The 576,716-nt window shown below is 41.6% G+C and overlaps 1 protein-coding gene across 1 annotated transcript; it reads left to right on the top strand.

Moving 5' to 3' along the window:
- The first annotated feature begins 145,255 nt into the window (after positions 1-145,255).
- On the top strand, positions 145,256-541,221 carry LOC149451205 (proton-coupled folate transporter-like). Its single transcript, XM_089690900.1, has 7 exons — positions 145,256-145,288; positions 145,386-146,256; positions 225,286-225,383; positions 304,423-304,561; positions 347,735-347,818; positions 390,953-391,109; positions 537,984-541,221. Exons 1-7 carry the CDS (start codon positions 145,256-145,258, stop codon positions 538,036-538,038), a joined length of 1,437 nt encoding a protein of 478 aa, XP_089547026.1. The 3' UTR covers positions 538,039-541,221.
- Positions 541,222-576,716: the final 35,495 nt, after the last annotated feature.

The raw sequence follows: 576,716 nt of genomic DNA, 5'->3' as shown, positions 1-576,716 counted from the left end.
GGTCATTAATTTATCACTGACACCCACACCAGATCGCATGATCGTGATGCGATTGCAATGCAGTGCGGGAAATGCACAGGATTCGCAGAATTTCCCACATCGCATTGGTGTGAACCCATGCAAAAGGTTTTTTTTTTTTTTTTGGTATGTATCTTCCCTGCCAGTATTCAGCTACCCATGCCTTTTGTCCTAACGACTTGTCCCGTGACTTATAGGGATACTAAACACACACGGTTTCATTTACCCTTCTCTTTCTGTATGTGGATGGTGGCACTGTAATTATTTTAAGAAAAATAATGGAAGTACCTTTTTCCTAATCCATATATAGCTGTCACATGACCCAGTTCTTTTCCAGCCCTTCTGCAAGGAAACATAAACAGGAGGAGCCTCTAGTCCTCTGCTGCTGGTCACATGTTCTAAATTGAAAAAAAAAACAGCCTTTGGAATATACAGAAAAATAAATAAGGAATATCAATAAACTGTTTAAAATTGCATACAAATATATATTTGAAATCAAATCTTTATTATTTTATCGAAATAACATGATGTGGGTGGATTTCTGCAAGTCACAGGCTGTGTCACACCCCTTCAGCCTGTCTTAGAATAAGAGGGAAGCGAAGCCTCCATCAATCTACATGTAATATCCCTCCCCCATTGTGGTTAGCTAGATAGTGGGCATCAAGGAGGAGGGAGGGAGTGGGTTGTCATTTACCACTGTGTATACACCCACATGTGTATAGTCACATGGGCTGCTCAGGTGTGATAGGGAGGAAATGCTCAGCATAGGAGCTCACTAAAAACTGAGCATGTGCAGAGTTGCCACTACGGTTGCAAAATCCCTACATGAATTAGGGACAAGAACAGAAGGTGGCGATAGAGAACAGCAAGATCAACCAGGATTTTATTCAGAAAATGAATCCCATAGTGACTGAATGGGTAAGAACAGCATGTAATACAATATTTATCAATAGTTTTTTATGATGTGGTTTTAGTGACACTTTAACCACTTGCCTACTGAACACTTTCACCCCCTTCCTGCCAGGCCAATTTAAAAAACAACAACAATATTTTCTCATTTCTGTCATAAAAAATATCCAAAAAACTCAAATTTCATCATAAATATAGGCCAAAATGTATTCTGCTGTATGTTTTTGGTTACAAAATCCCAATAAGTATGTATTGATTTCTTTGTGTGAAAGTTATAGCATCTACAAACTACGGTAAAGATATTTTGAAATTTACACAGCTTTTACTTTCTGACTGCCTATCACATTTCTTGAGGTGCTAAAATACCAGGATAGTACAAACACCCCCAAATTACACCTTTTTGGAAATTAGACACCCAAAGCTACCTGCTGAGAGGCATATTGAGTCCATGGAAGATTTTTTTTTTTTCCACAAGTTTTTGGAAAATGACAAAAACTATTTTTTTTTTACACAAAGTTGTCACTTAAATGATATATTGCTCACAAAATCCATGGGTATATGGGGAATTACACCCCAAAATACATTCTGCTACTTCTACTGAGTATGGGGATACCACACGTGTGAGACTTTTTGGAAGCCTAGCCACAAATCCAATGACCACTTTGAAAGCCTGAAGGTGCGTAACTTCCTCATTTCACTTCCTCACTACCTATCGCAGTTTCAGAGGCCCTGAAATGCCAGGATAGCACCAAACCTCCAAAATTACCCCTTTTTGTAAAGTAGACACCCCAATGAATTTAAAAAGAGGCATGATGAGTATTTTGTAGATTTCATTTTTTCTCACAAGGTTTTGAAATATAAAAAAAGAAAAGAAAAAATATGTTTTTGCTTTCTTTCTTCATATTTCAAAAACTTGTGGCAACAAACGAGATCTGCAAAATACTCACAATGCTTCTTTTCAAATTCCTTGGAATGTCTACTTTCCAAAAAGGCGTCATTTGGGAGGGGGGTTTGATGCTATCTTGGCATTTCAGGGCCTCCAAAACTGTGATAGGTAGTCAGGAAGTGTAATGAGGAAATAAAGCCGTTTAAAAGCCTGAAGGTGCGTATTGGATTTTGGGGTCCTGTACGTGCCTAGACTGCCAAAAAGTCTCTCATAGAATGTAGTTCCACATATACCCATGGCATGTGTAAGCAATAAATCATTTAAGTGACAATTTTGTGTAAAAAAAAAATTTTTTTTTTGTCATTTTCCAAAAACGTTTGGTAAAAAAATAAATTCTTCTATTGACTCAACATGCCTTTCAGCAAATAGTTTGGGGTGTCTACTTTCCAAAAAGGGGTCATTTTGGGGGGTGGGGGCATTTTATGCCGAGCATTAGAAGTTTATGCTACACATCACTCACTTGAAGACCAAGCCTTTTCTGACACTTTTTGTTCACATGAAAAAAATCTGTATTTTTGCTGGGAAATTACTTTGAACCTCCAAACATTAAATATTTTTTAAAGTAGACACCCTAGTCAATAAAATGGTGGGGTCTGCAATTTTGTATGTCACATAGTACTAGAGCAGCAATTTTTCAAACGCAAATTGTTTTTTAAAAATACACTTTTTTTTCATTTTAATGCACAAAAACACAATATATTGGCCAATTATTTGGTAACTTATAATGGTTAACAATAAAACAGTAACTCAATAAAACAACTTTTTTATTGAAATATTTCTGCCAGAAAAAGTGTGTGGTGTGCCCACTAACAGAATATACCTCCCTGCATCCACCCACTTCTAATGGTGGGCACACATGAAATGTACCAACAAATATAAAATATAAATGCCGCAGCATAGGGGCCATCCACCCACTATCCACCCCAGGCCCCCATGCTTCGGCATATATGCTCTTTTTTAACTGCGGATGAACAATCTCATCCAAGAGCGCTGCCCACACTGACTTGTGTATACTCGGAGAGCAAGTTCCTGTTGCTGTCAGAATAAACAGGTCGGTGGTGCAGCTGAAAGCATTCCTGCAAAGAAAACAGCAATGGTTAACAATAAAACAGTAACAATAAAACAGTAAAAGTGTAACAGTAGAACAGTAACAACAACGACAACAAAAAAAAACTATAACTATTTTCAGTTTTTTTAATTTTTATTTTTTGGAGGTAATTTGTACTTTTTATTTATTTTTTTAAACTTTAACTTTTTTTTTTTTTTTTTTTTGTATTTCAATGGTTTTTATTAATTTTAAACAGTATAAAACAGAGGCAACAGAGGCAACAAAACACGCCCACGCAGGGGCTATCAATTGCACCGATAGAAAATGCATAATAGAGCAGACAACGCTCTAATTCCAATAAGGCAAAACGTATGCCCGCGCAGGGGCTATCAATGGCACATAGGTTACAATAACATCAGTGAAACTCAGATTATCGCACCTAAAGACAGCTGTCCACTGTCACATCAAAACAAACAGAAAAGGAAAGAAGAAAAGCAGAGAAGAAAGAAAGAGAAAAAAGAAAAAAAAAAAAAAAAAAAAAAAAACAAAACAAAAAAAAACACACACCAAAGAGCAAGGGTCCATGAGCGCCAATACAAAACTCCTTCACCTCCCTACACTGGCAGGGGGGAGCGTGGGAAAGGCATATTGCAACCACGGCTCCCATATTGTCAAAAATTTATGTTGAGAGTCGTTGCATATACTCGACATCTGTTCATTGAGCATCATAGTAGTCATACGATCCCGCACCCCCTGAAAAAGTACAAACGGACTCTTCCAGGCCTGGGCAATTGTCCTAGTGGCCGATAAAAACAAATAGGAAGCCAACCGCTGCTGACGAGCCAAGAGGCCCGGTATGGGGCAATGAAGCAAAGCATACCGAGCATCCCGGCGTATGGAGAGATGAAACAAAGTGAAAAGGAGGCCAAACACACGAGACCAAAAACGAACCAACCTCGGGCATGACCACCAGATATGCAGTACATCGCCACGATGGCCACAACCCCGAAAACATCGATCACTACAGGCAGGGTTAGCCTGGGCCAAACGAGCCGGCACCCAATACCAACGAAACAATACCTTATAGGCTGCTTCCAGCGTGGTCGTATTAAACGAACATTTAGCTATGAGTGACCAGGCTTTATGCCAGTCCTCCGGATCCACAGCCACTCCCAGGTCGCGTTCCCACTGAACTACATATGAAAGAGAAGTGTGCGACGAGCATCTGTTCAAGGCTGCGTAAAGAAGGGAGATAAGGCCCGGGGCGCCCGGACGCTGTTGGCAAAGCCGTTCAAAGGCAGATTTCTGATATGGGAAAGCAGAAGTGGCCCTCAGCGAGAGCAGCCAGTGCCGCAATTGAAGGTACCGAAAAAATTCCGCTGGGGGAACATCCCGAGACTCCCGGAGGACATTCCAGGTGGGAAAGGACCGAAAAATCAAAAAGTGTTGCACCTGTGAGAAACCATGAGCCACCCACCAAGAAAATGCCCTCGGGTGATCTAGACCCGGCGGGAAAAGAGGATTATTAACGATTGGAAGCAAGGGCAAGAAAGGCGACATCAGACCACTGGAGTAACGTACCGAGTCCCAGACTCGTAGGCCATGGAGCAACATCGGACTCAGCACCGTAGGGCGCAGGGCAGGGGGAAGCCATAGAAGTGTCGATAGTGCGATAGGGGCACAATTAGGTAGTTCCAGCAGGACCCAGAGAGGTACGTCGGAGGAAGCGTGCAACATAGACAGCGGGGCAATTTGGCTCGCCTGATAATACTTAGTTACATTGGGTACCCCAAGACCACCTTGGAGTCTATGAGCAAAGAGCGTATTTCTAGAAACTCTGGGATGCTTATTGGCCCAGATAAAACGCATAAACTTCGCCTGAAGCAACCGAAGAAAATGAGGGGGAACCCGCACTGGGAGGGTGCGAAAATAATATAACAATTTCGGCAAGATGGTCATTTTCACTGAGTGAACCCGTCCTATCCAAGACAGGTGCGGAAATTGCCAGGAATGCATAAGAGAAGATAAGGAGCTAAGCAAAGGATAATAATTTGCAGCAAAAAGGGATAAACTTTAACTTTTTAAAACAGATTGTAGGGTCACTCCAAATGCGATATCCAGTTTCCTGACTACCTAACATCTTTTGAGACCCTGTGTAATTATGTACCCTGAACTGTGCTGTGCTGTACCATATACTAATTCTCCACTAGTGTGTGGTAGCACGGGAGCAGTCATTGAGGCAGAGACCAAGTTGTCCAGGACAGGAGGAACAAAAAAAGTGGGTGTCACACCTAATTCCATGTCTGCTACAGACATGGTATCTTTTTTGGGGTTTCCTTTGGGTTAGGTTACCAGGAATGGCATCGGGAAAATGCCTCTCATGCAACCGGCTAACTGAATCTGGGTTGGAGGTTTGAGCCATAGCACCTTCAGGATACAAAAGGGCCATGATGATCACTTCCTGGAATTGTAGGAAGGATTCACTATGTCCAGTTGCTTTGTAAAGCACAAAAGCATTATATATAGCAAATTGAATTAAATAAACAGACACTTTTTTGTACCAGCATCTGGCTTTTTGGGAAACTAAGTATGACTTCATCATCAGATCGTTGAAGTCCACCTCTCCCATGTTAAGGTTATAGTTGTGGACACATAGGGGCTTCTCAACAATACTAGCTGCTGTAGTAATTTGGATGGTCGTATCTGCATGAATGGAAGAAAGAATGAAAACATTCCATTTGTTCTTCCACTTCACTGCGAGCAATTCCTAATTTCTCAAGCAGGCTTTGTCCCCCTTTCTAAGACAGGTATTTACAAACCGTTGGGGGAAGCCCTGGCAATTAGGTCTCCCGGTGCCACATATGCCAATTTCAAGATTGTACAAATGTCTAAATAGTGGCACGACTGCATAAAAATGTTCCATGTATAAGTGGTACCACATATGGAAAAATGATGACACCAAGTCTCAAACTATCTTGCCACAGCTCCCCATGTAGTCTGGGCATCCAGGGGGCTCCACGTGACTATCTTTTCCCACATAAATCCGAAACTTATATGTATAGTCTGTTGCCCTCTCACAGGTCTTCTACATCTTCACCCCATATCTGGCATGCTTGCTGGGTAGAAATTGTTTGAATGCAAGGCGGCCAGAAAAATTAATGAGGGACTCATCAATGCAGATGTTTTGCTGGGGAGTATAGACATCTGCAAATTTTTAGTTAAGGTGATTTATGAAGGGACGAATTTTGTGGAGCCGGTCAAATTCAGAGTCACTCCAAGGACGACGGAGTGTATTGTCATTTAAATGCATAAAATGTATTATATTCTCATATCTATGCCTGGCCATGACAGCAGAGAACATGGGCATAAGATGAATTGGTTCTGTGGACCAATACAAGCGCAATTCATGTTTTTTAGTAATGCCCATGTTGAGAGTTAGGCCCAAAAACATTTAAATTTAAAAACTGTAATGGGTTTCCATGTAAATGATCTGGCAAGGTTTGAATTTAGGTTGGCGGCAATAAACTGTCATGCATATAAATTGCTTTGATTCACAATCAATGCATACAGATCTTCCATGAAAAACAGCTCCAAAAAAATCAAGAGGAGTATTTAAATTTGCTGTTTGTACCTGAATTCAGGGTTGGGGAGTGAATGGGGGAAGTATGGGTGCTGCAGAATTTGTGGGCTGCCAATCTGGATTTGCATCCGGAAAGACACTAGGGGCTCTACGGGCCTGTGTGCGAATTCTGGGTGGCTGCGGGACACTACTTGTGCTCACCACCGCACCAGCTTGTACTGCACTTATGGGACTCACCCTGTCACCAAGTGATACTGCAGTGCTGGTATGTACTAGGCCGCTGGTGCTTGCCAGTTCACCAAAAGGTAGAGGGGCACTAGTACTGGCACTCTGCTGCATTTTGGCCACTAAATTTATAGGTACCTAGTGCGACTCATGGGAAAAAGAGCACCTGGCTGTCAGGGACTGCTTGAACCGCTAAAAAAAATTTAACGGCAAGTGCTAACAGAGATCAGGCCTGTTTCTGCGAACACTGCAATTTTGTGTGCAATGTATCAAATGACAGTGACCTACTGACACCGCACTTGCTGGGGGAGAAGGGGGGGGGAGAAACATAGGGGCTAAACACAGGTGCTGGGGCTGATCCCACTAACGCTGCATTTTTGGGGACACTATACTAAACGGAACGTTAGTATAGTTCTGATCTGATCAAAGATATTGATCTTTTCAGACACTATACTAGCAATTGAGGTTTATTGTGAGCGTGTTCCTCGCAATCAAGGGGTTAAATGTGATTACTGGTGTACTGATGGGCAATCTGATGCTATCTGGGAGGGGTGCTAACTGACGCTAATGCTATCTGAAGTTGCCAGCAACACTAATACAGTGATCAGCAAAAAATCTGTACACTGTACTAATGACACTGGTGACAGGGCAGTGAAGGGGTTAACTGAAGGAGGGCGAACAAGGGGTTAAATGTGACCTAGAGTGTTCTAACTGAATTTGTGTAGTGGTTTTACTCACAGTTCTGTTTATTCTTTTGACAGAATGTGCCCAGAGAGAGAAGATTTCTTAATTTCCTGTACCTGTGTAACTGTAAACACAGGTACAGGAAGATCCCTGAGAGGACAGGGATCGATCATCCAACTTGGGCCAGACATCACTGAACTAAATCAGATGATTGATACCTCCGGGATCTAATCACTGCACCCGTGGGTCAGTGGGGGCTCACCCCCCCGGCCTGTGAGAACCACGGGAACGCAAATCACGTGTATATATACGTGATTTTGCACACAGGTGCCCCCGTGTAGCAGTATATCTGTATAGGGTGGGCCTTAAGCGGTTAAATAAGCCTTTGAACCTGTGTCATTAATATGTGTTCAGTTTTAAAGGGATGAGGTGGCAACCCTAATTTGGAGATTTGTGGCCATGTTCGCTGAATGTGCCCATCAATCAACCCCAAGCAAATTTATCCATCACCACTATATTGGGGACTGTCTTGTTGCTGTACTTGAATAACTTAGACATGCTTTCTATACTTCACAAGGAAGTGTTTATTCCACTTCTATTTTATTAGAAAGTTGGTGGAGCTATTCCACTGCCATTTTTTAGGTGTCTCTAAGTGCTGAGGATTGGATCTGAAAGTGAGGCTTGAATAAAGGAAGTGAAGATGGATGAAGTTTGGTTTTCAGAGTGAAACTGAGAATAGCAAGCCTGAATGTGGAGCTGCTGGAGAAAGGAATGTGAGGAGATTGGGGACTGTTCCCAGCTACACGGTCTACTAGTAGGACATTAGCCCAACAAACTGCAAGTTATTTAAAATCTTTTCAAGGACTGGATAGAGCTGCTCAGCATACTGTGTATAGTTCATTGAGATTACAGGAGCTTTCATTCTTAGATATTATAAATTATTTCCTGTGGTGAATGATCATGATGGCTTCTCCTGGCTGGGTCTAATGCGATTATTATTATACAGGATTTATATAGTGCCAACAATTTATGCAGCGCTTTACAAAATGAGGGCAGACAGTACAGTTGCAATACAATTTAAGACAGGAGGAATCAGAGGGCCCTGCTCGTGTTTGGATGTTTCTTCCATCAGTTGCAGTTCCCCATGCCATATCTGAAATAGCGACATAAAATACAATTTAGTCATATACCTATATTAATGTAAAAATATATCGTAGAATATTATTTTCTGAATTTTTACCATGCTTGTCTGGAAACAGTAGGCCCAATGAACGACATGCACTGCACCTTGTATATTTGTGCATACACAGTGCCGCTAATAAAACCAAAGTATTGCAGTTACCGAGTGCTATGTCAATATGCAGGAAGTGAGCTATACCAACTCACTATTACTTTCTCTCTTCACTCCCACATGATCAAAATGTGCACTGCTCAAAAAAATTAAAGGAACACTTTTTAATCAAAGTATAGCATCAACTCAAATAAACTCCTGGGATATTGATCTGGTCAGTTTAGTAGCAGAAGGGGTTTTTAACCACTTTCAGTCCGGACACTTTTACCCCCTTCCTGTCCAGGCCAATTTTCAGCTTTCAGTGCTATCACACTTTTTTAGCTTTTTTTTGAGACAGATAAAGCTTTATTTTGGTGGTATTTATTCACCACTGGGATTTTTATTTTTTTTGCTATGTAAATTAAAAAGTCTAAAAATTTTGAAAAAAAGTGTTTTTCTTATAAAGGTTTGCAAATAAATCGTATTTCATCATAAATCTTGGCCAAAATGTATTCCGTTATATTTTTAGTAAAAGAAACATAACCCAGATTCGTTTATAACCTTTTTATTTTTATAACCTTATTTTTTATTTATTTTTTTTTCCATACTGTCACCCTAGCAGTCCAGTGTCACCATAGTGACACTGTACTACTTGTGGGGGGTAATGAAGATTTTTTTTTTTATATACTGATTGCTTTTATACCCATAAAGGATGTAAAAGAAATCATTTCTCCTTCTCTCTAGCTGCATTCTTGCAGCCATTGAGAACTACTGAGTGAGCTGTGATTGGTCACAGCTTGTCACATGGTACAAGGCTGTTGTGAATAGCCTTGTACCATGTGACCTCTATGATCATTCACAGATTTTACACGTTGTAAGCAATGATGTTAAAAGTGACATCTTTTTTACTACTCTGCATGTGATCACTGATTAGCCAGTCCGATAGTCCGACAATCGGTGTACCACTGTGTCCGGAGGACACAACGGGCACCGGATCGCGGTGCTGCGTGCTCCCAGGGAGCGCGCACAAGCAGGGTGCGGGGAGGCCATTTATAAATGGCCACCAGACCCTGCACTGCCACCTTCCAGCTGTTTATATACAACGGCCGGACTGGAGGTGGTTAATCAGTTTCAGCTGCTTTTATGTTAATGAAATTAACAGGTGCACTAGATGGGCAACAATGAGATGATCCCCAACACAGGAATGGTTTTACAAGTGGAGGCCACTGACATTATTTTTTACTGTTTTTCACTAGCTTTGCATTTGGCTAGGGTCAGTGTCACTACTAGTAGCATGAGGCGATATCTGGACCCTACAGAGGTTGCACAGGCAGTCCAACTCCTCCAGGATAGCACATCAATATGTGCCATTGCCTGAAGGTTTGCTGTGTCTCCCAGCACAGTCTCAAGAGCATAGAGGAGGTTCCAGAAGACAGGCAATTACTCTAGGAGAACTGAACAGGGCCGTAGAAGGTCCTTAACCCATCAGCAGGATCGGTATCTGCTCCTTTGTGCAAGGAGGAACAGGATGAGCACTACCAAAGCCCTACAAAATTCACACCAGCAGGCCACTGGTGTGAATGTCTCTGACCAAACAATCAAAAACAGACTTCATGAGGGTAGCCTGAGGGCCCAATATCCTCTAGTGGGCCCTGTGCTCACTGCCTGGCACCATAGAGCTTGATTGGCATTTTCCATTGAACACCAGAATTGGCACATCCGCCACTGGACCCCCTGTGCTTTTCACAGATTAGAGCAGGTTCACCCTGAGCACATGTTACAGACGTGAAAGGGTCTGGAGAGTCCTTGAAGAATGTTATGCTGCCTCCAACATCGTTCAGCATGACCGTTTTGGTAATGGGTCAGTGATGGTCTGGGGAGGCATTTCCATGGAGGCATGTAAGGGAATTCCCGTGAGACAGCTGGTGAATAGACGTGCGCATGTGCACAGAAATGCACGAACAGGCACATGCACACGCACAATGAAGATTGGCGCCAGATGGACTATTTAAAAGGTGCCTTTGCCTGTGCTAAGTGCTGACTGGTCTTCAGCTCCCCCGTGTCCTGCTTGTTACTGTGTGGTTCCCTTGTTGCTGACCCGGCTTGTTCCTCACCTGACTCTGATAGCTCTCCTGACTGATTCTGGTTCCTGACTTCGGCTCTGCTCCTGACTTCGGCTTTGCTTCTGATTCTGTACCTTGCTGTCCACCTATTGATGATCCTGGCTATTCCTATGACACTAATAATAATAATAAATAATCACCCTAAATCCCAAATTCCTGTATAAGCCCACTTCACCCCTACCCTTAGAGGTGTACAAAATATACAAATAATATGCTCAGTGATAAAATAATAACAATGACCTTTCCTGCAATCTGTGAGTATAACAAAGTCCCGAAGATAAATCAAAAGTCCATAATCAAATACCAGAAATTATTTAAAAAAATCAAGTATCCCTTCAAAAATAAATAAATCAAAAGTGTCCAAAGATTGTGATAATCTCCTCAGCCTCTTGCAGCAACTTGATTTACCTCAAACAAAACAAAAATAAAAAACCACATAGTGCATTATCCTTAATAAATACAAATTATATAAAAAATCATCCAGTGATATTTCACCCAAGTGAAAAAGGTGTAAACAACAAAAACATGTGCCAATACACTATGTATAGTGAAAAACCGTGCAAGTGAATCACTCTTTTTTTGTGCTTATAAACACACGCCACAGAGTCCACTTCTACTAAAGTAAGGAGTGAATACCCTTACCAATATTTAAATCACTTTATGCCTTAGTAACAATCCCCAAGAAGACTGTGTGATGGGATGAGTTATTTTCGGCCAATATCCTCACATTTCACTTCCACCTCATAGTACCATGTGGATCCATCCACACTAGTATTTCAGACCGGTCTCCACCATATCCGCCATCCAGATACCCATGTATGAAACAAATGATAGTGTAATACCGCCACACACTCAAATTCAAAAGCTTTAATGGTACTGCTTACAGTGTTAAAATCTTTCTTATCGCATGACATATATGGAAAAACCTTTTTGCCGTCACCAATCCAGGAGAGTCCGAACCGCTTCTCACAGTCACTATTCCCCTCTCCAAGATGGCCGCCGCTCCACTTCCGGTTCCTCGTTTGCGTCTGACGTCACTTCCCACTGACGCGTTTCGTCATTGGACGTAATCATACAGGGTACGATCGTCAGACTAGGACGCTTTATTTATACTCCTCCTCAAGTGATGGTAATACCGCAATCTCCATCTTTAAAAGGGGCAAAGCTCCACCTCCGACGGAGTCCCACATGCACCTATATACCGGCAAATAACATATTCCAATAGTGCCGATATAAACCTCCATCTTGAGGAGGGGCAATGCCCACATCGTTCCGGATTTGAGCAAACACTTATCAAAAATAACTCTATATAATTCCATACACAGCAACCCCAGAAATGTTAATCCTATATTTATATATATTTATAGGATTAACATTTCTGGGGTTGCTGTGTATGGAATTATATAGAGTTATTTTTGATAAGTGTTTGCTCAAATCCGGAATGATGTGGGCATTGCCCCTCCTCAAGATGGAGGTTTATATCGGCACTATTGGAATATGTTATTTGCCGGTATATAGGTGCATGTGGGACTCCGTCGGAGGTGGAGCTTTGCCCCTTTTAAAGATGGAGATTGCGGTATTACCATCACTTGAGGAGGAGTATAAATAAAGCGTCCTAGTCTGACGATCGTACCCTGTATGATTACGTCCAATGACGAAACGCGTCAGTGGGAAGTGACGTCAGACGCAAACGAGGAACCGGAAGTGGAGCGGCGGCCATCTTGGAGAGGGGAATAGTGACTGTGAGAAGCGGTTCGGACTCTCCTGGATTGGTGACGGCAAAAAGGTTTTTCCATATATGTCATGCGATAAGAAAGATTTTAACACTGTAAGCAGTACCATTAAAGCTTTTGAATTTGAGTGTGTGGCGGTATTACACTATCATTTGTTTCATACATGGGTATCTGGATGGCGGATATGGTGGAGACCGGTCTGAAATACTAGTGTGGATGGATCCACATGGTACTATGAGGTGGAAGTGAAATGTGAGGATATTGGCCGAAAATAACTCATCCCATCACACAGTCTTCTTGGGGATTGTTACTAAGGCATAAAGTGATTTAAATATTGGTAAGGGTATTCCCTCCTTACTTTAGTAGAAGTGGACTCTGTGGCGTGTGTTTATAAGCACAAAAAAAGAGTGATTCACTTGCACGGTTTTTCACTATACATAGTGTATTGGCACATGTTTTTGTTGTTTACACCTTTTTCACTTGGGTGAAATATCACTGGATGATTTTTTATATAATTTGTATTTATTAAGGATAATGCACTATGTGGTTTTTTATTTTTGTTTTGTTTGAGGTAAATCAAGTTGCTGCAAGAGGCTGAGGAGATTATCACAATCTTTGGACACTTTTGATTTATTTATTTTTGAAGGGATACTTGATTTTTTTAAATAATTTCTGGTATTTGATTATGGACTTTTGATTTATCTTCGGGACTTTGTTATACTCACAGATTGGAGGAAAGGGTCATTGTTATTATTTTATCACTGAGCATATTCCTATGACACTGCTCCTGTCTCTTCCTCTCACTACCTGCCTTGCTCTGGTGCACACCTGGCGATCTACAAAACCAGCTCTGCATGTTACCACTGTGCCTGCATCAGAGGATCATCAGCCTTCCAAGGACATCATTTACAAGAGCTGTAAACAACTACTGGCGCTCTTGTTCCCCTGGGTCCTAAACTCCCTCTGTTACAACTCCAGTGGGGTCAGGGCTAGTGACACAAGTGAGGCCGTCCTCATCATTTCAGTCTCCCATCAGGTACGTGACAAGGGATGCACAGACCTCTACAAGCTAGACAATGGCACCCTGACTGCCATTAGGTATTGGGTTGAAATCCTTGTACCCATTGTCAGACCCTACGCTGGTGCACTGAGTCCTGAGTTCCTCCTGGTGCACAACAATACTCAGCCTCATGTTGCAAGAGTATGCAGTTGAAGATGAAACAATTGATACCACTGAATGGCCCCCAAGCTCACCTGTCCTAAATCCAATATAACACCTCTGGGATATCATGTTTCGGTCCATCCAATGCTGCCAGGTTGCACCTCAGACTGTCTAGGAGCTCACTGATGCCCTGGTCCAGACCTGGGAGGAAATACCCCAGGGCACCATCCGGCGTCTCATTAGGAGCATGCCCCAAAGTTGTCAAGCATGTATACAAGCACATGGGGGCCATACAAACTACTGAGTACCATTTTGAGGTGCTGCAATGAAATTTCAGCAAAATGGACTAGCCTGCTGCATCGTTTTTTTACTTTGTATATTGGGGTGTCTTTGAAATCAGTCCTCTGTAGGTTGATAATTTTCATTTCGATGAATCAATGGGGCATCCTTACATTCCTAACACATTACTAAGTCCATATCAGTATAGATATCCAGCATTTTCCCCACTGAGATCTGATGTGTTTTCAAAGTGTTCCTTTAATTTTTTAGAGCAGTGTATTTGCCACGGGGAAAGAGAAGTGTAGGCAGCAGAGCAGCACATAGCGGTTTGCTACTTTTAGTGAATAGCCATCCTAACAATCTATACCATTTGCTCATCTAGACATAGAAAATGGGTAACCTCTCCTGGCTTAGTCTTCTTCTGGTAAGCATGTGTACAGATGCTTATCAGAGGGAGTCAGCCCAATGCATAGATCTGTACCTTGTCAGTCTAGGTGATAATCTAGATCAGTGGTTCTCAACCTTCCTAATGCCGCGACCCTTTAATACAGTTCCTCATGTTGTGGTGACCCCCAACCATAAAATTATTTTCGTTGCTACTTCATAACTGTAATTTTGCAGTGGGAGGAGTAGTGCCACATCATTGGTGTCAGTGGGAGGAGTAGTGCCACATCACTGATTTCAGTGGGAGGAATAATGTCCCATCGTTGGTATCAGTGGGAGGAATAGTGTCCCATCATTGGTATCAGTGGGAGGAATAGTGCCCCATCATTGGTGTCAGTGTGGGAGGAATAGTGCCCCATCATTGGTGTCAGTGGGGGCGGGATAGTGCCCCATCATTGGTGTCAGTGTGGGAGGAATAGTGCCCCATCATTGGTGTCAGTGGGGGCGGGATAGTGCCCCATCATTGATGTCAGTGTCGGGGGGGAATAGTGCCTCATCATTAGTGTCAGTGTGGGGGGGGAATAGTGCCCCATCATTGGTGTCAGTGGGGGGGAATAGTGCCCCATCATTGGTGTCAGTGGGGGGGAATAGTGCCCCATCATTGGTGTCAGTGGGGGGGGAAATAGTGCCCCATCATTGGTGTCAGTGGGGGGGGGAATAGTGCCCCATCATTGGTGTCAGTGGGGGGGAATAGTGCCCCATCATTGGTGTCAGTGGGGGGGGAATAGTGCCCCATCGTTGGTGTCAGTGGGGGGGAGTAGCGCCCTATCGTTGGTGTCGGGGGGGAGGGATAGCGCCCCATCGTTGGTGTCAGTGGGGGGAGGAATAGCGCCCAATCGTTGGTGTCAGGTGTGGGGAAATAGTGCCCCATCGTTGGTGTCAGTGGGAGGAATAGTGCCCCATCATTGGTATTAGTGACACCAATGATGGAGCACTATTCCTCCCACTGACACCAATGAACTTACCTTGCTAACCCCTGCCAGAGCCCGGATTCGCTCCCTCCCTCTCCCATCTACAGCTAGCATACCTGGCTGCAGCTGCACCATCTGCACGGTACAGACACTTACCGGTCAGCTGTCTTCTTTCTCCCGCCGCTCTCCTCTTCACTCGCTCCAGCAGCTCCCTCACTCTATCTTCTTTGATCTTCATGCTGCCGCTCGGCTCCTCCTCCCCAAGCTCCACCTGCTCACCGGTGATTTGCTGCCAGTGTGCCTGAGCTACAGTTCCATCGGCCAATCACCGGCGAGGAGGCGAAGCTGCTGAGTGATCCAGGGGGTGTAACCAAATGACAGTGGTGACATGTGATCCCTCCCACACATCGTGGTACAGGGAAATGTGGGCGTATCTGCATGTGGGCAGACCCGCCTGGAGACGGATAGAGAAGCGGTGTCTCAGTTCCTAAGACCATCGGAAATATGTGTTTTCCGTTAGTCTTAGGCGACCCCTGTGAAAGGGTCGTTTGACCCCCAAAGGGGTCAGGACCCACAGGTTGAGAACCGCTGATCTAGATAATATCTGTACCACATTGTGATGCGGATATTAATACATATGGTGCAGACACCAAGACATTCCTGTGCAAAATCACATTTTGCAAACTCACTGTTTCTGATGCACGTGCTGCAAATCTGTAACACTATGTTGTTCAGTAATGTGTTTTTCAAGGGAACATGGTTCTTTAGCTGCTACACTTCTTTAAACTAGCCATTCACTTTACAATCACTTTACAATCCCATCTCTGTATACTGTTGATACAATTTGCTTTAGCTGTGCCAAAACTATGTACTAACAAATCTAAACAATGCCTTCAATCCATATGGAATCAGGCAGGCCATTGTACTTAGCCCTGGTTCACACATGTGCATTATGAGTTGCCATTTTAGTTTGTGGATTCACATGACAAGTGAAATTATATGTGTTCCTATTTTGGTCAGTCATATAGATGCATCTGATCCACAGTGTGATTTGGTTAAAGGATTCCGTGTGAGTTTTAGAGTGTTTGGTCCAAGTCTAAACATTCATTACAATGGGAACTATCAGATGCGAGAGGAAAAACAAGAGGAATAGCAAACACTGTTTTCGTGGTACAAATAATGAAAACATCTGTCTAAAATTATGCTACCAGCTTAATTTGGCACTACTGTTTACAGCACCAACATTTTAAAATCTTCTCTATTTCATAAGTTATTCAAGCCCATTATACCACTGCTTTACCACTGTTATTATTGGAAATTATTGACTTGGGGTATATTCATTGGTCTAAATAAATCATCCACTTTAGTAACACTTCAAACAGTAATCATTATTAAGGCTGGGGGGCAATGGCACAGTGCAGATAGACCCATAATACGAATTCAGAGTGGAAGAGATGCTTATATGAGCAGCTTTGCCAAGTAAATCATCATCATCAGCAGCAAAAACAAAGAAGCTATTCTCAAAAAAAAATATCTTAGTTAAATTCATTAGTATACACCATTTGGGAATGTATTTCAGGAAAAACCGCTATAATGAGTAACCATGTGTTGCTGCACACTATAGCACAGACTCTTTTCATTAGCACATTTTTGTGCAATTGACAATCAATGGCACTGCAGTGAGCTAAATGTGTGCATGATACAGCACACATTGTGGAACAAAAAAAGGTGTGAAACCTTTCAATCATGCTGCTGATATGTGGGACATTCATTGACTTTGTGATGTAACTAGTTGCTTAGGACTTTTCAAGTCTAGAAGTTGCCTATCTACTAATTCTCCTGAATTAGATAAAAATGTATTTTATCTGGCCTGTTTTCATACATCAGGGAAATCTGTTACATGACTTCACTAGAGTGTTCTAAATATTCCAAGAATATTGTGCACAAAAGCTGATTTTTGGATTATAAAATTTGGAAGCATCCCCGATGACATTTACAACCCCTGCCTTTAATAACTTGGCAGCATACATTTAATACTGAAAACATACTTGGCAGCTTCTGTTTTATGAATGACTGCTATGCTGCACAAGGCATTTAAATAGAATTTATGTGATATAGGTTTAAATTGAAACAATAATTATTTGGAGTCCATTTTATTGTTTTTTTTTAAGTTTAGAACTTTTTAAACTGATGTTTTATATAAATTTGTGCTATATGCAATATTTTTTAACAAGCAAACAATACATGAAAAGGATTAGAAGAGCAATATTGGCTTTCTAAGAGCAAAGCACAGCCATCATTATCTTCTTAAACAAATGATGCCCTTTGATGAAATTTTAGATTCAACTGCTCTACTTTTCTCCATATTTCTTTACTCCAATTTTTGCACATCAGTTTACACAGCAAACTTTGAGCATTCAGTATTTAACCACTTGCTGACCAGCCACTGTATAAAAACGGCGACAGGGCGACACCGCTGCGCAAAATCACATTTTAAAACGTCATTTTGCAAAACAGGTAGGGAGCACGCGACCACCCTACCCGCGCCGCCGATCGCGGCCGCGGGTGTCAATCACCGGGTCCCGGCTGGTCATTACCCGCCGGATCCCGGCGATTGCCAGCAAACACTGACACAGAGCACAGTTGCATTGTTTACAATAAAGCTCTGCTCCCTGTCAGTTCCCAACACACTGTTCCTGAGAGCAGAGTTTAGCTCTCGGGATCAGTGTGTTCCTGTGAAGTCCCCCCCCCGCCCACTAGTAAAACACTCCCTCACACAGTTAACCCTTTGATTGCCTAAAAATGTTAACCTCTTCCCAGGGGCGGACTGACAACTCATGGGGCCCCCAGGGCAATAGGGGATCATGGGGCCCCAGTATCCTTGCTCAAACTCAAAAAAGCCTATGAAAAAGGTACCAGGGGCATCTCATGGGCCCCTACTGACCCCGGGCCCTCGGACAGCACCCGAGTTTCCAAATGGCCAGTTTGCCCCTGCACCTTCCCCCCAGTGCCATTAGTACAGTGTCAATGTTTTTTTTTGCACTGATCACTCTATTGGTGTCACTGGGTATGTCAGTGACCCCAAGTCAGTTCCCCCCCAGTGTAAAAAAATGTCCGCTGCAGTCCCGCCATAAGTCACTGATCACTGTCATAAATCGCTGATCACTGCCATAAGTCGCTGATCGCCACCATTATTAGTATAAAAAAAAATCCCGGTATCTTTCCCGCCATTTGTAGACACTATAACTTTCACGTAAACCAATTAATTTACACGTATTGGGATTTTTTTTAGTAAAGACATGTCGCAGAATACATTTTGGCTGAAGTTTATGATGAAATTTGATTTTTAATTTTTTTTACTGGACATGTTTTATAGCAAAAAGTCCAAAATATTGTTTTTATCTCAAAATTGTCAGCCTTTTTTTTTATAGCGCAAAAAATAAAAAACGCACAGGCAATCAAATACCACCAAAAGAAAGCTCAATTCGTGGGAAAAAAAGGACATAAATTTAATTTGGGTGCAGTGTTGCATGACCGCACATTTGTCAGTTAAAGTAACGCAGCGACGTAACACAAACCTCTTCTGTAATGCTTCCTGACCACCCTATAGCAGAAATACTGCTACAGGGCGGCATGGGTGCGCAAAATCACACATATATATATACATGATTCAAGCTCCTGTAGTTTTCACGCCCCTCCCAGATAGCTTTAGATTGCCCTCAGTACACAAGTCATCACATTTAACCCCTTGACTGCCAGGAAGACACTTATGCACAATAAACCTCCATTGATAGTATAGTGTCTGAACAGATCAATATCTTTGAACAGATCAGCACTATACCAGCGTTCACATTAGTATAGCGTCCCCCAAAAACTCAGCGTTAGCGGGATCAGCCCCGACACCTGCCAGCAACTGCGTTTAGCCCCTATGCTTACCCCCCCCCCCCTTCTCCCCCAGCAAGTGCAGTGTCAGTAGGTCCCTGTCACTTGATACCTTGCACAGAAAACCGCAGTGTTCGCACAATCAGGCCTGATCTTTGTTAGCACTTGCTGGTAAATTTTGATGACTCTCATATGCAGCAGAGTGCCAGTACTAGTCCCGCGCTACCTTCTGGTGAACTGGCGAGCACCAGCGGTCTAGTACATCTTGGTCTTTCACATATCATTTCGATTGTAAGCTCCCAGGATCAGGGCCCTCCTAACCCTCTTGTATTGAACTGTATTGTTGCTGTATTGTCTCCCGTTATACTGTAAAGCGCTGAGCAAACTGTTGGCACCATATAAATCCTGTATAATAATACTAATAATAATACCAGCACTGCAGTATGACTTGATGACGTGGCGAATCCCATAAGTCCAGTACAAGCTGGTGTGGTGGCAAGCACAAGTATTGTCCCGTAGCCACCAAGAGTTTGCACACAGGCCCATAGAGCTCCTAGTATCCTTCCAGATGTGCTTGCAAATCCCAATTGACAGCCCAAAAATTCTGCAGCACCTGTACTTCCCCCATTCACTGCCCGACCCGAAATTCAGGTGGAAATAGCTAATTTAACTACTCCCCTTGATTTTTGGAGCTGTTTTTCATAGAATATTATGCATTGATTGTGGATCAAAGCAATTTATATGCACAATTTATCTCTGCCAACCCAAACCCAAACCTTGCCAGACCAGTCGCATGGAAACTCATTACGGTTTCCGAATTTACTTTTTTTGGGCCTAACCCTCAACATGGGCATTACTAAAAGAAATGAATTGCGGTTGTATTGGTCCGCAGACCCGATTCATCATATGCCCGTGTTCTCTGCTGCCATGGCCAGGCATAGATATGAGAGTATATATATATATAGTTTCGGATTTACAAGATAAAAGATAGACATATGGAGACCCCCCGGATGCCCAGACTACATGGGGAGCAGTGACAAGATAGTTTGGGACTTGGTGTAATCCTTTTTCTATATGGTGTACCACTTTTATTCAAACGTGCCACTATTTAGACATTTGTACAATCTTGGAACTGGCGCATGTGGCAAAGTGTGACCTAATGTGTGCCCACCATTAGAAGTGGGTGGACACAGGGTGGTATATTCTTATGGTGGGCATACCACACACTTTTTCTGGCAGAGATTTCTTCTCTTTTTTTCATTCAGTCCACAGGCTGCATACAAAAAAAAAGAACATAGCATACAGTGGGGATCGAAAGTTTGGGCACCCCAGCTAAAAATTTGTATTAATGTGCATAAAGAAGCCAAGAAAAGATGGAAAAATCTCCAAAAGGCATCAAATTACAGATTAGACATTCTTATAATATGTCAACAAAAGTTAGATTTTATTTCCATCATTTACACTTTCAAAATAACAGAAAACAAAAAAATGGCGTCTGCAAAAGTTTGGGCACCCTGCAGAATTTATAGCATGCACTGCCCCCTTTGCCAAGCTGAGACCTGCCAGTGTCATGGATTGTTCTCAATCATCGTCTGGGAAGACCAGGTGATGTCAATCTCAAAGGTTTTAAATGCCCAGACTCATCTGACCTTGCCCCAACAATCAGCACCATGGGTTCTTCTAAGCAGTTGTCTAGAAAACTGAAACTGAAAATAGTTGACGCTCACAAAGCTGGAGAAGGCTATAAGAAGATAGCAAAGCGTTTTCAGATGTCAATATCCTCTGTTCGGAATGTAATTAAGAAATGGCAGTCATCAGGAACAGTGGAAGTTAAAGCAAGATCTGGAAGACCAAGAAAAATATCAGACAGAACAGCTCGCAGGATTGTGAGAAAAACAATTCAAAACCCACGTTTGACTGCACGATCCCTCCAGAAAGATCTGGCAGACACTGGAGTTGTGGTACACTATTCCACTATAAAGAGATACTTGTACAAATATGGTCTTCATGGAAGAGTCATCAGAAGTAAACCTCTTCTACGTCCTCACCACAAAAATCATCGTTTGAACTTTGCAAATGAACATATAGACAAGCCTGATGCATTTTGGAAACAAGTTCTGTGGACCGATGAGGTTAAAATTGAACTTTTTGGCCGGAATGAGCAAAGGTACGTTTGGAGAAGAAGGGGCACAGAATTTAATGAAATGAACCTCTGTCCAACTGTGAAGCATGGGGTTGGATCAATCATGCTTTGGGGTTGTGTTGCAGCCAGTGGCACAGGGAACATCTCACGAGTAGAAGGAAAAATGGATTCAATAAAATTTCAGCAAATTTTGGATGGTAACTTGATGCCATCTGTGAAAAAGCTGAAGTTAAAGAGAGGATGGCTTCTACAAATGGATAATGATCCTAAACACACCTCGAAATCCACGGGGGATTACATCAAGAGGCGTAAACTTAAGGTTTTGCCATGGCCTTCACAATCTCCTGACCTCAACATCATTGAAAATCTATGGATAGACCTTAAAAGAGCCGTGCGTGACAGACAGCCCAGAAATCTCAAAGAACTGGAAGACTTTTGTAAGGAAGAATGGGCAAAGATACCTCAAACAAGAATTGAAAGACTCTTGGCTGGCTACAAAAAGCGTTTACAAGCTGTGATACTTGCCAAAGGGGGCAGTACAAGATATTAACTCTGCAGGGTGCCCAAACATTTGCAGACGCCATTTTTTTGTTTTCTGTTATGTTGAAAGTGTAAATGATGGAAATAAAATCTAACTTTTGTTGACATATTATAAGAATGTCTAATCTGTAATTTGATGCCTTTTGGAGATTTTTCCATCTTTCCTTGGCTTCTTTATGCACATTAATACAAATTTTTAGCTGGGGTGCCCAAACTTTCGATCCCCACTGTATATACCCAACAAGGACCAGCGACGTACTGGTACATCACTGGACATTGAATAGTTACACCAGGATGATGCCTATAGCTGCAGGCATCATCCTGGTATACTTTTTTTCAGTCGGCGATCGGCTTTCATGTAAAAGCAATCCTAGTGGCTAATTAGCTGCAGGATTGCTTTTACAAGCAGCGGAATATGATGCCCCCCTCCCCCGCTGCCTTCCATGGCCTCCTCGGGCAGTCCCGTGCCATCGGGGGAACCTGAGAATGCAGCCGGAGTTTCTGCCAGCTGACCATAGAGCTGATTGGAGACCAGAGTGGTGCCAATCATCTCTATAGTCTAAGAATTCGGAAGCTATGAGCATTTTATCACTTCAGTTTCGCAAGATATAAACATTTGTAAATTGGGAAAGCATCTGATCACACCGATCTTGGTTTGATTAGATAATGTAAGGGCAGAGGAGATATCCAGAGTCTGATAGACCCCAGATTTCTCAAAAAAGAATATATGACAATGCCCATTGAAGTTATAGGGGATATTTGCATTCCCTGTGATAGCATTAAAAGTGATCAAAAAAAAATGAAAGGTACAGTGTTAAAATAATAAAAAAAATCAAAATAACTTAAAAAAAAACTTGTCCCTCCCATGCACGCACACCTGTGTGCACAAGCGTTGACCCTGTACCGGTATGTAAACAGCGGTTGTACCATACATGTGAGGTATCGCCGTAAACGTCAGATCAAGGGCAGTAATTCTAACACTAGACCTCCTCTGTAAATCTAAAATGGTAGCTTTTAAAGCGTTGCCTATGGATATTAAAAATGTATGCAGTTTGTCGCCATTGCACGGGGCATGCACAGTTTTAAAGCATGTCATGTTTGGTATCTATTTACTCGGCATACCATCATCTTTTATATCTTACCAAATAATTGGCCAATATATTATGTTTTTGTGCATTAAAAGTAAAAAAGTGTATTTTTTTTTAAAAAAAATTCTTTTGAAAAATCGCTGCTCGAGTACCATGTGCCATAAAAGATTGTAGTACCCACCATTTTATTCACTAGGGTGTCTGCTTTAAAAAAATATATAATATTTGGGGGTTTAAATTAATTTCCTTGAAAAAAATACAGATTTTTTTCATGTAAACAAAAAGTGTCAGAAAAGGCTTGATCTTCAGGTGGTTAGGAGTGATGTGTGGCATAAACTTCTAATGCTGGGCATAAAATGCCCCCACCTACCAAAATGACCCCTTTTTGGAAAGTAGACACCCAAAACTATTTGCTGAGAGGCATGTTGAATCAATAGAAGAATTTATTTTTTTACCACAAGTTTTTGGAAAATGACAAACATTTTTTTTTTACACAAAATTGTCAATTAAATGATTTATTGCTCACACATGCCATGGTTATATGTGGAATTACTCCCCAAAATACATTCTGCTACTTCTCCCGAGTATGGGGGTACCACATGTGAGAGACTTTTTGGCAGTCTAGCCAAGTACAGGATCCCAAAATCCAATAAGCACCTTCAGACTTTTCAAGTGCTTTATTTTCTCATTACACTTCCAGACTACCTATCACAGTTTCGGAGGCCCTGAAATTCCAGGATAGCACCTAACCCCCCCAAATGACCACTTTTTGGAAAGTAGATAACCCAAGGAATTTGATAAGAAGCATGGTAAGTATTTTGCAGATCTCATTTGTTGCCACAAGTTTTTGGAAAATAAAGGAAAAAAACAAAAACATATTTTTTCTATTCTTTTTTTATATTTCAAAAACTTGTGAGAAAAAATGAGATCTGCAAAATACTCACCATGTCTCTTTTTAAATTTCGTGGGGTGTCTACTTTCCAGAGAGGGGTCATTTGGGGGGTTTGGCATGTCAGGGCCTTCGAAACTGTGATAGGTATTGAGGAAGTGAAATGAGGAAGTTACGCACCTTCAGGCTTTCAAAGTGGTCATTGGATTTCAGGCTCCAGTATGTGGCTAAACTCCCAAAAAATCTCACACATGTGGTATCCCCATACTCGGTAGAAGTAGTAGAATGTATTTTGGGGTGTAATTCCACATATACCCATTGCTTGTGTGAGAAATAAATCATTTAAATGACAACTTTGTGTAAAACAAAAAAGAAAAAATGTTTTTGTCGTTTCCAGAAACTTGTGGGAAAAAAATAAATCTTACATGGACTCAATATGCCTCTCAGCAGATAGCTTAGGGTGTCTACTTTCCAAAAAGGGGTCATTTGGGGGTGTTTGTACTATCCTGGTATTTTAGCATCTCAAGAAATGTGATGAGCAGTCAGAAGGGAAAAGCTGTGTGAATTCCATTATCTATACCATAGTTTGTACACGCTATAACTTTCACACAAAGCAATAAATATACACTTACTGGGATTTTTTTAACCAAAATCATGTATCAGTTTACATTTTGGCCTAAATTTATGACGAAATTTTAGTTTTTTTGGATAATTTTTATGACCGAAATGAGAAAATATTGTTTTTTTTGTTTTCTTCTAAATTTTTTTGTTTATAGCGCCAAAAATAAAAAGTGCACAGGTGATCAAATACCACTAAAAGAAAGCTCGATTTGTGTGAAAAAAGGACAAAATTTCATATATGTACCGTATTGCGTGACCGCTCAATTGTCCGTTAAACTAGAGCAGCGCTGTATAGCAAAAAAAATGGCGGAAATGGCAGTATCTATACCATAATTTGTAGACGCTATAACTTTCACACAAAGCAATCAATATACACTTATTGAGATTTTTTTTTACCAAAAACATGTAGCAGAATACATTTTGGTCTAAATTTCAAACTAACTTTGAGTTTACTATATATTTTTTATAGCTGAAAGTAAAAAATATTGTTTTTCTTCAAAATTTTTGGTCTTTTTTTGTTTATAGCGTGAAAAATAAAAAGATCACAGGTGATCAAATACCACCAAAAGAAAGCTCTATTTGTGTGAAAAAAAGGACATACATTTTGTTTGGGTGCACTACTGCATGACCGCGCAATTATCAGTTGAATTAGTGCAGCGCCGAGTAGCAAAAAGAAGCCTGGTCAGGAAGGGGGGTAAATCCTCTGAAGGGGAAGTGGTTAAGAGCTATTATTAGTAATATTATTAATAATATAATTATTCATGATTTATACTTCATATTGGCAAGAGTTTGCATAGCGCTTTACAACGTGAGGGCAGTCAGTACACTTACAATATAATCTGACACAGAAGGAATCAAAGGGTCCTGATCATTAGAGCTTACACTCTAAAAGGGAGGGTCAAGTGATACAAGAGGTAATAACTGTGGGGGATGAGCTGACAAAGAAAATAAAAGTACAGTTATTAGATAGGGGCAGGATAGGCTTCTCTGAAGAAAATGGTTTTCAGGAATAATCTAAAAGTGGACAGAGCAGGAAACAGGCAGATTGGGGTAGAGAATTCCACAGGATGAGATCAGCTTGGGAGAAGTCCTGGAGACGAGTATGGGAGGAGGTGGCAAGGGTACTAGAGAGCAGGAGGAAAGATTTAGTTGGTATTTTGAAACTATGTTAGTGATGTAGGTGGGGGCCAAGTTGTGGATGGCTTTGTAAGTTGTTAGTGTTTTGAATTTAATGTGTTGGTTGATTGAAAGCCAGTGGAGGGATTGGCAGAGAAGAGTAGCAGACACTGAACAGTTGGCAAGATGGATGAGTTTGGCAGCAGCATTCATGATGGACTGAAGAGGGAATAGCCTATGTTAAAGGTAAGCCAATGAGGAGAGAGTTGCAATATTCAAGGTGAGAGAAGAACAGGGAGTGAATTAGGAGCTTTGTGGTGCCAGTGGTTAGGAAGCGACGTATTTTAGAGATGTTGTGGAGGTTAAGGCGGCAAGCTTTGGACAGTGATTGGATGCGGGGCCGAAAGAAGAGTTGAGAGCCCAGGATAATACCTAACACCTTGACATGTGGGGATGGGCTGAGAGTTGTATCATCAATCTTGACAGTGAAGTCAGTGGAAGGGGCACGTTGGGGAGGAAATATTATGAGCTCGGTTTTGGATAGTATGAGTTTGAGGCATATATGGCATGTATAACCAAATTTCTTTCTTACAATGAATAAATAGAAGACTGCTATTGAGGAGCCTCATGTGGCCTAAAGCCAAAACAAAGATCACAGGGGGACTATAAATGTTTCACAAGCAGCAGTTTGGACTGAAGTTTGTTAGTTTGAAGTTTTGGTGAACAGTCAAAAAAATGAGGTGTTTGTCAGAGCAGAACTTCTGGATGCAGCGGAAATTTAAACAATTAGTAGTAGTATTGTTACATGTGACCGTTATCTAGCAAACAGGGCTGTTTGTTAGAGTACAATCATGTCCTAACAGCCAGTAATGGCGTGGATGTAAACAAAGGGTCAGGGATAATGATGAAAAAGGAAATCAAATGGCATAGGTCCCCCCTAAATTGATACTGGACCCTTACCTGAGCATGCAGCCTGGTAGATCAGAAAAGGGTGCATGAGTGTTTCCACCCATCTTGAACCATATTAGGCTACATGCCCTTAAAATGGACAAGAGCCTCTTACCCACAACCCTGATTGGGTGGATGTGGACGTCTGCGGGTGGAGGCGTATTGGAATTTGGAAGCCCTCTTTAAAATAGGGAGCACACAGATACCTCCCACATGAGAATGCATAAGGCATACAGAGTACCCCTATTCATTAACAAAAAATAAATAAATAGTAAATAAAGACACAAAATTGTGACCTCTGTAAAAAAAAAACAAAAAAAACAAAAGGACCACAAAGTTAATCAATCTGCAATCATGTTGTAGGTAGAATTATTATGTCTCCCTTACTCATGAGGGCCCCCTTGTTTTTAAGTTGGGGTTCCAATAAGCCCATGCCTACAGACCCCAACAACCACTGGGTCAGGTTTGCGGAGAAGAGGCCTTCTTTGCCAGGGGAAGGTACTCTCTCCACATTAAGGACATGTGGCCTGGTATAGTTTGGGAGGGACACATGCTCACCCCTTCCCTTTTATTACTTGCCAGTCGGTATGCTTGGGTAAGGGACTGGTATGGAATTTTGGGGGACCTTACTTTTGTGTGGAGTCCTCCTTGACATCAATACTAGATCCTCACCAAGGGTAAAGGTCTAGCATGTGTTTTTATGGAGAACCCCAAAATGTTTTTGCTTTTATTTTTTTTTTATGGGGTCCCCCATTAACATCTATGCCAGACCCATTTCTAGGATAAGGGTCTGGTACAGATAAAGGGAAAACACAGCCACTTTGTTCACAAACAGAATGAATCAGCCAGGAGCTGTCAATTACCAGCAATTTAAACCATCTTTTTTTAGTTGGTGAGATTGAATAGAGACACCAGTCAATCCAGTTCAACCTGTGTGGGTGTGTGCATGTGTTATAATATATCTCTACTACCTCTCATAGCCCTGCTTATTGTGTTCGCAAAGATGTCCATCTAAATGTTTTTTAAATTATCTACACTTCCCACTGAAACCATCAGTTGTGGAAGGGAGTTCCACTTCCTTACCACTCCAACTGTAAAGAACCCGCTACTCAGTCTAAGGTTAAACCACTTCTCATCCAAATTTGAGTGGCCATGTGTCTTTTAAGACTGAATAGTATTCTCCCTATGTTAGGAATTCCCATTTGAATATTTGTACATTGCAATCATGTCTCCTCTTAAGTATGTTTTCATAAAGGAAAAGAGCTATTTATCTGTCATTTATGAACCAGTTAAACAGAATTGGTCCCAGGACAGAGCCTTGAGGTACGCCACCTACAACTCCAGACCATTCAGAAGATCCTTTGCCTGCACTCCTGCAACCGGTTTTCTATCTACGTACATTACACTATCATCAATGTCAAAATAATTTGTAAACAAAGTGTTTTTGGGGTACCTTATCAAATGCTTTGTCAAAATATAGCTACAGTACACAACACTGTACACAGGCCTTATTCTATCCAAATTACAGCTCACTTCCTCATAAAATGTTAACAGGTTGGTCTGGCAAGAACATCCGCAAATTCTTAGATTTACTCCCTTTTCATCCTCCCCAATTGTTTACATTACTATTGATGTTGGGCTGATTGGTCTGTAGTTTCTAGGTAATTATCTCAACCCTTTTTTGAACATTGCTGAAAAGCTAACATTGTACCAACCAGCTGGTATCATTTCAATCAGTAAGATTTCGTTAAATAGTAACCACTTCCCACCCAGCCAATAGGAAAATGACGGCTGGAAGAGACTCTCGTCGATCCGGGTGGGCATCATATGACGTCCTTCCAGGATAGCGCCCTGCGCGTGCACGCGGGGCCTCTCTGCGTTGAGATCTGTCACCGGCTGTGTACCTCGGACACAGCCAATGACAGATCTGTGTACTGGCCCATAGCAAAAAATAAAAACCCCAGTGGTTATTAAATACCACCAAAAGTAAGCTCTAGTTGTGTGAACAAAATTATAAAAATTTAGTTTGGGTACAGTGTTGGATGACCGTACAATAGTCATTCAAAGTGTGAGAGCTTTGAAACCTGAAAATCGGCCTGGACAGGAAGGGGGTAAAAGTGCTTGGTATCTATGTGGTTAAGAAGAAGAGTCTAGCCATGACCTTTCTAACTTCTCTGAGAACTCTCGGGAGTAAGTCATATGGTCCCGGTGATTTGTTCACATTAAGTTTCTCAAGTCTTTTTAAAACAGTGGCTTCTGTTAGCCACAAGGTTAAAAACCATCTTATCTAATATACCCTTATTTTCCATAACAAGGCCTCATGCACACAGGCATTTAAAGGAGTTTAGATGCATGGGCATTTGAAGCATAAAAAAAAAACACTGGCAGGGCATCCAAGAGCCATGGGGTTTTGGCAAAAAAAAAACTCTTGATGTGTGCAAACTGTGTGCTGTGTTCCTAACATCACCATCTTGTCTATTATACCCCTCCTTTTCCATAACAAGGCCTCATACACACTGAACATTATTCATGTTGATCTTGTGGGAATCTGGCATTTTTTTTTCTGCCTCTAAACTCCCCTGCATGTTAGGCTATGCTTCCATGAACACATTTAGAGGAGTTTAGAGGCAGGGGCATTTGGAGGCAAAAACAAGAACACTGGCAGGGCATCCAGGAGCCATGGGGTTTGTCTGAAAAAACTCTTTTGTACTCAAACTCTTGCTTGTAAACTTGCGTTAATGCTTGGCGCACTTAGTGCTTATGAGTTAATTCTTTTAATGGCCAGAATAAATTATTATGCTTGAACTTAGCCACTCAGGTTTAACATTATTTTTTATATATTTGTGACCCATTGGAATACACTGGATAATGCCACTAATTAATATGTCCTTAAAGCACTCCCACTTTTCCTCCATGTTTTTTGGTTCCAGAATATCTTCCCATTTAGTGTTATGAAGTATGGAGCAAAGTTTTGTAAAGTTGGTTCTTTTGAAATTTAAAGTGGTTATAAAACCTGTGTGTAGCAGCAGCCCCCACAGCACCTCCAATACTTACCTTAGCCCCATTGTGACCCAGCCAATGGCTCCCACAACTGTCAATCATAGCCAGTAAGCAATGATAGAGAGCGGCAAGGCCGAACCTTGTCTCTGTGTGTGTAAATGGACATACAGAGTAGTGGCTTGGGAACAAGCTGCTTGCTTTGGGGGCACTAGGCAGGAGTGAGGGGCTGGGAATGCTGGAAGACCTGGGGACCTTAGAAGAGGAGGATCGGGGCTGCTCTGTGTAAAACCATTGCACAGAGCCGGTAAGTATGACATGTTTGTTATTTTTTTTTAAAAAGCCTGCCTTTAATATAACTTTATTGTTCTTATCTTACCCTTGTGTTGTCTTTTCCTATGATTTTATGGTGAATGTAATTACCCTGTAATCGAGTTACTTTTAGTCGTCATCTCTCTGCTCTGCCCCTCCAACACTCACTGGAGCGTTGAGCTGTGGAAAGGGCAGTAGCAGCTGGCTTAGGCTCTCAGTGGCTCGGTGAGAGGCTAAGCCAGCTGCCAGTCAGGAATCTGGATGGATCACGACTTTAAAGCCAGGATCTCTTCAAAGCCTGGACCAGAGCTTTGACCCTACTTCTGCTATAACTCTAAGAGACCCTTCCAATTACTGGTATCTTAGACATGGTGATCTCTAGTGCCTCCTACGGTACTTGCACTGCCTATTAATCAAAGTGGTCCATTGGTTCCATCTTGTTGCCAGAAAATGAAACTACAGCAATCTCATCTGGAACACTTGCAGTGAGATATGAATATCAGAAAGGCACAACTGGGCAGTGTTACTCATTATCATTATTTTTTAATGTATTGAAAAATATTTTTAAAAGTCTTTAGCTTCTTTTTTAATACATGATTCTCTGAAATGAAAGTTGCACAGGATTTTAAAGTACAGGAATACGTTTTGTCACATAAAAGATACAGAGAAATAGAGAATAGTGTGTTAGCTGTATAATCAGATCATTTTGCATTTGCAACTAATATTTGTTTAGGTAGATTTGTATATGAACTTCATAACATTAAAACATATAAGGGGTAAATAGAGGTGGCTCTAAAAGATAGATTGCAAAACTATACATGAACTTTAGCATGAAAATGTTAGTCGAGTTAATTATCACAGTAAAAAGATTTTCCAACACACTCAGAATGACTGAAAGTTAGAAGGAGCTTAAAAGCTGTCTTATTTGCAAAGAACAAGGTACAGTGTTACCAAGTAATACAAGTCAATAAAAGCATCAATATCAAGAGCAGGATGAGAACTTGGTTAATACAGTTGAAGGAATTATCATTCAGCCTTTATACCAAGAAACAGCATGAAACCTTCTCTGCTTGCCACTTTTACTTGGCAAGAAAGTAGCTAAACCTGCTACATATTGAACCATTGTCCACTGATCATGCTTAAAGAATCATACAGTACAAACTGTTTGTTAAGCAGATGTTAAGTGTAGGGCATTTTTTTTTTAAATGTTCTTTTTATTAATTTTATATTACGAAAAAATTTATAGCAAACATTACGATTTTTCACACAAAAGTTTATCTATTCCCTCCCCCCCACCTATCCATGTGCCTCCCCCCACCTACTGTATTTACCCCCATATCTCTCACTATTTTCTTTTACTTCTTGTTCCTCTGATACTTTTTCTGTCTATCTTCACCCCTCTCCTCTCCTTTTTCGTCTCTCTTTCACTCCTACAGAAACTCTCAGTCCTTTAATTTTTTTTTTAACAATTTTTTATTGTATTTTTGTAAAAGAAGTGCAAGAATACAATCTTGGTATACAAATCTATCAGCCAACATATGTATAGGTACGAAAACCAGTACAACAATTATAATGGGAAAGAAACCGTGTCAGAAATAAACATAAATTATACAACATAGCAGTAAAAAGAGCCAAACCTCAAAATTGAGCAAATCCCTAGGAATGGAAGCTTGGTTGCAGAAGCCTGAACAAAAATACACCTCTATCCAAGAAGAGATTTGAAGAGAAATACTATGTGGGCTAGATACCTTAGGGAGGAGCTTGCACTCCACTGGTGAACAGGGAGGATGATAACTGTTGGGTGGGGCTAGAAGGTGGGTCAGATACTTGGAGTTTACCCAAAATATTGGTTAGTTGAGCTTTGAGATACCAATCTGTATAATGGAAGGGTTCCATATGAACGGCTAATTCAGCAGGTGTAAAAGGAATGCTTCATGTAGCGCCTCCATCTTGAGATAAAGCGACATGTGGGCTTGATATTTTGAGTGATGGTGTCATGCTTTTCCAAATTAAATAGAATAGTTAGTGCCTGTGTCACCATTTGGAGAGGTGGGGAGTTTGGATGGATCCAAGCTTGTATGAGGAATCTGTGAGATACTAATAAACAAATGTGGATCCACTGGGGAAGATTGTTAGAATGTGCCAAATTTGTAGGGTCTTGTTAGCTGAAAAGACAAAGCATGGGATCTTTGGAAATAGAGATGTTGTATATTTGATTGATGTACCAAAGAACTCGATCCCAGAAAGATGAGACTCGAGCACATTCCAATAAACGCTGAAACAAGGTTGGTCGAGTGTAGTCAGGACATGTTGGGCGGGCGGCGACAGCTGAGTTTGCTGAGAAAGGATAATAGGCTTTGTGGATGGTTTTAAATTGAGTTTCGTGCCATGTTTTGCAGAGAACAAGCGAATAAATTTTTCTGTATCCCGACAGTATTTTGTCCAGAGTTTTATCCGTAGACAGTATGGGGGTTCATGGTTGAAATGGAGTAAGGTGGTATTTTGCAGATTGATGAGAGATTAGATGAGAGTAGATATTTGAAATGGAGTAGAGGTCCTGTCGCAGTAGAATCTCTATGAAGGAGCTTTGAAAGGGATCTTCTTTTGGGGAATAACATGTCTGGAGAAATGTCACCAGCTGATGATGGTAAACAATGTGGGATCCTGGTAAGGATTACTGAGAAGCCAAGACTGAGAAGGGTTGAAAGGATCGCTTGGCATCATCAAAGACTGATATAACATTAGTAAGTCCTTTATGAGACCATTGGGTAAAGACTGCATGTTCACTAGCTGGAGGGAACATAGGGTTTCCAAGAATAGGCAAATAGGAGGATATCCGTAGTGGTAAGCCAAGGAGTCTCTGCATTTCCTTCCAGGCCAATATGGTGTCTCTGATCAGAAGATTCGATCAGAGAGGCCAAGGTAAGGCTTTAAGATTAGAATGCAAAATTACTGAGAGATGTAGCGGAGACACCAGGGCCTCCTCTAAGGAGTAATTAGAGTAATGTGGTTTCATGGTAATTCAATTGAGACTGATGAAGGAGGCAGGACAAATTGTAAAAGCTAATATTCAGCAGGTCTGCACCCCCTTCACTCTTTGGGAGACTCAGCTTTTGTAGTGCAATGTGCATTTTTTTACATTGGCACAGGAAGGCTTGTAGGACCTTATGGATCTTCTGAACATTAGAATGCTTTAGGAGAATAAGGAGTGTTTGTAGAGAATACAGCAATCTCACAACTGAGACCATTTTGTAAAGATGGCATCTCCCAAAGAGTGAAAGGGGAAGAGTCGTCCAAGCTTCCAGTTCCCATACAATTTTGTTAATTAGAGGGGGGTAATTAAGGTAGTAAAGAGACGATGGTTCTCTGCCTATATTAATGCCCAAATAAGTAATTGAGTGTTTAGCTATACTGAAAGGGGAAGATGTGGGCCAGCAAGTTGAGGTAGTATGGTTTAGAGGAAGTACTTCACTCTTATCAAAATTGATTCGTAGGCCTGAACATTTATGGAAGGTTGCAAACAGGTTCTGGAGTAGTATAAAATATATGGGTGGATCTGAGGAAAACAATAATATATCGTCTGCAAAAGAGCCGAGCAAAGAGTATGTACACCAATCGTGACACCACTAACTCCTGATGTCGAATTAAGTAGTCTGGACAAAGGTTCTAGGGCAATGTTAAAGAGAAGGGGGGAGAGCTGGTAACCTTGCCTGGTGCCCTTAGTTAAGGGAATGTCAGTGGACATAAAGTCAGGTGTGACTAATCTAGCTGTGGGCGAAGAGTACATTCATCGTAGAAAGTCTAAAATGGGTCCCAAATACCAAACTTCTGCATCACCATGAAGAGCCAGGCAAAATGAATGTTGTTGAAGGCTTTTTCAGCATCTAAGGATATAAGTGTCAGATCAAGCATTGGGTGGGTATTAGCATCTTCCAGGGCTAAAAGTACTTTGAGGATATTAAGCATTTCTGAGCGATCCCGCACAAAACCGGATTGGGCTCAATGCTTTTATTCATCATTGGTTCATGAGGTGGTTATTATATAAAATAATTCCTATTTATTTTTTAAATATAGAAAAGAACATAATTCTCCTTTTTCTATATTATCTTTCAAACATGCATTTCTATCTTTTATCCATTTTCCTGAAATATTATCTTTTTCTGGAGGGAAAAACTCTGTTCCCTCCAATAGTATTAACAGTGAATTATACTCCCACCCCATATGTTTGTGAATTAAATCCCACACCCTAATTACATTCTGTGTCAGAGTGCTAATATTTTCATCAAACATACAAAACTGTTGTGAAATCCAAATAATCATATCTAATTGTGACCTGCTTAGTGCACTTTCCATTTTTACCCAGTTTTTTCCCCCATAAATGATATATCCAATCTGCTATTCATGAAATTAACACAGAGTAATAAACTCTATTAAAATCCAGTACATTTAACCCCCCTTTTGCTTTCTCATTACACAAAACCTCATACTTAACTCTTTTTTTTTTTATTTGCCCATATATACCTAAGTTTAATTTTTTTTAAGATCTCAAAAAATGTCCACGGTAAGTATATTGGGAGCATATGAAATTTTATACAAAAATGTTGGTACTATCACCATCTTTACCATATTTATACACCCAATCCAGGAAAACGATCCTATTGAAATTTTTTGCAGTTCATCTTTTATCTCATTTATTAATGGAATATAATTTGCCTGATATAAATTCTATAGAGACAAGATTAGCTTTATTCCCAGATAATTGAATTATTTTTCCCTCCATGTAAAAGGAAAATCTTTTTGTAAGGTCTATTTCTCTATGCTTGGAACATTAATATTTAATATCTCTGACTTTTAAGGATTAATTTGTAAATATGATAGCTCATCATAGTATTTTAATATGTTCATTAAATTAGGTAATGTTAATCTAAGATTTACGATATAGAATAACATGTCATCTCCATACGCTGCGACCTTGTGTTCCACATCTCCTATCCAAATTCCTTTTACATCTATGCTATTTCGTTCTGTCGCTAATAATGGTTCCAGAGAGCCAAGCCAGTGATACTAGACTGCCTGAGCCACAAGGAAGGCCGGTGGCCATCTTGGAAATCTGTGTTCACATTCCTGCATACCATAGCTGCATTCCTATGGGCCAGATGTGAGTTTATTTTCTTCAATTGTATGATTCTGCTGCTAATTTAATAAACTTACTGCACTATATAGCACTTTCTTCTCTGGCTCATTTATTTTGAGCCACTAAGGTGGATCCCTTTAAGTGCTTATCATTGGGTGCGTAAGAGTGAAATGGAACCTTCCCTATGACCCGGAGAGTGTGAGTGGAGAAGAGGCTGTGGGCAGATGTTTTTTCCAGATGTACCCTGTTTGACCCCAGATGGATGATGACCAAAAGTGGTCTTGATTACTCAAAAGCGCTATAATTTGGCTCATCACTAGTTCATATGTGTTCCACCACAATCTCCAAATTTCAGATGCCAGTCTGGCCTTGTGACCTGTTTGAATAGGCCGGATAAGCCTGAATACAGTACATGCTTCCCATATATCAGGCTTCAGGCTGTTCTCACTGCACATAGGAGCAATGACTGACTAAAGAATACTCTTTTGAGAGAAATGCCCACCTCATTCCAATCAATTCCATACCTGTTCAAGGACCCTCAAGCTGGCCATATGTGTTGTCCCTACTACTATATAAATGGGTTTAAAAAAGACCAAGAACTCTCAAAGATCAGTTTGAGAAGCACCAGCAGATATTTTGTGAGCAGAGAAATCTGTCTTAATTTTGGATCAGGGCTGGAGGCTTGAGGGTTCCAAAGAGTATTGGGTGGGATGGAGCCCTCAGTCCTGTGTCCAGATTTTCTGGAAATTCTTCAGGTTGTGTGTGTATGTGCACACACTCATCATAAGTCAGATCTGAACATAGCTTAGTGCAATTGCTGCTGTTTGGAGACCAAGCCCTGTCAGTAGAAATGTGAGTTCCTGTTGAAGACTGCAACCCTTGTGAGGGGAGATTCCTTGCCCAAGTACTGGGAAAGTCTGGCCAGCTACAAGGGTCTTGGAGAATAAAAGAGGGTCTGGGAGACAGAGGAAGTTGAGGAGCAGGGGCCGACTGACAACTCATGGGGCCCCTGGGCAATAGGGGATCATGGGGTCCCTGTGTACTTGCCCAAACTCAAAAAAGCCTATGAAAAAGGTACCGGGGGTATCTCATGGGGCCCCCTACTGACCCCGGGCCCTAGGGCAGAGCCCGAGTTTCAAAATGGTCAGTCCGCCCCTGTTGAGGAGGCTAGCGAATCCAGGGGGCTGAAGGGAACCCTGAAGTCTCTGGAGGGAGGAAGCTTGAGGTCCTGGGAAAACCAGAGGCCATGTGGAGCCTGAACAGAAAGGTGCTGTCATCTATCATGAGAGTGCTTGAATAGCCAGTGATCTGAGAAGCCAAATGGAGAAGGGGTACTGCTGTCCAGAGAGCAAAGTGGCTATGTATTTTATGTTAACATTGTTGCTAAGTGAAGTGGATACCCCTGAGTGGTAATTCTGGATGGACCTTTTAATTTTTGTATAATAAATGTAGGCTGCTAGGCCCTTAAATATAGTTCCTGCCTTTTATGGACTCACATAAAACTCATCTACCACTGAGCTAAACGTCCCCATATCACAATGTATAGATTTCTATAGAATCTTCATCCATGCTAAACAGTGTAGATGCATGGGTTCCCCATCTGCTGGCTATTGAATTCTGGCAACTGTTGCTGTTAAAATACCTGAATAGCGTCATAGTGCCTGATTAGCTGCAGTCTCTGGCCATATTTTTTCCACCTGGATCAATCTATTTCTCAATCAAAGTTTGTTGAACCAGGTGGTGTTTTATCCAGTGCTTCTGGATAGGCTGTAATTCCAGCCATTTAGGACCAACTTTGTGAATACATACTGTATATTAGAGTTTGAATCTCTGGACTAAAATGGAGTGCCCACTTTTTGATTATAAAATGTTTGCTTTCCATTATACTTAAAGCTTTTTTTTGGGCAAAGACATCTTGTCCATGTGATACTTTATGGGTTCTGGTTTTCTCCAGAATTCTTCTCAGGCTGTAAATATACTGTGTAATCTGTTGCCAGCTGCCATGTTAAATGTTTCATGACTTCATCAACATGAAACGTCCCTAAATTATCCATCACCAAAGATCAGAAGTATCCCTGTTTGTGTACAAGAGAAAAGGCACGATTTGTCTAAGATCTCTAGAAGCACTCAGAAGGGTAGCTTTACTAAAACTGGTGCACTCAGAATCTGATGCGGCTGTTCATAGTAGCCAATCAGCTTCTAACCTCAGCTTGTGAACCTGATTTTACACTCTCCGGCTTTAGTAAATCAACCCCAGTGCTCCCAGATAAGAAAAGCCTACTAATAACCTAAAGAGCCAGCAAGTCTGTTTTTTTTTCTAACCAATTAAGACTTTCTTATACTGTTAATGGATTTCAGGGCATGTTATTAGGACATTTCATACTCCTGGAGGTATACAGTGGATAAATGTTCCATGTCACAGCAGTCGTTATACCCAGGGGACCCTGGTGAGTTGTCACCTCCACTGTCCCCCACAACCAGTAGTCCAGCCAAATCTCGGCCACGACTAGATGATGACCCAGGCCCTGCATATCAGGCCTTGAATTTTCCACCACACACTCCAAACGCAGCCTTTATTGAAATAGATGCATTCCCTGCATCAGACCAACCGCTGACAGAGATCTGCATGAGAAACATGCTCTCATCATTACGTCAAACCCTGCACATTGATATCTCCACATCGCTCAACCAAATTACTGGTATTATAAAACAGCAAGAATGCAGAATACATCACATTGAAACTAATATGGGAGATATCATAAAGGCACATAACGATTTGATTGACGCTCACGCAGATCACACTTCAGAAATGGAACAAATCAATTTAAAAATAGCCGATCTAGAAGATAGATCGCGCCGTAAAAACATTAAATTTAGAGGGGTACCTGAATCAGTTACCAACGAGACACTACTACCTTACCTACAACAATACATCAGGACCCTCATCCCAACAATCCCCGACCTAGAGCTGGCGATTGATCGGGCCCATAGATTGCCCAAACCTTCATTTCTATCCGCGGCTATCCCGAGAGATGTATTAGCCCGTATACATTTCTACCATATCAAAGAGAGAATCATGACAGTGGCAAGAAACCCACCGCCACTTCCACCATCTCATGCAAATCTTAGGTTATATGCGGATCTGTCAAAAGCCACACTTTACAACAGAAAAAAAATGGTTTCTATTACCAAGGCCCTAAGAAACCACAACATAGCTTACCAATGGGGCTTCCCCACAAAACTAACAGTAAGACAACAAGGCAGAGTTTTCACGATCAAATCTCTTGAAGCTGGCCTAGATCTACTTAAAGTCTGGAACATCATACTCGTAAATGCGCAGGAGACCGCACTACCTCCCGTCCAACATATGGAGGCAACATGACTAACAACGCAGATCAAGATAAGTTGAGGCACACTTATACTTACGCTCTTCCCCAGAGGCTCCAGTTCAACATCGATTCTCTGGCGATCGGCCTAGAACAGATGAAAATCACTCTACACATTTACATTTGGCTTGACCTCATAGACGATCAAGGTTTGTTTAAAACCCCCAGTTTAAAAGTAGCTAATGAAGCTGCATGGTTTACTTGCATTTTGCGCAAGTGTTTTTTTATTATTGTTCTCTATGCCCTTCCCCTCCTTCCAAGGTGGCACCACCAAATACCTACCTTCAACCCAAGACCTACCCACTTGGACTATATATGGAAAACTGACTTTGATTCACTAATCGAATCTACCCTGTATAACAGGGATGCAAATCCTTTTTCTCGCATATGGCCATACAATGGACTACGATTCTCTCAAACAACATACCACTTAGATACACACCTCAAGAAAGGACTATTAAATGATTAAAATCACATCCCTCAATGTACGAGGCCTTAATTCTCCCTTCAAGAGATCGATGCTATCCAAAGAAATCCGGAAATCTCAAGCTGACATCATTTTTATACAAGAAACCCACTTCGCCACAGGGAAAATTCCCAAACTACAGCTGCACCGATTCTCTGAAATATTTTTAGCAACTGATGCTAAAAAGAAGAATGGAGTTCTCACAGCCATTAAAGATACTACCTCACTTCGAGTTATCTCAAGCATAGCCGACCCACATGGTCGTTACCATATCCTAGTGTGCCAATTGAATGACATCATCTATACCCTAGTGAACGTATATGGGCCAAACAACAAACAACTGTCTTTTTTCCGCAAACTCCACAAACTCATAACACAACATAAACAAGGTAGACTTATCATTGGTGGTGACTTCAACGTTATGGGCAATCCGCTTTTAGATTCGTCCTCCAACAAAAAATCCACCAAGCCTGACTTCAATCACTTCTTACATGACCACGATCTGTATGACATCTGGAGATGTCAGCACGGCACTGAGAGAGATTACACCTACTATTCCCCTCCCCATCTCTCATATTCAAGAATAGACAACTTTGTCACCGACAAATGGACATTACAGCACGTGAGATCATCTAACATTGGTACCATAACTTGGTCAGATCACGCTCCAATCAGTATATCCTTAGACGACAATCTACGCTCAGCGATTCCTCCCATCTGGAGATTGAACTCTTCACTTCTGAGAAACCCAGAAAACCAGAAACATATCCTAGAAGCTCACAACCTTTTTTTTGATACGAACTCTACTCCTGATATCTCTATTACTACACTCTGGCTAACGTACAAGGCCTACATGAGAGGTATCCTCATTCAATTAAATTCCCGCACAAATAGAAAGAGATCCCAACAAATTGACCAACTAATGACCTCTATCCACGCGCATGAAGAGATAAACAAAAAGAACCCGAATCCCTCCACATCCGCGGCCCTAACCCTAGATAGAAACAGACTACGGACCATTTTGCTCCATAATTACGATAATAACCTTCAAAAAACAAAAAACAAATTTTACGCTCTAGGAAATAAAGCAAACTCACTCCTTGCTAGAACTGTCAAACAAAAACGACTTAAAACTAAAATCTCTACGATTCATCATCCTAATACTCGCACTCTATTAACAAACCCACAGGATATAGCAAACGCGTTTGCGATATATTACCAGAATCTGTATAATATAAAAGATGACCCAGATACAACCCAACCAACAACTCTCTCCATTAGACACTTTCTACAGAACACAAATCTTCCCCGCATTACTCCAAATCAACTTGAATCTCTTTCCATGCCGATAACACCCTTAGAAATTAAACAAACCATAAATACTCTCCCCCTAAATAAATCACCAGGGAGCGACGGCTTTGTTAATGAATTTTATAAATCACTAGCACCTAATCTCACTACTCACCTATCTGCCTTATATAATTATGTCGCAACAAATGGAGAATTTCCCCCTGACATGTTGCAGTCCATAATCACTACCATGCCAAAACCGGGTAAAGACCCCCAATTAATCCAAAACTATAGACCGATTTCCTTACTCAATACAGATATAAAAATATATGCCAAAATAATTGCCCTAAGACTACTTCCATATCTACCTACATTAATCCACCCAGATCAAGTGGGATTTATACCTGGTAGACAAGCTCCTGACGCTACAAGACGAATTATATCCCTACTACATCACCTCGAGACCGAAAATCAACCATCCCTCCTCCTATCATTAGACGCGGAAAAAGCGTTTGACCGAATCCATTGGCAATTTATGACCCTTACATTACAAAAATTTGGAATAACGGACTGGATGCTCTTAGCGATTTTATCCCTCTACTCCAAACCCACCGCCAGAGTACTGACCAACGGCACACTATCCCAACCTTTCTGTATATCAAACGGTACCAGACAGGGATGCCCTCTATCCCCCATAATCTTTGCCTTACTTATCGAACCATTAGCAACCAATCTCAGAAATGACCCAGACTTTACGGGAATTAAACTTTATCAACGCGAGCACAAACTCAGTCTCTTCGCAGATGATATTATCCTTATGATTACAAACCCCTATAAATCACTCCAATCGATACGTTCACATATTCGTTGTTACGCGGAGGTTTCATATTACAAACTTAATGAACCCAAATCATCCATACTCAACCTACATACACCTGTAGGAACCAGATCTCTAATCTCCAAACATTTTCCCTTTACCTGGGAAACACATAGCATACCCTATCTAGGGATCAAACTCACTGCAACCACTAGCCAACTTTACGCAACTAATTACACACCGATATTAGAAACCATTCCTCAAGAACTTAAAAGCTTACGCACAACCACATTATCGACTCTAGGTAGAGTGGCAACCATAAAAATGTGCATATTACCTAAAATACTATACATTTTTCGGACGCTCCCTATCCCAGTTAATCATACCTTCTTCTCTAAGCTTCAAGCTACGCTAAATAAATTTTTATGGAACTCTAAAAGACCCCGATGCTCTACGAACCTATTACTACGCCCACCCTCCAAAGGGGGGACAGGTCTCCCCCATCTAAAATCATATCATCAAGCGGTCCTATTAGACCAAATCTTCTTCTGGTGGCATCCTACTGACGAGAAGATTTGGACCAAATTAGAAAATTCTTTATGCTGGCCACACACAATAACAGACATACTGTTCATACCAAGAGCAGCCCAACCTAAAAACCTACAAACACACCCCTGTATCCAGGCTTCTTTAAATGCTTGGTTTGACTTTTCAATTCACAACCAAGCAACCAAAAGCAATGTGAAAATTCTTACTCCCATTTCATCCCTGCACTTCCTCACTCCTCACTTAAACATATTACTATGGTGCAGCCTTGGTATACTCCACATCCAAGATATCCACACAAACCTTAAACTGGACTCATTCTCTGCTATTCAAAAGAAATTCCATCTTCCCGACAAAGAACAATATACTTATATGAGAATAGCCCACGCCATCTCCAAAACACGTATACCATTCGAAATAGAAATTCCTGCAACTGCACAACACTTCTTCCAAAGAACACAGTACCCTAAGAAAGGAATTTCAACTTTCTATTCACTTATTGCTGAAATACAATTCACTACATACACTTCTTCTTTAATCAATTGGGAAAAGAATCTATCCCAACCAATAACCCTAAACACTTGGGAAAAAAACTTTCACTATCACATTTAAAGCCTCTAAATGTAGCTCCCATTGGGAAACATACTTGAAAATCCTGCACCAATGGTACTTGACCCCAACTAAATTATCCCTATTCTACCCTCAACACTCACAACTCTGCTGGAGACACTGTGGAGAAAAGGGAACACTCCTTCATATACTTTGGGCATGCAAATCCCTCAAATCTTATTGGAATAAGGTTTTCCAGATTATCTCATCGCTCATGGGAACTTTAGTCCTTCCAAATCCTGCCCTTGCTCTTCTTCACATTGGAATAGACAAGTTCCCTGTCACCGTACGTATTATTATCATCCACATCCTAGCAGCCGCAAAAACTAACATCACCAAACTATGGAGATCCACCACAATCCCTTCTTTGTCACGCCTCATAGCCGATCTTAACCTCCAATGTGAGATGGAAAGAAGAATCGCACTTTATAATTCCTCCTACCACAAATTTAAAACCCAATGGTCACAATGGTTTAATAACCCTAATTGCTCAATAATATGATTACTACTAGTAAAGAGTACAATACTCTCTGTCCAAACCAAATTGGTGCCAACCCTCCCTTCCCTCACCCTATTCCCTTGTTTCTCCACTATCCTTATGTTCTCCCCATTCTTATGTTTCACTAGTTTCCTAAAATGGTTCATGACATATGAAACAAACCTCTCATGTAGCCAACTTATGGAAGTGTAGGTTTCCCGACCACCTGGTGGGGAACCTCCTATTCCCTTTCGTTTTTATTTTTATATACTACTATCCTCAAATGTGAACCATATATGATTGTTTATCAATACCACTTTTGTATGTTGAAACTTCAATAAAAATATTTGAATATAAAGTGGTATTAAAACTAAAATCCAAATGTAATATATTGCAGCTTACCAATCATTAAATGTGGTAGTTGCATTCGTTTTTTCAGCATTTTTTTTTAGTTTTTTTCCCTCTGTTATCACCTGGTGATTCTGCCCGTAATACACTTCCCATATTAGAGTGTCCTTGCAATGGATGCATGAGCACAGGGGGCACCTTAGGACAGCAGCATTGTTAGTCTGGGAGGAGGTAAGTGTTAGATGTACTAACTATAGTGTTAGATGTACTAGCTTAACTCCAGCTAATACTTTATAAAAACTTACAGCAAAGGTTTTTTTTCCTTTTGGATTCAAGGTTTTACATAAATAATTAAGAGCTTAGCATTTTAAGTCCCCCTGTCAGTGTTAAATGGTGTGTCTCATCCCTGAGAGCTTTTCTGTGGAAAAACAACAGACCTACTAGCTGGATGACCAGGTGAAAATAGAAAGAAGAAAGCCTAAAAAGAAAACTAATATAGCCATCATATCTAAAACTCCGTAAGCTGCATATATAATAAACGTTTGCTTTTGGGTTTATTATTGCTTTGACATGCATCACATAACAAATACAAGCAAATGTAAAATACAGTGCAGCGCTAAGACATGGATGATAACCAGTAAATTAAATGCAAATAATATACATGAGTATGAATGTCCCATATAGTATGTACTATAAATAAGTGAAGAGTCTAAGGTATAATACTGTGACTTGATATGCCCAGTGCGGGTACTAATCCTGCATCCAGATGTGAGAGTATGGAAAGATTGCCCACTCACCAGAAGCGCAATCTTAATGCGCATATAGAAGTCGGAGGTCCTATATAGGTACAACCTGGTAATGGGGTGATCCTCTGAAAGGTCCCTCTGTATGGTGGTGGGTAGTGGGTAAGCCGGTTTGGTCTAAGGCTTGCTTCTCAGGCCTAAATTAGACATCTGGAATTCTGGGCTGAGGCGTGGAAGCTCAGTGCAGAGCAATAAAATTATAGGTGCTCATAGTGTAGTATTCAAAGCATTTATTGAGCATAAATATAGGTGATAAAATTGCAGGTTAAAAATATACAGGGTGACTGTAAGTAGCAAAGCAGTTTGGACTGCTGAATACACTGACCAGTGTGGTTAGAATGATGGCCGCCGTTCCTCCTGATCCGGCGGCGTGACGTCAAGGCGTGCAAGGGCTCCTCCTAGACGCATTTTGTGTAATGACACATCTACTGTAGGGGTGATGCCGGATGTCACATTGTTCTATATATAGCCCAAATGCGCGAGCGCCATGTTCACATAGACATGAATGTGACAGACGCGCATAAAACTGCGCATGCGCGAGTGTTCCGATCACCATTTTATAGGTTTGATGGAACAAGTCTGGAGACCCGCCTATTACTGCGCATGCGCGAATATTGCGGTCGCCATTTTATTGAAGATCGGGTCATCTACAGATGTTGATATTAGAATAAATAGTCTGGAGCAAGATGTGATGGGCTAAAATTAAGTGTAACATATAATTACATACTATAAAGGATAAAGCTAAGTACAGCCAATTGCTTAATACTACGAAAGATAGTTAAAGTTATATACAATATGTAAACAATAAAAGTCAATTTATGAGGATACGACGAAATTGCACTAACATTGAAACCTATTATGACTAGGTTAGCATCCTTAGGCAAAGATTTATAGAAAAGGGTTTTACGGCTGATACTATAGATATGGAGATGGATAAAGTAGCAAATATGAATAGGAACAACATGCTTTCTGGCCCACCAACACTTAAAAAGAACATGTTCTGTCCATTTATTACCCCTTTCTCTATCCAATATAAATCTATACGTCAGATAATTAAGAAAAATTGGGATGTGCTTAGAGCAGATCCAATCCTCTCAGATGCTCTGCCAGTGCAACCAGAAATTGTCTTTAGAAAGGTGCAATCATTGCGGAACACTATTGCTCCTAACGTAAAAGATCCCCCCCTCGCCTTGGTTTCTAAACTGCTTGTTTTAGAAAGGTATTGTGGTTCCTTTTGGTTCATTTAGCTGCTTTTATGTGCGCTCGCTAGTCCTTACAATTTTATGTTTCCTATTTTAACTGCTATTTAGCTGAGCTGCTTTCTTACACAACATCATGGATATTTTTGAACTTAGACAAAAAAAAACAACCATTCCTGATGACACTTTCTCTGTTGACAAAGATACTGAGAATGTTAGTGGTATATTTTTACATTTACAAAACATGACTTCATCTGAAATTATGGGACATATCCCTTTTAGATAGATATATTAAGGGCAAGATGGTTCCTAGATCCCTTAGGTGGGATGTCCCCCCGGAAACGGACGATATTAACAATGAACAGGAGTGGTTCCATTTCTTTAACAATATGGGTTTGGATCTCTTAAAGTTTCTTATAATTAGGAAAAAGAAAAAACTAGCACACCCTGACAATGAAATCAATAAGGTCAGAGAACAACACATACCATTTAAAGGCACACCCGAATACACTGCAGAGTCGGGTAGATTGCAAACATGTTTGGAAGGTGTAGAACACAACCAAAAGATTAAAAAACGAAAAAAAATACTCTAGGGATACCAGGTACTACCAGGAAAACTTAGTTTTTTAAATGGCAGATCCCAAAAACGGACTCTGTCCAGGATAAACATTTTACAACCCCCATTGATAATTCCCTTAACCGCACTACTTCCGGTTTCCAAAGAACTGCATCCCGTAAAGGGAACATCACATACCATGAATCTGGATCACCTAGGAGACCCACCCCCAGGGACAAATCATTTGTTTCAGTCCAAAATAGATTTGCATTACAAAACATGGAGGATGAAAACATTGGCTCCAGAGATATGAGATGGCACCCAGTTCGCCCTAAGAAAACTCGACATAACCATAGGAGGAATGGCAATAATAATAATAATAATAATTCCTACCAACCACCCCATAGGCAGGCAAACAATTCCAACTCCATCCAATATCACGATTCACCTAGGAGAACATGGGGACCACCTCGGCACCCCAATTCTAACTATAGAGGACAACCTTATAACCCCCCACACAGAAGGTAATCCTACCAAGATGATTGTTATTACCATAATAATTATAACTATAATACAAATTACTGTACAGATCCACATCAACAATCTCATTTTTTAGGAGGGGGCAATACTCGCAAAAGAAGTGTAAGAATAGAGGATGCAGGGGAGGAAAAAGGATTAATAAACCCAAAAATGAGGAAAACGTAATCGGTTAATCTATATACAACCTGAGTGGTATCCCCCTTACACAACAAGAACTCACAGTCTTGGCCAAAGGCCTTAAATATGCACCCAAGACCAAACTCAATAAATTTCAAACTTACGTGGATATTCATAAATTCGCTAGGAAGTTGTCAATTAAATGACACTTCATGAGTAAATCCACTGGAATTAACAATTTAACTACCAATTCCACTCTTTCAAACTTGCAAAACGCATCTCTATTCAATCCCCCACCACACAAACAATCGTATATCAACGTCTTCAAGGAATTGGTCCTAAAAGAGGTGGAAGCTATCAAAATCAAACATCCATATAACTCTAAAGATCTGGATAAAGGCCTCAAATCCTTGCTCAACAATAAAGACTTGGTGATAAGACCTGCTGATAAGGGGGGAGGAGTAGTAGTTTTAAGCAAAATGGAATATATAAAGGAAGCCCAGAAAACCCTTGGAGACAAGGACACATACACTGTACTAACAAAAAAACCGTTGGTCACATTTAAACGCTCCCTAAAGAACATAATCAAACAGGGATATTATCTCAATGTAATCAACAACAAAGAAAGGGAATATCTCTGTCCCAAAGCACCTAGACTTCCTGTATTCTATCTCCCAAAAATACATAAAGACCCATTACATCCCCCTGGTAGACCCATTATTAGCGGTATCGGTTCCCTGTGCTTGAGAGTTGGGGAATATATAGACTTTTTCCTACAGCCCCTGGTCTCATCTACTCCATCTTATATTAAAGATACTAAACAGGTGCTCAATGAGGTAGGAGCACTTAATTGGAACCCTGAGCTTAAAACTTTTTTGGTCACAGCAGACGTAGCCTCCTTGTACAGTAATATCAATCACAATGATGGCATAACAGCGGCAAATTACTATCTTGACTTGGCCGATAATATCTCTGCCACTCATAAAACATTTATTTTGGACCTACTGAACTTCACGATGCGAAACAACTACTTCTGGTTTAATAATACCTTTTATCTACAGACCAGAGGCGTCGTGATGGGGACCAAGTTTGCTCCCAGCCTGGCCAATCTCTTCATGGCCAGGTGGGAGGAGGACATCATCTATACCAGAGAGTGGCCCGAGCTCATCTTTTACAAGCGGTACATAGATGATGTCCTCATACTATGGCAGGGTGAAGAAGTAGCCCTTATCAACTTTTTTGGAACACTCAATAATAATAACCTCAACATCCAGTTTACTTATGAATATAGAACCAATCAAGTGAACTTTTTAGATGTTACCATAATAAATAAAGGAGGGTACTGCACCACAGAAGCCTATTTCAAACAATCAGACAGAAATGGCTACATCCCCACAGATAGCTGCCAGCACCCACGATGGTTGGCAAGCATACCTAAAAGTCAATTTATGAGGATACAACGAAATTGCACTAACATTGAAACCTATTATAACACGGCTAGCATCCTTAGGCAAAGATTTATAGAAAAGGGTTATACGGCTGAAACTCTAGATATGGAGATGGATAAAGTAGCAAATATGAATAGGAACAACATGCTTTCTGGCCCACCAACACTTAAAAAGAACATGTTCTGTCTATTCATTACCCCTTTCTCCATCCAATATAAATCTATACGTCAGATAATTAAGAAAAATTGGGATGTGCTTAGAGCAGATCCAATCCTCCCACATGCTCTGCCAGTGCAACCAGAAATTGTCTTTAGAAAGGTGCAATCATTGCGGAACACTATTGCTCCTAATGTAACAGATCCCCCCTTCGCCTTGGTTTCTTTACTAATCTTAAAGGATTTTTCCCCTGCAAAAGATGTCAAATCTGCCGACATAGCAACATGTCAAAAAAGAAAACTGAGTCTTTTACCTCAACTACAACGGGAAAGTCCTACGACATATCCACTTTTAGTACTTGCAATACCAGATATGCGGTCTATCTCCTGGAGTGCCCGTGCCGGAAACAGTACATTGGCCGGACCACCAGAAGATTTCGAGACTGTTTCCGTGATCATATATACAATATTAAAAGAGGTTTCTGTGAACACTCACTATCGAAACACTACAGGGACTTTCACCATAGGGACCAATCATCCCTTAAGTTTGTAGGGATAGATGTAGCACAACAACATTGGCATGGCTCTAACAAATGCAGGCAAGTTTCACGTTTAGAAACTAAATGTATTTTCGAAATAAAGACTATGACTCCTGCAGGCCACAATGTTGAATTATATATTAATTGCTTTATCGACAACAGTTAACATTCTTTACTTTGCACTTTATACCCTATATTTATATATATTTTACTCTGATTGACTAATACTATGAATATCACATGTACATACTTTTTACAGTCTATACTGGCGTTTTGTTTTTAACTTAGTTACTTCATACAATATTAACTTATATCTTATTATATATATACATTTTTTATTACAATTATGTGATTATTATAATTTTATTACAATTTATGTGATTATTGTCTTTTTACTTTTATTTTATACATATATATTTGTCTTATCTGTATATTACCAACTTTAAACTGAGTTGAGCATTATCTGAGCGACATATTCATGCTCAATGAATCAAACATAATAACCACTGGGCCCTATTGTTTACATATAGTATATAACTTTAACTATCTTTCGTAGTATTAAGCAATTGGATGTACTTAGCTTTATCCTTTATAGTATGTAATTATATGTTACACTTAATTTTAGCCCATCACATCTTGCTCCAGACTATTTATTCTAATATCAACATCTGTAGATGACCCGATCTCCAATAAAATGGCGACCACAATATTCGCGCATGCGCAGTAATAGGCGGGTCTTCAGACTTGTTCCATCAAACCTATAAAATGACGATCGGAACACTCGCGCATGCGCAGTTTTATGCGCGTCTGTCACATTCATGTCTACATGAACATGGCGCTCACACATGCGCAGTGAGCCGAACTATGACATTTGGCTATATATAGAACAATGTGACGTCCGGCGGCTATGGCATTACCCCTACAGTAGACGTGTCATTACACAAAACGCATTTAGGAGGAGCCCTTGCATGCCTTGACGTCACTCCGCCGGATCAGGAGGCCCGGCGGCCATCATTCTAACCACACTGGTCAGTGTATTCAGCAGTCCAAACTGCTTTGCTACGTACAGTCACCCTGTATATTTTTAATCTGCAATTTTATCACCTATATTTATGCTCAATAAATGCTTTGAATACTACACTTTGAGCACCTATAATTTTATTGCTCTGCACTGAGCTTCCATGCCTCAGCCCAGAATTCCAGATGTCTAATTTAGGCCTGAGAAGCAAGCCTTAGACCAGACCGGCTTACCCACTACCCACCACCATACAGAGGGACCTTCCGAGGATCACCCCATTACCAGGCTGTACCTATATAGGACTTCCGGCTACCCGAGACTTCTATATGCGCATTAAGATTGCGCTTCTGGTGAGTGGGCAATCTTTCCATACTCTCACATCTGGATGCAGGATTAGTACCTGCACTGGGCATATCAAGTCACAGTATTATACCTTGGACTCTTCACTTATTTATAGTACATATTATACGGGACATTCATACTCATGTATATTATTTGCATTTAATTTGCTGGTTATCATCCATGTCTTAGCGCTGCACTGTATTTTACGTTTGCTTGTTTTAGAAAGGTATTGTGGTTCCTTTTGGTGCATTTAGCTGCTTTTATGTGCGCTTGCTAGTCCTTACACTTTTACATAACAAATACAGTTTACACAAAAATAAAAATTAAAGATATTTGATAAAGCAATCTATATACACAAAAGTAAATAATCTTCATCCATTCTCAAAATGACTTCATTTATGAACGGGCACAAATGTGCTAATTATACATAACTATATCCGTTGCCATTTGCTTTCCTCTAGCATCAAAACATTTATCACAGTTCTTTAATGACAACTTGTAAAATTGGAAATTCACTGCTCCAAAAAATTAAAGGAAAAATTTTTATATAGCATCAGGTCAATTAAACTGCTGGGATATTGATCTGGTCAATTAAGTAGCACAGGGAGTTGTTAATCAGTTTCAACTGCTTTGATGTTAATGAAACTAACAGGTGCACTAAATGGACAACAATGAGATGACCACCAACAAAGGAATGGTTTTACAGGTGGAGGCCACTGTCATTTTTTCCCTACTCATCTTTCCTGACTGTTTTTTTTACTAGTTTTGCATTTATCTAGGGTCAATGTCACTACTGGTAGCAAGAGGCAATACCTGAACCCTACAGTGGTTGCACAGGCAGTTCAACTCCTCCAGGATGGCACATCAATACGTGCCATTGCCAGACGGTTTGCTGTGTTTCCCAGCACAGTCTCAAGAGAATGGTGGAGATGCCAGGAAACAGGTAGTTAGTCTAGGAGAGCTGGACAGGGCCGTTGAAGGTCTTTAACCCATCAGCAGGACCGGTATCTGCTCCTTTGTGCAAGGGGGAACAGGATGAGCACTGCCACTGCCCTACAAAATGACCTCCAGCAGGCCTCTGGTGTGAATGTCTCTGACTAAACAATCAGAAGCAGACTACATGAGGGTGGCCTGTGTGCTCGATGTCCTCTAATGGGCCCTGTGCTCACTGTCAGGCACCATAGAGCTCAAAATGCAGCTGGCATTGGTGGGAGGTGGGTCAGTGATGGTCTGGGGAGTCATATCCATGGAGGGATGCACAGACCATTACAGGATAGACCAGGGGTGGGCAAACTTTTTGACTTGAGGGCCGCAATGGGTTCATATATTGGACCCGGGGGCCAGACCAAGAGTAGATGAATGATGTGTATGTGTCATCCATAGTAAGTATAGTAATATTCCCCCATAGTAAGCATAGTAATTAATCCCCCATATAGTAATTCATCCCCCATAGTAATTCATCCCCCATATAGTAATTCATCCCCCATAGTAATTCATCCCCCATAGAAATTCATCCCCCATATAGTAATTCACCCCCCATAGTAATTCATCCCCCATATAGTAATTCATCCCCCATATAGTAATTCATCCCCCATAGTAATTCATCCCCCATATAGTAATTCATCCCCCATATAGTAATTCATCCCCCATAGTAATTCATCCCCCCTATAGTAATTCATCCCCCATAGTAATTCATCCCCCATAGTAATTCATCCCCCATATAGTAATTCATCCCCCATAGTAATTCATCCCCCATAGTAATTCATCCCCCATATAGTAATTAATTCCCCATATAGTAATTCATCCCCCATAGTAATTCATCCCCCATATAGTAATTCATCCCCCATAGTAATTCATCCCCCATATAGTAATTCATCCCCTATAGTAATTCATCCCCCATATAGTAATTCATCCCCCATAGTAATTCATCCCCCATATAGTAATTCATCCCCCATATAGTAATTCGTCCCCCCTATAGTAATTCATCCCCCCTATAGTAATTCATTCCCCATATTAAGTCCCCAAGTCCCCCCTGTGTCAATTCACTTACCTTTGCTCCGCGCGTTCCTCTCGCCGTGTCCCGCGCTGTTCCGGTGTAGTATGAAAATCTGTCTCCTATGAGGATCTGTCCCCCTCGACGTATCTGTGCATGTGCCAGTTTCAGGCATTAGCAGCCGATCGGCTATCTCCGGCACATGCGCAGATACGTCGAGGGGGACAGATCCTCCTAGGAGACAGATTTTCATGTTACACCGGTCTTCAGGGTGGACTGTGAGAGGAGCCTAGCTCCGCGGGCCGGATTAAAAGGTCCGCCGGGCCGTATACGGCCCGCAGGCCGTAGTTTGCCCATTGCTGGGATAGACAGTGGCACCCTGACTGCCATTAGGTATCGGGATGAAATCCTTGGACCCATTGTTAGACTCTATGCTGGTGCAGTGGGTCCTGGGTTCCTCCTGGTGCACGACAATGCCTGGCCTCATGTGGCGAGAGTATGCAGGCAGTTCCTGGAGGATGAAGGAATTTATACCATTGAATGGCCCCCACGCTCGCCTGACCTAAATCTAATAGAACTCCTCTGGGATATCATGTTTCGGCCCACCCACCGCCGCCAGGTTGCACCTCAGACTGTCTAGGAGCTCAGTGATGCCCTAGTCCAGATCTGAGAGGAAATACCCCAGGATACCATCTGTCATGTCATTAGGAGCATGCCCCGATGTTGTCAGACATGCATACAAGCACATGGGGGCCATGCAAACTACTGGGTACCATTTTGAGTTGCTGAAATTAAATTTCAGAAAAATGGACTAGCCTGCTGCATCATTTTTTTACTTTGATTTCCGGGGTGTCTTTTGAATTCAGTCCTCTTTAGGTTGATAATTTTCATTTCCATCAAATAATGGTGCATCCTTGCGTTCCTAACACATTACCCAGTCCATATCAGTATAGATATCCAGCATGATGTTTTTCCCCATTGAGATCTGATGTGTTTTTAAAGTGTTTCTTTAATTTTTTTGAGCAGTGTATATACTGCATCTTAAAATGTATTCTATTTTATTGAATCATTTAAAATGTCTTTAGAAATCCAGTTCATATTGAAAAACAAACAAAATGTATGCTAATGGAGCCATGTCTTATAGTTACTTTGTCAGATTCTTTATAATAACTGACGTGGTGATTAATTTCTTGTGTAAGCAAACAGCCAAACAGGTTAAAGGCTATGTTCACCTTTTCAGGCAGAATGTCACTTTTCATAATAAATAGACTTTTCTAATGTCTGTTCTTCCCAAGCCACCCCAATGTGTTTTTTTTTCTCACCTACTTAATCCATGGCAGCCTTCATTCTGTACCCTCTCTGTTCAAAATTTCAAATGCACCTGAGCCCTCACTTTTGGTAGCATCATGTGACCACCCAGAAAACTTCATATCCCATCATGTGCTGCCTTACTGCAAAATAAAATAGGGTGTGTTCACCTCTCTGGACCACACCTCCCTCATTACTATACCGCCTTTTTTATTTCCACTCACTTTCCTACTTCTTTCTTTAAGGTGGCCATACACTGTACAATCTGGTTGTACAGCCTCCTTTAGATCTTTAATTAACTATGTAGTGCAAGGGCCAGTCTGATTTGATACAAATTGAACAGATTGTTCAGATGGATCCTCTTATTCTATAGTTTTAGTAAATCTAAATGAAATTGTGCAGACGTACAATCATACTGCATAGTGTATGGTCAGCTTTGAACAAATACATGGAAGGGAGGGAGTGGGTGGAGACAGTCAGATGTCATTATTTTTGTTGGAACACCCCAATTTTCCTTTCAGGCCCCATTCACACCTAGCATAGTGGGAGAGCATGCTTTTTGGTATTTTTTTCCTGCAGCACTTAAGCTGCTGCAAAAGTGACTGCAGAGCTCAATCTCAGAAGACTGAGATTGAGGTCTGCAGTTACTTTTTTATTTCGGGTCACAATGCTACGCAATGTCCTTTTTGTCTCTTTCACTCAGTTGTACCTCACGACCCGGCAAATAAATTGGTAACTTCAGTTCCAGAGGTACCGGCTAAGCTAGGTGTCTCATCACACAGCGGACGTGGTTTTCTATGCAAAATATTATCACTTTCACACCTGCATATCATGTAGTGTTTAAATTTTTTTGTCTAACCTGAATGGTAAATGGATACATAGGGAAGATATAATTTAGAGGGGAAAAAAAGGGTGAACTCCTTTTCATCTCTCTCTCTCTCTCTCACTTACTCTCTCTCTCTCTCTCTCGCTCTATCTCCTAGAGCTGCTAAAAAATGCTAACACTGTTTTTCTGTTAACTGTTGTTGACATTCCTTACAGCTACTGCTACATATTAAACTATAAATTGAAGTATATAGCAAATTTCACTTTTTTCTGTTAAAGATTTGTAAGTAAAAGATAAAAATGGTTACTTGCTGTGGTTATATTCCTGTACCTGGACTATTCAAAGCTTTACTAAAAATGGCTATTTCATCAGCTCAGCAGTAGTCTACTAATATTCTTATGAACAAAATGCACTGACATTGGGAGCTTTGCAAACCGTAGCTATATCAATTATTTCTTTATTTTTTTTTATTCGACTACCACTGAGCATTTTACATTCTATAGAACAATAAAGTGTAATAGTTTAAAGGGTTGCTAACCACTTGCTTTATAAGTTGCTAGGAAATTAAAACGCATTGGTAAGCACCAGTTTATGTAACAGATAATTATTTTTACCAAGCTTGTCAGTATTAAAGTGTATGCAAAGCCAAAGCTTTCTTTTTTTAACCAGAAGACTCTGGAAGATTTGACCACCTACATGGGCAGGGCATTTTTTGTTATTCCTCTGCACAATTTTTTTTGCAATCGCGAGATCATGCCACGCTGTACCCAAATGAAATTTATATAATTTCTTCACACAAATAGAGCTTACTTTTTTTTTACTTTTTTTGTGGCATTTGATTACAACTGGATTTTTTTTCATTTTTTTTATTACATAACTGAAAAAAAGACTGAAATATTTTACTTTCTGCTATAAAATATATGCAATAAAAAAAAAATAAAAATACAATTTCTTCACAAATTTAGGACAAAATGCATTCTACTACATGTCTTTTTTGGAAGAAAAAATCCCAGTGAGTGTATATTGATTGGTTTGTGTGAAAGTTATAGCATCTACAAACTATGTTATATGTACTGGAAATTTTATTTATTTTTTATACTAGTAATGGCAGCGAGTAGCAACTTATAGTGAAACTATTTATAGTGCAGAGGGCAATCTGACACTAACTGATGCTTGGTGGGAACTGACTAAGTGACGCTGACATCCCCAGTGAGAGTAATAGAGTGATCAATGCTAGTACTATACACTCACTGTCACTGTATTAATGGCACTGGTTGGGAAGAGGTTAACATCTAGGGGCAATAGAGGGGTTAACTGTGTGACTAACAATGTGTAATGTGTGTGATATGTTGTGGTTCTACTAAGAAATGTTTGGTTTTTTTTTTTATCTGCAAAGCAGAGAGAAAAACAATCACATTGCTGTTCTCCGTTCAAGGCCCTGTATTGTTAGTAAATATAGGGCTATGAACTGTCATTTGCTAAGCTGATCAACAGGTCTCTGCCATAAGTCATTGTCCAGGACCTGCTGATTGGCTTGTACTGCGAACTACAGAACAGAACGATTCAGCATTGTCACATGTACGTGATCTGGTGCAGCAGGGCAGCTCTGCCATGGTAAATCTGCAATAGCTAGTCCGTAAGAGGTTTCTACTTTGAATGAAGTAGAAAATTTTTGTTTTTTTAAAACTACTTTTCCATCTAAAAAATTCTACAAATTCAAAGTCAAACTACGATAAACTTGAAAATAATATCTTGCAGTGATGCAGCACCCACACTGCAAGGGTTATTTGCTCATTAAGTGTAGGGAAGAATAAAACCTAATACCTAATCCTCCACTCCCTTGGCAGGTGGTGCTCCCCCACTCTCTAGTGGTGGATCATTCCATGGCATCATGGCATCCAATGCATGGCAGCCCCACTGCAAGGGATTTATTTTTTAGTGTAAACTTGCCTAAACAAGCATCTTAACCAGTTTAACTCCACCCTGGCTCCCTGTGCAAAATCACATGTGTAAATATACATGATTCTCTCTCTCGTTGTGATCATTGGCCAGGGGCGCGCACAAGTGGTTTCCGAATTTAACATTTTTTTGGGCCTAATCCTCAACATGGGCATTACTAAAAAAATAATTGCGGTTGTGTTGGTCCACAGACCCGATTCATCATATGCCCGTGTTCTCTGCTGCCATGGTCGGGCATAGATATGAGAATATAATTCGATCAATGTATTTCAACGACAATACACTCTGTTGTCCTCGGGGTGACCCTGAATTTGACCGACTCCACAAAATTCAGCCCTTCGTAAATCCTTTTAACCACAAATTTGCAGATGTCTATACTCCCCAGCAAAACATCTGTGTTGATGAGTCCCTCATTAGTTTTTCTGGCTGCCTTGCATTCAATTTCTCCCCAGCAAGCGTGCTAGATATGGTGTCAAGATTTATAAGATCTGTGAGAGGGCAACAGGCTACACATGTAATTTTCGGATTTACGAGGGAAAAGATAGTCACGTAGAGCCCCCAGATGCCCAGACTGGAGAGCAGTGTCGAGATAGTTTTGGACTTGGTGTCACTCTTTTTCCATATGGGGTACCACTTATATGTGGACAATTTTTATTCAAGCTTGCCATTATTTAGACATTTGTACAATCTTGGAATTGGCGCATGTGGCACAGTGTGACCTAATAGCTGGGATTTCCCCCAATGACTTGCAAATACCTGTCTTAGAAAAATGCATGCTTGAAAAATTATGAATTGCTCATTGTGAAGTGGAAAGACAAACGGGATGTTTTCATCCTGTCTTCCATTCATGCAGACACAACCATCCAAATTTCCACGGCAGCTGGTGTTGTTGAGAAGCCCCTTTGTGTCCACGACTATAACCTTCACATGGGAGTGGTGGACATCAATGACCAGATGATGCAGCTGTACTTAGAGAAGCCAGATGCTGGTACAAAAAACTGTCTGTTTATTTATTTCAATTGGCTCTATATAATGATTTTGTGCTTTACAAAACAACTGGACATAGTGGATCCTTCCTAAAATTACAGAAAGAGATCATCACGGCCCTTTTGTATCCAGAAGGTGCTATGGCCCAAACCCCCAACACAGATGCAGTGAACCGGCTGCATGAGAGGCATTTTTCAGATGCCATTCCTGGTACCCTAACCCAAAAAGCACCCCCAAAATAAAGATGTTGTGTCTGTAGCAGACATGGAATTAGGCGTGACACTTGCTTTTTTTTGTCCTTCCTGTCCTGGCCAACCTGGTCTCTGCCTCAAAGACTGCATCTGTCGCTACCATACACTAGTGGACTATTAGTATAGGGTACAGCATGGCACAGTCTAGGGAACATATATGCACAGGGTCTCGAAAAATGTTAGGTAGTCAGGAAACTGGCTATCACATTTTGAGAGACCCTACTGTGACAAATGTGGTGCCCGGCCCCTGCCCTTCTCACCAACTTGTGACAAAGGACCAACCAATCTCACACCATGCTTTCACTTGCATAACCATGCCCCTCTCTGGTGCACCCTGCACAAAGTTTTTCCTGCACACGGGACCACAAACTATGTGCCAGCAGCCTGAGAGCGATTGTCACTGGGTTAAATAATTATGCAATTAATCCTTCAAACTCCAAACTGCCACCAGATAGCTTTGGGACTATCAACCCTTCACAATGTGAAGCAAGAACAAATGTGAACAATAAGCATCTGTAACAAACACTGTCACCACAGACAAGTATATTCAGAGGATTATTACATACAGTAGCACTCTTTAAGAGACAGGGTTTCTTTAGTTTGCATTAAAAGCTTTAGAGATAATTTTAACACTTTTCAAAATAGGGTTTATTAATTAAAAGGTCAAATGGTGCAACTAAAATATTAACAGAAAGATGTTACAAAGAAATAAAGAGAACAATAAATGCAACAGAGAAATACAAGAAAGGAGTTAGGAAGGCAGAATACTTGCAAAGTCCTTGGTTTTAGCATAGTGCAATTGTCCAAGCAAAAACATTGCCTTGGCTCTCAAGTCCGTTAAGATGTTCTTTGGTTGATGTTCAGTGAGAGTTCCCTTACTAGATCCGGTCAGTCCCTTTTCTATGATATCAAAGGGGTGTCGCCCGATAACAACTGACCAATCATCTGGTTTAGGGGATGGGTGCTAGGAGGCCACCAAATTTATGACCAAGTCTCAACTACAGTTTCATACTAATATTAACAACTTCCAATAAGTGCAGGTGGTATTCTAGCAACTGGCAGATTATTATTCAGAATTATATTTTGAACCCAGGGATACCAAACACAGCGTACCTTTGTCACCCAGGAGGGAAGAGAGTGCTTTCTTCCCTTTCCTATGTGCTAACATAGTCATGCATGACCTTGATTTATTCCCTATTCAAATACTGTATATACCTAATATTAATGTGCCCAGTTCCTCTTGTATGAATTGTATGTGGAATTGTTACATGTGGAATAGACGTTTTATGGCACACTCTGCATTCCTAGAGCCTTAATGGCTTTACAGGTCGTGAGTTACAGCTTGACTGAGTTATTATTGTTTTACAATGGGGCAGAGGGAAGTGTTTTCCATGGTTCATGGAAAAAGACATCCTACCAAGACTAATTAGCTGTTTACAGCCCTGGACAGGTCTGGACACTGCATCTATTTGTGTTTTAATTAAGATAAGTTCTTTTTAAGTTTGTTAAAAGTTACAGCTACAAATTCAATAGTTTGCAAATGGGGCGGGATAGGAACACTGTTCATGAGACCTTCACAAGATGTCTGTCACGTACAGATTCCATATCTCTATTGCACACAATCGTTACACCTACCATCTGGTTATAAGTTTAAAAAAAAAAAAAGTTAAAAAAAACATAAAAAAGAAAAAAATTGCAAAGAAACAAAAATAGTTGTCATTTTATTGTTGTCGAGTTACGGATTTATTGTTACTGTTTTATTGTTAACCATTGCTGTTTTCTTTGCAGTGTTTCTGCCAGCTAACCATAGATCTGATTCGAGACCGAAATGGCAACAATCATCTCTATAGTCTAAGAAAGCAGATGCTACAAGCATTTCATCACTTCAGTTTTTCAGGATATAAGCAGCACCATTTTTAAATTAGGAAAGCATCTAATCACACCGATCTTGGCAGAGGAGGTATCTAGAGTCTAATAAACCCCAAATAAAAAAAAAAAGAATACCTGTCAATGTCTATTGCAGTCACAGGGGATATTTACATTCCCTGTAATAACAATAAAAATGATTTTTTAAAAAAGCACCCTCTCCCCCCTGCGCGCGCAACTGCGGGTGCAAGCATTGACCCCTTGTTGATATGTAAACAGTGGTTGCACCATGCATGTGAGGTATTGCCGCAAACGTCAGATCGAGGGAAGTAATTCTAGCACTAGATCCCCTGTGTAAATCAAAAATTGTATTCTGTAAAGGCTTTTAAAGCATCACCTATGGATATTAAAAATGTATGCAGTGTGTCGCCATTGCACGGAGCGTGGGCAGTTTTAAAGCATGTCATGTTTAGTATCTATTTACTCGACATACCATCAGCTTTTATACATTACCAAACAATTGGCTAATATATTCTGTTTTTGTGCATTAAAAGTAAAAAAAAGTGTATTTCTTTAAAAAAAACTTGTGTTTGAAAAATCGCTACGCGAGTACTATGTGACATAAAAAATTGCAGCACCCACCATTTTATTCACTACGGTGTTTGCTTTAAAAATATATAATGTTTGGGGGTTAAAAGTAATTTCCTAGCAAAAAATACAGATTTTTCTCATGTGAACAAAAAGTGTCAGAAAAGGCTTGGACTTCAGGTGATTAGGAAGAGTGAGTGATGTGTGGCATAAACTTCTAATGCTGGGCATAAAATACCCCCTCCCCACAAAATGACTCCTTTTTGGAAAGTAGTCACCCAAACTATTTTCTGAGAGGCATGTTAAATCAATAGAATAATTTTTTTTTTTTACACAAAGTTGTCACCTAAATGATATATTGCACACACATGCCATGGGTATATGTGGAATTACTCCCCAAAATACATTCTGCTACTTCTCCCGAGTATGGGGATACCACATGAGAGACTTTTTGGCAGTATAGAAGCATACAGGACCCCAAAATCCAATAAGCACCTTCAGGCTTTTAAAGGGCTTTATTTCCTCATTACACTTCCTGACTATCACAGTTTCAGAGACCACTTTATTAGGTACACCTGTTCAATTGCTTGGGAACAAATTGCTAATCAGCCTATCACATAGTGGCAACGCAATGTATTTAGACATGTAGACAAGGTGAAGACGAGTTGCTGAAGTTCAAACCGAACATCAGAATGGGGAAGAAAGGGGATTTAGATACCATAGTTTGTAGACTCTATAACTTTCACACAAATTTTTATTTTTAAGGATTTTTAAATTCCTTGAGGTGTTTACTTTCCAAAAAGGGTTTTTTTTTGGGGGGGGGTTGGTGCTATCCTGGCATTTCAGGGCCTCCAAAACTGTCATAAGTAGTGAGGAAGTGAAGTGAGGAATTTATGCACCATCAGGCTTTCAAATGGGTCACTGCATTTCGGGCTCCTGTATGTGGCATAGCAGTGCGGTATCCTGCCACGGTGAAAATTACGGTGATAACCCAGGATTCTCAACCATACAGGTTGAGGGGCTCCAGGCAGTTCTCTTAATGCAGAGGAAACTGGTTTATCAGTTTCCTCTTTGGTTTGTAAAGCCCGTTTTGGGACCTGTGGCCTGAAGATTTCTAAGAGATTTTGGAGGGATGAAATCTCCAATCCTGGGTCCAGGTTTTGAGAGCATCCAGCACACTGATTGCGCAGGTGTATGCAGGCCTTTTTGTAGAGGCTCAAACCATGATTATGGGCTCCACCCCAGCAGACAAGAGGTCAGTGCCCAGGAGTCAGGAGGGCTCCACCTAGGTGAGGTGGAAGCCAGAAGCAGCAAGGGGCTACTAGGGGCTAGCTGTGTGTTAAAGGCCCTTTTGGAAGGCGTCTGTAGGAGAAAGATGTAAAGCGGTATACCTGAGAGAGCCAGAAGGCTGAATATTGTTTGATGGTGGATACCCCTGCGTGGGAAGCATTTTTTTTTTATTGAACTTTTTGTTTAAATAAAATTGGGCTAAAAAGGCCTTTAAAAAAGAAAAGCTCTACCATTTTGATGCGAGTTCCCACAGTGGTTAAGCTCCCAAAACGTCACACACGTGGTATCCTCATACTGTAATTCCAAATATATCCATGGCGTGTGTGAGCAATATACCATTTAAAAAATGACAACTTTGTGTAAAAAAAACAGTTAGGCTTACTGGTAACTGCTTTTTTACGAGTCTTCCAGGACAGCCCCTTGAGATGTAGCCCAATACTTTTAAAGGTGGACCTCCAGGCCTCCCTCCTCAGTTTTACTCAAGAACCACAGGAAGACACTAAAAGACATAACCAATTAAGTAAAAAATATACATTACCGTACATTCTTAGGGTGGGAAATCCCGGCTGTCCTGGAAGACTCGTAGAAAAGGAGTTACTGATAAGTCTACCTCTGGTTTTCTCCAAACTTCTTCTGGGACAACCCCTTGAGACAATAATCAAGAACCTACCCACTAGGGCGGGGCTACTGCCTGGAGTACTTTGCTCCCAAATGCCTGATTCTCAGTAGAAAGGAGATCTAGGCGATAATGCTTCACAAAGGTAGAAAAACTGGACCAAGTGGCCGCCTTACATATCTGTTCTGGCAAGGCACCAGCTCTATCTGCCCAGGATGCTGACAAGGATCTGGTTGAGTGTGCATTAACAAATGGGGGAGGAAGTTCTAATAAACTATACGATTATGTGATAGCCATATTAATCCAACTAGCTGTGGTGAACTTAGAAGCCTTGGAATCCTTCCATGCCCCTGCAAAAAGAACAAAAAAAGAATCCAAATTCATGAATTCTCTGGATCTACTAAGACAGACCAAAAGAATCCTTCTAACATCCAATAAACATGACCCTTATAGGGATAGGCTAACGCGTTCCGGGAGACGAACTCACTTCTTCAGAGCTGAAATGTAGACCTGCTGATCCAACATTTATAACTAAAAAATTGTTAAGAAGATTAAAAAAACACACACCCCTGCACACATTAGGGCCCAATAAAAGACAAGCCAATCAAATCCACCTCCAGCAACACAAACCCCCCCCCAAAAAAAACGTGTTAGCCTATCCCTATAAGGGTTCAGTATTCCATTGGACTGACATTACGGACTACCTGCTCTGTTTTTATTCTCTTTTGGTTTGTGAGTATTTATCTATTATGTTCTTTTAGTAAATACCTGGTGTGCCACACTAATGCACGATGAGAATGCTCCCTTGTTTGCTTTTGTTCACCAGTACCAAAATTTGCACCTCAACGTTTGACATTCAGAATTCCTTCTAGTCTGCATGAAGATTTGAGCGCTAGTTTTGTTTGTACTTATGGATCCAATAAACGTAATCTTTCCTCCTCCCTGCTTACAAGAGTAGAACAGAAGGTCGGCAAGACTATATCCTGAGACATAAGAAAGGAGGAGGAAACCTTGGGGAGAAATCTGTTTTGAGCACAACTCTGTCCTCAAAAACAGCCAAAAAGGGCTCCCTAATGCAAAGCGCCTGCAATTCACTCACCCTACAGGCTGACGTGATTGCTATAAAAAAAACAGTTTTTAAAGTCAAAAACTTAATTGAAGACTTCTCCAGAGTTTCAAAGACACAAAGGACCAAGGCTTTTAGGACCAAAGACAGATCCCAAATTGGACAAGACCTGACCGCTGCCGGCCTGGACTTGGAAAGGGCCCTGAAAAAATTTGTTATAAAAGGATCCTGCTGGAGGGAGATCTGAAGGAAAAAACTGCCAAGGCCTGCACTTTTAAGATGCTGACCGAAAGCCCCTGATCTGCCCCCTCCTGAAAGAAATCCAACACCGCCAGGAAATCCGGAGGGCCCCGCCCCTTACTTAGCATAGATAGCTCTGGTGACTGGTTTATGTCAGCTCACTAAAATCTTTATAACACTGTCAGAAAACCCCTGAGCTTTCGGGAGTTGTTCTTCAGAAACCACACTGCCAACCTCAAGGTTCTGACTTGAGGGTGTAACACAGGACCCTGAGAGATCAGATCTTCCCTCTCTGGCAGGGGGAACGGGGCCCCGGGGCCAGGCTCTATAGTAGATAAAACCAAGGCCTCTTTGGCCAGAATGGTGCTATCAGAATGATATTTGTTTTTTCTAACAGAAATTTCTGCAGGACTGCTGGGATCAGCCTCACTGGAGGAAACGCGTAACAGAGGTTGAACTTACAAGCGCTTGCCAAGGCATCCACCCCCAATGCCTGCTCCTGTGGATTTAGGGAAAAAAATCATCTGACTTTCCTGTTTTCCTGGGAAGCAAAGAGATCGGCCTCTGGCACTTGAGAGTGATGGTCAAGAACACTTTGTGGTTTAGAGACCATTCATCGTTTCTGACTGGACGCTTACTTAGGAAGTCTGCTAGGGAGTTTTGCGTCCCTTTCAGATGAATGGCAGATATCGGTCCAGGACGGATTGCTGTATGCAATTATCTGAAGAGGGGGGCTTTGCGTACCCCCTTGCTTGTTGATATACGCCACTGTTGCCATATTTTCCGACCGGATCTGTAAGTGATGGGCTAATAGATCTGCCTGGAAGGCTCATTGAACTGCTAGAATCTCTCTTTGATTTGAGGATCTCTGAGCCTCCTCCCTGGACCACGGCCGCTGTGTCGCCTAGATGGGCTCCCCAACCAAAACTGCAGGTATCGGTCGTAATGATAAGTGGAGAGGGAGAGTTCCACTCCAGACTCCTGGCCAGATTGACTTCTTTCTGCCACTACCAAAGGAACCTCTTGACCCTGGATGGGATTTGGACTGCCAGATCTAAAATAGACCTGTCCCCCTTCCAAACATTCAGAAGAAAAGCCTGCAGTGGCTGCTGGTGAAATCTTGGCTATGGCATCGCAGGGAACAATAAGTCATGAGACCCACTGCCCTCAAAATCTCCCTTATTGTCGCAGACAGATTTCTCTGTAATTTTACCAGCGTCTGACCTATCCTGAGAAATTTTTCTCGAGGAAGGAAGATTTTTCTCTCCACCGAGGAAATCTCGTACCCTAGATAGGTAACCTTCTGGGAGGGAATTAAGGATGTCTTGTCCCTGTTTATGAGCCACCCTAGGCTCAGAAGGAAATCCTGAGCCACCTGCAGATCCTTTGCCAATTGTTGGGGAGATCTGGCCATGAAGAGGAGATCGTTCAGATAGGGAACAATGGTAATAGACCTCATTCTTAGGAGAGCCATGATGAATAGGAATGTGGAAATGCACATCCCTCAGATCTAGCTTGGCCATAAAACAACCTGGGTACAGAATGTTTTTACAGAGAAGATCGATTCCATCCTGAAGCTCCCAACATGGGAATAACATCCCTTCCCCTGCTCGCTCTGGGAACTTGAATCAGGACCTGCTAGTCCAATAGGTCTCCGATTAGGCCACATAGAGCTTGTGCCTTGTTCCGATCCCTGGGAAGGTTGGTTACCAAGAACCTGGCGGGGGGACAGGAGTCGATCTCTAACCCGTACCCTCTTTCTATCAAGTACAGAATGTATAGGTTCGAGGAGATTGAAGCCCACTGAGGGAGAAAGGTCCCCAGTTTTCCTCCCACTGGGACACTCGAGTCATTGAGGCTTGGAGGAGGATTGAATAAAACCCCCCCCTTTTACCCTATTTTTGTGCTTCGTCCAATGTTTCTTGGGCTGAACATCCTTGATCTACTGGAATTGAGTTTTTGGATGAAAAACGTTCCTGGAGTAAGATTTCTTCTTACTGTCCGGAAACGCTCTCTTTTTATCGGCCGTACACTCCAGGGCCTCCTCGAGACCAGGACCAAAAAGGTTATCGCCTGTAAAGGGCAAGGCACAAAGGTGCAACTTGGACGCTGAGTTCCCTGCCCAGGTCTTTAGCCATAATGCCCACCTGGCTGAATTCACCAGGGCCAAAGTCCTTGCGGCTAGCTTGACTGATTAAGCTGAGGCATCCATCAGGAAACCTATCGCTTTAAACAGTAAAGGCAAGGACTTTAGGATCTGCTGCCTGGAGGTCCCTGCCGCGAGGTGTGTCTGTAGCTGGGTAAGCCAGCATTCGAGATTTCTGGCAACACAGGTGGCCGATAGAGCTGGCTTAATGCTAATGGAGGAGGATTCCCATGCTCTGCACAGCAAAATCTCCCCTCTCTTATCCATGGAATCTTTTGGTGCCCTCATATCCTCAAATGCCAAGCCCATCCTCTTGGAAACTTTGGATAAGGGGGTGTCCAACTTTGGAACTTTGTTCCATAGCTGGGATCCCTCTTCTTTAAAAGGAAATCTCCTTTTTAAATTACTTGAAAAAGGGCTTCTTTTCAGGGTTTTCCCACTCCAGCTTAATGGTATCAACCAGAGAACTATGGACTGGAAAAACCCTAGTCTTTTTTGCATGTAGACCCTGATACAGGAGGTCATGCTTAGACAGACAAACTTCCTCCTCTTCAATCTCTAAGGTTTCATAGATAGCCTTAAGGCGGTCGTCCACATCATCTAGGGCCAATTTGTACCTGAAACCTCTGAAGGCGCTAGGTTCACCGTCATCCTCCACTGAACCCGAACCTGCCTGCGAAGAAGCCAGGGACCTAGGGTCCTCTTCTGGGTCCTCCTCCCTTGCTGATACTGCCGTACCGGCCGACTGGGTCCAAGGTCCCTTCGGTGTCTGCATTTTATCCAGCAGGGATCTAAAGGATTGGAATGTAGCTGTCATGTCATCCTTAATGGAGGTTAGAACCCTATTGCAGGCTCATCCCTAACCAGGCTATCCACATAAGGGTTATTCCCAAGTATAACCCAACTTAACTGCGCAAACTGCACACTTCTACTAGGGGCCTGACTCTGCATCTTGTCCTGGGTTTTAACCTACACAAGCAAGAAAAAACACAACATAGAGGATTGTCAGCCCCCAGTCTCCTCAACCAAACACCACTGTGCTGGGGGAAAATGGGAAGTGTACCCCACTGTCACCTGCACTTAGAGACTGGGGAAAGAAAAACCTGCCCCCCAGGAGTCAGCAAGAGGGACCCAGTCCCCAAGCCTACCTGAGAGGATCCGGTGCTGGAGGAAACAGGATATGCATGCTGAGAGGGGCCAGCTTCCATCATGTCCTAACTAGAGTGGCCCGCATCCTCTGCTGGGCTTCCATGCTGCACCAACTGCCCAAACAGATGCCTGCGCCTTTAATGGAGACTGGAACCAGCGTCTCCCGGTGCCAGCCGATGACGTCACCCCTCTGGACTTCCGGTCACTGGAGAGCACTGTTCTGCCCCTGGAAGTCATGCCTGGCCCTCCTCCCACCCAGGGGTCCCTGCACCACTGTGCTATCCATGTCGGAGAGGGGAGGAGGGCAGCAAGAGCCTGAAACTTGCCAGAAATCCAAGAGGGTCACCTCGCTAGTGGTCTTCTCCTCTGAGGACTGAAGCTCATCTGGAGCACAGCCCCACTCCATTCTCCATGAAGGGATCACGCCAGGAGAGGAGGCAAGTACCAAAATGGGAATTTCACACTATTCTTGGCTGCCCCTTGAGCGTAGAGCCCCACAGGTTCCTCCAACGTGTACCTATCCTTCAGGCAGTAAACAGTAAAAACTGAGGAGGGAGGTCTGAAGGTTATGGGCTTATGTGTTCCCTGTCCTGGAGGGAGCAGCTCTACATCTCAGGGGGCTCTCCTGGAATATGTTTGGAGAAAAAAATTTGTCATGTTCCAAAAACCTGTGGAGAAAAAATAAATCTTCTATGGACTCAACATGCCTCTCAGCAGATAGCGTAGGGTGTCTACTTTCCGAAAAGGGGTCATTTGGGGGTGTTTGTACTTCCCTGGCATTTTAGCACCTTCAGAAATGTAATAGGAAGTCAGAAAGTAAAACCTGTGTAAATTCCAGTATCTGCACCATAGTATGTAGATACTACAACCTTCACACAAACCAGTTATTTGGATTTTTTGTACCAAAGACATGTAGAAAAATACATTTTGGCCTAAATTTATGAAGAAATTTGAGTTTATTGAATATTTTTTATGACAGAAATGAGAAAATATCCTTTTTTAAAAAAATTTTGGTCTTCTTTTTTTTGTTTATAGCGCAAAAAATAAAAACCGCAGAGGTGATCAAATATCACCAAAAGAAAGCTCTATTTGTGTGAAAAAAGGACATAAATGTAATTTATGTACAGCATTGCATGACTGCACAATTGTCCGTTAAGCTAGAGCACTGCTGTATAGCAACAAATGGCGTAAATTACAGTATCTATTCCATAGTTTGTAGACGCTATAACTTTCACACAAAGCAATTAATATACACTTATTGGGATTTTTGTTTACCACAGACATGTAGCAGAATACATTTTGGCCTAAATTTATGACTAACTTTGAGTTTACTATATTTTTTTTTTAACCAAAAGTAAAAAATAATGTTTTTTTTTAAATTTTCAGCCTTTTTTTGTTTGTAGTGCAAAAAACCCAGAGGTGATCAATACCACCAAAAGAAAGCTATATTTGTGTGGAAAAAAAAGGACATACATTTTGTTTGGGTACAGCATTGCATTGATAATTGTGTTAGGCTGCAATCAATTTTTGGTCAGAGTTTGAAACTTTTAGGAGTATATATGAAGCTAAAGGGTTTGATTTCTAAAGCTTATGTATGTACGCAGATGCATCTGTCAGATGTGAACATGTATATTTATTGTGATTTTATCTGTTGCAATAAAGTTTTGCAATATAATATGCCAGTATCCAAACAGAAGCCATCTAATTGGTGGCATGCCTGCAATAGAAATATGGTTTCCTGTAGTGTCTTTGGGTCTGTCTAACCCCTCTTAGCTTAGCTTTCTTTTACCTAGATCTTTGCTTGGTACATTTAATTCCTTATTGAGCAATTGTGGCAATTGTGCTTGTTGAATTACAGTTGTTTTTATGTTTTTTTTATGTTGAGGTATAATGACACTTGCATTACTCACTGCACTGAATGCAGTGAGGTACAAAAGATGCATTGCTTGGATGCTCAATGCACACTAGGACTGTACCATATGCACTGAACATCAGATCTGATTTGATAGGTTCAGGGATCACATTCACTATGCACTCACATACCCATGTGTTCCTGCAATGTAACCTTTCCACAGGGATTCATTCCTGATCTTGTTATTTTCCCTTTAGTAAATCAAGCCAACCAAGTTACATACACCTCCTATTTTTTTCTTTTTGCAGTACTAATATCAACTACTTTCTATTTTTTAGCTAAGATAAAGTAAATGTATTAGATTGGTTTTGTCCTTTTTGAAGCACATTTTCAGAGATCAGAGTAAAATCAACCTGGTAGGAAATTTTACAACAGGGATGTCATCTGTACTCTGAAATTGATCATTCTGCTTGTAATACATTTTTACCCTGGATTCACTCTTATGTGGATTTCAGTGCATTTTCCAGTTTGCAGAAATGCACTACAGTCCATTAAACATGATAATCTATGGATCAAATTGACATCTGTGCATTTTGAGCTGGTGCAGATTTTTGAAAGGGTCAGGGACTTTTTTCCTGCAGCAGATTGCATTTTGTGTGTAGTAGACTTATGTGGAACCTCATCAAAAATGCATGCAAAAGCATGTATATACGTTTTTTGGGGTGTTTCCTGTATGACAACAGACACCTCTCCCTAGCAACATTAAACACATCCCAAAAAATGCAAAATGCATAAAAAAAGCATTAAATACGTGTCAATAATGAGTGTAAAAAAATGCAAAATGCACCAGAAAATACATCAGCCGTAACCTGCATAGGTGTGGACCTAGCCTTAAGGACACATTTGAATGTCCCAGAGAGTTAGTTTCCAAATATACTCTTTTCTTGGGAATACACAAAGTTAAGTAGCCTATAGCAACCAGTAAAGATCCATTATATACTGGTGTATTATTTCTGATTTGGTTGCAGTGTTTTACTGCACTTAGCACATTACCAGGCTTTTACAACATAAAGAGCAAACACATTTTATAAATATATTCGTTTGTAAAGAATTGTTTTAATTAGATTTAGTATACAGTTGTAGGGACTTCTGTATGTACTTATCAGTGTAACTGACAAAGGTCCATGGCCTTTAAGATCACTGTTTTGGGACTTCCCATTATTATATATACTGTATATCCTGTATACCTTAGCTAATTGGGGTCCCTATAAATAGGTACATAAGTCCAGTCTGGGTATGGATTTTAGACATATATTTTGATTTTGCATATGTTCTTAATGTGTCATCCCCCTTAAGGATATTTCCATGTAAGTCTTACTCGCCTTTTGTAGTTCAAAGAAAATAATAAAAACACAAGAACATCAACCAGAGAGAAGGGATCTTAAGTCTGGTCTAAGTACTATTTATATGCATAGGGCCAAGGGTTTTTCCAGTCCTGACATACTGTAGCTAAAAATGATGTGCAGGTAGGCAGTAAGATGAATGCTCGCTAATGGCACCCAAACGCCAATCCTCCACCATCCTATCCACAGATGACACCAAGCTCCACCCTCGATTTGTCCATGTGTGGCGCTACCCCGCCATGTTGTGTGGGATGGCATCATGCACCGACTGATCGCTGACATGCAACAAACATGGCCAACAATGGTGAGAGGTGCTGTGGCAAAGGCCGCAGTGGAAACATCATCTCCCCCAGCAGCCAAATGTAACGGCTGCACTCACCGGATGAACCAACACAGTGGTACAGCCTGTACGTTCTGAGTGCTAGAAGGAAGGGTCCAGACAGCATTGGGTTCAATCCCCACAGACCGCACAAGCATATGGGGGGGGGGGGGGGGGCAGAAAATGGAATCTTACATACTGATTTTGGTACATAATCATAACTATTGGGAAAAGGGAAGGGGAAAAGGAACAAGGCAAAAAAAATACAAAAAGTGACACAACCTATTCAAACAATAGTGTAATATACATAATAAACAGACCTAGACAATATCATATTCATCATGTTCCTATTCAAAACATGTTTGAAAATACAAAGCAAAAATGTGCAAGTATTTACAGTAATTACAGGCACCACAGAGAAAAGTCCCTTTTAGTTTGCATGAGTCTCCTCAAGTGTTCCCTTGGTTATCACTCTGTGTTATCCGATCTTTTAAGGATGTGGCCCTTCTGAATGTGACTTGAGGAATTGGGGGTACAAATTTGCCTATCATGGGGCCTGCAGTCAGTAAATGCATATATTTTTTAATAAAGTTCCTAACTTGGTTATGTTGGTTGGAGATTTCATTATGATTATTGTATGTCCATCCAGTTCCTTCTTAGTAGTGTCCTTGTATAGTAAATAATTTCTACTACTTGTGCTGGCACGTTTGTAAGCTTTTTTAAACAAGACTTAGTGTGCCCTCTCTCTATCAGTCTGTCCCAAAGGGCATCTGCCACTTCCTTAAATGGTTGCTCCTCCAAGCAATTTCTCCTTATTCTCAAATTTTGCCTGTAGGGGATAGATGAAATTAGTGCTTGGGGGTGAAAGCTGGAGGTGTGCTATATGGTGTTGCCAGCTGTAGATTTGTGATATATTCTACTGGCTAGGCTACCATCCTCTTGCACTTGGATAATAACTTCTAAAAAAGTAACCTCCTTTTTGTCATATGTCATGGTAAAAGTGAGATTGAACTCGTTTGTGTTCATTATTTCCACACATTTTCATAATTGATCTTCCAGGCCATCCCACACAAGCAGAATATCATTGATATACTGACTCTGCATACAAATGTGGTTCGTATACATCAATAATTCCTCATATACCAAAAACATTTGCTTTCACACCCCAAGGTAGAGATTGGCAAATGATGGAGCACAACATATCCCCATTGCAACTCCCTGCACCTGGAGGTAGTGGGACCCGTTGAACGTGAACACATTGTGATGGAGGATAAATTCTAATGATAATGATAATAAAATGATAATGAAATGATAACTTAATTGTAAACGCATTCTTGGTGTTTCCTCTGTGCTAAAACCTGGTAAATTACTGCCAGTCCTCTATTGTGAGGGATAGAACTGTACATCTACATCTGTTGTTACAAGGAAAGCCCCCTCAGGTATTTGTAGATTTTCAATAATTTTCAATAAATGTATCATGTCCTGCACATATGAGGGAAGGCTCGCTACATGAGGCCTGAGATGTTCATCAATTAGACGACTCAAATTTTCAGGCAGGGCTCCGTTGCTTGAAATGATTGGTCTCCATTGGGTGTTATCTGCCTTTTTGTGAGTTTTTGGAAGGGAGTAGAAAGTTGGAATTTTTTGGAAACTGGTTCTTATAAATTCCCAGGCAGCTATGGTAATAACGCCATTCAAGAAAGCGGCATTAACCAACTCATAAAATAAATTGATGAATTTGTTGTTCAAATTTGAAGGAATTGGACGATACCAATTTTTATTTTGTAGGAACTTATTGCACATGCTGACATATTGGTCATTATTCATTATGACAATATTACCCCCATTTTAAGATAGTTTAATGACAAGGGAGGTATTTTTAGCCAACTGATCTAGGGCCTATTTTGCATTGTTACTCAAGTTACTATTTCCTTTATAGCTAATTTTTTATTTCTCAAATACCCCACAAACCAACCTCAAAATCGCTGCAATGTGTGAATTTGAGCTTGGAGGGGGGAACAAATCAGATTTTTTCTTTAGAGTGGATGTGTGTTGGGGAGACTCATTTTCATTCACATCAATCTATTGGGGGAGCTGGACAATGTATATACAGTCAATCAAGTCTGTGAAGTAATTTTCCTCCAGTAAAGACATGGGCATATATGTAACAGCAGAGAACATGGGCATATGATGAATCCGGTCTGTGGACCAATAAGACCGCAATTCATTCTGCCCAGGTTGAGTGTTAGGCCCCAAAAAGTTTTCATTCGAATTGACTGGCAAGAGCTGAATTTGAGTGGGCAGCAATGTATTGTTGTGCATATAAATTGTTTTGGCCCACAATCAATTGATACAAATCCTCTGTGAAAAACACAGGGGCTAAACGCTAGTTCTGGCAGCGAACAGTGATGATTCTGCTGATGATTTTTGGGGACGCTATACTAAGGAGGCACTAGTATAGTTCTGTTCATGATAAATATATTGATCTGTACAAATGCTATACTAGTAATGGCGGAGATCAGCAACTTATAGCATGAGTGCGATAGTGTGCGAGCAATCTAATGCTAGCTGACCCTTGCTGGGAGGGATGCTAACTGACCCTGATGTTATCTAATGTTGGTAGTGGCAGTAATACAGTGACCAGTGAAAAAAATCTATATACTGACACTGTACTAATGGCACTGGCTGGGTGATGGGGTGATCAAAGTGTTAAACGTGCATGTGTAAAATGTAGTGCTTTTTACAGTGTGGTGTTCTCTCTTCTCTCCCTGGACCAACGGTGGGGAGGGGGGGGGCGGCAGCAGGGGGTGCTCACGAATGCACGCTCACACCCAGAAATAGAAAGTGGCTAAAGGGTACATCACTTTGCTGCTTGCCCACACATTGCAGGTGGGTGCTCTGCAAGTAGTTATAAAAAAAAATCCTTAAATTTTTTTTTTAAATCTCTATTTTATGTATTTATTTTTTAATGAAAATTGTAACATTGTACTACTCTGGGGGGGGGGGGGGGGTGATCGGAGAGTTTTTGTTTTCTACACTTTGCTTATCAGGAGCAATAAAGATTATTGCTCCTGCAATGCAATGTTTGCTTTGAACTGTCATGAATGGCTTAAATTCATGACAGTTCAAAACACAAATGATCTGTGCTTGGCTACAGCTGATCACATGGTACAGGGGGCTGTACAGTTGCAAGAAAAAGTATGGGAACCCTTTGGGATTATGTGGAGTTTTGCATGAATTGGGCATAAAATGTGCTCTGAACGTCTATCTAAATCACAACAATAGAAGAACACAGTCTGCTGAACATAATACTTCACAAACATTAGATGTTGCCATGGTTTAATTGCACATAACATGTAAACATTCACAGTGCAGGGAGGAAAAAGTATGTGAACCTTTGGATTTAATAACTGGTTGACCCTCCTTTGGCAGCAATAACCTCAACCAAACGTTTCCTGTAGTTGCAGATCAGACCTGCACAACAATCTGGAGTAATTTTGAACCACTCCTCTTCACAAAACTGTTTCAGTGTAGCAATATTCTTGGGATGTCTGGTGTGAATCGCTCTCTTAAGGTCATGCCACAGCATTTCAATCGGGTTGAGGTCAGGATTCTGACTGGGCCACTCCAGAAGGCGTATTCCGTGCTGTTGCAGCCATTGTTTTGTTGAATTACTTGTATGCTTTGGGTCATTGTCCTGTTGCATTACCCATCCTCTGCGGAACTTCAGTTGGTGGACAGATGGTCGTACGTTTTCCTGCAAAATGTCTTGATAAACTCTGGAATTCATTTTTCCATCAATGACAACCATCCGTCCAGGGCCTGAGGCAGCAAAGCAGCCCCAAACCATGATGCTCCCTCCGCCATGTTTTACAGTGGGGATGAGGTTTTGATGTTGGTGTGCTGTGCCTTTTTTTCTCCACACATAGTGTTGTGTGTTCTTCCCAAACAACTCAATCTTGGTTTCATCTGTCCACAGTATATTTTGCCAGTAGTGCTGTGGAACATCCAGATGCTCTTTTGCAAACTTCAAACGTGTTGCAATATTCTTTTTGGACAGCAATGGCTTCCTCCGTGGTGTCCTCCCATGTACTCCATTCTTGTTTAATGTTTTCCTTATTGTAGATGTGTCAACAAAAATGGTAGCATGTGCCAGAGTTTTCTGTAGGTCTTTAGCTGACACTCTGGGATTTTTCTTTACCTCATGCAGCATTCTGCGCTGTGCTCTTGCAGTCATTTTTACAGGACGACCAAGCCTAGGGAGAGTAGCAACAGTGCTAAACTTTCTCCATTTGTAGACAGTCTGTCTTACCATGGACACATGAACATCAAGGCTTTTGGAGATACTTTTGTAACCCTTTCCAGCTTCATGCAAGTCAACAATTCTTGATCGTAGGTCTTCTGAGAGCTCTTTTCTGCGTGCCATGGTTCACATCAGACAGTGCTTCTTGAAACCAGTAAACCCAAAACAGGTGTGTGTTTTTTAAGGGCAGGACAGCTGTCAGCAACACATCCAATATCATCACACTGATTGGAGTCAAGGTTGGCTCACTCCTGGCTCCAATTAGCTCTGGGAGAAGTCATTAAGCTAGGGCCTCACATACTTTTTCCTCCCTGCACTGTGACTTAGATGACGTTCAGAGCACATTTTATGCCCAATTCATGCAAAACTCCACGTAATCCCAAGGGGTTCACATACTTTTTCTTGCAACTGTAATTGGCCCATATACCTTGTGAGAGCAAAATTCAGCAATTCCAATTAAATCCTACTTTTCTGAATGCACCAAAGCTTCCAACTCTGTTATTTTGCTTGGTAGACTTCTGGCATTGGCAAAAAAAACACTTAAAATCATTGTCACATTTTGTACTTGTGTTTTGCATATCTTTTTTTTTGTAATGCAAATAGTACTGTAATTGCCAATTGTTGTTTGTAAAATGGGAAACTCCGCATCTTCTCCCATTCCATTTCTGTGTTATACCCAGAGCTTTTTTTCTGCCAGCCCTCTCCTCTCCAGTCTTGTCCAATAACACAGAAGCCAGTAGAGGAAATTTTCTATAACACTCACTTCCTCCACTGGTTTCTGTATGTTAGTGCCGGCATCCAGGCAAGTTCCCCACATTTGATGAGTGACCCGGGAACAGGTTTAAACACAGCAACAGTCGTCATTTAATTGGGGATTCAGGAGGCAGCTTATTTTCATGCCTGCTGCCTATCAGTTCTATGTAGCAGAGCCAAGTGAAGGGCTCTGAAACTCCTCCTTGGCTCTATGCTACACTGATCTGACAGGCAGAGTTACGTGGTTGAGACTGCAATGGGCTGAGGAAAAAAAAAGCCTGCACTGCCTAATAGAATGGAGTCAACACTGCGCTAATGCAACTACAGATGAGAGCTGACTGACTTGTAAAAATCCCCCAAATTACTAAGGTACACAATATTTTGCTACCTAAAGGACAATTAGTGAAGGGTTTGCATCTACTACTTTAACACATCAGTACCTCTCTAGAGGCACAACACTAATCTATCCCTATGCACTTTATCAGAAGTATTTCCTATGATTTCCCACATTGTTAACATAGCTGCTGGGAGGCCTGCCATTTTATAGTAGGAGGCTGGCACTTAAGAAAGCCTCCATCATTGGCCATTCTAAGCTACTTGACTTAAGTTCAGAGGTCATATAGCATTCTAATTAGTTGGTTGATATGGTGGCAGACAGCAGTATTAGTTCATTGTGATTGCAAACTGTAAATACACTATATTGCCAACATTTATTTTGGGATGTCTGCCTTTACACGCACATGAACTTTAATGGCATGCCAGTCTTAGTCTGTAGGGTTCAATATTGAGTTGGCCCACCTTTTGCAGCTATAACCGCTTCAACTTTTCTGGGAAGGCTGTCCATAAGGTTTAGGAGTGTGTCTATGGGACTGTTTGACCATTCTTCCAGAAGCGCATTTGTGAGGTCAGGCACTGATGTCGGACTAGAAGGCCTGGCTCGCAGTCTCCTATCTACTTCATCCCAAAGGTGTTCTATCAGGTTGAGGTCAGGACTCTGTGCAGGCCAGTCAACTTCCTCCACCCCAAACTCGCTCATCCATGTCTTTATAGACCTAGCTTTGTGCAATGGTGTGCAGTCATGTTATAACAGGAAGGGGCCATCCTCAAACTCTTCCCACAAAGTTAGGAGCATGAAATTGTCCAAAATGTCTTGGTATGCTGATGCCTCAAGAGTTCCCTTCACTGGAACTAATGGGCCACGCCCAACCCTGGAAAAACAACCCCACACCATAATCCCCCATCCACCAAACTTTATACTTGACACAATGCAGTCAGGCAAGTACAGTTCTCCTGGAAACTGCCAAACCCAGACACATCCATTGGATTGCCAGACAGAGAAGCATAATTCGTCACTGCAAAGAACACATCTCCGCTGCTCTAGAGTCCAGTGGTGGCGTACTTTATACCACTGCATCTGACGCTTTGCATTACACTTCGTGATGTAAGGCTTGGATGCAGCTGCTCAGCCATGGAAACCCATGGCGGCTGTTCCCACTTGCTTCCACTTTGTTATAATACTACTAACAGTTGACTGTGGAATATTTAGTAGGAAAGAAATTTAATGGATGAACTTTTCGCACAGGTGACAACCTATAATGGTACCAAGCTTGAATTCACTGAGCTCCTGAGAGTGACCTATTCTTTCACAAATGTTTGTAGAAGCATGCCTAGGTGCTTGATTTTATACACCTGTGGCCAAGGAGGTGATTGGAACACCTGAATCCAATGATTTGGAGGGGTGTCTCAATACTTTTGGCAATATAGTGTAGGTCGGGTTCACTGCAAACCCATTCTTTTCTGTAATTACTATTTCTCACAATACCACTAGCTTCAGGGTGATAACTGTGAATTTCAATGTGGTGTCTAATTAGGAGAGCTGGAAATTGAGCTATTTGAGGTTGTCATAAATTAACTCTGTCATATAAAATAATTATGATAAATTTCAAAAGCTAAATGCCCATTTCATGCAAAACATGCCATATCTAAGTGATATTTATACTTATTATTTTAGGGTGATTGTTATCAAGAGATAAAATTGCAAATTTAGTTAAAATAATTAATCCTCCTTAGTGAGTTGAGATTATAGTCTTCAAACTACATTTATATTATACAAATTTTGTTTTATCCCAATTTTCCTTGGTGTCAAAAGTCAAAGTTCACCTCTAGTTTAAAAGAGCAGTTTTATTTTTTAAGGTTGTGCACAAAAGCTGCATGAAAAAATAATCTGTTTGCAAAAAGTATTAGTCTACTATTAGGGTACTATTAGGATAATATTAACTGAGTTTGTGTGCACAGGAATTATTATTGCAGGCTAATTTTTCCAGTTTTGCCATTGCAAAAATGCTAAATTATTTTTATACACTTGTTTTATGCTAATGCAGAAAGCATTAAGGTATCACATGTATCTGAATATACTTACGAATTCTATAATTGTATTTTACTCTTTTTATGGATTGTTACCACTTTTTTAATGATCTTAAGAATTCATAGTTTCTTAAAGGATAAGTTCAGCTTTCTAAAACAAAAGAATAATAAATGCACATTTTTTGCAGTTAAAAAAATAATGTGCATTTATTATTTTTTTATGAGCCTGTAAAGAATTGCACCCACAATCAGCAGATCATGGGTGCAATCTCAGCCTCCTGCAGACTGTCAATGCATATGTTTGCTCACACCTGATACGGGCAGTCAGTTACACAATGGAAGGAAGATTCAATGGACTACTAGAGCACTCACTACCACGCGCTGGTAGTATATTGAGAACTACAAGCTGTCAGCCACAAACGCTATTGGTACTTTTAGTTCATTAATTCACAGAACTTTGTGAATGAATGATGTGGCCATGTGGGCAGAGCCCCACATGGCTGCATTCTTTTTAAATTGTGACAGAGGGTTCTGGGAGAAGATCCCTGACCCCTTTCACAAGGAGGTGGGGGATCAGAGAGAGGCTGCAAGAGCTGGAACATGTTCCATGTTCCACCCTGAAAATGGGTGGAGCAGGTAACATATTCTTGAAGGTGAGCTTAGCGTTTAACTGAATGAACACATTAATCAAAGCAAAATGCATGACAATAAAAGGTGTTTCCCATTGGAAGGTCATGGTAACACATGTTGCCTTTTATCTATAACAAGCTACCCACTAGGAATGAGATTCGGTTTTGGTGCTACCAAGTTTGAGGCATATCCTGCAGGTTTGAGATTCATAGCCCTGGCAAATTTCCGTGTTGATTCACCTGGGAGAATTTTTTTTAAACCATAATGCACTCCATGAACTATGAACTATATTTAGCAGGCTTAGAAGATCAAAAGAATAGTGTGAACCCAAACCACTTTACATTATATTATTCATATTCACCACATCCCCCTAACGCCCAGAAGATAAAGGTTGGAAATAAAGAATGTTATACCTACTATCCCTAATTAAAACTGTTCTGATGCTGCTCAGTTTTACACTGCTCTATTTTAATTTGTAAAAACCCCAGTCTGTGCTCTTTGTCACTAGTATATTCAGACTAATTAATTGCTCATTAAAATGTTCCTGCTGCTGGATAATTTTCCACTGCTAACTTATTAACAGTCTCTTAATCCTTGAAGTATAACACCTGCCTTCACTATTTGTCTAAAGTACATTTTGGTCTATTACCCCTAACTAAAACTGTCCCAGTACTGGCCAATTTTACACTGCTATATCCTCTGTAGTATCTTAATTCTTCATCCTGCAGGGGAAAAAAATTCCTTCCTGATCCCCCGAGACGCAATCAGATATTTCCTGGAACAACTTTACTTATAAATGTTAGTATCCAGTTATATTAAGTGTATCTCGGAAAGAATCCAGGCCTTTTTTAATCTAATCTACTGAGCTGGCCAGAACCAACTCTTGAGGGAGTCTATTCCACAGTTTCACAGCTCTTACTGTGAAGAAACTATTCCATATTTAACCACATGCCGCCCAGTCACTGTAGAAATACGTTGGCGGGGCGGCACGGCTGGGCAGAACCACGTTTTAAAACGTGTGTTTGCAAAAGAGTTAGGGGGTGCGCGTGAGGCGCGCCACCTCCCTACCTGTCCCGCCGATCACGGCCACGGATGTCAGTCGCTGGGTCACAGCCGGTCGTTACCAGCTGTGTCTGCCGATTAGCGGCAATCACTGACAGAGAGCAGGGCTGCAGTAGCTCGCTTTCTGTCAGTCATCTGTCAGCTCCTGACATGCTGAGCTGGAGAGAAGAGTTTATCTCTCCCGATCAGCGTGTCCCCCGTACAGTACACATCCCCGACCCCTAGAAAAACACTCCCCTTACACAGTTAACCCTTTCAGTAAATAAAAAAGTTAACCCCTTCCTCCCCAGTGCCATTAGTACAGTGTCAGTGTTTTTTTTTTTGCACTGATCACTGTATTGGTGTCACTGGGGATGTCAGTGACCCCAAGTCAGTTCCCCCCCAGTGTCAGAATGTCCACCGCAGTCCCACCATAAGTCGCTGATCGCTGCCATAAGTCGCTGATCGCCACCATATGTCGCTGCTCGCCGCCATTATTAGTATAAAAAAAAATTAAAGATCCCAGTATCTTTACCGCCATTTGTAAACGCTATAACTTTCATGTAAACCAATTAATTTACACATATTGGGTTTTTTTTAGCAAAGACATGTCGCAGAATGCATTTTGGCCGACATTTATGACGAAATTTGATTTTTGCATTTTTTTTACTGGACATGTTTTGTAGCAAAAAGTCCAAAATATTATTACAAACAAATTAGCTTGCGAGCCACTGAGGTATATTTATGAAGGTATAAGTACTAGATTGCTGGTTAATAAGCCCACTCTCTTCTGATGTGCATTTTTAACACATCATCCCCCGGACGAAGCTACGAAAAACCTGTAGCGCAACGCGTTGGGGAGGGGCAGTGACATCATCGCGCAATCTAACAACGATACGGCAAGTACTGAGGGTGTGTTGACACACACCGTTCGTTTGATTCAGCTACAAGTTGCGGGAGTTTTTATATATACAAAGCGCTTTTGTTACTTTTAAAATGTGAGTGCAATAGAGAAGCACAATAAAAGGCTGTTTTACCCCTGGGATAAGGCACCATATCTTTTATTCCTTTTCTTACATGTTATACACGAGGAATACAAAGGCAGTCCTGCAGCCACACAGGTTCTCAACATCACAGCAAAGATCAGATCTTCATATAGAAGGAGAGTATATCCATCAAAGCTGGACATTCATTTTGCACAGTGGGATATAATTGTCGTTTATTCAGAGACCTTTTAACTTTTTGATTATTATTTATTTATTTAAAACATTTTTTTAGCATTTCCTATATATTTTTCATTTATCACTTCTTATCCACTTTTTTATTTTATTTATCAAATTACAAGTTTTTCACTGAGGGAAATTTGCACATTGCACATTGTTATAAGGATTGCACATTTTGTGATGTATTAATAAGATATGAATTATTTTATATAATCAGCTACGTTTAATATTAATTTATTTGTTTTCACAAATTTCAATCATGATACACCATTCATTCTTATATTTTATTTATTTATAAGCACATAGCACTTTTGATTTATTCGTTTTGTGGATATTAGAGCGCGGTTAACATTTAAATTAAGTCCAAAATATTGGGGGTTTTTTTCAAAATTGTCAGCCTTTTTTTTATAGCGCAAAAAATAAAAAACACACATGCGATCAAATACCACCGAAAGAAAGCTCTATTTGTGTGAAAAAAAGGACATAAATTTCATTTATGTACCATATTGCATGACCGCGCAATTGTCCGTTAAACTAGCGCAGCGCTGTATAGCAAAAAAAATGGTGTAAATTGCAGTATCTATACCATAGTTTGTAGACGCTATAACTTTCACACAAAGCAATCAATATACACTTATTGGGATTTTTTTTTTACCAAAAACATGTAGCAGAATACATTTTGGCCTAAATTTATGACTAACTTTGAGTTTACTATATATTTTTTATAGCTGAAAGTAAAAAATATCGTTTTTCTTCAAAATATTTGGTCTTTTTTTGTTTATAGCGTGAAAAATATAAAGTGCACAGGTGATTAAATACCACCAATCAGAGCAGGTCACATGACAGTTGTATACAATGGATGGCTTCATTCATGCCATCCATTGAATACTAGTGTCTAGCTGTGAATGGTCACAGCTAATCACATGCACATGTCATGTGATTAGCTGTGGCCAAATCACAGCTAAGCACAAAAAAAAAACAAAAAAAACCCTGAATGAGAAATTGCTATGAGAAAATTGTGTAAAAAAAGAAAATACTGATCACTTCCCCAAAGTAGTACAATGTTACTATGGTAACATTGTACTACTTTGGTCATAGTGAAATATGAAAAACAAATCTTAAAAAAAAGAAAAAAAGTAATAAAAAATAATAAAAAAAAAATATATATTTTTTTTTTTTCATACTGTCACCAGTCAGTGTCCCTGATCACCGCCATACCAGTTATATGATGATGCTGTACTGCACTGCTAACAATATGTGAAAAAAAATAGTGAAACTAATTTTTTGAATTTTTTCATTTTCCAAAAAATTATGACAAAAAAAAAACACAACTTAAAAAAACTCGCCATGCCTCTTATGAAGTACGTCGGACTGTCTACTTTGCAAAAAGGGGTAATTTGGGGGATATCTGTACTGTTCTGACATTCTTGGACCTCAAGAAATTAGATTGGCTGTCAGTACTTCAGGATTGATCAATATTCAGATATATACCATAGTTTGTGAACTCTATAACTTTCCTACAAACTAAAAAATACATACTAATTTGGGTTATTTTCACCAAAGACATATAGCAGAATACATCTTGGCCTAAATTTATGAAGAACAATTATTTATTTGCAAACTTTTATAACAGAAACAAAGAAAAACGTGTGTTTTTTTTCAAAATTTTGGTCTTTTTTTGTTAATTTGAAAATGATAAAATTTTAGTTTGGGTACAATGTTGTATGACCACGCAATTGTCATTCAAAGTGTGAGAGTGCTGAAACCTGAAAACTGGCCTGGGCAGGAAGGGGGTAAAAGTGCCTGGTATTGAATTGGTTAAACAGTAGTGGCTAAATCTGGTTATTTCCTAAGGCTAATAAGCTATATTAGCCCTAAAATGACCAGAATTTAACAACAAGGTTTTTTTCCCAAATACTTTAATGGGATTCACCTCTAAGTTTGGGTTTGCTGAACTGCGATAAGATTTGCCAAACTCTTGGTGAAGCGAACCCAAACAAATTCAAAATCAATACTGACCACCTCTGTGCTAATTACAAGAGAAGGTCACCTGGTGAAAAACCAATGGCATTTGAAATCTTTACCTTTTTAAAAGCAAATGTTTACAATACCTCTTAAATTACCTTTCCTGTATGCTCTTCATTAGAATATTCAAATTTTGTGAGAATACTATGCTATTTTCATTCAAGTTGACTATGTCTTTCAGTTTAGGCCAGCAGACCATTCACACGAATTCCTTCTTTCAGCCATATTTAATGGGCTATTCGTAGATGTCATTGCTAACTTGGAAATGCAATGAACCTTTTTCAAAGGTTAGCACTTACTTTATTTATTCATGGGACTGATTCATTACTATTTATGAGAACTATGAGATGTGAATTCCATTAGCTTATGTTCTTGGTAGGATATTTAATTCAAATATAAATTGGGAATATATACATCTTGTAGGCACTGCAGAATGTTGTGCATGTTCCATGTGTTCCATGTACTAACATATATGAAAACACCTGACAGGATATGATTGTATAAAAACTTTGGAGTAAAAATGAGCAAATCACATTCTAAATTCCATAATTGTTTTGCTTTTTTAAATGTAATATTAAGCTTATCATTGTAAGGTGTAGATGCAAACTCTCCAATCAGAGTATCTAGTTAGGGAGTGTAACTTCAGCTTTAGAAGCCCCTTTACTTTAAGGCAAGCAGCCTTACCAGCATTAGGTAGCCCCCAGAATTTAAAAGGTATTCAAACCCAAAATAAAATATATATTCTAATGCAGCCTAAAAATCCCTGACCCTTTTGCTGCCAGGCCCTACACTCCATTTTAAACTGAATGGGGAAAGAACAAAAAGAGGGCGCACAGGCCTAGTGCATTACCATAAAAAATGTTTAATAAAAAATAAAGTAGGTGTTGTACTCACAAACGACAATATAGTCAAGGCACATCATAAAAGAACAGCTGGATCAACACCGCGCTGAGTAACAGTCCGCAATAGGGAGTTTAGACATCCAAAAGGCTGACGCGTTTCGAGGACTTGCCTCTTCCTTAGAGCCACTGAGGAAGAGGCAAGTCCTCGAAACGCATCAGCCTTTTGGATGTCTAAACTCCCTATTGCGGACTGTTACTCAGCGCGGTGTTGATCCAGCTGTTCTTTTATGATGTGCCTTGACTATATTGTCGTTTGTGAGTACAACACCTACTTTATTTTTTATTAAACATTTTTTATGGTAATGCACTAGGCCTGTGCGCCCTCTTTTTGTTCTTTCCCCATTCAGTATATTTGGATTCCCCTGGTCCATTTGAGGGCAGCAAGGTGTGCATGTTCCAGGACATTCTTAATGTGGTTGTAGCATTGAGTCCATCCCCAAGCGCAGGAGCATTTGTGTTTGCTGGTTCTTTACTCCATTTTAAACCACAGGTTACCAGATCAGTTTTCCAGTTGTTCACTCTTTTGTCATTTAATTTTGAAAAATACCTCCTAAAGCATACAATTTCTATTGTATTTTTCCAAATATCCAAAAAACATTATTCACCCACACAAACTTTCCACAATTAATACTAAATCTAAAAAACAAAACTGTATTGAGCTAATAAATAACCAATATTTGTGAATTTTAAATCAAAGGTATGCAAGACTGTGTATAGGTAATTTACACTAAAACTCTAAAGGTAGGCTTCACATTTATGCTCTGTGGTAATGCCCATTCCATGGGGCCATGTGTGTTATGATAAAATTAAACCAGAATGCATGTTATCACAACACTGCATGGCAATGCTTTGCAACATACCGTTGTGCATAGTGTTGAATGAATGAGTTTTTTTTTCTCCTGCTGTAAAGATTTTTAAAATTCAAAATCATTGTGAAGCATTGCAACAACAGCAGCACATGCATTATGTTCATCATAATGTACACCACTGGTGTGAATTGGCCCTTAGTGTGTTGGTGTACTGCAGTGCACCAACACAGGTAAAGTAAAGTGCATTACCGTAATGTGCACATGTGTACTCAATAGGTGTAACTTGTGTATGTGCGAGTGTTTGAGGGGGTGTTTAAGTCTAGGTTCACATCTATGCAGTATGGTAACACATGCACATTTTTACTTACATTAACATTTTTTTTTTAGGAAGCCCATTCATTTGAATGGGTTGATCAATACATAGAAATTGCAGCAATATGCAGTGCACCACAGACATGGTAATTATTTACTATGCATTGTGTAGTGTTGCAATTATCATGTGTTAGCGTAGTTTGTTGGAGAACACCAGCAGGAACAATAAAAGTATTTTTGTCTTTCGACAAAGTGTACAATGTCTTACATGCTCCTGCATGACACAGATGGGAACAGTGAATTATTTCCTTCCTTTGCATGTTTGTATTTTCTTTATTATTAATAAATAATATTGTAGCACCCTCCTCGGGTGAGCTAGACCCTGATGGGTAGTGAGGAGCTGATTAGCAGGTGAAATAGTAAGAGGGGTCAAATTCTGTTCAGGACTGAGACTCTTCAGACCAGCCCCTATGGAATTCCCCCCTGCTCTAAAGCTTTTGGAGGAGGGCCTTAAAGGGAGTGGGTGGATCTGAAGAGTGGTTGGCTGCACCTTTGAGAGACCTTAGCCAATCCCCAACAAAATGCAAGGGGCTGGACTCCCTTAAAAGTGATAGAGCCTGCTCAGTAGCAGGAGTGTGGTGGTGGGAGAGGAGTGAGAAGCAGGAAGGATGAGGAAGGCTGCCAGGAGGCCTAGTGGGATGGGGCCTGCCTGCAAGCCTGAAGCTGGAAAGGAGGAAAACTCAGGATTCGCTGGCCCCCTGAAAGAGGACCAGCTGTATGGCAGGAAAGGAGCATCCCAGCTGACTGGCCTGGTAGGGGCAGCCATTCCACAAGCAGTACAAGAGAGAATCTGAGTGAGTACACCTGCACCCCCTGGGCAGATAGGGGAAGGAGCACTTTGGTGGGATACCAGATTAGCCCTCTGGCAGTGACTGTTATCCACTTAAAGGAACAGGAGCTCAGGAATAAAGTCTCCAGATTGCTGGGTGAAGAAGAGTTCATCTAGGGTCTGGGGTAGTACAACTGGAGCTGCTGCCTAGAGACTGTGTCAGAGAAGAGAAGCTGTGAATAGTTCAGGAAGTTGTCCTCATATTTCAGTTCCCTTGGGCATCCTATACACCCCTTATCCCAGCCAAGTTTAATTCCATCAATACAATAACAAAACAAACACTCAAGGATTAATTTATGCCTATGGATGAAAGATTGTATGGAACATGTTAACTAAATGGCTGTGCAGGACTATAGGGGGACCCAAATTCAGCAATCCCTAAGGGGGTAGTGCTACAATGATAAATAAATTGCTGAAGGATGATGAGTTTATATTCTAGTGAGGAATACATCCAAAGTAAGGAATATTAACTTGGCTAGCTGCAAGTGGTTCTATTTTTGTTAACTTTTTTTCAGTTTCAAAAGACAGAAATATAATGAATAAACATACTCAATTGTCACATAGTAAAATAATTATTCAAAAGGCATAATAAAGTGTTAGCTGAAGACTTGGCTAAGTGAACAACAGTTTAGAAATCATAGTACATTACCGAATTGAAAGCACATCGCACATGTGAAAAGACATGTTAGAACCTTGTGCAAAAATATATAACAAGGGGACAGAACCATGGGGACCACACCAGAGAGTAAAAGATTAATGTAGCTGTGGGAGATAAGATTGAACAATATCATCAGAAGAGTTCAGGCATACCTTGGAAACACCAAAGGATGAACAATCCCACAAGTGCCATATCTGATTGAAGGAGTCTACCCTGTTTACTATCTAAGCTGTGAGAGACTCCATTCTCTGTACTGTAGAGATAGTGTTTAAAAATTGCATATGGGACAAAGATGTAATAGATCTCAAATGAGACGGTATCAGTCTTTGAGCAGCAGTTAAAATGTAATTTGCCAGTTATTTTGAAGTTTTGGAGAGGATAAATCACAAAGGCAATGAATGGGATCTAGAAGTAATGTTACACCAAAAACTTGTTCCAATAGCACAGACTCCCAAAAAAGGTTGTATAAGTGGGCATTGCCAAAAAATATCGTACAGCGTACCAGTGGCCCAATTACACCTCCAACAATCTTTAAACACCTGTGGGTTGTAAGCATGTAACACTTCAGGGATTTTGCAGCAGAACATCAAAATCATTTCTTTATAAATCACACATAATGAGGACTTTGCAGCTGCTGACCATATTTTAACCCACATTAAAGGGGACATAGGAAAAAATTGAAGGGCCTTTTCACACTTGGTCATATTATAATGGGAATCTCAATGTGTACGCTAGGAATCTTGCAGTACTTTATATATAGAGGGTTTGAAAAGGATCTTGCACACATACAGTATGTGTTCAAAAGTAGTGGGACAATCTAAAGTTAAAGAGGGATGGGTAGTAAAAAAGGTAATGTTTAAATTGTAGATAAAAGTACAATTAGCCAGTGGGCAATTTCTTTCCAGAGCTGAAATTCTAAGGGAACATAATTTGTCAGTAGTAGGATGGAGGAAATGTCTTGTTTTAAAAAGCTTAGCTTGTGCCCAGGGCAGCATTTACATAGTACAGACAGGATAGCCACAATTTCTGGGTTGTATAAAACATTCATTAGTAGAGATGAGCGAATCAAACCAGGCGAAGTGGAATTCGATACGAATTTCAGGAAAAATTCGATTCGCGTCGAATCCGAATATTTGCCTACTTCGGGTGCGCGAATCGGATTTTTCCCGATCAGCCGGCAAAAGTGTCCCTGCAGAGAGCTCCGCTATTTCTGACAGTTCTCTGACAGTTCCTTCACATGTACAGCGGTTGAAACATTGTATCTATTTGTTTCCATTTAGGATGTTTTTATTCGGAAACAGATGTTTCAACCGCTGTACATGTGAAGGAGCTGTCAGAGAACTGTCAGAAATAGAGGAACTCTGCAGATACACTTTTTGCCGGTTTGGAATTATTCTTATTTTCATCCTACTTCTTCTTCTTCTTCTTCTTCCTCTTCATCCTCATCCTCTTCTTCTTCTTCTGAGGATGAGGATGAAGAAGAAGAAGAAGTAGGATGAAAATAAGAATAATTCCAAGCCGGCAAAACGTGTATCTGCAGAGCTCCTCTATTCTGCAGATACACTTAGAGGAGCTCTGCAGATACACTTTTTGCCGGCTTGGAATTAATCTTATTTTCATCCTACTTCTTCTTCTTCTTCTTCTTCATCCTCATCCTCAGAAGAAGAAGAAGAGGATGAGGATGAGGATGAAGAAGAAGAAGAAGTAGGATGAAAATAAGAATAATTCCAAGCCGGCAAAAAGTGTATCTGCAGAGCTCCTCTAAGTGTATCTGCAGAATAGAGGAGCTCTGCAGATACACTTTTTGCCGGCTTGGAATTCTTCTTATTTTCATCCTACTTCTTCTTCTTCTTCTTCTTCTTCCTCTTCATCCTCATCCTCATCCTCTTCTTCTGAGGATGAGGATGAAGAAGAAGAAGAAGAAGAAGTAGGATGAAAATAAGAATAATTCCAAGCCGGCAAAAAGTGTATCTGCAGAGCTCCTCTATTCTGCAGATACACTTAGAGGAGCTCTGCAGATACACTTTTTGCCGGCTTGGAATTATTCTTATTTTCATCCTACTTCTTCTTCTTCTTCTTCTTCATCCTCATCCTCATCCTCAGAAGAAGAAGAAGAGGATGAGGATGAGGATGAAGAAGAAGAAGAAGTAGGATGAAAATAAGAATAATTCCAAGCCGGCAAAAAGTGTATCTGCAGAGCTCCGCTAAGTGTATCTGCAGAGCTCCGCTATTTCTGACAGTTCTGTGACATTCCCTCCATACAGCGGTTGAAACATTGTATCTATTTGTTTCCATAAATGGTTCCATTTATGGAAACAAATAGATACAATGTTTCAACCGCTGTATGGAGGGAATGTCACAGAACTGTCAGAAATAGGCTATTTCTGACACAGAACTGTCAGAAATAGGCTATTTCTGACAGTTCTGTGACATTCCCTCCATTCTTCTCATCCTTCTCCTTCTCCTTCTTCTCATCCTTCTCCTTCTCCTTCTTCTCATCCTTCTCCTTCTCCTTCTTCTCATCCTTCTCCTTCTCCTTCTTCTCATCCTTCTCCTTCTCCTTCTCCTTCCTCATCTCCAAGGGCATTTAAATTAAAGGTACAGTGTTCTGCACTAATTTAAAGGCTCTCTGAAGCCTAGAAACCCTTTTTATAAGTTAACTTCGTAGCGAATAAATTCGCATCGAATCGAATTTCTTCCTGAAATTCGGCAAATCGGCCGAATCGAATTTTTGAATAATTCGCTCATCTCTATTCATTAGACCTGAGTGTAGAGATACAATAGAGTAGAGTCGTTTACATGTTTTTCATATTTGTGTAATACCCTCCAGGTTAGCCAGATAGCTGTTTGTTGTTTTCCTTTTAAGCAGAGGCTGAGTAGCAGCCTGGGATGAGTCAGCCAGGTTACTCTTGGTCAGGGCTGAGAGCTCTGCAGATCTGTTCCCTGATACCTCCCCTGCTCTGGAATCTTAAAAAGTTTCTGGAAGGCAGTGGGTGGGGGTGAGGAGGGGCTGATCTGCATGCTCAAGGGACCAATCCCCAAGCAGGAGACTTAAGTATGAGAGAGTTTGATCAGCAGGAGGCAGTGTCGGGTAGAAGATGGAGTGTGTAGCCTAGGATGGGGCTTGCCTACAGGCAGGTTACTGGACAAGAGGATCTCTACTGCCTCAGCGTCTCTGGAGAAAGGAAACCTGTGTAGAAAAGAAGTGCCAGCCCAGCGAAAAGGCCCTTAGGCAGCCACCAACCCATTAAACTATCAGGAAATTAAAGTGTAAGTACTTACACCCCCTGGGCTGGATAAGGGGAGAGGGCAGTCAAGTGCAAGACCCAACTAGCTTCTTATCTGGGACTGCTACATTAAATTGCTCTTTAAAGAGCTCACTGACTGAGCATATTCTATAGTGGATGAGCTAGTTCATCCACTATATAATACTCTCAGTCAGTGAGCTCTTTAAACCTGCCTTCTTTCAGTGTACAACCATATCCTCTACAGGGGTATACTTATATTGCAGAAGTTTGCGGTTCTGGACTTGGACTTCCTATATTCCAGCTTAGTTCCAATTACTCAGATGTGGTTTTGCATGTAAGAAGTTATGATATAAGTTGATTATACTGATATTTACACAGTGGACCTACTCTCTAGAGTCCAGTCACTAACATTACCATTATGTGTCTGTTGACTGGGAAGCCCATTACAGTTTGTTACTGTGGTTTTGGCGCCCACTGAGTGTGGCTATGGAGATTATTGACTTACTGTATTATGCTCCTTACAGAGTGATGGTTGTTTATAGCATTTGCGAGTGCATGAGCATGGCCGGACTTGGGTTTTAAGGAGATAACGTTCTCTAACCTTAATTTAATGGTGAATGGAGGATTGTTGGCCATTTGGCCTTTATATCTATATTGATCTCAATAAAGCTGTTTAACTTTATTACACAACAGTTGGTTCTCTTTTAAACCTCTGTTTTAGGGAATCCATCTGGTCTCCTAACAAATTTTTGGTCTGTGTTTGGTTTTTGAGGACCCCACCCTATTAAAATCATGGTGAGTCGTGACTTAATTTGATGCCTTGAGATCTGTTTCCCTATTGGGGAGAGATATACTTGTTTGTATTTGTTTTAATTTTTTATTTATATCCTCAAAGCAGCTGGGTGATGAGGAGGAATCATCCAGGGTCTAAGGACGTACACTGAAGTGCCTATAGCATCCCTTAAAGAAAGACTGCTGAAATCCACATTTTTGCACATACAGTAGTTGCTAAGGAGTTTGTCCTCGGTTTTTGCTGTTCCTTAGGCTATAGATGCAAGAAAATGGTGTTTCAGAAGGGCTAGGCTGATCTCATTATTGAGCCAAAAAATGAATGAATATATTAGAAACAATTGGTGTTGCACTATTTCTATCCAGTGGTTGGGGGGTAGTACGATGACAAAGACATTATCTGGTGTAAATGGGCAACATGATAATATTTGATCAAGTAAGGAGCACTCAGTTTTTTCTAAGATTTTAAAGAATCAATTACAGAGATAGCTATTATATGTTTCTTATTATCCCAGATAAAATTAGCAAAGACCCTTTGTAGGTTGTGTAGTTGAGGGTCTCAAAAAAGTATAGTAATTTAGGAACAACAGACATTTGAAATGCTGTAATATGGCCCAATAATGAGAGGTTGCAGTCATCTTGTGGTTTAAATAGTTTGTTTATGCAGCAAAATAAAGACAGGTTATTTTCTGAATATAAACCTGAAAATGGGAGAGTAATATTGGTAGCAAGATCTTATAATAGAGTGTTGACACCAGTAATATAGGTAATTGGCTTTTAAAACTGTTTGTTGTGCAAAAGGGGTAAGAATAGGCAGGGCCTTTTTCTTTGTTGAATTTATCTTGTAACCCAATAAATGACTACAGTTCTCAAGCAAGCAGTGAAGAGTCAGAGGAGTGGTATGAAGACTAGTGAGAGTAAGTACAATATAATAAAGGGGATAATAGATAGCCATGTCTAGTGCCATTGTACATGGGAAAGGTGGAGGAGATGGCGTGTGTAAGTTTAACCTAAGAAGAATGAGAGTACAGGGCTTGAATAGCTTTGAAAAATGTTCCTTTAAGGCAGAAGGTGTTGTAAGGTAGAGACCATACAGGATATGGCCAACCTAGCCTAACAAAAGCTTTCTGAGCAGTTACACCTAGTACCAGGGTTGAGGTATTGTCTTTTATTTACAAAGTCTTTTAAATTGATGGTCCGACGGGTGTTATCCCCCACTTATCTAGCTAGTATGAATCCAGCTTGCTTCCTATGAATTAATCTGGCCAGTATCTGAGTAAGCCTATTGGCCAGGATTTTTGGAAACAGTTCTAATCAGAATTAAGTAATGCCAATAGTCTATAGTTAGCAGGACAGCAAGCATCTTTCCTGGTTTGGGTATACCTGTAATAAAGGAATGCATAAAATGGGAATGAGGGGTTTCCCCTTTAAGTAATGAACTATAAAGATCAAGCAGGTAGGGAGCTATAGTGAAGGGGTGGAGTTTTCTGTAAGAATAACGAAGACCATCAGGTAGAGGTGATTTATAATAGGGTAAGTCTTTTACCATAGCAGAAAGTTCCTTCATAGAAGTGTCTGCATTAAGGGTTTTTACAGTGTTCCACTCACACTGTAAAAAAAATAAAAAGTCAGCAGCTACAAAAACTGTAGGTGCTGACTTTTAAAAAACAGCCACTCACCTGTGTCATGATCACGGCGTCAGACCCTAGACCTTCTCACCAAACTCGTGACCGAAGGACTAGCCGATCTAAAACAGTGATGTCACGTGCGTAACAATGCCACACCCAGCTGCACCCTGCACAACAATTTTCCAGCTACTTGGACCGCAATCGATGTACCAGCAGCCTTGTTACTGGGTCAGTTTAATGATTCAATTAACCCTTCACACTGCCACCACCTCCTTTTTGTACAGAGGAAGAGGAAACTCGGCGATATCAGTTATAACACCATAATGGTTGAGGTAATTGTCTGTATAACATGGTTATACAGAGGGTTAAACAAACACAGTAGCGTTCTCTTTAGAGGCAGGAATTTGTAAATTGCAATAAAGCGCTATAGAAACAGTTTAACACTTTCAGAAGGAATGATTTATTACTAAAAGGTCAAACGGGTGCAATACAAATTTTTACAGAAAAAGATGTAACTAAGATATATATATAAATATACAGAGACCAACAGCACAGCAAAGAGATATCAGAGAGAGGTGAAAGGGTTAAGGTACTTGCCAAAGTCCTGGGTTAGCAGATCCAAGTTTCAGAGCGAAAGGGCACGGGTCTCCCCAGGTGGTACTGATGTTAAAAAGGGAGACGTCTTCAACTTTTTTCTCTTAGGCCTTACAGCCCAATTTGTAGTTCCCCAGCATGGGGTATCTCTGAAGTCAAGGACCAATACCCCATTTAGGGCGTGGAGGTCTGGGTGTGGACCTAAACTAGAGCCAAAATCTTGTGTAGTTCATATTTTGGCTCATAACTTTTCCTATGCACAAGTGACATTCCACCCGTGAGTAGATTATTATGCAGACACGTCTGAGGATTGATTAGATATGAATTATGAAATTATACACTGAACGGTTCACAAGATCTATTTTTCGGCTTTCCTATGTATTCGAGACAAGACGAATGACCTATCAAATTGTTCATCTTCTCTTATACGAGGTGTTACATTTTACAGGTTCTTCAGACAGCTAGGCCCCAGTTCCCTTGGGGACTTTATAGCTCCTAGCCCCCTGCTGGGCCCTGGCCTCCTGTTACATTCCTAACACACATACACACTGGCCAAATGTCGCTGTGACTCTCAGAGAGGGAAGGGGGAAAGTATGAGGGGAGAAAATGGAGATTCTCAACAAAATGGAGGACTGTGTCAGTCTCTGGTGCGCACGTTTGTGGCAACCTGTCCCACGATCCCGCGGGGTCCTCCCTACAGCTTGTTTCACCAGCCATCTGGTGTTCCAGGCTCCGCCATCTTCAGTGAGTGCATCCGGTTGTGACAGCTTGTGGCTTCGCAGTTGGCTGCCCACTGCACATGCATGAGTAGCACTGCACTTCCTGAATAGCCCCATAGTACCTGTCATGTGTCCCAGAAGACTACGGGGAGGTAAGGTAGGAGGACAGCTTCCGCTTCCGATCGCTTGGGCGATTGCAGCGAAAGTGGGAGTACCTGTCAATTTTTGGTACCCGCTCCCCCCCACTCTGCAAAGGTGCCAATCCTTAATGGGGAGCAGGGGACCAGTCTTTAAAGCAGAACTTCCACTTTTAGGTGGAGCTCCGCTTTAAGTCAGCTAAAGCCAATTTGGGTGATAAACAGTTCTACAATATTTTGTAATGTTCCCCAAAGATTAGCCATAGATTGTGGGTCAAACATAGGGGTACCATCGGATTGTAGAATACAGTCTGGTGTCAGCTGAAGAGGTCTCTCAATCTGTACACCAGTACTCTATGGGGTTTATTGGCGTATTCATAGAATTTTTGCTTTGTTCATAGGAGATATTTTTCAAGTCTAGTCATATTAAGCACTTTGACCTGGTACCTTAGAACCTGTTCCTTAGGTAACAGTGCACAAGTGAGGTACAGAAGAGGCGGCAAGCAGTTGGTGTTCTACTTTAAATAATTGTCATTGAAGTGTACCCTTTTAATAATCTTTGTTGTGTTAAAGGTGGAAACCAGCTGAAATACACTGATCTCTGAAAAAGGTTTTGTGGGATTCCCAGAGTGCAGATGTCTAGCACACTGTACCTTTTATACAACTGAAAAAAAAAATCCAGCAAAAGAAGTGTATAACCTATCTTGAGTTTCAGGATGTTTTAGCAGCAAATCATTTAAATTCTAGTAACATGATCTAGAACTCATACCCAGGACATTTAGGTCTAATGTAATGGCTGTAGTGTCTGACCATGCTTTAGGGCAAATATCTGAGGAAGCTACATGCTTTATAGCAGTAGTAATTCATCACTTGGACACTTGTACCTACAGGTAAGCTTATAATATAACTTACCTGTAGGTACAAGGAATATCTTCTAAACATCCACCGTTTTTCCACCGTTTGAGATATTCACGGTTTCTGCAGCCGATGATGTCACAGGCGCATGTGTTTTGAAGGGATGGCATACTCATGCCATCCCTTCAGAGCTCTGTGCTGTGACCATGACTCCCATGCACATGTGAAGGAGTGACATCATCTCTACTCAGCCATTCAAACTGTCGGAGCCCCCAAACCTGGAAGGAAGACCGAGTGAAGATAGGAGCCCTGTCAGAGGTGACAGCATGCCGCTAGAGGGCTTAATTTTAAGGGGAGTCTATCTTAATTTACTAGTATGCAATGCATACTAGCACATTATGGTGTTACATTGCAGGAGACCTAACTTTTTTTTCCCCCACAAAGTTTACTACCACTTTAACCAGAGTACAGATACAAAAAAATAATGTAGCCTAGAATACATTAGATGGGGTGAGCTGTGTTAACAGGGATCATAGTGAAAAAGTCCCACCTAAGGGTGTCTTAGTACATCTTTAAAAAGACTACTATAGAACAAAATGCTTGGCATATGGCATCTCTCTAATCTATATGGAAGTTTTGGCATATTTGATCAGGCCACATAGCTTCACATTTGAAATGAAGGTGGAGATTACTCTGTGTCAGGGGTGTTGTGGTGGTTTATGTAAGGATATTTTTATCTATAAAGGGCGTGTCCCTTTCCCTTAGATGAAATATTACAGTGCCTCCAGCCGTTAAAATACGGCAAATATTTAGTAAACCAATAATTTGGACACTTTGATAATTTGGTCACCACTTATTATTATACCTTGAATTCTTTTAGCCAATATGATTTCGTACCATACACACAAAATTTGCCTTATAATAGATAAATATAAAAATTTATTTATGTACAAAAATTATATATATATTAACACAAAACGCAAAAGACTGGTGATAAATGAACATTGGTACACACAATCAAAAATATATCCTACCAATGTAAGACACAATAATAAGGTCTCTAACTAATTACATCAATCACAAATTTTAAATGATATGATATTTATTAAATTTATTAATAATTAATAATTTCGAATATCTCAAAGGTTATATTCTTACAAGCCGTGGCCATAGGATTGCAAGAAGGAAGCCCTTGATATATGATACTCTGGTTATTAATATTCAATAAATTATGAAATATGAAAAAATTTATAATATGGCAATAAACAATTTTTAACAGTAACACAGTATCTTTCTACATATATCTAACTACCCAATATTGTTATGATACACTAAGGTAATTTTTATGATTCCACACAACAGAGAAAATAATTAATACAAAAATCACATAAATATCTCACCACACCCGGAATTCAGACTAGGCAACTCTCCCGTGGATTTAGCTGGCAGTAGAACGCCTTTAGACTGATATATATAGCAAGTGATAGATTCAGTAGGGGAGAATGTAGGAAGTTATAAGATTAGAGGTTTAAAGTTTTAGGAAGTTTGAAAAGATGGAAGAGTAGTTATTCAGCAGATCTTCTTCAGATGTCAGGTCTTTCCATGAGGTTTTTATGAGGGATCTTTTTTCCTTAAAGCACATGGGCTTTTATATCCACTAGTCCATTGTTCTAAGATACCTTCCCACCAGGCTTCCTGATTGGCTAGTTGAGAAATGTGTGTACATAAGCTATTTCTCACCTGCCCGCCAGGTGGCGGTCATGTATCACAGAACAATGTGAGTATTTGAGATGACTCATACCTTGGGTGGAATCTTCAGGTAATTTCAGGAATAAAATATACGGCTCTATCCAGATATAGCAGTGATACCTATATTATTCTAAATAGGGACCATGGAATATAGGTGTATATTCAGTTATTCCTCCTTGAAGTACCATCCTGTTTGTTTCCTGATAAGACATGTAACTAATGCTAGTCTATAATACATCTTACTTCCCATCATCTCAATACTCAAATTAGTGACATATAGTTCCCATTGCTGAGTATTTAGTGGTGTTTAGAATCTATAACATCTTATTTATGATATGTTTTTGTAGTATATTTTTGTCATGATATACAGTGAACTTTTAGACTTAAATGTCCTAAATTTCACCCCTTTGTTTCAGAATCAACATTTTCTCTGTGTAGGAAAAAAAACTCTCTGTTTGCATGACCCTTGTATTGGACTCATGGTAAACAATTGTTAATGCTTTCACCCTTGGTGAACAATAGTATATGGTAATAGTTTCAGAGGTCTGTTAGTTCATCACACTCTACAGGTTTTGGTTAAGCTTTCAACCAGTTGAGTTCCCGTCTCATTATTGTTGAAATGTTTAAAAGTCAAAGTCCTATCTGGCTATGTGTTTGACTTTTCTGTATGTGCATTCTTCTCAACCTCCATATACAAATAGTCCTTGTTGACAGTTCAAACAGGCTTATTGTCTTGGAAAAGACTCACTTCCCCCATTCTCCATTTCTTAACTAGAATCCTTGATGGTTCAACCAAGACAAAATTAACTCTTAGCATCCGGCTATACTGAGCTGTTTGCCACATAATATTATGTCTTGATAAAAGTCATATTTTGAGACGTGATTCAAAAGTCCACAACAAATCCCCCTTTGTTTTTGGGGTATAGGCACGCGTAGAGGGGTGTCTGTAACGAAAAACATGAGTGGGACTTTTGGTTAGAGTGATCGTTCGTCTTCTCCGGTGAAGGGAATGAAATAATAAATGCTGGTTGGTCCTTAACTTGACTCGGCGTCTTTAGATGGACATTTCCGATGACGATCCTGGTCTTGTGATGAGGCCGGCCTGGCCTGGCACATCCACCTTGGGGTCCATGGGTCCTCCGCACGACAGGTCTCTTAGACGGTCTCCTAGGCGGGTCTTTTCCTCTGGACTGGCCCTTGGTGGCCTGGGACATCAGGTTATCGTCTCCGGATCGATCTCTGGCATCTGGTCTTTCCCACAGGACATTATAGCTTCCTTCTAGGGTCCGGTCATTGACACCTCCGATCGCCGGTCTGGTCATAGTCTGGGCCTTCCTTTCTAAATTATTAAAATGAACAATTTAAGTATTGGATATACATAAAATTATATTACTGGATCCTGTAAGACAAAAGACGAATTATATGTTCAAAGGAAATTTAATGATGATCTCAATATCTCCAGATAGGAACTGGTGGGTTAGTCTTCCAACAACTGCAATTGAGACTTCGGATGGCAAGCACGTAATTGGTTGATGTGCACCCATCTATCACTGATTTCACCATACCGGGTAACCTGCAATTTATATGCGACCGGAGAGATTTTATCAATGATAGAGAACGGACCTTTCCAAGATGGAAGGAATTTCCGTTCCTTGATCTGGTCTCTTGCAAAGTTGTATAGATAGACCTTGTCACCAATCTCATATTCCTTCTTGGAGGTTTTGAGATCATAGTATGTCTTAGCACTAGTTGCAGCTCTTTCCAAATTTCGCTGGGCAAAGGCAAAAGCATATTGCAGATGTTTACGTAAATCCTCTATGTACTGGTGTGTGGTGGTAGCATTGATCAAATTTTGATCTGTAGTGCGATACAATAAGTGCTGGGGCAGTACCATCCGTCTACCTGTCATCAGTTCAAAAGATGACATTTTTGTAACTGTATTCGGAGTAGCCCTCAACGCCATCAGGACCAGTGGCAGTTTGACATCCCAATCTTTGCCTGTTTCCTTAACAAATTTCTTAAGGACATTAACGATGGTCTGATTGTATCGTTCTACACCACCACTAGAGGCTGGCCGATAGGCGATATGCAATTTCCTTTTAACCCCCAAAATTTTCCACAATTTGGCCATCACTTCGCTAGTGAAGTGCGATCCTCTATCAGACTCTATCCTCTGAGGTAAACCAAAACGTGAAAATACATGATTTATTAGCAATGCAGCACATGTCTCGGAGCTGTTATTTGGTGCTGGTATACATTCGACATACTTGGTGAATAAACATGTAACTGTTAACATATACCGATTTCCTCGTGAAGATTTTGTTACGGGCCCAATAAAATCCATCTGAAGGTCTGACCAAGGCATACATATCCCCCTCTTCTGGAGAGGTGCTCTGTGAGTTGGCTTGGTAGGTTGAAATTGGGGACATATTAGGCAACCTTGGCAGTACTCCTTCACATCACGCAACATATGAGGCCAGTAGGCATAATCCCGCAGGATCTCATACGTGATCTTCTCTCCACGATGACCGGAAGTGGGAGCATCATGGGCATGCTGTAGCATCAAACCTCTAAATTTAAGTGGGACGACCCATTGTTGTACGCCACCCTTTGAGGTTCGTATCAACAATCCCTGGTATAAAGAGAATTGGGATTTGGATTTCATTAAGATACGTAAATCCTCCTTCCCACTACATACTTCCTTATTTATGGGATTTTGGTTGGGATCTTCTATATGACTATAAAACAAGCCAATTATTGGGTCTTCTTTTTGGGCAGTAATTAAATCCTCACTAGGAGAATCGTGACTCCACTGTAATGCATTCGGATCACCAGCTGTTCTGGCCTGTTGCCTGGTGACAGCTTCAACCTGTACGGTACCTAAAAATTGATCAATGTCTAACAGTTCACCGGTGATTGCCCCTTCCTTGGCTAGAGAATCGGCCAGATCGTTCCCTTCTTTCTCGGCACCTAGAACCTTGGAGTGGCCTTTGGTCTTCTTGAAGTGCAGGGTGAGATCATTGGACCTTACCAGTTCATCGATGTGACAAAAGAGCTTACCATGTTTCACGGGTTTGTGATTACTCTTGTTCATGTTGTTTCGCTTCCACCTAGGGAAATACTCCACAAAACTATTCCTGACATAATTGGAATCGGTTATGATGGCACACTCTCTGATGTTGAACTCTATAGCCATCTCAACTGCTCTAAGAATTGCAGTAAGTTCAGCAACCTGACTGCTTTTTGGTCCAAGTTTGTATCCCACAGAAATTGGGGTGACACCTTGGGTCCAAACGATTCCAATACCTGCCACTAGTTGGAGCTGTTCCCCATCCTTGTGATGAAAAGCACAACCATCCACATATACACACGGCAGCTGTTTACAGTATTCTTCATCGTAAACCTTGTAGGGAGAGAACAGTTGTTCTTCCAGAAAGTCAGTGTCCGGGCCCTCCATAGCAGGCGTAGTTGCGGAACAATCATGGAGCTCGGCTAGGCCCTGGGCTACTGGACTTTCCTTGTTCTGTTTGTACCGAATTTCAAGAGGCCACCCTTGCAAAGACAAAGTCCAAGCAGTGATGCGGCTATTAGACACATTTCCTCCCTTGATACGTTCACTTTTTAAATACTGTAAAGGCTGGTGTGCCGTTTCAACAATGATTCTCTCTCCCTGAATGTAACTGCGGAAATTCTGTAATGCCCACACGGTGGACAATAGAGCTTTTTCACAGTCACTGAACTTTACTTCAACCGGGGACAAAGTTTTACTGGCATAGGCAATCACCTTACTGACATCATCACGTTTCTGGTAAAGAACAGAACTCATACTTACCTGCGTAAACCCTGTCTCTAGATAGAAATTTTTACCCCCTTCGGGATATCCGAGACACGGGGCTTGTGTGAGACGTTCCTTTAATTCCTTCATGGCGTCCTCCTGTTTCTTACCCCACGACCATTCGACATCCTTCTTCAGTAGGTGAAGCAGTGGCTTGCTTATCTCGGCGTAATTATCAATAAACTTACGCGAGTAGTTTACCATACCTAGGAATGATCTCAATTCTTTAAGGTTAATAGGGACTTTACAATTCAGAACCGCCTCAACTTTCTTCTTTTGTGGGTTCAAACCTTCAGCAGTAACTTCATGGCCTAGGAAGTTTACCTTCGTGCGACACCACTGGGCTTTTTGTAAGGACAGTTTTACTCCTGCTGCTTTTAATTGGCCCAGGACATGCCGAAGTTCTGTAATGTGTTTGGCCATATCAGTACTTTTGATCAGGATATCGTCCACATATGCCAACGTCCCCCTTTCGAAGGCGTCTGGCATGGCCTTGTGCATGAACACAGCAAATTCATGTCCGGAATTTATGAATCCGAAAGGCATTCTCACCCAACAATATTGTCGATTCCCAAAACTGAAGGCCAGTTTGTATTGGTCTTCCTCACTCACCTTTATGGTCCAATACCCCTGTGCACAATCCAAGGCTGTGAAAACTTGAGATCCTTGGAGCTGGGCGAGACATTGGTCTATGTATGGGACAGGCCATCCTGACATGTACACACGTTTGTTCAGCTGACGGAGATCAGCGCACAAACGCCATTGTCCATTGGGTTTTAAAATACCCAGGATCGGGTGGTTGTAGGAGCTGTGGATGGGCCTAATTATACCCCTTTCATGTAACTTCCTGATAATCTCAGCTAGAGATTCATAGGAAGCTAATGGTAACCTATACTGTCTTACGAATACTGGTGGGGCATCTGGATCTGTTTGGATCCTAGCGATGTGTAGGTCAGTAGTCCCACAATCGTAAGAATCCTTGGCAAAGATCTCTTGGAATTCAAGGAGAAGCTCTCGGAGCAATTGTCGGTCGAGATCACTGGCACACGCGTCGGCGAGGGCCACCATCTCTTCCACTAACTCCTTGAATCCAGGAAAGCTTTCCGGCTGACCTATCTCATATGCCTCTTCAAGTTTCGTGGTGAGGTCATTCGGTATGTGATGTGTGTGTGTGTTCTCCTGCCATCCAGGTTCTTTGGGGTACTCTTGTTCTTTGATTGGGTGATCAAAGACAATTGATGTCTCTTCGACTCGACAGGTGCCATCTTTAGAATCGAATGGATAAATGGACTCTATGGTGAAAATACCCTCTGGTAATGAATGGAATGTTTGTTCAATTAATTGTTCCTCCGACAAATATTCATCGGGGATGAGTCCAATCACCTGGTTAGTAACCCCAAAGGTATAATATTCAGTCTCTACCGCTAGACCAATAAGGGTCTCTTTGGGTAAGACGATGTCCTGATTGGACAGATTATGTATGTAAATGTACATCGGGGATTGATGTGTGTTGACTAGGGGCGTGTGTGTAATGTTCAGTCCCTCCCCCTGCATTTTATGGGAGAGGCATACCAATGCATCTGACCCCTTCAGTCTATGTCCCTTTTTAACTTGGATGGGGAGTATGAAGTTATTTATGCCCTTAGGAATTGTAATCCTCTGGGCTACCTGGACTTCAACAGCATAAGGCATCTGTTGCTGGGATTTTAAAGCTAAGTCCAGATTTTGGTATTTTTCGGGGTCCCCCTTTAGTCGACTCCATAAACAGTCATTAATTAGGTCGACTTGCATTGCAAAGCGATGTAATACATCGTTGCCAAAATAAATTTTAGTTTGGGGATTATCCAAGACTAGGAACACATGGGTGGCTGTTTTGTTTCCTACAGTGACGTTTAAGAGACACCTAGCCATTGAATTGTGATCATCAGAGTCATCAAGGGAGTCTGAAATCCAATGACGCTGAGGTGTGGAGAAACGGATCATTTCCATTTCGGTCAGGTGTTTTATCAACCCATGGCTTACAAAGCTGTGTTCCTGTCTCAAATCTAGTTTGGCATATTTTGACCTATTAAGACCATTTATCCGGATGGGGATAAACAAGTCGCTGTTAACCCTTTCGATACCTGTCAAGAATTGGGTGTGATCTCCCCCTTTTCTTGGTTTATCCTCCTGATGAAAAGATATCGTAAGGATGTCATCTTGGAGGGAAATATCTTTTATTTTATCTTGGGGAATTCTAAAAATGTGTTCCTCATCTCTTCTGATAGGGTTATGGTCATCAGGTTTGATAACCGTTACATCAGGAAGTTGGCTGTTCCTGAAATGGATTTCTAATGATCCAGGCCTTTCTTCCACCAGGTGGCAGTGTTGTCGGGAATGGGGAGTTTTAAGTTTCCCATATTTAATTGGGGTATTTACCTGTGACCACAGGACTTGGTTCACACAGTCAACTATGGTGTTCAGCCTTTTTAGGAAGTCCATCCCAATTATCATGTGGTGCTGGGAGATACTGGCAATGATGATGGGGTGTCTCAGTTCCTTATTACCCAGTTTCAATTTAAGCCAGGCGGTACCCATGACTTGTAACGGGTCTCCACCTACACCAATCAATGAGCTGTCAAAACTTTTAAGTCTCGGCTTGGTGGGCATGACATTCGCCACTTTGTCAAAATGTTCCTGTGACATGATGGTTGCTTGGGATCCAGTGTCTATTAAGCCGACAATCGAAAGATCACTGGCATCCTGCACCTGCACCGTGGCATAATATCTCCCATCAGATTCAGTCAGCTCACACATGAAATTAGTGTGGTTGAAGATCTGTGGGCCCTTCAATAACCTATGACTAGCTCTTATCTCACCGCATGTGGTGGACACATCACCCTTATCCTCCCTGGTGGGATTCTTGGACCGTCTCAAGACAGAAGCACAACTAGAAGTTGGTGCTCCGTCTGGCTTGTCAATCCTGATGACTTCCGATGCCGCGACTATATTAGGGGCAATAGATGGACACTGAAAAGCAGGAGAATCATTAATAACCAACAAATGGTCCCCCTTTGCCTGAGAACTAACTTCTCCATTAGTAGGCGTGTCAGGGACGGGGCACACATCTCCTGTCATTTGACTCAGTGTCCTCCCCTGTTGGTTTAAGGCTTGGTTGCCTGTTAATTCTGTGACCCTTGGTTGGTCACAGGAGCTGCTCCTAAAAAAGGATTGGATGGAAATTGAGTGACAAGCCTGTCCATTTGTTCAGCCATTTTGCTGACCTGTGCCTCTATTTGTCCAATACGCTCAGAGGAGTCATTCTGTTGATTCTCCCTCTTCCTATACTTACGCTTGTATTTTGGACGGGACTGGTAATGAGACTCAGAGTCAGAACTACTGCTCTGGTCCCGACGCCATTGTTCTCTCTGAGGTTTTGGGGTCTCCCTGTTATTAAAGGGAGCCTGGGGTACTGTATCCCCCCTTTGAGCTTGAGGGTGTTCTTGGCGTGGAGGAAATCTTTGGAAGTCGGAGTTCTTATTAAAATTGGGATTCTTATTGTAATTATGGTTCCTGTTGAAATTGGGGTTCCCATAAAAATTCCCATGTTGGTTTTGGCGAGGATAATAGAACCTTTGAGGATACCATTGACTCCTTTGATTCTCCTCACTGTACTGACCCTTACCATACTTTTTATTCTTCTCACTTCCACTACCGTAGTTTCCTGGCTTTTGTCTATCCTTTCTCACCCACTGGTTTTGGGGTGCAAAGCTATGGACCTCCTTCACTTGCTGGGTTTGAGGTACAAATCTAGGGGAACCATTGGTTTTACCCCCACGGACTACTTCCGCATATGATTTCTTCTCTGCCTGCAAATTTGGATTTGGAGGGGAAACGGTAGTGGCTGCTACTATCTTGGGGCTATTTTTGGGTTCTCTTTTTATCCCGCCCTCACTGGACTGTTGGATCGAGAATAAATAGTCACTCTCTCTCACCAACCAATCGAGAGAGCATCCCTTTCTGTAATCCTTTGCAAGTCCCAATTTTATGTAAGCAGGTAATGCTTCATAGAATAGTGTCTTGAATTCTGGCTGGTTAGGATTGGGATCCTTTTCAGCCAGGAAATAGGCATTTCTGAGGACAGCCAGAAATTCTGCAGGGCTTTGGTGAGGACCACACTTTAAATTGTAGGCCGCAGCCTTGGCAGAGGTTACAGTTTTATAAGGCCCAAATTCCATGTGGCACTTATGTTTAACCTCTCTCCAGGACTGATTGGAATAGGCCCTCAAGGTCTCAAAGAATTGCCGGTATTTCTCTTCAAACACCCATGGCAACAATTCTATTTTGGTGTGGTCATCTCTAATGCCCAGAATCTCTAACGTCTGTTCATATGTTCTCATGTGTTCGGTGATCTCAAGGGACCCTTTCTTAGAAAACATAGGAACAGTGTCCTTCAGGAACTTAATAACCTTTGGGGTGTCATATCTCCTGAATGACCCCTGGGATTTCCCTTCCTGCCTATATGAAACCTCATATTTTTCTTCAGAGCGCTCTGGAGTGTATCTTGAAAGCCTAGGAGGTGACCTATATTCTGACCCTGACTCACTATCAGATACTTCGCTGTGATGCGGGTATCTCCGCTCATCAGCCTCTGGCTTGACTGGGTTGGTCCGTCTTTGGACCCCAGAATTTATTTGGGCCGTCAACCTTATAATCTGCTCCTCCAGAGTTTTCTGCTCAGATTTTATCAAGGTAAGTTCTGACTGGTCATGCTTATCCCCTGGGTGAACTTTAATTTTGACAGGAGATAACCTCTCTGATCTGAAGTACTCCACCTCATCTTTTAAGTCCTGATACTTCTTTTGAAGTTGTTTTAATTCCTGAAAGTTTCTTTCATATAGGTCTTGAGCACTTCGAAAGTCTCCGACCAATCTATCATAATGTTTCTCGGATTCGTCTAAACGAACACCGGCATGACCAAGCTTCCCTTTCAAAGACTCAATGTCCTGATTTTTGCTTTCTAACAAGAGGCGGGCCTCTGACAACTCTTCCCTTAGAGTCATGGTCCGCTGGGCAGCTCCAGCGGTCATGAACCATAACATGGGCCAAGCTTCTAGGAGAAGTCTGTCACGGCTTCTATCACTTTCTGCTCCAGCAAATGCTATTAAAAACCCAACAACCTGGCCCTTTTGGTTGAACAGGTCCTCAAAGGTACTCATGGCCTGCTCTTTCTCTTCATCCACAAATTCATTATTGCTATCCCCCAAATTCAATTTCTTGCGGAGATAATTTATTACTTCATTTTCAACATACTTCTGCCAAGCACCGGCAGCTTTCCGAGCTGGCTTCATAACTTCCTGCTCAATGCCTTGAGCCGCCATATTTTCCTCGTTATGCTTGGAAGAGGTGGATCCGTGATTACTGGATGCCATTTTGATACAAAATATATGTTTGATAAAGTGTACAAATATACAATCACCAGTGCGTTTTGTGTTATGGTACGATTTCTATGAATCTCAGCAGTGCCTCCAAATTTATGTTGTGGTGGTTTATGTAAGGATATTTTTATCTATAAAGGGCGTGTCCCTTTCCCTTAGATGAAATATTACAGTGCCTCCAGCCGTTAAAATACGGCAAATATTTAGTAAACCAATAATTTGGACACTTTGATAATTTGGTCACCACTTATTATTATACCTTGAATTCTTTTAGCCAATATGATTTCGTACCATACACACAAAATTTGCCTTATAATAGATAAATATAAAAATTTATTTATGTACAAAAATTATATATATATTAACACAAAACGCAAAAGACTGGTGATAAATGAACATTGGTACACACAATCAAAAATATATCCTACCAATGTAAGACACAATAATAAGGTCTCTAACTAATTACATCAATCACAAATTTTAAATGATATGATATTTATTAAATTTATTAATAATTAATAATTTCGAATATCTCAAAGGTTATATTCTTACAAGCCGTGGCCATAGGATTGCAAGAAGGAAGCCCTTGATATATGATACTCTGGTTATTAATATTCAATAAATTATGAAATATGAAAAAATGTATAATATGGCAATAAACAATTTTTAACAGTAACACAGTATCTTTCTACATATATCTAACTACCCAATATTGTTATGATACACTAAGGTAATTTTTATGATTCCACACAACAGAGAAAATAATTAATACAAAAATCACATAAATATCTCACCACACCCGGAATTCAGACTAGGCAACTCTCCCGTGGATTTAGCTGGCAGTGGAACGCCTTTAGACTGATATATATAGCAAGTGATAGATTCAGTAGGGGAGAATGTAGGAAGTTATAAGATTAGAGGTTTAAAGTTTTAGGAAGTTTGAAAAGATGGAAGAGTAGTTATTCAGCAGATCTTCTTCAGATGTCAGGTCTTTCCATGAGGTTTTTATGAGGGATCTTTTTTCCTTAAAGCACATGGGCTTTTATATCCACTAGTCCATTGTTCTAAGATACCTTCCCACCAGGCTTCCTGATTGGCTAGTTGAGAAATGTGTGTACATAAGCTATTTCTCACCTGCCCGCCAGGTGGCGGTCATGTATCACAGAACAATGTGAGTATTTGAGATGACTCATACCTTGGGTGGAATCTTCAGGTAATTTCAGGAATAAAATATACGGCTCTATCCAGATATAGCAGTGATACCTATATTATTCTAAATAGGGACCATGGAATATAGGTGTATATTCAGTTATTCCTCCTTGAAGTACCATCCTGTTTGTTTCCTGATAAGACATGTAACTAATGCTAGTCTATAATACATCTTACTTCCCATCATCTCAATACTCAAATTAGTGACATATAGTTCCCATTGCTGAGTATTTAGTGGTGTTTAGAATCTATAACATCTTATTTATGATATGTTTTTGTAGTATATTTTTGTCATGATATACAGTGAACTTTTAGACTTAAATGTCCTAAATTTCACCCCTTTGTTTCAGAATCAACATTTTCTCTGTGTAGGAAAAAAAACTCTGTTTGCATGACCCTTGTATTGGACTCATGGTAAACAATTGTTAATGCTTTCACCCTTGGTGAACAATAGTATATGGTAATAGTTTCAGAGGTCTCTTAGTTCATCACACTCTACAGGTTTTGGTTAAGCTTTCAACCAGTTGAGTTCCCGTCTCATTATTGTTGAAATGTTTAAAAGTCAAAGTCCTATCTGGCTATGTGTTTGACTTTTCTGTATGTGCATTCTTCTCAACCTCCATATACAAATAGTCCTTGTTGACAGTTCAAACAGGCTTATTGTCTTGGAAAAGACTCACTTCCCCCATTCTCCATTTCTTAACTAGAATCCTTGATGGTTCAACCAAGACAAAATTAACTCTTAGCATCCGGCTATACTGAGCTGTTTGCCACATAATATTATGTCTTGATAAAAGTCATATTTTGAGACGTGATTCAAAAGTCCACAACAGGGGCGGACTGACAACTCATGGGGCCCCTGGGCAATAGGGGATCATGGGGCCCCTGTGTCCTTGCCACACCCAAAAAAGCCTATGAAAAAGCCAGTGAAAGGTACCAGGGGCATCTCATGGGGCCCCCTACTTAGATATTAATCTCTATTCAGTACAGCTAATTCAGTTGCACACACACACTACAGTATATATATATATATATATTATATATATACTGTGTTGGATTCAGATGTTCTAATCACCTCCATTGCCATAGTTGTACATATAAAATCAAGCACTCAGGCATGCAGACTGCTTCTACAAACATTTGTGAAAGAATGGGTCACTCTCAGGAGCTCACTGAATTCAAGAGTGGTACTGTGATAGATTGCCATAAGTCCATCTGTTAATTTTCCTTGCTACTATATATTCCAAGGTCAACTGTTAGTGGTATTTTAACAAAGTGGAAACAACTGGGAACAACACCAAACTCAGCCACGAAGTGGTAGGCCATGTAAAATGACAGAGTAGGACCAGCGCTTGCTGAAGCACACAATGAGCAGAAGTCACCAACATTCTGCAGAGTCTATAATTAAAGACCTCCAAACTTCATGTGGCCTTCAGAATAGCACAACAGTGCATAGAAAGCTTCATGGAATGGGTTTCCATAGCCAAGAAGCTGCATCCAAACCTTGCATCACCAAGTTCAATGCAAAGCATCAGTTGATGTAATGCACGCCACCACTTGACTCTAGAGCAGTGGAGACATATTCTCTAGAGTGATGAATCACACTTCTCTGTCTGGCAATCTGATGGACGTGTCTGGGTTGTCGGTTGCAAGGAGAACGGTACAAGCCTGACTGCATTGTGCCAAGTGTAATTTGGTGGAGGGGGGGATTATGATGTGGGGTTGTTTTTCAGGAGTTGGGCTTGGTCCCTTAGTTCCAGTGAAGGGAGACATTTTGGACAATTACAGAAATACAATGGGTTAATTACAGAAAAGAGTGGGTTTGCAGTGAACCCGACCTACACTATATTGCCAAAAGTATTGAGACACCCCTCCAAATCATTGGATTCAGGTGTTCCAATCACCTCCATGGCCACAGGTGTATAAAATCAAGCACCTAGGCATGCTTCTACAAACATTTGTGAAAGAATAGGTCACTTTCAGGAGCTCAGTGAATTCAAGCTTGGTACCATTATAGGTTGTCACCTGTGCAATAAGTTCATCCACTAAATTTCCTTCCTACTAAATATTCCACAGTCAACTGTTAGTAGTATTATAACAAAGTGGAAGCAAGTGGGAACAACAGCCATGGGTTTCCATGGCTGAGCAGCTGCATCCAAGCCTTACATCACCAAGTGTAATGCAAAGCGTCAGATGCAGTGGTATAAAGTACGCCACCACTGGACTCTAGAGAAGCGAAGATGTGTTGTTTGCAATGACGAATTATGCTTCTCTGTCTGGCAATCCAATGGATGTGTCTGGGTTTGGCAGTTTCCAGGAGAACTGTACTGGCCTGACTGCATTGTGTCAAGTATAAAGTTTGGTGGAGGGGGGATTATGGTGTGGGGTTGTTTTTCCAGGGTTGGGCTTGGCCCCTTAGTTCCAGTGAAGGGAACTCTTGAGGCATCAGCATACCAAGACATTTTGGACAATTTCATGCTCCCAACTTTGTGGGAAGAGTCTGGGGATGGCCTCTCCTTGTTCCAACATGGCTGCGCACCAGTGCACAAAGAAAGGTCCATAAAGACATGGATGAGTGATTTTGTGCAGACCAGTCAAGTTCCTCCACCCCAGAGTCCTGACTTCAACCCAATAGAAAACCTATGGGATGAATGAGAGTGGAGACTGCAAGCCAGGCCTTCTCGACCAACATCAGTGCCTGACCTCACAAATGTGCTTCTGGAAGAATGGTCAAACATTCCCATAGACACCTTCCTAAACCTTGTGGACAGCCTTCCCAGAAGAATTGAAGCTGTTATAGATGCAAAGGGTGGGCCAACTCAATATAGAACCCTACGGACTAAGACTGGGGATGCCATTACAGTTTATGTGCGTGTAAAGGCAGGCATCCCAATACTTTTGGCAATCTAGTGTATTTTATGTCATGATTTAGCCTGCAGTTTTCCTGCCTGTGCAATTCTTACTTCCTTGCTGCAGTGTTTCTCCAAGACCTGTATTCCTTTCATGTGTTTTTGGCTTCTGTATTCACCTTTTGGGCATCACCTGGGATTCTGTGGGTCTATATTTTCTTTGCCTTCAATCACTTCCTGGCCCGCCTCCCAGGTTTGCTCACCTATATAAAGACATGCCCAGTTTAATCCGCATTGCCTGAACAATTTCCCAGTTCTCTGAGCTCCCTTTTGCCTACAATTCATGTATTCAGTGTCTGATGTCCCGTGTATTGACCCTAGTTTCATCTACTGTATGTGCTTGTCTGCCGCCTGCCTTAACCTCAGCTTGTTTCCTGGATTTTCTTCTGTCTCCTTCTGTTTGTACTCTGCACATTAGAGTGTTCTCTACATCCACAGCTTGGTGTACCTGGGGCCCATGACCTGGTTCCAGCTTCCATCAGGGGCCCTGGTGAAAAAGAAAGCTGGAGCTTAGACTCTGCACCCTGGTGAATCCTGAGTTGGCGATCTACAAGGGCTCACCATCACAGACACCTGACAGTTTGCTCAGGCCTCTTCTGGAACAATTTCAATGTTTGGTGCAGAGAGTTGACATCCAGCGGGTCTATCAAGAGAGGACTGTGCAATGTCTATATGAACCTGCTCCCATTGTTCCTCTTGTGTTGGATAGTCCTTCAAAACTCCAGATGCCACTGCCACCTCACTTTTTGGTGATCCAAAAGCTTTTTGGGACTTCATCAACCAGTGCTCAATTCATTTCAAGCTAGCAGACCATCATTTCCCTACTGATTGCTTCAAGATGGCATACATGATATCACTCCTTGCTGGAGAGGCTCTGGCTTGGCCTCAACACTGTGAGAGCATCAAGATCCTACAATTCCTGGTTACTGCCTTCCAGTGAGCTTTCTGTAAGACCTTCAATTTGCCAGGCAGAGCCTCATCTGCTTCTGGAGCATTACTTCGGCTTCAGTTTCACACCTTGGCCTCTGAACTAGCATGTAATAATGAGGCCCTTACCGCAACATTTTGGCAGGATTTAGAGGATCTTATTAAGGACAAAGTAACAGAACCATGCCCTCACCCTTGATGACTTAATCACCCTTAGCATACAAATCGTTGTCAGCTTCCAGGAGCTAGATCTGTAAAGGGCTTGTACATGTCAGCCCCCCATGGGTCGTTCATCACCTGTTTCCCAGAAAACTCTTGAACAACCCACCTCTACAACTATGTCGGCACCTGAAGAACCTATGCAATTATGGCAGGCACGCCTCACGCCACAAGAGTAATTGCGTAAACACAAGAGTGAGGTGATCTAGACCAGAACCTGAATTCCGCCACCCTCCATCGATTTTTCATACTTGTCTCTCTTCATTGGGCCCTTAACTCATATCAAATATTTGCATATGTGGTCTCTGGGGCAGCCAGGAACTTCAGCAAGCAGTCCCTGGTTGCTGAACTGGGTATTCCTTTTGTTCCCTGGGTGATGGCACTCCCAGTATCTGGAGTTGATGGTTCTCCTTTGACCCAGAGACCCCTACAGTCCTGAACTACCTCCATTACTGTGCATGTTGCTATTCTACATTGTGGGGATACTTCTTCCTGATCCTTCTTGAGTCTTCTAGTCCCATCATTTTTGGACTTCCATGATTACAAAAACATTAGCTGTATCTAGATTGTGATGTCATGGGGTCGCAATGCCATCAGACTTGTCTCCCTATGGTGCTCCCACCTCTCTCTGTACCCGTGGCTGTGGCCACTGCCTTTCCAATGCTCCCTCAACATTATCAGGCCTTTCAAGATGGTTTTGTAAAAAAGCCGCTGACTGTCTGTCTCCTCGCCATCCCTATGATCGTGCTATTGATCTCCATCCTGGGAAAACTCTGCCTCAGTGTCAAATCTATTCTATCTCTATTCCTGGGACTTAAACCATGTCTGAGTATGTCCAGGAAAATCTGCAGAAAGGATTTATCTGAAAGCCCAATTCTTGCTGGAGCTGGCTTCTGCTTCGTGGAGAAAAAGGATGATACTCTTTGACCCCAAATTAATTATAGAGGTCCCAAAGCTATCACCATTAAGAATCAGTATCCATTGCCCTTGATTTCTGATTGAATCGGGACACTCAAGTCTTCACAAAGTTAGACCTCCATGGAGCACACAACTTGAGTAGGTTTCGAGAGGGTGATGAGCATAAAACAGCTTTCAACAACAGGCAGGTATAACAAGTATCTTGTAATGCCTTTTGGCTTGTGTAATGTCCCATCCATTTCCTAGGACTTTAATTACATTTTCTCTGATCTCTTATACATTTGTGTCTTCATGTATCTAGATGATATACTAATTTTCTCTCCAGATTTGAACACTCATTGTCAGCATATATGTATATCTTCAGCATCTTTGGTACCACCCCCTGTACACAAAGCTGGAGAAAAGCATCTTCGAGCAGACCCAGGTTCCTTTCCTCAGTTTTACATAGTCATGGATAAGGGAATGGTTATGGACCCAGCCAAACTTCAGGCTATCTCCAACTGACCCCAGCCCTCTGGACTGAAAGCAACGCAGCACTTTTGGGGTTCATAAATTTGTAGCGCCAGTTCATTCTTGGTTATTCCACTCGGGTGTCCACAATCACTTTTTTGACCCAAAAGGGTGCTGATGCCAAAACCTTCCCTCCTGAGGCAGTTGAGGCTTTCTACAAACTCAAACTGACCTTTCTCTCAGCATCTGTTTTCATACTTCCTGACCTTCTCCAGCCCTTTTATTTGGAGGCTTCATCCTTGGGTGTGGGGTCTGTTCTTCAAATGCATAATGACAAGCCTTCTTCTCTAAGAAGTTTTTGGATGCTGAAAGAAATTACACCATTGAAGATTTAGAAACTTCTGGCTAATAAGCTGACATTTCAAGAATGGTGGCATCTACTGGAGGGATCTCCACATTGTATCCTAATTTTTACTGATTATAAGAACCTCCCAGTACCTGCAATCCACTTGACGTTTGAATCCCAGACAAGAGCTATTTTTCTCTTTTTTGCCAGATTTAACCTTACCATTACCTTCCAACCTGGTTCCAAAAATGGCCACACTGATGCTTTGTCCTGATCATTTGACATTGCTGACTCTGAGTGTCATATTGAACTAGAACCCATTATTCCTGCCAATCGCATCCTGGCCTCCACCTGTCTTCAATCATCACATATCTCACCTGGAAAGACCTTTGCTCCAAGCTTCTCAAATGGGCAAATGACTCCAAACTCTCTGTGCATCCTGGTGTACAATGTACCTGTGTTTTCCTGCAGCATTACTACTGGTGGCCCTTCCTTTGGAAAGATGTTGAAGATTATACTCAGGCTGCCCATTTTGTGCAGTCTAAGTCTTCCATGTCTGCCTCAGCAGGTCTCCTTTTACATTTACCTATTCCAAATGAACCATGACGTTGCAACTCCATGCACTTTATCTCTGAAATACCCCCCTCAGCAGACTTCACCATTATCTGGGTGGTTGTGGACAGGTTTTCCAAAATGTGTCACTTAAGTCCACTTTCAGGACTACCTTGTTTTCTTCCTTCTTTGCACTCCCTACAACCTCACAAACACCCCCTTTCCTCTCTCTGATCACAATCTCATCACCTTCACAGTGTCCTCATCTTCAAACACCTATCCCTCCAAGCAGCAAACAATTACCCGCAGAAACCTTCACAACTTGAACCCTGCTCCTTTCCACTCTGCAACTGACCAACTCTATGACAGAATCTCTCCCCTGTCCTGCCCCGACCTGGCCACTGCTGTGTACAACAGTTCGCTTTCATCCGCTTTAGACTCACTTGCTCCTCTAACAACACAAAACATCAGGCCCTGACCATTACAACCTTGGCAGACTGATGACACCAGAAATCTTAAACAACATAGTCGTGCGCTGGAGCGATTGTGGCGTAAAACCAAATCCCAGCAAGCATTCAACCTATATAAATCTGCTTTCTCTACATACAATTCCTCCCTTCATGCTGCCAAACAAGCCTACTTTGTCATTCTTATTAATACCTTGTCATCCAGTCCTCGCCGTCTCTTCTCTACTTATAACTCTCTACTTTCTACACCTACACCTAAACCCAGTACCTCACTCACTGTTCACGAGATTGCAAATCATTTCAAAAACAAGATTGACGCAATTTTTAGGGGCATCGCCACTGCACAGACATCTATCCCACTTAGCATACCTTATACTAAACCTCCCTCAACATTTTCCTCTTTTGACCTTGCTACTACCGAAGAGGTCAATTAAGGTTTTCTCAGAAGCCCATCTCACTACCTGCCCCCCTGGATCCTGTCTCCTCACAACTACTACGGTCACCCTCTTCTTCTATCCTATGCTCCCTCACTCACATCTTCAATCTTTCCCTCTCTACTGGTGCCTTCCCCTCCCCTCTAAAGCATGCACACATCACTCCCATACTTAAAAAGCCCTCCCTGGACCCCACCAACCTGATCAACTTAAGACCCATCTCCCTGCTGCTATATACCTCTAAACTCCTAGAATGCTTAGTCTACAATCGCCTGAGCTCGCACCTCACCAACAATAATCTTCTTGACCCTTTACAGTCTGGCTTTCGCTCACTACACTCCACTGAAACTGCCCTACTAAAACTCACTAATGATCTACTAACAGCTAAAACCAATGGCCACTACTCCGTACTCTTACTACTTGACCTCTCTGTGGCTTTTGATACGGTTGACCATCCCCTTCTTAAAAAACTCCACTCTCTTGGTCTCAGAGACTCTGCTCTCTCCTGGTTCTCCTCCTACCTATCGCAGCACTCCTACAGCGTTACCTATAATGCTGCCTCCTCCTCTTTACTCCCTCTTTCTGTAGGGGTCCCTCAAGGTTCTGTCCTTGGACCCCTTCTCTTCTCCATCTACACCTCCTCCCTTGGTCACTTGATAAACTCCCATGGCTTTAAGTACCATCTCTATGCTGATGACACACAAATCTATCTTTCTACCCCTCACCTCACACCTTCAGTCTCCTCTGGCATTACTAACCTACTAAGCGACATATCGGCAAGGATGTCACTCCACTTCCTCAAACTCAATCTTTCCAAAACTGAGCTCTTAGTATTCCCCCCAGCCCTTGCCCCCTCCCCTGACTTCTCCATCAAGATCAATAACACAATCATTATTCCCTCCCCTCATGCCAGGATACTAGGTGTAATCCTAGACTCCCATCTGTCCTTTCACCCCCAAATCCAATCGCTGTCCAAATTTTGTAGACTTCACCTCCACAACATCTCCAAGATATGACCATTCCTAACCTCGGAAACCACTAAGCAACTTATTCACTCCCTTGTTATATCTCGCCTTGACTATTGTAACTCCCTCCTCATTGGCCTACCTAATCGCAGGCTATCCCCTCTTCAGTCTATGATGAATGCTGCTGCCAGACTTATCCACCTTACTAACCGTTCTGTATCTGTCGGCCCCCCTGCCAATCCCTCCACTGGCTTCCCATTGCCCAACGGATAAAATTCAAAACATTAACAATAACGTATAAAGCCATTTATAACTCTACCCCAAATTACATCAACGATATTGTCTCTAAATATCACCCAAACCGTACTCTCCGCTCCTCGCAAGACCTCCTGCTCTCTAGCTCCCTTGTCTCCTCCTCCCATGTTCATCTCCAGGACTTTTCCAGAGCTTCCCCCATCCTCTGGAACTCTCTACCCCAATTTATCAGACTATCGCCTACTCTGCTCACTTTTAGGCGATCTCTGAAAACCTGTCTCTTCAGGGAAACCTATCCTGCCCTCAGCTAATAATGGAATCTTCTACTCTTCCAACCAGTCCATCCCCCACAGGTACTACCTTTTGTACCACTAGCCCCTCCCTCCTAGATTGTAAGCTCCAAGGAGCAGGGCCCTCCTTTCCCTCTTGTATTGAACTGTATTGTTGCTGTATTGTCTCCCATTATATTGTAAAGCGCTGAGCAAACTGTTGGCGCTATATAATTCCTGTATAATAATAACAATAATAATAATAATAATAATACCTTTTAGATGTCACTCTGGCTTCAATCTTCATCAAGGAAATCTTTCTTCTTCATGGTATGCCCTTGTACATCGTTTCTGATAGGGGCGTTCAATTTACAGTTTGCTTCTCAAGGGTGCTGGCCTCATCCTTAGGAAGCATATTGGACTTTTCAGCCTTTCACCCGCACTCAAATGGACAAACTGAAATGGTCAACTAGAATGTTGAACGATATCTTTGTGCCTTCATTTCTGCCCATCAGGATGGTTGAGTAGACCACCTACCCTGGGCTGAATTTGCACTCAATAATCACACTAATGCCAGCACTTTTCACTGTGTATGGGCGTCGTTCTTCTGTACCATTTCCTGTTCCCATCTCCTCTGAAGTGCCTGCAGCTGCAGAGACACAATGATCCTTCAATTCTATCTGGGCAGACGTTTCCAAAAACTTACATCTAGCAACTTCCAAGTGCAAAGTATCTGCAGATCATCATTGTTGTGTGAGTCCCAAATTCCTACCTGGAAACCAGGTTTGGCTTTTGTTTCTTTTGTTCCTTTACAATCCTCTGCCAGGTTTATCCTGTCCCTTTCAAGCCCTGTCTCCCTTCACATTTGAGGATCCAATGGGGTTTACTTACTAAAGCTGGAAAGTGCAAAATCAGGCTTACCTCTGCATAGAAACCAATCATCTTCCAGGTTTTATTGCCAAAGCTTAATTGACCAAGCTGAGGTTAGAAGCTGATTGGTTTCTATGCAGAAATGAGCCAGATGTTTCAATCTGAAGTTTTAGTAAATAAACCCCTTAATGTCTTCCATGTTTGTCTCCTGAGACTGTACATCAATAGGTTTTCTCATCCTCTTTGTCATCCTTCTCTAATAGTCAATACCACAGATTTGTATAAAATGATGCAAATCCTTGATTCCAAATACTCTAGGGGGAGGCTTTTATATCTAATTGACTGGAAGGGATATGGTCCTGATGAAAGGTGCTGGATTCCTCCTACTGATGCTTCTGCCCTCAGTTTGGTCAAACTTTTTCATCAGAAGTTTCCTCTGAAGCCTGGCCCTAAATGAGAAGGGAGACCTCATGGGTGGGGGGGTATTATTTAGCCTGCAGTTTTCCTGCCTGTGTAATTCTTACCTCCTTGCTGCTACTTTCCTTTCACATATGGTGTTTGGCTTCTGTGCTCACCTATGAGCTTCACCTGCTATTCTGTGGGTTTATTTTTTTCTTTGCCTTCCATCACTTCTTAGCCAGCCTACCAATTTTCTTGCCTATATAAGACATGCTCAGTGTAGCTTGCGTTGCCTGAGAAACTTCCCAGTTCTCTGAGCTCTGTCTGCCTTCTAATCGTGTGTTCAGTGTCTGACTTCTAGTGTACTGACCCCAACTTCATCTACTGTCTGTGCTTGCCTGCCACCCACCCTGATCTTGGCTTGTTTCCTGAATTTCCTTCTGTCTCCTTCCATTTTTACTCTGCACATGTGAATAGTCTCCACATTCTCAACTGAGTGTATCTGGGAGCCACGACCTGGTTCCAACTTGCTGCAATCCCATCCCCCACCATCAGGGGTCCTTGTAAAGAAGCAGGCTGGGGCTTACAGTCCATGCCCTGGGGAACCCCGAGCTGGCAATTTACATAGGCTCACCATCACAGACACCTGACATACTATACATAATAATAATTTAAAATGTGTGTGTATGTATATACAGTGCATCTATAAAGTATTCACAGCGCTTAACCTTTGCCACAGTTGGTTATGTTACAGCCTTATTTCAAAATGGATTAAATTCATTCAAACAATACCCCATAATGACAATGTGAAAGAAATTTGTTTTGATATCGTTGCAATTTATCACAAGCCTTTGCTCAATACTTTCTTGAAGCACCTTTAGCACCAATTACAGTCTCAAGTCGATTTGAGTATGATGCTACAAGCTTGGCACACCTATTTTTGGGCATCCTTGATGAAAACCTGTTCCAGAGCGCTATGGACCTTAGACTGTGGTGGCGGTTCATCTTTCAACAGGACAATGACCCTAAGCACACATCCAATACAACAAAGGAGTGGCTACGGGCCAACTCTTGTGAATGTCCTGGAATGGCTCAGCCAGAGCCCAGACTTGAACCCCATTGAACATCTCTGGAGAGATATGAAAATGGCTGTGCACCAACGCTCCCCATCCAACCGCATGGAGCTTGAGAGGTACTGCAAAGAAGCATGGGAGAAATTGCACAAAAAATAGCTGTGCCAAGCTTGTAGCATCATACTAAAAATGGCTTGAGGCTGTAATTGGTGCTAAAGGTGCTTCAAGAACGTATTGAGCAAAGGCTGTGAATACTAATGTACATGTGTTTTTTTTTGTTTTTTTACTTTTAATAAATTGCAAAGATTTTAAAAGGAACTTCTTGGGGGTGCATGCACGGTGTCATGGAGGACAGCCGCATGTAGCAGGAGCTCTGTCCCTGCCTGGGGTCTTACCGCTCCCTGGAGCCTGCCGAACCCTCGTTTTTGCCCACAAATCAGCTGATCACCTCCAGAAGAGTGCTCTGAATGCCGTCAACTAAAAAAAAAGAAGTAAGGGATCTGTTCAAAAATTCCATACAACTTACCTATTAAAGACACAGGAGCAGTGCAGCATGTCCCAATGTGGCGCAGGCGGAGCATCCACATCCCATTTCACAAGGGACACAGCTCCCCAGCCATGTGCACAGGAATGTGAATATTCAGAGCAGCTTACAAAAGGAGACTTGGAGTCTTGTCTGGAGTCTATATATATGAAATTGGCCACCAAATTTCAGTCTGAACTCCATAAAAGCACTAATGTCCTTTCGCAGGAAATCGCTGCACTTGGGGCTAGAACAGATCACTTAGAAACGAAACATGATGAACTTAGTTTGGCTTATGATGAGCTATCCAGGGATCATGACCTTTTGCACACTGTCTTTACACAGTTACAGGCGCAAGTGGAGGATCTTGACAACCGTAATCACAGGAATAATTTGCGCATCCATGGCGTCCCTGAGACCATGACTGATCTTCTTTCACAAGCTGCAACTAAGTTGTTCAAGTCCCTTCTTCCAGATCACGACGCTAAGTCTTTTGCCTATGATCGTATACATACAGCTCTGCGTCTGAAACCTCCTGCTGAGAAACCTCCCCTGGACATTATTCTGTGCATGAAAGATTTCTTGATTAAAGAGAATATTCTTAGGGTAGCTCGCAATACCCCTGTAATATCCTTGGAGGGGTCACCTTTACACTTTTTCTTGATGTCGCTCAGGCCACGTTGGAGAAACGCCAGAAGATGAAGGACGTCACGCCTGTCTTATCCACGGCACGTAGTCACTACAAGTGGGGCTTTAAGTTGATCAATTCCAAACAATGGAAGCACATGTACAGCTACCACTCCTCTTGAAGGGAGAGATATCCTGGTGAAACTGGGTCTAGCGGATGCTCCTACACCTCAACGCCCACCCTCCACTCCCCGAATATCTCCTATTTGGAACACATCATCTCCAAGGTGGGAGAGAAGGAGAGTCAGACAGGAGGCAGGATGATGGGGATTCTCACTTTTGGCTGCTCTCCCGTTTTGTTCACTTATTGGGACATGCATTTCATTGATGCCTTTGTACTAGTTGTGTCAACTCTGGGTGTATATCCTAAATAATTTGACATGCTATCTGTTTAATATAGATTATTAGGCCCTTGTTTTTGGCTGGCAGGCTGAGTCTACGTGGGTCGCCAAAGTGTTACCTCACCCTGTTGCTGGGAGCGGTCGGAGTTGTCACTGCCCTGTTGTGGAGTGTCAGCCCCGCTTACCGGGTTTGAAGACGACAAGGTTTGGGCTCTGTTGGCCCTTCAAAAGTGTGGTTCTCTGTCTTTTCAGGTGAGGCAGCTTGCCCATCTGATCCATGGTTTATCTTGATCTTTTTTGTCATCGGGGGCTGCTCGGGCCTTTTCTCTACTGAGTTATGTTTTAGGTTTTTTTTTATGTTTGTACATGATTGTAGTCATACAAGATTATGTGGATCTCCTTGCTTCCTATTTGGGGCTTGGATATTCCATGCATTGATAAGGTTAGACTTTATCCTTATCATTGAAGTATTGGGCACTGATTTTTTGTATCAATCTTCCTGGATATAGATCTAATTGGTATGATAAGGTTGTTATTTTCTCTTTTTTTATATAATTACACATGGTGATGCAGTGCATCTCACATAACGTCCAAGGTTTTAAATCTCCAAATAAGCGTAAAACAGCATTATTCCAATATAGGCAGTTAGGGGCTAAGATTATTTTACTACAAGAGACCCATTTTGAAGCTGCTAAACATCCTACCTTTTTTCATAAATCATATAAGCAGGCATTTTACACATTGTATTCCACCAAAAGCAGGGAGGTTGGCTATTTGTTTTCATAATTCATTCCCCTTTGAGGTAAAACAGGATCGTGATCCCTGAGAGCAGGTTCATTATCAGTAAGGGCACACTCTTGGGTCGTGAGCTCACCATAGCCAATGTTTATGCACCTAATTCAGCCCAAGCGACCTTTTTTCAAACTTTTTTGATACTCTTGACAAGTTCCTGTCCCATCATATGTTGGTAGGCGGTGATTTTAACTTGGTGGCTAATCCATTATTGGATAGGAGTTCATCCTCAATTCTCCCTAAATCTCTTCATAAACATTTAGAGTCCTTTCAGTTAGTTGACTCCTGGAGGGCACATAATAGGAGTGCTAGGGATTATATGTTTTACTCTCACCTCATGAATCTTATGCCAGGCTGGATTACATATATTGCTCTTCGATCCTTCTGGCCAACTCCACAAAAGCAGGGATACACGTGTTCTTGGTTGGTTCATAATAATGTGGCATTGTCTGTTACCTTTATAGGCCTAGCGTCTACTCCCTGTTCCTGGCAGTTGAATGACTCTATGCTCACAGATGTCTTGTCCCGTCAAGAAGTATCTAATTCAATCCAAGAGTATTTTCAGCTGAACAATACTCCTGACACCTCTCCGGCTATGCTGTGGGTGGCCCACAAGGCGGTTCTGCATGGCCGCCTTATTTCTATGGCAGCAGCCAGAAATAGGGATCGTTGGAAACAAATTCAGAAGCTCACCAGAGATCTGGAAACGCACTAAAGAACACATGTACTGTAGGTAACCCATCACTTTTAAACAGGAGTCTGATCTTGCAGAAGCATTTAGAATTGAATACTTTACTATCAGATAAAACAGAAAAAGCTTTACGCTGGTCAAGAGCATCTTTTTTATTACATAGTAATTTGGCGTCTACCATGTTCATCCGGAAACTTAATTACTCAATTTGCCCCCCACATATATATATAAACTGTGTAATAAGTATGGTAATGTCTCCTCATTACCCCGCGAAGTGTTGGACATTTTTCAGGAATTTTATTCCTCCCTGTGGGCTCCTCCACAGGCAAATTCCCCTCCCCTGGAAGTCTCTTGGCTTGATTCCTTACCTCTTCCTACTCTTACACCCTCTCAGATTTTGTCCCTTAATGCCCCTTGTACTATGGAGGAAGTTACACATGTAATTAACGTAATGAAAAAACCCACAGCACCAGGCCCTGATGGGTTCACTGCCAGTTATTACAAACATTTTGCCCCTTTTTAGCTACATCTTTGGTGTCTATGTTCAATGAGGTTTTGCAGGGGGCCAGGTTTCCTGACAAGATGCTCTTGGCCAACATGTCCCTGTTGCCTAAACCTTTAACCACTTCATGTCCGGACACTTTCACCCACTTCCTGTCCAGGCCAATTTTCAGCTTTCAGCGCTATCACACTTTGAATGACAATTGCGCGGTCATGCAACACTGTACCCATAGGAATTTTTGTTTTTAAGCATTTTTTTGAGACAGATAAACATATATTTTGGTGGTATTTATTCATCACTGGGATTTTTATTTTTTTTGCTATATAAATGAAAAAGTCCAAAAATTTAGAAAAAGTTTTTCTTATAAAATATTGCAAATAAATAATATTTCATCATAAATCTTGGCCAAAATGTATTCCGTTATCTTTTTAGTAAAAAAAATAACCCAAATCAGTTTATAACCAAAAATTATAATTTTTAAACTTTTTTTTAGATTTTAATTTTTTTTTAATATTATTATTTATTTATTTATTTACATACTGTCACCCTAGCAGTACAGTGTCACCATGGTGACACTGTACTACTTGTGGGGGGGATGAAGATTTTTGTTTTTTTTACACTGATTGATTTTACACCCCCAAAGGCTGTAAAAGTAATAATTTCTCCTCTCTGGCTGCATTCTTGCAGCCATTGAGAACTACTGTGTGAGCTTTGATTGGTCACAGCTTGTCACATGGTACAAGGCTGTTGTGAATAGCCTTGTACCATGTGACCTCTGTGATCATTCACAGATTTCACACGTAGTAAGCAATGATGTCAGAAGTGACCTCTTGCTTACTACTCTGCATGTGATCACTGTTTGGCCAAACAGTGATCACATGATCGGGTCCTCGCAGAGAGGTCCCGTCCGACAATTGGTGTTCCACTGTGTCCGGAAGACGCAGCGGGCACCGGATCACGGTGCTGCGCGCTCCCAGGAAGCGCGCACAAGCAGGAAGCGGGGAGGCTGTTTATAAACGGCCACCCGACCCTGCACCGCCACTGTCCGGCTGTTTATATACGGACGGGAGGTGGATAAAAGACCACCTTCTACCACAAAACTATAGGCCCATTTCTGTGATGAATAATGATTTAAAGATATTTAGTCGTATATTAGCGGATATATTGGCCCCTATTATCTCCTCCTTGGTCTCACCTGATCAATGGGGATTTATACCTGACAGCCTTACCACAGATAATACGTCTTGAATGTTATTCAAGATGCTAACCTGGATTCTAAGGAGGTGTTGTTATTAAGCCTAGACATTAATAAGGACTTTGATAGTGTTCTTTGGCCATATTTGTTTTCGTTGTTGCAGAAATTGTGTTTTAGTGACAATTTTTTTTCTGGTGTACAGGCTTTATATAATTCTCCCCAAATGAGGATTAGACTCCCGGCTTGTAATTCAGACTTTTTTACCTTGGGTAGAGGCACCTGTCAGAGTTGACTGCTCTCGCCCCTACTTTTTGCGCTTGTTTTGGAACCCTTGGCTATTGCTATAAGGTCACACCCTGATATTTTAGGGTATCCACACTTGGTTTCACAATTTAAGTTATGTATGTATGCTGATGATATTATGCTTTTTCTTACCAACCCATTGGTGTCCTTGCCTAATTTATGCACTTTGTTGAATGATTTTGCATCCATATCAGATCTCTCTGTGAATTTGTCTTAATCTGTTCTTTTGCCTATTAATGTTTCTGAGTCTGTGGGGGAATCCCTCCATGGTTCTTTCCCGTTTTGGTGGACCACTGATCGGTTTGTATACCTTGGTATTTACCTCACACCCAAGTACTCTGAGCTATTTGCAGCCAATTACCCACCATGTATGTCTCATCTCTGCACTCTACTTAACCACTTCCAGACCGGACACTTTTACCCCCTTCCTGACCAGGGCAATTTTCAGCTTTCAGCGCTATCACACTTTGAATGACAATTGCGCGGTCATGCAACACTGTACCCAAATGAATTTTTTACCATTTTTTTGAGATAGATAAAGCTTTATTTTGGTGGTATTTATTCACCACTGGGATTTGTATTTTTTTTGCTATGTAAATGAAATGTCCAAAAATTTTGAAAAAAAAGTGTTTTTTTTATAAAATTTTGCAAATAAATAATATTTCATCATAAATCTTAGCCAAAATTTATTCCGTTATCTTTTTAGTAAAAAAAAGAAAAATCCAAATTAGTTTATAAGCTAAAATTATAATTTTTAAACATTTTTTTTTACATTTTTATTTTATTTTTTTATATTATTTTTTTATTTTATTTTTTTTTTTTACATACTGTCACCCTAGCAGTACAGTGTCACCCTAGCAGTACAGTGTCACCATGGTGACACTGTACTACTTGTGAGGGGTGATGAAGAGTTTTTTTTTATATAGGATGTAAAAGACCCATATAGGATTTAAAAGCAATCATTTCTCTTTCTCTCTGTGTGCATTCATGCACTCATTGAGAAGAACTGAGTGAGCTGTGATTGGTCACAGCTTGTCACATGGTACAAGGCTTTTGTGAATAGCCTTGTACCATGTGACCTCTGTGATCATTCACAGATTTCACACATAGTAAGCAATGATGTCAGAAGTGACATCTTGCTTACTACTTTGCATGTGATCACTGATTGGCCAATCAGTGATCACATGATCGGGACCTCGTACAGAGGTCCAGTCCGACGATCGGTGTTTCACACAGAGGACACAGCGGGCACCGGATCGCGGTGCTGCGCGCTCCCAGGGAGCGCGCACAAGCAGGGTGCGGGGTGGCCGTTTATAGACGGCCACCCGACCCTGCAGTGCCACCGTCCGGCCGTTTATATAAAACGGCCGGTCGGGAAGTGGTTAAGATCTGGCATGGGTACCCTATCTCATTTCTGGGTAGAGTCACGGCTGTGAAAATGAACATTTTACCTAAACTCCTCTATTTATTTTGAGCGCTCCCATTGTCATTTGCTAAATATTATTTGGATCACTTTCCAAGCGTGATTAATAACTATATTAGGCAAAATAGACATCCTCATTTTACCAAGCTTGTTCTATATAAATAGCAAAGCCAGGGGTGCTTAAGCCTTCCCAACATTTGGCTTTATTATCTATCTCAGCGGTTCTCAACCTGGGGGTCGCGACCCCTTTGGGGGTCGAACGACCATTTCCCAGGGGTCGCCTAAGACCATCGGAAAACACATATTTCCGATGGTCTTAGGAACCGAGACACCGCTGCTGTCTCCGGCGATGTGTGGGCGGGATGATACGCTGCTGTCACCTGGCCACACCTCCGGGATCGCTCAGCAGCTCCGCCTCCTCGCCGCTGATTGGCCACCGGAACTGTAGCTCAGGAGAGGCACACAGGCGGCCAATCACCGGCGAGGAGGTGGAGCTTGGAGAGGAGGAGCCGAGCGGCAGCGCGCGGAAATCGAAGAAGACCGAGGGAGCTGCCGGAGCGAGTGAAGAGGAGAGCGGCCAGAGAAGGAAGACAGCTGACAGGTAAGTGAGAGAGCGAGCCCAGGCTGGAGCAGGGGTCAGCAAAGTAAGTATCATTGGTGTCAGTGGGAGGAATAGTGCCCCATCATTTGTGTCACTAATACCAACGATGGGGCACTATTCCTCCCCCCACTGACACCAACGATGTGGCACTATTCCTCCCCCCACTGACACCAACGATGTGGCACTATTCCTCCCCCCACTGACACCAACGATGTGGCACTATTCCTCCCCCCACTGACACCAACGATGGGGCACTATTCCTCCCCCCACTGACACCAACGATGGGGCACTATTCCTCCCCCCACTGACACCAACGATGGGGCACTATTCCTCCCCCCACTGACACCAACGATGGGGCACTATTCCTCCCCCCACTGACACCAACGATGGGGCACTATTCCTCCCCCCACTGACACCAACGATGGGGCACTATTCCTCCCCCCACTGACACCAACGATGGGGCACTATTCCTCCCCCCACTGACACCAACGATGGGGCACTATTCCTCCCCCCACTGACACCAACGATGGGGCACTATTCCTCCCCCCACTGACACCAACGATGGGGCACTATTTCCCCCCCCCCCCCCTGACCCCAATGATGGGGCACTATTCTCCCCTCCACCACACTGACATCAATGATGGGACACTATTCCTCCCACTGACACCAATGATGGGGCACTATTCCTCCCACTGACACCAATCAATGATGTGGCACTATTCCTCCCACTGACACCAGTGATGGGGCACTACTCCCACTGACACCAGTGATGGGGCACTACTCCCCCCACTGACACCAGTGATGGGGCACTACTCCCCCCACTGACACCAACGATGGGGCACTATTCCTCCCACTGATACCAACGATGGGGCACTATTCCTCCCACTGATACCAACGATGGGGCACTATTCCTCCCACTGATACCAACGATGGGGCACTATTCCTCCCACTGATACCAACGATGGGGCACTATTCCTCCCACTGACACCAACGATGGGGCACTATTCCTCCCACTGACACCAGTGATGGGGCACTATTCATCCCACTGACATCAGTGATGGGGCACTATTCCTCCCACTGATACCAACGATGGGGCACTATTCCTCCCACTGATACCAACGATGGGGCACTATTCCTCCCACTGACACCAACGATGGGGCACTATTCCTCCCACTGACACCAGTGATGGGGCACTATGCATCCCACTGACATCAGTGATGGGGCACTATTCCTCCCACTGATACCAACGATGGGACACTATTCCTCCCACTGATACCAACGATGGGACACTATTCCTCCCACTGATACCAATGATGGGGCACTATTCCTCCCACTGATACCAATGATGGGACACTATTCCTCCCACTGATACCAATGATGGGGCACTATTCCTCCCACTGATACCAACAATGGGGCACTATTCATCCCACTGACATCAGTGATGGGGCACTATTCCTCCCACTGATACCAATGATGGGGCACTATTCCTCCCACTGATACCAACAATGGGGCACTATTCCTCCCACTGACATCAGTGATGGGGCACTACTCCTTCCACTGACACCAATGACATGGCACTACTCCTCCCACTGCAAAATTACAGTTATGAAGTAGCGATGAAAATAATTTTATGGTTGGGGGTCACCACAACATGAGGAACTGTATTAAGGGGTCGCGGCATTAGAAAGGTTGAGAACCACTGATCTATCTGTTTGTTTTTCTCAATTAGCACAATGGGCGACTGTTAACTGCTCGACACCCTGTGTCAAAGTTGAATCTTCGTCTATACGCCCATATTATTTACCGGGTCTATTGTGGTCAAATACTCCCCCTTGTTCGCTGTTGATATATAATTTGGTTGTGTCTCACTGTTTGGCACTTTGATCAGGTTATAATTCTAAATTTTGGTTGCCCCCGTTTTCCTATCGGGTTTTCATCTCCACAGGCTTTTCGCTGGTGGTATGACCGCACTCTTATTAGACTATTAGATTTTCAGCATGGCAGGGCTTTTATATCCTATGATATGCTACGTACAATATTTGACATCCTATTTTGTGAACATTTTCGCTATCGACAAATTCAACACTTTTTCGGTTCCCACTTTGGTTTGACGCCCTCGACACCCAATTACTTCATTTGAACTTATCAGTCATGACTCACCCAGGGGTAGGGGTCATATCTCCGATTTATATCGCTCCTTCTTACAGATCATTTTTTCCTTGCCCACTTTGTATAGACAGAAATGGGAGAATGAGTGTGGGGTTACGTTCTCCGATGAGGACTGGGTTTCCATGATGGAGAATATACGGAAAGGCTCTAGATTTCTTTTGGTTCGTGAGATGGCCCTGAAGGTTTTAACTCGCTGGTACTATACCCCCTCTAGACTTAATGTCATGTTTACGGGAACATAGCACTTTGGCTTTAGGGGGTTGTGGTTTGGCTGGTACCCTCATACATGTATTTTGGGCTTGCCCTGGTCTTTCCTTGATCTGGCATAGGATTTTGGAAGTGGCTTCCGCTTTGGCAGGTTCTCCGGTGTATTTATACTTGAAAAGTTGCTTATTGGGAGTATCGCTTTTGGGGATCCCAGTAAACCAAATGAGGCTAATTCAAACTATCTGGAATTCCACCTTATGTGGCATTACCCTTTATTGGAAGTCTCCTGTGGTCCCTTTGGCTTCTGTCTTATGGAGAGTTGATATGGTTATGCTTATGGAACATATTCATTATATGTTGCTGGATAGGATGCATTTATTTAACAGGAAATGGGATGGTTGGAGAAAGCATGAACACTTATTATTCGATTTATGGTCTGTCATGGGTTTTTTTGTATCAAACTTTTTATTGATCTTGTGGTTGTTCTGCTGATATTATTGAATACCTCTTTCATGTACCTTTTTTTTATACTTTTATGATTGTACTTTGTTCATTTCTTATTTATGCTTTTTTTCAAGCTGTTTATTCTACCTCACTAAATGGTGCGGTTTTTGTAGTCTATCTCCTAATAAAAATGTTTGTAAACAAAAAAAAAAAAAGGAACTTCTTTCACGTTGTAATGGGGTATTGTTTGTAGAATGTTGAGGAAAAAAATGAATTTAATCCATTTTGGAATAAGGCTGTAACATAACAAAGTGTGGCAAAAGTTAAGCGCTGTGAATACTTTCTAGATGCACTGTGCGTGTGTGTGTGTATATATATATATATATATATATATATATATATATACACTATGAGTTTTGGGTAACTTGGAGGCTGCCTAACTAATCCAGAGATGGAGGTGTTTGCCCAGGCTCATTACCCTGTAGCTGACAGGGAAGACAGACGTTAGGAGGCTACTTAACAATTACTAGCCTAAAAAGACTTTAGAACCTAGTGGTACTCATTTATAAGAGATGGACTGTAAAGTGGAACCATTTTTAACTGATTTTTTCCTAGTGCACTTTAGATTGTAAGCTATGATATGTTTGTTTCCAATGGGGTAATGTCCTTAAAAAAATTTAAATAAAAATAAAACATGTAAAGCATTCCAGCACACATTGGTGGAAGTGCATACAATTTAGTAAGAGCAGGGCCCTCGAACCCCTCGTGTATTGTATTGTTACTGTATTGTCTCATGTACTGTCCCCCCACTTTATTGTACAGCTCTGAGCAAACCTATTGGCGCTATATAAACACTATAAAATAATAATAGTAGGAATTTTATAGGAAGATCATGTTTAAAAAAAATACTGTTCAGCATAGTACAAGTGCCACTAACTTACCTCTTTGCAGGGGTTCACTGTAATAGACTAGTCACTGCTGTCTTTGTTTGAGACAATCTCTTTACTACAAGGTGTTAGAGTTATACAAATGTGGAACAAGTTTCCAAAGCAAACCCCATCTCATTATAAAAATGTCCCTCAGTTTACTAATTCTCAGCTTTGTACAACATTGTAACTTGTTTAACTAGTTCAGCTACAAACTTTTTTTCTTCAAATAGTGTTTTACATTATTGGCAAAATAAAAAACAATAAAAGATGTCTTTATAAGCATGAGCTAATGTATTCAGGTAATGGTAGCAGTCATCAAGATGTAATTTGCCTGTCTGAAGAAATTCATCAGTTCTATTATGAAGAATTGAATGTATAAAAAGGAAAGATAATAAACTAGAGGAACAAACTTTTTTTAACTAAAAAAAGATCCTACAGGAAAACACTATATAAATAGTATTTTCATTTGCACAAAAGAGAAGTCTAACTTAACCCCTTGATGCCGACCATATGCATATATGCAGCCTCTTGGCGGCTGGGCCTTGACGCAGAGTGGCGCATATTTGCGTACCATTTGAAAACATATATGTGCTAAATGCGTGCACCTTGCGTGCTCCCAGCACATATGTCTGTGTCTCACAGCAAGGTCCCGATCTCCCCTTGCGATCGGGACCTTTTACGATCATGTGACCACCGTGACAGCGAATCATGGCAGTCACATGACCCTGAAACCCCGTCCCGCCTCCTTGCATCTAAAACCCAATCTAAAGGGCCGGGAGCATGAAGAGGTTCACCTACAGTGCTCAGCATAAATGAGTACACCCCAACAGATTTGTCAGAAAACCTTTACTTTCCTTTCAGCATCAACATTTTCTATGGGACATTATACTACAAAATACTCCCACAAATGCGGGCCATTGGTTGCAAATAAGATTTGTTAATTTTTACACACAAAAAAGTATTTTTCTTAATAAATTAATTCAAGACTATGTTGCAAAAATGAATACACCCCAATGAAAGTCTTAGGAGCAAAGCTAAATTTTAGACAGCAAAATCCTAATTAACACATTCATCCACAGGTGATTCTAATTATTCATTAAACAGGTGTCCAACAGACAGTTTATTACAAAAGGGTGTTCATTAACAAAGAAAACCCCTCCCATTTCATGCTGCCAGCAATGGCACCACATGGAAGAGAAATGTCACAAGACATAAAAATAATTTCTTTACAAAAGAAAGGTAAAGGCTACAAAAGATCAGCAAAGCTTTACTTGTCAATCAGAATACTGCAGCAAAAGTGATACAAACATTTAACAAAGATGGAACTGCAACCATCTCACAGAGAAGTCCAGCCCATCCATGTAAGTTAACACCTCGACAGGAGTATCTTCTGATGAGAAGGGTTGAAGACAGGGGCGGACTGACAACTCATGGGGCCCCCGGGCAATAGGGGATCATGGGGCCCCTGTGTCCTTGCCCACACTCAAAACACACCAAAAAAAGCCTATAAAAGGTACCAGGGGCATTTCATGGGGCCCCCTACTGACCTCGGGCAGTGCCCGAGTGCTCGAATGGTCAGTCCGCCCCTGGTTGAAGAGAATTGCCATGGAAGTTCACTGCAATTAGCTAAAGATGTAGACGACCAAACTGGGGTGATTGTTTCCCATGACACAATACGGCGTACTCTGCAGAGGAATGGCATGCATGGTTGTCATCCATGACGGAAACCTCACCTAAAGCCCATGCACAAAAAAGCCTGCCTAGAATTTGCCAGGGCACCTGATGACAAAGAAGAAGACTATTGGGACTCTGTACTCTGGATTGATGAGACCAAGATAAATGTTTTTGGAACTGAAGGCTTCAAAACTGTATGGCATGCAAAGGTGAGGAGTACACAGAAAAATTCATGGTACCTACAGTAAAACTTGGTGGTGGCACTGTGGGGCTGCATGAGTGCTGCTGGTGTCAGGGAGCTGCATTTAACGGATGGTATCATGAATTCACAAATGTACTGGTCTATATTGAAAGAAAAGTTGCTACCACCACTCTGTGCTCTTGGTCGTCGTGCACTTTGCCAACATGACAATGATTATAAACACACATCTAAGGCCACTATTGCATTCCTGAAGAAGAACAGAGTGAAAATGATTCAGTGGCCAAGTATGTCTTCTGATCTGAACCCAATCAAACACCTATGTGTGTGGAAATTCTGAAGAGACAAGTTGAGCATCACTCTCCATTCAGCATCCAGGCTCTAAAAGAGGTCGTTCTTGGAGAATGGAAAAAGATAGGTGTTGCAATATGTCACCAACTTGTTTATTCCATGCCTAGAAGACTTGGTGCTGGCCTTACAAATCATGGAGGTCACACAAAATACTAGATGTAGTAGTTTTTGTTGTGGGGTGTATTCATTTTTGCATTAACTAATTTGAGTAAAACTGAAAATGTTGTAAACTAAGTTATATTATTAACCTTACTTTCATGTAATGAGCTAAACAAATGTTCTATAAGACTCAGTTTTGTCAATAATTTGGAAATTTTTTTTCTGTTCATTGAGATTTTGATTAAAATCTTACTTTTCAAAAGGGGTGTACTCATTTATGATGAGCACTGTATATGCAAAATCAAGAAAAGGCAAGAGGCAAAAGGCAAACCTAGACCTTAAAGTGTACATTAGTCCAAAAATTTTAATTGCACGCATATGTCTAACTATGTTGTTGTGGGTAAAGTTAGGCTGTTCTTTGAGATCGTTATTTTCTCTGAAATAAATGTTGGTCCTGTGAGTTCCCCCTCTGCCAGAAGCAGATACCTGCTTTGTTTTGAGCTGATTATATCAACATCTTCTTAGTTTCTGAGTCTAGGAGGGGGGAGGGGGTTTGAAGCAGTCAATGCTGGTTTGGGCATAAAGACCCCAAATCTGTATCCTGGTACACCAATTCTCAGTCTGTGTGTTTCAGGTCACATGCACTTGAATCCAAAGTAAACTACTCCAAAAGTCCCCCCAGGAACACACCAAAGAATAGAGCCGACTCAGATGCCAGGGCCATTATCAGTAGGTAAGAGGGTAGCCTGCAGTCCCTTCCAAAAGCCCCTGTCCCGGTTGGGTCTGTCACAGGGCCAATATGCTCTGACCACACATTTTTACTGTTAATTTATTTTTTTTAATTTCTTGGGATTTTTATTTATTATCCTCTGCTATGTGTCTCTCGTAGTCTATTTTAACCTGATTAAGTTGTTACAGTTCTCATTGCATTCCTTGTAGTATTGAAATGCCGACAATATCCCATCTGCCTTATATTTTTAAAGGCCTCTTTTTTTCCTATATAATAAACTGCGCAAATACCCCACACTCACATTATGCAAAGCTGCAGACACCCAGAGGATATCCCCTCTCAATGACAAATCAAAAATAATTTTGTGTTGTTCTAATTGTGAGCAATCAATTACATACAAATATGTTAGTGATGTGTTTCAAATACTAACCGTTTCCCGACCGCCCTATATAACCCCTTCCTGCCCAGTGCCATTAGTACAGTGTTAGTGCTTTTCTTTAGCACTGATCACTGTACTGGTGTCACGGGGATGTCAGTGACACCAAGTCAGTTCCCCCCAGTGTCAGAATGCCTACCGCAGTCCTGCTATAAGTCACTGATCGCCGCCATTATTAGTTATAAAAAAAAAAAATATTGTATCTATACCGCCATTTATAAAGACTTTAACTTTTACGTAAACCAATTCATGTACATGTATTGGGATTTTTTTTTGCAGCAAAGACATGTTGCAGAATACATTTTGGCCTAAATTTATGAGGAAATTTGATTTTTAATTTTGTTTTTTTACTGGACATGCTTAATCGCTTCCGCGCCACCCTATAGTAGAAATACTGATACAGGGTGGCACAAGTGCGCAAAATCACGTGTGTATATATATATATGTGATTCGCACTCCCGCAGTTTTTGCGCACCTCCCAGATAGCTTCAGATTGCCCATCAGTACACCATAATCACGTTTAACCCCTTGATTGCCAGGAACAAGCTCACATACACAATAAACCTCCATTGCTAGTATAGTGTCTGAACGGATCAATATCTTTATGGAATGGTAATTGAGCGCTGGGAACATCAATAAAAAGCAGCTAGCATAAGAGGTAACCTTTGGAACCCAATAAACACATGTAGAAAAATATATGCAGCGCTAATAAAACTAATGAAAACAAACGGAAAAACAGAACATAGGTTGCACACTAGCATAGATGAAAAAACTCCATATTACATGGTGGGATAAAGTGATAGGTGCAATTGTCCAAGTGATCCATGGTCAGAGATAATCGTGACTCTAGTGATCTTGTAATTGTACAAATAATGCACTAACCAGATAGCGCATAAAGTGCGCATGGAGCAATTAAGACCCGCTCCTGGTGCTCTGGACTTGTGATTTCAGGAGGATGTCATCTGCAGGTTAGCCACCAGATGTCATCAATCCAGGTACATTCGTAAGTCATCCACCAGGAAAATCATCAGCGGGGGAGGGGGTAATCACACATCACTCCAAACCAGCAGGAACCTTCAAAAGTGGGCTCCCATGCAATAGATGAGACCCAGAGAGGCTTCTAATAGTGTAGTATGTATTTATAGGTAAAGTTGATCCAGGAAATATCCGATTGCCTCTCGGGGGATCAGGAAGGAACTTTTTTCCCTCAGGAGCAGGATAAACAGGCATAAGGATCTGGCAGCAAGGAAGGCAATCAAAACACTGACGCTTCCCCCAACAGCTTGTAAATACCCATGTTAGAAAGGGGAGAAAAGCCTGTTTGAGAAAAGAGGATATCATTCAGCTGAAGCACCGAATTGTTTATTCTGACAGCAACAGGGTCTTGCTCCCAGAATATACATAAGTAGCATGCAGTGCTGTTGGATGAGATTTTTCATCCGCAGTTAAAAAAAGAGCATATATGTCGAAGTATGGAGGCCTGGAGTTGCCAGTGGGTGGATGGCCCCTATGCTTCGGCATATATATTTTATAATATTTTTGGCACATTTCATGTGGGCCCACCATAAGAAGTGGGTGGATGCAGGGCGGTATATTCTAATGATGGGCATACCACACACTTTTTCTGGCAGAAATTTCTTCTCTTTTTTTCATTCAGCCCACAGGCTTCATAAAAAAAAAGAATATAGCATATACACCCAACAAGGACCAGTGATGTACTGGTACATCGCTGGACATTGAGTGGTTATACCAGGATAATGCCTGCAGGCATCATTCTGGTATCATTCTTTTCAGCCGGCGATCAGCTTTCATGTAAAAGCAATCCTAGTGGCTAATTAGCTGGAGGATTGCTTTTACAAGCAGCAGGAGAAGATGCCCCCCCTCTCCCGCTGCCTTCCACGGCCTTCTTGGGCAGTCCTGTGCCATATGGGGAAACTGCGAATACAGCCGGTGTTTCTGCCAGCTGACCATAGAGCTGATTAGAGACCGGAATGGTGCCAATCATCTCTATAGTCTAAGAAATCGGAAGCTACGAGCATTTCATCACTTCAGTTTTGCAGGATATAAACAGCACTATTTTTAAATTGGGAAAGCATCTGATCACACCGATCTTGGTGAGATTAGATAATGTAAGAGCAGAGGAGATATCTAGAGTATGATGTACCACAAATTTCTAAAAAAAAGAATATATGACAATGCCCATTGAAGTTATAGGGGATATTTGCATTACCTGTGATAGCATTAAAAGTGATAAAAAATGAAAGGGACAGTGTAAAAATAATAAAAAAATCAAAATAACTTTTAAAAACAAAAGCACCCTCGCCGCCCTGCGCACGGACGAGTTGACCCTGTACCAATATGTAAACAGCAGTTGCACCATACATGTGAGGTATCACCGCAAAAGTCAAATCAAGGGTAGTAATTCTAGCACTAGACCTTCTCTGTAAATCTAAAATGGTAGCTTGTAAAGGCTTTTAAAGTATTGCCTATGGATAATAAAATTGTATGCAGTTTGTTGCCATTGTATGGGGCATGCGCAGTTTTAAAGCATGTCATGTTTGGTATCTATTTACTCAGCATACCAACATCTTTTATATCTTACCACATAATTGGCCAGTATATTGTTGTTTTGTGTATTAAAAGTAAAAAAAGCTTATTTTTTTTTTAAAATGTGGGTTTGAAAAATCACTGCGCAAGTACTATGTGACATAAAAAATTGCAGCACCCACCATTTTATTCACTAGGGTGTATGCTTTAAAAAAAATATATAATGTTTTGGAGTTCAAAGTAATTTCCTAGCAAAAAATACAGATTTTTTTCATGTGAACAAAAAGTGTCAGAAAAGACTTGGTGACTTGGTCTTCAGGTGGTTAGAAGAGTGAGTGATGTGTGGCATAAACGTCTAATGCTGGGCATAGAATGCCCCCCCCAAAAAAACTACCCCTTTTTGGAAAGTAGACACCCTATACTATTTGCTGAGGGACATGTTGAGTCAATAGAAGAATTAATTTTTTTACCACAAGTTTTTGGAAAATTACAAAAAAAAGTAACATTTACATTTTTTTTTTACACAAAATTGTCAGTTAAATGATTTATTGCTTACACATGCCATGGGTATATGTGGAATTACTCCTCAAAATACATTCTGCTACTTTTCCCGAGAATACCACATGTGAGAGACTTTTTGGCAGTCTAGCCAAGTACAGGATCCCAAAATCCAATACGCACCTTCAGGCTTTTAAAGGGCTTTATTTCCTCATTACACTTCCTGACTACCTTTCACAGTTTCGGAGGCCTTGAAATGCCAGGATAGCACCAAACCCCCTCAAATGACCCCTTTTTGATAAGTAGACACCCCAAGGAATTTGGTAAGAAGCATGGTGAGTATTTTACAGGTCTCATTTGTTGCCACTAGTTTTTGGAAAATGAAGAAAGAAAACAACATATTTTTTTCTTTTTTTATATTTCAAAAGTTTGTGAGAAAAAATTAGATCTGCAAAACACTCAACATGCCTCTTTTTAAATTCCTTGGGGTGTCTACTTTCTAAAAAGGGGTCATGGGGGGGGTGCTATCCTGGCATTTCAGTAAAAGAGGAAATGACGCACCTTCAGGCTTTCAAAGTGGTCATTGGATTGCAGGCTCCTGTATGTGGCTTGGCTCCCAAAACGTCTCACATATGTGGTATCCCCATACTTGGTAGAAATAGTAGAATGTATTTTGGGGTGTAATTTCACATATACCCATGGCTTGTGTGAGCAATATATCATTTAAGTGACAACGTTGTGTAAGAAAAAAAAATGTTTTTGTCATTTTCCAAAAACTTGTGGGAAAAATTTTTTTTTTTCATGAACTCAATATGCCTCTCAGCAGATAACATAGGGTGTCTAATTTCCGAAAAGTGGACACCCTAAGAAAGTAGACACAGTTAGAAAGTAAAAGCTGTGTAAATTCCATTATCTATTACCATAGTGTGTAGATGATACTTCTTTCACACAACGCAATCAATATACACGTATTGTGATTTCTTTTTACCAAAAACGTAGCAGAATACATTTTTGCCTAAATTTATGACTAACTTTGAGTATACTATATATTTTTTATAGCCCGAGAGTAAAAAATATTGTTTTTTTTAAATTTTTGGTCTCTTTTTGTTTATAGCGCAAAAATTAAAAAGTGCACAGGTGATCAAATGCTACCAAAAGAAAGCTCTATTTGTGTGAAAAAAGGACGTAAATTTAATTTGGGTACAGCATTGCATGACCGCGCAATAACCAGTTAAAATAGTGCAGCGCCGAACAGCAATAAAAGGCCTGGTCAGCAAGGGGGATAAATCATCAGGAGGGCAAGTGGTTAAATAAACAAAAAAGTCTATGAAAGTGTAGATCAGTCCACTGATTCCTGTAAGCAGTAGTGAAAATTCTTCATTCCAACATGGCCACCAATGTGAAGCCGTTCCGATGTTTAGGGTCAAGGCATACTCATGCAAAATAAAGAGGTGCCTCTCATAGTGCAGTAAAAACAACCGGTTTATTGAACAGACAGAATTGCACTTACAAACACCGAAGATAAAAAGCATCAATCCACATGGAAAGTCTAAGATGTTGCACAATGCAATGACATCAGAAGAGAGGCTCCGCCCAACTCATGATAAATTATTACAATATTCTTGGGTCTTGTAACAGATGAGTCAGACAGGGTCATGTAACAGTCATGTAAGAGTCAGGAATAAGCAGAGGTTTTAAACATACAGACAGAGATTCAGACCAAGGTCAGAGATGGGCAGGCAGTCAACATAAGCAGACAAGGGTAATCCAAAAGCAGGTCAGTGGAAGTAGGTCAATAACAGGAGTAGTATAAGTATCAGGATCTGGAACACAGGAGCAAGACCTAAGACTATTCAACAATGATTTTGTGTAGAGTTAGGTTTAGCTTGGATGTCTCTCTATGTCCACAAATTCCTGTGTGTACCCATCACATGTGCACGCTTATGCACACACACTTGCCTGATGGCTGGCAAGATGTCCCTGACATACAGCTTTGGATATGCAAAATTGCTAACAGTTTGCTATTGCTACTTTAAACACATTGGAGTAAATCAGCAGTGGTTGTGGGGGTCTGTAGGTAAAGGGCTTATTGAAATCTGGAAGCCATATTTAAAAATAGGGGGCCCCCAGATACCTTCTCCCATGTGAATGAGCAAGGGGTACATAATACGTCTATTCATTCACAAAAAAAAGTAAAAAGTAAATTAAAGCACACATTAAAAAAAACCCTTTTTTAAAAATTTAAAGTCAAAAAGTCCCATGTCAATATACATAGTCAATCACATTGTTTTATTGATGCAGATCAGCATCAATCAATGACGATTATATTAAATGGATAGATCTACAAACTGCACCAAGATTCAAGAGCATATGTTGACCCCATAACACCGGGATGGCTTGAGGAACCTCAGATGGTACACATGATCTGACCTGAGACATATGAGTCTGGACAGAACTATATATATCAGGCATGTATTGACCCCCTATAATTAAGGTATCAAAGGATCTGTTAAGCCTCCAATTTGTTATCATGGTGGTGTAATTCTCACATTGGTAGTTATATTGGAATGAAGATTTTCCATTACTCATCACAGAATAAGCGGACTGTTCTATATACCTTATAAGGACTGTTTCATATATGTTTATTCAAAACATCTACCGGTAAATCTGGCAATGGTTCACTATTGAGCACTTTTTGTTTATCCTTTATTGGAAACATATTTGTATATTATTTATGGAAATTTTTGATGTATGCAAATTTCACTTAGCACAACACTAGCTATTTATTTAATCAATGACGATTGCTGACCTGCCGAAACAAATAATGACCCATCCACATTTTGTGGCTACCATATACTAATTAGATTTCCCAGGGCTATCATCTGGAATGTAAACAAAGAGGTGGCTATAGAGGTTGACAATGGTTGGAGATGCCTGGCCAGCAAATAAATTGGGCCGGGTGATGTCACTGTTTGCTTGAGATGTAATAGGTACCGACATCCACTGCTTCCTTGACAACCATTGACAGGGGAAGACGGAAGCTGTAATATATAATAGCTGTAGAAAAACTGTCATTATATATGATGTTTAGCATTAGTCCTAACTAGGATCTCATCTCAGTAAGTCCCCCACAGACACCCCCACATCCGCTAGGCCAGGAATAAGGGGATGAGGTCCTTGTCACCACTACATGTGTGATTTAGGGCATGTTATTTAAAATAATTTTGTACTTTTAATGTGTTCCTTTTAAGCCTTATTTAAAGAGCTACTCCCTGCTGAATGATATATATATATATGTATATATATATATATATTTTTTAAATATGTTGCATTGGTAAATGTCCCCCAGGGCAGTGCATGGCTCCCTATGTCCTTTGGTCGATAATTATCTGCCTATTGGCCTTGAACCCAATGAAATTCACCCGTAGGTAAAAAAGTTAGTTCTCCGGTTGCAATGCATTACTTCTTCAGAGCAGGAATGACCTTACAAGAAAAAAAGATATATTGAAAAAATGAAAACTGTATCTATAAAATACTGTTTAAAAAAACAACTGCATCAGCATGCAGAACTCACTGTCGCAACTGACACTCATTTTAGGCCTATCTTACCTAGTTTTTGATAAAGGGAATTGATTAACTTTATTGACACCTTTAGAAAATAAAGGAATAGAAATGTGGTGTTTTGGTGCACACACTGTACCGCACAAGTATGCAGTAATGCGCTCCACACAAGCGAGCTGTTTCTGAAATAAGTGTCCTCTGTGAAAGACCATTTTGGAAAGACAGCCATCCTATGCCTTTAGATTTCCACCTGCTGCTTTTCCTACAGTGTGGGAGATCCAGCTATGATCAGGAAATGTTCCAAAGAGTTTCTTTGCACCACATCCTCAGAGTCCTCAGTAGATCCCCCAAATTTTTCCCCTCTTATCAGGGAGCAGGACACGTTTCTCTCGGAGCCTTCCAAAAATGTGTCCTTATCTTCAATGCCATCACCTCAGCACTGCTCTTCCACCTAACCCCAAGCACCTCTCCCCACCTCCATTTTTTAAGTACTGGCAGCCTGTGGCCATAGTTTTTTCTCCTACAGCTATGCCTCCAGTGTACCCTTTGGGTTACCTTTTTTGATGATGGCCATGAGAATTTCCCCTTGTATTAGGGAGAAGTGAAATGTGCTCATCTTCCTCTACAAGCAGCCCAACCCTCCTTCTCCACACAGCTAGCATGCCAATGTATGGCCTCCTATGCAAAGCATATGTTTCTTTCAGATCAGCAGGTAAGAAATCTGTGGACCTGCCCAGGGAAAAACAGCAGCAAAAAATTCCATCAGCTCCCCATAGTCAGTTGGGAGATTATGGTGGCATTAGCAGAGAAGAAGTAAAAGTGCAACAGCATGGTAAAAAAATGGTTGCTCTGTACCTTTGAGGAAGAGGATCGAAAGGGCACATTAGAAGGCCCAAAATAAATGGTCCCTTTATGCCCTTGAGGAGGAGGAAGAGATGGAAAAGGGCACCTTTCCAGATCCAAACTACAACTGCAAATGGCTACTATGCATCTTTGAGGAGGAGGGAAAGGAAAATGGCTCATTAGCTGTCCCAAATATATTGTTTTATATTGTAAATTAAGAGTAGAAAAAGCGGCAGGAACTATCTGCTAGATTATATGGTTAGAGTTGCAGTGCAAAACAGAAAAAATGGTTCTATGCACCCTTGAGTTGGAGGTGAAGGAAAGGGTGTATTAGCAGGCACCCAAAAAAGTGACTATGCACTGTTAAGGAAGGGTGCATGCTTTTTGCTGCCTACTTATCTTATTGAGGCTCTGCTCCCACAGAGATTTTTGGTGCACATTTATGTGTTTTCTCATGTATATGGTACCAAAATTGATAGTACTTTTACCATGGCTGATACACCACAGGTAGAGGCTACAGACTACAACAGTGCTGTAAACAGCAGAGATGATAAATGGGGATACAGGGATGAAAGAGAGTTCAGGGAATAATGAGGGTTTTTAAGTGTTTTCATGCGCTCTGGTTTGACATTTTATTAAACTTTATGACAATGCAATATGATACTGCAGAAAATAATAACTACTATTAAACTATTTTGTCAATGGCCAATTTATATGAAGTTGAGGGCTTTTTTGTAAGAGTAAACTCTTAAACTCTCCTATGGCTTTGAGATTTGTTGTGACTGCTACTTCCGCTGCTCAACTTAGGCTTATTGCCACTAGATAAAATAAAGCATCCACCTGAAACTACATAAAACACTTTTTTTCAAGTAGTGATAAATCTGATTTGGAGTGCCACTGCTCAATGGAATGCTTTACCTATATTCCAATGTGACAATAAAAATTCACATACAACTTAAAGACATCTATGAAGCATGTGAGTATAAAGGATTGGTGTTTTTCCAATGTCACCCTTGAAGTCACAGTAAAAGGAAGACCCTCCCCTTACTGTACAGTATTTTGTTTTGCATTGACATGTTCCTTATGCCCTTGTCTGACAATCCTTTACTGTAGCTATTAGCCTTGAATATGGCCAGAATTGATTTTTTGCATTCTTCCCCTATAGACTTTAATTGATTTAAAGTATTACAAAACCCAAGACCCTACATTCACTATATCTGGTCTCTCATAGTACACAGAACATGGAAATGCAATTATTTTAGTAAATATAAACTGCTAATTATCTTTTCTCATCAGCAGTCTTGGGACTTCTATCAGTGTCCAGCAGAGCACATGTTAAAGCTTGTAGGAGAAGTTTTCTTTCTGCTCTAGAAGGATGCAGAACCCCTGACCTCTATCTGGACAGTGCTCATTGGCCCTGTGCTGATCACATGAAAAACAAAACACCTCTTTAGCAATACACACCAAACTGAGCATGTGCAGAGTGACTCCACATGATATGTCTTATCAGGAGATAAGAGGGGGACACTGGAAGAGGGGAAGGATCAGAGAAGTCAGGATTAAACTGCCTTTTTACACAATGCAGAGGATTAACCCCTTTGGTTCCACAGTGAATATAACAAGTATGCTTTACTGCATATACGGACTGATTTTACTGTTGTGGGTTTAGTAACACTTTAAGTTAACTTAGGTTCATTTTCAGATTTTACCATGGTTTTAGTGAATGCCCCTCATATCAAATATAAATTAATTTATCCTTAATCATTATATATCAGATATAAAAAGCTGTGGTATTGTAAACTACATGTGAAACATAATATTGGCCACGGTAAAACTTTGTTTTCATACATTGGGTCTGTGGAATAAATGTAATGTAGATCCCACCAGCCAAAATGTTCATTATAACAGAAAACTGACATGGATACATTTTTGACTGACAATACTACAATTGATAATGTTCCTCATAGAAGGTTCATTAACTAATGCATACATGATCACGATAGAAAAGTTGTATGTTTATAAAAGCACATTGCAACTTATGGCTGGATCTTATAGACAACACATTTGCCATATGGGGCAAAGGACATTACTGCCCTACATCAGTTTATTGAAATTTTGAAAAAGTATCTCTGGTTTACAGTTCAACATGAAATACAGTACTGAAAAAGTTCCATCTCTGAAAACATTACTTATGTTTTGTTATCACCATATGAATATCTGAGTAGTGATATTTATAGTAAACCTACAGATCATAATCAGGTTATTCACTTTTCCAAAGTTCATTCTGCCACTGCCTTTAGATCTATACCACATAGCTATTTTAAGCTGCTTAAAGTAGAGTTCCACTCGACCCACCAAAAAATAAAAGTCAGCAGCTACAAAAACTGTAGCTGCTGACTTTTAAAAAAACAGCCACTTATCTGTCCCTCGGTCCCGTGGTGTGTCCCCTGCAGCTCGTTTCATCGGCCGTCCTGTATTCCAGGAGGCCGGCATCTTCAGTGTGGGCACCCGGCTGTGATAGCTTGCGGCTTCACAGCCGGCTACCCACTGCGCATGCACGAGTAGAGCTGCGCTTCATGAATAGTTCTGTAGTCTTCTGAGACCTGTCACGTGTCCCAAAAGACTACATTGAGGGAGGGAGGGAGGACACCTTCCATTTCCGATTGCCGCTGCGATCGGACCGGAAATGGGAGCGAGTACCTGTCAAAATCGGGTACCCGCTCCCCAACTGCTCCCCAAAAGTGCCAATCCTTAATGGAGATCGGGAGAGCAGTCCTTAAAGTGGAACTTCCCCTTTTGGGTGGAGCTCCACTTTAACAGAATAGTCAGTAATAAGGAATGTATAGAAAAGCAGTTACTGAATCAAAGTGGTTGTAAAGCTTAAGTTTTTATTTTTACCTTCATGCATTCTATGCTTAAAAAAACCACCTGTGTAAATCAGCCCCCCCAATACTTACCTGAGCCCATCACAATTCAGAAATGTGCATGAGGGCCTTGGCTGTCCTGGGACTCTGCTTCCTTATTGGCTGATACAACAGTGGGAGCCATTGGCTCCCACTGCTGGCAATCACAGTCAGCGAACCAATGAGGAGAGAGAGGGGCCGGGTTGAGCAGCAGCTTTGTGTGTGAATGGACATGCAGAGAAGAGGCTCGTGAGCAAGCCTGCTTGGGTGTCCCCATAGCAAGCTGCTTGCTGTGGGGGCATTTGGCAGTTGGGAGGGGACAGGAGCACCAGCAGAGGACTTGAGAAGAGGAGGATCGGGCTGCTCTGTGCAAAACCTCAGCTCAGAGCAGGTACGTATAATATGTTTGTTATTTAAAAAAAAAAAGAAATAGCTTTTACTATCACTTTAAATCTATATGGTATTGTGGGAGTGAACTTACAGAAAAATAAATCACCACATATATCTTTCATATTTAATTTAGAGTATTTTCTATCACTAGGAGAAATATTTACATTTACTTTGAGAAAACTACCCTTCCATACTAGAATTACAGGTATTCCCCCACAATGGTTCTGCTGAGGAATAACTATATGAGAGTAGTCAGAGCAGACTTTCATAAAGAAAGTAGTGGCCTCCCTAGCGGTATTCTCAAATGTCGTTCGGGGTAAAGTTTCAGTACAAAAAGCAGTAACCCTGAGCTACACTCAGACTTACCATGCGGCGCTGCTCCGGGATCTGTTCTTCACTTACCTTGTCCTGCACTCCCGCGATGTCCCTCCTGCAGTGTCCCCTGTAATGTCCTCCGGCGGATGCCGGCATCTGTCATCTGGGTTCCGTCCCCTGAGAGTGTCGGGACGTAAGGGGGATGGAACTGGGGGGAAATTTGAAAATGACAAAAAGTGACATTCACTAAATACACTAAAATCACATAGTAAAACATTACTGTATCAAACCATTTCACATACATTTTGTCCCTAGTGCTTTGTCCTGTGCCCTGCCTGCATTTTTACTGTTCTTTCTGCCTGGAAACTGAGAAATGTCCATGGCGTCCAAAAAGCATCCCTTTAGGTCAAAAGCGGTTTTAGACCAGCTAGAGAACAGCGATAGTAAATCAGAACCACTTGTAGAATTGAGCCATAATGATTTGTGGGGAAATTCATCATCAGACACTGAAAACGATTATGCGACTTTGCTCAGTGATGTGCGAACTTGGCGCTCTATTTCAAATTTCAGTGTTTTTGGTTTGATTATATTATTGAATTAAATTTATTATTATTATATTATTATTTTTAATGATTATTTATTAAATTATAATTTATGATTTCGTGTTTCAAATTGTAACATACTGGGGATGTTTACTAGACTCCTGTTCGGACAGATTTCAGTGAGTTATTCCTAAAAATTACAGGCCTACAATAAAAAAAATACATATTTCCATGCAAAAAAATGTACCGCTTGGATCACAGAAATATGGACATAATCAGACCGCTAGGGAGGTTAAGAAACTTCTTACATTTCTTGAGTTCCAAATAATGGGTTGCAACTCTTTTCTATCCTGCATGCATCCAACCTAATGAAAGGTGATTCCTTTCCTTAGGGACTTATGTATCTGAAGGGAATTTGTTGAATACATAGCACTGTGCCCTTGCTGACTTGTTCAGTATTTTTACTGTAAATGATCACAAAGCTTACATGTAAACAATAACATTAGAGACGCATGAAAGCATGAGTGACCCATCGAATACATGCGTAAATGTCATAACAAGAGGTGATTTAGATTGGCAAGACAATGACAGGAAATGATCCAACAATAGGTCATAGATGAAAAAATGGAGGTTCGAGACCTCCTAAAACACATGTAACATAATTCCATGAATCATGAAATTAAATGCCAACAGGTTAGTCTGGGATAAGGGCCATGTAATATACACCGGGGAATACCCCAAACATCATAATAAGGAAGGGACAAAAACATGGAAAGCAAACAAGAAAAAAAAACACAACAAAAGAGGAGAAAGATAGAAAAAGAAGGGGAGAGAGGGAAAAAAAAAGAGGTCATCTGCTCCGTAATGAAAGGTATTGGCTGCACACTCCACTATGCTGTGATATTTTATTAGATAAAAATCATGGAAAATATCCAAAAGTGCACAAATAGACAGTACAACCAGGATAGATGTTGACTCATTTCACACTCTTTAGCGCTTATTCATGACATAAAAAAGCACTTGATTACATCTCTGTTAACCCAATACAGGGCAAATCAAAAAGGCAAAGCAAGCAGGGCTCACATACAGTGTTGGCATCAATACAAAAGTACAAAAAAGTGACCACCAATGCCGAATATTAAGCCCAAAAGACTTTTGTTGAAATGTTTTTTTTTTTCTTTCATTTGTCCTTTTCCTTATTGCTGGGTTTATTCATTAATACATATATATTTAGTTTTATCATATTTTCATTTATTATTTATTTTTTCCTTTTCCACTGTATATTTATTAAAATGTTTCCCTTTATTTTCTTTTTCCTCTTTTTTCTTTATTATTTACTATTTTTTTTTCTTTTCATTTATTCATTTATATGGGATGTATGTAGTTTGATTGATATGATATATATGATAGATGTGTCCTTTTGGGCTTAATATTTGGCATTGGGGGTCACTTTTGTGTACTTTTGTATTGATGACAACACTGTGTGTGAGCCCTGCTTGCTTTGCCTTTTTAATTTACCCTGTATTGGGTTAACAGGTAACTAAGCAGGACTCTCACCTGTGGTTTTTGTAGTATGTATAAGAGAAGTAATCAAGTGCTTTTTTATGTCATGAATAAGTGCTAAAGAGAGTGAAACGCATCAACATCTTCCTGCTTGCACTGTCTATTTGTGCACTTTTCGATGTTTTACATGATTTTCATCTAATAAATGATCATGGCATAGTAGAGTGTGCAGCCTTTTCTTTTCATTACTGCTGCTTTCCAGAGGCATGACAGCAAGCACCTCTGCTATTGTTGTGTGGAGTGAATCCTGCTGCACAGACCTAGAGCAGTGTCTGTCTTTCGAGGACATCTGCTCAAGCCAGGCCATGGTCATAATCTACAGCCCCGATGCCAAACTCAAAATCAGTGCTTAAGGACAGAAGAGTCAAAACCAGGAAGGAAATGGTCTACCCAAGGCTGCCAGACTTTACGGTGTTTAGGGATCATGTTCTGGATGGTTTTATTTTACTATGTATCAAAGCATGGGTTGCCCTATTTTTTGTTTCCAGTGTACAAAATGTTGGGGAATTCCAGGCCTTTGCTATAGTTTGTTTGGAAGTAGTCATAAGCTGTAATAAAAGTTTCAACTAAGCTCTGGTAAGATCAAGGGCACAGTGATTCAATAAAGCAAGAACTGGGTCTGGATCCAATGGTTGATTAATTAGGGTTGTGGCGATCCTGAAAATGTCAGCCCGAAATTGCCACACAATTGGGCATGTCCACCAGATATGAACATGTGTGCCAGTTTCCACACAACCACAAAAACAAACTGGGGGGTAGCCAGATAAAAATTTGGAGATTCTTGCTGTGACCAATAACCAACGTAGGAGAACCTTATAGCTATTCTCAGTGCCCTTGTTGACTTTACTATGTGAATGAACCATGCAAAAGGCTAAGGAAGGCATAGTCAGACACAAATACTCTATATATAAAAAAAAGTAAGAACTGCCAGTTGCCAGACATTTCAGTGATCATGGTTACTGAGGGGGCAACACCACAGTACCCTGCACTCACATATAAAGATGCAGAGAGCAGTGTTCGTCATCATGTCAGCACCCCCCTCTGCACCGCTGAGAACTGCTCATTGTTGGAGAAAATCCGAAGCCAAAGAGGATCATGCTTCATGTGGCCATTCTAAAGACCATGTAAAAAGTAGGTATGAAAAAGAATGTGATGGGGGCTTTCCAGAGGGTGAGAAGAGTGGCAATGAAAGGAGTGGGAATCCAAATGTTGTAATTTAATCAACAAGTCTAATTTATCTGAATGCCTCTGCTTTATTAATTTACAGTATATTATTGGCTATAATTTATACAAACCTGATTTTGAATCTGCCATAATCACAGTACAGCTGAAATACGATGTTATCTTTGTAAATGTCAACATTGTTGCATTTCAGGTTTGTCAAGAACTCTACAATGACACTGAATGCAGTGATATACAGAAAAACAAAGATGAATATGAAGTTGTTCAAAGCAGAGGATCATATATTATGCTTATATACATTGCCATTATGAGCCTAATGTCAGTTCTACCTGCACTCATTCTTGGGACTTGGTCGGATAAGGGAAGTCGCAGGCATGGAATGATCTTACCTTCTATTTTTTCTGTTGCAAGTGGAGGGCTTTTTATTGCAATATACTGTTTTAAAGAAATGACTGTTTACTGGACCTTTGCTGCTGCTGCTCTGATTGGAATTTCTGGAGGACACGTCTCAATGTTTTTAAGTGTTTTCAGCTATTTGGCTGACATCACAGAAAATTCAAACCGCACTTTTAGAATGGGAATTGCTGAATCAATGATATTTATTGGAGGAACGTTCGGGTTTCTACTGGGTGGAAGCTTGCTTCAGCATAGCACCTTCACCATTGTGTTTAGCGTGTATTGTGGCTGCAATTTGCTTGCAGCACTATATATCTTGTTTTGGTTAAAGGAATCAAAGTCTCCCAGTGGATATAGTAAACTTTATGAGGAGTATCAGGGGGATGATGATGATGATGACTGTAAAACAAGTGAAGGACAAAAAGATCATCCCAAAAGATCAATCATAAAATATGTCAAAGGATCATTTAGAACTATTTGCAAGAAGCGCGAAGGTCACAATAGACAGAAGTTTTATCTCATCTTAATCTCCGTTTTATTAATTAATATCTGCAATGTTGGTAAGTAACTGTGGTCTAATTTTTTTAGTGTAAGCAGAATGTGTATATTGCAATATGTGATATTATGGGGCAAAAATTAATATACATAGTAATAAAACATAATTAGACATATTTATCAAGGGTTCACTTGATAATTTCCTGTATTCTTTCCCAGCAATCTTCTAACCTTCTCTGAGCAACATACAACCATAGAAAAAAAAATAATTAATGTTATTTTCTCTGCATATTTACCTGAAAATCAATGAACATAAAATTTGACAGGACCGAGATGTCATTATTTTTTTCCTACCTTTTTTTTTTAATAAATACTAATTTAAAAGAAATGCCATTTTTTCCAGACATAACCAACCTGACACAGGGTATGTGGGCAGGTATTTCTATAACAAGTGAGTGTACTGATTTGAGAGGGGCTTTGAAAGCATTAATGCTCAGCGCTGATGGACAGTGAGATCATTAAGGCTCCCAGTGCCCAGGAAAGGATTCCAGGAAAGGGAAGTGTATGTCCCACCTACTAAAGGCTGTGCATACTTATGTACATGTGCTTTTTTTGTTTTTTATTTTTAATAAATTGCAAAGATTTCAAAACAAACTTCTTTCACATTTTAATTATGGGGTATTGTTTGTAGAATGTTGAGGCAAAAAATTAATTTAATCCATTTTGGAATAAGGCTGTAACATAACAAAATGTGGTAAAAATTAAGTGCTGTGAATACTTTCTGGATGCATTGTGTACTGGATTGATATGAGTTTTGTTTTATTAGTGCTGCACCTGAGTTTGGGTTTATGTGATATTACCATTTTGTATCTAATGGCGTACTATGTGATGGTTTAAAAATGTTACCCTTTATCGCAATTGTTTTATTTTAAAGATGCACTGACATTTGACATGTGGGTGCACAACAGAATTCTAAAGTGTGTCAAGAACAAGAATTCCAGGGATTGTAGTTTCTTTTCACATTGCTATATTTGCCCCAGATTCCTTTTTTACCAAATGTAACACAAAAATGTATTCAATTAAGTAAACAATAAGAATACTGCTACTTATTTATTCTTTGATTTGTACCTGCAATATTATTTCTTATTGTATATAATGCAAATTATAAACATTATAAATTACAAACTCAAACGCTGCTTTTTGTGTCTCTAAATTTGCTTTCTTAAATTCATTGATGGACACAGAGCTTGCATATTAATGACTGTAGGATTATAGCACCACCTTCAGGAGTAGGACACTATCCAGAAAAAAAGTTTTTTCTACCTAGTGTAAGGAGTTAGGACTTGGCTCCTTGCTATGACCTGTGGTTCCATTGCTTTTTTTCCCCTGCTTTGTTTTCCTGGGATTTTCCAGATGATAGATCCAGTGGTCACACCTCTCGGGCCAACGAGCTCACATAGACCTTTAGCTAAGCACTAGATTGGCTGCGACAACCCTATCTTGGACCTGGGCAGTCAGTGAGTTAAACATCTTGTGGGTACACATGTGACCGAACACCTGAGATCTGTGTCACATTGTTTCTCTGGCATTGGGAATTGGTTCTGTACATTCTCACAATCGCCAGTATTGTATGCAGTACCACAATCACCAATTTTTTGTGAGGGAGGAGGAGAAAAAGAGCTTGTATAGCTTAAAATTCTTAAAACCTTTATTTTATTTTTTGAAAATCTGTACACTCGCATTACGATGTGTCTCAAACAACACAAGTAAATAGGCATAAAACTGAACCAGGCCCACTTCGACCTCCTGGATGCAAGCCCACAAGACCGGGAAGCATTGTGATATCATGTCTCAGCCCCTCCCTATGCTTTTCGGCATCTGATGTCCTCCAGGGATGGTAGGACGTGCGCCATCAACCACGCTATTTTATACACATCTTGAAAGCATATCACCAAATAACAATGCAATCATTAATAATAATACCTAAAAAGTGAAGCTGGGACATTACACTACATATAAAAATAAAAGCTGACACATTACCCTATTTATACATATATCCACCTCAGTAGTACCCAACCAAATTAATAGCGGACCATTTAAAGTGTTCGTGTCATGTATAAAAAGAAATGGGGCACGCTACATATTAGTACCTATCTTTTTTTTAAAAAAAGTTTTATTTCAATGGTCTCTCAACAGACTGCTGGCAGACTATTTTAAACAACAGTGTGATATTAAAAACTAAAGGGCCACTCTATGTACATAAAAGAAAAAGTTTCATTGCAGTTTTTTCAGAAAGGAATATTTTGGAAGATCTCTCAAAAGTCTCTAACCAGACTCATAACAGACTATTTTAAATGTGAAAAATTAAAGAAATACTCTACACTACCATGATAAGCTACTAAAAATTGATAAAAAAAACTATTTATATTAGTGTAGCCGTTAAAAATATAAATTGTTTCTCTTTTTTTTAGACTTCTTTGGCCATGTCAGTACCTCTTCAATGGTGGGCAATTTATTTTTCTCTAGCACATAAAAACTCAACAGGCTGGGATCTATATTATGTTTCAATTTAAAGTGTTTTGATACACTGTGATTTTCAAAACCATTCTTATGGTATTTATGTGTTCCCCTATTCTAGTTTTTAATTTTCTAGTAGTTCTTCCCATGTATTGCTTGCGACATGGACATTCCAATATAAACACAACGTGGGAAGAATCACAGGTAATGCATTGTTTAAAATCAAAATCCTTTCCTGTTTATAATGAAGTGAGTCTGGTCACTTTTCTCTTCCTATCTTATTTGTTGTCCTACAAACCTTACACCAATTACACCTATAGAATCCTTCGCTGTCTCCCTCTGAGGACCAATACGGCAATATTGCCCAGGCTGTAGCTGCACTACTTTCCCCAACAATCACAGCAGTGGTTGACAGAGCAGTCCCTATGGGCATAGAGCAACTTAGGAGGGAATTAGGTGAACACACCAAATGGCTGCCTGATGTTGAACAGCTGTTTTTAGATCTGGAGGAGGTACAATGCTCCCAATCCACTGCTCAACAGGCTGCTCAAACACAGCAGTACAGCCTGGAAAAGCTGCATGACTGAGAAAATCCTTCCCACAGGAACAATCTGAGAATCATAGGTGTCCCTAAATCCTACAACTCCAACTCTTTGGTCAGACTATGCTTTACACACATTCCTGGAGCTCTTGGCATTACTGCGCAATGCATTGTGGAAAGAGTGCACAGCGCCGCTCTTCGAAATTAGTGATCCTTAAATACCTTAATTACTCGGACAGAGTAGCCATCTTTAAATCTTTCCAGAATTCAAGATCTCTCCAGGTAGATGGCCATAGACTACTATTCGCTGATTACTCCCAAGAAGTATCCCACAGACAAAAAGCTTTTCAACCCATTTGTTCAGTGCTGCATCTGAAAAGCATCAAATTCACACTGGCATACCCGGCTACACTTCATTTGACCAACCAAGCAGGGGAGTCCAAAACCTTTTTGCATCCAGAAGAAGCTGCAAACTACAGGCAAGCTTATTTGAATATTTCTCGGGAAATGCCTAATCCTGCGACCAAGTTCCACTCAGCTGATCCCAGGGAACAACGTATCCCATGGAAAGTCCCGGTAAGTAAGCCTCGCTGTGCACAAAACTCTGGAACTTCTAGGTTCACCTAATAATCCTGAACCTATGGCGACATAGACCTTGTATCCTTCGGTTTTCTTGAACACTTGTCCAAATTGCAGCCTAGTTGTTAAAGCTGTACTATGCCCTGCCTCTTAGGTTGATTTCCTGTTGCACTTATGTTATTAGTCATGGTTGCCACAGCCTTCTCTGGCTCTAGCTCTTGCTGTACATTCCCTTCTCAACATCCTCTGGAGAAGCGGTGGGACAAGTTACATCTGTTATTGTCCTAGTGCATTAATGTCAAGAGCTCCCGGTAATGCTGTTCTATAATAAAGGGTTACATGTGGAATAATGCGAAGTACAGGCTACTCCTGGTTTGTTATTGCTCGCTATCCTTTTCCTGCCCACGGTGGGCTTTGTTTCTGTTCCTTTTTTTCACTCTTTATGTATTAGGAACCAAGTCCATCCATTATCTTATACTATTTTTTGATAATCTAGGTCCAATGAGGTCTTTGCAGGCTGGGGCAGATGGTATTTGTATGTGGCCCAACTATGTAAGATCTGCCAACATAAAGTCACAATGACACAAGTCATTTCATGGAATGTCAAGGGCTTATGATCCCTCAAATGTATGGAAATACTATGTCACCTTAAATGTCTTAAGGCTGACGTAGTTCTTTTACAGGAAACCCACCTAGCGCAGGAAGACATCCCACGCATGAAAAAAATGTGGGTAGGCAATGTTTATGGAACAGCTTCAGTCATAGGTAAAGCGGAGTATTGATCCTTTTACACAAACACTTATCTGTGAAATAGTATCAGCTAGTGGAGATGATGAAGGATGGATGTTCACAATTCACATCCACCTAGCTTCGAGGGATCTTGTCCTCTTCAGCAGGTACGCCACTAATTCTCTCACCTCTCCCCTTTCCTGCATCTCCCTTTATTAATGGGAGGTGACTTTAATTCCACTATCAACTCTCAAGAAGATAAATCAAGGAGTAGAACCCTCTCTCCTCCATCCTCCTTACTCACCTTCACTCCATTATAACACCTGATTGTGGCCCTACAGCTGATTGATGTATGGCACCTGGCCCATCCAGATGCCAGAGAATGCACCTTTTACTCACCCCCACACCACACCCTAACTAGAATAGATTACATCTTTTGTAACTCTACCCTTTTGAAATGTATCACCAAATCCAACATCCAAGATATAGGCATCTTAGATCATAGCCTGGTCTCCATCTATATTGTAAATTTCACCTCTTTAAGCTCGCCCAAGATCTAGCATTTTCCATCTTATTTAGCACATAATAAAGACTTCCAAAAGACCCTTCAGAATACCTGGGAAGATTTCGAGACTACTAATGCTGCCCAACAAAGACAACCCAAATTTATTCTGGGAAACGGGTAACGCTGTGCTGCATGGATGGGTCATAGCCTTCGCAGCCGCATACAAAAAAGGTCTCCCGAAATTACCGCAAAACAAGCGATAGGCTGTGGGCGCACATAGCTGAGTCAAATTCCCATGAACACAGGAAGGCCTGGAAGAAGCCAAAAATCCATTCGACCTTTGGCCTGCTGCTCAAGAAAACATTCACCAATCTTATATAGACCTACAGTATCACAAATTTGGAAATAAGCATTGACAGTCTCTGTAAAGGTCCCTACACCCCCACTAATGTCACAGCTTTGAAAGATCCTCAGGGTACCCTGCATTATACTCCCAAGGAAACAGATTACATACTTGAACAATTCTCTGGCAAATTATTTGGCCCAGACCCCAAAGACATCAATATAGCTAAGAAATTCTTGAATCAAAGCACTCTTCTGCAGGTGAATAAAATCTCCCTGGCAACGCTCAATGCCCCAATCACTACCCAGGAAGTAGAAAAAACAATTGCTACCCTCGCTAATGATAAGGTTCCTAGCCCCGATGGTTATACCTCTGAGTTCTACAAACTGTCAGCTACCACAGTCATCCCAACTTTAGTTTCAGTCTACCAAAACATTCAGGAGGGGGGGAAATACCTACCATCCAGCTTCCAAGCCCACATAAAAATAAGAGCCAAGAAAGGCAAAGATCCCACAGATCTGGGCTCATATTGCCCAATTTCTCTGATAAATTTAGATGGCAAGATACTGTCAAAAATCATTGCCAGTAGGCTAGCCCTAATTATGCCATCCTTTATACACCCTTCTCAAGCTGGCTTTACCCAAGGCTGTTCAGTGGCATATAATATCCATAAAGTACTAGCAGTATTAGAACATGCCAGGAACAACCTGACCAGTGACTTGGCTATTATTTCCCTCAATACCGAGAAGGCTTTTGATAAAGTTAGCTTTCACTGGTTAGAGTTTGTCCTCCAGAGATTTGGCTTTTCTGGCCTTTTCTTACATTTGATATCTGCTATGTACTCCTCACCATCTGCTAAAGTAATAGCGGCGGGCTTTGTCTCTGACTCCATCACTTTCCATAAGGGAACCAGACAAGGTTGTCCCCTCTCCCCCCCTGCTGGTTTAATCTAGCATTGGAGCCTCTATCTCGATATTTAGTATTTAAATGACATCTCCATGGGGTGATAATTGTCCAGCACAACATCCACTATTTGAGGATGATATCCTGATCTTTACATCTAACCCCCAGTCAGACATGCCAGATATTCATTATATATTCACTAAATTCAAATTTTGTTCAGGCCTGAGGATTCTTCCCCTACTCCTCTTGCGTAATCAATGCAAGTTTCTCACCAGCCAAGGGACAAATCACTTACCTCAGCATTAAAATAGGCAAGCTTCCCTCATCTCTCTACCACCTTAATTACCCCCCCCCCCCGGTAATCTCAAAAATCATAGGTGAACTAGAAACATGGATGGATCTCCCACTCTCGCTCTTTGGGAGATAAAAGCATAAAGCAAAAAGCATAAAGCTCTGACGAAATTTCTCTGCCGCAGATGCCACCCTTGCATTTCCTTCCAAAAGCTATATCTCCCCAGGAGTGAGGGGGGTCCAGCTTGCCTAATATAAGGGTATATAACCTCTCTTGTTTATCAAGGGTTTGTCTCAACTGGCTCTCTGTCATCCAGATGTTCTAACTTTGACCTAGAGTCACAAATGGTAGACCCATGTAGCCTGCAGGCTCTGCTGCACTGCAACTTGAATTTTCTTCCATCCCCATTGAAACAAAATCTACTCCTATGAGGCACGATAATAGCCTGGAGGGAGCTCAGATGCAGATTGGGTCTGTCACCCAGGGTATCCTGTTATCTTCCAATCCACAAAAATCCTTCTTTCCCACAGTTCCACAGTCGCAGCAGTATGCAGAATATGCTACATGGGTCTCCCACAGGCTTGTGGATGCTGTGCAATTATTTGATGTATCAACGGGTGCTGCTCTACCATTCCCCCCACCTCATGAAGCAGTTCAACTTCCCTTATCACCATTTTATTTATGCTCAACACGTGGTGAACTATGTTATTGATGTTGGTCCCAACAAACACGAGAGATTCCACACTTCCCTCATTGATACACTACTTCAACATCGACCATACAAAATATCAGACATTTATAGTCTGCTAAACCTCTGTCTCATTAAACCCTTGGATTCTTTTTCCATCTTCTCTTGGGTTAAGGACTTTCATTCACCTATGGCAGTGAAACACTGGCAGGCTGCAACTCCGTCTGTGCCTTTGTAACCAACAAATTTTGGCAGAAATAACAATTTAAAATAATACATCGAGCATACATGCTCTCATATCTAAACAACCGTCATATCAACAGCCCACTATGAAAAGTACACAGGCCAACCCTTCACCATAGATTCTGGGCATGTACTTCCATCACCACTTTTTGGGATCAACTGGAGAACTTTGTGGCAGTAGTCACTGGATGCCAACCATCCAAGAATCCATTAATGCTTCTCTTTGGATATCTAGCTGACATCAACCCGAGAGTCCAAGCAGTGGCTATTCAGTGCAACAGAGCCTGGCTTACAACCTACTTCATGGCTGCTAGACATGCTATCCTAAAGAAATTGACTTCCTCAACTCCTCCCACTATAGCAGATGTCAAACAAGACCTCAGTGGGCTTCAAGGAAAAATTGGACTTGGATCTTTCTAGTTCCAGATCCACTGAAAACTTTCAACATAAATAGGGCCAATACATTACCAGAGTGCACCCCTGAAATGAGCTTTCATGAGATGAAATTAAGCTCTTGACATGGCCTCAAACCATGACCCCAGATCCCCAGCAAGCATACCTACATCTTAACTACCAGAGACACCAAGCCCCAGAAAAGGACGGCATCTCTAGTTATGTCTCATTCTTTAAGCAATCAACTGCAGTCATTTACCCCGGACTAGAAAACCACCTACTACACAATAACTATTTAAAAGTGACATGGTTCCCCCTTCTCTTCATTTTTTTAAGTTGTTCTCTCTCTCTGCTTCACTCTTTGTCATATATTTGCCAAAAGGAGGGCAAAGCCCAAGATGGAAATAACCATGCCAACTCCACATTCCATATGCGGTGCTACTTAATTTGTGACATGGATCACCCTCCACCACCTCCAGGTTCTGGAGAGCTACTCCCACTCAGTTCTTCTCCTTTTTAGAAACCAGTTCATTAACTCTAGAGCATCTACTCTTTTACCCCATACCAAATTCTCTGATTCTTCCCTCCCCCCCCCATCCAAAGAGATGTATTCCTACACTCCCAGTCTCCGCCCTGCACCTCACCCAGCCCCCCTCCTATACCCTTTTACCTTCCCTAAACTCATACTTAATAATTATAGTTATTCTTCTTTAGGGGTAAAAGATTGGATGCTCACACTTGGTCAGCTCTCATGTGCCTCAGCATGTTGTTGTAATTAATGGCGTTTTGTGATACTGCATGCTTAATTTTTGTACTACTAATTTATCTGGGCCTATTGTCTCTCCGTCTTTGTATTGTTTAATTTGTGTTATGCACTGTTGTGTTTTTTTATGTTGCAACCCCAATAAATCTTTAAAAAAAATAGGGTAATGTGTCAACTTATTTTTATAAGTAGTTTAATGTGCCAGCTTCGCATTTTAGGTATTATTACTAGGGATTGTGTTTTTATTTGGTGATACGCTCTCAAGATGTGTATAAAATAGCATGGTAGGTGGTGCATGTCCTTCTGCCCCTGGGGGACATCAGATGATGAAACATGTAGGGCGGGGCTGAGACATGATGTCACCACGCATGCCAGTGTTGTGCACTTGCAGCCAGGAGGTCGAAGCGATCCTGGTTCAATTTTATGTCTACTTATGTCGGTGGAGACACATCGCATTGTGAGTGTGCTGAGTTTTTTAAAAAACAAAATACTGTAAATGTTTTAAGAATTTTATGCTATACAAACTCTTTCTCTCCTCCTTGCTCATAAAAAATTAGTGATTGTGGTACTGCAAACTATACTGGTGATCGTGAGAGTGTACTGAAGATCTTGCTGGGTCTGCAGAATATTACTCCCAGAGAGGAATGCACTGCATGCTAGTCCTAAACACAGCAGCCTTTACCTCTGGTGAGTTCATTTAATATTTCATGGTGGTGAATTTCACATGGTTGGTAGAAGAAAAGAAGAAATAATAGGAAAGAAGTGTTTATTGTTTATTTGAATCAAGTTATCACAATGGGACTGTCTGATTATATATGAATGTGCACTGATTTTTTTCACATATTCATACAGATCTTGCGCATATTTGTTGGTTATACTTTGGTCATACACATTGTATTGTATTTATTTATTTTTTGATTGGGTTATGTTTACGCATATTGTATATACTGCATTTATTTATTTTAGTAGTGTTATGTTTGTACTCCTGACACCACAAGCCCACTAAGCCTTTGAACAAGTCTGCCTTGGCATGAAGGCTTGCCCCCACAGATTTCCAGGCTGGGGGTCATCTTTATTGGTTTAGAGACCTCAAGGCCCTGAATTGTTTTGTGAAATTATAGAACTTTAAGATGAAATCCATTTGTTTGGTAGTGGCCTCCCTTCATCAGGGAAATTTCTTAGCCTCCATAGATATCAAGGATGTGTACCTACATGTTTCTCTCTGTGCCAGGCACAAGAGCTTCCTGTGCTTTGCAATCAGGAATGTTCATAATCAGTTTGTGGTGCTCCCCTTTGGTCTGGCCTCTGGTCCCTGGGTGTTTACCAAGGTATTGGCTTCAGTCCTTGCAGTGCTAAATCTGCTATCTGGATAACCTCCTCCTATGATTGGAGTCTAATTCTGCACTGACAGACAATGTAGTGATCACCACACACACTTTTCAGAAGTTCTGCTGGGTGATGAACCTCAAAGACATCTGCTTTGACCACAACCAGGTGTCTGGAATATCTGGGGCTGATCCTCGACTCGGCATATGCCAAGGGTTTCCTCCTGCTGGAGAATTTGTAAACTCTTGTCTGGTTGCTGCTGCCCAGCAGGTGGGCCACTCTGCATTTTTGCATGCAAGTTCTGGGCCTCATGGTGTCCACCTTCAAGGTGGCCCTGTATGTACAGTTCCATGTGTGGGTCCTGCAGAAGGAAATCTTATCCAAGTGGGACAAGTCTTCTGCATCCTTGGACAACCAAATCTGCAGGGGATGATTGGCCAGGGCCTCCCTTCTCTGGTGGCTTTGATCTCCATCTCTTCTGGCCAGAAAGTAATTTCTCTCTCTCCATTGGACAGTGGTCACAATGGATACCAGCCTGTCAACCAGCTCTGGATGGAGAGTTCTGAGAGGTCTGTTCAGGGATGTTGGAAGCCAGAGGAGATTCAGCTACCTGTCAGTGTACTGGAGCTGAGGGTGATTAGACTTTAACTCATTGAAAGTAGCTTCTTCGAGGGTGCCCAGTCAGGATTCACAGAGGTGGCTTATGTCAACACTAGGGTGGGACAAGGAGCTTGGCGGCAAGGCTAGAGGCCTCACACATTCTCTGGTTTGCAAAACTTTACGTACTGGCTCTCTTTTCCATTTACTGTACATTCTGGGCTTAGAAACCTGGCAAACAGACTATCTCAGTTGTGTCAGGTGCTGGATGAAGGAGAGTGACCTCTACACCTGGATGTGTTTCACCAAAGCTGCCTGCGGTGGGGCACATTGGATATGGATCTGTTGCCCTCAAGTTTCAAAATGAAGGTGTCAAGATTCATGGCGAGACACAAGGAGAGGAACAGAAGGGTGGGATTCTTAAGGTACCAACCAACAACACCACAGAGTTAAGAAAAATTAAAAACAAATACATATATATATATATATATATATATATATATATATATATATATATACAGGTGAAACTCAAAAAATTTGAATATCTTGCAAAAGTTCATTTATTTCAGCAATGCAACTTAAAAGGTACTAATAACTAATATATGAGATAGACTCATTACATGCAAAGCAAGATAGTTCAAGCCGTGATTTGTCATAATTGTGATGATTATGGCTTACGGCTCATGAAAACCCCAAATCCACAATCTCAGAAAATTAGAATATTGTGAAAAGGTGCAATATTCTAGGCTCAAAGTGTCCCACTCTAATCAGCTAATTAAGCCATAACACCTGCAAAGGGTTCCTGAGCCTTTAAATCTCTCAGTCTGGTTCAGTAGGAATCACAATCATGGGAAAGACTGCTGACATGACAGTTGTGCAGAAAATCACCATTGACACCCTCCATAAGGAGGGAAAGCTTCAAAAGGTAATTGCAAAAGAAGTTGGATGTTCCCAAAGTGCTGTATCAAAGCACATTAATAGAAAGTTATGTGGAAGGGAAAACTGTGGAAGAAAAAGGTGCACAAGCAGCAGGGATGACCACAGCCTGGAGAGGATTGTCAGGGATTGTCAGGAAAAGGCCATTCAAAAGTATTGGGGACTTTCACAAGGAGTGGACTGAGGCTGGAGTCAGTGCATCAAGAGCCACCACACACAGACGGATCCTGGACATGGGCTTCAAATGTCGTATTCCTCTTGTCAAGCCGCTCCTGAACAACAAACAACGTCAGAAGTGTCTTACCTGGGCTAAAGAAAAACAGACCTGGTTCGTTGCTCAGTGGTCCAAAGTCCTCTTTTCTGATGAGAGAAACTTTTGCATCTCATTTGGAAACCAAGGACTCAGAGTATGGAGGTAGAATGGAGAGGCACACACTGCAAGATGCTTGAAGTCCAGTGTGAAGTTTCCACAGTTTGTGTTGATTTGGGGAGCCATGTCATCTGCTGGTGTTGGTCCACTTTGCTTCATTAAGTCCAGGGTCAACGCAGCCGTCTACCAGGAGATTTTGGAGCACTTCATGCTTCCTTCCGCAGACGAGCTTTATGGGAATGCTGACTTCATTTTCCAGCAGGACTTGGCACCTGCCCACACTGCCAAAAGCACCAAAACCTGGTTCAATGACCGTGGGATTACTGTGCTTGATTGGCCAGCAAACTTGCCTGACCTGAACCCCATAGAGAATCTATGGGGCATTGCCAAGAGAAAGATGAGAGACATGAGACCCAACAATGCAGAAGAGCTGAAGGCCGCTATTGAAGCATCCTGGTCTTCCATAACACCTCAGCAGTGCCACAGGCTGATAGCTTCCATGTCACACCGCATTGAGGCAGTAATTGCTGCAAAATGGGCCCAAACCAAGTACTGAGTACATATGCATGCTTATACTTTTCAGAGGTCCGATTTTGTTCTATGTACAATCTTTGAGATTTTGGATTTGGGGTTTTCATGAGCTGTAAGCCATAATTATCACAATTATGACAAATCACAGCTTGAATTATCTTGCTTTGCATGTAATGAGTCTATCTCATATATTAATTTCACCTTTTAAGTTGCATTACAGAAATAAATGAACTTTTGCACGATATTCTAATTTTTCGAGTTTCACCTGCATATATATATATATATATATATACTGTGATAGTGTGACGATCTGTCACCCAGGATTCTCAACTAGGCAGGTTGAGGGGCTCCAGGGTAAGTGTTTGATACGGAGGAAAGTGGCTTTTCACTTTCCTCCTTTGTTTGTAAGGTCTGTTTTGGGATCTGGAGCCTGGAGATTTCAAAGAGATCTGGGAGGGATGAAATCTCCAATCCTGGGACCAGGTTTTGGGATAGGCCAGGAGACTGATGGCACAGGTGTGTGCAGGCCTTTAGAGAGAGTCAGGACCAGGGTTCTGGGCTCCACCCCGGCAGCTAGGAGTCAGCAGGGCTTCACCCTGGCAGACGGGAGGTCTCTGCCTTGGAGTCAGGTGGAAGCCAGACTAGCTGTGTGCTAGTGGCTATAATTTGGGAAGAGTCTGCAGGAGACAGACATTGAACTGTGTGTAAGCCAGGAGGCTGAATCTTTGTTTTGTTGGTGGATACCCCTGAGAGGGAAGCATTATGTTATGGGACATTTTCATTTAAATAAAAGTGGGCTAAAAAGGCCCTTGAAAAAGAAAGCGAGTAGCTGTTTGCGTTTAAAAGCTCTACCACGTTGAAGCGAGTTCCCACAATACACACACACACACACAATGATTTTATTAAACAATGTAAAAATTATTCATGTAACATAAAATGGACTAATCTATGCTACATGTAATTTTAACCCTATTAAATAAAATTGTATATTTTTTTTAACTCTATGGTGTTGTTGGTTGGCACCTAAAGAATCCTACCCTTCTGTTCCTCTCCTTGTGTTATGAAATATTTGGGATGTCGTACCCATATATTATTGGTATTCATAAACTCGGCATATTCTACATATCTTAAGATTCCTGGCAAGAGTGAGGGATCCCCTGGCTGATGTGATGTATGCTCTGTTAGCGCCCTGGAGGCAACCAACTATTTATGTCTCTCTCCAAGTTTCTCCCTCATACGCTGTGCAAGATAGATAGAGGCTGAAGGAATCCCAGTCATTCTGAGATGGCTCTTGACTAGCCTCTACAACCCTCGTACACCAATGTGGTGCAGCTAGCCTCAAGCATTCCCTGGCAGCTGCCTCTATGGGAAGATCCTCTGTCCCAAGGACTGATCTTTCACCCTGATTTACCATTGCTGACTCTGATGGCTTGGCTATTTGAAAGCCATTGGGGTTGTTGGGTTTACTGATTCCCACCATGCTGAAGACATGTAAATCCACCTCTAAGAAGATTTAACATCGTACCTAGAGGGCTTACATTTCATAGCGTGAGACTGCGTATTTACATCCATGTCTCTGTGTCTCTGATTTTGGCCTTCCTTCAACAGGACAATAATCAAAAGCTTGCCTTGAGTACCATGACTATGTTTCTGCCTTTGCTATCTTATTTCAATATCCTATGGCAGCGCATTCCTTTATATGTCCTGGTTTGGCATGTAGCTTATCCTGTGCACTCTCTATTGCCACCATGGGACCTGAACCTGGTTCTTTCAGTTCTTCAAAAGCCTCCCTTGGAGAGGTCACTTTTTTGGTTGATATTACATTTGCAGGCTGGGAGCCAGAGCTGGCAGTCTTGTACTGTAAGTCTACTTATTTGGTTTTACACAGGGGTAAGGTGATTCTTCATCTGCCCCCCTCCTTCCTTCCAAAAGGTGGTATCTGACTTTCACCTAAATAAGAACATTATCATTCCTTCCCTATGTCTGAGCCCTTCACATCCTAAGAAGGCTGTGCTGCACTCACTGGATTTGGTCCAGGCAGTTTTAGTTTAACTGTCTGCTGTGGCCTCCTTTTAGAGGTTGGATTGTCTTTTTGTGATTGTTTATGGCCCACAAAAAAGCCCAGCTGCCTCCTCAGCCACTATTTTTGGATGGGTCCGTCAGACGGTTGCCCAGGCTTATGCCTAGCATCCTACTCTTCCCTATGAATATCAAAGACCTGTGTCCATCAATGAACTCAGAGAAAGGGATTTTACAGTAACAAAATCAATTTTTTTCATGTGCTATAGTGTAAATTGTGTGCACTAAATGTGTTATGCAGATGACACTTGTGTTTTGTTTTTCTGAGTAATTGTGCAGCAAAATGTTTCATGCTGCTCTCAGATGTCATTGTATTTAGAACAAACCTTTTCATAATGGCAAAGGGCTGAATTGTAGCAAAACTGATTTTGAGTCTGTCGCATTACGTGAAGTGGATGCTTGAATATTTCTTCATTTTAGGAACTAACAAGTTACTTTCTTCAGAAAAAGCCAAGTTTCATTAGACATAATATAGTTAAATTATCCATGCAATTATTTTCAACTGACTGGTCTTCTGAATGAGCAATTCATTTCAGGAAAATAAAAGACCGAGTAAAAAGAACTGTTAAATTGGTGACAGCGTTAGAGGAAAAGAACAAATCTCTTGTGCTTTCCTACCGAATGTTTATCAATAGTGCTACAGTGGTTGCATATAAATGAACCTAAATACTCCTAGATTTGCACTTTATGCCATTGTATTTCTAATTTACAATGCTTAGGTCACACTTCCAGCAAGTCAAACATGCTTTTGGCTCTGTGTGCATGGGCTGGCACATTCTTATCTCCCAACCTTAGAAACTGAGATGTAGGAACATCTTAAAAGCACAGGGAATGTGTCACGGATTAGAAGCAAAACTAACCTGCAACTGCGTGCAGTTCTAATTACCATGTGAACAGTTACTCTGTGACTGCTATCTGCTCTCAGTTCCATCTACACCTGTCAGAGGTGATTAAAGATTTATTTTTACAGTATCCATAATACGCTTGTAATTATAGAAGACCATCACTTCCTGAGCATTAGCCGGAACATGCTATTCATTCATTCAGCTCAGGCTAGTTCTGTCTCATTTGTCAGTTCCTCAGTGCCCACTAAACCTCCAGTGGAACCCATAGAGATCAACTGGTCCAAGCTTTTCATTATGCAGCAGGTCATTGTGTACAGAAAATATGCCTGCATTGTCAAAATATAGGCCATTACAAGAGCAATAGACCATATTGAGAGGGCTGAGATTAATGATTCATACTCTAAGTGGTCCAAGGTTAATAATTGTTTACCCCAAGGTTCAGCATTGAGACCCTTACTTTTTGAACCTATTTTAACCTATTTAGCAATTAATATAGAATAGAAACTTTGGGTTTAAAACTAGCATTTCTGTGTTTGCAACTGACATGAAGCTATGTAGTGGAATAATGTCCTTACAGGATATCTCCAACTTACAAGCAGATATTAATGCACTGCTTAATTGGGCAGCTATGTGGCAAATGAGGTATAATGTTGATAAATGTAAAGCTTTTCACTTGGGTTTAAAATTATGCCAACATCCAATTTTCAAGAAGTGTCTGAGTATTCTAGTTGATCATAGACTTAATAATAGCATGCATTGCCATGCTGCAGTTTCTAAAGCAAGGAAAATATGTTGTAGTAAAAGAGATCTGGACTCCAGAGAGTGAGAAACACATAGTTTTGCCCCTGTACAAAGCATTAGTAAGATATCATCTGGAATATGAAATTCCATTTTTGGCACCAGTTTACAAAAAAACTATTGGGGAACCGAAGAGACCTTGTGGTCCTGTATATCCCTAGTCTAGACATGAGACTCAAGAACATCAGGGAAAACCTTGGATAGTTGTTAATTTGCAAATCTACTTAACCCATTGGGGCTGGTTTCTTCTTTGTGGACAGGAAGGAGGGATCCCTGTGCCCCTGTATTACCAGGACTTGAATGAAGTCATGATAAAGAATAGGTACTCTCTCTACCTCTGATTCCTAAACTTTTTACTCATCTTCCGGGTACCACCATTTTCTTGAATTCAGATCTTCATGGAACCTGCAAACTCATCCACATCAAAGAGCCAAGGAATGTAATACAGACTTCAACACTCAAGATGGGTATTATAAATATCTTGTCTAAAGACTCTACAAAGCCCCACAGTTTTGCAGAATTTTATTAATGAGATTTTCTTTGACCTCCTCTGCATTTGTATATTGAAATATATACTACTTTATTCTAATGACATTCAAATTCATTATGAATACATTAGAATTGTGTTTCAGTGCCTCCAGGAGTCTATATAGTATACTAGATAAGAGAGATGCCTGTATTTAGGTGCCTTTCCTGTGGTGTATAGTCACGGATTAGGGTCTGCATGTGTGTCATATGCCTGGTGGAGAATCAGCTGGAGAGGTGGCTTCTTTTGCAACTCTTGTCCAACACCTCTTGTAGTGGTGGAAGATGTGGTAGAGATGTGAGGACACAGAGTAATAAAAAGGACTGATATAGTGGGCAGCACCAACTGTTGGTTGCAGATACAGATATCTGTGGATCATCAGACAAGGACAGAGGCTGGAACATGGTGACACTTGATCAGAAGACAGGAGCAAAGTCAACAAACAAGCCAAAGACCATCAACAGCAGAACATGGGGCAGAAGCAGAGTCATGATACAATCCGAGGTCAGTTCACAGCCAGGCAGAAAGGTACAGGCCAAGGCCCCAACAGGTCGGAATCTAAAGACAGGCCAAAGGCCAGGTCATGCACAGGAAGGCAAGAGTAGTGGGTCAGAACACAGGTAAATCAGAGACTAGCTGAAGGCCACTCAGCGGTCTGTTCATGTCACAATCCAGCTTAAACAGGCTGTTTTGCACCAATGCCAGTGCCGAGAGTGTAGGTGTACCTAAGTACATGCTACTTAGCATGCACGCTAATTCTCTTGTGTATGCATTTGCGCATGCAAAAGTCTTCTCATTCTAGAATGTACTGGACTTTTCTTACGATATTTATTCTGGAAAAAATTCCACCATCTTGAAGTAGCCATTTTTGCAAGGACTGACAGCGTTCCAAATGTTTCTAGTCTTCATCAGCTTTTATATATAATGTATCAAGGTCTAGTCTTTTATTGTGGTAAACATCACTGCTCTCACCAAAAAGCAAGCCAGCTGCAAATCCAGGGCAGATGAGGCTCTTCATACATTTGTCCCCTGAATCAAGTTTTCACCATCCATGTTATTATTCCCCAACCCAGCTAAACTATTTTTTTCAAGTTTGACACTTTATATTTGAAGGTTTGTGGTGTACTTTCTCAGAGGAGCAACTCTGGCAAGTTAAATTCCTTTTTCAAAAAGGTCTTGCACCCAAAAATTAACCACTATATAGGGTTTATGAACTGCTATCTGTAAAACTTACCACTACAGGATAGTTTCCCCATTGAACAAAAAAGACACCGTAATAAAAGTGTATGATTTTGCAGTATTTTGTACAGGAGCCCGCAAAGCATTGCACCCACAATTAGTGGTTCACAGGTGCAGTGTCAGACTTCTGTACACTCTCCCTTCAGTGTTCTGCCCATATATCCCTATGGGCTTTCAGTTAGAAAACTAGAGGAAGAATGAATGGGCTGCAAGCATGGTGATCAGTGCACTCACAGTCCATTGAAAACTAAAGGTTCGGGGGGGGCGTGGCCAGCTGCCGACAGAGATGGCCGCTTAGTGCAGGAGCTCCGGGATCCGCCCGCAATCATCGCGGCTCACAACGACAAGGGACAGAGTTGTGTAACCCTTCCTTGCCTGGCACCTGCCTGAATAGTGTGGGACCTAATCCCCGCACATAGGGAAATGAAAGATCAAGGAGGGGCCCTGCAAATTTACGGAGTTCTTTACTCTGGCGGACGGCCCCTCCTCCTCCCAAGATTGCGCCGTTCCCAGCACCTCTTCTTCCCTACAGCCATATATGGCAGAGGAGAGCCCTCGCTCCCACTCTCAGCAGTCCCAGCTTTCTAGCCATTTACAATCTGCAGGAACTACACCTGCCAGCAGCCCTCAAAATCCACAGCTGCTTGGTGAGCATATTAATGATTCCTTTTCTCATAATCATACCAGAGCATTTGTTGAGCATTTGGAATATTACTCTGCTGAAAATCTGCCTTTTGACCACTTCTGTTATGAAAGATATGCTTGTTTACTCTTAAAGATTCTTTGCACAAGGACATGATGAGTTTTGTGACACAGGTGAATGCAGAGGTTGAAAATCTAGGAGAGTGGATCAATCATGTGGAAACTAAGATGGGCGAGTTTGTGACTGACCACAATGAATTAGTGGATGCACACAATGATGCGGAAGAGGAATTGAAAGCAATGAAATAAAAAATGGCGGATCTGGAAGATCGCTTATGTAGAAATAATATTACATTTAGGGGGGTGAGAGAAACAGTCCCAGCCACAAATCTTAGAAGTTATATTCAGCAATTGATTACAGCTTTGCTGCCAAGTCTGTCTGAGAGGGATGTGATTGTGGACAGAGCACACAGACTGCTGAACCTTCCTTTCTTCCTGACCATGTCCCCAGGGACATCATTGCTAGAATCCACTTCTACCATGTGAAGGAGTCACTGATGGTCTTTGCAAGAACACACAATCCTTTACCAGTGCCATATAACGGGATATTGCTGTTCTCTGATCTCTCCCAGTATACCATTCTTGCCCATAAAAAATTACTCTCCTTTACAAAATTGCTCCTTAATAACAATATAAAATATCAATGGGGCTTCCCTACTAAATTGTTGATTACAAAGGATAACCGTTTACTGACTGTCACCTCAGAAGAAGAAGGATTTTAGCTTGCAAAGAAATGGGGGATTGTACCTGCAGAAGGAGAAATGCAGACCGCTAAATCATCCCCTAGGAAAGTTTCCTCTAATCGAGACATAGTGGTGGATTGAGGCACTGATCTGCAGTTCTAAGCTTTGATTGGGTCAAGGGAGGGTTCCTCCTCTAGTCCAGTACCGTGTTCAGTTGGCAGGCGCGTTTGCTCGCGGGTCCCGGAATTTACCCCCAACCTGTTGAAGTGATTTGGTTCACCTGTTCTTACTTAATGTGTATTGTTTATTTTGTTTTTTCCCAATTTTCTCTCTCTTCTATTATTTCTGATTTTCCTAACAGAGTATCAGCAACTGCTTTATCTCAGGAATTCTCATGGGTCACTGAACTGTCTCTGCTGATGGGGCTGTCTGTGCATCTGCTCCAGGGAGAGCTGGTTATTGTGAGTGGTTTTATACATGCTGACATTGCTGTGCTGCTAATATTTTTTAGGCCACTAGATGGCAACCATGTACTATCTATTTTGTATACTTTAAAAATGGTACTGAATGTTGTATCTATTAATGCTCATGGCCTTAACAACCCCTTCAAACATGGTATGATGTGGAAAGAGGCAAAGAACCTCCATGGGGACATTATTTGTGTGCAAGAAACCCACTTCTTGGCTCTTAAAGCCCCCCGCTGTTCCCATAAATTGTTTCCCCACATGTTTTCAGCTAATGCCCCTCAGAAAAAATGTGGTGTCCTCATTGCTATAAAACAGTCCGTAGCATTCTCTCTTTCCTCCCTGGAGAGAGATCGGAAGAGTAGGTTCTTAATAATGGTGTGCGAACATTCTTTACACGATTGTGAACCTATATGCCCCTAACACTAACCAAATTTTGTTTTTCAATTCATTAAGGAAAAAAGTTTCAGAAATTCAGAAAGGTTATTTACTTTACTGTGGCGACTTTAATACTATTATCCATAGGTCCTTGGATGTTTCGGGGCAGTCGTGGGGGGTGCGGTGTTCAATGGCGTTGACTCTTTGGGAGTCCAATCTCTATGATCCTTGGCGGTGTCTCCATGATTCTGAGAAAGACTTTACGTACTACTCGTCCTCGCATAAATCCTAATCGAGAATCGATTATTTCCTGACCGATTTACAACTTCTTCAACATGTAACCAAAGCAACCATCCTTTCTGTGACGTGGTCAGACCACACGCCCATATCCCTCAGCATAAAAGAGAATTTAAAGTTTTCACTTGCCATGCGATTCAGCACAGTGCACTGCGATAAAATGCAGCATATCTGTGTAGTGTGAATTAGCCCTAAAATGGCACAAATTTTTTCTTCTGAAGTGACTACCCTCAGCTCCAGTTTTGGCAAAAATGTTCTTTTAGGAGGTGTTCCCACTTCATGGCTTTCCCTCAAGCATAGTCAATCCACAGTCCAAAGTTCTGAATGAACACATATATCAGTGCCTTAAATATTTTTTCATCTTGTCTCTGCAAAACAAGACATTTGCATGCAATTGCTTCCCTGAGTTTGCCCACAACAGCCATATCAGAGGGTTGACAGAGTTCTGTTTTTTCTTAATTTATGAGTGTCATCCCAGAGTACCACTAGTTTTATGGTTTATGATTATACTCAGGCATTGTTTATTACAAGAAGTGGGCTGATAAAATGAGGGTTCCCCAGATTTTTACTTAGTGACAGGGTCTAGCTGTCCAATAGACACGTGCATCTTTTCTATAGTTTATTTTTTATTGATTTAAAAAATGCTTACAACAAACAGAGTTGCATAGAATCATAAAATAACAATCACATAGCAATAAAAGAAATAGGCTAATCGTTGAAAGGCATATAGGTACATACAATGTCAGTACATAACAGTGAATTAGGCAAATTGGAAACGGAAAGATCCCACGGTTCCTAAACTGCTTCAAAGATGGGTACAGAGTCAGCATGCAAAGCAGTTAGGTGCTCCATTCTTCTAACCTCTGCTATAACCATCACTAGTTCCTATTTTGTAGGAGGCGTAGTAGAAAGCCAATGCATGGGAATGGTTCTCCTGGCTGCTGTTAAAAAATGGGAGGAGAGTTTCATGGTAAATTTGGAGAGGCCTGAAAAAGGTAGGCCCAACAAAAAGTAGATGGGTTCAAATGAAATAGGAGCCTGTATAAGTAGCTGCAAAAGGTGAAGGACCTTTCTCCAGAAGGGTGCAATGTGATGGAAAGTCCATAAAATGTGGAAGAGTGCCAGTTTCCTTGCCACATCGCCAGCTGACTGGAGAAACACTAGGATTGCGAGCATGGAGAACCTCAGGAGTAGAGATGAGCGAATCGAACTTGGCGAAGTGGAATTTGTTTCGAATATCAGGAAAATTTCGATTCGCGACGAATCCGAAAATTAGCAGACTTCGGATGCGCGAATAGAAATTTTTCCAAAAATGGCGGCGACATGTGCGGCGACGGAGCGGGGATCTCTGGGAAGGCGCGCAGACAAGGCGCGCTGACCCATAATGCATTCATTAATGACATGTGATCGCATTAGCCAATCAGCAGCCAGCCAGCCATTTTAGAATTCTCCATTTGCCTCCAGTCATTCAAGAGAGGCAGACCTGGCTGTATTGAGGGAGAGAGTTAGGGACACAGAAACGTTACTTAGGGACACAGAAACGTTACTTAGGGACACAGAAACGTTACTTAGGGCCACAGAAACGTTACTTAGGGCCACAGAATCGTTACTTAGGGCCACAGAAACGTTACTTAGGGCCACAGAATCGTTACTTAGGGCCACAGAAACGTTACTTAGGGCCACAGAATCGTTACTTAGGGCCACAGAAACGTTACTTAGGGCCACAGAAACGTTACTTAGGGCCACAGAAACGTTATTTAGGGCCACAGAATCGTTACTTAGGGACACAGAAACGTTACTTAGGGACACAGAAACGTTACTTAGGGACACAGAATTGTTACTGAGGGACACAGAATTGTTACTGAGGGACACAGAATTGTTACTGAGGGACACAGAATTGTTACTCAGGGACAGACACAGAATTGTTACTCAGGGACAGACACAGAATTGTTACTGAGGGACACAGAATTGTTACTGAGGGACACAGAATTGTTACTGAGGGACAGACACAGAATTGTTACTCAGGGACAGGCAAAGAATTGTTACTGAGGGACACAGAATTGTTACTGAGGGACACAGAATTGTTACTGAGGGACACAGAATTGCTACTCAGGGACAGACACAGAATTGTTACTCAGGGAAGGACACAGAATTGTTACTGAGGGACACAGAATTGTTACTGAGGGACACAGAATTGTTACTGAGGGACACAGAATTGTTACTGAGGGACACAGAATTGTTACTCAGGGACAGACACAGAATTGTTACACAGGGACAGACACAGAATTGTTACTGAGGGACACAGAAATGTTACTGAGGGACACAGAATTGTTACTGAGGGACACAGAATTGTTACTGAGGGACACAGAATTGTTACTCAGGGACAGACACAGAATTGTTACTGAGGGACACAGAATTGTTACTGAGGGACACAGAATTGTTACTCAGGGATACAGAATTGTTACTCAGGGAAACAGAATTGTTACTCAGGGACACAGAATTGTTACTCAGGGACAGACACAGAATTGTTACTGAGGGACACAGAATTGTTACTGAGGGACACAGAATTGTTACTCAGGGACAGACACAGAATTGTTACTGAGGGACACAGAATTGTTACTCAGGGACACAGAATTGTTACTCAGGGACAGACACAGAATTGTTACTGAGGGACACATAATTGTTACTGAGGGACACAGAATTGTTACTCAGGGACAGACACAGAATTGTTACTCAGGGACAGACACAGAATTGTTACTCAGGGACAGACACAGAATTGTTACTCAGGGACAGACACAGAATTGTTACTGAGGGACACAGAATTGTTACTGAGGGACACAGAATTGTTACTGAGGGACAGACACAGAATTGTTACTCAGGGACAGGCAAAGAATTGTTACTGAGGGACACAGAATTGTTACTGAGGGACACAGAATTGTTACTGAGGGACACAGAATTGCTACTCAGGGACAGACACAGAATTGTTACTCAGGGAAGGACACAGAATTGTTACTGAGGGACACAGAATTGTTACTGAGGGACACAGAATTGTTACTGAGGGACACAGAATTGTTACTGAGGGACACAGAATTGTTACTCAGGGACAGACACAGAATTGTTACACAGGGACAGACACAGAATTGTTACTGAGGGACACAGAAATGTTACTGAGGGACACAGAATTGTTACTGAGGGACACAGAATTGTTACTGAGGGACACAGAATTGTTACTCAGGGACAGACACAGAATTGTTACTGAGGGACACAGAATTGTTACTGAGGGACACAGAATTGTTACTCAGGGATACAGAATTGTTACTCAGGGAAACAGAATTGTTACTCAGGGACACAGAATTGTTACTCAGGGACAGACACAGAATTGTTACTGAGGGACACAGAATTGTTACTGAGGGACACAGAATTGTTACTCAGGGACAGACACAGAATTGTTACTGAGGGACACAGAATTGTTACTCAGGGACACAGAATTGTTACTCAGGGACAGACACAGAATTGTTACTGAGGGACACAGAATTGTTACTGAGGGACACAGAATTGTTACTCAGGGACAGACACAGAATTGTTACTCAGGGACAGACACAGAATTGTTACTCAGGGACAGACACAGAATTGTTACTCAGGGACAGACACAGAATTGTTACTGAGGGACACAGAATTGTTACTGAGGGACACAGAATTGTTACTGAGGGACAGACACAGAATTGTTACTCAGGGACAGGCAAAGAATTGTTACTGAGGGACACAGAATTGTTACTGAGGGACACAGAATTATTACTGAGGGACACAGAATTGTTACTCAGGGACAGACACAGAATTGTTACTCAGGGACAGACACAGAATTGTTACTGAGGGACACAGAATTGTTACTGAGGGACACATAATTGTTACTGAGGGACACAGAATTGTTACTCAGGGACAGACACAGAATTGTTACACAGGGACAGACACAGAATTGTTACTGAGGGACACAGAATTGTAACTGAGTGACACAGAATTGTTACTGAGGGACACAGAATTGTTACTCAGGGATAGACACAGAATTGTTACTGAGGGACACAGAATTGTTACTGAGGGACACAGAATTGTTAATGAGGGACACAGAATTGTTACTCAGGGATACAGAATTGTTACTCAGGGAAACAGAATTGTTACTCAGGGACACAGAATTGTTACTCAGGGACAGACACAGAATTGTTACTGAGGGACACAGAATTGTTACTGAGGGACACAGAATTGTTACTCAGGGACAGACACAGAATTGTTACTGAGGGACACAGAATTGTTACTCAGGGACACAGAATTGTTACTCAGGGACAGACACAGAATTGTTACTGAGGGACACAGAATTGTTACTGAGGGACACATAATTGTTACTGAGGGACACAGAATTGTTACTCAGGGACAGACACAGAATTGTTACACAGGGACAGACACAGAATTGTTACTGAGGGACACAGAATTGTTACTGAGGGACACAGAATTGTTACTCAGGGACAGACACAGAATTGTTACTGAGGGACACAGAATTGTTACTGAGGGACACAGAATTGTTACTCAGGGATACAGAATTGTTACTCAGGGAAACAGAATTGTTACTCAGGGAAACAGAATTGTTACTCAGGGACACAGAATTGTTACTCAGGGACAGACACAGAATTGTTACTGAGGGACACAGAATTGTTACTCAGGGACACAGAATTGTTACTCAGGGACAGACACAGAATTGTTACTGAGGGACACAGAATTGTTACTCAGGGACAGACACAGAATTGTTACTGAGGGACACAGAATTGTTACTCAGGGACAGACACAGAATTGTTACTCAGGGACAGACACAGAATTGTTACTCAGGGACAGACACAGAATTGTTACTGAGGGACACAGAATTGTTACTGAGGGACACAGAATTGTTACTGAGGGACAGACACAGAATTGTTACTGAGGGACACAGAATTGTTACTGAGGGACACAGAATTGTTACTCAGGGACACAGAATTGTTACTCAGGGACAGACACAGAATTGTTACTGAGGGACACAGAATTGTTACTGAAGGACACAGAATTGTTACTCAGGGATAGACACAGAATTGTTACTGAGGGACACAGAATTGTTACTCAGGGACACAGAATTGTTACTGAGGGACACAGAATTGTTACTCAGGGACACAGAATTGTTACTTAGGGACAGACACAGAATTGTTACTGAGGGACACAGAATTGTTACTCAGGGACACAGAATTGTTACTCAGGGACACAGAATTGTTACTCAGGGACAGACACAGAATTGTTACTGAGGGACACAGAATTGTTACTGAGGGACACAGAATTGTTACTCAGGGACAGACACAGAATTGTTACTCAGGGACAGACACAGAATTGTTACTCAGGGACAGACACAGAATTGTTACTGAGGGACACAGAATTGTTACTGAGGGACACAGAATTGTTACTGAGGGACACAGAATTGTTACTGAGGGACACAGAATTGTTACTCAGGGACACAGAATCGTTGAATTAAAGAGTATGTCAGACAACATGCAGAGGAGTGGCAGAGGAGGCAATGTTTTAGGAGTGAGCAGACGTGGCAGCAGAGGAAGGGGTCAAGGCAGCACTAGTCGCAGCCAGAGGCCAGTGCTCCCGGTGTCATCCAGCGGTCGTGTCTCCACCGACAACCCTGCCGTCATCGATTGGTTGGCTCGGTCGTCTTCCTCTTCCCAGGTCACCTCTGACACCTACAGCCAACGGTCGGTGGGTACGTCAGACACAACCGTTAGTTGGCATGGCCCGGGAGCAAGCCCACTGAAATCACGTGTCCTCGACCTGCCCCTGTCCTTTGGTGTTCCCTCACCAAGCGAAGTATCGCATGCTGTGGGCTCAGCCCCACTGTACAGTGAGGAAGAGCTAACAGAGGGCGGTCAGGAACGGGGGGAGACATCCGCCTCTTCAGCAGCCAGACAAAGAAGTAGTGGCGAGGAGAGTGGCTCGGTAGCCGGTCTTGAGACAGGTCTGTCTCCTGACCCACACGCAGCCGAGGGGGCTAGTAGTGAGGCGGAGACCCTAATTGATGATGATGAGGCTGATCGCACTTGGCAGCCTCGTCGTCATCAGGCTATTGCTTCCGCATCATCAGGAGAAGAGGGTGGCAGCTTGGCAGCGAGCAAAACAGTCGGTGGGTTGCCCAGGAGGCAGCAGGGTCACAGCAGTGTCAGTGGAGCCAAACGGCCACGGAGTAGAGCACCAGCTCCACTGCAGCCTACCACCACGGCCAGTAGTGGTGCCGGTGTGCACAGAGGAAGTAGCAGTCAGCCAGTGAGGAGTATCGGGGGCAAAGTTTCCTACTCGGCGGTGTGGCAATTTTTCGTCAAGCCGCCCGAGGAAGTAAACGTAGCCGTATGTCGACTATGTGGCCAGAAAGTCAAGCGTGGCCAGGGGGCCCATGTTGGGACTACAGCGTTGCGTCAGCATATGCAGCGTCGCCATTTGGTGGCCTGGGAAAACCATGATAAAGATACGGCGGTTCTGCCTGCCCCAGCCCCCGCTCCATCACCCGCTCCGTTACTTGCTCCGTCACCCGACGTCAATCGCCCTCTATCAGCCAGTCAAGGCTCCAACACCTCTGCTGAGGAGAATTGTCGCTCATTGGCATCTTCCGCTCGTTCAGATGCTCCTTCTCCTGCTACTCCTCTTCACGGATTCTGTCAGCAGTCTTTCTTGGAATCCGTTTCCAAGAGACAACAGTTTGCGAGCACGCACCCGACGGTGCAAAAGCTGAACGTCCTCCTGTCCAAGTTGCTGGTGCTGCAGTCCCTCCCTTTCCAAGTGGTGGACTCAGCACCTTTCCGAGAAATGATGGCTTGTGCCGCGCCGCGGTGGAGAGTGCCAAGCCGGCATTTCTTCGCCAAAAAGGCAGTGCCAGCCCTGCATTCACATGTAGAAGAGATGGTGGGCCAGTCTTTGAGCATGTCGGTCTCTGCCAAAGTGCACGGCAGCGCCGACGTGTGGAGCTGTAACTACGGTCAGGGACAGTACATGTCATTTACGGCCCACTGGGTGAACGTAGTGCCGTCACAGCCGCACCAGCAACTTGGACAGGTCACGCCGCTTTTGCCTCCACGTTTGCACGTCCTTGGTCCACAAAAGATGTCCGCCTCTACCACCTCTTCTTCCTTCGTGTCCTCAGCCGCCACCCCCGTGCCAAGTCCCATTACCCGACCGGCATATCACATGTGCAGGGCGCAACGGTGTCACGCTGTGCTGCACCTGGTATGCCTTGGCGAACGTAGTCACACAGGGGAGGAACTTCGGAGTGTAATGAACAGAGAAATCGACAGATGGCTGTCTCCGCGCAAACTGAAAATCGGAACCATGTTGACCGACAACGGAAAGAACATGGTGTCTGCTCTGCGTCAAGGAAGGTTGTGCCATGCGCCATGCATGGCTCACGTGTTCAATCTGGTTGTCATGCGGTTCCTAAAATCCACCATCCTACTGCAAGACATCCTTAAAATGTCACGTAAACTTTGCATGCATTTCAGCCATTCCTACACCGCAAAGCACACCCTCCTTGAGCTGCAGCGGCAGAATGGAATTCCACAGCATCGCCTGATCTGCGACGTTGCAACAAGGTGGAATTCAACCCTACACATGTTAGACCGCCTTTACGAACAGCGAAAGGCCATCACCGATTTCCTGATGTTACAAGCAGATAAAGGTACTCCCCTGTGTAACTTAGATATCAGCCATTGGCAGCTCATGCGTGACACCTGCCGCTTGCTCAGGCCCTTTGAGGAGCCACGCTATTCGTGAGTCGGCAGGACTATGGGATGAACGACGTCATTCCTCTGTTGCACGTCCTGGAACAAATGCTGTTAACAATGGCTGGTCAGGGTGCGGTAGACGTGGCGCACAGATCTCAACGCCACATGACCCCTGTGGGGGCAGGACAGGAAGAAGAGGAGGATTTAGAGGAGGACATTTGTGCTCAGGAATTATTGAGTGAAATGGGTGGTTTTTCCACTTAGCGGACAGGAGTGGAGGAGCAGGAGCATCTGGTAGAGGAGGAGGAGGAGGAGACAGAGGACCCAGACGCACCGTGGCAGTATGCTGTGGAGATGGAGGCAGGGAGTCCCTCGCATTCCTTGGCACAAATGGCCCATAGCATGCTCGGTTGCTTGCGTAGCGACAGCCGAATAATAACCATCAGACAGAGGGATGACTTTTGGCTGTCCACCTTGTTGGACCCTCGCTACCGTTCCAAAATGGTGGCCTTTTTCACACCTGCTGAGAGGGAGGCCAAAATAACGTACTATAAAAACCACCTATGTAGTCAGTTGGTCTCTGCCTTTCTGCGCCAACGTCCATCCTCAGACACTGTGGGCCCTGTGCGCTCGCGTTCCGCTGCCATGGCAGCAGGGGAGGGGTGGGGTGGTAGGAGCAGTGGCAGCTCCACCAGCAGCGGCTGCCTCAGTCTGCAGTCGATGATGAGTAGCTTTCTTCACCAGCGCAGTGAGGAAACTACTAACCAGCCGCAGCAGCAGCAGCATCAGGTGGACCTGGAGCAGGACCTCAAACAACAGGCTTGGGCCTACTTGGATAGCACCCTGCCAACCGAGGTAGACAATCCCCTTGACTACTGGGCAACGAAACTTGACCTTTGGCCCCAACTAGCTGAATTTGCCCTTGAAAGGCTGTCATGCCCGGCCAGTAGCGTGGCATCGGAGCACGTGTTTAGTGCGGCAGGAGGTATTGTAACTCCGCGGAGGACACGACTGTCCACCCAAAGTGTGGAGAGACTCACGTTTGTGAAAATGAATCAGGCGTGGATTAGTCTGGATTTCAAACCACCAGTTCCTGACACAACTGACTAAATCCGCCATGAATCATGCCCCAAACATGTGCCACTTTCAGGTCTCCTCACACTGCTGGTGTGTTCCATTTTTTGTCATAGGGTGCTGGCAGATTACGGGCCTCCCATTGCTGCTGCCAGGCCCGTAATCTGCCATGGGCCCCAGTACCGCCTCCTCATGCTGCTGTCAGGTCCAGAGTGTCTCATGGGTCCCTGTACGGCCTCCCATTGCTGCTGTCTCCATCGCCACACTCTGCCATGTGCCACTTTCAGGTCTCCTCACACTGCTGGTGTGTTCCATTTTTTGTCATAGGGTGCTGGCAGATTACGGGCCTCCCATTGCTGCTGCCAGGCCTGTAATCTGCCATGGGCCCCAGTACCACCTCCTCATGCTGCTGCCAGGTCCAGAGTGTCTCATAGGTCCCTGTACGGCCTCCCATTGCTGCTGTCTCCATCGCCACACTCTGCCATGTGCCACTTTCAGGTCTCCTCACACTGCTGGTGTGTTCCATTTTTTGTCATAGGGTGCTGGCAGATTACGGGCCTCCCATTGCTGCTGCCAGGCCTGTAATCTTCCATGGGCCCCTGTACCGCCTCTTCATGCTGCTGCCAGGTCCAGAGTGTCTCATGGGTCCCTGTACGGCCTCCCATTGCTGCTGTCTCCATCGCCACACTCTGCCATGTGCCACTTTCAGGTCTCCTCACACTGCTGGTGTGTTCAATTTTTCGTCATAGGGTGCTGGCAGATTACGGGCCTCCCATTGCTGCTGCCAGGCCTGTAATCTGCCATGGGCCCCTGTACCGCCTCTTCATGCTGCTGCCAGGTCCAGAGTGTCTCATGGGTCCCTGTACGGCCTCCCATTGCTGCTGTCTCCATGGCCACACTCTGCCATGTGCCACTTTCAGGTCTCCTCACACTGCTGGTGTGTTCCATTTTTTGTCATAGGGTGCTGGCAGATTACGGGCCTCCCATTGCTGCTGCCAGGCCCGTAATCTGCCATGGGCCCCCGTACCGCCTCCTCATGCTGCTGCCAGGTCCAGAGTCTCTCATGGGTCCCTGTACGGCCTCCCATTGCTGCTGTCTCCATCGCCACACTCTGCCATGTGCCACTTTCAGGTCTCCTCACACTGCTGGTGTGTTCCATTTTTTGTCATAGGGTGCTGGCAGATTACGGGCCTCCCATTGCTGCTGCCAGGCCCGTAATCTGCCATGGGCCCCTGTACCGCCTCCTCATGCTGCTGCCAGGTCCACAGTGTCTCATGGGTCCCTGTACGGCCTCCCATTGCTGCTGTCTCCATCGCCACACTCTGCCATGTGCCACTTTCAGGTCTCCTCACACTGCTGGTGTGTTCCATTTTGTCTTAGGGTGCTGGCAGATTACGGGCCTCCCATTGCTGCTGCCAGGCCTGTAATCTGCCATGGGCCCCTGTACCACCTCTTCATGCTGCTGCCAGGTCCAGAGTGTCTCATGGGTCCCTGTACGGCCTCCCATTGCTGCTGTCTCCATCGCCACACTCTGCCATGTGCCACTTTCAGGTCTCCTCACACTGCTGGTGTGTTCCATTTTGTCATAGGGTGCTGGCAGATTACGGGCCTCCCATTGCTGCTGCCAGGCCTGTAATCTGCCATGGGCCCCTGTACCGCCTCTTCATGCTGCTGCCAGGTCCAGAGTGTCTCATGGGTCCCTGTACGGCCTCCCATTGCTGCTGTCTCCATCGCCACACTCTGCCATGTGCCACTTTCAGGTCTCCTCACACTGCTGGTGTGTTCCATTTTTTGTCATAGGGTGCTGGCAGATTACGGGCCTCCCATTGCTGCTGCCAGGCCCGTAATCTTCTATGGGCCCCCGTACCGCCTCCTCATGCTGCTGCCAGGTCCAGAGTCTCTCATGGGTCCCTGTACGGCCTCCCATTGCTGCTGTCTCCATCGCCACACTCTGCCATGTGCCACTTTCAGGTCTCCTCACACTGCTGGTGTGTTCCATTTTTTGTCATAGGGTGCTGGCAGATTACGGGCCTCCCATTGCTGCTGCCAGGCCCGTAATCTGCCATGGGCCCCTGTACCGCCTCCTCATGCTGCTGCCAGGTCCACAGTGTCTCATGGGTCCCTGTACGGCCTCCCATTGCTGCTGTCTCCATCGCCACACTCTGCCATGTGCCACTTTCAGGTCTCCTCACACTGCTGGTGTGTTCCATTTTGTCATAGGGTGCTGGCAGATTACGGGCCTCCCATTGCTGCTGCCAGGCCTGTAATCTGCCATGGGCCCCTGTACCGCCTCTTCATGCTGCTGCCAGGTCCAGAGTGTGTCATGGGTCCCTGTATGGCCTCCCATTGCTGCTGTCTCCATCGCCACACTCTGCCATGTGCCACTTTCAGGTCTCCTCACACTGCTGGTGTGTTCCATTTTGTCATAGGGTGCTGGCAGATTACGGGCCTCCCATTGCTGCTGCCAGGCCCGTAATCTGCCATGGGCCCCTGTACCGCCTCTGTCAGGGCTCCCAGGTATGACCAGAGGTGTGTGACTGAAGCAGGGAAACGCAGACCTCAGATATGTTATAAACAATATAATTTATTAACACTAACAGTACAAACATAAACGCAGTGCAATACTAAAACATAATACGGTGCAAACAAACCAAACCAAACCACCCACAGATAACAGTACATACAAGCAAGCGTCGTCAGGCAGGCCGGGTCAATATCAATTGGGCAGGTAGGTACAGGGGGAGCAAGCGGAGAATGGTCGGGGTCACAGGCCAGGTTCAGCAGGTAGCAAGCAGCATAGTACAGAGGGTCAGGCAGAGGGATGGTCCGGGTCACAAGCCAGGGATCAGAACAGGTAGCAAGCAGCGTAGTACAGAGGGTCAGACAGAGGGATGGTCAGGGTCACAAGCCAGGATCAGAGCAGGAGAAGTCAGCAAAGGAACAGAAACAGGATGCAGGACAGATACAGGGCCCAGGACAAACACAACACCAAGGCAGAGTCTGCAAGTCTGGCCATCCCTTAAATACACCAGTATCATCAGTTCCAGGTGTTAGCTGGCTGAAAGGTAGAGTCTCTGATTGCTGGGAGCACCCGCTGGCCAGCCCTGGTACTGCAGATCAAAAGGCAGGTGAGTCCCACCATTGCTGGCCAGTCCATTCCTAACAGTACCCCCCCCTCAAGGAGCGGCCTCAGGACGCTCCAAACAGTCCTAGCTGGGCAAAATGTTCCACCGCCCGGGTCTGGCAACTGGCGGGATATCAAAGACTGGCACACCGGGCAGGACTCCGGGCAGCGGCACACCGGGCTGGACTCCGGGCAGAGGCACATCGAGCAGAGGCACACCGGGCAGAGGCACACCGGGCAGAGGCACACCGGGCAGGACTCCGGGCAGAGGCACATCGGGCAGAGGCACATCGGGCAGGACTCCGGGCAGAGGCACATCGGGCAGGACTCCGGGCAGAGGCACACCGGGCAGAGGCACATCAGGCAGGACTCCAGGCAGAGGCACATCGGGCAGGACTCCGGGCAGAGGCACATCGGGCAGGACTCCGGGCAGAGGCACATCGGGCAGGACTCCGGGCAGAGGCACATCGGGCAGGACTCCGGGCAGAGGCACATCGGGCAGGACTCCGGGCAGAGGCACATCGGGCAGGACTCCGGGCAGAGGCACATCGGATTACCAGGCGAAGCAGCAGGCACCGGGCCCCCGGGCGGATCAGCAGGCACCGGGCCCCCGGGCGGATCAGCAGGCACCGGGCCCCCGGGCGGGGCGACAGGCACCGGGCCCCCGGGCGGGGCGACAGGCACCGGGCCCCCGAGCGGAGCAGCAGGCACCGGGCCCCCGGGCGGAGCAGCAGGCACCGGGCCCCCGGGCGGGGCGACAGGCACCGGGCCCCCGGGCGGAGCGGCAGGCACCGGGCCCCCGGGCGGAGCGGCAGGCACCGGGCCCCCGGGCGGAGCGGCAGGCACCGGGCCCCCGGGCGGGGCGACAGGCACCGTGCCCCCGGGCGGGGCGACAGGCATCGTGCCCCCAGGCGGGGCGACAGGCATCGTGCCCCCAGGCGGAGCGGCGGGCGCCGGACCCCCAGGCGGAGCGACAGGTCTCGGGCCCTCAGGCGGAGCGGCGGGCGCCGGACCCCCAGGTGGAGCGACAGGTCTCGGGCCCTCAGGCGGAGCGGCAGGCGCCGGACCCCCAGGCGGAGCGACAGGTCTCGGGCCCTCAGGCGGAGCGGCGGGCGCCGGACCCCCAGGAGGAGCGATAGGTCTCGGGCCCTCAGGCGGAGCGGCGGGCGCCGGACCCCCAGGAGGAGCGACAGGTCTCGGGCCCTCAGGCGGAGCGGCAGGCGCCGGACCCCCAGGCGGAGCGACAGGTCTCGGGCCCTCAGGCGGAGCGGCGGGCGCCGGACCCCCAGGAGGAGCGACAGGTCTCGGGCCCTCAGGCGGAGCGGCGGGCGCCGGACCCCCAGATGGAGCGACAGGTCTCGGGCCCTCAGGCGGAGCGGCGGGCGCCGGACCCCCAGGTGGAGCGACAGGTCTCGGGCCCTCAGGCGGAGCAGCGGGCGCCGGACCCCCAGGAGGAGCGACAGGTCTCGGGCCCTCAAGCGGAGTGGCAGGTGCCGGACCCCCAGGCGGAGCGACAGGTCTCGGGCCTTCAGGCGGAGCGACAGGTCTCGGGCCCCCAGGCGGGGCGGCGGGCGCCGGATCCCCAGGCGGAGCGGCGGGCGCTGGACCCCCAAGCGGAGCAACAGGTCTCGGGCCCCCAGGCGGAGCGGCGGGCACCGAGACACCAGGCACGACAGTGGGCTCCGAGTCAACTGGTATGACCGCAGGCACTGGGTCAGACATTGGATGGTCTGGCTGGACAGCGGGCATCGGGTCACCAGGCATCAGGTCATTTGGCTCGACAGCGGGCACCGCGTCATCTGGCAAGGCAGTGGGCTCCGAGTCAACTGGCATGACCGTGGGCACCGGGGCAGACATTGAATCGTCTGGCTGGACAGCGGGCATCGGGTCACCAGGCATCAGGTCATTTGGCTCGACCGCGGGCACCGCGTCATCTGGCAAGGCAGTGGGCTCCGAGTCAACTGGTATGACCGCGGGCACTGGGTTAGACATTGGATCGTCTGACTGGACAGCGGGCATCGGGTCACCAGGCATCAAGTCATTTGGCTCGACAGCGAGCACCGCATCATCTGGCAAGGCAGTGGGCTCCGAGTCAACTGGCATGACCGCGGGCACCGGGGCAGACATTGAATCGTCTGGCTGGACAGCGGGCATCGGGTCACCAGGCATCAGGTCATTTGACTCGACAGCGGGCACCGCGTCATCTGGCAAGGCAGTGGTCTCCGAGTCAACAGGCACGACAGTGGGCACCGGGTCATCAGGTACCGGATTGTCTGGCTCGACAGCGGGCATCGGGTCATCAGGTATGACAGCGGACACTAGGTCACCAGACATCAGGTCATTTGGCTTGCCAGCGGGCACCGCGTCATCTGGCAAGGCAGTGGGCACCGAGTCACCAGGTACGACAGCGGGCTCTGAGTCAATTGGCACGACAGCGGGCACCGGATCAGGTACCGGATCATCTGGATCAACAGCGGGCATCGAGTCAACTGGCCTAATAGGATCGTCAGGCTGGATCAGTTCATCATGCTGGGTAGAGGCATTAGGCCGAGTAGAGGCTTCAGGCCGAGTAGAGGCATCAGGCCGAGTAGAGGCTTCAGGCTGAAGAGAGGCATCAGGCCGAGTACAGGCATCAGGCCGAGTACAGGCTTCAGGCCGCGTAGAGGCTTCAGGCTGAGGAGAGGCTTCAGGCCGCGTAGAGGCTTCAGGCCGAGTAGAGGCTTCAGGCCGCGTAGAGGCTTCAGGCCGCGTAGAGGCTTCAGGCCGCGTAGAGGCTTCAGGCCGAGTAGAGGCATCAGGCTGCGTACAGGCATCAGTCTGAACCACGGAAGGCAGGCTCACCGGTTTGGATACTGGCAGGATGGTATTGGTTGGAAAGAATTTTCGCTTTTTTCTGGTTTTAACTACTGGAGCACTGCAAGTAAACGCAGGTCTGCAAACGAATGGAGCAGCTGGAGACAGAGAAGAACTGGAGGATGGAACAGGAGAGGGAGCAGTTGCTACAGAGGGCTTTTTTACAGGGTTAAAGGCAGGATAGGTGCAGCGAGTGGGAACAGGGTACTGACATGCGGTAGATAGCCAAGTATACTGGGCTGTAACTGGAGGAGCTGGTGGGAATACAGGAGTAGAGTTAGAAGCAGGACTGGGTCTTTGTAAGCTGACTGAGGCTGGGTGCAACAAATCTGTCCATGTCTGCAGTAGGGGTTGAACAAAGCTGAGCTTACACAAAGTCTGTCTGGTCAATGACTGCACTGCGTTTATACAATCTCTCAGTGTCTGTGGTGAACATGTGGAATAACGCTCCAGAAAGTAACCCACATCATCCTCTAATAACCACACCAGGGACTCTACCTGGTCTGCACTAAATGGTGGCAAAAATTCATCCCTGCATTCGGGGGAACCAGATGAAACCAACTCTGCACAAACCTCAATCAATGGCTGCACCTCAGAGAACACTGTGCCCTGATCTACTAGAACATGAGCGAGCCGTATACATTCTAGCAATTCATCCCGGGTATACTCCTTCAGAGTTTGATAAGCATACTCCCTGTCATCAAACACTAGCAGATATAAATACTCAACCTCCTCAAGATCCATCCTTCCCATCAACAAGCCAAGATGGCTTCCCTGTGCAGCCACTTCTGGTCAGGATTGGCCTTGGTGTAATGTCAGGGCTCCCAGGTATGACCAGAGGTGTGTGACTGAAGCAGGGAAACGCAGACCTCAGATATGTTATAAACAATATAATTTATTAACACTAACAGTACAAACATAAACGCAGTGCAATACTAAAACATAATACGGTGCAAACAAACCAAACCAAACCACCCACAGATAACAGTACATACAAGCAAGCGTCGTCAGGCAGGCCGGGTCAATATCAATTGGGCAGGTAGGTACAGGGGGAGCAAGCGGAGAATGGTCGGGGTCACAGGCCAGGTTCAGCAGGTAGCAAGCAGCATAGTACAGAGGGTCAGGCAGAGGGATGGTCCGGGTCACAAGCCAGGGATCAGAACAGGTAGCAAGCAGCGTAGTACAGAGGGTCAGACAGACGGATGGTCAGGGTCACAAGCCAGGATCAGAGCAGGAGAAGTCAGCAAAGGAACAGAAACAGGATGCAGGACAGATACAGGGCCCAGGACAAACACAACACCAAGGCAGAGTCTGCAAGTCTGGCCATCCCTTAAATACACCAGTATCATCAGTTCCAGGTGTTAGCTGGCTGAAAGGTAGAGTCTCTGATTGCTGGGAGCACCCGCTGGCCAGCCCTGGTACTGCAGATCAAAAGGCAGGTGAGTCCCACCATTGCTGGCCAGTCCATTCCTAACAGCCTCCTTATGCTGCTGCCAGGTCCAGAGTGTCTCATGGGTCCCTGTACGGCCTCCCATTGCTGCTGTCTCCATCGCCACACTCTGCCATGTGCCACTTTCAGGTCTCCTCACACTGCTGGTGTGTTCCATTTTGTCATAGGGTGCTGGCAGATTACGGGCCTCCCATTGCTGCTGCCAGGCCCGTAATCTGCCATGGGCCCCTGTACCGCCTCCTCATGCTGCTGCCAGGTCCACAGTGTCTCATGGGTCCCTGTACGGCCTCCCATTGCTGCTGTCTCCATCGCCACACTCTGCCATGTGCCACTTTCAGGTCTCCTCACACTGCTGGTGTGTTCCATTTTGTCTTAGGGTGCTGGCAGATTACGGGCCTCCCATTGCTGCTGCCAGGCCTGTAATCTGCCATGGGCCCCTGTACCACCTCTTCATGCTGCTGCCAGGTCCAGAGTGTCTCATGGGTCCCTGTACGGCCTCCCATTGCTGCTGTCTCCATCGCCACACTCTGCCATGTGCCACTTTCAGGTCTCCTCACACTGCTGGTGTGTTCCATTTTGTCATAGGGTGCTGGCAGATTACGGGCCTCCCATTGCTGCTGCCAGGCCTGTAATCTGCCATGGGCCCCTGTACCGCCTCTTCATGCTGCTGCCAGGTCCAGAGTGTCTCATGGGTCCCTGTACGGCCTCCCATTGCTGCTGTCTCCATCGCCACACTCTGCCATGTGCCACTTTCAGGTCTCCTCACACTGCTGGTGTGTTCCATTTTTTGTCATAGGGTGCTGGCAGATTACGGGCCTCCCATTGCTGCTGCCAGGCCCGTAATCTTCTATGGGCCCCCGTACCGCCTCCTCATGCTGCTGCCAGGTCCAGAGTCTCTCATGGGTCCCTGTACGGCCTCCCATTGCTGCTGTCTCCATCGCCACACTCTGCCATGTGCCACTTTCAGGTCTCCTCACACTGCTGGTGTGTTCCATTTTTTGTAATAGGGTGCTGGCAGATTACGGGCCTCCCATTGCTGCTGCCAGGCCCGTAATCTGCCATGGGCCCCTGTACCGCCTCCTCATGCTGCTGCCAGGTCCAGAGTCTCTCATGGGTCCCTGTACGGCCTCCCATTGCTGCTGTCTCCATCGCCACACTCTGCCATGTGCCACTTTCAGGTCTCCTCACACTGCTGGTGTGTTCCATTTTTTGTCATAGGGTGCTGGCAGATTACGGGCCTCCCATTGCTGCTGCCAGGCCCGTAATCTGCCATGGGCCCCTGTACCGCCTCCTCATGCTGCTGCCAGGTCCACAGTGTCTCATGGGTCCCTGTACGGCCTCCCATTGCTGCTGTCTCCATCGCCACACTCTGCCATGTGCCACTTTCAGGTCTCCTCACACTGCTGGTGTGTTCCATTTTGTCATAGGGTGCTGGCAGATTACGGGCCTCCCATTGCTGCTGCCAGGCCTGTAATCTGCCATGGGCCCCTGTACCGCCTCTTCATGCTGCTGCCAGGTCCAGAGTGTGTCATGGGTCCCTGTATGGCCTCCCATTGCTGCTGTCTCCATCGCCACACTCTGCCATGTGCCACTTTCAGGTCTCCTCACACTGCTGGTGTGTTCCATTTTGTCATAGGGTGCTGGCAGATTACGGGCCTCCCATTGCTGCTGCCAGGCCCGTAATCTGCCATGGGCCCCTGTACCGCCTCCTTATGCTGCTGCCAGGTCCAGAGTGTCTCATGGGTCCCTGTACGGCCTCCCATTGCTGCTGTCTCCATCGCCACACTCTGCCATGTGCCACTTTCAGGTCTCCTCACACTGCTGGTGTGTTCCATTTTGTCATAGGGTGCTGGCAGATTACGGGCCTCCCATTGCTGCTGCCAGGCCCGTAATCTGCCATGGGCCCCTGTACCGCCTCCTCATGCTGCTGCCAGGTCCACAGTGTCTCATGGGTCCCTGTACGGCCTCCCATTGCTGCTGTCTCCATCGCCACACTCTGCCATGTGCCACTTTCAGGTCTCCTCACACTGCTGGTGTGTTCCATTTTGTCTTTGGGTGCTGGCAGATTACGGGCCTCCCATTGCTGCTGCCAGGCCTGTAATCTGCCATGGGCCCCTGTACCGCCTCTTCATGCTGCTGCCAGGTCCAGAGTGTCTCATGGGTCCCTGTACGGCCTCCCATTGCTGCTGTCTCCATCGCCACACTCTGCCATGTGCCACTTTCAGGTCTCACACTGCTGGTGTGTTCCATTTTTTGTCATAGGGTGCTGTCAGATTACGAGCCTCCCATTGCTGCTGCCAGGCCCGTAATCTTCTATGGGCCCCCATACCGCCTCCTCATGCTGCTGCCAGGTCCAGAGTCTCTCATGGGTCCCTGTACGGCCTCCCATTGCTGCTGTCTCCATCGCCACACTCTGCCATGTGCCACTTTCAGGTCTCCTCACACTGCTGGTGTGTTCCATTTTTTGTCATAGGGTGCTGGCAGATTACGGGCCTCCCATTGCTGCTGCCAGGCCCGTAATCTGCCATGGGCCCCAGTACCGCCTCCTCATGCTGCTGCCAGGTCCAGAGTCTCTCATGGGTCCCTGTACGGCCTCCCATTGCTGCTGTCTCCATCGCCACACTCTGCCATGTGCCACTTTCAGGTCTCCTCACACTGCTGGTGTGTTCCATTTTGTCATAGGGTGCTGGCAGATTACGGGCCTCCCATTGCTGCTGCCAGGACCGTGATCTGTCATGGGCCCCTGTACCGCCTCCTCATGCTGCTGCCAGGCCCGTAATCTGTCATGGGTCCCTGTACGGCCTCCCATTGCTGCTGTCTCCATCGCCACACTCTGCCATGTGCCACTTTCAGGTCTCCTCACACTGCTGGTGGGTTCCATTTTGTCATAGGGTGCTGGCAGATTACGGGCCTCCCATTGCTGCTGCCAGGCCCGTAATCTACCATGGGCCCCCGTACCGACTCCTCATGCTGCTGCCAGGTCCAGAGTGTCTCATGGGTCCCTGTACGGCCTCCCATTGCTGCTGTCTCCATCGCCACACTCTGCCATGTGCCACTTTCAGGTCTCCTCACACTGCTGGTGGGTTCCATTTTGTCATAGGGTGCTGGCAGATTACGGGCCTCCTATTGCTGCTGCCAGGCCCGTAATCTGCCATGGGCCCCCGTACCGACTCCTCATGCTGTGACGTTGCAACAAGGTGGAATTCAACCCTACATATGTTAGACTGCCTTTACGAACAGCGAAAGGCCATCACAGATTCCTGATGTTACAAGCGGATAAAGGTACTCCCCTGTGTAACTTAGATGTCAGCCATTGGCAGCTCATGCGTGACACCTGCCGCTTGCTCAGGCCCTTTGAGGAGGCCACGCTATTCGTGAGTCGGCAGGACTATGGGATGAACGACGTCATTCCTCTGTTGCACGTCCTGGAACAAATGCTGTTAACAATGGCTGGTCAGGGTGCGGTAGACGTGGCGCACAGATCTCAACGCCACATGACCCCTGTGGGGGCAGGACAGGAAGAAGAGGAGGATTTAGAGGAGGACATTTGTGCTCAGGAATTATTGAGTGAAATGGGTGGTTTTTCCACTTAGCGGACAGGAGTGGAGGAGCAGGAGCATCTGGTAGAGGAGGAGGAGGAGGAGACAGAGGACCCAGACGCACCGTGGCAGTATGCTGTGGAGATGGAGGCAGGGAGTCCCTCGCATTCCTTGGCACAAATGGCCCATAGCATGCTCGGTTGCTTGCGTAGCGACAGCCGAATAATAACCATCAGACAGAGGGATAACTTTTGGCTGTCCACCTTGTTGGACCCTCGCTACCGTTCCAAAATGGTGGCCTTTTTCACACCTGCTGAGAGGGAGGCCAAAATAACGTACTATAAAAACCACCTATGTAGTCAGTTGGTCTCTGCCTTTCTGCGCCAACGTCCATCCTCAGACACTGTGGGCCCTGTGCGCTCGCGTTCCGCTGCCATGGCAGCAGGGGAGGGGTGGGGTGGTAGAAGCAGTGACAGCTCCACCAGCAGCGGCTGCCTCAGTCTGCAGTCGATGATGAGTAGCTTTCTTCACCAGCGCAGTGAGGAAACTACTAACCAGCCGCAGCAGCATCAGGTGGACCTGGAGCAGGACCTCAAACAACAGGCTTGGGCCTACTTGGACAGCACCCTGCCAACCGAGGTAGACAATCCCCTTGACTGCTGGCCAACGAAACTTGACCTTTGGCCCCAACTAGCTGAATTTGCCCTTGAAAGGCTGTCATGCCCGGCCAGTAGCGTGGCATCGGAGCGCGTGTTTAGTGCGGCAGGAGGTATTGTAACTCCGCGGAGGACACGACTGTCCACCCAAAGTGTGGAGAGACTCACGTTTGTGAAAATGAATCAGGCGTGGATTAGTCTGGATTTCAAACCGCCAGTTCCTGACACAACTGACTAAATCCGCCATGAATCATGCCCCAAACATGTGCCACTTTCAGGTCTCCTCACACTGCTGGTGTGTTCCATTTTTTGTCATAGGGTGCTGGCAGATTACGGGCCTCCCATTGCTGCTGCCAGGCCCGTAATCTGCCATGGGCCCCCGTACTGCCTCCTCATGCTGCTGCCAGGTCCAGAGTCTCTCATGGGTCCCTGTACGGCCTCCCATTGCTGCTGTCTCCATCGCCACACTCTGCCATGTGCCACTTTCAGGTCTCCTCACACTGCTGGTGTGTTCCATTTTGTCATAGGGTGCTGGCAGATTACGGGCCTCCCATTGCTGCTGCCAGGCCCGTAATCTGCCATGGGCCCCTGTACCGCCTCCTAATGCTGCTGCCAGGTCCAGAGTGTGTCATGGGTCCCTGTACGGCCTCCCATTGCTGCTGTCTCCATCGCCACACTCTGCCATGTGCCACTTTCAGGTCTCCTCACACTGCTGGTGGGTTCCATTTTTGTCATAGGGTGCTGTATGGCCTCCCATTGCTGCTGCCTCCACCGCCACACTGTGGCTCCACACTCTGGTTTTGGCCCCGTGACTGCCCAAATGAGTGAAGTGTGCGGTGATCGACGGCACTCATCTGCATGTCATACTGACTGACAGTATTATTTCTCTTCCCCAGCAGACTCCAAGGGCATTTAAATTAAAGGTACAGTGTTCTGCACTAATATGAAGGCTCTCTGAAGCCTAGAAACACCCTTTTATAAGTTAAATTCGCAGCGAATATATTCGCATCGAATCGAATTTATTCCTCGAATTCGCCGAATCAGCCGAATCGAATTTTTGAATACTTCGCTCATCTCTACTCAGGAGTCTTACACCAAAACATCAGTAAAAGGGTTTTCTTTATATACTACACATATAGAAGATCTGGAAGCAGCCTCCCAAATCCTATTGCATTGATCCAAAGCAATATCACATTGGAGGATTTGGGTCCATTTACGCACATAAAGGTGTGTATCAATAGAAGGGGGGCAGGTGTCTTGAAGCAGCTTGTAAGTGGAGGAAATTATGCCCGTTGGTATGAACCCTGAATTATTATTATTATACAGGATTTATATAGCACCAATAGTTTGCTCAGCGCTTTATACAGATGCTTTCAAAGGGAGTAGGTTTCTCAAGGGTTAGAGATGGGGCTCTGAAGGAAAAAAAATGACATATCTATACATAAACATAATATTGGTGAGGTGATATACAAGTGGATTTTTGAATCTCGGAAAAGGATTTAAGCTTACGGGTCACTGGGTGGACCAAGTGTAGCAACTGAAATAGATTGGCCTCGGCCCAGGGACTCACGCGAGTCAAAGCCAAACTATCTGGGAGACTGGGATTAAATATGACATAGGTCAGGGGGGAACACAGAGAAGATAGGGCCAAGCTAACCCTACACCGCCTCCATATAGATAATGTGAAATGCATGGGCCCAAGCAGGAGATGTTATGTGAGAGGTGGTTTCAGTGTTGGTCATAGACCAGAGTGGAGAACAATGGTGCGTTGGACTTTGTTGCAGCCATTCAATCTTGGCCCATTTATTAGGGGGCATTGGAGGATCACTAGACAAGAGCATGAAGGTGACTAGCTAAATAATACAACACAATGTCTGGGGCCCCCAGACCCTCCCTAGGTCGAGGAGAGAGAAGGACAGTATGGACAATTCAATGAGATTTATTATGCTAGATGAAGTGGAGGAAGGAGCGCAACTTGGACATGGGAATAAGAACAGTAAGCGTCTCAAAGAGATACAGAAGTTTAGGCAGTATGGTAATTTTTAGCACATTAATCCGTCCAAGGAAGGAGATGGCAAGATTGTCCCAAGATTTTAAGGATTGAGAATTTGCATGAAATAGAGGGGAGAAATTAGCTTATTAAAGGGAGTGATATGAGGAAGTAAGGTTGGTACCTAAATACTTCAAGGCATGGGGGCACCACTGATAGGTATAATTTAACTGAAGGGAAGATAAAATTGTAGAGGGTATGTGGAGTGGTAATGCTTCAGTTTTAGACGCATTAAACGTATTACCCGACAGGGCACTGAAAAGCTGTAAAGTATGATGTAAGACCGACAGAGTAATGTGGGGCTCCGTCAGAGTCAACAAGATATAATCAGTGAACAAAGGCAGTTTAAAGTCACTATTGTGGGTGTGTTTGGATCTAACAGCTATAGCCAGGGGCTCCAAACTGAGGATAAACAACAAGGGGGAAAGCAGGCATCCCTGTCGTGTACCATTGGACATCTGAAAGGAAGGGGATAACAACAACGCTGATTTGACCTGGGAAGACAAAGCGGAGTAAAGGGCTTTTAAAGCAGCTACAAATGGACAACTAAACCCAAATCTCTCCAGGACTAGAAGCATGTATGTCCAACTTAGTCTGTCAAATGCTTTTTGGGCATCCAAGCTTAACAAGAGAGTAGGAGTCAAAGACTTATTGACTAGATCAATCAGGTCAATGGTCCTCCTGGTGTTATCTACGGCATGTCTAGCCGGGACTAAGCCTACTTAGTCTCTGTGTATAAGCTTGGAAATACATTTGGCCAATCTGTTAGCTAGTATTTTCATAAAAATCTTGTAGTCAGAATTTAATAAGGCTATAGGATGATAATCATCTGGAAGGGAATGGTCCTTATTCGGCTTGGGAATCACAGAAATGTATGCGCGTGTAAAATAATCGTGTGGATGCGACCCCTTTAGGAGATCCCAAAACAAAGTCAGGAGATGGGGGGCTAAGATGCCAATAAAGGACTTGTAATATGAGTAAGGAAGACCATCTGGCCCTGGAGATTTGTGAGTGGGGAGATGTCTGACAACATCCAATAATTCTTCAGTTGAGATGTTCGCGTTTAGGGCTGTAACATCGGAGAGTGACATGCATGGTAATTGTAAGTCAAACAAAGAGTCAAAAGCAGCCCTCTGAAGGGGAAGGTGATTATCAAGGGCTAGGCAATTATAATGCTTCTCATAGTATTCCCCAAATACTGTAGCCATAACATACATGTCATATGTGGGTTTGCCATCAGACTGGAGTAGGTGGCCCGGTAGTGAGGGGGATGCTTGAGATTTAAGTCTATTTACGAGCATACAATGTGGTTTATTAGAAAACTCATACAATTTTTTCCTAGCCCAAGTGAGAGACTGGGCAGTTTTATGCAGGTCAAGAGCCCTAAGTTGATCCCGTATATAGGAAACTTTCTGGAGCCGAGGTATAGACAGGTTATCTAGCAATCGTCGTTTGGCTAAGGATAGTTGGCAAAAGAGAGATTGTCTGGCAGAAAGAGAGGCCTTCTTTAAACGAACGCCCATGGAAATACAGAGGCCTCTGAAGACAGCCTTGTGGGCCTCCAAGATGGTTGAGGGTGAAGATACCGAGTGTCAGCACCTGTGGTGGTGAGCTCTTAATCCACAGCTTGGGGTTCCCCAGGGCACGGAGTCTAAACTCCAGCCTGCTTGTTCACCAGAGCCCCTGATGGTGGGGAAGGACTTGGAGCAGGCTGGAACCAGGTCGCGGCCCCCAGGTACACCCAGCTGTGGTAGAAGAGACCGCTAGCGGGAGCAGGGTGCAATGGGAGTAGACTAGGAGATCCAGAAGACAAGCCAAAGTCGGGACAGGCGGAAGACAAGCAAGGTCAGGGACAAAGCCAGGGTCGGTACACAGAAACACTAGACCGGATACTTGGAAGAACACTGGGGAGCACAGACAACAAACGTTGCTCAGGCAATGTGGGACAGACTGAGCATGTCTTAAATAGACAGGCAGACAAGGAGGCAGGCCAGGAAGTGATGAAAGGGAAGAACATAAAACCCAGAGAATAGCAGACGACGCCCATAGGTGAGCAGAGAGAGACACACATGTGAAGGAAACACAAACAGCAAGGAGGAAAGACAAAGCAACAGGAGGCTGCAGGCTAACTTGTGACACCGAGCCAACGTCATGTTGAAAATAAGCGTCCAGGCCCCGAGAGCGTTCCGAGTGCAGAAAACTCACACTGAGGCACCAGTGGCAAACCCTAAGGGAGGAGTTAGGGAGAAGGAGATCAAGTGAGAGTCAGGCATGATAGGGTTGATCTCAGAGGAGACCAAAAAGGGGATCAGGGGGGCATTGACAAAAAAATGATCCGATCGAGAGAACATTAGATGTGGAGTAGAATAAACTGTGAATTGCCTATGGAGTGGATGTTTGACCCACCAGGTGTCAAAGAGGCGATGCTGCTGGATCAGTTTACAGAAAGCTGTCGAGGAGGAGCATAGTCTCTTTGACGGAGTAGATGGAAAAAGGACCTTCCTATCCTTATGAGGGGACATAACCAGATTAAAATCCCCCCAAAAAATCTTGTATGGAGTAGCTAGGGAACACAATTTATCTAGTGTTTGAGAGAAAAATAACATCTGACCAGAGTTGGGTGCATACAAGTTTAAGAGCACAAATGGAGAGCCCTCGTACATACATTCCAGCAAAATATAACAACCAAGTGGGTCAACCGGAGAGGAGGGGACCTGCAGGGAGCAGTTTTTCTGAATCAAAATAGCTACTCTGGCTTTCCCGGAGGGGTCAAAAGCCGAATAGGATTGCGGAAAGCTCTTAAGAGGCAAAGCAAAAAGAGCCATCCTGTTTGAAATGGGTTTCCTGAATAAATATGATATCTGCTCCCAAGGATCTGAACTCCTTCAGAGCCATCCACCATTTTTCAACTGAATTAAGATCTTTGGCATTATATGACAACAGCCTTAAAGCTGTAAGGCAAAATAGAAAACAACAAAAATAGAAAACCAGGTGACCCATGGCAATAGGTCTATCACAAACAAATGTATCACTCAGAACAAAGGCCGTAGGGATTGCGGCTGGAAACAAAGATATCATCTAAGATATGTACACGGGATATTGGAGATATCTCGAGTTGTCAGGGCCGAAGGTCTGATGCACTAGTGGGCAACACGGCAGCTGACCCGATATGGCAGATGCCTACCTCAGTAATTCACATAGCAGTTGTAGTCAGGACACAGTAATGAGGAGAATTGCTAAGGCACACATGGGAATAAAGAGGCTCAATTAACAGAGCGGGAGACCTGATATGTAAAAGAGTCATGTGGGGCCCACCGAACCAGGAAGTTGGGGACATTGAGGAGTGTGAGGAAATCTCTTCTTCCCTGGTTTAGCAGGTGTCCAGATCTTCCGTGCAGTAGCAGAGGGCCTAGATGGAGTAGGAGGTTACGGAAAGGCCTCTTCTGGCAGGGGAGGGAATCCCAACTGTTTAAAGAATGAGTCTGCTTCATGTAAGTCACAAAATATGACTGGGGCATTATCTTTGGAGACAGCTAGCTTGAAAGGAAATCCAAACCGGTAAGCAATACGGTGCTGCTGGACAAGAGTGGTGACCGGTTTCAAGATAAGTCTTCTTGCAAAGGTGATGGGGGATAAATGACTGCAAATTTGAAGCCTGTCTCATTTAAATTCCAGAGAGGACTTGTTGCGAGTAGAAGAGAGTAAGGCTTCTTTGCTGTCAAAGTATTGAACACGAATGATAACATCTCTAGGCCTGGTGCCCTCAGGAGGTTTTGGGCCTAACGACCTATGGGTCGGGTCTATTCACTAATCAACATCTGGGATCTTGGGGGCCAGAGTGATAAACAGAGACAGCAAGTAAAGCTGAAGTTGGGAGTCAGAGACTGTTTCAGAGATACCACGAACACAAATATTCTGGCGGTGCTCCCTGTTTTCCAGGTCTTCCTGCTGGAGCTGTAACTAAGACACAGAGGGGTTTATTTACTAAAGCTGGAGAGTCCAAAATCAGACTCCCTTCTGCATAGAAACCAATCAGCTTCTAACCTCAGCTTGTTCAATGAAGCTTTGGCAATGAAACCTGGAAGCTGATTGGTTTCTATGCAGAAGGGAGTCTGATTTTGGACTCTCCAGCTTTAGTAAATAAACCCCAGAGTGTTTCAGGTTCGCATTATCCTCTTCTAGGACATGGACAAATTGCACCAATTCATCAAATTTTGACTCCAGGTGGTCTGTGCGGTCTCCCAATTGGGTAATCTCCCCCCTAAGCTCCTGAGCCAGTTTCCCAAATTCAGCAGAGATAATGCAGTAATATTATGTAAGAATATTTGCAGTTTGTCCTCCAGGATATCCACCATCAAAGAGGGGACCACCGGGGTGGGATGCAGAGCAGCAGGGGTTTCTGTGTCTGTCCCCTCCATCTCAGTGGACCCTCCGGAGCACTCACCTGGACTGCCCCAGCTACTTGAGGCTGGGTATGCAGGCCTAGTGAAGAAGAGATCCAGCATGGAAGGCCGGGGATCTGGAGGAGGCAGCTTGGGAAGCTTCCATTGCCCGATTTTTCCTATGGAGAAGTCTGTGGTTATCCTGACTTGGGAGAGGGCTCTCCTGGATGTGTGGCTGCTGCAGGAGCTGAGCAGGAGGTCCTTGAAGGCTGAGGGTCAGTGGAGCTCCCCCCTCGCGCATCCGCCATCTTGGATGCTCCCCCATTTTACATCTTTAGGCGCCATCTTCTAACCTTGCTCCCCCTTTTTTTGAGATCTTGTGTGTTCTGACATAAATAACCATGTGACTTTTAAGTAAAAGCTGCCTCACAGTCTTTGGATTTCTAATTATTTTCATGAATCCATTTTGAAGCTTGTCATTGTGAACTGTTATTGCCATGTGCTCCCTTGCTTCTGTCTTTGTGCACTCTAAAGAGATGTAAAAGGTAGACTCTGTTAGTGACTCTAGGATGCTTCCTGACAAAATCCAATATTTAGTCCATTGGAAAGATTATGGTTCTGAAAAGGAATGAGGTTTGGGTTGAACATGCGTTTAACCCAAACCCAACCCATTTGCAGTTTTGACCAGTATTTCCTGTCTGAACGACTGTCACAAAATAACAAACCCCAGGCCAGCTGGTGTTTGTGAACGAAGTAGAAGAGATTCTAGGCAGCAACATCAACCAAATATAGTAATATCTGGTCAATAACATCACTTCAAATTCCCAGTCCCTTTTGTTGACAAATGGCATTTGTGAAAGGAGTAGGGACAGGTGAACATTGTATTTACATTTCTAACAAAGGACATTTTTCATGGTGTGTGTGTTTTATTTTTATTTACCTTTTATTTTTTTCCACCTAGGCTGGCATTTAACCATATACAATTTGTTGCTACCATTTAAAAGAAAAACTCAAAAAAGCATGGGGTACCCCTTAAAATTCATAAAAGACCCTTATTCAGGCATGCAGTCTTGAAAGTAAGGAAATTGTGCTCCCCTTTTGAACCATACTGGACTACATACCTTCAACATTGAGAGGGTACCTTGCAAAGCTGGACAGCAAAGCCTCCCTTAGGACACCATGTCCCCAAAGTTGGGGGCAGAGACAGCATCCCCACATCATGTATGCAAAAAGGAATGATGGGGTCTGCGAGTAAGGAGGATTACAATATGGAAGCCTCCAAGAGGGTCCCAGATTTTCACTTACATTCAGTTAATACCCCTTGCTACTCATTCAGAAAAAAAGATACAAGAAAAATATGCACACCATGGAAAGTCTTTTTATATGTCCCACGTGTAAATTCAACATTAATCACATTGTCAAGCTATGTATATGCAAGTCAATCACATAACTACCCACTGCCTGATGATGTTCACCTGTTTTTGCTCCCATAGCAAATGACAGATAGCTGGATGGCTTTTGCATGTAAGTAAACTTAAGAAGATTCTGTGTAATATCATTGACCAAACCCAGGATACTCGCTCAATATGTTTAAAAGCAGACAGGGGATCTGTTTTTTGTGACAGTAGTACTACTGCTGCTAAATGACAGATCCTCTGGTTTATTTGCCATCCCTAAATCATGTCATTTATAAGATTTTTGGGTTTTGTTTTTTTTTTTTTACTGTTCCCTACTGAACAATAATTTGTTTAGTTTTCTTTTGCTTTAGTACATGTCCCTTATGGCTGTGCCAAGCTACTCTTGTCCTAATGTAACAAATCCCTGCAAATTAGCATGCAAAAAGGACAGGAATAATACTTGGCTCTTATAAACTTAAATGGTGTAAATCACAATGTTTGGTGTTTGTGAATAGCACTAACTGCACTTTCCTTTGGTTTGCTCATCATTAGTCCTGGAGAAGGGTTTGGGGGCTTTCACTCTGATCTCCATGCTCCTCTGTTGGACAGTTCCCTACTGTCTACCCCCCCCCCCAAATGGAAATTCCAAGGGGAACCAATGTAACAGATCAGCAGCAAAGCTGATCTGCAACTCTGTGTAATTCTAATCACCAGATAAACTCTCTCCCCTTGTGACTGCAACCTTCTCTAATCCGCAGGACTCTAAGCTATTTCTGTGGCCAGATTCCTCCTGCTGACTGATACAGCAGCTATACAGTCAGTCCCTGTCTGACCTGTTGATCAAACTCTCCATTTAGTTGTGCTCATGTCAACACTCTTTGCCTGATCATTAGCTTCATTGCCTAGCACAATGCAACAGTCTATGTTTGTTCCTGTGGTCCTTCATTCCTTCTTTTCTGGTTACAAATATCAGCTTGTATTTGACTTGGCTTGTTTACTGCCCTCCCTGACCTTTATCATTTAAAATTACCAATCATTTTTGATCACTTTTTATCATTTGCCTGTTAACTTTTATGGAGCTCAAATTAAAAAGATATGTGCGGCACTCCCTTCAAATCTAAACTACATCATAATAAATGCATGTAACAAACGCATGTGCTAATATATTGAATTAAACAGAAATACAACCCCAAGTATAATATAATACAATACATTGTGATCAATAAGTGACAATAAAGCAAGTAATTCAATTCAATCAGTCTGTGAAAGTCCTAGATTCAAACAAATTCTCCTTAGTGCAGCACATGCATCTTCTTCCCATACGTGAATAATTGGATCTATATTAGCCACCTTCATGCAAACGTGATTCCCATCACCTGAATAATACTGCGCTCAATTAGACCCAAGAACACATGTTATTAGGTCTAGATGCACTTTTCCCTTATGGGATATATATGGGGTAAATGGTCTCTCCTTGGGAAAGTAGACAATCTTTTTTTCCTCCTTGGTCTTATAGACACTCACTCCTCCTTTCTCCTCCATTGTGCAAATGCTCAGAAAAACACAGAACAGCCCCTCATAGTGTAGTACTTCAAACCTAGCAATTTATTAAAAATATTGCACTTACATAAAATCTGAGGTCAAAGACCAAAGTGTGTACAGCAGTGATCAGTACTCTAGCGGCGTCGAACACCCAGCTCCTCCCATAAACTACATCAAGCCCCTCAAGACTTCATTAGGGAAATGAGCGGGGTGTAAAGTATGTATATTTATAACTGAACTGAATGTCTTCATATTGTGGTAGCCATTTTGTTGTAGTCCATCATAGAGTAATATGCAGTGGCCATGTTCTGGTGGATAACTATGGTGGCTATTTTGTTGTGGATTATCTTCAACAGAAGCTCATATGCGGCAGCCATAATTTGTTGGATTCCTCTGATGGATAAAATATTCCATATGTCCCTAAATAAGAATCGTTGCCAAAATTTGATAGACTTCCTGATGCCAGTCCCTACAGCATAAAACTAAATCAAGACAGTGGAATGTCCTAATTTTTTTATGAAGATAACATTACAAATAAGTACTGAACCCAGAAAATTAAACCAGTAAACATAAAATTTAAGTGAATACTTATCTCCATAGAAAATTAGAACATTCCACACAGTCTTGATTTAGTTGAATCATACCAACATTATAGAAAGGAACACAGAACCCCAGGAGACCATTATCCATAATGGATATCCATATCCAGCACAAAGACATTTCAGAGGGAGACAATACTCAAGAAGACAATGGCATAATAGAAGACCTTATTATGGATCATCTAATAGACCATACTATACACACATCAGATAATGACAGATATCCTCAGGAATAGTAGGATCATGTATTATCGCAACAATGATTATAAATATGGAGATCAGGGTTACCATACTCCTTTACCTAATTATAATAGGTTTGAACCATTGAGAGACAGAACAAAGAACCGATCTGATGCGAGAAGCCCTCCCACATTTTTTAGGGAGAGGAGATTATTACCCAATACCACCTCAACCACCTCACAGGAAAGAAGAAGGTTACAGAAGAAGCCAGGAATGAGAGGATGCTGAGCAGGAGCAAAAAAAAACAAAAGAAAAAGATACCATTAGGAGAAGGGATCTTTAACCTGTGGTAAACCATTAACAAAACAAAAACTAAAGGTATTAAATAAAGGACTTAAATTCACCCCCAAGAAAAACATGGATACATTCTCAACATACTATATATAGGGGTACAGAAACATGTAAGGAAGTTGAATATTAAAAAGTATTTGTTGAGTAATCCCCAAGAGAATAACACTAGAGAAAGTAAGCTGAACATTGTACACAGCAATTTAAGAAATAAATAATTATTTAACCCTAATAACTATGACAACGGACATATTGAAGTCTTCAAAAAATGAGCTAGCTGATTTGGAAAAAATTAAAATAAGAAAAGCTGATAATCCAGAGGAAAAAAAAGGGGAATACAAATATTGGAAGAGCATAATGACGTCGTAATACGCCCAGCAAATAAAGGTGGAGGAATAGTGGTTATAGTAAAAGAAGCATATGTCCAGGAAATAGAAAGAATGTTAGGGGATACATGCACGTGTGAACTACTATCAAAGCATCCAACAATGATGTATAAAAAGGAATTGGAACAAATTGTGAAGAAGGGTGTGAAGAAAGAGAAGAGAAATACCTTGTACTATCCACATGCAGGATTCCAATTATTTATAGCATACATAAAGTCCATAAATATAAAACAAAACCCCCAGGTAGGCCCATTGTCACTGGTATAGATTCAGTGGGATACAGGATTGGAGAGCCATGGAATGTGCCTTAGAACACTACAGTAACCTGTGTAAAAAGCAGAAGAAATATCTGATAGAGTTCCTGGATTACACATTAAAACATACCTATTTTTTGTACAAAAGCAATTATTATAAACAGACCACCAATATAGCAATGTGCGCAAAGTTCAAGCCAAGTGTGACCAATGCTTTTATGGCAAAGTGGGAAGATGGGATGATATACTCAGAAACTCCGAAAAAACTAGTATTGTACAAAAGGTTCATAGATGATACAATAATGGTTTGGAATGGAAATAAAGAAAGTTTGGAATAACTTACTGAGAAGATGAACCATAATAAAAAGAATATAGTATTGACGTGGACCCTAAGTAATAGAGAGATCAATTATCTGGATCTAGTTTTGAATATTGAAAGCCACAAGATAACAACAACCACTTTCTTCAAGAAAACAGATAGGAATAGTTATATTTTCCAGGACAGCTGTCATCAGAAGAAATGGCTATTGAATATACCGAAAAGACAACTAATAAGAATAAAAAGAAATTTTACGAAAGAAGATGATTTTGCACAACAAGCTGAAATGTTAACGAATAAGTTCCTCCAAAAAAGATATTAAAAACCCTTTATCCTAGATCAAATCAGCCAGGTCAAAAATATGGATTGGCAGAATATGCTATCACATGGTGCTATAGAGAAGGAAGAAAAGAACCAAGATATGGCTATACTTTTAGATTACAACACACAGTATAAAAAGTTTGAGACAATAATACGCAAACACTGGCCCATCCTGAAAGCAGAAGGCATCTAGGGTTAAATCTTCTTGAAAAACCAGCATTCATTTATAGAAGAGCTCCAAATTTGAGGAGCAAAATTCAAAAAAAAATTATAGATCCACCTGAAGAAAAGTATTCGACATTTCATGATGGAAAAGGTTTCTATAAATATAGAAAATGTTTTGGATGCCAGAAAACCAAAAAAAAATCCTAGGAAGAGATCTGATTTTATAGCACATACCACGGGGAAAAAATATTGAGTCAAAGATCTTATAACGTGCAATACAGAAGGAGTGGTGTGTGTCCTGCAATGTGACTGTGGGATACAGTATGTAGGTAGAACGAAAAGGCCACTAAGGAAAAGGACATATGACCATGTACATAATATATTAACAGACTATAAAAAGCATAGTGTGTCCAAACACTTTCTTAAATACCATAGGAATGGTCCTTCATCATTACAGTTCTGGGGGATTGAAAAATAAAAAAACACTATAGGAGAAAAATAAAATCAAAACACTTAGCCAGAAGGAGTCAAAATGGATTTACCAGCTTAAAGTGATTCTAAGGGTTCATTTTTTTTTTAAATAAAAAACATGTCTATACTTACCTGCTGTGTGCATTGGTTTTACACAGAGCAGCCTGGATCCTCCTCTTCTCGGGTCCCCCGCAGGCTCTTTTTTCTCCTTCTGTCTGTCTGGTGCCCCCACAGCAAGTAGCTTGCTATGGGGGCACCCGCTGCTCAGTGTGTCCATTTGCACATGGAGAGATGGATTGGTCCTGCTCCCCCTCTCCTCATTGGCTGACTGGCTGTGATTGACAGCAGTGGGAGCCATTGGCTCCCGCTTGCTGTCTCAGCCAATGAGGAGGCAGAGACTCAGGACAGCCAAGGCTGCCATTCACTTCGCTGGATCGCGATGAGGCTTCATGTAAGTATTGAGGGGGCTGGGGGAGCTGCTGCACACAGAAAGATTTTTACCTTCATATATAGAATGCATGAAGGTGAAAAACCTTCAGCCGTTAAAACCCCTTTAAAACCTTGGCACCTAATGGGTTGAACATTGACTTTGACCTGAATTGCTTCATTAGTAATTTTTACACTCATGGTACTTTACCAGTACTGTAAGGGGTTTTTGCACAATTCATGTGTAGATTACCCATTTTGGAGCATGGGTTAAATAGGGATTAACACGTGAGTTCTCATTTTTACTAAGGGGTTTTATGATATATTTGATATATACTTTCTTTGCGAAGGCATTCTCTCATTTTACCACTAGGTAGTAGTCAAAAAATCCACGGGCATAATTTAATTCACGTTTGTAACCATTCAGGGTTTAATAGGTTTTATATACTGTATTTTATAAAATATTTTATAACCTATAGATGTGTCTAACTTGAAGTGGGCATTTTTGTATTCACTTAAGTTTTATATTTACTGGTTTATTTTTATGGGTTCAGTATTTATTTGTAATGTTATCTTCATAGAAAATGAGGGCATTCCACACTGTCTTGATTTAGTTTTATGTCGTAGGGACTGGCATTAGAAAGTCCATCAAATTCTGGCAGATATTTTTATTTAGTGACATCTAGAATATTTTAGCTGCCGGAGGAATCCAGCAAATTATGGCCACCACATATGAGCTTCTATTGAAGATAATCCACAAAAAAGTGGCCTCTGTAGTTATCCACCAAAACATGGCCCCCGTATCTTACTCTATGATGGTCTGCAAAAAAATGGCCACCACAATTTGAAGACATTCAGCTCAGTTATAAATAAACGTAATTTACACCCCGCTCATTTCCCTGATGAAGTCATGAGGAGCGTGACATAACACGTGGGAGGAGCCGGGTGTCGGATGACGCAAGAGTACTGAATCGCGGCTGTACACACTTTTGTCTTAAAGGAGCTTTGGATTTTATGTAAGTGCAAAACTTTTAATAAATGGCTTGGTTTGAAGTACTACGCTATAAGAAGCTGTTCTGTGTTTATCTGAGCGTTTGCACAATGGAGGAGAAAGGAGGAGTGAGTGTCTATAAGACTGGGGAGGAAAAGATCGTCTACTTTTCCAAGAAGGAGAGACCATATATAACCCATAGGAAAAGTGCATTTAAACCTAATAATGTATGTTCTTGGGTCTAATTTTGAAGGTGAGTGCAGTATTAGTCAGGAGATGGGAGTCACGTTTGCAAAAAGGTGGCTAATATAGATTCAATTAATCACGTATGGGAAGAAGATGCATGTGCTGGATTAAGGAGAGTTTGTTTGGATCTAGGACTTTCACAGACTGATTGAATTGAATTGAATTACTTGCTTTATTGTCACTTATTGATCACAATTTATTGTATTATATTACACTTGGGGTTGTATTTCTGTTCAATATATTAGCACATGCATTTATGTTCACATGCATTTCTTATGAGGTAGTATGGATGTGAAGAGAGCACCACATATATCTTTGTAATCTGTGTTTACTAAGTGTGGGAAAGCACATTGATGTGAGCTGCACCCAATCACAAAATTTTCACCAATTTTTCAGCACATTTAAATTTTAGATTTATTGGGTAGTGCAGAAGTCACCTTGCATTATAGATTTTATGCAGCTCAATTATTGCTTGTTATTCTGGGATTATGCATTATATTAGTCAACACTGTACAATGTATGGCCAAGCTGTATTTGGCTTTAAGTGAGATGTGAATTGTTTCACTTAGTATGTTTGTTTTTTGTATGTGCTTAAGCTGCCTATTGTTTTCTTCAGTTTACCATGTAGAATATGTACATTTCTTTCATAAGGACAGGACATAACTTACAAGATGTGCTTGGCAAATCCCAAACAACCCTTTAATATACTGTATATTATTCTAAAATACAACTCCAACAGATGAATTATTTCAGATATATGTAAGGAAAACTGCCATATCATTTTAAAACTAAGGGACTCTTGTGTACCTCTGATAACAGTAGTAGTAGAATTATACATTTGACTGGTCAGAGCAATTGACTAACATTTTCATAAATACTTAATGCTTACTGGCAATAGTATGCTGGTTTGTGAATCAATAATCAAAATAAATTGTTTCTTTCTTTACAAAATGATATGTCATGTGCAAGGTTACTAAAAATAATGAGCTGTGGAAAATGCTTTCAATAATGCCTTGCCCTTGAGGAATAAGACCGGTTTGGATTAATCAATTATCTCTCACAAAAAATGTCTTAGTTTATATAGTTTGTCTGGGAGTAATAGCTAAGCTTTACGTTGAAAATATTGAACATATTTCATTGTTTGTGTCCCCAACAAAATTGATTTAACTACTTAAGTTCTGAATATTTTACCAGTAACTCCTAATATCATATCACAATATTTACAAAATAAATACTGACCCCATTCTAACAATACAATTGTCTAGAAATGGCTCAAAACCTTCCTAAATCTAGTTGAAGCATTCATATGGCAATTTAGCAAAAAATGCAAGGTTGATTTTCTGTTAGCATTAACAAAAGATGAGTCAAGGCACTGCTATGCCCTGCATATCTATGCCTATGAAAATAATAAGGCAGGAGCACCTATCCTCAGAAGGTTCCAGCTAGGTCACTATTTAAAGTAATATCCACTCAGAATCAGAGTAAATCTAACCTAAAAAGAGATTAGAGAGGAGAAAGTAAAGAATAGAAAAGAAAGGGAAGGGATAAAGAGGGTGTTCAATAACCAAAAAAAAAGGGTATAGGGGAACCATCTGCTTCAGTCTGCAGGTGAGATGTACTTAATCCAAGGGTCCCATGTTTTATGGAATTTCTAAAGATTCTTATAGAGGGTACAGGTGAGGTTATTATTCAGTATAATTTGTATTTGACATAATCCATGTTAACCCCAGTCCTTGTCCAACAATGTGCTATCACGATCCATGCTGCTAGAAGTATGTATAAGATCAGACGTTTAAGCCATTTTGTAATGTCAGAATACAGTTTCTCAAACAAGGCTGTCTCTGCGGTATTAGCATGACTGACGTCCATAACCAAGAATTTAAGGTGAGAGAGTTTCATCCAAAACCTGGACACCTTAGGGCACTGCAACCACATGTGATAAGTCATCCCCACATATCCACATTGACGAAAGCAATTAGTACCAACCAGAATAGCAAAGATGCATCCGTCTGCATCTACTAAGTACCACCATAAAAGGGTTTTGTAGTTAGATTCTATCAAAATAGTATTGTTCTAGATTTCTGACAAATTATTTACAATATCCTGCCAATCTGACAAGTCCTAGGAACATTTAGATCCCACTCCCACCGTTGTCTCTTTTGAACATTCTTCCAGCTTCAAAGGTCTAGAATTTTCCTACCTTGCTCTAAACATTCATACTGATTAAAGAATGTTCTCACTCATGATGGGACTTTGAAGGCAACCCTTTGACACACAAAAATTGATTCTTTAAAATTATATTTATTTACAGTTTTTACACAAAAAGGTTTTTTTTAAAAAAACAAGGAATTAAACCAACGTATACAAATCAAATAAATGCTCCAAACCATATTAGAGGGCCATTAGGATTGCTTATTGAGTTTTAACAATGCAGCATAATACAACAAGGGTCCAGTGGTATCCCCTATAGCTGATTTCCATCATACAATCATTTCAATTTGATTGTAGATTTATTCAGCCAGGGATCTCCAAATGCGCTTCGAATATATATATATATCTCCAAGATTAACAGTTGAGGCTGCAATGATATCTGCAGGTTCACATGTGTAAATTGTAACCATAACTGACCAGCAACAATATATATTTTTTGCACATTTGCCTAATTGATAATTGATTATAATAAAAAGAGATACTTTCTCTTTAACATCTTAAGTACATTTACTGCTGCAGGGTGGGCACTGTGCACAAAATCTTGTGTATATATGTATATATATATATATATATGTGATTCTGCATTCCCAGGTAGGGGGTGCACGCCCGCCCTACCCGTGCCACCGATCGCTGCCTTGGGTGTCAATCACTGGGTCCCAGTCAGTGATTACCCGCCTGGTGATTATCGGCACTCACCGACAGGGAGGAGGGCTGCATTGTTTACCAACAGGCCTCCTCCCTATCAGTTTGGGCACACTGCTCGGGATGGCTGAACACCGCCATCCTGATCAGTGTGCTTTACACTGAAGCACCCGCCCCCTAGTAAAACACTCCACTCACACAGTTAACCCTTTGATTGCCCCCAGAGGTTAACCCCTTCCTGCCCAGTGCTATTAGAACAGTGTCAGTGCTTTTTTTTTAGCACTGATAACTGTATTGGTGTCACTGGGGATGTCAGTGATACCAAGTCAGTTCCCCCCAGTGTCAGAATGCCCACCAAAGTCCCGCAGTCCTGCTATAAGTTGTTGATCAGCGCCATAAGTAGCTGATCATCACCATTATTAGTAAAAAAAAAAATCCAGTATCTATACCACCATTTGTAAATGCTGTAACTTTCACGTAAACCAATTAATTTACACATATTGGGATTCTTTTTTAGCAAAGGCATGTCGCAGTATACATTTAGGCCTAAATTTATGATGAAATTAGATTTTTACATTTTTTTCACTGGACATGTTTAATAGCAAAAAAGACCAAAATGTTGTTTTTTTTCTCAAGATTGTCGGCCTTTTTTATTTATAGCGCAAAAAATTAAAAAAGCACAGGCGATCAATTACCACCGTAAGAAAGCTCAATTCATGGGAAATAAATTTCATTTGGGTGCAGTGCTGCATGACCACGCAATTGTCAGTTAAACTAACACAGCGCCGTAATGCAAACCACTTCTTTAACTGCTTCCTGACTGCCCTATAGCAGAAATACTGCTACAGGACGGCACAGGGGCGCAAAATCACATATATATACATGATTAAAGCTCCCGTGGTTTTCAATCCCCTCCCAGATAGCGTCAGATTGCCCATGAGTACACCAGTAATCACATTTAACCTGTTGATTGCCTGGAACACGCTCATACACAATAAACCTCCATTGCTAATATAGTGTCTGATATATTTGATCAGATCAGCACTATACCAGCGTTCACATTAGTATAGTATCCCCACAAAACGCAGCGTTAGCGGGATTAGCCCCGGCACCTGCCAGCACCTGCAATTAGCCCCTATGCTTACCTCTCCCCCAGCAAGTGCAGTGTCAGTAGGTCACCGTCACTTGATACTTTGCATACAAAACCGCAGTGTTAGCAGAATCAGGCTTGATCTGTGCTAGCACTTGCCGGTAAATTTTGATGACTCTCATATGCAGCAGAGTGCCAGTACTAGTGCTGTTCTACCTTTTGATGAACTGGCAAGCACCAGCGGCCTAGTACATCCTGGTCTTTCACATACCAGCACTGCAGTATCACTTGGTGACGTGGCGAGTCCCATAAGTGCAGTAAAAGCTGATACTGTCGTGAGCACAAATATTGTCCCGCAGCCACCAAGAATTCACACACAGGCCCATAAAGCCCCTAGTATCCTTCCAGATGTGCTTACAAATCCCGATTGGCAGCCCAAAAGTTCTGCAGCACCCATACTTCTCCTATTCACTGCCCAACCTGGAATTCAGGTGGAAACAGCAAATTTAAATACTAACCTTGGTTTATTGGAGCTGTTTTTCACGGAATATCTGTATGTGTTGATTGTGGATCAAAGCAATTTATATGCACAACAGTTTATCGCCTCCAACCCAAATTTAAACCTTGCCAGACCATTTGCATGGAAACCCATTATGGTTTCCGAATTAAAATTTTTTTTGGACTGAACCCTCAACATGGGCATTACTAAAAAAAAAATTTATTGCGGTTGTATTGGTCCACGGACCCAATTCATCAGATGTCCGTGTTCTCTGCTGCCATGGCCAGGCATAGATATGAGAGTATAATGTGTTTTATGCATTTCAATGAAAACACACTCTGTTGTCCTTGGGGTGACCCTGAATTAGACTGGCTCCACAAAATTCGGTCCCTCGTAAATCACCTTAACCAAAAATTTGCAGATGTCTATACTCCCCAGCAAAAAAATCTGTGTTGATGAGTCCCTCATTAATTTTTCTGGCCGCCTTGAATTCAAACAATTTCTCCTCAGCAAGCATGCCAGATGTGTTACAATACACCTATCTATTTTTAGATTGATCATTTCTTTGTGAGTGGGCAAACATTCAGAATCAGCAGGGGATCAAATACTTATTCCTTCACTGTAATGTGTTTTATGCATTTCTGTTTTTTATGCAATGACAACACACTCTGTCCTCAGGTTGACCCTGAATTTGTAAATCACCTTAACCAAAAATTTGCAACCCCAGCAAAACATCTGTGTTGATGCGTCCCTCATTGATTTTTATGGCCGCCTTGCATTCAAACAATTTCTCCCCAGCAAGATTGCCAGATATGGGGTCAAGATGTATAAGACCTGTGAGAGGGTATACATATAAGCTTTGGATTTATGAGGGAAAAGATAGTCACATGGAGCCCCCCGGATGACTACATGGGGAGTAGTGGCAAGATAGTTTGGAACTTGGTGTCATCCTTTTTCCATATGGGGTACCACTTATAAGTGGACAATTTTTATTCAAGCGTGCCACTATTTAGACATTTGTACAATCTTGGAATTGGCGCATATGGCACTGTGCAACCTAATGTGTGCCCACCATTAGAAGTGGGTGGATGCAGGGCAGTATATTCTAATGGTGGGCACACCACACACTTTTTCTGGCAGAGATTTCTTCTCTTTTTTTCATTGAGCCCACGGGCTGCATACAAAAAAAAAGAACACAGCATATATACCCAGCAATGACCAGCAACATACTGGTACATCACTGGACTTTGAATGGCTATAACAGGATGATGCATACAGCCGCAGGCATCATCCTGGTATTGTTTTTTCAACCGGCGATCAGCTTTCATATGAAAGCAATACTAGTGGCTAATTAGCTGCCTTCCATGGCCTTCTCGAGCAGTCCTGTGCCATCAGGGGAACCTGAGAATGCAGTGGTGTTTCTGCCAGCTGACCATATTGCTGATTGGAGACTGGAATGGTGCCAATCATCTCTATAGCTACGAGCATTTCATCACTTCAGTTTCGCAGGATATAAACAGCGCCATTTGTGAATTGGGAAAGCATCAGATCACACCGATCTTGGTTTGATTAGCTAATGTAAGGGCAGAGGAGATATCTAGAGTCTGATAGACCCCAGATTTTGCATAAAAGAATATATGACAATGCCCATTGAAGCTATAAGGGATATTGCATTCCCTGTGATAGCAATAAAAGTGATTAAAAAAAAATGAAAGGTACAGGCCATGCACAGTTTTAAAGCATGTCATGTTTGGTATCTATTTTCTTAGCATACCATCATATTTTATATCTTACCAAATAATTGGCCAATATATTGTGTTTTTGTGCATTAAAAGTAAAAAAAGCATATTTTTTTTAAAAAAGAAAGAAAAATCGCTACGCTAGTACTTTGTGACATATACAATTGCAGCACCCACCATTTTATTCACTAGGGTGTCTGCTTTAAAAAATATATAATGTTTGGGGGTTCAAAGTAATTTCCTAGCAAAAAAAATATAGATTTAATCATGTGAACAAAAACTGTCATAAAAGAGATGCCCATAGCGAAAGGAAAGAAAATAGCACAGGGCAGACATGACAAGGCCAAGAGGGGGTTAAAAAAAGACAGGAAAGGGTGAGAGAAAAGTAAGAGGTGGGGTTTTAGTTAAGGCTAAGTACCTGATTGGTAACTGGGGGCGGAAGGTGGGGTGTTCTGCACCTGTAGGTGTGTATGGGAGGGTCGTTCTGCAGTCCAGGAGTAGACAGAGGAGAAAGAGCTTCAGGGAGATGGAGCTGCATCTTTCCCCCATTCTTGCAGGGATTTCTGAGTACGGCCTCCATGGATGTGGAGGGCTGATGTCACAGCTGCGGGAGGCTGCTGTGTCCCGCGGTGCTGCCTGGCTACAGAGCCAGGTCTTGGCTGTGCTGGGGGGCCTGGGCTCGGTGCCAGCAGCTAGGGGGGGTGCCCACGCGCTCGGTAGTCTCGGCCTCCGGAGCGGTTTAGTCCGGGCTCCTCCCTCAGAGCTCAGCGCCTTCCTGGGAGCCCCAGTCAGGACCCTCCAGCCCTGCGGGCAGGGCGCTCCCCTGCCTTTTCTGGCATAGTGGCCGGGAGGAATCCCCATCCGCGGCGGAGCTCGACAGAGTGGTCACCGTGGTAACGGCTCCTGCCCTGGGGGAGCGCCTGACCGGGAGGGGGCCCAGTGTGGGAGATGTTCAGCTGCGGCCGCCGATGTTCAGCTGTGGTCAGCGGTCCCTCAGGGGGGGTCACTAGCCTCAGCATGGAAGACTGGCAAGATGAGCAGCGCTGAGCAGAGAGCAGGTGGGCGTGCGGCTGGACGGCGATCCAGGACTGCAGTGGGCAGGTCTGGTGCCGTAGGCGGAGTCATGAGCGGCACAGACCAGAGGGGCTTATGGCTCCTGGGACCGGAAGGCCATCCAACTGGCGTGGAGAAGAGGACCGATCTGAGGGTGAGCTGTCTGGATCCGATACGGGTGCGGCGGCCGAACCTTTCGGCTGATGGGATCTCTCCTGGGCAGCCTGGTAAGTTGAATGTCTTTGGTTCTTATTTCTCTTTCTGTTCAGCTCTGCAGGATCTGTTGGGGGGTGGGGCCACCCCTTTAGTGGTGTCGGATGGCGGCGTGGCCTCCGCCCCAGTAGTGGCGGATGTCAATGCTTCCCCGTCGGTTTTCTGCGTGGATCCTTCGTGCTTGCGGGGTTGTGGTCGGGGTCCCGGGGCGGGACCTTGCTGAGGTGCAGGGGATGGCAGTTTCTTCTTCTCTGTGTTCGGGGCCGGGGGTGGTTCCAGCGGAGGCCTGTGCTCTCGGCCCTGCGTGCCCATCCACGTCTTTGGGTGAGGGTGCACGGGTTTTAGAGCCATGAGCCAGCTGAGCCATGATAGTTGCACGCAGGCGTCTTACCATAGTCAGCTGCATCCAAGACTGACGAAACCTGCTTCTTGACCTGGGGAGTCGGCCAGGCCATAACTGCCTCAGTCTCCCCATTCCCAGACCTCTGGGGGTCTCTTCCTACTGGTGGTTCCCAAAGCTGAACCACTGACATGCCCCTCTGACAGTTACCCTTCTCGACTGTCAGACTAGGCATGGGCAGTTTGTTCCTGACTAGTGACAGGGGCCCAAGTTGCTCTCCCCAGACAGGGCTGAACACCGCAAGGCCCCTAAAGTGGGCAACTGCACCCAGTTCCATTCCACATTGTAGGCCATTCCTGACCCCTGGAAAGGTGGTTGGTGCATTCTCAACCCCAATTAGCTTTCCCAGGAATTCAGGCAAGCCACATGGGGTGGTGAAGGCTGACTCATCCTGAGCCTCCTGGGTTAGAGATGGTGGCCCAGACCCTCTGCTCAGGTCCATGATGGTTAGACAGCAAGCCCCTTCCGGATGCTTCATTACCTCATGGCTCCTGGGCATGGGATAGGCCACAACCACAGAGCTGGCGCTCAGTTTTCCAAGGTCCTCACAAAGTCTGGTCATCTGATCCTGTTTGGGGACCAAAACTACCTGGACTCTAGCTGACCCCTGGATTCCTGGGGTCCATTCCCTCTGTCTCTTTGGCCCGTTCAGTTTGCACCTCCTGTGAGATGAGGTTGGCTGAAGGTATGGGGGAAAGATACACCCTGCCGTCCAACTCATGAACAGCACAGTGAGCTCTCCCCGGGTTTTCCTGAACTCTGACACCATCTCTCATACGCCTTGCCAGCAGCTAATGTACCTGACCGGAAAGGAGAGGTGATTGGAGCTGAAGGCTGCAGCCCCGTCTCGGAGACCCGCTGATCAACTCCAATGAGGCTCCTCGCTCTTCCAATCCAGATGTGCTGTCACTGCCTAGGACACATGTTTGTCTGCCTGGTGACATACCAGGACAGGTCAGATCATATGACATGCTTTCAGTCTCCCTGTCAGGCCTTTGTTTACCTTTCTCAGCAGGGAAGCTCACAGCTATCTGGCTGCTGAGATCCATGTGTGAATTGCTTTCCAGTGCTGCCTTACACGTGGAACTACAAGTCCCAGCCAGCTGTCCAGTACCATGCAAGGACAACGCCTGGACACTTATCAAGGTAGAATCCTCTGGGCCTAGGCAAGGAACAGGCCTATCCAGACCATTCGTTTGCTCAGCCCCCAGAGATTGTACCTCTGCCCCCTTCACAGCACTGTGGTTGACCTCCAACAATGAAAATGCATCATTTTTATCTTCATGACCATCATCATCATTAGCATTATCAACATTATCATCAACGTGATTGACATTATCAATATCAGCATCATTGTCATCATTATCATCACTATCATTGACCGTATCAACATTATCATCAACATTATCAATATCAGCTTCATCGTCATCATTATCAACAGGTACGTTTCTAATGTCCATGACACATGAATTCGATACCTCCCCATGCAAGGGGATTTCTTCTCCTTCTCCAGCTAATGGAGAATCCTGTATCCCCACTCCATTCCCGGCCCCCTCCCTCTGTCCATCCACAGGTTGCCCAGACATTACCCCAACATCTGCACACAGTACCTCGGCATGTCCAGAGAGTTCCAGGGGGGCCTTCTGGCAGGGGCGTAATAGGACACAAGAGTACCCAAATCAGCACCCAGCAAAACAGGTGTGGGAATTTCATCCGAGATCCCCACCTCCCTCATCCCTCTTCCCGCACCCCAATCGAATACCTTTGCACAGGGTATGCGTGAACGGGTCCCCCCAATTCCCGTGAGGGTAAGGAACTTTCCTGGGATGAGGTTCCTTTGCTTAATCACCTCTGGCCAAATCAAGGTGACTTCGGCTCCGGTGTCCCGGAAACCAGTTACAGACCGGTTGCCCACAGTGACTGGCTGCAAGTTGGCGGGGGTTACCCGCATCTCCCTGCGGGCAAACGGCACTGAAGAAGAGTTGCTGGCCGACTGGCCAGATGATGTCATCTGCTTCTGCTCAGGACATTATGAGATCTTCTAAAGACTCGTAGGAGTCAGCTTTCAGTCCTTTAGTCTACTGTCGGAATGTGGTTCGTAAGCGACTCGCCACATTCGTGTAAGAGTCCCCAGGTCCCTTTTGCATGGACCTGAACCGCTTGCGGTACACTTCCGGGGTCATCTTGTACTTCCGAATTTTGGCTTCTTTTACAGCTTCATAATCGTTGTCCTGCCCCTCTGGCATTTCAACAAACGCATCCAGGGCCTTGCCTCATAGCCCTGAGGTCAGGTACCGAGCCCATTGAGTTGGGGGCACATGGTACTGACGGCACGTTTTTTTAAATAAATACGTGTCAATGTCACTATCTTTGTCCATCACTGGAAACTTGGCGGCTGTGCCCACGGCCACAGTGGCGTCCCTGTGCTCTAGGGACCCGGGGTTCTGCACCTGTCGTTGTGGCTGGAGCCTTGCCATCTACAGTTCGTGCCAACGATCAGCTTCCCTCTGCACCGCCTCTCTCTCAGCCGCTCTTTCAGCTTGGCGCTCCACAGCTTCTCTGTCAGCCGCTGCTTGGCATTCTGCCACCTCTCTGTCAGCCTGGCATTCCATGAACCGCAGGTATGCCTCAAGATCTGTCTCCATGAGGCATTTCAGGGCTTCCTGCCTCTGAGGAGAGTCTCTGCTGGTTACAGTGCTCGCCCACTCAGATGGTGGTGTGATGATAACATTCCGTGATCCTCCAGTGTCAGTCTCTGTATGCCTATCCTGCAAGGCCGTCTCTGAGCCACTGGGATCGGATGTAGCTGGAACACCGTCATGGTCAAGTTCCCCCGAGTTATGCTCTGCTCGGATATCATGCTCCAATAGGTCCCGAATCAAATCTTCACGATTTTTGCGACTAACGTCCAATCCTCGTGAGGTACATTCCGCCTTCAAATCATTTTTGCTCATTTTCTCGTATTCTGCTGCCCCAGGCATATTTGCAAGAAAAGATAGAATAGAAAGTAGAAAAAGAAAGAAGCTGTTGCTATATGTCTGTCTCTGTCTCTGTCTCTCTCTCTCTCTCTATATATATATATATATATATATATATATATATATAAAATATGCTCCGCTTGTTTCTAAGGACTGTTTCCACAAAGGTTACAATCCTTCAGTGCAGAGCCAATTTTTAACACTGCACTGAAGCTCTTAATGCAACTATCCCACGTACGCTGCCAACAATATGTGACGGGCGTGGCGTCAGACCCCAGACCTTCTCACCAAACTTGTGACCAAAGGACCAATCTAAAACCGCGCTGTCACGTGCTTAACAATGCCACACCCAGCTGCACCCTGCACACCGATGTTCCAGCTAATTGGACCACGATCGACGTAACGGCAGCCTGAATGCGATTTTTACTGGGTCAGGTAATTACGCAATTAACCCTTCACACTGCCACTACCTCCTTTTTATACAGAGAAAGAGGAAACTCAGCAATACATTAGGATGATTGGTTAACTGTCAGTATCCCGCTATCTCTACAGATTTGTTACAGAGGGTTAAATACTTATAGTAGCGTTCTTCAGCGGCAGGGACTCGTAAGTTACATTCAAGAGCTATAGAAACAGTTCAACACTTTCAGAAAGTAAGATTTATTACCAAAAGGTCAAAAGGGTGCAGTAAAAATATTTACAGAAAGAAGATGTAACCAATATAAATATATATATATATATATATATATATATATATATATATATATACAGAGCACAACAGCACAGCAAACAGATAACAGAAAGAAGTTTAGGTAGATACGCACTTGCCAAATACAGTTGTGGCCAAAATTATTCAACCCCCAATGCTGTAAAGGGGTTTAGGGACTATAGTGTACATTTGGAATTGTATTCAGAATCAAATCCTACAAGGACGTTGTAACTACCCAAATGCAACTAAAATGACATCAATTGTTTATGTAATACAGTAGTAAATGGTTCTTATGTGGTTTCTTCATTGCCACAATTATTCAACCCCTTAAAGACTACCACTCTGAAGAACAGAGGTTCATACAGGTGCTTTCCATCAGGTATTGAAAACACCTGTGGATGTCACCGAGCAGCAATCAAGCATAATAAGCACCAATTAGGCAGCTTTAAAATGACTGTGATACTCAGCTCCTTCTAGACATTTACTGGTGTGGTTACAAACATGGTGAAGGCAAGAGAATGGTCCAGGAAGACAAGAGAAGAGGTGATTTCTCTTCACAGGAAGGGCAATGGCTATAAGAAGATTGCAAAGATGTTAAACATACCAAGAGACACCTTAGGAAGCATCATTCGCAAATTCAAGGCAAAGGGCACTGTTGAAACGCTACCTGGTCGTGGCAGAAAGAAGATGCTGACTTCGACTGCTGTGCGCTACCTGAAGCGTAGAGTGGAGAGAAGTCCCCGTGTGACTGCTGAGGAACTGAGAAAAGATTTGTCAGATGTGGGTACAGAAGTTTCAGCCCAGACAATAAGACGCACACTGCGTAATGAAGGCCTCCGTGCCAGAACTCCCAGGCGTACCCCCTTGCTGTCTCCAAAGAATAAGAAGAGTCGACTGCAGTATGCCAAAAGCCATGTGGACAAACCACAAAAGTTGTGGGATAGTGTTCTGTGGACTGATGAAACAAAATTAGAACTGTTTGGGCCCATGGATCAACGCTATGTTTGGAGGAGGAAGAACAAGGCCTATGATGAAAAGAACACCTTGCCTACTGTGAAGCATGGTGGAGGGTCAATCATGCTTTGGGGCTGTTTTGCTTCTGAAGGTACAGGGAAGCTTCAGCGTGTGCAAGGTACCATGAATTCTCTTCAGTACCAGGAGATATTGGATGGAAACGTGATGCAGTCCGTCACACACCTGAGGCTTGGGAGACGTTGGACCTTTCAACAGGACAATGATCCCAAGCATACCTCCAAGTCCACTAGAGCATGGTTGCAGAGGAAAGGCTGGAACATTTTGGAGTGGCCATCGCAGTCACCAGACTTAAATCCGATTGAGAACCTCTGGTGGGACTTAAAGAAAGCAGTTGCAGTGCGCAAGCCTAAGAATGTGACTGAACTGGAGGCCTTTGCCCATGAAGAATGGGCGAAGATACCCGTAGATCGCTGCAAGACACTTGTGTCAAGCTATGCTTCACGTTTAAAAGCTGTTATAACTGTAAAAGGATGCTGTACTAAGTACTAAGATTGAATGTCACTTGGGGGTTGAATAAAACTGATAATGCTGTGAGCACAGAAAAGACATTTGTGGTTATTTCATTATAACTGTTATGTTATATTTGTCTGACCTACAAGTGCCTCTTTAATGTAAATGTAAGCAAGATGACTGAATGATCAAAAGCAATGTCAAACTGGCCAAAACACTCAATTTCAGTGGGGGTTGAATAATTTTGGCCACAACTGTAAATGCCTGGGGTTAAGCAGTTTCAGGTCTGATGAGCTAAAAAAGGGATTTCTGGCCTCTTACTGGATTTTGTTGTTGCCGCGAGATTCTTCTTTGCTTTCTGTCTGATAGATGTTATATCAAGGATGGTCCTCACGTCTCTGACTCCACACAAAAACTAACAGCTTCTTTTTCTACACAACATCAACTAGTATCTTCACTACCTTATTTGGCAGAGGAATTGTTAGGCAGGCCTCAGCATCAGACAAACGAAATCGGCGCTCCAATCCTCATGCAGACTTAAAAAATATCAGGATGTCAGACAAAGAGGTGCTGCCCTTCAAAGATCGAGAAATATGACCACTGGTGAAAAAGAACAAACAAGGGCGCACTCTCATTGTGCATTACCATGGTATACCACGTGTTTATTAAAAAGGAAACTAGATGTATACTCACAAACCAACAATATTAAAAGCAGTGTAAGTGGTCCACAAAAACAGTCACAAAGATATTGTGTCCTTGATAAGGATAACTGGCGCGTTTCGGGAGCTAAACCCCCTTCCTCAGAGCTAAAAATTTACCTACTGGCCACAAGCCTATATAGCAACGAAAATGTCAAAAAGAGGGTGAAAGGCCCTCCCACCTGCCCCCAGCAGCCCAATCCCAGAGCACAAAAAGAAAATAAAAAAAACAAGCAATCAAAACTACATGTAATGAACAGCAGCAACCTGTAAAATGCCTTAAATACACGCAGATTGTTATAAATTAAATATGGAGGTGTACTTACATTTACCCCCAAGGAAAGTAGTCCTGACCTTTGATGGATGGTCACTAGCCCAATGGAAACTGCCCCCAGTATGAAACAACCAAGATGCTGCATGACAATGCATGTAGGGTAGTGTGTGGACATTGTTGCTATTATTATTCCATGGACAAGTATATGACATTCTAAGATTTCCTGGGAATGGGTGAAAAGATGGAACCAGTGTGGCGTCCAAACACCCTGCCACGCTGGTAAACAAAAACATGACAGGCTCCATGCTGCGGGTGCGATGCGGCCCGTCGGCACATGCGCGCTCTGTCACACACGGACCGCACACTCACGCCATACCACACATGAACAGCGTGTGCGCGCCATGCTTAAACACAGACCGTGCATGCGCCAGGGCACCGAGCCTCCCGACACTGATTGAAGATACGTGTCGTCCAGGGAATAGAAAGAAAGAAAGGGAAGTGTGACTCCGAGTGGCGCTGGAAAAGCGCCACTAACAATTGATGAATAATGGATGAATAAATAAAGTAAATGGATAAATAATATATTTCTGATGATGATGAAGAAAGAAAAAAATTTTGATCAAAAAAAAACAAAACAATTAAAGGCATCATATGCTGCTTGCATTCCTGAGGGAGGGGGAATGAGGAGATACATGAAGCCTTCTTACTACAGGGAGAGCCTGTGCCTGGCTCTTATATGCACGATACTACACCTCCCCCTCTCAAGTGACTGCATATTAGTTTAAGAGAAATACCACAATGCAGAAATTTGGAGCAAAATGGAGAACTGTGCCTCTCCCTGTGAGCATGCTTTTGACACCTATGAATATTTTTAGTCAACTACAGCAATTAAAAAAGATCACTGGGCCATAGCATGGCTATTATAATTACATAGCAAAAATCACTGATTTAGACGTATAAGCTGTTATAAGAAGAAATTATAGACAATTACAACCAAAGCCAAATAAAAATGTATTAGAAAAAAGAAAGAAAAAAAAAACAACCCACAATGTTCTCTGAAATAACCTGAAACTGACAACAGTAGTTAGCATCCATCATTGTTTCTTCCATATTTAATAAAAATCAGGCATTGCTTTTATTTTTGATTTAACAGACTATTTTAAATAATACAAGAGATAAAAATGGCATGGACAAAAATGATTGAACCTTTAATGTGATATTGTGTTGCAAGCTTTCAGAGGCAATCACTACAAACAAGCAATTTCTGTAGCGTCTAAATGAGACTTCTGTACTTGCCAAGAGATACAGTAGTTTGACCCATCTTCTTAAGCAAACTGTTTCAGCTGTCTTGGGTTTGAAGGGCATTTTTTTACAGACTGCATGTTTCATCATTTACAAAAGATGTTTGATAGGATTCAGATCAGGGCTCAAGATGTTATAACTTGCCAAAAAGCTACAGTTTTTTTTCATCTTTCCAATGGACATCTGTCAAGGAAGCAATACTTGCATAGCTAATGCTAATCTTACAGCTGTTCATTCTTATGCAGCTGATGCTCATTCCTGTAATGCTTGTTCCTGTGCATCTAATGTTTGTGCACATGTACCAGCACACACATAATCGCGGGCTAGTATGCAATTGCACTGACACATAGGCACATCTCTGTGCACATCAGCGCGCACGTCCATACGCATAGGCATCAAGCTGCCTATTTAAAGGGAACCTTGGTGTGTGCTATTCTCGGAATGATCTTCACCTTCCCCGTGGCCTGTCTTCTTGCTTATGTTACCTAATTTCCCATTGCTCACCCAGCTAGATTTTGTCCTTGCTCTCTGGATCTTTGGATACTGACCTCGGCTTGCCTCTGACTACTCTTTGCCTACTTCCCCGGTGCTGACCTTGGACTGTTACTAGACTTTGCTCTGCCTGTTTCCTCGGTACTGACCTTAGATTGTTACCTGACCACGCTTATGCCTCATTGTGTTTGACCCTGGCTCATCCTGACTAGGGCTTTGACACTGGCAGTCACCTACAACCAAACTACGAGCACCTGTGATTCTTTGAGCCTTGTACCTCTGTCACCACATCCAGGGTTGCTCAGACCAGAGCCTCAAGGGAAGCCCTCTCGGCAGCTCAGCCTCCAACCCAGGTATGTGACAACATCCTCTGCAAAGTATTTTGACTTGATAATATGCATTTTAGCAAACTTCAGTCTGTCAAAAAGTGACAACTGGTATGACTCATGTACCTTGACCTTGGAGTTCATGTAAAATTAAAGGCTAAATAACAAGCATGTCATACGTACCTGATCTGTGCAATGGTTTTGCACAGAACAGCCCCAATCCTCCTTTTCTCGAGTCCCTTGCTGGAGCTTCTGACCCCTCCCCCTGCTGAGTGCCTCCATAGCAAGCTGCTTGCTTTGGAGACACACGTGCATGCTAGCTCCAGAGCTGCCTCTGTGTGTCTGTAAGACATACGGAGCCTGGCTCAACCCCGCCTCCCACTCCCTCCTAAATAGCTGTGATTGTCAGCAGCCAATGAAGAGAGAGAAATCCAAGGGAACAGTTCCTCCCATGTACAGTGCTGGATCAAGATGGGGCTCAGGCAAGTATTGAGGGAAGCAAAACCAAGATAATGACGTTCCAGGTGAGCAATTGACTAGTTTGTGTTGTGAACATGAATCAAGGGTGCTACATAGCTCATCTGTGAGTCCAAGTGTACATGTAAAAGTCCAAAAGTTTGCTGCACTCCTCAATATCTCTATTGAAATATTAAACTGACATCACATATATGGCAGGAACACAAAAATGTAATGCAGTTAGGGCAAATTACAGCACTTACTCAAACCTCCTTTGAAGTATTAAAGGCACACTGAAGGCTTTTTACCATCATGCATAGAAAGCCTTTACAACTGCTTTAAGCTTTTATTTCTTTGGAAGATTTCCGGGGCTTATTGTCTACCCTTTGCACTAGCCATCTGTTCAATCTGGGGTTGATTTTCCTCTTGTGGCCAAATGCAGTGATGTTGGCTACATTCCATGGACCTAAAGGGGGAGATTTACTAAAACTGGTTCGCTCAGAATCTGGTGCACCTGTGCAAGGTAGCCAATGAGCTACTAACCTCAGCTTGTTCAGTAAAGCTTTGGCAATAAAACCTCAAAGCTGATTGGTTTCCAAGCAGAAGTGCACCTAATTTTGCACTCTCCAACTTTAGTAAATAAACCCCAAAATGTCATAATATTTTCAACTTTAATTTTTTTTTTTTTGCTCTCTTCAGACAACTCTCTCATGTTCTTTCTCTGGTCTATGTGTCTTTCTCTGGTCTTCAGTGTCTGCACACAATAATACCAAACAGCAGAGTGACAACATTTCTTCATGCACATAGACTGACTGACCAATTACAATATTGAAGTCATGTGGGATACTAAATACAGATAATACATTGTTTAAAATATCACTAAGGTCCAATTATTCATAAATGTGCTAGGACATTACAAAATATATTTATAGACTAATTTTGCTTTACTCAACAAAAAAAAAAATTTAAAACACATAGGGGTCTATTTCATAATGTGTTCATATAAGATTCACAACATTTTCACCTAGCATTTACACGTTAGTTTAATTAAAAGTTGTGTGAAAACATTTATAAATAGACCTCAGCCTTGAGATATTTATTTGTAAGATTGTAGCTTTAAAAAAGAATCTACAGCGAATGGACCTTGCTTTATTTCACATACTACAAAACAAGTGCATGAAAGTACTTTCTGAGAATATATTTGAAACTTCTAGGTAATGTGTCAACTCTGTACTCCATGTTAATTAGACATGTGCATGACAGAAATGTTTGTTTTATTTAATTTGGATGCATTCGTTCATTGAAGAATTTTATTTTGTTATGTTGACCTGATTCATTTTCGGAATTTGTTTTGTATCTTTGGCATTCGCTTTGTATATTCATTGGTCCATGTGGATTCTAAAAATGTTGCAGTTTTTCTGAAACATTTCTATATATTTGATATATTATCAAATTGGTTGGATTCAATATTTTCAAATGCTAGTCCAACCCACCAAGAAAAATGACATGAGCTGAATGAACAATATGGACTGGCTATGTGCATCCGAATTAATGAATGGAATGAAGTTCAGATCCATTCATTATCTGAATTATCAAACTAATTAGAAAATTGTATTCATTTTCCCATGGCCTTGAACTACTATTGCATTTTGTGACATCATTCTAATGAAACGAATGAAACTAATACATTTGTTAATGTCATTCTAACTTTTTGTTTTATTCATATTTGATACAACATCCAAATATCCAAAAATGAAATGTTCATCCCAAAAAATTAATCGAAGCGCAATGCACATGTCTAGTGTTAATTTAGATAAAACAAAAATCATAAATTGGAAGCTGCTCACAAAATATTTAAATACAAGATATCAAATATATTTAAATATGCTGCTCTCTCCATTTAAATAATGTTTTATAATTGAACCAAGTAAATCAATCAACACATCCCTTAAAATATTTCCATGATTCCAGTGAAGAAAATAATAAACTGGTGAAAAAAACTAGTATGGTGAAAGACCAAATCAAGTAAAAAAATTGTGGAGAAAATCCTCATGCATATACAATGTAATGATATTTTCTCACCACCGTGAATTGCAAGCCTATAACCAAATAAATATTATCTCTAATCATTTGAGGTAATCTAAGTTGGTGTAACAAATGGGTCATTTTATATATATATATATATACAGTCATGGCCGAAATTGTTGGCACCCTTGATATTTCTCCAGGAAATCATGTATTTCTCACGAAACGTATTGCATTAACACATGTTTTGCTATACACATGTTTATTCCCTTTGTGTGTATTGGGACAAAACAAAAAAAGGGAGGAAAGAAAGCAAATTCGACATAATGTCACACAAACCTCCAAAAATGGGCTGGACAAAAGTATTGGCACCCTTTCACAACTGCGGATAAATAAGAATGTTACAAGCATGTGATGCTCCTGTAAACTCACCTGGGGCAAGTAACAGGTGTGGGCAATATAGAAATCACACCTGAAAGCAGATAAAAAGGAGAGACGTTCACTTAACCTTTGCATTGTGTGTCTGTCTGTGCCACACTAAGCATGGACAACAGAAAGAGGAGACGAGAACTGTCTGAGGACCTGAGAACCAAAATTGTGGCAAAATATCAACAATCTCAAGGTTACAAGTCCATCTCCAGAGAACTAGATTTGCCTTTGTCCACAGTGCGCAACATTATCAAGAAGTTTGCAACCCATGGCACTGTAGCTAATCTCCCTGGTCGTGGACGGATGAGGAAAATTGATGAAAGATTGCAACGCAGAATAGTCCGGATGGTGGATAAGCAGCCCCAAACATGTTCCAAAGACATTCAAGCTGTCCTGCAGGCTCAGGGAGCATCAGTGTCAGCGCGAACTATCCGTCGACATTTAAATGAAATGAAACGCTATGGCAGGAGACCCAGGAGGACCCCACTGCTGACACAGAGACATAAAAAAGCAAGACTACAGTTTGCCAAAATGTACTTGAGTAAGCCAAAAGCCTTCTGGGAAAACGTCTTGTGGACAGATGAGACCAAGATAGAGCTTTTCGGTAAAGCACATCATTCTACTGTTTACCGAAAACGGAATGAGGCCTACAAAGAACAAAACACAGTACCTACGGTAAAATATGGTGGAGGTTCAATGATGTTTTGGGGTTGTTTTGCTGCCTCTGGCACTGGGTGCCTTGACTGTGTGCAAGGCATCATGAAATCTGAGGATTACCAAAGGATTTTGGGTCGCACTGTAGGGCCCAGTGTCAGAAAGCTGGGTTTGCGTCCAAGATCCTGGGTCTTCCAGCAGGACAATGACCCCAAACATACGTCAAAAAGCACTCAGAAATGGATGGCAAAGAAGCGCTGGAGAGTTCTGAAGTGGCCAGCAATGAGCCCAGATCTAAATCCCATTGAACACCTGTGGAGAGATCTTAAAATTGCTGTTGGGAAAAGGTGTCCTTCCAATAAGAGAGACCTGGAGCTGTTTGCAAAGGAAGAGTGGTCCAAAATTCCGGGTGAGAGGTGTCAGAAGCTTATTGATGGTTATAGGAAGCGACTGATTTCAGTTATGTTTTCCAAAGGGTGTGCAACCAAATATTAAGTTAAGGGTGCCAATACTTTTGTCCAGCCCATTTTTGGGGTTTTGTGTGACATTATGTCATATTTGCTTTTCTGCCTCTGTTTTATATTTGTTCCAATACATACAAAGGGAATAAACATGTGTATAGCAAAACATGTGTTAATGCAATACCTTTTTTGTGTGAAATACTTGATTTTCAGGAAAAATATCAAGGGTGCCAACAATTTCGGCCATGACTGTATATATATATATATATAAAAACAAAATATATATATATTACAACCTCTGCCGCTATCCCCCAAAGGCTCATAGATAGCTCAGTAGATATGCCGCAACATAGACCATGAAAGAGGAAGAAAGGGACTCCACAGTGTGAGACTCCATGCACACTAGCATATTTTATAATCTCAAGAGACGCTAGAAAAGAATACTAATGGAAAGATTGAAAAACACTGATAATAATGTTTTTGTGCCGGCTTGTAGTAGTGTTCTAGTTGCATTTAGGAGCATTAGAGTTTTATTGGGGTTTTTACAGTATGTGATGGAAAAGCTTGAAAAAAGCTGTTAGGAGCATTTAGAAGCGTTTAGCATTTTTTTTCTACCAGGAAACTGCTCCCAGAAACACTACTTAAGCAATTTTTTTTCTGCTCCTAAACGCTGAAGCTTGAAAAATGCTTCTAGCTTAAAATAGTGTGCATGAACACATAGGATAACACTATTAGCTTCTAGGAGCAGAAAAAAATTACTTTTAATAGCTTCTAGGAGCTTAACAAATGCTAGTGTGCTTGGAGCCTTAAATCAGCAAGAGAAGGTTGATTTTTTTAAGTTAAAATGTTAGTCACAAACATAAAAATAATCCAAACATTGAAATATGCACTGATTGATTGGCATGGCATGATAGTTCATGGTGGTGGATTGAAAAAAAATCACTGCATTGGAAACCATGATGATTTTCTTCACATTTGTTTGACTTGATTTGGATGTTGACTTTCAATATACTAATATTTTGGTATTATTTTTTTTTATTTTTTTAATTATTTTCTTCATTGGAATAATGGCATTATTTCAAGGGGTGTGTTGTTTGTTTTACTTGGTTGGATTTAAACACATTATTTAAAGGGGTAGCACAGCATATTTTGTTTATTGAGAATATATTTGTATGATAGATTATATAGCATATAGGATTGATTAACCATCCACAGTGCAAGTAGGAAAGCAAACCCAATCTCCTAATATTATCTCATAATTTTCCATTTTAGTACTTTACTTTGATCTTTAGATCCCCTTAAAACCTGTTGCCATACAACAATGTGGTGCACCACAGTGCCAATAATTTTGAATAGTACCCCAGTGCATTAAACCAAGGACATCTGATGCACCTGCTTTGCATGGCATCATATCACAAAATAACATCTATGTATTGTGGTAAGCTGTGTTGGCCTTGGCAGCCCATTCAGATAACATATATCACAATGCATTACCTCATCTCATTGAGCCATACATATGTAAGTGAGCCCTAAGGTATTTAATGTTATTTTTTTAATGTAGAGGCTTGTTTACTAAAGGATTCAACAGGACTAAATTCCTGTTTACCTATTTCATCTGCACATCAATGAATAACTAAATATAACCTTCACACAATTTACGATGTGAATATTTTCACCTTGTTAGTATATTAGCCTAGTAGTGTAAAAATTGTGTTTTGTGCACCAATTTCCCTGTTTTTGCTGCATGTGGCCCAGGAAGACATAAACAATAATCTTCAATAGAAGAGAAGGTATAGAATCTCAGTCAAGTTCTTAATACTATCTCTGGTTAGTAATAGATAATAGATACGCATTCCTTAAATTATTTGCCTATTGATAACTTGCAATGGTGGCAATGTGTGCAAGGGTGTAATTAGCACCCAATGTTAAGGAACATTTCCTCAACAAGATATAAAAGTAAAGTGCAGCGCTAAAGAAAACAAAAAACAAAATAAAATAAACGCACATAAAGTCAATAAAAATAAGTCCGCAAAAATATGAGGGAGGGGGGAAGGGGAAGGCCCTAGGCCAAAAAAAGTCTCAAAAAAAGAAGGACGACTTCAAATGCCCATATACACTGATCAAAGATGTATATACTGCGGTAGAGATGGAGTTTGAAGATGTAGTCAGGGAACAGAGGTAGATGCAATCCCCGGATCAGTGAAGATCCCCAGATCAAGGAAGCAATCGTTCCACAAGACAGCAAGGAAGCAGTCACAGCTCCACCAAAGAGAAACACCACTCCTTCACTTCATATCAGCGGCATCTAGGAGGAGATATTTGTAGGGATCCAGAATTCGCAGGTACAGGACGCCGTCTATCTGTAAAGTGACGTTGTCCAGAGATACAGCGGACTGCTCTGGAACATTGATGACGATTTCCTTCAAGACCTGCACATAGCGGACTTTGTCCACCAATGGAATGGCAATGTTCAATCCGGGCTCCAGGATCCGTAGGAAGCGACCCATACGCTCCACCACCCAGGCCTCCTGCTGGGGTACGAAGAGAACCCCTAAGTTCCTTGGCAATTTGAAGGCGGAACCTCGCTGAAACTGCCTGTTCCAAGACTTGGTGGAGTTGATCTGATCGCCCCTCAGTCGGGCGCTCAAGGCCAGCCTTGACATTCATGACGAGAATGTCAAGGCTGGCCTTGAGCGCCCGACTGAGGGGCGATCAGATCAACTCCACCAAGTCTTGGAACAGGCAGTTTCAGCGAGGTTCCGCCTTCAAATTGCCAAGGAACTTAGGGGTTCTCTTCGTACCCCAGCAGGAGGCCTGGGTGGTGGAGCGTATGGGTCGCTTCCTACGGATCCTGGAGCCCGGATTGAACATTGCCATTCCATTGGTGGACAAAGTCCGCTATGTGCAGGTCTTGAAGGAAATCGTCATCAATGTTCCAGAGCAGTCCGCTGTATCTCTGGACAACGTCACTTTACAGATAGACGGCGTCCTGTACCTGCGAATTCTGGATCCCTACAAATATCTCCTCCTAGATGCCGCTGATATGAAGTGAAGGAGTGGTGTTTCTCTTTGGTGGAGCTGTGACTGCTTCCTTGCTGTCTTGTGGAACGATTGCTTCCTTGATCTGGGGATCTTCACTGATCCGGGGATTGCATCTACCTCTGTTCCCTGACTACATCTTCAAACTCCATCTCTACCGCAGTATATACATCTTTGATCAGTGTATATGGGCATTTGAAGTCGTCCTTCTTTTTTTGAGACTTTTTTTGGCCTAGGGCCTTCCCCTTCCCCCCTCCCTCATATTTTTGCGGACTTATTTTTATTGACTTTATGTGCGTTTATTTTATTTTGTTTTTTGTTTTCTTTAGCGCTGCACTTTACTTTTATATTTATGTGAGGAATTTTTTGGTTGTCCTATGTGTTTCAGCTGCTCGTCCTTTAAAGCGCTCACTTATTTTCTTTGATTTACACGTTTATTTCCTCAACAAGGACACAGTAATAATCTGACAGGGATTCTGATACTTTTCTTTTCTAAAAAAAACCCGAGAGAAAAGTTTTTGTTAGATTCAAGATTTAAAAGAAAAAAAAAATCTTTTCCATGAAATGTGACATAAAGCACACATATACGGTCTTATAAAATTATTTTATTAAACCATAATGTTGGTATGAGCTCTACTCGTAATCTCTTATTAGGCTATCATACTATTCCTATTCCTCATGCTTCCCATTATTTCTATTTGAGCAGTAACTGGATCTGTGGAAAATTGTTATAAATAAGGAGATTAAATATATATGACATGGACGTCACTGTATTGTGTACTTAGTTGATGGCTTGCATTTAATCACTTGTCTTTTCTAATGCAATGTTATTTGCTTCATATCGTATTATGAACCTGAACGTCATCTCTTGTCACTGACAAAGCTTAAAGTTACATGGTGAGCCGCTAGTAAAAATGAGCTTAATTTGTTATATTATAGACTTGAATCACAAGCTGCACAAGGGAATAGATTAAACATTTTGCAAAGTAGGTTGAAGGCAAGGCACTATTGATTATATTTAGAATCACCTAAAGCTGTTGAGCTGAACAGAAAGAATTATATTAAAAACACCAAGCTCACCTATATTCTTATTTTTCATAGGAGAGCAATCAATCACTCTGATGTTTGTGAGTTATCCTCCAAGAAGTTTCAACAGTGAGCTTTACGGCTGGTATACAGCATCGAAAATGTTGATTTCAGTAAGTATTTTTTAAGTAAAGATATGGACCCACTTAAAATGATATTTCATTTGTAGGTTAATCCTTCCCCCACTCCTTTTTCTTGAGACTCACACAGAAAAATACAGTTTTTCTGCCACTGTTCTTGGCTTTGCTGTCATGCAGATTTCTGTTGTGGAGTATTCCTTTCTACCTTTGATTGTATAATTTTTTTAAATAATAAAATAAAGCAAACAGTTAAAATTTACTAAATGTCGAAATGTATATGAGCTTTATGCCAAGCAAAAATGTTTAAATTCTGCTCATCCAATCTTGTGATCCTGGCATCACTACTAGACTGGTAAGCAATGTGCATCTCAACCAAAGAGGATGCCAAGCAAAAGCATTTAGAGTTCAAAGTGTTTTTTTATTGATTTTAAAAAGACAATAGAAAAAGTACAACAGGCAGTGAACACGTTTCAGAGGCTCAGTACTCTCCCTTTCATCAGGGCTCTAGAATAAACTAGAATAAACTAAGTTGGACACAGAGATAAGCTCCTGAAAAATTCAGTGCTATCTGGGGGTAATTTTTTAAAAAGATGTGTCAATAGAAAAGTAGCATCAACTTGTTTTTTATTGTGGAAGACATGTTACAGCCTATCCAAAAGGCTTCTTCAGTTCTGAAGAAGCTTTTTGGACAAGCATTACAGAACAAGTGTGGCTAACTGCTACTAGCTATACTATGACTTGGATAAATGAGAACCTCCACAAATGTATATCAGATTGTGGTGTCTATAACAAGTGTGCACACAGTGAAGGACGCAGCCTCCATTTTGTTAATAAATCTCCATTTTGTCCCCTCACCCCCCCCCCCCTGCTCTCTGTTCATACACATTGACACATGGCCTGTGTGTTAAAAAGTGTCACAGGCCAGAGCACAGCAGGGAACACCAGAGCTATAAAACATTTCTGAGCAAAATGCTGGGTTGTCTACCAGAGCTGTACAATTTAACACCTCGTAAAAAGATAATGCAGCCTTCCCAGGAGTTCAAGGCATTCCAGAGAAGCAGGAAACCAGATAACCTTTTTAAAAATTCATTTTTCCCCTATGTCTCATATCTTGGAGTATGAGAGACTTACATAAAAACCAGGCATATCTTCAGATTGGCCACAAGGAGACAGTTTGGTAGGTCACACTCCCTGACTGGAATACATAGGAAAGCAGAAAAGTAGATCTCGTGCACCATTCAAATATGTATTTCATATTTCATATCTACCCACTCCTCAGAGGCAGCTGCATAATAATCTACCTGCGGGTGGAATGTCACTTGTGCATAGGAAAAGTTATGAGCAAAATATGAGTTATGAGAGATTTGGGCTATAGCTTAGGCCTCCGCCTGACGATCCTTCCCTAAACGGGGCATTGGTCCTTGACTTCAGAGACACCCCCTGCTAGGGAACTACAAAATGGGCTGTCAGACCCAAGAGAGCTAAGTTGAAGAATTTTCCCATTGACCATCGAAACAGAGGGAGATCAAAGCACCCTTCTGCTCTGAAACTTGATCTGCTAACCCAGGACTTTGGCAAGTACTTTAACCCTTTAACCTCTCCCTGCTATCTCTTTGCTGTGCTGTTGTTTTCTGTGTATATATATATATATATATATATATATTTCGGTTACATCTTTGTTCTGTAAATATTTTTATTGCACCCCTTTTTGACTTTTCCGTAATCTTTCCTTCTGAAAGTGTTGAACTGTTTCTATAGATCTTAATTGCAATTTACGAATTCCTGCCTCTAAAGAGAATGGCTACTGTGTTTGTTTAACCCTCTGTATAACTGGCCTGCGGTGAACGTGTTATACAGACGATTACCTCAACCATTATAGTGTTATTGCGGATATCGCCGAGTTTCCTCTTTCTCTGTACAAAAAGGAGGTGGTGGCAGTGTGAAGGGTTAATTGCCTAATTAACCTGACCCAGTAACAATCGCTCAGGCTGCCGGTACATCGATTGTGGTCCATTAGCTGGAAAATCGTTGTGTCGGGTGCGGCTGGGTGTGGCATTGTTACGCACGTGACATCGCAGCTTCAGATTGGCCAGTCCTTCGGTCACGAGTTTGGTGAGAAGGTCAGGGGTCTGACGCTGCGTCCATCACATATTGGTGACAGCGATCGTGGGATCGTCGCATATTGGTGACAGCAATCCTGCGTCCGTCACAGTGTCAGTTGCAATGAGTTTCAGTTAAGGATGTACATGGAAAAGTAAAAAAAAAACACAACTGCTCAGATCTGTTTATGACCAGCAAAGGAAACATCCACATGGAAAAGGCAATATACTGGACAATACAAAGAAATTGATCCAGGTTGTTAACAGTTAAAACATGATTACTTTTTTTTGACATTTGGGTTAAAACACAAAGCATAATAGACCTGCAGCAGAAATGTAAAAGCTGACAAGAATGCTTCTTTTTTCCATAAACACCTTTTTGTGATTGTAATCAAAGGGTTTGGTATTTATTTTAAACGACCCCAATAGGTGGCTTCAAAATTCCCTTTTCTAAGCACTTTGTTGTATAAAGGGCCTGGCATTTTAATTGCTAAATAGACTAGCACAGGGGCGGACTGACAACTCATGGGGCCCCCAGGCAATAGGGGATTATGGGGCCCCTGTGTCCTTGCCCAAACTCAAAAAAGCCTATGAAAAAGGTACCAGGGGCATCTCATGGGGCCCCCTACTGACCACGGGCCTTCAGGCAGTGCCCGAGTTTCCAAATGGTCAGTCCGCCTCTGGACTAGCAACTAACTAGCTGACTTGAGATTAATGTTCAATAATCTACTACAATTGGCCCACATGTGTTTGTAATTAATTCTATAAACATTGTTTTCTTTGAATTAAAAGTGTGCCTCTCCCACCCTGAAAAATACCAGTACTGCACACCTGACATATGGTTTTCCCCTCAGCATCCTGTTTAAGGAAGTCATAAAAAACAACCTGGGTTTTGAGAGGACGTTGGGTTGCTGCACTTAGTTTTATTTTGGTCTCCGATTTATTGGAAATTCTATGTAGAAAAATACAAAACAAAAATACAAAATTACCTTCAGAAATAATCTGTTCAAGTTGAATGTAACATTAGATTCACTGTTTCTGATTATGTAGCTGGATCTGAATAACATTGATTTTATACTATTCTTCATTTTTTATTGTTCATAGATACATAGTGCATTTCAAATTGTACACCAAGCTGAGTTATTGAGCACCCTGTGCCTAATAATACAAAATCTCATTTTTGAATTGCAGTGTACTTAAAGTACAGAACTTGAAGCTAGATGTGAGAAACTGACAGAAGGTCAACATTTATTAACCTACTTTCTCAGGAAATACATACTATCAAGTAGTATAATGTACAGATATTGCTGTTCTCTCCAATACTTTCAAGCATCAGCCTTTTGAAAAATTCAAATCAAACTGTCATTTTAACTTTTATTAAAGATGTACTTAAAGCATAGAAAGCATACTTTGAAATATAAAGTATACTTAAGAAAAAAAATCAAATGGAATGGCTTACCATATGTTATTCATTATACATTAGCCATAGTGTGTTTCTCCTGAGAAAAACATCTAAGTCTTCAGAGAAGACATCATTCTGCATAAAAACAGTAAATAAAAATGTCACCTATTTACCTTAAAGTGGCTGTAAACCTCAGACAAGAAAAATGAACAAAGCGTATCCCTCTATCGTGTGTACTAGCCTCAACTTACAATGTCAAGTGTGTCTCCTCTCTGATCTCTCTGTTATTTGCATGAATCATTGATAAAACTCTAAATCAAAGAAACGCACAACACCACAGAAAGTATACAGGACTTTGTGTATGCCTGCCCAGAAATATCTAATACAAATGACTAAAAATGAGTATCAAATAAAATATGCGCATTTATTGTATACAAAAGCTTAAAAAGTCCCCCATTCATATGACACAAAAGGAATCTTCCTCAATACAACAATCAATAAATAAAATGTTACAGAGAAGCTAGGCATTCAATGATTCAATCTATGCGTTTCAAGGTACTTCCATTTCCTCAGGACTGAAATATGGGCTTTTGTTGTTCGTAAATTGTCTTGTAAAAAAGTAACAATGTTACAAGGACCTCAAAAAAATATAATTGCAGGATTTAGAGGAATTAACCCTACAGGTTGTAATTTGTACAACACAAAGTCTTTGTCTTTAACAAAGGATAACAGTGATATTGTATCAAAGGAGAAGTGAATGTGGAGAGACTGGCACGTGTTGCTTATCCCATAAGATTATTTCTAATACTCTCTAAGTGGGAGTAGAGGTTTGAGGCACTTAATTGATAGTATTTTAACATACTGTATATGTAAGTACTGTTAGTAGACGAGTGGGTGACCTGCTGGCCAGATTGAGAGTTCAAACTGGTATTGTAGGTTATCCTGATTAGGGAAACAGAAGACCGAAACAGCACCTCTAAGTGTAGTATCACCAAATAATTTATTATAAAAATAAAGGCACTCACAACTGGCCACTCACATGTTGGAGTAGAACAAGCACATCTGTGACATGACAGGGTCTCTGCTGACAAATCTACATCACTGCATCTCATCCTGGATGGTAGAGGAGGGGCGTCCACTTGTTCCTGGTGAGGAAAGGGAAGCAGGCGATTCCGCTCAGTGGTGGGCTGCAGCGTCCAGACTGGAAGTCGGCGCAGGCCGGAAATGACGCAACACGTTTCAGAGCATGTGCAGTAAACAGGGAGGTATGCGATGTGCTCCTTTCTCAAGCTGATTGGCTAAGGCAACAGGGAGGACATTTATACGTAGCGCAAAATAAATTAACTCCTTAGGAACCAGGGGAAACAATATTAATCAAAATGACAGAATTAAAGCAAGCATGTGGACTAATGATGTAACAAAGGTCAATCCGCATATTATCAGCACAATATGTCAACAATAATATAATGTAAACACAGAGGAAATAACAGTATTTGGTGTCAATAATACTTAGGAAAAAAAAAAAATCACCATAAACCCCAACAGAATAAATACATATTAAAAAATGCATAAACAATATATACAGTATAAACACATATGTAATACAAGTGGGGCTGAGAGACTAGAACATAGGAGATAACTATAGTTTACGAAAATGTGACTATGATCGTGTCCTAATTCTAAATCTAGAAATGCTAATGGTTGCTAACCTATGTTCTGTGTATTTGTGAATACACCCCAATCCTTGTAGGAGTATTTACATGTACACAGCTAGATCTGAGAGTTCCTACACAAAAGAGGTTATCCCATCTGCAATATACATTTATTGATAGAGTTACATAATATATACAAATTACATGCTAAGCAGTATTTACAACACAATGTACAGTTTACGTCACTTGACTTATGTGATATTTATGATATAATATTTAGGAAAGGTAAAAGTCCATCCCTGAGCGGATGATAACATTGGCTCAAGGAACTATGATTGGTACCCCAAACAACAGTATAGAGATAAAATATGCAAAGTGCAGCGCTTTATAACAAGTTATGAAGTTCGACCTCAAAAGTTCGATCAGAGATCGATCTGTACACACACATAAATGTTCATAGGATCGAGCGAACGATTAGTGAACACAGCTTATATTGGATCCGGGAAATGGCAAGAATGCGCACTCACCGACCGCACATAGGAAATGCGCGTTTTGTATATCCAATCAAACGGATATCGATATTCCACAGGGAGAGAAATAAAAAGTATGTTACTGACCCTTTAAAAGCAAGCACCCAGACCTCCCCCTCTGAAGATATGCCTTAGCACGAAAGGCCTCAGGAGGAACTTACAGCCTGTGACGCCTCTTTACCACCCAGACCACGAGGAGGTCTGGGTGCTTGCTTTTAAAGGGTCAGTGACATACTTTTTATTTCTGTGTTCTCTGGCATATTGCCAGCAACATTACCATTACTGACCTAGGTTGTACATTCTTCCTTTATCAATAAATACTTGACATACTACACTATGGGTACTTTTCCACTTTTTGCCCCTCATTGAGGGGTCGGCAGACACAGCTTTATATCATCCAGAGGAGGGATACCTGCACCTGGAAGGAACGTGTGCCGTGATTGATCCATTTCAAACTTAGGAGGCCTCATAAGCCCAGCAGATTGATTGAGGACATCTCTCCCTGTGGAATATCGACATCTTTTTGATTGGATATACAAAACGCGCATTTCCTATGTGCGGTCGGTGAGTGCGCATTCTTGCCATTTCCCGGATCCGATACAAGCTGTGTTCACTAATCGTTCGCTCGATCCTATGAACATTTATGTGTGTGTACAGATCGATCTCTGATCGAACTTTTGAGGTCGAACTTCATAACTTGTTATAAAGCGCTGCACTTTGCATATTTTATTTATACCGGAGGTGGTTGTGATCATCTTTAGTGCTATTAGCTGCTTGCTTGATTATTTTATTAGTAGCGCTCACTTTATTGCATATTGTCTAACAGTATAGAGATAACCATTATAGGGGCCCAGTTGAACAACAGGATTATTACCAACAATACCATGGAGGCCCACGTAATGCCTTCAGACCAAGGACACAATATTCATCACCAAGGGTGAACAGGGGGACACCATATAAACAGCAATGGAGAAATCCATAATATAGGCCCCCTGCTCAACAGTTTAGGAATAACAACACCATCCCCCCACCTCCACCAAAACTTGATCATTACTATGATGAGCAATGGATTAAGGATTGTGCCGGTTCATTTTTTAGGGGAAGGACGAGCGTGCAAAAGGAGAGCTCTAGCAGAGGAAAAAGGGGAGGTAAGAGGGTCAACAGACCTGAAAAAAAGATGGATGTAATGGGAAAGGGTATATTTAATTTAAGTAAAGTAGAATTAACATCTCAGGAACTGAATTTGCTTGATAAGGGGTTTAAATTTGCACCTAAAAATACACTTAACAAGTTCCAGACATACATTGATGTCCACAAATTTGTGAGACAGGTCTCCCTTAAAAAATATTTTTTTAATAATACACGGAACACCTCCTCAAATGGAGTTCTAAACTCCAACCTCAAAAATGCATCTTTATTTAATCCCCCCTCACAAACACACACTCATGTAAATGTTTTTAAAGAAACAGTTTTGCAAGACCTTGATGCTATTAAAGTTAAACACTATCAGGATCGTGAAAACTCTAAGAAAGCTATTGATTCTCTCTTAGAGAAAAAAGACTTGGTTATGCGCCCTGCTAATAAGGGTGGTGGGGTAGTGGTTATGGATAAAGAGGATTATATGAAAGAGGTATACAATATCCTCAATGATAGAGAAACTTATCTCCTGCTACAGAAGGATCCTTTGGCGCAGTTTAGAAAAGCTTTAAAAACTATTATCCTTAAGGGGTACCAGGATAATATTATTAACAAAAAAAGAGAAGGAGTTTCTCTGCCCCGAGATTACTGGTCTTATATATACTTCCCAAAATTCATAAGAATCCTAGTAACCCTCCTGGCAGACCAATTATAAGTGGGATAGGATCACTCCAGAGTGGGCGAGTATATAGACCATTTCTTGCAACCATTGGTAAACAAAACCCCATCTTACCTTAGAGATACCAAGCAAGTTCTTCAGGACATCAAAAATCTAGTATTGGAACCTACAACATTTTTGGTTACCACCGATGTAACATCTCTTTACACTAATATTGATCATTCTGATGGGATGCAAGCGGTTGAATTTTATTTGGATGGTTTTAATGTCATGCCTTTTTTTACAAAAAACCTTTATACTACAGCTTGTAGAATTCACAATGACAAAAAAATATTTTTGGTTTGATAGCAGATTTTATTTACAAACCAAGGGAGTAGCCATGGGAGCTAAATTTGCTCCTAGCCTGGCCAATATATTTATGGCCAGGTGGGAAGAAGACATTATTTATGCTAGGGAATAGCCACAACTCTCCTTTTACAGGAGGTATATAGACAATATCTTCCTGATATGGAAAGGGGAAGAACAGGCGCTTATAAATTTCTTTGGCACCTTAAATAACAACACACTGAATATAAAGCTAACCTTTGAGTATAGTATGCACAGTATCAATTTCTTAGATCTAACCTTATTAAACCAAGGAGGGAAAATCATTACTAAATCATTCTTTAAAGATACTGATCGGAATAGCTAGATTCTGATAGATAGCTGCCACCATCCGGCATGGCTATCCAACATCCCTAAAGGCCAATGCCTAAGAATTAGAAGGAACTGCATGGATCTTAATACATATTACTGTCCGGCTTCCATCTTGAAAGACAGATTTGTGGAAAAAGGGTATAATGAATCCACACTTGATTATACTTTAGGATTGGTGGCTAATACCAGTAGAAATGGGATGTTGAGTGACTCAATGAAGCAGAGACAATCCAAAATATGTCACTTCATTACTACGTTTTCCACTCAACATAAAGCCGTTACTAGGATCATTAATAATAATTGGTATATTTTAAAAGCAGATCCGATTTTAGCTAAAATTTTACCGGATAAACCCGAAATTACCTTTAGAAAAGCTATGCCTTTAAGAAACAAAATAGCCCCAAATGTAGTGAACCCTCCATCAACTATGTCTTTTTTTGCTGAAATGAAGGGATTTTTTCCTTGCAATAGATGCGTAATTTGCCTTTGCAATAATAACAGGAAAAGGAAGGTGGACACTTTTATCTTCTCTGTAACAGGGAAAACATATGACATTGAGAATTTTATAACATGCAATAGTAGAAATGTAGTTTACCTGCTACAATGTCCATTTAACAAACAATACACAGGACGCACAACAAGGAGACTGAGGGATCGCTCTCGCGAAAATGTCTATAACATTAAGCGAGGCTATAAAGAACACTCCCTCTCGAAACACTATAGGTTATGTAGGGATCCATCCTCTTTAAGCTTTATGGGCATTGATGTCATACGTACTCATTGGAGGGGGACCAACAATAGAAGAGCTGTGTCTCAACTAGAGTCCAAGTGGATTTTTGAAATGGGAACCCTTTATCCAGGGGGAATTAATATTGATATAGACATCAATTTCTTTATAGACAACAGCTGATTTGAAGTCCCCCCCCCCTTTTTTCTCTTTTTATTTGTCTAAATTCCCTTTTTACCTCCTTATTGCTGACTGCAGATGAACCAGAGAGGGAACTCCAGACCAGGCTGCACATTTCCTTAGAGGGACCTCCAACTGACTACTGAGAGTTTATATCTCTAAATGCGTGATTTGATTGCAGATCTGGCGAGTGCGCAATTCTTACATTACTTGGCACATCACCATATCGTTGGATAGATGATATGGATCACCAGCGTTTGAGATCATAGTTGGATCTTCCATTTATCACTTGTTGGACATTTATTTGTCATTTTTGGCACTTTATTTAGCATCAGCGGTCACTTTATAGTGACAATATGTAGTGTCATCACTTGATCACTTTATGGACTTATTATTATAAGTATAATACCACTCTTTGCACACCATCAGTCATTTTGAATTTAATTTGACACTGTGATTTATTTATTTATGTATTATTGCATTTGCACTTTTCATATTTATTTACAATCATCATATATGTGATATTCATGTTTTAAGCGCTGCACCCTTATTTATATTATTACTTTGGAAGGTTTTTTGGTACCTTTTTGGTGTTTCAGCAGCTAGCCATTTTTAGCGCTCACTTACCTGCTAGTGTTTTCTAAAAGTCCTCCCTTGCTGCATTTTAGGGCTTGCAGCTTGGGGGTGTACCCAAACTGCAAGTGTTAACTGTGTCTAGGGGATGGTAAAATACATTTCACTCACCTGATCCTCTGCTCCCCTACTTTCTAACAGTGGACTGTCCCTCAGCATCCTCATATGCAACGCAGGGCTAAGATTGATGCATTGGTGTTGATGATGTTTGAGTTCAGTTTTCATTTCTATTGTCTAGAGATTACACAGTGATACAATCTAACAAAGCCCTTTGTTAATAACGCTCAAGAAAATCAATTTCGTAATCCTCCAGCATCCACACTAGAGACTCAATCTGCGACATACTAATAGGAGAAGAGAAATCATCGTGGTCTGTAGCAGCGGTCACTAAATTGCGGACTGTGGTCCACGAACGGCCCAAGCAACGCTGCCGCACGGACCACCAGCCCGCAATGACAGATCCACCGCTGAGCAGGGCGATCGTCACTGCAACATGACATCACGTGTGTGCCCTGACCCTTTCAGCTCATTGTCTCTCCGACTGCTGCTCCCTGCCTGTACACTATCATCCAGCAAGGATCCCAGCACAGCTCCTGTCTGCTCTCGAGGATGTAGTCTTACAGGGGAATTCTAATGGGCACATTGAATTTTAAGGGGCACTCTGATGGGCACATTTTATGTTAAGGGGCACATTTAATATTAAGGTGCACTCTGATGGGCACAACATAGAATATGCCCATCAGAGTGCCCCTTAACATAAAATGTGCCCATCAGCATGCTTCTTATTTTAATATAAGGGACACTCTGATGGGCACGTTTTATGTTAAGGGGCACTCTGACAGGCCCATTTTATATTAAGGGGTCACAAATAGGCACATACTGTGGAAAGGGGCCCTCTGATGGGTACATGTGATGGAAAGGGGCACTCTGATTGGGAATATGATGTAAAGGGGCACTCTGATGGGCAAATATGATAGAAAGGGGTACTTTGAGTGTAAGGGGGCACTCTGACCTAAATACCTGACGTAAGGTGACAATGTGATGGGGATACCTAATGTAAACAAGCACTCTTATGGGCACACCTGATGTGATAGGAATACATAATGTAAAGTTGCACCCTGATGGCGACACCTAATGAAAGGGGGCACACTGATGGGCATTTTAGTGACCGGACCTCTTTGAATTTTAATTCAATACCCCTGGTCTGTAGGAATACCAGAAAGAACTAGCTCAGAACAAATTTCAGCCAAAGGCTGCACTTCACTAAATAGAAGCCTGCCCTGATTGACTAAGGAATACATCACCCTGTTAAACTCCAGCAGCTTCTTACTAGTGCAATCCTGCAAAATCTGGTTGCAAAGATCTTTATCCTCTAATGCCAATTTCACACGACATGTAGGAGTTGATGTACTAAAGCACCTTGTCAGCGAATGGACGCATGCCCCGCCATGACCGTCTACTGTTAGACAGAGAGAAAATTTACTTAAAGCATGTGTCAACAAATAGAGGCAAATACAAATTTACTAACGGGCACAAAACTAAGGGACCGTCTCAATGAGTTCACCTCCTAGAACCAGATGCACAGTAGAGAAAAATATTTTTAACAATATGATCTCTTGAAATTTATACTCTCTCTCTCTCTCTCTCTCTCTCTCTCTCTCTCTCTCTCTCTCGTATATTCTTTGAAATGTTTTATTTATATATATATATATATACATTTTAAAGAATAACTGCTTTAAAGGAATTCTAAATCTTTCTGTATAAAGTTATATATTTCAAAAAATCCAAACAGCCATTGACTAGGCAATCTAGAAAAGTGCCTTCACTCTATTGTTTTGTGGGCTATAGTAAATGCCTTTGTTCACAAGCCTGGAAATGTCATTCAAGAGCGTGAACCTGTTTTTGCGAAAGCGTGACTAGTAAACAGGCTGACATTTATATATATATATATATATATATATATATATATATATATATATATATATATATTTAACAGTATACATCAATACTTTTAACTAGAGAACTGTTACTATGCACAGAAACACCAACATAGATATTTCATGAACATTTTCACTTTCTTTGTAATTTATTTAGCTGACTTTTGCTTCTTATTCAATATTTATCTTTTTTCGTTTTTTAAATAATGCCAGTACTGTGTTTTCATTTTTTTGTTTTGTTTTGGAGCATACATTCTCCGCAGTATATATACTTATATATGTACTGCCATGTGCTTTGAGCATGCCCAGGGAAGACGTTTGAGATATAATAACTAATGGTTGAAAAACTACACTTGGTGCTCAGCATCTAACAAAAATCTAAATCTAAACTCCCATAGCTGTCTTCACATACCATACACAATACCAGTGCTGAAGCAAAATTAAAAGGAATACAAATGTTATACTGTGTTACTAAATTCAACGTATGTTGGCTATATGTATTCCAATACAAAGGATCATAATATTATTCCATAAAATGTGGAATAAATGTGGACTGCTTAGCACTCCTGCCTAGCAGCATTAGGGTCACCGGTTTGAATCCCAACCATGGCACTACCTACTTTGAAGTTTGCATGTTCTACCTGTGTGGATTTAATCACACACTCCAAAGACATACAGGTAGTTGATTTGGCTCCTGTCTATATTGTCCTAGTATATGAATGTGAGTTAGGGATTTTAGATTGTAAGCTCCGTGAAGGCAAGGCCTGATGTGAATGTACAATATACAGTATATGTACAGCACTGTGGAAATTGACAGTAAACTGAACTAATAAACATGCATGTTTTTTGCAATCTAGTAAATTTTAGAAGGGTTTCACATAATGTAAACAAAAGAGCTGACATTACAAATAAAAAGTCTGTGTGTATGTGTACGTTAGGGGGGCTTGCTCTTTTACCCCTTTTTTCCTGGCCTGCTGGACTGTATGCTCAGATAAGGGAGTGTTAGTGATTTTGGGGGGAAGCCACACATTGGGCATAGTTGTGTTTACATAATAGGCAATACTAATCATGGTTCCTAGTGGGCGCAAGAGTGCAGGATTTAGCCACACTCTGTTTGTGTGTAAAAAGAAACAATTAGCAGGCGTGAGTTGTTGTTTAGCTTCTTTAGATGCTAACTCTCTTAATGATCTGCAAACAAATACATTGTTTAATGAATGTTACAGAGTAATGCATTCTATTTTCTAATGTTAAGTATATATCTAAAAATTACAGTAATAACTGGCTTACTGGTTAGCATAATACGTGCAAATGAAAAAACAAAAAACTGTGCTTGTGAAAATCAATGTGTGCTATACCAGATGTCTTACCAATACACACATATAAGACCCCATAAACTGCACATAACCGGTGCTATAAACGAATTGTGCACACAAATAAAATATCCTTTAATAGCGAACTGTCCGTTTAAATTGTGAATATCAGCACGTGGACTTATGGGGTGTATATCCTATAAATCCTGATCCACATACACCAACTACAAGTGTTTTCTGATTACGGTCTCAAAAGCACACATTGATATTCACAAGCACAGTTTTTTGTTTTTTTCATTTGTATGTATTATATTGTTAGCACCATATTTGTATATATATTGTTGCTCTGCATTTTTACATTTTATTTATGGTTTACATGTGGCAACACATTATATACTAGCCGCACAAGTTCTTTAGGAGGTTCATAGTGCTGAGGGTTTTCAATACACATTGGTTAGCACTTCTGCCTAGCCTTCATGTTCCTGTTCAGCATTTTGGTACAGCATGCTTACAATATTGTTCCCTAACAGATGTCTCTAAATGTTATATTACAACAAACTATAGCTTTAATCACATCTCTCTTACCTTAAGAAAATTTTCCTCTTCCCCACTTAATTTTCCCATCCGGTCTCTTGTATGTGTGTTTAGGTTTGCTCATATTCAGCTGCTGTATTGTGCCTTCAGCCCTAGCAAATGACCTTTGTTATTTCTCATTTGCTATGCCTGATTTTGTCTTCCTTCCTCTGCCCCTATTAGTTATCCCCTCCTCTGTTGTTGATGCTCCTGCATTTGTGAGTTTGGTAAGTGACACCCGCTTCCAGCTGCTGTGTGTTTACTTTTGGCCAAGGTACTGACCTTTGTTCTTATGTCTCTGGGTGCATGCGAACATCTTTCTGCAAATGTAATGATGCAATTCTGGTCTGGAAGCTGACCCTGAGACCGTTTGTGTGTGATAACTCATTTTTATGTGCGATCGTGGCTACCACACATGCAAATAGATTTTCTTGTGTGAAATACATATATTATGAAAACTATTTTACTTTATTTGCAAATTTATTGGTGTTCCTCAGATTTCAACTGGTGAATTAAATAAACCAAGGCCCAGGTTGACATGTTAAATATGCCACCAGCTAAATTCGATGGTCCCTGAAATTCAGCTTGGAGCTGTTAAAGGTTTTTTTGGGGGGGCGGATGTTTTTTTAATTTTTATTTAACAACTTGCATGTGTGCAGAATAAAATGTTTATTTTGTAGACTATTATATCTTTATCTATTTGTATGCGTGTTAAAAATACATTGCACTTGGGAAAAAAAAAGGTTTATTGATCCAACAAATACAGAAATAGTTCAATATTCTACATTTATTTTGACAGCAGCAACACAATTAGGTACATTAATTTAATTGTGTAAAAAGAATCAGTGGTATTTATGGTGCTACATTTTGCACAGCACTTTACAATAGGGTTACAAGGGACCTGCTCAAAGAGCTTACAATCAAAAAAGAGAACTTAACTTTCACAGTGTACAGCAGGAAACAAAATAAGGCATTTTAAGGTACAACAAATCACCCCACCCTACCCCACCTACCCCCATCAATTTGTTAGGTGCAAGATTCTCGAAAACAAAACAGGGTATTGAAAAACTAAAAGCATACCAACAAACTACAACATAGCTCCAACACCCCCTCCCAGATCCCACACACATATGGATTATGGAAATAGCAGTACGCTGCATTTTTGCCTATATGATTAGGTAAACTATATCTGTTTGAGTTGTAAAAGTAGAGCAATGGACATTTGTTAGTAACAAGGATCAGAAAAGATGCTTATAAACGTATAGTCAGACTGGAAAAATACACACAAAATTGAAGCCATGGCCACAAGAATCCACTTTAGAGGGACAAATGCACAACAATTACAGCAAACATACACAACAATCATCAAAGCAGCCTTAGTGGGGTGTTGGTCATTATGGACAATCTCTCCCACCCAAAAAAAATAAATAAAAAGCCAAGGACTGACATAACATAATCTGGCCTCTTCTCAGGCCAAGCAAACCCTAACGTGTTTGCACCTGATTAGCAGGCACAAATACTTTTTCCAACTGTGTTAGCCCTTGGCTATGTGCATCAATTCACAGACTACAGGACAAAGATCCATTAGCATGCACAGAAAGAAAGCAACAGTTATCTAAGCATATGTACCTGTGCAGTGTACAACAGAAAATGTTAAATGTCCAAGTCCCTGGGCATGCTCAGTGCTAAAAAAAATAGTTTTAGGACCTTGGGCATGTGTAGGGTACAGAGCAAGAAATCTCAAATGTGTGCAGGCTGTTTCACCCAAATTGCTGACAAGCACATTCCAAAACATATGTCCTGCATTTCCTATCTATTCCAATTGCTCTAGTTCACCCCAGTGCAGTGTGTACTTGTGCAGCCCACCAAAAATATGATGAATGTGTTCTGCATAGATCTACACTGAAACATGGCCAGACACCTCCTAAACACTGAAATGCATTTTTGCTTGCAACTTCTGTTGGTTGTTAGGAGACAGCATCTGTTGGCATCATAACAACCAGTGATTCATCCTTACTGTCAAAAGTGATTCCCCAATGAAAGCAGAATGAAAACAGCTTAGCCAACATGTACCAAAAGAGCATGGGCCCTTCAGGCTGACATGGTTTTGAAGGGGAACCCCATGGGCAAAAATTAAAATAAAAACAACATTTACTAATAGTCATTTGCCTATTTGATGGTGCTTTTTTGTTCACCACGGCAAGGTCTTAATTGTTTCAATTAGGTGTCTAAGATCTATTGCTTCACCTTATTCTTAGTAAATTAGCACCCCTTAGATTCATCTTGGCATAAATGGACAGCAGATGCTCAGATACCTCTCAGTTCCCAAGTGCAGCTGATCTGGTTGTTAGCGGGCTTCAGTGTTATGTAAGGGATACAGAAAGCAAGTATCCAGTGCCAGCAGGGATGACCACTTCAGTGCAGCTGTACTTGGGAAACTGAAATCAGACTGAATTAGATTAAAATGAAATTTAATAATGCACACACCACCAATACAACACCAACAGACCGTAAAAAAAGCAAAAGTGAAAATGAAATGTTTTGTGAAACAAAACAAAACAAAAGCAATCTATAATACACAACAGTATATGCAAATGCAGGGAAGCTGACATAAATAGGGCATGGCCAGGACTGGGAACAAGAGGAGCTGAGATAGGCTAACAAGATACAGACTAAGGCAGGGATTGGGATAATCATCATGCAGGGATATGTCTAACAGGCAAAACACTGGATTACTGATGGAAATCAAGGGATGGGGTTATATAACTTCCTAGCAGCCAGCATCAGGTGGTGCCTAATTATTAGGCTCTGCTAGCTGCTGAGAATCTGTTTGCCACCAGAACTGCACCCTTCAGCACTGGGAACCACAGTATCACCAACGGGGAACAGTATCACTGTGGGGGATCCAGGTCCTGACAACTGGTTTTGAGGATGGTAGAAGTAGATTAGATTTTGTAAATCTAACAGACTGTGGCCTATTTGTTAGAAAGTCCAGTACCCAGTTACACAAAATTGAGCTCAATCCATATAATGCTAGTTTATCTAGGATAGTTTGTGGAATAACAGTGTTTACCACAGAACTAAATAAATGAGACCAAATAATGAGAATCTACAGTAGATCAGTTCTGTTTGTATGCATAATGACAGGGTCTACTTTGAAGTCAGTGTTCTTCAAATGTGCCATGACAAGCTTTTCAAAGAACTTCATATTTATTGGGGTTAGTGCCACTTGGCAATTATCATTTAGACATGATGAGACACTGATGAGCTGTTTGGGACAGGAACAATTTTAGTAGTCTGAAGGCAAGTTGTTACATTCACCTGCATAAAAAGTTATAAAGAAGTCCATTAACATTTCCAAAACCTGGTGTGCACAGTCCCTAATAACATCCACATGCTTCATGAGTCATTGGTGGAAAAGTGATTTAGAATTTTTTAAAGCATAGTTAGCCTTAGATTTCCTTATACTTTCAATAGGGCTGCTGCCTTGCTGCTCTGAGTGCAAGTATGTCACCAGACCTGAATGGAAAATTACCGGCTTTCAGCAAAAAGTGAAACTTAGCATTCCTGTAGGGCTACTGACTAGGGTAGATAGTAATGGCTGTGTAAAAAAAAAAAAAAATACAATCAGAAACCAAAATTAATGCAGCTCTGTTTTCATCATGGGGGGGGGGGGGGGGTTGACAGGGAGAGCTTATGCAGAACCACTGCAGAACATTTCCTGAATTGGTAGTATAATATTAGATAGCTAACCACAGCTAATGTCTTACAAGATGTTTCTTGCTCAAACATCTATCCCCTTCATGATCAAAATATGATATGGGATCTTTAGGTTTCCCAGAAGGCTGGGTGCTGTAATTGGTGCTTAGGTGAAAATGTTAGAATCTGGATCTAAGGTAAGTATTTTCTTTAATTTTTACTATTTTTTTGTATGTTTATACATAGCGGTTTTTCATGGTAGGTGGCTAGCAGGTAGAGAATAGATAATTTTTTCCTGCAAGATCCACTTTACCAGTGTAAACAAAGGTATTTAGTGGCAGATGAATGATGCACAGTTTGCTTTTTAAAATGTCAATACATTTTTTATAAATGAATACTGTAGATTGCATTTATATAATTTGATTTTATTTAGTCATGAAAACTTTTTTTTTACCAGCCTATGTTTTTCCAGGTAGATCTGACCTTTATATTGCAGTAAACATTAAGGGCCCTTTGAGACCTGTCCATTCTTGCAGTTTTGTTAACATACATTAACAAGTATTTTGTGTGTGTTAACATGTGGTGCATGGAGGCAACCTATTCATTTGAAATGGGCTGCCAACACAAAAGAATGGATTAAAATATGTTAACATGCATTAGTGTTTTACTGTGTGTTGTGGTATGCTGCAATGTTGTGCCAGAGCTGTGTTGTGTTAGTGCATTGGGGAGCCATTGACAATTACATCAGAATGTGCTCACTGCATATAATGTGTATTAAAGTATATTTAAACCCTCACCTTGTAAAACAACCCATTCAGTGAAAAATAGAAATAAAAGGCAAATCATTTATGTGTACATATAAAAAAAACACATTATAAATACATTTTACCCCTTTTTATTGATCACATATTCTTTGTTCTCAGTTGCATAAGGAGCTCAGGGAGGAGAAACAGCAGTATACTGATCTTTTTAGTGAACGGCTCTGCAGTGGGAGCCATGCCAGGACAAGCCTAATCGTTGGAAGAGAGCACCTTGAGTTCCCATCACAGCTAGAGAACTGACCATGCTGTGATCTCCTGCCTAGTGTGGCCAGTTTTTAAAAGGAAAACAGAGGGGCTGGCAGGAACACCAGGGATTTCACATAAAGGAAGCGATACAGTTTACTTTTTCATACAAGTATGTGGTACTGCAGGCATATCAGGAGTAGGAAACATTGGGTTTACAAATTCTTTAACATGTTGATGTAAGACGCACATTACAAAGGTGTGTTTCTGCCCTTGGACTTTGTGAATGCACCAACTTTGGTCACTATTTCCTTTTGGCAAATGCTATAAACTCTTCATATTAAAGGAAACATGTAATAGGAAAAAAACATTTAGACTGCCATTGCTGATCTCCTTTTGAAAATGCTAATTACGTGACAGTCTGTGGTTTTAGTCTTTTTTAGAGTGAAAGAGCAGAAACTCCTTATCTGTGTACTTGTACTGTTCCGGAAAGTGTGGAAGCCATTAGGTTAACATGACAGTCAGGAAATAACATTTAAATGAAGTGGGGAGTCAGCAATGACACACTACAAATTTTTCTCGGTACATGTTTTCATGATGCAAATTTCTCATGGCTTTTCCTATGTAAGAAAACAAACCATAATGTGATGAACTGAATCTTTTTTCACCTTTTCTTTCTTGTATTCTCCTTTTATTTTGTGTCCTTTTATTTTGTTCTTTGATGTTTTTTTTCTTTTAGGTCCTATATCTTTGATGTCTATGTCACATTTATAAAATGGCCTTATTTAATGTAATTATTTAACTGTTTCCCTTGCCTATGCTCTAATTTTAGCTTATTACATCAAAACGTTTAATAACCCATTAGAACTGACAAGCATCTAGGGAAAGGAATACCTTCTAAACTTGTTTTTCTTAGTAATACATATTTATTGCACTTAATTTCCTTCTATATAGTCTTAACCTATGAAAACTATCCATAATTTGAAACAAATGTTAAATGAAGCAAACTAAAACAAAGATAAAAAGAGAGAAAGGCACAGAGGTTAAGAAATTGAAAAAAGGTTTAATTTATTTTATAGAGCAAAAAAACTGAGTCTGAGCACTTTTTAGCACATGGGTCAAACAACAATGAATGTAAGGGTAATACCAGGGTCATAGAGATACATTTTTCTGCTTGTGGGTGAACTAATCATTTTGAAGTTACACAGAAAGTTTCATAAAGCTGCTAATTTTATTTTTGGATCTTTGGAAAATAGTCATTTGCAACCAGGGCTGGTATGAATATTTGACACCATGGTTCCTAGTGGGAAGTAAACTTTACAGTGTGTCCAGTCATAAAGGATCAAATAGGGGAATTCTATAGGACACATTCAGTATAAAAGGAAAAAGAGGAATGATGATGCACAGAGCACAGTATCCCATAGTGATTACATTTTAATTTACCTTAGACAGGTCGTCAAATAATACATTTTGGTTGATTTTACTAAATACACTTTGGTCTTTGCTTTGTTAAAGCAAAATATGGGCCCTAAATCTGATATATTGAAGGGATGTCACTATTTGTAGAAATTTCAATAATTTTAAAGGAGCGTCACAATGTACACTCAGTAGAGAGAGTAAAGTAGAGAAAAACAGAAGGGTTTTGCACACCAGGGGCGGACTGACCATTTGGGAACTTGGGCACTGCCTGAGGGCCCGGGGTCAAAAGGGGGCCCCATGAGATGCCCCTGGTACCTTTCATAGGTTTTTTGGCTGTGGTTTGAGTGTGGGCAAGGACACAGGGGCCCCATGATCCCCTATTGCCCAGGGGCCCCATGAACTGTCAGTCCGCCCCTGTGCACATCTTATTGTTATCACAGGTCCAATTGATAAAGAGTTTATCCCTTTTTTTAGGATAGTGGGTGGAGCCATAAAAAATGTTTCTTTTTGACCATGTGGCCACTTTCATGTTCAAGACAGCTGATTTATAGTACAGATACAGCCTCATATTATAGATCTAGATATGCCAGACTGCATACCATCATCAGTGCAGCGAATAGAAACCATGGCTTCTATGTAGTAGAACTTATGGATTAATACAATGAAACAAACAGATACGTTACTGTGGGATGGACTAAAAGAAATCTGTACTATAAATTATAGGAATACTTCCTTATTAAGTGTTATCCTAACAAGGAAATATAATGCTTCTTTATTTCATAAAGAATGTACTGTATTCTATATTATTATAGAAATTAATTATATAGTCAATAATGTCACACATGGGTTCATTTCTGTGACATCACTGCTCTAATAAGGAAGTACTATACTTCCATATTAGGATAGCGCCTAAAAGGAACTTGTGTTTAAAACTCTCATGATCTGATGTGCGTATTGACAGCATGAACCAGTTCCTCTCAAGTCATTCATTTAGCTCAGAGAATAAATTTAATCGTGCAAATATTAGCTTTCTAAATTCCTGTGCACGTGAATCCGTACTCAAGATGGACATCTGGGGGGGGTGGGGGGGGGGTTGGGGTTCTTAGATACTGTTTACTCCAATTCCCAACCTAGTTACTGTTTGGGTTTTACTACCCTTCATCCATTCTTCTACATGTTTCATCATATCCTGATACATTCTTCATAATTTAAAATAAATATGAAATCCAACAGGGAGAGTGGGATAATGGACACAACATGTGTGAAAAATCAGAAACTCAGGTTCAGATATCTAGCCAATAGGATCCCTGATTAACATAGTTCGAGATAGATGGCTAATGTGTAAAGTAAGGTCTATAAACTTAGAAAATCAGTCTGTAAATGGAGAGTAACCTGCCCTAAAGACTGTATCCAGAGAGTGGTGATTGAATGATTTATACTCTGAATGGTATAAAGTTGTTAATAATGTACCCCAACGTTTAGTGTTGGGACACTTTTAAATATTAATCTATTCATAAATAATATAGACTATTACTTCTGTATTTGCATATGACACCAGAGCTGAACATATCGGGATTTGCCAGACATTATAGAAGCTCGGGTGCCAAACCAAACCAGAACAAAAAAATCCCAATACGTGTATAGTAATTGGTTTGTGTGAAATTCACAGCGTCTACAAATATTGGCATATATAGTATATTGGAGTTTACATAACTTTTACTTTCTGATTGCCATCTGATCTCATTTCTTCATGTGTTACAATGCCAGGGCAGTACAAAACCCCTCAAATGACCCCTTTTCAGAGAGTAGACACCCCAAGGAATTGAGGCATGTTGAGTCCATGGAAAAAGTTTTATTTTGCCACACATTGTTGGAAAAATGACAAAATGTTTTTTTTTCACAAAGTTGTCAATTTAATTATATACTGTTCACACATGTCATGGATATATGTGGAATAAAATCCCAAAACACATTCTGCTACTTCTCCTGAGTATGGGGATACCACATGCAAGAGACTTTTTGGTAGCCTATCCACATACAGGCCCCTAAAATCCATTGATCACCTGCAGGCTTTCAAAGGGCATGTCACTTCCTCACTACTTATCACAGTTTCGGATGCCCTAAAATGCTAGGATAGTAAAAAAAAACCCCAAATGACCCCTTTTTGGAAGTAGATACGCAAAGGAATTTGATAAGAGGCATGTTGAGTATTTTGCAGATATAATTTTTGTCAGAAGGTTTCGAAAAACAATAAAGAAAATAAAAAATAAATGTTTGTTTTCTTTCTTAATTTTCCAAAAACTTGTGGCAACAAATGAGATCTGCAAAACACTTAGCAAATACCTTGGAGTGTTTACTTTACAAAAAGGGGTCATTTGGGGAGCAGGGGTGTGCTTCTACTATCCTGGCATTGCAAGGCCAATATTAGAAGCTTATGCCACACATAACCCACTCTTCTAACCACTTGAAGCCCAAGCCTTTTCTGACACTTTTGTTTACATGAGAAAAACATTTTTTTCAAGAAAATTACTTTGAACCTCCAAACATTATGTATGTCTTAAAGCAAAGGCCCTAAATAAAACAGTGGGTGTTATAATTTTACACAGTATATGAGAATATGTTTTTCTTACAAAAATTTTTGGGAAAAAATATACTTTTTGGAATTTTAATGCACAAAAACACATACTGATAAAATCTTAAACATTATGCTACACAAAGTAAATAGATCCCAAACATGACATGCTTTAAAATTGTGCACACCCTTGCAATGGTGGCAAATGATTTTTATTACTATTAATATCCATAGGCGACGTTTTAAAAGCCTTTACACGTTACCACTTTAGATTTACACAGGAGGTCTAGTTCTAGAATGACTGCTCTCGATCTGATGTTCGCGGTGACACATCACATGCATGGTGAAATCTCTGTTTACATACAGACACAGGACCAACGCTTGCATTTGCCTTTGCGCGCAAGCAAGGGGGAGAAATTTTTTTAAATTATTTATTTTGCTTTTTTTTTCATTTATACATTGACCGCTTCTTTTTTTATCACTTTTATTGCTATCTGTTACGAATCCGCCTGGTGGTGCCTCTGGCAGCCCACTAGGCAGGATTACCCAGAGCGTGGAGTCTAAGTCCCGGTCTGCGTGTTCACCAGGGCCCCTGATGGTGGGGATGGACTTGAAGCAGACCAGGACCAGGTCACGACCTCCGAGCAATCCCACCCGTGGCAGAGGGAACCTCCGGGGATGGATACAGGAGGAGAGCCAGATGTGAGGAGGACGGCAGGCCCAGGCAGGATGGATGGATGGAGGGATGGATGGATGGATCGTGGTCAAACTAGCCAGTTGTCACCGAGGGGGCAGCGAGGTACAGAAACGGCAGGCAAAGAATAGTCAGGTCACACGCAGGGTCAGTAAGGGAAGATCAGTCCGCAGAGAGGTCAGAACAAGCCGGGGGTCAATATCAGGAGAAGGCAGCGTAGTCAGGGCTATCCGGGTCAATATCAGGAGAAGGCAGCGTAGTCAGGACAATCCGGGTCAATATCAGGAGAAGGCAGCGTAGTCAGGGCAATCCGGGTCACTAATGGTACAGGCACAGGAACACAGGTACAGGAAGAGACCTTGCGGCAATTCATTACAGCGCAGGGCATCTTTAAATACCGCGCCCTGCGCTGTCATTGGCCGCCCAGCGGGGACACGCGGCGCCTACTGCGCATGCGCGAGTCTTCCTCAGCCACGGCCGGCCGGGACCTAGTGCCCGTATCCCGGCGCGAGCTGACAAGACCGCGCATGCATCGGGCGCGATGCTGCGGCGGACCCTGACACTATCACAGGGAATGTAAATATCCCCTGTAATAGCAACAGGCATTGACAGGTACTCTCTTCTGTGAAATGTGGGGTCTATTAGACTCTAGATCTCTCCTCTGCCCTTAAAGCATCTGATCACACCAAGAGCACACCACACCAATTTAAAAATTGCACTGTTTATAGCCAGAGAAACCGAAATGAAGAAATGCTTGTTGCTTCCAGTTTCTTAGACCATAGAGATGATTGGAGCCATTCCGGTCTTCGATCTGCTCTATGGTCAGGTGGCGGAACCACCGGCTGCATTCTCGGGTTCCTCGGTGGGACAGAGAGCCAAAGAAAGCTTTGTAATGTAGCGGGGAAGACTTTCATTCCTGCTGCTTGTAAAAGCAATCCAACTGCTAATTAGCCACTAGGATTGTTGTTACATGAAAGTTGATCACCAGCTGAAAAAAACAATACAAGGATGATGCCTGTAGCAGCTACAGGCATCATCCTTGTTTGATGATGCCTGCAGCAGGCATCACCCTGGTATGACCACTCAAAGTCCATCAATGTATCAGTATGTTGCTGGTTTTTGTTGGGCACATATATTTTTTTTTCATGAGAGTGTTCTCACTGAAATGCATGAAGTTCATCATTGTGTCATATCTACACCTGGCCATTGGCAGCAGAGAATATGGGCATATGATGAATCAGGTCTGTGGACCAATATGAAAGCAATTCATTCTTTTTTTGTAATGTCCATGATGAGGGTTAGGCCCACAAAAGTTTTAAATTATAAAACGTGGTAGGTTTTCATGCGAATTGTGTGGCAAGAGTTGAATTTGGGTGGGTGGCGGTGTATTGTTGTGCATGCTTTGACCAGCAATCAATTGATAAAAAGTTTCCGTGTGTAAAATGTAGTGCTTTTACTCACAGTGTGGTGTTCTCTCTTCTCTCCCTGGACTGACGGGGGGAAGAGCGGATGCATGCATACTCACTCGCTTTCCCCAGAGCCGTTGTTTGCCCACACATTGCATGTGGGTAGTCAACAAGTAGTTAAATAAAAACTTAGAATTTTTTTTATTCATTTTCTCAATTTTTTAATTTTTTTTCAAACATTATTTTTCATTTTTTTTCACTATTACAAAAAAACCACTTCCATAGAGTCATAGTAACACTGTACTGCTCTGAGGGGGGTGATCAGGGATTTTTTTTTGCACCTTGAGCACTTATGAGCACCTTACCAGGGGGGTCCCCTTGGGAAAGCATCTTGCCAGCATGTGGCCCTGTGGTCTGGGACATATCAGAATCTGGAAACCTCCTTTAAAATAGGAAGGCCTTCCATGTGAATGTGCAGGGGGTTATTAAAAAATATGCCCCAACTGCCCAAATAAAAAAAAAAAGCAGACCAGCTGATACTTGCAGTCCCATCATTCACTTGCCATCAGCTGACCTGCCAGGCTGCATTCTTGGACAATGGTCTGGTAGAGATTTTGGGTTGCCCCACACTTTTTAGCTGTTCTGCATTGGGTTCCCCTTAAACTGGGACGGTGGAGGTGGGGGCTTTGTCCTCAATCTCATTTTTCTGTCTCAAAAAGCAAGACATCAGGGTTGTTTTCACTGCCTTATACTATCAGAAATTAGATGAGCTGAGTGTATGGTCTATACAGCACATTTAGGGATTTGGCATAAATGAACATTACAGCCCCCTACTTTCAATGGTTTCCTGCGCCCACCAAGACCTTAGCAACAACTGATGTCACACTTACAGTTGCAAGAAAAAGTATGTGAACCCCTTGGGATTACGTGGAGTTTTGCATGAATTGGGCATAAAATGTGCTCTGAACGTCATCTAAGTCACAACAATAGGAGAACACAGTCTGCTGAACATAATACTACACAAATATTAGATGTTGCCATGGTTTAATTGCACATAACAAATAAACATTCACAGTGCAGGGAGGAAAAAGTATGTGAACCTTTGGACTTAATAACTGGTTGACCCTCCTTTGGCAGCAATAACCTCAACCAAACGTTTCCTGTAGTTGCAGATCAGACCTGCACAACGATCTGGAGTAATTTTGAACCACTCCTCTTCATAAAACTGTTTCAGTGTAGCAATATTCTTGGGATGTCTGGTGTGAATCGCTCTCTTAAGGTCATGCCACAGCATTTCAATCGGGTTGAGGTCAGGACTCTGACTGGGCCACTCCAGAAGGCGTATTCTGTGCTGTTGCAGCCATTGTTTTGTTGAATTACTTGTATGCTTTGGGTCATTGTCCTGTTGCATCACCCATCCTCTGCGGAGCTTCAGTTGGCGGACAGATGGTCGTACGTTTTCCTGCAAAATGTCTTGATAAACTCTGGAATTCATTTTCCCATCAATGACAACAATCCGTCCAGGCCCTGAGGCAGCAAAGCAGCCCCAAACCATGATGCTCCCTCCGCCATGTTTTACAGTGGGGATGAGGTTTTGATGTTGGTGTGCTGTGCCTTTTTTTCTCCACACATAGTGTTGTGTGTTCTTCCCAAACAACTCAATCTTGGTTTCATCTGTCCACAGTATATTTTGCCAGTAGTGCTGTGGAACATCCAGGTGCTCTTTTGCAAACTTCAAGCATGCTGCAATATTCTTTTTGGACAGCAATGGCTTCCTCCGTGGTGTCCTCCCATGTACTCCATTCTTGTTTAATGTTTTCCTTATTGTAGATGTGTCAACAAAAATGTTAGCATGTGCCAGAGATTTCTGTAGGTCTTTAGCTGACACTCTGGGATTCTACTTTACCTCATGCAGCATTCTGCGCTGTGCTCTTGCAGTCATTTTTACAGGACGACCACGCCTAGGGAGAGTAGCAACAGTGCTAGACTTTCTCCATTTGTAGACAGTCTGTCTTACCGTGGACACATGAACATCAAGGCTTTTGGAGATACTTTTGTAACCCTTTCCAGCTTCATGCAAGTCAACAATTCTTGATTGTAGGTCCTCTGAGAGCTCTTTTCTGCGAGGCATGGTTCACATCAGACAGTGCTTCTTGAAACCAGTAAACCCAAAACAGGTGTGTGTTTTTTAAGGGCAGGACAGCTGTCAGCAACACATCCAATATCATCACACTGATTGGAGTCAAGGTTGGCTGACTCCTGGCTCCAATTAGCTCTGGGAGAAGTCATTAAGCTAGGGCTTCACATACTTTTTCCTCCCTGCACTGTGAATGTTTACATGTTATGTGCAATTAAACCATGGCAACATCTAATGTTTGTGTAGTATTATGTTCAGCAGCCTGTGTTCTTCTATTGTTGTGACTTAGATGACGTTCAGAGCACATTTTATGCCCAATTCATGCAAAACTCCACGTAATCCCAAGGGGTTCACATACTTTTTCTTGCAACTGTACATGGCTTAATATGGCCATATTTGGCAAAAGATGTCACCGATATCAGGCACTATTTCACACTGTGGACTTTCACATGTCTAATTTTCATATCAAACAGAATTAACCACTTAAGCTCTGGAAGATTTTACCCTCTTCATGAGCAGGCCATTTTTTGCTATTCAGCACTAATTTAACTGGCAGTTGTGCGGTCATGCAACACTGTACACAAATTACATTTATATAATTTTTTCACACAAATAGAGCTCTCTTTTGGTGGTATTTGATGACCACTGGGTTATTTTAATTTTATTATATAAATTAAAAAAGACCAAAAAGTTTGAAAAAAATCCAATATTTTTTACTTTCCGTTTTAAAACATATTTAATAAAAAAAATAAAGTTGCTGGGGGGCGTGAGTATGGCTGTGTGAGAGAAGAGCTCTGCTCCAGGACTGGGGATTGCCAAAACTAGAGGAGCCTTCCTGCCATGCCACTTTTGGGCTTCTTTCCGACAATACCAAAGGGGCTCCAACAAAATGGCAGGGGGCCCCTCTCCACCAAGTCCCACAGCAGACCTCATTATACAAAGTGGCTCTCAGGCTTACTCCGGCCCACTGCATTCATCCTCAGGGCAGTCAATTCCAGCTACTAGAAGCCCTGTTAAATCAAAACCAAGACTTGAATTTCTTGCTGCAAGTGGTGATGAGGAACCAAATGAGGTGAGCAATATAGCTAACTCTCCTTTTATGGACATTACGGAAACAGATCCTATAGCTTCTATTCCTACGAATGACTAACCAATATCAGACACAACGCTTAAAGAAATGCTATTGTTGTTAAGGACGTCATTGCAGTCTGATTTACATCAATGCAGAGCTGAAGTACAGGAGCTGGGAGATCATGTGAGGACAAAATGCCTGAACTTGCAATCTCATTCAGTGCCATGGTTGATGCACATGATAAACACACTAACCTGGATCAAATCTAAGCTTGTGGTTTTGGAGGACAGATCCCTACATAACAACCTTAATATAAAGGAGATCCCAGAATCTGTCACTCCTTCCCAGCATCCTCACTTTGTCAGGGATGTTTTTCTTACTGCAATTCCAAATCTCACCTCTGCAGATCTTACGATCAATAGAGTCCACCACATTCCTAAACCTCCTCATCTCTTATCATCTGATGTTCTGCGAGGAGTACACTTCAACCATGTTAAAGAAAAATTATTGGAGACCTTCAGACGAGTCGACCAACTCCCTGGGAAAATTTCCAGTCTCCAACTGTTCCTAGATTTTTTAAAATTCACCCTAAAAAAGCTCAACAACCTGCAAACTGTGACGAAAGCACTCTGCAAACATAAAAACATTTACAAATGGAAATTTCCTGCCAAGCTTGTAATTATCAACAGAGAGTCCTCAACAACAATCCACACCTTGGAAGAAGGGCTCCAACTTTTCAAAAGCTGGGATATCCTCCCAGCGACACCATCTGATTCCATTTGCTCATCTCCTCATCTCCAGCCACCATCCCTCCAGAATGAGAGAGTCCTGTCTAGAAGGCCACATCCAGCTCCAAACTCAGAATTCTCCTGAACACCTCAACTCACAACAACAATAAATGGGCAATCCCTGGTCCACTTGATGAGCACTTGTCATCGTACTTACATCTCCTACCCCTTTTCTTATAGTATGTTCTTCCCTAGAACTCTTCTGCGAAGGGTCTTGTTTTTTTAGGATCACCCACAAGGTGTATGTTGATCCTCCTACCCTGTTCCTGATCAGGAATTCTGTTCTGTTCCACATTGTTATTATTCTGTTTGTGTAAGTTGGTACATCCATGCCAGAGTAATCCATCATATCTCAATACATTGGCTGAAGTTATTTCCACACCCAATCCTGTGATGCTACTCTTTCCCCTGAAACCCAGGTCACCTAACTCATAGACGTGGAGATGGACGACCCTATTAATGGCTAATAACTATCTTACGTTCTGTTCACATAGACATACAGTAATTCATATTCCCACATAGACATGTTTGTGACTGACAAATGGTTGTTACAGCAGATCTGTTCTGCTATTTATGATATAACCTGGTCTGACCATGCGGTGATTACTATCACCTTGGAAGAAGACTGTTGTTGCCCACCTATTTCCAATTGGCGATGCAACAACGCCATTATTCAAGCACCGAATACTAAGGCAATAATTTCCCAACACATCCTACACTTCTTCTCCTGTAATGATACCCCTGATATTTCATCCTCTATATTATGGAATACCCATAAGGCAACCTCATACAACTAAGTGCCAAAACTAAAAAAAAACAGTTTCAATCAACCCTTTCTAAACTTTTGCATGACATTGTTTAGAAGTTAAAAATAAATCTTCTCCAGATCCTGAAGTAGCTGTATCTCTGACTAAACTATGTACAGATCTTTGGGGGCTAATGGTCCAAAAATATGGAAAATGCCTAAGTTCTCTAAAACGTCATTATTATGCATAGGGTTGGCTCTCAGTTCTCGGTCTTAGAAGTGGGTGGAGGACAGCTGCAACTGGAGTAGGTGCTTCAGTCATCTAAATGAGTATGATTGGCTATTTATTTATTTATTTTTTTATTTACAAACCTCGATTACCATGTAGCTGCCTACCCCTCTATTTTCCCTAAGTCTTTTTGTAAATTTGTTTTATCTTGTGAAGTTTTTGCTCTTCTTAGCTTTGTATCTTCAGCAAACACTATTTATTCCAACCTCTATATTGCCTATGAACTGAACAAGTTAAACAGAATTGGTTTCAGTACAGAACCCTAGCCCTTGCCCTCACTTACAACTCCAGCCCGTTCAGAATATATATATTTAATTGCTACCTTCTGGATGTGCTCCTGTAACCAGTTTTCTATATAGTACTTAATTTGTAAAGGAGATGTGTGATTTATGCCCCTTGAAAGCCTGAAGGTGTTCCTTGGATTTTGGGCCCCTCTATGTGGGTAGGCTGCAAAACAAAGTCTCACGTGTGCCATACCCATAATTGAGAAGAGCAGAAAAATGTGTTTTGGGGTATAAATTTAGGTATGCCCATGCTGTGTACATGAAAATTCTTATTAAAACTGTCATTTTATTAGGATACACGCATAACATGAGTATGCTTACAATTATGCCCCCAAAACACATTATACCACTTCTCCCAGGCTTTCAAGGGAAATAAATTAAGTAAATTATCAGATTTTCTGACTTGCTAAGATATTTTTGGAATCCCTGAAATGCCAAGACAGTAGAAACACCCACAAAATGCAATGTGTGAAAGTAGACACCTTTGACAAGAGATATGGGGAGTTTTTTGAAGATTTAGTTTTCATTACAAAGCTTTATGACATATTCCTAACACAAATATAACAAGAATGAAAGACTCAAATCAAATGATAAAAATGCTGCCAACATCCCAAAACATTGTAGAAGAAAATACAACAAAAAAAACTCCCTGAGACTTTTGAGGCAGAAGCGTGCTTGAAATGTATCTAAAAGGCAACATGCTAATTTTTATTGTAGAAAAAAAGACACAACCACAGGAGATCAAATATCACCAGAAGTAAAATAACCACATGGCTTGTTACACAATATAAATGTACATAAAAACTACAGTATTAAATATAACCCACCCTATTCAATTTCACCCAATCGATGCCTGAGATGCTATGACAAGATCAATGTGGGTGAAGACTTCAAATTAATCCCAACATGTTTCAGAAAAATATCCTTCAGGGGAGGGGTATGGGTATATCTAGAATGTAACATATCACAAATTAGTCATAAGAAGTACATATATTGATCAAGTATGAAACAGTATATATGTGCAAAAATAGGTTGTAGGTGCTTACTTACATTTCAGTGTATATACATAAATTGTACAAAGGATTCTCAATAGATGAGGCTGCTATTCATCCAGATGTACTGGGGTCAGAACACAGGGCCCCTAAGGAACACACCAAGAGTCACAAGGACCTCCTAATTACCCAACAGGGGCACAAAGATATCTACAATATATATCAAAAAGAACGTATGAAAGTAGAGGGCATAGAGGACTATATTATAGGGTCAACTTGTTAATACAAACACTTCTTACCAGTCCCTTGATTGTGAGACAACGTTTGAAATGAAGTTGAAACAATCCAATCAGTAAAGTCAGCTAGTATGATAAATCTGCTAAGGTCAGGGCCATTCAGCTAAGATGTCCCCAGGATGAAGTATTGGGACCGGCCAACCCTCCAAACACCGCATCGTGGCCGTATGCAAATCAAGGGATGTTCTCTGGTGTCCATGACATGAGGCCCCACCCCCCAGCTGGATTACATCAAGACGTCAGTGTCCATCGACGAGATGACATCATGTGTCACCATGCTGCTGACATGCACAACAGGGCTGCAGCATCCTGAAATAGGGATGCCATGATGGAAAAATGTATGTAAGCCAACAGGCCCTCAAAGGAGTTGGGAAGCCCTACAGATTGGCTACACAAAAAAATAAAGCTGTGCCCATTATACTGGTGAGGGAAGCCTTCACGTGCCAGGTGGCAGATAGTTTGGCTAGAAGGGGGGTCTGCTAGAGTCCCCTAATATTATAGGTCTGCCTGGGGTTTTTTTTTGTGGTTTTGTAAAATTTTGGAAGGGCATAAAATGTTGCCACTCATGGGAAAGTTGTTCGAATGTATTGCCATGTGACTTTATTAATGATATTACTGTAATATGCGCAATCTACTAAAAGGTAAAATTCCTTATTGAAAGTATCCACCAATGGCTTGGGTATTGGGCGATACCAATGAGTATTAGCTAGTATCTTATTACACATGTTAACATATTTGTCGTTATCCATCCAGACAACGTTACATCCCTTATCAGAGGGTTTACTAGTAATGATATGATCATTGGCCAGAGATGTTAGCGCTATTTTTTCACCCTTGCTTAGATTACTATTAGTAATCTTAGATGTCCTAAGATTATGGATTTCTTTACATATCATTTTCAAAAAACTTGCCACATTGTGGTTATAACTGGGAGGAGGGAAAAGACTGGACTTTCTCTTAAGGGTGTGAATAGGTGTATTGGACATAGAAGTTCCAAATTGTTCATCTGGAGATTCCAGGAATTTTTCAATGTCAATTTTGTCAATCAAATCTATAGATTTATTTTCCTCGAGTAATGAGATTAGATGATCCAAGGCTTGGAGATCATCCTTGGAGCATAAAGAGTCAAAAGAGGACTGTTTTATGGCATATACACTTCGCAGGAGTAAATCCCAGGCAAATATGTGCAAATCTCCGGTGACCTCAAATTTGTACAGGCGCTGATCTGGGCAAAAAGTGAGGACCTTTGACAATGTACTGATTTCATCTTGTGACAGTTTGTGATAAAAAAAGATTAATAATGTTTAATGAGATTTGTTTTTGTTGGTTTTTGTGCTATTTTTTGCAAACATTTTTATCTTCCCTTGATGTATTGCTGTATTGCCACGCACCTGTCCTAAAAAAGTAATTGCCTGTGCTTGAGAGGAAGATTACATGGTTCCCATTTTCATATTAGACATGGCTGTGATGTGAGGATATCCATTGACAGAACTGAAATCCATATCACCGCATGATGTTGGGACCCAGTCCCATACAGATTATCTGAATGTGCAGAACAGGAATGATCCAAATTAGGAGAATTATCGTGTAACCCACCACCATGTCAATGGCATTTGTCAACTATTGTCTTTGTACTGATTAGAAGAAGACGGAGAAGAAAAAGAAGAAACAGATGAATACAAGGAAGGTTCAAGTACAGTACAGTGGAATTATTCAATGCTCTAAATGTATTGCTATATTGTTTTTTTATGTTTTGTACATGATGCCATCTATAGGCCTTACCTTTTTGGATTTGGTTTTAAATTTTTTGTCTTCTTCTATAAGTATATCTTTATTGAACTTCTCCAAATGCTGTTTGTGTCTGGTCTCAGAGGTCCCAGAAGATTGCCGGACCAATGAGAATGTGCAGCACGACTCGTGCATGCGCAGTGAGAACCCAGCTGTGAAGCCGCAAGCTGTCACAGCCTGGTGCCCACAGTTGTGATGCCAGGGAGAGAAAAGGCAGAGAAGGGACAGTGTGGGTGAGCACATCACTGGACCCTGGGACAGGTAAAAGTGTGTTTATTAAAAGTCAGCAGCTACAGTTTTTGTAGCTGCTGATTTTTAATAAACACAGAACTGACTGGAGCTTCGCTTTAAGTTGTTTCTGATATTTTTTACTGTGAAGAGACATCATGGTATCAGAACATTGCTTAAGATTGATTTCCCATGCAGATTTAAATTCCAGATCAATATTCGTAAATGGTGGTGTGAACCTCCTGCGCTTAGACTGATTTTAAATTATATTATTAATAGCGAAAGGCTGCCAACATTACATCATGTATCCAATGATCCTTAGAAATAAATGTGAAACAAAATGTAGCGCTAATCGCTTGATGTAAATCAATCAATGTGACGTAGTGACGTACTTCCGGCGTGGCGGCCATTTTGGTATACCTCTTTGGCACTGTGTACACCCATGCAGATGACATCCTAAAGCATGCGGTGATGTAAGTGCGCATTCTATTATACCATCTTTGTGGCAATAAACATATTACACAATGGAAGCTTGTGTTTTATGTTACATGTGAGTGGTTAGAGCAGTATGTGATCCTGCCTGGAGAAGGAGCCAGTATTGGGGTTCTGATCCCCAGAGGGAGATCTGCATATAGTGGGAGCTGTCGTTTGGAGGATCTGTGAGAGGGATCCTTTCAAAATGCTGTGACTCGCAAGGGTCGAGTCTGGAAGGTGAGAGGCTAATCTAGCCGGTGATCGGATGGTTTTGTGTATAGTTATCAAACCACGTTTGAACACGGATATCAGCACGAGTTACTTTGTTCACTGGAGTGTGATTAAAAAGATTGGACTCTTAAAACGCATGAAAATTCATTATTGTGTGTATATTATGTCACTGATTAGAGTTCACTTTTGCACATGAGGTTGTTTTACCCACTTTATGGGATTTGTGTAGATATATATATATTAGTGCACATTGTGTGTTTTGTGTATATTTGTTTGAGTATGCACTATTATGTTAGTCAATAAGACTGGTTTTTCACCATCACTATAGGAATTTTTTGTGTTTTTGTAAGCACGAAATTATTTATAGTAGTAAGTTTATTCACTTTTAAGTAAGGGAATTTTATTTGCACATTGATTGATTTACATCAAGCGATTAGCGCTACATTTTGTTTCACATTTAATATTCTTAAATGGTTCTTGGTGTGTTGTTTGGGGGCCCCATGGCTGACTCCGATACATCTGGATGAATAGCAGCCCCATCTATTGAAAATCCTTTGTACAATTCATGTATATACTTTGGAAGTAAGTAAGCTCCTACAACTTTTTTTTGCACATATGTACTGTTTTATACTTGATCTATATATACTTCTCTTTATGACTAATTTGTGATCTGTTACATTCTAGACATACCCATACTCCTCCCCTGAAGAAGGATATTTTTCTGAAATATGTTGGGATTAATTTGAAGTCTTCACCCACATTGTTCTTGTCATACTATCTCAGGCATCGATTGGGTGCAATTGATTAGGATGGGTTATATTCTTTACTGTATTTTTCTGCATAAGTACCGGTATATTGTGTAACAAGCCATGTGGCTCTTTTACTTCTGGAGATATATGGTCTTCCATGATTTTTTGTTTTTTTTCTGCAATAAAAATTGGACCGTTGCCTTTTAAATAAATTTCAAGTGTGGTTCTGCCTCAAAAATCACAGGGGGTTTCTTTTTTTGTATTTTATTTCTAACAAAAAGAATGTGTATACTTAGAACTACACCTCAAAACACTTTCTACTCCTCCTGAATATAGGGATACCACATATGTGATACTTTTTCAATGTTTGTCCTGGTTATATACCTGACATTGACCTTGTATTTAAAAAAAAATAACAACATTGAATTTAAAATAATACTGTAGTTGGGAGTGATATCGATAGAAGCAGTCCCTTTAACCACCTCCTTTCCGGCCGTTGTATATAAATGGCCGGACGGTGGTGTGACGATCGCGGCGTCAGACCCCAGCCCTTCTCACCAAACTCGTGACTGAAGGACTAGCCAATCTAAAACCGCGTTGTCACGTGCGTAACAATGCAACTCCCAGCTGCACTCTGCACAAAGATTTTCCAGCTAATGGACCACAATCTGTGTATCTGCAGCCTGAGAGCGATTGTCACTGGGTCAGGTTAATTACGCAATTATACCTTCACACTGCCACCACCTCCTTTTTGTACAGAGAAAGAGGAAACTCAGCAATATCAGCAATAACACTATGATGTTTGCATAAGCGTCGGTATACCACTGTCACAGCAGGCAGGGATATACCGAAGTTTAAAACACACACACAGTAGCGCTCTTCAGAGTCAGGGGTTCTTAGTTTGCATTAATGAGCTTTAAAAACAGTTCAACACTTTCAGAAAGTAAGATTGACTAAAAGGTCAAAAGGGCTTTTATCTCCCGAAGTTGGTTCCGATGTTAAAAGGGAGCTTCTTCAACTTAGCTCAACTCAGCTTAGCTTAGCTCCAAGCATAACAGCCTTTTTCTAGGAACTCAGCAGAGTATCTCCTTAAAGCAGAGAACCAATTGCCTCATTTGGGGAGCGGTGTTGTAGGCAGGGAGCTCAGGTTATGACCAAATCCCTCACAAATTATATTATGGTCAATAACATTTCCTAGGTACATGTAACATTCTATCCACAGGTAAATTAATATGCAGACGCATCTGCTGAACGTCTAGATATGAAATATGACATACCTGGGGGGATGGTTGAGGAGATATAATTTTCTGCTCTCCTGTAGATGTCAGATAGGGGATGTAATATATCATATGACCTGTATTAATGTGACCGGTCTGAATATATGCCTGGTTTTTATGTACGTCTTTCATATTCCAAGATAGGAAATCATAAGGGAAAATGGATTTTTGAATGTGATGTATGCTTTATGGCTTACCTGGAATGTCTTGAAGCTCAGTGAGGGACTTGGTTTATGCCTTTACGATATCCCGTATTGAGAAGTTAACAGACATCTAGGCACCAGCTCGGTTGGAATTTTATAGCCCTGGAGCTCTCCCGCTGAGCCTTGACTTGCCTGTGACCTCTGCCTTATTCAGACCACATGTCACTCAACAGAGAGGGAGGGGGGATGTGGAGGAGCTGATTTGGGAGTAGAAAATTACAGAAGATGGAGACCTTTGCCAAAATGGAGGTTCGCACCCATTTCTGCTGGGGCAGGTGGCTGTTTATAAACGGCCTCCCCGCCCCCTGCTTGTGCGCGCTCCTCCGGACACAGTGGAACACCGATCGTCATACGGGACCTCTGTGTGAGGTCCCGATCATGTGATCACTGATTGGCCAATCAGTGATCACATGCAGAGTATTAAGTAAGATGTCAGTTCTGACATCATTGCTTACTATGTGTGCAATCTGTGAATGATCACAGATGTCACATGGTACAAGGCTATTCACAACAGCCTTGTACCATGTGACAAGCTGTGACCAATCACAGCTCATACAGTAGTTCTCAATGGCTGCAAGAATGCAAGAGAAGAGAATGAGAGAAGGAGAAATGATTGCTTTTACAGCCTTTATGGGTGTAAAAGCAATCCGTGTAAAAAAAAAAAAATCTTCATCACCCCCCACAAGTAGTACAGTGTCACCATGGTGACACTGTACTGCTAGGGTGACAGTATGTAAAAAAAACCCATAAATAATAATATAAAAAAAAATGTAAAAAAGAATTATAATTTTTGGTTATAAACTAATTTGGGTTTTTACTAAAAAGATAACTGAATAAATTTTGGCCAATAGTTATGATGAAATATTATCTATTTGCAAGATTTTAAAAGAAAAACACTTTTTTTCAAAATTTTTGGACTTTTTTATTCATATAGCAAAAAAAAAATAACCCAGTGGTGAATAAATACCACCAAAATAAAGCTTTATCTGTCTCAAAAAAATGCTAAAAAATTCATATGGGTACAGTGTTGCATGACTGTGCAATTGTCATTCAAAGTGGGATGGTGCTGAAAGCTGAAAATTGGCTTGGACAGGAAGGGGGTAAAACTGTCTGGACTTGAAGTGGTTAAGCTGGCCATACACGTGTAGATTTTGGGACGAGAATATTCATATGGAAATTCTTTTAACATTTGGGGAATCGATGAATGTTGTTCGAAAATTGTCTTTTGCTTTTAACGTTTGCGTTTAAAATGAATGTAATATCTGAACGATAACCACATATACTGGCCGAAAATGTGTTTGATCGAGAAAAGATTTCGTTCCCGTTCCTTCGAATTTTCCCATCACTGCAGTTGAAAACAAACATCGATTTGACCCCACTAACAATTTGAAAATCAAACAAATATTCTTGAAATGAAAATTCTTGAATGAAAATCTATACGTGTATGGCCAGCTTTAGGCAGAGGTCAGGTTGTGATGGACAGTAGGGACAATAATAATGTGTGTTGCACCTTATTCTAAGTTTAGTGAATACACACCACTTCTTTTGGGGTTTCCTTTGAGTTTGTATAGGAGGAAGATCAGAGAAGTGCCTCTCACCAGCAAACACAAATGCTCCTGTGCTTGGGGATGGACTCGATGCTACAACCACATTAAGAATGTCCTGGAACATGCACACCTTGCTGCCCTCAAATGGACCGGGGGAATCCAAATATACTGAATGGGGAAAGAACAAAAAGAGGGCGCACAGGCCTAGTGCATTACCATAAAAAATGTTTAATAAAAAATAATAAAGTAGGTGTTGTACTCACAAACGACAATATAGTCAAGGCACATCATAAAAGAACAGCTGGATCAACACCGCGCTGAGTAACAGTCCGCAATAGGGAGTTTAGACATCCAAAAGGCTGACGCATTTCGAGGACTTGCCTCTTCCTCAGAGCCGCTCAGTGCCTCTCACCTACTGACTGTGTCTGAATCAAGCCTTTCAGGTTCAGGGCCTTCCTGGTAAAGTATGACTATGATGATCTATTTTTGAAATCTCTTGATGATCTCTTCTGGAAGATTTATAAATTACATGTAAAGCGCATGTGCAAGTGAAATAAATAGATGGATACTTATGTTGTAACTGTACTTAGATCTTTGGGTTGCTAGGCAGGGCTTCATCATCTGATCATTTAAATCTACACTTCTTATACTGTATGTAGATTATACTCCTGAATGCATGTTTTTCAGCCAGATCATTTTTTTCACACAAATAGAGCTTTTTTTGGAGGTATTTAGTCACTACTGGGTTTTTTATTTTTTGCTAAATAAACAAAAAAAGGACGAACATTTTGAAAAAAAAACGTGTTTTTCTTAGTTTCTTTTCTAAAATTTTGAAAATAAATAATCTTTCTTCATAAATGTAGGCCAAAATGTATTCTGCTAGATTTTGTGGGTGAAAATAACCCAAATCCGTGTTTATTATTTAGTCTGTAGGAAAGTTATAGAATCCACAACCTATGGTATATATTTGAAAATCGAACAATCCCCATCCAACCTCATTTCCCGAGGGCCAAAATGTCAGGAGAGTACAAATATCCCCCAAATGACCCTTTTTGCAAAGTAGGAAGTCCAAGGTATTTAGTTAGAGGCATGGTGAGTTTTTTGGAAGTTGTAATTTTATAAATTGATATTTTGAGATCAGGTTGGTGATATAGCTGGGGGCCGAGTTGTGGATGGCTTTGCAAGTTGTTAGTATTTTTAATTTTATTCTTTGGGCGAGTGGAAGCTAGTGGAGGGATTGGCAGAGAGGGGTAGCAGACACTGAATGGTTGGTAAGGTGGATGATCCTGACAGCAACATTCATGATAGACTGGGGGGGGATAGCCTATGTAAAGGTAAGCCAATGAGGAAGGAGTTGCAGTAGTCAAGGCTAGAGATAACCAGGGAGTGAATTATAAGCTTTTTGGTATCATTGCTTAAAAAGGGGCATATTCTGGAGATGTTGCAGTGGTTGAGGTCATTATTCTGGAAGTCTGAGGTTGGCCATTTTACTAGTTTTTTTCAGATGATTTGAGTCTTTTTTGATATTACACCATGATAGGTTATGTTTTCTGTTTTTTTTCTGCTGAGTGGGCCATATCCCGAGACAGTGGATGATATATTTGTGGTTTACCTTCCTGGTAAAGTGCAGGGTGTTCTGACCCAGGCTTCTGGGAAGACTTGTCTTGACCTTACCTTATAGTGGGCTAAGGTTTGAGGTAGGTGGTAGGAGTGAGAGGTGGTGGCACACAGCTTATGCTGAAGCATGCGTGATGTACATGCATGTGATATTTTTTTGAAGCACATTCTTTAAGAAAATTTGCTACAAGTGGGACCATTGCTTTTTAGGGAGTTTGTATTCAGATTTATTGCAGTGGGCCATGATTCTGTTAATTTATTTATCCTTTTTATTATTTACCAATTTTATCACTGCTGTGTATATTTGTAACGATTGCATTTTTGCACATGTACTGTATATTTGTATGGTCTTGTTGTGCAGCACTTTTTTGTATTATGGTCCTACATATGCATTCGCCTTTGCATTTTCTTTTTACATTTTATTATTTATTTTACATTTTTTAAATTATATTTTTAATACATTTATATTATAGATACAAAAATTTTCCACACTTTAATATCATACAATCCCCATAACACATTTTACATAATCCCATCCCCACCCTCCAACCTCTCCCCCAGTTGGTCACCTCCTAATTTAAACCTCTTCTTCCTGTGCCCCTATTTCATTCCTGAGATAATTTTATCTCACTCCACTCTCCTACCCTACCTATCACCGACTAGAAAAAAATGTCCTTCCTATCTTGTCTTAACCCTTCCTTTACACTCAAGTCAATTCTAAATATCTACTGGATGTTTTAAAATCCGTCCATCTGTCCCAAGTTTTCTTTAATTTTTCAGTTTTATCCTCTCCAATATGATATAGTTCCTCCATCCTGTATATAAACTCCACTCTAATTATCCAATCCTTAATTTTTGAGGTTTCCTGAACCTGCCAGAATTTAGGTGTCAATCCTTTCACAGCATTTATTAAGTCAAATGTCATTGTGTTCTTCTATTATTTCACTGTAAGATCAGTATTATGAAATAAGCAAACCCAGGGATCCTTCAGTACACTAATCCCCATTATCTCCTGTATTTGTTGTATAATTCCCTGGCAAAATTGCTGTATTTTGGGACAATCCGACCATATATGTGCCATTGTTCCTTTCTTCCCACACCCCCTCCAACATAAAGGTGAATTCTCTGGTCATTGATTATGAGCCACACTGGGTGTAAGATATCACCATACTAAACATTTATAGTTAATTTCTACTGTATTCTTATCCACCGCCCACGTGTATTAAATTAGATATTTTCTTTTTTTCTTGTTCATTTAATTTTGTTCTTAATTCCTTTTCCCACTTTTCCAAAAATGGTGGAGAAACAGATCCAGATATACCAGCAAGAGTCTTATATATGTGAGAGGTACCATTTTTTCGCATTGTATCCATACTGAAAAATTGTTCAATTGGATACATGTCTTCCACCGTCCTTAGTGGCTGCGGGAGCACTGTAAAAAAATGTCTTAATTGATAATAACACCATTCATCTAACATAAAAATTATTTCCTTCTTATTTTTTAAATCTATAAAAGTGCACAATTCACCTTTATCAGTGATGTCTTTTAAACGCGCGTTTCTATCTTTTATCCATTTACCTGCAATATTCTCTTTCCCTGGAGGGAAGAGTTCTGTTCCCCCCAACGGTATTAACAGTGAATTATACTCCCACCCCCTTTGTTTATGAATTCTATCCCATATCCTAAAAACATTTCATGTTTATGTGCTTGTTAGAGCTTTCTAAATTGTTGTGGAAGCCAAATAGTCTTGTCTAACTGTGACTCACTCAGTGTACTTTCCATCAGGTTCCCTCAACCTTCTCATTAGGTTTTTTTCCTGGTCTATTCCCCCGGTGATACCTTTCTTTTGCTACCTTGTTAAAAACTCTTCTCATTTCCTGTTCCATTAAATCCTTTTTCTCTTTCTTGAGTTATCTTCTGTTGTATCTCTATTTTCTCCTTGTGTAGTTGTTCTAAAACATGTAATTCTTCAGTTAATAATCTTATTTTCTTACTTAATTTTTTATTTTTTTCATCCCCCATTGAGATCAGGATTCCCCTAATGTAAGTATTATGCGCTTCCCAGATTGTAGCCATGGAAACCTTATCTGTCTCATTAAGTGTAACATATATTGCTCTAATTCCTACTTTATTCTTTTCTCCATCTCCACATCCTGTATAAGCGCCACGTTTAATCTCCACATACTACTTCTATTCCATTCCCCTTCCAACCTTAATCTCATTATGACAGGTGTGTGATCTGATAGTGACATTACCTCAATTTTGGAAAGACTCTAAAAGTCTATGCTTTATTATTATGTAATCCAATCTTAAATACATCCCATGGCCCGAAGAGAGAAAAAGGTATAATCTCTATTTCTTGGATGTTTAATTCTCCACAAGTCCATCAGTTGACACTGATGTAACATTTTCTTAACCAACTTTCAATTTTTTTCTCCATCTCTCTGCACACACGATGAAATATCCATCCAAGGGTCCATGCAAAAATTAAAATCCCCTGCTAAAATCAAGTAACCCTTCTTAAAGTCTAAAAGTTTTCTTAACAGACACTCTAGGTACTGTATATCATTGAGTTCTTATTAGGGTAATAAATATTTGGTAATGTACATTGTATTCCTTGTAATTTCCTTTCAAAAATAAAAAACAACCATCTGGATCAACTAATCTATCTTCCATAGTAAATCTTACTTTTTTTGCTAGCCTAATTGCTACCGCTTTTGCACGTTTATTTGGTGAATCCACATAATACCACGCTGGGTAATGTTTGGAATATAGTTTAACATTTGTATCCTGTCATAGACGCATCTCGCTTGCAAAAACACTACACTGATGGAACATTGATCGATTACCCTGAAAATATTATGCCTTTTAGTTGGAGTACTCAGACCTTTCACATTATTTGTCATAAAATTATTTGTAATCATTCCTACTGCTTACTATCGCCTCCGTCTAAATTCTTAAAGGAGCATGGGTATGTGAAATTTGGAACAAGAAAATATCTTCTGAGTGACCTTTAGCACCCATCCCCCCAAATCTCCCTGCCCAACTTCCCCCCCCACCCCTCCCTGTTTTTAAACCCCTTTGGCCCATATCCAAAAAAAAATAGGAAAGAGGGGAACCACCCCACCTTTCTTAACGTTTCATCTTACTCTCTATATGGGAACTGGTAGCCACCTATCTCTTCCTAAAACTACACTCTTTTTAACCCCTTCAGACCATCCTGGAATATCAACTTTCTGTATATCAAGTCTTTCACAGAAAGAATTTAAGTCCTCTGGAAATCTCAGTCTTCCATTTTTCCACCCGATCAAACATGCTGGAAAGCCCCAACTGTACTGGACATTCTATTTACTCATTAACTCTAATAATGGTTTCAAAGTTCTTTGGCTAATGTCTTTGGCGCTATATCAGCAAAAATTTGCAGGCTTGCTTCTCCATGTTTTACTGCTGTTATTACCCGTAACTTCTTCCAGATGTTTGCTTTATCGTCATAGTAATGTAATCGCACAATCACATCACTGGGGCATCCGGTGACACCCCTTGAGGCTGCTTAATCCTGTGTGCTCTGTCTATATTCAGATGTTCTGTCACTGGTCTACTTAATAATGGATTAAGTATTTTCCTCATTCCATCCCGTAGATCTTGTCCCGGTGTTGCTTCTGGCAAGCCCCTGATCCTCAAGTTGTTCTTTCTATCTCTACTCTCTTGATCTTCTTATTTATATACTGTCTTCCTTTTCTCTCTTTGCATTTTCTCCATCTGTGATTCTAACTTAATAATTACTTGCGCTTGCTTCTCTGGTTTTCCTTTTGTTTCTTTTACTCGTGGTAGGACTTGTAGGTATTTGCGACCTTAATCCTTGTTCTTCTGTATTTCTAAGATCTATTTCACTTTCAATATTTATAGATTCTTCGATCTGGTTCAAATTTGATACTCCTAATGAAGGTCTAGCTTGGTCTTCAGTTTTATTTCTCATCTCATGGCTTCTCCTTGCTCCCTGTTGTCTCTCAGAGGTATGTTCCTCTGGGCTTTTCTCTCGTGGGACCAAATATTTTCTTATTGAGCTTGATTGAGGAGTTTTTATTCCTCCCCCTTTTGCAGATCTACTCTTCATATTGTCAGCAGTTTCTCCTTTCAACTCTAACTCACAACAATATCTTCAAAATTGTCATCAATTAAACTTGAGTCTCCATACAGGTGTTCTCCTCCTCCCTGGGCCAGGTATATCAGAAAATATAATAAGATAGATATTGTCTATATTATCTTCTAACTCCTTTGTCCTTTATTCCCACAGGGGGATACCACTCCTTTTCTTTTTGTTATTAATGCCCATCCCTTTCAGTAAGTTTAGTAGTTGATAAGGTACAGACATTTAATTTAACCATTAACAACAGTCATCACTCACCCTTTGCTCTGACTCCAATATGCAGGGCATCACCATCTATCTTCTTTCCCAGTTTGGGGTCCTGCTGATCGGTGATCACCTTTATTCAGGTGGGGGTCTTAAAATAGAGGGGTCACCCTCCATGGGACTCGAGGATCCAATGTCTTGGGTCTTTACCATGGCTCTTCACAGGCTCTTCCTCTGGAGACACACAACATCCCCCGGAGAGCTGCGTCACCCTCGCACAGGGGTTCCCCGCCTCTGTTGTCAACTGTCTCTGGGGACCCAGGGACTCATACCCCTTCAGTGCACTCCAGCATTCAATCTCTGCTTCTCCTCTGTAGCGGATGGCAGTTCCCAAGCTTCCTTGCCACCGTCACGTGGGCGCACACAGCATTCACCACTCTGTGCTCCAACTGTCCTGTGCTCTGACCACGGCCCCCTCATGACTGGGGGAGACCAGCATCTCAACACACCACACACATAGCCCCAAGAGGAAGGACAAGAAAGGCGGGGGTTTCAGAGAACCACAGTTCCTATGGTAAGATAGACATCAGGAGCTTCTAACTTTAATGTCCTGCCGACACCATGTTCCAGCCCCTCCCCTGCTCTTTTACATTTTTTAAAATCTTTTACTTGTCTCTTGATGAATAACACACCTTGTGATAGCATGGACAGTGACAGGTTCTCTTTACTGAGACCTTTGGGGTCTACTATATCTCTCCTCTGCCTTCAAAAGCATCTAATCAAATGGAGTTTGGTTTGATCAAATGCTTTTCTCAAGCCGGTAATGGCCTGTTTATATTAGACCAAAAACGAAGTGAAAAAATACTCGTCACTTCCGGTTTCTTGACCATAGACGATCTGGGAATTGGTGGGATGGGACAGCTTGAGAAGGTGGATGGGAGGACCCCCGTCCACCACATGTAAAAGCAATCCAATGGTTATTTAGCTGCTCAAATTGCTTTTACTTAAAAAAAAAAGTTACTAAAAACAAAAATTATGGGGTCATGACTGCAGTTACAGCCATGCGGTATAGCTATTTCAACCTGAGCAGGTATTAGTCCCAGTGCCATTGTAAAATGGAGGTGGAGATCTGGATCCTACCATTCCTAAGCCACTGTAAATGCAGGTCTATACTAAAAAACAGACATGACAGTTTTTAGCTATCGAGAGACAGAATGTGCTCTTGTGTTTCTGGGCCATGCCAAGTGTCCACCAAGAGATTAAGGACATACTTATGTGGTGTTCTCATGTATAGAAGTAGTAGTATAGCATTTTATAGCATCATTGCCTACTCATATACTGTACATTAGAAACTGGAAAGAAATAGAAACAACAATTTTTTATTTATTTTCATTTTTGCTTTAATTTCAACTAACCCTAATATAAAACTGTTTAAAACATTCACAATTCACTAATACTTCATAATACGTTCTGTTCAAAATCGTGCAATTTTGGGGGTCTTTCATTAGATTTTCAAAGACAGGTTTTGTTGTCATAGTGTTAGAAAAAAAGCTTAATAAAATAAAAATAATATATGTACCATTGTTTCTACACAATATATCATCCCCTAACTTGGAAAAAAAGGCAAATTTGGCATTGTTTGATTTTAGACAAATTAAAAAATTTTCAGTATTTCAGAAAAAAAGTGCCTTATCTTTACAAATTTTCATGTGACTGAAATAATCATGAAATATTTTTTTTTTCATAATTTTCACCATTTTTTCTCAATTACAAAAAAAATTTATCATGAAAGTAAGGTATCAAAAGAAATTACTGTCTGTCCACTGCAAAAAAATAAAAATAAAGATTGGCTAGGTTGACTGCAAAACAAAGAAGTGATTGTAAGCCAATCTATCACAAGTTCAGAACCTGAAGAAAGCCTTCACTCTAAAAAATAATGTTTTGGCTCAACAAAAAAAATTAACGCAACAGTTTGCATCAAGCTTTTTAAGTTATGACAATGTCTGGTGAAATTAAGTTGAAGCAACAAACTACATTGCATTGAGGTAATTAGCTTTTCTGATAGAAATGAATGCATTTTTATTTACCGCCAACTTAATTACTGGCATTATAAACACATGTTTTTAAGTTGAGTGCTTAAACATATTAAGTTAATTCAAATAGTTTTTCCAGTTTTTATAAGAAACCTTCAAGTCACGTGTACTTAATTGCTACAATTATGAGCAAGTTTTTTAAAGTTAAAAAGCAGTTAAAAATCAAGTTGATCCAAATTGATTTTCTGTATTAGTTTTTAGCTTTGTTTTTTTTATACTAGCTTTCAAAAATGAATTAATCAGTTTAGGCTTACACTAGAATGTGTTGCAGAAACCCCGCAATCTGTGTGCATTTCGCGCACCGCATTCAAATCGCACTACCCTTGCAGTCTGCAGTGGATGTCAGTGTTGCAAACACAGTGCATTTGCCGGCACCAGATTGCATGGTACAAAACAAAACATGCAATCTGGTTGCACTGTGGTTCAAAAATTGGTGCATGCATGTCTTTGGTGCGATGTGGTGTGATTTGAGCTCATTCAAAATGAATGGGCTCAAATTGCATTACACTGAACCACATGTGAATTGCACAGGAATGTGTTGCAGTTCCTTTGTGATTCACATGCACTTCATTGTGTGAACCAAGGCCCAACAATCCAATTGTTAAACAATTGACATTTTTTGCACACCAAAATCAAATCCTTAAAGTTGTACTGATGAATGAGTAAGCACTTTGCATTAAGATTTTTTTAATATTGTCTGTCTGGTGCAGAACTGTTTCTCTACAAGACCTTTGCTATATTGTGCAACAAATTGTGGCAATATAGTGAAGCTGTTGGAGGATATTGAAAGTTGATATTTTGTGAGCTTTCTTACAATTTGCTATATTCTTTCCACATTACCCTGCGACAACCATTTTGTGAACTGCAATAAAAGTGAAAAATGTCATCTGAGTATGACTTTGCTATGGAACACATACGTTCTTCAGAGAATACTGTACTTGAGACCCATTACTTTAGCACTGGCTTTCAGTCCATCAAGTTCAAGGAACAGTTTTTGAAACAACTGAGACTTGATTTGTGTTAAGTGAATGGGGGTGGAGACTTGCAATGCAGCTCTCAATGTAGAGCAAAATTAAGTTACCAAGTCAAATTTATTAAGGTACCTTAACTTAAATTTCATTGTACAACAATGAATGCAGAAATGTAACTGTACATGACACACAATATTAAGTTGATGTAATTTCCAACATTATCATTTCAACACAACTCATGAAAGTAGGTTTTTAAATGAAAAAGTTTATTTAAACCAATAAATTAGGATTTTTATCTTGTAAATACACATTTAATTAAGTGGTGGTAACAGGTCGCTTGAGTTATTTTTTAGAGTGTTGGGACTCAAAGGTTTTTACATAGGTTAAAGGTAATAAAACTCAAGTGGTTAAAATACAAATTTTGTAAATCGGGCTAAATATTTCACTGAACAGACTGCCATTTTACATTTACTAGTGTTACATTTTTTTTGTTTCTATTTTTTTTTTTTACGTTTTTTCGGACCAAATAGACATATTCTTTTGGATATACCCACACTATGGTTTGTCATGTAATTAAAATATTTATCATTGCACATCACTGAAAATGGAATGTACAGTTTTTTAAGATACAATTCTTAGTAAGATTGCCCAAGCTGTAACTGACACAATCTGATTTAACTGGTTCCCGATAGCAGAACTACTGCTACAGGGCAGCAGGGCTGCGCAAAATCACATATATATATACGTGATTTCGTGTTTTCGAGTAGGGGGTGTGGCGCGCCATGCTCGTGCCCTACCTGTGCCTCATTTGGCAGCTACAGCAGTCGATCACCGGGGGGATTCCCCGTAGGCACCTGGCGATCACCGAGGAACAGTGACAGAGGAGAGGTCTGTATGTAAACAATACAGATCTCTCCCCTGCCAGCTCCAGCACGCTGCTTTCTATTGTTCTGCAAAGCAGAGCAATACAAAGCAGCATGCTTGCACAGTAAAACACAGCACACAATAAAACACACACACACAGCACCCAATTAACCATTTGATCGCCCCAGATGTTAACTCCTTCCTGCCCAGTGTCATTAGTACAGTGTTGGTGCTTTTTATTAGCACTGAGCACTGTATTAGTATCACTGGGAATGTCAGTAACAGTCAGTTCCCCCCAGTTTCAGAATACCCACCTCAGTCCCACAGTCCTGCAGTCCCGCTATAAGTCGCTGATCGCTGCCATTACTAGTATAAAGAAAAAATTCCAGTATATATACCATCATTTGTAGATGCTATAACTTTAACATAAACCAATTAATTTACACGTATTGGGATTTTTTTAAGCAAAGACATGTAGCAGAATACATTTTGGTCTAAATTTATGAAGAAATTTGATTTTTTACTGGATATGTTTTATAGCAAAAAGTAAAAAACATTGTGGTTTTTCTTTTCAAAATCGACGGTATTTTTTTGTTTATAGCACAAAAAAATAAAAAAAACACACAGGCGATCAAATACCACCAAAAAGGCTCAATTCGTGGGGAAAAAAGGACATAAATTTTATTTGGGTGCAGCGTTGCATGACCATGCAATTGTCAGTTAAAGTGATGCAGTGCCGTATCAAAAAAAATGGCCTGGTGAGGAAGGGGGGTAAATCCTCTGGAGGGCAGAGCTCCAGTCTCTGGTGAAAAAATGAAAAGTCAGCAGCTACAAAAAATTTAGCTGCTGACTTTTAAAACAGCTGCTCACCTGTCCTAGGATCCCGTGGTTTCCTCACTGCAGCCTGATTCAACTGCCGTTCTGTGTCCCCGGCAAGGGCAGCTTAAGTGTGGGCACCAGGGGTGGACTGACAACTCATGGGGCCTATGAAAAGCCTATGAAAAAGGTACCAGAGACATCTCATGAGGCCCCCTACTGACCCCGGGTCCTCGGGCAGTGCCCGAGTTTCCAAATGGTCAGTCCACCCCTGGTGGGCACCCAACTATGACAGCTTGCGATTTCACAGCCAGGTGCCCATTACACATGTATGCATGGTGCTGTGCATTGTGAATGGTCCTACAGTCCTCTGGGACCTGTCATGTTTCCCAGAAGAATGTGGGGAGAGGAAGGGGAGGAGAACTGCCTCTTCTGATCTGCAAGGTGATTGCAGGGTACCTGTCAAAATCAGGTGCCAATCCCCTGCTTCCCTAAGGTGCCAATCCTTAACAGGGAGCAGGGGACAAGGCCTTAAAGAGGAACTTCCCCTTTTGGGTGGAGCTCTGCTTTACGTACAGTATATGCAGGTAAATTGAGGGTTTCTTCCTACCTATGTTCTATCACCTTTCATACATATTTCCTTGCTGTCTCAACTCATCAGAGACTCTCTCTATATACAGTAGATGATACCTGGTGGTACACATGCAAATGGAAGTGTTCAGGATACACAAGTCAACTAATATAAAACTTTGAATTGCACTAAAGGCTTTGACACCTGGCTAGGAGGCCACAGTGTGTGTGTGTCTGTGTACTGTAAATGTTTGAGTCAGAGGAACATTCTACTCCTAATCAAAGTGCTGTGGAGGCTAACAATTACTATTTACTATTGCCATAAAGATGTATGTTTATGTTAAGTCTATTGCAATTGGAAAGACTTAACGCTGGACTTTTAAATACAAAATGGATAAGAAACCCTTAAATGGACATTAAACATACTTGTTGTTGTCTATTAATGTGTTCAAAATGTGCTGACTGCCGAATACTCAAAATCTCTGCCTCTCTCCTTTATACATATTTAAGATATATATTTGAAACTGATTAAAATTTATAAAACTCATCTACTGTCCACTTAATGGTCAGCCACTGTGATAAGAATTAACTTGTTTAATTAAATGTGCATTGATAATGATCAAGACCTTTCAAATGGATGCTGTATTCAAAGAATTGAAGCATTGCTCAGATATTATATTAAGTTTGCTGCTATATCACATATCTGCCAAGTGAATTGAACTGAGGTTAATAACTTGGCAGTTAAACTGCAAATCTATACTGAGCATAAACTTTATTTTTCAACTACCAAACTATTACCAAATAGGCATTAGTCTATGAATTGCTGGTAACTAACATAATTTATACTATATATTATATATATACTATACAAGTATTTTAGTATTTGTGTTTAATCAAATTCTAAATTAGTTATTTGACTAAAAATGCCTAGGAAAATATTCATAAATCAATTAATCTGATATTCATTAAACATTTATGGCAGGTGCATGTGTTTTAAATGACCGTGATAAATTCACCACAAGTAAATGTTTGGTGAAAGTCACATTCACTGCTTTATACATATGTCCATGGATGGAGTAGGGAAGGGTTGGAACTCCTGTCAGATTTTTTTCACTGTCTGAGTCTCCAGTTGGAATTAACCTCCCATTGACTCCAATGCGGTTTGTATTTGGCACTCAAACTTTGTCATGTCCTGTGAACTTGCCCCAAACCAAACTTGGGTACATCTAGTACATAAATTACATGACTTTAGGTAAGGGGTAGTAAACTTAAAAGCATTCCAGCAGACCCATATCTTGTAAAAAAAAAGATCACGAGTGTCCTTGGAATTATATGTCAGTTCCTTCATTAACCTCCCTGGCGGTATGATTATTTCAGATTTTTGGTGCTGAAAGCGGTACCATTTTTTTGCATGGAAATATGTAGTTTTTTATTGTAGGCCTGTAATTTTTAGGAATAACTCACTGAAATCTGTCCGAACAAGAGTCTAGTAAACATCCCGGGTATGATAAAATTTGAAACACAAAATCATAAATTATAATTTAATAAATAATCATAAAAATAATATAAAAATAATAAAAAATTTAATTCAATAATATAATCAAACCAAACTGTTTTAAGAGTATTGGAAAAGCGAATTAGTTGCATTGAGAAAGTGGGGGTGCAATTGCTTATATCTGGCTGATTGTTGGATTGAACAGTAGACCATGGAGACTCAGGGGTCAAAAATATTTGGAGAACCTTATATTTGCTTATGTACTTTGACACAGTAGTTCAAAAGGTTGGATTCCCTGGCAACCTCTCCAACATGGTTGGAGACCTCTGGGGATATTGAGTGCAATATCATAAGTGTCCTATGCCAGCAAGGTAAATATTTAATTCTTTTCTTCAGTTTTACAAGAAGAAGAGGATACATTGCAAAATTCTTTGTTTTTGTTCTTCAGTCAGTTGCCAACCACGATCCACTTATAATTTTGACAAATATGGTGGGTATGGAACTGTATACTGTATATAGAAGAAACTTATATATTTGAGAAACATGTTTGTTCAAGAGGGTTAAGTTCTCTGAAAGCTTAAAATGGTTTTGGTCCATATAAAATTGAGGAGTTGGGAGTGACTCCATTGATCCATCAGCTATGGAAGCTGGGTCTCTGAAAGCTGATAAAGTGTTTAAGCTGGATCCTTGTGTTATATGGTGAAGTGGTCTCTGATTCAAGTGACCAGTCATAGAAGTAAGGGTCCATAAGGCTGGAGGGATGTATTAATGTCCAAGCAGTGGAAGTAGTGGTGAGTTATATAACCAATATTATTGAGCATGAATATTATTGTAAACAGTTAAAGATAAGATTGTTAGTGGAGAAGTATAGTATAAGGTAGTAGATATTTGTATCCAGGCGGTATACATAACCTGGTACCTAATTTGGTGTTGCTGAGGTTTAATTCAACATGTACCCAACAATTAAAATAATGTGCATGAGTTCAATCAATTATTCTGATGTGTAGGAATGAGCCACACTGCCCTGTATTTAGTTCGAGCAGGGTGTGAATGCTGAGCCTCATTGAAATTAATGGGAGCTTAATCTGTCAAATTAAAAATGGCCATTTTCCAGGCATGTTACACCTTCAGGCCATTTCTTAGTTTTCAGTGCTGTGATAGTTTGTCTGACAATTGCTCGATCATGCAAAACTGTATTTAAATGAATGTGTCATACCATTTTCGGGGGACCGACAGAGCTTTACTTTGGTAGCAGCACTGTTATTTTTGTTTGGTTTATTTTACTTTTTACTACATGAATGAAAAAAGAGAACACACAACAATAGAATTTAAAAAGAAAAGAAAATTAGTTACATACTATATATAGTTACATAGTTGGTAAGGTTGAAAAATGACACTAGTCCATCCAGTTCAACCTTTGTGGATATGTGTGTGTTCATGTCAAATACCATTTCCCATATCCCTGTATACTGTGTTTGCTAAGCTGCCTATCTAAGAGTATTTTGAAACTACCTATACTTCCTGCTGAAAGTGAAACACCCCTTACACAATTTAAGGTTAAACTGCTTCTCTTCCAATTTCATTGCGTGGCCCATGTCTTTGTATACACCCTGAGACTGAATAGCTTATTCATTCACTGTCTCTTCTCCAGAGAGAATACGTTTAATGTAGTGTTCCTCATAACTGAGGTTCTACTGTCCCCTTATTAGCTTGGTTGTCCCTCTCTGGACTCTCTCCATTTCCAGCACATCCTTCCTGAGGATTAGTGACCAGAACTGGATGGCATATTCAAGATATGGTTGAACCAGAGTTTCAGAAAGTGGCAGTAATATAGTTTTATCTCTTGAGTAAATTCCCTTTTTCACATGTTAATATTTTGCTTGCTGCAGCTTGACATTGCATGCCATTGTTGAGTCTGTCATCCACTAGGACCCCCAGATCATTTCCGATCCTGATTAACCCCAAAAGTTCTACCCCTAGTGAGTAATTTGCGTTCATATTTTTAGTCCCCAAGTGCAATACATTTTTTAACATTAAACCTCATTTGCCATGTATTTGCCCACACCTTTATTTTGCTGAAGTCTTTCTTGTAAAGTTTCAGTATCCTGCAGTGAAGTTATTTCCCTGCTGAGCTTCATATAATCAGCAAACACTGAGATTGATCTATTTATACCAACCTCTATTTCATTTCTAAATAAATTAAACAGAAATGGTCCCAGAACAGATCACCACCCTCTGGACACGCCTTTGCAACCAGTTTTTTGTCCAGGTACACACCTTGTGGTCCATACAGACCTCAGTATATAAATTAAGTTAAGTAGAACTATATTGAATGTTTTTGCAAAATCTAGATATACCACTTTCACAGGCCATCCCTTATCTAGATGACAGCTCATTTCTCATAGAATGTTAACAGATTTGTTTGGCAAGAATGTCCGTTCATAAATCCATGCTGATTACAACTAATGATACTGTATTCATCAGATAATTTTTGCATATAGTCATTATCAGCCCTATCATCCCTTCCAATAGTTTATATACTATAAACCAGAAACTGTCAACTTTGTCTATGCTGAATGCTTACAGCATTCAGTGTTTGGACAAATGTCTGAACTCCCAGTATTCAGACTTAACTAATGTTTAGATCAAACACTGAGCTCTTCTTTACTGGGCAGCTATTTGGTAATAACATTTAAAATCTAGGATAGCTAGCCCTCCATCAAGTTTAGTTCTGTTAAGGATGTCTCAGAAGAGCCTTGGTTTGCTGTGGCTTCATATTAATTTAGCAACTTAAGAATGTAGAATCTTGAAAAAATATTTTTTTCTAGTGTGTTTAATAAAGGGATATACAGTAGTTGGTTTGAAACAGATTAGCTAAGACTGGTGTAAGAAAGATTCATAGATATTTCAGGCTGTTGTCACATGAATAGGAAATCTACTTTCAGTGATCGAGCATTCTGTGCAGATAATGTGAGATTTAAGATTTACATTTAGTCAGATTTATCCTAAAGTTTGAAAATTCCACAAATGTTGAAAGTACTGTGAGCATAATTTGTAGGTAATATGAGGCTGTTGGACAAATAATAAGATGAGATCTCCATAGGCAGCTATCTTTTGAGTTTGGTCTCCTATACGAAGAACTTAGATGTCTGGATTGTTGCAAACTTTCACTAGAAGTGGCTCTAAAGAAAAAGTCCAGAGGGGAAATAAAGGGCATCCCTGCTTGGTGGTGTTACGGAGAACAAAGGAATTTCTTACAGTGCTGGGTATAAACTCAATAAGATCAGAGTATATCCATTTTGGGAGGACGTATAGTTGATAGTACCTTTGCATTAGGTTTTGTGTCAGTAGTAGACAAAGATATAAGCCTGTAATTCACACACACCATTGAGTTCCTGGTTTTGTGATGCATGCTTGATAACATTCTCAGGCCAAAAATGGTTGCCTGAACTGATGGAGTGTACATTTGTTTTATTAGATTTGTAAATTTTGCTGAAAGAGAACTTTCATGAAGTAGCTTTTGTTTTCAGCTGGCCTGTGCACATCAACCTATAAATATGTCCTATCTTTTTGTCCTTAAAATTTTACATTCTTAAATTACCTGACAGTGAATTTGTTTTACTTGCTAGGAAGACAGTAATAAAAAGAGTTTCATTAAAATCAATAACTAACTCAGGAACTTATTTCAATATTTTTTGCTCTCAGGAAATTGGATTGCTTATGTTCCTGTTCTGGTAATTGCCTTCAATACTAAAAATTAAGTATATAACATCTTGTTGTTTTGACTTCTTTCAGATTTAATAGCTGCTTTAGAAAATTGTTCTGTTATACTCATTTGAGAGTTATTGAATATGCTATATAAAAGCAACATTCAGCTGACTACATTTACTTGCCCAAATGATAGAAAGAGGAACTGAATTGATAAGTAGTGGAATGTCACTGTATCACAAAATGCCAATGAGATAACTAACTAATAGGGGTGAGCAAATGGGCCCTGATTCGTTTTGTGGAAAGATCTGAAAAACCAGTGTGAAGTTTGAAAAACCACAAACTTAGCACTGAACCTAATAGAGTTCTAATGGGAAACATGTTTTTTTTGCCATTTTCAAAGTTAATACACAATCTATTATTGTGAAAGGGGCACCACTACTGTATAAACATTCAATTTCATGGGGTATCCATGGAAATGTAAGTAATTATTTATAAAGAAAACAATATATCTGGCTCTTGTGCAACTAACATTTAACAAGCATGCTTTATTACAAAATTATACACAAAGAAACAGGTTAAAAGCAATGGTATACCTATTAAAATCCACATCATTTCGCAGATGATCACCAAATATACATAAATACATCTTATCATATAAATCAAAATATCAAAAAACTTCAGTCATATAATGTATGAATAATAGGGATGTAATTATCATGTAACAGTGGTGGTGGTACTCCCTCAAAATGGGAACAATTCTTTAAAGAACTCTGTGAATGAAATGATTAATCCTAGGGTGAACAGAACAACTGTAAGATAACAAGGGCTAGGTCATCCACTTTTTCCATGGAAATTATAATAACATCACCCAGCTTGCATTCCTGTAAGGCTCAGTAAAGACTTCTTATATTGCTGGAAATCTGACAAATCAGGTAGTTGAATCCAGCCAATAGAGTGATATTGCCAATATGTGGAACTCGAATACTGCAGATGTATGCATGTAGACTTCTACAGGACCCACCAAACCCTTTTATGCATGGTTTAGATGTCACTCCAGATACCTAAGTGTAGTTTAAATGCACAGCTCATAAAGCTGGTGCATCATAATCCAGTCTCCAGGGGGATTTCACTTAACATTAGTAATGCACAGATATCCCACACAGGGTTCTACAGGGACCATCAAGACCTTACCTGCATGACTTAGATGTTGCTGCAGATACTTAAAGTGGAACTGCACTGCATCTGAGCACCACAAATCAAAAATGCTATTTAATAAATTTTTTATATTAAAAGAAAACTCACTCATCCATTCATACTTTATTTTGCGGAGAAATAATTTTAAAAAATAATGCCTAGTATTTCTGGCTGTGGCCATGTTAAATAGAGCCAGATAATTCATGTATCATTTACTTCCTGGAATCTGTCTGCCCTTATCTCAGGCATAGGCTGAGCTGAGAACCCCCCTCTCCTCCTGAAGACCACTGGGATGTATGACTATGACATCATTTGTCTAGGCATGGAAAGTAACTGCAGAAATGTCAAAAAAAAGTTTCAAACAAGTATGATATCCAAATATTTAGCAGTATAAATTCAGTATGTCTCATAATGAACACAGTACTGAAATTATAACACAAAATAAATAAATAAGTGCATCAAAATGTAATAAAGTTAAAAGTGTGCAACAAAGTGTCCATAAAAGTCCACCGTTACATTTGTAAATATGATATACTTTCCTACCTGTTTGCTAATGCTATCAGCATAAGGATTAAATATAGTCCATATTGATTGAGAGAGTGAAGCTTCTTCTTTAAGAGCAAATTGAGTAGGTGACCACAAGAGGGGCAGATATATGATAATCCACTCAAGCAAGCAGAAATTCACAAAGTAGAGATTTCATACAAAATGTAAAAAAAAAATTCCTCCATCATAAAGAGATATGGTGAGCATATCCATTAGATCAGAGGGGAGAAGAAAGACTGAGGATTCGTTGTTGACTCAACTTGCTCAGAGACTGCAGAGCCCACAATGCTGTACCACATCCCTAAATACCAGATTGGGTGTCAAATATGGCGCCCAAAGAGACAGGAAACACAAAACATGGCTCTGGCCTTTTGTTTCCTGCAGGTCAGGATATTCCAGTCTTTCCCAGCTCCTCCCATCAAGAAAATCCTGCCAAAGGCAAGTCGGCATCACGTTCACACTTTAAGAACATCATGGTGCAAACAGACATCAGAACACATAAAAAAAGTCATGAAGGACAAACAAGGTGGCACACTGATAACTCTCCCAGGTGGTTAAAAAGGGGGCATTACCAGTCCACATGGCAGATTCAACCCAAGGGGCCCAGTATGCCAACAAGTACGTACCTGTAGGGAAGCTTACCTGTTAGCTGCATAGCATTTCACCCAAAAAAGGAATACAAAATAAGTATACATTATAAATCCCAATAAAAAAAAAATATAAAAAAAATATACTAAAGCAAATATCTGCTCACAATGCAAAAAAAAAAAACATGATATATGAAGTCCATAATGTATACATACATTTATACATATGCTCATGCAAATATCCATACATATGGGACACATTGTGTATTACAGAAGTGGACCAAAACTACGACTTTCATTTAAGCTGGGGGATGTGGGTGAAAGGTGTGCATAGACCCCAGGGTGGAAGGGGTCCCACTGTGTTCTGACCCACACCGCACCCATGCATGAGGCAAATATCATGCTCTAAGCTTGCTCATCCTTGAGCTTGCCTGTATTTTGCTGCTGGAGCTTTGACTAAGTGGACATTTGATACATGGATTAAAAAACCGGAGTTGAAAACAGGAGATTATAACAGGAGTCTACTAACCTGTAAGTGACATATGATATTTCCTATTAGAAATATTAATATTGTAACTGGGATATGAGTGCTAGCAGGGTTAAAGGTTTTGTGCAGTGCACAGTGTGCTGCATGTATGCAACAATTGAGCAACAGCTCCAGGATGGATACCGCTACAACAGATGTGAGCGGGTTGCCGTTCTGGAAGCTCGCGTTAGAGATCTGGAGGAGCAAGTTGCAACACTGGGCAGAACTAACAACCGTGAAAGGGTGATGGGATTGATATGGAGGGTGGAGGGGCTAATCAAGACTATCAGGTAGGAAGATGGGTTACTGGAGTGAGAGGGAGTGGTAGGGGCTCACAGAAAAACAGATTTGCCAAGTTGGGTGAAGATGTGGGGGTGGCAAGCTCAGGGGTGGCAGCCCTGGATGTCACTGCTATCCCTAACATTTATCCCGGGAGGACAGACCATCTTGGAGGGGTGGTGAGGGTAGCACAGAAAGGCCTAGGTAATTGGTGGTAGTAGGGGATTCTATAATCAGAAGGACTGATAGAATAATTTGTCACCAGGAGCGCTTTAATCAAATGGTTTGCTGTCTCCCTGGTGGCAGGGTTCAGCATGTGGTGGACCAGGTTGATAAATTACTGGGAGGGGCTGGGCATTACCCAGCTGTCTTGGTCCATGTTGGAACCAATGACAGAATACATGGAAGGTGGAGACTCCTTAAGAATCAATTTAAAGACCTAGGCTGCAAGTTGAAGGGAAGGACCTTCAAGGTGATAGTCTCTGAAATATTACCTATGCCATGCACAACTCAGGAAAGACAGGGAGATTAGAGAACTAAATGCATGGTGTAAGAGGGAAGGATTTGGGTTTCTAGAGCACTGGGCTGACTCTTCATTTGGGTGCAACCTATATTCTAGAGATGGTTTTCACTTAAATGGAAGGGGGTCTTCTATGATGGGGGAGAGGTTTATGGGAAGGCTGGAGGAGTATTTAAACTAGGATCAAGGGGGATGGAGAATCAGATTATAATGGGGTAGACAGATCAGACAGGGCTCAGTTCTTATTGGTGGGGGGAATGGGGAAAGATAGGGGGAGGGCTATGGCAGATGATAAGAAGATTCCCATGTTACAAACAACCATCGGAATTGGTACCATTTGTATGACAAAAAATATGCAAAAATTATAAACCTACTACAGGACAATTTTATGGTACAGTTCATGGAGGCACCAACTAGGAATGATGCTCTGCTGGACCTGGTAATCTCAAACCATGCAGAGCGTATTACGAATGTCCACATAAAAGAACATCTGGGTAGCAGTGACCATAACATGATTTCATTTATTGTTAGCTGTAAACGGCAAGCACATACGGGAAAAATAAAAAATTTGAGTGCTAATTTTCCAAAGCTGAGAGCTGCTCTCCAAAACTTAGACTGGGAGGGAATATTGGCATTGATGAACACAACACAGAAATGAGAATTCTTCAAAAAGACTGTATGTGAACACACTGCAAAATATATTCCCATAGGCAACAAGTTTAAAAGGCTAAAAATAAAACCTATGTGGCTTACAGCCAAAGTTAAAAAAGCTATAGATAAAAAGAAGAGCTTTTAAGTATAAAATAAAGGAATGCTATCATTGTTTAAACATTACAAAGAATATAACAGAATATGCAAAAGAGGAAATAAAGGCCACAAAAATTGAAAACGAACGATAGAAACAACCCCCCAAAAAATAAAGGCCACAAAAATTGAAAACGAATGATGGAACCAACCCTAAAAAATTCTTCAAATATATTAATAGTAAAAAGGACAGGTCCGAGCATGTAGGCACTTTACAAAATAATCTGGAGTGCGTGACCGGGGACAAAGAGAAGGCACATTTATTAAATACCTTCTTCAGCTCTGTGTATACAACAGACATGGTACTGACACAGCTCCAGATGGTCCAAATTGGTTCAAAATTGATATGATCCAGAAATATTTAGACAGAATAAAGGTGAATAAAGCACCTGGACCGGATGGCATACACCCACAGGTCCTTAAAGAATTGATTCATTTCAAAGCCATTGTTTCTAATGTTTAGGGACTCTAATGACTGGCATAGTACCACTGGATTGGTGTAAGGCCAATGTGGTGCCAATGTTTAAAAAGGGGTCAAAATCTTTACCAAGTAATTATAGACCTGTTAGTTTAACATCTATAGTTGGGAAGATACTGGAGAGTTTAACCACCTTCCGCCCGCCCTATAGTACAATGATGGGTGCAAGGTGGTGCTCTCGTTCTGATAGGACGTCATATGACGTCCTACCATTCTCACTGTGCATGCGCGGCTCAGGAAGCGCGCAGCGCGGCGATCGCTGGTCCGCTGTGTCCCGCGGACACAGCGGATCATGGAAAGGGCCAAAGATGTCGACTCGGTCATGTGATCAGCTGTGTCCAATCACAGCTGATCACATGTAAACACGGAAATGATGGTTATTGGCATTTCTTTCCTCTCGAGCTGTCACGCTGACAGCTCGAGAGAAGAGAGCCGGAAATCGGCTTTCCGCAGAGGGGACATGTACACTGATCATCATGGCACTGATGATCAGTGTGCCCTGATGATCAGTGTGGCCCCAGAAGTGCCACCTGTCAGTGCTCAACAGTGCCACGTGCCAATGCCCATCAGTGCCATGTGCCAGTGCCCATCAGTGCCACATCAATGCCACATATCAGTGCATACCAGTGCACATCAATGCCACATATCAGTGCCCATCTGAGCTGCCTTTCCATGTCACCCATCAGTGCCAGCCAATGCCACCTATCAATGCCAATCAGTGCCACCTATCAGTGCTACCAATCAGTGCCACCTATCAGTGCCAGTCAGTGTCGCCTATCAGTGCCAGTTAGTGCCGCCTATCAGTGCCAGTCAGTGCCGCCTATCAGTGCCAGTCAGTACCGTCTATCAGTGCCATATATCAGTCATATATCAGTGTCATGTATCAGTGTTATGTATCAGTGCTGCCTTTCAGTGCCCATCAGTGATGCCTGTCAATGCCCATCAGTGCAACCTACCAGTGCCTCCTCATCAGTGCCCATCAGTGCCACCTATCAGTGTCCATCAGTGCAGCCTATCAGTGCCCATCACTGCAGCCTCATTAGCACACATCAGTGAAGGAGAAAAACCCCTGAATTACAAAATTGTATAACAAAAACTAAGAAAAAAAATTTTTTCCCCCAAATTTTCAGTGGTTTTTGGTTTGTTTAAGAAAAAATAAAAATCCCAGAGGTGATTAAGTACCACCAAAAGAAAGCTCTATCTGTCTCAGAAAAATGATAAAAATGTCATATGGGTACAATGTTGCATGGCCGCGCAATTGTCATTCAAATTGTGACAGTGCTGAAAGCTGGAAATTGGCCTGGGCAGGAAGGGGGTATACAGTTGTGGCCAAAATTATTCAACCCCCAATGCTGTAAAGGGGTTTAGGGACTATAGTGTACATTTGGAATTGTATTCAGAATCAAATCCTACAAGGACGTTGTAACTACCCAAATGCAACTAAAATGACATCAATTGTTTATGTAATACAGTAGTAAATGGTTCTTATGTGGTTTCTTCATTGCCACAATTATTCAACCCCTTAAAGACTACCACTCTGAAGAACAGAGGTTCATACAGGTGCTTTCCATCAGGTATTGAAAACACCTGTGGATGTCACCGAGCAGCAATCAAGCATAATAAGCACCAATTAGGCAGCTTTAAAATGACTGTGATACTCAGCTCCTTCTAGACATTTACTGGTGTGGTTACAAACATGGTGAAGGCAAGAGAATGGTCCAGGAAGACAAGAGAAGAGGTGATTTCTCTTCACAGGAAGGGCAATGGCTATAAGAAGATTGCAAAGATGTTAAACATACCAAGAGACACCTTAGGAAGCATCATTCGCAAATTCAAGGCAAAGGGCACTGTTGAAACGCTACCTGGTCGTGGCAGAAAGAAGATGCTGACTTCGACTGCTGTGCGCTACCTGAAGCGTAGAGTGGAGAGAAGTCCCCGTGTGACTGCTGAGGAACTGAGAAAAGATTTGTCAGATGTGGGTACAGAAGTTTCAGCCCAGACAATAAGACGCACACTGCGTAATGAAGGCCTCCGTGCCAGAACTCCCAGGCGTACCCCCTTGCTGTCTCCAAAGAATAAGAAGAGTCGACTGCAGTATGCCAAAAGCCATGTGGACAAACCACAAAAGTTGTGGGATAGTGTTCTGTGGACTGATGAAACAAAATTAGAACTGTTTGGGCCCATGGATCAACGCTATGTTTGGAGGAGGAAGAACAAGGCCTATGATGAAAAGAACACCTTGCCTACTGTGAAGCATGGTGGAGGGTCAATCATGCTTTGGGGCTGTTTTGCTTCTGCAGGTACAGGGAAGCTTCAGCGTGTGCAAGGTACCATGAATTCTCTTCAGTACCAGGAGATATTGGATGGAAACGTGATGCAGTCCGTCACACACCTGAGGCTTGGGAGACGTTGGACCTTTCAACAGGACAATGATCCCAAGCATACCTCCAAGTCCACTAGAGCATGGTTGCAGAGGAAAGGCTGGAACATTTTGGAGTGGCCATCGCAGTCACCAGACTTAAATCCGATTGAGAACCTCTGGTGGGACTTAAAGAAAGCAGTTGCAGTGCGCAAGCCTAAGAATGTGACTGAACTGGAGGCCTTTGCCCATGAAGAATGGGCGAAGATACCCGTAGATCGCTGCAAGACACTTGTGTCAAGCTATGCTTCACGTTTAAAAGCTGTTATAACTGTAAAAGGATGCTGTACTAAGTACTAAGATTGAATGTCACTTGGGGGTTGAATAAAACTGATAATGCTGTGAGCACAGAAAAGACATTTGTGGTTATTTCATTATAACTGTTATGTTATATTTGTCTGACCTACAAGTGCCTCTTTAATGTAAATGTAAGCAAGATGACTGAATGATCAAAAGCAATGTCAAACTGGCCAAAACACTCAATTTCAGTGGGGGTTGAATAATTTTGGCCACAACTGTAAGTGCCCTGTAGGCTAGTGGTTAAGTCCACATAGATGCGTTCTTGCTAGAAAAAAAATATTTTAAGCAACAGACAGCATGGATTCATGAAAGACAGACGTTGTAAAACACATCTGATTTCTTTTTATAAGGAGATGAGCAAAACCTTGGACAGAGGAGTGGCGGTGGACGTGGTATACTTGGATTTTGTAAATGCGTTGACACAGTTCCCCACACACGGCTAATGTGTAAGGTAAAGTCTACAGGCTTGGCAAAGTCTGTATGTAAATGGATAGAAAACTGGCTAAAAGATCATGTTCAGAGTAGTGGTTAATGATTCATACTCTGAATGGTCTGGGGTTTTCAGTGGTGTACCCCAAGGTTCAGTGTTGGGACCCTTACTTTTTATTATATTTATAAACGATATAGGGTCTGGGATTAAAAATACAATTTCAGTCTTTGCAGATGACGCCAAGCTGTGCAGTGGAATAACGTCCTTACAGGATGTCTCCAATTTACAAGCCGACCTCAATGCACTGTTTAATTGGGCAACTATGTGGAAAAATGAGGCTTAATGTTGATAAATGTAAGGCTATGCTCCTGGGGGCTAAGAATATGCATGCATCATACATACTAGGGGGAGTACAACTGGGGGAATCAATGGTGAAGAAGGATCTGGGAGTTCTGGCAGATCACACGCTTAATAATGGCATGCAATGTCAAGCTGCGGTTTCTAAAGTGAGCAAAATCCTTTCGTATATTAAAAGAGGTATAGACTCCAGAGAGAGAGAGAGAGATCATTTTACCCCTGTACAAATCATTAGTAAGACCTCATCTGGAATATGCAGTTCAATTTTGGGCACCACTAAAAGAACATTGGAGAACTGGAGAAAGTACAGAGAAGAGCAACCAAACTTTTAAGAGGCATGGAGGAGCTCAGCTATGAGGAAAGATTAGAGGAACTGAATATAATCTCTCTTGAGAAGAGGAGATTAACCACTTGTCGCCTGGCCTATGGTCAAATGATGGCCGGGCGAACATCTTGTCCCTCAAGGAGGGTGTCATATGATGTCCTTTCTGGATCGTGCTTTGGGCGTGCCTGCAGGGCCGAGCTTTGACGAGATCTGTCACTGGCCGTGACAGATCTGTGTACCAACCCCGTTGCCAGTACCATGTGACCTGCTGTGAACCAATCACAGAAAGTCACATGACAGTTGTATACAATGGATGGCTTCCTTTCATACCATCCATTGTATACAAGTGTGTCTAGCTGTGAATGGTCACAGTGATCACATGCACAGGCTGGGGCAATTACAGCCCATCTGTGTCATGTGATTAGCCGTGGCCAATCACAGCTAATCACAACAAAAAAACCTGAATGAATCAATTTCATTCAGTTAAATGCTTGCTTATAGTAAAGAAATTATTTGCTATAAACAATCAAATTGTGGAAAAAAAAATACTGATCACTTCCCCAATGTAGTACAATGTTACTATGGTAACATTATACTACTTTGGTCATAGTGTAATATGAAACAAAATCTTAAAAATAGAGAAAAAATATGATAAACAATAATAAAAAAATTTAAAAAAAGTTTAAAAAATTATCTTTTTTTTTTTTCGTACTATCACTAGTCAGTGTCCCTGATCACCGCCACACCAGTTATATGCTGACACTGTACTGCACTGGTGACAGTAGGTAAAAAAAAATTGTGAAAATAATATTTTTAATGTCTTTATTTTCCAAAAAATTACAACTTCAAAAAACTCGCCATGCCTCTTATGAAATACGTTGGACTGTCTGCTTTGCAAAAATGGGTCATTTGGGGGATATCTACTATTCTGAAATTTTTGGGCCTCAAGAAATTAGATTGGCTGTCAGTACTTCAGGATTGATCACTTTTCAGATATATCCCATAGTTTGTGAACTCTATAACTTTCCTACAGACTAAACAATAAATACTGATTTGGGTTATCTTCACCAAAGAAATGTCGCAGAATACATATTGGCCTAAATTTATGAAGAACAATTATTTATTTGCAAACTTTTATAACAGAAACAAAAAAAGTGTACAATTTTAGTTTGGGTACAGTGTTGCATGACCGCGCAATTGTCATTCAAAGTGTGAGAGCGCTGAAACCTGAAACTTGACCTGAGCAGGAAGGGGGTAAAAGTGAATCGTATTGAAGTGGTTAAGGGGGGATATGATCAACGTATAAATACCGTATTTTCCGGCGTATAAGACGACTGGGCGTATAAGACGACCCCCTACTTTTCCTGTTAAAATATAGTGTTTGGGCTATACTCGCCGTATAAGACTACCCCTCTTCCAATGCACACCAAATAAAAATTAAAAAACATCAGATTTGATTTCAATATGGTATGGTATTTCAGTATGGTATTCCAATGATGGGGTGCTATTCCTCCCACTGACACCAATGATGGGGCACGATTCCTCGCTCTGACAACAATGATGGGGCACTATTCCTCCCACTGACACCAATAATGGGGCACTATTCCTCCCACTGACACCAATGATGGTGCCCCATCATTAGTGTCTGTGTGAGGAATAGTGTCCCATCATTAGTGTCAGTGGGAGGAATAGTACTCCATCAGTGTCAGTGGGAGAAATAGTGCCCCATCATTGGTGTCAGTGGGAAGAATCGTGCCCCATCATTGGTGTCAGTGGGAGGAATAGTGTCCCATCATTGGTGTCAGCGGGAGGAATAGTGCCCCATCATTGGTGTCAGAGCGACGAATCGTGCCCCATCATTGGTGTCAGTGGGAGGAATCGTGCCCCATCATTGGTATCAGTGGCAGGAATAGTGCCCCATCATTGGTATCAGTGGGAGGAATAGTGGTCCATCATTGGCATCAGTGGGAGGAATAGTGCCCCATCATTAGTATCAGTGGGGGGAATAGTGCCCCATCTTTGGTGTCAGTGGGAGGCATAGTGCCCCGTCATTGGTGTCAGTGGGAGGAATAGTGTCCCAACATTGGTGTTGGGGGGTGGAATAGTGTCCCATCGTTGGTGTCAGTGGGGGGGTATAGTGCCCCATCGTTGGTGTCAGTGGGGGGGGAGGAATAATGCCCCATTGTTGGTGTCAGTGGGGGGGAGGAATAGTGCCCCATCGTTGGTGTCAGTGGAGGGTGGAATAGTGCCCCATCGTTGGTGTCAGTGGGGGGGGGTTAGAATAGTGCCCCATCGTTGGTGTCAGTGGGGGGGAGGAATAGTGCCCCATCGTTGGTGTCAGTGGGAGGAATAATGCCCAATCATTAATATCAGTGACACCAATGATGGGGCGCTATTCCTCCCACTGACACCAATTACACTTGCTGACCCCTGTTCCAGTATGGTGCTGCTGCAGCCAGCATACGTGGTTGCAGCAGCACCTCTGCACGGCACACTTACCGGCCGCTTCCTCACTCGATTTTCGTGGGGCCGCTCGGCTCCACCTCCTCGCCGGTGATTGGCCGCCTGTGTGCCTTTCCTGAGCTACAGTTCTGGCGGCCAATCACCAGTGAGGAGGCGGAGCCGAGCGGCTGCGCGAACATCCAGTGGCCGAACTGAATGAAGGAGCAGCCGCGCTTCCTGGACTGGATCGTCGTGGGACTGGGACCGGAGCCAGGTAAGAAACAGCAGCCCCTGCCCACCCCTGTACTTAGTGTCCCTTCCGGTGCCGCCGCCGCCCCCCTAAAACATGCCGCCCTGACACCAAGTGTCAGTATGCCGTATAAGACGACCCCCGACCTTTGAGAAGATTTTCAAGGGTTAAAAAGTCGTCTTATACGCCGGAAAATACGGTACATCAGTGGTTCAAATAGTGTTACAGAGGACAAGTGGGCACTTTTTACGTCTGGAGGAAAAGAAATTTAATCTCCAAACACAGAAAGCTTTCTTTACACTAAGAGCTGTGAAAATGTGGAATAGACTCTCTGAAGAGTTGGTTCTGGCCTGCTCAGTGGATTAAAAAAGGCCTGGATTCTTTCTTGGATACACAAAACATAACTGGATACTATTTCTAGGTAAAGTTAATTCAGGGAATATCCAATTGCCTCTCGGAAGATCAGGAAGGATTTTTTTTCCCCTGCAAGAGCAAATTGGATCATGTTTTGCTGAGTTTTCCCCTTCCTCTGGATCAACTGTGGGTGTAGGATTATAACTTTATTTTTTTTATGGCTGAACTGGATGGACTTTTGACTTTTTTTCAGCCAGACTAACTATGCAAATTCCGAGACATTGAAGCCATGCCAGTTACTGCCCTCCCTGTGCAACTAACCTGTACTAGGTGCAGACTAACCTGGGTGGCATTGTATTGGGCACAGTGTAACAGGGAAGATTGTACTGGGCACAGACCAACCTGGGGGGGGGGGGATTTTACTGGTGGGCAATCCCTTTTATTAGGGGCCTTGGTTGAAAACATTTGGCCCTCAGGAGGTTCTTATAGGATGTTAGCTTCCTAAAAAGTTCAGTATTAAGGGAAATGTACCAGTCCTAGCATTACAAGTATATATAAACTTCAGATTAAACTAATTTTAGCCCAATAGATTCACAATCCTCCCAAAATCCTGTGGGAGTTTAATCCATTCTTGATGTGTGGATGTGATGACGTCATGCTACCAGTGTAACTTTTGGCCTTTTCTTGATGAGAAAAACTGGGAGAGACAGTGGAATATCCTTATTTGCAGGAAACAATGGGTCTGGAGCCATTTTTGGTGTTCCCTGCCCATTTGGGCACCAGTTGGTCCAATATTTAACTATGTAGTACAACATCGTGGACTGGGAAGTCTCTGAGCAAGTTTGGTCACCAACGTAACTGGTTAGACCTCAGTCTTCTCCCATGTGATTCGGTGGTGGTTCTCACCATATCTCTGTATGGTGGGGGGACTTTTACCTGTACATTTAGTTTCTGATTGAGTGAGTGGACTATCAAATCTGTCTCTCTAGTCACCGACTCAGTTGGCTTTTAAGTATCTAGAGTGACATCTAAGCCATGCATATATAGTGGGGGGGGGACCCAAACTCAACAGCATCCCCCAAGGGGGTAGTGCTACGTTAGCATTAATTTTATCTATGGGGGATGTGTGTGTAATGTGATATAATGTGAGGAGTTTTAAGTGCACACTGTAATATAATATAATGACAAGTGTTTTACATCTAAAATATGTGTGTGTATATATATACAGTGTATATATATATTTCAATATTGGAGACTGCCACCCCCTTCCTGCCCTGGTCAATTTTCAGCATTCAGTGCTGTCACACATTGAATGACAATTGCAACACTGTACCCAAACAAGATTTGTATCATTTTTTTTTTTGCACAAATAGAACTTTCTTCTAGTGGTGTTTAAACACCACTGGATTTGTGTATTCCTTGCTAAATAAATGAAAAAAGACAGAAAACTTAGAATAAAAATGTGTTTTTCTTTGTTTCTGTTGTAAAATTTTGCAACTAACTAATCTTTCCTCATAAATTTTGTCCAAAATATATTCTGCTACATTTTGTTGGTGAAAATAACCCAAATCAATATACGTTATTTAATCTGTGTGAATTATAGAGTCTACAATTTATGGTACGTATGATTGAAAATTTATCAATCCTGATGTAGTGACTGCCTATCTCAATTCTTGAGGCCCAAATTACCCCTTTCTGGAAAGCAGAGAGTCTGGGGTGTTTTGATGTTGTAATTTTTTGTCACAATTCTTTGGAAAATTAAAAAAATTTAAAAATATTTTCACAATTTTTGTTTTACATATGGTCACCAGTAAAGTTTCATCACATAACTGGTGTGGAAGTGATCAGGGACACTGACTTGTGACAGTATGTATTAAAATAAATGTTTTACATTTTTTAAATTTTTTTTTTATAATTTCTTTCTTTTTTCTTACATACTGTGACCAGAGCAATACAGTGTTACCATGGTAACTCTAAACAATTCTGGAGAGGTGATCAGGATTTGTTTTTCTTTTTATACACTGATTACTTATGACAGCGAAAATCACTGTTATAAGTTACCATTTTTTTCTGAATGAAATTCATTCATTCAGTGTGTACTATTGTAATTAGCTGTGATTGGCCACAGCTAATCAGATGGTACAGGTGGGCTTTGGTTGGTCCTGTCTGTACTATGTGATCACTGTGACCAACCACAGTGATCAGTACAGTAATACGCAATGAATGAAAGCCATCCATTGTGTACAATTGCCATGTGATCTGCTGTGATTGGTTACAGTGATCACATGGTATCTGCAGTGGCTCCATGTACACTGGTCTGTCATCTGTTGTGTTGCAGCATGGCCCGTGGTGCCTTCTTGGGATGATGTCATATGACGTCCACCCAGAACAGGAGAGTGTGTACACTGTTTGTGAGTATATATGTCCTATAGCAATTTCCAATACAATGACACCAGGGCTGCCCCATGCCCCACCCCATTTTTTTTTTTGTTCAATTGGTGTTAACACATTGAAAGGGATAACAAAAGTGTGAATCCAGCCCTACTATTTTTGTTTTTTAAAACTGCCCCATGCCCAGCTGAAAACTCAGGGCTGCTTCTGAGTCTACAGGTAAGACTTTTGCACTTTGTGAGAGTTGTAGCGACTGTTCAGCCACCTGACATGCCCTCCAGCCTTGTTACCATTGGACTATCCTACATACCCCCATTCCTATAATGAAAATACATTTAACACTCTTCCTTGTGATCAGGGAAAGCACAGGAATGTTTTACCACTAAAACCAAGAATATTAGCAGGGAATTTCAGACCACTTCCCCCAAGTGTTGGTAATAAATGTTAGACCCAGTACTTATTAGGCCTCCCTGGAAAATTAATGCATTCTGGATATACCTCATGTCCTCACATACCAAAATAGCAGCTTGCATTGCCAATTTTTTGCCCTCTATCATGACCCCTTACTACGCTGGGATGCCTTTACATGCTTCCTCTGGGGTATCTTCTGGAAGGAGATCACAGCCATTAAAAATGCTAGTAAATGTCAGGAGGAACAGCTGTCACAGCTTGTGAAGAGAAAGGGCCAGTAATACATCTCGGACCCTTTGCAGGCCTCTAAAGTGGCATGGCTCTCGGCACAAGAAGCCTATTTGAGTGTAGCGCACTCCGTTGCAAAAAAAAGGTATTTTTTTGCTAAACAGGGTATTTTGAGGAGGCAGAACAAACTGGCTGCCTACAAGCTAAACTTGCTAGAGCACAATCTACTGCACCAGCCATCACCATTCTGCATTCTCCAAATGGCACCCTATTGAATACCCCTGATGGGGTGATGGCAGAGTTGGTTACTTTCTATTTTAATCTTTATCAGTCTAAGGTATCTTGTACTTCTGCTAAATTTCAGGCCTATTTATGAGCTGTGCAGCTGCCTCATCTATCTAACACCCAGGCCTTGCTGGATTCTCCTATCACTATAGAAGAAGTACAGGAGGCGGTAGTTTCTTTCCCCACCTCTAAAGCCCCAGGGGCAGTAGACTGCCTAAGGAAGTCTACACACAAGATGCAGAATCCATCCTCCCCCAATTGCTTGCAACTTTTAATGAGGCATTTTGTCTGCAGAGGTTATTGGACTCCATGGCTCAGGCCACCATTGTTTTACTATTGTCTATAGTCTAGCAAACCTCCTACTGACCATAATTCATGCAGACCCATCTCTTTTTTACAGACAGATATCAACATCATAGCAAAACTATTAGCTAGGCGATTGGTCATTGCCAGCATCATACACTCGGACCAGGCGGGCTTCATGCCTTACAAATCTACCGCCATCAACCTATGCAGACTTTTCCTAAACATGCAGACTCCCTCTTGACAACATGGGATCTAGAGTATTGTTGTCACTGGACACCAACAAGGCATTTGATAGTGTTGAGTGGTGGTACCTTTGGATTTGGAGAAACTTTTATCACTTGGGTGAAGCTTCTATACTATGCCTCTAAGGCTGTTATGTAGGTGGTCTAGTGTCCAACCCATTCACACTGGGTCTCAGCACTTGACAGGGCTGCCCTCTATCGCCCCCTTACTGTTTGCCTTAGCAATAGAGCCCCTAGCCGCCCATATGCATCTATCCGGGGTTTTCAGTATGGGGAGGTGTGTGAAAAGCTTCTATTATATGCAGATGAGATGTTGCTTTTGTTGGAGGACTCTACTACCTCTTTGAAAACTGTGATGCATGTTATAGGGGACTTTGGCTTGTACTCAGGCCTGACTATTAATTGGTCCAATTAGGCTTTCTTAGCCATAGATGGTCCAGTAACTCCTAATCTTCCCCCTTCTTGTTTGGTACCTAAAGTTTCCAATTTTAAATATCTAGGTATTTCTAGAACACTCACTGAGATCCTGGGGCTCCCATTATCCCATTGCTCAAGCATTTTCGGGATAAAATACAGATATGGCGGAAACCTTGGTTTGCTCCAGTTACTGTACCTCTTACATAATTACTTAGTGGTGATTCCTCTTAAGACCTTTCACACAATTAACTCTATTTACTGGTCCCTCTTATGGAAACAGGATGCCACTCGGATTAGACTTGAACAACTTCAATACCCAGAAATGGCAGGGAGGCTTTATTATATAGCCTCACAATGGCAGCATATGGTGAAAGGTATGTCTCTCCCTGATGTTAACACCTTACTGTCCCATGGCGCTACTTTAACTCTAGCTCTTCACTTTGTCAACGCCACATCTTTGTCTGAAGGCTAGGAGGCACACTCTTTTGCTAAACTGAATACATCCTTTCCCACATATAGGTTGATGCATAAGGTCTGGAATAGAACTAAATAATTCCAAGGAGTCACAGGGTATAGTAGTTTCAGTACCCTTTGGCATATTCCCACATACCATGAATTGTCCAAGCTTCTATATGTGTCTAAGTGGCAAACCTATGGTTTTACGCAGGTTAAACAGGTTTTTGATAATAGCAAGTTGTTGTCCTTCTCTGCTATGCAAATTAAATTTGGTCTTCCTCATCAAATGTACTTTTATTATTTGCAATTAAGACATACTGTAATGGCCCAACATTTTCCCTCTGACTTCTGTCTTTCTCCTATCCCAGTGTTTCATATGATGCAAAAAGTTTTTTCCACCAAGGGCTTTATTTCTAACTGTTACTCACAATTTCTAGGATTCATGCAAAGCCAGAGTTCAATGGGTGGTAGATATGGGGGAAATGACTGGAGAGCAATGGAAGGAGGCTATAGAAGAAGTTTGTTACAGTTCCCTGAATGTGTTGATGGAGAGTGTGATGAGGCTGAAGTATTATGGGTGGAACTGCACATGGGGGTGCGTACTACAAAGGTAATCAGAGTTTGTTATAGGCCTCCCAGTGTTAATGAGGAGGTGGAAACCCAGCTCCTTGCACAGATCAAAAGGGCTGCAAGGGCTGGGACAGTGATAATAATGGGGGATTTTAACTACCCGGAAATTGACTGGAGTAATGGTACTGCAGGAACAGTTAAAGGGCAAACATTTTTAAACCTACTACAGGACATTTTATGGTACAGTTCATAGAAGCCCCTACTAGGAATGAAGCTCTGCTGGACCTGGTAATCTCAAACCATGCAGAGCGTATTACGAATGTCAATATAAAAGAACATCTGGGTAGCAGTGACCATAACATGATTTCATTTATTGTTAGCTGTAAACAGTGAGCACACACAGGAAAAATAAAAATGCTCAATTTCAAGAGAGCTAATTTTCCAAAGCTGGGAGCTGCTCTCCAAAACTTAGACTGGGAGGGAATATTGGCATCAATGAACACAACACAGAAATGGGAGTTCTTCAAAAAGACTGTATGTGAACACACTGCATAATATATTCTCATGGGCAACAAGTTTAAAAGGCTAAAAATCAAACCTATGTGGCTTACGGCCAAAGTTAAAAAAGCTATGGATAATAAGAAAAGAGCTTTTATTAAATATAAACATGAAGGAATGCTATCATCATTTAAACATTACAAAGAATATAACAGAATATGCAAAAAGGAAATAAAGGCTGCAAAAATTTGAACGACAGATTGCAAAAGATAGCAGGACCAACCCCCAAAAATTCTTCAAATATATTAATAGTTAAAAGGTCCGCTCTGAGCATGTAGGCCCTTTACAAAATAATCTTGAGTGGGTGATTGAGGACAAAGAGAAGGCAAATTTATTGAATACCGTCTTCAGCTCTGTGTATACAAAGGAGCATGGGGGGGAGCTCTTGTCCATAATGGGCATGGTATTGACACAGCTTTAGATGAACCACATTGGCTCATCTGGATACCTTGGACAGAGGGGTGGCAGTGGATGTGGTATGTAAAGAATAAATGCGAGCGCAATCATATATTTGGACTTGAAAAGCAGCTAGCATAAAGGCAAACCTCAGCACCTCAGAAGAAACAAATGAATAAATAGATATGCAGCGCTAAAAGTATTGATATGGCGATATTATATCTATATATATATAACAATGCGGTAATAGTCCCACGGTGATGTTATAGGAGTTCAATAAATATTATGTCCAAAGACTGTAGCAGGTGCTCCGTGAGCACCATTCTCTGTCCTGGCTTGCTTATTTCCGAGCCTCACAAGGTGGAGCCCTTTGGGAATGTGGAGCCAGTATCTTAAGCTGTATGACGGACCGAGGAGCAGAGTGTGACCCCAAGTGTGTGATTCCATCCCGTGAGTCTACGGTCGAGCCTGATGACATCATAGCCGTTGACCAGACCCAGATGCCTTCACTATTAGGATTATACATATAATGCCTATATTATATGTATTCCTGGTAAGTGTATCAGCTTATCAGATCCTGGCACTGTTGTTATGAGTCACGGAGCACCTGCTACAGTCTTTGGACATAAAATTTATTGAATTCCTATAACATCACCGTGGGACTATTACCGCATTGTTATACAGTTGTGTCCAAAATTATTCAACCCCCACTGAAATTGAGTGTTTTGGCCAGTTTGACATTGCTTTTGATCATTCAGTCATCTTGCTTACATTTACATTAAAGAGGCACTTGTAGGTCAGACAAATATAACATAACAGTTATAATGAAATAACCACAAATGTCTTTTCTGTGCTCACAGCATTATCAGTTTTATTCAACCCCCAAGTGACATTCAATCTTAGTACTTAGTACAGCATCCTTTTACAGTTATAACAGCTTTTAAACGTGAAGCATAGCTTGACACAAGTGTCTTGCAGCGATCTACGGGTATCTTCGCCCATTCTTCATGGGCAAAGGCCTCCAGTTCAGTCACATTCTTAGGCTTGCGCACTGCAACTGCTTTCTTTAAGTCCCACCAGAGGTTCTCAATCGGATTTAAGTCTGGTGACTGCGATGGCCACTCCAAAATGTTCCAGCCTTTCCTCTGCAACCATGCTCTAGTGGACTTGGAGGTATGCTTGGGATCATTGTCCTGTTGAAAGGTCCAACGTCTCCCAAGCCTCAGGTGTGTGACGGACTGCATCACGTTTCCATCCAATATCTCCTGGTACTGAAGAGAATTCATGGTACCTTGCACACGCTGAAGCTTCCCTGTACCTGCAGAAGCAAAACAGCCCCAAAGCATGATTGACCCTCCACCATGCTTCACAGTAGGCAAGGTGTTCTTTTCATCATAGGCCTTGTTCTTCCTCCTCCAAACATAGCGTTGATCCATGGGCCCAAACAGTTCTAATTTTGTTTCATCAGTCCACAGAACACTATCCCACAACTTTTGTGGTTTGTCCACATGGCTTTTGGCATACTGCAGTCGACTCTTCTTATTCTTTGGAGACAGCAAGGGGGTACGCCTGGGAGTTCTGGCACGGAGGCCTTCATTACGCAGTGTGCGTCTTATTGTCTGGGCTGAAACTTCTGTACCCACATCTGACAAATCTTTTCTCAGTTCCTCAGCAGTCACACGGGGACTTCTCTCCACTCTACGCTTCAGGTAGCGCACAGCAGTCGAAGTCAGCATCTTCTTTCTGCCACGACCAGGTAGCGTTTCAACAGTGCCCTTTGCCTTGAATTTGCGAATGATGCTTCCTAAGGTGTCTCTTGGTATGTTTAACATCTTTGCAATCTTCTTATAGCCATTGCCCTTCCTGTGAAGAGAAATCACCTCTTCTCTTGTCTTCCTGGACCATTCTCTTGCCTTCACCATGTTTGTAACCACACCAGTAAATGTCTAGAAGGAGCTGAGTATCACAGTCATTTTAAAGCTGCCTAATTGGTGCTTATTATGCTTGATTGCTGCTCGGTGACATCCACAGGTGTTTTCAATACCTGATGGAAAGCACCTGTATGAACCTCTGTTCTTCAGAGTGGTAGTCTTTAAGGGGTTGAATAATTGTGGCAATGAAGAAACCACATAAGAACCATTTACTACTGTATTACATAAACAATTGATGTCATTTTAGTTGCATTTGGGTAGTTACAACGTCCTTGTAGGATTTGATTCTGAATACAATTCCAAATGTACACTATAGTCCCTAAACCCCTTTACAGCATTGGGGGTTGAATAATTTTGGACACAACTGTATATATATAGATATAAAATCGCCATATCAATACTTTTAGCGCTGCATATCTATTTATTCAATTGGTGGATGTGGTATACTTGGATTTTGCAAAAGCATTTGACACAGTTCTCCACACCCGGGTAACGTGTAAGGTAAAGTCTACGGGCTTGGAAAAGTCTGTATGCAAATGGATAGAAAACTGGCTAAAAGATCGTATTCAAAAAGTAGTGGTTAATGATTCATACTCTGAATGGTCTAGAGTTGTCAGTGGTGTACCCCAAGGTTCAGTGTTGGTACTCTTACTTTTTAATAAAAAAATGTGGTATAGACTCCCTCAAGAGTGAATTTCTTCACAAAAGGCCTGGATTCTATCTAAGATACACAGAATATAACTACATACTAGTGTAATATAAGGTGTTATAGTGAGCGCAACTGCAAACAACGTATAAATGCATATACACAGAAAATGTTACTGAGCAGCTGATACACCGAAAAGGTAACCAAAATAAAACCTCCAATCAAACATATATGTTAAGTAAAATGGTGCAGCGCTAAATACTAGAGTACAGTTCATATACATGCGTGATATCACTCTAAAGGTGATCAAATGCATAAAAGTTCGATGCAATAGTGCGGATCATGTACATGACATTTACAGGCAAAGTTGATTCAGGGAGTATCCAATTGCCTCCCAGGGGATCAGGATGGAATTTTTTTCCTAGCAGGAGCAAATTGGATCATGCTTTGCTGGGGTATTTTTTGCCTTCCTCTGGATCAACTGTGGGTATAGGAATATAACTTTTTTTTTTTTTTTTTTATATGGTTAAACTGGATGGACTTTTGTCTTTTTTCAGCCAGACTAACTATGTGTTACACTGTCTTTCGCAAATGTACTTACTGCTTAGAGTGCATTACACTCCCCTTAATTTGCATAAGATGGGGTTATTGCAGGTCCCTCTTTACCCAAGGTGTTTGAAGGGATCATGATCCATATGCTATGGCACTGTCCTACATATTGGATTTTCTGGACCTACAATTGATATGATTAAAAAATATTTAGACAGTATAAAGGTGAATAAAGCACCTGGACTGGATGGCATACACCCAAGGGTCCTTAAAGAATTGAGCTCTGTCATTTCAAAGCCATTGTTTCTAATTTTTAAGGACTCTTTAATGACTGGCATTGTACCACTGGATTGGCGTAAGGCCAATGTGATGCCAATATTTAAAAAGGGGTCAAAATCTTTACCAAGTAATTACAGACCTGTTAGTTTAATGTCTATAGTTGGGAAGATACTGGAGAGTTTAATAAAAGACCACATAGATGAGTTCTTGCTGTAAAAAATATTTTAAGCAACAGACGGCATGGAATCATAAAAGACAGAAGTTGTTAAACAAATCTGATTTATTTTTATGAGAGGGTGAGCAAAACCTTGGACAGAGGGGTGGCAGTGGATGTGGTATACTTGGATTTTGCAAAGGCATTTGACACAGTTCCCCACACCTGGCTAATATGTAAGGTAAAGTCTATGGGCTTGGAAAAGTCTGTAAGCAAATGGATAGAAAACTGGCTAAAAGATCGTATTAAAAGAGTAGTGATTAATGATTCATACTCTGAATGGTCTAGGGTTGTCAGTGGTGTACCCCAAGATTCAGTGTTGGTACACTTACTTTTTAATATATTTATAAACGATATAGGGTCTGGGATTAAAAATGCCATTTCAGTCTTTGCAGATAACACCAAGCTGTGCAGTGGAATAATGTCCTTACAGGATGTCTTCAATTTACAAGCCGACCTCAATGCACTGTTTAATTCTGCAACTATGTTGCAAATGAGGTTTAATGTTGATAGATGTAAGGTTATGCACTTGGGGCCTAAGAATATGAATGCATCATACAGTGGGGCAAAAAAGTATTTAGTCAGCCACCAATTGTGCAAGTTCTCCCACTTAAAAAGATGAGAAAGGCCTGTAATTGTCATCATAGGTAGACCTCAACTATGAGAGACAAAATGATAATCTCCCTCGATCTGGGTCCTCACGCAAGATCTCACCCCGTGGGGTCAAAATGATCATAAAAACGGTGAGCAAAAATCCCAGGACCACACAGGGGGACCTAGTGAATGACCTGCAGAGAGCTGGGACCAACGTAAAAAAGGCTACCATCAGTAACACACTACGCCGCCAGGGACTCAGATCCTGCAGTGCCAGACGTGTCCCCCTGCTTAAGCCAGTACATGTCCAGGCCCGTCTGAAGTTTGCTAGAGAGCATTTGGATGATCCAGAAGAAGATTGAGAGAATGTCATATGGTCAGATAAAACCAAAATAGAACTGTTTGGTAGAAACACAACTCGTCGTGTTTGGAGGAGAGAGAATGCTGAGTTGCATCCAAAGAACACCATACCTACTGTGAAGCATGGGGGTGGCAACATCATGCTTTGGGGCTGTTTCTCCACAAAGGGACCAGGACAACTGATTCATTTACAGGACAGAATGAATGGGGCCATGTATCGTGAGATTTTGAGTGCAAACCTCCTTCCATCAGCAAGGGCATTGAAGATGAAACGTGGCTGGATCTTCCAACATGACAATGATCCCAAACATACCGCCCGGGCAACGAAGGAGTGGCTTCGTAAGAAGCATTTCAAGGTCCTGGAGTGGCGTAGTCAGTCAACAGATCTCAACCCCATAGAAAACCTTTGGAGGGAGATGAAAGTCTGTGTTGCCCAGCGACAGCCCCAAAACATCACTGCTCTAGAGGAGATCTGCATGGAGGAATGGGCCAACATACCAGCAACAGTGTGTGCCAACCTTGTGAAGACTTACAGGAAATGTTTGACCTCTGTCATTGCCAGCAAAGGATATATAACAAAGTATTGAGATGAACTTTTGATATTGACCAAATACTTATTTTCCACCATAATTTGCAAATAAATTCTTTCCAAATCAGCCAATGTGATTGTCTGGATTTTTTTTCTCATTTTGTCTCTCATAGTTGAGGTCTACCTATGATGCCAATTACAGGCCTCTCTCATCTTTTTAAATGGGAGAACTTGCACAAATGGTGGCTGACTAATTACTTTTTTGCCCCACTGTATATACCTGGGGGGGTACAACTGGGGGAATCAAATGGCAATGGCAATGGAAGTGAGCAAAATCCTCTCTTGTATTAAAAGAGGTATAAACTCCAGAGAGAGAGATATCCTATTACCCCTGTACAAATCATTAGTAAGACCTCATCTGGAATATGCAGTTCAGTTTTGGGCACCAATTCACAAAAAGAACATTGGGGAACTGTAAAAAGTACAAAGAAGGACAACCAAACTGATACGAGGCATGAAAGAGATCAGCTATGAGGAAAGATTATAGGAACTGAATTTATTCTCTCTTAAGAAGAGGAGATTAAGGGGGGGATATGATATCACCCTGAGATTATCACAGAGAACAAGGGGGCACTTTTTACATCTGGAGGAAAAGAAATGTAATCTTCAAACACGGAAAGGTTTCTTCACAGTGAGAGCTGTGAAAATGTGGAATAGACTCCCTCAAGAGTGAATTTCCTCAAAAAAGGCATGCATTCTTTCTTAGATACACAGAATATAACTGGATACTAACATTTACAGGTAAAGTTGATCCAGGGAATATCCGATTGCCTCCCGGGGGATCAGGAAGGAATTTTTTTCCCAGCAGGAGCAAATTGGATCATGCTTTGCTGGGTTTTTTTGCCATCCTCTGGATCAACTGTGGGTATAGGAATATAACTTTTTTTTTTTTTTTGTTTATGGTTGAACTGGATGGACTTTTGTCTTTTTTCTTCCAGACTAACTATGAGTTACAGTGTCTTTCGCAAATGTACTTACTGCTTACAGTGCATTACACTCCCCTTAATTTGCATAAGATGGGGTTATTGCAGGACCCTCTTTACCCGAGGTGTTCGAAGGGATCATGATCCATATGCTATGGCACTGTCCCACATATTGGGTATTCTGGACCCAATGATTCCAGATGCATCTATTAAACAGGCGGTATCTAGAGCCCTGTTTCAGGCCCAAAAAGTGATGTTCTGCAAGAGCGATTCACCCCTGTCTACACAGGATTGGATTGTCAATATGAATACCACCCTGCGCTATATGAAAAGCGTATATACCAATATAGGGAATGCCCAGTTAAATTTGAGAAAATATGGGTTGGCTGTCAATACCTGACTTAGAGCCAGTAGAACTAGTGCGCTCAAGTCTGTTAGGCTGTGGTTGGAACCCCTAGATGTATGGCCTTCCCTTACAGATAGATCAAACTTGAATCTGCTCCTGGATAATACATTGATGATATAGTACTCTCTTCTCTGTTTGCTTGTTGGTTTATTGTGGCTTACTTGCTGACCTATTATCTGTCTTCCAATTTGTACAATCTGTACAGAACTTGTATGTATATGCATCTACATGCCAATTGTTTTGTTGTATGCGGTAAGTGTGCCACAGATACTCTGGCAATTATTTTTTTGTTCTGTTCAATAAACTTTTTATTTTGATTTAAAAAAATAAAATAAAAATGCATTTCTAGTTTGTGTAATTTGCCATTGAATGGAACATGTGCTAATGAAAAAAAAGCTTCAGCTACTGTTGACAAATAGCTTGCAAAAAAATTATGCAAGAGTATAAAACATTCAATTATATAACAGGTGAGACATAACGAGCGTAACACAGTTTTTTATCGCAAATGTATTTCATGTTACACTTTTTAAAAAATTACGTATATTTACCTGGCTTAATTTTCTTTTCCACAGGGAATATGTCTACTTTTTACTTTGCACTGGCTTTTAAAACACGTTGAGGAAACAATGCTTGCAAAAGTTGGAGTGATCATGAGAACCATTTCTTTTCTGCTATTGGCTTTTTCAACAACCAAATGGATGATATTCTTAAGTATGAACAACTATATTTAACATTCAGTATTGTAAATGCTCTCAATTGTGCTTTACCATTGACACAAATATGCAGTGCACAATCTTCTGTGTGGTATCTTTTAAATATTTTTTTACTATGTAAATATGGCAAATTAAAAATAGGCTTTATAAAGGACATCTTCCCTTTTAGCTTCCATTCACTCCTGTGGAAGGTTTTGTACTCCAGGAAAAGTACAAATGCAGACCCATCAGAAGGAATGAAGTAAAGTTGTCCTTTAAATCTGGCATTTATCAAAAAAACAACACGGGAGTTCACTAAATAAACATAGAGGGCCTTTATTCACAGATAATCTGGATTTAAGCACTTGCTAACAGGAAATATACAATACATTTTTCATTATGATAGGTAAAAGAAAATTGAAATATTAGCACTTGTGGATAAGACACACATTAACTATATCTCTTTTCACACACTCTCCCAAAGGCTAGATTTTTATTATTTACTTTCTAGGTTAAAATTACTGGCTTCACACCTTGCCTTAGATTTGGAAATCTAGAATAAAATAGAGTATTCTAAATGTACCTGGATGTATAGACTTAAATTGGCAAACTATTATGTCACAGTTACCCAATTCTTGGATGTGGTGGCTGCATTAGTTTTTTTAGGCTTTTTTATTTTCACCTTCCTTTACCAGATCAAGCTGTCCAGAAAATTGGCAGTTAGAGGGTTGAGAATGACCATTTAACACTGGCAGGGATGGTTACAATAGCCAGTTTTTTATTTATTCTTGTAATTCTTTATTGCAAAAGGGATTTTATTTGTTAGTCAAGTCCATCTAAATCTACTAGTGTATGTAACACTGCCCTTTCCCCATATTGACAACACTGTTGTCCAAAGGTGTCTCAGTTGGTCCTGCATCCAGAGTAGATACACCCTACAATAGGAAGTGTGTTACTAGCTGGATCACCAAATAAAAAAAAACTGATGCACTATCACATTTAAGGATTGGTAAGTGGCAGTATATTACATTTTTCTTTCTGGGTTTATTACCGCTCTAAAGGTTTCTTGATGCATTATATAATGAATGAGTAAAGTCTGAAACCTGCAAAGTTGCTGTTTTATTTTTTACTTTATTTGTTTTATGTAAATTATAACGTTTGGCTTACAGACTATGTCTAATTCATGATTAGTTTGTGCATATCTTCATTAAGTATTAGTGACCCTGGCCAAGTTTGGTTCAATCTGGATTCGGCAAACTAGGCAAAAAGTCCATGAACTCTGAACTTAGATTTAAAACCCATTGAAATCGGTGGGAATCAATTTGTTTTCCACTTCCAAGGCTAATAAAAAGACTACGTATTGTTGGAACGGCATGGGAACTGCCATTGGGGATATGTACTAAGACAATGGAAATTATTAAAAATACCATGCAGCAGGGAGAGGGTAATTTCATGTGGCTTAAACGGCAACAATAAAATTACACAAATCCTTAAAATACCATGCTTACAATATGCTTGGATTTAGTCCTTTAAAAATGGCATTTAGAAAAGAAAATAGGAAAAAAAACATTGTGGGTTCCCCCATTTATTTTCTAAAGAGAGTCTTTCAAGTTTGGGGTACCTTGCAAGGGAGGCAACAAAACCTTCTCCCTTGCAAGGGACCTCATTCAAATGTTGTGGGACAAGGGACTCTTCCCCACATCCTGTCCCCCAAAATATTGCCCAAAATCCGAGGTACACTTTCAGGCTTTCAAGTTGCATTAAATGCACATCTAATTTCCTGACTACCCATCATATTTTTGGAGGCAGGGAGTGACAGGATCATAGAAACACCTGCAAAATGATTACATTTTTGGAAAACACACAGTCCAAAGTCAAAAGGAATGCACTGGCACTGACTGCAATCAGCAATATTGGAAACTGGAAACATTTTCACTAACTGTAACCTGACACTGGCTGTGATCAGTCAGGAGCATGGTGAAATCACTATTTGTTTCCACTTCCTCTAACAACAGTTCTGTATGCTATACGGCAGGGGTAGGCAATCTTTGAGAGGTGGAGATCTACCTGAAGAACATGAAAGAGAGTAGAGATCACCTGGGTTCAGTGGATGGTGTCAATCAGTAGGGCAGTGGATGGTGTCAGTAGGGCAGAGGTTGTTGTCACTCAGTAGAGCAGTGGATGGTGTCAGTCAGCAGGGCAGTGGGCGGTGTCAGTAGGGCAGAGGTTGGAGTCAGTCAGTAGAGCAGTAGATGGTGTTAGTGGAGCAGTGGACAGTGTCAGAAGGGCGGAGGTTGGTGTCAGTAGAGCAGTGGATGGTGTCAGTAGTTTTTATTTTTATATTTTTATCTTTTAATATTTTTCACAATATTTTTAGGAGCCCTTTTGAAAGGGGTGCACTTGGAGGAAGGGCCAGGAAACAGATAAAATGAGGTACAAGGATGGGAGGGGCAGCAGGGGAGGTGTTTACTAGAACCAATCCCCTGGATTTTTCCTCCTGCAGCAGCTGTACGCTGGTGGGAGGATGAGGAGGAAATGATAGCTTTCAGCTGCTCCAGGAGGACAATAAAGGGGATCGTCATAAGGCAGGTATTTTAAAAATCTGAGCTTCCAGCAACTGGCTGGGGATCTGGATTTTTCTGCCCCCAGCTACCCTGGTGCCCTAACAGAAAAAACGAATGGGGTTTTAAAGGCATCATACCACAAAATTGAATACTCGAAGGATATAACAACTACAGCTTTATTGTTAAAATTCAAACCACAGTTGTGGTAATGAAAGTTGAGCAAATAACACATTCATTTTTAAAAGCATGTATTGCTTATGTCAGACAAAATCAATGTATAACATTGCAAAATATGGTCTTTGATAGCATGAATGTCATAGTTGGCATAATTGTTCCAAGTTGATACTTTCTCAGACGTGTTTCACAGGACGCAGCCTGCTTCTTCAGGGAGATAATGTTTATAGTTCCATTACTAACATCAATGACTCTGTAGGAGGCCAATGGGAAACATGAGCATTGGATCCAGGCAGCAGTGGAATCAACAATGTAGATATCCGCCAATTAGACAGAATTACAAATCCACAGTGAGAAGCACATCAGACAAGGTACTTGTATGATCCAAAAAGCCCCAAGCAGACAAGAGTCATTCTGGCATCAATAAAAAAGAAACCAATCTTTTGTCTAGTGATAACAGTCCTCCCAGTCCTCTCAAGGAATATAGCAATGACTATGGCTACTACTGGAACTATATACTTCGTCTCCCTGAAGAAGCAGGCTGCGTCCCGTGAAACACGTCAGCAAACAAACAAAGTATGAACTTGGAATGATTATGCCAACTATGACATTCATGCTATCAAAGGCCATATTTTGCAATGTTATACATTGATTTTGTCTGTTATGAGCAATACAAACTTTTTTAAAATGAATGTGTTATTTGCTCAACTTTCATTACCACAACTGTGGTTGGAATTTTAACAATAAAGCTATAGTTGTTATATCCTTCGAATATTCAATTTTGTGGTATGATGCCTTTAAAACCCCAGTAGTTTTTTCTGTTAGGGCTATGTATTTTTCAGTGTCTTATAATTAAGGGGTGTGGCACCAATAAACCCTACTAGCAAGGGGGGAGACCTTATTGTGGGTCTCCATCTCCCATTCTCTTTTTCCTTTACTAATATTTTCCCACAGTAGTGTCCCCCCTTTCCCCCATAGCAGTGTCCTCTGCACATCACTCTCCCCCCCCCATCACAGTAATGTCCTCTGCCCCCCTTTCCCCATAGCAGTGACCTCTGCCTCCTTCTCCCCCCAGAAATGTCCACTGCCCCCTTTCCCCCATAGCAGTGTCCTCTGCACACCACTTTCCCCCCCCCAGTAATGTCCACTGCCCCCCTTTCCCCCATAGCAGTGTCCTCTGCACATCACTTCCCCCCACATTAATGTCCTCTGGCCCCTTTGCCATAGCAGTGACCTCTGCCCCCCTTCTCCCCCCACATAAATGTCCACTGCCCCCCTTTCCCCCATAGCAGTGTCCTCTGCACATCACTTACCCCCCACAGTAATGTCCTCTGCCTCCCTTTTGCCATACGAGTGACCTCTACCCCCCTTCTCCCCCCACATAAATGTCCACTGCCCCCCTTTCCCCCCATAGCAGTGTCCTCTGCACATCATTCCCCCCCCCACAGTAATGTCCTCTGCCCTCCCTTCCCCCCATAGCAGTGACCTCTGGCCCACTTCTCCCTTCAGCAATGTCCTCTGCCCCCTTTCCCTCATAGCAATGACCTCTGGCCCCCTTCCCCCCCCCAGCAATTTCTTCTTTCCCCAGCCTCCTCCTCTACTGCTGTCATTCTCAGTGCACAGTAAAGACAGCAGAGCTCAGGACAGAGGATGGGAGGAGGAGCTGGCAAAATGAACTTTTCATGTTAACCCACAGGTGATTGGTTGCTAGGTCAGTCCTAGCACACAATCAACTATGGGTTAATATGAAAAGTTAATTTGGCCAGCTCCTCCTCCTGCCCTCTGTCCTGAGCCCTGCTGTCTTCCGCTCTACGCTGTACACTGAGGATAACAACAGCGGAGGAGGCTGGGGAGGGGGGGGCCTGTTTGCGGTCTACCTGTCACCTGCCTGTGGTCGACAGGTAGACTGCAATTGACGGGTTGGGAAGGGAAGAGCTGGCTGCTCATTGCAGCCAGTGTTTACATTTGTTAATGCTGTGATTGGTCATTGGGATGGACTTGATGTTCAAGTTGAACGTAAGTTGGCCAAACACATGAATGGTAAGGATGCCCACAGCACAATTGGGCAGAGCTAGCAGTGATGTCACCGCTAGCTCTGCCCAGTTGTTTACATTTGACCGTCAGATTGCTGCAAGTGTTCGGCGGGTGCAGAAGAGTCAGCGGGTGTCAGATTTTTTTTTATTTCGGTGAGTCGGTGTCATCATGACAACGCTGGATGCTGTGATTGACGATGGATTACAATGATGGAACCATTTTTTGGCTTTTTTTTTAAATTATACAACTTCAAAAACTGCTGGTTTTTTTTGTTCAATTAAAGGATTTTTTCAAAAGACAAGTACAAGTACCCCTTACTCATTCACAAGGGGAGCAGCATTAGGGATCCCCATTATTTAAAGGTGTACCCTGATGCTAATGAGCCCCCCTGCCCGCAGACCCACACAACCACCAGGCCAGGGTTGTGGGGAAGAGGTCTTTCTCCCCATCATCATGGGGACACTGTCCCAATGCCGAGGGCACGTGGCCCAGTAAGCGCTTGATGGCCCCCCCTTTCCTGCCCTGCAGGCCTGTGCTCAGATCAAGGGTCTAGTAGGAATTTAGGGGGGACCTCATGCTCCCCCCCCCCCACTTTTTCTAAGGTATCATTGTGTTTATTTACATTTTACTCTTTTCTAGAATGAGTAATAGTGTGGGGTTTCCTTTACAATTCCATAATATTCCCAATATTCCTAGCCTTTCCCCTCAGCTGGATTGGCTGCCCTTCCCTGGTGCTTTGTCTGAGCATCACAAGTCTAGGGCTCTGGTAATTGGTATTTTATTGTGTTATTGTATCTTGAATTCCTTGTTGTGTTCTTGTGTTGTCTTTATTGAATATGGCTGTATCTTAATAATTTCCCTGGTTCTGATATGCTACCTGACTTCCTTCCTTTCATACATTGGCTGCTATGTTGCCTGTAATTTGGATTCCTCTTTGTTGACCCTTTCCTTGTACCTGGACTACTCTTGACCAAATACCAGTAGGTCTGCTTGCCTTATTGGAACCAGGATTGCTAAAGGCAGAAGAAACACTCACCAGCTATAATTTGACCCAGGCATTAGGTTGTCTGTCACATTATTACAAGCTCATCAAATTTCTACCTGGGAAGTCATGGATACCACGTAGGCCTGCTTGTTTACTAAGGAACTGTGTTAATTGACTTACCGTGTTCAGAAATTATCCTTACAGCTGCCACAGCAAGCTGAAGCTTACCCGCCTGTTTCACCAGATCCAGAACCTAAAGTTTATTTGCCAGATCGTTTTCTGGGGACCACCATTTTTTCTCTAACTTTGTCCAGAGTTGTAAGCTACACGTTCAGCTCAGGGCATACTCTACTGGCTCTGAGGTTCAGTGGGAGATAAGCATCTTTCTATTACAAGGAAGCCCTTAATCCTGGGCCTTTAGCTTGTCCTCAGATAGCCCTGCTCTGACCTGAACGGATGAGTTTCTTAGCTATTTTATGACCTAGATTGTACTTTTATAGTAGGTAAACAGGATGTCATGGGGTATAAAGGGAACAAAGCATCCATGGAGGGGTTGTGTACCCTCTTTTCCAAATGACTTAAAGTGTATTTCCACTTTTGCAGTCAAATTTGAGAAAACCCCACTATATATTTGGTATGTGGTGTTTCCATTCACACAGCATACCAAAAAAAAAGTTAAAAAACATATTGCTTATCTTTTTAGAGGTTTCTAATGAGAAGGTGTCCTGGCTGATTAAAATATTTACAGAAAAAAGATGTAACCAATATATATAGAAAAATACAGAGAACAATAGCACAGCAAAGAGAAAACAGGAGTTTAAAGGGTTAAAGTGCTTGCCAATCAGCCTTGGTTTAAGCAGTTTTAAGTCTTATGAGCTCAAAAAGGATTTCTTGTCTCGCACTGCCAGTTTCGATGTTAAAAGGGAGACTCTTCTTTTCTCTCACACACCAAGCATAACAGCCTTTTTCTAGGATCTCAGCAGGGTGTCTTCCTGGAGCAGTGAAACCAATCATCTCCTTTTGGGGAGGGAAGTGTAGGTGGAGACTTAGGTTATGATCAGAAACTCTCATAGCTGATATTTTGGACCATAACTTTTCCTAGGTATATGTAACATTCCACCCACGGGTAGTTTAATATGCAGAATTGTCTGCTGAAGATCTACATATGAAATATAGCATACCTGCTGGGATGATTAAGGAGATTTTATTTCCTGTTCTCCTGTTGATCTCAGCTAGGGAAGGTAATATACCAAACAATTTGTCTCAATGTGACCAATCTGAAGATATGCCGGTGTTTTGTGTAAGTCCCTCATATTCCAAGATATGAAATCATAGGGGGAAAATGGATTTTGAATGTGGTTTCTAGTTTATTACTTCTCTGGAATGTCTTTGAACTCAGTGAAGGGCTTGGTTTACGCTTTTACGATATTCCAGATTGCACAGTTTCTTAGACAGAGAGGCACCCAGCTAGTGAGGTTTTATAGCCAGGATGCCCTCCCCCTGAGTTTGGTGCCTGTGATCTCTGCAAACACACACCGACCACATGTCACTCAACAGAGAGGGAGGGGGATGAGCAAAGAGGGCAGAGAGATCTACAAGACAGAGGGTTGGAGCAAAATGATTGAACCGCATCCATCTCTGTGGGTACAATTGCTACAGATGGCTATAGATGAATGAATGAAGGAATGCTTGAAATAGAACTCTCATGGTGTAATAACTTATTTATTAAGATCAAGAGTTAAAATTGCAAATAAATAAATAAAAAATGCACCCACATTGAATAAGAGTGAAGAAACAGAGGCTCCAACACAGTCCAGGAAAGCCGCTGGTCTGCATGCGTTCTATGGATTGGATGTGACATAACCGAAAATTGGACGTTCCGTCCAACGCGTTTAATCCCTCCCACAGGGCATCTTCAGAGAGGTTGAAGACCAGTAAAGAGGCATATCTCACCAGAGAAAGCGTATTTGACTTTCATGCTATACAGCAGAAGGTCCATCTTGTCTGGTGAGTGCTGATAAAGAAGGTGCAGAGATCACCAATCACAGAGCGTTTGTTTTTTTTAGCACATAGGCACCTTATGATTTATAAGAGTATTGAGAACTTTATAGAAGAAGATCTATAACAGAAGTGGAAACTTGGACATGGATGGACATAATTCACTATTGTTTATTTGTATTGTTGTGTGCTATGTTTTAATATGAATTTGTGTGTTAAGTGGTTTACTCTTGAGCAGCAGCACCAGTATTTATTTATTTGTTAGTGGTTCACAACATTATTAGCATATATTATTATTTTACTCCTAGCATGAGTTTTTTAGGCTATAGGAAATCCTGTTTGTTTTTATAAAAGGAGTATTATGGTGTACCATGCCACAATGTGGCAGGGCATGTGCATGACCTGGGATATTAGTGTAGCACACTGGGTAATAAAGACTGGTCAAAATATTATATACATTGAGTTGCCAGTTATTGAACACATTGTGGAGCAAGTGCTACCATTGGGGAAACATTATAGGAGCATTGGGGCTCTTAAAAATACATATTTTTTTTCACTCGGGTAGTGTGGCTTTTTACATTTAGAAGTGAAATAGTTAAGGTAAAGTATATAATTAATTTATTTTGAAGTATACATCAAAATGATCTAAAAAAATTACCATTAAGACATTTCTTCATTATGCTATTATTTTAGCTGGTATTTTAAATGAACCAACGGTCAAATAGCATGTAATAAACTGAAACCGTGTACTCACCAAGAAAGTGACAATTTGTCTTCCCCCAAATTCTGAATCTCTTATGTTTTATTGTAGCATACAACAGCAATAAAGTCATAATGGCTTTCTGATGTTGGATGATGTCAAATGTTTAATTTTTATGACTTCCTTTTTACTTTATTAAGAATAGTTAATGGTGGGTGAATTGTTGCAGTAAATTTTAAACATAGTGCTTTTTAAGGCCATAATCATTCTTTCTGCCTTTCTTGAACGTTTTGCTGACATCAGCTTTATGACAATGCATCACTGTTTCTCAATCATGAATATTGCTGAGTTGATAATCATCCTGACTAATAAAATGAAAATATGACCTTGTATAAAACAAATGTCTGCTATAACCACTAACATTTGGTAAAACAATAAGCTGTAATAAACTGGGCACATTTTACAGAATCATGCAAATTTAACTAACTTTCTAAAATATTGTATGTAAAAAAAATATGTATAGAGAAACCTAAAAAAAATTAAAACTTCAAAATATAAAGTTGAAAGTCCTCTGCTGCTGCCGGGAAGTAAGACGTAACAAAGTATGCTAAATGAAGAGAGAGTTAATAAAAGGCCTGATTTACTATAAGATGGATGATTATTTTCCTGAGTAAGCCTATGCATGCTTCAAACTGTTAATCAATTTCAAGACAAATGTATGTTTAAAGGACAGTATATATATATATATATATATATATATATATATATTTCGTAGTTACGTAGTCAGCTTGAAAAAAAATATTGAGTTCAACCAATAGAAGAATGAATAAATACAATTAATTAAAATAGCTAAAACAGAGCCCTAAATTTAATGCAGTGGAAGGCAAAAAAACCCTTTTTAAGTGGTAGTAAATTCTCATTTTCTATTTTACCTATATGTAAGCTTACCTATTGGTAAAATGAATATGCAGTTTTTGAGGAGTATATTTCAGTAAAAGTTTTTGTTCCTGAAGTTCAGCTTGAAACTTCTTTTGCTCTGGATGCATTTGCAATGACCTTAAAATGAACACATTTGCACTAAGTTCACTATATGTACCGTTTTTGTATTTATGCAAGGTAATATTATATCCCTCTCCCTTTAAATCCACTTCACAATGGATAACAAATTCAGTGCAGTTTATCTATCCTTTTAACTGCCCTTCTCTGTACTTTCTCCAGTTTAGTTTGTAGCACTACTCCGCTTAGGAGTCTCTGAGTGTTGGGTCCCCCTAATGTTCTGCACAGGCAGGCAACGTGCATTTTCTTCCACACTTGAGTTTGGGAACAAACCCTTCACCATCCAATTTCTCTAGCTTGTTGGGATAAAATCTGGGATTCAACAGCTAAATCATCACTATGTGTGGTTTATAAAGAAAATATCTATAAGATCCTTATGTATTGCATAAAATTCCCATGCTTATAACTAAAAGGTGTCTAAAGTTTGCTGGTGGTGTAGTGAGAAGGGCACATTATATCCTGTATTTTGGAAATGTTCTTGATTTCAGCATTTTTGGATAAGTGTATTGGACATATTGGGACAAGTATTATAAGTCTCATTATTTGTTTTAATATATTGGGCTTGATTTACTAAAACTGGAGAGTTTGAAACCTGGTGCAGCTCTTCACAGAAACCAGCTTCAAGTTTTTTCTTTTTTTTTTTTCTTTTTTTTTTTAAATCAAAGCTTAATTGAACAAGGTGAAGTTAGAAGCGGATTGGCTATCATGCTCAGCTGCACTAGATTTTGCACTCTCTAGTAACATTCACTAAACATTCTAAACAATTGGCAAATCATATTATGATGGCCACTAAGAAACTAATTTCAATACACAGGAGAAGTACTACTGTCCCTTCTCAGACTCAATTTCTTGAGTGGAAATATAAAAGCTTGAAATCCTTTATTCCGATATGGGACAAGTGACTATTCACCTTCTGGTCTCTCACCCATTGATATGATACCTTCCTGACATTACTTTTTTTAGCTAAGCAGATAAATATGGAACTTCTATGCTACCCTTGTCTGAGTTCTTGTGTTGCGGTTTAAATCTTTTTTTAGAAAGATTTGGGCAGGATACTCAAACCTAACCTCTTGTTATTCATTAATTTTTACTGTTCCTTTCACTCTCTCTTACTTTGATATGTGTGGTATATTGACTTACTTACTGATTCTTTGTGCCTTGTAATGTGTATTATGAGTTTTCATGTTTTCTTTTTGCGCTTAAAGTGGAGCTCCACCCAAAGGGGAAGTTCCACTTTAACCACTTTTTGCCCTGTAGCTGAAGTACTGTTCCCTACTCACGCCGCTAATGGCTCCTCCGCATGTCAATCACCGGGTCCCGGCTGCCGATTCTCGTCCAGGACTCGGTGACCATGAGTGGAGCAGACAGGGGAGGGGTCTGTATGTAAACAACATAGATCTCTCCTCTGTCAGCACAAACAGGCTGCTTTGTATTGCTCTGCACAGCAAAGCAATACAAAGCAGCTTATCTACATAGTAAATCACATACAGCGCACTCTTAACCATTTGATCGCCCCGGATGTTAACCCCTTTCTGCCCAGTGACATTAGTACAGTGACAATTCTTTTTATTAGCACTGATCACTGTATTAGTGTCACTGAAGATGTCAGTGGCAGTTAGTTCCCCCCAGTGTCAGAATGCTGCCACAGTCCTGCAGTTCTGCAATAAGTCACTGATCGCTGCCATTACTAGTATAAATAAATAAATAAAATTCATATATATATATATATATATATATTTACATTATATATATACCACCATTTGTAGACACTAGAACTTTCACGTAAACCAATTAATTTACACGTATTGAGAATTTTTGTAGCAAACATATGTAACAGAATACATTTTGGCCTAAATTTATGAAGACATTTTATTTTTTACATTTCATTACTGGATATGTTTAAGTCAAAAATATTGTTTTGTTTTTTTTCAAAATTGTTGGTCGTTTTTTGTTTATAGCGCAAAAATAAGAAAATGCAGAGGTGATCAAATACCTCCAAAAGAAAGCTCTATTTGTGGGAAAAAAAGGACATAAATGTCATTAATTTACAACGTTGCATGTCTGCGAAATTGTCAGTTAAAATAACGCAGTGCTGTATCGCAAAAAATGGCTAAATGGGTAAATCCTCTGGAGGGCAAGTGGTAAGGATTCCCCCCCCCCTCCTCTTCCCCAAATGACACTTTTTGGGGGGGAGGGAGAGTGGGCATCTGATTTTGAAGGGTACTTGATTTTAAAAGTTACCCACTCTCACTTCCAATCCGACCACCTAGGCGATCAGCAGCGAAAGTTCTCCTCCTCCTCTCCCTCCCCGCAGTCTTCTGGGACATGTGACAGGTCCTAGAAGACTACACATTTGATGCCTTCAGCTGCCATTGTGCTTTAGCTGGATCTTCAGTGTTCCCTAGGTCTTTAAGAAGGAGTGGGCTCCCTCCAGGCAAACCTGTCCTTAATTTATCCACTGCTTTATATGCTCCAACTCTGAAAAATATAGAGTTAGGATTACTGTATACAAAGGAGTCTTGACACAGGCACTGTTTCTTCCCCATGTATTTGCAAATGTGTGCAATGAAACTTTCTGTTTTAACGTTAATTGTTAGACTGGGTCAATTTGGTTTGTTTACAGGCTAACTGGTAAGTGTGCCAGGAAATCTTTTTTTGAGAGATACTCTGAAACCTTATTTGTGTAGCATTACCCCTTTAGGAGTTGCTGAAGATTTGGGTCCCCCTATAGTTCTGCACAGCCAGGCAACTCACATTTTTCAACAGATTTGCATTCCAGAGACAGTTAAAAATATTTCAGTTTGTTTTTTTAGTTTAGTTTTATTACGGGTATTAAACTTGCAAGGGGTGTATGGAATGCCCAAAGGAGCTGCAAACAGAGGACAACTTCCTGGCAACTTTATATAAGTCCGGGCAGCACAGTGGCTAAATGGTCAGCACTTCTGCCTGGCAGTACTAGGGTCGACGGTTCCGCCTGCCTGGCGTTTGCATGTGCTCCCTGTGCCTGCATGGGTTTTCTCCAGGTACTCCGGTTTCCTCCCATACTCCGGTTTCCTCCCATACTCCAAAGACATGCTGGTAGGTTAATCGGATCCTGTCTAAATTGGCCCTAGTATGTATTTGTATGAATGTAAGTTAGGGACCTTAAACTGTATGCCACTTGAGGGTTAGGGACTGATATGAATGTACAATATACAGTATATGTAAAGTGCTGCATACATTGATGGTGCTATATACCTGTAATAAATAATAATAATAAATAAAAATAATAAAGTCTTTATACAGCAAAACTCTTCTTGGAGATCTCTCCAGCATCTCCTGGCGTACCATCCCAGACCCCAAATAAATCCTCTTCTTTACCCAACAGTCTGGGGGAATCCCTGGGCAAGGGGATCCAGTGTCTATACTTCTGCTGGGCTGGCTCCTTTCCTGGATCCACAGGTAGTCCTCCTTGCAGGGACTGGTGAAGCTGATTGATCCTCCTTTCCAAGTCCCTGCCTATAGGTAGGCGCCTTCCCACTAGGCACCTCCGAGGCTCCTGCATCACTTCCTCTCTCTTGCATCTTCCACCCAAACTCTCCTGCTGCTGAGCAGGCTCAGTCATACTTAAGGGCTGCCCTGCCCCCATGCCTAGCCTCCTGTCTGGGCATTAGTCCCCTAAGTATTCAGATCACCCCAGGGGCGGACTGAAAACTCATGGGGACCCTGGGCAATAGGTGATCATGGGGCCCTTGTGTCCTTGCCCAAACTCAAAAAAGGCTATGAAAAAGGTACCAGGGGCATCTCATAGGGCCCCCTACTGATCCCGGGCCCTCGGGCAGCGCCTGAGTTTCCAAATGCCCCTGGATCAGCCCCATCTTCTCCAACGCTCTAGAGCAGGGGGAGGTATCAAGAAACCGATCTGCAGAGCCTCTCAGCTCTGATGCAAATTCTACCCTGCTGACTATTCCCAGGTCAAACTATTCCCTTGATCAAACAATGCATAAAGGTCTGCTTGTAAGTATGAGACATCTTGTAGGGACTTTATTTTATTGAACTGCATAGCTTGGTGTCATCTTCAAACACAGATGACCTTGGTGTACTTCACTAATAAACTTAGACCATCAAGATTATGATTATTATGACTATTATTAGTCTTTAATAGTTGAATAAGGTCTCTAATTCAGTTTTCTATCCATTAACAAAATACATTTCTAAGCCTATAGACCTTAACCTACATGTTAGGTGTCTATGGATAATTATGTAAAATGCTTCAGCAAAGTCTAAGTATTCTTTATCCACAGCCACTCTGTTATCTAACCCTAGCGTTGTGATAGATAGGAAGAGAGCCAGGAGAGAGCGGAATCTCTGAGGCCAAAAGAGTATAGAGGAGGAGGGGGTGGTTGACCGTGTCGAAAGCTGTGGAGAGGTCGAGGAGTAGGAGCACTGAGTAGTGGCCATTGGCTTTGGCGGTTAGCAGGTCGTTTGTGAGTTTGAGTAGGGCGGTTTCGGTGGAATGTAGGGGACGGAAGCCAGATTGTAGGGGATCAAGAAGGTTGTTGTCGGTGAGGTGGGAGCTTAGGCGATTATTATTTTTTTTCCATAAAAGTTTATTGATGAAATACAGAATGATATAAAAGATATGAAAATGAAGCTTAGATAAGACATTTGGCATTGCATATAATGAAAAAGCAAGAAGTCGAGTACAAAAATATGTGCAGTGGTGATATACTAGGCTACGACAAGAATATGCTTGTAATACTCAGGCGTTATTGTAATGCAATTTGAAAGTTTGCAACGTCGGACCTCCTGTGTGTATAGTTCACAGTGCAGAGCAGTAGAGGGAGGGAGGATAGATGCAGTGCATATGCTGAAGGCAAAGCAATAATCTTATGACGATAGATGTATCTAAAAGCAAACTTAAATTGTCTTGAGGGCCGCTAATGAAAAAAGGAGATTATGTTATTAGCATGCCTAATGTTCTCTTGAAGAGTATCCAAAATATATCAGAGCATGTGAGAAAAGGGAAAGAAGAGATAGAAAAAAAAGGGGGGGGGGAAGGGGGGGGGAGAGGAGGGGAAGGGAACGCTGGGAAGGAGTAAAGTAAAAAAGGGGGGGGTAACGAGCGAGGTTTGCATCATCATCAATACAGAGGGTCATAAGTGGATGAGGTTATGAATTAAACTATCACCAATGTCAAGCAGTTGGGAATAAAACACTGAGGGGGAGTACGTTCCCTTTCATATGATCAAGTGTAATTGACTATCACCAGCTGGAGGACTAAATTAAATCAGACAGATTGGTCCATGAGGGATTGGTATGTAGGGGTAGTTATGAAGTGAGTCTAGCAGGCCCAGATATTGGAGAATTTAGTAGGGGTGTCAAGTGCAGTCGCAATCAGTTCTTCCATTTCCGCACATAAAACATATTTATGCCTAAAACCAATACAGCCCCCAACCGCCTAATCTGGTTTGGGAGCTTAACAGAGCTTCAGCCATTCCAAAACCTGTAATAAATGTTTTGGCATACGAGGGGCATCCAAGTCAAACTGGGACTTTTAATTATACAGATACAAAAAGAGACGCTAGTATGGCGATACTATATACAGTAGTAAATGGCAAGTGTGTCCTATTACTGATAGACGGCGCACATGTCGTGGGCCTGTCCAGAGGTCGTTAATCAAGATGGCAGAGAACAGTGTTAGTGCGTGCATGGAACAGCGTGTGGTGATGAAATTTCTTGTGAACAAAGGCGTAAAATTCGTGGATATCTACAGAAGACTTCAATCACAGTTTGGTGATGAGATGCTCATCCGCAGTAAGACCTTTGAATAGTGTAAACATTTCAAAGATGGCTGTACAACCATCAGTGATGATTTAATTCATGGTGGCTGATCCTGGATAATCAACGCATAATCTGTCATGAAATTGCACAAGAGACAAGTCTTTCTGTGGGAACGGTGAACACGGTGATGATGAAGTGCTGTGGGTGCTGTTCTTTGTCTCCACAGGTGGGGTCCCAGGGGAGGAAACGAAGGAAAAGGAAGCACCCACAGAAGTTTAAAAGAAATGTGCATCTTGTGAAATGAGGCTTTCTAAAAGCAAGAATAATCTCAGGCAGAGGTGTAGCCCAGTGCTTAAAGTGTAAACATTCCTTCACTCTCCTGCTGCAAGCAGGAAAAGAATTGAGAAACAAAGATATTCTGGGGAGCTGGAAAAAGAGTCCACCAGCACTTTCAATTTAGAGGAAGGAAAGTTATTTGTGCTACTCTGGAACTTGAGCAGGAACATCAAGATTTTTTGTTGCATAACCAGCTATATATAGGTTTTCAGAAGAAAAGCTGCTGCACTTTTCCGGTCCACTCCACACATTTAAACACTGTTAAGAAAGAGTGGAAGGAACCCTAGAGGAAAGCATTCATTATGAAAAATCTGAAGAGGCACTTTCCCTTTAAAGAAGTATATGCAGCGCTCTGTGAAACCTGCCCTAAACTTGACGCTCCATTGCCTAATATCTAAAAAAGAACAGATATCTCATTCAAAGATGGAGGCACACTTAAAGATCCCATGGATCGGAAAACATTAAGCGTCTTCAAGAGAACCTGGGAGGCAAGTGCAGAAAACTTCAAACCTACCTTTGCCACAAGTTGTGTTGCTCACAATTTAGATGTGTGGCTGTGTCAGCTTCGATCTCACCTTGAACAAGGTACACCTCCAGGTAAAATCAATAAGTCACTGCCAATTCTGAAAAAAGCAGTGACCTTCATTTCAAGCACCTGCACTGAAGCCATCAGGTTTACACCAAGATCTACGACACTGCCAGGGTGACCTCACCTCTAAGTCCAAATTGTGTGGTCTGCCATTTGAAGGCAACCTTTTTTTCAGTAAGGAAGATTCATCTGCGCTAGAAAGATCAGCTGACTAGAAGAAAGGATTTCCTGTCCCAAACAAACAAATAGGGAGGTAGTTTTTTTGTTCATGTAAGTAGCGCCAGGACAAAGAAACAAAACCACAAAGCCAGAAGGACAGTGGTTTTAGGAAGGGCAAGGAGAGAAGTGGCTTCCTCTTCAATCCTAACAAAGACAAAGACAAGTCCCAGTCCCAGTAACTTGCAGTGTCAGGTGGGAGGAAGTTTGGGGGTTTTTCTCCCACAATGGCAGGAGGTCGCGAGGAATGCATTTATAGGGACATTATAGCTATTCTGGCTATAGGATAGAATTTACAGATACCCCCGCAAGGAGGTTTATTGCCACCTCCCTGCCGAGAGATCAGGAGATCTTGGCTCTCTTAGAGGAAATGCTTCATCAGAAAGTAATCAGTCTTCTATCAGAAGAAGAGAGAGAGATGTTTTTACTATTTTTTGATAAAAAGCCTTCAGGGAAATACCAGATACTAAACTTGAAGAGGGTGAGCGAGCGTGTGAAGTTTAAGAAGTTCTGCATGGAATCAATTTACACTGTAGAAGAACTGTTGACCCAAGGAGTTTTTATGGTCTCTCTAGACCTGAAAGACACATCTTCATATCCCGATAAGGGAGTCTTCGAAGAAATTCCTGAGATTTGCTCTGGAGGGGCTGGGGAAAATATTGTATTTTCAGTTCAGTGCCTTTCCTTTCAGGCTTTCTTTGCCCCCTCAGATTTTTACAAAAGTGTTGGCAGAGGCCCTTCAGGTCCTGTGGTTGAAAGGGATAAATTCCACCCCATATCTGGATGACCTTCTGCTTTTCACAAGTTCCAGAAAGACCTTGGAACAAAACATAACGGTTACAACAATATATGGTCCATATATGGTTTATAATATACAATTCCCCCAGTTTTAGGATTTTTAATAACTAATTGTTACAATCTATTATTATTATTATTAAAAATTTAGAAAGGCTGGCATCTGTAGTCCGTAGGTGGAGGATCACAGTTGTATAGCTGTATAGGGGGAAGAATGAATGGATGGCCGGTCCGTTGCTTCGTATCCTTCCTGTAGTGTTATGGTCACCGCAATAATGGCGAATGTAGGAGGACTCCGAGAAAATGGCCGCTCGGGTCTGCCCTCAATGCTGATTGGAGTTGGGGGAGAAGTATTTATAGATTCCGGCCCTCGGTGGGCGTTAACCCTGAGGAAGTCACGTGTTACCGTGACGCAACGCGTCGGTACGCGAGGAGGATTCTGGGAGCGCGGTGACGTCATTTCCGGCGTGGCGGCCATATTTGAGATCCCTCTATTGAAATACCCATGCAGGAGATTCATAGCATGGGGTATTGAAGGCTCATGAGGAGATGAACATAAATGTGAGTGGGCAATTTTATTTTACATTTACTATGAGAATTAAAACAGGATTACACTATGTGAGTCTCTTTTGTGTCTGTATATGAATCGTGGAGGAGACTGCTGATAGAGTATAAGAGGCGGGTGAGGTCCTGGTGAGCTACTAAAAAGTGGTGTCCTGGTTTAAGCGAGCTGACCCTGAGGGGTCGTGACAAGGAGGTGAGGGGCCATCACGGCTAAAGTGTGGATTTACACAGTGTGGACACGTAACACATGCATGAAGATTGAAAAGTTTTGTTGCATTTGGACACTTTTTTACTTTAAAAACAACTGATTTGGATTTATTATTATGTATAACCAATGATTGTAGTGATTTGGTTGTCACTAATTGCACTTTATTTATAGTTTTTAATACACGGGTTGCACAGCATTCTGTTAATGCACAATTTTTGCACATAGGATCATATAATATGTCCCCAATGCTGCAGCCGCTGCCCTATCCCTCACATACATGACAGAAGTACAGGGAGACATTCTCTGTACTAGCTGTCATTTATTAAATACAGCGCGGCATTGTGGGGCTCTGCCCACACAGCCGCGTCATTAATTCACAGTGTTCTGTGAAGGAATTAATGAACTACAAGTCCTGACACCCTTAGCTGCTCTCATCTTGTAATTCTTTTTTTTTTTTTTTTAAAGAATATTTAATGAGTTTTAACAAGGGAAGACAAGTCAAAAAGATGAGGCAGTTAGGACATAAATGTTACATCAAATCTAATCAGATAAGTTGTAATACAGCAGATAAGACGAGAGATGAGCGAAGTATTCAAAAATTAGATTCGGCTGATTCGGCGAATTCGAGGAATAAATTTGATTCGATGCGAATATATTCGCTGCGAATTTAACTTATAAAAAGGGTGTTTCTAGGCTTCAGAGAGCCTTTATATTAGTGCAGAACACTGTACCTTTAATTTAAATGCCCTTGGAGTCTGCTGGGGAAGAGAAATAATACTGTCAGTCAGTATGACATGCAGATGAGTGCCGTCGATCTTAGAATCACCGCACACTTCACTCATTTGGGCAGTCACGGGGCCAAAACCAGAGTGTGGAGCCACAGTGTGGCGGTGGAGGCAGCAGCAATGGGAGGCCATACAGCACCCTATGACAAAATGGAACCCACCAGCAGTGTGAGGAGACCTGAAAGTGACACATGGCAGAGTGTGGCGATTAAGACAGCAGCAATGGGAGGCCGTACAGGGACCCATGAGACACTCTGGACTTGGCAGCAGCATGAGGAGGCGGTACGGGGGCCCATGGCAGATTACGGGCCTGGCAGCAGCAGTGGGAGGCCCGTAATCTGCCAGCACCCTATGACAAAATGGAACCCACCAGCAATGTGAGGAGACCTGAAAGTGGCACATGGCAGAGTGTGGCGATGGAGACAGCAGCAATGGGAGGCCGTACAGGGACCCATGAGACACTCTGGACCTGGCAGCAGCATGAGGAGGCGGTACGGGGGCCCATGGCAGATTACGGGCCTGGCAGCAGCAATGGGAGGGCCGTAATCTGCCAGCACCCTATGACAAAATGGAAACCACCAGCAGTGTGAGGAGACCTGAAAGTGGCACATGGCAGAGTGTGGCGATGGAGACAGCAGCAATGGGAGGCTGTACAGGGACCCATGAGACACTCTGGACCTGGCAGCAGCATGACGAGGCGGTACGGGGGCCCATGGCAGATTACGGGCCTGGCAGCAGCAATGGGAGGCCCGTAATCTGCCAGCACCCTATGACAAAATGGAACCCACCAGCAGTGTGAGGAGACCTGAAAGTGGCACATGGCAGAGTGTGGCGATGGAAACAGCAGCAATGGGAGGCCGTACAGGGACCCATGAGACACTCTGGACCTGGCAGCAGCATGAGGAGGCGGTACGGGGGCCCATGGCAGATTACGGGCCTGGCAGCAGCAATGGGAGGGCCGTAATCTGCCAGCACCCTATGACAAAATGGAAACCACCAGCAGTGTGAGGAGACCTGAAAGTGGCACATGGCAGAGTGTGGCGATGGAGACAGCAGCAATGGGAGGCTGTACAGGGACCCATGAGACACTCTGGACCTGGCAGCAGCATGAGGAGGCGGTACGGGGGCCCATGGCAGATTACGGGCCTGGCAGCAGCAATGGGAGGGCCGTAATCTGCCAGCACCCTATGACAAAATGGAAACCACCAGCAGTGTGAGGAGACCTGAAAGTGGCACATGGCAGAGTGTGGCGATGGAGACAGCAGCAATGGGAGGCTGTACAGGGACCCATGAGACACTCTGGACCTGGCAGCAGCATGACGAGGCGGTACGGGGGCCCATGGCAGATTACGGGCCTGGCAGCAGCAATGGGAGGCCCGTAATCTGCCAGCACCCTATGACAAAATGGAACCCACCAGCAGTGTGAGGAGACCTGAAAGTGGCACATGGCAGAGTGTGGCGATGGAAACAGCAGCAATGGGAGGCCGTACAGGGACCCATGAGACACTCTGGACCTGGCAGCAGCATGAGGAGGCGGTACGGGGGCCCATGGCAGATTACGGGCCTGGCAGCAGCAATGGGAGGCCCGTAATCTGCCAGCACCCTATGACAAAATGGAACCCACCAGCAGTGTGAGGAGACCTGAAAGTGGCACATGGCAGAGTGTGGCGATGGAGACAGCAGCAATGGGAGGCCGTACAGGGACACATGACACACTCTGGACCTGGCAGCAGCATGAGGAGGCGGTACAGGGGCCCATGGCAGATTACGGGCCTGGCAGCAGCAATGGGAGGCCCGTAATCTGCCAGCACCCTATGACAAAATGGAACCCACCAACAGTGTAAGGAGACCTGAAAGTGGCACATGGCAGAGTGTGGCGATGAAGTCAGCAGCAATGGGAGGCCGTACAGGGACCCATGACACACTCTGGACCTGGCAGCAGCAAGAGGAGGCGGTACAGGGGCCCATGGCAGAGTGGCGAAGCGTAAGCAGCTTAAATTGAAGGCCATACAGAGGCCTATGTCAAAAATAATAACATGTTTGGGGCATGATTCATGGCGGATTTAGTCAGTTGTGTCAGGAACTGGTGGTTTGAAATCCAGACTAATCCACGCCTGATTCATTTTCACAAACGTGAGTCTCTCCACACTTTGGGTGGACAGTCGTGTCCTCCGCGGAGTTACAATACCTCCTGCCGCACTAAACACGCGCTCCGATGCCACGCTACTGGCCGGGCATGACAGATTTTCAAGGGCAAATTCAGCTAGTTGGGGCCAAAGGTCAAGTTTCGTTGCCCAGTAGTCAAGGGGATTGTCTACCTCGGTTGGCAGGGTGCTGTCCAAGTAGGCCCGAGCCTGTTGTTTGAGGTCCTGCTCCAGGTCCACCTGATGCTGCTGCTGCTGCGGCTGGTTAGTAGTTTCCTCACTGCGCTGGTGAAGAAAGCTACTCATCATCGACTGCAGACTGAGGCAGCCGCTGCTGGTGGAGCTGCCACTGCTCCTACCACCCCACCCCTCCCCTGCTGCCATGGCAGCGGAATGCGAGCGCACAGGGCCCACAGTGTCTGAGGATGGACGTTGGCGCACAAAGGCAGAGACCAACTGACTACATAGGTGGTTTTTATAGTACGTTATTTTGGCCTCCCTCTCAGCAAGTGTGAAAAAGGCCACCATTTTTGAACGGTAGCGAGGGTCCAACAAGGTGGACAGCCAAAAGTCATCCCTCTGTCTGATGGTTATTATTCGGCTGTCGCTACGCAAGCAACCGAGCATGCTATGGGCCATTTGTGCCAAGGAATGCGAGGGACTCCCTGCCTCCATCTCCACAGCATACTGCCACGGTGCGTCTGGGTCCTCTGTCTCCTCCTCCTCCTCTACCAAATGCTCCTGCTCCTCCACTCCTGTCCGCTGAGTGGAAAAACCACCCATTTCACTCAATAATTCCTGAGCACCAATGTCCTCCTCTACCTCCTCCTCTTCTTCCTGTCCTGCCCCCAAAGGGGTCATGTGGCGTTGAGATCTGTGCGCCACGTCTACCGCACCCTGACCAGCCATTGTTAACAGCATTTGTTCCAGGACGTGCAACAGAGGAATGACGTCGTTCATCCCATAGTCCTGCCGACTCACGAATAGCGTGGCCTCCTCAAAGGGTCTGAGCAAGCGGCAGGTGTCACGCATGAGCTGCCAATGGCTGACATCTAAGTTACACAGGGGAGTACCTTTATCCGCTTGTAACATCAGGAAATCGGTGATGGCCTTTCGCTGTTCGTAAAGGCGGTCTAACATATGTAGGGTTGAATTCCACCTTGTTGCAACGTCACAGCATGAGGAGGCGGTACAGGGGCCCATGGCAGATTACGGGCCTGGCAGCAGCAATGGGAGGCCCGTAATCTGCCAGCACCCTATGACAAAATGGAACACACCAGCAGTGTGAGGAGACCTGAAAGTGGCACATGGCAGAGTGTGGCGATGGAGACAGCAGCAATGGGAGGCCGTACAGGGACCCATAAGAGACTTTGGATCTGGCAGCAGCATGAGCAGGCGGTACAGGGGCCCATGGCAGATTACGGGCCTGGCAGCAGCAATGGGAGGCCCGTAATCTGCCAGCACCCTATGACAAAATGGAACACACCAGCAGTGTGAGGAGACCTGAAAGTGGCACATGGCAGAGTGTGGCGATGGAGACAGCAGCAATGGGAGGCCGTACAGGGACCCATAAGAGACTTTGGATCTGGCAGCAGCATGAGCAGGCGGTACAGGGGCCCATGGCAGATTACGGGCCTGGCAGCAGCAATGGGAGGCCCGTAATCTGCCAGCACCCTATGACAAAATGGAACCCACCAGCAGTGTTAGGAGACCTGAAAGTGGCACATGGCAGAGTGTGCCGATGGAGACAGCAGCAATGGGAGGCCGTACAGGGACCCATGAGAGACTCTGGACCTGGCAGCAGCATGAGGAGGCGGTACGGGGGCCCATGGCAGATTACGGGCCTGGCAGCAGCAATGGGAGGCCCGTAATCTGCCAGCACCCTATGACAAAATGGAACCCACCAGCAGTGTGAGGAGACCTGAAAGTGGCACATGGCAGAGTGTGGCGATGGAGACAGCAGCAATGGGAGGCCGTACAGGGACCCATGAGAGACTCTGGACCTGGCAGCAGCATGAGGAGGCGGTACGGGGGCCCATGGCAGATTACGGGCCTGGCAGCAGCAATGGGAGGCCCGTAATCTGCCAGCACCCTATGACAAAATGGAACACACCAGCAGTGTGAGGAGACCTGAAAGTGGCACATGGCAGAGTGTGGCGATGGAGACAGCAGCAATGGGAGGCCGTACAGGGACCCATGAGAGACTCTGGACCTGGCAGCAGCATGAGGAGGCGGTACAGGGGCCCATGGCAGATTACGGGCCTGGCAGCAGCAATGGGAGGCCCCTAATCTGCCAGCACCCTATGACAAAATGGAACACACCAGCAGTGTGAGGAGACCTGAAAGTGGCACATGGCAGAGTGTGGCGATGGAGACAGCAGCAATGGGAGGTCGTACAGGGACCCATGAGAGACTCTGGACCTGGCAGCAGCATGAGGAGGCGGTACAGGGGCCTATGGCAGATTACGGGCCTGGCAGCAGCAATGGGAAGCCCGTAATCTGCCAGCACCCTATGACAAAATGGAACCCACCAGCAGTGTGAGGAGACCTGAAAGTGGCACATGGCAGAGTGTGGCAATGGAGACAGCAGCAATGGGAGGCCGTACAGGGACCCATGAGAGACTCTGGACCTGGCAGCAGCATGAGGAGTCGGTACGGGGGCCCATGGCAGATTACGGGCCTGGCAGCAGCAATGGGAGGCCCGTAATCTGCCAGCACCCTATGACAAAATGGAACCCACCAGCAGTGTGAGGAGACTTGAAAGTGGCACATAGCAGAGTTAACATGTTTGGGGCATGATTCATGGCGGATTTAGTCAGTTGTGTCAGGAACTGATGGTTTGAAATCCAGACTAATCCACGCCTGATTCATTTTCACAAACGTGAGTCTCTCCACACTTTGGGTGGACAGTCGTGTCCTCCGCGGAGTTACAATACCTCCTGCCGCACTAAACACGCGCTCCGATGCCACGCTACTGGCCGGGCATGACAGCCTTTCAAGGGCAAATTCAGCTAGTTGGGGCCAAAGGTCAAGTTTCGTTGCCCAGTAGTCAAGGGGATTGTCTACCTCGGTTGGCAGGGTGCTGTCCAAGTAGGCCCGAGCCTGTTGTTTGAGGTCCTGCTCCAGGTCCACCTGATGCTGCTGCTGCTGCGGCTGGTTAGTAGTTTCCTCACTGCGCTGGTGAAGAAAGCTACTCATCATCGACTGCAGACTGAGGCAGCCGCTGCCTGGTGGAGCTGCCACTGCTCCTACCACCCCACCCCTCCCCTGCTACCATGGCAGCGGAACGCGAGCGCACAGGGCCCACAGTGTCTGAGGATGGACGTTGGCGCAGAAAGGCAGAGACCAACTGACTACATAGGTGGTTTTTATAGTACGTTATTTTGGCCTCCCTCTCAGCAGGTGTGAAAAAGGCCACCATTTTTGAACGGTAGCGAGGGTCCAACAAGGTGGACAGCCAAAAGTCATCCCTCTGTCTGATGGTTATTATTCGGCTGTCGCTACGCAAGCAACCGAGCATGCTATGGGCCATTTGTGCCAAGGAATGCGAGGGACTCCCTGCCTCCATCTCCACAGCATACTGCCACGGTGCGTCTGGGTCCTCTGTCTCCTCCTCCTCCTCCTCTACCAGATGCTCCTGCTCCTCCACTCCTGTCCGCTGAGTGGAAAAACCACCCATTTCACTCAATAATTCCTGAGCACCAATGTCCTCCTCTACCTCCTCCTCTTCTTCCTGTCCTGCCCCCACAGGGGTCATGTGGCGTTGAGATCTGCGCGCCACGTTCACCGCACCCTGACCAGCCATTGTTAACAGCATTTGTTCCAGGACGTGCAACAGAGGAATGACGTCGTTCATCCCATAGTCCTGCCAACTCACGAATAGCGTGGCCTCCTCAAAGGGCCTGAGCAAGCGGCAGGTGTCACGCATGAGCTGCCAATGGCTGACATCGAAGTTACACAGGGGAGTACCTTTATCCGCTTGTAACATCAGGAAATCGGTGATGGCCTTTCGCTGTTCGTAAAGGCGGTCTAACATGTGTAGGGTTGAATTCCACCTTGTTGCAACGTCGCAGATCAGGCGATGCTGTGGAATTCCGTTCTGCCGCTGCAGCTCAAGGAGGGTGTGCTTTGCGGTGTAGGAATGGCTGAAATGCATGCAAAGTTTTTTTACCATATGTATATACTTTTATTCTAGGTTTTTTTTTTTTTTTTTCCAAAAAAAAACAAAGTTTATTGAAACAAGATACAAGTGATCACACGAAAATGTACAGATGAAGTGTACATAGGACATACAGCAAAGCATGTATCATACAAAGGCAAATGAGGTCCAACGCAAAACCAAACAGTGTGGATGAACTAGGCCACGACAGGGTTGTGCCTGTAATATTTAGGTATGCTTGTCAAGTGCTAAAAAGAAAGAGACGTTTGGCCTCCTACCATATTGTCTTGCGGTAAAAATCTGTGGGGGGGAGACGAGCAAATACAATACCTAAGTAGAAGTCAATACTACAGAATATGATGGTGGAATTGTGCGAATGTAGGAGTAATTGTCGTGGGAACCGCTGAATAATTGCGAGAGGTGATGCTGACCACCTACTCAATGTGCTATTGGAAAAATTGTCCGAGACGTGTGTAAGCATATGAAAAGAAAAGAAAGGAGAAGGCGAGAAAAAAGGGAAAGAAAGAAAGAGAGAAAAAGAAAAAAAAAAAAGGGGGGAAGGAGGGGAGGGGGGGAGGGAGGAAGGGAAGCAAATATGGAGGGTAAAATAAGAGAGGGGACAACTGTCAAAAATATCTTATCCTCAATACAAACAGGAACGGGAGTGGGTGGAACATACGCTGTCATCGGCGTCGAAAGAATGCGCATGTGACACAGGGGGGAGTATGATAGCACCCTCAGGTCAAATACTACTAAATGACACTATCGGGAAGTCCATATCAGGTGCAGACAGGCTGGTCCATGAGGGATCGATACTCTGGGGTAGTCAGAAAATGGGTCCAACAGGCCCATACGTGAGAGAATTTCGTAGGAGTGTCGAGAGCAGTCGCAACCAGTTCTTCCATGTCCGCCGTTTTACCCACTCGGGTGAGCCATTCACGTATAGAGGGAGAGCGAGTGGAGCCCCACAGAACCGGAATACAGAGTCTGGCTGCGTTGATCATGTGCATGGCTAATGATTTAAAGTACTGAGCCCTGGGAAGGGAAGAATGATGGAGGAGGAATTGAGCAGGAGAGAGAGCTAAGGGCAAGGAACTTATAGAAACTACTAACCTATGGACCTCCAGCCAAAATGGTTGAAGAATCGGGCAAGACCACCAAATGTGAAGAAAGGACCCATCCGGGGTCCCGCATCTCCAGCAGCTGTTGGGGAAGGCGGGGTTAAAATGATGAATTCTTGAAGGAGTTCGGTACCATCTAGAGGCTATTTTGTAGCTGTTTTCTTGTGTCGAGACATTGAGGGAACATTTATGAGAGTATTGGAAGACCAGGTCCCAGTCTGAGTCCGACAGCTCAGCATTAAGATCTCTCCTCCAAGCCCGACATGCGGGGAGGGAGTCATAAGACCGGCTCTCCACTAGAAGTGGGTAGATCTCCGAGATCAGATGTTTCCGCGGTTCAGCCTTCGCGCATGCAGATTCAAATGGGGTAAGAGAGCGATGCCAGTTATGAGGGGGTTTATGAGAGAGCAGATAATGTCTGATCTGGAAATATACCCAGAAAGGGAATTCGCGAATACCCAGACTTTCTTGCAATTCTCGGAGTGTTTTCACCTTGCCCTTGCGGAGAAAATGTTTCACTAAGAGCTGTTTGTGTGGCCAATGTTTCAATAAAAAGTCTTTATGCATGCCAGGGGGGAAGTCAGGGTTGAGGCGTATGGGGGTCAGGGGGTTGGGTGTGTCAGAAATGGCTGCAGATCTACAAGCCGAACGGAAAATTTTTAACGTAGGTCCCACCAAAGGATGGGTGAGAAGAACTTGTGGCGTGTGTTTCGGCAAAAGCCAAGGAATCGATGCCAGGGGGAAGGGCGAGCAAGCATTCTCGATAGATATCCAGTCTTTAGAGGCAGTGTGAACGTGCCAATCAACTATCCGGGAAAGATGACACGCCCAATAGTAGCGGTAAAGATCAGGGAATCCTATACCCCCTTTAAGTTTAGAAAGGGTTAATTGGGAGTAGGCAATACGCGGACGTTTGTGGCTCCAAAGGAACAGTGAACACAGTCTTTTGCAAGAAGCAAAGAAAGCAGGAGGTAAGTGAATTGGTAATGTTTGGAAGAGATACAGGAGACGGGGAAGTACATTCATTTTAATGATCGCTGCCCTTCCAAACCACGAGAAACAAGGACGGTGCCATTTATTGAGGTCATCTTGCATAGAGCGAAGAGCGGGAAGAAAGTTTTTCATGTAAAGGTCATCAAGGTTGCTGGTGAGCTGGATACCAAGATAAGTTAGGGAATCCCTTTCCCAGTGAAATGGGAATTGGGCCTCACAAGCAGAGACTAGCTCCGCAGACAAAGTAATGTTAAGGGCGGCAGATTTGGAAAAATTGATTTTAAAATTCGACAAATATCTGAAAAGGGCAAAGTCTTTCAGTAGGTTTGGAAGAGTGATGTGTGGGTCCGCCAAGAACAAAAGAATATCATCCGCATAAGCTGCAAGTTTATATTCCTTATCTGTCACCGTGATTCCTTTAACATCAGGGTTTAAACGAATTTTCCGCAACAGGGGCTCAAGGGATAGGACAAACAAAAGCGGGGAGAGGGGGCATCCCTGACGTGTACCGTTCCGTAAATGAAAGGAGTTGGACAGATGGCCGTTCACCCGGACCCGGGCAGTAGGGGCAGAATAGAGGGCCATGATAAAGTTGAGCATCTTCTCACCCAAACCCAGTGCCACCAAAGACGCGTTCAAGTAATCCCAGGCAATCCTGTCAAAGGCCTTTTCTGCATCCAAGGAGAGGAAAAAACCCGGCGTGTTAGACCTGCGAAGCCAGTGATGGAGATTAAGGGCCTTGATAGTGTTGTCCCTTGCTTCTCTACCAGGGATAAATCCTGCTTGGTCCAAATTGACCAGGGAGGGAAGCGAGGGAAGAAGACGATTAGCAATGATCTTCGCGAATAGTTTGACGTCCACGTTCAGCAAGGAAATGGGTCTATAATTGGAAACCTGGGTGTTATCCTTCCCGTCTTTGGGGATAACTGTAATGTGAGCCTCCAACAGGTGGTTAGGCGGCCCTGAAGGTTGAGCGAGAGTGTTAAAAGCAGCAAGAAATGGAGTACCCAGTATATCTAAAAAGGATTTATAATAGGCTACTGAAAAACCATCAGGGCCCGGGCTCTTCCCCGGTTTCATCTGTTTTACTGCAGATTGCAGTTCAAGTAGGGTGAGATCATTTTCCATAGCGTGCACCAGATCCTCGGAGAGGGCGGGTGAACCGTAGAGATGGAGAAATTCAGAGATCAAGGTAGTTCTAGATTTGTCCGAATGTATGGGGGGGCGTTCCGTAGGGAGGTTGTACAAGGATTTATAGTAGCGTTCAAAATGGGCGGCAATATCAGGGTTAGATGTAGCCTCAATGCCATCAGAGCCTCTGATTTTATGAACCGTCATACTAGCCCGTTTCTCCCGAAGAGCTCTAGCTAGAAATTTCCCGCTCTTATTTGCGAACTCATAATAGAGCTTATGTGTAAGAATGTATCTTTTTCTAACCGCTTTACCCAGTTCCGTGAGAATCTGTGTGCGTGCATGCGTGAGTTCCGAAAGGGTCGACGCAGCCAGCGTCCGTTTATGTACTCTCTCCAAAGAGCGGATCCTATCTGAGAGGAGCTTCAGACGCTCCTGCTTGGCTTTCTTACGTCTTGTCGCAAGGGCTATGAGGCTACCCCGTATGACACACTTGTGGGCCTCCCATTGTGTGATGGGTGAGGTGTCTGACGAGCTGTTCAAGGAAAAATATTCAGCCATATTAGAGCGGAGCTCCTGAACAATAGCGGCATCCGTAAGAAGGGAAGCATCCAAACGCCAGTATTTGGAGCGCGGGTGCGAGATGGGAAACCGAAGCGTCATGGTGATAGGATGATGATCGGAAAGGACCATCGGTTCAACAGTAGCCGCATATAGGAGAGGGAGATCTGGTTGCGACAAAAAAAAGTAATCTATCCTAGAATACTTATTGTGTGGTGGGGAAAAAAAAGTATAATCTTTAACAGTGGGATAAAGTGTACGCCAGGTGTCATGTAATTGTAGAAGCTGTAATTGTATATGTATTTGCCTGAGAGCCTTGTAGGGCAGAAAAGAACTACCCGAGGAGGAGTCTAGCAGAGGGCTTAAGGGGACATTCAGATCGCCTCCAAGTATCAGTAACCCTTCCTGGAAAGCAGCTAGGGCAGAGACAATGGAGCGCATGAAGGAGACCTGTTGAACATTGGGGGCATAGACATTGGCGAATGTGATAGGTCTGTTAGCGAATACTCCCTTTATAAACAGGTATCTACCCTCAGGGTCCACCATAGAATCCTTTATATTAAACTGGAGGTGTCTGTCGAACAATATTGCAACCCCCTTAGACTTAGCCAGGGGGTTGGCGGCGTGGAGGACCGTGGGGAAGTAGAAATTGTAAAGCTTTGGAATGGAGTCTTGACGAAAATGCGTTTCTTGTAAAAAGACCACATCCGCTTTCTGTTTGTGTAAGTAAGAGAGGAGCATGGAACGCTTTTCGGGTACGTTCAAACCTTTGACATTAAGTGAAAGAAGTTTCAGAGACAGTTGTCCCGTCTGTGAAGCGGAAGAAAGCATGGCTGTAGGAAGGTGGAGCCTGAGTCCGGGGCTTCGGTATGCCAAGGATCCGGGGATGGGAAAAAGGAGGGGGGAAGGAGAGAGAAAAAAAAAAAAATAAATAAATAAATAAATAAATAAAAAAATAAAAAAGGGGGGGGTATAGAAAGTATACGGCTAGAGGAACAGTCCCGCTGTTCCACGTGAGAGAAAGAAAACAGGAAAAGGGGAAAGGGTCGGGGAAAGGGAAGAGGAGCAGAAAAAAGAAAAGAAGCTCAGAAAAAAGATACGGATAGAAGCCGAATGAAAAAGTATCAGTGGAAGCTCGCTGAGCTCACTGTGTGGGGAACGAGGTCGGCGTGAAACCAGGAAGTGCGCATCCGCCGGCCGGTAGCCCCCTATGAGAAATCATAAAACAAAAGGCAAGAACAAGGGAGCGGGGTTCGAGAGATGCAAGTGATGTCAGAAGTCCGCAGGGGTGGGGCACATAAAGGTTTGGGTACCGGTCTTCCATGGGAGATGAAGTGACATGTGACATGCAAAGGAAGAAGACCTGGGCAACTTTAGTAGATGTATCACACGTGGAATGTCGCCGAGCGAGGGGTCTAGCTACGCTTAGTAGGAAAGAAGCGTAAGGCACGTACAGAGTGAACGCATTGGGAAGAGCAGCCCACTCCAAGGTGGGCGTGAGATAGTAAAGGGGCACCTCACTGAACGGAGAATATTGGAAGACCCCTGCATATATTACAGGCAAACCACAGCACAAGGCACAAACATAACAAGTCAACAATATCAAAACATGAATGAGCATGACAAAATCAGATAAAACATCAATAAGCCCCTGTTCAGCTGTTACTAATGAAGCCCCCTAAGACCAAGGCCCGTCATCATCCCACAAATATATGAGTATCAAGGGGACTAGATAAGACATAGAAAACCCTTCCTCCCCCTACCCCCCCCCACACCAAGATAGTAGCTAGCGTCCCCAGGGAAACAAAGGGTACGAGCATCACCGCTCTCGGAATGGCGTAAGAGTGGGGAGGAGGAGGAGGAGGGAAGTGAGCATGGGAGTGATCAAAGGCACGCAGGCTCACAGGTATGCCATTTCGGCCAAGTAAAAGCCGGGTGGAAGAGAATGACATGGTACCATTCTGAAATATCTAGCCAGTAGCGGGAAGAGGTGATGCTTGTCCACACAGTCAAATTCACTGACTAAAAGAACATGTACACTCCCCGAGAGATAAAAAAAAAAACAGTGATCCATCCCCGCAAACAATAACCATCTCCCCCAAAACCACCTCCCGGTCAAAATTTAGAGACACTAACATAGGTACGCAGAAATTATACATTACAAATTGAGCAGGGAGCATTGCCATAGGATCGGGAAGGCCAAACGTTCCAATGTCCACGGAGAGGATGAGGGGGGCGAACAATCCATCACCGAACAGCCCCAGGCGAGCAGCAGGACGTCCGCAAGGATGTGAGGGCGAAGTTCAGAGCATACCAGCAAGACGATGTCGGAGGATGTTCATCGCCCAGGATGCCTCCAGATGGTAATAGGAAATAAAAGGCTAGGAGAAGGCACCAATCGATAACCAGCTGGAGGCGGAGGACTCGCTGTGGAGTGCGGAGGACTAGGTGACAATTAGTAAGGCAGATCCCAGAAACTGTTCCCCCATGTATGAGGACGAGACAGCTAGAACGGTGCCGACTCCCAACCCCCTGTAGGGCATGAAGGAGCTGTGGAGGCCCACTATTTGCGCATAGGGCAGAGACGGAGTTCCGTGAAACACAGGCCGCAAGCTTGACGGATAAACAGTAAAGGTGGCAAAGGTGGTAAAGTAGGAGTCCGACGAGCATTGATCAGAGAGCGCAAGTGCGCAATTAGAACATATGAGGCGGGTGGACGAAAAAAGGTGTGCAGTAACAGTAGAACGTACTCAGCAGGGTATGCATCAAAGTAGCAATGTTAAGGGAAGAACAGGGACCATTAGGTTTCGCGTCTCGGCCTCCTGTGTGCTGGCGAGGCCGTAGGACTAAAGGTAGTCGTGGCGTCCCCCATTAGGGGTCTCGGAGGGGTCGATGGGGCCATCCGCCCTCTACGAGAGGACTGACCGCGCCAATCCATAGCATTATCCTCGGCCGCCAAATCCTGGGATAGCGGCAATCTCATGGAGCTAAACCAATCAGGCAGGTCAATCAGCGGGATGTCTATGGAGGCACAAAAAGAGGGCAGTTCTTCAGGGGTGCGCAAGTTGTAGGAACGACCACTAACTTGTACAGAGAGACAGAAGGGGAACCTCCATCTGTACGGGATGTTACGTGATCGGAGCGTATCCAGAAGAGGGCGTAAAGCGCGCCGCTGGCGTAGGGTGGTGCTGGATACATCCTGAAACAATTGTATTTCTGTACCCTCATACAAAAGGCGCCCTCTGTCTCTAGCACAGCGGAGGATATCTTCTTTGAGCGGGTAGCTGACTAGGCAGCAAACGACATCCCTGGGTGGGTCTGCATCTCCCCTCCTGGGGCGGATCGCTCTGTGCACACGTTCGATGTCAATTGGGGTAGCTTGCGGGCGACCAAGGAGGTTATTAAATATGGCTATTGCTGCCTTGGGAATATCGGTATTTTCTACTGATTCTGGGAGACCGCGGATCCTGATGTTACGCCTGCGGCCACGGTTATCTAAATCCTCAATATGCCTGTGGAGTTCTCTGATAGTTGACGCGTGTATCGATGACCGATGATGTAAATCAAGAATTGCGGAAGCATGCAAAGTTTACGTGACATTTTAAGGATGTCTTGCAGTGGGATGGTGGATTTTAGGAACCGCTTGACAACCAGATTGAACACGTGAGCCATGCATGGCGCATGGCACAACATGGTTCCGATTTTCAGTTTGCGCGGAGACAGCCATCTGTCGATTTCTCTGTTCATTACACTCAGAAGTTCCTCCCCTGTGTGATTACGTTCGCCAAGGCATACCAGGTGCAGCACAGCGTTACACCGTTGCGCCCTGCACATGTGATATGCCGGTCGGGTAATGGGACTTGGCACGGTGGTGGCGGCTGAGGACACGGCGGAAGAAGAGGTGGTAGAGGCGGACATCTTTGCTGGACCAAGGACATGCAAACGTGGAGACAAAAGCGGCGTAACCTGTCCAAGTTGCTGGTGCGGCTGTGCCGGCACCACGTTCACCCAGTGGGCCGTAAATGACATGTACTGTCCCTGACCGTAGTTACAGCTCCACACGTCGGCGCTGCCGTGCACTTTGGCAGAGACCGACATGCTCAAAGACTGGCCCACCATCTCTTCTACATGTGAATGCAGGGCTGGCACTGCCTTTTTGGTGAAGAAATGCTGGCTTGGCACTCTCCACCGCGGCGCGGCACAAGCCATCATTTCTCGGAAAGGTGCTGAGTCCACCACTTGGAAAGGGAGGGACTGCAGCACCAGCAACTTGGACAGGAGGACGTTCAACTTCTGCACCGTCGGGTGCGTGCTCGCAAACTGTTGTCTCTTGGAAACGGATTCCAAGAAAGACTGCTGACGGAATCCGTGAAGAGGAGTAGCAGGAGAAGGAGCATCTGAACGAGCGGAAGATGCCAACGAGCGACAACTCCCCTCAGCAGAGGTGTTGGAGCCTTGACTGGCTGATAGAGGGCGATTGACGTCGGGTGACGGAGCAAGTAACGGAGCGGGTGATGAAGCGGGGGCTGGGGCAGGCAGAACCGCCGTATCTTTATCACGGTTTTCCCAGGCCACCGAATGGCGACGCTGCATATGCTGACGCAACGCTGTAGTCCCAACATGGGCCCCCTGGCCACGCTTGACTTTCCGGCCACATAGTCGACATACGGCTACGTTTACTTCCTCGGGCGGCTTGACGAAAAATTGCCACACCGCCGAGTAGGAAACTTTGCCCCCGCTACTCCTCACTGGCTGACTGCTACTTCCTCCGTGCACACCGGCACCACTACTGGCCGTGGTGGTAGGCTGCAGTGGAGCTGGTGCTCTACTCCGTGGCCGTTTGCCTCCACTGACACTGCTGCGACCCTGCTGCCTTCTGGGCAACCCACCGACTGTTTTGCTCGCTGCCAAGCTATAGCCTGATGATGACGAGGCTGCCAAGTGCGATCAGCCTCATCATCATCAATTAGGGTCTCCGCGTCACTACTAGCCCCCTCGGCTGCGTGTGGGTCAGGAGACAGACCTGTCTCTAGACCGGCTACCGAGCCACTCTCCTCGCCAGTACTTCTTCGCCTGGCTGCTGAAGAGGCGGATGTCTCCCCCCGTTCCTGACCGCCCTCTGTTAGCTCTTCCTCACTGTACAGTGGGGCTGAGCCCACAGCATGCGATACTTCGCTTGGTGAGGGAACACCAAAGGACAGGGGCAGGTAGAGGACACGTGATTTCAGTGGGCTTCCTCCCGGGCCATGCCAACTAACGGTTGTGTCTGACGTACCCACCGACCGTTGGCTGTAGGTGTCAGAGGTGACCTGGGAAGAGGAAGACGACCGAGCCAACCAATCGATGATGGCAGGGTTGTCGGTGGAGACACGACCGCTGGATGACACCGGGAGCACTGGCCTCTGGCTGCGACTAGTGCTTCCTCGACCCCTTCCTCTGCTGCCACGTCTGCTCGCTCCTAAAACATTGCCTCCTCTGCCACTCCTCTGCGTGTTGTCTGACATACTCTTTAATTCAACGATTCTGTGTCCCTGAGTAAAAATTCTGTGTCCCTCAGTAACAATTCTGTGTCTGTCCCTGAGTAACAATTCTGTGTCCCTGAGTAAAAATTCTGTGTCCCTCAGTAACAATTCTGTGTCCTTCAGTAACAATTCTGCGTCCCTCAGTAACAATTCTGTGTCTGTCCCTGAGTAACAATTCTGTGTCCCTGAGTAACAATTCTGTGTCCCTCAGTAACAATTCTGTATCCCTCAGTAACAATTCTGTGTCTGTCCCTGAGTAACAATTCTGTGTCCCTCAGTAACAATTCTGTGTCCCTGAGTAACAATTCTGTGTCCCTCAGTAACAATTCTGTGTCCCTCAGTAACAATTCTGTGTCTGTCCCTGAGTAACAATTCTGTGTCCCTGAGTAACAATTCTGTGTCCCTCAGTAACAATTCTGTGTCCCTCAGTAACAATTCTGTGTCTGTCCCTGAGTAACAATTCTGTGTCCCTCAGTAACAATTCTGTGTCCCTCAGTAACAATTCTGTGTCTGTCCCTGAGTAACAATTCTGTGTCCCTCAGTAACAATTCTGTGTCCCTCAGTAACAATTCTGTGTCTGTCCCTGAGTAACAATTCTGTGTCCCTGAGTAACAATTCTGTGTCCCTGAGTAACAATTCTGTGTCTGTCCCTGAGTAACAATTCTGTGTCCCTGAGTAACAATTCTGTGTCCCTCAGTAACAATTCTGTGTCCCTCAGTAACAATTCTGTGTCCCTCAGTAACAATTCTGTGTCTGTCCCTGAGTAACAATTCTGTGTCCCTGAGTAACAATTCTGTGTCCCTCAGTAACAATTCTGTGTCCCTCAGTAACAATTCTGTGTCTGTCCCTGAGTAACAATTCTGTGTCCCTGAGTAACAATTCTGTGTCCCTGAGTAACAATTCTGTGTCCCTCAGTAACAATTCTGTGTCCCTCGGTAACAATTCTGTGTCTGTCCCTGAGTAACAATTCTGTGTCCCTCAGTAACAATTCTGTGTCCCTCAGTAACAATTCTGTGTCTGTCCCTGAGTAACAATTCTGTGTCCCTCAGTAACAATTCTGTGTCCCTGAGTAACAATTCTGTGTCCCTCAGTAACAATTCTGTGTCCCTCAGTAACAATTCTGTGTCTGTCCCTGAGTAACAATTCTGTGTCCCTGAGTAACAATTCTGTGTCCCTCAGTAACAATTCTGTGTCCCTCAGTAACAATTCTGTGTCTGTCCCTGAGTAACAATTCTGTGTCCCTCAGTAACAATTCTGTGTCCCTCAGTAACAATTCTGTGTCTGTCCCTGAGTAACAATTCTGTGTCCCTGAGTAACAATTCTGTGTCCCTGAGTAACAATTCTGTGTCTGTCCCTGAGTAACAATTCTGTGTCCCTGAGTAACAATTCTGTGTCCCTCAGTAACAATTCTGTGTCCCTCAGTAACAATTCTGTGTCTGTCCCTGAGTAACAATTCTGTGTCCCTGAGTAACAATTCTGTGTCCCTCAGTAACAATTCTGTGTCCCTCAGTAACAATTCTGTGTCTGTCCCTGAGTAACAATTCTGTGTCCCTGAGTAACAATTCTGTGTCCCTGAGTAACAATTCTGTGTCCCTCAGTAACAATTCTGTGTCCCTCAGTAACAATTCTGTGTCCCTCAGTAACAATTCTGTGTCCCTCGGTAACAATTCTGTGTCTGTCCCTGAGTAACAATTCTGTGTCCCTCAGTAACAATTCTGTGTCCCTCAGTAACAATTCTGTGTCTGTCCCTGAGTAACAATTCTGTGTCCCTGAGTAACAATTCTGTGTCCCTGAGTAACAATTCTGTGTCCCTCAGTAACAATTCTGTGTCCCTCAGTAACAATTCTGTCTCTGTCCCTGAGTAACAATTCTGTGTCCCTCAGTAACAATTCTGTGTCCCTCAGTAACAATTCTGTGTCTGTCCCTGAGTAACAATTCTGTGTCCCTGAGTAACAATTCTGTGTCCCTCAGTAACAATTCTGTGTCCCTCAGTAACAATTCTGTGTCCCTCAGTAACAATTCTGTGTCTGTCCCTGAGTAACAATTCTGTGTCCCTGAGTAACAATTCTGTGTCCCTCAGTAACAATTCTGTGTCCCTCAGTAACAATTCTGTGTCTGTCCCTGAGTAACAATTCTGTGTCTGCCCCTGAGTAACAATTCTGTGTCTGTCCCTGAGTAACAATTCTGTGTCCCTCAGTAACAATTCTGTGTCCCTCTGTAACAATTCTGTGTCCCTCAGTAACAATTCTGTGTCTGTCCCTGAGTAACAATTCTGTGTCCCTGAGTAACAATTCTGTGTCCCTCAGTAACAATTCTGTGTCCCTCAGTAACAATTCTGTGTCCCTCAGTAACAATTCTGTGTCTGTCCCTGAGTAACAATTCTGTGTCCCTGAGTAACAATTCTGTGTCCCTGAGTAACAATTCTGTGTCCCTCAGTAACAATTCTGTGTCCCTCAGTAACAATTCTGTGTCCCTCGGTAACAATTCTGTGTCTGTCCCTGAGTAACAATTCTGTGTCCCTGAGTAACAATTCTGTGTCCCTCAGTAACAATTCTGTGTCCCTGAGTAACAATTCTGTGTCCCTCAGTAACAATTCTGTGTCCCTCAGTAACAATTCTGTGTCTGTCCCTGAGTAACAATTCTGTGTCCCTCAGTAACAATTCTGTGTCCCTCAGTAACAATTCTGTGTCTGTCCCTGAGTAACAATTCTGTGTCCCTGAGTAACAATTCTGTGTCCCTCAGTAACAATTCTGTGTCCCTCAGTAACAATTCTGTGTCTGTCCCTGAGTAACAATTCTGTGTCCCTCAGTAACAATTCTGTGTCTTTCAGTAACAATTCTGTGTCTGTCCCTGAGTAACAATTCTGTGTCCCTCAGTAACAATTCTGTGTCCCTCAGTAACAATTCTGTGTCTGTCCCTGAGTAACAATTCTGTGTCCCTGAGTAGCAATTCTGTGTCCCTGAGTAACAATTCTGTGTCCCTCAGTAACAATTCTGTGTCCCTCAGTAACAATTCTGTGTCCCTCAGTAACAATTCTGTGTCTGTCCCTGAGTAACAATTCTGTGTCCCTGAGTAACAATTCTGTGTCCCTGAGTAACAATTCTGTGTCCCTCAGTAACAATTCTGTGTCCCTCAGTAACAATTCTGTGTCTGTCCCTGAGTAAAAATTCTGTGTCTGTCCGAGTAACAATTCTGTGTCTGTCCCTGAGTAACAATTCTGTGTCCCTCAGTAACAATTCTGTGTCCCTCAGTAACAATTCTGTGTCCCTCAGTAACAATTCTGTGTCTGTCCCTGAGTAACAATTCTGTGTCCCTCAGTAACAATTCTGTGTCCCTCAGTAACAATTCTTTGTCCCTCAGTAACAATTCTGTGTCTGTCCCTGAGTAACAATTCTGTGTCCCTGAGTAACAATTCTGTGTCCCTCAGTAACAATTCTGTGTCCCTGAGTAACAATTCTGTGTCCCTGAGTAACAATTCTGTGTCCCTGAGTAACAATTCTGTGTCCCTGAGTAACAATTCTGTGTCCCTCAGTAACAATTCTGTGTCCCTCGGTAACAATTCTGTGTCTGTCCCTGAGCAACAATTCTGTGTCCCTCAGTAACAATTCTGTGTCCCTCAGTAACAATTCTGTGTCTGTCCCTGAGTAACAATTCTGTGTCCCTGAGTAACAATTCTGTGTCCCTCAGTAACAATTCTGTGTCCCTCAGTAACAATTCTGTGTCTGTCCCTGAGTAACAATTCTGTGTCCCTCAGTAACAATTCTGTGTCCCTCAGTAACAATTCTGTGTCTGTCCCTGAGTAACAATTCTGTGTCCCTGAGTAACAATTCTGTGTCCCTCAGTAACAATTCTGTGTCCCTCAGTAACAATTCTGTGTCTGTCCCTGAGTAACAATTCTGTGTCCCTGACTAACAATTCTGTGTCCCTCAGTAACAATTCTGTGTCCCTCCGTAACAATTCTGTGTCCCTCAGTAACAATTCTGTGTCCCTCAGTAACAATTCTGTGTCTGTCCCTGAGTAACAATTCTGTGTCTGTCCCTGAGTAACAATTCTGTGTCTGTCCCTGAGTAACAATTCTGTGTCCCTAAGTAACGGTTCTGTGTCCCTAAGTAACGGTTCTGTGTCCCTAAGTAACGATTGTGTGTCCCTAAGTAACGGTTCTGTGTCCCTAAGTAACGGTTCTGTGTCCCTAAGTAACGATTCTGTGGCCCTAACTCTGTCCCTCAATACAGACAGGTGGTCTGTCTCTCTTGAATGACTGGAGGCTAATGGAGAATTCTAAAATGGCCGCAATTTATAGCTCGACCATTACACAGTGCTGGCTGGCTGGCTGCTGATTGGCTAATGCGATCACATGTCATGAATGAATGCATTATGGGTCAGCGCGCTTTGTCTGCGCGCCTTCCCAGAGATCCCCGCTCCGTCGCCGCACATGTCGCCGCCATTTTTGGAAAAATTTCGATTCGTGCATCCGAAGTCTACTAATTTTCAGATTCGGCGCAAATCGAAATTTTCCTAATATTCGAAACGAATTCCACTTCGCCAAGTTCGATTCGCTCATCTCTAGATAAGACATACTTAAGGTAATGAAAGCAGTTGCAAGAAAACATTTTAAGACCACTAGAGTAGAGTACAGAGTTTATCTTGTAGTTCTTAATGAACTACCACAGCGTTGTGGTGCACTTTGGTAGTTCATTGAATCTTCCTGTCAGTATGCCTGTCTGCCTGTACATCCTGTACAGGAAAGCAGATATACTGACGGGTCTGCTGGAGTCCTGCATGACACCAGCAATCTGCCGATCACTAGTGCAATGCTTTACAGATTCCTGCAACCAAAAATAATAAATTTACATGTTTTAACCTGCAAAAAAATGTGCTTTATTATTTTTGGTCAAAAGGTAGACATACCCTTTAAAATATTTCTGAGAGCAGTCTTCAGGAACAGACCTCTTTGCAGAACCAAAATCCCCTCTCGGGATTTATTGATGGTTTTGAGAAGTTTAATGCACAATACCGCTAAACTTCTTACATTAAATTTAATTGTAATGCCTTTTTATATCTCCAATCTACCAACTTCTACTTTTTCTGGGTTCAAATGCTGATTTTCCCTGCACAGAGACCTTAAAGTGAGTGCAAAAGTTTTTTTTTTGCATACTTACATGTTCTGTGTAATGGTTTTGCAATTATCCTCTTCTGGGGTTCCCCACCAGCTCTTCTGGCTCCTCCTGCCTTCAGAGTGCACCCATATCAAGTAACAAAGTATAGTATAGAGTGCCTTACTGTGGAGTGCCTCTATAGTAAGGTAAAAAACGTCCGCCTTTATCACTTCCTTCCCCTGCTCAAGACAACATGTCTTATGAGGCATTGATCCTCACAAATTTACATTCACATGGTCCTAGGCTGACATGTATGGACAGTGTACTGAGCCATATGTGTGCTACACCGTGTATATTGACATGTGTGAATGGTGTACTGAGCTGTATGTGTTTTGCACTGTATTTTCTGATATGTAAACAAAGCATTCTGTATGCATGACAACTGATCGACTGCCCAACTAATCGATTATGAAAAGAATTGACAACTATTTTCATAATCGGTTATAATTGATCATGTCAAATAGTTGTTTCAGTCCTATTTGTGTACATTACCAGAACGCACGTAAACACATGGGTTAAAAAAATGAGGCAAAATACATGGTAAAAAGTGTTAGAAATTTTGTATATAGCCCTACGGAACAGACAGTGCACAGTCCACAGTGCTTTTCTGCTTCACTGCAATTAGGAAACTTTTTATTTAGAGAAAAGGCATAGAGTTGTACCAAAGATGCAGTTACAAACTTATAAACTCTGCCATCTACTGTTTGAAGAATATATCTCTGCTGAATACTGATGTAGTTGTCGTACAGAATACATGAACGCTGTATTCCAACAAGAAGCACCAAGGTACACATATAAATGCACTAAAAAGCATTTTAAAAAACATGTAAAGATGTGTGTTGAAAAAAACACTAAAATGGGCATTAAAAAAACCATACCGAAATGTGCATTAAAAAAAAAGACCCGAAAAGCCAAAATGAACCTTTCTGGGCATGGAGCGTTGTGTGTTTTAGCAATGTGCATTTTGGTATGTTTGTAGCGATTGTGTGGCAAATGCATTTCTGCTAACTGCATTTGGGGTAACAATGAATGGCACACAAAAGTGCACTGTGTATTTTGGCACAATGTTAGTGCAATTTGGAATCGCATCCGAAATTTCACAATTCTGCCCACAATTTTGCATTGCTCAGATGTGAATGGGGCCTAAGACACAATACAGTATAACTACACTATATACAGTTAGGTCCATATATATTTGGACACGGGCATAATTTTAGATTTTTCAGGTATTTACCAAAACATATTCAAGCTATAGTTATATAATGGATATGGGCTGAAAGTGCACACTCTCAGGTTTAATTTGAGGGTACATCCAAATTGGAGGAAGGGTTTAGGAATTACAGCTCTTAAGAGTAGCCACCTCCCTTTTTCAAGGGACCAAAAGTAATTGGACAATTGAATATAATCATAAATAAAATGTTCATTTTTAATATTTTGTTGAGAATCCTTTACTGGCAATGACTGCCTGAAGTCTGGAACCCATGGATATTACCAAAGACTGGGTTTCCTCCTTTCTCCTTTCTTCCTTTTGCCAGGCTCTAACTGCAGCTGTGTTCAGTTCTTTCTGCTTTTACTTTTGCCTACAGCAAGTGAAATGCAAGCTCAATTGAGTTGAGTTGAGTTGAGATCAGGTGATTGACTTGGCCATTGCAGAATATTTCACTTATTTTCCTTCAAAAGCTCCTGGGTTGCTTTTGCAGGGTGTTTTGGATCATTGTTCATCTGTACTGTGAAGCGCCATCCATTCAACTTTGCTGCATTTGGCTGAATCTGGGCTGACAGTATATCTCTACACACTGCAGAATTCATCCAGCTGCTTCTGCCTTCTGTCACATCATCAATAAACACCAATGACCCAGTGCCACTAGAAGCCATTCATGCCCATGCCATCACACTGTTTTACATCCACTATGTTTTACAGATGACATTGTGTGCTTTGAATCATGAGCTGTTCCAAGCCTTCTCCACACTTTTTTCTTCCTGTCATTCTGGTACAGATTAATCTTAGTTTCATCTGTCCAAAGAATGCTTTTCCAGAACTGGTCTGGCTTTTTTAGTTGTTTTTTGGCAAAGTCTAATCTAGCTTTTCTATTCTTCAGGCTTATGAATGGTTTGCACTTTGTGGTGAACCCTCTGTATTTGCTCTTGCGAAGTCTTCTCTTGATTGTAGACTTCAACAATAATACGCCCACCTCTGGGAGAGTGCCCTTCCCTTGTCTGGATGTTGTGAATGGGTTTTTCTTTACCATAGAGAGGATCCTGCCATCATCCACCACTGTTGTCTTCCATGGACATCCATGACTTTATATGTTGCTGAGCTCACCAGTGCGTTCTTCTTTCCTCAGAATGTACCAAACTGTTGATTTGGTCACTCCTAATGTTGCTGCTATCCCTCTGATGGATTTGTTTCATTTTTGAAGCCTTACAATGGCCTGTTTCACTTGCATGGACAGCTCCATTGAGCACATGATGTAGGTTCACACCAATAGATTCCAAATGCAAATACCACACTTAGAATAAACTCCAGACCTTTTACCTGCTTAATTAATGAAGTAATAATGAAGGAGTAGCCTACAACTGGCCACAAAACAACTTTTGATTCAATTGTCCAATTACTTTTGATCCTTTGAAAAAGGGAGATGGTTACTCTTAAGAGCTGTAATTCCTAAACTCTTCCTCCAATTTGGACGTACATACCCTCAAATTAAACCTGAGAGTTTGCACTTTCAGTCATATCCATTATATAACTATAGCTTGAATATGTTTTGGTAAATACCTGAAAAAACTAAAACTGTCCAAATATATATGGCCTTAACTGTGTGTATATATATATATACATACACACACAAACATATATAGTTATTATGTATATTCGTTTTTAACCTGATGCTGATATTAGGAGGAAAGAAGCCTTCTTCCTCACATCACAGCAGCTTCTCATCCAGATTCTCCACCTCTGGGCTGGAGAAGCTGGGACAGAAGTGAAAAACATGTTCTCCACTCTTCATCTCAGCTTCATAAACTGACACAAATGAGAGATCAGCCAAGATCATCAGGATCTCGTCTTTTCATTCATTCATAAATGGACACCTTATTTTTTTAAGCACTAAACAATATACCAGGTCTCGATGGCTACAAAACCCTAACTGTACTGTAAATTGATACCCATATAACCATACTATATAAGAACCTTTGTAATTGACTGGTTCTCCCCCCTCCCTATACACTTCCCCTCCCCCCCTTCTTCTTCCCCTAACCCTCTCCTATCCCTTACTCTCTCTATACGTAACACCTTACCCAATCCTGGTTCACACTACACCAAGTATACCTCTCAGGTAAGCAAAACTTATATTGATGCTGTCCCTAGCCAAATGGTAGGGAAACTACAGAATACATACCTTACTATACTCAATGTGAACCGTACTGTCGCATTATACCTTGTTTTGTTAAAATTTTTTCAATAAAAAACATTTGAACTAAACAATATACTAGTTCATACTTTTCATCTCACATGCTCCTTGTGATTACACGATGACGATGTGTTGCTATTATATGGCTTATAAATAATAACTGTACTTTTAATTGCTTGGTTTTTGAAAACACAAAACAAAACACTGGTTCATGCTTTTCTTCCATAGGTGGCATATTACATGCTCCAAGTGGTTACACTATGGCAGTTCTTAGATCTGTGTCCTCTAAAATAGCACATCCAAATGAACAAGGTAAAGTAAATATTATATATGTATGACTCTTTTTTCATCTATATTTTTAACATAATTAAAAGCTTCCTTAACATTTTTTTTTACATATTTTAAAAAAAACAATTTAAGTTTCCTGCTCATCTAACCTTGTGGTGCACATCTGATCAGCTTCTGTAACCCAGATTATGATTTGTTTTGTTCTCAGTATTCAGCAATTTTAGCATATTACCTAAACAGCCAGGCTAGTATATTCGTCTTTATACATGTTTACATCAGCAAATTCAGAATTAAGGTTTATGGGATCCCTCACCTTGTAAAACTTGTAAGTGATCACATGACCTCTGTTCTCAGCTGCATAAGGGGCTTAGAGATCTGGGGGTGGAGACTGCAGGGGGATCTGTCAGCAAGGAGCAAAGAAAGAGAAATACACTGATCCTCTTAGTGAAGGCTGTGCAGAGGGGTATGTCAGCACAAGTCCATTCGAGGACAGTCAAGCTGTGTACCCAGCACAGCCAGAAAATTGACTACTCTGGCATGGATGTGTTCCTGTGCCTAGTGTTGTCAGTTTGAAATAGGAAAGTGGGGCGATTTGCAGGATTGCCAGGTATTCCACACAATGGAAGAAATACAAAGAGAACAGGATACTTTTAAACACAAGCATATGGTACAACATACACATCTCAAGAATATGAAATGTTGGGGTAACAAACACTTTAACCATTTTAACTTCACCCTATAGTAGGATTACTGCTACAGGGAGGATTCCCTGCACAAAATCACGTATATATACATGATCCACACTCCCGCTGTGATTGCAGGCCAGGTTTGTGCGCCCCTGCCAGCCCAGTGGTTCCATAATTCGGTGCTTCACCAATCAATCAGCAGATTCAGGTCAGTGATGTTCAGCATGGATCTGCTGATTCTATCAGAGATATTCCTGTATCTGTGTTTACCTTTCACAGGAAATGATGTGATCTCTCCCTGGGACACATTCCTTTCCAGAGAGAGAAGAAAGCATATCTATGTGAGTAAAAACAGCACACTTTTACAGCAAAAGCACAGCTAGGTCACATTTAACCCCCTGATCTCGCCCAGTTAACCCCTTCACTGCCCTGTCACCAGTGTCAATAGTACAGTGTACAGATTTTACTGGTCACTGTATTCGTGCCACAAGCGACTTCAGATAGCATTAGTGTCAGTTAGCGTCCCTCCCAGACAGTATCAGATTGGCCGCCACTACATCAGTCATCACATTTCAACCTTTGATTGCCAGGAACACTCTCACATACACAATAACTCTCCATTGCTAGTATAGTGTCTGAATGGATCAATATCTATTGATCAGATCAGAATTATAGCAGCATTCCCGATAGTATAGTGTCCCCAAAAATGCAGAGTTAGCAGGACTAGCCCCAGCACCTGCCAGCACCTGCATTTAGCCCCTAAGCTTAACCCACCCTTCTTTCCCAGCAAGTGCAGTGTCAGTAGATCACTGTCACTTGATACATTGCACATAAAACTGCAGGGTTAGCAAGATCAGGCGTGATCTCTGCTAGCACTAGCAGGTACATTTTTTTTGTAGCAGTTCAAGCAGTCCCTGACAGCCAGGTGCTCTTTTTTCCATGAGTCGCACTAGGTACCTATTAATTTAGTGGCCAAAATGTCCAAGGTACTCTAGTGAAGAGGCCTACAGGTTTCTGACCATGTCAGGCGAGAGCAAAAGGGCAGCAGCACCCTGACAGTTCAGACGATGGAATAGAGGCCCCTGGTAAGGTCAGGTGTACCAGACCCAGTTCCAAGGTTGCTGAGGTGGTACAAATGCATGATGATTCTCATATGCAGCAGAGTGCCAGTACTAGTGCCATTCTACCTTGTGAACTGGCAAGCACCAGCGGCCTAGTACATCCTGGTCTTTTACATACCAGCACTGCAGAATCACTTGGTGAGGTGGTGAGTCCCATAAGTGCAGTACAAGGTGGTGCAGTGGTGAGCAGCCACAAAGGATTTGAAAACACAGGCCCATAGAGTCCATGGTGTCCTTCCAGATGTGCTTGCAAAATCATGATTGGCAGCCCACAAATTCTGCAGCACCTGTACTTTCCCCATTCACTGTCCAATCCAGAATTCAGGTGGAAACAGCAAATTTGATTACTCCCCTCAGGGGCGGACTGACCATTTGGAAACTCGGGCACTGCCTGAGGGCCCAGGATCAGTAGGGAGCCCCATGAGATGCTCCTGGTACCTATTTCATAGGCTTTTTTGAGTTTAGGCAAGGACACAGGGGCCCCTTGATCCCCTATTGCCCGGGGGCCCCATGAGTTGTCAGTCCGCCCCTGACTCCCCTTGAATTTTTGGAGCTATTTTTCATGAAAGATCTGTATGAATTGATTGTGGATCATAGCAATTTATATGCACAACAATTTATCGCCGCCAACCTCAAATTCAAACCTTGGCAGACCATTTGCATCGAAACCTATTACAGTTTCAGAATTTAGCTTTTTTGTGCCTAACCCTAAACATGGGCATTACTAAAAAAAATGAATTGCGGTTGTATTGGTCCACAGACCTGATTCATTATGTGTTTGTGTTCTCTGCTGGCCAGGCATAGATATGAAAATATAATGCAATTTATGCATTTCAACCACAATACACTCTGTCGACCTTGGGGTGTCCCTGAATTTGACCAGCTCCACAAAATTCAGCTCCCCATAACTCACCTTAACCAGAAATTTACAGGTGTGTATTCTCCCCAGCAAAATATCTGTGTTGATGAATCCCTCATTAATTTTTCTGGCCGCCTTGCATTCAAACAATTTCTCCCCAGCAAGCATGCCAGATATGGGGTCAAAATATATAAGACCTGTGAGAGGATAACAGGCTATATATGTAATTTACAGATTTACGAGGGAGACACCCCCCCCCCCAGATGCCCATACTACATGGGGAGCAGTGGCAAGATAGTTTGGGACTTTGTGTCACCCTTTTCCCATATGGGGTACCACTTATACGTGGACAATTTTTATACAAGCGTTCCACTATTTAGACATTTATACAATCTTGGACTTGGCGCATGTGGCACCGTGCGACCTAATCGCTGAGGCTAACACCAATGGCTTGTAAATATCCCTCTTAGAAAGGGGCAAAAAGCCTACTTAAAAAATGATCAATTGCTCACAGTGAAGTGTAAAGACAAAGGAGATGTTTTTGTTCTGTCTTCCATTCACGCAGACACAACCATCCAAATTTCCACAGCAGTTGGTGTTGTTGAGAAGCCCCTCTGTGTCCACAACTATAACCTTAACATGGGAGGGGTGGATTTCAATGACCAGATGATGAAGCCATACTCAGTTTCCCATAAAGCCAGATGCTGGTACAAAAAAGTGTCTGTTTAATTCAATTGGCTCTATATAAAGCATTTGTGCTTTACAAAACAACTGGACGTAGTGGATCCTTCCTACAATTCCAGGAAGAGATCATCACTGCCCTTTTGTATTCAGAAGGTGCTGTGGCCCAAACCCCCAACAGAGATGCAGTGAGCCGGCTGCATGTGAGGCATTTTCCCAATGCCATTTCTGGTACCCCAACCTATAAGGCACCCTAAAAAAGATGTGTCTGTAGCAGACATGGAATTAGGCATGACACCTGCTTTTTTGTCCCTCCTGTCCTGGCCAACTTGGTCTCTGCCTCAAGGACTGCTTCCGTCACAACCATACACTAGACTGGACTATTAGTATAGGGTAGAAGGGTAGAGCATGGCACAGTCTAGGGACTATGCACGGGGTCTCAAAAAATGTTAGGTAGTCAGGAAACTGGCTGTCGCATTTTGAGAGACTTTACCTTCTGGAAGTTAAAAATGATGAAAAAAAAAAGTAAGGAAAAACAAAAAATAAAAAGTAAAAAAAAAATTAAAAAAACAAAAATAGTTGTCGTTTTATTGTCGAGTTACTGTTTTATTGATACTGTTTCATTGTTACTGCTTTATTGTTAACCACTGAAGGTTTCTTTGCAGGATTACATTCAGATGCAGCACCGATCTGTTTATTCTGAAAGCAACAGGGTCTTGCTCTCAGAATATATGTCAGTGTGTGCAGCGCTATTGGATGAGATTTTTCATCCGCAGTTAAAAAAGAGCATATATGGCCATTCATGGGGATCTGGGGTGGCAAGTGGGTGGAAGGCCCCTGTGCTTCACCATATATTTTTAAAAAAAATTTGGCAGAGATTTCTTCATCCACATTGATCGAAATGAATAGAGGTGGGTGGATGCAGGGTAGTATATTCTAATGGTGGGCATACCACACACTATTTCTGGCATAAATTTTTTCTTTTCTTTAAAAAAAAATTATATACCCAACAAGGACCAGCAACATGCTGGTACATCACTGGACTTTGGTTATACCAGGAAGATGCCTACAGCTGCAGGCATCATCCTGGTATCATTTTTTTTAGCCAGCGAACAGCTTTTATATAAAAACAATCATAGTGGCGAATTAGCTGCAGGATTGCTTTTACAAGCAGTGGGAAAAGATGCCCCCCCCGCTGCCTTCCACGGCTTTCTTGGGCAGTCTCGTGCCATCGAGGGAACCTGAGAATGCAGCCGGTGTTTCTGCCAGCTGACCATGAAGCTGATTGGAGGCCAGAATGGTACCAATCATATCTATAGTTTAAGAAACCAGAAGCCACGATAAAGTTCATCACTTCAGTTTTGCAGGATATAAACAGCGCCATTTTTAAATTTGGAAAGAATCTGATCACACCAATTTTGTTGAGATCCGATGATGTAAGGGTAGAGGAGATATCTAGATTCTAATAGACCCCAGATTTATCAGAAAAGAATACCTGTCACTGCCTATTAAAGTCACAGGGGATATTTACATTCAATGTGATAACAATAAAAGTGTTAAAAAAATGCATGTGAGATATCGTTGCAAACGCCAGATTGAGGGCAGTAATTCTAGCAATAGCCCTTCTGTGTAAATCTAAAATGGTAGCTTGTAAATGCTTTTAATGCATCACCTATGGATATTAAAAATATATGCAGTTTGTCATTATTGAACGGGGTGTGCACAGTTTTAAAGCATGTCATGTTTGGCATGTATTACTCAACATACCATCATCTTTTATATATTACAAACAATTGGCCAATATATTGTGTTTTTGTACATTAAAAGTAAAAAAAATGTGTATTCTTTTCAAAAATTTGCATTTGAAAAATCACTGTGTGAGTATTAAGTGACATAAAAATTGCAGCACCCACCATTTTCTTCACTAGGGTGTCTGCTTTAAAAAATATATAATTTTGGGGGGTACAAAGTAATTTCCTAGCAAAAAATACAGCTTTTTTTCATGTGAACAAAAAGTGTCAAAAAAGGCTTGTTCTTCAGGTGGTTAGATGAGTGAGTGATGTGTGGCATAAACATCTAATAAAAATGCTCCCCCCAAATGACCACTTTTTGGAAAGTAGCCACCCCAAACTATTTGCTGAGAGGCATGATGAGTCAATAGGAGAATTTTTTTTTTCCACAAGTTTTTGGAAAATGACACATTTTGTTTTCTTCTTTTTACACAAAGTTGTCATTTAAATGATATATTTCTCACAGATGCCATGGGTATATATGGAATTACTCCCCAAAATACATTCTGCTACTTCTCCTGAGTATGGGAATACCACATGTGAGAGATGTTTTGGCAGTCTAGCCAAGTACAGGACCCCAAAATCCAAAAAAGACCTTTAGGCTTTTAAAGGGCTTTATTTCCTCATTACTCTTCCTGACTACCTATCACAGTTTCGGAGGCCCTAAAATACCAGAATAGTAAAACCCCCCACCTCCGAATGACCCCTTTTTGGAAAGTAGACACCCCAAGGAATTTGATAAGAAGCATGTTGAGTATTTCTCATTTGAGATTCAGATCTCATTTGTTGCCACAATTTTTTGGAAAATGAAGAAAGAAGACGAAAACATATTTTTTCTTTTCTTTTTTCTTTTTCAAAACCTTGTGAGAAAAAAATAAATCTACAAAATACTTGCATTTCTCTTATTAAATTCCTTGGTATGTCTACTTTCCAAAAAGGGGTCATGTGGGGGGAGGGGTTGGTGCTATCCTGGCATTTCAGGGCCTAAAATACTGTGATAGGTAGTGAGAAAGTGAAATGAGGAAGTTACGCACCTTCAGACTTTCAAAGGGTTCATTCGATTTCAGGCTCCTGTATGTGGCTAGGCTCCCAAAAAGTCTCACACACGTGGTATCCTCATACTCAGGAGAAGTAGCAGAATGTATTTCGGGGTGTAATTCCAAATATGCCCATGGCATGTGTGAGCAATATCCCATTTAAGTGACAACTTTGTCATTTTTCCAAAAACTTGTGGAAAAACAAATCTTCCATGGGCTCACCATGCCCCTCAGCAAAAAGATTAGGGTGTTTACTTTCTGAGAAGGGGTCATTTTAGCATTTTAGCACCTCAAGAAATGTGATAGGAATTCAGAAAGTAAAAGCTGTGTAAATTCCAGTATCTATACCATCGTTTGTAGACGCTATAACTTTCACACAAACCGATTAATATACAGTTATTGGGATTTTTTTTTACCAAAGACATATAGTAAAATACACGTTGGCCTACATTTATGATGAAATTTGAGTTTATTGATTATTTTATATAACAGAAATGAGAAAATATTGTTTCTTTCAAGATTTTCGGTATTTTTTTCTTTATAGTGCAAAAAATAAAAAACCCATAAGTGACCAAATACCACCAAAAGAAAGCTCTATTTGTGTGAAAAAATAACATAAATTTTATTTATGTACAGCATTGCTGCACAATTACTAGTTGAAATAGCACAATGCCGAATAGCAAAAAAATGGCCTGGTCAGGAAGGGGGGTAAATCCTCTGGAGGGCGAGTGGTTAAAGCCTTACTATGCAATTCTTTGAAGGAATAAATTATACCCCAAATCAGTATTTTGCAACAAATATTGCAAACATATTTTGTTATATATTCTTTGTATACATTTGCTTACATACAGTTATTTTAAAAATGTAAATATTAAGATAATGTGCAACATTTGTTTTTCAAAATCCAGCAATCCATATCAATTGCTTTCTATTATTCACTCTGTTCATCTAAAAAGATTTCTAAAATAACTGATTGCCACAGGCTATTACATTTTACACTTTGCTCTTTGACCTACTAAACAAGACTGATTTTGTTTGCATTTTGCAATTTTGTTGGCTTTGTAAGCCACAGTGTTTGTAGGCTCAGATATACTTGATTAAAAGGAAATTACTTTTGACAGCTATTATCACTCCAAATGAAAAAAATAGAAAACTGAACCATGCTTCAAACATGTTTTCCTTTTAGCTGTTGAAATTTGTTGCTAAAATCACTGTGCTAAAAAAAAAAATCATATCAGCAAGTTATCAGAGAAGACCTAATTTATACAGAGCTGTTACTCATTTACAGTAAATTGTTGTATGTCTAGGAGGTCAACAACTCAATAGAAGAGATTGATTCAATAAAGTTCACACATGGAAGAAAGAACATTTCTCTGAGTATGACCATCATGAGATAATTTAAATTCTATACGCTTAAATTGAATCTTTAATTTTGTATACTAAGTACTGTCTACAGACTTGCAAAGACAATCTGATAAAATTTAGTGTATTGTTCTTCATTTTTGCTCCATGTGCTTGCCAATAATGTTTCCTTTTTTAATAAAAAGTTACTTTATTATCTTTAATTACACTTCTTCCTGTATTCATCTTACAATGTAATTTTTATTGCATGTTATTATGAGCCATGCTAAGAGAATTCATTTGAAAATTTTCTTTTATTTAGTTCCCTGACTACAGTATATGCATGCAGATTTTGTCAGTTGAGGAGGTTTAGAAATGCATATGTTACAATTACCTGGATTCCTAAATGGCATGATTCTATATTTCTTCCCAGATCTAAACAGATATACCTGCAAATATTCAGGTAAATCAAATTTAGCAAAAATAAGTTTCTACTAATCTAGTCACCACACATTGGAAATTAAGAAACAATTCCCCCATTGTGGGGCCACTATATAGTCTGGGGGAGTCCTGCAACTTTAAAAGGAATAACAAAGATCGCCATCTTTGACCTACTTTGGAAAATGATAGTGATTTTGCTGATTCATTAGCTGCACTTCTTTCCGGGTCACTGATAAGAAACAATTATATACTGTAGATAAGGAATCATGCCACTTTTCTGACACCCATTTACAGAGTGTTTGTGGTTTTTCAGCATGTTTGGGCCCACAGATTGTAGCTTTATATTTTACAACATGTATGGGTCCATAACTATCCATTATTGAAGTCAGAAACAGCCTATCACTTTGCATTTTAGCGAGCAGCGAGCAATTGCTGTCCCAATACTTCTCACACAGATTACGTTGGTTTGGACCTGGGCTGTTTGACAAACAAAAATTGGATATCATTATAGATGTGGCAGCTCTGCCAAACAAAACAAACAAAATAACAAACCGTATAGACCATGAGTTTTACTCATTGCTTCTTCATTCTTGTGTATCGGTGCAGTAAGCCACCCTCGCCTTCTCAAATCCAGTAACCCATTTCAAATGCGATACACTGTGTATGGCTGTATTCATCACTGTTAAATACAAAATCAATTGATTGTGTATATATGTATACAGTATATATATATAACTTTGTTGATAGAGGTACAGTATATTAACCCTGAATATATAGCTGGTGAATGTGGAAGCCTCTTCGGTACAGCTACTGCTCCAGAGACGCACAGTTTAATGTGATTGTAAAGGTATACATTTGTTTATTAAAATAACAAACATAGGCCGGGATGTGAGACTGATTGGACATGTGGCATCTGAGCTTCAATCCTGTCTCTATCCTTTTGTTTCCTCTGGCTCTCTTCTCTCCACCCTGTGCTCTCTAACCAGCACCCTGGGCTCTAGAAGAACATACAGCACCCCACAAGCTCCTCCACTGTCTACCAGCAAGCTGCGTTCATCCCACAAGCGCTCCCCACCTCTCTCCATTGCCAGCAGCCATCTTGAACATGAGGCTCTCAGTCCCTCTCAACATCCGCAACCTTGGCCTGCCAGAAAAAAAACAGGGTTCCAGCTCCAGAATTCACTGAGACTTTCCTCACTACCCTGTTTGATCTTCCTGCCATGCCACCCACCTTCGTTGTGAAATGGGCCCACAGTGTTCCTCCAATGCTGCCACTTCCTGGTGCACCTACACAGCCCTTTATGCTTCCGCTACTTAACTGTCATGACTGGGATAGGATCCTGGCAACTAGGGTGAAACAAGATCTGCAATACGTGAATGCCAAGATCCTTCTCTTCCCAGACTACTTTCTGGAGATTCAACAATGTCGCTGATCCTTTATGAAGCTGTGCAAGGGCCTCAAGTTCATCCGTCTATATTACAGCAAACTCTGCGTGGTGGATGGGAGCAGAACCTGGTTCTTCAACTCCCCGCAAAAACCGTCACGACTTTGGCTGTGTCCTACTTCTTTGATCTTCAAGCTCTATGCCACAGCAAGTATTTGGGCTCTATAGCCTCACTGTTTTCTGATTGCTTTGTTACGTGACTTTCCTACCTTTTGTTCTATAACCCAATAGCACATTTTTTCCCCTGATTTGGGTTCTGGGGAAGGTCTCTTCAGGAGTCTTTCCAAGCTGGTTCTGACCTATGCATCCTGTCCATCATGGAGCACCTCAACAAGAGCCAACATGTCCTCTCCTATCTTCAGAGTGTCCTACACTGTCATTTTAATTTTTTCCCCCTCAGTTTGACAGCTACTAGGTTGTCTTTTACCACCCTACAGATCAGCTTCTTGGTCCCTTTCCATACTCTACTCCTCTCCCCTTCTTTCCCCTTCCCTCCTGATATAGATTGACACTTCTTCAGATGCTCCCTACAGAACTTAACTCTGTTACTGGTAGCAGCTGCTCCCAGTTTGTTTTCTATGTAAAGGGTATAAAAAAAAAGAAAGATGTTTCCTGATCAGTAGCCAACATTCCCAAAATTGCAAGATAAATGAAGAAAGAGAGACTCCCTATAAAACTTGGGACTTTAAGGGCATAAATATATAACAAAAAATTGTAAAAAGTACAAACTCTTTATTATGTCAAATTTTCACATGTAGACATACCATATAACAGATCATAAAAAATCATAGTATAGCATCACCATCAGAGTATTGATTTCATGATAAAGATACCTAGTATGACTATGCTTGATTAACCATTTAAAATATTTACAAATCTCCATGCTTCGCACATTAATCAGGGCTCCAGAGTCACTTGTTATTGAAAAGGCATTTGACACCGTAGAGTGGCTTTATTTGTGGGAGGTTCTCTGGAGAATGGGGTTTCCCCTGGTTTTTATTCATTGGTGGCAGATGATTTACTGCTCTCCAGCAGCTGCCATTCGGCTGGGAGGTCTTGTTTCTTCTATGTTCATATTCTCTAGGAGTGCAAGGCAGGGTTGCCCTCTCTCTCCGGCCTTCCTTGTTATCGCCATGGAACCATTAGCTGAGGCTCTCTATGTGTCACTGCTTATTAAAGGCCTGCGGTTGGCACAGCTGGAGGAGAGGGTAGTCCTGTATGTGAACGTCATTCTGCTTTTTCTTAATGATGCTGACCCCTCTCTACAGGGCACGTTACATATTTTGAATACTTTTTCAGTTGTGATGGGACTAAGAATCAACTGGACTAAATCCAAGCTCTTTGCAATAGAGCAAATGGCTCAACGCCCTGTGTCACCGGACCTCCAATGAGTGGGGGAATTTAAATATCTAGGGGTGGTTGTCTCACGTGAGGTAAATTTGATATATTTCTCTTAATTTAACCACAGTTGTTCACTCTGTCAAAGCTAAAATGAAAGTATGGGAGAACCTCCCCCTGTCCTTCTTCGGCCGCATTAATCTTAACCTTAAACTGAAAATTCTTCCTAAGTTTAATTACTTGTTCCGCAATTTCCCACAATGGATTGCCAAGTATTTTCTTACTCAAGTAAACAAGCTATTCTCCTCCTTCCTCTGGGGCCCATGCCCCCCCCTTCCCCGCTATAAATTACCCACTTTGTGCCCTACCTTGCAGGGAGGACTGGCCCTTCCAGATTGTCAAAAGTATTTCCTTGCCACCCAACTGATATCTGTCTCCTGGTGGTTGAATTCAGACATGTCTAACTCTCATGGTTGGCAAATTTGGCTTAATAGACATTCTTCAATGGAATCAAAAGATTAACCAGACCATAATATTCCAATCTCCTTCCGTTTCAAAATGACCAAGAACATATAACAGGTGCTCATGAATTTCAATATTTCAACATTAGAAGTAATGATCAGGGACTCCTTTTTCTTCCCAATACTTCACACACCAAATCTCCAGGCTTCAGTTTTTCTGCATCGACCAACCCAATGATTGTCAAGAAGGATGTCTGCACAATCAGTGTCCTGGTTATACCTAAACCCTGCTCCCACGATTGGAGATTTCCTCCCACCCAGATCACTGTGAAATCTCCAAGCTCCAGATCCCAGAGTTTTACCAAGGACCGAGGACTTGGTAAAACTCTTTATATATTTTCTCACGTGGTGGTCATCATTTAAGATTTTAAAGAACTTTTTTAATGTTATTAGAAAGAAAACTAATGACTAGTATATGAAGTAAGGGTAAAGCATATAAGTCTTACACAGGTACCCTGAAACTGAGTTACTTTATATGTTAACACTCCACATCTTACATCCCATGCATATACAGTAGTCTTCCTTGAGTAGTTCTCTTCAGCAGGCACAGGTCCTGGCTGTATAGTTCCTGGGTGGAGCACTGTACCACTCATGAACATGGTTTTCCCCATTGCTATGCCCCTTTCATACCTCCCTTCAGTGCAGGCCCACAGGAACAGACAGTGTAGCCAATCACTACTGCCACATATAAACAAAGAGCCAGGGAAGAGGAACGCTTACGCTTTACCCTAAGGAAGTGAATAGTGCAAGTGTTTCTCTGCCATGGCTCATTGTTTACATGGACAACAGTGAGTGGCTTAGCTGTCTGTCACTGCTGGTATGCAGTGAAGGGAGGACTGAAAGGGGCACTGCTTACTTAAAGAGGCAAACAGTAAAGTGGAGAGTAAGCAACCAGATGTGCTTATTGCACCACATCCCTTAGAATTAAGGATATTCAATAGGAAGGATGGGACTTTCAGGGTGCATGAACATGAACACCAATCATATTAAAAAGATATATAATTTTTTTTTAAAACAAAGAATACAGAAACATAAAAACAATTTCAGTACTTAGGGTGGAACCAAAATTCAGACTTGATTATATAATTGTAGTTACTCCCTACATGTTTCGCCCTCACGGGCTTCTTCAGAGGGGATTTATGAAGAGATTTCAACCGCCAAGGCAGTCTAAAGGTATATCAAAAAAATTATACAGTTACCAAACAACTTTAATATATCCAGTACAAACAGTGTATAACTCAAATATGTATATGGGACTCAATGGCTCACCCTGGATGTGAAGGCTCCCAGAGCTAAAAGGAAATAACTTATCAAAGATCTAATTAAATAAAGGGGCAAACTCTTCTCATCCTTAAGACTGATTAGCTTTTGTGTCACTGAAATCACGTCTGTAAGTCATATCGATCTGACAGCGATCTGACAGCGTGGGGGGGGGGGGGGAGTGTACACACAATCCCGTGGCTGCAGCCACCGGACTGTGTCTCTAAAAATGGCAGGCAGACTCTTGCTTGTCAGGTGGAAGAAGTCGGGCAGCTGCACTGCCGCCTGATTGCTTACACAGCCCCTAGAAACATGTTGCTCCCCCTACCATAAATTCCAGTCTTCTTTTGCCCATCTGTGGGCCCAGGGCTGAAATAGCAGGTTTCAGCAGGTGGAGGGAAGAGAGGAGAGCGGACATGACCCTTTTTCTGTGACCCAGAAAACAACATTTTCTAGCCAGGGAAAGATATATTGCAATGCAATCTGCCAATACAATACATCCAGTGGAGCTCAGAGGAGACATTCAGGGTCTTTTAGACCCTGCATGTCTTATTAAAGAGAACCTGTCAACTAAAAATCATTTCATCATTAACATACATAACATCCCCCCTCCCAAAAAAAAGGTTTTAGGCCCCCCCACCCCACATATACCCATGTATGAATGTAAACGCAGCGTGGGGGCACCTACGCATGAAAATGTTGATTATGATACACGCTACATATCGCCATGCATGTCAGAGTGAAAGCAATTGTAGTAAAAGACCTCCTCCATAACACTAAACTGATGACCTGTAGGAGGGTTTTTTGAAGCATCGCCTATAGAAAATTTAGGGTAATGAAGTTTGTCGCCATTTCAAGGGCGCACACAAATTTAAGGTTTGACATGTTGGGTGTCTATTTACTCTACGTAACTTAATTTTTTATAGTTTACCAACAATTTGAGTAATTTATTGTGTTTGTTTGCCCTAATATTCACTTTAGTGTTTTTTTACTAAAATATAACATTTGGTAGACTTTTGCGGCAATATTGTGTGACACATTGGAAATACCATTATTTTTTTCTATAGGTTGTCTGCTTTCAGAAAATATATAATGTTTGGGGGTTTTGTGTAAACTTCAGGCCTAAAATTATTTTTAAACGTGTGCAAAAAATGCAGAAAATGCTCTGGCAATGAAAAATATCTCTGCTAGTACGTTGTGCATTTCTGATTCTGCACCACCTCATTCTATATGCCATGCTCTATGTTATCTATTCTGCACCCTTTCATTCTATATGCCATGCTGTATGTGCCCTACTCCATACCACCTCATTCTATATACTATGCTCTACATTCCACATTCAGGACTGCCTCATTCCATATGCCATATTGCACAATCTGTACTCCACTCCACCTTATTCCATATGCCATGCCATACTTTCCTGATTTCTCATTGCCTCATTTTATACGTCATGTTGCAGTTGGGCCACAGAGTGTTCCCACAGCCATATTTCTTGGCAAGGCTTCTATGGTTTCAGGCTTGGGGTCAGCTAAGTAAGGGTCTGGTAGAGTGATGTGCTCTCTTCCTCCCATTATTCTTTTTTTTTTTAAAGTTCTATTTATTGAATTTTTGTAAAATACAATACAATACAACGCACTAACTATTTTAGGAGTGGATCTGTGTTGGTCTCTCAGTCGAAGAAGATGCTATATCAGTGGAAAGGCTCACACAGAAATCAGCAGGATATGTACACAGGCAGGTCACCCTGGTGGATGACATGGACTCACCTGAGGTGCGGAGTCTAATTACTAACCGGTGTTCACCAGAGCTCCTCATGGTGGAGATGGGTTTTGCTGCATGTTAGCACCAGGGTGAGATCCTCGGGATTGCCCCACCAGGAAGTGAGCAAGCCGAGATCCAGTAGCGTATTACACAGGTAAGGATTAAACAGAAGCGTAGTCAGTAAAAAGCCAAAGGTCAGTTTTGAGTGATAGCAAAATATGGACGGCCGCAGGGAAGACAGGAGAAAGATATTGACTGAGAAGAGCACAATAATCTGGTAAACAGGAAGTGCAGAGACATGGCTTAAATCAGGAAGTGAAGCAAAGAGTTCAAGGTTCGTGACAAACAAGTTCATAGCAGGATCATTCAAGTAATTGTCCAGGGAGCTGTCCAGCATTCCAGGAGGCTCAGCAAAAAGAGACATAGGGGGAGATTTACTAAAGCTGGTTCACTCAGAATCTCGTGCGCCTGTTTATGGTAGCCAATCAGATTCTAACCTAAGCTTGTTCATATAAGCTTTGGCAATAAAACCTGGAAGTTGATTAGTTGCTATGCAGAAGTGCACCTGATTTTCCACTCTCCACCTTTAGTAAATAAATCCCATTGTCCAACAAAGCAGAAGTCCCAGGTTCGGACCCAGACACTAATAGTACTCCTCTCTTTCCAGAATGTCCCCTGGACATCTTAGGGACAGGTTTGTGAGGAAACCTCTGGTGGAATTCTCTTATTAATCTTGGGGCATGAGCGTTTTCCTCAAGCTCCGAAGAATTCTCCTCTGGCCCATATCCTTCCCATTGAACCAGATATTGCAATTTGTTCCTTAAGATCCTGAAATTAAGAATCTTCTCCACACCAATTTTGTCTTCACCCTGTACCTCAACAGGTGGAGGAGATGGAAGAATTCTTCCAGAGAAAAGATTTTCATGAAATGGTTTGAGTAGCAATATATGAAAAACAGGATGAAGCTTCATACTGTCAGGAAGTTTTAAGTGAAAGGTGACTGGATTAATCTGAGCAGAAATCTGGAAAGGTTCTACAAACTTTTGGGCTAACTTTGGTAATAAAATATGAACCTTCAAATTTTCAGTTGCCGCCTATGTGAAAGGTAGGAAGTGATCTGCAATGTCTGTCAGCAGCCTTCTTGTAACATTCCAGAGCCTCCCTCAAGGTAGGAAGTGATCTGCAATGTCTGTCAGCAGCCTTCTTGTAACATTCCTGAGCCTCCCTCAACTTCTGAATCTCCTGTAATGTAGTTAATCTGTTGGTAACAGCAGGAATTAGAGCTGAGATAAGGTGATCAGGAATAAAAACTGGATGATACCCGACATTTAAGTAAAAAGGGCTTTGGGAGGTGGAGCTATGTTTAGAATTGTTATAAGAAAATTCTGCAGCAGGAAGATAGTCCCCCCCAGTCATCCCAAAGATAATTGACAAAACATCAAAGGTACTGCTCCAAAGTTTGACTGGTCCTCACGGTCTGACCATTAGACTGAAGATGAAAAGCAGAGGACAGATTAACTGCAACACCTAAAGCTGAAGAAAAGCTTTTCCAAAATTTTGGAGTAAACTGTACTCCTCTCGCAGAAACCACATCATTAGGAATTCCATGTAGTAAAGACTTTTCAGACCATCAGTTTATTTAGCAGAAGGCACCCCCTTAGCTGGTATAAAATGAGCCATGTTACTGGGATTCTTGATGACTACCATGATAGTGGTCATTTCTTTTGAAGGAGGTAAATTAAACACAAAGTCCATAGAAATGGATCCCCAAAGTTTTGGTGGAACATGGAGTGGCTGGAGAAACCCCAAAGGAGATGCTTGGGGTGTTTTATTGCATGCACTTCAGGCACAAGGCCACATAGCTCTTGACATTTTTCTTGTAACAAGGCCACCAAAAGCAATGTGACAAAAGTCTTAGAAACCCCAAGATGGCCCACAAGTTTAGGCTCATGAACTAACTTGAGGGCTTAACCCGAGCAGACACAGGGATATTGAGATGATGTGCTTGAGTCCAAATGCTGTTCTTGTATTCAAGGTTAAAGTGTTACTAAACCCAGGACTCTGCATTCACTATGTCTAGTCTCCCATAGTACACAGAACATGGAAGTGCAGTTATTTTAGTAAATATAAACTGTTAAATACCTTTTCTCATCAGCAGTTAGAGCAGTCTTGTTACTTCTATCAGTGTCCAGCAGAGAACTGGTTAAATCTTGTAAGAGGAGTGTTCTTTCTGCTCTAGGAGGATGCAAAACCCCTGACCTCTGTCTGGACAGTGCTGATTGGCCCTGTGCTGATCACATGCACTCTCCAAAGAAAAAAAAACTCTCGCAATACACACTAAACTGAGCATGTGCAGAATGGCTATGGTTCAGTCTGTCTTATCAGGAGAAAAGATGTGGACATTTGAACAAGAGGAGGTGCAGAGAAGTCAGGATCAGATGGCCTTTTTACACAATGTAGAGTATTAACCCCTTAGGTTCAACAGTGAGTATAACAAGCATGCTTTATTGCATAAATAGACTGATTTTACTGTTGTGGGTTTAGTAACAGTTTAATGTGCCTAGGAGGATGATTAGGAAATGGGTCATTATCATACAAATCTTTGAGGAGATTAAAGAATGTCTTGGTACTTGTGGCCCCTAGGAAGTTCTTTTGAGGTATAATTGTACATTAAGAGTTGCCTTGCTGGGAGGATCAGACAGCATCTGTGATAAGGCATTGCCCAAACTATTCCTTGGTCTAGGATGATTCGAGATAATAAAATTGAACCTGGAAAATAATATTGACCAACATGCTTGTCTAGAAGACAATCTCTTGGCAGAGCAAATTAATTCCAAATTTGTATGATCAGTGAGAACAGTTGCAGGATGATTAACCCCATCCAGCAGATGCCTCCACTCTAAAAAAAAAAAAAAAAAGGCTTTCTTAATTGCCAGGCACTCTCTTCATTCCCAATGTCCTAATTCCTTTTGGCTGAGGACATTAAATGAGAAAAGTAAGCACAAGGATGAAGCTCCATCTTTTGTCTGCTTTGCTGAGAAAGGATAGCTCCCACAACAGTCAGAAGCATCCACTTCCACTATAAAAGGTAATCCAGGATTGGGATGTACCAATACTGGTGCAAAAGTGAAAAACGTTTTTAGCTTTTCAAAAGTAGCTTGTGCTTCAGGTGACTAAACAAAGGGAGCTCCTGTCTTTGTCAGCTGTGTAATTGGAGCTATCACTTTAGAGAAGTTTCTTATGGCAAACCTGACAAATCGTATTTCCATAACATTTCCATGGGCTGGCCAATCAACCACTGATTTGATCTTCTCGGGATCCAGCCTTACTCCTTCTATTGAAAAAATAAACCCCAAGAACTGGATCTGGGTTTGCTCAAACTCACATTTCTCCAGTTTGATGTAAAGCTGGTTCTTCCTTAATCTTTCAAAGACAGTGCAAATAATGCTTGTAGTGCTCCTTGTCTGCATTCGTCAAGGAGATGAATAGAAAACTGCCTTCAGAACCAGATATGGGCATTTTGAGCCCTTTGTTATGCCTTTTTGCAACACTCCTGCAACTTTTCAACAATTCATCAATCATGTCTTTCAGGATCTGTTAAACTGGTTTGTTATTGCTTATCTGGATGATATTCTCATCTTTTTCTGATAACCTCTCCAGGTAGAGATAGTAGAGAATTTGCAGCAATTGTTCTTTCAACTTTGTTAGGGCAATAACTACAGAATGACCAGAGTCTCCACAATACAGACATAAGTTCTCCGAACATCTTCTCTTTCTCTCTTCTGAATGGAGATGGATCTCTTGATAGCATCAATCTGCATAGGCTCGGGGGTGCTAGAACCCGGAGAGACTTTTGAATTCTGCTGAACAAATGGACTAGCAGAGAACGCATACCACCATTCTTCCAAACATTCTCAGCCTCTCCTTCCTCCTTTCTGTAAGTCTCTGATTAATTTGGATACATAATTGGATGAAGGCCTTGAGATCATTAGGAGGCTCTACTCTGGCAAGCTCATCCTTTATCTGTTCAGAAAGCCCAGATAAAGGAACTGGCTTTTTGTGCTGCAGGGTTCCAAGTGGTATCTATGATCCAACATTTGAATTCAGCTGTGTACTCAGCGACAAAGCATTTAACCTGCCGCAGACTATGCAACTTTGCTTCAGCAGTAGTGCAGCAATTTGGGATCATCAAAAACCTGATTCATTGCAGTCAAAAGAATCTCAAGCTTATTCAAAGTGGTACCATCTTGTTCTACATAAGGGGAGGCCCAATCTAAAGCTTCCCCAGTCGGAAGTCTGATAATAAACATTACCTTCTTTTTCTCTAAAGGAAATGCAGTAGGGTGCATTTGGAAATATATATGATACTGATTAAGGAAACCCCTGTAATTGTGGAAGTCTTAATTAAGCTTAGATGGTTGAGGCTGAAGCAAATGTGTGTTAGTATCATCTCAGTCCAACAGTTGTCTCTACAGAGTATTAATTTCTTACTGTTTCCTTTCCACTATACTTTCTAGTTTAGCAACTTTTTCTTGGTAGGTAACACCAAATTTCTGCAGCTCAACAATTTTCTGCCTAAGAGGAGCCAGAGTGATTGCTATAGTGGCCTCCATGTTTGTGGCCAGAATATTCTATCACAGTCAGGGTAGGTCAGGCTCGAAGACCAGCTGCTATAGCAGTAGAAATGCTCACAGAAAAATCAGCAGGATAGGTACAGGTAGATCACCCTGGTGGATGATGCAGACTCACCTCAGGTGCAGAGTCTAAGTACTAACTGGTGTTCACCAGAGCTCCTGATGGTGGAGATGGGTTTTGTGCTGCGTGTTAGCAGCAGGTCAGGATCCGTGGGATTGCCCCACTAGGAGGTGATCAAGCTGGGAACCAGTAGCAGTTTGAGCAGGTAAGGATCAAATAGAAGCATAGTCAATAAAAAAGCCAAAGGTCAGTAACGAGCAGTAGCAAAATATGGATGGCTATAGGGAAGACAAAAACAAGATACTGGCTGAAAAGAGTACAATAATCTAGCAAGTAGGAAGTACAGAGACATGGCTTAAATCAGGAAGTTCAAGGGAGAAGGAAATAGCTCAATGTTTGTGACAAGCAAGTTCATGGCAGGATGATTCAAGTAATTGTCCAGGGAGCTCTCCAGAATTCCAGGTAGTTCAGCAAGAAGAGACATTGCCACACACAGCAGAGGTCTCAGGTTCGGACCCAGTCTCTGACAGACTTATTTATCTTGCTTGGAGGTTTATTGTGCCTGCTGAGGTTTTATTGTTGCTGTTCAGGAATGTATTGTTGTTGCTGGGGAATATATTCTTTTATAGGGGGTGGTGTTGAGAGATGGGTAGGGGGTGGAAACCAAAATGACAAAGGAGTGGGGAGAAATACCTGCTCCTAATCTCAAAGAACTACATACATTCATGTGAAAACCTGTATATTTTTGCTGACACAGTGTGAAGGTCAGTTAAACACCACAAAACACTGCCAAACCTTAGCATCTGTTGGTCTTACTTTTTCTCTCCTAATTTTTGTTCACAAAGGGGTTTGTACTTTTTTACATCTTTAACAGAAAACATGTAAAGAGGTTTTGTTACAGGAATATTTGAGCCTACTTTCATCATCATATAAATAAAAAAAAATTCTGTTCTGACTGGTAGAAACATGTTTCCAATTACGGGAAAGGTTGCTCTCCCTTTTGCTAAGGTGTAAAGTTGGCTTTGGTATTGAACTTCCAAGCCACCAAACTGAACCACCAATCCAGCTTTTCACTAATTTACACACATAAACCCTAAAAAAAGGGGTGCCCTGTAGCCCCAAAATGCATTGAATTTTTTTTTGCCCAATTGTTTACCAATAAGCACAAGGATATTTTTTAATGACTACAAGTCATTAACGTCAAAATTTATATTTATAGTGCTCCTCACCCTTTAGCCCCAAAATGCATTAAATTTATTTTGCACATTTGTTTACTAATGAACACAAGAATATTTTTTAATGACTTGTGATTAAAGTCATTAAAGCCAAAATTTTTATTTATTTACAGTGCAAAAGTATTGGGACACTCCTCCAAATCATTTGATTCAGGTGTTCCAATCACTTCCATGGCTACAGAATCCAGAATTCCACCCCTCCAAATCCAGTCTTACCTGCTTCTGTTCTGTCTGCTTCTGTCTGGTGTTTGGTGCTGCTCTTTAATTTCTCCTTCTTTACTCCCCATTGCACGCCTCTTAATTTGCATTGAAATGTCATAATTTTCATTTCAGCAAGCACACTTCCTGGGGTGTCAGCCACTGCTGCTGTGCCTGTGTGGTGCACTTAACTTTCATTGAGCCAGTTTCATATGGATATGAATAAACCGTGCCTGCAGAGCCCATCTCATGTACACACTGAATTTTTGTATTCAAGAACTACAGCTCACTACGGTGTGTGAATGAAGTGTTGTTTCTCAATGCAATAAGGAACACAGCAAGTCAGTTTTACTCACTAAGTGATAATATTTATTGTTTAATTCACTTATGTAGAAGCAGTATGGAAGGGGAGATCACACTAGTGCCTTATGCTGTGCAGTATATTCTGGACTGCAAACAAATGTAACACACAGCATCTGGTTTAATTTTCAAAATTCAGTGCCATGCTTCCTAAATATATTATCCACCAATCCGTGCTCCTAAAAGAACCTTCACCTTCTGTGCAACCACCACCGGATGTGCTCTCACCTGAAGCCCATAACCTTAGTGGATTAATTGATGTTAACAGGTACTCTTCACCAGTGCTGGGTTCCCACTCTAGGCTTCTGATCTTGCCCCACTTTCTCCTTCCTTTTCCAGCTAAATGGCACTCTCCTTCTCTCTCCTCTGCTCAGCACCACATAGGAAAAAAGGTCTTGGGCCCCAGATGAGAGTACATCTGGTGGTGGTTGCAGAGAAGGTGGATGTCAGGAATGGACTGGCCAGCAATGGTGGGACTCACCTGCCTTTTGATCTGCAGTACCAGGGCTGGCCAGCGGGTGCTCCCAGCAATCAGAGACTCAACCTTTCAGCCAGCTAACACCTGGAACTGATGATACTGGTGTATTTAAGGGATGGCCAGACTTGCAGACTCTGCCTTGGTGTTGTGTTTGTCCTGGGCCCTGTATCTGTCCTGCATCCTGTTTCTGTTCCTTTGCTGACCCTGCCTGATCTGAACCGCTGCTGACTTCTCCTGCTCTGATCCCGGCTCGCTCCTGACCATCCCTCTGCCTGACCCTCTGTACCACGCTGCTTGCTACCTGTTCTGATCCCTGGCTTGTGACCCTGACCATCCCTCTGCCTGACCCTCTGTACTACGCTGCTAGCTACCTGCTGAACCTGGCCTGTGACCCCGACCCATCTCTGCTTGCTCCCCCTGTACCTACCTGCCCTATTGATATTGACCCGGCCTGCCTGACGACGCTTGCTTGTATGTACTGTTATCTGTGGGTGGTTGGTTTGGTTTGTTTGCACTGTATTATGTTTTAGTATTGCACTGCGTTTATGTTTGTATGGTTAGTGTTAATAAATTATATTGTTTATCACATATCTGAAGTCTGCGTTTCCCTGCGTCAGTCACACACCTCTGGTCACACCTGGGAGCCCTGACATTACACCAAGACCAATCCTGACCAGAAGTGGCTGCACAGGGAAGCCATCTTGGCTTGTTGCTGGGAAGGATGGATCTGGATGAGGTTGAGTATTTATCTCTGCTAGTGCTTGATGACAGAAAATATGCTTATCAGACTCTGAAGGAGTATACCCGGGATGAACTGCTAGAATGTATACGGATCGCTCATGTTCTAGTAGATCAGGGCACAGATTTCTCTATGGTGCAGCCATTGATTAAGGTTTGTGTTGAGTTGGTTTCATCTGGTTTCCCCGAATGCAAGGATGAATTTTTGCCACCATTTAGTGCAGACCAGGTAGAGTCCCTGGTGTGGTTATTAGAGGATGATGTGGGTTACTTTCTGGAACGTTATTCCACATGTTCACCACAGATACTAAGAGATTGTATAAACGCAGTGCAGTCTTTGGTCAGACAGGCTTTGTGTAAGCTCAGCTTTGTTCAACCCATACTGCAGACATGGACAGACTTGTTGCACCCAGCCTCAGTCAGCTTACAAAGACCCAGTCCTGCTTCTAATCTATTTCCTCAAAGCTCTACTCCTGTATTCCCAACAACTCCCCCAGTTACAGCCCAGTATACTTGGCTATCTACCGCATGTCAGTACCCTGTTCCCACTCGCTGCACCTAACCTGCCTTTAACCCTGTAAAAAAGCCCTCTGTAGCAACTGCTCCCTCTCCTGTTCCATCCTCCAGTTCTTCTCTGTCTCCAGCTGCTCCATTCGTTTGCAGACCTGCGTTTACTTGCAGTGCCCCAGTAGTTAAAACCAGAAAAAAGCGAAAATTCTTTCCAACCAATATCATCCTGCCAGTATCCAAACCGGTGAACCTGCCTTCCGTGGTTCAGCCTGAATCCTCTACTCAGCCTGAAGCCTCTACTCAGCCTGATGCCTGTACGCAGCCTGAAGCCTGTACGCAGCCTGATGCCTCTCTTCTGCCTGAAGCCTCTACTCGGCCTGAAGCCTCTACTCGGCCTGATGCCTCTACTCGGCCTGATGCCTCTACTCGGCCTGGAGCCTCTACTCGGCCTGAAGCCTCTACTCAGCCTGAAGCCTCTACTCAGCCTGATGCCTCTACTCAGCCTGATGCCTCTACTCAGCCTGAAGCCTCTACTCAGCCTGAAGCCTCTACTCAGCCTGAAGCCTCTACTCAGCCGGACGCCGGCATTCAGCCTGATGCCTCTACCCAGCATGATGAACTGATCCAGCCTGACGATCCTATTAGGCCAGTTGACTCGATGCCCGCTGTTGATCCAGATGATCCGGTACCTGACCCGGTGCCCGCTATCGTGCCAATTGACTCAGAGCCCGCTGTCGTACCTGGTGACCCGATGCCCGCTGTCGAGCCAGACGATCCAATGCCTGGTGACCCGGTGCCCACTGTCGTGCCTGTTGACTCGGAGCCCACTGCCTTGCCAGATGACGCGGTGCCCGCTGTCGAGCCAAATGACCTGATGCCTGGTGACCCAGTGCCCGCTGTCATACCTGGTGACCCGATGCCCGCTGTCGAGCCAGACAATCCGGTACCTGATGACCCGGTGCCCACTGTCGTGCCTGTTGACTCGGAGCCCACTGCCTTGCCAGATGACGCGGTGCTCGCTGTCGAGCCAAATGACTTGATGCCTGGTGACCCGATGCCCGCTGTCCAGTCAGACGATCCAATGTCTGACCCAGTGCCCGCGGTCATACCAGTTGACTCGGAGCCCACTGCCTTGCCAGATGACGCGGTGCCCGCTGTCGAGCCAAATGACCTGATGCCTGGTGACCCGATGCCCGCTGTCCAGCCAGACGATCCAATGTCTGACCCAGTGCCAGCGGTCATGCCAGTCGACTCGGAGCCCACTGTCGTGCCTGGTGACTCGGTGTCCGCCGCTTCGCCTGGGGGCCCGAGACCTGTCGCTCCGCCTGGGGGTCTGGCGCCCGCCGCTCCGCCTGGGGGTGCGGTGCCCGCCGCCCCGCCTGGGGGCCCGAGACCTGTCGCTCCGCCTGAGGGGCCGAGACCTGTCGCTCCGCCTGGGGGTCCGGCGCCCGCCGCTCCGCCTGAGGGCCCGAGACCTGTCGCTCCACCTGGGGGTCCGGAGCCCACCGCTCCGCCTGAGGGCCCGAGACCTGTTGCTCCACCTGGGGGTCCGGCGCCCGCCGCTCCGCCTGAGGGCCCGAGACCTGTCGCTCCACCTGGGGGTCTGGCGCCCGCCGCTCCGCCTGAGGGCCCGAGACCTGTCGCTCCACCTGGGGGTCCGGCGCCCGCCGCTCCGCCTGAGGGCCCGAGACCTGTCGCTCCACCTGGGGGTCCGGCGCCCGCCGCTCCGCCTGGGGGCCCGATGCCTGTCGCCCCACCTGGGGGCCCGATGCCTGTCGCCCCGCCTGGGGCCCGATGCCTGTCGCCCCGCCTGGGGCCCGATGCCTGTCGCCCCGCCTGGGGGCCCGATGCCTGTCGCCCCGCCTGGGGGCCCGATGCCTGTCACCCCGCCTGGGGGCCCGGCGCCCGCCGCTCCACCTGGGGGCCCGGTGCCTGTCGCCCCGCCTGGGGGCCCGGTGCCTGTCGCCCCGCCTGGGGGCCCGGTGCCTGTCGCCCCGCCCGGGGGCCCGGTGCCTGTCGCCCCGCCCGGGGGCCCGGTGCCTGTCGCCCCGCCCGGGGGCCCGGTGCCCGGTGCCCGCTGCTCCGCCTGGTGGCCCGCTGCCTGCTGCGTCGCCTGGTAATCCAATGTGCCTCTGCCCGGAGTCCTGCCCGATGTGCCTCTGCCCGGAGTCCTGCCCGATGTGCCTCTGCCCGGAGTCCAGCTCGATGTGCCTCTGCCCGGAGTCCAGCCCGATGTGCCTCTGCCCGGAGTCCAGCCCGATGTGCCTCTGCCCGGAGTCCAGCCCGATGTGCCTCTGCCCGGAGTTTAGCCCGATGTGCCTCTGCCCGGTGTGCCTCTGCCCGATGTGCCTCTGCCCGGAGTCCAGCCCGATGTGCCTCTGACCGGAGTCCAGCCCGATGTGCCTCTGCCCGGAGTCCAGCCCGATGTGCCTCTGCCCGGAGTCCAGCCCGGTGTGCCGCTGCCCGGAGTCCTGCCCGGTGTGCCAGTCTTTGATATCCCGCCAGTTACCAGACCCGGGCGGTGGAACATTTTGCCCAGCTAGGACTGTTTGGAGCGTCCTGAGGCCGCTCCTTGAGGGGGGGGTACTGTCAGGAATGGACTGGCCAGCAATAGTGGGACTCACCTGCCTTTTGATCTGCAGTACCAGGGCTGGCCAGCGGGTGCTCCCAGCAATCAGAGACTCAACCTTTCAGCCAGCTAACACCTGGAACTGATGATACTGGTGTATTTAAGGGATGGCCAGACTTGCAGACTCTGCCTTGGTGTTGTGTTTGTCCTGGGCCCTGTATCTGTCCTGCATCCTGTTTCTGTTCCTTTGCTGACCCTGCCTGATCTGAACCGCTGCTGACTTCTCCTGCTCTGATCCCGGCTCGCTCCTGACCATCCCTCTGCCTGACCCTCTGTACCACGCTGCTTGCTACCTGTTCTGATCCCTGGCTTGTGACCCTGACCATCCCTCTGCCTGACCCTCTGTACTACGCTGCTAGCTACCTGCTGAACCTGGCCTGTGACCCCGACCCATCTCTGCTTGCTCCCCCTGTACCTACCTGCCCTATTGATATTGACCCGGCCTGCCTGACGACGCTTGCTTGTATGTACTGTTATCTGTGGGTGGTTGGTTTGGTTTGTTTGCACTGTATTATGTTTTAGTATTGCACTGCGTTTATGTTTGTATGGTTAGTGTTAATAAATTATATTGTTTATCACATATCTGAAGTCTGCGTTTCCCTGCGTCAGTCACACACCTCTGGTCACACCTGGGAGCCCTGACAGTGGAGGTTCTTTTAGGAGCATAGATTAGTGGATAATTGTCACATACAAGGTTCAAGATATAAGAGACTTGTTACAGGACACTATACATGTTTTAGTACATTGTTTTTTATATAATTTTAGTGAGGTAATTAGCATATGGAGCATGTGATTGGTTGCATATTTGGGAAGCACAGCACTGAATTTTGAAAATTAGGTCATTTACACATTTAGATGAGAGTGGAGGGTGCACGCTGCTGTTTTTTGTTTTGTATCTTTTATTATTACAAAGCAGATTTAGGACTGTACCACAGCAGCTCACAAAGCAATAACTTATACGGCATCTGGTTTATTTTTGTTCGAATTTAGGCAATACTGTGTGTATTAGTTTAGATAGGTATATCTGCTAAATGTTTATCACTATTGAATGGGAATTACTATAGTGCTTTGCTAGCTTCATCTGATTACTTCCCAAGGCCAATGCAGAACAAGCTGAAAATAATAAAGATGGTCATGTCACTTGTTTTTCTCTTCATTTTTAAGGCAGGAAACCTCAGATAAATGTTAAAATAAGGAAAGACAGCTGAAAAAGAATGCATGAGGGAAGTACAAAAATATAGGTTGCTGCAGAATTTGTTGCTTTAAACCCCATGTTTAAATCGGCTGTTAATTTACCAAGCAGTTGTGTACCCCTGGCACTGCATGGGATAAATGCTCGTTTTACTGGGGGAAATATTTACCATATTCTTTGCTCCCCCAGCATCTGAGGTTCTCCTCAGCTGTCTGATGCTATTGCTTTAAGTCAGTATAAATTCTGTTGACGAAAATATTTCTATCATAGTTTTAATCAGCTGCATGTTTTCAGTAACAAAAAATAAAAAAAATAAAATTAGAATTAAGTTATTTGATGACAAAAAATCAATTCCAATTTTCAGTTAGTCGACTAAAATCTCTAGTACATTTTAGTTGTCTAAAATCTAATGGGTTTAGTTAAATTGCAATGCATTATTTAAGCCTTTTCCAAACTGATTAGATTTTTACTTCAGGAGTATATAATAACATTATTATTTATGGTATCAAGGTTTGAACATACACTACAGACACAGATTTAGCCGTTGTGTTATATAACATCTTTATACATAAAACCAAAGTTCATAAACAAAGTAATGCTTTTTAACAAACAGAAGTGCAACTTTAAAATATAAACAAACAAAAACTGTAAACTCCATTGGCTGTACTGCCAAGCAGGAAGTGGAGATGGGGAGTGCACAGGGCAGGGTGCATTATACTTTGGGGATTGGGAGATGACCTGCAAATGGGGATGGGAAAGTAAATGGGAGAGAGGGAGTGCACAGGGCAATGAACTGAAAGGTATGGGGAGGCTGTTATTTTACTCAGTGTAATGCACTGCTAAACACTCACAATGTCTCATCCAGACAGACACAAATGCAATGGAGGAGTTCCTCTTCTATGGTTTGCAGGGCATTGTTCCAGAACTCCCAGACAGCAGGCAGACAGAGGGAGCCTGTGTCTCTCAGCCAATACAGCTTGCTGATAGAGTACTAAAGATTTTAGTCGTCTAAAATGTACTGGAGATTTTAGTTGACTAAAATACAACTAAAACTAAAACAATTCGGATGCCTAAAATATGACTAGAAATAATATGGCTTTTTAGTCAAAAGACTATGACTAACACTAAATCAAAATTTGGCATCAAAATTAACAGTGCTTCCAGTGCAGGACTGCTCTGTACATGATGACATCAGGGAACTGCGACCAGTTTGACAGCAAAGTAAAGCGGCTTCAGGGGACTAGTCAACTGGAGAAAAGTGGGCTTCTTTTCCTCTATAGTCAAATGAGCATTTAACCCATGCAGTTTAGTGGTGGACCACACCGCATGTGTAAATGTTAAAGCAGCCAAGAGTTGGCCTTTAACCACATCCTTACCATGCTATAGCCGAATGACGGCTACAGCGTGGTTGTCCAGTCCTGGGAGGGCATCATATGATGTCCTCCTAGAACACGCCCTCCCTCGCACACCCAGCAGCATGCACCCAGTGATCTCCGTGATTGCTGTGTCCATAGGATCCAGCTGATCCCATGAAGTAAAAGGCCAATCATAGCGGTCTTTTACCACATGATCAGCTGTGTACAATGACGCCAGCAGATCACTGAGTAAATACAGTTGCCGGTCATTGGCAGCACTTTACGCTGTCAAGCGTGAGGAAAGTGCTGCCCATAACCGGCAGCTGTCACAGAGGAGATTGACACTGATCATCAGGGCGCTGATGATCTGTGCCCTAATGATCAGTGCCCTGCAGTGCCGCCCATCAGTGCCACCCACTAGTGCTCAGCATTGCTACCCACCAGTGCTCAGCAGTGCTACCCATCAGTGCCCCCCATCAGTGATGCCCATCAGTGCCCAGAAGTGCCACCCATTAGTGCTGTCAGTCAGTGCCATCAGACAGCGTCGCCCATCAGTGCCGCCTATCAGTGGCCATCATTGCTGTATATCAGTGCAGCGTCATTACTGCTCCTCCTCATTAATGCCCACCAGTGCCACCTCATCAGTGCCCATCAGTGCAGCATATACGTGCCACCTCATCAGTGCCCATCAGTGCTGATCAGTGCTGTCTATCAGTGCAGCCTCATCAATGCACAACAGTGAAGGAGAAAAATTACCTGTTTGCAAAATTTTATAATAGAAACAAAGAAAAACGTTTTTTTTTCAAACTTTTTGCTCTTTTTTTGTTTATAGTGTAAAAATTAAAACACCCGGTGGCAATTAAATACCACCAAAGGAACCCTATATTTGTGTGAAAAAAAATATACAAATTTCATATGGGTATATACAGTGTTGCATGTCTGCACAATTGTCATTAAAAGTGCGACAGTACTGAAAGATGAAAATTGGCCTGGGCACGAAGGGGGTAAAAGTGCCTGGTAGGCAAGTGGCTAAGGGAGCCACAAACCCTAAACCCTCCACAAATCAAACCAGGGATTATCCTTTGTCACCAAGGTCCTCACCCATCTACTATTAATATTTCACAGAAGAAAACTGAGGTATTGTATAGTGGCTTGTGAAATTTCAAAACTATGTTACATTAAATTTCCCAACATATTTTCCAATCTCTAACATAGACAATTATTTGTTTAACTCAGAACTACCTTCACCTCTTGAAAGCCAGTGGATCATTGTTTACAAGCACACATACATTTTTCCTGTGCATCCTTATAGCCAAGGATTGGGTTAAAGAAAAGCTATGCTGAGAAAAATATGGAGGCTGTCCCTACAATGAATTTGAGTGTATTTTTTTTAACTTAAGCTATGATTGGTGAATAGTAAAGGAATTATGTGACATAAAATGCCACTATTTAATTCTTCACTGTTTTTTTTTTCATAAAATATATAATATTTGGGGGATTTAAGTAATTAAGTAACCTAAACTGTGCATTTTAACATGTGTGCAAAAAAAGCAACAAAAAATGTCTCCTGGAAAGGTTAATATATTTAAGAAAATGTGGGGGTTTTGTCTTACTTTAGCAATTTTTTCCACTAATTTACTTTCTTTTTTCTTCTTGTTTAAAGCTTTTTCAACATTAAATTTGGTTTTATATTTAGCCTTTTGCCCATTGGAATTAGTTTTGCAGTGTGTTCTAATTTGTTTACATAAAATCAAATTAAAACATTTCCATCTGTTCTGTGTCCTTTGATGACAATATTTCCTCCCAATCCCAAAGTTTTCTACTCTCTGCATTGTTTGAGATTAACAGGTCCAACAAAATATTATTTCTCCTTTATAAAATGTCACAAAAAATTGTTCTGTAATAAGTTTATAAATTCCTTCCGTTTCACTGTTCCATCAGTGCCATTACATCAGTTAGTTCAAGAACGGGTAAAACCTCCTCATTATTACCACTGTCCCAGCCTGGTATAGTCCTATCTGTGTAAGAAGCTGAGTCTCTACCTCCTCATCAATTCTGTGAGTAAGGGAACCGTAGTCTGCACAATCAACTGCTTGATTAATGATCTACATAATTAATTGTTTGCTGCAATAATTTATTAAATTTATGTACTACAGTTTAATATATTAGCAAACATTTCTCCAACATAAGCTTTCATGTACTTAACTAAATGCATAGGACAATGATAAATCACCTCTTTTTTCTCTTTTGAGCCTCTAATTGTTTTGTAACCATTCAATTATAAGGGCTAAATATGTTGACATTACAATAAATATTTCAGCTAAATATCATTTTCAATTAAAAGTCAGAAAATTTATTAACTTTCCCATATATTTTGGTGTAAAGCAAAAACATGTTTTTAACCACTTGAGTCAGATTCACCATTTTAAAATAGCACTGGAGTTATTACTATTTATCCCAGCTCCATTTTAAAATAGTGGCCACTATCAGCAGCTCCTGTGGTTTCTACCAGCATTACTGCTGGGACTACCAGGGCTTTGTAAGTTTTTACAGATTGCTCCATAGCAGTGGACTGTAGATGCAAATGTAAACACAACACTTTAGTCCCATCCTGCTCATGGATTTTGCTCCACCTGGAATTAGTTTATACACAGGTCAAACTGGAAAGCCCTGGACTAACCTGTGTGGTGAAATATTGGTAAGAAACACTCTGTGTGGCATGGGCTTTATTTGCAGAGAGTTAGGTACCATGGCAGCACTAGGTTGTTTAAGATTAACTATGCATTTTAGTAAGTTGTCATGTGCAAGGTTTTATTTTATGTTTTCCTTTTGTTCTTCTGTTCCTGCTCCTGTTTATAGTATATATTCACTATATTTCCTAAATTATTGGGCTCCTGCCTTTACACACACATGAACTTTAATGGCATCCCAGTCTTAGTCCATAAAGTTCAATATTGACTTGGCCCACCCTTTGCAGCTATAACAACTTCGACTCTTCTGGGAAGGCTGTCCACAAGGTTTAGGAGTGTGTCTATGGGAATGTTTGACCATTCTTCCAGAAGCACATTGTGAGGTCAGGCACTGATGTCGGACGTCCTATAAATGTGTATATAGATTGTGATGCCACAAATGTGAACCAAAATTACTTAAATTGCCACGTGAAAATGCAAAAAAAAAAAAAAATTATATAAAGCAACAACGCAAGAAAATACAAATAATGTCCAATGTATCAGTAAGTCCCATTCAAATAACAGTTGCTTGAAAGCCAAAAGATAGGTAAACAGGTATCATTAGTAACAAATAAACAGGTGACCACTTTCAGGTGCTTCAAGTAACCCCAGATGGATTTGCACTCATCACAATAGATGGACCTTCTATTACTAGATAGGTCTCACTGCACCTTTTTTGGTTGGACCCATTCTGTGTCTTGTCACCAACTTGAGCATTCACGTGTCCCAGGAATGTGATTTCTTTCCATGCAATACACCATCACTCAAAAATCAGTATTAGGGAAAAGGATGATTGCGCAAAGCATCCGACTTTAACCATTTGAACGTAACAATAACCGCACTGACATGTATATGTGCCTAGGACCAACACCAGGTACACACAGCGCTTGTTAAAATGGCTGCTACTGCCCCAAAATCAGAACCTGGCTTTCACTTCAGGGATGGGATGGGATGTGATGTATCAACTAGTTTTGTCTGTAATTAGACGTCTTCAGGAAGCCCTGATGTCAGACAAGAAGGCCTGGAATGCAGTTTCCACTCAAATTCATTCCAAAGGTGTTCTATCTGGTTGAGGTCAGGACTCTGTGTAGGCCAGTCAAGTTCTTCCTCCCCAAACTCGCTCATCCATGTCTTTATGGACATTACTTTGTGCACTGGTTCACAGTCATGGTGGAACAGGAAGGGGCCATCTCCAAACTGTTCCCACAAAGTTGGGAGCATGAAATTGTCCAAAATATCTTGGCATGCTGACACCTTAAGAGTTCTCTTTACTGGAACTAAGGGACCAAGCCTAACCCCTGAAAAACAACCCCGCACCATAATCCCCCCTCCACCAAACTTTATACTTGGAAAATGCACTCAGGCAAGTACCGTTCTCCTGGCAACCACCAAACCCAGACACAACCATCGGATTGCCAGACAGTGAAGTGTGATTTGTCACTCCAGAGAACACGTCTCCACTGTTCTAGAGTCCAGTGGCAGTGTGCTTAACATCACCGCATCTGATGCTTTGCATTGGATTTGGTGATGTAAGGCTTGGATGCAGCTGCTCGGTCATGGAAACACATTCCATGAAGCTCTCTACACACTGTTGTTGTGATAATCTAAAGGCCACACAAAGTTTGGAAGTCTTTAGCTATTGACTCTGCAGACAGTTGGAGACTTCTGCGCACTGTGTGCTTCAGCATGTGCTGACCCTTCTCTGTCATTTTACATGGCCTACCACTTCGTGGCTGAATTGCTGTTGTTCCCAGTTGCTTCCGCTTTGTTATAATACCACTAATAGTTGACCGTGGAATATTTAGTAGCAAGGAAATTTCATGGATGAATTTATTAAACAGGTGGCAACCTATCATGGTACCATGCTTGACTTAACTGAGCTCCTGAGAGTGACCTATTCTTTCTCAAATGTTTGTAGAAGCAATCTGCATGCCTAGGTGCATTTATACACCTGTGGCCATGGAGGTGATTGGAAAACCTGAATCCAATGATATGGAGGGGTGTCCCAATTCTTTTGGCAATATTGTGTAGCTCTTGCAAATAAACTGTATTTTACTGAGAACTGTTATTTGCTGATCCTGTTTAAGGTGTTGTGAACTTCAGGTAGTCAGGCATACTCCACTGCCAATCTAATTCCTCACATATGGTGGCAGTAGCACACATCAGTGTAAGCAGTTGTATTAAGGCTAACATGAGAAGTAAGCTCTATTTGTGTGAAAAAAAAATATAAATTTCATTTGGGTACAGCGTTGCATGACCACGCAATCACAAGTTAAAGTAGCGCAGTGCGACATACCAAAATACTTACTTATCAGAAAAGGGGGTAAACCCTTCCAGAGCTTAAGTGATTAAACAACAGGTACAAAGGCTTGAAGGAGCCTATTTAAATGACCTGACAGAGGAGAGGTGGCTGTCTACACAGAATGTCTTGACTTGGCTAGTTAATCCCTCTGTGGAGAAAAATTTTTTCTTTATTAGATTTGCATTTTATGAGGAGGAAGAAAAGACTTGATAGCGAAAATTGCTGGTGCTCAATGCCCACCACAAGCCATTGGTACCTTGATGACATTACACAGTAAAATTAATTCTCCTACCTTAATAATGATGGAACTTGTCCTGGTTTTATAGTGATCTTTACTCTTCCAAAATTAATTTAAATTTGCTAAGGCAGTATATTCAATCAGTTAAATTACCACAGCTTTTTGTGGCCCTGGGTAATTTGCTGGACTCCTCAATTTCTCTTGAAGAAGTCCAAACAGTGACCAGTCTGTTTCCAAGTTGAAAAGCACCAGGATATGAGTCTTCCTATGGAAGAGTATAAAAAATATACAGATTGTATATTGACACTGTTATTGAAAGTGTACAATGAGGCCTTTCAAAGACAATGTCAACCCTGATTCTATGACAACAGTATACTTCTTTTAAAACGAGGTAAACCCTAACAGATCCTAGTGCATATAGGCCCATAGCACTACTACAAACTGATATAAAAATCTTGGCAAAAATCCTGGCCCTTCTCCTTAATTAGGTTATTTCTAGTATTTGCACTGCATTGCCATCAGGCTGGATTCATGCTCTAAAAGTCTATGGCAAGTAATCTCCAAACTCCAGTGGATAATAAAGGTACACACACGCTATTGTTGCTGGATGCCACAAAATCATTTGATAGTTATAAAGTGGGCGGTGCATACAAGCTTTGGGTTTAGGGAGGTGTTCATTGCATGGGTAAAACTGCTACATTATGCTCCACAAGCAGCAAGGAGTCTCCCCCCTACATTTGCACTGGGAAGAGGCACTAGGCAAGGTTGCCCCCTCTCTCCATTATTATTTGCTCTAGCAGTGTATGCTTTGGTGAACCTAATCAAGTCTCAAAAGGGAGTAGTTGTTTTTTTTCTAAGGCCCCATCTAAAAACATTATGCTTTCTGCTGGTGATATGCTTTTGCTATTGGGTGACATATGATCATCGCTCAGAGCTGCAATCAAAACAGTTTCCCTGTTTGGGAAATATTCAGGTCTGACCTTGAATTGGTCTAACTCTGCTCTTATGCCTTTGGATAGGATCATGGACACCACTATTTCCTCTTTTTTGCCCAGTTCAGATAACAACATCTTTTAAATATCTTGTTATACCTGTTACTGTGAATCCTTTTAGATTATCGTCGATGAAATGTAATATCTCTCCTTTCTCATCTTAGAGACAAAATTAAGCTTTGGAGTAAGCTATGCTTGTCTCTGATTAGTAGGTCTAATCTAATTAATATTATTCTGATGCCCCAATTGCCCTACTTTTTACTTAATACACCAGTTGTAATTCCACTAAAGATATTTTGAGTAATTGACACCATATTTCATTGTTGTAAGGGGATAAAGTGGCAAGGATTAAGCTGGAACACCTGCAGCAGCCTAAAGGTGAAGGAGATGTGGCTCTTCCACACTTTCGGTATATTATGCAGCTCAGTTACAGCTCACTTACAACACATGATTGGAGGAATGGTTTTATAGGCAAATATGTATAATGTATTAATCTTCTGAATAGTATGTATTTTTATTATCTGCAACCTAAATCCGCTGTTATATCCCAAGGCCCTTCTACACTTTGGCATATGTCTCCTACACCCATTTTCAATGTAATGCAGAATATAACTACAACTAAGGGCTTTATATCCAGGTGTTCTATGTTTGTTCTGATTGCATATTAGTATGATTATCCATGTAATGCTATGGTTAAATGGGAGGGAGATGTGGATATTATAGGCTCAAGACAGTGGAGGGAGACTCTGTAGTCTGTACAGATGGGCTCTTTGGGCCCAATTATATATAGTTATACGCTTACACTATACTCCATACAAATTAGGTACTACGGGTCTACGGAGGGAATCAACGTGTACTAGATGTTGATGAGATCAGAGGCCTGATACATATGCTATGGTGATGCCCTAAGTTCCATAGATACTGGGAAACAGTTATAAATTTTATTAGTGGTGCATTTGAAACTAATGTTAAATTAGACCATAAACCATGCCTTTTAGGCATATTGAGTGCTGTAGTTCCACAGATATCTACCAGACAGGCAGATTCAAGAGCATTATTTTAGGCCCATAAACTTATTCTGAAACATTGGAAAACGAAGACTGTACTGATTCCAGATTAATGGTTATTTACTATGGACACTACTCTGAGATATAAACACTTGATTTTTCAGCATTGTGGCTACCTTAATAAATTTGAAAAAATATGGAGGGATAGTTGAATACCCCAGGATTGGTATAACGTGATATAATGCTATGTAGACAATTACAGCCCATATGGAAGAAAAATATATTTGAAATATATTTTAAAATTATTCTTACCAAATATATTGACATATATTTGAAATACTACAATTTTGGCCATATTCAATATATTTCAATAAATATATATATATATATATATATATATATATATATATATATACTGTATGTTGCAATGCCTTTTTTATTACAAAATATATGAAAACATTTTTGAAAAATACATTTGAAATATACTGTATGTCTTTAAAAATACAAATCTACATTTGTGGAATGCATTTACAAATATATGTAAAAATATATCTTAAAATGCCTTTTTTATATGTTAAAATATGAAGAATATATTTAAAAAAAAATATTCTTTAAAATATTTTTCATATATTTTGTAATATATAAAAATGCATTTCAACATGCAGTATGTATGTATATATATATATGTATATATATATATATATATATATATATATATACTGTATGTTGAAATGCATTTTTTATATATTACAAAATTTATGAAAAATATAAAAAAATATATATATATGATTAATTCAGTGTCTTTCGTTGTGATTGGCCCTTTCTGTACCATGTGATCACTGTGACCAATCAGAGCTAGCAGCACAATTGTGTACAATGCATAGCATGAAAGGAAGCCATCCATTATTTAAAATTATCATGTGATCTGCTGTGATTGATCACAGCAATCACATAATACTGGTGGACACAGCTGGTGACAGATCGTGCTGCTGTGTGGCCCCTTCTGAGAGAAGGAACGTCCTGCCCAGCCAACAATCTGCTATAGGCTGGGCAGGAAGGAGTTAAGGTGACGCAAATGTACTTCAGCTTGGTTGAGGTTGGTTGAATAATTCAGTAAAATATTAAAACAGACGTTATGGAAAGCAGTGGATAAAGACAAAAAAGGGACTGTTTTCATACTGCTCTAGTAAATTATATGATGATCACAATCAAAGAGGTCCCACAGTCTTCCACAGGGTTCTATCCCTTTGAGTTGCTATATGGATTAGATATTAGTAGAGAAATTTGGAAAAGTGAGAGTTCCTTACATGATTCAGCTTGTGGTTCAAATGCAAGATAGAATTGTGAAAGTGGACACTTTAGTCTGTGTGCCTCCTCACATGGTGTGTGCCCTATAGTCACATACCTGTTTGGGCATTTGTTGTAAGGAGCTGTGAAAGAATTCTAAAAATACTATTTTTTTTCCTCTTTTAATGAAATAGAAATATTATACAGTTGCAAGAAAAAGTATGTGAACCCCTTGGGATTACGTGGAGTTTTGCATGAATTGGGCATAAAATGTGCTCTGAACGTCATCTAAGTCACAACAATAGAAGAACACAGTCTGCTGAACATAATACTACACAAACATTAGATGTTGCCATGGTTTAATTGCACATAAAATGTAAACATTCACAGCGCAGGGAGGAAAAAGTATGTGAGGCCCTAGCTTAATGACTTCTCCCAGAGCTAATTGGAGCCAGGAGTGAGCCAACCTTGACTCCAATCAGTGTGATGATATTGGATGTGTTGCTGACAGCTGTCCTGTCCTTAAAAAACACACATCTGTTTTGGGTTTACTGGTTTCAAGAAGCACTGTCTGATGTGAACCATGCCTCGCAGAAAAGAGCTCTCAGAAGACCTACGATCAAGAATTGTTGACTTACATGAAGCTGGAAAAGGTTACAAAAGTATCTCCAAAACCCTTGATGTTCATGTGTCCACGGTAAGACAGATTGTCTACAAATGGAGAAAGTTTAGCACTGTTGCTACTCTCCCTAGGCAGTGGTCGTCCTGTAAAAATGACTGCAAGAGCACAGCGCAGAATGCTGCATGAGGTAAAGAAGAATCCCAGAGTGTCAGCTAAAGACCTACAGAAATCTCTGGCACATGCTAACATTTTTGTTGACACATCTACAATAAGGAAAACATTAAACAAGAATGGAGTACATGGGAGGACATCACGGAGGAAGCCATTGCTGTCCAAAAAGAATATTGCAGCACGATTGAAGTTTGCAAAAGAGCACCTGGATGTTCCACAGCACTACTGGCAAAATATACTGTGGACAGATGAAACCAAGATTGAGTTGTTTGGGAAGAACACACAACACTATGTGTGGAGAAAAAAAGGCACAGCACACCAACATCAAAACCTCGTCCCCACTGTAAAACATGGCGGAGGGAGCATCATGGTTTGGGGCTGCTTTGCTGCCTCAGGGCCTGGACGGATTGTTGTCATTGATGGGAAAATGAATTCCAGAGTTTATCAAGACATTTTGCAGGAAAACTTATGACCATCTGTCCGCCAACTGAAGCTCCGCAGAGGATGGGTGATGCAACAGGACAATGACCCAAAGCATACAAGTAATTCAACAAAACAATGGCTGCAACAGCACAGAATACACCTTCTGGAGTGGCCCAGTCAGAGTCCTGACCTCAACCCGATTGAAATGCTGTGGCATGACCTTAAGAGAGCGATTCACACCAGACATCCCAAGAATATTGCTACACTGAAACAGTTTTGTGAAGAGGAGTGGTCCAAAATTACTCCAGATTGTTGTGCAGGTCTGATCTGCAACTACAGGAAATGTTTGGTTGAGGTTATTGCTGCCAAAGGAGGGTCAACCAGTTATTAAATCCAAAGGTTCACATACTTTTTCCTCCCTGCACTGTGAAGGTTTACATGTTATGTGTAATTAAACCATGGCAACATCTAATGTTTGTGTAGTATTATGTTCAGCAGGCTGTGTTCTTCTATTGTTGTGACTTAGATGACGTTCAGAGCACATTTTATGCCCAATTCATGCAAAACTCCACGTAATCCCAAGGGGTTCACATACTTTTTCTTGCAACTGTATATGTATATGCATAGGTGTGGAGGTAAATGCCAAGTTGAGAGCAATGTAAAAAAGTGTAGGTCAGGCATGAATTCAGTCTTCAGTTTTGTCTTACTCAATGGATGATTGTTGTGAGGAGGTTAAGAAGGTTATGAAGCTCTAGGTTGGAAAGACTGTATCAAAAGCCTAAGAATCCCAGAACTGGGGCCATGGTGCTCAGCAAGAAAAAGATGGATGTAGAGAGAAAGATGGCCTCCTGTCGACCCTCTTTCATGTACCTTTTTGCAAAGACTCTAGACAAGCACTGCTTCATTGTCTAATTTAGGGACTCTTCTCCTACTAGAATAAACTGGCCACCTATCTGTTTATAGGTGCCAAGCGGGCAATAGCTGGAGCTTGTAAGAAACCCTTAGTCCAGTTTGGGGAAGTGAAGAGCATTTGAACTACCTTTTATTGATCCATGAGAAAATGACCAATATTCTTAACCACTTGCCAACTGGGCACTTTGACCCCCTTTGTTCCCAGGCCAATTTTCAGCTTTCAGCACTGTTGCACTTTGAATGACAATTGTGCAGTCATGCAACACTGTACACATATGACATTTTTACCATTTTTTTCCACACAAATAGAGCTTTCTTTTGGTGGTATTTAATAGCCACTGGGTGTTTTATTTTTTGCAATATCAACAAAAAAAGAGCAACAAATTTGGAAAAAAAAGGTTTTCTTTGTTTCTATTATAAAATTTTGCAAACTGGTAATTTTTTCCTTCACTGATGTGCTTTGATGAGGCTGAACTGATAGGCAGCACTGATGGGCACTGATGAGGTGGCACGGATAGGCTGCACTGATGGGCACTGACAGGCTGCACTGATGAGGTTGCACTGGTGGGCAGCACTGCAGGGCACTAATCATCAGTGCCCAGATGATCAGTGCCGATCTGCCCTGTGACAGCTGCTGGTTATCGGCAGTACTTTCCTCATGCTGTGACAGCATGAGGAAAGTGCTACTGATAACCAGCAACTGTATTTACTTGGTGATCTGCTGTGTCATTGGACACAGCTGATCATGTGGTAAAAGACCACTGTGATTGGCCTTGTACCTCATCATGTGATCAGCTTTGTCCGTAGGAGGGTGCGATCTGGGAGGAGTAATGATACCCACCCCAAATTTCTGAAGGTTTGGAACCCCTGTTGGTCCTATGCCCTTCCAACTCTGTCTTCGGCTAGTATGGGCACCCCAGGTCACTTGTACACTTGCTAGCATGGAGAACTTTTCTCTCTGTTTCTTCCCTGCTGTGCTTCCTCTCTTTCTCTACAATGTTTCTCTCCTATTCCCGGCTCCCCAGACCTCTCCCCTCTACTTCCTCCTCTTCCCCCCCGCCCCCTCTTCTCCCCCTTTTTTTTTCTTCCCCCTCCCTCCCTCCCCCTCATCACCCCATCCTTGCCCCTTCCTCCTCCCCTGGACTTTGTGTCCCTTAACATTATTAGTTTGGGTCCTCCGGGTACATTTGAGATTGTTGGTTGGGTTAGTCAAGTTTGCAATGTTATTTTCTTAAAACGTACACATTGACATTGTACTGCTGTCTTTGTTATCCATATCCCCTGTGTGGGAACCCAATGTTTCATTATTTCTGTGCACTGTTTGCATTGCGCTATAATAAAAATTATTCTATCATAAAATAAGAGCAAAAAGTGGGCAGTCCTGTCTCATTCTATTATGTATGCAAAAGGTATCTAATATTAGTTTTGTTAACTTTAGACTTGGAGCTGAGCACGGTCATCCACTTTTGCATGTATTCACCTAGTCCTATATGGACCAACGTAGAATAAATAAAGTCCTATTCAACGCTATCAAATGCTTTTTCAGCATTGGTAGATGGGAGGACTAATAGGATATGTTTAATTAGGGCAAAATTATTAGCACTGAGAACTCATTGGGTGTTATCCAGTGCTTCTTTTCCTGGTATAACACTAGACTGTTCTGGGTGGATTAAACTGGGATTGTAAGGAAGTAGTCTTGCAGAGAGAATTTTCTTGAAAATGTTCAAATTTACATTTAGCTGAAAGATAATGTGGAAGCTGCGACAGAGTTCGGGGTTCTTTCCTTCTTTAGGAATAATAATGTGATTTGAATGTTTCTTATAGGATATTGTTATTTGTTTTTAGTACAATTAAGAACTATTCGGTCTTTATAGAGAATTCCATAATCTGTATGGTTTTTGTCAAGAGCTTAGGTATACCTGAGACTTGTACTGTATGTATTTTTGAGGGGTAATTGACTGGTTTGAATTTGGTCGATTAGATTTGAGGTTGTATAGGAAAGTGTAGTAGAATTTAAGCTATGAGCAATATTAGGAGAGCTAAAAAATGGAAACACACTATAAAATATAATCTCCAAGGCAATGGGGATCAGTGGCAGAACAATTTTTGAAGCTCCTGAAAACTAGTCTGACTTGTTTTTTGATCGGGCCAACAACAGAAAAAAAGCAAATACAGTACTTACAAAGATAACCTTGAAATATGTGTCAGTCAGGAAGGAAAAATGTATAATAAATGCATAAAGAAAATAAATACATAACTTCTACCAGTACATTTACAGTCCACTGCATTTTCTATTGTGTTAAGGTCCCTTGGCTACATTTACAGAACCATATTTACATCTTTACACAAAAATGTTAGTTTTCCAATTTTTAAACTTGTACCTCATGATTGTTTCTATGCAATAGAAAACTAAAACTATTTCTGTATAAAATGTAGCATATAGTAAAGCTCCTTGTCGGAACTCACCAGACATAAATGTTTTTGTTAAACATGTTCATATTTTGGCTAAAATGGCTTTTAATGACCTCATGCAGATTTACAACATTTCAGAAAATAGTATAACTATCTGGTAATCGTTTTGACTGATTTACAGTTTCTAGGGCTGCTGAACATTACACATTTCACTTCACATCTTCACCAGATTTTACAAATTTCACTTTGCATCTATAGCAGGCCATGTCACACCTTTTACACTTCATAGGCTAAATGAAAAGACCTTCATAGGCATGATGAAAATTGATGAAAAAATTTAAGTAGAATTGAGAACATGCGAGGTGACAACTTTCAGTTTCTTAGCTAAAGGCTATTTATAAAAAAAAGTTAAATGACAGTCTGACAACAGTTTAGAAGCTGTGCAAAATAAATGGTCTACCTGGGAAAAAGTCAATCTCTCTTAACTAATAAGAGATTTGGTTATTGTGCCATTCAAACTCAGTTCTCAATGACCTGCTTATGTCAGTAGAGGGTATTCTTGCAGAAGGCATACAACTCATCAAAGCATTCAGCTGTCTAAACAAAAAATGTGTTGGCTTGGTATGTCAAGGGGCACAAACAAATGAAGGAAAACTGTAAAGTCTGTGAAAAAAAACAAAAACAAACCAAGCCTCTAAAAGGAAATTGTGCTGCCACATGGTGCATATGAACCGAATAGGCATAAGCTAGCCAAGATTATCTTTGATTTCATACAGTACATTCATTGCCAATTACCTAAATAAATTCTCAACTCTTGGGTCTTAAGTAACTCATGATGTAATTAATTGTTCCAAACCTAGGGCGAAGATGATGTGTTGGCCTGGTACAATATGTCCAGGTGCCGGTAACGGAAAAAAGGAAAATAAAGAAAATAAGCTCACTATCCAAAAACAAACTTTGCTGTCATTAAAAAACTATGGCAAGTTAGTCATTAACGTCTTTGATAGAGAGAACTTACATTTTAGATAAATGCAGACTAGTTTTCAAAATATACAGACTTCTTTCATACTCAAAATAAAAAAAAAAAATCAAGTTTTCTTAGTCAGGCTCAAACTGTATTTTAAAATCAAGGAAATTCATGGGAGTTTGTTACAGATGATATGCATAGATCCAATAGAGAGATACATAGTTTTGCATTTCAATGAGCAATTCAGATAGTTCACAATATTTCTGGTCAATACAACAGACGATACAACTTATTTTCAAAAAGTCATAAAAGCTAAAGTTTTATGGTACATTTTTCATCTACAGTACACCTGTGTGAGGAATAAATGTTACAATTATTATTACTGTAAATGTTACAATTATTATACTAGTAGTGATGAGTTGCCAGGGAAAACAGTTATTGTATATAAATTCAAGTGTAAATGTAATCTTTTGTAGGCACTTTGATCGTTTGATATGAATGGCTCTGCCCGTTTTACCACACTTATATGAGCAAAAATCAGATTAGATGTAAATCATTGAAAAGACAGATATTTATAATTTGTTGTCTGAATCATATATCAGTATCATGCGATGTGACCTTTTGCCCTGCTTCCAAATAAAGTTTATACCTTAATTGTACAGTGCAGGACACAGGCCTCTAATAATCAGGACCAGGGGTGGGATCCAATCTACTGATTGAAATGCCAGAGCCTAGTCTTGCACTTGGCCAAAGTCCAGGTGTTTTTTTCCCAGGTATTGGCCCTCCCAACTTTGTGTTCCAAGAAGCTTCCATTGGTCTGATTTTTCACTGTTCACTTTCACTGTTAAGGCTCACTAATATCATTCAGTCTGTACCACTTGGGCTTTTCAGCACCAGGTGTCTGTTTACCAGGTTTAGGCTTCTGCTAATGGTTGTAAGGTGCTTTATGCCACCCTTTAAGTTGGGAGTCTGATTTCCTTGTTTTGGTATTGTTTGCTGTGTTGCCCATCCTTCAGTTATATTGCTTGGGGACCTCCTATGAGCTTGAATGATAGAAGTCTGTGAACTGTAGTGTACAATTGACAACTAGAGATTTTTGGCTTACCTGTAAAATACTTTTTTTGGAGTACAGGAAAGGACACGGGCTACCCTCTTCTTTGTCCTTGCCTTTTCCTCTTATTGCTTGATAAAAAAAAAAATGATAATTGTTGGAAGAGGGAGGGGTTATATGGGATGTCCTAAGAACTTTGTATGCCAGTGTCTTGACCTGAAGGTGGCAGCATTTGACCCATGGTCATGATTGATGGCAGCCTGTGTCCTGTACTATACTCCAAAAAGGATTTTATGGATAAGTCAAAAATCCATAGTTATTAGCAGACATTACATCTGAAGCATTGTGTAAAATATTCTTCTTCTTTTTTTTAGGTGCAATGTTTTCAGTTATGGCATCTGTAGAAACTGTATGTTTACTAGTTGGTGCAGCTGTATTCAATGGACTTTACCCCACCACCCTATCAACATTTCCAGGAATGTGTTTTATTATTATGGCGGTTTTCCAGTTTATTACGTTTGTGTTGATTCAGTAAGTACCAAATATTTAAATAATATTTTTATTTATTTATGGTAAATTCATATGTAAATATAGAAACCAAAAGACAAGTAATATCTATTTTAAAGCCACTTACAGACACTCAAAGGCAGCTTCCTGTGCATGCTTGATCTGGTTGCTGAATGATATTTATAGCTAAAGATGTACCTAGTATTTCACTGGGAGAATAACATGCAATACATAGAGTAAATATTCTTTACAGGGCCTCTGTTACTTTTCCCATTCTGTGAAAAAGTCTTTCCTCTGTCCCACTGATGTATACTTACCCAGTGATAAAAATAAATAGAACTGTAAAAGTATGGTGACTGTGATCATAAATATTTTGTTGGTTGGCTATGCTTAAGTGATTTTGTAGTGTGTTAAATGTGTCTATTAAAATTAAAATTTCCATCTAGCAAAATAAAACAATTCCAGAAATTCCAGTTCTGAATTACTAGGGTTAATGAACAGAAAGCAATACAAAATATACTTTTACATAACTGCTTGTACAAGTCAATTGACAAACACACATTTACCATTACATAATATCTAAACTCTACCTTGGCTCCACAATTTCACAGATATGGCTGGCAAGAACCCTTGAAAAGGTTGTTTATTCATATAAAGGTTTATTTCATCTATTTGTCAATAGAGCCTGCAGGTAGAAAAGTCAGATGTTTTCCTTTCATTCTCCCATACTACATTACAGATATATTTAAAAAAATCTAATACACTGCCATTTGAGCTGAGGTAATTCATCCACCAAATTAGATACCTGACATAGATTGGGAAAAGGGAGAAATCTGTGAGTATTTGGAGGTGTACACACGTTTATACTATTTTCAACTTATGGTTCAGAGGGGTATTCCGTGCTGCCTTATGACCCTTTCCCTGGTCTTTACCTATAGTATTCAACAGAGTTACTTTCTTATTGGGTAGAAAACCCCTTTTTAGGGCATCTGTTGCTTAACAAAAGTGGGAGACCCATTGGATCCAACATTCCCATGGATCAGAAATCCAGTGTCTAGGAACAAGACACCTCAAGTAATTGGGTCATTTTAAATGTTGGCTTATTGGCTTGACCAAATCACTTTTGGTGTGCATCTGTATGTGATTCTTAAAGCCAAAGCTCACTTTTTGAAAAGAAAAAAATAAATACACAAATATAAAAAGAAAGAAAACTAATCTTCATTTATTATTTTGTTGCAAAAGACCCTGCAAAGCTTTGCAATCTGAATCACTGGGTCACTGATGTAATGACTGGCTCCTGCAGACTTTTTCTTCTTAGGGATGTATTTTCAGTTGGAGAACTGGAGGAAGTGTCAATGAACTACAGGTGTGGTGATTGCCACACATATTACACTGAGAACTACAAGTCTATCCTCCTTGGTGGTAAATAGGACTTGTGGTTTATTCATTCACATATATGAACGAAGGATGTTGCCAAGTGGATTTTGGGTAAAAAAATAATTAATGATAGGTGCTTTTGGATCCACAGGTAAATTTTAAAAAAATGTTATTTCTTTTTCTGCCCTCTGAAACTGAACATTGGTGTCACTGTGGCTTGGGGTAATGTGGTGCTTGCATGGACCCTTTAGTGAATGGACTTGGTTTACGGTATGAGGCATTGCATTGGCTGATGCTGTTTTAATCCTTATTAAAAAGTGACAATATATTCTCAACACCACGCCTGACTTCTTCTGTATTTTCCTATATGTTTTATGATATCTGGCAGGACCTTGGTGCTAATTTTAGACTGTTGTTTTATTGCTCTCAATTGTTCACAAGAGTAGTGAGCAGCCTATCTCCAGCAATATTTTCCATTCATATGTGGTCAGTCATTGTGGTACCTTTCAAGCGCCACTATTTGTTGTTTTTTCTACAATTCTCCCTTATCTGCTGATCTAATGAGAAGATTGTGTTGATTTATAATCTTGCTGAAATTCCTTAGTATTGTGAATGTCTACCAATACTAAACCCTTAAAACATTTAAATGATGTTTCTGATTCATAGGTAGAATGAAGGTACTGTAGATTTTGCCTTTAAATGATTATTTACCCCAATTTTAAACTTATTAATATTATTAGTTCCTCTATGGGGACCTTCTTTGCCAAGAAAATATTTTCTAACATTAGTTTCCTTACATATTTATGCACATCTATATATAAACTGAATTTACTTCTATTTATTTGATGTGCATACTTAAAAACATTAAAACATAAAGCCCCGTATGCATGATAAGAATATCGGATGAATGATCGTCTGTTTTTTTTATTTTTTTATTTTTTGCATGCTAGTCTCCATATCGAAAATTAAGAGATTACTAAAGTTACAAAATTCTTGTATGACAGAATAAAAATTTGGAAGTGATGTAATGGATTATATTGCATTTTCGGATTAAAACTGAATACTGATATGAAAATCATACGGTGTGGTATTGTATGAGAAAAATTTCCATGCTTATCTCTTCGAATAATTTAGGATGAAAGGTTATTATAAGATTGCTTTGAAAGCGGTGTTTTTTGTGTGATTTTCTGATCATGTGTACTAGACTTTAGTTCAACTCCACTAATATTAAAAATGCCTTCTCCATTCAGTCTCTACCTATCTTGAATCTGTTTTCTTTCTCTGCATTCTCTTCTCTTCATGCCTTTCTTTTATCTGTCTATGTCAATTTCCACCTTTATCTTTGCTCCCTGCTCTGTAAAAAGGGGTATATGGTTCATTTGGCAAATCACTTAGTGCCTAAAAACAATTATATGTTGGAATCCTATAAAATGTTTCTCCACAATCATAGTCATTTCCTTATGTACAGTAATCAGCTCTTTCCCTATATTGGTTATGTAGTGTACTGTATTTCATTGTGATCCCTGTATATACCCTTTCTGATTCCTAGCAGTGTTTCCATATCCACCATATTTCTTATGATCTTTAACCTTTTCTTTAATCGATATTTAACTATTGCAAGAATCCTTCCTAAACACTTGATATTGTTGAGGGTATTGAGCCATTGATCTATATGGGGGAAGTTCTTGTCATCAGTTGTTTTCTTTTACCTCCATTAGTTGCATATTTATCATTGTTGAGCGTAGTTCCATATTGATTGGTATTAGGGAGAGGTTGTATCCTCTCCTAATTGCATTATTCCTCCTGGCATTCTGCACATTCATTTCTAAGACACACATCTCAGCATGCATGACTAATCCTGTGTTTGTTTTACCATCCTTTTATATTCTTCCAATTCTGAAACTGGCATTAATTGTTCCTTCATTTTTTCTATCCATCCTTAAATTCTTACTAGTCTTTTTTTCATTATGCATTAATTCCCATCTCAAACCCCATGGGAATGATGATCTGCTAAATATCTTTCCAACATTAATAAATCCCACCAGATAACATCAATAGTTCTCTTAACAGCTGTTTTTCCCATTACACACAAATATCCATCAAATTCAACACTCACCTAAAATGTCAGACACATATTTTTGAAGGTCTATCAACACTTGTGTTACAGTCTCCTGTACAATTTATTACGAGTAAAAATAGATATGCTATTTACTATATACTGTATGTAAATATGGGATATATGCGTTGGGGTGTCTATGTGAACACATTTATATTGGCTGCAATATCCATAGATTGATCAAATGAACATAGGAAATAAAAATGTATTTACTATGATCATCGGGTCCATCTAGTAGCCATATTGCAGTATTTTATTGATTCCCACTATTTCTATGAAGGAAAAACATCTGACCTGGAGAAAAAGTAGCATAGTAAAATTAAATTTTGCTGGCATTTCCACAGAATGAATGTAAATGCAGTTTCACAAGATGGAATAATTTGCAATTTTTTTTAAAATAAAAACAACCCTTTACATATTTGTGGAAACAATCTAGATTCTGTTTGATCTGGGGAGCTAAATAGGGTTAGGTCTGTTCAGGAGCTGGATGAGAGACTGCCAGGAAATACCAAGTGTCAATTATAGTGCAATATATAAGGTAGAATGTACTGTATCTGTATAATGTTTTGTGATCATAAAATATTAATATATCCAGGATTATGTATAATACATATTGTACAATATGTTAAATTCTGTTTATTAGATATATATCAGATTTAATATTTTGTAAGATTGAGTTTTTTTTAATGTGAACTTGCATTGGACATTGAAAGGATTACTATATAAACATAGAAAAGTGACTGGAGAAAAAAGACCAAGTGCTCCATCGAGTCTTGTCATGTTTTTGTATTTTTTGTTTTGCTTTGGGTTTATTTATTTATTTTGTCTGAGTGTAAATTATGTTTGTTCCATGCAAGTTTGAAGTCACTTACTGTTGATAGACTCACTACCTCTGCTGGAAGTCTATTCCAAGCATGAACTACCTTTTCAGTAAAATGATACTTTCTGAGATTAGTTTTGAATTTTCCTCCTGTTAGTTTGAGGCTATATTCCCGTGTTCTTGATTTTGGTTTCATATTGAAAACCCTGCCCTCTTGAAATGTATTAATCTCCTTGATGTATTTAAATGGTTCAGCCATGTCTTACCTTTCCCTTCTTTCCTCCAGACTGTACATTTTAAGTTCCTGAAGTCTCTCCTGATACGTTTTATCCCTCAAACCTTTCATTTTTGTTACCCATCTCTGGACTCATTCTATCTTATCATCTTATCAATATCTTTTTGCAAGTGAGGTCTTCAGAACTAGACATGATATTTTAAATGAGGTCTCACTAAGGATCTATATGGTGACACCTCTAATGATACATTCTAAAATTAAATTCGCCTTTCTCACTGCCTGGCCACACCATTTGCTCATTTTGCAATCATCTGAGAAAAGTACTCCCAAATCCTTTTGTCAGAACCTGTGGTAGTGAGCCCTTGTAGATAGTCAACTTGGAGTTCCCCGGGGCACGGAGTCTAAGCCCCAGGCTGCTTCTTCACCAGAGCCACTGATGGTGGGGATGGACTTGCAGCAAGCTGGGACCAGGTCGCGTCCCCTGCGTATGCCCAGCTGAGGATGAGTAGACTGCTCACGGGAGCAGAGTGCAATGGGAGGAGAAAAACGGAAATCTGATAGACTAACCAAGGTCAGGCCAGGCGGAAAACAAGCACAGTCAGAGAATGAAGCCGGGGTCGGTACACGAGTAGTCAATGCAAGATACAGGAGATAGCAACACACAGGAGCTCAGACAACTAGGACATTGCTCAGGCAAAGTGGCTTAGACTGAGCATGTCTTATATAGACAGGCAAACAAGGAGGCGGGCCAGGAAGTGATGGAAGGGAAGGAAATAAAACCCACAGAACAGCAGACGATGCCCATAGGTGAGCACAGACAAACACACATGTGAAAGGGATCAGGAACAGCGCTGCAGCAAGGAGGTAAGAATACACAAACTAGAAACTGCACGCTAACTTGTAACACCTTTTCCTCTCTAGTGCTGGCCAACACTGTACCCCCCAATGTTGTTCTCTGTCCTAGGCATGTCAGGGGCTGTAGATACATTGCAAACATCACTAACAATCCAATATACCTTCTGGCAGGAATAGAATTTTTAACATATTTTCAAGTGATCTGTGATGGAAGGGGGTACAGAGGTGAAAAAGGTTGAGATGGAGCAACCCAGAGACTCAACCAGTGAACGGGAACATAGGAAACTAACACCCCAAGGTATGCTGGAATGTGTATATCAATGTAACCCAAAACAATTTTAGACTAACCCTACTAAATTCTACTAGTAATTTATAAGAACACTACCAAGATAAAATTCATAGACTCTGGAATGAGCTGCCCAAAAGATTTCAGATCTTATCGCAAAACTGCACCCATGACTTCACATTAAATAGCATAATATAAACATATTTTATTTGTGATGCTTCATTAAAAAAATCTAATTTCACAATAAATTTGACGTTTCACCAGGGGACACTCTATCATTTAGTGATTCAGCATATCAGTATAACTCTTCTTACTGCATTGACCCTGTTAGATTAGATTGTGTTATAGACTGAATTTAAGTGCTTTGATCCATCAGAGGGTGGTGAGTTATACGCAGAAAAGATCTATTTATTAAAAGTAAATGCCTTTCATTTTGTAAGTGGATTTGATAAAACTGCCAGACTTACAATGAACTTGTCCTGAGAGTTTGATTTCCTCTTCATTTTTGCAGACTGAAGGGGAAGGGAGAGGTCATGCAGCAAGAAGCCTGTTAATTTTCACACTGCTTTAAAGCTTCTGGAAACAGTAAAGTCAGAAAAGGATACAAATGGGAACTGAGATGAACAATTAAAATCCACAGAGATTTAATGTTCTGTTAAATGTTCTGTGAAGTAGGGGTAGCCTTTCAAGATATAAAAAGCTGGTAAAATATAATTATAGTAGAACACAGATTAAGTTAAAAAATTAATCATGCATGGTTTTAACTAGATTTTAAGGAAACATAAATTCAGGATACAGTTGTATATGCATGCCATAAATTGTATTTCATTATTAAAGGGGCAATAATTTTAGTGAACATTGATTTCAATTATGTTTATTATAAAGTAATCATGTCACAAGAGAAGCTGCCATTGCTGACCTCTCCATTTGAAAATGATAGCTGTGCAGTTTTCATGGTAGTCCTCAGTATAACAGCCAAAGATTTCGTATTTAGCAGTTCAGTGGTGATAGCCCATATATATTTTTCACGATGTGTACTCTAAAAAAAAAACTGTAGACATTTATTTTTTTATAGATTAGAGAAGACTTTCTGTTGAGTATTCATATCTGCCGTGACACAATTTTTTCAGAGTTTACCTCTCTGCCTTTCCCTGTGATGCCCAAAACAAGAACTTGGAATGCTGATGACACTGGGATAGAAAGGCACAGACAACAGGAAAAAAGGTGTTGGTTTTTCCAACTCCTTCTAACTCTACTTGTTGGAGAGAGTTCATATCACTTTCTAGGTTGGGAACAATTTCCCTAACAGGAACACAAGTAGCAAAGAAAGCCCAAAAGCAGCTTTAACCATTCTCTGCTCCTTTCTGAATTAAATATAATGTGTATAATGTGTTAGATGGCGTTGGGCTTTAACACACTTTTTCATTTTTATACATTTCAATCAAGAATTTAAAGCTAAAATAAGTCAACATATAACTGCTCACTAAGGTGTACATTTGTGAGAAGAGCAGTAGACATTTGACAAACGTATCAAGTAGATCAGAAACTTGTATAGACACAATTTGAGTAATATGACATAAAAAAAATATATAATAGCAGTAAGAGTGTGGATCTCATCTGTGCTTAAAGTGTATCTAAACCTAAGAACAAAAAACAAAATACAGTACATTACATGCCCTTTGATGTGATGGCTGAATTTAGTACTTTTTTTAGACTTTTGTTCTTTGTTCCTTTAATATGAATCTGGTGATCCTGCCATTAGCACACTTGCTGTCCTATAGTGACACTCTTCACTCACTGTATTGTATATATGGAGTAAACACATTGTTAGTCTAGGCAGGAAGTGTGGTAAATTTACAGAACACCTCCCCCTTATCTGATTTCCATAGCCTAGGGAGGTAGGTGTCCAAGGAGAGAACTGTGAACATTGCTGATAAGTGTGCAGCAAAGGCAGAGTGCACCAGAAGATCACTACATTTCTGGTAGGATAAGCAGTTTTTTTTTGAACTTTTCAAATAGATATAGTAAAATGCTTTTAACTGTCTATTTAACAGGCCAAAATGATGGAGCAAAAGAGGTTTACACTCGTTATCCTACATTAGTTGATATACTGTATGTAAGAAATAGTCAGGGTATGATGAGTGGGAATGCTATCTAATAAGGCTAATGTACTAATGTAGTAGAGAATGATAGCAAAATGAATACAGTAGACGTGCTCAATTTGAATGGCCATTCATGTGCAGGGGTAAGATTTTGTTTTGCACATAGCTACATCCAGTGCAACTTATGTGTGTGTGTGTGTGTGTGTGTGTGTGTGAGATTTTTATCCTCTAAAAATTCCCATAGCCCTGCATATGCTGCTTCCTGTGGAAGACCTCTAAACGTTTTTGAAGTTGTCAGGAATCACAGCTTGTACCACTTCCTGGTCTAACGGCTCTAACAGTAAAGAACTATTTCCACAATCTAAGATTAAACCTCTTTTGTTTTATCTTTAAATTGTGGCTGTGTGTCAACTTCTGGAACCTTTAAACCATTTATTACAGTTATTGGAGTCACCTTTGATATATTTGCACATTGTAATCATATTTCCTCTTAAAGTGGAACTAAAGTTCTGCAGTTACACACTGTGAGCTTGCAAGCTTTTTATTACAAAAGACTTGTAATATCTCTTCTTCAGGAAAATACAATTACCTGCCTGCTCACCACGATCTTCCAATGTAAATTGCACTGAGCTGGCCTGATCCCTGTGTGCTAAAGTGATGTCACAATGCTCCAGCCAATGAAGATGGCCAAAGACCAGTGCGCAGGAAAAGATGCCGAAGCGGGTAAGGGACTGCTGGGAAGGTGAGTATTGATACCTTTAGTTCCACTTTAAGAGCCTCTTCTCCAGGATGAATAACTGCAATTTACAGTATACAATTTATCCTTATAGCTGAGGTCCTCTATCCTGTTTTCTAATTTTGTTGCTCTTCTCGGAATTAATGTCTTTCCTGAGGATTGGTAACCAAAACTGAACGGTTTATTCAAGATGAGTCTGAACCAGTGTTTTAAAATGTGGTAGAATTATTGATTTATTTATTATATGCATGCCCTTTTAATACATGACAGGTATTATGTTTGCCTTTTATTCACTTTTTTCTAAATGATCTAATAAATTAACACTTGCACCTCTACACTGTCGAAAACATTTTTACGAGCTTTTCCTTATAAGTTTTTTGAAGTTCTGTTTTAATATGAAGCCACATGTGTAGAAAGAATTTGTAGTTTACATACATTGCTGCTGTTTATGGAGAACAAGATAAGAGCTCTCTACATGTTCGTAGAAAAGGAATACCTCAACATTACAACATGTGGATATTCAATACAATGTTAATTAGAACGTGGGCCACCTACAGCCAAAATGCATCTTGAGTAGAAAGGGATAAGGTAGGTTATACAGTATAGAAGGGTACTAATTTTCACCTCAGCATGAACTTATACACAGACCCTTGTGAGAATAGATTACTAAAATCAAGCTGGATGTTTTTTTATGTCATATTGAATACTAAGTGGGATGCATCATTTTCTATTTTTCTTTTTTTTCCAAAAACAATTTTATTGTGAGAAGAGGCACAATGATAACATGTACAGGTTACATTCGGATCATGTAAAAAAACTCAGTAAATGCCCGTATCCCCTGATGGGATATACATCTGAAGCACACATAGTTTCATCATATAATCCTCCTAGATTGTAAGCTCGAAAGAGCAGGGCCCTCGATCCCCTCATGTTTTGCATTCTATTGGTATTGTTCTGTCACATGTTCTGTCCCCCTTTGTAATGTACAGCGCTGAGCGAACTATTGGCACTTTATAAATACTGTATAATAATAATAATAATAATATAACACTGTTGAAATTAAGAAAACACAAAAAAAAGAACATGCTCCAAGCAAAAAGAGAATGAAGTGAACATAACAATTGGGTACATGAATAAGCCAATCCTCATATATTCCTCATATATTCCCTCTAAATATAGAATGCAATGCAATACACAGTGAGAGGATGGTGATAGCAGTGGATAGTTGGATATCCACCCCTGGAGGTGGAGGCTGAAGAGCTGTAGTTGTACCTGTGGGTCTGCTGGTAATCAATGTTTACCCAAACTCATAGAAATGGGAAGGTAATGTTGACAATGTAGGATAGAGCGGATGAGGAGAAAGAGGGGGAGAGAAAGAAAGAGACAAGAAGAGAGGGAAAAAAAATCTATTTTTCAATTATTCCTGAAATTTTTAATTTTGCAAAACATTCAAGTCAGTGTAAGCTCACACTTCTTATTGACATATTTACGCAATAGGTAGCAAAGCATTTCATCAAGCAGAGTTAGTTGTAGATTGAGAGACATGTTGATTCTATTTTGCAACAGATTGTGGTCCCAATTAAAACTTTTTATGATAATTAAAAATGTAGGAAGGTGGTCCAGGACAGATAAGAAGAGAAGACTTTTCTCTTAAAGGCTAAGTTCACTTTTATAGAAAAAATAATATATACACATAATTTCTGCGGTAGCAGTTGGTACTTGTAGTTAATTTTTACACAGGAATCTGTAGGGGCAACAATTGTTTTCAAAAAGTGACAGTGGGTGCAGGGAGATGAGGCAGAAGCTGGAACATGTTACGTGTTCCACCCTAATTACTGGTGGAACATGTAACATGTTCCAAAGGTGAATTTAGCCTTTAACCTAAGAAGGGTGAAGTGTGAAATATGACTTTACTGGCAAATTGAATGCTATCCTATACATCAAATTAATGCTATATTGATAATGGGATAGTTCAGGACGATATAAAATTTTAATATTAGCGTCAAAGAGTTTACACCTAATGAGGTCGATTTACTAAAACTGGAGAGTGCAAAAGCTGTGCATGGTAGCCAATCAGCTTCTAACTTCAGCTTGTTCAGTTAAGTTTTGACAAGTAAGCCTAGATTGGTGACTGGCTGGTTGGTTTCTATGCACAGCTGCACCAGATTTTGCACTCTCCAGTTTTAATAAAGCAACCTCTCTGTGTTAAGCTATGTTAATCTGCGCTGATTAATGCAGACTCAAAGTAGGCTCAATGCAAGGACACAGAAAATAGTATTGTTGTCTGTGTGCTCATTTGATACCAAAGCATTGTGCTGATGTAAGCAGGAAGACATTGAAGACATACTATCACGTACCTGGTGATGGAGGCCAATGTAGAGAGGGCTTCCCTTGCTGCTAAATTCTGGACTCCCCTGAGAGTGGGACAGTGGGAGTAAGGCCCAAAGTTGCACAGGTTGCCTGTAGGAGTGCTGTTTGGTGGTCCACTCAGAAGCACAGCTGGTGCACAGAGATAGGTCTGCAGACAGGAGGCTCCTGTGTGTGGTATGCAAGCCCTTCCGGGATTTGGATGTTTACTGGATAGTCCGTTCAAGCCAACGTCAGGTACCAGGTGGGAATCAGAGTGGTCGTAGTCAGATGGGATAGCCGAGGTCATCCACAGAGGAGAGAGAGAGAGAGAGTGTCCGTAAGCCAAGCCGAGGTCAGATCAGGGATAAACTAGAGTAGACAGGTCCAGGAGCAAGCCGAGTCGGTAACAGGAAATCACAAGTCAGAATCACAGGAACCAGGAACAGAGCACGGGGAGCTAGAAATCATCCAGCAACCAGAGGAAGTGATGAGCCTCCTATAAAGGCCATCTGGCACCAGACTAAGGTTGATGTGTACTTCTGCGGCCATGTAGAGTATTGACAGAAATGCCAGATCTTCCAGAATTCCTGCTGTGGACAGGACCCTGACACATACTGACTTTTTTTATTAGAGCACAAAAATATGTTGCAAAGTGTATCAATGGGTACAAAGGGTAAAATTACTGTGCACTGCAAGTGTAGTTGCTCCAGAGCTTAGTAAATGAGGTAAAGCTTCACTTGGCAAAGAATAGTCAGTCACATGCAAGGAAAATTAAAAACAGCATTTTGCTTGCACAGGATTGGATGATAGAAATCAGCAGAGCTTCCCTTCATTTCAGAGATTCCCATCAGATCTAGAGCAACTGCACCTGAAGTACACTGCTGCGATCCTGTGGCCCTATCCTGAGATCCTATGGCACTTTCCTGAGAGTTTAACAAAAACCATGGGATCATAAAGCTTGAAAACATGTCCTGCTGCTATATACTGGAACGCTTGTTATAGCACACGGCAGTAGATCTATACTGGCACTGCCAGTCAGAAGCATCTCCAGCTCAAGAGTAACTTCTTTGCTCTCAATTTCATAGTGACATCATCCAGATTAGAATCAATGTGGGATTCTCAGGTAAGCGTCCACAGATTACCAATTGTGGCAAAGTGATAATTCTAGCCCCATTGAACACTAATGATCTGGGGTGGGGGGGGGTAATTCTAGCCTCATCTGCACACACATTTTGGGTGATTGGGGGCTACTCTAGTGAACACCTATGCTAAAACAGTCTTATAATGGGCAGCACAGTGGCTATGTGGTTAACACTTCTGCCTGGCAGTCGTTGGTGTGATTCCCAACCATGGAGTTTAAATGTTCTCCCTGTGCCTGCGTGGGTTTCTCCGGGTACTCCAGTTTCCTCCCACACTCTAAAGACGTGCTGGTAGTTAATTGACTCCTGTCTAAATTGGCCCTAGTATGTGTATGTATGAATGTGAGTTAGGTACCTTACATTGTATGCCCCTTGAGGGTTGGGAACTGATGTGAATGTACAATATATATGTAAAGCGCTGTGTAAACTGACGGGGCTATAGAAGTACCTGAAATAAATAAATAAAATGAAAATAATATGGATATAACTCTAGTGCCTCCTGGACACCATGCTGGGTAATGCATTCCAGCCTCCACTGAACACTAATGCTGAGGGGTTGGAGAACTGACAACAATGATGGGGGGGGGATTCTTTCTGCCCATGATACTGACAATAGGGAGCATTCTTCCTTTCATCAACATCAGAGCTTTTCCTTTCACTGACTGCAGAGGAAATGTTCTTCCTACTGATTACTAATGCAAGGCATTTTTTCTCCCAGAGACCATTGACATCTAGGTATTTTTATTCTCCCACTGACCGCCAATGCAAAGCAATGTATTCCTCCCCATAATATTGAGGCATTATTCCTCCCATTGACCATTGATACAAGGTTTTTTCCTGGGACTGACACTGGGGTACTTTCAATCCCACTGACCTCTGATACCAGAATTTTTCTTCTCCCACTGATGATGGGGCATTTTTTTCCCTCCAACTGATGCAGGGCATGTTTTCATTCCACCAATCAACAATGCACAACATTTTGCCTCCCACTAACAATGTAGACAATTTTTCCTCACACTGACCACTGATGCTGCTGCATTTTTCCCTATTGATGTTGGAACATTTTTCCTCCAAATGAACGTATGTAGTACATTTTTTTCCTAGCTTTTACTCTGGGGTAATTTTCTTTTCACTTACAATTGACATCAGGGCATTTTTTCTTCCCACCAACTATCAAAACCGGTGCATTTTTTTCTTCCACTACCTAGAAGTGTGAAGGTCACTTTGCCACATACTCCTGACTTCTGCACTTTATAAACTGTTAAATGTACATACCTCTGACAGTCCCACTGTGGAACCTGTGCAATACATGCCATAATCCTGATCAGTGTTTATTGTTTAAACAATCTCTGGTTGCTAAGCAGTCTCCAATAGTTTTTCCGCTTTTTTGGAAAATGTGTAAATTGCAAAGATTTTAGCAAACATTGTTGGAAATTCCTACCTCTATCTGCTCTGAAGGAATAGCTCTTTGTTAGATAAGGTCCTATGCAGACTGATTCTGAATGGGAGTGACTAATTAATTTAATTAGCTGATGCTGTTTCTGTGTTCTGATGAAAAAAAGTGCCTAATTTCCTTTAGAAGAAATTTAACCTTAGGAAATTGTCACAAGTTAGCCTGCAGTGTCTTGTTTTGTATTTTTTTTTTATATTTTAATAATTTTCAATAAATCACATTACATTATTAAAAATTTCAAAATATTCAACAATACACAATTAATACCTCTAAAAAAAGAGACCACTCCCACCCCCTTTGCCCCCTGTGCTCCTTAATATTTTCCCTCTTATCTCCTCGCTCCACTTCTTACTCTTCACTCCCAAGGCACCCTTCTCTTTATTCTTTTCTTATCTCCTCCCTATCTTTCTTTAAATTCCTCTTTGAACTTATCCCACTTCTTCCACCTTTCTCTGAATCTCACCATTCTATCTTCTTCCTGAGGGTAGAGTTCCTCCATCCCATATACATAGTCAACTCTACTTATCCAATCTTTTTTTTTGTATTTCCTGCTCTTGTCAAAACTTAGGTATTAACCCTTTTGCCACATTTATCAGATGAAATGTCAATGCGTTCTTATACTTTTCAACTTTAGTCTCAGTTTTATGGAATAAGCATATGCCTGGATCTTTTGGAACCTCAACCCCCTTTATCTCCTGAATTAAATAAATAATTTATTCCCAGTATTCCTGAATTTTAGGGCACTCCCACCATATTTGTGCCATTGTGCCTTTTATCCCACACCCTCTCCAACATAAAAGTGCTTTATCTATTTGTTGGTTATGTTCCACACTTGGTGTAATATACCACCTTGCCAAACACTTATAATTAATTTCCACCACCCTCATGTCTTACTGCTATGTGCTAATATAAACATTTTCTTTTTTTGTTGCTCGTCAAATGTTATCCCTAATTCCTTTTCCAATTTCTCCTTGTACGTAGGAGGGGCAACCCCCACCATTTCAGTAAGAGTTTTATAAACCCAGGAAGTACCCTGCTTCCATATTTTATTTGTATTAAAAGGTTGTTCTAGTGAGTTTAAATCTATCATTGGTCTTAACGAGGAAAACAGCTTCTCCTTTTTTTAACTCCTGAAAGGGGTGAATTTCACCCCCCCGTCCATTATATCCTTTAACTGTGTGTTCCTTTTTTTTATCCATTTACCTGAAATGTCTTCCCTCCCTGGAGGGAAGAAATATTTGTCTGCCAATAGTATAAACATAGAATTGAACTACCAACCCATATGTTTATGAATCATGTCCCATACCCTAATTACATTTTGTGTGTAAGTGATTATATTTTCTCCAAATATGCGATATTGATGTGGAATCCATACTATCTTATCCAATTGTGTGTCACTTAATGTGTTTTCTATATTCACCCAACTTTTTTTTAGTGCATTATATGTCCAATCAAAAATACGAGAAAGTAACACTGTATAATAATATCTCTTAAATTCAGGCATACTAGGCCCCCTTTATCCTTGTTTCTACATAATACGTTGTAACTTATTCTCGTTTTTTTATTTCCCCAAATATATCTCAATATCAATATCATTTTTTTAATTGTTTTAAAATAGGCTCTCAGGAGTTGTATAGGCAACATGTGGAATTTATATAGGATTTTTGGGATGATTATCATTTTTAGCAAATTTATTCGTCCTATCCAAGAGGATGGTCCTACCGATAATCTTCTCAGATTCTCCTCTATCTCATTTATTAGTGGGATATAGTTTATTTTATATAAGTTCTTTAAGGACGAGGTCACTTTAATCCCCAGGTATTTTAATTATCTTTCCCTGCATGAGAAGGGAAATTCTCTTTGCAAGGTTTTTTTTCCATTATCGGGACATTAATATTTAATATCTCTGACTACCGGGTTAATTTTTAAGTTTAACATCTCTCCCTAGCATTTCATTATTTTCATTAAATTAGGTAATGGGAGGGTCACCCCCCTCATCCCCTACCCCTCATCCTACCCTCTCCTTTTATTTACCATCTGCCACTTTTCTTTTCCTGGCCCTGAGCGTTCAGTAGACCCCCCTGACCACCCCACAATCTCCATTTCCTGTAAATGCAATTTTCCACAAAAGTCTCTTAATTCTTCTGGGAATCTCAAACTTGACGATTTGCCGTCTTTCCACCCAATCAGACAGGCCGGGAAACCCCAGGTATATCGGATTTTTTTCTCCCTCATCTGCTCCAGCAACGGTTCCAGGGATCTTCTCCTAACTAACTTCTCAGAAGCAATGTCAGCAAATATTTACAACTTTATCTCTCCCTATTTTATTTCATTGATCTCTCTGAGCTTTTTCCAAATTTTTTCTCTGTCCTCGTAGTAATGGAATCGAACAATTACATCTCTGGGCAAATCTGTTGACACTCTTTGCTGTCATCTTATGTGCTCTCTCCATTTTTAATTGCTCTGTTTTTGATCTACCCATCAATGGATTAAGCACTTTCTTTATTTTGTTCATCAAATCTTCCCCTTGGGACTCTTCTGGTAAACCATGAATCCTTAAATTGTTTCTTCTTTCTCTGTTCTCTTGATCTTCTAATTTGAATGAAAGCTTTCTCTGTTCTATTTGCATCTCTTCGACCTGCATCTCAAGTTTAGTGATCCAAAGATCCTGTGTCTCCATTTTCCCCTCTACCTCTTCCACTCGTTTGAGCATTCGACCCAGATTGTTACGTATTGCCACCATTTCATTTTTCATAGAAATCTCCAATTTTGCAAACATTTCTGCCATATCAGCTTTTGTAGGTATTTGTAACGTAGCTCCCTGTTGTTTCAAAACACTTTGATCTATTATACTGTCCTCATTTATCGGGTCATTGGTCTGGTTCACTTCTTGTGTCACTAGTGACATTATTGAGTGATCTCCCACCCATTTTCTAGTTCTCTGCTGTTGTTTATCAGGGGTTAATTTCTCCGGACTTTTCAGTAGAGGTAGGTATCTCCTTATTGTGCTAGTATTCTCACTTGCTTTACTCCCCCCCCTTTGGCTGATCTGCTCTTCATCTCTTTAAACTTTACCATCGAGTTTGCTATTAATGCACGACTGCTGTATTATCCGTCCCCAGGAAAGACTTTTTCCTCTGCTGACTTTAATCTCTCCTATTTGTTACTTTGGTAGCAGGAGTGATCTAACCGATTCCACCGCCACTGAGAACCCCCACGAATACAGTGCTCCATCTCCTCTAGTACTCAGGAGTGCATTTAGGCTGCGACAATAACATCAGATGTATCACAATAATAAAAGTCCCGCTGTAGCTCATGGCAACTCCCCATCCCAGGGCGCACTCAGTCCTAACCGTTGCCACCGAGGCCAACTCCCAATGAGATCAGATGAATTAGTGAGGGGTCTCTGTATATTAGACATCTAGGGTATCTCAGTGTCTCCTATGGCTGATGTCCAAGTCCAGAGTAAATCACCTTTGATACTCTGCCTCTTCTTCAGCCATGAAGCCACACCACTTTCCTGGACTTTTGGAGTAGCTTGTCACTTTTAAAATTACTGATATCCGCCACATGGGCTGTCACCTAGGAAGTCACATGCTCAGTCACATGAGTGGTCACAGGGACATGTTCACCGTCCCCTTCTCCTCCGATGTCACTGCCTCCTGCTCCCGGGGGACCACCGAGCCTCACCGACCCACCGCTTCTTCCAGGGCCACATGCCCGGACTCCACCAATAACGACTGCCGCCGAGACCACCAGCAGGATGCCCGGACTCGGAGCCACCGCGACTCACAGCTCCGTTCCCACCCAGGCTTTCAGGTACAACAGGGCCTTGATTGTATATTCTTACCTCCTTGCTGCAGTGGGTTTCCTACCCTGATTCTTTTGCACATGTGTGGTTTGTCTGTGCTCAGCTATGGGCATCGCCTGCTATTCTTTGGGTTTTATTTCCTTTCCTTCCATCCATCACTTCCTCGCTCGCCTCCTAGTTTGTTTGTCTATATAGGACATGCTCAGTCTAGCTCACTTTGCCAGAGCAGCTTCTTAGTTCTCTGAGCTCCCGTTTGTTTCTACTCCTACAGTTGCAAGAAAAAGTATGTGAACCCCTTGGGATTACGTGGAGTTTTGCATGAATTGGGCATAAAATGTGCTCTGAACATCATCTAAGTCACAACAATAGAAGAACACAGTCTGCTGAACATAATACTACACAAACATTAGATAATGCCATGGTTTAATTGCACATAACATGTAAACATTCATAGTGCAGGGAGGAAAAAGTATGTGAAACTTTGGACTTAATAACTGGTTGACCCTCCTTTGGCAGCAATAACCTCAACCAAACGTTTCCTGTAGTTGCAGATCAGACCTGCACAACGATCTGGAGTAATTTTGGACCACTCCTCTTCACAAAACTGTTTCAGTGTAGCAATATTCTTGGGATGTCTGGTGTGAATCTCTCTCTTAAGGTCATGCCACAGCATTTCAATCGGGTTGAGGTCAGGACTCTGACTGGGCCACTCCAGAAGGCGTATTCTGTGCTGTTGCAGCCATTGTTTTGTTGAATTACTTGTATGCTTTGGGTCATTGTCCTGTTGCATCACCCATCCTCTGCGGAGCTTCAGTTGGTGGACAGATGGTCGTACGTTTTCCTGCAAAATGTCTTGACAAACTCTGGAATTCATTTTCCCATCAATGACAACAATCCGTCCAGGCCCTGAGGCAGCAAAGCAGCCCCAAACCATGATGCTCCCTCCGCCATGTTTTACAGTGGAGATGAGGTTTTGATGTTGGTGTGCTGTGCTTTTTTTCTCCACACATAGTGTTGTGTGTTCTTCCCAAACAACTCAATCTTGGTTTCATCTGTCCACAGTATATTTTGCCAGTAGTGCTGTGGAACATCCAGGTGCTCTTTTCCAAACTTCAAACGTGCTGCAATATTCTTTTTGGACAGCAATGGCTTCCTCCGTGGTGTCCTCCCATGTACTACATTCTTGTTTAATGTTTTCCTTATTGAAGATGTGTCAACAAAAATGTTAGCATGTGCCAGAGATTTCTGTAGGTCTTTAGCTGACACTCTGGGATTCTGCTTTATCTCATGCAGCATTCTGCGCTGTGCTCTTGCAGTCATTTTTACAACGACCATGCCTAGGGAGAGTAGCAACAGTGCAAAACTTTCTCCATTTGTAGACAGTCTGTCTTACCATGGACACATGAACATCAAGGCTTTTGGAGATACTTTTGTAACCCTTTCCAGCTTCATGCAAGTCAACAATTCTTGATCGTAGGTCTTCTGAGAGCTCTTTTCTGCAAGGCATGGTTCACATCAGACAGTGCTTCTTGAAACCAATAAACCCAAAACAGGTGTGTGTTTTTTAAGGGCAGGACAGCTGTCAGCAACACATCCAATATCATCACACTGATTGGAGTCAAGGTTGGCTCACTCCTGGTTCCAATTAGCTCTGGGAGAAGTCATTAGGTTAGGGCCTCACATACTTTTTCCTCCCTGCACTGTGAATGTTTACATGTTATGTGCAATAAACCATGGCAACATCTAATGTTTGTGTAATATTATGTTCAGCAGACTGTGTTCTTCTATTGTTGTTAATTAGATGACGTTCAGAGCACATTTTATGCCCAATTCATGCAAAACTCCACGTAATCCCAAGGGGTTCACATACTTTTTCTTGCAACTGTATATCCTGTGTCTGACTACCCATGTACCAATCCAGGCTTTGTCCAATGCCTGCGCTTGTTTTCTGCCCATCCTGACCTTGGCTTGTCTACTGGATTTCCTGTTTCCACCTGCTATAGTATTCTGTTCATGCTGGCAGTCTCCGCATCCTCACCTGGGTGTACCTGGGGGCCGCAACTTGGTTCCAACTTGCTGCAAGTTCATCCCCACCATCAGGGGCCCTGGTGAAGAAGCAGGCTGGGGTTTCGACTCCATGCCCTGGAGAACCTCGAGTTGGCGATCTACAAAAGCTCACTACCACAGACACTTGATGCCTAAAAAGGACTTGCATCTTAGCACAGAGAAATTCCATTTGTAGAGATGATCTGTACACCAACGCTGTATAGAATACCTCCTCATTGCCATATTGCATTTCATTTTACAGAAAATTACAGTGCTGCAGATTGAAAAGGAAAACAGTTTTTTATAACATTAAATTACATTATGGCTTTTGTTTTAATTGTATATGCCATATTCTTTTATTTGCTATATTCTTTTGCACTAAAGTGGAGTTACCCTTTAAGGCTCACACAGAGTGCTAGCCCTCTGTCTACATTCTGTGTTTCTATAGTCTATATTCAGAGACGTATATGTAATGCAAGTTTTAGATTTTTAAAATTACCCATTGTCTTAAGATTTATGTATGACAAGTTTTATGTGTGCTGTGGTACAGCAACTATGCATTCTGTGGGCACAAGAATCATGGCATATGTGGTGCTGTATAGCCACATTCTTAATGCCACATAGTACCTTTAGCTTTTCCAGCAAATTCCACTCAGTATGGCATGAGAACTTCTTATAAAAATACTGATTTTGATAGTTACAGTATAAATCTTAGGCTTCTTTACTCATATATGTCCATCACTACTCTACAATAAACGGTTTATTACAAGAGATGCAGTTCATGCTTAGCTGAACATAAAGTGTATTTCCACTTTTGTATTTAAATTTTGGAAACCCCATATACAGTATATGTCTGTTATGTGTTTACATTAACTCAAAATGTCTAAAAATTGTATATATATATATATATATATGTATATATATATATATATATATATATATATATAATTATTATTTTTTAAAAATCTTTATCCCTTTGTCAGAAGAGACAGTGTTCAATCATGTTTACTTCCCAAGCCCCCTCATAAACAATGATAACTAAGTGGGATTTTTCACTGCTGAAGTTCTCAGAAAAAAAAGCGTTTACATGGCAATCATTAATTTTTATTGATTGTTTTAAGTTATGCTATGTGAATGAGAACATTTTGTAATGTAAAGTTATTCCACTGCAAAAGTAGAAATACACTTTAAATGAAAAGCTGGAGAAGACCCTTTCACTTTACATACGTGTTTTTATTAGATCTTCAGCTATTTACTTAATTTGGTTGTTCAGCTTCTACTTGAGCCAGGCGGTCCTTCTTACATTATTAATAATGAAAAGGAAAGTGCTAACGCAGTGTATATGTTTAACTTGACAGCACAAGTACTGGACATTTTTATATCTGACACAGAATCAGCAGTTACACTGACAGTTGAGATCTGTGGCTACTTAGTGTTTAATAATGCAGGATCCTGGAAAACAGCTATGCAAGAAGCTAGTTCTAAGGACCAAGCATCTCTCTAATGAAACCTGGGCCTTTCTTGTTGTTGAAGTATTAGATTGCTACTGTTTTCATGGTAGCAATTAAATCTATTTTGTTAGCTGCTAAGTAGCCACATGAGACATTGGGAAATGTGAATGTGAAAAAAGTGATATCTCTAGTTTACAAAAACAGTGCAATGTACATATGTGTGTGCATATTTTTATCCTCCCACTGACACCAATGATGAGGCACAAATTTTTCCACTGGCACCAATAATGGGGCATCATTCCTCCTTCCACTGGCCATACAGTAGGTGTTAAATTAATTTTTATTTCCACTAACCACCAACCTTGGACATTATTCACTCTCATTGACCACTAGGCTTGCAAGCATTGTTTACTGTCACTGATGCTGGAACATTTTCCACTCAGCGAGCTACAGTTTGCCAAAATAAGTCTCAAGGACAGTTAAATGGGCCTTTGTTTAGAACGTTTAAGGACCCCTGCCTTAAAGTGGAGCTTAAGTTCTGCTATGATATATTGTGAGCAGGTAGGCATTTTATTGCATTAGAGACTTGCAATAATATATACCTACATGTTTGCTCACAGCAATCCCCAGCCTGTAAACTGAGCCGGGCATGTGCAGTTCAGCGTACAGCGACTGAACCAATCCTGTGTTGTGGGATGACTTGCTCCTGCACATTCACAGAAGTGATGTTATTCCACTTATTTCCACTTTTGCAGTCAAATTTGAGAAAACTCCACTATACTGTATGTTTGTTATACAAGGTATATTTCCATTCACACAGCATACCTACAAAAATGTCAAAGATATAGTATATTTTTTACATATTAGCTGTTTCTAAGGAAAAAGTGTCATTGCTGGTTCTAAGGATTTCTGGGAAGTCTTAAGGCTCGTATACACAATCAGAAAGTTGTATGAAAAATACCGCTTTGGAAGCGATCGTACAATAATGTGATCATTAGTACACCACTTTTTGACAGCCGATCATGGCAGTTCATCCAAAATAATCTGAAGGGATAAACACGAAAATTGTTCTCATACAGTACCAGATCGTACGATTTTCATTTAATCAGTACAGTGTTAATCTGATAATACAATACAAATACAATACATTACATCACTTCCAAAATTCTATTCTGTCGGATGAGAATTTTCAGAAGTTGAATAACCTCTTAATTTTCGATATAGAAACTAGCAAGCGGAAGAAAAAAAAACCATTTGATTCATCCGATATTCTCATCATGTGACTGAGGCATTACAGTGTTTTTTCCCCACTCAAGAGTGAGCTAATTTTCATTAACATATAATGCAGGAGGGCAGTTTCAAAATGTTTAACCCTTCGTTGAAAAACTGCGAACACAATACAGAAAAAGTTAATTATTGTAAACATTATTTTACAGCCCCCTTTTAAACATTACCAAGCAGGGAGAGCATGTGAGGATTTTTAAGCAGACAAAAGGACTTTAAAGTTAACCAGCAATGTTTAGATATATTTTTAAGCTATGCTAATTTAATGGGAACAAGTAACAAATATAAAGTAGGTAATATCCCAATTTGGCTGCAAAGGTGGAAACATGTTTTAGGTTATAGTAATAACAGGATGCTGTGTAAAGAGAATATCTGAGTGAGAATAGATCTGGCTTTTTCCAGTAGTATATAAAGTGCACAAAGATGGGAATAAAAACTGATTTAAATTTTGTAATCACTTAAACATGGAAAGATCAATTTTGTTCTGTTAATTTTTGTCTTTTTTATTAATGTATTAATTTTTAAATCAAAATTCACATGCTTCCCTATACCCGAATCCATTGGATATTCCCATGAGCTCCAACAGATGAGCAAAGAAAGGCAGGAGTGAGCAGGAAAGGTAAGTATCAGTGGGGGTGGGGGTGTCTTTGTAAGAGTACTTGTTAGTTTGATCAGCATTTTGTGAAATAACGTATTACACATGGTGTAATATACTGTAGATATTAATGTATTTTTTTTATCCATTACATTTTAACCACTTCCAGCTGGATGTACGCATGGTTGGATTTACCGCTGAGAGGCCACATAAATGCATTCCATGTAAACTGTTTCCTGTGCTGATAGCATGCTCTCTGCGCATTCCCAGCACAGTTGCAGGTGGGTACCGGAAAGCTCCCAATGCATACTTGCGTTGAGGAGCTTTCAAATAATCTGGCCGCTGTGACTGCCAATCACAGAGGTCACATGATCAGAAAGCCGCCCTACGTCTCCCAGCATTTAGAACCTCCTAAAGCACTGGGAGGCGGTAGTGGAAAGGGATTAAATTACTTATTTTACAAACATACTACTAATATAAGCTGCTCATGAAAATAACTATTCTTTGATTCCTAGGTTACATATTTGTTTCTAAACAGGGATGTTACTTACAGTTACGCTCAAAAATTTAGTGTGGTTGTAAACCCCTATATATACCTAATGAAGAGACTAGCCTTAGGTGACACACAGACATGAAATGTATCTTCCTACATAAGTTTTACCTGTTTATCTGCAGCCATCTCTTCTCTACATCCATTCAAAGTGTACAGTTTACACAGTATCTTTAAGCTCTAGCAGGAAGGAGGTGGGGATCTGATTTTACAAACTGCACAACACAGGAAAAGAGAGTATACTCAAAACAAATGGTACAAAAGTAACTGGTATACTAAAACACCAAGGTATACAGAGTGGCAACGTTTATTAGAAGGTCATAAGCATCCAGACAAAATGGGTCAGATCGTCAAAGGTCAATAGGAGGGGGGTAGGGTCAACAAAAATCTTCAATAGAAGAGCTGATTTTAACCTAAGATCTGATGTAGAGAAAAGACACACCCCCTCCACACAGATCATAAGGAAACATGCACAGCTGAGGCTTTCAATCACCTGCTGTGTGCTGAAGGGGGATGGGGCCCGCCATCCTCTGTGTTTCTGTGTAGAGGAAAGAGATAGCAAATAGGAACCACACTAGGTGCTTTGGATTGAGGCTAGTACAAACTATAGAGGATATTCTTTGTTCATTCTTAATTTCTGAGGTTTACAGCCACTTTAGGCTTAACTGCCTTTAAACTAGTATGTGGAACAGTTTGTCTTCAGCATCTTCCATCTGGAGCTTTTCACACTGGTATATTTCATTGTAACAGATTTCGTCTTATATGATTTTCTGACACAATAATAAACATATTTTTATAGCAAACCAAGTCTAAAGCTGAAAGATTAGTAATGTTATATAATTAGCCATTTAATGTTCGTACACATTATGACCTCCAGTATTGCCATAATCCTTCTTTCTATGATCTAAATCCTAAAATCTTACACACAGAGTTTTGTCTTTAAAATGTCATCAATAAAAATGGTTTCTTGCTGGTAACTGCATTCTTATCGCTGCATAGTGGTCAGGATAGCACAAAAGTGCAGTTGCCATCTGTAGTCCTAAAGTATGTAGAAGTAATCTGCAATTAAAAAGAAGGGTAATGACTTGGAATAATATTGTAAGGTTAATTAGTGAAGATCAATGCAGCTGGAGAATATTATATTTGTGCTATCAAACTCCAAAGACAGAAATAGGTAATTAAACCTATTATGCTATATTTTCCAAAGTTCAAAGATTGCTTCAGTGAACCTTATTAGAATTTATATTTGTGGTAACTTAACTGTGCCAATCTCACTTATTTTCAAATTTGGAACAAATTGCCTTTGTTTAATAATATTTTAGAATGAAAAGCTTTAAATATATTCTTATTTTATATGTATAAGCATAATATTACAAAACCTGAAACAAATACTGTTCACATATGTTGTAATTCAGGCAATTTGGCTGAAGTATATATTGTACTTGAGGCATTTTCTCAAGTATTAAAATCTTCAATGTTCAGAATGAGGCTATGTTCACATTGCGGGAATGTGAGCAAAAATGCATGCTTTCCTGCAGCGCAAACAACTAAAAAAACAAGAACCGTAAGCCCTTTAGCAGTAAAACTAGGTGTAAACCTAATACATCATAAATAAATATTAGCAGATAATCACAGTCATTGTACAGTATGAAACTTATTTACTTTTTAAAGGCGAGCAATTAAAAACAAAACTTTTATTGTTAGAGACTTTAATTTGTCACATGATGGCTTGAGTAATTTATGTAATTGTGCACACTGGACATGGGAAAACTCCACGTTTGTGTGCCACTTCAATGGCAACACTCACTGATCCTGAGATTTCAACTCCTCTCTCCTCCTCCAGTGATCATGTTTGCAGACATACTGTGTGTATACGCACCAACCTGGAGCTGCACAGCTGAGGAATGCATGAAGGTTTGCAATTGCCATGGCTGCATTGAAAACCAATGGGTAAGCCTTGTAACCCTAGAGAGAATTTCACACCTTCACACTACTTCGTTGAGATACTGTGCCATTTATTTTTAATGGCACTCCAACACCCACTTTGCCGACTCGCCTGCTTTGGTGTGCCATATTGTAAAAATAAAATATCTAAATGTCTGCTATTAATATGGTATATCATTACCCATTCAAAAGAATGAGCTGTCTTAAAGCTTATTTAAGTCCCAAAGGTTAATTGTTTCCCAAACGAAAGCCCAAGCTAGAAATGTTTAATAAAAGTGATTAAATCCTTCATCAAACATAATGCTACATTCAAAGCATGTCTTTGGTGATAACAGTCCTTGTTGCTAGTGTGATTGTCAGCTTTCAAATGACCTTTCAAACCCTCAAATGGCTGGTGTCATAGCATGTGTGCAGAACCATGGCAACTGTAGAATATATAAATATAGAAGTAAGATGGCACCATCATCAGCATATAGAAGGTAAGGAGAGTTAAGTTCCACTTTAATGCAATTCTTGGTAATGCATGACATAGCAATTTGAGTTAACACATCACACCAGACCGGAACAGTGTGCATAGTCCCTCAAAAGGAAATTGCCAAGGATGAAAACTTAAAACCTATCAAAACCCAGACGAAAAATTTAATATATTGCCAGTAACCAATCCTTATTTGTGGAAATATTTTTTTGGTGATCCGACCAATACACTTCTCCACTATATCTATGGAAAAACTACACAGCCAACATTGGATAGCACCATTGTCAACCTGTGGAGAGGATATTGTTAGATCGGCTAGTAACTGTAGATGGACCTTAAATAATGGATATATTAAAGTATAACTAAAACTAACACTTTTTAAGCAGTTCCAGCAACATTTTTTTTTCTTTCAGGATAACAATTTTTTTATTAACTGAATAAAAGCTGATAATTGTAAGCACACTGTCAGTGATAAATTGTCTCAACCTACTAACTGCCACTTTTGCTGAAAAGCTTGGTATGTTAAATTTCAAAGAACAGACTTACTGGCAGGATTAGAGTGAATGTAAACATATTATTAATAACAAACCTGTTATATTTACTTGCTCTGTGCAATGGTTTTGCACAGAACAGCCCTGATTCTCCTCTTCCTGGGTCCCTCACTGCTTCTCCCATATCCTCCCCCCAACTAGTGCCCACCATATGGCAACCCACTTGCTTTGGCTCAGCCACAGCCCCTGCTCTCTCCTCACTGGCTGTGATTAATAACAGCAGGAGCCAATATCTCCCTCTACTGTCTCTTGAACCTATCAGGGAAAGAGCCAAGAGAGCAGCTACTCTTGTGCAGAGCACTGGAACAAGATTGAGCTCAGGTAAGTATTAGGAGGGGGACTGGAAGTGGGGAGCTGCACTCAGAAGGTTTTTTTTTTACCTTAATGTAGAGAATGCATTAAGTTAAAAAAAAACCTTCAGCCTTTAGAACCACTTTAAATGGTATTAAAACTACGTTACAGCTGATTTAGAAAATATGTATGCGGTTTAAAGACTACATCCCATATGCCATTTTTTATTTTGCCCATACAGTAGTTCCAGTATTTTGTATAAATAAAACAAATCATATGCAGTTATTAGGGCTCATTCATATGTCTTGTAAAAAAAAACACAATAACAAGTTTTGTACTATACTGCATGGTAGTGCCCAAACCATAGTGCGATGTGTTGCAATGCCATTATTTTGAGGTTGACCCCAATGGACTATTACAGTAGTGATTGCATTACATCACAATGTGAACTGTGCGTTGAATGCATTGTGGTTCACTGCATTGAAGGGTCTGATGCTTTCTTTAGCATTTTAAGGTATGCTGCTAGCCAAATAAAAATAAACAGCTGAAATAATGCAGCATGCTTTATTGAATGATAATAGTTTATCTGAAGGGCCCTTTTGGTTAAAGTGTGAATGTGCTACAGTGTGTTAAAACTTAGATTTTGAGTTTATATACACTTTAATTGCATGGTTTTACTGAAGAAAATAAGAAACCGAGTAACTTATCTCTTTCACTTTTCATTGTAGCTAAAGGCCTCAAGCACACTGGGCAATTAGCCCCTGTGAATGAGATATATCATTTTTGAGTTAAAGGTACAAGCACACCATGCAGCCCACTGTTGGCAACCTGCAAAACTCTATAAGCGGCTAAAATCTGCTGCGGCTAGATAATGCACCAATGTGTAGGGCATTATTCATCCAGAAACTAACACCCAGAACACAGACTTCTTGAGTTCTGGGCATTTGTCTATGGGAACATGCTTCCCTAATCTTAGTACCACTCTGTGCACTGTCCAGCCACAGCAGCTTCCACAGTCTGTGTTTTACAGGCCTCAAGCAGTGGGTCTGGAAGGAATGCCCTTGCCTTCCACAGGACTAAACTCCCAGTGTGCATGAAGCATTGGTGTTATAAATATATATATGCATAAGAATATGCTGGTTTAAAAAAATAATGTATTATATTTTTGCTAAGAACCTTATTAAAAAAAAACAAAGTCATATAGTTAAAGCAGAACTCCAGCCTCACCTGTTTCTGTCCCACCTGCCTTTGGTGCTTGTGTGCTTCATTGGAGGGCATTGCAACAGGCACACTACCTGTCTGTGGGAGCCTAGCCTACTAAAAGACTGACAGATGTCCACAGACGCACTCCCTGGGCTTTAAGGGGAGACAGTTATGGTTGATGCATCTTCTGTAGTGCAAACAATTTCAACAGAGAATGTTTTATTTGGATGTGAAGTTAAAGAGCCCATCCTCTCCCTGTGCACACCAAATCACAAAACTCAGGGACTCCGCTGATGCACTCGATACGAGAGCATTGTGTTATACTGTGAGATTAGACCCAGAAAACGCACACTTGTAACATCAGCTTGTTTGATCTGAATAAGAAGGGGTTGGCTGCAGAAAGCCTCCTTACTGTTCAGAATGAAGTGCCTGGCCCACAAACTCCTCTGCAGTTGTCAGTGAATACTATGTTGTTGTATGGCTTTCAATGTGTGAATGCAGTGTTCTTACTCAGTGAGAATGATTGACTTGTTGTGCTATGTTATGCTATGTTCCTATCAGCAGGAAGTATGGAAAGGCAGCTTAGTATAAGGTCTGTACAGTGTGAGTCTGAAATATGTAACGCACATCATCTGGATTACTGTCTTGTACTGTTCATATTGAAGCAAATGTGTGTATTAGCTTGTAGACACAATGTCTAAAAATTGACCATCACTGTTGCTCTGAGCATAACTGCTGTAATGTGTTAACTCTTCTTCACTATTCTCACCAGGGAGGGACCAGCAGGATGATCATGAAGGGTGGATGGTTGTGTGAACCCATTTTTATCTCTAACTTTATGTTAATTAAAAAAAAAACAGATAAATATTAAAACAAGATCAAAAAGCTTCACAGTCAGGGGGAGCATATAAAAATATAGATTGTGAATACTGAAGTTCTGCTGTAATTAGCATACGTTCCATATGTAGTGTATATCTGTAATGCTTGACTCATGCCTAGGTCAGAAACTGTAGCTGATGAGTGTTTCTTCTGCCTTTAGCAGCCCCCATTCCCTTAAAGCAAACAGGCCTGCCAGTACTTGCTTGCACCCAGGTCTTAGAACATGATGCGTAATGGCACAGAGACTGAGCAAAGGAAACAAATAACAGTAACTGTGGTCATCAGGAGGGACAGGCATGGAATGTGGCACTGCAGCTGAGCATCTATATGAAAGTTTAGATGCTGGTGGTGGGGGGGGAGGTATACAGTAGAATTATACAATAGAAATATACAGAAGAAATCCAAAGAGTAACCTGAATTCCAGTAGCTGATACAATAAAAAAAAGTAATTAGAAAAGAAAATTTAAAAAGAAAAAACTTTTTTTTACATACTGTCATCAGTCAGTGTTCCTGATCACCAACAAACCAGTTATATGATGATGCTGTACTGGTGACAATATAAAAAAAAATACTGTCTGTGATACTTTTTTTTATTTGCACTAGCATACTAGTGTCCCCTTCTTCAAGGTACTATACAAATCACAAAGTTTTAGCAGAATGTTAGAAGAGATGGGAAAAAAAAGGCTAGAGATAAGGCACAGCAAAAGCAAAGGGGGGGGGGGGGGAGGGGGGTAAGACAACACTCACATCACAGAGGGAGTGAAGTGTGAGCTGATAGTCATAAAACTGTCAGATAATGATTGAGGAATCCCATGTCCAAATTCAGGCCGTTATCTCTTGTGTCAAATAGAATTATCATTCTTAGTTCAAAAGTTTTTCTTTCCAGAACGGATTTGAAATTTCCTTTAAGAACTAAGATATTGAGGTCTCCCATTGTGTGGTCTGGTTGTGCAAAGTGATGTCCCACAGGTGTGCAGAAGTCATCTTCTTTATGTTCCTTGATGGTATGTCTGTGCAAATTCTTCCTTCTTTGCAACTTCTGTCCTGTTTTGCCAACATAAGATCCTTTGCTGCATTTTCTGCACTGGATAAGGTACACAACATTACTAGAGGTGCAGCTGTATGATCCGGAGATATTGAAGATCCCTTTTGAGTGTCTGACACTTTTTGATGGATTGATTTGGTTGCACAGTTTGCAGCGTTTCTTATTGCAGGGTTTGCTTCCATTATTTGTGACCTCATAATCAGAAGGAAGTTTCCTACTGATTAGTTTATTTCTGAGGTTGGGGGGTTGTCTGAAAGCCAGTATTGGGGGTTGCTGGAATATTTCTTTCAGAGTTCCATCCTCTGTTATGATGGGTTGTAAATCTTTGAAGAAGGGGGCATTCCCGGAAAGCTTGTCCTCAAAATTGTATGTTAGTGCAAATAAAAAAAGTATCACGGACAATACTCAATTGTTTCTGTTTAATTTTCCAAAAACATGACAAAAAATTACAACTTCAAAATACTTGCCATGTCTCTGTCTAAATACCCTGGACTGTCTTTCCAAAAAGGGGTCATTTGAGGGGTATTTTTACTGTCCTGTGGATCAAAGTGGGTCTTCTTTGAGGTTCTACAGTTCCCATGTTTTGTTGTGAGGCTCTAAAGTATCATGAAACTTAGCCGTCAGTTCTTTCATGAGTTCAACCATATTTTATCCTAGAATACAAGGCAGCTAATGATGGTGGGGAAGATTTCTTCCAATTGAGTGCTGTAAGTAAGTGCTCTGAGGTAAGCATGTGATATATAGTATTTGGGAAAATTGGGGGGATGCAAACTCAAAAGAAAAAAACTGTCAAAAAGACATTGTAGTAAGTTTTGAACTGATGTCCAAAAAGGTTTTATTCTTGGGTAAGTCCATTAGATATGATAAGGAGTACCATTTGAAGGCACCTCCGACAGCGGTCCCTACTGACAGGATAGATAGAATGGAGAACGTCTGGCGTCAGGTACCAGAAACAGAGTATTTTATATGAATTTTCTTTACAGAGAGTACTTCCTGAGACCAGACCACCTGCCACGCCTCTAAGGAGAGTTCTTCACCTAAGGCCTTTTTTCACTTAAGCATGTATGAGTGTTTACCATGAGTTTGCATTGGATAAGCATTCAATGTTTTGTAAATGCCAGAAATTAAACCTTTTTGAGAGGGACCTGCTAAGTTTTTTTCGTTCAAAAGGGATCTAGGGGGAGAATTGCAATGAGGAAGTGATAGACTGGGTGTAATGGCGGATTTGCAAGTACCCATAAAACACCTGGCGTGGTAGGTCAAACCTGTCTTTTGAGCGATTCAGTTGGTAAAAGTCTGAAAGTCCTGGGGTCAATCAGGCGGCCAAAATGAAAAAGGTTCTGCATCGAGCAAGGAGAGGACATTGGAAACGTCAGGCTATCTGGCATTTTGAGATTATATAGAAAAGCAGTTATTAAAGAAGCTTCAGACATAAGAGCATGTTTTCTGGACGTTGTATGTCACAGATTGCGAAGCTCAGACATTACTCCAAGCAAATTGTTAGCATTTAACTCTGCCTTTGCATTCTATAAGAGATTGTTGCGATGGATAGGTGCCAACCACAACTCCTTAATTTCAGTCCACTTGTTATAGGTGTGCAGCATGGACCATGATGCAATCACGTAACTGGGCAGCTTGATAATATAATTTAAGGTTTGGAAACACGATCACTTGGCGATGCTTGAAGGTCGATTCGGGATATTCTATGTCTCTTGTAGTCCCAAACAAAGTTAAGTAATTTAATTTGTAATCTTTTAAGGTGCAAGATAGGTACAGGAATGGGCAACATTTTGAACAAATATAAGAGTTTAGGAAGTATGGACATTTTGATGGATGTACTGCGACCTAATAAAGAAATGTGATATTTCTTCAATTTGGTGAAAAATAAGGTGAGCATTTTCTCTATATAATGTGCCATAAGACTAGATGATGTAAACTCCAAGATATTTTAGTGCCCTAGACTTCCAGATGTAAGGAAAAGAGGTGGATAAGTGTTGTACCTTAGAAGCTTGGATATTAACCACTTGCCGTCCGCCTGCTGTTTATAAACTAGCTGAGACGTGTTTTTACCACACACCTCAACCACTGGCGTCAGGGGCCCATGGGGACCCCACCCCCTGCTCTGAGGATCCCTTGCAGTCTCCCTATTACATTCTGCTTTACATTTGGACAGGAGGGGTGGTGGGGGAGGCATATACAGGAATGGATCCTCTCCATTTTCCTCCTGCAACCACTGAAAGCCGACTTCTCCTCTCCCTCAATCTGGCATTCAGGTGCTGCAGGAGGAAAATGTTCATTATGCTATTCAAAACAAAAAATCCAAAATGTAAAACCATTTAATTTCATTGTGGGCCAAAACCAGTTACCAAGTCACTTAAGCGGTCCTCGCTCTTCAAAAGTTTGGGCACCTCTGTAACAGGCCCATAGAGGTACTGTACATTTGAGGGATAAAATCTCCTAAATGAGTTCAATCCCAAGCATTTTTAATAATCATCCTGTTTGCTAAACTGTGTATTTGCGTACAAAATCTTGCCTATAGTTTTAGAGAAGTACCTTCCTTACATTTACACCTAACCCCTTAGGATTTGAACATTTGTTTTATGTTACTGTTTTGCATGAAGATATCTGTGAAAGTTAAAAAAAAACCCTTTTTATTTTATCGCTTGTTGTGATTGCAGTTATTGCCTCTCTTTCTTTTTCAAAATAAATCATTTTTATGTTTATATTTATCTACATGGGGATCATCGGCATTCAAACACTACTTTCATACTGTAGCTGTCAATGTAAAGATAAATAATCTTCCTTAGTACAGGAAAATACAGGAAAGTACAATCATCATAAGAGTCCAAAAGCTAGCATTCCAAATGGAATTTCTTTTTAGCAGTTTTATAAGTCCACCAATTTGTGAGTATTGTAGTTCATAAACAACCATATACCATGCAATTGAATAGGTGCACCTAGATGTCTCAGTCCCTTGTAAAGGAGTATAGCCATGCCAGCTTTGCAAATAGCCAGTATAGATGTCTGCAGTAACAGCAAAGCATGGATAGAGTACAGCTATAGCCAGGGGCGGACTGACAACTCATGCGGCCCCCGGGCAATAGGGGATCATGAGGCCCCTGTGTCCTTGCCCAAACTCAAAAAAAACTATGAAAAAGGTACCAGGAGCATCTCATGGGGCCCCCTACTGACCCCGGGCCCTCAGGCAGTGTCTGAGTTTCCAAATGGTCAGTCCACCCCTGGCCATAGCATAAAGGCAAAAAGGGTGGTATCTATATGAATGAACAATCCTGTATTCCAACTTCAATGTTCAGCCAGGTTTTAGATCCAGAACAGTAGATAATGCACACACTTATGGCAGTCACCACTATATGACATATATGAATATATGACATATTTAGAGCTTACACATGTCAATCTTATTTGCATATCACACTCCACAGTGAATTTGGAAATTTACTCTCCTACAGTGTCCTACTACTCCTGCATTCATAAGTTATGCTTGTGTTGAGTTTTTGTATCTATCGATACTGTTTTCTTTTGTATTACCTAGCTCCAGCTTCCTCTAGCTGTCATGCTGCCTCGCTTTCCTGCTTAGCCGAAAAGTGCCTTCCCTACCACTCTCATGCCTGACCAGCTCTGGTCCAAAAAAAAAAACCATTGTCTGAGTATGTATTCTTACATACTCTACAACTACTTTAACTCAAAAAAGTACTTTCTATTGTTCTCAGCTACCTTTAAATCTCCAAATTCCCTTTTGTTTTGCTGCTGTGACTGACTTCCTGTTGGAACAAGGTTATGTTCATTCTCCATAATCCCACTTGTAGGAATATAGCCAACAACACTTGCTTGTTCTTTACTATTTACTTCAATTATCTAGTCAAATTGGTATAATCGGGTACTCAAAGTTCCACTCTAAGTTAACATTCTATACTGCTTTTTTAAATAGGCTCTTACAGAGTGCCAGAGTTATGAGGGAATCTTGATGAAGTTACACTTATTCATGCTTAAGTAGAAGCATTTGGGGAGGATTGCTATGTGTTGCAGCAAAAAAAAAAATCAGACACCTGCTGCTTATTTAAACGAATTAAAAAAAATACTCTGAAGAAAAGAAAATACTCAGCTATCATTTTTCTGTGGTCTTTGTAATCACATTATCACTGAACTTAATGGATGTTAAATTTCACTAGAAAATGAAACACTTCATTATATTCATGTCATAGCCCTTATTCACAATGAAATATTAACATATTAAAAATAATATCCATATAATATATTTGCCAATAGATTAGTTCTGGAAGGTAATTTGTCTTCTCATTTGCTTGCTACTGTTTAACAAAGATACTGAGCTGATAGTACAAAGAGAAAATGTCTTAATACTGCAAATTAAAATAAACATTCCTATTAATTGCAGAGAATACACTCTGTATACTATATGTTTTCATAACTGAGCCATGCATACTTTATTCAGAAAATGGAATAATAAACCATAAAACAACAGCAGGATGATAATATAAGACCAGCTATTGATATCCAGAATATTAGTATTTGTGATTTTAATGAATTTTTTTAAAGCATTATTGTAGTTTATAGTTAGCAGTGATGTTCACAAGCTGCAAATTTGAGAATTACTGTTCATAATTTGAAGTCTACTGCTCTCAGTTTCCGAAGAATGACTGGAATGTTAATTAAGTATGATCTCATCTAGTAAATGTTTGGCCAGTAAATAAATAGTTAGGGACCTTAGATTGCATGCCCCTTGAGGGTTAGGGACTGATGTGAATATACAATATATATGTAAAGCGCTGCGTAAACAGGGATCAGCTCAATATAAGCACCTGTAATTATATATATATATATATATATATATTATTAGTGTGCAAAAGTTTTAGGCAGATGTGAACAAATGCTGTAAATTAAGAATGCTTTCAGAAATAGCAATGTAAATATTTTATTTGTACCAATTAACAAAATAATCAATAAATTAACAGAAATCCATATCAAATCAATATGTGGCGTGAGCACCCTTTGCCTTCAAAATAGAATCAATTTTTCTAGGTGCACTTGTACACAGTTTATGAAGGAACTCAGCAGGTAGGTTTTGTGATGAACATTGTGCCCAACCCCTGCCCTTCTCACCAACTTGTGACAAAGGACTGGCCAGTCTCACACTGTGCTGTCATTTATGTAATAATGCCACCCTCAGCTGCACCCTGAGCAAAGATTTTCCAGCTCGCGGGGCCACAATCTAGGTGACAGAAGCCTGAGAGTGATTGTCACTGGGTTAAAGTAAGCAATTAACCCTTTAAACTGCCAACACCTGCATTTACTGAGAAGGAGGAATCTTACAATCTTAGCAATAACAACTATGATTTTAGAATAAATGTCTGTAACTCACACTGTCAACACAGACAGGTATGTTCAGAGATTTATACTACAGTAGCACTCTTCAGGAGACAGGGATTCTTTTAGTTTGCATTAAAAGCCTTAAAGATAATTTTAACACTTTTCAAAATATGGGTTAATAATGAAAAAATCAAAGTGGTGCACCAAAAGGTATAAGGTATAACCATAATCATAAACTCAACAAACAAGGAAGAGGGTGTGGGGGATCACGTAACAGGTCGAAAAAGAAAAGATAAGGACATGTTATACATCATGACAATGAAGACAATCTGAGATATATGAATGCTATAAGGTAGCTCCAATGGAATCCCACCATAGACATCATGTCAAGCTATATACACCATTACGTTCTGTTCAAGAAAATGAGACATACAGAATCCAGCTACCTAACCCACTGGGAGGCCAATTAAGAGTTGGACAACTGCAAGCCATACTATGGTGAACCTGAACCAGGTACAATGTAACAAGAAGTGGAATGGAAGGGTAATTAGAAAAAGGGGGAAAGAATAAAGTAAAGAAATGTTGGAAGGAAAAGAAAAATAATGGGGGGAAGAAAGAAGGGGGTACCTGGAGAATCCCTGGGGATATTGCCATCAAACATGGCTAATTCAGTTGAGGAGAGGGCTATAGTTGGTTTTCCCCCACTCATGTTTCTTGTATACGTCATTTAAACGAGGAGGAAGATGAGTAAACTATCGAGACCCTCCAAAGAGCAAGAAACTTATCCGAAGTCTCATTATCCTGAGCCAGTAGTTCCTCCATTCTCATGGTATCATTCACATGTACCCAATATAAAAGGGAAGGAATGTCAGATGATTTCCACAGGGAGGATATCCTGTCTACCAACAGACATGGAAAAGCAAAGTAACCCTTTTTTTGTTGACGTATAGACCCCAGTAAAATGGATAGCAAATCAATCTCTGGAGAAGGAGAAAGTGACTCACCCTAGATGATGTTATAGACGTCAAAGATTCTCTTCCAAAACGGTTTGATCCCATGGCAGTCCCACCAGATATGGAGATAAGGACCTCTAGCGCAGTTACAACGCCAGCACTTCTCTGATACCTGTGGGAAAATACGATGGAGAGAAACTGGGCATTCCTCTTTTATGTGGTATTAAAGGGATGTTGACAGAGAGCATCTGACCAATTACACAGTTGAGGAGTGTCCATGGGGGTCTCACCATGTTTATGACTGTATCATGGCCCTCCCATATACACAGTTATTATACTAATAACAATATCTTCCAATATGTACAGGTTGTATTTTGAAAACTGGTAGAATATTGTTCAGCATTAAATTTCATCATATTTCAGCATAATTTTAATTATATCAGTTGGTCCTGTCACCCAGGAGGTAGGAGACTGCTACTATATGTGCTAGCTTAGTCATACATGACCTCAGTTTGTTTGGTATGATATTCCCCATTCAAATATATACTTAATAATAATGTGTCCTGCTTGATTTTAAGAATAGTGTGTGGATTTTGTTAAGTTGTGAATTGGTCTCAGAGAGGTCGCCTAACACCTGACTGCTTTTTGGGTAGACATTTAAGGCATGCTATGTGTTCCTAGTGCTTTAATTGCCTTACAAACCATGAGTGACAGAATTGAAGGATTTTGTTATAGTTTTATGATAGGTCAGAGGGAAGTGTTAATCTGTAAATTTTTTATGGTTAGCAGAAATTACCACACATCTTGTTAGAACTCAATTAGCTATTTACAACTCTGGCAAAGACCTGTGTGCTGGAGTCTGTTTTCCCTGAGTTGAGATAATAGGCTCTCTGAAGTGTGTTAAAAGTTAAGGCTATGGATTCCATGAACTGAAGGAGGTGGGAGGGGGTAGGATCCCTGGGCTATGCCTCTTCTCATGACAAAAATGACTGAGCTGGGACATAAACAAAATGGATGTCACATACAGCTTTTCATGGACCCAATGTGCACAACCATTACAGGTTGTTCCACACATCTTGGAGGACTAACTACAGGTGTTTTGTTGATGTAGGCTGCTTCAAATCATTCTGTCTCTTTAAGTAATCCACAGACAAAATTAAAAAAAATAGTTAAAGAAAAAAATATTTTTGCGGTGCATACATCAATAATAATAAATCTCAATTAATGAACACATATAAAAGTCCAAATAATTCAGTCCATTCTTGTGATCACCACATGGAAGAAATTTATACACAATTCATCAGAATAAATCACTTGATCATCCAATAATCACCACGTGAATAATTGTGCAAAAACCAAAATGGAAATCTGTGTGGTGCTCCCCTCTCAGGTGTGCACTTACTGAACTTTATTGCCTCCCACTCTCATGGTTGGCATGCTAAGCTTAGGATCATATTTCTCCAGGGACCAGATCTCCCTTCAATCAGTAGTATTACTATAGTAATCGTTCTCGATCTCCAGGATTAAAGGAAATTTCCTTCCAGTACTCCACACATATATCACATAGAAGATAAAAATGGAAACCCCACATGGTGCAGTACTTTTTAAATGCTTTATTCTCCACTAAAGAGTGCTACTTACAAGAAGTTAAAAGAACCAAGCCCAAAGATGTTTAAATTTCTAATATTCCAGAGAAAAAAGACTGAACAGTGCTCTCACCACTGACGGTCCTTGCTTTTAGACACTCCTGTGTCACTTCCGTTTCCGGTCCATGTCACTTCCAGTAGCAGCACAGCCTTTTCTGACGCATTTCATCACTTCCGACTTATTCATAGGTACCCTATGATACCCTATGAATTTACATTTTGTTTTTTACACAATTATTTACGTGGTGATTATTGGATGATCAAAGTAATTTATTCTGATGAATTTTGTATAAATCTCTTCCACGTGGTGATCACAAGAATGGACTGAATTATTTGGACTTTTATATGTGTTCATTAATTGAGATTTATTATTATTGATGTATGCACCGCAAAAAATATTTTTTTCTTTAAATATTTGTTTTATTTTGTTTAATAATTCAATGTGGCAGCAGGTTATTATGTTTTGATTTAATTATATGACTGATTTGCAGATTTTTTTTAAGGCCCATATTTTTACATTAATTGATGTTTTTATATTATTGGTTATTGCATATATATTTTTAGCACAGTTTTTTGAGGGATTTTACACCTTATTTTTGAATCCACAGACACTCTATGATGTTGAGATTAGGGCTCTGTGGGAGCTAAACCATCTCTTCCAGAATTCCTTGTTCTTTGCACTGAATATAGTTATTAAAGAATATATAAACCCAACATTTATTATTCCTGATATTTGCCTGCTGCTATGTACTTTTATGAAAAGTATACTGTTCTCTTTATATTGCTTCCTTTGTGTGAAATCCCTAGTGTTCCTGACAGTCCTCTTGCTTTCCTAATAAAAACTGACCACACTAGGCATGAGAGCACAGTGTGGTCAGTTATCTAGCTGTGCTGGGAACTCAGCCTGCTCTCCGGTGATCAGACTTGTCCCGACCCCCCCTCCCTGCACAGCAATTCACTGGGAAGATCAGTGGACTGATGTTTCTCCTCCCTAAGATCCTTACGAAGCTGATGAGAATAGGGAAAATATCACTTTAAAAAAATAGGGTTTCAAATGTTTTTTCTATGTATACATAAATGTTTTGCCTTTTATTTCTATTTTAAAGTAAATGGGTTGTTTTACAAGGTGAGGGTTTACGTATACTTTACCCCCCCGGCGGTATTCACGAGTGTAGCTCTTTCTTTCAGTACCAGAAGCTGTAACCCCGAGCTACACTGGGGATTACACTGCAGCGTTGCTCTGGGATCCCTCGAGCACTTACCCACTTACCTTGTCCTGCACTCCCGCGATGTCCCCCCTGCAGCGTCCCCGGCCATCTCCTCCGGCCGATGCCGGCATCCATCTTCCGGGTTCCGTTCCCTGCGTCGGGACATATAGGATGTACAGGGGATGGAACCGGCGGGAAATTCAAAAATGTTAAAATGTGACATTCTCTCAATACACTAAAATCACATAGTAAAACATTAATATATCAAATCATTTCACATACATTTTGTCCCTAGTGCTTTGTCCTGTGCCCTGCCTGCATTTTTACAATTTTTTCTGCCTGGAAACTGAGAAACGTCCATGGCGTCCAAAAAGCGTCCCTTTAGGTCAAAAGCGGTTTTAGACAAGTTAGTGAACAGCGATAGTAAATTAGAGCCACTTGCAGAATTTAGTGATAATCATTTGTGAGGAAATTCGTCATCAGACACTGAAAAAGATTCTGCGACTGAGCTCATGTGCGAACTTGGAGCTCTATTTCAAATTTCAGTGTTTTTGGTTTGATTACATTATTGAATTAAATTTATTATTATTATATTATTACTTTTTATGATTATTTATTATATTATAATTTATGATTTTGTGTTTCAAATTTTATCATACCCGGGATGTTTACTAGACCCTTGTTCGGACAGATTTCAGTGAGATATTCCTAAAAATTACAGGCCTACAATAAAAAAACAACATATTTCCACGCAAAAAAATGTACCGCTTTGAGCACAGAAATACTGACATAATCAGACCATTAGGGAGGTAATGACGTTGACTGTATATCTGTGATCATTGTCCTGCTGCAGAATACATTTGGAGACAATCACATGCCTTCCTAATGGTATGGCATATTGGACTAGTATCTTCCTTTCAATGGAGGGCAACATTGATCCTTACCAAATCTCACAATCCATTTCCAGAAATGTATCCCCAAACTTGCAAGGAACCTTCATCATGCTTCACTGTTGCCTGTAGACAGTCATTATTGTACAGCTCTCCAGCCCTTCGACAAACAAACTGCCTCCTGTTACAGCCAAATATTTCTACCCCCCAGTCCAGAGAATCTGCTGCCATGTTTCTGCACCCCAGTTCCTATGTTTTCATGCAAATTTGTGGCCATATCAGAGATATTCTTAAATTAAGACCACTTTTAGCCAGACTTCTCCAGACAGTAAATCAGTGTATCTGAATCCCACTGGTTACCGACAGTTCTGTGCTATTGGTACTGCTGGACATCTTCTGGTGTCAAAGCGAAGTAAGCATGATGTGTCTTTCATCTCCTGGTTTAAGTTTTCTTGGCCATCCACTGCATCTAAGGTCCTCAATGTTGCCAGTTTCATGCGGTATTTTAGTATGGAAACCATGTGTTAATTTTTCAGCTGTCAGCGGAGTTCCCCACTGACAGCTGAGTGTAAAAGAAAAAATTGCCGGCAATTAAAAAAATAGTTTAAAAAATGGCATGGGGTCCCCCCCTCATCTATACCAAGCCCTTCGGGTCTGGTATGGGTTTTGAGTGGAACCCTCTAGCCAAAATAAAAAAAATGGCATGGGGTCCCCCCAAAATCCATACCAGAGCATGCAGTTTGGCAAGTCAGGAAAGGGGATGAGTGAGTGATCCCCCTCCTGAACAATACCAGGCCACATGCCCTCAACATTGTGGGGCTTTGAGGTGGGGGGCTCCCCCCCAAAGCACCTTATTCCCATGTTGATGGGGACAAGGGCCTCTTCCCTGCAACCCTGGCCTTTGGTTGTGGGGGTCTTTGGGTGGGGGGATTATCAGAATCTGGATGCCCCCTTTAGCAAGGGGGAAGCCAGATCCCACCTACCCCATGTGAATGAGTGTGGGGTACATGGTACTGCTACCCATTCCCCCCCAAAAAACTGTGAAAAAAGACAGGAGACAGTCTTTGACAAGTCCTTTATTAAAAGAAGCAAAATAAAAGAATGTCCCCCTGAAGTAGATCCATCCTCAGTCATAATGCCTGGGATGGGGGGTGGGAACCCCACGCCGTTTTTTTATTTTTTAATTGCCAGCAATTTTTTTTGTTACATTCAGCTGTCAATGTGGAACACCACAGACAGCTGATGACTCATAGGTTGTTAAGAGCTCCGTGGTCACCCATTGCTTAGCAACCCATGAGCGTACTGACAGATACAGTACATACCGCATGCCTGGACCACTACTTAATTACCGCATGCATTTAATTATTTATTTCCTTTTGTGAATTGACTTTAAGGTCTTTTTATGTGCTATTTACCAAGTGTTTTTGCTATTTTTGGTAAATGCCGCATACTTGCAACAGTGAATTGACATTTTCAGTATTGCATGTGATATGTGGTCATGTGATTGACCTAATTCATGCGATAAGCTTTAGTGAATTGTGCCCAACATTAAAGGTTTAAGGACCGAAGTTGACAAATCCTTTAGCCATGTACACTGCAAAGTTTCAAATAAAATTTGTGTGGCCGAGCCCCACCAAACCCCATCAAGGTTGCCTTGTGGGTAATCTGGCTTTAATGCTACACAATGGTTTTCTTATAATGTTTATTCTTACAATGCAAGTCTGACACTTTGAAGCACATTATATATGTGGTTAATATCTTGAGATGATTTTGTGGATAAATTGAGCATGTTAAGCTTGCAAAGTGAATCTTAAAAATTAAATAAAATTTTTTTTTGCTTGCACTAGATTGAATAATGAACTTACCACAGCTCACCCGTATTTACTATGCTAAGCAGCTGTTCACATTGAACGATGCTGTTCTCCTTTACAAAAGTAACCTCTTTATCTCAACAGTTGTTAAAAAGGGAGGCAGAGTCATTGCAAATTTCATGTAATAGCTCAAACTGCACTAAACTTTTATCATTCAAGCTGAACTCCACGCAAACCAATAAGTACACAGATGAATTATATATATGGGGCTGTTTGACCTGAAAAATAATTTCTATTTCTTTCCAACCATTGTGAGAATTTCCCAGATCAGTACAGTATTGTTGGGCAGGGCAAATGTTCTGATTTTTCTCTGCTGAAGTTGAGCAATACGTTCCCCCAGTCTGTGATTGGACAATGAAAAGAGCCAGCAGTATACAGATGAGTGCATCTCTTTGTCATTCTGCTCTCTCCACCATTGAGCATGTTCCATGTTAGCCCATAAGCATTGTAGCACAGTATATTGGCTTTTGCTGCCAGAGCCATTTTTTCATTTTGCAAACACATAATAGAATGCATATTTTGTACATGAAAACGCTTTAAAACACAAACATTATGCATTTTCTGAAAACAAAAAAATGCATAAGTTGCCAAATAAAATGGCTAGAATAAAATTACATTAGTTGCAATTTTACTGCATGATAATCACTCCTTTATCAAATCTATATTTTTAAGGAAAACATACACTCCAATCAAATCAAAGTTGTGTCAACTTTGTAAAGTAAATAAATACTAAATATGTCAACCCTCAAAGCTGTGTGCACCTGCAAAGTAGCAAAAAACTACAGTACCCAAAGTTGTACACATGTAATATTTTAAAAGCCTTTATAGGTCATCAGTTTAGAGTTGACTAACAGTAGTGGACATAAAATTATTTCTCTCACTCTGGTATGCACAGTAATTAATAGGTGTCATGCAATCATCATATTATTAAGCACATGCGCCTGGTCTTTGCATTTGTTTGTGGGAAGATAATTCTGGAAAATGATTTTCACTTAAAAGTATATAACTTTTTTTAGTACTTTAAGGTTTTGTGTTATCAGCATTTTGTGATATTTAACTGTAGTACTGCAAACTCTTGTAAAAAGGGGTTGAATCATTCTCTAGCTAAGGGACCCTCCTCTACAGAAAGTGCCACGTTGTTCTTGACCCTCTGGCAGGATACCTGATATAAGGTGTGTGTAGCTTAGGAGGGAAGAGAATAATGGGGTATCTTGGACAGGAAAAATGTAGCAGAGGGCTAAGTGGTACCCTGCTGGTTCCCCCATATTGGCTTGCTTGGCTAAGGGCTTTATAACACCAGCAATGACATAAAGGGAAATAGGCTTTGAGGCTCCATTCACACTTGTGTGACTTCAAAGTTGTGCGATTTCCATTGCTACTTTAAATTGTGACTTTGATGCAATTTTGGATGGGTGTGACTTGCATGTAACTCTGGCTGTTGACTTTGGCTTTGGCTGTTGCACAACTGTTGCATTGATAACCTTAAGATGTGAGTTTCATGAAAGTAGTACAGGAACCTATATAAAGTTGCTGTGACTTTAAGTCGTAAAGATTTGAACTGCTTCTATTAAAATACATGGGCTGCTACTTGTAATGCGATTTTGTGTCCAAAGTTGCATACATGTGAATGGAGCCTAAAGCTGTACCAGAACATAAAGGTTATTTGGTTTGAAACATGAAGTGTCTTATTTACACTGACAAATGTCTGGAAGTTTTACTTTTTTTCAAGCAAAGAGATTGAACTTTGCTTGGTTGGAGTTATTCAAGAGGATGCCTGGCACCTAAGCTGAAGTTTGCAAGCTGAGCTGGGGCAAAGTTTGGTTGCGAGCTACTGGACAAATGAAATTTGTGATACACTACTTGAGTACTGATGGACAGGGCCATGGATGCAAGGTACATAGTGTGTAAATTTGGTGACTATCAGGGGAAGAAATCGCCTTCTTGATAGTGAAGAAACCTCTCTATGGAATGCTGGTGACTTGAGTTCCCATGTGACATTGACCCCAGGTGTTTGCCTAGACTGTCAGAGCCCTGATCTGGAACCATAGAGAAAAGTAGGATCCTGCAACATGTGTACCCTTAAACATTCATGGGCCGATACAATGTTGGACTAGGGGGATGATGTAGTGTAGGGATGTAGTGTAGGGTTTTCAACCCACCTTTAGAAATACCTCAGTCAGAAAAATACTGCATTATAGCCACGGGATGGACCTGATGATAAAAATCACTATATTAAGAAAAATATGGTCACAATTTGTCAAGGATGGGTGAATACTTGTCACATTCATCAAATTAATTTTTTATAAATGGACCGCAAAGTGTTGGGAAGTATGACAGTTGCCAAAAGAACAAGAAGTGAGAGTGAATCTTTCAATAGAGATATCTGTGCTGGTGATGATGGTCTAAGGAGCAAACTCTCATAAATTCAAACGTATATAGGGATTTATTTTACTAGATTTATTCCACCATCATCTCCATGTGTATAGGACTAACAAATAAATAAAGGTGCCAACAGGGGCGGACCGACAACTCATGGGTTCCCCGGGCAATAGGGGATCATGGGGCCCCTGTGTCCTTGCCCAAATTCAAAAAAGCCTATGAAAAAGGTAGCAGGGGCATCTCATGGGGCCCCCTACTGACCCCGGGTCCTTGGGCAGTGCCCGAGTTTCCAAATGGTCAGTCCGCCCCTGGGTGCCAAGCATCTAAAGTTACCAATGAATAAACGAATATCTAAATAATGTTTTTAAAATTAATATTTATTAATATTACACTATAAAGTATAGCTGTTTAAAATATTTTGAAAAGCATTCTATTTATATCTTAAACACGTACCCTCCTAATAATAATCCTTTAATTATATTAACACCAATTATATATCTAATTACAAAAGTGCAAATTGCTGTATTCCAGTTTAACTGATGGGATATTGCAGCTCTACTTGTGTTTCGCAGAACAGTTCTGCTTCTTTAGGAGACACGAAGGTTGCAAGGTCTACAGGGGGTGTCACTGGAAGACTGAATGAGACCAATGTGAAAGAATGGCTCACTTCTAGCTCAACAAATATTGTAATAAGATAGGATGCATGGTTAATATAAGGATGAAGCATATTGGCATTAGGATTGTCAAAATACTTTTAACTTAACCCCATCCCCATATACACCTTATCATTTAAAACTTGAAAATGGCTCAAAGAATGATCTGCCATGTAACAGGGTTTATATAGGTTCCCCAAGGTATTTCTATGATTTCTAGAATACAGTAGGCTAGAGATAGTTTCATTGTAAAACTAAATTCATATTCCATTTGTTTTCAGTTCAAAGAATCCCCTCACTTTGTGGTGATTTCCTGTTACATCTTTTGGACAGGAAGTAAAAGGAATTCTTCAGAATGGGACATGGACAGAAAAAAAGAGACAGGCATTTAAACTCCTCTCTTCTCTATCCAAGATTCACAAAAAGTTTTGGCAATGCATACAATTTAGGTCAGTCTAATCAGGTGCAGAACAACCAAGAAGGTGTTTTTTTTTTTTTTTTTGGGGGGGGGGGGGGGGAGGGGTGCATATGCAACAATTAAAGCAAACAATCAAGCAACACCAGACAAGTAAATGTAAGCAAAACACTCATTAAAATGAGTGTTGTAGTAAGTGGGTAGTATGTCCTCCTAGCAGCACTGGGGTCATTGGCTCGAATCCCAACCACGACACTATTTGCCTGGAGTTTGTATGTTCTCCCTGAGCCTACGTCAGTTTCCTCTGGGTATTCCAGTTTCCCCCCACACTTCAAAGACACGCTGCTAGCAATTGGCTCCTACCTAAAATTTACCCTAGTATGTGTATGTATGAATGTGAGTCAAGGATCTTAGATTGTAAGCTCCTTGAGGGCAGGGACTGATCTAAATGTAAAAATATAGATGTAAAGCACTGCTTAATTTGTCTGCGCTAAATACACTTTATTGCCAAAAGTATTGCGACTCCTGCCTTTACACGCACATGAACTTTAATGGCATCCCAGTCTTAGTCTGTAGGGTTCAATATTGAGTTGGCCCACCCTTTCCAGCTATAACAGCATCAACTGTTCTGGGAAGACTGTCCACAAGGTTTAGGAGTGTGTCTATGGGAATGTTTGACCTTCTAGAAGAAACGCATTTGTGAGGTCAGGCACTGATGTCAGATGAGAAGGCCTGGCTCACAGTATCCGCTGTAATTCATCCCAAAGGTGTTCTATCAGGTTGAGGTCAGGCCAGTCAAGTTCCTCCACCCCAAACTCGCTCATCCATGTCTTTATGGACCTTGCTTTGTGGACTGGTGCGCAGTCATGCTGGAACAGGAAGGGGCCATCCCCAAACTATTCTCACAAAGTTGGGAGCAAGAAATTGTCCAAAATGCCTTGGTATGCTGGCGCCTTAAGAATTCCCTTCACTGGAACTAAGGGGCCAAGCAGAACCCGTGAAAAACAACCCCACACCATAATCCCCTCACCACCAAACTTTACACTTGGCACAATGCAGTCAGATAAGTACCGTTTACCTGGCAACTGCCAAACCCAGACATATTCATCGGATTTTCAGATAATGAAGCGTGATTCGTCACTCCAGATAACACGTCTCCACTGCTCTAGAGTCTAGTGGCAGCGTGCTTTCCCATATGGAAGAACAATATATTTGAAATATATTTTAAAAATATTCTTCCCAAATATATTGCCATATATTTGAAATGCTAAAATTTTGGCCATATTCAATATAGTTCAAAATCTATTTCAATAAATATATACTGCATGTTGAGATGTGTTTTTATTACAAAATATATTAATAATATTTTTAAAAATACATTTCAAATATACTGTATGTCTTTAAAAATACAAATCTGCAATTTTGGAAAGCATTACAAATATTATGTAAAAATTATGTTAAAATGGCTTTTCAATATGTTAAAAAAAACTGAAGAATATATTTTAAAAAATATATTAAAAAAAATATTTTTCATATATTTTGTAATATATAAAAATGCATTTCAACATGCAGTATATATATAAACCCATTCTCTACGCACTGTTGTTATGCTAAACTGAAAGCCACATGAAGTTTGGAGGTCTTTAGCTATTGACTCTGCAGACAGTTGGCAACTTCTGTGCACTGTGCACTTCAACATGCGCTGACCCTGCTCTGTCATTTTACGTGGCCTACCACTTCATGGTTGAGTTGCTGTTGTTCTCAGTTGCTTCCACTTTGTTATAACACCACTAACAGTTGAATGTGGATTATTTAGTAGCGAGTAGCGGAAATTTCACAGATGGACTTCTTGCACAGGTAGCAATCTATCACCCTCCTGAGAGTGACCTATTCTTTCACAAATGTTTGTAGAAGCAATCTGCTTGAATTTATACACTTATTGCCATGGAGGTGATTGAAACATCTGAATCCAATGTTTTGGAGGGGTGTCCCAATACTTTTGGCAATATAGTATATGCTATCAATACCTGTAATAAATAAATCAATGGAGTGTATGTGAAAATTTATGGTTGTCAGTGCCACCAAAAATATGAAGGCAAATTAATCTGACCAAGATGTGAGCATAAAAATGTAGCTGTCAATGCAAGGCATATTCATACAATGGTGATAAAAAGATAATAGTGTCATTGTATCATTTCTTTGTGTATTTTCTTCCTAAGAAAATTGCATTCCTTGTAAGTGCTTGGAAATCATAACAACAGACTTATTACTAGTAACACCACTGAGATAGAAATACAAATGGCTCCCTAGAGCTGAGTGAATGAAACTAATGGAAAAAAGAGAAGCCCACTCCCAGAAGCAAATTGAATTTTTAAAAGACTCATTCTAAGGTTTGTGTGGGACAGGCATCTTTTTCAAATACATACATGTTATAAAGGTATGCAATGAGGCTGACTTACAAAAGAATGTGAGACTCTTCACTGAAGAAAATGTGTGAATATTTACTCCAATCATCCAATTATGTGAAAAGCAAATTCATGTTTAAATGAATTGAATTGATAGTTAAAGTGAATATTCACACATTTTCCTTTAGTGAATATTCTCAAGGTGTTTAGTACAACAACATCATGGTGTGAAAGAAACATTGGAGGATGGTGGTGGGGGGCTGGGTACATTTTTCCTAGGATGCACTCTTTTGTCTGCACCAGCTTGGTCAGCAAAGGGTGCCATACGTTCTGTGTCTGAAAGTTGGGTTATTCAAAAATAGTTATGCCATGCAGCGATTATTCTTGATAGAAGAGGCAGCCGGTTTTACAAGACTGTCTTTCAGTCTGTCAAAACCTCTCTGCAGAGAACCACATTGTGTTGAGTAAGAAGTAAATTTTTTGTGAGAAAGTTATTTTACTGAGTAGTTAGGATCAGCCATTTTAGGATTTACTTTTAAGTTTTATCCTTGTGGACAACTTGCCTAAGTTATTAAATGCTGGTGTTATTTTATGCTACTGCTGTTTAATAAATGGCCAGCTTTAGGAGTTTAGCAACAGGACCAGGAAGTCCCAAAGGATATTGTGTGACAAATAGTTGTGTAGAGTACATCGTCATCTGCAGCATTTAATGTTAGCAAAACCTGACTCTCACCATAACGCAGGTTGAGGCCAATCTAGCGACTTCTAAAGAGCTGCAGAGAAAGAGGTCTGACCTAATTCACAATGGACTATCTCGTGGTTCACTTCATATTGGTGATCAACAGAAAGATTATTGTGAACTGTGCTATTGAGTGCCCAGGATTGTTCCAAGCTTATAGATGGAATCCTAGCCCATTTGAAGGTCACCCTCTCAATATATGCCCAATCATTTTTACAGTGGTTGATATGAGGCTGGAAATGATTTGTATACCCAGTTGTAAAACCTAATCCACCTCCTCAAAAATGGCTGTGGCCCATAACCCTGAAAGGAACATTGATTGTGGAAAGAGTTGTCATGGACCAGTACCCAGTCCCCAGACCACTGAATAGCTTGTGCAGAAGGTACATCTGTGTACAAGTGTAGCACATAACCGTCTAATGCTGAAGGACAGTGGTTTATATTGCACGCATACTGTATGTGTACGTTTAACTTATTAGCCTATATTTCCTTCCTTTTTTATCCATTTTGCAGAGATGATCAGCAACCCCCACCAACAAAAGTACCACATGTGGCTAATGAAAGTACAGGACCCAATAATAAATGCCCCTTTTCAGTTCATTGGTCAGCACGAGCCTTTAAATGAATGGTCAGTATAAATTCCTCTGTTATACTGGTGGTCAGTGTAGAACCGCTTATTACATTGGTGGTAAATATAGTTCTTCACTTGCATCAGTTGTCAGTGGATAAACCTCTCTTAAAAAGGAGAATTGCTCTATTAAATTGGGGGTCATTAGAAGAAAAAATGTACTATAATGTTGGTGTAGCATACAGTTCAGGTACCGCTAAACACTCTATTCAACTCAAGTTAAAGGTAAATGAAAGACAGGCTTCAGCTTAAACCCCTGCCCATCGGTCACGCAACTCTTTCATGTTTCTCCCACAGTGGGCTTAATCATATAGGACTTCTATGATTGAGCCGAATGTGAGTGAAAGATGTCAGAGGGACGTGACCAATGGGCAGGGATTTTACCTGAAGCCTGTCTTTCATTTACCTTACACTAGACTTGAATACAGTGTGAAGCAATATCTGTATACCATATTATATCTAGGCGTGAGATGTGCTTTATCTTCCAGCACCTGAATACAGAACGTAAACCTGGGATGCTGCAGACTTGGAGTAGCGCCAATCTGTTGAACCATTATGTTGCTAGTCTGTGAAAGAATGAATGTTTCCTTACATTGGTGGTCAATGGGAAGAACAATGATTACTTGGAATGAGTTTCATGTTTTGGTCACCGTAAGCAAACCCAAGTTGTACATGATTGGACAAAATGGTGAACTTTTGAGACCATTCATGTCTAGAGCAACCATCTACAGACAAATCATTTCCTGACCTTTGAACAGTGGTCAGGTGGCATGGAAGGGCCAATTATGAGGGTTTTCTATGTGCCAGTACTTGGGGAAAGATCACGGACTGTATGCAGGGAGAGCCAGGTGCTCGTATGGAATGAGCCAAATGTACCTTTATCTGAGCATGCAGGCCAGAAAAGGGAGAAGATGAGTGTGTAGCTCCCCCTTTCTGAACAATATCAGGCCACATACCTTCAACATATATATATATATATATATATATATATATCAAAAAATTAATAGAACGCTTTAATCAGATTATAGCAAATGGTTTTACAGGTGGAGGCCACTGACGTTTTTTTCCCTGCTCATCTTTTCTGACTGTTTTTCACTAGTTTTACATTTGGCTAGAGTCAATGGTACTACTGGTAGCATGAGGCGATACCTTGACCCTTCACAGGTTGCACAGGCAGTCCAGCTCCTCCAGGATGGCACATCAATATGTGACATTGCCAGAAGGTTTGCACCACATGGAAGGGAAATGTCACAAGGCCTGAGAATGAGATTAATTCTGTACACCAGAAAGGTAAAGGCTACAAGAATATCAGCAAAGCTTTACTTATCAGTCAGAATACTGTAGCAAAAGTGAATTAAAATTTAACAAAGATGGAACTGCAACCATCTCACAGAGATGTCCAAGCCATCCACAGAAGTTAACACCTCAACAGGAGCATCTTCTAATGAGAAGGGTGGAAGAAAAGCGCCATGCAAATTCACTGCAGTTAGCTAAAGTAGTAGAAAGCCAAACTGGGGTGATTGTTTCCCGTGACACAATAAAGTGTACACTGCAGATGAATGGCATGCATGGGTGTCGTCCATGAAGGAAGCCTCTCCTAAAGCCCTTGCACAAAAAATCCCACCTAGAATTTGCCAGGGCCCATGCTGAAAAGGAAGAACACTACTGGGACACTGTACTCTGGAGAGATGAGACCAAGAAAAATGTTTTTGGAACTGATGGCTTCAAAACTGTATGGCTTGGCAAAGGTGAGGAGCACAAAGAAAGATGCATGGTGCCTACAGTGAAACATGGTGGTGACAGTGTCCTTCTGTGGAGCTGCATGAGTGCTGCTGATGTGATATATATACAGTTGTGCTCAAACGTTTGCCTACCCTAGCAGAAATTGTGAAATGTTGGCATTGATATTGAAAATATGACTGATCATGCCAAAAATGCTCTTTTATTGAAGGATGATGATCATATGAAGCCATTTTTATCAAATAGTTGTTTGGCTCCTTTTTAAATCATAATGATAACAGAAATCACCCAAATGGCCATGATCAAAAGTTTACATACCCTGGAATGTTTGGCCTTGGTACAGACAAACAAGGTGACACACATGGGTTAAAATGCCAATTAGTGGCTTTTTAAATTGCAATTAGTGTCAGTGTATTCTCCACTTATACAATCTAGCATGCCTCTTTAGGCAGGGGATGGCCTGGCTGTTACATAGGTCCACATACTCCAACTATGCCTGAGAGGTGGCATTGGTATCCTTCCTCAATCTGCAGTGCTCCATTATCCAATGAAGGTCTTACCTTTTCATCTGGAAAACAACTCTCTAATATGAGACACGAGCCTGGAGGGAAATATTTAAGCTTATAGGTGCCTTCTCCACCATTTCAAATCAATAACCTATACAGGGTAATCCCTTGTTCCCTGAGGAATGGAGCACTAAGCCTTCCTCTTCTGGACATCTGGGGGATTGACACGTGCTGCTTCTTTAATCCCCCCAGGCTCCCACACCATATGATTCTTTCAGCTCAACTAGGCTGGGGACAAACTGCATTGGAGCACACAACACACCTCATCGGAGTCATCCTTACTGAACGGTTGATCTAAAGACCTTCCGGAATTGGAGGACACCACAAAACGTCTGGAGGGGTACAATGCAAAATCACTGTTAATGAGCAATGGAGAGAGACACAATTCAAAATCATCCACAGAGCTTTAGTACCCACCCTGATGGACTTGTCAGATCTGCTGGCTATCTGTCCTTGGTGTGATGCTAGCAGGCCAACTCTTCACCGATTCTGGTCATGTACAAAGATACAAGAATATTGGGATCAAATTATCCACTGCATTTATGTAAATATCAAGATAAGCCTGCCTAAGAACCCCTTATCCTGCCTGTCTAGCAGCACATTGCCTTATAACATTCCCCTCTGGCCACAGGGAAACCATTGCTTTTGACCCCATGGATACATCTTTGCCTTTTAAATGCCAGGAAGATACTACTTCGGGCATGGATATCTCCCCACAGTCCATCACTTTCCATGAAAAGACCTGACAATGCTTGTACCTGGAAAAACGGGATGCTATGGTACAGGACTTTGGTCCCACCAAACGTTTCTTTACTCGCTGGCAAACCTTTATTGACACACCTTCTTCCTGACTGAAATATGTCAACTTATGACCTCCTTTCAATTTACCATGTGGTATGCCAAGGCAAATCTTACTAATACCCTGGGCAAGCTCAAAATACCTGAATCAGCTCCCACTCTAGGTAGTAAACCCCATAATTCTAGTGGAGTATTACACATACCCATCCTCTAAAAGGATGTGACTTTACTCTGAGACCACCACCCTTTACACCTCTATCCTTTCTTCATATGACTCTGTATAGACTTTGTAAACTGAAAGTTTGTGGTTAGTCTGGTAACATCATTTTTTTTCTTACTTTGTTAGGAGATTTTGCTCTCTCTTTCAAACCAACACATGCGGTGGGAAACAGAGTTACTGCTTTTATTGCTCAGCCATTATATACTCATCTTTGATAAAAGTCATGATTTATAACCTTTGATGGCTCTTTTGAATTACCCAAAAATATGCTTCTATTTGACATGTATCCTATACATTTTTCTTTTTGTGGCTCGGTTACTTTGTATAAAACTTGAATAAATATTTCCTAAAAAAAGGAAAATGCACTGCCTTTACTGTGCTTTTCTGCAAGTGTCAATACATTGTTAACTACTTGCCCTCCTGAGGATTTACCCCCTTTCCTGACCAGGCCTCCTTTTGCTACTCGGTGTTGCACTAATTCAACTGATAATTGCACGGTCATGCAGTGCTGCACCCAAATTCAATTTACGTCCTTTTTCACACAAATAGAGCTTTCTTTCGGTGGTATTTGATCACCTGTGCGCTTTTTATTTTTCACGCTATAAACAAAGACCGAAAATTTTGAAGAAAAACAATATTTTTTACTTTCAGCTATAAAAAATATATAGTAAACTCAAAGTTAGTTATAAATTTAGACCAAAATATATTCTGCTGCATGTTTTTGGTAAAAAGAAAATCTCAATAAGTGTATATTGATTGCTTTGTGTGAAAGTTATAGCGTCTACAAACTAAGATATAGATACTGCAATTTACGCCATTTTTTGCTATACAGTGCTGCGCTAGTTTAACGGACAATTACGCGGTCAGGTAATATGGTACATAAATGAAATGTATGTCATTTTTTTCACACAAATAGAGCTTTCTTTTGGTGGTATTTGATCACCTGTGTGCTTTTTATTTTTGGCGCTATAACCAGAAAATTTTTGAAGAAAAAAATTTTTTTTGAAAAAAATATTTTCTCATTTCGGTCATAAAAAATATCCAAAAAAACCCTAAAATTTCGTCATAAATATAGGCCCAAATGTATTCTGCTACATGTTTTTGGTTAAAAAAATCCCAGTAAGTGTATATTAATTGCTTTGTGTGAAAGTTATAGCGTCTACAAACTATGGAATTTACACAGCTTTTACTTTCTGACTGCCCATCACATTTCTTGAGGTGTTAAAGTACCAGAATAGTACAAACACCCTCAAATGACCCCTTTTCGGAAAGTAGATACCCTAAGCTATCTGCTGAGAGGCATATTGAATCCATGGAAGATTTATTTTTTTCCCTCAAGTTTCTGGAAATGAAAAAAACATTTTTTTTTTTTTTTTACACAAAGTTGTCATTTAAATGATTTATTTCTCACACAAGCCATGGGTATATCTGGAATTACACCCCAAAATACATTCTGATACTTCTACCGAGTATGGGGATACCACATGTGTGAGACTTTTTGGGAGCCTAGCCACATACAGGAGCCTGAAATCCAATGACCACTTTGAAAGCCTGAAGGTGCGTAACTTCCTCATTACACTTCCTCACTACCTATCACAGTTTTGAAGGCCCTGAAATGCCAGGATAGCACCAAACCCCCCCAAATGACCCCTTTCTGGAAAGTAGACATCCCAAGGAATTTGAAAAGAGGCAGGGTGAGTATTTTGCAGATCTCATTTTTTCTCACAAGGTTTTGAAATATAAAAAAAGAATAGAAAAATATGTATTTGTTTTTTTTCTTCATTTTCCAAAAACTTGTGGCAACAAATGAGATCTGCAAATTCTTACCATGCTTCTTATCAAATTCCTTGGGGTGTCTAATTTCCAAAAAGGGGTCATTTGGGGGGGTTTGGTTCTATCCTGGCATTTCAGTGCCTCCGAAACTGAAATAGGTAGTCTGGAAGTGTAATGAGGAAATAAAGCCCTTTAAAAGCCTAAAGGTGCTTAATGGATTTTGGGGTCCTGTACTTGGCTAGACTGCCAAAACGTCTCTCACATGTGGTACCCCCATACTCGGGAGAAGTAGCAGAATGTATTTTGGGGAGTAATTCCACATATACCCATGGCATGTGTGAGCAGTAAATCATTTAATTGACAATTTTGTGTAAAAAAAAAAATATCTTTTTTTGTCATTTTCCAAAAACTTGTGGTAAAAAAATAAATTCTTCTACTGATTCAACATGCCTCTCAGCAAATAGTTTGGGGTGTCTACTTTCCAAAAAGGGGTCATTTTGGGGGGTGGGGGTATTTTATGCCCAGCATTAGAAGTCTATGCCACACATCACTCACTCTTCTAACCACCTGAAGATCAAGCCTTTTCTGACACTTTTTGTTCACATGAAAAAAATCAGTATTTTTTGCTAGGAAATTAATTTAAACCCCCAAACATTATATATTTTTTTAAAGCAGACACCCTAGTGAATAAAATGGTGGGTATTACAATTTTTTATGGCACATAGTACTCGCGCAGCAATTTTTCAAATGCAAATTTAAAAAAAAACACTTTTTTTACTTTTAATGCATAAAAACACAATATATTGGACAATTATTTAGTAAACTATAAAAGATAATGGTATGCCAAGTAAATAAATACCAAACATGACATGCTTTAAAACTGCGCATGCCCCGTGCAATGGCGACAAACTGCATACATTTATAATATCCATAGGCAACGCTTTAAAAGCCTTTAAAAGCTAACATTTTAGATTTACAGAGGAGGTCTAGTGTTAGAATTACTGCCCTTGATCTGACGTTCACGGCAATACCTCACATGCATGGTGCAACCGCTGTTTACATACCGGCACAGGGCCAAGGCCTGTGCACACAGGTGTGCGCACATAGGAGGGGCAATTTTTTTTTTTTTAGTTATTTTGATTTTTTTTATTTTTACATTGTATCTTTCATTTTTTTTTTTTGATCACTTTTAATGCTATCACAGGGAATGCAAATATCCCCTATAACTTCAATGGGCATTGTCATATATTCTTTTTTGAGAAATCTGGGGTCTATCAGACTCTGGATATCTCCTCTGCCCTTACATTATCTAATCAAACCAAAATCGGTGTGATCAGATGCTTTACCAATTTACAAATGGCGCTGTTTATATCCTGCAAAACTGAAGTAATTAAATGCTTGTAGCTTTCAAACTCTTAGACTATAGAGATGATTGGTACCACTCTGGTCTCCAATCAGCTCTATGGTCAGCTGGCAGAAACACCGGCTGCATTCTTAGGTTCCCCCGATGGCACGGGACTGCCCGAGAAGGCCGTGGAAGGCAGCGGGGGAGGGGGCCATCATCTCCCACTGCTTGTAAAAGCAATCCTGCAGCTAATTAGCCACTAGGATTGCTTTTACATGAAATCTGATCGCCGGCTGAAAACAACGATACCAGGATGATGCCTGCAGCTGTAGGCATCATCCTGGTATAACCATTCAAAGTCCAGTGATGAACCAGTACATTGCTGATCCTTGTTGGGTGTATATGCTATGTTCTTTTTTTTAATGAAAAAAGAGAAGAATTCTCTGCCAGAAAAAGTGTGTGGTATGCCCACCATTAGAATATACCACCCTGCATCCACCCACTTCTAAAGGTGGGCACACATTAGGTCACACTTGTCTGCCAAAAAACAATTGGCCGATTTTCGCACCGTTAGTGGGTTAATTGGTTGGCTGTTTTTCGGGGTTTTGGCACGTTTTTTTATCGGTGAAGTTGGAAAATAATTGTCCGATTTTGCCTATCGGCCAATTTTCCCGGCAATGATGGACAAATCGGCCAATTGTGTTACAGATAAAAAATGTGCACATGAACTGTGACCTGCAAGAAGAAGACAAAGAATTCCAGTCCGCTATTATATTTGACATGAAAAAGTATTGTGGTTGCAACAAAGTATCTATTTGTATCCGAATAAAAACATCTGTATCCAAAATGGAAATAAATGGATACATTGTTGCAACCGCAATACTTTTTAATGTCAAATATATTAGCGGAGCTCTCTGCAAGGGACAGAAGTAATTAAATGCCAATCGTAGACTGGACGAAAATCGGCCAATTATTTTTACATTTTGGTGGTAAAGTTGGCCTATTGAACAACCGATTTTTTAAATTTTTTTTTTTAAATGGCCGGTTTTCGACCCGTCTATGGCCTGCATAATGTTGTGTTTTTGGGGACGCTATACTAATGTGAAAGCTGGTACAATGCTGATCTGATCGAAGATATTGATCCGTTCAGACACTATACTAGCAATGGAGGTTTATTGTGCATGACCGTGTTTCTTGCAATAAAGGGGTTAAATGTGATGACTGGTGTACTGACAGGCAATCTGACTCTATCTGGGAGGGGCGTGAAAACCACGGGAGCACGAATCACATATATATATATATATATATATATATATATATGTGATTTTGTGCACCCATGCCGCCCTGTAGCAGTATTTCTGGGTGGTCAGGAAGTGGTTACAGGTTTGTGTTATGTCGCTGCGTTACTTTAACTGACAATTGCGCGGTCATGCAACACTGCACCCAAATTAAACTTACGTCTTTTTTTCCCACAAATTGAGCTTTCTTTCGGTGTTTTTTTTATTTTTTGCGCTATAAAAAAAAGGCTGACAATTTTGAGGAAAAGACAATATTTTGGACTTTTTGCTATAAAACAGGTCCAGTAAAAATATTTAAAAATCAAATTTTGTCATAAATTATGGCCAAAATGTATTCCGCGACATATCTTTGCTAAAAAAAATCCCGATACGTGTACATTAATTGGTTTATATGAAAGTTATAGCATTTACAAATGGCGGTATAGATACTGGACTTTGAAATTTTTTCTTACACTAATAATGGCGGCCATCAGTGACTTATGGCAGCGATCAGCGACTTATGGCGGCGATCAGCGACTTATGGCGGGACTGCGGTGGACATTCTGACACTGGTGGGGAATTGACTTGGGGTCACTGACATCCCCAGTGACACCAATACGGTGATCAGTGCAAAAAAAATTCACTGAAACTGTACTAATGGCACTGGGGAGGAAGGGGTTAACTTTTTTCTAGGTAATGAAAGGGCTAACTGTGTTAGGGGAGTGTTTTACTAGGGGGCAGGGGTGTGTGCTTCACCGGACGCTGATCCTGAGAGATAAACTCTTCTCTCAGGATCAGCGTGTGCTCTGAACTGACAGGGAGCAGACTTGCAGTGTAAACACTGCAAGTGTTCTCTGTCAGTGATTGCCGGTAATCGCCGGGACCTGGTGATTGACACCCGCTGCCGCGATCGACGGGACGGGTAGGGTGGTCGCGCGCCAGCTTCCCGTTTTGCAGACCGACGTTTAACAATGGCATTCTGCAACGTTTAACAATGGCAACCAGTTAATGGAACCCCAAACACAGATCACAAATGCAGTGTGTTTGCGGGCACCAGATCGCATGGTACCACAGTTCCATGTGATTTGGTGTTGTGAATTTCCTAAAACTAGTGCATGCACTACTTTTTGTAGTGTGTAGTATAGGGTTTGATTTCAGCTCATTCAAATGAATGTCTAGGAGGGGAAGGGAGAAGGAAAAGGGGGAGAGGAGAGAAAAAAATTAAGGAAAAGAAAGTGGTACAGGGCGGAAGGGTGGGCGATCACGGCTGGGTCGACGGCACACGGGAGTGAGTTCACATAAAAGAGAAACCTTAAGATAGGAATAGATTAGATATTAATCTGAAAAGTAAATTCCTCCTTTTTATCCCTGGGGGCAGCAGTCCAGTGTTACATCTGTTGAATATTGTTCACACTGGCAAACCATTGCGACACAGTTGGTGGAGATTGTTGTTTCCACATGTTGGGGATGCATGCAAGAGATGCTTCAGTAATGATTTGCGGTATCTCTTGCTGGACACAGCAGTTAAGATAAGGAGCACCACGTCCAGGTTGTCCACAAGGGAGAACTGTAAGTTTTTGTAGGACCTGCTGCCAGAAGGGATGGAGTTTGGGGCAGTCCCAGTAAATGTGGAGTAGTGTGCCACTCCAGTAGTGTGATGCTAATACTGATAGAGTACTGATGGAGTCTGGTACTATCATGTCAGAATTTTGAATGCAGTCTCCTGGTATTTGCTACAAAGTGAAGATCTGTGAGCAAAGAAAAGTGTCCTCTGAAAATGTGGTGTTTAGGTCCCTTTCCCACTTGCCTAAACATGAAACTGAAAAATAGCTGCATGTAGGATACTGTAAGAGGAAGAAAGAGATTTCCATAGAGGTTCTTCAATGTAACCCGGAACAAAGTCTGTGTGGCCAATAACCAGGGGCGGACTGACCATTTGGAAACTCGGGCACTCCCCGAGGGCCCGGGGTCAGTAGGGGGCCCCCATGAGATGCCCCTGGTACCTTTTTCATAGGCTGTTTTGAGTTTGGGAAAGGACACAGGCCCCATGATCCCCTATTGCCCAGGGGCCCCATGAGTTGTCAGTCCACCCCTGTCAATAACAGTCAGGGGATGCTGGCTATCATGGCCAGCTTGTAGTATTTGCAGAGTTCAAGTAAAGTGGGTTTAAATCAGGGGATGTGGAGGAGAAAGTCGAGAGTACTGAACCCCGTCCATGGAAAGCTGGCCAAAGACACCAGTACTGCTTCTTGTTCTAAGGATATCCAAAGTTTGTGGGAGGAATGTCTGCACCAGTCAATCACCCTGGACATATGGACTTCCATGCAGTATAAGGAGGGGTCAGGGAGATCAACCTCACCTCTGAGCTTGGATCACAGCAAGAGAGATCTTTTGGGGCACAGTGGTTTACTGTGCTAAATGTATTTAATAAAGGCTGTCCTGAATTTAAAAAAAAAAAAACGCTTGTGGTATTTTAATAGGCAGTACAAGCAGGAGGTACAGGAGACACTGCATAATATTCATTTTAAGGACATTGAAAGCGGCATCACTACAAGTCTGGTCAACTTCATGCTACAGGCATGAAGCAAATCATCGCAGCCACAGCATGTAAACACCCCCGTCCACTGCCTATTGGAGCTTATGGGGGGCGGGAAGCAGAAACGCAGCTCAATCGCACATTTTTGCTCCCCCCCAAATGCAAGTTTAAACAAGGCCTAATGCTTGTAAGGTTTTTCCTGTAAGGGAAAAATAGAAAAGTAATGCAAAAATGGTCAGGCCACCTGAGTTTAAATTGGAGAGCAGGGCCTGACAGCGAAAGGGTTAATGAAGATGAAAAAAGATGGAGAGTTTGTAAAACCTCAAATGTTTTAAATAAAGTGGTAAATGGGGGGGGGGGTTATAATTGATGTATCTGGGGTTTTGTTATTTAAATTTTGCCTTTTGTAAATGTCACAAAGGTAGAGTATGTTTCAGCAGTTACACCTGTGGTCCTTATAATTATTAAATAGACAAAAATGGGATCCATTCTTCTGCAGTTTTATATTGGGACTGAATCTGACAATACTTTTCCAAACGTGATGTTGGAAAAGGGTGGAGGTCCACATGAGAAGGTAAGAGGTTATGCAAGACAACGTGAGGCAATCTACGAAAGTGAACCAGTAGTTAAAAGTGATGCAAATGTATTGCAACAAACTGACACAATAATCAGATATCTTAATGGAGGGATTACATTCAGTCAGGCTTTAATTCCTGTTTGTGCAATGCAATTTGATGCTCTGTATATACAATTCCTTAAAATAGTAAGCTGCATAAATTGAGCTCTACCTACCAGACAACGCAGTACTTCAAATGCAATAGTCTCTTGCTAGAATTTAATTAGAAAGGTTGACTTGTCATGATTTATCACAGTTGCTTGATTAATATGACTACACTATCAATATGTTAATGTGTCAGCTTTAATCATTGCCAGCATCACTGCTAATTACATCAATACAAATATCATTAAAGCTTCTGTCAAGTTTTAATATGCTATGCCTAATGCTATAGTTTTTTCTGCCATCAAGTGGAAAATATAAGGGCTCCCATTCTAGTCAGCAACTGACACATTAAATAACATTCCATTCCATTACAACACAGTACAGCTACTTTTTGCCTTTGAGAAAATGTCTCATAGAGGATCATTTACTAAAGGAGTACATTTTTTCTCCTCAGCGAATATTAATTCAGTTCATTTGTCTAATCAGGTGTGAAAGAAATTTCTATTTTATGTTGCCTGTGCTCAATTTATTTAAGTGAAAAATGTAATTCCTTCTCTAATCACTCCCATACTATTTACTATTTTAATAAGGCTTAATAAACATAAAACACATCTAAATACCACATATATTGTATTATACTGTACATGCCATTTATCCCTCTGCATACTCCCATACTGTATATTCAAACATCAGCCTAAGGCTTGATTTACACTTCATTAGATGCAGAGGTGCAGAACTGAAAAAAAAAATTAAACTGACTCAGCATTTCAAATGTACCCATTGTTCGTTCAGGCAAATGCTTTCTTGTTCTCAATAATGTGTGAAACCCATTAGACCTACAGTTTGCAGGGCTATTATGTGGCACTGATATGAAACACTTTCACTGCTGTATATACTAAACAAATGTCAATACAGCATATAGAAGTCATTTTAACCGCTTCCCATCCACCCTATAGCAGAAATACTGCTACAGGGTGGCACGGGTGCACAAAATCACGAATATATACGTGATTTTGCAGTTCCAGGTAGGGGTAGAGCTGCCATTTGCGGCCTCAGCTGTCAATCACCAGGTCTTGGCCAGTGATTACTCACCTGCACCCAGTGATTGCCAAGTATTACCAATGGGGGTGAGGGGGGGGTGAGAGAACTCTAAACAATACAGTTCTCTCTCCTGTCAGCTCCTGCACACTGCTTTGACAGAGCCATACAAAACAGTGTGCTTAAAGTGACTCACCCACAGCACATAATGTGAAACAGCACACAATTAACCCTTTGATCTTCCTAGATGTTAACCCCTTCCTGCCCAGTGCCATTAGTACCATGTCAGTGCTTTTTATTAGCACTGATCACTGTACTGGTGTCACTGCGGATGTCAGTGACACCAAGTCAGTTCCCCCCAGTGTCAGAATGCCCGCTGCAGTCCTGCAGTAAGTCACTGATCGCCTCCATTACTAGTAAAAAAAAAGAATTAAAACAAAAATTCCAGTATATATACCGCTATTTGTAAAAGCTATAACTTTCACGTAAACCAATTAATTTACATGATGTATTGGGATTTTTTTTTAGCAAAGACATGTAGCAGAATACATGTTGTCCTAAATTTATGACGGAATTTGATTTTTTTAATTTTTTTACTGGACATGTTTAATAGCAAAAAGTCAAAATTGTCATTCTTTTTTTTTTTATAGAGCAAAAAATAAAAACCGAACATGCGATAAAATACCACCAAAAGAAAGCTCTATTAACGGTAAAAAAAAGACGTACATTTAATTTTGGTGCAGCGTTGCATGACAGCACAATTGTCCGTTAAATTACCGCAGTGCAGTATCGCAAAAAATGGCCTAGTCAGGAAGGGGGGGTAAATCCTCTGGGCAAGTGGTTAAGCACCCTCTAAAATTGAGCTTTGAAGTTTTAAAGTGTTTACTTTATGTGCTTATAGTAGGTATCCATAATACAATACAATTACCCTACCAAAAGGGTAATGTGAGATGCCTGACTACTCTGGCTTGAATACTTTCTGAGTCATTGGCCTGTAAGAGGTATATGGCAAGTGAAGTATACTGTTTAATCTCCAAGTTTGTTTCTGGCTAGTGACTATGAAATTATTAGAGTCATTGGATCATGGCAACAAGCAACCATTATCAGAAGCAGAGCTCAACATTAGCAGGTTACATACACTCACCAGCCTCTTTATTAGGTACACCTGTTCAGTTGCTTGGTAACACAAATTGCTAATCAGCCAATCAAATGGAAGCAAATGGCAGCAACTCAAACCAAGTATCAAGGGGATTTAAGAAACCGTTTTGAAGGACCTTGAGGCCATCAAAATTAAAAATAATAGAAATCACGAGAATTCCATGAAAGCTATTGACTCTCTGTTGGATAAAAAGGATTTGGTCATTCGTCCCGCTGATAAGGGAGGAGGGGTGGTGGTTATGGACAAGGATGATTATTTACAGGAGGTTTACAAAATTCTTAGTGATAGGGAGACCTATCACCCATTACAAAAGTATCCCCTGAGGCAGTTTAAGAAATCCCTTAAAACAATCTCAAACGGTTATCAGGACAAAGAAATTAATAGGAAAGAAAAAGAGTTCCTTTGTCCTTCAGCTCCCAGATTGCCTGTAATGTATATACTCCCGAAAATCAATAAAGATCCCAGTAACCCTCCGGGTAGACCCATAATCAGTGGTATAGGATCCCTATGTTCAAGAGCCGGAGAATACATAGACCATTTTTTACAGCTGATTGGTGAATAAGACCCTGTCATATCTCAAGGACACCAAACAGGTCCTTCAAGATATTAAAAATTTGACCACTGAGCCTAAAACGTTTTTAGTTATAGCTGACGTGGCATCCCTTTACACTAGTATTGACCACTCAGACGGGATGCAAGCAGTAGAATTGTATTTAGAGAATTTTAAAGAAATGCCGGTTTTACAGAAAACCTTTGTTTTGACACTTTTAGAATTCGTAATGACCAAAAATTATTTTTGGTTTGACGGCAGATTTTATCTACAAACCAAGTGAGTTGCTATGGGAGCAAAATTTGCTCCCAGCCTGGCCAATTTGTTTATGGCCAGGTGGGAAGAAGATATTATTTATGCTAGAGACTGGCCATAGCTTTTTTTCTACAGAAAATATTTTGATGATATCCTGCTAATCTGGAAAGGGGAGGAGCAGGCGCTCATCAACTTTTTAGCACTTTAATTAATAATAACATGAATATAAAACTTACTTATGAATATAGCGTAAAGAGTATTACCTTTTTAGATCTTACTTTATTGAATCAAGGAGGAACTATTATCACCAAATCCTTTTTTAAAGAGACGGATTGGAATAGCTGTATTCCAGTGAATCGCTGTCATCACCCGACATGGCTCTCTAACATTCCAAAAGGCCAGTTCCTAAGGATTAGGAGAAATTGTACCGAATTAGATACATACTATTCCCAAGCATCTGTTCTGAAAGATAGATTTGTGGAAAAAGGCTATGGTGAACCCACACTTGCACGCACTTTAAAATCAGTGGCTTATATCGATAGAGATTTGTTGTTGAGTGATATTACGAAGCACAGGCAACCTAAAGTGTGCCCCTTTGTTACTACTTTTTCTACGCAGCATAAAGCAATCGCAAAGATTATTAATAATAATTGGAAACTCCTCAAAGCAGATCCAATTCTAGCCAAGATCTTACCAGACAGACCTGAAATTACTTTCAGAAGGGCTGTGCCTTTGAGGAATAAGATAGCTCCAAATATAATTAATCCTCCATCTAATGTGTCTTTTTTTAGCAACTTGGTGGGATTTTTTCCATGTAACAAATGCGTAATTTGCACATGTAGTAAACACAGAAAAAGGAGAGTGAATAATTTCACCTCCTCCGTTACTGGGAAATCTTATGATATTGATAGTTTTATATCTTGCAACAGTAAACGTGGTTATTTGTTGCCCGTGCAAGAAGCAATACATAGGCCGTACCACAAGGAGGTTGAGGGATTTCCTATGTGATATAATATTAGACGAGGATACAAGGAGCACTCCCTCTCGAAACATTATCGGCTGTGCCACAATAGAGATCCGTCCTCTTTGACCTTCATGGGAATAGATATTATACAGGCTCATTGGAGGGGCAATAACAAAAGAAGGGCAGTGTCCCAAATGGAGTCCAAATAGATTTTTGAGATGGGGACTATGCACCCTAGAGGACTCAATATAGACATGGACATTAATTGTTTTATTGATAATAGCTAAAAATCCCCTGCATTTTATATTGGTTTTTATACTGTTATATACTTTTTATAGTTATTATTCAGATTTGAACGCCTGTTTTATGATCTATATTTTAGTTAGAGATGAGCGAATCGAACATGACGAAGTGGAATTCGTTCCGAAGATTTGGAAAAATTCTATTTGCGACGAATCCGAAGATTAGCAAACTTCGGATGCACGAATCGAATTTTCCCAAAAATGGCGGCGACATGTGTGGCCACGGAGAAAATGGACAGAGAAGATGGGGCGGGGATCTCTGGGAAGGCGCGCAGACAAGGCGCGCTGACCCATAATGCATTCATGACATGTGATCGCATTAGCCAATCAGCAGCCAGCCAGCACTATAAATCGCGGCCATCTTAGAATTCTCCATTAGCCTCCGGTCATTCAAGAGAGACAGACCTGTGTGTATTAAGGGACAGAGTTAGGGCCACAGAGACTTTAGGGACACAGAATCGTTACTCAGGGACACAGAATCGTTACTTAGGGACACAGCTATCAAAGAATCGAAAATTTAAAGTGACATACACCCTTTTTTTTTTTGGTGGCTGTCGTGCACAGTTGGTGCTGCAGTTTGCCGATTGTGCAAAATAAACTGACTTTCTGCTTCACAGAACCACTATTGTACGTTCAAAGAGTTAAATCCATTTACACGCCGGCTGGCGGTAATATTTTTTGGGTGATTAGTGCATTCCAGTGACCTAAACGTACAGTTTCTAGCCAACGGCAAGCTGCAATTGACCGATTGTGCTAAATAAACTGACTTTCTGCTTCACAACCACTATTGTACGTTCAAAGAGTTAAATCCGGTTTTATTTTTGGGGTGCTTATTGAATTAAAGAGTATGTCAGACAACACGCAGAGGAGTGGCAGAGGAGGCAATGTTTCAGGAGCGAGCAGACGTGGCAGCAGAGGAAGGGGTCGAGGCAGCACTAGTCGCAGCCAGAGGCCAGTGCTCCCGGTGTCATCCAGCGGTCGTGTCTCCACCGATAACCCTGCCGTCATCGATTGATTGACTCGGTCGTCTTCCTCTTCCCAGGTCACCTCTGACACCTACAGCCAACGGTCGGTGGGTACGTCAGACACAACCGTTAGTTGGCATGGCCCGGGAGCAAGCCCACTGAAATCACGTGTCCTCGACCTGCCCCTGTCCTTTGGTGTTCCCTCACCAAGCGAAGTATCGCATGCTGTGGGCTCAGCCCCACTGTACAGTGAGGAAGAGCTAACAGAGGGCGGTCAGGAACGGGGGGAGACATCCGCCTCTTCAGCAGCCAGGCGAAGAAGTACTGGCGAGGAGAGTGGCTCGGTAGCCGGTCTAGAGACAGGTCTGTCTCCTGACCCACATGCAGCCGAGGGGGCTAGTAGTGACGCGGAGACCCTAATTGATGATGATGAGGCTGATCGCACTTGGCAGCCTCGTCGTCATCAGGCTATTGCTTCCGCATCATCAGGAGAAGAGGGTGCCAGCTTGCCAGCGAGCAAAACAGTCAGTGGGTTGCCCAGGAGGCAGCAGGGTCGCAGCAGTGTCAGTGGAGCCAAACGGCCACGGAGTAGAGCACCAGCTCCACTGCAGCCTACCACCACGGCCAGTAGTGCTGCCGGTGTGCACGGAGGAAGTAGCAGTCAGCCAGTGAGGAGTAGCGGGGGCAAAGTTTCCTACTCGGCGGTGTGGCAATTTTTCGTCAAGCCGCCCGAGGAAGTAAACGTAGCCGTATGTCGACTATGTGGCCAGAAAGTCAAGCGTGGCCAGGGGGCCAATGTTGGGACTACAGCGTTGCGTCAGCATATGCAGCGTCGCCATTCGGTGGCCTGGGAAAACCGTGATAAAGATACGGCGGTTCTGCCTGCCCCAGCCCCCGCTCCATCACCCGCTCCGTTACTTGCTCCGTCACCCGACGTCAATCGCCCTCTATCAGCCAGTCAAGGCTCCAACACCTCTGCTGAGGGGAGTTGTCGCTCGTTGGCATCTTCCGCTCGTTCAGATGCTCCTTCTCCTGCTACTCCTCTTCACGGATTCCGTCAGCAGTCTTTCTTGGAATCCGTTTCCAAGAGACAACAGTTTGCGAGCACGCACCCAACGGTGCAGAAGCTGAACGTCCTCCTGTCCAAGTTGCTGGTGCTGCAGTCCCTCCCTTTCCAAGTGGTGGACTCAGCACCTTTCCGAGAAATGATGGCTTGTGCCGAGCCGCGGTGGAGAGTGCCAAGCCGGCATTTCTTCGCCAAAAAGGCAGTGCCAGCCCTGCATTCACATGTAGAAGAGATGGTGGGCCAGTCTTTGAGCATGTCGGTCTCTGCCAAAGTGCACGGCAGCGCCGACGTGTGGAGCTGTAACTACGGTCAGGGACAGTACATGTCATTTACGGCCCACTGGGTGAACGTGGTGCCGGCACAGCCGCACCAGCAACTTGGACAGGTCACGCCGCTTTTGCCTCCACGTTTGCACGTCCTTGGTCCAGCAAAGATGTCCGCCTCTACCACCTCTTCTTCCGCCGTGTCTTCAGCCGCCACCCCCGTGCCAAGTCCCATTACCCGACCGGCATATCACATGTGCAGGGCGCAACGGTGTCAAGCTGTGCTGCACCTGGTATGCCTTGGCGAACGTAGTCACACAGGGGAGGAACTTCTGAGTGTAATGAACAGAGAAATCGACAGATGGCTGTCTCCGCGCAAACTGAAAATCGGAACCATGTTGACCGACAACGGAAAGAACATGGTGTCTGCTCTGCGTCAAGGAAGGTTGTGCCATGCGCCATGCATGGCTCACGTGTTCAATCTGGTTGTCAAGCGGTTCCTAAAATCCACCATCCCACTGCAAGACATCCTTAAAATGTCACGTAAACTTTGCATGCATTTCAGCCATTCCTACACCGCAAAGCACACCCTCCTTGAGCTGCAGCGGCAGAACGGAATTCCACATCATCGCCTGATCTGCGACGTTGCAACAAGGTGGAATTCAACCCTACATACAGTATGTTAGACCGCCTTTACGAACAGCGAAAGGCCATCACCGATTTCCTGATGTTACAAGCGGATTAAGGTACTCCCCTGTGTAACTTAGATGTCAGCCATTGGCAGCTCATGCGTGACACCTGCCGCTTGCTCAGGCCCTTTGAGGAGGCCACGCTATTCGTGAGTCGGCAGGACTATGGGATGAGCGACGTCATTCCTCTGTTGCATGTCCTGGAACAAATGCTGTTAACAATGGCTGGTCAGGGTGCGGTAGACGTGGCGCACAGATCTCAACGCCACATGACCCCTGTGGGGGCAGGACAGGAAGAAGAGGAGGAGGTAGAGGAGGACATTGGTGCTCAGGAATTATTGAGTGAAATGGGTGGTTTTTCCACTCAGCGGACAGGAGTGGAGGAGCAGGAGTATCTGGTAGAGGAGGAGGAGGAGGAGACAGAGGACCCAGACGCACCGTGGCAGTATGCTGTGGAGATGGAGGCAGGGAGTCCCTCGCATTCCTTGGCACAAATGGCCCATAGCATGCTCGGTTGCTTGCGTAGCGACAGCCGAATAATAACCATCAGACAGAGGGATGACTTTTGGCTGTCCACCTTGTTGGACCCTCGCTACCGTTCAAAAATGGTGGCCTTTTTCACACCTGCTGAGAGGGAGGCCAAAATAAAGTACTATAAAAACCACCTATGTAGTCAGTTGGTCTCTGCCTTTCTGCGCCAACGTCCGTCCTCAGACACTGTGGGCCCTGTGCGCTCGCGGGAATTGCTTTGTATATCTGTCGCCTTAGGGGCCGCTGTCTAGCGACATAATTTTTTGTCACTGTGTAGACATCTATTTATAGGCCGATGTTTGGCCACAAAAATATATTTAGTAATAACCTAGCCGTTCAGGCCGCTCCCTGAACACCTCGGGAATTGCTTTGTATATCTGTCGCCTTAGAGGCCGCTGTCTGAACAGCTCATGAATTGCTTTCTATATGTGTCGCCTTTGAGGCCGCTGGCTGGACAGCTGATGAATTGATTTGTATATATGTACTTATTGTCCGCTGTCCGGACAGCTCATGAATTACTTTTTGTATATAGCCTTCCAAACCACTCTCAGAATAAGTCATGATATTCATGCTGTGTATAGCCTTATAGGCCAATGGTCAATCAAGTCATGATTGTTATAGTGTGTATAGCCTTATAGGCCGCTGTCTTTACAACTTTATAATTCCATGCAGTATATAGCCCTATCGGCCACTTTCTGGCATCCAGTTGCTGTAGCCCCCATCACCACACTGTGCCACGGGCTCCTGTACCGCCTTCTCATACTGCTGCCAGATCCATCCTCTGCCATGTGTGTCTTTATCGTTTGCTCACGCTGCTGGGTTCCAGTTTTAAACCTAGGCCTGTGTATGGCTTCCGAATACTGCTGCCTCCACCGCCACCCTGCGCCATGTGCCTCTGTCGTCTGCTCACGCTGCTGACGGCTTCCGCTTTTTAAAACTAGTCCTGTGTATGTCTTCCGAATACTGCTGCCTCCACCGCCACCCTGCGCCATGTGCCACTTTCGGGTCTCCTCACACTGCTGCCAGGTCCATACTGATTCATGGCCCCCTGTACCGGCTCCTCATGAACGTGGTTCAGCGGGTTTGCATCACTTAACGGCAAATCGTTGACAAATGCTGGGACGTTCAGTGTTGTGCACATTAAGCCAGACACCAAAGGGCAGCACAGACCTGTTATTACTCGCTCAAGCATGGCTTAACAAAACCAGTCTCTACCACAAATTGGACCCAGACCTGCCCAGGGTCTCGTAACTAGATTGCACGGAGGAGTAGAGTCCGTTATCGGAATTAAATAGACAAAACGCCACACCAAAAAGAGTGGCCATTTCCAACACTTATTCCAGAAAGAGGAACAACCCGTTTCATATACGGCCCGTACACGTTTCACGTCTGCCACATTCAGTCGATTTAAGACGCAAGCTCCACTTCCTGTGGTCTCTGACCGTCGATATACCTTTAAGTGTCATCTTTGAAGCTATATTCCCTCCGAAGCACTGACACTGGTGCCCTTCCGTCAACATGCCTTTAAGTTTTAGTTTTCAACCATATTCCCCACAGAAGCCAAACTCTTGGGTATCCCAGAAGCTGCTCAGCGGGTCAGGGCAATAAAGCTCCCGGTTCGCAGGTTGTTCCGTCTTATGGATGGAAGTACGATGGTATATGATCTTCTTCGCACCCACGGCATCACCTCATAGAATCTCTGCATTGCATCTGCAATCACAACGCTGACTTCCCGGATCGCCACTCAGCCATTGGACTCTTGATAGTCGTCTCCCCACACTGCTGCTGGGGGGACTTTTTAACCTAGGCCTGTGTATGGCCTTCAATTGAAGCTGCTTCCGCTCCGCCACTCTGCCATTGGACTCTTGATAGTCGTCTCCCCACGCTGCTGCTGGGGGGACTTTTTAACATAGGCCTCTGTATGGCCTTCAATTTTAGCTGCTTACGCTCCGCCACTCTGCCATGGGCCCCTGTACCGCCTCCTCATGCTGCTGCCAGGCCCGTAATCTGCCATGGGCCCCCGTACTGACTCCTCATGCTGCTGCCAGGCCCGTAATCTGTCATGGGCCCCTGTACCGCCTCCTCATGCTGCTGCCAGGTCCAGAGTGTGTCATGGGTCCCTGTACGGCCTCCCATTGCTGCTGTCTCCATCGCCACACTCTGCCATGTGCCACTTTCAGGTCTCCTCACACTGCTGGTGGGTTCCATTTTGTCATAGGGTGCTGTATGGCCTCCCATTGCTGCTGCCTCTACCGCCACACTGTGGCTCCACACTCTGGTTTTGGCCCCGTGACTGCCCAAATGAGTGAAGTGTGCGGTGATTCTAAGATCGACGGCACTCATCTGCATGTCATACTGACTGACAGTATTATTTCTCTTCCCCAGCAGACTCCAAGGGCATTTAAATTAAAGGTACAGTGTTCTGCACTAATATAAAGGCTCTCTGAAGCCTAGAAACACCCTTTTTATAAGTTAAATTCGCAGCGAATATATTCGGCTCGAAGCGAATTTATTCGGCGAATTCGGCGAATCAGCCGAACCGAATTTTTGAATAATTCGCTCATCTCTAATTTTAGTATCTATATCCCCTATTACAGCCTTTTAGCATATTTTTACTCCCACTCTGGTCATTTCGAATTTTAACATTTGTATGTTTTTTATTATTTATTGTCCTATTCTATAATTTTTGGATAATCTATATGAGTTTTTTTTTATTATATTTTACTTTTTTATTCGCTATTCACTTGACCTAAATGTTTATTGTTATTTAAATATGTATTTCATCGATATATGCAGTTTTTATTTATTGTATGCCATCATAATCACCAGTCATTAACATCACTTATGCATTTGTATACACTTATATGCATACTTTTTGATGTAATACCCATTTTTTCAATTTATGAGATACTTGTAGGACGTTTATATATTCATTGTCTTGCATGTATGGATATGTGGGCTCAAGTGCCCATGCGCAGCAATTACCTTTTGAGGGGTCTCTGAAAATAACCCCATTTAATTGCCACACTATTTGTCACGGTGTAAGGTCAGGTTCAGAGACCAGTTGCTATAGCAGTAAAAGGCTTACCTGGAACCAGCAGGATAGGTACACCAGCGGATCCCCCTTGGAATGACGCAGGCTCACCTGAGGTGCGGGGTCTAAGTATTAACCGGTATTCACCAGAGCTCCTAATGGTGGAGATGGATTGGGCTGCGTGTTAATACCAGGTCGCAGATCTCAGGATCACCCCACCAGGGAATGAGCAGACTGGGAACCAATAGCGGATCAACAGGTTAGGGATCAGACGAAAGCAGAGTCGGTCACAAGCCAAGGGTCGGTCACAAATGGTAGCAGATCAATCGTAGTACGTTAGGATGAGACGAAATCATGGTCAGGAACAAGCCAAAGATCAGTAGCGGAGGTGTAGACAGCAGCAGGAACAGTAGCAGGATATTGGCTGGAAAGGCACAATAATCTGGCAAGGAGGAAGTCCAAGGACATGGCTTATATAGGAAGTTCATGGGAGGAGCAAGGAGTTCAAGGTTCAAGAGCAAACAAGGCACAAGGCAGGTTTTTCCAATAGATGAGGCAAAGTGTTGTCCAGCATCCTAGGTAGCTCAGTGAGTAGAGTTACTGCCTGACACAGTAGAAGTCCCAGGTTCAAGTCCAGGCCCTGACAGTACTCCCCTCCTCCCAGGACGTCCTCTGGACGTCTTAGGACTAGGCTTGTGTGGAAACCTCTGGTGGAATTCTCTTGTTAGTCTAGGAGCATGAACATTCTCCTCAGGCTCCCGAGAATTTTCTTCTGGTCCATATCCTTCCCATTGAACCAGATACTGTAACTTATTCCTAAAGATCCTGGAATCAAGGATTTTCTCCACCACAAATTCTTTTTCACCCTGTACCTCAACAGGTGAAGGAGGTGGAAAAATTCTTCCAGGGAAAGGATTTTCCTGAAACGGTTTGAGTAGTGATATATGAAAAATAGGGTGAATCCTCATACTATCCGGAAGCTGTAAGCGAAAGGTGACTGGGTTGATTTGGGCAGAAATCTGAAAAGGACCCACAAACTTTTGACCCAACTTAGCAGATGGCACCTGGACCTTCAAATTCTTTGTTGATAACCAAACTTTTTCACCCACATGAAACGTAGGAAATGTTCTCCGGTGTCTGTCTGCAGCCTTTTTTGTAATACTCCTGAGCTTCCCTCAAGTCTCAATCAATTTCTCTTGAATCTCCTGCAATGTAGTTAGTCTATTGGTAACAGCAGGGATTGGAGTTGTGATAGGGAGATCAGGAATAAAAACTGGATGGTAACCGGCGTTTAAGTAAAAAGGACTTTGAGAGGTGGAACTATGTTTAGAATTGTTGTATGCAAACTCTGCAGTGGGAAGACAGTCCACCCAGTCATCCTGAAGATAAGTGACAAAGCATCGAAGATACTGTTCCATTGTTTGATTAGTTCTCTCAGTCTGACCATTAGACTGGGAATGAAAAGCAGAGGACAGATTAATTGTAACACCTAAGGCTGAGCAAAAACTTCTCCAGAATTTCGAAGTAAACTGCACACCTCTGTCAGACACCACATCATCAGGGATTCCATGCAGTTTAAAGATTTCTCAAACCATCAGTTCAGCAGTCTGTTCAGCAGTGGGCACCCCCTTAACTGGAACAAAATGGGCCATTTTAGTGAGACGGTCAATCACTACCAAAATGGTGGTCATTCCTTTTGAGGGAGGTAAATCCACCACAAAATCCATAGAAATAGACCCCCATGGTCTTGATGGAACAGGGAGTGGCTGAAGCAACCCCAAAGGGGAGGCTCAGGGAATCTTATCGCGTGCACAGGTCAAGCATGAGGTCACATAGCGTTTGACATCTTTCTTGTACCTCGGCCACCAAAAGGAACGTGATAATAGTTCTTCGGTCTTAGCGACTCCAAAATGCCCAGCAAGTTTGCAATCATGAACCAACTTGAGAGCTTCCACCCGAACAGATTCAGGTACATAAAGATGATGTCCTTGAATCCAAAAGCCATTCTTATAAGTCAGGTTAATGTCCGTAGGTGGATGATTGAGAAGTGGGTCATTCTCATACCCCTCTTTAAGAAGATTCAAGAATGCCTTAGGACTTGTGGCCCCTAGAAAGTTCTTTTGAGGCAGGATTGTGCATTCAGAAGTGTTCTCCTGGAGAGGCCCAGACGACATTCGTGATAAGGCATCAGCCTTTCCGTTTCTTGACCCAGGTCGATATGAGATAATAAAATTGAACCTGGAAAAGAACAGTGACCAACGTGCTTGTCTAGAAGACAATCTCTTGGCAGAACGGATGAATTCTAGATTTTTATGATCCGTGAAGACAGTCACAGGATGCTTAGCCCCTTCCAACAGATGCCTCCATTCGGAAAAGGCTTCCTTAATTGCCAGCAACTCCTTATTCCCAATGTCATAATTCCTTTCAGCAGATGACATCAAACGAGAAAAATAAGCACAGGGATGAAGCTGCATTTTTTCTCCTCGTCGCTGAGAAATGATAGCTCCCACGGCGGAGTCTGAGGCATCCACTTCCACAATAAAAGGTAGCTCAGGATCAGGATGTACCAATATTGGTGCAGATGTGAAGAGAGTCTTTAGCTTACTAAAAGCAGTTTGTGCCTCAGTTGACCATGCAAAGGGCACTCCTTTCTTTGTCAGCTGTGTAATTGGTGCTATTACCTTAGAGAAGTTTCTTATGAATTTCCTATAAAAGTTAGCAAATCCAATAAATCGTATTTCCTTAACGTTTCCAGGGGCAGTCCAATCCACCACTGCCTTGATCTTTTCAGGATCCATGCTCACTCCTTCTGAAGAAACGATATATCCCAAGAACTGGATCTGGGCTCGTTCAAACTCACACTTCTCCAGTTTGATGTAAAGTCGGTTCATCCTTAACCTTTTGAATACAGTGCAGACATGCTTGCGATGCTCCACCAGGTTGTCCGAAAAGATGAGGATATCGTCCAGATAAGCAATAACAAACTGGTCCAACAAATCTCGAAACACATCATTTATGAAGTGCTGAAAAGTCGCGGGAGCATTACATAGGCCAAAAGGCATAACTAGGGATTCAAAGTGTCCATATCTGGTTCTAAAGGCAGTCTTCCATTCGTCGCCTTGACGCATGCGTACCAGGTTATATGCCCCCCGTAAGTCAAGTTTTGTGAAGACTTTGGCAGAGCGGAGTCTTTCCAACATCTCTGCGATTAAAGGGAGTGGGTAACGGTTTTTAACAGTGATTTTATTCAAGCCCCTAAAATCAATGCATGGACGCAAGGTGGAGTCCTTTTTCTCAACAAAGAACAGGGCTGCTCCTGCAGGAGATGTTGAGGGTCTGATAAAGCCCTTCTCCAAATTCTCATCAAGCCACTCCCTTAGCACCTTTAACTCAGGTTCTGATAAATTGAAAATGCGGCTGAAAGGTATTTCTGCTCCTGGAAGCAGTTCAATGGGACAAATCGTATGGACGATGAGGAGGTAGTTGATCCGCATTTTTCTTATCACAGACATCTCGAAACTCATGGTATTGTGGAGGCAGATTGTCATATGACTGTAGTTACCATATCAGCCTGTGATTTCCTGATTGGTAGACAACTTGTAGCACATGGTTTCCTACAATGTTCCTCACAATGGGGGGATGTAAAATTTATGGTCCGTGCTCCCCAGTTGATGAAGGGATTATGGGTAGTAAACCAAGGGATGCCCAGGATGACAGGAAATTTAGGTGATGTAATCAGCTGAAAGCTGATGGTCTCAAAATGGTCAGCCTGAAATTGGAGTACTAGAGGAACTGTTTCATGAGTAACTGGTCCTGATGATAAAGGTGAACCATCAACTGTCTCCATATCAATAGGGGCAGATTTGTTTCTCCTGAGAATATTATTATTGTGGGCAAACTCTATGTCCATAAAGTTTCCCCCAGCCCCAGAGTCCAGCATAGCAGAACAAGGAATTTCATGGCCCTCAGTAAAAAGTTTGATAGGGACAACAAAATGAGACTGTTTAGGACCAACTTTATTTTCTTCATCGATCAATGGGAGATAGACTGGGTAATTGAATTTATGCGTTCAGGCAGGATAACATCAGTCGCAGCAATTGTTCTTTTGACTTTATTAGGACAATTGACTGCGTAATGCCCAGAGTCCCCACAGTATAAACATAAATTCTCCAAACGTCTTCTCTCCTTCTCTTGAGTAGAAATTGATCTTTTAACAGTATCTACTTGGATAGGTTCAGGTGTGTTAGAATCTGAATAAATGTTTAAATCCTTCTGACTGAATTGATTAGCAGAAAAACGCATGCCACCATTACTTCCCAATCTCTCCTTTCTTCTTTCTGTCAGTCTCTGGTCAATCCGAATGCATAATTGGATGAACTCCTCAAGATCGTTAGGAGTCTCTACTCTGGCGAGCTCATCCTTCACCTGTTCAGAGAGCCCCTGCCGGAACTGACTCTTTTGCGCTGCTGGGTTCCAGGTGGTGTCTGAGATCCAGCGTCGAAATTCAGTTGTATACTCCGCAACAGGGCGTCTACCCTGCCTCAAACTATGCAGCTTTGCTTCAGCGGTAGCGCAGCGGTTGGGATCATCAAAGACCTGGTTCATTGCAGTCACAAAAGTCGCAAAACTGTTTAACATTGCATTGTTTTGCTCTATATAGGGAGAGGCCCAAGCTAGGGCTTCCTCAGTCAGGAGGTTTATAACAAACAATACCTTCTGCCTCTCAGTATTAAATGCAGCAGGTTGCATCTGGAAATAAATGCGGCATTGGTTAAGGAAACCCCTGTAGTGGCGGCGGTCTCCATTGAACTTGAGTGGCAGAGGCATGCGTGTATTAGCAACATCGCGGGAGCACATGTCCAGCAATCGTGTCTGCAGAGTATGGATCTCTTCCTGTTGCCCCTCTACTACACTTTGCAGTTCAGCAAATTTCTTTTGGTAGGTAACACCAAACTCTTGTAGCTCTGAAATTTGCTGCCTGACAGGAGCCATGGCATTTGTTATAGCGGCCTCCACGTGTGGGCCAGATTATTCTGTTACGGTGTAAGGTCAGATTCAGAGACCAGTTGCTATAGCAGTAAAAGGCTTACCTGGAACCAGCAGGATAGGTACACCAGCGGATCCCCCTGGGAATGACGCAGGCTCACCTGAGGTGCGGGGTCTAAGTATTAACTGGTATTCACCAGAGCTCCTAATGGTGGAGATGGATTGGGCTGCGTGTTAATACCAGGTCGCAGATCTCAGGATCACCCCACCAGGGAATGAGCAGACTGGGAACCAATAGCGGATCAACAGGTTAGGGATCAGACGAAAGCAGAGTCGGTCACAAGCCAAGGGTCGGTCACAAATGGTAGCAGATCAATCGTAGTACGTTAGGATGAGACGAAATCGTGGTCAGGAACAAGCCAAAGATCAGTAGCGGAGGTGTAGACAGCAGCAGGAACAGTAGCAGGATATTGGCTGGAAAGGCACAATAATCTGGCAAGGAGGAAGTCCAAGGACATGGCTTATATAGGAAGTTCATGGGAGGAGCAAGGAGTTCAAGGTTCAAGAGCAAACAATGCACAAGGCAGGATTATCCAATAGATGAGGCAAAGTGTTGTCCAGCATCCTAGGTAGCTCAGTGAGTAGAGTTACTGCCTGACACAGTAGAAGTCCCAGGTTCAAGTCCAGGCCCTGACACTATTATTATTATCAATTATTCCTTTCTTGATATCCGGTTATCGGATTTTATAACTATAATAAGCTATTTTACTCCCTGGTGATCTAGATGGCACTGATTGTATTTTGCTCTCCGTGGAAATGGCGCCCACGCATGCGCAGTTAGCCGCCTATGACAAAATGGCGCTTGAAACGGAGACATTGACCTTCAACAAAATGGCGCACGTGTAGTGCGCATGCGCCATTTTCACTATATATCAGTGCTGTAAGACGTCTGACGCTGTAGGCACACCCCCTATGATTATGTGCAATAGCACGAAACGCGTCAGCAGAGCTACAGCGTTGTGACGTCACGTTACGGCACCACGTGGGTCCCGGTGGCCATCTTGGATTCTGTCTTCTGCTTCTAACCACCCACAGAGCTGCATGAAAGGAGGGGCAGAGCCATTGCTGACAGCGGAGTTGAGCAGTGAGGGACATCAGACCAGACTAGACCTTACTTACCTTAAAGGGGCCTCCAGTTTTACCACTGAGAGTGTTATCTCTAAATGCGCATATTGATTGCGCATCTGGTGAGTGCGCAGTCTTGATACGTTTGGCCACATCACCACCTTACCGGATATACCACCAGATATCGGAAATCTCCATGATTTTCCATGCACTTATTTGAACTATTTGTTGATTATTGCTTGCACTATTGGTCACTATATAGTGACAAAGTTTTATGTTACCACTGAGTCACTGGTCACTTTTATAGATCTTATTAATACCTAATTACTTATATATGCATAGTTACATATATGGTTAGAGTGACAAAGTTTCATGATACCACTCAGTCACTTTATTTATTTTTTGCCAGCACCTTGTCACTTTAACAGATCTTCTCATTGTCATTTACATTTATTTATATATATCTACGTATGTGGTTATGTTTATTTTAGCACTGCACCCAATTTTATACTGATGTTTTGGAGGTTTATTTGGTACCTTTTGGTTTCTCAGCAGCTGTATTCACTTCTAGCGCTTACGTACCTCTTTGTGCTTATCAAGAGGATTTAAGTGACTTTGAACGTGGCATGGTTGTTGGTGCCAGATGGGCTGGTCTGAGTATTTCAAAAATTGCTGATCTACTGGGATTTTAATGCCAACCATCTCTAGGGTTTACAGAGAATGGTCCAAAAAAGAGAAAATATCCAGTGAGTGGCAGTTGTGTGGATGAAAATGCCTTGCTGATGTCAGAGGAGAATGGGCAAACTGGTTGGAGATGATAGAAAGGCAACAGGAACTCAAATAACCACTTGTTACAACCAAGGTATGCATAATATCATCTCTGAATGCACAACTCATCAAACCTTGAAGCGGATGGGCTATAGCTTCAGAAGACCATATCGGGTGCCACTCCTGTCAACTAAGAACAGGAAACAAAGGCTACAATTTGCACAGGCTCACCAAAATTGGACAATAGAAGATTGAAAAAACTTTGCCTGGTCTGATGAGTCTCAATTTCAACTGCGACATTCAGATGGTAGGTCAGAAGTTGGCGTAAAAAAACATGAAAGCATGGATCCATCCTACCTTGTATCAACAGTTTAGGCTGGTGGAGTAATAGGGGGGATATTTTCTTGGCACACTTTGGGCTCCTTAGTACCAATTGAGCATCGTTTAAATACCACGGCCTACCTAAGTAATGTTGCTGACCATGTCCATCTCTTTATGCCTACAGTGTACCCATCTTCTGATGACTACTTCCAGCAGGATAATTAACCTTGTCACAAAGCTCAAATCATCTCAAACTGGTTTCTTGAACAAGAATAAGTTCACTGTACTCCAATGGCCTCCACAGTCACTAAATCTCAATCAATAGAGCATTTTTAGGATGTGGTGGAACGGGAGATTCACATCATTGATGTGCAGCCGACAAATCTGCAGCAACTATGTGATGCTATTATGATAATATGGACCAAAATCTCTGAGTAATGTTTCCAACACCTTGTTGAATCTATGCCATGAAGAATTAAGGCAGTTCTGAAGGCAAGAGGGGGTCCAACACGGTACTAGCAAGGTGTACCTAATGAAGTGGCCGGTGAATGTATACTGTGCTTTAATTAAGGATGGTATTACTTAACCAGTTACCATCCTGATGATTTACCCCCCTTAATGACCAGGCCTCTTTTTGCTATTCGGCATCACTATTACAACTGATAATTGCGCAGTCATGCAGTACCCACATTAAATTTACATTCTTTTTTTCACACAAATAGAGGTTTCTTTTGGTGGTATTTGATCACCTGTGCACTTTTTTTATTTTTTACGCTATAAACAAAAAAAGACCGAAAATTTTGAAGAAAAACAATATTGTTTTACTTTCGGCTATAAAAAATATATAGTAAACTCAAAGTTAGTCATAAATGTAGGCCAAAATGTATTCTGCTACATGTTTTTGGTAAAAAAAATCCCAATAAGTGTATATTGATTGCTTTGTGTAAGTTATAGCATCTACAAACTATGGTATAGATAGATAAAATAAAAAATAGATATAGATAAAATTTACACAGCTTTTACTTTCTGGCTGCCCATCACATTTCAGTTTCGGAGGCCCTGAAATGCCAGGATTGCACCAAACCCTCCAAAAGAACCCCGAGGAATTTAAAAAGAGGCATGATGAGTATTTTGCAGATCTCATTTTTTTCTCACAAGGTTTTGAAATATATAAAAAAAAATATGTTTTAGTTTTCTTTCTTAATTTTCCAAATATTTGTGGCAACAAACGAGATCTGCAAAATACTCACCATGCTTCTTATCAAATTCGTGGGGTGTCTACTTTCCAAAAGGGGGTAATTTGGGGGGATTTGGTGCTATGTTGGCATTTCAAGGCCTTCGAAACTGTGATAGGTAGTCAGGAAGTGTAATGAGGAAATAAAGCCCTTTAAAAGCCTGGAGGTGCTTATTAGGTTTTGGGGTCCTGTACTTGGCTAGACTGCCAAAAAGTCTCTAACATGTGGTACCCCCATACTCAGGAGAAGTTGCAGAATGTATTTTGGGGAGTAATTCCACATATAATCATGACACATGTGAGCAATAAATCATTTAATTGACAATTGTGAGCAAAAAAAAAACATTTTTTTTGTCATTTTTCCAAAATCTGTATTTTTTGCTAGGAAATTACTTTGAACCCCCAACTATTATATATTTTTTTAAAGCGGATACCCTAGTGAATAAAATGGTGGGTGCTGCAATGTTTTATGTCACATAGTACTCGCGCAGCGATTTTTCAAACCCTATTTAAAAAAAAAAAACACTTTTTTTACTTTTAATGCACAAAAACACAATATATTGGCCAAATATTTGGTAAGTTATAAAATATGATAGTATGCCGAGTAAATAGATACCAAACATGACATGCTTTAAAACTGTGCAATGGTCACAAACTGCATACATTTTTAATATCCATAGGCAACATTTTAAAAGCCTTTACAAGCTACCATTTTAGATTTACAGAGGAGGTCTAGTGCTAGGTGCTAGCGTTACTGCCCTTGATCTGACGTTCGTGGTGATACCTCACATGCATGGTGCAACCTCTGTTTACATACCGACACAGGGTCAACGCTTGCGCACGCACATTGGGGAGACGATGTTTTTTTTTTATTTAGATTTTTTTAAATTATGTTTACACTGTCCCTTTCATTTTTTTTTAATCACTTTTAATGCTATCACAGGGAATACAAATATCCCCTATAACTTTAATGGGCATTGTCATATATTCTTTTTTGAGAACTCTGGGTCTATCAGACTCTAGATATCTCCATTGCTTTTATATTATCTAATCTCACCAAGATTGGCGTGATCAGATGCTTTCCCAATTTACAAATGGCGCTGTTTATATCCTGCCAAAATGAAGTAATGAAATGCGCATAGCTTCTGGTCTCTTAGACTATAGATATAATTGGAATCATTCCGGTCTCCAATCAGCTCTATGGTCAGCTGGCAGAAACACCGGTTGCATTCTCAGGCTCCCCCGGATGGCATGGGACTGCCCAAGCGGGGGAGGGGGGCATTGTCTCCCGCTGCTTGTAAAAGCAATCCTGCAGCTAATTAGCCACTAGGATTGCTTTTACATGAAAACCAATCGCCGGCTGAAAAAAAACAATACCAGGATAATGTCTGCAGCTGTAGGCATCATCCGTGTATAACCATTCAAAGTCCAGTGATGTGCTAGTACATCGCTGGTCCTTGTTGGGTACATATGCTCTTTTTTTTATGCAGCCTTTGGGCTGAATGAAAAAAGAGAAGAAATCTCTGCCAGAAAAAGTCTGTAGTATGCCCACCATTAGAATATACTACCCTGCATCCACCCACTTCTAATGGTGGGCACACATTAGGTCGCACGGTGCCACATGCGCCAATTTCAAGATTGTACAAATGTCTAAATAGTGGCATGCTTGAATAAAAATTGTCCACTTATAAATGGTACCCCATATGGAAAAAGCATGACCCCAATCCCAAACTATCTTGCCACTACTCCTCATGTAGTCTGAGCATCTGGGGGGCTCCACGTGACTATGTTTTCCCTCATAAATTTGAAACTTATATGTATAGCTTGTTGCCCTCTCACAGGTCTTATACATCTTGACCCCATATCTGGTTTCCATGCAAATGGTCTGGAAAGGTTTGAATTTGGGTTGGCGGCAATAAATTGTTGTGCATATAAATTGCTTTGATTCACAATCAATGCGTATTGATCTTCCATGAAAAACGGCTCCAAACAATCAAGGGAAGTAGTTAAATTTGCTGTTTCCACCTGAATTCTGGGTTGGGCAGTGAATGGGGTATGTATGGGTGCTGCAGAATTTGTGGGCTGCCAATCAGGGCTTGCAAGCACACCCTGAAGGATACTAGGGGCTCTACGGGCCTGTGTGCGAATTCTTGGTGGTTGCGGGACAATACTTGTGCTCACCACAGCACCAGCTTGTACTGCACTTATGGGACACGCAGGTCACCAACTGATACTGCAGTGCTGGTATGTGAAAGACCAGGATGTACTAGGCAGCAGTTCAATAGAGGGTAGAGCGGCACTAGCACTGGCACTCTGCTCCATATGAGAGTCATCAAAATTTACCGGCAAATGCTAACAGACATCAGACCTGATTCTGCGAACACTGCAGTTTTGTGCGCAATGTATCAAGTGACAGTGACCTACTGACACTGCACTTGCTGGGGGAGGAGGGGGGTGAGCATAAATGCTAAACGCAGGTGTTGGCAGGTGCCGAGGCTGATCCCACTAACACTGTGTTTTTGGGGACACTATAATAATGTGAACGCTGGTATAGTGCTAATCTGATAAAAGATATTGATCCATATCAGACTAGCAATGGAGGTTTATTGTGTATGAGCGTGTTCCTGGAAATCAAGGGGTTAAATGCGATTACTGGTGTACTGACAGACAATCTGACACTATCTGGGAGGGGCGTGAAAACCTGCGTGATTTTGCGCACCCATGCTGCCCTGTAACAGTATTTCTGCTATAGGGCGTTCAGGAAGCAGCTAAAGAAGCGGTTTGCGTTATGGCGCTGCATTACTTTAACTGACAATTGCACGATCATGCAACGCTGCACCCAAATTAAATTTATCTCCTTTTTTCCCACGAGTTGAAATTTCTTTCGGTGGTATTTGTTCGCATGTGCGTTTTTTATTTTTTGCTCTATAAAAAAAATTTTAATTTTGGACTTTTTGCTATTAAACATGTCTAGTAGAAAAATCAAATTTCATCATAAATTTAGGCCAAAATGTATTCTGCGACATGTCTTTGCTAAAAAAAATCCCAATACGTGTAAATTAATTGGTTTACATGAAAGTTATAGCGTTTACAAATGGCGGTATAGGTACTGGAATTTTTTTTTTTACTAATAATGGCGGTGATCAGCGACTTATGGCTGCAATCAGTGACTTCAGGTGGCAATCAACGACTTATAGCGGGACTGCGGCAGGCATTCCTACCCTGGTGGGAACTGACTTGGTGTCCCTGACATCCCCAGTGACACCAACACAGCGATCATTGCTAAAAAGCACTGACACTGTACTTATGGCACTGGGGAGGAAGAGGTTAACAATGAAGGGCGATCAAAGGGTTAACTGTGTGATGGGAGTGAGGGGGTGTGTGCTTCACTGTAAGTGCACTGATTGGGATGGCTGTGCTTAGCCATCCCGAGCAGTGTGCCCAAACTGGCAGGGAGGAAGGCTTTCAGTAAACAATGCAGCCCTCCTCCCTGTCTGTGATTGCCAGTAATCACCGGACGCCAACGGGTAATCACCGACCGGGACCCAGTGATCGATACCCAGGGCCGCAATCAGCGGTGCGGATAGGGTGGTTGCGCGCCTTGTGTGCACCGCCTACCTGGAAATGCAGAATCACACATATATACGTAATCCTGCGCACAGGGGCCGCCCTGCAGCACTAAATCTACTGTGAGCGGTCCTAAAACAGTTAAAGCCTGACTCAGCCCAATATATTTTGAGAGCAAGTGTTTACTTACTTTGGGCACTGACCAGCAAGACGTAACTAGAAGATTTCCCATGTTTGACTAAAAATTTGCTTAAAGTACCCATTCCCTGCATTTTTATTGTTATCCTGTCTAATAGTACCTGTTCAAAGGATGTTATAATCTTTTTGTTGCTCCCTTTCTTATGTCACAGAGAAGTAATTTCAGTGAAATCTATCTTTCTGTGAGATTACTGATTTCTTTGTCTGCAAAAATTTGCTGAAGCAGGAACTCTCCTTTGGCTCATTGTGCATCCTAGTGAAATTAGCTTAGGACCCATTGACACCACAACAATGTGCTCTGCAATGCTTGCACTGTCATAAGTTGATGTTCCTTGTGTTGCATTAAACAGCTCATGTAAATGGGATAGGCTGAAACAATTGTCCGTGCACACAAAATTGAAGACTGCATTTTTCCTACACTGATGTACATATGCTCCTAAAACCCAATTGAGCCTTAAGTTAAAAATGGCTACAAATATTTCACGTATATCACAACAAAAGTCTTGCGTTTAGTTTCATTTATAAAGCAGTCAAAATCTAAATAGAAAGAACTGACCCTTCCCAGCATGCTTTAGAGAAGGACAATTATGCAACTGAACCAGACTTCGAACGGGAAATTAAATAATATGTAACAATTATGTAACTGAATCAGACCTTGAATCGGGAAAGCTCATGCTCCAAACTGATTGGAAGCTTCTAGTTCTGACCAAGCAGGGGTTCAATGTACATCTGCAGAGATGTTCTTTTTTGCAACATGATGGCAGAGTAGAGGCTTCTCTATGGAGGGTATGGCTGCTTTCTAAAGAAAACAAACTGTAAGATTTTGCACACCTTTTGTTTTGTTGTACCTAGACTGTATTTTGCTGATTTGAACTGAAAGGTAATTGACTTTTCCTTTATTTAGATGGTGTTTATAGGGTATTTTTAGTGTAGTTTAGTTTATTTAATTTGGTGTATGTGTTTTTGTGATCATTTTCCCTTTCTTATCTCTATTTGCAATTTTCAATGCCTGTGCCAGGAAACTTGTTAAAATTTGGCTAATCACAACCCCAGTTATAGATGTTTAATTTATTCTTCCATCTATAGGCATATACCTGTGTAGTGTTATTATACCGTCTGCTGAGGAATATGTCTTTATAATATTGGGAGTGCGACATAGCCCGTTTCAGATGAGGCTAATTTTTTAAATACGTATATGTGACTTATTTTAAACTTATATGTTGTTTGTAATGGAGGTATAAATAAAATATTTTTGATTTTTACACCTTTGTAAGTGGGTGTCTTAACTGCATTATAGCTGAATAATGGCTACAGTATGGTCGTCCTGTTCTGGAAGAGCGTCTATTGATGTCCTCCCAGAATCCCTCCCCCCCTGCACGCCCCCGTGGCGTGCATCGGGTATGTTCTGTGATTGCTGTGTCCTTTGGATTGATCATATTGTAAATAGGATTTGCCGGCTATTGGCAGTCCTCTCCTCACGCACTCTCAGCATGAGGAGAGGACTACCAATAACCAGTAAATCCTGTTTACAATGTAATCAATCCAAAGGACAGATGGAGAGTGATTAAGCAATCCACACAGGAAATATCTACACTGATAATCAGGGCACTGATCATCATTACTCTGATTATAAGTGCAGTCCCATCAGTGTAGCCTTTCAGCACCCATCAGTGATGCCTCTTAGTGCCCATCAATGCTGCTTATCAGTGCCCAAGAATGATGCCTATCATTGTCCATCAGTACTGCCTATCAGTGCTACCTTTCAGTACCCATCATTGATGCCTGTCAGTGCTTTCTTTTTAGTGCTGTCTATCATTGCCCATCAGTGCCGCCTCTTCGGTGCCCAACAGTGCAGCCTGTCAGTGCCCATCAGTGAAGAAAAAAAATTACTTATTTACAAAATTTTATAACAGAAACTTCTAAATGTTCAGTCTTTTTTTGTTTGTTTAGCAAAGAATAAAAAATGCAGCGGTGATTATGCTACCAAAAGAAAGCTATAGCTCTTGCATGACTGCGCAATTGGCACTCAAAGTATGACAGTGTTGAAAGATGAAAATTGGCATGGGCATAAATGGGTGAAAGTGCCTGGTAGGCAAGTGCTTAAAAGTCCGCTTTGATTTATATATATATATATATATATATATATATATATATATATATATATATATTAGTTGATTTACTAAAATTGGAGGGTACAAAATCTGGTGCAACTGTGAATGGTAGCCATTCAGCTTCTAACTTCAGCTTGTTCAATTAAGGTTTGACCAAAAAAGAAAACCTGGCAGCTGAGTGGTTTCTATGCAGGGCTGTACCAGATTTTGGACTCTCCACTTTTAGTAAATCAATTGCAAAGTGTCTTTAAGACAATCTTATTACTTCTCAGTTTTGGATTGGATGGACCATGTACTTACCAGCTTTAGAAGTATGTACACATAATTAAATTTTTTTTTTAATTCATATACAGAGATTCTGAACATTGTAAATTAAGTTCGCTATATCGATCAATGATAAATTCATCCCCTGTCTGAAAAAGTTTTCATTTCTGAGCAGTTATTATTGTATTTTCCTTTTATTGAAGTACTCCAAACATTCCAGTATATCTATATCTTTATGACTAACTGAAAAATGAACATCATACAAATTAAATTTCCTGGTTTTACACATTGATGCACACTTAAAACGTCTTTAAATCCATAAAGAACTTAATTATGATATTTCCATTGAAGGCACACCGGTGCTTTTCTGTTTAGCATATAACAACAAAAATACAAACTTCCATATGAGCTTACTTTTTTCTGCACTAACTAAAATTTACAATACAATTTCTATCTAGGAAATGCCACTAGCAGGCCTCCGGCAACATTGCAAGATTGTTATTTCTGAAAGGTTTGATCAGTGATGCACAGGAGTTGATGATTAATCCAAGGTGACAGAAAGAAAAAACAAAATTCTGTCTGGAACACATTAGGATTTGAGTTAACAAAAAAAAACTTTTAATTCTAAAAACATCTTAGCTGCAAAAATAAATAGACTAATTTGGATATATTAAAGCTTTATCATAATTTCAATGTGCAAATTTGAATAAGAACTGAAGTAGCTGTCACATGTAACAATACAATTTATCTGGCTATTCTGAGTCAGTTGTTTAGCCACTAAGGGGTACAGCAGGCATATGAGGAAGACAGAATTTCACCTTTAGCAAGGTTAAAGTCACAACCCCGGTAAAGTAAACTATATCAGTAATACATTGCAAAAATATGAATAAATGCATGACAGTCAACACAGTTTTTGTAATATTTTATATTTTATCTTTTTTAATACAGTGCCAGCATGGATAACCTGATGAGATATTAATTGGCTTTTTCAGGTATCCTTAGTACAGAATAGTTTAAATTTTCCTTCACTTCTATCCCAGTGGTACCTAGGGCCAATGTAAAGCAAACTTGGAGTTACATAGTTACATGCTAGGATAAAAAGGATACATGATAGGATACATTAAAAAAAAAGGACAACTTTCAACCTCAGAAACCCAAACACACATGGTCTAAAGTTAATGCTCCAAATATTCTTATGAAGATTTTAACAGCAAATTGATGGCATGCTTGATCTTTATAAAGCACTCAGTCAAGAGGCTGTGTTCTGACAAAACACTAAACAAGGTACAAGTGCAGTATATTTGTTTCCCCATTAGGGGGAAACCTGTTAAGCAGGCACTGACCTAAGTTTAGTTAGTGGCTCAGATGAGCATATGTTTTTTTTGTTTTATGCTATGGACTTGCTGAACAAAGCCCTGCATTAAAACGGTGTTTGTTGCCTTGCTGAATAAAAGTGAATATATACAATATATATAGTGAGGATAAGTGTAAAGTTTGCTGGCAGACCTAAGGGCCTGATATGAATTTGAGGGGAACCCCATGCTATTTTTGTGGAGGTACACCTTAGCATCTATAGCAGACTCTCATCTAGAATAAGGGTCTGTTATTTTATTTATTACAGGTACTTATATAGCGCTGTCAATTTATATATATATATATATATATATATATATATATATATATTGCATTCACATCAGTCCCTAACCCTAAAGGGGCGTACAATCTAAGGACCCAAACTCACATTCATACATACTAGGGCCAATTTAGACAGGAACCAATTAACCTACCAGCATGTCTTTGGAATGAGGGAGGAAACCCACACAGGCACAGGGAGAACATGCAAACTCCAGGCAGGTAGGCATTGAACCAATGAACCTAGTAGTGCCAGGCGGAAGTGCTAACCATTTAGACACTGTGCTGCCCAATGCACACTTCCATTAGTCCAAGCTTGACCAATGCATCCATTCAAGGTAAATCATACCTAAACTTCAGCTTTAAAGAGATGGGCTGATTACACAACAGCGCATTCACCTATTTTAATGGGACACTTTGGTGACTGCAAGAATTGCACCTCTTTTTTTCTGAGAGCTCAAAATAACAAGAGGGTAGGCAAAGTATGGCCCTCCAGCATGCAAGACTACAAGTCCCATGAGGCATTGCAACACTGGCAGCCACAAGCATGACTCCCAGAAGAAGTCACATGTGATGAAACACAGAGGGCAGAGCAACAAGCTGATGCCACGATGCAACCGACAGTGACTCATGTTTGTAAACCGGCTGGAGCTCATTTTAAAGTACTATTGCCCTGTTGGTGTATGTAAATGGTTTATATTTAACCATTTCAGACCAGCGACTTACCCATACGTTTCTGATCTTTCTGTGGTTGTACCGGAGTACCAGTACCAATTGGTACTGGTACTCTAGTAGCAGCGTGGGGGGGTTGTCCTCCACTCTCTCAGGATCTGCCGTCCCACCCGGAGTCTCAATCGACCAACTGGAATTGGCTTTAATTGGCTCTCCTTTATTGTAAACCAGAAGCAGTGACCTGACTTTACTTCCGATTTACTTGCAAACTTTTGGCACCATTTTTAAAACTCTGAAAGCTTTCAATAACACAGATCTTGGTGTTTTGAATGCTTTCAAGTGCAGAGGAGGGATTTGGGGTCTCCTAAATCTCATATCTCTCCATAAAAATTCATGTCACATGTCTATTGCTGTCACAGGGGATATTTACATTCCTTGTCACAGCAATAAAAGTGATTTAAAAAAATGTAAAGCTACAGTATAAAAATGAAAAATAAATAATTAAAAAAAAAAGTGTGGGAGGAAACTCACACAGGCACAGAGAGAACATGCAAACTCCAGGCTCCATGGTTGGGATTTGATCTGATGACCCCAGGGAATCCCTGGCCACAAACAGAACAAAGTGGCCGAGAGCTGTCATTTTGCCAGCAATTTAAAAACATTTTTTCTTTTCAAGCAAGCATTGTTTCTTAGACAGGGCCAGAACAATTCCACCCCCCCCCCCCTTCCCCCTGCATGTTATTGATGGAATTTTGCAATTTTAATGTTTCATTTTAAACATTACTAAAATTTCTGGCCCCATCAAACAGATTTTTTTTACATGTATTTTGCTTTGGCACATGTCCCCTAGGGCAGTGCCCAGCCTCCCATTCTATTTGTTTGTTAGTCAAGAAATGGGCATTGTTTTTATCTTTTTATATTTTGCTCCTATTGGCTTCAGATTCTGCACCTGAACTTTAGTAATGTTCACTAAATCAGCCCTGATCCGAATTATTGACTACCTGGAACAGCAGGGACTCGCCACCAGCAGCTTGGCCAGGTGAGCATTTAGCTGGCAGATCAATAAGTATATTTGTTTTTTACCTATATATTGTGATGGATAGCTGTAAATGTAGGGAAGACAGGAAGAAAGAGAATGACCTGAAAGTGAAAATGCATGTCTTATACTGACTGAAGAATTCTTTGAATTTGATCATTTAGATACTCTGTGGTACAATAAAATGCTTTTCTTGTGTAGTAAAAACATTCAGAAAAAAAGAAGTAGGAAGGCCCAAAATTAGCACAGGTGTTGTCTTTTGCCCAACATCAGGAAAACTATGTTACATGCTTAAAGGATACGTTCAGCAAAAAATAATAAATGCACATTTTTGTTCAGACCTGTCACTGTATCTCCTTCCTTGTACCGGGAAGCTGACAAGAAGACTTAATGAACTACCACAACGCTCACAGTGCCATGGTAGTTCATTGAGAACAACAAGCTGACAGCCACAAAGGCTGCTAGAGCTTGTAATTTTCATATTCACAGAATACTGCGAATGAGTGACACGGGCGGAGCTCGACATGGCCTCTAGCTGTCACAATGGGGGATCAGATGGGTGCAGGGACCGGTCCATTCAAAACATGTTATATGTTACACCCTGAATATGGGTGTAACATGTAACATGTTATGAAAGGTGAACTTATCCTTTAATTGGATAAATATACAAAGGTCCTCCTGCGCTCCACAGAATCCCTAACTACAAGCCAGCTGCTGTCACCTATTCCCTATACCTTAGGATATGTGCAAATACCAAAAAATTGTGATGAAGTGCTCAGCTTATACTATATATAACATAAAAACTATATAGTAAAAATCAAATCATAATTAATAAAATAGTCCAATCATAATAATGAATCTCCTCAATCCCCTATACAATGATGATAAATAAATATAGTGATGCAAAACTTGTGCTTGTTTGAAATATACAAATATATAAATAATCTAATGAGATACCTAAAATAATATAATATATTGTGTCAAACCACACTCCTAATAAGCCACCTAGTGGCTAACCAAACAAGTGAAATTGATATTAAAGTGATAACACTTAATGGTGTTCAAAGTGACAGGTGTACCAAATTAAATAAATAAATAAAATACAGTCCAAAATTCTTGTGATGCCAAACTGTGCAAATATTAAGTGTTCAATACACAGTGATTCACAACTTCATTCCATGCTGCAAAACGTGCTCCTGGTGACACTCTGATGTGACTCCCTGGATTAGCCAAAATGCCTCCTCACCTTCCAAACTCGACCCGTACGGGCCACAGAGCTTTATGTAATAAGGATCTCAACCTGGCTTTAATACCTCCACTGACTTCACCTTCTCCACTCAGGTCCCCCTCGGGTAATAGATTCTTCTCAGACCACTCTCCTCTCAATATGGACTCATATATACAGGGAATATGTATAGAGACAAAATCAGACCTCCATTGTGCAACACCGTTTTTAATGCACTTAAAACGCCAAAAAACATGAACACTCACATATTGTCCAGTACACAGGCACAGTTTCCCATGTGATATGGGTGTACTAAGAAATAGGTGTACCAAAATGGCGTCTGAAACCGGAACCAGAAGTATCCTTTAATTGCTTATGTTATTTATTAGTAATGGGCTGAACACCCCCCTGTTCAGTTCGTGGTCGAATATTCAAACCTGCAGAATGTTCCACGTGAACTTCAAACATGAACAATTTACTGACCAGTATCTTATTGCATCTTAGTATGTGGTAAGATACCACTCAGTTACTAAACTGCCGTATGAGTTATATTATTAAGTCATGCAGTATTTTAGTAGTGAACCATTCATTATTATTTGAGCTCTCAGTGGGTATTGCCCGACATTTACGTAATTTTTTTTAAAGAAACGGTATGGATCCCCCCTCTCATCCATACCAAGCCCTTCAGGTCTGGTATGGCTTTTGAGGGGAACCCTCATGCCAAGTTTATTTTAAAAATGGCGTGGGGGTCCCGCCCCAAAATCCATACTAGACCCTTATCAGAGTATGCACCCTGGCAGGTCAGGAAAGGGGGGTAGAGAGCGCCTCCCCCTCCAGAACCATAACAGGCCACATGCCCTCAACATGGGGGGGTGCCTTGGGCCAGGCGGGTTCCCCCTTAAGCACCTTGTCTCCATTTTTTGCATTTTTGTATTTTCTTAAAATGTTCTTATCTGAAAAGTGAAACAAGTGCAGGCACCGCATCTAAGAACTGGTAAACTGCAGTATTTATTTAATTTCCGTTGTTGAGCTTAGTTATGTTTTAATGTTTGTAGGAAGAATTTACACTAAATTAACTATGTGGACTTTGTTCTTTGGTAGTGCATCATCACACAACTGCGGCTGGTCAAAAATGCATAGTTTAAGCTTACCATATCCAGCTACTGCTGTTGAGAATATTTTGAATTGCTTTTCTTAAAATGTTGTGTGTTGTGCACTGGGTGTTATCAATTAGCATATGTCAGCAAGCTGAGCTATTATCCTAATTGGTCCCTAATTAATGTGGTATATAAGAGTAGTGTCAAGGTCCTACCTTTTCCCAGAGGTTATGCTGCTCCATGTGCTGGCATCCATCTTGGGTTTCTGCAGAGCATGGTGGGAGTCTTTTATGCCTTCAGGCCTCTGCGGTCCATCCCCCAGAGGGGTGTGGTTGATCACATATAAGCCTATTGTCCGCACGTGCTCTTTGCATTCGTGTCTAGTGTGTTAGTGTTGCAACAGCTCTGTTTATACTCTCGTGACTCTCCTGGAATCTGACTCGGCTTTTGACTAGACCATTCCCTGCATTTTCCTTTGATCTGACCTCCCGTTGCTGAACCCGGCCTGTGACCTGTTATTCTTGTCTACTGTTCTGTACCGTTTGTCCCGTTGTTGTCGACCCGGCCTGCCCGACTACGCTACTGTCTGATCTGGTTCCTACCAGCTACGCGCCATTGGCGGTGGCCATTACCGCAGCTGGGGTGTCTCGGGGGCCGCGACCTGGTTCCTGGCTGCGTCAAGTCCATCCCCACCATCAGGGGCCCTGGTGAAGGGCAGCCTGGGACTTAGACTCCGCGCCCTGAGGGACTCCGGTCTGTGGGTGGAGGTTGTCGTCAGTCAGTGCGTGACCCTGCCACTAGGCCTGCCTGTCCGTTCCACAGCTCCTGCCCTGACAAGTAGCAGCAACTCTGTATAGTTTACTTTTTGGAGTTTACTCTTTGGGAGTCAATCAGGACAGTAGTTTGAAAACAGCAGGAGTTTGAAAACAGACAACTATCTTTGGATAGTACTTGTATTTGAATGTTTATGTAATTTTTTTTTCTTTAGTTCAGTGGAATACTTGCTTGGCATTTGTTTTTCATAGTACTTTTTGGAAGCTAGGTTGCTGTCCCATATGTTTGCAAATTTCTAGTTTTAAATAATGACATTGTCTAAATTCCTTAGTTTGTACCCTTCAGTCTGAGATCAGCAGACTGTCTATGCTAATTTGTTCTGTAAAGCTTTCTGTAAAAGCCACCTCTTCCTCAAAGGCTGTGCAGGAGAAGGGGAGTGTGGGCAACTGTTGGGTTGGAAAAAGTGAGGCCTGTGGGCTATAAGCATGTAGTTTTTGCTGTGACACTGCATAACCATTATAGTGTTCTTTCTGACCTAGAAGCAGATATAAAGTTTGAAAATATAGCTGCTTGTGAGAATGGCAACCCTTCTCCGCATAGGAAGAAGGTCCCTGAGAAAAAAAATTATTAGATAAAAGTAACTGTTGTATCTGACTTTGCAAACCAGGCAACTGTTGTGAATAAGGCTCCTAAAAAGTAAAGGCATCTTCTTTGGGAAATGGTGTAGTTGTGTCAAATGAAGTTAGGTGTTTACTTTGTGCTACTGTTAGGAAAAATAGACACATTTTTAACATTGTCAAGAAAGTTAGTGAAGAGTGCAATGGTGATGTTGTTAATAGCAAGGAAGGTGCCTCTAAGTGCATTATGCAGCAGTTTATTGAGTAGTAAAGGTTAAAAGCAATTACTACTACTTACAACTCAATAAACTGCTGCATACTGCACTTAGAGTCGCCTTCCTTTCTATTTACTTTACTAGAGTCTGATTCCACTCTTTAAGAGCTGCTCCAGTGCACAGTGTGCTCCCATGTCAACTGGTCTCCTTTCCCTCCACTGGATGCCCAAGATCCTTTTCTCCTGGAGGTCATACCGTTGCAGAGCGCCCTACAAACACCATTAACCACTTGCCCTCCTGAGGATTTACCCCCCTTAATGACCAGGCCTCTTTTTGCTACTCGGCGCTGCACTAATTCAACTGATAATAGCGCAGTCATGCAATGCTGCTTCCAAATGAAATTTAAGTCCTTTTTTTCACACAAATCAAGCTTTTTTTCGGTGCGCTTTTTATTTTTCACGCTATAAACAAAAAAAAAGACCAAATATTTTGAAGAAAAACGATATTTTTTACTTTCAGCTATAAAAAATATATAGTAAACTCAAAGTTAGTTATAAATTTAGGCCAAAATGTATTCTGCTACATGTTTTTGGTAAAAAAATCCCAATAAGTGTTAATTGATTGCTTTGTGTGAAAGTTATAGCGTCTACAATCTATGGTATAGATACTGCAATTTACGCCATTTTTTTGCTATACAGCACTGCGCTAGTTTAACGGACAATTGCGCGGTCATGCAATACGGTACATAAATGAAGTTTACATCCATACTAATGGCACTGGGGAGGAAGGGGTTAACTTTATTATTCAGTGAAAGGGTTAACTGTGTGAGGGGAGTGTTTTACTAGGGGGCGGGGTGTGTACTGCAGGGAACACCACTGATCGGGACAGATAAACTCTTCTGTCCCGATCAGCGTGTCAGGAGCTGTCAGGGAACTGACAGAAAGCACAGCTACTGTAGCTGTGCTCTCTGTCACTGATTGCCGCTAATCGCCGGGACATAGCCGGTAACGACCGGCTGTGACCCGGCGACTGACATACGCGGCCGTGATCGGCGTGACAGGTAGGGCGGCTGCGTGCGTCGCACGCGCCCCCTACCTGTTTTAAAAACACACGTTTTAAAACGTGGTTTTGCCCAGCCCTGCCGCTGTATTTCTACAGTGGCTGGGCGGCATGTGGTTAATGGGGATGCTGTTGGGCACCTTGACACAAATGATTTGTCCTGGAATGATGTGCGCTGATGAGGCTGCACTGATGGGCACTGATAGGCAATACTGATAGGCAGCACTGATGGACACTGATAGGCGGCATTGATGGTCACTAAACCGGCAAATGTGTTTACATCGTGATCAGCTGTAATTGGACACAGCTGATCATGTGGTAAAGGGCCATGGTGATTCGCCCTTCACTGTGATCTGTGATCAGCTGTGTCCAAAGAAAACAGCGATCACAAAGAGTGCTGGGTACACAGTTCTGGGAAGACGTTAATAGATGACCTCCCAGAACTGGAGCAAGTGGTTAAGTAGTGGTCCATGCACGCAATAGTTAGAAAATGTGTATGATTCTAACAGCAGTTGCCGGCACCCTTAACAACTAGTAACTGTCATGGTTGTTTTCTCTGTACAGCACATCATGTAAAACACAGCACAGCACACAGTTAACCCTTTGACTGCCCCAGATGTTAACCCCTTCCTGCCCAGTGTCATTAGTACAGTGTCAGTGCTTTTTATCAGCACTGATCACTGTATTAGTGTCATTGGGTTGTCAGTGGCAGTTAGTTCCCACCCAGTGTCAGAATGCCCGCTGCAGTTGCTGATCGCCGCTGTTACTAGTATAGAAAAAAAAAATTCCAGTATATACTACCATTTGTAGACACTATAACTTTCATGTAAACCAATTAATTTACATGTATTGGGATTTTATTATAGCAAAGACAGTAGAAAACATTTTTACCTAAATTTATGACGAAATTAGATTTTTTTCATTTTTTTACTGGATATGTTTTATAGCAAAAAGTCAAAAGTATTATTTGTTTTTCATAATTGTCAGTCTTTTTTTATTTATAGTGCAAAAAATTGAAAACACACAGGTAATTAAATACCACCAAAAGAAAGCTCTATTTGTGGGAATAAAAGGACAGAAAATTAATTTATGTACAATGTTGCATGACCGCGCAATTGTTAGTTAAATTAACACAGTGTCGTATCGCAAAAAATATCCTGGTCAGGAAGGGGGGTAAATCCTCTGGAGGACAAGTGGCTAAAGGACTTGTCAAAAACCAGCTCTGTGTGTTTACTCACTTTTAACACTTTTTTGGTGAATGAGTAGGCATATAGTGTACCCCATATTCATTCACATGGGGGAACAGGATCATGATGAGGGTGATAAGCCCCCATGCCCGCAGACCCCTACAACCACTGCCCAGAGTTGTGAAGAAGAGAGCCTTGACCTCATCAATATAGGGACAAGGTGCTTTGGGAGGAGAGCCCCCCTTCCCCAAAGCACCCCACAATGTTAAGGGGTTGTGGCCTGTTATGGATTAAGAGGGGGGTGACTTGCTCACCCCCCTATCCTGACCTGCAGGGCTGCATGCTTTGATAAGGGTTTGGTATAGATTTTGGGTGGGACACCATGCCTTTTTTTTTAGACCGGAAGGGCCTGATTAGAGGGGATCCCGCTGGCAGCAGATGAGTGATGGTTGTTAGGGACTCTGACTATCGCTGGCATTAAATTATCGCATGTTTTCACTAATAAATTACCTCATCACTTCATAAAATAGCACATGCAGTATTTAAGCTGTGCTTTTAGTGAATTGAAAAAAAGTGTGGAAAATACTAAGTGGTATGCAGGGGCAGACTGACCATTTGGAAACTCGGGCACTGCCCGAGGGCCTCTGGTCAGTAGGGGGCCCCATGAGATGCCCCTGGTACCTTTTTCATAGGCTTTTTTGCGTTTGGGCAAGGACACAGGGACCCCATGATCCCCTATTGCCCGGGGGCCCCATGAGTTGTCAGTCTGCCCCTGGCGGTATGTTATTGTATTTCCTAAAGTAGTAGAATCTGCTTTGTGAATGGAGCCCACTGTAACTTATGTGTATCCACTGCTTCCACTTAGCAGCTGTAAAATATCCCATGCAAACATTAAAGTGCTCATAGTATATAACTCTTGCGGATCTACAACTTATGTTTTTCAGCTGTAAACACATGCACAAAAAGGATTTTATAACATACACACGAAAGTCCAGTTAAAATCAAAGTTCATATATCTCTGAAAAGTGCTCTGTGTTTCATGTGCCTTCTGTAAATCACCCATTCCATGTTACCCTTTTTAAATATTACTCTTAAAGTGCCTAGTGCTCAAAAATAGATTTTGTCATATACCCTATGGTAAACATGCCTATGGTTTCCCCCTCAAGTGGTCTCCCACTCACCGTAAATATGCCTCTCAGCTTTACAGCTAAAAGACTGAAAAACTTTCACTTGCTTCACATCCCTTTGGGAGCAGAACAATTCTTCCTATGGACTCTGTTGCTCCCTCTGATCTTTTACTTCCTCCTCTGAGAGTCACTAGTACCAGGTGCACAGATTAACCAAAAGCAAGGAATCCCATCACATTATAATAAATTCCTGGTTTCAGTGACATCATAAACAGCCCGTGGAATGCACGCCGTGGCAGTGCTTCCAGGTCCTTTTCACTATACCATTTTAATAAAGCTGGATTACATTATGAGGAATATTGATATTAAAACAAGAACTGAAAAATCATATAGAAAACAAATGTTTTAGAACACCTTTTGCTGAAATGAGGGAATTTCTTAAAAATGAATTAATAGGTTGGTGTAAAATGACAAGAGTCAGTAATCACCGGGTAACCATGGAAAAAAGTGATGGTATTTGTAGTTTCTTTTGAGCAGTGCAAGTGACCACAATGTATGTGCACTGCTTGTGCACATTAGACAGAAGTGAACAGAAAGGGGCCTCCTTAGTGGCCCTGTTGGGGAAGATTGAAAACTGATAAAACATGTAAGACAGTAATCTTGTAACTTTTGACACAAATACACTGGTAGAAAGCTATATTTGAAAATCTGCCTTCATTTAAACATTGTGCAATTAGTAACACTTTAAAGCTACAATGGTGATTAAAACATTGTAAAGTGGTCTCCCAAGCAATTGTGTTATTTTATACAATATTGATTATATGGCATTTTAACAAATCGTACAGTGGAATTCCAAATAATATCACATTAAATATTGCCAAGATGGCCAAAACATCCTATTTCCATTACAAAACAATGCAGCCACTGTCTGTGCTGTAATATACTGTAGTAGCTTTAGCTAAATACAGTAAGCAGCAATGTGTTCTGGCGGCAATAGGGGCAACTTCCCATCTGCTGCCAGAATTAAAGCGGGTCAGGCTGAGAAGCCCTACTTCAATAAAACAGTTGAGAACACAGCTTCTTGTGACTATCCTCCTAAAAAGCTTCCCTCACAGTAAATTCCAATGTAGCTCTGGTAACAAAGGTGAACAGCTGGAGAAATTCAAGGCTCAAGGACAAAAAGCTACCTGACTGGATCTGGAGCTGGGTCCTTTAGAGAACATGTGTGACCACAAGCTCTCCTCACCATTTTCAAAGTTTCTGATGCACTTTTACCCAATTTCACACAAACTTTTATTATGCACCACTGTTCAAACCTAACTTGCATTTACTTAGTACAAGGCACTGGAACAGGGAGTTAAACAAAAGAATGTCTCGACTAAGAGGGCTGGAATGCAACTTATCAGTGTTCTAACTTATACCTGGCACCCCACCCCAAGTGACCTTGGCCAGTTTCTCCCTTTACAGAGCACTTCCTGAGTATAGGGACTTCATTCTCATTATATCCTGGACACACCTCGTATGCATATATGCTCCATGAAAAATCAAACTGAATATAACCAATAACAAAAAAAGTGATCTGCTGATGATCTATTTTTACTATGCTTTTCCCCTATATTTTAATCTGTCTAGTTTTGTATAGAAAGCTAAAGGATCATTGGAGATAAAAGGTAGTCAAAGAGGAAGGCTTTTACCTAAAACAGAAAAAAATAGTGAAATTCACAATTTAGCCATACATTGGATCAATATCTTGAATGAAAGTGGTATTAAATCCAGTACCAAAAATGCAGTTTCATTTTTTAGGCTTTTTTCTCTCTGCTTTCACCTCATGATGTGGCAAGTAACACACCTCCTGTATTAGCGTGCCCCCACTCTGGATGAAGGAACACAGGAGCACCTTTGGACAGCAGCATTGTCAGTCTGCTGGGAGGGGATTGTTGATGTGCTAACATACGGTATATAGGTAAAAAAATTGAAACTGAATTCTAGCTAACACTTTATAAGCAGTTACGCGACAGTTTAGTTGCTATGGCAAATGGTTTGTCTCATTCCTCTAACTGCTACATCAGCAACAGAACTTAAACAATATCAAAACAATAGACTTACTGGCAGAATCATTAGATCCAAATAAAAGAAAGACTGGCTAAAAAAGAAAACGAATGCAGCCACCACTTCTAAGAATTGGTAAGCTGCAATATAATAAATGTTTGCTTTTGGGTTTTACACTGATTTAAAGTGGTTCTTTTTTTAAATATCTTTTATAAATTTTTTCATTACATAAACACAACCATATATAATTTACATCTAAAATACAAACAATTCTCCTAAATTTCCCGTTCCAACCTCCCCTCTTCCCCTCCCCGTCCCACCCTCCACACAACCCACCCTAGTCCATATCCCACCAACAATCCAATTCATGTCTATACCCTCTTTTTCTTATCATTCTTTCTTTCACTCTAACCTTTCTTTTCCCTTTTCCTGTTTTTGCTATGGCCATACAAGGCATTCCCTTTAAATCTACTACCTAGGTCAGATAATCGGGCCTTCCACCACTTCCAAATGTTTTCAGGATGTCTTGAAGTCAAACCATCTTCCCCATTCCTTTCTAAATTCTTTCTATTTTACCTTTGTCTATATGGTATAACGCCTCCACCTTGTTTATATAGTCAACCCTCTCTAACCAGTTCCTTATAGTTGGAGGCTCCTGTACCTGCCAAAATTTGGGAATACACCCTTTAGCCTCTCTAATTAGATGGTATTATAAACTATTTTTTTACTGCTTCATTGGTACCTCTGACCTATAAAATAAACATACCCACGGATGCTTCTGTATGGTTATCCCCAATATCGCCTGTATAAGTTGGATTATATCTTGCGAAAACCCCTGTATTTTTGTACATATATGAGCCATTGTTTCCTTAGCTGCACATTCCCTCCAACAGACAGGTGAGTTCTCGCTAAACATTTGTAATTCATTTCAACTGTGTTCATATTCGTCACCCCATGTGTTAATTTAAACATTTTATTCTTCTGTGCTTCATTCATTTTTGTTCCCAGTGCCCTTTCCCATTTCTCTAAGAACAGAGAATTGTGATTGGTCACAGCAGGTCACATGGTACCGGCAACGGGGCCGGTACTCACATCTGTCATCGGCTGTGTCCGAGGTACACAGCTGGTGACAGATCGTGCCGCTGCACGGCTCTGCGGGCATGCAAACTGCGCATGCCTGAAAGGACGCCATATGGCTTCCACCCGGAGGGACGAGGGGTTTTGCAGGCTGCCATCTGGCTATAGGCCGGGCAGGAACCTGTTAAAGTGCCTTCTATTTTAACCCAGCTCTTCCCCTGCGAGTTATGTGTCCAATCTACAATTCGTGAAAGTATCACAGCAGTGTAATAATTCTTTATTGGGCAAATTTATTCCTCCTTTTTCTTTCTTATTACACAGAAGTTCATACCTGATTCTCGGCTTCTTATTACCAATATATTTAAGTATTAATTTTTTTATTATCACAAAGAAAGATTTTGGAATATGGACTGGGAACATATGAAATTTATGTAGGATTTTTGGAACTATCACCATCTTAACCAAAGTTATACGCTAAATCCAAGAGACCCTTCCCCTTGAAAGTCTTCTCAACTTCTCCTTTATTTTATTTATCAATGGAATATAGTTTACCAGATATATATTTTTTATAGAAGGGGTCAATTTTACTCCTAGATAACCCAATTCCTTTTCCCTTCATGAAAATAGAAAGTTCTTTTGTAGAGTCTGCATCTTAGAAAAATTAATATTCAAGAGCTCTGAATTTATGGGGTTTATTTTCAAATTTGAATGCTCTCAATACTCTTTTAATAAACTCATTAGGTTACGTAACGTTAAACCAGGGTTCACAATATAAAACAATATATCATCAGCATATGCCGCTACCTTGTTGTGAGAACTAGCATCAAATGGTAGAGTTTTGCCAGCACACAGCCACTCGCTTTATTCTATTTTAAAGGCCTTTTAGCCCAATTTAATTTAAAAGAAAGTTCCACAACATGCTTCCCACGCAGGGGTATCCACCATCAGACAAATGAAACAAATAATCAGCCTCCTGGCTTGTACACAGATTTCTGCCACTCTGGCCTTCCACTTTAGGCTCACAGCTGTCTCCTACAGACTCCTTCCAAAATGACTTTTAGCAAACAGCTAGCAGCCTCTTGCTGCTCTGGCTTCCACCTCTCCTAGGTGGAGCCCTCCTGACTCCTGGGCAATGACCTTCTGTCTACCGGGGTGGAGCCCATAACCCTAGTCAGGTTGTTTTTTAAAGCCCTGTACACACCTGTACAATTAGTGTACTGGGGGTTCATAAAATATGGACCCAGGATTGGAGATTTCATCCCTCCCAGATCTCTTTGAAATCTCCAGGTTTCAGATCCCAAAACGGACTTTACATAAAAATGAAGAAACTGAAAAGCCAGTTTCCTCTGCACTGTGTAAACCCTCTGGAGCCCCTCAACCTGTCCAGTTGAAAATCCTGGGGTACAACCTCGACTCTCACCGTGAGAGTGCCCAGAATTGCCGCACTTTTGCTCTATCTCACCAATCTTAATTTCTCTAATATCTGCATTATTTCTTACCATCACCAACAAAGGTTCCAAGGATAGAACAAATAATAACGGGGATAAGGGGCATCCCTGTCTTGTACCGTTGTACATCCTAAAAGACTCTGAGAGAGACCCATTTACCTTAACTGCCGCTGTCGGACAATTATAGAGCTCTTTTATACAATCCACTATCTTAGTACCTATTCCCCAGACCTCTGGGGTGTCTATCATAAACCCCCAGCCTACCCTCGTCGATCGACAATATAATTGTTAGTAATTTTTCTCTTTTTGCCTTCTGTAAAAGAAACTATGTTCTTAGACCATTATCCCTCCCTTCCCTTCCTGGAACAAAACCCACTTGATCTAAGTGTATACATTCAGGCATCAGCTCTTTTAACATCGTAGCGAGCACCTTCACAAACAATTTTGTATCTGAGTTTAGAAGTGATATAGGTCTGTAACTAGCACATTGTGAGCTATCCTTTCATTCTTTTAAACTAATCGCTATATACTCTTGCAAGAATTCTGCTCTTATTCCCATCCCCTCTTCTAAGACATTCATATATATACAGAAGTTGGGGACCAATAGGTCTCTTAATTTCTTATAATACCCAACCGTATACCAATCGGGTTCTGGGATCTTTCCCCCCCACTGTATTCTTCAATGCCTTATTAATTTCCTCCTGAGTGAGTGAGAGCTTGTTCTAAAGACTTTAATTTTTCTTTTGCTATTTTTGGCAGGCCTGCTGCCTTTAAATACTCCAACCATTTCCCCCTCTTTTCTCCCTCTGTAGCTTTCGGGTTCTTAGATTTAACATCATACAGGTTAGTATAGAATTTTTGGAACGTTTCAGCGATATCGGTGGTGGACTAAACCAGTTCTCCTCTTTCGTCCTTAATTTTTTCAATATCATAAAGTCTATTCATCAAATATTTTCCTGGCTTATTCCCCCACCGATATCTTTCCTTTGCAATTCTATTAAAAATCTTCCTTGATTCCTGTTCCAATAGGTCTTTTAACTCTTCTCTTTTAAGTGTGATTCTTGAATAAACTTGTCTCTTTTTATGTGCCTGTTCTAATCTATACAGTTTCTCCTTCACCTCCTTTATTTTTCTCTCCCATTCTTTCTTTTTTTTAACTCCTGCGGCTACCAGGATTCCCAAACGTGCCTCCCAAATAGTGGCCACCAAAACTTCTTCAGTTTCGTTTAACAGAAAAAAATGCTCTATTTCCTCCCTTAGTCTCATCTCTATTTCAGGGTCCTGTATAAGCGACTCATTTAGTCTCCACATTGCCATTTTGTTCCATTCTCCTCCTACTTTTAATCTCACCATAACAGGAGCTTGATCCAAGATAGACATAATTTCAATATTAGATTTAACCAATGAATCCAATTGTCTATGCTCGATCATTATATAATCCAACCATGAGAAGAATCTATGCGCCAGAGAGAAGAAGGTATAATCTTTCTCTGAGATGTTTCACCCTCCATGTATCCATTAACTGACTTTGATGTAACTACTTTTTCAATATTCTTAGTTTTTTACCTCCTCTCTGCGCATTCCATCCATGGGTCAAAACAGAGATTAAAATCTCCTGCCAAGACTAACATCCCCCTCTTAAACTCTATAATTTTCCCCAACACCCCATACAGAAACACCTCTGGGTTTTGGTCCGGGCCATATATATTAACAAAGGTATAGGTTTATCCCCCTATTTTCCCTCCTAAACATAGGAACAGGCCCTCTGGATCCACCAATATTTCCTCCACAACAAAACCCACATTTTTTGAGAACCCGAACGCTACTCTTTTAGCTCTCTTTATTGGTGACTCTGCATAATACCATATTGGATAGTACCTTGAGTGTAGTTTAATATTAGAGTCTTATGTTAAATTTGTCTCTTGTAAAAACACAACATCTGCGGAGAGTTGTGAACTTCTCTATGTCATTTATGTCTTTTAGTAGGAGAATTTAACCCTTTCACGTTATATGTCATAACATTAATCAGACTATCTAGTATTTCTGTTCTCTTTCTTGTTCGGAGGGAAAACGGTATAAACTATCCATCTCATGGACCTTCCTTACCCCGCCCCACCCCCATCCCTTCCATCCCACCACTCCCCTTCACCCTCCCATCCCCCCAACCCTTACCTAAATTACTAAGAGCCCCCTGGCCTATACATTGCCCTGGAATCTGACATGGTATTCCCCCACTGATGATTCCTAATTTGGGGTAACACTTTTAACATGGATGCCAACTCCTGCCCTCAGCTCTCAACACAGGGTTTAAGTATTTAATATCCTGTTTGGCCTCCCGACGCCCCACCATCGACGTACCTATCTTCCCTGAAGACCTACTGGGGAACACGAGGGGGGAGAGGGGTGAGAAGGAAAAAAGAAGAGAGAAAAAAAGAAAAGAAAAAGGAGGGGAAGGAGGAAAACCATAGTTCAGCCCCCAGGGCCCCCTGTTTTTCTATCCCTCTCCCACTGACCCCCATCCCACCACCCCTCCCCCTAATTCTATTTATGTTTTCTTTTTACTCACTGACTGCCACTTCTCTTTTTTTTAACCTTACACTTTCACTTTCATTTGTCCCCTCTGACCACTCCACAATTTCCACATTCTGCAGTTCTAAGTTTTCACAAAAGTCACTAAGTTCTTCTGGGAATCTTAGCTTTGCTGATTTTCCATCTTTCCACCAGATCAGACATGCCGGGAATCCCCAATTATAATGAATTCCCTTTTCCCTCATCTGGTCCAACAAGGGTCTCATCAATCTTCTTCTGCCTAAAGTCTCCATGGCAAATACTTATAATTTTGTTTCTCCGAATGTTATTTCTGGAGTCTCTCGCACTTTTTTCCATATTCTTTCTCTATCCTCATAATGATGGAATTGGACAATCATGTCTCTAGGGGTGTCTGATGTTACTCCTGGCGTTCATCTTATTCTGTATATTCTCTCAATCTTCAGAGGGTCTGTGGCTCATCTACCTGTCAATGGGTTAAACACCTTCTTTATTTTTCCACGTAGATCCTCCTCATGTGAAACCTCTGGAAGGCCCCTGATCCTTAAGTTATTTCTACTCTCTCTATTTTCTCAATCCTCCAATTTCCTCTGTTCCCTTCGCATTTCCTCAAACTGCGTTTCCAGATTATAAACCTGCTGAACTTGTTTCATTCTCTCCTCCACGTCTATCCTTGTTAACACTTGTCTAAGATCTTTATGAATAACTGCCAAGTTCCAGTTTTTCAAACATTTCTACCATCTATTTTTGTAGGGATTTGTGATATTAATCCCTGTTGTATGGAAACAATTAGATCATTTACACTTTTATTGTTTATCGATTCATTACTCTGATTCTCTTCCCATACTCCAAATGACAGTCTGGACTGCTCTCCATCAAACTTTTTAATTCTTTCCTGATGTTTCCCCGGACTTTGTCTCTCTTGGCTTTTTTTTACATGATGGCAAGTATTTAACTGTGCTAGCAGTTAAAATGGACTGCTGGGATCCCCCCCCCCCCCCCTTTAGTGGATCTGTTCTTCAAATTAGCTACTCTTAGCCGCAGATTTTTCACTCAATGTTCAAAATACAATGTTCCTACACCCCCGGGGGACCTGACATCCTTGTTCTTTTGCAATGACTTTACAGTCCCAAGTAGCATTTAAAGCACACACGTTATTAATAACACTATTAGGATCCTGAGAAACCTCAGCTCCTTTGTCTTCTAACCGTCTAGCCCCACAGCTCAGGTAAACATTTGCAACAGAAGAAATAACTTATATCTCCTGCTGTTGCCCTCAGCAACTCACTCTCACCCTCCGATCCCGGGCTTCTGGATCCATTTGTCTTTATATGTTCCTCTGTCCCACTCGGGGTCTCATATTCCAATTTGCAGAATCACCTGAGCGGGGGTCTGGGTGGGAGCCAGGAAGTCCTGTATCCTGGAGTCCTGGGGTTTCTCCTGGCCTCCTGATCTCTTGTGGTGTTTCCGTCTTCTTCGGCTGCTGGAGCATCCAGCCAGCTTAGTGTCTCAACTCATGGACTGTCTCTTCTGGGGACCTTCCCTGTTCAGGCACCCCCTCAGCCTCCCTCTCTCAGCGCCACCTGCATCCAGGAAGCACCTCCACTGGTCGACGCCGATCCCTTCGGGAGCTCCAGGATCCTGGCCTCAGACTGCTGGTCCCGCCACCAGAGACCACCGCTGCCGCCCTCCTCCTTGTAACCGACACCGCAGGGACACTGCAACACTGACCGGCACCATCCACACGATCAGGTAGGATGCAAGGTGAGATAAAGTCAGATCAGGCCCCAGGTTATCTCCTCATGGCAGGTGTCGGGAGCTCCTGCACTTAGCAGTCTCCCAGCGCCATGTTTAGGCCACTCCCCCTAGTATTTCTGTCCCATTTCTGGAGCTAAACTGAGTAAGACTAAGTGCTCTAAAGTGGTTCTAAAGGTAAAATGTTTTGTACCGAAATGCATTCCTGAATTAAGGTAAAACAATTCTACTGTCTTCTGCGTGCACCCATCCCTCACCTATATCATTCCAGAACTGTGCCCCACTGCATCTGTTCTTTTCTCTTCTGGCTCTCACAAGCTTTGCCAATTGCCTCTCTCTACTGTCAGTCAAATCCTGTGATGAGGGAGCACTGGAAGGGTACCATGTTGTGTGTGCCTATAAAAGCAGCTTCCTTGGTTGTGCACCAAGAAGAAGAGGAAGAGCCTAGAACCCTGCTGGGGCACAGGCCACTCTGTTCAGTACTTTTGCACAGAGCAGGTAAGTATAACATGATTGTTATTTTAATTTAAAAATATAGCTTTACAATCTCTTTAACCACTTGCCCTCCAGACGATTTACCCCCTTTCTGACCAGGCCATTTTTTGCGATACAGAGCTGCATTACTTTAATTGACAATTGCATGGACTTGAAAAGTTGTACATAAATGAAATTCATGTCCTTTTTTTCCTACAAATAGAGATTTATTTGGTGGTATTTGATCACCTGTGCGTTTTTAATTTTTTGCCCTATAAACAAAAAAAGACCGACAGTTATGGAAAAAAAAAATATTTTTGACTTTTTGCTATAAAACACATCCAGTAAAAAAATTAAAAAAATCAAATTTTGTCAGAAATTTAGGCCATTTATTCTGCTACATGTCTTTGCTAAAAAAAAAATCCCAATACATGTAAATTAATTGGTTTACATGAAAGTTATAGCGTCTATAAATGGCAGTATATATACTATATTTTTCTTTTATATATACTAGTAATGGCTGCGATCAGTGACTTATAGCAGGACTGAGGCGGGCATGCTGACACTGGGGGGTAACTGACTAACTGCCACTGACATCCCAATGACACTAATACAGTGATTAGTGCTAATAAAAAGCACTGACACTGTACTAATGACACTGGGCAGGAAGGGGTTAACATCTGGAGCAATCAAAGGGTTAACTGTGAACTGTGTTGTGTTTTATTTTAGGTGCTGTGTGTGTTTTACTAGGAAAACATGCTGCTGTGTATTTCTCTGCTGTGCAGAGAAATACACAGCAGCATGTTACTGCTGGCAGGAAAGAGACCTGTTTCTCAGCAATTGGAGGGTGCCGGTGGGGGATCTCTAGCCAGGACCTAGTGATCGACATCTGTAGCCGCCAATGGCAGCGTGGGTAGGGTGGTGCGCACACACGTGCCTTTTTTACATGGAAATTCAAATCACGTGTGTATATATATATATATATATATATATATATGTATGTGATTTTGTGCAGCCCTGCTGCCTTGTAGCAGTATTTCTGCTATAGGGCAGCGGGGAAGCGGAAAAGGTATTAAAACTGTTTAACAAAAGCAAATCTTTGCATAGTAATCATATTAAACTGAAAAATAACCTGTATTTTTCAGTACCAAATACAGTGCTAGAGTAGTTTTGTGAAGCACTCAAAAATATATTGTCTCACTCTCAGCTATTTGGTTGAGGGATTTTTGTGGGGGATTTCACTTTTAAAGATGACAGTGTCTTCTGGGATGAATTACATGAGTGATCCCAAATACAATAAAATAAAACAATACATATATAAACAACTTTAGGAAGATGAAAAATATGCCATCAATATATAATACAGTGCAGCATAATAATATTCTATTTCAACTTAGCTTTGCAGTGCTTTATCCATGTTTTATCTGTGTAGAAAACAAAGCTTTTATTGTCAATTCTAACAGAAGTCACAGTGTATAAAATATGATTTAAAAAAATACATCACAAAGTCAGCCAAGTGAACATTTATTGTAATATGCTCAAACATGCAAAAAATACCTTTCAGTGAATTGTTTTAATAGATGAGATATAAAATAAATTCAGTGTGTTTTTGCTTACGCATGGAGTGATGCATTAGCCACATGTTTCTGTAAATAGGTAAGCCAAGTGTATTATTCTTAATGGTGCTGCTTTTGAAAACATAGTTACCGGTACATTTAAAGTTCATGGATGAAAATCCTATGACTATTACAGATCTGCATCACTGCTTTCTGGTTGACACTTCCATAATCTACAGCATCTACCAAGAGAATTCAGTATGAGGAGGAGGGGTGTTCTCTGTGCTGACATAGAGCTTGTCAGGAAAGGAAAATTACAGTTAGTATTGGACATCAGTTTTTCAGTTTCCAGACAACTCCGTGTCAGTAAATTAATAGGAAATAACTAAAAAACACAGGGGGGTTGCTAAAATGTTTTAATTACAAGACACTGCAGTAGAACAAACTTTCTGCCCATACTCAACAGTCATTAGGGCCAATGACGCCACACAATAGTGTGTCATAAACGTAAGAACTGATGACCATGTGTGGTTGCTATACAAATAGTCTACATTGAAACTCTGCTATCTGTTGGCCATAAAGTGAAGATCTCAAGATAAGGAGAGCTCTTTGCCTTATACAATAGAGAAATAGCTTTGAGCATCCACAAAATCAAGTCATCTTAAACAAGTGATTCAAAGATATGAAAAATGACGTCACATCGACATGGGCTCTCAGTTTTTTCTCAAAATCTAAGGGTCATGTTTGGTGACTATCAGGGATCATGGGGAAGGGCTGGCAAGATTATTTTTCGGTTGATATAGAAGGCTGAATATACTCTGGGGGGGGAGGGGGGGGGGGGGTAGAGCATAGCATTGGCTTGGACATCACTAGATCAAGAAAAAAGAATCAGAATAGCTATTTTGCTCCTAAAGCTGAAATTTCTGTGATTATCCTTGCTAAGGTGATTGCCACTAGGAAGGCTGGTTTTGAAGAGAGGTGCTAGATGGAGCAATTGGTGAGCAATAATAATCTTGTCTAAATTGTTCCGTGGCTAAATATAGCACTAAAGGTAGATTCCACTTGGGAGAGAGTTGTGTTCTTGGTAGTTAAGGTTAGAGTGCTGCTTTAAAGACCTAAATGATCAGCTCAGGTAATGCTCATTGTACTTTCATAAAAGCAGATATCTCTGACACTTGAACTTGTGAACTGTAATTTAGACCTAGGTCAAGGCTCTTATGCAGAAAAGCCAGCACTGCTGTCCTGAGGTAATGAAGCTATGAAACTTGATACCACATACCAGGTAGAGACCAAGTAGGTGAGGGAGCTTGCACCTCCTGACCAACACTCTTGAAAGTGGTGAAAGATAGAGCGAAGGCACAGAATTACATTAGTGCTGTAGTTACAAAAAGTACTAGATCTGTGTTGATGCCAGATGCACGAAGCAGAGAAGTGAGAATCACAGAGCAGGATCACATTGGTACCCAAGCAGGTTACAAGCAGGTTACAGGAACTAGTTTGAGATCTTCACCAAAGGAAGACACAGGAAGTAGGATACCAGAGCAGAAGATGGAGGCAGAGGCAGATCACAAACTGAGGTCAGGAAAAACTGAGCAGTTGATACCAAATCAGAAAGCAAATACAGAGTTCAGGAAACAAGCCTAAATGAGTACCAGCAAGGCAAACAAAGTACAAGGCAAAGGGGAATGAGCAGAGCCGATAAGGAAGGCCAAGGTTACAATGAGGAGGCAGAGTTGTGTGAGACCTGAGCTGGGGGTGAGATTATTCACTAGGGTGGTATGTGTTCGTGTCTTTGAGAGGTTAGGTGTGTCTAATGTTGAGATGGGGGGGGAGTGTGATGGAGGATAAAAGTAAACTGTATTCAGGGAGGTTTCGTATCTGATGTAGAACCATGTTCATCTGTATTGTTCGCCTGGTCCTTCAGGGAGGCTATGAAGTCATCCATAGCCATTATGTTGTTAATTCTCAGGAACCACTGCACAGTTATTTGGGGAGAAGGGTTTTTCCAGACAGATGGAATACACAACTTAGCTGCATTAAGTGAATGAGTTTTCATAGACCTTCCTGTATATGGAGTGGGATGAAATAGTAAGGCTAGAGGGTCTCCTTAAAGGGAGAGTCTAGTTAGATTTTGTATTATGTGACTGTGGACCAGAAGGTATCAAGCTTGGGGAATGAGCAGAATACATGGAGCATTGATCCCTCAGCATTCTGGCACTGTCAGCTAATACTAAAGAATGACGGGAATTGTTGGTGTTCAATACCATATGGTTATAAATCTATAATTGGTCTCTTGGCATCTATGAGCAACTGAAACCGTGTTAACAAAATAGTGCGATAAATCTGATCTAGGGTAAAGGAAATATTTAATTCTTGTTCCCATTTCAAATTATAGGTTGGGAAAGCATCGGGGCTCTTTTGAGAAGTATTGCATAAGATTCAGAGAGAGTTCCTCTATACAGGTCAGATTCTTGGTAAAGAGTTTCGAATTTTGTCAGCCTACATAAAATGGGGGAAGGCCAAAAATCTGGAAAGATGAAGTTTCCCACTTTTATCCTAAGCATGGTATAGGGTTGGGTTCCATGTATCACTTTAAGTAAAATGTGTAGCTAATGTAGGCTCAAGTCCACTGTTGGCTGACATCACAGAGCCACTCCAGACTTTAGAGAAATCCTGAAATTAATGTCGGGACCAACCCAGATGTCTGGACCAGCAGCTGGCTCAGCCTCTCAGTGAGCCACTCCCTACACAGCCAGCACTCCAGTGAGCACTGGAGGACCAGAGCAGAGTGTCAGGACCTGGATTGCATGCTGGTGGCACTGCACTTCCCAGAGTGGGAGGCTGTAGACTGGTATCCACCAGTGGTGTGTCCCAAGCAGCCAACACTTTCTAGTAATTAGTTCCCACCTGATGCTGGCTGTTGGGAGGGTACTTAGTCTCTCCTCTGTGTTAGTGTTTTGCTTTGCAGTTCTAAGACAGATGCTGCTTGCCATTTATCCTGCTCCTGATCTTGCTCTTGCCCTGCATCCTGTACCCTGCACCCTGCTGCCTTATATCTTCTCCCCTTGTTCCTGATCCCAGTTCTCTCTCCCCCCTTCCTTGCACTGCCAGTATACCCTGTGACCTGTGTTCCTCATCTTGTATATATTGTATTATAGTTGGATATTTTGTCATTCAGTCAATTGTTCACATACAGTATATCTTTATGTACTGTAGCTGTTTGCTGGTGTTTTGATGTCTTTTGTTTTAGTGTTAATACATTGACTTTACTATATATAGTTTGGTCTCAGTTTCATGTTCAAATATTTTATTGGCATTTTAACATGGGGAAAAAGACATTGGCAATAGACATTTCTAGACATGAAATCATAGGTATTGGCAACTGTGGTAATAATGTCTTTACAGAGAAGGGGAGAAAAAGGGAGTGTTGATATAACAATATGACGTTTCATATGACATGAGGTGAGCAAAAGTTATAAGCATAAATACAGACAGAATTCTGACAAATGGAGAAACATGCTCCCCAATGCTTCATAAGGGGCTCATAACACAGGGGTATAAAATTATACAGGATGGTTGGAGGGAAAGGCGTCAGAGGGGAGAAAGAAGAAAAAAAAGAGGGGGGGGAAAGGGGGAGCAGATCGGGGAGGTCAGAAGGAAAGTGGGGAGGGGTGGGATGGGGTAAATTACTCCACAATTGGCAACAGTGAATGGGGTAATATGTGAAATCAGTAGGAAATGATACCAGAGTAGTATAAAGTACATGTGTTTATCATAGGTTATGAAGTGAGTCATCAAGGTTTGGCGGGAGAAAACACTCTACCCAAGGGTTCCAAACATTCAGGAATTTAGGGATAGTATCTAGGATTGTAGCTTCCACTTTAGCGGGAATCATAGCCTGAGTAACTTTATTCTTAACAACTGCTTAAATGCTTAAGGAGGGCTATTTCCAAGATTTAGCTATGACCTGCTTGGCTGCTGTGCTAACTTGTAAAATAAGTTTGAAATGCTAATTGGTAACACCGGGGGGGGGGCGTAAATTGAGCAGAGCTGTTTGGCTGGAGCGTTTTTGCGCTAAGTTTGCCGACAGTATGCCAAAGACATCAGCCCAAAAGGCTTGGGCGATTGGGCAATCCCACCAGATATGGAAATGTGTACTCAGGTCTACCCAGCCTCTAAAGCAAGTGGGGGAGTAATTTGGTGTGTACTTTGCAATTCTCGCTGGGAAAAGGTACCAGCGGGTTAAAACTTTATAATTGGTTTCTAAGGCTACAATATTTTGTGATGATGACTTGGTCTTGGACCAAATGTGGTCCCAGTCCGAAGGGTTCAATTGCCGGCCAAGGTCTGTTTCCCATCTACGAAGTGTATGAAGGAGAAGACGTGGTGACCGAGGTTGTGAGAAGGGAGTACAGGCATGATATGAGGCCTCGTCTATGGGGGTCTTTGTGACAAGCCCGTTCAAAGAGAGACATGGTGTTCACTTGGTTGGTTGTTGTAGCGTATGGAGCGTAAAAGTGTTGTAATTGTAAGTATATATAATATATAAGAATATTTTGGAAGCTGGAAGATCATATGTTTCACGCAGTGAGGCAAAGGATTTAAACTTATTCCTCAGCATGAAGTGATGGATCCGGAGAAGGTTGGCTGAGGTTCATAGTGTGACTGAGAGTGGTGAAGACCATGCTGGGGGAAAGGCCAGATTTCGGAGATAGGAGAGCAATGGGTTATGTAGTGATTGCAAGTGATAGCAGGATTTCAGTTTATCCCAAAGCGACAGAAAATGAGACATGATGGGGTTTGTTATCAAGCGGCGGTCTATAGGTCTTAACCATAGAAGGTTAGCAGCAGACAAGGGGTCACATTCTATAGATTCGAGGACAACCCATTGAGGGATTTTGTGGGTCACATGATATTTTGGCAATTGTGCTAAGTGTGCCGTGTTATAGTACTTGCTAATATCTGGAAGACCAAGACCGCCGTTAAGTTTGTTGGTCTCAGTTTCTAAGTGAAGCTACGCAGATCTGACCATCTTTGCTGCTGATTCCTAATGTAACACTAATGCCCATCAATGATCAGATTAGTTGCACTTTGAAACTGGGAGGTATCTGCTCTGAGCCTTTACTTCCTTTTCTGTTAACATGCGTCTAGGGGAGGCTATTTCTGAAGTGAAATTGGTAGTTGAGAATAAAGATCTGGGCCACTTGATTTTGCAGGCTTGCATTACTGAAAAACTGTGGAGTATATTCAGGTAGTGTATACCTTAGTTGTTTAGGGGAGATTTTCTTTTAGACTCCATGCACACTGGGTGTTTTGATAACGCTGGTAACGTTAGCTGTGTAAAGTCACGTTAAAAACTTGAGTTTTTCAGCTTATTTGCATTAGCGTTTAGAGGCGTTTTCCTGCATTTTTCCACATTTTAGCATTTTTTTTACTGCGTTTTGACATGTTTTTCAGTTTTAGAGCATTTTTACAGCTAAAAAAACTCCCCTAGAAACCCACTAGTCCTGTGGTTTTTTTCCAGCCAAAAAATGTTGATTACAGTCTATGTGTGCATGGACACATAGGATAACATGCTGGGTGGTTTACTGGCTGTAGAAAAAAAATGTCAAAAGCCAAAAACAACAGCTGTAAAAAGGTCAAGTGTGCATGAGGACTTACTGAAATACAGCCTTTGGTTCAAGTTTGTTCTGAATTAGCTTCACCTGCTACATCTCATGGCCATGATGATTTCACTCCTTCCTGCCATGCCAATTTTCAGCTTTCAGCGCTGTCGCACTTTGAATGACAATTGCACGTTCAAGCAACACTGTACCCATATGAAATTATAATTTTTTGAGAAAGATAGAGCTTTCTCTTGGTGGTATTTAATCATCACTGGGTTTTTTATGTTTTGCTAAACAAACCAAAAACAGATGAAAATTTTGAAAAAAATGTTTTTTCTTAGTTTCTGTTATAAAATTTTGTAAATATGGGATTTTTCTCCTTCACTGATGTGCGCTAAAGAGGCATTTTAGTTCTATGCATGTGCAAGGATAACTGAATGGCACAGAGCCTCTCTTCTTTGCAGATTTCCATGAATGTGCAGAGGATATCGAGGGAATCTGCAAAGTGACCTAGGAGCATGAGCAAGTGAGCACAAGGGCCTATTAACATCATTGCTCTGTGGAAAGTTGGTGCCATTTATTTTTTTAATGACACCCCAATCCAGATGCATTGCAGTGCACTGAAACGCATGATAACACACTACTGTGTGGTGTAGTGTGGTGTACTGATATACCAAAAACAAAATGAGAAGATATGATTTTAGGTCAGTTGTAATGTGTAAGGTAGCCCATTCAAATCATGCTAAGATCCCAGGACACAGCTATCTCAGAACTTATTAAAATGGTATATGTACTGTATATTGTGTTTTCTGCACTCCTAAATTAGCGTGTCATTGTCTATCTATCTATCTATCTATCTATCTGTAAATATGTGTTTGCATAAAGCTGTAAAACAGACACAGATATTTTAGCTACAATCCTGCAACAGAGCATAAATATAAAAATATTAATTATCTTGCTTGCACTCTGCACACTTGAATGAATTTAAAAAGCTGACTTCGTAAGTCCACAAGTGTCTGCTTTGTTTTCTTTTATTTCAAGTAGAACACAAAAAATTTGTTTCTGTATTTAAAGTAATGTTTTTTTAACGACTACAGATTTCTCATGCTATATATGCATTATGGTTTAGTGGTTTGGGAATGCTTAAACTGTGTTTTAAGTCAAAAAATGAAGAAATACACAGCTTTCTATGCTGTTGTTCAAAGACAAAGAGACGTTTATTCTTTTTCCCACAAATAGATTTCTTTTATTGCATAGTGAATAAATAGATGTACTGCTATGAGAATGTACATTTTAAAGATGCCTTTTATAATATGAAGACATACTTTGTGTAGTATTGTTCCTACATGAGATTTTCATGTAAAATCCCTAACAGCTGTCAGAGAGATCTAAACATATTTTTAAAAAATAATTTAGGCACTCTTCTGCTTAGCCAGTATGTTCTGATGCTGGAATGTACACTTCATGGCAAATCATGTCTGTTAGTAAATTTATCATACATTCACTGGAGTTTGTGTATACTTTCTGCACATGGTACCTTTTTTGATCCTAAGACATAATTTGTGAAGTATAGTTCCTACATGAGATTTGCATGTAACATCTCTTAACAGCGGTCAGCAAGATCCAAACATATTAAAGAATATCACTTAAGCGCTCCTCTGCTTAGCCAATATGTTCTGATGCTGGAATGTAAACTTCACTGCAAATCATAACTGTTAGTAAATTCACCATACATTCAATGGAGTTTGTAAATACTATACAGTCTGCTTATCTATACAAAATTGATGGGCTAGCACATGTGCATGACCCCTGGCAAAAATACATACGCTGGTGAAAAAGCCCTTTATTTAAAGTCCCACAATGGAAATCCATTGTCATTGTCCAGCAACGTAGAGCCATTTCAATCAAGGTGAATGGGGCCCTCCTATCCACAGAGAAAAAAACATGCCACCCCAGTGACTGCTCACTACAAATGACAACTCTAGCCCTGCAGTTGAATATAAACAAAGGCTGGAGTATCTCAGATGATGAAACTGATGAAATATGGAGATGACAATATTCAGATAATCCAAACAGCAGAATAAGGTTCTGGTTTCGGATTTTCCATGGGTCACTGAATTTGATTCTTGGCACACCGGGCAGCACTCCACAAAATGGGAGAGGACCCAGAGTTGAGAATCTATGCACATACAGTACAATCCAACAAACAAGTCGCACACATTTCCAAGAGTCTATGATAATTTAATGATAACATTTATTCATAGCAGAGTCAAGGAAGCACGTTTCAGGGGTCAAAATACACTCCACTTTAGCTACTAAACACCGTCATACATCTAAAAATATAAGGTCTTATATACATAAAATGATAATACAAATTGAAAAAATAATGAAAATACAGTAAAAGTCAAAGGATATCTACTGATTCGAATGTAATATTCAATTCCAGTAAATGCAGACTCAAAGATAATAATATCTTACATACAGACACCAGGGGGCACAATACATCATTAGCAAACAGTGAAATAGAATAATAGGCAATAGTTCAATAAAAAAAAAGAACAATATTACAGTCACTATATATTAAACCAATTTATCAATGGAATTACATTATTGATGGGTTTAGAACAGGGGTATCAAACTAAATTTCATCACGGGCCACGTCAGCATTATGGTTGCCCCCAAAGGGCCAGTTGTATCTGCAAGACTATACAAATGTATCTACTCTTAAAATATGAACCACTGGCCCTCCTGAGGATTTTCCCACCTTCCTGACCAGTCGATTTTTTGCGTTACGGCGCTGCGTTACTTTGACAGTTGCACTGTCATGCAACACTACACCCAAATGAAATTTATGGCCTTTTTTTCCTACAAATACAGATTTCTTTCAGTGGTATTTGATCGCCTGTGCGTTTTTTATTTTTTGCGCTATAAAAAAAAGGCCGATAATTTTGAGAAAAAAACAGAAACAATTGAGTACTGTCCATGATACTTTTTTTATTTGCACTAACATACAATTTTGAGGACAAGCTTTAGGGGAGTGTCCCCTTCTTCAAGGTCCAAGCAGTACTATCAATTACTATCAGTACTATTGGACCTTGAAGAAGGGGACACTCCCCGAAAGCTTGTCCTCAAAATTGTATGTTAGTGCAAATAAAAAAAGTATCATGGACAGTACTCAATTGTTTCTGTCGCAAATGCACTAATACAGCTACAATCACCTCGAGAAAAAAAACAATATTTTTGACTTTTTGGTATTAAACCTGTCCAGTAAAAATTTTTTAAAAAATCTAATTTCGTCATAAACTTAGGTCAAAATGTATTCTGCTACATGGCCTTGCTAAAAAAAAGTCCCAATACGTATAAATTAATTGGTTTACATAAAAGTTATAGCGTTTACAAATGGCGGTATATATACTATTTTTTTTTGGTACTAGTAATGGCGGCAATTAGCGACTTATAGTGGGACTGTGGCAGGCATTCTGACACTGTGGGGAACTGACTTGGTGTCACTGAAATCCCCAGTGACAGCAATACAGTGATCAGTGCTAATAAAAAGCACTGACACTGTACTAATGACACTGGGCAGGAAGGGGTTAACATGTGGTGCAATCAAAGGGTTAACTGTGTGCTCTTTTACTGTAAGCTGTGTGTGTGTTTTCAACTGTAAGCACACTGCTTTGTATGCAGAACCAATAAATATACGTGATTTTATGCAGCCCTGCCGCCCTGTAGCAGTATATACAGTTGTGACCAAAATTATTCAACCCCCAATGCTGTAAAGGGGTTTAGGGACTATAGTGTACATTTGGAATTGTATTCAGAATCAAATCCTACAAGGACGTTGTAACTACCCAAATGCAACTAAAATGACATCAATTGTTTATGTAATACAGTAGTAAATGGTTCTTATGTGGTTTCTTCATTGCCACAATTATTCAACCCCTTAAAGACTACCACTCTGAAGAACAGAGGTTCATACAGGTGCTTTCCATCAGGTATTGAAAACACCTGTGGATGTCACCGAGCAGCAATCAAGCATAATAAGCACCAATTAGGCAGCTTTAAAATGACTGTGATACTCAGCTCCTTCTAGACATTTACTGGTGTGGTTACAAACATGGTGAAGGCAAGAGAATGGTCCAGGAAGACAAGAGAAGAGGTGATTTCTCTTCACAGGAAGGGCAATGGCTATAAGAAGATTGCAAAGATGTTAAACATACCAAGAGACACCTTAGGAAGCATCATTCGCAAATTCAAGGCAAAGGGCACTGTTGAAACGCTACCTGGTCGTGGCAGAAAGAAGATGCTGACTTCGACTGCTGTGCGCTACCTGAAGCGTAGAGTGGAGAGAAGTCCCCGTGTGACTGCTGAGGAACTGAGAAAAGATTTGTCAGATGTGGGTACAGAAGTTTCAGCCCAGACAATAAGACGCACACTGCGTAATGAAGGCCTCCGTGCCAGAACTCCCAGGCGTACCCCCTTGCTGTCTCCAAAGAATAAGAAGAGTCGACTGCAGTATGCCAAAAGCCATGTGGACAAACCACAAAAGTTGTGGGATAGTGTTCTGTGGACTGATGAAACAAAATTAGAACTGTTTGGGCCCATGGATCAACGCTATGTTTGGAGGAGGAAGAACAAGGCCTATGATGAAAAGAACACCTTGCCTACTGTGAAGCATGGTGGAGGGTCAATCATGCTTTGGGGCTGTTTTGCTTCTGCAGGTACAGGGAAGCTTCAGCGTGTGCAAGGTACCATGAATTCTCTTCAGTACCAGGAGATATTGGATGGAAACGTGATGCAGTCCGTCACACACCTGAGGCTTGGGAGACGTTGGACCTTTCAACAGGACAATGATCCCAAGCATACCTCCAAGTCCACTAGAGCATGGTTGCAGAGGAAAGGCTGGAACATTTTGGAGTGGCCATCGCAGTCACCAGACTTAAATCCGATTGAGAACCTCTGGTGGGACTTAAAGAAAGCAGTTGCAGTGCGCAAGCCTAAGAATGTGACTGAACTGGAGGCCTTTGCCCATGAAGAATGGGCGAAGATACCCGTAGATCGCTGCAAGACACTTGTGTCAAGCTATGCTTCACGTTTAAAAGCTGTTATAACTGTAAAAGGATGCTGTACTAAGTACTAAGATTGAATGTCACTTGGGGGTTGAATAAAACTGATAATGCTGTGAGCACAGAAAAGACATTTGTGGTTATTTCATTATAACTGTTATGTTATATTTGTCTGACCTACAAGTGCCTCTTTAATGTAAATGTAAGCAAGATGACTGAATGATCAAAAGCAATGTCAAACTGGCCAAAACACTCAATTTCAGTGGGGGTTGAATAATTTTGGTCACAACTGTAATTTCCTCTGCTTTTGATTATTACTGGTTTTAGTAATAACTGCAGACTTAGGCTGTGAAGGGCAGATGCAAATTAACATGGAGCCCACTCACACTCCTGTAGCAGTTGATGCAAGTCTGAAAAGGAGAGTTGCACACAAGACTGCTCAGACAGGACATGGTTCTGACATGTTGTTCTGTCTGAGCAGTCTCCAAAAAAATGTATTTTGGATGATACCAGTTATGTTTGAACCTCCTTTTCAGCTGACATAGAATTGTATTATTCTCATAATAATTGTAAGCAGTTGCCCAGAGCACCCCACCCTTTACATCAGATAATAACAGCCCCCGACTATCAGAAGTCAAGAGCCCGCCTACCTTCCCTTACATCACAGTGCACCCTCCTTATCTTATGCTGCTGCTGGGAATAAGCTGGGGGGAGGGGGCTAAGAAGCAGAAAGTGCAGGGTTTGGGGGAGGATCAGAGGAGGGCTGGAGTCAGCTGCCGGAGTCTGATGAATTCTGAGACCAGGGGAGGTGGTGGATAGGGGGTGCTGCATCTACACAGAGAGGTGCAGGATCTATAGGAGGGTGTTCCTCTGTGCTGCCAACTTCTGAGACAGGGAAAGGGCAGAGACAAGAATCTCCACACACAGAAGTGCAGGCCTTGGTGATGGAGTTCTGCCCCCCTCTCTGCTGCGAACTGCTGAGTCAAGGTGGAGGTGAAGATGAGGGGGGTGCCACAGCAGCAGGAGAGGTGTGAAGGCCACGTGAAATAGCCTGGTGGGCTGTATTTAGCCCATACGTCTTGTATTTAACACATGTGGTCTAGAATATTAAACAAATGTACTTATTATGACTAAAGCATAGGCACACCTGAGAGGTGAAAAAAAAGTCACAAGTGAAGATGCGAGGGAGGTGAAACTAGAAGTGGTAGCCCTATAAGTTATTGCTTCCCCTTTAGGGGGAAATGCAGGGAGGTCTAAAAAATTTTGACAACAGAGTCACAGAAAGCACTTCTAAACCAAATTGCTGCACATCAAGTGACAAAATGTATTTATACAATTAAAAACAACTTAAATGTACAAAAATAAATACAATATACCCTAGGCTATAAAAACACGTAAACGCAAATACACTTGTAAATCATAATAGAATTAGCAAACAATCCAATACTCACTTTCCTGTTCATTAATGTGCAAGTATGCATGTAGAAATTAAAAGAATATCAGAGCTGAGCTTAAGGCCCCATTCACATTAAGCAATTTCCTGTAGCACAATATCTGAACGGAGCCTGAGAAAAAAAAATGCTAATAAGAACTAGTGGTGGTGCATGCTCCTGCTACCTGCCTACATAGCAAGAGTAGGGGCCAGCAAAGATCCAGGATATCCCCCTGAGGAAACCACGTGACCCTGTGGTGTAAAGTGTAGCGGACGGGCTTGATGACGTCACGGCACCAGGTAGAAGAGGATTCAGTAGCATGCTGACAGCATTGCATTGGGAGTTCAAACAGGCTGACTGTATCTGGTGCAATTGAGCATCGAAAGCGTATGAGTGGCTTGTTTGGTAATTTTTTAAAATAAAGGTGTTTTTAGCAATAAAGCACTATGTTTTGCTAATTTTGATATTTATTTGGAGTGGTGGAATATGAAGGAGGAGATGGTCTACAGTTAATATAATTGACCCAGAAGGGGTAAGACACTTCAGGATACACCTCTACATAGTCCATTTAAAGGGACACAAGAGATATTTGACCAAACATTATATATGTGAGTTCAAAAGCTCCAGGTGAGAGCACATTGGGTGTATTGTGATGGTGCACAAATTTTGAGAGAAGGTTTGAATGTATGGATGGAATATTCACAGAGTTATGAATCACAAGATGATTTTATGAAGAACTATGTGAACTAATGGGACTTTTTTGATGAAAGCTCATTTATTCATGTAAATTCAGTTATATAGGAATACAGTACATGTTCAATCACAGTTTGATTATGATGTAAATGTTGTAGATGGAGGTGTGGTGAGGTTTTTCAAATTAGGCTTGTTGCACATTAATATGAGTATGTGTAGTGTGTGAGCAGCTTCCAAATAGGTATTTATAGGTTGAGAATAACTTTTGCTTCATTTATTATTTTCAACACAATTTAATTATGTACTGCTCACACGATTTCATTGGTTTATTGCCCAAACAAACTATTACCTTCATGACTACAAACCATTACCTTCATCAGCTACATAAACTATACAGCACTGTGTCTCAGCCTCAGTCTCTCTCCTGGAAGAAAGAGGAATTGGGCTGAGTGCTGCTCACAGTGCTATTCACAGGAAACTTTACATTTTCATCAACATGGGGACAAGAGGATTTTTTTCAGGAGGGGTTTCCCCCTATATACCTTCTACAGGTGCACCATTTCATAGGCAGGTTTAGGATAGTATTGAACTGGACATTTATTTATTACAGGTACTTGTATAGCACTGTCAATTTACTCTTAGTGCTTTACATATTTACAGTATACACTGTATATTGTACATTCACATCAGTCCCTGTCCTCAAAGAGCTTACATCTCACAATAATACATACACATTCTAGGGCCAATTTATCTACCAGAATGTCTTTGGAGTGTGGAATTAAACTGGAGGAAACTCATACAGGCACAGGGAGAACATGCATACTCCAGACAGGTAGTTCCATGACTGGGATTCAAACAGATGACCCCAGTGCTGCCAGGTGGAAGTGCTAACCACTTAACCACTGTGCTGCCCCTACATTTTAAAATTTTTGTTTTACTTAAAGCAATATCATCATTGCTTATCCCCACAAAACTGAATTTTTAAAACTTTTTTGCATTCGTACACGTCCCCCAGGGCATTGGTTCCTTATACCTTTTGTTTGATAATCCCTTGCCTACTAGCCTTAAAAAAAGAACTGATTTTAAAGATTTGCACCCTATTGACTTAATGGGGTTCAGATTGACGTCCATATCTTCAGCAAAGTTTGACCAACTCAGAGGATTTGTGATCATGTGATAGAAAATACAGATGAAAAAAGGGGTATTTATTGAGAAATGTTATTGGTTTTCATTATGAAATTATTTAATTAAGCAGGGTTAGAAGTACTTACATTGTATGCATTTTTCCTTTCTTTCTACTTTAACCACTTGCAGACCTCCCTCCTGTACATTGCTGCCTGTTTTCAGGTACAGGGTTCGCACACAAGCCCCCGCCCACCTTCTCCTGCTATGATTGTATACAGCAGTAGTTTGTTAGCAGGTCCCAGCCAATGATTCATGCCAGGGACCTGCTGATCAGCTGTGTCTAATCACAGCTCAGAGCCCTATGTTGACAATCAACACAATGCTCTGTACAGAGGGAACAATCTCTCTGTTTCTTCTCCCTGCAAAGCAGAGAGAAGAAACAAAGGGATATTTAATAAATATTAGCCCACAATACACATATTAACACTTGTTAGGCACACATTTAACCCCTTGAGTACCCAAAATGTTAACCCCTTCCCAGCCAGTGTAATTAGTACAGTGACAATGTATGGTATTATCACTCATCACTGTATTAGTGTCACTGGAGATATCAGTGGCAGTTCCCCCCCTCAGTGAAAGTGTCACTGCTCACCACCATTAAAAAACAAATTCCAGTAAATTCCAGTATACTGTACATATGCAAAACTATCAATATATAGTTATATGGATTTTATTTTTACCAAAGACATGTAGCAGAATACATTTTGGCCTAAATGTATGAAGAAATGAGATTTTTTTTATTTTTTATTGGATATGTTTTAAAACAGAAAGTACAAATATTGGGTTTTTTTCTACATTTTGTGTCTTTTTTAATTCATAGTTCAGTATTTTTATTGAAGATTTTCAAGAACAGAACATAGTAGGAATATTCGGTTCAATAGCAAATGTATTTATACAACATCAAAATGATACAGAGTATTTACCCCACCAGTTGGCTGGGGCTAATAGCGGGATTGAAGGCATTAACATCAGAGGTAGTCTTGGATATGTGTAGAACCTTGGTAAGATGTATGAGGTGATAATGGGGTATTGAATAAGAGGGGTTAGTGAAGAGGATAGGGAAGGGTGGGTAAATGTAATAGAGTGGAGAAAGGGGGTACCAGTCTAAAGGTTGTGGGTAATTCAGTGGTATGCATAGTATCAGAGTTGTACCAAGTAGTTAGGATTTTGTAACCAGCGAGTCCATTGGAGTTTGAATTTGTGTTGGGTAGAGTTGTTAAAGGCGGATCTTTTTTCCATTTCACATTGGAAATTAAGGTCTGTGATTAGTGACTTGAGAGAAGGAGCAGTGGTAGTGTTCCATAGTCTGGCTATATTGATTTTGGCTGCGAAGAGTGTGTGGACAGTGATAGTGCGGGAATTGTAAGGGAGTTTTTTAATACCAATGTGTAGAAGTGCAAGAGAAGGGTTTGGGGTTATTGATGTTTTGGATATTTCAGAGATTAACTGGAAGACACTGTTCCAAAAGGATCTGATTGATTTACAGGACCATAGTATATGTAATGTTGATCTTACTTCTCTGCATTGTCACCAACAAGAGGAGGAGTGTTTTGGGTAGTAAATAGCTAGTTTGACAGGGGTTAGGTACCATTGGTGGAGGATTTTTAGGTATGATTCCCAGTGCCAACTACATCGGGAGGATTTGTATGTGTCGTAATTGGTTCTGAAAGGGTTTTTTCCCAATTGGTTAGGGATGTAGATTTTAGAGTGTATTGTAGGTTTGTCACGTACGTGTAGAAAGTGAAAATACCTTTACCTGGGTATTGTGGTTTGGTAAAGAAGTGATATGCGGTGTATGGAATTTTTGTGGTATGGGGTATATTTTTTGTTTGTATACAGTGAACGATTCTTTGGTAAGTTAAGTATTCAGTGGTAGGAAGATTGAATTTGAATTTGGTTTGGAGATTGTGAAATGAGTGTAGGGTGTGGTCTATATAAAGGTCTGCTATATTATGTATATTTCGCTTTTCCCATTGGGGTAGATCTAAAGAGGGTGTAATGGAATGGAGTATGTTAACTGGGGTAAGTATTTGTTTGGCATCTGTGTATTCTGTAGTCAGAAGATCGTACCAGGCTTGTAGAGTGGCTTGGATAAATGGATGTTTCAGATGGTAGTTTGTTCATGGTGTTGATGGAATTAGGAGTAGGTTTTGGGGTTTAAGTGGAAGAAAAGGCAAGATTTCCATTGCAGACCAGATTTTTTCTCTGGTTGGGTTCCACCAAAAATATATTTGGTCAAGAAGAGTAGCATTATAGTAGGATTTTAGATGTGGGAGGCCTGCGCCTCCTTTGGATGTTGGGCGTATTAGGAGATTGGTGGTACATCTAGGTTTTTTAGAGTTCCATAAGAATTTGGTGAGAATTTATTGTAACTTGGAGAAAAAGGTGTTGAAAATTGGTATGGGCAGGGTGCAAAATATATATAGTATTTTGGGTAGGATGTACATTTTTAGTGTCGCTACTCGACCTAGTATGGAGAGTTCTGAGGTGCGAAAGGTAGTAATTTCTTGGGGGATAGTTTCGAGTAGTATCTTGTGGTTAGAGGTGTATAATTGGTCTATTGTTGCAGTGAGTCTGATTCCTAAATAGGGGATATTGTTTTTTTCCCAGGAAAAGGGAAATTGCTTGGCAAGTAGTACTTGGGTTTGGTGCGGCGTATGGAGATTTAGGATTGAGGATTTGGGTTCGTTAAGTTTGTAATATGAAACCGTCGAGTAATTTTGGAGGTGGGTACGTATTGTTTGGGGAGATTTGTTTGGGTTGGTTATCATTAATATGATGTCGTCTGCAAATAGACTAATTTTATGTTTTGCATTAAGGTGTTTGATGCCAGTAAACATCGGGTCATCTCTAAGTTTAGAAGCTAAGGGTTCAATGAGCACTGCGAATATTATGGGAGATAGTGGGCAGCCTTGTCTAGTACCATTGGTGAAATTGAAGGGGTCTGATAGTGTTCCATCTGTTAGTACTCTGGCTGATGGGTGGGAGTATAATGAGAGAATGGCTGTTAACATCCATCCTGTGATACCAAATTTCTGTAGGGTCAGTTGCATGAATAGCCAATGTATTCGGTCAAATGCTTTTTCTGCGTCTAAGGATAAGAGTAATGATGGTTGTTTGGTATGCTCTAAGTGGTGAAGAAGAAAAATAAGTCTTCTGGTGGCGTCGGGTGCTTGGCAGCCTGTTATGAATCCTACTTGGTCTGGATGTATTAAGGTAGGAAGATAAGGGAGAATTTTTTAAAGCGTGACATGTTTGGTATTTTTTTACTCAGCGGAACATCATCTTTTATACTCTACAAAAAATTGAGTTATGTATTGTGTTTTTTTTCATTAATACAACAACGTTCAGGCCGCCCGCCTCCAATATATGCCTGCAATTGCATTTTAGGGTCTCCTAAACTGTGATAGGTAGTGAGGAAGTGATATGAGGAAAAGCCCTTTGAAAGCCTGGAGGTGGTCATTGGATTTTGGGGGCGGGTATGTTGCTAGGCTGCCAAAAAGTCTTCCACATGTGGTATCCCCATACTGGGGAGAAGTATCAGAATATGTTTTAGGGTGTTATTCCACATATACCCATTGCATGTGTGAGCAATATATCATTTAACTGACAGCTTTGTGTAAAAAAATGTGTAATTTTCCAAAAATTTGTTCCAAAAAATAAAATGTTTCATTGACATAACATGCCTCTTAGCAAATTCCTTGGGCTGTCTACTTTCCAAAAAATGGTCATTTGGGTTTTTTTTTTTACTGCCCTGGCATTTTAGCACCTTAAGTAATGTAATAGGCAGTCAGAAAGTAAAAGCTGCATAAATTCCAATATACATACCATATTTTGTAGCCACTATGACTTTCACACAAACCAATTAATATACATGTATTGGGATTTTTTTTTTTTTACAACAGACATGTAGCAGAATACGTTTGCATGACTAACTTTGAGTTTACTATATATTTTATATAACCGAAAGTAAAAAATATAGTTTTTTTTTCAAAAACTTTTGTCTTTTTTTAGTTTATATCACAAAAAATAAAAACCCTATTGGTGATCAAATACCACCAAAAGAAAGCTCTATGTGAAAAAAGGACATAAATTTTGTTTGCGTACAGAGTTTCATGACCATGCAATTACCAGTTGAAATAGCACAGTGCTGAATACCAAAAAATGGCCTGGTCATTAAGGGGGGTAAATATTTCGGAGGGGAAGTGGTTAAAAAAGTGTATTTTTCCCAAAAATTGCATTTGAAAAACTGCTACACAAATTCCGTTTGATGTAAAAAGATGCAAAAACTACCAGTTTATTTTCTAGGGCCTCTTCTTTAAAAAAAAATAATGTTTGGGGGTTCTAAGACATTTTCTAGAAAAAAAATACTGATTTTATAACATGTATACAAAAAATGCCAGAAATGGGGCTGAAGTGGAATTCCAGCTAAAGGCTAACCAATCTTAGAAACGCTCCATCTGCCCTCTTAACACCTTTGATAACTAGCCTGTGACAAAGAGGTATATACTTTCCTATTTTCAATTTGCTGCAGTCCATTCAAGTGATCTCCTGTGTCAAGCAGTAGTGGCTGTAGAGGAATTGAGAGAACACGTGACAATGGCTGTGAAAGCCAGGGCGATCACATCACCTATAGGCTCCCACAAGTACAGCCATTGTTGGCATTCCCTCCTCTCTACTGTTTGACACAGGGGAGTTAGATCACATGACTGGACTGGAGCAGGCTGAAAATAGGTAGGTACTGTATATGAAATTGTTTTACACAGGTCAGTTAGTATAGGTGTTTTGAGTGGTTGGGGGCATTTGAAGAGTAGTTAGGCTTTAGCTGGAATTCTACTTTAAAATCTGGCCATTTTCAAGGCTCATGAAAAGCAAGTTTTGTCAAAAATGGCATAGGAAGCACTTCCAAGAAGGAATTTAAGAGAGCAATAAAACATGTTTACTTTATTACCATAAAGTGAGAAGAGGGACTTCAAGCGCAACTTGTAAAGACACTAATCCTTTAAATTATATGCTTGGTCAATGCCTTTACGTTGTATGTGATGTTATGAAACAGTATGATTTATTATAGACAGTGCCAGCATATCCTGGCATCACAACTTTTGCGCCTATAACTTATTTTTTAACTTTTATATTTATCTTGGCCTAAATACAACAGCAGCAGGAAGGTCACAAGGCTGTAGTGAGAGGACATTTCATTTCCCATGGCTCCCACCTGAAAACAGAAATGTCTGAGAAACTGCAGAGCCTTAGTTTGGAAAGTCAGTCCTTAGAAAATAAACATAAGAAATCTCTATTACCAACAGATGGTATCATATTTAATGAACTGCGAGATAAATTAACTAAACTCCTTGATAAATTCTATGGATTTGGGGAATAAGATAGGCAGAGTGTTGGTGAGAGCCCTGAGAAAACAAAAGGAGGTTGGCCATGTTCCCAAACTGATATCTGGAGCCAGGGGATATGAAACAAACAGGATAGCACAGCAGATTATTATAATTTACTTTGTAATTTATAACCTCAAGAATCTGAAACAGCTCAAATGCAGAGAAGAGAATGAATTTGCAAATATTTGTGAAATGTACAGTTCCCCAAGCTGACTTCTAATTAAGTTTTTTAATCCCCCTTCTCATATTTCAGGTAGGAGGTGCATTTGTATGTATTTGTTCTATGTTTGCAATGTCATTAAAACCTGGATATCATGTTTCTCTTATTCCTGGGTCATCATCCTGTACGTTCCTGGACCCCCATACACTAGTTCTAATTGTAAGATGAAACCTGCCTAGTAACTTTTGTATTTGCTGGCTATTTAAGTGCTTGTGTGCTATCAATTTCCACCAAACACATACCCAATTCAGTATTTTAGAAATATCTGTTTATACAAAGAAGAGAGGAGGTTCAGGAAATGTGAGGTTGTGGTTTAGAAGTGTTTTTGTGCATTCTTTTAAGACAATGCAGTGTGCTACTGTGAAAAAAGAAGTTTGCAATACTAAAAGAAGATTGTTATACTATTAAACTGTTTTGCCATTGGTATTACACAAGCACTTGAATAGTTTGCAAATACAAAAGTGACAAGGCCAGTTTGTAGATTGTTTTATCTGAGAGACAATAGCAACATATTTTGTTCAGTATCTTGACAGTATGTAAGCAGTTTGGTTAGGCCACAATACATTAAGGAGGTTTTATTTTGAAACATTAGAGTGTATTATTTGAACAACATTAGCTGCTTTTTGTATTATTTGTACTTTATTTTGGTTAGGAAACCATAGGCAGAGCCACTAGGGAAAAAAACCTTTGGCTATAGGCTGCCAGCCCTTCCACTATTTAGGGGGAAGGACAAACAGCAGCAAATAGAAGGGGGGGATCCTGCAGTTAGGGGGAAGGCCAGGACTCGGCACACATTAAGCTTTGAATCCTATGGCCATATGTTGCCTGCCTTTTCCTCCTCTTGTGCTAAACTTACTATAGCCCAGAAAACTTGCTATGTGGAGTTGGTGAAATTATTTGATCACAGGATCACTAGCTTGTTGTAGTAGGATGTTCTTGGTCATGTGCAAGCATTCCTTCTTTCAAATATTTAAGATTGGGAAGATTGGGATGATAATACCACAGCAGTAAGGGACAGTGATATTTCAGCAGCTGTAGCTTTCTGCAAAGTGGGCTCCAGTAATGGGGAGGGGGTGAATGATGAAGTGGCAGCCATCTATGAGTGTCATCAATCTGGTGACACAGCCCCACAAATAAAGGTGACTGCTATCCCCAGGGTCAGTCCACAGAGCTCTGCAGTGTACGTCTTTTTAAAGTATCTGCAGTTAGAGTGGAAGAAAAAAATCTCACCCATGAATAGCGTCTTAATGCCAACTTGGCAAAACCGCTGGCTCTGCTGCTGCTTCAATTCCAGCTCATGAAATAAGTCCCATTCTGTGTGTTTATGGAATGTGCTACATTGGCAGGTACCCACCTTCCATTATTTTGTCCAGAAAGACATTCCTGCTCTCAAACAGCATGTGCAATGTAATGTGTCTGTGTCACTGAAACATACTGTTAGCAGCAGGGTACACATGACTAGTAATGAGCCAAATGTACCCAGGTTTAGTTTGGCAAACATTTGGCAAATGTTACTGAAGTTGGATCTGGAATCAAAACCCTATAAAATCAAATAGGAGCTGAATGTCTGTGTTCTGTAATGCCCATTTTGTAAACTAAAAGTCAAGGGATTGACAAAGAAAGGGCACTGACCTGGGAGACCAACCAAAGAAAAAATAAATTAAAATGTATAGTTCAATAGGAAGAGGTCCTTTCAGAGAAGCTCAAATGGCAATTTGAAAATATGTATATATTGGTGATGTTGCGCAGGAGAGCCGCCCGGTAGCAGTAAAACTGCTATAGGGCGGAGGTACACTGGCTAAAGAGTTAATGTAATGAGAAGAAAGTCCCAGATCCAGAAACACACACTACAGCTTCTTACCTGAAATCATTGACCTCTGTATAAACCGATAGGTCAAACAGCGCTTGAGAGGATTAGGGTACCACATTCAGTATGTCACTTTCTCCGGCTGATGAAATTAAAAAAGATTGCCTCCAAAGTTGTTCAAAGACAAGATACAAGAGACAGTTCCATAGTGTAAAACTGTAAGACAGAGTTTATTAAAAGACAGAAGAGACACTTACAATATTAAAATGATGGCAGACTTGTCAGGCACTACAATGCTCTCAGATGTGGTGTTCCTATGGGTTGCTGCAGGTCAGATATCGATCGGTAACCAATCCAGATCCACGTGCGTGAAATCAACATCACAGGCCCAACCCTATGTGTTTCGTCACACGTTGTCTGGGGGATGGGCTGAAGGCCTGTGAGTGTCTCATCTATATTTTAATAAACTCTGTCTTACAATTTAACACTATGGAAGTGTCTCTTGTATTTTGTCTTTGAGCAATTTCAGAGGCAAGCTTTTTATATTCATCAGCCGAGGAGGTGACACGCTGAATGTGGTATCCTAATCCTCTCAAGCGCTGTTTGACCTATCTGTTTATGCATTGCTTTCTGGTAAGAAGCTGTGTTTCTGGATTGGGGGCACCCTTTCATCACTTTTCTTGTTCAAACAATTTTATTAACAATAAAGCAGAGTGGAACAAACAAGGAGACATTGTTAGAGTATAATGGACATGGAAGTGGCAATAGGATATATATAAAAAAAATGAATGAGATTCACAATACAAATGTCTATATGTCACTAGCATAAACAGGTAGATACAGGTTGACAATAACAGACAGTATTGTTCCCGCCAATCACGGTAATGTCTCCCGAGTGCATTAAAGAAATAGGGGGAATTTGAAGGGGGGGTCAAACCGGGGTGGAAGGGGGGAGAGGGAAAGTGGAACAACAACCATGACTCCATAAACATTCAGCAAGTTTACAACTGCCCCTGCAGGCTACGTACAAAGGGCTATTGAGAATATCCAAAGCGCATTGTATACAAATCAGGGGAGAAGGAGTGATTCGTCAAAGTTAGGGGGGAGAAAGCGCTCTACCCAGGGGCTCCATATGCGTAAGAATTTAGGAATCGTGTCAAGAATTGTGGCTTCCACTTTTGCATGTATCATGGCTTGTGTCATTCTAGTTTTGGCGGCCGCGATACTCAGGGTGGGGGATTTCCAGGATTTCGCTATAACCTGCTTAGCCGCCGTTGTAACTTGCATGATGAGCCTAAATTGCGAGTTGGAGATGCCAGGGGGGCATTGATTGAGTAGGGCTATTGATGGGTCGGGTTGTAGGGTGGTTGTGCAAAGTGTAGAGATCATGGTGAAGATTTCACCCCAAAAGGTTCGGGCTATTGGACAGTCCCACCACATATGGTAATGCGTTCCTGGGTCCGTACAGCCTCTAAAACAGTTGGGTGAGTAATTAGGGGTAAATTTTGCTATTCTCACCGGAACCAAGTACCATCGGGTTAAGACTTTATAATTCGTTTTCAGTGCTACTATGTTCTGTGAGGATGATTTTGTGTTGGCCCAAATGCGGTCCCATTCAGACGGGTCAAATGTCTTTCCCATATCCACTTCCCACTTATGGGTATACAAAGGGGGGGCCATGGTAACCGAAGTAGTGAGAAGTGAATATAAGCAGGAGATAAGCCCACGCCTATGAGGGTCTTTGTAGCATGCTCGTTCAAAGGAAGACATGGTGTCTGGCCGATTGGTTATTGTGGTATAGGGAGCGTAAAAGTGTTGTAGCTGTAAGTATCGGAATATTTCGGAGGCTGGGAGGCTATGCGTTTCCCGCAGCGAGGCAAAGGATTTAAACTTATTCCTCTGTAGGAAATGATGTGTACGGAGTAAATTAGCAGAGGACCAGGCTTTAAATAAAAGGGGTGCCTGCCAAGCTGGGGGGAAAGCTGGATTTCGCAGGAACGAGAGCATAGGATTGTGTGGTGATTGGAGAAGATAACGGGTTTTCAGTTTGTCCCATAAGGATAGAAAGTGAGAAGTGATGGGGTTGGTTATAGGGCGGCGATCCGTCGGCCTCAACCAGAGTAAGTTTGCGGTAGATAAAGGGTCACATTCTATCGATTCAAGCGCAACCCATTGAGGAATTTCAAAAGTTGCATGGTATTTAGGCAGCTGGGCTAAATGCGCTGCCTGATAATATTTGTTAATGTCGGGTAGGCCCAAACCTCCACTGAGCTTAGGGCGATAGAGGGTGGAGCGAGGTATACGAGGACGAGTATTGCCCCATACATAGGAAGAGATGCGACTCTGCAGTGTGCGGAGGTAATGAGGAGGTACTGGGACAGGGAGGACTCTAAACAGATATAGAATTTTTGGGAGGATTGACATCTTGATAACCGCTATTCTGCCGAGCCATGCGAGGGGAAGGGAAGACCATTTGGTCAGAAGGGTTGAGAGGTGGTTTAGCATCGGAAGATAGTTAGCTGCGTAAAGGTCTGATAATCTAGGAGTCAGTTTGATACCCAGGAAAGGGATATGACGCTGTGACCATGGGAATGGTAAAATCTGCTGCAAGTGCGACAACTCTAAAGGGGAGAGGGAAATGTTAAGTGCTGTCGACTTATTAGGGTTTACTATTAGGCCCGAAAGCACGCCAAATGTCTCAAGGAGCCGAAGTAAAGAAGGGGAGGAAGTTAATGGGGATGTAAGAAAGAGCAAGATGTCATCTGCAAAGAGACATAATTTATGATGCGTGCCCCCTATTTCGAGTCCCTTAACATTCGGGTTAGCTCTGATTAAGAGGGCCAGGGGCTCTATAGCCAGGGCAAAGAGCAGGGGGGACAGAGGACAACCCTGTCTCGTGCCTCTGGAAATTGGGAACTGAGCTGATCTGTGCCCCAGATACCTGATTCTGGCCGAAGGTTCTCGATACAACGAAAAGATCCAGGTTAAGAAGTGTGGGCCAAAACCCCAACGATGCAAAATGTAGTTGAGGTATGGCCATGAGACTGTATCAAATGCTTTCCGAATGTCTAGGGAGAGGAAACAGGTAGGGACATTACGAGACCTAGCTAAGTGTGCTAGAAGAGATGCACGCCTGATGTTATCTCCTGCTTGTCTAGGTGGGATAAAGCCCACTTGGTCGTTATGAATTAGAGAGCCAATACACAAGTTAGGACGCGAAGATAGGATTTTTGCTAACAATTTGATGTCAATATTAAGAAGATATATTGGCCTGTAGGTGGACCACTGCGTGTCATCAGAGTTCGGCTTTGGGATCATTGAAATGTTCGCTTGCACTGTTTCGTGGTTAAAGGTGTGGCCAGATAGTAGATCGTTAAAAGCATTAGTAAGGATGGGAGTGAGGAGGTGAGCAAATTTCCTATAATAAGTGGCTGAGAAGCCATCCGGGCCTGGGCGTTTCCGTAATTTTAGATTTTTAATAGCGTCTAAGGTTTCAGTAGGGGAGATAGGTCGCTCAAGCGCCGCGAACTGGCACTCTGAGAGTTTTGGGAAGGAAATGGAAGTTAGAAGGGTGTCGGCTTGTGCGGAGTCAAAAGGTGTGGAAGAAGAGTAAATCTGTGACAAATGTTTATGGAAAGTCTGTAGAATGTGTTCTGGGTTACTAGTGAGGTTGCTGGAGGAGGAGCGAATCCGGATAGGTTTAGTGAGTTGGTCGAGCCTACGAAGTGAGAGGGCCAGGAGTGTATTAGGTTTATTTGCCCTAGTATAATATTTATGTCTAGATCTACGGAGAGAGAGTTCCGCTTGATCTGTGAGAAAAAGATCTAGAGCCAATCTAGATCGCTCCAAGGCTTCACGATTAGCAGGCGTAGCAGCCGCCTGAAAAGTTTGATGGGAACGATCATAGGTTTGCTCCAGTAAGAGACGTTGTTGCCTCTTGGTTTTATTTAAAAAGGATGCTTTGCTAATGCAGAACCCTCTCAATACCGGTTTATGCGCTTCCCATAACAGGAGAGGGGATATATCAGGGGACTGGTTAAGAGTGAAATAGTCTTTTAGGGCTGCTTCAATTTCTAAACAGTGAGCTGGGTTTGCGAGCAGGTTATCGTTAATGATCCAAGAGGATTCGGTGGGAGATGGAGCTAACGAGGCCATAGCCGTGAATACGGCGCAGTGGTCAGTCCAAGGGATTGGAATTATTTCAGAGGTCAGAAGCCAAGGGGAAGAGGCGATAGTAATGAAAATATGGTCTATCCTGGAGAATGACTGGTGAGGATGAGAATAAAAGGTGTATTGGCGTTTAGTTGGGTTGAGTTCCCGCCATGTGTATATCAAAGAATAACGATGTAGTATAGCTTGGAAGGTCTGTTTAGAGGCAGGGATGGGGGATGGTTGAGGAGATTTGTCAAGAAAGGGATATATTACACTGTTAGAGTCTCCGCTAACAATTAGAGTTCCGCGCTTATGGTGATCTATAACCGAGAGTAAGTGGGAGAGGAATGGTAAAGGGTCTTGGTTTGGGGCGTAATATACTACAATGGTAACATCTGTGTCTAGGAGTTGCCCTACTAATATGAGGTAACGACCCTCCGGGTCTTTGATTTCGGTGCATAGCGTGAAAGGTGTGCGGTGGAAGGCTATCAGTACCCCCTTGCGCTTGGAGGTGGCAGAAGCCGTATAGACCTGAGTATATCGAGGACCAAAAAACTTAGGAGTGGAGTTGGGAGTGAAATGCGTTTCCTGCAGACAGACCACGTGGGCTTTAAGTGTAGCAAAGGTTCGGAAAGCCTTATTCCGTTTCTGTGGTATATTGAGACCCTGTACAATCAGGGTGAGGATATTTAGCAAGCCCATGGATAAAGTGCAAAGCGATTTGTATAGCGTGGCACTCCCACTTGGGGTGTAGCCTGACGCTTACTGCAGGGGATGAGAGCGTTACGAAGCGTGTTGTGCGAAGTCATGGAGTCATGTTGGAAGGAAGGAGGAGGGGTACGGCATAAGAAAGGTAACAGGTGAAAAGGGGTGTAGAAGGCCATTCGTGGCCTAAAAGGTGGGTTCCCTAAGGACACCCTGAATCAGGGTTGGCCAGGGAACAACAATAGCCCAAGTGTTATTAAATAACCAATAACACAAAGGCTAGGGTGGAGTGTGCAGGTACGCGGACCGTGAGGGTGACAGCTGCGTATTTAATAAGTTGTGGCTAGGTCCCGATAGAAAAAAAAAAAAAAAAAGCTGGTGCATAAAAAGAACATTCAGGAAAATCAGGGATTCTAGATTCAGGCGGCACTGGTAATGCTAGTTGAATAACATTGGTGTAAGGGTGTGGTATCTCATGCCGCCAGAACCCAGGATCCCAAACATAAACTACAGTGAAGCTCAGGAGGGGGGTGTAGAACAATCCCCAGATATTGGGGCAACCAAAATTTAACAGGTAGAGGAAAAGTGGATAACTACGGTGGTAATCGCCATGGTGATAACCAAACGAGTACACCTTACGGTGCATGTGGCGAAAAAAGGAGAAAGAAAAATAAACATGGAATATTGTTCAGTCCATGGTATCTTGCGAAGGCAGGCCCGGAGACGAAAAACGTCCCCGCTTGTGGAAATGGAGTTGACCTTCAACTGCACGTGTGGGGAGGGACTTCCGCGGTGAGCAAGATGTGGACCTCCGCTTGGCGCTTTCTGAAGGCGTCGCTGGGGAATGTAGTTGCAGGATCCGTAGGGTGTCTAAAAGGTCCTCTGGAGTCTTGCAGGTGTAATCTCTGGACTGGTATCGGAATCGCACTGCAAAGGGGAAGCTCCACCTATATTGTATAGCGTGGTGTTGGAGTACTTGTAGGTGGGGTTTCATTGCCCTGCGCTTGGAGATGGTTGCGGGGCATAAATCTTGGAACAATTGGTAGGTATGACCTTGGAACTGAAGAGATTCTGCGTTACGGGCAGCCTGCAGGAGTTGCTCTCTGGTGCGGAAAAAGTGGAGCTTGGCTATAATATCGCGTGGTGGACCATCCGTGCGTCGTGGTGCTAACGCCCTGTGAACTCTATCCAATTCTAATCTGTCAATTGGGATAGCTGGAGCGAGCTCTTGGAACAGAGCTGTTATCGTTGATTGGACATCAACAATCGTTTCCGGAAGGCCACGGATACGCAGGTTTGAGCGCCGTGCTCGGTTTTCAAAGTCCTCCAGTCGTGTTAATAATGTTGCGTTCTCGTCACGCAGAAGATCGAGGTCACCCGTAAGCGTCTGAAGCGAAGCGTCAAGACCATCTACCCTCTGTTCTAGGTCCGCAGTGCGCTGTCCTAGCTCACGGATTTCCCTAGAAAGTGTGGCAGTAATGCGGTCCGAGGTTTGCTTCAAAGCTTTGTGTAGCATTTTTTCAAATCGTGATAAAAGGTCAGTGGGTGTAAGGTCAGGCATCATGGCTTGTGCAGGGACATCTGTCTCACCCTCAGACGTGCAGGGATGGCTGGGCTGCGGATCCTGCAGGGCTGCATATGCCCCTGCTGCTTGCTTGCTTCCACGTGTTGGAACGGCAGCCATCTTTGTGGAGGCCTTTGCCAAGGCCTCTTTAATAGTTTTGGTCGATGGGGGGACCTGATGTCGGGGTGCCCCTTTGACCATTTTGCTGTTTGCTAAGGGGGGGGGCTGTTATACTATGCTCAGCCCCCCCTGCTCTCTCCTTCTTTACCGCAGCCGCGGTATGCTGTGTGTAGCGGTGGGCGGGCTTATGGCGGCTCACAGTGGAGACCCAGTCCCCTGTCGGATTTCTCCGACCTGAAGCTGAGGATCCCCCTCAGACCTGGGCTGATCAGGACCCGGGGTGGTTGCCATGGGGATCGGATCCCCCTTGAGTGATTGCAGGCCGGGACCCGCTGCAATAGAACGCCGTCACCCGACAGGGAGACGGAGCCTCATGGGGACATGTCCGTCCCGCCGGCCACGCATGCGCACTCCCCTTTCATCACTTTTCATTACTCTTTAAAAACACTTGGTGGTTATGTTTTTGATTAAGAAGAAATAATTTTGCACTTGGGCACTTTGACACAGAGTCTTTACTTTTGATTGGTATGATTTTTCTTACACGTTTGTTTTTTGATGACTTTCTTAGTTTTCCAATCAGTATATTTATCATTCATGGGGATATTCACAGTATCTTTGATATGTGTTTTCATAGCGCACATAGCACTTTATCTTTTTACATGTTCAGAAAGCACACTGAGTACAAGGCAGCTCATTTGCATACTGGGTAAGCTCTGGACAGTATTCCATCCTCATGACCCAGTAGTCAAGCTTCATTCATTTGGAGGGTCTCTACATTCACTCTTGCCCCAAGATAATTGTCCATAATATGATGCAGCCACTGCTGATGGTTACTGGCAGCAGACAGCCCTGGGCTATGAAGACTAAAAAATAATTTTAAGCATTGCTCAGGCAGCCATCCTCACTGCTACTCCTCATTTAATACTCAGAGACATCTTGTCTGTGTGATGTTATTCTAACAGCCACTGGAAATTATGACATAGGTACATCCATCAAATGTTTTGCTATTCTGCTCCCTCTGCAAAGGCAGGATGAGTGGCTTTCCCTTTGTAATGTGTATCAAGGAGTGTTGCCAACAATTAATGGTCCCTTTACCTAATTTGAGGAATCCTAGAGTTTTTTTGCAGGCTCTGGAGCATGCAGGAGCCCATGCTCTGCAAATTAATGTAGATAGAGGCACTTGAGTCCTCATGGTTGCTGAAATGATAATATCCTGAGCTACCTTCCCCAACCACATACTGTTTTCTAGGTTTGTGAGGCATGACCCACCCCAGGAGACTGTACTATGCCATCTACAGCATCAATGTCCCCACAAAAATCATACTCCTCCTCCTGTGTCTGCTGAGGCCTCATGGGCACAGTGTCTGGATAAAGCAGGTCCCGAGATGCAAGGAAGTTCTCTTCTTCCTTCTGCTGCTCTGCATCAAGTGCCTAGTTTATGATGCCATGCAGTGTGTGCTTAACAAGGATACAACTGGTACAGTATCACTAATGCCCACAGTGTCGCAGCTCACCATTCTTGTCACCTCATCAAACAGTAACAATGCAGCGCACATGTCCTCTATCAACAGCCACTGGCATGGAGAAAAAAAGACTTGCTCGCATAAGCCTGCCCGCATGCCATAATCACACAGGTATTCACTAATGGCCTTTTGCTGCATGTGCAGTTGCTGCAGCATGTCCAAAGTCAAGTTCAACCTTGTGGGCATGTCACAGAACAGGCAGAAAGCAGGGAGATAGAGTTTCTACTGAATTTCACCCAGTTGAAGGCTGGCTGGGTAGGACCACTTGTAGTGGTTACAAACCTTTCAGGCATGCCTCAAAAGATCTTTCAACACAGGGTGCCTATTGAGGAACTGTTGCACCACCAGATTGAAGATGTGTGCCAGGCAGGAAGCATGTGTCAAATTCCCAGGATGGACAGCAGATTAGTGCCATTCTCACAACAGGGTTTACTACTTCTGGGCCTGCCCCTGCAGAAACAAAATAATCTCTGCCCCAATATGGCCCCTGTCCCCTAGGCATACCAGTTGCAACATTGCATTGCATCTTTTAGCCAGATCTGAAGAATAGCCTATCGAACACTTAATGGGGACTGGGGGATCAGAGAATGACTCAACAGAAGAGGGCATTGAGGAGGAGAAGCAGGAATAGGAAGAGATGAAGGGGAAAACTCTGGAACTATCACTACTACCAACAAGAATGCTAAGCAGTAGAACTAGCTCTAGTGTCCAGTGGTGTTCCCTATCCTGCATTCTGGTTGCTAGCAGAGTCACCCAGTGGGCATTGAATAATATATAGTGCCCCTTTCCATACATTCTGAACCATATTTCTGTGGTCATGTGGACCTTGCTACTGACTGCATGATCCAGTGGCATGGAAAGATTGCCTTGCAGGAGATGGTGAAAGGCTAGGGTGGCCTTATGGACAAAGAAATGGTGGCCATGAACCTGCCACTGCAGTAGAGCACAGGTCTCAAACTTGCAAAAAGGGGCAGAATCCACCATCCGGAGAGGCAGAAGTTGTTAATTCAACAAATTGTCCAAGCTGTCATTTAGTTGCTGGGCATAGGGATGGCCTGGGCTGTATATTGTTTTCAATATAGCAGCTGGAGCAGTGAAACTTGTCCGTTCAATGCTACAGCTGGTGGGATGAGGCTGGAAGGATCTGTGTGGCCCCATGCAGACCTTTCTATGCTGGAGGAGCTATATTGTAGACCTCTGACACCCCTTGATAGACTGTTATTGCTATTGCTGGAGGATGCTGAGAGAGAGTAGTGTGAAATGGGGGGAGGAGGAGGAGGATGGCATTTTTTCTAATGAATAGTGTTCTGATGCTGTTTCCAATAAGCAGAATTGTGAGAGGTCAGGTATCTCTTCATGTGGTACCCAAATGACCAATGGTATTGCCACTCTTGATATGCTGGAAGCAGAGACCGCAAATAACAACTATATGATCTGCTTCACATGTAATGAAAAATGCCCACACAGGTTATCTTTAGGGAGCAGACCAGGGAACAATAGTGCCCGGAACTCTTGGACCTTGCCATCTGGTGAAACAGAGTGGTTTCTTCTTCCACTTCTGTTTGAACTGCCTTGAATAACTTCCTTCCTCACTTGGGTTGGACGTCTTCCTCACTTTCCTCCTCTGCTTTATCAAACAACCAGATATGGTTGGAGGCATCATCATCTCCCCCCCCCCCCCCCTTATTGCTGGAGCCAGCATGGCAGTATGCTGTGACTGTGGGAACATCACTGCCAATTGGTTCTCTTTTTTTGGTGTCCCTTCCATCTTGGCATCTACTACTCTCCTCCTAAACCTCTGAGCCCATTAATTACTGTGCATCTTCTTGCAGCAAGTGGCTCAAGCTGTGCTTAAATAATTCAGCAGACTCCTCCGTGACAGTTTGGCTCTTTCCAAATGAAAAAGATGGTCTTTCCATCTTTTAGGCTTCCAAAAATGTCAGCTACCAATGTATGTAAACTGTAGAGGTTGCCTTAGGTGCCATAAGGCAACATGTAAGTAGTGCAATATTGTACAATGTCTTTATTTTTTTCACTTGTATCTTGTATTTCAATGTGTTTTTTTCCTAAGCATTAACTAGCGATAATTCGTAATTAAGCTAAATTCTAAGATTTCTGATATCTGCAATATTATTGCAGAACCAAAGAAAAAAAAATAAGCAACACTTTGCAATGTTTTGCAATAATTTACACTGGGAATTTGGACATGGCTACTGGGATTACCTTGCAGCGTTGCTCTGGGATTTCCTCTTACACTTATCTTGTCCTTCGCTCCCTCAATGTCCCCCCTGCAGCGTCCCCGGCCATCTTCTCCGGCCAATGCCAGCATCTGTCTTCCGGGTTCCGGTACCTGCGAGCATCAGGATGTATGGGACGTACGGGGGATGGAACCAGCGGGAAATTTAAAAATGTTAAAAAGTGGCATTTACTGAATACACTAAAATCACATAGTAAAACATTACTGTATCAAAGCATTTCACATACATTTTGTCCCTAGTGCTTTGTCCTGTGCCCTGCCTGCATTTTTACTGTTCTTTCTGCCTGGAAACTGAGAAAAGTCCATGGCATCCAAAAAGCGTCCCTTTAGGTTAAAAGTGGTTTTAGACCGGCTAGAAAACAGTGATAGTAAATTAGAACCACTTGCAGAATTGAGTGATAATGATTCGTGGGGAAATTCGTCATCAGACACTGAAAATGATTTTGCGACTAAGCTCAGTGATGTGCAAACTTTGCGCTCTATTTCAAATTTCAGTGTTTTTGGTTTGATTATATTATTGAATTAAATGTATTATTATATTATTATTTTTTATGATTATTTATTATATTATATTTTATGATTTCATTTTTCAAATTGTATCATACCCTGGATGTTTACTAGAGTCTTGTTCGTACAGATTTCAGTGAGTTATTCCTAAAAATTACAGGCCTACAATAAAAAAACCAACATATTTCCATGCAAAAAAATGTACTGCTTTGAGCACAAAAATACTGACATAATCAGTCTGCTGGGGAGGTTAAGCTAGTGGTTTTGCCTTTATTTTAGCATTGTTGTGGTGCCTGCATCCATATTGAGATGGCATTGATTGCTTTCATTTATTACCTGTGGCTACTGTTTAATACTACACTGCTTTTGGTACATTAAACATGTGCACTAAATGTGGACTAAACAACACAACAACTCAATCTTCAGTGCTCCACTGAAAACAAAAGGCACCTGCTGTGGTGACTCCAACAGAATCAAGCTGGGCCTTGTTTCCCTTGAGAAGTATGACTAAGATCTCACACAGACCAAAGCCTCGTGTTGAGAAATACGAGCCGTAAAGGCATCATTCCTGTGTAAAGGGCCAAATGAGCCTCTGTGACCTACACGATTAACGATTTTCATGGCGGGCCAAAGCCTGGTCATGGGACAGATAAGCCGTAAAGGCCTTACTCCCTGGTTGAAAGGTCAGGAAGGTATATAAAATTTGATTTCCTTTTTCCTGATTGTAAATTGTTTATTTGGTGAATATTTGCTTGATATAAGCCATAAAGGCCTTGATATTTATGAGTTGTGCTTTTCTAATTTTGCCGTGAGGGCATATATCTGTTTGTGTTATATTTTTTATTATGCTTTGTGAAGAATTATTATTGTATTTAGTTGATCTTTGTTTAGACCAGTTGTGTGGTATTTTGTATTTATTTATTTATTTGTACATATTAATTTTATATTTTTATAAGAAAATGTTTTGTTTTGTTTTTTTTGGTGGCAAGAGTTTCTTTAATAAAAAATGTCCAACCGAATCAAGCTGCTGTTGCCGCTGATGACCTCATAACAAATAAATAAAAGATCATAACTAAATAAAACCCAAATAAATAAATCTCAAACACGAAGAAGGTAAAAAAAAATAACCCCAAACATTTTTTTTACTAGTGCTGTTATACATGACAGCTTCCTGCTGTCAATGGTTGTTAAGGACACCAGCTGGTGCAGACATTACTGAGTCCTTAACCAGCAATGTCAGCAGCCCCATACAATTACATTGCGGGAATCCCCTGCCAGGTAAGCAAGGGGTGGGATCCCAGTGATGTCATAGACCATATATGCATTTAAAATGAGGATTTTTTGGGGGGATTTTTTTTAAATAAAAGACTTGTCAAATGTTTGAGTGTGTGGGTTACAACTTTTTTTTTGTGTGTGTGTGAATGTGTAATGATACTATATACCCCATACTCATTCACATAGGAGGGGCCAATATCTGAGTGCCCCATTATTGTTAAAAAGGGCTTTCAAATTCTGATAAGCTCCCCATCCACGGACCCCCATAATCAACAGGCAAGGTTTGTGGAGAAGAGGCCCTTGTCTTCATTAATATGGATACAATGTCCTTTGGCAAGGGGGTACCCCCTTAGCAAGGCACTCCCCCATGTTGAGGACATGTGCACTGATATGGTTTGGGAGGTGGGGGTGCATGCTCCTCCTTCACTTTTTTCTGGCCAGTCAGGCTACATGTTTGAAATAAGGATCTGGTATCGATTTTCTGGGGGACCTTGGGCATTTTTTGTTCATGAGGTATCTCCTTAAAATCCATACCGGACTCTAAGGGGCTCTATGCATTTTTTTTTTCATTCTTGCTGTAGGATGTAATACAGCAAAACCTGCATTTACAAAGAATAAAATTAAACAGTTTAAATTGACAGCAACTGACATTCAATGCCAGTTTCTTCATTTAAAATGAAAAAAATGTACACAGGCCCCTCCAAATTCCTCTCAAAATATATAGAATATTCCTGGTAGGGTGGTCTACGTGCTTTTTTTATTAGTATTTTTTTAGACATTGAGATTTCAGTGCTTAAAGCATCACTGCTGCTAGATGCATGGAATCTGTAAATATATTTTTTTTTTGCATTGGTACATTTGATTTCTTGTCAATAAATGGGCCCTTTACACCTTATTAGGGAATCCAGAATTTCCCCCAGCATGTAAAACTGCATCTTTTTGCACTGCCGAATAACCAAACTTTCATACATATTTCAGTGCCTGCAAGGGAGGGATTGACAATCACTCTCCCAATTATTCCATCCTAATATGGTGCCGAGAGAAGCTTGGATGCAAAATTTTCAGCATTTTCACATTTTGTTGATTCTGTTGTGAGTCATAAGCAATTATATCTAACCAACAAGGGGAGAGAATGTACTATATGAGGGAGCTGAAAATTACACTATCAGAAGAAGATATCTTAAAAAGTTTTATATTAACTCATAAATTAAATATTTCTAATATTGCCCAAGAAAGAAATTACAAATTGTTAAATCACTGGTAATGAACCCATTATAGACTAAATCCCTTTTTCCTTTCCGTACCCTAATAATTTGAAAATGTTAATCAAAATGATAAAACAAAAAAAAATGGGCACTGCTAAATCGACAGGTTCCTCTCCCATTGTTTCCAATGGGGTTTGGATTCGGCATCCAAAATCTTTGGAGTTTGCTGAACCCCTGCCAAGCTGAATCAAGGGCAAATCACTATTTATTTTTCCTAGCATTGATTTATTATATTAATATACACTGCTCAAAAAAAATCAAGGAACACTTTTTAATCAGAGTATAGCATCAATTAAACACCTGGGATATTGATCTGGTTAGTTAAGTAGTAGAGGGGGTTGTTAATCAGTTTCAGTGGCTTTGGTGTTAATGAAATTAGCAACAGGTGCACTATATGGGCAACAAGGAGACGACCCCCAATATGGGAATGGTTTTACAGGTGGATGTCACTGACATTTTTTTTCCCTACTCATATTTTCTGACTTTTTTCCACTAATTTTGCATTTGGCTAGGGTCAGTGTCACTACTAGTAGCACGAGGAGATACCTGGACCCTACAGAGGTTGCACAGGCACCTCCAGGATGGCACATCAATACGTACCATTGCCAGAAGGTTTGCTGTGTCTCCCAGCACAGTCTCAAGAGTATGGAGAAGATTCCAGGAGACGGGCAGTTACTCTAGAAAAGCTGTACAGGGCTGTAAAAGGTCCTTAACCCATCAGCATGACTGGTATCTGCTCCTTTGTGCACAGAGGAATAAGACAAAATTACCTCCAGCAGGCCACTGGTGTGAATATCTCTGACCAAACAATCAGAAACAGACTTTATGAGGGTGGCCTGAGGGCCTGGTATCCTCTAGTGGGCCCTGTGCTCACTGCACAGCACCATAGAGCTTGATTGGCATTTGCCACTGAACACCAGAATTGGCAGGTCCGCCACTAGCACCCTGTGCTTTTCAGAGATGAGATCAGGTTCACCCTGAGCACATGTGACAGACGTGAAAGGGTCTGGAGAACCCGTGGAGAATGTTATGCTGCCTGTAACATCATTCAGCATGACCGTTTTGGTGGTGGATCACTGATTGTCTGGGGAGGTATATCCATGGAGGGACGCACAGACCTCTACAGGCTTGACAATGGCACTCTGACTGCCATTAGGTATCGGGATGAAATCCTTGGACCCATTGTCAGACCCTACGTTGGTGCAGTGGGTCCTGGGTTCCTCCTGGTGGATGACAATGCCTGGCCTCATGTGGCGAGAGTATGCAGGCAGTTCCTGGAGGATGAAGGAATTGATACCATTGAATGGCCCCCATGCTTACCTGACCTGTACCCAATAGAACACCTCTGGGATATCATGTTTTAGTCCATCTGACGATGCCACGTTGTGCCTCAGACTGTCCAGGAGCTCATTGATGCCCTGGTCCAGATCTGGGAGTAAATACCCCAGGACACTATCTGTCGTCTCATTAGGAGCATGCCCCGGCATTGTGAGGCATGTATACAGGCCATACAAACTACTGATTACCATTTTGAGTTGCTGCAATGAAATTTCAGCAAAATGGACTAGCCTGCTGCATCATTTTTTCACTTTGATTTTCGGGGTGTCTTTGAATTCAGTCCTCTGTAGGCTGATAATTTTCATTTCCATCAAACGATGGAGACGACTCCCCAAAACAGGAATGGTTTTACAGGTGGAGGCCACTGACATTTTTTCCCTACTCATCTTTTCTGACTTTTTTCCACTAGTTTTGCATTTGGCTAGGGTCAGTGTCACTACTGGTAGCACCTGGACCCTACAGAGGTTGCACAGGCAGTCCAACTCCTCCAGGATGGCACATAAATATGTGCAATTTCCAGATGGTTTGCTGTTTCTCCCAGCACCATCTCAAGAGTATGGAGGAGATTCCAGGAGACAGGCAGTTACTCTAGGAGAGCTGGACGGGGCTGTAGAAGGTCATTAACCCATCAGCAGGACCGGTATCTGCTCCTTTGTGCAAGAAGGAACAGGATGAGTACTGCCACAGCCCTACAAAATGATCTCCTGCAAGCAACTGGTTTGAATGTCTCTGACCAAACAATCAGAAACAGAATTCATGAGGGTGGCCTGAGGGCCAAACATCCTCTAGCATCCCTGTGCTCACTGCCCAGCACCATAGAACTCAATTGGCATTTGCCATTAAACACCAGATTTGGCAGGTCTGTGCATTTCACAGATGAGAGCAGGTTCACCTTGAGCACATGTGACAGATGTGAAAGGGTCTGAGGAAGCCATGGAGAATGTTATGCTGCTGTAACATTGTTCGGCATGACCATTTTGTTGTTGGGTCAGTGATTGCCGTGGGAGGCATATGGAGGGACACGCAGACCTCTACAGGCTAGACAATGGCACCCTGATTGCCATTAGGTATTCGGATGAAATCCTTTGACCCATTGTCAGACCCTCCGCTGGTGCAGTGAGTCCTGGGTTCCTCCTGGGACATGACAATGCCCGCCTCATGTGGCGAGAGTATGCAGGCAGTACCTGGAGGATAAAGGAATTGACACCATTGAATGGCCCCCGTGCTCGCCTGACCTAAATCCAATAGAACACCTCTTGGATTTCATGCTTCGGTCCATCCGCAAGATTGACCTCAGACTGTCCAGGAGCTCAGTGATGCCCTAGTCCAGATTTGGGAGGAAATACCCAAACTATTGAGTACCATTTTCAGTTACTGCAATGAAATTTCAGCAATATGGACTAGCCAGCAGCATATTTTCACTTTGATTTTTGGGTGTCTTTGAATTCAGTCCTCTGTAGGTTGATAATTTTCATTTCCATCAAACGATGGGGCATCCTTACATTCCTAACACATTACCCAGTCCATATCAGTATAGATATCCAGCATTAAATTTTTCCCAATTGAGATTTGATTTGTTTTCAAAGTGTTCCTTTAATTTTTTTGAGCAGTGTATTTCAGATGATAAGGATTCCTTGCAGCCCTCCTTAGTACATTTTAGTATCCATGGCCATAATGTTTTTATATAAACTGGATTGAAACAATAAATCTGATATACAATGTCAAAGTCTATATTGTCTTGATATGATCCTGATAAAAGTATTGGTGTGTATGTTTAGATCATCAGCCTCCTACTGTCTATTAACGAAGTTGACTCTTCCAAGAAATGCATAGATTTGCATGTTATGTTTTCCTATGAGTTGTGGACAACATCATTCAAGAAGAATGTCTCTAAAGTTGATATTCTAAGTGCGATAAGACTAGGTGTAATTCATCTAAAAGTATGATATTATATTAGGTGACATTAAAAGAATATCAATCTGTGATTTTTTTTTTTACTTTTGAAATAAAAACCTGAGCGCATCTGGGTGTACTCAACTCCTCAGTCACAGTGACATGTCTTCTTATCTCCTCTCGCCTTCCACTCACTCTAACATCAAGCCAAAATTGATCACATGCAACGGTGGTGTGCGTGTGTGCAATCCGTGGGCAGAGAAGAGGCCAGTATTGGCACTTCTGCCCAGGGATGATGACGCACTGCTGGTGCCTGTGTATGGTGGGAATCTCCTATTACCCTCACTTAAGATGGCCCCGGTGTACTTCTGGTGGCGTGTGTACAGTCCACGCGTGGAGAAGAGACCAATATTGGCACATCTGCCCAAAGATGAAGACTCACTTCTTGTGTCTCCATGACCAATTGGACACATGTTGGGGGAATGTGTGGCTATAAAAGGTTGTAATAAAATGGCTCTCCACCTACTGAGGAAGCCCTGAGAGGGGGTGCAACGCATCTAGGAAGAAGGAGCCGGTACTGTGTTACCACGCCGCCACTATCTTGCTAGCGGAGCGGTGAGCTAGATGTGGATACACATTTTAAACTTTTTAAGCTTTTATATCTGTAAGTGTTATTTTAGTGGGGATACAATAAAGTGTTATACAAAGAGCACTATATTTCGGTCTTTCTGTTACATGAGATCAATTTTGGCGTGATGTCAGAGTGAATGGAAGGTGAGAGGAGATAAGAAGTAATGTCACTGCAACTGAGGAGTTGAATACACCCAGATGAGCGCATATTTTCTTTTCTTGAGGTGAGCAGGTTTTTCACCTGGTGTGGTGGAGGATCACTGACTATTACTAAAGAAGACATTCATGGAAGTGATACATGTCACTGAGGGGATTGTTTATGGACTTTTTAGTTTAACACTTGTATATGTTTTTCACAGGAGTATTTATGTTTTCTAACAATTATTAATTTAGAGAGTTGCGCTGCACTAGTAATTTGGGAATTTATTTAGATAGTGAGGTGGAATCCACTGTTTTTGTGTTCAGCAAGCAACAAAGAGGTATTTAATTGTAGGGGGGGAGCGGGTACCCGAATTTGACAGGTACCTGCTACCAATTCCGGTCTGGTCGCCTAGGCGACCGGAAATGGAAGGTGTCCTCCCTCCTTGTAGTCTGTTGGGACACGTGACAGGTCCCAGAAGACCACAGGACCATTCATGAAGCGAAACGCTACTCGCGCATGTGCAGTGGGTACCCGGCTGTGAAGCCACAAGCTGTCACAGACGGATGCCCACACTGAAGATGCCAGCCTCCTGGAATACAGGACAGCCGGAGAAACGGGCTGTGGGGGATACACCGCGGGACCAAGGGACAGGTAATTGGCTTTTTTTTAAAAGTCAGCAGCTACAGTTTTTGTAGCTGCTGACTTTTATTTTTTGACAGGGTGAATGGAACTCCTCTTTAACTAGCAACAGGGTCAATTTAGAAAAATAAATTATGTGATATCTGCTCTTCAGCAGGGAGTTCACTTTTAATACATTGAAACTGAGTGAAGATTCAAAACAAAAAGAGTTTGTGGATATTCAACTTTTTGTTTCACTTTTTGTAATAAAAACTTTTTGCACAAATTATTTTAGCTGATGTGGTGGTTGACCTATGGATGGTACCTTAAAAATACTGGTTAATTTTCTAACAATCTGGTTTTGTGTACTGTGAGGTCCATGGGGAACTTCACAGCTCCTGACCAATTCCAAAGTCTTCTGTGCATGCGTACTATGAGACTATGAGGCAGCAACAGAAAGCCCCTACATAGGAATCAATTGTATTTGTCCTTGCATGCGCAGAAGACATTGGGACTAGTCAGGAGGGTATCCAGCAGTGTAGAAGGGTGAGTAAAGGATCTGGGCAGGGGGGCTGGGTTAACTTTGCAAAAGTAAAGTTGCTTTTTAAATAAAATAAGAATGCCGTGAATGATTTAACACATGTCCTACCCATAACTGAATTACCATTTTTATGATGAGTTAGATTTTTTTATACTGTATATGTAGGAAGAGTTCCTACCTCAATGATTTGCAGTGACAAAGTACTACATTTTCCTTAAACATTATTTGAAAATACTTATGTACAATTATTGACAAATGAAGTATTTAGATCATGTATTCATAAGACGATTATTTTTACAATTCTACCACTTTTTCTATGTGTTTTTATAAAGGTGGATTAGCGAAATTCCCACAGCACTCCCCAAGGTGATAATCAATGAAGACTAATTTACCTGCACCAGCTCAGCATATAAAGGATATAAAAGGAAAAAATGCCATTTTACATAAAATCATTACTTTTTTGTTTCTTTACTTAGCACTTGAATAATGTGAGCATAATATTTATGATCTGCTGGGCACAGCGGCATATGCAATGATTGCAATCAAGGAAAACCTAAAGACTTAAGAACATAAAATCATATTATTTAAGAAAAATATGTTAACCTTGTAACTAATATAATAACTTTGTTCTATTTTCTGTCTTTTAAAAATGAGGACAGAATTGTATTTCAGTTTGCTAAAATTTATAATTTTATGTGGAAAGTTTTCAAACTGTGGAACATTTGTTACTCTTGCAGCTAGAACACCATTTCACATGAAAATGACAGATTTGCTGCTGATGTTGTAAATAACTGAAAACTGATTTAAAGTTTATAAATCATTACAAGAAGCTTTCAAGCTAATAATGTGGCTCTGCACTAGCTAAAAAATCTGACACTTCTAGGAGTGTCAGATATCTCAGAGATATCTGCAATATCCTCTGAGCTCTGGGTTTCAAGGTCATTAGACTGTTATGGAACACAGTAGTGATGTAGGAACCTGCAGATGAAATCACAATGCATAGTGGGGAACCAGGTATCAAACAAATCCAGTAAATCCCAAACTGTATCAGATACAGAGTATTTTGCAGCCACTGTAGATATTTAAAAGTGTAACATACCAATCCATTTCTTTACATTTTAAAAAACTTTTTAAATTATTGATAGTGTCTTTTTAATAACAGGTATTTTGTGGTGTCTGCTCTTGTTCAGGGCATTTACAAGTTCAAAAACAAAATAGCCATTTATTTCTCCAGACGGTGTAGCCTGACAGCCAATCCTCCCCCATCTCCCTACCCTCCTTGCTCATTTGCCTGTCCTCTCCTCCAGTTTACTGTGTAAGCAGCCGGCTGTACTGTGACAAAGGAGAGGTAAGCTGCAGGTTTTCTGTGTAACTCCCAGCTGCCTCTCCTCCTGTCAGCAGAGCAAAGTTTAACCATAAGAGAGGACTGTGTGTGTGGACTGTCTTCCCTCTTTCTCCTAGCAACAGAAATGGACCAGCATTAAGGAGGAGAGAACCAGATGTTTCCGTAAAAAGGATTCTGACGGGAGTGTGACAGGAGAGTGATGTGACAGGAGTGTGACAGGATTGTGTCAAGGAAACTTCACCTAAGAGAGAAAGATCTGGTCAGCAAAGCCCACAGCTGTGTGAGGGACAGCCAGAGGGTACAGACAATCACAGGGTATGGAGCATGACCCAGGTTCTGAGGGATGAAGCTACCTACTAGAGTTGTTACAGGAAGCCCAGAGTAAGCGGATACCTAATCAGAGAGATCACTACAGCTGTGTCATTGGGTCTGGTGAGAGGGCCTTGTGGCCACTACTTGCTATCACCATTAATGACTGAGCCATTAGGATCTAGCTTCCAATTAATCCATAGATCTAATACCATCTGCAGGTCTTATTGACCGCCTTAACATGCTGAAAGGCCCCAACATTTAGCCGGCTGAAGAGTTAGGACTAAAGACTTCCCCTATCAGTTGCTGCCCTGAGGCCTTGTTCTTTTTTTCTTTTGTTAAAGTGGTACCTCTTAAGAGATGCTGCATCCCAGCCAATTTCTTAGAGTGCACTCTAACATAGTGTAATGTTATCATCATTTATTTTGCATTTAACGTTTACCAATATTGTTTTTTGCTGATTTACTTACCTACCCTCCTGATTCTACTAAGGGGTATACAATCTAATTTTTGCCAATTTAACATTATCGCTCTGTCTAGCAGACTGTGTTTTAATCTATGAGCTGCGTGCTCATTTATGTTCAATTTGCCATTTACTCCAACCTGTACCAATAGATTAAGAGCATTTACCACTAAACGGGTGTGTGTCTGTTTTCTGGTAGTAACAATAGCCAGATTAAAGGTATTTTACACTTGTGTATTTATCTGTGCTTGCAGTGCTTTTTAGTCAACCAGATGTATCAGAGGGGTGAGGTTATTCTTGGAGTCAAAGCACAGAGCAGAGAACCCAAAGTTACCAAGCAGCTCCCTTGGGGTTGGCACTACAGTAGGTTCACACTATCTCACCAAACACAACCAGATGCATGTCCAGCTTGTCACTGTGCAATATTTTGTACAAGCAAAGGATAGCTGATGGCAGCAACCAGCATTCATTGCATAAACCTTCTACTGCACCTAAGCTGGAGGAACATACAGATAGTTGAAAAACCTCTAACATGATTTACTTTACTCATAGACTGATTCCCAGTGACCTCCCTCCCAACATTTTATTGTGCAAACAAAGGAGGATCCAGCACCACCTGTCATTGATAAGTAGATCACTGCTGAGCCAGTAAAACATACTGTATAATATTAATTATAAATATACAAGATCACATACAGTATGATGCCCATGTAACACAGAACAATAAAACATGTTTCAAATTATTCTGGCTTATAAATTATCTGGAAAAAGAAATAACCACAAAAGGAGAAAGAAAAAGTAAATATAAATATAAAAAAGAAATCTAAGAGATAAAATAAGAGGAATAGTTAGGAGATATAAACTGGGAGGAAAAGGGGATGTAAAAGAAAGACAAAACATTAATATTCAGACTACAGAGGACTTACCTGTAAATACATACAGTGAATATAATCTCTTGTGTTTACCTACAAATAGTCATTCTCATTGCATGCATATACAGCTGTACAATATCTACTATTCATAAAACAAAGTCACATCCCATTCATGGTTCAAATCCTGATGAATGTTGGCAAGTAAGTGAAGTGAAAGTGAAAATCTGATAAACTTCCCCTCTGCATAACTGCAAAAACATATTCTCTTGAATCCTCAGGGAAGAAGTATCAGAATTATAGATGTTATTTACAAAATGTCTAGCTACAATAACTTTTATTTTTAAATGCATCCAGATAGTCTTCCAATTGATCCTTCATTTTTCTTATGATTCTACCCACATACTTTTTGGTACCCTGTACAAGTAATTACTCACAGTATATGGCGAGTGTTCCAATTTTATACAGGAGTTAAAAGGGAATGATTCATCTAGAGTTGTAGATGTAACTTCTTTCCCATTCTGAATGTGTTTACAGCAAGGACATCTATTCATTTTTACAAATAAAGTTACATCTAAACCTCAGCAATGTCTCTTTTGTTGTTTGTGTTTCAAAGTAATTTTGGGGATTGATACATGCACCCATATTTACTTCTTTTTTTATAGGATTTATGAATAAACTGTATCATTATATAACACAGGCAGATATCTGTGTACTATACAGTTTACTTTGATCTGTTTCAGATTAAATTCAGTATAGAATATGAATTTACTAGCCACATACAGCATTTTCTCCTTCATTTTACATTTTCACTTAACAATTCATCTCTGTTTTATTAGCTGTGATAATGTACACCCAATCCCATGCAAAAAATGTATTATACATATTTTTAGCTTCCATTTCATAGCTGTCAATTTGTTGTAAAATTTTTATACAGTCTAATCAACGTCCCTACCAAGATTTCACTGTCAGACTGTCTGTGATGTCCTGAATTTATGTGCAATAAATTAATCCCCATAATAGGTCTACTATATACAACTGAGAGCGCTGAACCATCCTACCCCTTCAACAAATATTGAAAAGGCACATTTTTGTCGTATTCAATTGTCCAGTAAACTTACTTTTATCATTTTACTAAGTATGCCAAAAATATAATACTGTAAATCCTTAATAACTACAGGTTCACTTTAAGATACCTTTTTCAGAAACCTTAGAAAATGTATATCTGAAATGGGCATCACAAAATTTATAAAGATATGCACCTTAGAACTAAAAGCCAAGCACCCTTTCCTTTGCAGAATTTCACAATTTTTTTTCTTATTAACTGAAAGCTTGTATTCTTTCAGGGAATGTTTAAATGTGGTCAAAATGATGAAATTGTTCAAAACATTTTGAAATAAAGCTTTTTAGCTATGTTTTTATAATCTCGCAGTTACAGTGCCTTGAAAAAGTATTCATGCCCCTTGAAATTTTCCACATGTTGTCATGTTACAACCAAAAACGTAATTGTATTTTATTGGGATTTTATGTGTTAGACCAACACAAAGTGGCACATAATTGTGAAGTGGAAGGAAAATGATAAATGGTTTAAATTTTTTTTACAAATAAATATCTGAAAAGTGTGGCACGCATTTGTATTCAGCACCCCCCGAGTCAATACTTTGAAGAACTACCTTTCACTACAATTACAGCTGCAAGTCTTTTTGGGTATGTCTCTATCAGCTTTGCACATCTAGAGAGTGAAATTTTGCCCATTCTTCTTTGCAAAATAGCTCAAGCTCTGTTAATACTTTTTCAAGGCACTGTATCAAGCAGGATGAACTACAAAATAAGATTTTAAAAAGTAAAAACAGCATGAAATATTAGTTTCATCCTACTTGCATTATCAAAAAGATATATGGTAAATTACAACATAAATTTATTTATTATTAATTACAGGTTTTTATATAGCGCCGTTAATTTATGCAGTGCTTTGCAGATACACTATATTGCCAAAAGTATTGGGACACTCCTCCTAATCATTGGATTCAGGTGTTCCAATCACTTCAATGGCCACATGTGTATAAAATCAAGCACCTAGGCGTGCAGACTGCTTCTCCAAACATTTGTGAAAGAACGGGTCACTCTCAGGAGCTCAATGAATTCAAGTGTGGTACATTGATAGGTTGCCACCTGTGCAATAAGCCCATACGTGAAATTTCCTTGCTAGTAAATAACTGCTAAGTGGTATTATAACAAAGTGGAAGCAACTGGGAACAACAGCAACTCAGCCACAAAGTGGTAGGCCACATAAAATGACAGAGGGGGGGTCAGTGCATGCTAAAGAGCACAGTGTGTAGAAGTAGCCAACTGTCTGCAGAGTCAATAGCTAAAGACCTCCAAACTTGGTGTGGCCTTCAGATTAGCCCAACAACAGTACATAGAGAGCTTCATGGCATGGGTTTCCATGGCCGAGCAGCTGCATCCAAGCCCTACATCACCAAGTGCAATACAAAGCATCAGATGCAGTGATGTAGAGCACACTGCCACTGGACTCTAGAGCTTAGCCTCTTAGTTCCAGTGCAGGGAACTCTTAAGGCATAAGAATACCAATACATTTTGGACAATTTCCTGCTTCTAATTTGTGTGTCTGTTCTAACATGACTGCGCACCAGTGCACAAAACAAGGTCCATAAAGATATGGATGAGTGAGTTTGGGATGGAGGAACTTGACTGGCCTGCACCTCAACTCCATATAACACCTTTGGGATAAATTAGAGTGGAGATTGCAAGCCAGGCCTACTTGTCCAACATCAGTGCCTGACCTCACAAATGTGCTTCTGGAAGAATGGCCAAACATTCCCATAGACACACTTCTAAACCTTGTGGACGGCCTTCCCAGAAGAGTTGAAGCTGTTATAGCTGCAAAGGGCGGGACAACTCAATATTGATCCCTATGGACTATGACTCGGATGCCATTAAAATTCATGTGCTTGCAAAGGAAGGCGTCCTAATAATTTTGTCAATATAGTGTATATTGTACATTCACATCAGTCACTGCCATCAAGGAGCTTACAATCTTAGTCCCCTCATTCAAATTCATGCAAGCATATAGTAGTGTTAATTTAGACAGGAGCCAATTAGAGATGAGCGAATCGAACCAGGCGAACCGGAATTCGATACGAATTTCAGGAAAAATTCGATTCGCGTCGAATCCGAATATTTGCCTACTTCGGGTGCGCGAATCGGATTTTTCCCGATCAGCCGGCAAAAGTGTCCCTGCAGAGAGCTCCGCTATTTCTGACAGTTCTCTGACAGAAGGAACACATGTACAGCGGTTGAAACATTGTATCTATATGTTTCCATTTAGGATACAGATGTTTTTATTCGGAAACAGATGTTTCAACCGCTGTACATGTGAAGGAGCTGTCAGAGAACTGTCAGAAATAGAGGAACTCTGCAGATACACTTTTTGCCGGTTTGGAATTCTTATTTTCATCCTACTTCTTCTTCTTCATCCTCATCCTCATCCTCAGAAAAAAAAGAAGAGGATGAGGATGAAGAAGAAGAAGAAGAAGAAGTAGGATGAAAATAAGAATAATTCCAAGCCGGCAAAAAGTGTATCTGCAGAGCTCCTCTAAGTGTATCTGCAGAATAGAGGAGCTCTGCAGATACACTTTTTGCCGGCTTGGAATTATTCTTATTTTCATCCTACTTCTTCTTCTTCTTCTTCTTCCTCTTCATCCTCATCCTCATCCTCTTCTTCTTCTTCTGAGGATGAGGATGAAGAAGAAGAAGAAGAAGAAGAAGAAGAAGAAGTAGGATGAAAATAAGAATAATTCCAAGCCGGCAAAAAGTGTATCTGCAGAGCTCCTCTATTCTGCAGATACACTTAGAGGAGCTCTGCAGATACACTTTTTGCCGGCTTGGAATTCTTCCTATTTTCATCCTACTTCTTCTTCTTCTTCTTCTTCTTCATCCTCATCCTCATCCTCAGAAGAAGAAGAAGAGGATGAAGAAGAAGAAGAAGAAGAAGTAGGATGAAAATAAGAATAATTCCAAGCCGGCAAAAAGTGTATCTGCAGAGCTCCTCTAAGTGTATCTGCAGAATAGAGGAGCTCTGCAGATACACTTTTTGCCGGCTTGGAATTATTCTTATTTTCATCCTACTTCTTCTTCTTCTTCCTCTTCATCCTCATCCTCATCCTCTTCTTCTTCTTCTGAGGATGAGGATGAAACCGCTGTATGGAGTGAATGTCACAGAACTGTCAGAAATAGGCTATTTCTGACAGTTCTGTGACATTCCCTCCATACAGCGGTTGAAACCGCTGTATGGAGTGAATGTCACAGAACTGTCAGAAATAGGCTATTTCTGACAGTTCTGGGACATTCACTCCATACAGCGGTTGAAACATTGTATCTATTTGTTTCCATAAATGGATCCATTTATGGAAACAAATAGATACAATGTTTCAACCGCTGTATGGAGTGAATGTCACAGAACTGTCAGAAATAGCCTATTTCTGACAGTTCTGTGACATTCACTCCATACAGCGGTTTCAACCGCTGTATGGAGTGAATGTCACAGAACTGTCAGAAATAGCCTAAGAAATAGCGGAGCTCTGCAGATACACTTTTTGCCGGCTTGGAATTCTCCTTCTTCTCATCCTTCTTCTTCTTCTCATCCTTCTTCTTCTTCTCATCCTTCTTCTTCTTCTCATCCTTCTCCTTCTTCTCATCCTTCTCCTTCTTCTCATCCTTCTTCTTCTTCTCATCCTTCTCCTTCTTCTCATCCTTCTTCTCATCCTTCTCCTTCTTCTCATCCTTCTTCTCATCCTTCTCCTTCTTCTCATCCTTCTTCTCATCCTTCTTCTCATCCTTCTCCTTCTTCTCATCCTTCTCCTTCTTCTCATCCTTCTCCTTCTTCTCATCCTTCTCCTTCTCCTTCTTCTCATCCTTCTCCTTCTCCATCTTCTCATCCTTCTCCTTCTTCTTCTTCTCATCCTTCTCCTTCTCCTTCTCCTTCTTCTCATCCTTCTCCTTCTTCTCATCCTTCTCCTTCTCCTTCTTCTCATCCTTCTCCTTCTTCTCATCCTTCTCCTTCTCCTTCTTCTCATCCTTCTCCTTCTCCTTCTTCTCATCCTTCTCCATCTTCTCATCCTTCTCCTTCTTCTCATCCTTCTCCTTCTCCTTCTTCTCATCCTTCTCCTTCTCCTTCTTCTCATCCTTCTCCTTCTCCTTCTTCTCATCCTTCTCCTTCTCCTTCTTCTCATCCTTCTCCTTCTTCTCATCCTTCTCCTTCTTCTCATCCTTCTCCTTCTTCTCATCCTTCTCCTTCTTCTCATCCTTCTTCTCATCCTTCTCCTTCTTCTCATCCTTCTTCTCATCCTTCTCCTTCTTCTCATCCTTCTCCTTCTTCTCATCCTTCTTCTCATCCTTCTCCTTCTTCTCATCCTTCTTCTCATCCTTCTTCTCATCCTTCTCCTTCTTCTCATCCTTCTCCTTCTTCTCATCCTTCTCCTTCTCCTTCTTCTCATCCTTCTCTTTCTTCTCATCCTTCTCCTTCTTCTCATCCTTCTCCTTCTTCTCATCCTTCTCCTTCTCCTTCTTCTCATCCTTCTCCTTCTCCATCTTCTCATCCTTCTCCTTCTCCTTCTTCTCATCCTTCTCCTTCTCCTTCTTCTCATCCTTCTCCTTCTTCTCATCCTTCTCCTTCTTCTCATCCTTCTCCTTCTCCTTCTTCTCATCCTTCTCCTTCTCCTTCTTCTCATCCTTCTCCTTCTCCTTCTTCTCATCCTTCTCCTTCTCCATCTTCTCATCCTTCTCCTTCTTCTCATCCTTCTCCTTCTCCTTCTCCTTCTTCTCCTTCTCCTTCTCCTTCTTCTCATCCTTCTCCTTCTTCTCATCCTTCTCCTTCTTCTCATCCTTCTCCTTCTCCTTCTCCTTCCTCATCTCCAAGGGCATTTAAATTAAAGGTACAGTGTTCTGCACTAATTTAAAGGCTCTCTGAAGCCTAGAAACCCTTTTTATAAGTTAACTTCGTAGCGAATAAATTCGCATCGAATCGAATTTCTTCCTGAAATTCGGCGAATCAGCCGAATCGAATTTTTGAATAATTCGCTCATCTCTAGAGCCAATTAACCTACCAGCATGTATTCGGCATGCGGTTGTAAACCGCAGTACCCACAGGAAACCCATACAGGGAGAACATGCACATTCCAGGCAGGTAGTGCCATGGTTGGGATTTGAACTAACATCCCTAGTGCTGCCATGCAGAGGTGCTAAACACTTTGCCACTGTGCTGTCTCATTTTCTGCAAAGGCAATGGTAAGTTTGAGGATTTTTCCTAGCACAATTAACCGATGTGCTATACTATTGCTGCTCTGTGTAAGAAATGCTGAGATCTATGTCCTGTTTTCCCAAACTGATACATTTGTAAAAATAGTCATAACCTGTAAGAAGTACAATGGTAAAGTAAAAATGGTACAATTTTTAAAAGGAAAATGTATAAGGAGATGATTGTGGAGTTTAGGAAGATCTGTCCCTCTCCCCTTCTTCAGTGGGAGTTAAGCTGTTGAGAAGGTCCCTTGCTTTAACCCTTTCACAGCCACTGATGTGAGGCTTTCTGTGGGAGTTCCACCAGAATTTCTGTTGGTTTTGTAGCTTCATAATAACTCTCAGTATCTGGTGGCAATTCCTTTCCATAATTTATTTCTGAAGAAAGTCTATTGTGAATTTAAAGCATATGATTTTATTCAGCTAAAGCTGCTAAAAGTAATGTTACAGTGTCAATAAACCCTTGTGTAAAAGCATGCTGTACGATCTCAGCACATATAATTGTAGCTTGCTTGTAAAGCCTATACTTTCTTTTTATTCTGCTTCTAAAACTTTAGTCCTCTTTGTTTCCTGTGTTAGGGTGCCTCAATACCCCTGCAGAGTACCATGGATCCAACCTGGCTGGGATTACAGCCATGCATACTTACACTGCCTGTGAACATTCTCACAGGAAGCTCTGAAGCTGAATCCTAGCAATGCAAGCCCAACCCATGCTTCTCCTCCTATGAAATAGAATGACTGCTGCTCCTGAGGCTGGATCTATAAGGATGTGGCATGAGGATAAATATATGGAACATGTAGTCCCCAAAAAAGTAATAAGGAAAAGATAAAATGGGTGCTCAACACTTGCAACAGTTAAATATTACTATTCCTATAGTCAAGAAAGCCTGCAATAATGTTTCCTAATGCATATGAAATAAATTGCCAAAAATGTAGTGTATGAAAGCCCTGCTAATTAGCTAATTGGTCACAAGTAAACCAGCATCTCTTGTAAGGTGCAATGATCCAATGTTGATGGATGACCAAAGGGGGAAGCTCCAGGATCATGTAGATGACCAAAAGACAGAGAAATCCAGCACAAAAAGACCATGTGCAGTAAGTATATTTAACTATTTATTGATTTAAAAATATGTAAAAGCACTCACAAATACAGTCATGGCCGAAATTGTTGGCACCCTTGATATTTTTCCTGAAAATCAAGTATTTCACACAAAAAAGGTATTGCATTAACACATGTTTTGCTATACACATGTTTATTCCCTTTGTATGTATTGGAACAAATATAAAACAGAGGCAGAAAAGCAAATATGACATAATGTCACACAAAACCCCAAAAATGGGCTGGACAAAAGTATTGGCACCCTTAACTTAATATTTGGTTGCACACCCTTTGGAAAACATAACTGAAATCAGTCGCTTCCTATAACCATCAATAAGCTTCTGACACCTCTCACCCGGAATTTTGGACCACTCTTCCTTTGCAAACAGCTCCAGGTCTCTCTTATTGGAAGGACACCTTTTCCCAACAGCAATTTTAAGATCTCTCCACAGGTGTTCAATGGGATTTAGATCTGGGCTCATTGCTGGCCACTTCAGAACTCTCCAGCGCTTCTTTGCCATCCATTTCTGAGTGCTTTTTGACGTATGTTTGGGGTCATTGTCCTGCTGGAAGACCCAGGATCTTGGACGCAAACCCAGCTTTCTGACACTGGGCCCTACAGTGCGACCCAAAATCCTTTGGTAATCCTCAGATTTCATGATGCCTTGCACACAGTCAAGGCACCCAGTGCCAGAGGCAGCAAAACAACCCCAAAACATCATTGAACCTCCACCATATTTTACCGTAGGTACTGTGTTTTGTTCTTTGTAGGCCTCATTCCGTTTTCGGTAAACAGTAGAATGATGTGCTTTACCGAAAAGCTCTATCTTGGTCTCATCTGTCCACAAGACGTTTTCCCAGAAGGCTTTTGGCTTACTCAAGTACATTTTGGCAAACTGTAGTCTTGCTTTTTTATGTCTCTGTGTCAGCAGTGGGGTCCTCCTGGGTCTCCTGCCATAGCGTTTCATTTCATTTAAATGTCGACGGATAGTTCGCGCTGACACTGATGCTCCCTGAGCCTGCAGGACAGCTTGAATGTCTTTGGAACATGTTTGGGGCTGCTTATCCACCATCCGGACTATTCTGCGTTGCAATCTTTCATCAATTTTCCTCATCCGTCCACGACCAGGGAGATTAGCTACAGTGCCATGGGTTGCAAACTTCTTGATAATGTTGCGCACTGTGGACAAAGGCAAATCTAGTTCTCTGGAGATGGACTTGTAACCTTGAGATTGTTGATATTTTGCCACAATTTTGGTTCTCAGGTCCTCAGACAGTTCTCGTCTCCTCTTTCTGTTGTCCATGCTTAGTGTGGCACAGACAGACACACAATGCAAAGGTTAAGTGAACGTCTCTCCTTTTTATCTGCTTTCAGGTGTGATTTCTATATTGCCCACACCTGTTACTTGCCCCAGGTGAGTTTACAGGAGCATCACATGCTTGTAACATTCTTATTTATCCGCAGTTGTGAAAGGGTGCCAATACTTTTGTCCAGCCCATTTTTGGAGGTTTGTGTGACATTATGTCGAATTTGCTTTCTTTCCTCCCTTTTTTTGTTTTGTCCCAATACACACAAAGGGAATAAACATGTGTATAGCAAAACATGTGTTAATGCAATACGTTTCGTGAGAAATACATGATTTCCTGGAGAAATATCAAGGGTGCCAACAATTTCGGCCATGACTGTATTAGAAAAGAGATAGCATATAATGTAGTATACTGGCAGCCAATGTGACCACAGGTAGGCTGCAAGGCTTAGGAATGCTTGGTCAGGCTGGATGGGATGTAAACTTCAGCTCTGGCATAGCTCTGCTGACTATGTGCCCAAGGAGTAAAAGCTGCAACTATCAGTGCCTACACACCCCATGGATGACATCACACTCCAAGGGCACTGAAATTCCGGGGTGGACAGAGGTACATGTATGGGAGAATTCCCCCTCATCAGTCTCACTAGGGTTTATCCATGACCTGAAGTGCGCAGGTGATCCCAATCAGGCAGAGCTGAACAGCTGCCATAGAGTTTATTATGGCAGCAGTAAATAGAGTCAAAGATCTGCCTGAGGGTATATTTGCAGATATAATATCTAAATTAGCATACCTGGGAGCATGGAAATTGAAACAAAAATAATTAAATAGAATAAATAGAGTAAAATAATATTAAAAACAACAGTTGTAAAGCGGAAAATGAATATCCATGTTTATACACAGTTATGAATCCATATTTCACTCAACATGTGTCTATATGACAAAATACACTGTATAATGCATTTGAAAAAACAGACGGCACAGGAATGGAATAAATGAACCTCCTGAAAGAATAAACAACTTAAAGTAATGTGATCTGAGTATGTGCTTCCCTACTGAAAATTGCAGTAAGTGCCGCTGAGCAATCCGGAGTCAGCAGTGGTGGTAACATCCGGTGATAACATCTATGAGTAAGTGCTTTTCATCTATGGTTAAAGGTTTTTCAAGAAGGGAGGTAGTACTGCAAGGGTCATGGTTCTAAAAAAAAAAAGAAGATATTAGAGATGATAAAAATCTTTGAAGCCACGGTTCAGTCTACCTTTTATTAATGCTCCAATTAGAAATGAATTTGACATAATAAAACCTCATTATTTAGATGAAATAAAAGGTGACGTGAGCAAGGTACCTGATTCCTAGGTATCTGTATTTACTGTCCAACTATAATATACGTAGGGCGTTCAAGTCAAACCGGGACTTTTGAATTTATATAATAAAAGAACAAATTTCAAGAAGTGGAAACTGCCTTTATTTTTCTATATAATTCCCTGCTACTTTTTTTCACTTATCACAGCATTTAACTAATGCCTGGAAAGCTTCATCATAGAAAAACTTGTCAGTATGCCTGAACCATCCTAGAACAGCCTGCTTTACCTCATCAGCATTATGTTCACCGTTTCCACAGAAAGATTCATCTCTTTTTTTTTTCACAATTTCACAACAGGTTTTGCATTGATTATCCAGGATCAGGCGTTCCACAAGCTGAATGTTCACAGGAATGATTGCTGTAAGCTGGGAACCACCATGCCTGGAATCATCACTGAAGAACATATGGCCATCTTTGAAACATTTACACCGTTCAAATGCCTTACTGCGGCTGAGCGTCTCATCACCATACTATGTTTGAAGTCTTCTGTAGATAACTGCAGGTTTTAAGCCTTCGTTCACAAGAAAATTAATCATCACACGCTGTACCATGCACGCACTAACACTGTTGTCTGCCATCTTGATTTATGGTCTCTGGACTGGCCAGTGGCACGTGAGCTGCCTATCAGTAATAGGACACACTTGCCACTTACTACTGCATGTAGTACTGCCACGCTAGCATCCCTTTTTATACCTGTAAAATTAAAAGTCCCGGTTTGACTTGAATAAAGTCCAAATTATTCAACATTTTCAGTTTTCAGTTTTAATACTTTAAAGTTTTTGTAAAGCTATTCTTTAAAATTAAAATTAAAATAACAAACATGTTATACTTACTTGCTCAGTATGTTGTTCCAAAATTCCTCTTCTGGGGTCCCCTGCTAGTACTCTAGGCTTCTCTGAGTGCCATCATAGAAAGCTGTTTGCTATGGGGGATATTGTGCTAGCCCACTTCTGAACAAGGTTGCGTGCATCCATAAACACACACAGTGTGGCTTGGTCCTACCCTCTGCTCTCTCCTCACTGGATTTAACTCACAGCAGTATGAACCAATTGCTCCTTCTACTTTCAGTAAAGCCTGTGAATGCAGGAAGGAAGCTGAGTGGGGTTACTGACAAGGACAGTCCTGGATCAAAAGTGGTGTCAGGTAAGTGTTTAGGAGGCACAGACAGTGGAAGGTTTTTATCCTAATGCATATAATGCATTAAGGTAAAAAAAACTTCTGTTTTTAGAACCGCTTAAAGTGGGAGGATCTTGGCTTGTAAACATCAGGAAAAATAAACAACAGCAATACATTATTTGCAAAGTATAATCTCAAATTCAGTATTTCCAGTTTAACCACTGGAAGATTTTTACTTCGATGGTACTATTTTATCCAATGGTTCATAATCTAAAGCAAAAAAGAAGTAATAGGCAATGTCCCTGCTTCATGCTGTTTTTAATTGAAAAGGAGAAAGACCTCATTTTCAATGCAAAACTGTTAGCTCATTTGTTCGAATAAACTGCCATAATGACTGTTTTTAAGACATTTTAAATACTTTTATTAAATACCAAGGACAAATAATTTCAATACCTGATAAGCAAAGAAGGTACTCAACCTGACAACTGAATTAAGTTAATGAATCTATGAGTGCCTTCAGAAACCAGATGGCCTTTTGAGTAACTGGCTTGAACTTCTTTTAGACGTAAGAATGCTCTCCACCAGAGAACATTTTGCCTAAAGTTTGATCACAATATTTAAAAGCTAGATAGCTTTTTATTTTTTCACAATAAGATTTATTTAGTTAAAGGTTTAGTACAAATCGGCATACAGTATGTATAACATATATATATATATTTATATGAAAGATAATGATAAGTATCAATACAGTTAGTTTGGGGTATAAAAACATTATATATAAAGGTATAATGTTTTCAATGAACAGCATATTGTTATAGGTGGTGAAAAGAAAAACTGACAAAGAAAAAAACATAATAATAACAAAAATATGAATAAGATAATTGTGAGCTAAATAAGGCTAATACAACATTTTAGATGTTATCATAAAGTATGGCCTCCCTATAGTAAGTATATCAAAAGCTATTTGTGATTGTTTCCATAGCATTAAGATGGGAAAAGAAAAAAGATATAAGTGTATATATAGGAAATTACCTGTATTATATAATGCTGATGATTATCACCATTATGTATTATAAATTGTGTTCTAGTGTTTAAGTAGGTCATGGACCTGTGAGTTCTTTTATACTCTTCAGAAAGAGAGAAGATATTCCAGGCTCTCCACATTTTATGTAAGAGTGTAGTTGTTTCTTTTTGCATAGCTAAAGTTTCTCCCATGTAATAACTAGTATCTATCTATGCTAACCAGTCTTAGATTGTTGGGACACGTGTGGATTTCCATTGATATGGAATCAGTGATTTTGCAGCATTTAATAAATGTCTCACAAGATAATTTTTATATTTTTTGAATGAATATGAATTTACATGGAGAAAAAACAAGCTGGATTTAATTCTAATTTAATGTTAGTGATACTGTATGTGTTGTCATATATCACATGGATGAGGAGTGATAATTATAATTATTGTTGTTGAGATAAGAGTTCACTAACCGATATGCAATGTCAAACTCCTCTATCTAAGAAATTAACTTTCCCACAGCAACTCGATTCATCCAGAGAAAGACATTTTTTTTTTCGGTTCCAGAACAGTCCAAATGACACTTGCAACAGATGACAAAAATCCAGCAGAATGTTTGTAAATATTACAACAAGCAACAGCCCTCAGAGTCCCATTTAAGATACTTCATAACAAGCATAAAGATCCTACACCGTCCAGCATTTATATCCAACTTATAATATGCAACTAGATAGCTTCCATGCATGCACAAATGCGAGTTATGATCTATACCTGTGCATCCATATTAATAAATAAATGAATCTAGCCTGAACAGCTAAAGCTTTCCTTCATATACAGTTTACTATCAGTAAGCAAAGCTGGAGGGATTCTAAATGGCTGACAAAACACTTTTGATCTTAACATGAAAAGGTTTTACTTGTCATTACTGTAAATAACAATTAAGGTCACTATAGTGTTTACCAGGTAAACAAGTCACCCTTTCACCATTTCCAGAGAATACCACCAAGTCAAGTCAAATTACCATCAATAAATATTTCTTGTATTGTCAAATCACATTCTTTATCATACTCAAATATGTAAACAATGTACCCTTTGATATGCTTAAAGAGGACTTCCACCTGAAAAAAAAAAAATAAAAGTCAGCAGCTATAAAAACTGTCCTTACCTGTCCCTCGGTCCAGCGGTGTCCTCACCACCGCTGGTTACATCCGCATATAATGCATTAAGGTAAAAAAACTTTTGTTTTTAGAACCACTTAAAGTGGGAGGATCTTGGCTTGTAGACATCAGGAAATATAAACAATAGCAATACATTATTTGCAAAGTATAATCTCAAGTTCAGTATTTCCAATTTAATCACTGCGATGGGGGGATTTTTATCTTGATGGTACTGTTTTATCCAATGGTTAAAAATCTAAAGCAAAAAAGAAGTAATAGGGAATGTCACTGCTTCATGCTGTTTTTAATTGAAAAGGGGAAAGACCTCATTTTCAATGCAAAACTGTTAGCTCATCTGTTTGAATAAAGTGCCATAATGATTGTTTTAAGACATTTTAAATACTTTTATTAAATACAGATTAAGTCTGTAAGAGATCCGATCTAAGTTATGTACTGTGTGGAGAGGAGGAAATCTGTTGAGTGCCCTGTGTGTAGCGCAGGCAATGCTGGGACAAGGTCATCTAGCGCCTAGAGTGTAGATGACAAACTGCACCTCCAAAGTGTAAACATCCTGTCTCAGCATAAATTCCTCCCCATCGAAAAAAAAAAAAAAGACTACACTAATTAGTAGACTCTTCCCCTAAGCATAAATTCCATCTGCAAGCTAAAATTCCTTCACCCAAAAAAATGCAAAATTCGCCCTCCTCCCAGGATCAAATCCATCCTCCCAGTACAAATATTAGCCCTACAATCCTGCCTTCCAGCTCAAATCCCACGCCAATTCCCCCATCCTAGCACAAATCTCAATCACTCCCCAAAAATCACCCCTCCTAGCACACATTCTCTTTCTTCTCAAATTTCCCATCGTAGCACAAATTATCTCCCTCAAATTCCCCCCCTCCTATCATAAATCCCCCCAATCTCCCCAAATTGCACAACCTCTTCCCAGTCACCACTATTAGTCCAAATTCCCCCATCCCCTCCTGGAACAAAATCCCCTCCCCAATCCCCCATCACAGCACAAATCCTCTCCCCCCAATCCCCCCTCCTAGAACAAATTATCCCCCATCTGTCCCCTATCACAGATCCCCCCAATACCCCCTTAGTACAAACCCCCCAGCACAACAATTCCTCCCAATCCCTTCTGGCTCAATTTCCCCAAACCCCCTCCTAGCACATATCATCCCCCCATCCCTCCTTTTAGCCCAAATCCCCCCCAAACCCTCCACCTAGCACAACCCCCTACAAATTACCTTTCCCAGGACAAATCCTCCTTTCCTACCCAGTTCCCCCCCTAGTAAAAATCCCCCCATCTCCCCCTCTTACCACAACCTCCCAGCACAAAAATTCCCCTTAATCCCTCCTTCTGGCTCAATTTTCTCCAAACTTCCCTCCTAGCACATATCATCCCTCCCTCATTCCTCCTCCTAGCACATGTTCCCAAATCTCCTCCAACTCCCCCTTCCTAGCACAAGCTCACCCCCCTTCCCCCTCACATTACAGGGGGGGACTGCTACAGAGCCAGGAGCAGGTGTGGGTTGTGCCTTCCTCTCCATGTGGCAGATAACACAGGATCACTCTTCTGTCAGGCTGCAAAATTGGTTTGATTGAGGACATAGGGAGCGGGTAATCAAACCACGTGTGTGCAGCCCGACAGAAGAGCTATCCTGTGTTATCTGTCACAATGCAGTCAGGCAAGTACCGTTCTCCTGGCAACCGCCAAACCCAGACACGCCCGTCAGATTGCCAGACAGAGAAGCATGATTCATCACTCTAGAGAACACTTCTCCACTGCTCTAGAGTCCAGTGGTGGTGTGCTTTACGCCACTGCATCCGACAAAGCGTTGCACTTGGTGATATAAGGCTTGGATGCAGCTGCTCGGTCATGGAAACCCATTTCATGAAGCTATCTACGCACATGAAGTTTGGAGGGCTTTAGCCATTGACTCTGCAGACAGTGACTTCTGCGCACTGTGCGCTTCAACATGTGCTGACCCTGCTCTGTTATTTTACATGGCCTACCACTTCGTGGCTGAGTTGCCGCTGTTCCCAGTTTCTTCAACTTTGTTATGATACCACTAACAGTTGACCGTGGAATATTTAGTAGCAAGGAAATTTCACAGATGGACTTATTGCACAGGTGGCAACCTATAATGTTACCATGCTTGAATTCACTGAGCTCCTGAGAGCGACCCATTCTTTCACAAATGTTTGTAGAAGCAGTCTGCATGTCTAGGTGCTTGATTTTATACACCTGTGGCCATGGAGGTGATTGGAACACCTGAATCCAATGATTTGTAGGAGTGTCCCAATACTTTTGGCAATATGATGTGTGTGTGTGTGTATATATATATATATATATATATATATATATATATATATATATATATATAAATATGATAGAATTCAGCTAAATAAGTGAAGATAGTGGGTCGTTTAGTGATAATGGCTGTCTTATATTGATTTGGAATTTCCATGGACTCAAAGATCAGGCAGAGAAGGTATTCATATTAAACTTTTGATAGGAGGATTACACAAAAAAGGGTTTTGTTCAAGGGTCAGTAAAATGACTCTCAAAGTGGAATTATGTGTAGCACTGAAAGTGCAAGAGATTTTACAGATCAAAAGAAGCCAGAAGAGAGTTTCTATGTAGATCAGCAATTGTCTCTTACTCTATGAGACTTGAGTGAGGGGGAGTTAATGCTGGATGTACTAGGTTTTTGTGAGATTTTCCTTTTTTGAGCGGTGTTTTGGCAGGAGATGATCAGGGAGTATAAAATGGGTTGCCAGTTAAGGGAGGAAGGCAGAATTCCTGGTACCATTCAGGAAAATCTATTAAGTCAATTTGGAGGCTCTCACAGAAATTAGGGAGATCCTCTGGGATGCAAAGCATATATTGCTTGCCATTAACTGTAGCTTGCAATGGGAATTTCTAACTGTAGGTAATCCCTTGGGTGATAAATCCTAGAACAGAGAGATTGTGTTGCCATTGAAAGTGATGAATTTGTTTTGTCTAGCTTTCATGAGAATATCTTCTTTTAGCCAAAAATAAGTAAGGCAACAGATAATACCTCTTTGAGGGTCTGTCTCTTGAGCTCTAGGTCTGTGAGCTTGATCAAATTCAATTGGTGAATCTGTGAGCCTCTCCAATAAGCTGTTAAAGATTGTGAATGTGTTGATGTGACATTTTCCAGCCTTGTGATAGCCCTCCCTCTTTTCCTACCCGCTCTCTCTGCAGCTGCAGTTTTCTCAGTGAGCTCTAATATATCTGCTTTTAAATCAGTGATAGCTGCAGAAAAGGTGTTTTTAATATCTGCAGCTATTTCAGTCATATCAACATAGATCAGTGGGTAGTCTGGCTGTATGGAGTCTCTTACCAAGTCCTCAAATGGCGGCATTGACTCTTCATCATAATCTTCATCCCAGCTGGGCAATGCCATCTTGTCTGCTACCCCACTGTTCCTGGAAGAAGATTGTTGTTTGAAAAGAGCAGGGATATGTCTGGAGGCTGTTGAGGAACGATGAGTGCAGGTATGCAGCCCAGGCTTTGTAATTTTGCTAATTTTTAGAGCCAGAAAAGAGTCACTTTATCCATGAGATACTGCAGTAAACTCTGGGACTCCTTCAGTCAGCATCTATGTCCGTGGAGTATAACACCCACTTCCATCATGTATTTGAAAAATTCCATTTCTTTAAAAAAAATGTTCTTTTTCCTTTTTCTTTCAAACAATACAGTAATGTGTTGCAAACAAAAGTTAGCACCAAGAACAGATGGTTAGCAACAAGTGAATATTGACTTTGAGCACCCCATCCTTTATCACATCCTGCCATTGCCTCTTACCCATTATCCTGCCTTTTCCACAAGCTCAAAACACATTGCTTTATCTACTCATGATGTTTCCTCCCAAATGAGCTTTGAACTTGATAAATATTGCAGAACCTGACAAGGCACTGGATGCCATGTCCATATGTCAAACAATCTTGAACACAAATATAGAGGAGGTCAAGATAGACATTTCTTTGATCTGTCAAATATAGTATATTTGGATATTTGTAAAAGCGTTTGACGCAGTTCCCCACAAACAGCTCATGTGTAAAATATAGTCTACAGGCTTGGAAAAAGTCAGTTTGTAAATGGACAGAAAGTAGCTAAAGCTTAATCCACAACTATGCAGTTTGCACTGCATTTTCACGTAGCGATCTTTTTGGAAAGGATCAGGGACATTTTTGCCTGCAGCAGATTCTGTTTTTGGTTCCAGAGACTTCAAAGGAAATGCTTGAAAAACTCATCTATGTGTGTTTTTGGTGTTTCCTGCATGACAACAGACACCTTCCCTTAGCAATAATAACAAATCCCAAAAATGTAAAATGAAAAAAGCATTAAAAATGCATAAAAAATGTGTGAAAAATGCAAACCAAACCACAAAACGCACCTGAAAATGTATCAACCACAACCTGCATAGGTGTAAGCCTAGTCTTAAAGACCGATCAGAGAGTAGTAGTTGATGATTCATAGTCTGAATGGTCGCAGGTTATTAGTGGTGTACCCCAAGGTTCAGTGTTGAGACCCTTTCATTTTAATTTATTTGTAAATTATATAGACTCTGGGATTAAAAGTACAGTTTCAGTCTTTGCATGTGACACCAAGCTCTGCAGTGGAATTGTGTCATTACAGGATGTGCTTAGAAGCTGACCTCAAAGCACTGTTTAATTGGGCAAATAAGTGGCAAATGAGGTTTAATATTGTTAAATGTAAAGTTATGCACTTGGTGGCTAAAAATATGCACGCATCATACATACTGAGAAGAGTACAACTGGGGGAATTAATGTTGGAGAAGGATCTGGGAGTTCTGGTAGATCACAGGCTTAATAATACCATGCAATGCCAAGCTGCGGTTTCCAAAGCAAGCAAAATACTTTCTTTATTGTGGAGGTATAGACCCCAGAGGGGGAGAGATATCATTTTGCCCCTGTACAAATCATTAAACCTCATATTCCACACCTCATCTAGAACATGCAGTTCAGTTTTTGGCACCAGTTAACAAAAAAGGACATTGGGACACTGGAGAAGGTGCATAGAAGAGCAATCAAACTAATAAGAGGCATGGAAGAGCTCAGCTATGAGAAAAGGCTAGCTGAACTGAATTTATTCCCTCTTTAAAAGAGAAGATTAAGGGGGCTATGATCAACATGTATAAATAGATAAGTGTTCCATATAGTGAACATGTTATCCAACACAGAGGACAAGGGGGCACTTTTTATGTCTGTGGGAAAAGAGATTTAACCTCCAAATATAGAAAGGCTTCTTCACAGTAAAATGTGGAATAGACTTCTTCAAGAGCTGGTTCTGGCCAGTTCAGTAAATAGTTTTTAAAAAGGCCAGGATTCTTTTCAAGAACACAAAATATAACTGGATGGGGGGGGCGTGGCTTGGCAAGCCCACAGCTTTTATGCTACATTACCGGTCTTCCTCCGCTCGGACAGAGGCAAGTCTACCCGCCACCACTCTGGAACATGGTCACACAGCTTATCCAACGCTTCAGGTCCCGTAGTATCCCAGACATTTTCAAAACACAGTCATGGATGGACCACGGGGAGACTGCAGCTAAGATGGCGCTGGCCAGACACAAGGATGACTACAGCAATGGATTGCAAACTGCCTCCAAAACATCGGATCACCCTCTCTCTTACTTGGACATGCCAGCATTTGTAGTCGACATTAAAAACACTTTCTCGTAAGCTATCACAGAGTTTAAAGCTGACTTGCTAGCTCTCACAGAGAAGATGGTGAGGTCAGAGAAAATGGGGCATAGGAGCCTCAGATACACACACTGCACAATTGATTACTATGAATCGGCACTTGGAGGATCTTGGTAGCAGGGGTCAGAGGCTTAATATTCTTGTAAGGGGACTCCCTGAGTCAGTTACCATAGGTCAAATTGACTCGACCCTGACCTCCATATTTAATAATTTACTGGAACGAGTGACGGTTATTCCGATTGAATTTGAAAGAGCTCACAGATCTCTACAGCCGAAACCTGTTGAGTCAGTACCACCAAGAGATATAATCTGTTGTTTAACAAATTACAAGCTAAGAGAGGAAATCTTGAAACAAGGAAATCTTGAGCAAGACAAAAGGAGCTCCTTACTTTCAATGAGCACAAGATAAATCTGTACCAAGACCTATCCCATTTTACATTGGGCAACTGTAGAGCCTTAAGCTCCTTCCTTGAACTTTTGAGAGAAAAAGGCTTCAATTACAAATGGAAATTTCCATTTGCACTCTCTGTAACCCATAATGGGAAACTCTCTATCTCAAAACTCCTGATGACTTGCCATTGTTTTGCGAGGCCCTCCAATTTCCTCAATTGGATCTTCCCGACTGGTACCGAAAGTTCCGTCTCCCCCCCTCCCCCCTGACTCATAGCCCTCCACATACTCCACATTCATCATCCACAAAGCATCCACCCAAAAAAGGGAGATTCCAGAAACAACACAGATCAGGATCAATTTGCTCTACTCCAAATGAAAAGTCTGCTAGGGCCTGGGAACCTGCTTGAACTGTTAATTCCTAGCTCTGTTTAAGAGCTTCATTTTACTAATACCTCATTGTCTCAGGACTTTGTCCTTCACAATTGACATACCCGAAATGCCCTTTATTGAACTAAAGTTGTTAATCTCATGGTCCCATTACTTAGACATCGCTTGTTGACCTTCTTGGAACTTAGCTTGTTTTTTTTTCAGAGTGAATGAAGATCAGAATTTTAAGATGATGTTTTGTGAGAATGGTTACCACAATGTTTTTGAATGCATTACAAATAAGGTTCTTGAATCCATTATTGCCTTTACATCCTCGAGGACCTGGTCCATTTTTCTATCATCAAGGAAATAGGTGAACGACTGCGTTGGTTAACCTGTATACCCAATTTTAAAGATTTTTTTTGGGCATAACTGAGCGCTGTGTGCCATACTATGTAAATCTCCTATTTACCCGAATTTCTTGTATTATTTGTACATGGGCCCATATGGCTGGCCTCATTGGCTTATATCATAGCCCTCATATGATGCTCTATACTTTAAATTTATACTGCTGTCCATCTTATTTTGGATGTTATATATTTCTTTTTCTGTGTTAATAGTGATAACTCACTTAAAACGTCTCCACCTTTGGAATATAGGATATTTCTTTAATTCTTATATTCTTCTATATTTTTTTAATTCTTCCATACATACAAATAGGGACTATGATATATCTTCTTTTCCAGGTCCTTTTATCCCGATTGCACAAAACCCAGATTTCGCTCAGGGTTTTGTTTCACATACTATACTGCCAAAAGATGAAGATACCCCTCTTTTGATAACTCATTATGTATCTAAGAATAAGCTTAAACCCTATGAAGCTTTGGAGTTAGAACTAGAACTGCAGCATCCTTTTTTCTTTTCGGACCTATTGCCAGCTGCATAACTGTGTTTCTACTTCCATTCAGAAAATGTATTTTTATGTCTCTCACTCCTTTCGAATCCTTATGTCTTCAGAAGAATCCTATAGGAAGAATCGCATCACTCATTTATTCTTGGCTTCAAAATAACAACTCAGAACTTCTCCACAGGGATCAGACGCAGTGGGAAAGTGCTCTTTAAACAAATTTTTCAGACGAGCAATAGGAGTGGGCTTGTGTCTTTGCCCACAAATGCTTGATTAGCACCAGAGTGCACAAAACATCCTATAAGGTACTAACTAACTGGTATGCAACTCCATTAAAACTGAAATTATGGTACCCACTGTCCTCTGATCGCTGCTGGGGATGCGCCCAGGCCCAACAAAATATGTTTTACATTTGGTGGGAGTGTCCATTGATAACTCCCTTCTGGCAAAAAACATGTGAGATGATTGTTCGCATTACTGGAGCAAAACTTTCACTCACACCAGCCTGCTGTCTACTTTATATAGCCAATTGCTCAATGAAAAGCTATAAATGGTCCCTTACCAGACACCCCTTAAATGCCGCCAAGACTTTGATTCCGAGATACTGGAAATCTACCCAAACTCCTACAATTATTGAAAGGCTACATTTAATGTAAGACATACAATATGGAAGAAACTGTAGCTATTGTTAAGAGTCTCTTGAAAAATGTTATAAAATGTGATCTCCTTGGCTTATCTTCCAGTATTCTACACTCTACACATGGGCAATGCCTTTTGATTCTTAGTTATTTTTTGGACAATTTATGATTGTTTTCATTGATTGATTTGTCCCTGATGTTTCATGGGTCAGGGTTGATCTAAATATAGCTTTTTTAATTATAATGACTCTGAGGCCTTCTTTGATCTGTACCACCATGCCACATGGAAATTATATGAAAATATCTACTGTGTCTTTTTATTTTTCCCCTCCTTTCTTCTCTTCCATTTATCTTTATCTTTGCTAACTGCTCTATTTTTCTTCTTCTTTTCTTCCCTTTTTTTTTCTCTCCCTAATCAGGTTTGAAAAAGTTATCTTTACTGACACTTTGTTTTTGGAGTGTTCGGTTTGATTACTATTATCTATGTTATTGTATTTTTGTTGCCGAGATCCTCCAGTTGGTGAATCTTTCTTTATTATGTTTTAAAATCATTCATCGATCTGTGAATGTTATATTTACTAAGAGCTTAACAAAAATGATTATTGTTAAATATATATATATATATATATATAAAACTGGATACTAATATTTATAGTAAAGTTGATCCAGGGAATATGCAATTGCATCTAGGGGGATCAGGGAGGATTTTTTTTTCTACACTGGAGCAAATTGGATCATGCTTTATCGGGGTTTTTTTTTTTACTTCCTCTGGATCAACTCTAGGATTGAGTATACTGAGGTTTTCTATTTGTGGGTGCGTTTTGTTTAGTTTTTTTCCTTTTTCTCTCTGTGGGTTCAACTGGATGTCTTTTTTTTTAACCAGACTAACTATGTAACCTGCATAAACTCTGGGAAGGGGTGGTGAAGGGATAAATGGAAATCCATCTGAGCCATGTGAAAGATCAACACTTATGGCTACAATGCTCCTTTAGGCAAATGCACCAACAACTGCAATTTGTAATACAGAAACAAGATGACCTTGGGAACAGGATGCACTGCACAGCAACTTTGCCGTGGGCATGAAACAAAGCATTTCTGTTGTTATAAACCTTGTCTACCTAATGCAGGTGAAAGGGGGGCTGTTGGTGGGTGCACTGCATCCAGCACATTATGTCAGAATTACCTTTAGAATGGATCCCTCCAGTGCTGCCCTGTCACTGCTGACAGGGATTCCATCTTCACCTGGTCTTTCCTTTGGGTTTGTGGGCTTCAGACGTTTGATTGGCTGAGCCACGATGAAGTCACTCCTATGCATGTGTGTGGGAGCTCAGGCATGGCAATGAGCTCTGAAGGAACTGCATGGGTATGGTGCAGGTTTAGAAGATATCCATTTTACCTAAAGGTAAGCTGTCTTATAGACTTACCGGTAGGTAAAAGTTGCATAGTGGACTTTACTACTACTTTAAGGGGGAAGGAAATAGCTTTGACAATTGCACAATATGCCAGGGCTAAATTCCCTGGTACCGATGGCTCGACTGCTGCTTTCTGTTATCTGCACTTGGAGGTTCTCACTCAAGAAATACTAGAAGTATTCAACTCTGTCTTTGACAAATTTGCACAGCCCAATTGAGGGAAACTTTTCATCCTTGTAACCCCTAATGGTACACTGCAGCTGATCAACTCACGTTTAGGAGCTTTTCTGCATTTTTTTCAGCAGCCTTTAAACTCTCCCTAATGTTTTCCTATGTGTCTATGTACACTATGTTGTTTACAGTCGTTTACAGGTAGTTGCGTTTATAGTCGTTTTTTTGAAAGCACCAAACGTACGTTCAGGAGTAGATTTATCAGCGTTTCAAATGCCAAATGCTTGTAAGTGCGTGTAAACATGGCTAACTGAATCCAATAAAAAAGGCTACTAAAATACCGCATGATTTTAACAAGTCATGCAGAATTTTAGTAGTGAAAAGCATGCATCATGTTTCAGCAGTCAGTGGGGTTCCCACTGACAGCTGAATGTAAAAGAAAGAATTGCTGGCAATTAAAAAATAATTTTAAAAGATGGCGTGGGGTTCCCCTCCAAAATCCATACCAGACCCTTATCCGAGCATGCAGCCTAGCAGGTCAGGAAAAGGGGGGGGGGAGCGAGCGCAATCACTCCCCCCTAAACCATACCAGGCAACATGCCCTCAAAATGGGTGTGCTTTGGGGAAGGGGGAGCTCCCCCCCAAAGCACCTTGTCCCCATGCTGATGGGGACAAGGGCCTCTTCCCCCTCGGGCTGTGGTTGTTGGGGGGCTTATCAGAATCTGGAAGACCCTTTTAGCAAGGGGGCCCCCAGTTCCTGCCCACCCCCACATGAATGAGTATGGGGTACATGGTACCACTACCCATTCACAAAAAAAAAGCTGTAGTGTGAAAAAAAGTCAGTTTCTGACAAGTCATTTAATAAAAGAATGTCCCTCGAAGTAGATCTAACGTCAGTCACGATATCTGCCGCTGCTCCAAGGAAAAAAAAAAAATGGCCCCCAACCATCTTCTCAGAAGCTGGTTTGACAGTTCTTAAATATGTAAGTCATGTGATGTCAGTGATCAGCATGCCGCGGTCGATGATGTCACATGGGTCGGGGGTCACACGGGTGATGTCACCGCCCCTTACATATTTAACCACTTGCCTACCAGGCACTTATACCCCCTTATTTACCAGGCCAATTTTCAGCTTTCAGTGCTGCCGCACTTTGATTGACAATTGCGCGGTCATGCAACATTGTACCCATATGAAAGTTTGATCATTTTTTTCTCACAAATAGAGCTTTCTTTTGGTGGTATTTAATCGCCACTGGGTGCTTTACTTTTTGCGCTATAAATAAAAAATTGCCAAAAATTTGAAAAAAAAAAAGTTTCTTTGTTTCTATTATAAAATTTTTCAAGCAGGTAATTTTTCTCCTTCACTGATGTGCGTTGATGAGGCAGCACTGATGGGCACTGATAGGCGGCACTGATGGGCACTGATAGGCAGCACTAAAGGGCACTGATAGGCAGTACTAATGAGGTGGCACGGATAGGCGGCACTGATAGACAGCACTAATGAGGTGTCACGGATAGGCGGCACTAATATGCAGCACTGATAGGTGGCACTGATAGGTGACACTGATGATGGGTACTGATAGACGGCACTGACTGGCATCACTGCTGGGCACTGACTGGCGGCACTGACTGGCACAACCGCTGGGCACTGACTGGTGGCACTGACTGGCAGCACTGCTGGGCTGCACTGGTGGGTGGCACTGGTGCGCAGCACTGGTGGGTGGGCACAGGTGGGTGGCACTGGTGGGCACAGGTGGGTGGCACTGGTGGGCACAGGTGGGTGGGAACAGGTGGGTGGCACTGCTGGGCACAGGTAGGTGGCACTTCTGGGCACAGGTGTGTGACATTGCAGAGTGGCACAGGTGGGTGCACTGCTGGGCACAGGTGGGTGATCTGCTGGGCACAGGTGGGCGGAGCTAGTGGGCACACTGCTGGGCACAGGTGGGCGGAACTTGCGGGTGGCACTGCTGGGCACCGATCATCAGGGCACTGATCATCAGTGCCCTGATGATTGGTGCCGATCCCCGCTCTGACAACTGCCGGTTCTCGGCAGTACTTTCCTTACCGCTGATCAGGTGGTAAAAGGCCGCTGTGATTGGCCTTTTACCACATCACGTGATCAGCTGTGTCCGTAGGAAACAGCGATCACGGAGATCGCCGGGCCGCGCAGGAGAGCGCGTTCTGGGGGGACGTCATATGACGTCCACTCAGAACTGGCTGGCCGCAGTGCAGCCATCATTCGGATATCTGCGGTCGGCAACAAGTTAAGAACTGTCAAACCAGCTTCTGAGCAGACGGCCGGGGGCCAGCATCGGTAGTGGAGCCTATCTTTTTTTTTTTCTTCGGAGTGGCGGTCGGTGGACATCGTGGCATTGTGATTGTCGTTGGATTTACTTCGGGGACATTCTTTTATTAAAGGACTTGTGAAAGAATGACTCCTGCCTTTTTTCACACTATAGCTTTTTTTTTGTGCATAGGTAGCGGTACCCTGATGAAGTCACGTGCTGAGCGTGACGCAATGCGTCGGTACGTGGGGAGGAGCTTACGTTAACGCGGTGATGTCATTTCCGGCGTGGGGGCCATATTGGATCACCCTGTGAAGTACCCATGCAGTACACCCATAGCATGTGGTAGGAGGCTGGATTGTTTCGTCCTTAATGTGAGTGGAACTCTATTTTCTATTGATTTATCGCTTAATAAAACTGGTTGCACTATGGAGGGTCTCTGTTTGTATTTCATTATGACCCTGGGAGGAGCTGGCTGCTAATCTGGTGGAAGCTGGAGGTGGAAGGCGATACCTAGAGAGGAATCCAGTCTGATAGGATTGTGTGATCCTTAAAGCTTGCTGGCCCTTTGGGGTCTAAGTAAGGAGGTGAGGGGGCATTTTAGCCGTTAAAAGATTGTCACGTGTGAATCACGCACACTGCACATTACTTTGCATGAAGAGTGAAGTGTGAAGACCATCACTAAGCATTGCGTCATCATTATTATTATTATTATTATCAATTGTTTGGACTTTTCTTGCAACTGAAGATTGGTTCATCTTTGTTTTGAGCACTGCATGTGTTTTGTCACCTTATTGTTTATGATTATATGTGTCACTTTTTGCACGAAAAATTCCCTATGAGGGTATACATGCATGACACTGTTATTTATTTACTGATCACTTTGGATTTATACCTATAGGGGTATATTGAGTTTGATTAATTGTATCACGCATTCATTGATTATATTTATTTTGTATTTAGCGCTGCACTGTTTTATTTTAATTGATTATTTACTTATTTTGGGTATAAGTTTAGTGCCAGCAGCTTTTTTCTAAGGGTAGGATTCCATATAAGCGCAGGAGGTTTTTTGTGAATTACCATGTACCCTATACTCATTCACATGTGGGGGGCTGGGATCTGGGGGCTTCCAGATTCCGATAAACCCCCACCCCCAGACCCCCACAACCACAGCCCAGGTTTGTGGGGAAGAGGCCTTTTTTAGTGAATTTACTATTTTTCAGTGCATTCTGGGCTTTTGGGAGGGTCTCCTGTGGTTATCTTTTAAAAATGTTTCCAAACGCAAACGTGCATAAACGCGGCTAAATGCGTTATGTAAACTCAGCTAAACTGACTTTTTTTAAGCTATGTTTTCCAGCGGTCAGTTTCCATTGTTCAGAAGAGTTTTCCAAACGTCCTGTGTACGTGAACCCTAAATCTAACAAAAACATGTTCCTCCCTGAGTCAGAGACCCATAAATCTAATTCAGGTGGATGATAAAATCCTAGCAAAAATAGGCATTCATTTTAATCAAGTTATACCTTCTCTAATCCATCCAGACCAGTCACATTTTATTGCAGGCAAAACAAACAATCTACAATGCTTGAAGACTTTTTAGAAATATCCAAGCTCTGCATAACTACATTAGTACTGGGATGATTGTGACCCTAGATGCTGCTAAGGCTTTTTGATTTTATGGAGTAGTGTTTTTCGCAGCAATGTCTGTGCAATTATGGATTTGATACCAATGGTGGCTGTAAATATTGCACCAGGCCCTCTAGCTAAGGTATCGGCCAAAAACTGTACATCTGAATCTTTCCCCCTTTTTGGGTGAATAAGTCAAGAAATGCTGGCAATTTCTATTCCTTACTAACTTGAATTTTAGGGGCTTATAGCTGGATGATTGTACTAAGAAGATCAGGCTCTGCACTGAGGATTCCAAAAAACAAGTATAAACTGCTCAACCTCCCATTATGCCCCACACTCCATTAATGGTACTCAGAAAAAAATCCTGATACCTTGGAGTGGGTAATTGCTAAACAACAAGGTCCAGCACACAGCTTCCCCTCTGATACTTCCTTATTAGGAACATATCCTGCACACAAGGCATAACTGCTAATATATGTCTGCCTATATGGCCTTAGTCATAGCTAGAGAAGAAGTTGTGCACCAGCTTCTATTGTTTCTCTGTGCTGTTGATTCATTTTTATGCCTAGAGGATTCTGGCCCTTCGTTAACAGCTGCCCTGCACACCATTTTAGACTATGGCAAATTTTACAGCTTAAAGTTTAATTGGAAAAATTCCAAATCAATCCAATTAACAGCTTTCCCTCTGCTGCTGACCAGGTTTTGTTACTTCCTCTGCTAGCTAATTCTATGACGTCCATGGGGATGCAGGTATTTAAAATTCCATATTAATTTAATGTTCTAAATTTTGAGCCCCATATTATACTTCTTTAAAACCAAAATCCAATTTTTGAACTAAACTTGATAGTAAAGGGCAGGACAGGTAAAAATGATATTGCGTTTTAATATTTTTTTTTTATTTTACTTCCCTTCAAAATATTTAAAAATGATGTGCTCCCTCTTTAAACCTTTTACTTGAGGTTGGAATACATGCAAATTGTTTTCCGTTCTCAGTCTGCTTCATCTACCAAGGATCCAAACATGTATGTTGCTCTGCTGAAGATCTACAAGCCATTCTACAGGAACTACAGCTGATGGAACGCCCCCAAAACTCAGAAGGCACGTGCTGCCGTTTGGCCTCAAGCTCTCAGCACAAATTCACCTTTACCACCAATAGGAGAGGACAGCAAGGCTTTTACAAGCATGGTTGTTTTTTTCTCCCCTGCCCTGGCCATGGAAGACTCGATGGAACCCTTCTTCCTTGCCTTTGAGTTGCTGACCTAGCTGGGTAACAACATGTTCTTGCCCTAATGGTCCGTGTGACCCGCAAGTATAGCCCCTTGATTGCCCCCAAAGGATTTCCAACCCTGCACCTAATTCCCATGTGACAGCTTATCTCAAACACAGGTTACTTCTGTTCAATGACCCTCGTCTTCTTTCACAGTAGGCAGCATACCCCCTCCCTTCTAATCCATGTCCTCCCCTCCTTCCTTCTTCCCAACTCCCTCTACACTCCCTGGTTTTCCCTTCTGACTTCACATGGACATACCTAACCTACCACTAGGCTGCAGTGACTTTGGACACTTTGAAGTGTCCCATGACCCTGTCCTATGTCAGTCGGGGCACCCTGTACATTTCTTCCAACCATTTTAATTGAATTTTTATCTTTTAGTTCCTGGAAGGCCCTCCTTACCCGTATGTGTTGCATAGCTAGTAGGTTTCACTTTAACTGATATGTATTTACTCATAATTGTTTTACGCCAACTGTTATCGTTCTGTGCCAACGATTGTTGTATATTTTTTTTCTCTATACCGCCCAACTGAGCCTGTTCTCGGTTGCACACTATACTTGTCCTCTCTTGCTCCAATGACTCTCCTCCTTTCACCTCCCCATCCTTTCCTCCCCACTTCCTTTCCCTTCCCTACTCTCCCTACCCACCTCCTGGCCCTTTTTTTCCCTGTTATCCTAACTTGGAGCAATAGAACCCAACCAAATAGGGCCCAGAAATCTTACTCTGCCAGATATCTCTATTTGGGGCTTGGGTCTCTCCAGGATTTTTCCTTGCTTCCTCACTTTGATACCCTCGGCTGCCCACCCTATTTATGTAGGCACCCAACAGTATCACCGCCGTTGGAGTGATTCTGGTTTTCCCTCCAAAAGGCCTGCAAATTGTAAGCACACAGTTTTTCTTTAATGTTACAAATTGTATGTTGTTGTTTGCTATGTATCTCTTTCTCTCTTTCCTTCTCCTAGGTTTCATCACCTGATCTCTTTCCCCTGAGGGCTGGTGCAACTTCCATTGGTGAATATGCTTATTCACATTATATCCTCTCACAGCTCATTACCATGGCCCCCTTAAACATTCTTAACATCTCCAAAAACGCACAAAAGCCTTCCTCTCTTTTGCAGTTATGAAGGCCTACATACTCTGCCTCCATGAAAAAGCACTTTTTGATTCAAGTCACACCCAAATTCTTCAGCTCACTCTACCCTCAAGTATACACATTCTCAGCCACAACCAAACAACAGGGTGTTTTGGTAGCATTTAACCGCACCACTCCCTTCATATTCTCAGACGATATTAAAGATCCGGACAGTGCTATATAATCCTCACTGGTCAACTCATGGACACTGCTGTTAATATTGTGTCATACTATGCCCCCAATAAGTGGCCTAAGTCTTTTCTCTTACATCTCCTCCAGGTGGTTGCCTCTCACAAAATGGGTACAGTCATACTGTGGGGAGACTCAAATCAAGTCCAACTGCCATTCTTAGACAAATCACCTCCTTCCCCCTCCACTAGCCCTGTGAAGCTTCCTTTTAGCCATCTTCTCACTAAATACAACTTGGTGGACTCCTGGCGTGAACTGAACCCGGCCAGAAAATTATATATATACTACTCCCACCCGCATAATACCTTCTTGCAAATTGACCATATTTTCCTAACTGTAGGTATGGTTCCTGAAATTCTGGCATCTAAGATATTGCCCTTCACATGGTCGGGTCATAATATAGTGCTAACCACCATAGCTTCCCCTAACCCAACGGCCCATGATTCCTCTTGGTGCCTCAATGACTTCATGCTTAAAAATCCATCTCATCGTGCAGATATTGAAATAGCTCTTAAGGGATATTTATTACACAATTCCACCCTTGACACATCCCCACTCATGTTACAGGAGGCACATAAACCTGTGATTTGAAGGGCGATCATACGTCAATCTGCGTTTCTCAAACGTTAGCGCAAAGCTCTATACCGCATATTGGAATCTGATTTTAACACTTGCTATGTGGCACCAAGTCAAATATTATCTCAAAGCCAACAAACCGGACACTCTGCTGGCATGTACACTTAAGACAAACCCTCTAACCAAGTTCCAGTCACACCTAGCTTCCCTATATACACCTGATCATGCTTGAAACACCTCGCAGGTGGATGCCTTTTTCTTACATATTACATTGCCAGAGCTCTCTCAGTCTCACGGTGTCCAACTCGAGTCCCCTATCACTGAAGCTGAGGTGTCCATTGCAATTCGTCATTTCAAACTGAATAAACACCCAGGTCCGAATGGATACTCCGCCATCTATTATAAAACTTTTACAGAGCTTCTAACCCCTCTCTTTAACTAGAGCCTTTAACTCCCTGCTCGAAGGACACTCTTGCCCAGAAACTCTAACGGCTATCATCTGCATGCTCCCTAAACCGCAGCTGAACAGGGCAAAGATGAAGTCACGTGTTAAGCGTGACGATACGCGTTGGCGGTGACGCACTTCCGGTCGGACGCCTTCTTTATTTACATTGGACACCCATGCAAGTACATCTGATCTGAGAGAGACCAAGTGGCTGCAGCCACCTTATGTGCCTGAAGAGGAGATCTGCTGCCCTGTGAGCCTGTGCTGGAATCTGTACATGAAGGGAGGTCAGTGTGGAGAGCTGTGGAGAATTACCTACTATTAAGGGTCTATGTGTTAGTGATCCTGAAGGCCTTTTGACCCTGTGCGGGTCGCAAGAGGGAGGTGAGTGGCCAATTCAGCCATTTTTGGATATCTCTGCACATTTATCAGCACTTTTTCTTTTTTTTCCTTCTTCAAGAATTGCTGTGGACTTTATATATGGTTTTTTGTATATTGTCAGGTGTTTTACACCTCACGGGACTTTATATATTTATTAATTTATTCATGTTTGTTTGCATGATCAGTTCTTAGTTTATGCGTTTATTGGGATGCACGTGTGTTTTGTGTTATATGGTGGGAACTGATTTTTAGTTCTGGTGGGAGGGTTTTTTTTAGCACATTGAGTCCTGTTGTGACTTACTTGTTTGATTTGGAGCACTATTGGATCCCATTGGATTACTTGGGGCACCATTTGTTATTTGGTCCTTTTAGGACCTCATATTGACACTTGTCACATGTGATTATTTATGAGTTTTTTGGCACTATTTAATATTGTGTGTTTATGTTATTTGTGTCACTAATTTTGCACTGTTTCACTTATTCATTTATGTGGGAAGAATTTTTATGGTAGTAGCGCTGCATCATTTGTGTTTCATTTATATTGTTTGTCTATGGGTATATGACTGTATGTAGCAGCTTTACCTTTGTTGGTAGGTATTAGTTTTTAGCTAGGAGCGCAGGAGTTTGTCACATTGATAGACCCTTGATGGGGTTGTGTGCTGTTTTTTTTTTAATAAAAAAAGAAACCAGGAACAAAATGTAATTTGCTGGTTATTTTAAACACTCTTTTTCTTTTGCAAATGCCAGTGCTACTTCAGAACGTCTTGTACATCAGAGATGTGTTCCTTCACAGGTAGGATTAGGGCATCCCCAGGCATGTTATTTATAGGAATTGGGTATTTTCGATGTTTCACGTTAGGCATTTAAAGAATCACTACTCCTGGCTGCATAGAATTATTTTTTTTTCTTTTGTATTGGTACATGTTCTTTAGGGCAGTGCTCATCCCATACAATTTTCAACACACCCCTGCCTATAAGCCCAGAAAATGAGCATTTTTAATTAGACAGGTTCTGCTCCCATTGACTTTAGTGGGGTTTGTTTCTTCCATCTGAACTTCTTTAAAGTTTGCTGAACCCTACTCAAGCCAAACCTAGGGCAGTTCTGCTCATCCCTACTAAGTAGCCAGTCACTAAGGCTGACTGTTCTCATGAGGGGCATGACTGTGACAATGTCAAACCTGTGTAATTATTGACCTTTAATGATTCCGGGAGTGTCTAGAGTTGTTTACCTGTCACCACGCTGCTGTACTGCTTTTCTTTCCCACAATACATGGTCGCTGTAGAAAAAATTAATCTTTGATGCCACAGGCTGAACTACGGTCCTGATGCTACACTGATTTCCATTTTTGCATGAGGTTTTTATGTACAATTTATTCAGTGCATGACATTATCAAGGTGTAGACCATTTCAGGTTCCCTGTCAACTTACCTAACTTCTAAAAATTAGGTGCAGGTCAATATAGGCAGAGTAGATCCCTGGTAATAAAATAAGTGCAAACATTATATTTGGAAAACTTTTTGCCTTCAATTTTAAATAATAACTGAGACCTGCGTTCCTTTCTAAACAGCTGCAACACATTATTAAATGTTTTTTCCTATATTTTTTTTGCTCTCAAGTGGTGACATTTTGGGCCTTGTTGACTTTAGGCTCTGCAGAATCAATGAAACTCCCTTATCAAAGATAAATTACACTGAAAAATTGAGAAAACACATGGAAAAGTAATACTCTTGTAGTGAAGCTTACAAAATGTTTTTATGAGATGCTGATGAACCACTTGAATTGTAAATTACCTATTCTAAGTTTGAGACACTTCATTATCTGCACATCATCCAATCAAGAAAACCATTAAAGGATCATTTCAACACTTGAAAATTATTTGGCTGGGAAGAGAAGATGACTGTTTTCTTACTTTATGTTTGCATGCCCATGATGCATTTTACTTTAACTTTTGTGTTCAGTTTTATTTATCTATCTAAATCAGGCTTTTGAATTGTCAGATAATGTATGAAAACATGTAAAAAGTCAACTCTATCTATTATCTATATATCTCATAGTTACATATAGTTACATAATTACATACAGTTACATAGTCTGGTTGAAAAGTCCATTTAGTTCAACCCACAGAGGAAACAAAAGCAAACACACAAATGAAACTCCTCTTCTCAAGAGATAATAAATTCAGTTTGTCTAATCTTTCCTCATAGCTGAGCTCCTCCATGCCTCTTATCAGTTTGGTTAACCCTTCTCTGCACTTTCTCCAGTTCCCTGATATTCGTTTTGTGAATTGGTGCCCAACACTGAACTGCATAATCCAGGTGAGGTCTTACTAATGATTTGTACAGGGGTAAAATTATGTCTTTCTCTCTGGAGTCTATACCTCTTCTAATGCAAGAGAGGGTCTTGTGCCTTCCTCAGGGAACAGGGAACCCAAGATGACACTGCCTTCTCTCCCCCATTGGACTGTTATATAATGGTTGGCAGTAGTTGTGGCTGCCTGTGTCAGTGCTTTTATTTGCTGGGCATTGATAGTGTAATTTGGATCCAGGAAGCAGGCCATGCCATGTGCACACATGTGCAGCATGGTTATTATTATAAATGGGTGGAGCATTGTGGCTGAGGACACATTAGGTGACATTTGGAGCACTTGGTCAGCAAACGAGATAGCAGCTGAGACAATGGCAGCAGTGGTGGTATCTCAGGGGAAACAGGATAGGCTCCCCAGCTACCAGGACCAAATTTTATAGGCCTGGGTTATGTAAACATACCTGTTTGGGGGGCACTGGTAGCTGAGTCATCTCCTAGACTAACCAACACACAGCTACAATTGTTCAGTGTCCTCTCAGCTGACTGAGATTGCAGTTTTTTTTAACCCAAGTCCAACTATATTGTAGTTGGCAGGCCACATATCTCAGTGGAGATACTAGGGGAAAGATTCTCAGGTACCACCATCAGGTCGAGACGATCCAAGAAGTAGCCCCCCTGGTGCAGCTTCCCCTGAGGACCTGGTTGTTTTCAGCAGCTTTGAACCTCTTCCTTTGTCAAGTATTTCAGCTGTCTCTGGAGCCCCTGATTCTGGCTGTTATGTTACTAAGGAGCATTTGTCATCTGCTTTGGCAGTTCTCCAGGATAGTCGTCAGTGTGTGCCAAATTGGTTGCAAATGAAGTCATCCTTCTTCCCCTCCCCTTCATTATGGAGGAGGAATTGGTGAAGGATGAGGCAGAAGCAGACAGTGGCATGTCTGTAGACTGTGATGCTAAAGAATTCTCATCCCAGGACTCTTTTCTTGTGGAAGTGGTGCATACTGACCTGAAGTTGCCAGTTGCTGAGTTCTTGTCTCAGAAGGTTCTACTTCTGGGATCTTGGCAGTCACCACAAGATCATCAGTCATTTCCTTTGCATCTTCACCTTAAGGAGATTGTATATAGAGGTGAAACTCGAAAAATTTGAATATTGTGCAAAAGTTAATTTATTTCAGTAATGCAACTTAAAAGGTGAAACTAATATATGAGATAGACTCATTACATGCAAAGCAAGATAGTTCAAGCCGTGATTTGTCATAATTGTGATGATTATGGCTTACAACTCATGAAAACCCCAAATCCACAATCTCAGAAAATTAGAATATTGTGAAAAGGTGCAATATTCTAGGCTCAAAGGCCCTGATTCACTAAGATGTGAGTCTACCAGCAGAGTCTGACCATTCAGGCAGACTCAGGTCAATCAATCAGTCGTCTGAGCAGCGTCTAGCAAGCCCATTAACGAGCGTCTACTTTGCCATTAGTGAATGTGGTATCCTGTCTGGCACATTTTTAGGTGCAATACCGGATATATTCGCTAGATGGCGCACAAGCACAGGCTTTATTAACATTGGCGTTTTTTCTGATAGCAAAAGAGAATCTTTAGAATGTAATAAATAGTACAGCTGTATTAGAATTTTCTATTTTTTTTTATTTTTTTTTGCTGTTTCTCCAAAATGATCAGGAAAGTAATGCATTTACTAATGAATGTCATACATTCTATTTTCAAATGTTAAACATTTTCACACTTATATCTCAAATAATCTATATACTTCTAATTTCCCAATGTAATTATATATCTTCATTATCTTTAATCACATAACTAGTCTATGTTAAAGACAAGTGCAGCGCTATAAATGCATGTGATCAATAATGAACACATGTAAAAACCAAAAAGTGCAAAGAATTGCAATAATGATGTAAACTGGTAAATCGTGCTAAAATAAGTTCATATAATCATTCCTGAATAATGGAATGTCCTTCGTGTGAGAGTACCAACTCAGAGAGTGCCTATGAATGGCACGTGTGGTCTCTCCGTGACGGACAGTAGTGCATGAACTCGTGAAAGGTAAACCACCCTTGGGACTGGTCTACACTCACCAGAACAAAAGTATTAATGTGCATGGGTTATACACATCGCACATCTGGGGGTGCAGCGGTATGCTGGCAGCTATGGGTTAGTCATCCAGCTCCATCCATCCATCAGGGTGGGTGCCCAAATGGTCCTGGGGAGGAATTAGCTCAGCCATAGGAGCCAGAAAGGTGCTTAATAGTGTAGTACACTGTCACAGGGGTGGATGACCTTTCACGAGTTCATGCACTACTGTTCGTGGTTATATTTATCTTGTGTAATACAATTTTACTAGTCTATATCATTTGACCAGCGCTCGCTTTATCATTTTTAAACAATGTAACTATTCTACATTATAGCTCAAACTGTGTCTCCCACAGTGGTTTAGTGGTTAGAGCTCAGAACTTACAGCACTTGGGTCATGGGTTCTAATCCCAGTCTTGGCAACATCCCAAAAAAATGGAGATCAATTTTCTGGGTTGTGGCAGGAATATTGATCAATCAATTATGATTTTGCCTAATGACTAGAAAGTGGATGAATGTTACTTGCGTACTGTTCTTCTGCCAATTAGGAAATGTGCAAGTTTCATGCCGTGTATATTTCATTGTAACTTTTTTCTCTTTTAAATCTGTCTCCTTATACAACTTGACCCCCTCCCCCACCCCATCATCACCTGTCCCATATGCAAATCTATGGATCACCGCCCCACTCTTTAACTATCTATTTACTGATCAAGTGAATGTGTCTCATTTTCTATCAGCTACAGCTCAGATCTCACATTATTATAC

The sequence above is a fragment of the Staurois parvus genome, unplaced genomic scaffold, assembly GCF_062004578.1.
Source record: "Staurois parvus isolate SC_StPar_1 unplaced genomic scaffold, SC_StPar_1.0 ptg000546l, whole genome shotgun sequence".
Lineage (NCBI taxonomy): Eukaryota > Metazoa > Chordata > Amphibia > Anura > Ranidae > Staurois > Staurois parvus.
The sequence above is the reverse complement of the archived record's forward strand: the minus strand, read 5'-3'. Positions and strand labels throughout refer to the sequence as shown.

What these genes read in the sequence shown, in the direction of transcription:
- LOC149451205 (XM_089690900.1), top strand. Translation starts at nt 145,256, where the DNA reads ATGAAAAAGAATGTGATGGGGGCTTTCCAGAGG. An exon ending in AATTAATATCTGCAATGTTG is followed by an intron (nt 146,257 to 225,285) that starts GTAAGTAACTGT and finishes TATTTTTCATAG; the next exon opens with GAGAGCAATCAATCACTCTG. An exon ending in CATCGAAAATGTTGATTTCA is followed by an intron (nt 225,384 to 304,422) that starts GTAAGTATTTTT and finishes TCTTTTCCACAG; the next exon opens with GGAATATGTCTACTTTTTAC.